General features: G+C 53.1%; 18 protein-coding genes and 1 non-coding gene across 31 annotated transcripts; 10 read left to right on the forward strand and 9 right to left on the reverse strand.

The window, feature by feature from the left end:
• The first annotated feature begins 661 nt into the window (after window positions 1-661).
• On the forward strand, window positions 662-24,888 carry TIMM44 (translocase of inner mitochondrial membrane 44). The gene is made up of 13 exons (XM_075444381.1): window positions 662-728; window positions 3,236-3,343; window positions 3,828-3,998; window positions 4,490-4,570; window positions 7,093-7,242; window positions 9,733-9,872; window positions 10,367-10,452; window positions 12,305-12,397; window positions 12,748-12,872; window positions 14,534-14,584; window positions 16,558-16,647; window positions 20,351-20,461; window positions 24,213-24,888. Exons 1-13 carry the CDS (start codon window positions 702-704, stop codon window positions 24,330-24,332), a joined length of 1,353 nt encoding a protein of 450 aa, XP_075300496.1. The 5' UTR covers window positions 662-701; the 3' UTR covers window positions 24,333-24,888.
• Window positions 24,889-65,868: 40,980 nt separating this feature from the next.
• CTXN1 (cortexin 1) lies at window positions 65,869-108,098 on the forward strand. 2 transcript variants are annotated; one of them, XM_075444089.1, is made up of 4 exons: window positions 65,869-66,041; window positions 99,890-100,007; window positions 105,866-105,979; window positions 106,497-108,098. In XM_075444089.1, the coding sequence occupies exon 4, from the start codon at window positions 106,630-106,632 to the stop codon at window positions 106,915-106,917; it is 288 nt and encodes a 95-aa protein (XP_075300204.1). In that variant the 5' UTR covers window positions 65,869-66,041; window positions 99,890-100,007; window positions 105,866-105,979; window positions 106,497-106,629; the 3' UTR covers window positions 106,918-108,098. The 2 variants fall into 2 exon arrangements, with proteins under 2 accessions (XP_075300204.1, XP_075300203.1); XM_075444088.1 differs by lacking the exon at window positions 99,890-100,007.
• Window positions 108,099-111,037: 2,939 nt separating this feature from the next.
• On the reverse strand, window positions 111,038-222,837 carry LOC104330848 (fibrillin-2). Its single transcript, XM_075444028.1, has 64 exons — window positions 222,668-222,837; window positions 205,960-206,042; window positions 203,647-203,745; window positions 198,896-198,991; window positions 195,936-196,031; window positions 176,326-176,523; window positions 174,795-174,920; window positions 163,363-163,488; window positions 155,842-155,994; window positions 154,992-155,189; window positions 154,156-154,299; window positions 151,471-151,590; window positions 149,604-149,729; window positions 148,994-149,116; window positions 148,005-148,280; window positions 147,570-147,623; window positions 145,078-145,203; window positions 144,582-144,707; window positions 143,629-143,748; window positions 142,176-142,313; window positions 142,045-142,095; window positions 140,216-140,341; window positions 139,420-139,647; window positions 139,147-139,272; window positions 138,650-138,778; window positions 133,957-134,082; window positions 133,509-133,634; window positions 133,016-133,138; window positions 132,598-132,723; window positions 132,346-132,471; window positions 131,770-131,892; window positions 130,905-131,027; window positions 130,420-130,545; window positions 129,860-129,982; window positions 129,323-129,445; window positions 128,545-128,706; window positions 127,925-127,993; window positions 127,496-127,621; window positions 127,058-127,183; window positions 126,426-126,575; window positions 126,040-126,111; window positions 124,831-124,956; window positions 124,228-124,353; window positions 123,583-123,708; window positions 123,229-123,345; window positions 122,866-122,994; window positions 122,102-122,221; window positions 121,606-121,731; window positions 121,367-121,519; window positions 120,882-120,947; window positions 120,462-120,587; window positions 120,099-120,218; window positions 119,527-119,649; window positions 119,113-119,244; window positions 118,375-118,500; window positions 117,935-118,141; window positions 117,512-117,637; window positions 116,260-116,382; window positions 115,021-115,137; window positions 114,630-114,758; window positions 113,818-113,937; window positions 113,105-113,336; window positions 112,410-112,578; window positions 111,038-111,616 (listed from the first exon to the last, which is right to left on the reverse strand). The coding sequence occupies exons 1-64, from the start codon at window positions 222,835-222,837 to the stop codon at window positions 111,242-111,244; spliced, it is 8,622 nt and encodes a 2,873-aa protein (XP_075300143.1). The 3' UTR covers window positions 111,038-111,241.
• Window positions 194,636-377,674, forward strand: DAPK3 (death associated protein kinase 3). 2 transcript variants are annotated; one of them, XM_075444030.1, is made up of 9 exons: window positions 194,636-194,645; window positions 372,595-372,722; window positions 374,330-374,690; window positions 374,899-375,028; window positions 375,198-375,246; window positions 375,382-375,408; window positions 375,506-375,658; window positions 376,242-376,287; window positions 376,493-377,674. In XM_075444030.1, exons 2-9 carry the CDS (start codon window positions 372,661-372,663, stop codon window positions 377,033-377,035), a joined length of 1,371 nt encoding a protein of 456 aa, XP_075300145.1. In that variant the 5' UTR covers window positions 194,636-194,645; window positions 372,595-372,660; the 3' UTR covers window positions 377,036-377,674. The 2 variants fall into 2 exon arrangements, with proteins under 2 accessions (XP_075300145.1, XP_075300144.1); XM_075444029.1 differs by lacking the exon at window positions 194,636-194,645 and adding an exon at window positions 372,235-372,334 and having other exon boundaries at window positions 372,597-372,722.
• EBI3 (Epstein-Barr virus induced 3) lies at window positions 264,406-268,241 on the reverse strand. Of its 2 annotated transcripts, none has more exons than XM_075444287.1 (7): window positions 268,089-268,241; window positions 267,301-267,426; window positions 266,500-266,661; window positions 266,291-266,408; window positions 266,010-266,182; window positions 264,829-264,992; window positions 264,406-264,718 (listed from the first exon to the last, which is right to left on the reverse strand). In XM_075444287.1, exons 2-7 carry the CDS (start codon window positions 267,386-267,388, stop codon window positions 264,566-264,568), a joined length of 858 nt encoding a protein of 285 aa, XP_075300402.1. In that variant the 5' UTR covers window positions 267,389-267,426; window positions 268,089-268,241; the 3' UTR covers window positions 264,406-264,565. The 2 variants fall into 2 exon arrangements, with proteins under 2 accessions (XP_075300402.1, XP_075300401.1); XM_075444286.1 differs by having other exon boundaries at window positions 266,500-266,724.
• On the reverse strand, window positions 268,466-277,705 carry ANKRD24 (ankyrin repeat domain 24). 2 transcript variants are annotated; one of them, XM_075444044.1, is made up of 19 exons: window positions 277,430-277,705; window positions 274,782-274,912; window positions 274,594-274,682; window positions 274,216-274,280; window positions 273,946-274,003; window positions 273,796-273,866; window positions 273,455-273,561; window positions 273,181-273,368; window positions 272,624-272,649; window positions 272,375-272,467; window positions 271,990-272,094; window positions 271,828-271,872; window positions 271,604-271,702; window positions 271,455-271,527; window positions 271,216-271,337; window positions 269,903-271,138; window positions 269,136-269,273; window positions 268,975-269,040; window positions 268,466-268,768 (listed from the first exon to the last, which is right to left on the reverse strand). In XM_075444044.1, the coding sequence occupies exons 1-19, from the start codon at window positions 277,463-277,465 to the stop codon at window positions 268,691-268,693; spliced, it is 2,826 nt and encodes a 941-aa protein (XP_075300159.1). In that variant the 5' UTR covers window positions 277,466-277,705; the 3' UTR covers window positions 268,466-268,690. The 2 variants fall into 2 exon arrangements, with proteins under 2 accessions (XP_075300159.1, XP_075300158.1); XM_075444043.1 differs by lacking the exon at window positions 277,430-277,705 and adding an exon at window positions 276,023-276,204.
• SIRT6 (sirtuin 6) lies at window positions 278,520-287,307 on the forward strand. The gene is made up of 8 exons (XM_075444065.1): window positions 278,520-278,660; window positions 280,106-280,233; window positions 280,600-280,782; window positions 283,941-284,000; window positions 284,578-284,673; window positions 285,485-285,565; window positions 285,943-286,066; window positions 286,820-287,307. The coding sequence occupies exons 1-8, from the start codon at window positions 278,595-278,597 to the stop codon at window positions 287,153-287,155; spliced, it is 1,074 nt and encodes a 357-aa protein (XP_075300180.1). The 5' UTR covers window positions 278,520-278,594; the 3' UTR covers window positions 287,156-287,307.
• Window positions 287,771-292,780, reverse strand: CREB3L3 (cAMP responsive element binding protein 3 like 3). Of its 3 annotated transcripts, none has more exons than XM_075444433.1 (10): window positions 292,649-292,780; window positions 291,243-291,367; window positions 290,849-291,104; window positions 290,267-290,382; window positions 289,730-289,822; window positions 289,542-289,648; window positions 289,327-289,395; window positions 289,108-289,192; window positions 288,551-288,647; window positions 287,771-288,478 (listed from the first exon to the last, which is right to left on the reverse strand). In XM_075444433.1, the coding sequence occupies exons 2-10, from the start codon at window positions 291,363-291,365 to the stop codon at window positions 288,129-288,131; spliced, it is 1,296 nt and encodes a 431-aa protein (XP_075300548.1). In that variant the 5' UTR covers window positions 291,366-291,367; window positions 292,649-292,780; the 3' UTR covers window positions 287,771-288,128. The 3 variants fall into 3 exon arrangements, with proteins under 3 accessions (XP_075300548.1, XP_075300547.1, XP_075300549.1); XM_075444432.1 differs by having other exon boundaries at window positions 289,730-289,861; XM_075444434.1 differs by lacking the exon at window positions 292,649-292,780 and having other exon boundaries at window positions 289,730-289,861; window positions 290,962-291,104; window positions 291,243-291,326.
• On the forward strand, window positions 293,654-306,164 carry MAP2K2 (mitogen-activated protein kinase kinase 2). Of its 2 annotated transcripts, XM_075444201.1 has the most exons (11): window positions 293,654-293,791; window positions 295,255-295,465; window positions 296,902-297,048; window positions 297,694-297,771; window positions 298,215-298,266; window positions 298,362-298,486; window positions 299,747-299,960; window positions 300,844-300,908; window positions 301,779-301,840; window positions 302,528-302,573; window positions 304,023-306,164. In XM_075444201.1, exons 1-11 carry the CDS (start codon window positions 293,706-293,708, stop codon window positions 304,131-304,133), a joined length of 1,197 nt encoding a protein of 398 aa, XP_075300316.1. In that variant the 5' UTR covers window positions 293,654-293,705; the 3' UTR covers window positions 304,134-306,164. The 2 variants fall into 2 exon arrangements, with proteins under 2 accessions (XP_075300316.1, XP_075300317.1); XM_075444202.1 differs by lacking the exons at window positions 300,844-300,908; window positions 301,779-301,840; window positions 302,528-302,573; window positions 304,023-306,164 and adding an exon at window positions 300,715-300,837.
• On the forward strand, window positions 308,235-330,248 carry ZBTB7A (zinc finger and BTB domain containing 7A). 3 transcript variants are annotated; one of them, XM_075444304.1, is made up of 3 exons: window positions 308,235-308,303; window positions 323,432-324,642; window positions 328,517-330,248. In XM_075444304.1, the coding sequence occupies exons 2-3, from the start codon at window positions 323,447-323,449 to the stop codon at window positions 328,968-328,970; spliced, it is 1,650 nt and encodes a 549-aa protein (XP_075300419.1). In that variant the 5' UTR covers window positions 308,235-308,303; window positions 323,432-323,446; the 3' UTR covers window positions 328,971-330,248. The 3 variants fall into 3 exon arrangements, with proteins under 3 accessions (XP_075300419.1, XP_075300418.1, XP_075300420.1); XM_075444303.1 differs by lacking the exon at window positions 308,235-308,303 and adding an exon at window positions 309,376-310,121; XM_075444305.1 differs by lacking the exon at window positions 308,235-308,303 and adding an exon at window positions 312,971-313,174.
• On the reverse strand, window positions 330,711-336,046 carry LOC142364504 (uncharacterized). The gene is made up of 5 exons (XM_075444105.1): window positions 335,780-336,046; window positions 335,282-335,454; window positions 334,868-335,157; window positions 331,130-331,279; window positions 330,711-330,730 (listed from the first exon to the last, which is right to left on the reverse strand). Exons 1-5 carry the CDS (start codon window positions 336,044-336,046, stop codon window positions 330,711-330,713), a joined length of 900 nt encoding a protein of 299 aa, XP_075300220.1.
• PIAS4 (protein inhibitor of activated STAT 4) lies at window positions 338,534-359,830 on the reverse strand. 2 transcript variants are annotated; one of them, XM_075444276.1, is made up of 11 exons: window positions 359,744-359,830; window positions 356,011-356,446; window positions 350,418-350,502; window positions 348,624-348,665; window positions 348,119-348,209; window positions 347,602-347,730; window positions 347,409-347,514; window positions 344,071-344,144; window positions 343,748-343,824; window positions 340,114-340,244; window positions 338,534-339,222 (listed from the first exon to the last, which is right to left on the reverse strand). In XM_075444276.1, exons 1-11 carry the CDS (start codon window positions 359,768-359,770, stop codon window positions 339,017-339,019), a joined length of 1,404 nt encoding a protein of 467 aa, XP_075300391.1. In that variant the 5' UTR covers window positions 359,771-359,830; the 3' UTR covers window positions 338,534-339,016. The 2 variants fall into 2 exon arrangements, with proteins under 2 accessions (XP_075300391.1, XP_075300390.1); XM_075444275.1 differs by having other exon boundaries at window positions 343,748-343,908.
• On the forward strand, window positions 362,366-372,095 carry EEF2 (eukaryotic translation elongation factor 2). The gene is made up of 15 exons (XM_075444038.1): window positions 362,366-362,475; window positions 363,210-363,424; window positions 364,117-364,298; window positions 364,385-364,596; window positions 365,423-365,601; window positions 365,987-366,092; window positions 366,410-366,523; window positions 366,719-366,857; window positions 367,263-367,458; window positions 368,050-368,308; window positions 368,633-368,740; window positions 368,844-369,197; window positions 370,140-370,322; window positions 370,402-370,534; window positions 371,465-372,095. The coding sequence occupies exons 1-15, from the start codon at window positions 362,473-362,475 to the stop codon at window positions 371,656-371,658; spliced, it is 2,577 nt and encodes an 858-aa protein (XP_075300153.1). The 5' UTR covers window positions 362,366-362,472; the 3' UTR covers window positions 371,659-372,095.
• LOC142364617 (small nucleolar RNA SNORD37) lies at window positions 366,149-366,218 on the forward strand. The gene has a single exon (XR_012766313.1). It is a non-coding gene; the product is annotated as a small nucleolar RNA SNORD37 (small nucleolar RNA).
• A 5,362-nt stretch (window positions 377,675-383,036) lies between the features above and the next one.
• On the reverse strand, window positions 383,037-390,055 carry NMRK2 (nicotinamide riboside kinase 2). Its single transcript, XM_075444380.1, has 9 exons — window positions 389,998-390,055; window positions 389,844-389,897; window positions 388,396-388,486; window positions 386,968-387,016; window positions 386,600-386,771; window positions 384,896-384,967; window positions 384,024-384,130; window positions 383,510-383,595; window positions 383,037-383,404 (listed from the first exon to the last, which is right to left on the reverse strand). The coding sequence occupies exons 2-8, from the start codon at window positions 389,867-389,869 to the stop codon at window positions 383,510-383,512; spliced, it is 603 nt and encodes a 200-aa protein (XP_075300495.1). The 5' UTR covers window positions 389,870-389,897; window positions 389,998-390,055; the 3' UTR covers window positions 383,037-383,404.
• Window positions 390,056-401,464: 11,409 nt separating this feature from the next.
• Window positions 401,465-419,841, reverse strand: ATCAY (ATCAY kinesin light chain interacting caytaxin). 2 transcript variants are annotated; one of them, XM_075444256.1, is made up of 13 exons: window positions 419,444-419,841; window positions 417,441-417,570; window positions 412,948-413,012; window positions 412,363-412,584; window positions 411,395-411,580; window positions 410,614-410,716; window positions 409,928-410,059; window positions 409,427-409,513; window positions 408,838-408,936; window positions 408,538-408,573; window positions 407,615-407,650; window positions 406,827-406,859; window positions 401,465-406,266 (listed from the first exon to the last, which is right to left on the reverse strand). In XM_075444256.1, the coding sequence occupies exons 2-13, from the start codon at window positions 417,515-417,517 to the stop codon at window positions 406,257-406,259; spliced, it is 1,086 nt and encodes a 361-aa protein (XP_075300371.1). In that variant the 5' UTR covers window positions 417,518-417,570; window positions 419,444-419,841; the 3' UTR covers window positions 401,465-406,256. The 2 variants fall into 2 exon arrangements, with proteins under 2 accessions (XP_075300371.1, XP_009934411.2); XM_009936109.2 differs by having other exon boundaries at window positions 406,827-406,862.
• Window positions 419,842-450,461: 30,620 nt separating this feature from the next.
• Window positions 450,462-462,385, forward strand: LOC104330851 (uncharacterized). The gene is made up of 9 exons (XM_009936099.2): window positions 450,462-450,471; window positions 450,581-450,726; window positions 450,840-451,023; window positions 453,031-454,087; window positions 455,391-455,575; window positions 459,415-459,516; window positions 459,608-459,786; window positions 460,914-461,020; window positions 461,847-462,385. Exons 1-9 carry the CDS (start codon window positions 450,462-450,464, stop codon window positions 462,040-462,042), a joined length of 2,166 nt encoding a protein of 721 aa, XP_009934401.2. The 3' UTR covers window positions 462,043-462,385.
• Window positions 462,386-466,256: 3,871 nt separating this feature from the next.
• NRTN (neurturin) lies at window positions 466,257-471,071 on the reverse strand. Of its 2 annotated transcripts, none has more exons than XM_075444205.1 (3): window positions 470,423-471,071; window positions 469,285-469,431; window positions 466,257-467,331 (listed from the first exon to the last, which is right to left on the reverse strand). In XM_075444205.1, the coding sequence occupies exons 1-3, from the start codon at window positions 470,430-470,432 to the stop codon at window positions 466,883-466,885; spliced, it is 606 nt and encodes a 201-aa protein (XP_075300320.1). In that variant the 5' UTR covers window positions 470,433-471,071; the 3' UTR covers window positions 466,257-466,882. The 2 variants fall into 2 exon arrangements, with proteins under 2 accessions (XP_075300320.1, XP_075300319.1); XM_075444204.1 differs by having other exon boundaries at window positions 469,285-469,522.
• Window positions 471,072-534,916: 63,845 nt separating this feature from the next.
• On the forward strand, window positions 534,917-543,399 carry DUS3L (dihydrouridine synthase 3 like). Its single transcript, XM_075444141.1, has 13 exons — window positions 534,917-534,982; window positions 535,792-536,122; window positions 536,827-537,411; window positions 538,073-538,114; window positions 538,213-538,365; window positions 538,459-538,575; window positions 538,953-539,018; window positions 539,106-539,216; window positions 539,960-540,056; window positions 540,618-540,693; window positions 540,992-541,180; window positions 541,269-541,397; window positions 542,743-543,399. Exons 1-13 carry the CDS (start codon window positions 534,939-534,941, stop codon window positions 542,813-542,815), a joined length of 2,013 nt encoding a protein of 670 aa, XP_075300256.1. The 5' UTR covers window positions 534,917-534,938; the 3' UTR covers window positions 542,816-543,399.
• The last annotated feature ends 13,425 nt before the right edge of the window (window positions 543,400-556,824 follow it).

Genomic DNA, 556,824 nt, shown 5'->3' on the forward strand with positions numbered 1-556,824 from the left:
CCAAAGCTGCTCTGGCGAGAGATCGCCTGATGGTGCCTGTACTCTGCTTCACGGAGAGAGCCAGAGTGGCGTCGGAAGTCCAAAATGTGGGAAAACAGCTTGAAAGCGCTCTCAGAATTGTCAGGATACTGCTATGCAGGGAAAACAAGTCACAGCTTGATCTGGGGTCTCTTAACCCCTTCTCCTCTTCAACCAAGCTCCGAGCTGCCCTGCCCTGAAGAACGCCTTCTCCATCCTTCGACCCACGGAGTTCTGCCTTCACCTCTGCCGTCCCCATGCAGAAAACCTCGCCTCGGCCGTTCGTGCCCGTTCTGCCATCAAACGGCCGCGCTGAACTCGGCCTGGGGTTCGCCCATTTTGTTTTTTTTTTCAATACTCCATCCTTTTAGCTTCCTTCTGACGGGCGGACCGGCGCGGGGGCCTGCGGCCGGCCCTGCTGCGGGCCCGGGAGAGGAGCGGGGGGGGCGGAGGAGCGGGCGCTGCGCCTGGCTCCGCGGTGAAGGCGGGAGCTGAGGCGCTGCTGGGGTTCCCTGGGGCGGGGTTGGACACCTCCCCCCCCCCCCCCCCCCCGGCTCCTCTCTCGCCCGCGCCGCGCCCGCCGCTCCCCGGGACGGGGCCGCCCCCGCCCCGGCCACGTCACCCCTCCCGGGAGTGACGTCATTTCGCGGCGCCGCGCGAAGGTCACACGCCGGGCTGGGAAGATGGCGGCCGGGGCTGGCGGCTGCCGGGTGAGCGCGGGGCGGGGGCCGGGGCTGCCGCTGCCTTGGCCGAGGGCCGGGCCGCGCCCTGGGGCTGCGGTGGGGCCGCGGCCGGGCCCGGAGCTGGGGGAGCCGTGAGGGGCAGCGCTGGGGCGGGGCCGGGCCGGGGAGCGCCCGCTGCGCTGCGGAGGGATGGCGGGAGCCGCCCGGGCCCGCTCCCTCCTCTCTTCTCCCTTCTCTGCCCGGGGACCGGAGCTGCCGAGGGACGGGTCCTGCCCGCCGCGGCCCGGCTCAGGCCCTGCCCTGGGAGCTCTCGGGGGACCCGTGAGGGCGCCTGGGGCGGGTGGAGGCTCCTCTCCCCGCCTCGGGGTCCCTCCTCGTGCCTCAGGGTCCCTGCTCCTCGTGCCTCAGGGTCCCTGCTCCTCGCCCCTCAGGGTCCCTCCTTGTGCCTCAGGGTCCGTCATTGCACCTCAGGGTCCCTCCTCATGCCTCGGGGTCCCTCTTTGCCCCTTGTGGTCCCTGACTGCACCTCAGGGTCCCTGACTGCACCTCGGGGTCCCTGCTCATGCCTCGGGGTCCTTCCTCGCGCCTCAGGGTCCCTCATTGCACCTCAGGGTCCCTGACTGCACCTTGGAGTCCCTGCTCCTTGTGCCTCGGGGTCCCTCCTCATGCCTCAGGGTCCCTCCTCGTGCCTTGGGGTCCTTCTTTGCACCTCAGGTCGCTCATTGCGCCTTGGGGTCCCTGCTTGTGCTGCCATCGAGCTCAGTGGGGGGCAGCCCAGGTCGGTCTCTGAGGTTCCAGAGAGCCTTTGCAGAGCGGCCTGGGATGCCGAGCGGCTCCACTGACGGCAAGATTTAAATTCAAACAGGAGTTTTTCCCCTGGGCTGAGCAGGTGAATGGATGTGTGAGCCGAATTGCAAGGGTTCCGGCTTTGAAAGCCGCTTTGTAGCATGACGTGGTGTGAAGGTGGCCGATCTTTTTGTGCCCAAAGCTAAGCATGGGGTTAAGCATTTCTGCTCAGCTGCGTGGGAGAAATGTGCCTTTCGGTCAAGAATTGCCATCGGTTAAATCCAGCAGTCAGTCTGCCCCAGGCTTTAATGCCCTTCTTACAATTAATACAGATTTTTAAGGTATGCATAGAATACCCAGCTTATTCTTGCTTGCTGCAAAGCCTGACCTCAGTGATGACTTGGGCGGCAAGGTTCACAGATCGGCTGTGGAGAGTGTTCCTTTCCTTGATTTAAACTCGACGCTTCAAAGTTCAGCAGTCCAACTTAGGTCTGATGACAGAGGCGAGAAAGAAGAGGGAGCTGAATTTAAAAGCTGTGACTTACCCGAAAGGTGGAAACCTGTGCGTTAGCGCGATGCACGTCTTTGGGCCGGCGGGAGAAGTGGGGCCGTTACGCCGTTACCTCTCCGGTGGGAAGTCTGGGTGTAGCTTGCGGTGTTTGGCAGCGTCGTCACTGAAGCCACAGGACCGGACAGGGCAGCTCTTTACAAAAAACCTCTGAAACATCCAGGAGCCTGAGAAAGAGGTGGAAGTGTTACTGTTAGCTTGGACGCAGGGCTAAATATTCTCAGCTTACAGATCGTATTCCAAAGTCTTCTGATGGAAGAGCGTGTTTGATTTGTCCGTGGTTTGTTTTGCAGGGTTTTTTATTTTTTAGGGTGAGCAGTTTGAGAGGTGGTGTTGCTGAGAAAGAGCTTGGCTTGCACGGTTTGGTAATGCGCGCCGAGCACAGCGGGGTGGCTGGAGGTAAAACGGGCGGCTTTTGCCTGACTGGAGACCAAGGACAGGCTGAACAGATTTTCCCAGAATGTGGGAAAGAGGAGCTAGGTCGGTGCTGAAGGACCATTTTAAGGGAGTAAAGACAAGAACCTGCGAGCTGTGCGTAGTCTGCTTTCAGTATAGGACGATGGACTGATGCATTAGTGATGTGATGCAAGGATTTGCGGCTTGTGATCTCGGCACAGCGCAGCAGAATTTCTCAGTGATCGTTCTGTGTGTGAACTTCCAGCGTAGCTTTCCTGTTCCGTGACTTGGGGTGAAAGGTGCTTGTCTGTGACTTTGGGCAGCACGAATATAGACAGAGAGCTCCTGGGTTTCCTCCGCAGCTGGGAGAAAGTTATGTTCGGAGCCAGTTTTCTGAGAAGAAACGATATGCTTCTCATCGCTAACAGGTGTTTAAACTCAAGGATGGATTTCCTCGTGCATCACAGTTTTCAAAAATCAGGGTGCTGTGAAGCACGTGTGTTTTCCCAAGTGACTGTGAAAAGCGAAGTGCTCTAGTTTGGATTGAAGTTTTGGTTTTTATCAAAATGGACTTGTAAGTGGACGTAGTGCCACACAAACACAGCCCGTTATGGATGGCTCGTAGCAAACCAGCCTCCAGTGCTTCTTGGCAGCACTTAGGATGCGTTCCCAGAAGAGCAGTGAATGTTGTGTGTTTGCAGTGTTCTTTCCTTTCTTCCTTGGCTCTTTAAGGCTGCTGTCATCTTGTGGTGTGTGCTAACCTGACCTCGTGTTTTTGTTGCAGAAATGCCTGATCAGTGGCGTATGGCTCATATCCAGAAGATGCCCAGTTCCTGCAGTTCACAGGGGTGCAGTGTATGGAATGAGCAGGCCCGTCGTAGAGATCCATCAGGTTGGTTAACGGCCGAGATTTTTTTAATTTCAGGCTGAAAGTGGTTTCCTGTTAGAGTACTGATCTACCAGATGTGGATATGTTTCTGAGAAGCACCAGCTGAAAGTTTCCACTCATTAAGATAAGTCTGATGAACTCAAGGAGTTTTGTAGTAGCTGTGTCCAGGTGACAGAGTTCAGGAGTGGTGCTCTGGTAACTTCATCTACCAAATTGTGTAAGCCTGAACTAACCTCTGAAGTTAAACCTCCTGTGGAGAAACATCTATTGTAATGGCTGTGTAGATGTACTTCACAGAAACATGCTGGACATCTGGCTGTTTTGAGGGTAAGCTGCTGCTTTTTCAAGGTAGCTGTGTGTTTCCCACAACATTTAGTAGCTTAGAAGTGACCCAGTGCTTGGCTGAACTAAATATACCTGCTGGCTTTGATGCGTATTCTAAATTAATATCTCTCTGGATTCTACAACATGTAATGATTTCCTTTAGTCTAGATGCTACTCTTCTGGAGGAAGAAAGGGTTTTATATCGGGTTTTGTGGAGAACATCAAACAGGAATTAGCAAAAAACAAGGAGATGAAGGAAAGTATTAAAAAATTCCGAGATGAAGCTAAAAAGCTAGAAGAATCTGATGCGCTTCGAGAAGCAAGGAGGAAATATGTGAGTCTTCATGAATTCCTTTGATGTTTTCATTGCCTAGCCGCTGAGCTCTTACTGTTCTGAATGTAAATTTGAATCTTTCTGCAAATGAACTGTTTAGTTCAGCGTGCCTGTTTTTATGAGAAGTTCTGCCTGGCTGGAAATACTGAGCGGTAAATGGATGCCGTAGAGTGTTGTGTTTGGATTTTTGTGGTGGAAAATCTTTCCAGCAGACCCTTCACTGGTTTTTCCAGGTAACAAGCGGATAAAATAATGAGACATTAAATTTAATGTTGGAAGTATTTAAATACTTCTTTTGCCTTCTTTGAAGGACTATAAACAGCATTGCTTGCAAAAACGAAGTGCTGATGCTGGTTACTTGAGTAGCGTGCTCCCTGAGATGCAACTCTTTTTGCCCTCAATTATGGCGTTAATGGGGTGTGCTCTGTGCTAAACTGTTTTTGAGTATTTGCTGTCCTCATAGTTACATGCAGCATGCTTTTTTTCCACAGAAAACCATTGAATCTGAAACAGTGAAGACCTCAGAAGTGATTAAAAAGAAACTTGAAGAAATAACTGGTACAGTTAAAGAGGTAAAACGCGGCTGTGGAAGAACCTTTCCCTAAGGCAGTTCTGCTCTAAGGTTACGAGTTTTGTGTGCATTTGAATTATCACCCTTTCTTTTTTCTTGGTGAAAGGCGGTTGCGATTTCAAAGGTGATCGCTATTCTGAATCTTTGAGTCCAGAGTCATTAATAAAATTGCAGCAATGGTCACACACCATTTGTGATGGATTTCTTATTCTGTACGGGCAGAGGACAGGCACTGTCCAGTGATGCATCTCGCATTCGGAGACTGGAGATGGTCCTTATGGTTCCACATTGTCCAGCCTTAAAAAAAGCCTGAAGGTGGTTGTCCCACTGTGGGGCAGTTAGAGCAATGCTGGAAGAGCACCCTGGGAAGTTGCTTAGGAAGTGCGATGCTCTTTGCACTGACGCTTTTTGCTACTAATGTGGTAGGGCTTCTGGCTTCTTACTGCGTGTTGAAGGAGACTTGCAACGTGAGAGGCTCCAGGTGTTGTCAGTCGAAGTGCTGGTGGTGTAGCCGCAGTGCTCTGCTCGAAGTTAGCAGGCTGTAAGTGATCCCGTGGCTCTGTGTGTCTTGGGAATAACAAAATGCCCGGAGGAGCAGGCACCATTCACACCTGACAGGTAGGAGCGTCTTCCATTTTAGGCCCAGACTGTGAAGCTCACTGTGTCTATGCAGATCTGCTTTTAAGCAGTTGAATTCTAGTTATTTTTCAGGGTGGGACCAAGCACTGCAGCTTGTGCTCATTTACTTCATTTCTTCTGTGAGTTCACCCAGGCAGCATATGTATTTGAGTGTTTCATATGCTTTGACTTTTGTCTCTGGAGTAAATTTCTGAGGGGTCTTCCTGGCAGTATTTTAAATACGGAATAAATCAGGTGCTTGTGGCACCTGTGGAAGCTGACCTGGAGTGTTAAGGTATCTGTGAATTCAGCTGGTACAAAACTGGGCTATTTGGGCAGTCCTCATTGCAGTGCAAGGCCTTTTCTTCCTTACTCCCTCTTTTCTGCACGCTTCTAGGCATGGGTGCTATGGTGAAGTCAGTGAGTCCGCATCCATTCTGTTTTTTTCAGAGGAGACAGGGAATGACTCGCAGGACAGGGCCTGCTGCTCTACTAACCCGTGATTCCTGCGTGCTCAGACTGTGCCCGCTGCTATGAGGAGGAAGAGGAGGAGAGAGCAGGTCTGGGAGAGGACTCTGTTGCTCCTACTCACTCCTTGGTGGCCAAAGCACCTGCTTTCAGCTGGCTCCAAGACCTGCTGCTGAGTTTTCGTTAGCCTTCCTTCTGCTGTAGACCTGTTGGTACCCAGGAGGTGGCACTGGGCTGGAAGAGCTGACACTTACTCCCAGGCACCCGAGTCTCGCTTTTCCCTCCTGCCGATTAGAGTAATTAAATCAGCAGTGACTGAAAACTTCTTGCCCTTTCTCTTAAAGGGAGTACAAGATTTTCTGCAGTAAGTTACTGCTGAGGGGTACTTCAGGAGGCTATTCCTTAGCTGTCAGTTCAAGTGCGTGGACTTCGTGCTCATAGCTAGGCTGCTTCAGGGCAGCGATAACTGAGCTGTTTACAGCAGTGCTTTGAGATCAAAGCCTGAGTGATTGTTCCCAACACTCGCAGTCAGGTGCAGGATCCGCGTTCAGAAACACCCAGCCAAACGTTGGACTTAAACTCTGCGCCATACGAAGTTTGTGTGGACGCGCTCCCCGCTCCCTGCTGTGCTCCTTCGCTCTCATTCTGTCCCAGTGTGCTTCGGCGTCGCTTAACTGTGTGTACAGTTACGAGCTGGACGTAATGCTCTTTGCTGAAGTGGACATAACTGTTATCTTTTCAGTACTGTTGAGGGTGTTGTAAGCATCTTTCTTAGCCAAATCTCATTGGAAAACAGGGAATCCATTTGGTACTGTTGTCCTGCCATTTCTCTTCCTCTGAGCTTGTGGCTTGTGACCTGTCCAGGATTGGTTGCCCACTGCCAGTGAGATTTCCGAGATCCTTGAGGATCTGGTGTGTGCCTGTGCAGAATGAAAGGGTGACCAGCTACTGGCAGAGTCCTTTTAACCCCAGGCATACGAGGTCCTGGCTCTGTAAACACAGCCAAAGTGACGTGTATGAAGATGCTGGATTGAGAAGGGCGTCTCCTGATTTTGCCATCTCAGCCACTTCTATACCTTCTCTTGAGAAGGAAGAAGTACCTGATTGTTTCAAAGGAAAAGCTGGGGTATTTTAACTCTGGCATCATTGGTCCTTCTCCTTGATGTCAAGAAAAAAAAAATATTCAGATATGTACGGTCCCCCTGAGTTGCCAAATTTGTTGTTCTGCACAGAGGTGTTGGCTAACGTTGCGGTACCAGGCCATGGTGTCCTGGTAAGTCTGCCCTGTGACTTGCAACTGTGTGTTCACCGTAGGTTTGGTTAGTCTTGTGTGTGTGTTAGGGGTTCTTTAGCATTCACAACGAGGAGTTAATCAAAAGATGTTTTCACCTGTTTCACCTGAACTGACCTTTTGTTTCCTGTTTTGTTTTCTTGCAGAGTTTGGATGAAGTAAGTAAGAGTGATATTGGCCGAAAGATAAAGGAAGGTGTGGAAGAAGCAGCAAAAACAGCAAAGCAGTCTGCGGAGTCAGTGACAAAAGGAGGGGAGAAATTAGGCAAGACAGCAGCCTTCAAAGCTATTTCTCAGGTCCGTAAGTCCTGTGCCTCTGTAGGATCCAGCGCTGCGGGCACAGCTCATTAACATGGAAGTTATGTGCGAGTTTGTGCTGAGTATCAAATTAAATGCAACACTCTTCTAGCAAGACCTTGTGAGCCATTGGAATAAGCTGATAAATTCAGGAGATGTATTTTGCAGGTCTAGTATTCACTCAGGCACCCTAGAAAAGTGTGAGTCTCGAGTAGCTGAGCGTCTGCCAAAATGTGTTACTGGAAAAATTGGTTGCTGTGCTTGTGAGCAGGGTAGTAAAGATGTTCCTCTTTGGTAGGCAGGTACTGGTGGTACTCTTGGGAACTACTGACTGAGAAACTGGCTTGCTAAAGCTCTCCTTTTCTAGAAAATGTAGAAGCCCTCTTAGGTTTTGATGTCACCCAGTCAACTGGCAATTAGGCTAAAGTGTTCCCCTCGACAGGTTTCTCCTGGCTCCTCCGAAGCTTTGGCTTTAGCCCTGGTGAGAGGAGGTACCAGGCCAGGCGGAGTGTCCATCGTGTCAGTCGTGTCGGTTCCCTCTTTCTGTGCTTCTAATTAGACATATTCTGCTAAAGGTCACTTCTAGCCGTAGCTGTACATCACATTATACACCATTTTTTTTCTTTTTCTGTGATGAAACTTGTTATCTTGCTTCAGCAGTCTCCTAATCTAAGAACGGTTTGTTTCTTCTACGAAGCAGGCAGCTAGGCCAGACCTTATAAAGAGGGAATGATTTTATGGAACCTTAAAGTAAATATTTTGAGGCTTAAAGATTTGTTTTCTCTGTAAACAGATAAACCTTTTGATTCATTGTCACATTTAACTGATTCACAGAACTTTTATAGGCTGTGAACAGTTCTTGTAGCTTTGCTATACTTTCTAGTGCGTGTGTAGAATTTAGAATATTCAGTCTACTGCTTCAGAAGACCAAATATGCTGTCTTAGAAACTGTAGTAGTCGTCTCATTTTGAGATCCCTGTTGCTTCAGTGTTTAGGAGATATTTTATTTGTATAAGCCAGAGCTAGATGGTATCCACAGGGGCTCGTGTCTTGTTCTCTTCGCTGCCAGGTCCCTCAGATGACTTTATAGTCAGTAGGAACACACTGAGCTTTGGAGGTGTTTTTTTTTGTTTATCCTTGATGCTTAGAGTCACTTAAACTCCGATTTCTGCTTCATGTCAGATCTCTGGCATCTGTTCCAGCTAGGTCTGAGCACGGTTGTAACTGCCTTGAGGAAGGAGTCGCACTGACGGTCAGTATGGGAGGATGTCTTATGCTGGCAGAGCTGCATCAGACACTTTGTGTGTTCTCCAGACAATTCCTACATGGAATAAAGTTGAAAAATAACACCCCCATAAAGCCACGTGCTGCTTTGGGCTACGTAACTTACATGTCCTCAGTAAAAATGCATTGGGAAAAAGCTGTATAAAGAGTGTATGTAAAATCCTTTTCTGCCTGCATGTGTCTAGTTGTAATAGGAAAGTGTACTTACTATGCAAAAGATCTTTTGTAGGTACAGTCATTAGAGAAAGTGCTGCTCAACAGTTCAGTAAAAGTAGAGCAGCCAAGACGAGGGAGAGAAAGTAAAAATGTGCTTTAGTCCCAATCCCTACTGAAGTGTGTGACAAAATTTCCCAGCAATGCTTGTGGTAGGAGGCAGCTTCCTCTTGGCAGAATCTGAACTAAGGCTGTAGCTGCTCGCTGATCAGGTGCGTACCGGCCTGGGTTTATCAAGTCCTTTTTCTTGATGTAGCCTCACCCAAGAGGGAGAATATCTCGTGTCTCTCCTCCATTATAAGCTGCACTACTGTGATTTTTTTTTTTTCTCACATCTCTTCTCTGGCAAAACCCAGTTTGCTTCAAAGCTATTTTCTCAGCTAGAAAGTGTGTGGAATTCTATAAAAATGGGGCTCCTTTTTGTTTAGGGGAAAGCAGTACTTCTGTGTGTTTAAGCTTGGGCCTAGAACCTGGATTTTATTGACATTTCGGGTGGCTTTGAAGTTAGTTGTTGGTGTCCGGAAGTCTTTCTTTTCCCCTACTTTTGGATACTAGGAATCATTCTTCCTTTAGCCTGGGGCTTGTCATTCCATCAGCAGCTGCTGGCTGCTGCTGGGGGCTGATATGCCTGCCTTCCTCTGACTTCATTTATTCCGATTTAAACTCTGTGGAGGTTACCCCTTATCAGCTGTAAGGTTTGACTGTGTCCATAGCTTCTACTATATTGGGTTTTTTTCTTCAGGTTGATTCAATACAGCCATCCATTTGCTGTCCTAGACTGGTAACTTGTTAAGCAGAAGGCCTTGGAACCGGTGTGTTTGTCAATAGACATCAGCAAAGAAGCATTTGCTGAGTAAGGGAGAAGAGAATAACCTGTGGTCTCTTATTGTCTTTTTTCTTTTCTTTTTTCTTCTTCAACGGAAGTGATCTTCAGTTTCTGGGAAAGAGGGGGGGGAAAGGTAAATCAATCTAATAGGGATATTTTCCTTTCAGGGAGTAGAAACCGTTAAGAAGGAAATAGATGAAAGTGTTTTAGGGAAGACTGGTCCTTACAAACGTCCGGAGCGACTGCGAAAAAGAACAGAGTTCTCAGGCGAGAGAATTAAGGAGGAACGAATATTTGAAGCTAATGAGTACGTATCGGATGTAATTTAGGGTGAATATTTCTGTGTATAATTTGATAAAAACTTCAAAATTGAGCTATGGGTCTGGGGTGGTTAAAATCCAAGTGCTGCAGTGAGGCTGTGGGGTGAGGCGTGACCTGGCAGAGCTCTGAGGGCAAATTTCCAGCAGGAGTTGATGATACCAAATCTTCCGATAGTGAAACTGGGCACTTAAAATTATAGAGTGGGTACATAATGTTCTGGCATGAAGTTTTGACTTGTGCATGTGTTGTGTTTTCTCAGTTCCAACATCTTGATGCTGAATTACATTTGGCAGGACTAGGTCTGAGCAACTTTGTTGTCTCTGCTGCCTTGCTCCGCTAAGTCGTGTATCGTTTGTGTGGTGTATCAGCCTCTGTGATGCTGCATGCTGCAGTGACGTTGGTCAGGATGTTTCTCCTGCTTGTTCTCACTCGGTTGTAAGTTCCTTATTCACAAGTACCTGTGTCTTCTGCGCTTTCTAGGGAGGCCATGGGTGTGGTGCTGCATAAAGACTCAAAATGGTATCAGCAGTGGAAAGATTTCAAGGACAACAATGTGGTCTTCAATAGTAAGTGTTCCAAAGACAAAGGAGTAGCACATTATTTTTCCCTGTTCTGATTCTTGCTGTGTTGGATCTAATGCCATCTGTGCAACTAGTCTCAACATAATGCAAATCATAGCCCTTTTTTTTGTTGTAGCTGTTGCGGTGAGGTGGTGTGAATGGGAGGTGGGCGTAGCTGACAACACCGCAGCTTTTCCAAGCTGCTCCATCTGTGTTCGGACCCTTCCCCCAGTCAGACATTATTTTTGATCAGTCCCTGCTCCCTGTAGGTACCAAAACCTGCTTTTGCCATTGCTTAAAGAGAACTGAACTCTCTTCTTTTTTGTAGATTTCTTTTTTCTAGTCAGATGCACTCTGGCACGGGGAAGAGGTGAGGGCATGCATGCATGTCGCCAGGGAGAGGGCAGGCAGAGAATTTCCTGACCTTGAGCTTATAATGAGGAAAAATCTTGTCTTCAGTGAGCTGGTTTCTGTTGTCATCAGCTTAGAACTCGGGAATGTGTGGGACTTTGCCTCCGTTCTGTTTTTATTGCAAAACCTAAAAATACTGAATATCTGTACCGCAGTGGGCAATAACTTTTGATAGTTATCTAGACGCTTGATGTTTCTGAAAGGCATAAAGGAGCCTGAGACCAGAATCCTTCAACAAATCAAAAGAATCGCTGCCAGTGTACTGCAGGGTAAATGACTTGTTAGGGAACAAAAAGATTGCATGAAAGTGCAACATACAATTAACTTTGGGTTGTGTTTCTTCCCAACTTCCTTTAAAGCAGAGCTCCTTGGGAGGTATCCAAGAGCGGGTTTTTACATCCCATTTGATTAGCCTTTCCAAGGAGAGATGCTCATCGCTCCTAAAGCTCCCCACATGTTGCATCCTCCAGTCCTGTGCCATCTGTTCGAGCTCTGCGCGCTCTGTAGATTTTACGCACCTTTCCCGGACTCTGGTTTTGCGATTCAGGCAGCGCTGCAGCTGCGGCCGCGCCAGGCCCCGCAGTGTGTGCTCTCCCTTCATGTACCACCTGTCCCAAGAACACCGTGTGTCGTTCGGAAGGAGCGTAAGCTTCAGGGCAGGATTCCAGTTGGTAATTGAGGTGGTGGGAAGAAGCTTCCCAGCAGGGCCCATTATCCTGCAACTACTTTCTGCAGTGCTGGTCCATCTGATGGTGTCCAGAGACAGATGATGGGTTGGCTGAGCCCTTAGTTCGTTGCAACAGTGCCTGCTTGCTTGAATCAAATTGCCTTTTTTTTTTTTTTCCTTTTTTTTTTGCTTCACCCCCTGCCCTTCTTTCTGCCTTTGAGATTTTGCTTTTACTGGAGGTCTCCTTCCCCATCAATGACTTCCGTAGTTTTGTGACATGCTTGGCTTCCTCTCTTATCAAGGTTGAGAAGTGCATAGAGCTGCTTAAATACCGCATCCTTACTGATGTGTTGCTGTTTTATTAAAAATTGGCAAGGTTTAACGTCTATTCTTGATTTCCTTTCCCACCCCCCGCCCAGTTAAACTTTCTGGTGTTGGTTTCCCATCCTGCTACTCCTTGTAGCAGACTGAATCAAGGAGTGCGAGGAGACTGTTACTACTGTAAGCAGGTTGTCTGTCTGAACATCTGCGTAGAAGGTCCAGAGTTTCTGGCAGCTTTTTATCGTCAGAGAAATGATCGTTCTCCTAGTGACAGTTACTGACAATTAAGAACATTGCAGGAAGATGAGGAGAAAATTAACTGTTGGATTTGAAACTTGTTAATCAACAAAGAGATTTAGAAAAGAACTAGCACATTTGATCTGCACCCCATTGCATGTTGTTTCCTAATTCAGGAATGCAGTGGAATGACACTGCTGCTCATGTCTCCTCTCCTTTCAGGGTTCTTTGAAATGAAAATGAAGTATGATGAAAGTGATAATGCATTCATCCGAGCTTCCAGAGCTGTCACAGACAAAGTCACTGACTTAATAGGTAACGTTTCATCACTGCTGTGAAAGTGCACCTCTAGCCTTTTAGCTCTGTTCCTGGGGACTGTTCGTGCTGTTGTTCTCCGTGTGTTACTAACCTTCGGGACAGATTCTGGAGCTTTATAATATTTTGCATGGATCATTATCCAGTATCATGCAGCGTAGCAGCCTGCTGCTGGATCAGAAGTGCGGTGTGATGGCAAGTGCCTGTATGGGATAAATCTCAAGCGTAACATAAACTCTGCAGTCACTCCCAGGTGACTGTTCCTTCTCGCTGGTATATAACCAAAGTTATTTCTCTTGTTTTCTGGCAACAGTTCTCGTGCTGCCATTCTCACTGAGTTGTTTTATTAGGTGGATTGTTCTCGAAGACGGAAATGTCTGAAGTTTTGACAGAGATACTCAAAGTGGATCCATCCTTTGACAAAGATCGTTTTTTAAAGCAGTGCGAGTATGATATAATCCCCAATGTCTTGGAGGTAAGGTGGGGGTAGACTATGATGCATTTGTTTTATTTTTTTTTTCTTTTACTATAACAGGGAAGATTTTTTTTTTTTCTTCAGTTTTCTGATGCTAAAATTAAAATCTGGGACAGTATTTGCTTCTCAAGCATCCAGCTTTGCACAGAACACAAGATAACCTTGGAAAAAGGAAGTTGGATCCCACATAACAATTTAGTTTAAAACCCATATTTTGTAATTTAGTAGACCGACAAATTCTTTTCTGGTCTCGAAAACAACTCACCAGCTTCTCCTGTGAGAAATGATACAGACATCAGAGGGATCAAACTGAAGCAGGTGGATGAACAGTACTGGGCAAATGGTGATATCAAATATTGATAAGAGAAAGAATTTGGTGTATTTGTAGTGCTGGGTTCTGAACGATCTGTGACTGCTTGGCAAGAAGACCAGGTCATGACAAATGGTTCAGTGAAAATACTTCTGGCGCTAGTCAAGGAAGTATGTGGAGCTTAATGTTTTTAACGACTAAAGTACAAAACCACTCGGAGGATAGCACTGATGAAGGATGTGACTTCAAGCATAAATGAATATAGTTCCCTTCACTGTCACTCTGTCTTTTCTGACATACTGTTAGAGTAGGGGATGTGAAGATGTACAGCAGAAATTGTTTGGAGAGATTTGTATGAGACTGGAAAAACTGAGGCTTGAAGAGGCAAACAGATGTTAAGAGAGAGCAAAGTGTTGTTTTCTCATCCTAAAACACAGTGCAGTGAATGATCCCATCTCAAGCTGATACATGCTAATACACATGTAGAAATATTTATGATACTCCTAGTCATGAGGTAACATTATAGGATGAATAAAAAATCGATGCTTACAGCTGCAAACACCCAAACGGATGCCTAGGTCGGTGCTGTCACTGTGACTGACGTGTGTATCGGATCTGTGACTGGAACTGTGATGCTGACAGTGAAAGAAGGCAGACAGTGAAAGAAGGCAGACCTGTCATAGTGAATCTGCTTTTCCTAACAGTGCTGTGTCACTAAAGCAAGCTGCAAAAAATGAGCTCTTGAGTCTCGGAGAATAAATTTTTCAAAGGAGAGGTTTTTCAGACTGCAGGCAGCCAGCTTACAGACGCCATCAAATATGAAGATTTATAGGCATTGTATTGAAAAACACATTGCTACCTATAACTAACTTTATTTTGAAATCCGCTAAATTCCCAACATCCATCTTGTTATGAATTCCAGGTGTTTATTACACAGTGCTTTAAGGATAAACCTGTTCATGAGTTGCAGCATTATTCTTCTGTTCGTTCTGTGCCCTGAATTTTTTGCAGTCTTGAGAACTGTAGTTCTGCTTCTGGTTTGTACTCCTGCTGCTGTTAGATCCTACCGCCCAGGATTTTGGGGGAGTGTGCATTCTGCTGCCTGCTTGGACAGGAAGGTTGAAGACAGCTTTTGTCTCAATTATCAAAAGGTTTACGTACGTCTGACTTAGTACATGTGTGCTTAGAGAAGTTCTTACTGCTGTTCCTCTTTGAAGCTTCTGTCCTTCTTCAGGGTTTGACAAGATGTAGGATTTAAAGTACTTTGCTGCTGAAAGTGCTGATAATTTCAACTCTCTGATATAGGAGGTGTTTTAAAATGTTCAGATTTTATTTGATTTTCCTCTCTTAGGCTATGATGTCTGGAGAGCTTGATATCCTCAAAGATTGGTGCTACGAAGCGGTAAGTAGAGCTGCTAAAAATGTCTGAAAAGGTTATGGTTCTCCCCTGTGTGTGTAGGTGTATTGTGCTTTCTTTGATGGCAAGCAGTCCAGCTGTTGTATCTATGATGTTGCTTACCTGCTTTCCCCAGCTGCTTCCCCATGTAACATGTTCATACTATAAAACACTGGTGCAGTGAAGTGTACGTGCTGGACTTCTGGAATAGTCTGGGCATGAGAGAAGAGCTGCTTTAGAGACAGAGAGAAAATCCAGTCCAGAGCGAAGCTCAAACTAGTCTAACTAGCTCCAGTTCTGCACTGCCCTGCTTGGTTTGATGGGCCTTAGTAGAGCCTGCATCCCAGATATGGTGTGAGAAGGTGCAGAGACATCTGAGCTGAGGCAGAAAGGTGATGCTTTGCTGCTTAAGAGAGTCCGGTTGTCCCTGGAGCTACTGCATAAACACAGCTCCACTGCAATATCCCAGCAGATAATCCTGGCAGGCTGAGGTCTGTCTGAAATAGCAGCACAGATGATCTGCAGCCTGGATAATCTCACTGCAGAAAACTGAATTTTGTTTTGTTGCACAAAAACCGTTTTGAGCTTTAGACAGATTTTTCATATTGAGTCCATTCTTGAAACAGTGACTGTGAATTGATTATGATGCAGTGGTTGTATTGTTGTCCACAACTTCATGAAAGCTGATCCTTTTGTGACAGCGTAGATGGACGTTTGTTCTGGTCTTCACTCTGCTCCAAAACAGTAGTGTTGTAGGCAACGCAGAGCCATAGTTCTGTTTGTAAAGAATTTAATTACTTAAAGCGAATGTTGTCCTTAGTGCTCACTGCCACCAGAGGGCTGGAAACGCACACACTGGAAGAGCCAATTTTGTGTTTAATTTTTGGTGATTAACATCGTAACGATATTGCAGTATGCAAGAGTGAGATTTAAAGCAGTCTGAAAATCAAGGAAGTTCTTGCTTGGTTCTAGCAGCCTTTGACATGACACTGTGGAATTCCTCACATCTCTAGAGGGAAATAACAGATTCACTGCAGTTTATGAAACAAAAAGCAAACCTTTCTAAGCTTGTTGTAGTTATTAATTAAGCTCATAAGCCAAGAATTCCCTGTAAAATAAGCCAGGGGAGGAAATGGGAGTCATATTAATGAGAATCCAGGAAACACAGGCTCTTTATCAGAATCATACCACAAGTGTTAAGTCTGTGATACTGGTCACTGAAGTGTTGGAATACAAACCAGTAAGGCAAAAACTTATTTGAGTGGCAGGTATACCAACTGAGCTGCAGGTGGTTGGCAGCCCACTGACTTCGGTGTCGTTTGTGGCTCGTAGAGCTCTCTCTGCCTGCTGTCCTCCCTGATCCCTGATCTGTAACTCCAACCTTCACTCTGGTGACTTTGCCAGTATACTTCTGCATTTAAATGCTTGCAGTAAAGGTTAGAAGATCCATGGTGGGGAGGTGGGTAGGGACTGCCTCCTGTTTGTTTGATACCTGCCAAGAATATGGTGATAATGCTGGAAGCAAGTAGAAATTCACTATCCCCATCAGCAGTTCTCAATGCATAAATAGTGAAGCATATGTGCATGTGCCTAAAAGGAGCCAGGAAATGCTGGTCTGCCTCCAGGGTCTGGCTGGGTATGAGGAAAATAGCTTGGTTCCCAGACTGATTCTTCTTGTCTGCTGTCAGATCAGAATTGCAAGTGCCTTGGCTATCAGCTGCACTCAGTGTACCTACTCTGCTGTGAATGATGGATCTTCTGTTCTGTCCAGGGGCAGTGGGATTTTTAGTGAGAGTGCAGTTGTGTGAAGCCTGGAGCATTTGATGTGGCTGTTTGATACCTGGCACGACATAAGTGTTCAACATATTTGCAAAAATCTGACTTTTATTCTTGTTTTTTTGATGGTTCTCTCTAAGCAGAAAATCCCTTTGTGACAGAACAAATTCAAACGTGTAACACAAGTTTGTTGCTTCATTTAGACTTACAGTCAGCTCGCTCATCCAATCCAGCAAGCCAAAGCCATGGGTCTCCAGTTCCACTCCAGGATTCTTGACATTGACAACATTGATGTGAGTGTCCTTTTCTAGATTTCACCTTGGGGGATTAATTAGAAACTCATGACCTGAGGGGTGGTTTGCTTCTTTGCTCTCACTGCTGGTTTTTTGCCTCATGCTACGCTGGTATTTGCCATTTCTGCTAACGGAGGAACAGACCACCGCTGCTGGAAGGGAGAGCTCGTGGGACAGATTCGCTGCTGTGCGATCATGCCTAAGTTACAGCGTTGGGGTTTGTCTCCTCTCTGTCAGGGCACCTTGATCTTAATCACCAGCATATAGATTGAGAAGGGCTGATAGTGAAGGCAGGTAGCACTGACCTAGCGCTTTCATGAAGGGCTGTGTTGTGCTCACGCTGGATGATACTGCGCAGTACTTCTGTGACTCAGAGTTGGTGCAGGAATGGCTGTTAGAGAGACTTAACTGCTGTTCTGGGTGGCTCTCGATGAGTGGGGAGGTAACGGCTGTGAGTGGAGCCGTTGCGTCCTTAGGAGCAGTGTTGGTAGTTGGGGACTCTGGCCAAATGTCTGCACAGTCGTAATGCTCCTGCGTTCCCCTTTACTGGGGAGCCAGAGGTGGTGGTGTTCTACTTAGCAGTAAGTCTACGGTAGTACTGTCATTTAATTAAGTCTTTAGTGTCATCCGTCACTGGCCCCCAAGTTTTCTGTCAGATTTTTCATTCCTCCAATGGCAAAGGTATCTCAAAGAAATGACCACCTTTCGTCAGACCTTCCGTGTCCCATAACCAGCTCTGCCGCGAAGGAGATGTGCAAGGGGAGGAGGGGAACAGGGCAGCTGTACACTAGCGCTTTAAAACACGTGTGGAAGTAGTCTGAGGTCAGATCAGTGTTTTGCCTTTGTCGTCAAAGGTGCTAACCCAAAGGCAGCAACATTCGCGGCATGTTTCTGTTGGAACCATGTATCCTTGTCCAATATACTGCAGCTGTGCAGTATTATTCTCAGTGAAATTATTGAGCTGGATCCATTCAGACAATTACCATAAAGGCAGCTGCTCCTGTAGGAGCAGAGAGCACAGAGCTACCTAATAGGGGTGTAAACCCAGTGGTGATCTGGTCCAAAGTAAGGAAATGGAAGATTAGAAGCCTTCAGGCAGAGATGGGAATGGAGCATGGCGATGATGTTCAGAAGCTGGGGTGTTTCAGATGTTGTTGGGTGTATTGGCTGGCCAGATGTTGCTTACTTGCAGTCACATCCCTGCAAGACAAGAAGTCAGGAACAATTCAGCAGCAATTATGGAAAAGAGAGAACAAAATCTGATGCTGTTGGTGGTTTGCTGGAGGGAGGACTGCTGATGGTGATTTTTCTCCATCTGCAGCTCTGTGCAGGAGTCTTACTTTTTGTTCTGCATCATTAAAAACCTGGAGTGGGTGCAGGAGAGCTCCAGAAACATGTGAGGAAATGCCCTGCAGCCAGAGACTTAGTTCGATCTGTGTAGCCCTCCAAAAGAACAGTGGGAACTGACTTTGTTAGTGACCATGTATCTTCCCAGGGAGCCAGAAGATCATCTACAGGGCATCTCCTAACACAAAAGGCTAATGTCTGGTCCTCTTGCTAGGAGCGTTTTGCCTTGGTGTCTGATAGCCTTCTCGTGTTCTCTCACCCATCTGGGTTCAGAGGAGGCCATTCCTACCTCTTTGGTAACTCTGGATGCTCACTGCAAGCATGTGCCAAATGAGCAGGAAAATTTCTGTGGCATCTGCAATTCTCTGGATTACCTTCAGCAATAAGTAATGTGTTATAACAAAATTAAAGCTATGGAAGTAATAAACATGATTGCTTTTTTCTAAGCGTCCTGTTTAAATCAAAGGTTTTTCTGTATTGTTAGTGGCTAGGAGTCTTGATTTCATTGTATTCTAAGTTACTTTTTTCCTCTGTAGGTGCTAATCAGTAAAGAGCTGTGCACAGACTCTGAGTCGTGGCTGGAAAGACATTTTGTTATTAACTTGGTTCAGATGCCTGTATTTTCACATGAAGTTTCTCAAGAAAATTACATCTTAGCTGAAAAATGGTTGATATGGAACATAAATGAGTGCAGTTCTTGTTATGCTGTCTGTACTGTGAGAAAGGGGGATAAAGGATGTTGTGTGTTTAAATTTTTAAATGCAGTTCCGTAGAAGAGATTTATGGGACTATGTTGAGTGATATCATCCAGAAAAACAGTTCAGTGAGTTTAGAAAAAAAAACATTTAGAAGATCTAAGGGAATTCACGTGCTGCAAAGATGGCAGCATTAAAATGAAAATGAAGTCTTTCAAACATAAGCATCTGAAGTCATGTTCCAGGTACTTTCTGGACCACTCTCCACTTCACTAGACAACTACTGCCTTTAAATTTAACGGAATTTTGAATCCTTGATATTTCTTAGGGCTATTTATTTGACTGCCTAAATGTAGTTTGAAGTATGTGACTTGTGAAATGGGGTTTCTGAACTTAGTGTGGGAGGAGTGATACAAATACTCTCTTGGTTATAGAGGTTTTTTGGGCTCATGGTACTAAAAAATAAAGCAATACCAGTATGGAAGTCTTGGTGCCTGTAAGAGATACAGCCCCTCCTCCTTCAAACCCACATGTAAATTTATGTTGTCAAATTATCAGTGCCAAGTGGTGTCATATAAAATGTCTGTGGTGGAAACTGGTCTGACAAGGAGCTGTGAGATCTGGTGGTGGATGCTTGGGTGGAAGGCATTGCGCGTTGCCGAACGAGTCCGGCCGGTCCCAGAAACGCAGTGTGGGCTGGGCTGGTGTGAGCTACGGCAGAGCTGGGCAGCCCATTCCTGCAGATGAAGCAAAGGAGCATTGCAGTAGTGCTGAGTCTTCCTCAGGGGAGAGTAAAAGGCACAAATATATATGCCTTTGTCAACTGCAGCACAGACTTGTAACTGTCCCTGGAGACATGTTCTTTATTATGTGATAAAATGCAATGTTTTTGAAACAGTAGCTCTCATGCACAGAAGAGTATCATCATGCTAGCTTCAGTCTGAGGGAGTGCCGTGACCGTTCTGGGTAACATAGCCAGTAACTCCCGAGTTCCCGAAGGGCGAGATGTTCTGTAGCGTACTGCATTCCCACAAGAGAGACAGACAGAGGGTGATGTTTTTTTAAGAGCACAGCTTTGGGAAGCAAAATTTAATTCTTCATTCCACTTTGCATTGCAGTTAATAAGGTCTTTAAATATTTAATGGAGTGACTTTAGAATAGAGAAAAAAAATCCTATCAAACAAAAGGTTCTCACCTTGGAGTCTTTCTGTTAGTTCTTTTTGTCTAGTTCAGTACAACTTCATGTTGAAGACTGACATTTAAAAGCAAGAGGAAAAAACTTCAGCTGATGTATTTTCTTCAGAAAATGTCATTTTTCTAAGAGCAATGTTTCTTTTATTTTTGGTTTCTGATTTGGAAATAATGGAACAGAGCTTGTTCATGTTTCCCAGATTTTTAGACTTAGTAAAACTATGAAAATTTTCAGAACAATTTTGGGAAAGCTTTTAAGTATGGGGAAAGCTTTTGGGAAAATGCTTTGCAACAAGGTCTACAGCATCTGTACTAAAAAGCAGGTAGAACTTGATTAAAACAACTAGGTTCAGCTCGGGGAGAAGATGGTATTGTTAGCCGTGTCAAGCCATGGCATTTGTGGTAAATACTTGATGCTTTTACATGATTCTGCAGAAATTGCTTTCTGATGAATTTTTCTTTCATTGCAGCTGGCTATGGGGAAGATGATGGAGCAAGGACCAGTGTTAATCATCACTTTCCAGGCTCAGGTCGTGATGGTAATTAAGAACCAGAAAGGGGAAGTGGTGGAAGGTGATCCGGTAAGCGATGCTGGTCGGCTGCGCGCGTTTTCCTTGGGTCCCCTGCTGGGCAGCTCAGCTGTCAGGGATTCATCTGGAGGTGCACCCCAGAGCACCCCAGAGCAGTGGGTGTCCGTGCATCCTGCAGTGACCAGTATGAATGATACTGCAGCTTGGGGGTAAGGTCTTTGGTTCAGCTTAGTGCGGGCTGTTTATTCCTGTCAGGCTCTTGAAGTGTTACAACCCATTAATAGAGAATTATCATATATGAGGAGAGTCTGTAGACATCCAGAAGGGGCAGAGGGGGATGTTTTAAATTCACAGTGAGGAGAGCAGCTGTGATGGCCAGCAGTGCTTTCCCTCCCAGCTACTGCTGTGCCTGGCCAGCACGCTCCCTGCCCGCGGTTATCGCCTCTGAGTTCTGCTCCTGTGGCACCCGCTGGGACAGAATTGAACTGTCCTGCAGTCGATTAAAGCTCCGTCGTGCAGCTTCTGCCTGATCCTGTTCTTTTTTCTCCTTTTTCCTTGCATAAAGGGCACTGTAAGAACAGAGCACAAAGGTGTTTGGTAAACAGGGTGGGAGCTGGAGTTACTGAAGTCATTTGCAGGAGACTGGGAAAAACACTGTAAACAACTGGTAGCAGAAGTTCATGGTTTTGGCTGCTGCCTCCCTACGCTGGTACAAAATACCTTACGGCGCCGCAAGCCGTTCCAGTTTCCAGATTCTCCTGTATCCAGTTGTGTGAAATCCTGCCCAGGGTGTAGGCTTCTAATGGGAACCTCTGGCACGGGGTGATTTGTGCGGCAAACCTCTGGCATCTCAGTAAATTGTACTTCGCTGTGGTTTAGCTTTTAACACCGTGAGTCCAGCCGGCACGTTCTGTGTGAGTGGTGCTAGACAGAGCCTGTCAGACCTAACCACTGAATGTGCTTGTTACCAGAGTTAATGACACGGCAGGCTCGAGGAGCCCGCGCGTTTTCTGGAACACTTTTGTTCTCCAGTGGCTCGCTATCCAGACAGCTCGGGCTTGAGTTGTGTCTGCGCAATGTTTAAGTAGCTTAATGATATATAATAGGAGACATTGTGAGATGCCTAGAGCTGGCAGCTTCCAGCAGACTTCCATTAAAATTAATACTTGCATTTAATAAATATCGGCTTTTTGCAACCGTTCTCTAGTCCAGGCTGCAAGTTTACAAAAAAAGGGACTAATTTTAATGATGGGGCCCATCTGGACTGATTTACAACCTGTCACATGGACTGCAGGGGAGGAACAGCTGATATAGTGATTTCTTGCATTAAATTACTGCATTCATAGAAGATAGATATTGATGTGATAATTATTGAACAGGATATCAAAGTCCGTTTGCTGTCTGATTTCTCTGGAGCAGCAATAAATCAAGGAGATGCATTAAAATTCTCCATTGGAAACAAAACTTCAGCTTTAATCAAATGTCAGATGCAGGCTGGCTGGTAACTATGATTTGGTGTTAAGTGCTGAGCTGCTCCTGCGGAGTATTGAACAAATGACGTTCGAGGGAAAAGGAGCCTCAAACTGTAAACTCTCTAAACAGAAATCAGACGCTTGTAATTGCTGCGGTGTTTTACCTGGGTGCAGTTGTTGGAGTTCCCACGGCTGTGCTGCGGGCTCACCCCCAGTGAGACGAGGGGAGACCCAGGGGCTGGGTCGGGGCTGGGACGGGTCTTGTGGTGGTTAACGCAGGACATCCCCATGGAGCACCACAAAATTGGACTGGGAAAATGAGGCCTCAGACAACCCATCGAGCCACACCGTGAAGTCAAGGGAATCTTTTTAAAATTGCGTCCTGCAGGGCTGTGAGGCAGGGTGCTGTTTGTCATAGCAGACTGCGATTAAAGGACAAATTTTTGCCTTGCATGCGTGGCCGTGAGCGAAATCTGCCTTTGGGAGTCCACGCGTCTGCTGTCCCACTTTCTGTGAATATATGCAGCAGCATGCACCGTACGTGGAGGATTAAGATGCACCCTATTAATAAAAGCACCAGATCAGAAACCCAGAAATCTCTCCACGTAGGAAGCACGTATTTTTTATGTTTCATCATGTCTCCTTTCCAGGAAGAAAGCTGTGCTGCTTGTTCAGTGCTGCATGCTGTGAGATCATCAGCAACTCTAAGCTTATCTGCTGTTCATCCCTTCAGAAACCCAGTGTTCAAGAACATAAACTTTTCCAGATGTAGCAGAGCTTGGATGCTGAAGTGTGTGATTAAGTTGCCTTTTGTACACAGTCTTGCGAAATGGGCTTTGAAAATCCCGAATCACAAAAATCGTACAAATTAAGGTTCCACTGGCAACGTTAAATGAGTTACGTTACCACCTCATCCTGAGCTCATACTTAGTGTTCGTACTCAGGAAAGATCTGTTAGCGTTGCTGTGGCCAGTGCAACAGTGTGCAGCCCGTCTCGAGCAGGCAGAGGTTGGGTTGTGTTTCTTCTCTTGTCCCCTCTGCTCTTCTGACATATCCCGCACATCTGCATGACTCCAGTTTGCAGTCGCTTTTAACGTTTCTGAGTAGAGCTGAAGCAAGTTAATCTTCTGGAACACTGAGTAAGAAAAAAAAAAAAGGCTTTATGACGTGATATTTCTAAAGCATGCGTTTTCTAATGACTGGTCTGGTACAGAAGGTCTCCCCCCTCACATCTGTGTACCTAAACGATAACCTATAAAGGTTCGCACATTTGATCAGAAAGGTAGGAGTGAAGTACACACCTGGGAGCTGAGCCAATGCGCAGTCTGATCCCTCAGTGATGCTTCCTTATCCGAGGGAAATACTCTCCATGGTTAATGGTTAAATGATAAAATCAAAATAACCTTTGATTTACAGAATGGGTCTGTGACACCGTGCCAGACTGGGGCTCCTGGCAGCCCAGTCTCCGACGGGCAGTGTCACCTCTCTCCTGGGAGAGGCAGAGACTCTGTCCCGGGTGGCTGCAGGGACTCTGCAGGGAGTGGCTTCCATAAGACCATGAGTGATGGCCTCAGGATGTGCTGACATACGGCTTTCATCCTTATTCACTTACTAGGAACAGAACTGCTGGTGTTCTCATTACGTGCATCGGGGATGGAAAAGCTGATTGTTTTTTTTTTCAATCTGTAACCCTGTACGGTGAAAGCACTGTTTGCACAGCAGAGATTTGGTTGCAGAATTAGCGTAGATCTGTGGCTGGCCTTTGTGTGATCCGATTAACATTGATGAATGTTGGGTTTTTTACTCTCTGTCTCTCCTCAGACCTGGTGATGATAATTTCTGGTTAATCTGAGCTGCTCAAGTGGAAGCGCGAGAGCCAGTGGTGTGGCTGTGGGGAGGGGGTGCAGCTCGCAGGCTGATGTGGGAGAGGCAGAGCTACAGCCGCAGGAAAGAGCCTGAAGTCGATTGCGGGTTACAGAGAGCAATGCAGTCTGACGGCTGAACCAACCTGAAGCCAGAAACTTGTATTTAAAAATAAGGTCAAATACTGTCTAACTTGGCAGTGGTGCCAGTTAATGTATGTCAGCCAGAGATATTTGGAAACCCTAATTCTGGTTTTGGAAATCCGAAGTTTATCTGTTCCTGACTGTGACAAGTTTCTAACCACAATCTAGTAGATGTTTCTGGAGCTATCCTTATTGGGGACCTTCGGGCTTAGAACCAGAGAGCAAAATCACGGAACTGTCTCTGGAGCAAGTGTGGAACATGTCCCCATCAGCCGAGCTAGGAGGCCCATGACGCACGCTCTAACGACGGGATTTTCCTTCCAGGACAAGGTTCTGCGGATGCTGTACGTGTGGGCGCTCTGCAGAGACCAGGATGAGCTCAACCCCTACGCTGCCTGGAGGTTGTTGGACATTTCCTCGTCGAGCACGGAGCAGGTGCTCTGAGAAGAATTGCATCCAAGGGCTTCCTGGACCTCTTGCGAAGCAACGCCATCTCTGAACTTGCACGGGTCTGCTGTGGGGTGGACTGTGGGGGAAAGAGGGTAGATTGGTTCCTTTTCAGCAGAACGGGCGATTCGTTGTGCCCTCGTTACACCAATCCCTGTAATGAACTGGACGAGTCTGACGTGTCTGCCTTACGCTTTGCTGTGTCGTACCGCACTGCAAGGATGTACGGTAGATGTCAACGCGAATGGTCTAAGACACTAGCAGCTGCTGTTGGCTCCTGTTTCAGTTGTGGCTGAAGGAGGCTGGTTTGGGTCCTGTGTGTTTCCCAGTGATGGACAGAGGTGGGTATGGGAGAGTGAGGTGTGGAGGTCTGCTTCCCATCTGCTGTCATCCTCTGGTGGCCTCACAGCATCCCTGAAAGGTCTTAGAGGTGCTTTTGAGGCACGTTGGTCTTGGCTAACATACATCTCCTGTACAAAGTTGCACCGATAAGCCTTCTGTTGCTGCAGTGTCTTGCACTTTACCAAACCAAATACAATCAGGTCTTTGCGTATGACTCTCTGTTGGTGTGGAGCGGAGTCGGGATGGAGGGGTTGGTGTCACCAGGCAGGTTCTCGAGGCCAGTTGCAGGGGGTGGAGTGTGCTACTGGTGATAATATTTCTATATCCACAGCTTTGCAAGGGGGGACATTACTGTTTCTGCTGTTCTGTTCGTTGTGTCGGCTGGTGCCACTAAAGAGCACACAACTGCATTTCTCCGTTGGGTTGGTCTGACGCCATGGAGGAGACAGGCTCGAACTGGGCACGAGGAAGCAGGCAGAGGCTGGAACAGTGGTCGCGAGGAGGGGTGGACGGACTGGCAACAAGTGAGTAAATAAAATGCGATAACAGGTAGAACATCACGTCTTGTAGCTCAGGTATTATGTGAGATGAGAAAAGAGGGTCCGGTTCACACACATACTGCGTAAAGAGCGTTACGAGCACAGCTTTCTTTGCCAGATGGACTCACGCTGCGGGGGGGTGGCATAGCTGGCCTGGGGGTCCCGGGTAGCAACTGGAAGATGTCAGAGGGTGAGCTGCTGGCATGCTTACGTGGACTCTTGGTTCTGGGCTTTTGCTGGAGGCTCAGTTTGGGAGCTGTCATGTGGGTCGATTCGTCAGCTGTCTGCTCTTAATGGAAAGTGAGGTTGGGGGGAAAAAAAATTGATCGTGGAGTAGGAAATCAAAGGACTGATCTGCTGCTGTGTTCTGCCTCTGCACAAAACAGGGAGATGCAGGACAGCAGTTCTTGACATTATGATTAAAGAGAATAAGTGCCAGTTCTTCCTGCTCTTCGGAGTGTCCAGATCAGTTCCTTTGAATGTAAATGGGATTATCTCACAGCCCTTGGGTGAGACATTTAACTCTCGCAGCTTGCTTAGAGTGAGAGGCGATGGGTGCGGCATATTCGCTAGCAGAGTCTGCCCGGCGCCCTCAGAGCTGCGCAGACCTGCTGCCTGCCTGCCGCGCGAGGTGTGTCTGCCGCTCTCAGGGCAGGCTGCGCGTGGGCCGCGCTCCCTGCTGCCTCCCTCCTCACACAGATTTCCCGCTGGCGCTTTTGCCAGCGAAAGAATTCCAGATTTTTGCTCGAATGTCTTAAGCAGTAGTACACAAACTAAAGATCGGAACAGAATAAATTCCACAGTGCAGAAAGTGACTATGAAATAGAGAATCCCTGCATCTGACTGCCTTCAGAAAGGGAGGTTGAAGGTTTGATGGCCTCGTTGAGTGAGGCTCTTTCTGGGCCAGCTCTCGTCTCTACGCGCAGGCTGTGCTGTGTGTGCAGAGACTTCTCCTTTATTTGAACATCTGGACCACTGAGTGCAAGTGCAGTGTTGGCACTGAATGTCTTTGAGATGCTTCTTGAACTTCAGCAGGGTTGGGAAAAGTCTCATCGCCGAGACTGTGCAGAAATTGAGTCGGTGCCCTCTGAAAATAAAGACCGGTCATCTCCTGCCCTGCGTCCGCAGCAGCTGGGTGCAGGCAGTTGCCGATCCGACGCAAGCCTACAACAGCCGGGGTGTGTATGGGCAACCTGTCGTCCCAGCCTGTCGGGATGCTGCTGTAGAGCACCTGTAAAACTGCTTTTACTCAGTGTGCTTTCACTTTTTTTTTAACTGGTGATGGGGAAAAAAAGATCTGAATTCAGAGTGTAAAAATAGTTGTTCTGCCCAGGAGAGCTGCAGTAGCCCAGCTGTGGTGGGGTGGCAGCGCCTTGTGTTGGGTGGCTTAACTTGTGAACGCTGAGTCACGGTCTGCGCCGGTGGCCAGTCCTGCCTGTCCCCGGCGAGCAGAGGGGGCAGAGCTGGTGGTGCCCCAGTGGTACTGCTGATAGAGAAAATATCATAGATATCACAGAATGTTGGGGATTGGCAGGGCCCTCTGTGGGTCACCCAGCCCAACCCCCTGCCCAAGCAGGGTCACCCAGAGCAGGCTGCACAGCACCGCATCCAGGCGGGTCTGGAATATCTCCAGAGAAGGAGACTCCACAACCTCCCTGGGCAGCCTGGGCCAGGGCTCTGTCACCCTCCGAGGGAAGAAGTTCTTCCTTGTGTTCAGCTGGAGCTTCCTCTGCTTCAGTTTGTGCCCATTGCCCCTTGTCCTGTTGCTGGGCACCACTGAACAGAGTCTGGCCCCGTCCTCCTGACCCCCACCCTGCAGATATTTAGAGGCATTTCTAAGGTCTCCTCTCAGCCTTCTCTTCTTCAGGCTGAACAAGCCCAGCTCCCTCAATATATAATGATATATAAATATATATATAATAGATATATAATTTTATATTTATATATAATTATATATGTAATATATGTAATGATATATAAATAGAAAATATAGAAAATAGAAAACCCTGCACAGCTGGCCGTGCTCTCTGCTCCCTGTGGAGCCTTCTGGCATGTACATGGGATGTTCCCTTCAGCTGCTGTCTTGCTTTTCTCCAGAGGTGCAGTGGCATGAAGGCAATTACTGAAACGAAATGAGATTTAAGCCGTCAGTTCTGTGCTGGTGACACCGCCGGTCTGCAGCATGGGTTTGTTGGTCACCTTGGGGTTCAAGGTGACTCTGCGCTAAATCCAGCTCTTGGTTTTCCAGCAAAACTGGTGGGTGATAGAGGGCCTGGGAAGCTGGGGCTTGCTCCCCCAAGCAAGCGGGTGAGCTGCTGTCCTGGCTGGGTCAGAGAGCCCCAGGGCCCAGGAGGGAGCTGCAAGAAGCAGCAGCAATCACAGCTGCTGAGATGAGCCTTCTCTGAGCTCTGCTCAGCCCCGAGGGATGCGTGGGGGCTGTGGGAGCGGTGGGGGCTGTTGCTGCCTGGCTCTTCCTCTCTCAGACCTTTGCCCGAGCTCAGGCTCGGACGGAGCCAGGGCCTCCACACTGCCATCCCTTGCGGATGCCATTAGGGCGTCGGGTGGACCTCTGGGCGTCTCGGATCTGCCGCCCTGCTTGGCAGAGCCTCACTGGGGTGGGATGGGAGTGGGATGGGTGCTGCTCAGCAGGCATTTGAAACCTCTTTTCCCACCTTCCCCTGGGTCACTGCGAGCATCCCCTGCAGCGTGGGGTAAGGGCTGTCTGGGCAGGATCCTGCCTGAGGAGGAACCCCTTTCCCCCTGCCCTGGGACATCCCTCGTCCCCAACCCCCACCTGCTCTGTGCTAAAGGGACAGTGGAGAGACTTTGCTTGCTGCGTCTCAGAGGGAAGTGCAGCTTAGTTATTTTTTTAGCTCTTGGAATAATTAATTATCTAGGTTTTTGAATTTTTTTTTTAGTAATTACAAGTAGCAATCTCCTGGGAGGTGCAGATAGTTTGACTAGAAAGGCAATGCTCAGCCTGCGTGTAGCAGGAGGAGGATTTTAAATTATTTTTAAATACTTCTCATGAGTGAGCAGATTTACAGTGGGCTGTAAATATTTTGCGGCACTGAGTTATAGTAGCAGCGCACGGTCTTGGGCTTGCTGGCAGCTGCCACAACGGCACTGCTGTAAAGGCACTGGTGTGTGGAGAGATCTTGGTGGTGCTTATAAATCTCTCTAAAAAAAGATAATGAGTCAAACTGGTACAGGAATTGCAGCTGGGATGGGGAGGTCTGCACCTATGGGCTGCATCTCGGGGCTCAGCCTCTCCAGCCTGTTCCGCTGGGGATTAATAATAATGATAATAATAATATAAACTGCTCTGGCCCCAGTGCAAAGGGCAGAGTTTCATGGGGAGGAAGGTCTTGCACGGGGCTCTCGGGTGGGCCTGGGGTTGAGATGGAGCCAAGGGTAGCAGTGGTGGGGCAGGGAAGCGCTGGGCCGACCTCCTGCTTGGAGCAGCCTGATGCAGTTCTGGAGATGCCAAAGGATGGATGTGGGCCCTGGAATCCCGTCCCACAGGATCGCCGTGGCCCGCTGCGTCTGCCCCATGCCTTGCAAGCCTCATCTGTTTCGTGAAGTTGCTGGCACTAGAGTAACCCTCCCCTTTCTGCTTTCTCCTGTGAGAACCAGTGCACAGCCAGAAATACGTACACGTGTCAGAAAACACGTACAAGCATCGCCGTCCAGCAGTCACGCGTGGGCTGCGCGTGGCGTCAGGGGTGCAGGGAGGGAACGCTCGCTGCGGAGATGTGACCGCTCAAAGAGTGGAAATCCCTGGAAAGCATCGCGTCTTCCTGCCGAAGGGCTGGGAACGGCCGGTGCCCGAGGCGGGGGGTGACTGGGGAGGAAGGCTGGTGCCCCGTGTTAGCACGGCGGTTGGAGCATCCCCGTCATTGCTTGGCAGCACCAAAGATCCCTCTGCCCGTTGAAGAGGAGCGCGAGGGTCGTGGTGACGCCCAGGCACGAGCTCCCGACCCCGCAGCGAGCTGTCCCTGCGCGTGGGAAGAAGCCTGCCTTAACCACAGGTTCCGTGTTTGGCTTCCAACATTTCCTTTGCTCTTCTGCACAGAGGTGTTTTGAAATCTTTTCTGCAGGAGGGTTGGACTAGATGACCCACAGAGGTCCCTTCCGACCCCGACCATTCTGTGATTCTGTGATAAAGAGATTTGGGATCCTTACGACACCACCGTGAATCTCTGAGTCAATACTGCGTTACCCACTTTAATAATTTTACTACAACATTGATTCTATGTATTGAAAAAAGAGATTTCTGCCTCTCCCTGGATTACCTGCTGCAGAGAAGCTGTCATTACTGCTGTTTCTCGTAAGACTCTTCCCCCAGCCCCGCATTTCCGTGTCCCTCCGCAGCGCTGGAGTCCCGCTTCACAGGTCTCGTTGCACCACAACTTGTGCTGGGGTTTAGAAAGTTGCTCTTTTTCTTGGCTGTGCTCCCCAAGCCTATTTAATCCCTTAAAGTAGTATCTTTCGCCAAGTACCGCATGTGTGTTTGTGAAGCCTGGTTTAATTCTGCTTTAAATATTAAATAGCATTTGCTGTGTAGCTGGTTACTTGCTGCACTCCGTCAATACGAAAATGCACCACTGGCTTGACAAGCACTTTTCGAGCCGGAGACGTGTCGGGAGCTGGCTGGAACCGCGCGTCCCCAGCTGCTGTTTGTGTCGGTGCGCTCAGCAGTCTGCGTCGGTGGGGAAGCGGCAGCGATGGAGTCCTGGGAGGGAGACTTAGTGGTGAACCCCTGGTGCCAGCACGGGAGACGGCCCTGGAGCTGGGTCTTGGTGGCATTGGATGCTCTTCAGCCCTGCTCTGTGGTTTCAAGGTGAGGTTTAGATTGGATATTAGGAAAAATTTCTTTACTGAAAGAGCTGTGAAACATTGGACCAGGCTGCCCAGGGCACTGGTGGAGTCCCCATCCCTGGTGGTGTTCAAAAAACGTGTAGACGTGGCACTTGAGGACATGGTTTAGTAGGCATGGTGGTGTTGGGTTGATGGTTGGACTTGATGATCTTGGAGGTCTTTTCCAACCTAAATGATTCTGTGAGAGCATCCTGAACCCAGCTCTTCCTGGCCATCATGCTGGGAAGGCTGGGGGAGCTGGTCCTTGCCACAAAGGGTGTCACAGGTCCGGGTGGCCACAGCCAGAGCCTCCCTGGGTCTCTGCAGGGCTTCGCTGGCATGGGACAGGGCTTGGAGGTGTCCTGGGCTCCCTGGAGCAGCTGCAGCTCACGGCGATGGGACGCTGGGTCCAGTTTTTGTGGTCATGGCTGGTCCGGGGCGATGTGGCTGTGGTCACAGGGAAGCGTTGGAGCGTGCTTTGATCCTGTGTCCTTCACCGAGGTTCTCAGTCCCAGGCTGCAGAGCCTGGCCGCTGGCTGGGCACCTTGCTGAGCAGCAGCGTGGGACTCGGCTGCGGGACCTGGGCCCAGCAGGGACAAGGCAGGTGCAGAAACAGTTTTGGCCACTGTTCCCCACTCCTCAAGCGGGGATGGGTTTGCAGCAGGGTCAGTGCTGACCCACTGGTGCCTGGCAGCACAGCAAGCTGAGCCCGTCGTTCGCTTCAAGGTGTTGGCTTTGCAAAGGGCAGCTTTTCCTCTTTTTCCTCGCCGAGGAGAAGCAGCTGGCAGGAGAAGATGCTCACCAGTGGGACAGAGCTGCTGGCAGCAGGGTCAGTGTGTCACCAGAAGCACGTGAGATCTGGCAGTGTCCAGCCCGCAGGGGTATTTGGGTGGATGAGGGTGAGTTAACCCAACTCTCTGGTGTTTGGAGACATCGCCGTCCGTGCCACGGGCCACGCAGGGGGTTGTTTAACGTGCGTCTCTCTATTAGCAGGGTGTCAGACCAGGGCAAGAGGAATTACAGCCTCGTGGGTGAAGCCTGCTGTATCTGGGGGCTCCATTCTGCTCCCTGAGCTTGGTCCCAATTACCTGGGCGTGATCTGCGCCGTAAGATGCTGGTGGACATGTTCTCACCCTGTTACCTGTGCTGCGGGGCCGGGGGAGAGGCGGCTGGAGGTGCTGAGGGGCTTTGAGCAGGCTGTGGGACAGGGGAGCGGGGTCTGCCCGAGCCGAGAGCTGCCGAGCTTGGACCAGGGACCTGTGGGAGGCCTGGGGGTATCCACTCTGTCCTTAATGGAGGGCTGGAGGGCCTGGGTTGCTGCTGGTGCTGAGGATGGTGGTGATGGGACCTGTTTAACCAGCGTCCAGCCCCTCACCATGGACACATCTGAGGGGCTGTGCATCCTCTTGGGCCCTGAGCAGCCTTCTCCGTCCTGGATGCCGGCTGACGATGCTCCACCAGCCCCTCTCGGTGAGGGAAGCCCTCTCTCGCCTGCTGAGCTCCTTGCTCACCTTCTCAGTGCGAGAGCTGGGTTGGGGTACTTCATGGAGCAGCTGCAACGTTGCTGGAGGCTCAGAGCTGGTGGAGCAGCTTGCTGTGACCCCAGGAAGGCTCTTGAGGGGCTGGCAGAGAGAACATTGCATTTTGGGGGCTGGTAATGCCCTTGGGGAGAGGGAAGCAGAGAGTTGTTGGAGGCGGTGGTGCCATCAGCTCCGAGGAGCACGGCTGAGCCCCGCTGCCAGCCTCGGCAGGGGCTGGGTGTACCCTCGGCGAGGGCGATGCCAACAGCACGGCACGAAGATAACAGAGTGGGGAGGGCTTTGAGGAGGCAAAGCCCAGACTGGGAAGCCGAAGAGGGACAGAAGGACCTGTGGGTGCCAGCTTGAGGGGACGGGGTGGACGGCTCTGGGCATGGAGCTGCCCAAGCCTGGCACAGCCCCATCCGGCTGCCACGATCTGCTGTGGGGAGAAGACCTCCCCTCCTTCCGTGGTGCATGGCCCCAAGGCAGCGCAGACCCACCAGCCTGGCGCCGGTGGCTTGGGGACACCAGCGCTCTGGGGACAAGAACCATCCTTCCCCCGAAGAGCTGGCGTTAGGAGACACCGCAGCCCTGCATCCCGAACCCCGGGGGAGTGTTTGCTCATGTGAATTTGCATTTCATTAATACTGAATAAAGGCTAATTTGCTGTAATTAGGGCCCGAACCCTGCCAAAGCAGAGGATTTTGGGGCTAAGCCAATTAACGGTGACGCGTTGCAGCATTTAACGAGCTTGGGGAGGCTGCTGCTGGGTAAGGACAGCAGTTACCCTGGGTGACGAAGCGCTGCCCGGTTACTCACCGGGTACAAACACCCTCTTGCATTTATCCCGAGTGATTCCACAGGGCCTGGGCAGGAGTTTGAGAGCCCGACAGGGCTGTGTTTGCACCCTGCGTGAGCTCCCCCCAGCAAAGAGCCCCATCCCCGGCTTGGGGAGACCTGGTCAACCCCCAGCAGGGCTCCAGCCCGGGGTTGGCGGGGAGGCTGCAGCTGACCCTGCTGAGGGGTGCTCGGGGGGGCTCCCACAAACTCCGGGTCCCTGTCCCTGAGCAGGGATGTGGGGTGACTCCGTGCTGGCCCACGGCTCCATCAGGATGGCAGCATCCCGCGTTGGGGGGCTGCAGGACTGCACCCACGGCCCCTGCACCAGGCACAGGCTTGGATTGATTTTTTCCTTCCCCCCAGGATTTGCCAACACTCTCAAACGTTGGCTCATTATTTTCAGGAAATTAAATAATTTTTATGGGCAGAGGCTGTATTTAGAACATAAAGAAACAAACAAATAAAAATGTGTCGCTACAGCTGTTTGGGATTAGCTTCTCGTATAAAACTTTGATGGAAGTGGCGACGTTTGTTACGGACATTTTCAGTGGAAAATTTCAATCTTCTGTGGAAAGAACCCCCGCTTCGCTGCGTGGATGTGTGTGACCTAGTAAGGGAAGCGTGTTGGTATTTTCTTGAGAAATGTTCTCATTTGGATATTCCAATGGAAACCGAATGATGTCAAGGGAAATAGGAATTTGAGGAGATGACATCAGTTTGGTTACACCCCAAGTCTGACCAAGGCTTCTGCCCTTCCCTGGAACATTCCCTCGGCGCAGTGAGTTTTCCGTTGCAGCGGCAATGGTGGATGCGGAGGCCAGGTCCTCGTGGCCAGGCTGGGATGTCCCCGCATCACCCACAGTTGCTCCGGGTGTGGGCTGCTCAGGCGATGGGTGCAGCTCGAGTTAGACCATGTCTGAAGCAAAGCCGGCTGCCTTCCCCTGACCCAGGCTGCGTGGGGACGGAGGGCAGGCCGGGGCTGGGGCGCGTCCCACACGATGCTGTGTCCTTGGGAAGGAGGTGACGGGGTGAGACCGCATCCCGCATTACCCCTGCTCAGGAGCACCGTCGGCCTCTGTGATGAGACCTTTTGCTCCCCGGTGTTGCGGTGGCCATCGATGTGTGGAAGGGGCCAGCCGCTAATTAGACGGCTTGGGCAGATTGATTTGAGGGACTGGTGGAAGCAATTGATTTGCTTGTTGGGAGACAGCTGGGATTTGAGCAAAATCATAGAATCACAGAATGGTTTGGGCTGGGAGGGACCTTTCCAGGCCATCCAGTCCAACCCCCTGCCATCAGCAGGGACATCTTCAGCTGGATTGAGCTGCTCAGAGCCCTGTCCAGCCTGGCCTTCAATGTCTCCAGGGATGGGGCATCTTCCACCTTTCCGGGCAGCCTGTGCCAGGATTTCACCACCCTCAGCATAAAAAATTTCTTCCTTATATCCAGTCTAAATCTACGCTCTTCAGTTTAAATCCATCACTCCTTGTCCTGTTGCTACAGTCCATGCTAAAATGTCTTCCCCATCTTTCTTAAAAACCCCCTTCAACTACTGAAAGGCCGCAATAAGGTCACCCCGCAGCCTTCTCCTCCCCAGGCTGAGCAGCCCCAGTTCTCCCAGCCTTTCCTCCCAGCAGAGGGGTTCCAGCCCTCGCATCATTGCTGGGGCCTCCTCCAGCCCCACTCCCACAGCTCCACCTCTGTCCTGTGCTGAAATGCTCCTTGCAGTAACTTCTCTGCTGCTTTTCTCCCAAAAGCTCACTCTCTGGGCAGCTCACCCTCCTGGCTGCGCCCGCGCCGAGGCGTGTGAGCACCCACCACCGCCAAAGCCCCGGGCTGGAGAGGAGACCAAGGCTGCAGGGTCTCACTGGGCACCCCAGCTGGCACCAAATCCACTGCTCCCTTGGCAGGGGGGCTGCCAGGCTGCAGCCCCTGCCCCAGCCCCGGTCTAGGGCATGCCGCCATAGGGAACGGCTGGGAAGGGGCTTCTCTTCCTCAAGGCTGTGTTGGAGAGCATCGGTGCTGTGGCTGGAGTCCCAGCTGGGGGATTTGACAGCCCCTCATTTCCCTCTTGGGCTTCTCCTGGCTTGTGGGCCCCGTAACCAGGTGTGGGTTGTGGTAGGCAGTAAGGGCACACAGGGTTTAGGTGGTGACGCTAAAGCTTGTGGTGCTTGTCCCCCAGACAGTGTCCTGGCTTCGCTCCCCGTGGAACCCTGGCCAGATCAACAGGCGAGGCTGGTTCTGAAGGACCAGGCTCGTGTCTTCCCCAGCTTGGCCAGAGCACAGAGCCCAGGCTGCTCTTCCATTCTCCTCCCTGGTATGGTCTACCCAGGGTGGTCTCTGAGCGAGGTGAGAGCTTCTCTGAAGTCTCGCCTCCAGACGGGGCCTTGTGCCCGTTCCCGGCGAGAGGGACAACGCACACGCAGGGAGTCCAGCCATAAGCTGGCCTTGGAAGGTTGAACTTGACTTATTCCTCTTTTTCTGATGACGGCAGGGTGATGGAGAGACCCTGCGGTAGCAGTGAGCTGGGGAGAAGGTGACAGCCATCCAAAGGACCTTGGCTCCTCGGTGGGCTCGTTCCTCCGTGCAGCTCTGCGTTGCCGCAGCGCGGCAGGCGGCTCCCTGCTCGGCGAACGCAGCGAGGACCGAGCCGGGAGCCGCGGCCGCCTCCTCTGCATCCCCTGCGCGGTCGGGCTGTCAGCATGCGACTCCTCCGAGATGAATGGGATCACTTTAGCTCATCTCGGCGGTGTCAGAGTGATAAACACATCCCTCGGTGGCCTCTGACAAGTCCGACCCCGCGAGGCGTGCCTGAGGAGCCGGCGGGAGGGAGAGGAGGGTGTTGGGTTCCTCAGGAAGCTGCCATCGTCTGGAGTAACTGGTGCTGGTGAAGCTGGGCTTTGTGAGGGCCGTGCTCAGAAATATGCCCGGCTCGAGAGGTGGGATCACCTGGGGATGTGATTCCCCACGGGCGCTCCGCGTGAGCGGGACACAGCGAAGCGTCGCGGTCGCTTTGGCCACGAGGATGCCGTTTCTCCCTGGCACCGGGCTGCCAGAAATCAGGCCAAGTTTCAGGAACCTGGGAGGTCTTTCCCCAAAATTCAGGTGTGAGGTTTGGTGAATATGATCGGACTTGCAGATGCTGTGTGCTTCCCTCTGCCTCCAGACGTCCTTGCTGCCAGGTAGCAACCTCAGTATGGCTACAGCCTTCCATTCTTGACGGCTTTCTCTTTGGAGAAGATAGGAGCTTCAGGATGAGAACTTCCTTAAGAAATGAGTTCAATATCTTTTTTTTTTTATGCATGGAAAAATCAAACCCAGACTGGGTACTCACAAGCCGTTCCCACAAGATTTTGCTCTTCGGCCCTGGGCTATAAGGTTCTGCTATGAATATTCATAGCTCATCCCATTCCTCCTGCTGTTGTAACTCTGTGATTACTGTTGTTCTAAAGAAATCTCTCCTTTGCTGAAAGCAGTGGCTTGTGCAGGATCCGGGACTGCCCCGGGCAGCTCTGGGCTTGCGCTGGCTGGGTGCTAGCTCACACCTCTGGACCAGGTCAGGGGTGCTCCTGCCCCACACGATGCATGTGAACACTTCGGCTCAGATCTTACGAGAAACTTCTAAATCCAAGGGAAAACGGAATGGCTGTTGCAGTGAGGTGGCTTATCTGGGTCCTTGCCCCCTCCCTCTGGCACTCAGATCTGCTGGTGCTGACTGGTTTCCAGTATCTAGCCTGATCTATCCTGGAGCTGGTTCACAGCCCTGCAGGGTTCTGCAGACTGCAGAGCTCTTGGCCACATGCTGCTTGGTGGGACAGTCAACCACGAGCTCCTCAGATAACTCCTCTGGCTTTCCTTCTGTGTCACCTGAAACTGAAAAATATTTTCCGTGGTTCTCTCCAGACTCTGATCTTTCTTCATTTATCTTTGCCAGCTAATTCCTAGCCTGCCTGCAACGGCTCCTGCGCTGTGTATCCAGATCAGACACAGTCATGATTCACTGTAATAGCTCCTAAATACTCATTTAAGCCGGTTAAGTGACCATGACTGTAATAAACAACCTCTCGTGCTGTTTCTGCTCTGGCTTCCTACAGATCCAGCCATGCCTTGGGCCTCGCAAGGTGCTGCCACCGCCGCGATGCGTGGGAGCGCTCGGTGGGCTGGCTGCCGTGGAAGGGGGGTTTTGCCCTGATGCTGCCCACCCTAAGCTCAGCCTGTTCCCCACGGGGCTCCTGGCTGTATGGGTGGGATAGAAAACCCTGCTGCCCTAGGACAGTGGGAGGGGCCCTTCCTCCTGTTCCTCAGCCTGGCCCGCACCAAAAGATGATGTTGCTGCGTTGCAAGCGGAGCAGGGGCAGGCAGCAGGCTCAAACCTTTCCTGTCTGGCTCCTGTTCTCCCTTCTTGGCAATGCCAGCCCTTCCAGGTCCTCCCTCTGTGGTCATGGTCAACCTTGTTCAACGTCTGCAGATCATAGAATCACAGAATGGTAGGGGTTGGCAGGGACCTCTGTGGGCCATCTAGTCCAACCCTCCTGCCGAAGCAGGGTCACCTACTGCAGATGGCAGGAGACACTTTTGCTCTCCCAGAGGAAGAGGCCAAGCAGTGGAGCTTCTCTGCAGCCAAATCAAACCCCAGCCCTTTGGGCCTGTCCTTTGCCTTTTCAGAGAGGAAGATGGAGGAAGAGGATCCACCGCTGCAGACAGTCAGTGAATGAGAGTCGTTTCTATGCTGCCAAGGCTCAGCTGAGGGCTGAGCAGGGCTCTGCTTTTTCTGTTTTCTCAAGCTGCTCTTCACACCTTACATCCCACAGGTTTCTCTCTCCAAGCAGTGTTTGATGGCAGGTAGCTCACGGGCATCTCTCCTCACACGCTGCTCAACAGCTCCTCTGCACAGGCTGCCATGGCAGCTCATCCAGCTTTACTCCATCCCCCAGAGATTTCTTTTTTCCTTCTGGACAGCTCTAGACATAATAAGTTCCTGGCCTTTGCAATGAATCTCGGTGCTCAGGACAGATTTATAATGTTTGACCTTTCATATTTCCTTCAGTTCTTTGTTTGCAGCAGCGCTCTGACGTCCATCTGCACCGTTGGTGGGTTTCCAGCCTTCACACCATATATTATGAAGGTAGAAATCACATTAGAGATGAACAGTCACAGTTTGCCCTGTAAATTACAGATTTTCCATGACCGAATCAATTGAAGATGGTGGCTGTGGCTGCCCTTTGCTGGAACATGGCTGGGTACCCTTCTAGACGTTTCCATTGACTGAGATGTTGTGCCAAGTTTCATGACTCATGAAGGTCAGTGCAGCTCCAATTGACTGAGAGCCGGCTCAGTGGTGTGATCTCTCCTGGTGAAGCCCAGCCTGCTCTTCCCTTTGATGTTTTACCTTTGTTTTCGTTCAAGGAATGTTCAGAGGAGACCATAAGTCCCTGACAAGCTCACTGGTGCCTGCTTTCACTGTTTCGTTTTGCTGTTTGACGTTGTGGTTCCTCTTGTTGTTGTCTGGATGTTTCGGGGGGCTGAGGAGCTCTTGCCATCGCTGGTCTCGTTTTTTCCAAAATGCTGACTTTGCCTTCCCGTGCGACTTCCCCCAAACCCATCATTTGTTGTTTGCCTTGAGGTCAGTGGGATATTCCAGCTCCTTCTGTCCTCTGCAGCCACAAACCCCTATCTGCAGGCTTGGGGTCTGTCACACTTACGGGTCCCTTCCAGCCTGAGATATTCTGTGATTCCGTGGCACTGTGGGGCTGCCATCCTGCAGCCAGGAGCAGCGTGGTGGGTCAGTGACTCTTGGGGCCATGGCCAAGCATGTTCTGGGGGATGTGCTTTTCACAGAAGGCTTCTCCAGGTACCAATGTCGTCCGTGAGCCCTGTGAAGACGAAGTGGCTTTGGGACATCTCATCTGTTAGAAGAGCCCTGAGGAAACAAGCTGTTCTCTGCCTGGGGAGGACAAGAGGTGCAGTTGGGTGACAGGGAGATGTTGGTGGCCAGATGCCAGCTACCACACCAAGGCCAGCTCCAGTCATAGTCTAGCAAGACTTGCTCTAGGTCTGTTTCTCCTCTTAGATTGCTTAGAAAGTTTAGTTTTGTTTTTTTTTTAAAAAAAGATGTGTCCAAAGCTGTTGACAGTGCAGCTGGGACAAACCACAACTCAGATAGCTACGCTGGGGACTCGAGCAGGTTATTTACATCCCAGTCAGCCACGTGGGTGTTGTTTAACATTCGTTTAGCATCTGAGAGCTGCTAGGGACTGGAGGCACGCACTAAAATTGGGTACTGGCTTGTCCCGGCTCACGCTGTGCCTGTCTTGGGCGTTGGGAGGTGGTGCCTCCCAGGGTCGCTGCGGGCTGAGCAGGGTGCTCCAGATCTGCGCTGGTAGCCCCCATGGGACTGTTATGGGTCAGGCCAAGTCTACCTGCAATGGTCCTTCTCCAGGCTGTGCCATGTGTCTCAGAGCTCTTTACCGGGACTCTGTTCAGCTCGACCACTCCTAGAACCATCATGGTCTAGCCAAGAAAGTGTTGAGGTGTTGGGTGTCCAGGAATGATACTATGGCTGCTTTAATGCCAAGGCATCATGGAGGGGAGCTGATGGAGTCAGGGAACAAAGGTGACTCTGGGAGGGTGAGTCCCCTTCCCAGAGTAGCCCCCCGCTGCCGCTTCCTCAGCCCCTGACCCTTGCATCCTTGGCTGAGTGTGGAGGAAATTCTGAGTTCAGCCTCTTTCACGCTCTAAATAGTATCCTAGACTAGAATTGTGTGACCCAAAGTGGAGGTCCCACATGATTTGAGAGGTCTCTGGGGCTAAATGATGATTGCATGTTGGTGGTCTGGGTTGTTCTCTGAGCCTCCAGGTTGTTCTCTGAGCCTGAGAGGCCATCATCTGCTTGGGCTGAAATCTAGGTGACGCGGTGTCTGTGGGATGTGGCTTGGAGGCTGTATCTGGGGCAATGGTGGGGGACTGTGTTTCAGTGCTGGGTCCCATGAGCACCTCAGAGCTTGCCCGGGATCCATGTGGACCTGTTCACACCTGGAGGGGGCAGGTCAAGCCATGAACAGCAGCACCAGCAGCAATTTGGCTTCTGCCAAGAGGGAAATTGCCTTGAGAGCCATGCTGGAGGCATGCTGGAATCTGCCGAGCGCTCGGGCAGGGCTGGCAGGGACTGGTGGAGTCTGGCAGGATTGGAGCCCTGGCAGGGACCTGCCAGCGGAGCCTGGGGAGAGCCAGGCTTGAGCTGCCTCGGGAAGAGCATCCAGACTCCTGGGGGGAAAGCAAGGCCCTTGTCAGCCAAGACAACTATTGAAGTACGTGGTTATGGTTAAACAGACCTGGAGCGGGGTGTTGCTCGGAGGAGAGTGGGCTGACTCAGTGGCTGCCGGCTCGGCTGGCGAGATGCCTGGGTCTCATCCCGGGTTTGTCTGTCTGCGAGCTGCAAAGCTTCCCCGGGGTTTTCTCTTCCTCTCTTTCTGCCTAGCAGACTACGAGGGCTCAGCCCAACTACCAAATGTTGGCCCGGGGTATCTGAGACACCCCTGTGAGGTGGTGGTTACGACCAGGGCCACCTGCAGATCCATGACTGCTTGGACGGGCACCTGGAGTCTTGGCTCAATGTCCTGGGGCGTGGAACAGTTGTGTTCAAGCTGCTGCACCAAACCTGAAGGCTTCTGTGAACAAATCTGAGCCAGGGTCTTCATCCCCTTCCCACGGGCTGCAAATGAAATGGAAGCTGGTGGGGGGGGCTGTTAAGGGTCTTGAAGAGCACAGCCCTGGGTGTGAGCTGGGGCTCTCGAGCACACGGGGACAGGAGCCTGAGCAGCCATATCAGTGGTCCCTGCTCAGAAATGGTCTTTGCTCCTGGAGGAGCTCATGGGATGACCCTCCCACCTGGGGTCAACCATCTCCTAATGGATACAGGTCCTGTGCCACGCAGTTCTTCCTCTGCCTGTGCAGCCCCATCACCATGGGCTCTGTTCCTGGTACCTTCCCTGATGCACATGAGACCAATACGTGCTGTGGTCAGGAAGGGGAGGCATGGACAGGGAGGAGCATGCTCAGGTCTGCAGCCCTTGCTGGCTGTGCAGAGTCGTAGAATCATAGAATCATAGAATGGTTTGGGTTGGAAGGGACCTTAAAGATCATCCAGTTCCAACCCCCCTGCCATGAGCAGGGACATCTTCCACCAGCCCAGGGTGCTCAGAGCTCCATCCAACCTGGCCTTGAGCACTGTCAGGGAGGGGGCAGCCACAGCTTCTCTGGGCAGCCTGGGCCAGGGCCTCACCACCCTCATGGGGAAGAATTTCTTCCTAATATCTAATCTCAATCTGCCCTCTTTTAGTTTAGAGCTGTTCCCCCTTGTCCTATCACTAGGAATGTGAAAAGCCCCTCTCCATCCTTCCTGTCGGCCCCTTCAGGCACTGGCAGCTGCTCGAAGGTCACCCTGGAGCCTTCTCTTCTCCAGGCTGAACAGCCCCAGCTCCCTCAGCCTGTCCTCATAGGAGAGGTGCTCCAGCCCTCGGATCATCTTTGTGGCCTCCTCTGGACCCGCTCCAACACATCCATGTCCTTCCTATGTTGGGGGCTCCAGAGCTGGACGCAGGACTCGAGGTGGGGTCTCATGAGAGCGGAGTAAATGGGCAGAATCCCCTCCCTCGACCTGCTGGCCACAACCATGCCTGCACCCCCTGAGGAGCCATCGCTGTGCAAGGTGCAGCAGGACCTGGAGAGCAAGGCTTCCCGGCGGCCGGCCGAGCAGAGTGCTCCTGCAGAGCACCGCTTTGGAACTGCCTGGGGAGACAGAAGGCGCCGAGGCCTCTCTCCAGTGGGAATTTATGAAACGGCTCCCGATTGTTTTAAGTCAAAAATAGTGCCTGGAACCCAGTTGGAAGTTTGCGAATTTGAGTGCAATCCAAATGGTTTTCCAGCCCAGAGTAACAGATTTATCAGATGACACCGCATTGCAGCTCGCGGCTGCTGCGCAGAATGTGTTGCAGAAGTGTCTGTGCCTCTCCCCAGTGATGTATGAATCAATTGACTGCACATCCGCGGCTCAAGAGCTTATTTTCTTTCATGGAGCAACAACAAACGAGGAGGTGTCTGGAGCGCTTGTGAGCCTCCATGAGCCAAGCAAAGTCCTTGGTGGCTCGGAGATGTGACCCCTTGTACTTAGGCTGACTAGACAGGGACTGAGCTAGCGTGCAGGTTTGTTATTGCTCACCGTGGTGGTTTATGTTGTCTCCTGTCCTGGTTGTAAGAGTGTGTTGCACACTTTGGGTGCTTTCTCTGGTTTGAAGGTGTGTAGACCATGCTGTAACGCAGTGGTGCAGTGATGTCTGGGAAGCTCCTCTCCTCTGGGGTAAGACTGTTGATGAAATGAGATCCGTTGTGCGCTGAGGGTCTCAAACACGATGCTGTAGAGCTCTCCTGGTCAAGCTGAGATATTTAAATCAGAATATTCAAAACTCAGCTGAGCAAAGCCCTAAGCAACTTAGTTTTAACTTCAAAACTGGTGTTGCTTTGGGTAGGGCAGTTGGACTGGACACTTCTAGAGGTTTCATTTGATCTACATGATGCTCTGAGTCCAACTCCAAGCTGGTGTGATGAAGTGCTCTGCTTTGAAATTAAACTGCCTGGTGGGCAGGGACCTCGCAGCATCGCACCGCTGCTGATGGCCCAGTTGGGCCAGGAGTTTGTCACTGCGCTGTAGCATCACAGCTCGGTCACGGCTGCGCTGCCCTGGCTGTCCTGTGAGGTGTCCTCTGCTCGCCGTGGTGGGAGCCCCAGCTCTGGGGCAGGTCTGGGAGAGCTATCATGAATGGAGAGAGAAAAAGTGGAGGAAAGTTTTCTACCTTTTCATTTCCACACTGAACTTCTAATGTCCTCATGAATTCCCATATGCAGTGTAAAAGAGATGAAATAATGCCAGGGCAAGTTCAAAGTGACATTGCAGGCAGGTCTAGGTGACATCTGGGGGGCTATTTCACAGGGAAAATGTTTTTATTTTTCCGAAGTGACCTCTACCCTTTGTAGCCCCAGCCTGGGACTGGACGGGGAGCCCTGGGTTGCTCAGGGCCACGTGCCTGCAGGGTGGCACTGTGTCCATAAGCGATGCGTGGCTCATCTCCTTAAAAGCATCTCACAGCCCTGGATACACATGTAGATGACATTTAGACATCTCACGTTTAGAGGCTGTCTGCCCTGGACTGTACACGCATCACTTCTGCAAAAGCTGCGTCCGTAATTATTCCATGCCTGGAGACCAGGAGATGCCCGAGCCTCACCACCCCGGTAAAACCATGGGTAATCTGAGCGGGGAAAGATTTGATGTGGCAGAATAGACCCATATCATGCGATGGACCCGCGTGGTGGGGCAGGATGCTGAAGGAATGTGACAGTCACTCTGCTGAGCAGCCTGTAAGATCCAGGGACACTGGGGGAAAAGCAAACGCAGCGTTTGCTTTCAAACGACAAAAGGAATGAAACCAGTCTCTCACGCTGCGGGTCCCTCAGCGTAGCTTCTGTTACTGGCAGAATAATGGCACGAATATTAAAATGCAACATTTCCACAAATAGCAAGAGCAACAGAAGCTGGAGCAACAGGCGGTTCAGGCCAGCTGGGATGCGTCTTGCCAGAGAGCCCAGATACTGCGGTGAGACAGCTCCGGGGAATCTGTGAGTGAGGAGAACGCAGCAGGCGCGGGAAATGTAGACCCGAGGAAAGCATTTGGTACGTCAGATATAGAACGCTTCGCTGAGAAGACATTTCAGGCAGGAGCCATTTGGAGTCTAAATTGGATGGAGGACGGCAAAAGGAAGGGGAAAGGTAGTGGCAGCTTTGCAGGTGCTTGCTGGTGGGGTTTGGTGGTACCTGGACATCGCCAGATCCATCATGAGAGGCTCCCCTGAGGGAGATGCTTTCTGTGGAGTCTCTGTCCGGTTGCTGGTGTTCATCGCTGTCTCTGGTGTTGTCCTTGAGCATCTCGGTGCACAGGTCAGGCGTGCGTTTGTCTTCCTGTGTCTCTACAGTGCCCAGACCTGTGTGCTTCTCATCCCTTTAGGAAGCATTTCTTTCCCGAGGGTGGTGGAACGCTGGAACGGGCGTCCTTGAGAGGTGGTTGGTGCCCCAAGCCTGTCGGTGTTTGAGAGGCGTTGGACCTTTGAGAACATGCTGGAACTTCTGACCTGAAGTGCTCGGGCAGCTGGACTAGATGGTTGTAGGTCCCTTCAGACTGAAGTATTCTATTCTATTCTATTCTATTCTATTCTATTCTATTCTATTCTATTCCATTCTATCCTATCCTATCCTATCCTATCCTATCCTATCCTATCCTATCCTATCCTAGTGTGCTCTCAGCCATGTGTGCTCCCATCCATGTCTTCTCCCAGCCATTCTCCCATCACCAAGATGATGCAAATAGATGTAGCAGTAAAAGACAAGTAACTTGGATGCAGCCAGGAGAAGCTGCAAACGTGGGAGCAAAGGGAGGACGCAAAGGCCCATGTGAGGCCAGGCGGAAAGGGGAGAAAGAGCAAACATGATGCAAGCTTGATGTGTGAAGCAGCTGCTAAAAGGCTGTGAAACTCTGAGTATTCTTTGGCTGTGTTACAGAGGAGCAGCACGTCTCGAGCTCTGCCCTGGCACCATCCTCAAGGTCCTTGCTGGGAACTGCTACTCATCCCACCTCCAGTGTCCCAGCCCATGAAAGCTGTGGGTGCATCTGTTGTAGAAACAGGGCGAGAGAGAGCAGCTGCCTTCCCGGCCACCTTACGTGCTCCGAGTGACAGGTCTGACCCACTCCGTACCTCTGACCACAAGGCCAGCTGACACAGCAGTTGGTGCTGTTGACATCCCTTGGGCTCTCTAGATTAAAGACTTTTCCTGGGTTTGGCCAGGCTCAGCAGCAACTTCATGGGTTGCTGCAGGAGTCTCTGAGTGTGGTTCTCCAGCCTGGCTCTGCAAGTGGAGAGCAGAGTTGGTGAGGGTCTGGTGGCACCAGTTGTCCGTGATGATGAAGTGCCAGCCCTGCCATCCCAGGAGGAGCATCCCCAGCCTGACCTCAGGTGTCTGGGGAGTGGGACATTACCCCTAGGACCAGGAGTGATGGCTTTAGACTGAAAGAGGGCAGATTTAGATTAGACATTAGGAAGAAATTCTTTCCTGTTAGGGTGGGGAGGCTCTGGCCCAGGTTGCCCAGAGAAGCTGTGGCTGCCCCCTCCCTGGCAGGGTTCAAGGCCAGGTTGGATGGGGCTTGGAGCATCCTGGTCTGGTGGAAGATGTCCCTGCTCATGGCAGGGGGGCTGCAACGAGATGATCTTTAAGGTCCTTTCCACCCCAAACCATTCTATGATTCTATGAGTGGGGGTTCATTGCTCGTCCGCTGGGTATCTACAGCTGAGCTCTGTGCCTGTGGCTCCTTCACCTTCAGTGGAGGCCTCACTGCTGGAGTCTAGCTGTCTAGCACGAGGTGAATCCCAGCCAAAGCTTACTGACCAAGTTGACTAAATCTCACTGGTAAAGTGCTTGCTCCCTACATCCCCTCACCACTAGATGAGGAAAGGTTAGGGAATCCAGCTCACATGCTTTGTAGACACCCTTGGGCATTGAGGTGGCTCCACTCTTGGTTCCCAGGTGTGGGCTTGTGAATCCTGTACTCCTCCAGCTCGTTTTCATTTGAAGTAGCCCATGGGCTACCTTCCTTCCCCTAGTTTCACGTGAAGCCTACAGCTTCATTGTTCATGGCAGTAAGATATGCCTTGGCTGCAGATAGTCAGGTGGGAAATGGGCAGTTTAGGAGTTGTCCCAAGGACTTAAACCCCAATTCTGTGTTCAACAGGAGATGCACGTGTGGCAGAGACTGTCCCAAGGAGCACAGGGGCCAGCTCCACAGAGTCAGGGGCTGTGATTAACCCTGGGCAGCTCAGAATTCAGCATCGTCACTGATACTTAGCTTATTGATTTTTTCTTAGGGGAAATCTAGTTATGTTTCATGAGATCAAGCAGGCACCAAGCCTGGAAGAGTGTAATTCGATCAAGCGGAGCTTTTCATGCCTGCTGTGCCTAAAGCTCTGTCTCTGGGAAGTGCAGCCACTGTTCTGCTTGGGAGGGAAGGAGAGGGCTGGAGGCTGGCAAACTCTTTTGGGAGGATGCTTGGGGCCATCAGGCTGCACCCAAAAGTGTTTTAAACCATTTAAGACCTACATCATTCAAACGGTGCAAGAGAAGTCCTTTCATTTGTCATTGAACGAGACTTCCCACACTAAGTGCTTGTCTGCCATGGGTGATTGGGAATGATATCATGGCCATGGGTAGCTTCCTCTGGAAGAGCATATCTACATTTGGCTGGTTGCTCTGGTCCAAAGGAGCTGCTGAGTTGTTGTGTTGAGTGCTGTATTGCCTCAAAAGGAAGCCCTTGGCTTTTGGATCCAACCCCTGAGTTGCTCGCCGGGGTGCAGCTGATATCTGGGAAGAGAGCAGTGGTGGAGTCACACCACCTCATGCTCAGCAGCTTTCCTTAGTGAACCAGTTCAGCAGGAGAAGGTCAACAGCTTTGCACAGATGAGTCTTGGTGTTTACTGGAGATGATCTCATGCCTCTGGGTGAACTGAGGGGTTAGCGAGAGATATTCTGGGTCACTCAGGTCTAATGAGCCCCCTCTCTCCCTACTCCGGCACCTCCATGGTGGTGTGTAGATGCTTCAGCTGTAAAAGGCCTTGAGGGAGCCTGGCATCTTAGGTGCCAACAGCTCAGGTGGGCAACCAGGATGTCCAGTCTTGCAGAACGGGATCCATCTTTTGGAAGACTTTAAAGCCAAATGCCAAGAGCCAGGAAAATGCCGAGCCGCGGGACACTGCCTGGGCTTGCTCTGAATCCCTCTTCAGCAGGTGCAATGGTCGCATTTCTGCCCCGTGCCGGACATTTTCTGCAGCAGAGCAGCCACTTCAAAGAGGTATTTTGGAGCCCGTGGTGGGAGCCCAGCTGCTCTCCATGCCCGCAGAGCTGCGCTGAGCTCTCCTGCACCCTGGATGGACATCCCCTCCGCACACTTCACACCAGCCATGGCCTTCAGGCAAGGTCAGGGAGCTCTGCCAGGAACGCCTTTGACGTTATCTGTGCTGACAGTTGCCCCTTGGCTGGGAGGGCACTCCTGGAGGGTAGAAGGGGACTTGTGACAGCAAGAAGTGGCTTTGATGCACGGAGAACTCCCAACCTCCCACAGGTTTGGTGCCTTCTCTGCTACAGAGGGCTCTGACAGCCCCATCTGCCTCACCCGCGGGAGGGGGGTGTGGGGTCGGATGCTTCCCCATCTGCAAGTGAAGGCAGGGCAGAGGTCCTAGGGAAGGGCGCAGGGGTCCCTTGGTCAGTGGGCTTCCCACATCATGGCTGTGTGTGAGCTGTGCTTGACCGCTCGAATGTCCCTTGGTAGCACAGCTGCCTCCTCCCACCCCTCAGCTTCTCCTGCCTGTCTTTCCAGGGCTCTTCCCAGCTGCTTGGGCACAAGGGTGGGTGAAGGATGTCCTCACAGCCCGCATCCATCAGGATATCCCCCAGCCTATATGCTCATGGCTTTAATACTCCCAGCTTGCTGTCCACAGGCCCCTGCTATGTCCACCCTCGCTGCCTGCTCTGGTGGTCATTTTGCCTTTTCGTGGAGGTAGCTGAAATCATGGACACCCTTTTTGTTAGGGGTCCTGAGCAGCTGTGCAAGTGCTTGAACATTCCCCACCTCCCTACACTGCAAAGGATGCAAGAGCCACCAGCCCAGACACCCTTGGCCAGAAGAACGGCCTTCGCTTTGCCAGGCTTGGTCTTTCACTCCATCTGCCTGGTAATTAAATAGCATGGACTTGCCACTGCGTCTTGTCTGACAGGGACACATGCGTGACAAGTATTTTGGCCTCTGGTCCATCAGAGACAGCTCCATGGCCAGGTTTACCCCAGAGAAGCCCCAGGCAGAGGTGGTCTTAGCAGGAGGGTCTTCAAGGGGATGAACAGAGCAGGGACAGAGGGATGTGCTGATCCTATAGACCAGCTCCTGGGCCTTGGAGTTGTCAGATGAGAAAAAGCAAGGGTCCGGCTGAGCAGGGGAGCCAAGGAGACCAGGGCTGTGAGACACACAGAGCGTTCAGTGCTCTTCACACAACCCCCCTCCATCTCCCACCCAGCTTCCCAGCATCTCTTCAGTGCCCCCGGTTCCTGTCCTGGTGTAAACGCTTTGCTACAGCTCCTCCCTCCATCCCACTGCCCCTTTCTCCCAAGGAAGTGTCTCCAAGTCCTGACTCAGCTTGGTAGAGGTCAGATAACCTCGCCAGGGTCCTGCTCTGTGCCTTCTGCTGGGTGGGACAAAGCATTTCGGGAAAAGGAGCAGTCTGTGTGTCGATCTCAAGGACACGTTGTTCCAGAAGTGGCAGATCCTGCCCGGTGGCTGAGCCCTAAGGCGTCCCTGGTGACTCCCTTGGACGGCTGCTCTGCTGGCAGTGCCTCTCTGTTGCTGTTAGCGTGGCGGGATGGGCATTGCTGGCTTGATGTACCGGTCGGTGGCTGTATCTGGGTGAAAAATGACCTGCTTGTGATTTGCCCTGCAGGGAGAAAAAGCACTGTCCAAATACCGTCTCGTGTTTGTAAAACTGCTGCCTGGGACACGGCCCGCTGTGGTGGTCCGAGCCCTCCGTCTTCCTGGCTGCTCTACTTCCCTGGTCGTCACCCTGCCCCGCTTGCTTCTCTCATCCCCAGGAAAACCACTGCAAGCCTGGAACCGCAGAAGCATCGGGTGCTGGTGACTCTGGTGACTCCATCCTGGGGCTGCTTCCTTCTTCTTCAGCCAACTCCCAGCAAAATCAAGAATGGTACAGGTGGGAAGGGACCCTGGGTCCCTGATCCACCCCCCAGCAGGCTGTTCCAGGCTCTGTCCAGTTGAACTTGAGTATCTCTGAGGATGAAGCCCCCTCCCACACCTCCCTGGTCTCCTGTCTCAGCATTTGGCCATTCTGACAGTGAAGAGCTTTTTTAAAATACAGCCAGAATTTCCCATGTTCCAGCTTGTGCCAGTTGATTCTTTTCTTTTCACCATGCACCTTCTCACCCTCCCATTAGGCAGCGAAGAAGGAATAATCTCTGCCCTTCACCTCATCCGCTGGACAAGCCCATTTCCCTCAGCCTCTCCTCATCCTTCCTCTGCTCCAGCCCTTGACCAGGTTGGTGGTCTCAGCCGCACTCACTCCAGTTTTTCACTGTCGGCCCTGTGCTGTCCTTATAGCTGCATCCTCCCAGCAAAAGCCCATGGCAAGACGGGGAAGAGCAGCTCTGTCAGGATTTTTCCTGCCTTGCTGCCCACGGGAGAGTGAACCTGGCAGCCCCTGCCCACTTCCATCTGTTGAACCCATGGGGGTCCTTGTGCTACAGGGCTGTGCAGGACCAGCCGGTGTGGCCTGTGTTTGCCCTCTGGTCCCAGTAGCACTGGGAGGAAGGGGTCCAGCTCCATCTTCCAGGGTGCTGGGCATTCACCGATCCATGATGGTGGCTCCCATCCTCACGATGTCTTTAAGGTAAGTGGAGTTGCCATGGGAATAGTGACTCACTGCTTTGTCAGCAGTCGGCTGCTAAAAGCCGCTCCGTGCGGGGCTCTGACATTCCCGTGGGCTGTCTCCTGGCGTGGGGGGGTGCCTTTGGTCCCACACCCGTCACCAGTGCTGTGGGATTTGCCTGGCTGCAGGGGCTTGCTTGCCCCAGACAGGGGGGAGCAGAGAGGCTTCCCGGCTTTGTCTCCACCTGGTTGCCCTGTGCTCTCTTCCCTTGGAGCTTTGGGGTTCCTCCAGCAGGACCCCAACTGTCCAGTCACCCGGCGGGGGTCTGCAGGCAGCTGAGAGAGGATGGAGGGACCAGCACAAAGTTAGGGACGGCCAGCAAAGTACATCTGTTTACTTTCCCTTAGCACAAGCTCAGTGTGGCTGTCACTCCTGCTCATGTGAGACGCCTGAGGCGGTGGTGGGATGTCAGTGTGGTGGGATGTCAGTGTGGTGGGATGTCAGTGGGAGACCAGAAGGCCAAATGAGAGACAGTGAGGAACGAAACACAGCCAGAGCAGTGTGGGAGGCAGAGGATGGCCAATGTGACACGCGTGTTCATTGCTGCGAGCAATTGCTACCACCTTGAATGAGTTGGGGAGCATCAACATGAGCGCCAGTTCATGCATTGTAGACGTTTGGTTGCTAGTTAAAAAGGAAGGAGAGACCTGCCACATCCCCTGGCAAAGAAGACAAAGCTATTGTGGAGGACATGGGCTTTGAACCTGCTGCATCCTGGGGACACGTGGGAGCTGTGAAGGATGGGTGGTCCTACTGCTGGCGATGGGCTCAGTGCTCAGTGCTCAGTGTCTTCCTGGAGGCTTTGCCCTCATCTGCCTGCTGTCTTCAGACCGATGTTTGAAGCTGGATCGGTGACCTCTGCCCTCTGAGTCCCAACAGCCTGCAGAGAGGAAAGCCCTGGGGTCTTCTGCATGCCTCTTGCAGGGCTTTGTGGTTACTCTGGCCATGCTGGCACATCATCCCAGCAAAACAAGACTTGGAAACCAAGTGTGAGAGAAGATGACAAATCTTCAAAGCAGCAGAGTGTTTCTCTAGCTCCCTGAGATACTGCTCAGCCACAGGAGCCGAAGGAATGACTCAGGAGCATTTTTTCCCCTCAGTGCTGCTCATCAGAGCCATGCTGGGCTTGGCTGGGTGGCTGGGGAATGTGTCCTTGCGTCCTGAGATCCGATCAGAGCACCGGTCCCTCCGCCTTGCCCTTTTCCCCAGCAGGTAGAGAGTCTCCCCACCAGCCACCTGTACCCTGATGTAGTCTGACAGCTTTGAAAAATCCTTCCTCCGTCTCAGCCCTTTGGAAGCGGGAACCTGTCCTTTTCTGCCGGCACGCTGAACAGTGCAAGACGTTTGATGACCTTGAGCTTGGCTTTCACCCCAGGCAGCAGCTGCTGCTGGGCGCCCACCACAATCAGACACCCAGTGCATGGAGCACGGCCAGGACGTGGAGCCTTGCGGCGGTGCGCTGATGTGGACAGTGCGTCCTCTCAAATCTGCAGCATCGTGGCGGTGGGAGGTAGATGGGGACCAGCCCAAAGCGGTGATGTTCGTTTGTTAATGAGCCGAGGGAGTCCGGCTTGTGCACCAGTAGGCGTGTGCGGCGTGGGAAACAAGTGCAACGCGCGCAGAGGGGTCTGAGGCAAAATCGTGTGGGGTTTGGGGCCGGAATGGGGCTGAGCAGTGAAAGATCAGGTCTCTTGTCACCAAAGGGGGAAGGATTTGCCTTGCGGGCAAATCTCCCCTGCAAGAAACTCCAGTGAAAGGAACTCCAATTAGCAGAGCCACTCATTATCCTGCCAGACTCCCAGTGCTGAAAGCAAGAATCATGCAGTCACCGTGATTACAGACACAGCCGATTGCCAGTCGTGAGCAGTTTGCAGCAGGGAGTTTGCCCGGCCCTGTAATGCGATGTGTATATTTACGGTGCCGTGTACAGCAACACAGTCATTACCTGTTATTAATAACATGGCCCGCTTTTAGAAATAAAAGTGAAGATCTCTCTCTGGGCTTGCTGTTTGACTCATGAAGCTCTTGTCCTGCTGACATCAGGAGTGGGGGGGCTTTCCCGGCCCCCCCCCGGCTCCCTCAGTGGGGTAGCCTCAGCTTTCTGGTAAATGGAGAGTCGTGCAGGTGGCTTCAGGCGCTGGTGTGCGATGGTCTGAGCTGGCTGTGGAGGTTTCCAACCTCCCAGCCCTTCTCCACCCAGCTCCTCGTCGGAATCCTGCCTTGGATTGCCTCCTCCTCACCTCCTCTGTCAGTGATGCTTCTCTCCAGCCTGGCTGATCCCTGGGAAGATCCATCCAAGGCAGGTCCTCCTGCTGCCAGGTCCTGTCAAGCCCCTCACCCGCCTCCTACCCCTCTCCAGATGGTGCCGGGACGTCTGAGACCTGGGGGAAGATGTTGCAAACCTCCAGGGACAGCCCTGTGTGCATCACCCCCTCCCCTGAACGGTCCAAGAAACCATCCCCAGCCATTTTACCACACTGGTATTTCCTTCCTTCTCTGTCCAGCAGCTGTTGGAGCCCTTTAACTTTGTTTGAAGAGGTAAACACTCACAGAAGATGGAAATCAGCTCAGTCACCTGTGCTCCTCTTTGCACAGCCAAGACTGATTTAGCTGTGCAAGGAGGAATAGCTCTGAGAGGACGACATAACTGGGGGCTGGTGTCTCAGGCGTGCCTGAAGACTGGGCGATGGGGACCGCCAGCTTGGCAAGAGCTCCGCAGCAGGTTCCACTCACACCCTAACGAAGCAGGTTAAAATCGGGGCAGCACGGCTGCCTGTGCAGCATTAAGCAAGAAGCCTGTGTTGTGGTAAGGTGGAGTTGGTGAATAGCTCTTCTTCTTTGGTTGTCAGGAGGTTGGGGTCAGACTCTTTCCAGTGGTGCCCAGCAACAGGACAAGGGGCAACAGGCACAAACTGAAGCAGAGGAAGCTCCAGCTGAACCTGAGGAAGAACTTCTTCCCTCTGAGGGTGACGGAGCCCTGGCCCAGGCTGCCCAGGGAGGCTGTGGAGTCTCCTTCTCTGGAGATATTCCAGACCCCCCTGGATGCAGTGCTGTGCAGCCTGGTCTGGGTGACCCTGCTTGGGCAGGGGGTTGGGCTGGGTGACCCCCAGAGGGCCCTGCCAACCCCTGCCATGCTGGGATTCTGTGATTTTCCTGAGGTCCCACTTGGGGGGGAAAATATTTAAGGGCTATTCCTTGAGTTTGGTGTGCAAATCTTAGGTGAGGTGTAGAGTAAGAAGTCTTAGCTCTGGAACTGCTACTCCACAGTCATGGCACGCTCATGCAAGCAAGCTGGTTTGACAGCTCCTCCACACTGATGGAGACTCTCCAACATGGAGCGGCTGCCCATGGGAAGATCATGGAGGTGAACTCTTCCTTGTCTGGGTCCTGCTGTGGGCTGCTCCGGCAGGCATCTGCTTGCCCAGTCAGAGCGGAGTCTGAGGAGCTGATGCTCCTTGGCAACCCCAAGCACCTGGGCCCTCAGACTCATGTCTGGGGGTTTGGGGGGAGCAGAGCATCTTGGCTTTCTGGGGTACTTCCAAGTAAATGAGTGGCTGTGACCTGCTGGAGAGGGAAGCCCCAGCTGTGCTGAGGAGCAGCTCGTTTAGGTGCTAATGAGGCCTTTCAGAGAGGGTGTTTCTCTGCTGCAGGAAGACCTGTCAGTGATGGATGATGCTGTGCTCCCCATCCTCCCCCCGCAGCTGCCCGCAGAGCAGCCTTGCCTCCGAGCCAGCGTGGGGTGGGCATCCCAGCTACTCTTGGTCACAGGGACCTGGGACCCTCAGGGGACAGAGCCCACGGGGGATCCTTTCCCCCCACCCATGGAGCCGCTTTCCTTGCACAAGAGGTGGGCGCAGCGGCCGCAGGCTCCCAGCAGTGCTGCTCACAGAGAGACTCTGCACCCTGATGCCATGAGGAGAGGGGGCTCCACCAGCTGCCCCCACCCTGGTCTGGTATCTCAGAACATCTCTGGCAAGGCTCATCACGGCTTGGGTGGGCTCCCTCTGGGTGCAGCAGAGACGTTGAGAGCCCCGTTGGGTTGTCACCCATCTCTGGTGGGTACCCCATGGCACGTACATCGCTCCACGTGCGGCTGGGTGCCCCCTCGTCACCCCCTGCCAAGGGAAGGGTAAATAATGATGGTTATTCAGTAAGCACGGAAACATTTCTCATCACATCAGAGCTGGTTCCATTGCCACGTAGACCTTTGGAGCAGGTTTTGATCCTGGATTTTTTCTGCGTTTCCCATTGCTACAGTTCAATCCAGGGACTTTTCTGCACCTACTTCAGACTCTTACAGTTTATTTCCCTTCCAGCCCGCTGCCCCTCTCCACTCAGCCCACTGCCTACGGCCAGGCTGTCTGATCTGAAGCTTCCATAAACACGTTTCAGCAGGCAGCAGCCCTGGTTTCTAAAGTGCTCGGGTCATGGCTTTGTGCAACCAGAAAGGGTTGTGAAATAGGCTCTTCCTTTTTTGTTTTTTTTTTAGGCTGTCTTTTTAAGGCTTTGACAACAATTTGTGCAGTCTGAACACAAATGACCATGTTTAGTGTTGTACTTTTTAGACAAATATTGACATTTTAACAATCAAAATGCCGTTTCTGCAGCTGACGCCCCAGCCAGCAGCTCCCAGCTGGAGCTCCCAGGTCACGCTCAGCCACTGCGCTTTCTGGAAAGACCAATTCTGGGCTGGGGTTACAGCAGCCCTGAAATGATATATAATTTATGTTTTTTTCATAAACAGCTCTCTGTCAGCCCTCCAGCAGGGATCAGGCAATATTGCTTTTGTACTTTGCCGTTATTTTCCTCTTTCTATATTGCCTCTTTTAAGTAGACTGAAGGTTTTTCAGCTTCAGAAGAGCTTTTTCCTCTCCTGAAACCAAAGCAGAGAACGGTTTTATTTTACCTTCCCGTCTAACTCACCTGTGCGTGGGATCCTAGGGTATTAGTTAAGGCATAGCTGGAAGATTTCCGTGCTGCTGTATTTTCTTTCTAGTCTTCATAGACTGACTTCAGACAGGCCGTTAACTTGAGTGCCAGATCTAACGAGAAGGATTGGTCTAATTTTGTAAGAATTATTCCATTTCTATTCAGTATAATTATCCCCGAACACAGACATCTCTCCACCGATTCCAGCTAATAAATCTCGTGAGGTCCTCCTGCTGCCACACCTCTCTGCGTATTTTACAGGTAGATTCCACCCTCCTCTGATTTATTTCTTCCTATATACCAGCTGTTCACGGTGTCAGCCGGGAGTCTATGATCTGTACGTGCTCGTACCATCCACCTGGGCTGGTATACAGAGAAGACACTGCGTCCATCCACGTTGCTTCCCCGCTTGACACACTCTTGAATTCCTGCAGTGTTATTTCATTTGCCTTTGTAGTCTTGCTTAGGTTTCTCCTGCGAGCCCTGCTTTTGTATTTTCTGATCAAGTACCTTATTGTGTCCCCCCAGATTTGTCTGGCTCAGCTTTACGTGCAGCGTGCCTCTTTCTCTGCTTAAATTGGTAATTTCTCTCCTTTCTTTTTTTCCCCCCAGTTTGGAGGTCTCTCGATCTGCGGCACAGTATTGCCTTGAGGGTGGGATTCTACAAGTCATCTGAAATCAAGTGTTTTGAAAATTAATACTGATACTGAAATCAAGTATTAGAGCTACGAGGATGAGGAGGTGCCTGGAGCATCTCTCCTATGAGGAGAGGCTGAGGGAGCTGGGCTTGTTCAGCCTGGAGAAGAGAAGGCTGAGAGGGGACCTTAGAAATGCCTCTAAATATCTGCAGGGTGGGGGTCAGGAGGACGGGGCCAGACTCTGCTCAGTGGTGCCCAGCGACAGGACAAGGGGCAATGGGCACAAACTGAAGCAGAGGAAGCTCCAGCTGAACATGAGGAAGAACTTCTTCCCTCTGAGGGTGACGGAGCCCTGGCCCAGGCTGCCCAGGGAGGCTGTGGAGTCTCCTTCTCTGGAGATATTCCAGCCCTGCCTGGACGCGGTGCTGTGCAGCCTGCTCTGGGTGACCCTGCTTGGGCAGGGGGGTTGGGCTGGGTGACCCACAGAGGGCCTTTCCAACCCCCAACATTCTATGATTCTGTGATTTTACTCAAAGCTCATGTCCATTATGAGCATTGTAAAATTTTTTCTTTTTTTTTTTTTTCTGGGAGCATGGTGTTCTCACTTTCTGTAGCAAATACTGGTAATAACCGGCCTGTTTTTCATCACCTCATCATCTACTAAGCATATTTCATGCCCCAAGTGAGGGATCTGATTAATTTTGGCATTAATTAATTAGCAGACCTTGATAGAAAATCTATCTTGTGACCCTCGGTGTTGCCCGTTTTGCTGCACTTGCTTTCACCCAGAGACAAAATTCTCATTTAAACCTTTTCTCCTTAGCAGCTGCGTTCTTGGAGACCTTGACTTGCAGCAGAGTTTCAGGTGGCATCTCCACCTACTTGTGCTGGTTCCAGATGCTGCCAGTTTCTGCTGGTGATCGATGGCCCCTTCTGAGCCTGTGGTTAATGTCAAGACTATGCTGCTGCTTAGGAGTGAGGTGAATGCAGTCCAGTCCTGGGAGAGGGGACAGACAGCCGGATCTCTCCGCCTGGTCTCTGAAAGACCAGCAAACCTCTGTCAACAGCCCAGCTTGTGGTTCTGGGATGGTACTGGGGAGGCATGTCCCAGCAGAGTCTACTGGGCCAGCAAGCTGCACGGACGTGCATGGGTCAGGCACAGCTTTGTCCTGCTCCGTTGCGCTGTCCTAACCACGTGCTGCCTTTTCAGCTTGTAAGTCAGCATCAGTCTTCAGACTCAGGTCCTGAAGGGTGGATGTCAGGAGAATGGGGCCAAGCTCTTTTCAGTAGTGCCCAGCGACAGGACAAGGGGCAATGGGCACAAAATGAAGCACAGGAAGTTCCATCTGAACATGAGGAAGAACTTCCCTCTGAGGGTGACGGAACCCTGGCCCAGGCTGCCCAGGGAGGTTGTGGAGTCTCCTTCTCTGGAGATATTCCAGCCCTGCCTGGACGCGGTGCTGTGCAGCCTGCTCTGGGTGACCCTGCTTTGGCAGGAGGGTTGGACTAGATGACCCACAGAGGTCCCTTCCAACCCCTACTATTCTGTGATTCTGTGATTCTGTCCCCCTTTGCCTAACTGGAAAGTTCTGCTGGCCTCGTTACTCTTGGTCCATGCTCATCCACTCTTTTGGTTCCCCTTTCCCTTCTTCCCTTTCCCTTCTTCCCTTTCCCTTCCCTTTTTGCCTCCCCCAGGCTTTCCTAAGAAGGGACTTTTGCTCAGGGTTGTACTCTACAGACAGGACAGGGTGGCCTCTGTCCCACCCATTGCACACCAGACACCTCTATGTCACTTCCCTAGACAGGGATATCTGTTCCCTGCACCGCAGGAAGCCTACGTAGGGTCAGATAATTGGCATTTTCCAGCAGGTCCTGAGCAGAAGTTAGACACTACACGGCTTCAGCCACATGGAACACCGTGGGTCTGATGGGGAATGCTGGAACTGGGGATGGAAGGGCTGCCGGGAGATGCTGGGGGCCCCATGGGGAAAGCAAGGGGCGAGGGGCTGGGCTGCTGTCCCGTGGGTACAGGCTGGGCGCAGTCGGCAGCGGGGGAGCGTGCTCCCGGGTACCCTGCATCCCCGTTCCGTCGTCATTGCATCACACACGACATCTGCTCACGGAAGTGGTGTCTGGCTTCCTACTCACAGCCTCCTGAAGGCAAACCAGGGACCTGTGGAGAGCGGAGAGGGTGATACTCCAGAAACACGGCAGAAAGCTGGGCAAAGAAATGGAGAAGGGAGCAGAAAGAGGGATGGGGGAACTTTCTGGAGCAAGGGCAGGCGAGCTGGGGAAGCTGCGTGGGAGCGGCAGGGGCCCAGGCCAACGCGGGGAGGCAGCAGGCTGGATGGGGAGATATTTTTGTCTATGTTCGATTTGCCTTTCAGAATATTATAAATTCAGGTCCTGCCTGGACCTGAAGACTGTCTGGAGGCCAGAGGCCACCGCAGCTGCCAACAGACGTGAGGGGAAGGAGGGCAAGATGGTGAGCCAGGCGCAGAAGAAGGCTCCGGCAGGGCACACGAGCCCCAGCCTGGTGCCCTGCTACGTGCTCACCCTTGGTGCAAGAAGGGACCGCCTTCGGAGGGCAAAATCCCCAGAGAAGGATGCTGGGAGCAAGGGATATGTGGGGCAACCAGAGGGCTCAAGGCTGCACAGAGGAGTGTTGGCCATGCCAGTCTTGGAGCCTCTGTCTACGCCGGGGGGAGCGGAGAAGCAGGAGGACCCCCGGTCTCCACAGACCACGTCTCTCCTGGGTCTGCTGCTGCCAGTCCCCAGCTGAAGTCTGCCCAGCTCAGGCCATCTTGGCAGGAACTGTCTGCCTCACTAATTTAATGAGCCCTTAGCTTAATGCATGGCAAATCCTGACATAAATAAAATAAAACATGTCAAAGTGGAACTTCTCTCCAATTACAATTCATTAGCGAGCTCTGAGCTGCGGGCCTGACCACAATCAATACTCTTGGTTGGGGAAAAAGCAATTTGTATCCCTCCCTGGGGACCTCAGGAGGAGACAGGTCCACCCCACAGTTGGAGGAGGACCTGCCTTCACAGCGGGGTCCCACGTGGGTCCTATCTGGCCTGGGACCCCTGTGCGTGGCACAGGGACACGGACATGGCCTTCCTTCCCTCCCCTTGCCCCTCCATGGTGCAGAACGCACACACTGTTGGGGTCTTGGTGTGACCTGAGATGGGTTGGCCATAGAGGAGATGAGCTCCTGATGGCTTCATGGGGACATGCCCAGGCTCCCCACGTACCCTCTTCTTGTAGGAGCTGTTACCTGACTGAGGGGCTGGTGTCAGCAATGCCCACCCAGATGTCTGTTATCGCCTGTCCACCTGTCCAGGTGTTTTTGGCCATTCTCCATCACCATGACCACTGGGTGAGGAGGTCCCAGTGGCCTGATCTTATATGAGTGGGGCCATTGTGTGCAGTAGCTGTGACATGGACCTCTCTGCTACCCGGGTTATTTGGAGGCTTTGGAGATCAGTGATGGGGCCAGAGGACGCAACACTGCTCTGGCCAGGAGCTACTTTTAGCCAACAAGTGGGGCATAGTCACCTTGTTGGAGAGCTATGGTCGCTCTGTGGAGCACAGCGTGCCAAGGTGAGCTTGCAGACGTGTAGTTGCTGCCTGTCCCTCAGCACCCACTGTCCCTGCAGACCCAGAGCAGTGCTGGATCCAGCCGAGGGCATTGGGCCAGCTGCCCTGGCTGTCTCCTGGGGTTCTCTGCCCGGGGAGCTGGGATATCCCTCTCCTGCTCCCACCTCTCCTGCCTACAGGCTTTACAAATTCTCCCATTAAATTCAGGGACAAAGTCCTTGGGAAATGGTGGTAGCTCCCACAAAAGAGGTCATCAGGTCTGGGTTAGATGGCTTTTGGCAACAGATGTCTTGGCCAGTCATGAGAGAAGTAGGAACCTGGCCTACATCATGTGGGAGGTCAGGCTCGATGATCTGCTTGTCCCTTCTGGCCTCAAAGCACCATGACACCATCAATGCATAGGGCTGGTCTTGAGAGCCTGAGGGGAAGCGGGACAGGTTGTCATCTCAGACTTTCCCATGCTGGTATCTCCAGGCGCTTTGGGCTTTGCCCCGCTGATCCTGCCCTGCTGGAGTTTAGACAGAGTATTTGCAGACCAAACACTTCTCTCTGAAGATTTTGTTCCGCCATTTCCAAGTTTTATGCTTGATTTTGATGAAATGTGACACTCAGGATAGTTCTTGAACATGTCCCCTGTGGCTCCCTCACTGCTCTTTGGTCCTCTGTTCCTCCACCAAATGGATATATTAGGGATGCAGCCCGTGCTGCCAGATGAAATTGTCCTCCCTGGGCTTCCTGGCACAGAATTGTTTCTTTCCAGACTTTAGCATACAAAATGTTCACTGCCAAATTACAGCGACAAGGAAAGTGCTGTGCCAAGACCAATGCATCAACCTCATTTAACAACAGTTCATTAGAGGTGGAAGTTTTCTTGAATGAGATGTATTTCATCTGGGGAGCGTACCTGCCTGGCCCAGGTACAGGTCCGTGGAACAGAAGCGTTGTGTGCTGTCTCTCAAGACGCTCGTCTCATCTGCCGAAGCCTCTGAGATGGGTTCATTTATGCGGTGAATGCCTCCAGAATGATTCTTCTCCTTTATTAGATCAGCCCAAAGTGCTGTGAGTTATCCCTGGGTGCTACTGAGGAGAACAGCAGCAGGTTCAGCCAAGCTCGTTGGAGGAATGAGTTACCGAGAAACGTGTGGATGCTTCCGACTGTGACTGTACCCCCACATTTAAAAAAAAAATAATTAAAAAATAGCTTCTTTAAGGCAAATGCTTTAAAAACACTTTCCCCCTGCCAGAAAGCATGGAGAGGAGACGCTGCTTTGAAAGGTTCTTTCTGAAACGCGGCATTAGCGTGGGGAACAACCTGAGGTGGGACGGTGTCTGCCGCACACGTGGCTGAGCTCCGTGAGCGCGGGGAGCCGGCTCCCAGGGCACGGGGGGGTGCGGAAGGCGCACGTGTCCGACGTGCAGGCTCTTCAGTTGCGGAGTCACCGCTGTGGCTCCGGCGTGGCGTCACCAGAGAGCCGGCAGCACAACCGAGACACGGAGCATCGTTAAAAAAATAGCCACACTCCAATTGTCGGCTCTGAATGATGATCTGGGCAGCGGCTGCAGATGCCATCAGCAATTTACCTTCCGGAGGGAAAGTGCTCAGCGTTTCCACACACCGCATCCACGTTAAAGCGTCTGGAGGCAGATGCCCGAAATCAGAAGCATCCTGACACGGCGTGCCTGATCGGCAGCAGGGCAGCGCGTGTGGCTGAGCACGCCGCAGCCGGTACCCGTCAGCAACGAGGCACAGAAAGCTCGCAGACACCTTTGGGAAAACTCGCAAGGATGTCCCCGGAGCAGAGAGGAGGGCTGGGAAAGCCTCGGAAATCCCCCGGAGAGGCAGGGTCCAGCACATCTGCTTTACCCCTTCAAAGCCATCAGACCTGCCCGTAGCTTTTGCACTGCTGGGTTTCAAAACAGCTCTTGATAGGGAAACGACTGCAGATCAACAGATGAATGCAGTTTTATTTTGTTCTTGATCTACATCTTGTATTTCCCTGGTACACGTTCAGCTGAGGTGTTTTTTAAAACGGCTTTCGATCATTTTCACTCTGCTGCTGCAATACTACTAATTGGTAACTGGAACTGTTTGATGGGATTTACGTATATTTTGAAAGAGAAAAAGAATAACATGCAACAACACCACAATTTTTAAAATGCAAATGCAGCAGGAACGTCATGAAACCATTTCTTTCAAATGCACCGAAAACATCCTGTGATTTTGAAAGAATCCTCTCTCCCAGGCATGTTTGCTGCTGGAAAGGCTGCGACGCTCGATGCCAGCGCCCTGACCAGCTCTCGCCGTGGCGAGGTCTGTAGCTACCCCATACCTGCCCGGGCAGGAGCAGCAACTCAGCACACGCTGAGATTTCCGCAGGAACATGTGCCAGGCGTTCGCAGCAGCGGGTGGCACTCGCGTTTCCCCGCCGGGCCCACCTCGCTCGCGGTGCGTGGGATGGCTGCTGCTCCAAACGGCTGGCGGGGATTTTTATCCCCCCCGGTTGCTGTGTGGGGCTGCGCCCGGCAGCCAAACTCTGCCCTGACGGAGGATGAGCTCCCAGAATCACAGAACCACAGAATGGTGGGGGTTGGCAGGGCCCTCTGTGGGTCCCCCAGCCCAACCCCCTGCCCAAGCAGGGTCACCCAGAGCAGGCTGCACAGCACCGCGTCCAGGCGGGTCTGGAATATCTCCAGAGAAGGAGACTCCACAGCCTCCCTGGGCAGCCTGGGTCAGGGCTCCGTCACCCTCACAGGGAAGAAGTTCTTCCTCGGGTTCAGCTGGAGCTTCCTCTGCTTCAGTTTGTGCCCGTTGCCCCTTGTCCTGTCGCTGGGCACCACTGAACAGAGTCTGGCCCCATCCTCCTGACCCCCACCCTGCAGATATTTATTGGCATTTCTAAGGTCCCCTCTCAGCCTTCCCTTCTCCAGGCTGAACAAGCCCAGCTCCCTCAGCCTCTCCTCATAGGAGAGATGCTCCAGTCCCCTCCTCATCCTCGCAGCCCTCCGCTGGACTCTTTCCAGTAGCTCCTCGTCTTTCTTGAACTGGGGAGCCCAGAACTGGACACAGCACTGCAGATGGGGCCTCCCCAGGGCAGTGTAGAGGGGGAGGAGAACCTCCCTGACCTGCTGGCCACACTCCTAATGCACCCCAGGATCCCACTGCCCTTCTTGGCAACCAGGGCACGCTGCCATCACGTCTGATTTCCCCGGTAACATCTTACAGCCTCCGACGCGATCTCCTGTAACCATAGAGACACAGAAGCAGTGCGCAGCAACACTTTTCCACGTTGGGGTTTTTTTTTCCTCCCTCTTTGATGCTGTCAGCCTCCACGGGTACGCGATGACTCGGGCTGTTCCCAGAGCAAAAGCTGAAAATATTAAGCGAATACAAAGGGTGAATTTTTCTATGTGGTGTGGGGGGGAGCACTCTGTCAAAGCTTATCTTTCCTCTGAGCACCGCGCTGCCTGTGAAGCAAAGGTCTCTGTCTCACCAGTGGGCACCTCTTCCCATTTAATGAGGAGTCTGTAATGAACTTCTGACCCAGGCTTTGCTTTGACACATGCAGCTCAGCATCTTCTCTCCTGGGAAGTTGGTCCTGACAGCCTTGGGACAGGAGGAAAGAGAAGATGGGGGAATACGCGTGGTGGGAGCTCTGCTCTGCTGCACAGGGGGGTTTGGGAGCTGCAGACAACCATCCGCTGTGATTTGAGGGGAAAACACCACCAAGAACCAGTGTCCAGTGTCCCAAGAACCGGCAAGAACCTCCCGTCAGCTCTGCACCTGGGCTGTCCCCTAAGAGCTTTGGAGCGTTTGCCAAAAGACGGGGCTCTTTGTGGTCCTTCCAGTGCTGGGGACAGAGGTTAAGGCTGCCCAGGTCCCAGCAGAAATGGTTTCTCTTGGATATATCGTGCACCAAAGCATGCTCACTGGGTAAGGACCAGCAGGGACCCACAGGAGGTGTGAATTTTGTAGCAGCTGTGACTCATCCTGGCCTTGGCAAGTGCGATGGGGATGGATCTCAAATGGCTCTGGAGCTTGCATGGAGCAGGTGCCTGCCCTCGAGGACAGCCGGGAGAGGAGCCGCCCGGGGCCTGCCTTTGCTGTTTGCCAGTTATCACAGAGTCACAGAATGGTGGGGGTTGGCAGGGCTCTCTGTGGGTCACCCAGCCCAACCCCCTGCCCAAGCAGGGTCACCCACAGCAGGCTGCACAGCACCGCGTCCAGGCGGGGCTGGAATATCTCCAGAGAAGGAGACTCCACAGCCTCCCTGGGCAGCCTGGGCCAGGGCTCCGTCACCCTCAGAGGGAAGAAGTTCTTCCTCGGGTTCAGACGGAGCTTCCTCTGCTCCAGTTTGTGCCCGTTGCCCCTTGTCCTGTCGCTGGGCACCACTGAACAGAGTCTGGCCCCGTCCTCCTGACCCCCACCCTGCAGATATTTAGAGGCATTTCTAAGGTCCCCTCTCAGCCTTCTCTTCTCCAGGCTGAACAAGCCCAGCTCCCTCAGCCTCTCCTCGTAGGAGAGATGCTCCAGTCCCCAATGTCTCATCCCGGTGCCTGCTCCTGAAGGTTGTGCAGCCCCTGCAATGCCTGGGAGACGCGAGAAGAACGGGTGGAGGGGAGCAGGGTATGGTTTGGTCTGAACATGACGGTCACTCCTGCCTGTGGTTCCAGTGCCAGCCCCAGCTTCCAGACCAGGCTGGGGTGGGGACTCCTTTGCAGCATGGCAGGATTCTCTTAACCTCCGTGGCACAGATGCAACCGAGATCACCTATTTCCAGCGCAGACCCTGGGGCTGCATCTACATCCTTGGTCCTGTGCAGGGGAGGGCAAGGAGCTGGTGCTTTGCTGACTCTCAGAGCAGCCGGAGTGCAAGGGAGGAAGAAACAGCCCATCTTTCCTCCCCAAACCAAGCATGCTCTCTCTGCTGGGTGCCCAGAGCATCCCTTGGGGAGCACCCAGGAGCCATCCTGGGGAAGGGACCGACTGCGGGGAGCTGTGGTGCATCCGATGGTGTGAGCCCACACGGCGCTGGGAGCCGCTGCTCTGCGGAGGGGGAGCAGAATGTGGCTCCCCTGTGACAATCCCCTGCCAGTGCAGGCGCTGGTCGGGGAGGGTTTCAAATCCCTCCCTGTCCCAATCCATCCGTGCGTATCCTGTGGTTCCTCGGAGCGTGGCTGGCCAGATGTGGGGTAACAGCCCACAGGTCCAGCACACAGCGAGTGCGTAATCTGCTCTGCGGGAGCAAAGAGCTGGGGGAAGAAGGACTTTGCAGGACGGTGTCCGCACTGACACCAGAAGCGTCGCAACGAGCACTGCCCAGGCTGGTGCAGTCACCTTCCCCGGGCACAGCTCAGGCTCGCAGCACCCAGTGCCACGGGGACAACCCCCTGTGGTCCCCAGAGCCGGCATCCCCCGGGAAAGGAGCCGGTGGGAGGGAGCATCGTCCACTGCTGTCAGTGGCGAGTCCAGCACCGCTGAGAGCCCTCAGCTGGGTGCTGCGGCTGGGGGGTCCCACTATGGGGAACATTAGGGGAAACTGGAGGGGGGGGGACACACAGGCCCACAAGCATGGACTGAGTGCCAGCAGACGCTGTGCTGACCCCGTCCTGCCCACCAGCAGTAGACACAGCTTTGAATGTCCCTCTTTTTTATATATACTTTTAATATATATATATTTAGAACATAATTATTGCTCTGTACATTTATTCTGCACCATTGCAGAGGACAAAAGGCCAAGCGATGCGTTCGAGGCTGAGAAGATGCCGGGACAGGAGAGAGGAGCACGCACAGGAGGCTCCGGAGCTCCAAGCTCCTGTCGGCCGAAGCCGAGGAACGGGGAGCACGGTCCCCCTCTCCGCGCTCTGCTCCGGAAGCCGGCGCTGGTGCATTGCCCAGGAGAGCGGGAGCGATGGAGCCAGCCAGGGGACGGCTGTGGTGCAGTCGCAGCGACGGTGCTTGGCTGCAGGGATGCTCTGAGGGCGTGCTGGTCGCCCTTAGCCGGAGAGGACCAGCAGCAAGGGACGCTGCTGTCCCTGCCGTCACCCCGTGCTGGCTCCACACGTCCCCTGGAGATGCCCCAGCAGGACAGGGGAGCTCTACTGAGCTTGGAGAGCAAAGCTGGCTCCCAGCTGCGAGCTGGCGCTGAGCACAAGCAGCAGCAATGCTGTAACTCCAGTGCTGGCATTCGACAGGGATCTTATCCTCTCTCTATATATATATGTATGTATATATATGTATGTATATATATACCCCAAAAAATCCTGGGGGGCCTTTGCCTTGATCCCTTCTGCCTGTCCTCACAATGGTCCCACCAATTATGGGTCCCCTTCCCCAGCATCCCCTTGGCTGTGCCCCCTCCCTCGCCCCTCTGCTGCCCACAGGTACCCCCCCTCCTGCTCTGACCTCCAGCATCACCCCCTTCACTCCCACGAAAGCTGTGGCACCCCCGGGACCCTCCGCTGTGGCTCCCACGCGCTGTCCCCCTTGCACTGGCACCCCTCCTCATGGCACCCTGTGCCCACCCTCGCCCCGGCACCACCCCTTGTGCCCCCCCCCCCATATTCCCCTGCATACTCAAAGCAGACTCCCCCCCCCAGCAGTGCTCCCTGCTCCCGAACCCCCACCCCTCCCGTGTCCCCCACAGCGATCCCCCAAGTCACCGCCCCCCCCGCAGCCCTGCACCCCCGTGGGTACCCCCGTGGGGGGGCTCTGCCACCCTCCTGGCCATCCCCCACCGAACCCCATGGCCCCGCAGCCACCTGCCCCCCCCGCATTTCCACAGCAGCCCACCGGCACTGCTCCTCCCTGCAGTGTCCCCCCCCTGCGTCCCCAGGGTCCTCCTGTGGTACCACACCCACTGCAGCCCCCTACCACCCTGCTCCCCCGGCCCCTGTAGCACCACGTTCCCCTGCATCACCCCCCCATCCTCCCCCCGCATGATGGTACCCCACCCCCCGCACCCCACAGCCCGCCGGGGTACACATCCCCCCGCACCCCCCCATCCCCAGGGTCCCACACCCCCCTGCAGCCCCCGTTGCACCTCACCCCCCTGCATCTCTACACCCCCTCGCACCCCCCGACACCCCCTGCATCCCCACGGTGCCCATCCCCCTGCACCCCCAACACCCCCTCACCCCTCCCTCAATGCCCAGGGTTCTACATCCCTCTGCACCCCCCCACTCCCCGCATCCCCAGGATCCCACATCCCCCTGCACCTCCCCGCATCTCCGGGGCCCCACATCCCCCTGCACCCCCCGGCATCCCCAGGGTCCCACATCCCCCTGCACCAGCCCCCTCCGCATCTCCGGGGTCCCACATCCCTCTGCACCCCCCCCTCCGCATCCCTGGGGTCCCACATCCCCCTGCACCCCCCCACTCCCCGCATCCCCGCGATCCCACATCTCCCTGCACCTCCCCGCATCCTCGGGGTCCCACATGCCCCCCACCCCCCGCATCCCCGGGGTCCCACATCCCCCGCACCCCCCCGGCACTATATCCTCCACACCCTCCCGCATCCCCACGCTACCCCCCCCCCCGCATCCCCACCCAGCCCCCTCCCCCCGCAACCCCCACACCCTCCTGCCTCCTCCACAGCCGCTGCATCCCCCCGCCACCACACCCCCCGCATCCCTCCACCCCCCGCACCCACACTCCGCCCCCCCCCCCCCCCCCCACCCCGGGCCCCACCCCGGCCCCCCCCCGCCTCCCGCAGCCCAATCAGGGCGGCCTGGGCGAATTCAAACCCCGGCCCCGCAACCACCGCCGGCTCCGCTGCGTTTCCCCGGGCCGGGAGCGGGGCCCGGCCCGATGGGCTCGGGGGGGGCCGCGACCCCCGTGTGCATCCCGGAGCGCAGGTGAGCCGGGGGGGGGGAACCGGGGTATGGAAACGGGAAAGTTGGGAGCTGCACCGGGCGCGGCACCGCAGGGCGGGGGGGGGCAGCGCTACCGGTACCGAGTGCTTCCCCCGCGCCCCGCACCGAGTGCTTCCCCCCGGGTCTGAGCCGCTGCCGGGTGGGGCTCCCTGCGGGGAAGGGGGGGCCCGGGAAGGTGGGGTGGCCCCGGGGTGGGGTGTGGGGGAATGTGGCCCCGGGGGTCTGTGACAGCCTTTTGGAGGGGGGGAAAGAAAGAAAGAAAGAAAGGAAAAAAAAAAAAGATATTTTGGAAGAAATATCGCTCCTAGGTGGGGAAATTGGGGTGGGGATTCTGGGGAAGAAGAAGTCGAAAACAGGGGAATTCTGCAGCTGCTGCGAAACGGCCGATTTCAGAGTTCTTCTAGCAGAAAATGACGGGGTGTCTGCGAAAGACCCCTTCTGCTGGGGGGGCCCTTGGAGGCTGCCCACCCCCTGGGTCCGGAGAGCCGGACCTGAGAAACTTCCGAATGAAACCCAGCTGGTTTCTCCCCCCCGGAGCCGTGGGTCGGTGCCGGAGCAGGGCAGAGCCGCCCGGAGCCGGGGGACCGAAGCCACCAGCCCAAGGCCCCAAGCACCCCGACGCGGGAGCCGGTGGCACCCCGACCACAGCCCCCGGGAAGGGTCGGAGCCGCGGGAGCTCCCCGCGCGATGCCGGGGCTGCCGGCGAGCCCAGCCCGTGGCAGAGGGAACCCAGCTCCCCGCGGCCCTGGGAAGGCTGAGCGAGCCGGGGACGGCTTTTGGTGCAGAGCCTCATGTCAAACGTGAGGATGAAAGCAGTTCGCGGGGGCCGGTGTGGGGTTTGGCACTGGGTGTGGGGTTTGGCACTGGGTGTGGGGTTTGGCACTGGGTGTGGGGTTTGGCACTGGGTTCCCCGGCACTCAACTCCCATCCTCACCTTCCTGCCGTTCCTGGAGGTGTTCTGCTTTCCCCCTGCTGTTATTATTTGCCGTAAAGCAGAGGAGGTAGAAATCCTTCGGCCAGCAGGGCGGACCTGTTTGCGGTGTGCGGGGAAGCCCGACTCCGGTTCTGTCGACCTGACGAGCCTCCCCCCGCACGCGCTGCGAGTGCCTCGTCACCCCGAGCTCGGGCTGCGATGCTGTGCCCGGGCTCTCGAGGCCCCCCGATCGCTCTGCCCGGCTCGGTACCCGTCCGCCCGGGGCACAGATCCTGAGCTGAGCAGAACCCCTGCACCCGGTGGGAACTTCACTGTCCCAGTAACGCTCAGGCGGGCAAGACCCTGCAAGATTGGGGGGGGGGGGGATCAATGTGGTGGTGTTTCTCGCTGTTAGTGGCATTGGGAGCGTGCCGGTCCTTGGGTTTGCAGTGGGGAGGTGGTGGAGTTGTGGATGTTCTCGGGTTTTGCTCAGGGGTGGTTCTGGCCGTGCCTCGGTGCATGGGACGGGAGGGGGGGACGCCTGTCCGGGTGGAAGCGGGCTGGGTCGTGTTGTGTCTCTGGTCTTGCCTTCAGCACACAGCCCCAACCGGCTCCTTGCAGGCAGAAAATGCGCAAATCCGATGAAAAATGCAGTTCTTTGGGTGAGGCTGTGCTCTCCCCCCAGCTCCGGGGCAGGGAGCCGTTGTGGGACGAGTGCTCGGGGGCTGCTCCCCCCGGCCCCTCTTCCAGGAGGGGAAGGGAGAGAGACCTGGCGTCGCCTCCGAGCACCTTGCGTGGGTGAAACGCCCAATGGCGGGTCCCTCGGGAAGGGGTCCGGCACCGCTGCGGGGACGCACAGCCTGCTGACCCGCTCCCCGGGCTGGCTGCTCTCCCCAACCTGTTGCCGGTGGCACCGGCCGGGCGATGTCGACAAGCCCCGCTGCCTTCCTCGCCGCGCTCCTGCCAGAGAAACCGGCTCTTTCTTTTTTTCCCTAGCACTTGGCCGGCTCCGCTGCGCTGTCTGCAGTGACGCCGGGGCAGCCTTCCCAGTCCTCGGTGGGGATGAAGGGGGCTGCACACCAGCGCCCAGCGCTTCCTCGGTGAGGTCAGGGCTGGAGCAACGTGGGCGGATGCCGGCAAGCCGGAGGGTTGTGGGAGCGGAGCTGCTTTATCGGCTCTGTGGTTTCTTCACGGGCGTGGGTGACGGAAGCGGGTGGCATCCTCTGGCTCGTGGCTCTGAACTATCTCGTGTTGCCAACTGTCCGTAAATCCTGAGCCGATGCGTTTTCTGAGCAGCTGCTCCTAGGAAGAAAACGCCGTTGGGCTGTCAGGCGCCTGGGAGCTGCTCGGATTTTACTGCAAATATCCTCCACAAAGTAAAATTGATGGATCTGAATCTAATATTCTGAAGGGGAACTTAATGGCCATTAGGCTGTTTCTTTCCAGCTTGGAGTGCAGAGCTGTGCCACTTAACTACAGGATTAAAGGCGTGAAGACAAATGAAGAGGGCTGCCAGATGGGTGGAGGGTGGCTGCCCCGGGGCACGCAGCCAGGACGTGGAGCACCAGGACCTAGAGCAGGGTCGAGGGAGGCTGCTGCGAGCTCCGTGGCAGGAGCACTTGTGTAAGGAGGAGCTGCTACCTGCCAGGGCAGAGCTGTGGTGGCCCCAAGAGTGACCTGTAACGTGGGTCTGAACTGGCCGAGCCTCCAGGGATCAGCATCCCTGCAGTCCCCGGCTCCGCTCTCAGCAGCGTTCTGCATGTGGCTTTCAAGCCTGTGGACCCTTCTGGGGACAGGAGTCAGTCCCAGACCTCCTGCCCAGCATTGTCCTCAGGTCCTTTTTGTTGCGCTGTTGAGACAAGCAGACCAGGTCCTTGGGCAGGACTCGGCATCTGGATGTGCCAGGGATGTCAGCACAAACCCTGTCCCACCCAGCCGGCTGGAGCCCGCTCCTGCCCATGCTGCAGCTCTGGAGCTGCTGTGTGATCCTCTTCCCTGTTTAGCTGGTGGCCATCTAACTGGCTTTGAAGCAGAGAAGCCTAGCCCAGCGTCAAGGGGTGTCTTTTGCCTGCTCCAGCGTGTCCCTGCTTGTTGATGTCAGCCTTGTTCTTATTCGTCCGTCCCCATCTAGACCTGAAATGTGCTCCTGCTCCATGAATTTGCTGTTGTCCCTGAGTGTAACCGGGCCTCTCTGCCTCCCCTTCCCTTGAGAGCGTCCCACTGTCAGGAGCAGGCTAGCAGCACCCCATGTTCCTCGCCTACCCCTGGGCCACCAGCAGCTCTTCCCTGCACACCTCCGTCCCGCTGGGCTGCAGCCAGAGTCCTGCAGCAATTTCCCTTCTGTTTAATCGGGAAGGGGCAGTGGCCGTCCCTGCTGCAGCCTTTGCTGCCCAACCCGGTGCTCGCAGTGTCCATATGGTTGAGAGGGCAATTGTCTGAAGCTGGTGGGCAACCTCTGAGATGTCCTCGGTGGCCAGCTGATGATGGCTATGGTCAGACAGGAGCAATCCCAACCCCAAATACCATTGTGGGCCAGGGCTGGCCTTGATGGAAGGGCTTTTTCCCCAGTGTTTCTGGTTGGGCAGTTCAGAGATTTGTGGTGGTTCACAGAAGTGCTAGAGGGTCTTGCTGGAGACCTGGACGTAGGGGACTCGCACGCTGTAGAGATGTCACGTTTGACCACTGTGATGGAACCTATCCAGCCATCTGTGATGCTGGCTCCCAAACAGTTACACCTGTGACGATGGAGTGTTGGATCTGCCTTCTCCAAGGTCTGTTTAGAAGACCACTGGTGCACCTTGGGCATCCTCAGCGGGGAACTCATCAGACCGTTCTGCACCTGCCCTCCAGCAGAGGCTGGAGGTTTCTGTTGTGTGGGGAGGCAGGATGCTGCTGTGGAGCTGGGACATAGCTGAGGTGTAGACCCGGAGCCTGGGAAGCTGCCAGGATCTGGCGATACAGATGTAGCCGTGGATATTAGTGGCCTCTCAAGCCATTATTTGCCTTTCTCTTCCTATTCTGGCAGGGCTTGGTTCCTACTGCGTCTCTGAGTCCCAGACACCAAGGCAGAACCTCCTTTGGGGAGGATTTTTGTACTCTAAACCGCTGTATTTGGAAGCACACCACTGCTGCTTGAATTACCCAGTTAATGTTAAGTGTTTAAGAGCAGAGATCATTGTGCCCACAAGACAGCGATCACTTGAGTCCATGGAAAGGAACAGACAACTCCTGGGAGCTCCAAAATAGGCAGGACATGATTTACTGAACTTCTCTTCCAGCCTTGTTTGGGCTCTGTAGTGCTAAATGCCTCTGAGCAGTGTTAGCAGGCTGCAGAGCAAAAGCAAGCTCCGTTCTCCTCCCACATTCCAGGGCTGTCACAGCTTGCGTGCGTGATCTCCAGGAGAAGGGAGATGCCTTGGGTGTGGGATGTCTGGCCGTGTCCTAGCACCATTGTTGATCTTCGTCCAGTCTTGCTTTCCAACAGAAGTTGCGATGCTGTGGGTGCAGTGAGTTTGCTGCAGCTTCACCTGCTTTTCTGCACCTCTGGGTGGGATCTGAGGGTAAACCGCGTCTGGTCTGGGTCCTCAGAGCTGGGGGTCTGAGAAGTCTCCTTCACCTTTGGGTGAAGCTCTCCTCCTCCATCTCCACCGGGTTGGCCAGAGCACTCTGCAAGCACAGCCTGTGCTTTGAGCGAGACGGGATCCTGTCTCCCCGTGGCCCCATGTCATCTCTCTCCAGCACCGATGGCTGAAGCTGGCAGCAGCTCTGAGCCGTGCCAGCAGCTCCTGCTGCCCGTGCCGAGTCTCTGCCTGCGAAGGGTGCTGTCAGGCCTGATCTTCAAAGCCAGCAAGCCCACAGAGCTCCACTAGCTTCTGGGGAGCTGGGTGGATCGATGGGGGAAAGATGCTCCTGACTGCTGGATCTGCTGGGATGGGCAGGGAGACCCCCCCATGAGATGACCGAGGGTGTGGGTGCTGAGAGGGATGGGGTTAAAATATGGCCGGTGCCAGGGATCAAACGTGATGAGTTCAGCTTCCACAATCCTGGAATGGGCTTAAAAAATCCTTTTGCCTGCAGAAGCGATCCAAGCAGGGTCTACTGCCTGAGGCTGCTGGGACCGTGTTTTTCTCGGCCAGCCATGAAACCCTCCCTTCCGTAGTGATAGCTGATGTTCTTGGTGCCAGCAGCCCCTGTGGAGACCAAAGCATCGGCTCTGCCGTCCCGGGAGCTGTTGGAAGCGGGAGGCTGACTGCTGCGTGTCCAGAGACGTGGGTAAGAGCCCTCTCCTGCTTCACAACCCTGCCATTGCCAGGCAGGGGCAAGTGGTGCCCCAGCCTGTCCGTGCAGTTGCTCTGGCTTCGTGTGGTGCTGGAGCTGAGGGGGATCCAAGTGACTTCGTGTACCTCTGAGAACGAAGGTTCTCCTACGTGCTGTGCAACATCTGGTGAAGGTTCGCCTACACCCTGGGTTTCATGCAGGATCTTCCCAGACTAGGCTGGGCTCCGCGGTGGGCTCGGGGCTCCCCGTGGGAGCTGCTCCACTGCACGGCATGCGGAGCCATCCCTTGGCATGATTTTGTGTGGTCAGGCTCTTCTCTGAGAAACTACTTTTTGCTGTGAGTGCCTTTTCATGTCCCATGAGAAACCATGATATTTCGTCTCCAGATGTGTCCTTTCCCTTCAGCAGATGTTGCTGCTTCCCTGGGAAGGCAGGAGGGGTGGGGTGGGGGTGAGGGAGTGAAGCCACAGGAGTGAGAACATCTCTCTGGGGATCCGTGGAGGCGCAGGGCTTAATGCTGGAACAGATCTTGCGCAGCCTTCTTTCCATCTTCTGTAGGTCCTGTGGGACCTGCTTGCTTGATTTTTATTTTTTTCCCCTCCCAAGATCTGCAGTGATAGCAGCTTTGGTTTGTTAACTCAGACAAACTCCCTCTGTTTCACCTCCAAGCTTCTGGGTGCCCTGCAAGCGGCAGTTACCTCGCAGGCTCCTTCTCCAAGGTAGGAGATGGGAGGTGTTTCTCCCCATAAGTTCTATTACTCGCAGCCCTCGTCTCCGTGCTGTCTGACTGCCTCCAAAGCAGACGTTCTCCCTTTTCACGTGTCACAGGGGGCTGTGCTTCTTGTGGCGATGCCCGTCCCCATCGCGCAGCTCCCACCCCAGCAGCAAACCAGCCCTGCCGCCGGAGCCCGTGCCATCGTCTGGCAAGGTGGCTCGGAAAGCGTCTCCAAGTGCCGATGCTCTGAGCATATCAATTCTTCAATGCATTAAATAAAGAAATAAATCCAAGGGAATAATAAACCAGAAAATGATAGGCCCGGAGCAGCAGCAATATAAATGGATAAACACTCAGCCTTTGGGGAGAGGCAGAGCTGTGCGTTGCTCTTCGGCGCGCAGCGGAGGCAGGCAGGGCACGCGGGCGGATATACGTACCCGTAAGGACATGTAGATGTGCTTGTGGCAGTGCAGACGTGCTCGTGGTCGCACGCGGCCTCTGCAGTGTGTGCGAGGTGGCTTTGCCATCCCTTCTCGCTGTCCAAATGATCACCGTGGTGTTGAGCTCCTGGGTGGCCCAGCTCGGGGAGGGGTGTGGGATGAAGGCTCTGCTTGCGGGGTGTGAGATCGTGGTGTGGTGCCAGCTCTGGCAACGCTCGGGGAGTGAAGGTGAAAAATCACTGTGAAGCCCCCAGTGCTCTGCCTTGGGGGAGAGATTCTCCCCGTCTCGCCGCATCTCGCCTTTTCTGGCAGCCTGCTTCGTACTTCGCAGCTCTGGTTCACGCTCCTGCCTGCGTGCGTGGTGAAGGATGTCCTTGCTGCTGCAAACCCCTGATCTCGGCACTGCCCGGGGCTGCCAGCGCCCAGCAGCACCCTGTTTCCACCCCCTGCCAGCAGAAATGGTCTGGGACAGCTCTGCCCGTTGAGCTGGTGGGCACCTGGGAGGGATGAGGACCTTGCATGGGTCAGCCAGGCCCAAAGGCTGCAGGTTTTTGGTGTTTTCTACAAAGTGTGGAGGTGACAGAGTTGTTGCTTAAGGTGCCGGGAGATGTGCTTGTTGAACGTGTGATGCTTGGGCCAGGGGTCCACAGACCCACCTCCCACCTCCTGGCAGGGACTGCAGGAAGATACTGAGGCAAGATGTGAGGGCAGTAGCTTCAGGCTGGGATAAACCCGCCAGTGAGTCGTTCTGGATCTCGTGGGGTTGCAGGTCCTTACGGCCAGATGGGACTGCCCCAAAGAGCTGTTGTCCTGCGCTGTGGTATGTTGCTTTTTGTTGTTGGTGTTGCTGTGGTGTTCAGAGACTGATCTGGGGTCCCACTGGGCAAGCGCAGGGTGCCGGCGCGGAGGAGGCAGTCCACCCTGGGGAGCTGGTGATCCCAAAGAACGGGAAGACCGACAGGCAGCCACGGCAGGAGCACAGGGACCAAGTGACAAGAAAACCATCGCCTGTGACCCCCAGCACGCAGCCTCCTGAGCCCTGTCCTTATCGCCTTGTTCCTTTGCCCTGGCCCGTTCCCACCACCACGCCATCTCTCCTGGCGTAGGTCGCGCCGTCTCTGTCCATCGCCCGTGCCTTTGCTCTGGCTGGTTGGGTGTAACCAGCTCCAGCTCTGCTTGCCCCAGAGACCCCCATCCCTCCTCAGTGCTTGGGGATCCTCCACAGAGCCCGGTCCCCGAGTGTGGGGGGCAGCTGGACCTGGGGACCAGCCCGACAGAGCTGCACCGCGTGGGAAATGCTCCTCAGCTTGGGAGATACCAGTTAATGCAGAGCTGAGTTCGTAGGACCCTTTGCTGGCGCAGACGGTCTGCATTGCAGGTTTGGGAGTTTGTCTTTAATTGTATCAGGCATGTGTGCTAACGAAGGGATTAAGGCCTGGAAGGGCGAGCAATGCAGGCCAACTTTTCCTTGCCTGTTTCAAGGTCTTGCGTTTCATAATGTTCTCCATCTCTCCTCTCCTTTCTGTGCCTCATCCCTGTCCTCTGCCTGGAGCAGCCTCCTGGTTTCCCCCCCACTGGCACTCAGTGATGCTGATCCACGTGCTGGATATGGACCACTTGCCCCAGACCTCCTTCCCCAGCAGCCAGCTGAGCCTTCCTCCCGTTGCCGTGGGGCCCCTCTGCTTGACTCTGGGCACTGGGTCACTGGGTGGAGGTACCTGTGATGGGGGAGGGCAGGGAACAGCCTTGCCATGGCTGCACAGTGGGTCAGAGCAAGGATGAGAGGAAGGATTTACCTGGCCCACCTACGGACAAAGATTAGTTAGAGGAATAATGTGACCAAAAGGGTAAAGCAGGGAGGATGGAGGCTGCTCGGGCGTTATCTCCTCTGCTTCTGGCCTGACCGTATCGAACACCATGCCCTGTTGGCTCCTGCTCCGCTCCTGCCGTTCGCTGTGTGAGCTGGACCTTGGACGTGGCAGGGGTAGGGGCTCTGCTGGAGCGCAGCCCTGGAGGGAGGGAGATGTCTGGACATGAGAAGGTTCACAGCCAAACGCAACGTAACGCTCGTCGATCCCCGCTGTAGAGCGCGAAGCGGGGGTCACCACATCACTGCCCACCTCTGGTTCTGCAACCAAGATTCACTTGGAGCAGTTACTGAGCACAGAGATGGTTTCATTGGGAGCGGCATTCCCATCTGTCCTGGGACTGCTCCGAAAGCACGTGGTGCGATGTTGAACGCCTGCTTGGGTGGACCCAAGTCCCTTTGTGTCCTAACTTTGGCCAGCAGTAAGCTAGATGTTCCCTTCTCCCTGGTTTTGTCATTGTGTGTTGTCAGCTTGGAGCACTTCTCCAGCAAAGATCAGGATGCCCTCCAGGGCTGGACGTGTTGATGGGAGGGGAAGAAGCGGTCAGTGATGCTCTTATCTCCTGTGAGGAGCAAGGGCTGCTGCACGAGAGGCTTGCTGACAGCCTGCTCTCTGCTGTGGAGAGCCACGGAGCAGGGAGCTGTTCTCATTGTCCAGCCACAAGATCCTGACCACTTCTGGGTCAAGAGTGCATGGGATGCAACCAAGGCTTGGAGGAACTGTCAGCTCCTCCAGCAAACCCAGTGGGGAGGTGGATGGTGACTGGGTACAGTTACACCAGCAGACCTTTTTGCTAGCACTCCCTGGAGAGCAGAGCTCAGCTGGTCGCAAGAGGGACAACCTTGTCCCCATCAGCCCAGGGAACTCTTGTCCTTCCCTGGAGGTGCCAAGGTTTGGGGTAGAGACCATCTGTCTCTGGGTTGTGACTCTTTTCCAGTAAGAGGACTCGGCTCAGCTGCCCTGCCCGGTGCATCGACACGCTTCCAGGAATGAGCGTGGGGACGCGTTGCTCAGCTGGTACACAGCGGGGACACAAATCAAGGAGCGATGACAAGCGCTTGGCATTGAGATGGCGCAAAGTGTCCTGGCACAGGGGACCTTGTGCAGTCAGCAAGGGGAGTACAGGCAGGACCAGCGCTGCCCTGTGAGCTTCGACACCTGGCGCTGTGCCGGAGCCTAGCTCAGCGCAGCCGTACTAGCTGCAGTAGGTGGATGGACACAGGTCTGTGCTGAGGATGACTCACGGAATGGTTTGGGTTGGAAGGGACCTTAAAGATCATCTAGTTCCAAAGCCCCTGCTGTGGGCAGGGACGCGTTCCGCTGGACCAGGCTGCTGGAAGCCCCACCCAACCTGGCCCCTCTTCAGCAGGGCTGGTGGATTGTGGTTGCAGACAGGCAGTCCCATCTCCTCTGTCTGCCCCTGCCTGTTGTTCCTCCTCTGCACGCACAGCAGAAGGCTGGCACGGTGGATGTGGGAAGGGAGACGCACTTCAGCAGTGGGCTGTAAGGATTTGGGGTCTCTTTGTTGCCTGAGGCTCTAGTTTTGGGGATGCTCCTTCCTTCCTAGGCTCAGAAATTACAGGTTTGACCCTTCAGGAATATGAGATAGGTCCTGAATTTCCCCTCCCCAGCTGGAAATGGTAGCAGTCGCGGGACTCGGGATAAAAAGCAGCATGACCTGCAGCAAAGCTCTCCGACAGCGAGTGTTGAACTTTGAGAAAGGGCTCCAGGTGGTGAACCTCACACACAAGGAAACATCCGATGGGAGCTCAGTGCTTTTGGCTGCTCTGCAACCCGTGCTGGCTCCAGGGCAGGGTGCCCGATGGGATTCTGGTGAGCCTTGGCTCCTGATGTGGACAGCCTGTATCTCCTGGGGGTCTGATAGGCACCCTGGCAAGGGGGGTCCTGTGACTTGTGACCCAGGGGAGAGAGGGCTGCAGCAATCCCTGGGCTGAGCTGCAGGGGTAATAGTGCTGCTCTGGTCCCCCAGGCCACTTGTCCCTACCCCTGAGAGGAGGGCGGTGCGGTCTTGTTTCCCTCTGGTTTTATATGCTGAAGTCCAGTGCTGCAGAGTCCAGCTGTGAGAGCAGCAGTGGGATGCAGCACTGTTGTCTGTGGAAGCTGGGTGAGATATTCCTGGTGCCAGTGCTTCTGGGTACCAACCTCGGGAAGGGCTGGCTCCGTCTGGAAACCCCGGTGAAGAGTCTGTGTGTCTGCTTGGCTTCCGCGTGAGCCCGCTCGGCTGAGCTCTCTCAGCAGAACTGACCTTGAGGGAGGCAGGAGGGCTCTGGTGGGGGCTCGTGCCAGTTCTGTGAGCAGTGGGCTCAGGAGCTATGCAGGACCTTGTGCGCCAACCAACAAGTACCTGCAGATGGAAGTGTCTTCACAGTGCTTCTAGCAGGTGTGAGGTGGTGGGAAGTGACTCAGTTGGAAGGCTGCCTTTGGCAACAGTGACAGGACAGCTGAATCTATAGGAGCTAGCAAACTCTTCCTGGTCTGAAGGTGATCTTCTGGTGCCACTGCAAGATCCCCAGGGTTCATTACCACCAAAATATCTGTCAACAGCAGATGGATATAGCAGGCAGCATAAAACATCAGGGCTATCTTTTGTACTGCTGAATTAAGCTCACAGTAGAGGTTGGAGAGCCTTGCCTGGTGCTGGGTGATGTCTGAGCTGGCTCTAGTCAGGTGTTTACAAAAACAAGGTCCTGAACCTCCGCGAGCACTAAAAAGCCATCAGGCCAGGCAGGGTTGTTTAGCCTGGCGGTCTTCTTTGTGTCACTCACCCCACCATTCCAGCACAAATGCATCCTTGGCCATGGTGTCATAAGCTGGAGGAGCCGTGGGCAGCTTCACCTACAGCCTGAGGCAGGGAGGTGATGGTGATGGGTCAGAAGGATCCATTCAAGCCCTTGCTGTCATCCAGGGCAGTGCTGTGTTTGTAGCGGGTTCATGGTTGCCCTAGTTCTGTACATCTTGCAGCTGGTTTCTCATGCTGTATGTCAGCTGTGTCCACTGCCCATCCCACCCCTGGAGCAAGGCTCTGGCTCTGGTTAGACCCAAGAGGCTGAAGAACCGCAGGGCAGCCACATTGATCCACGCAGCATCTCCCAGTTCCTTTGTCTGCATGGCTAGCGTGCTGCTTGTGGAAGGAGAGCCGGGGTTAGCGGAGTGCTTCACAGAATCACAGAATGATGGGGATTGGAAGGGACCTCTGGGGTCATCCAGCCCAACCCCCTGCCCAAGCAGGGTCACCCACAGCAGGCTGCACAGCACCGCGTCCAGGCGGGGCTGGAATATCTCCAGAGAAGGAGACTCCACAGCCTCCCTGGGCAGCCTGGGCCAGGGCTCCGTCACCCTCAGAGGGAAGAAGTTCTTCCTCGGGTTCAGCTGGAGCTTCCTCTGCTTCAGTTTGTGCCCATTGCCCCTTGTCCTGTCGCTGGGCACCACTGAACAGAGTCTGGCCCCATCCTCCTGACCCCCACGCTGCAGATATTTAGAGGCATTTCTAAGGTCCCCTCTCAGCCTTCTCTTCTCCAGGCTGAACAGGCCCAGCTCCCTCAGCCTTTCCTCATAGGAGAGATGCTTCAGTCCCCTCAGATGCCGGGAGCTGTGGCAGAAGGGAGATTTGATTAGCACATTCCCTAAGGGAAGCAGAAATGGGATACCCTGGCTCCCTGCAGCTTTGTGTCTCCTGCTGCTGATGGTAGATAACATTATTTTGAGTTAGTAGCAATCTGCTCCGGTCACGGGAACAGCATCGATTTACACGGGCTGGAGACCTGGCCCTGGAATCGATCTGCATTTTTATCAGCTCATCTCAGCTGACGGGAGATGCTTTGACACTGCTGCGGAGGAGCTCTGTTGTGGGATTGCTGCTGTTGGTTGCCTCAGCTCCTCAGGTCTCCTGCTTGGTCCTGCAACGTCATGCACCTGCCTGCAAAAATTTGGAAGGATGTTCACTGAGTTAAAACTCTGCCGGGGGACTGTGGTTTGGCTGGGCAGCCCTCACACCCAAACTTTGCAGGTCTGTTAACAGTTGTGGTGCTTTGTGGAAGCAGGAGACCAATTTCAGCAAGGCTTTCCCTTCGCTCTTCTCTTCTCCCTCTCCTGCTTCCGTTTGCCTCTGAACTCTGTGGATGCAGGGGATAAATTCTAGAGCATTCAGCTGCCAAAGGCAGGGTGTTTGCTCTTTTTCCTGTGAGGTTGCTTAATGAGAGCAATTAGCCCATGCTGGCCTTTGAAAACTTCATTCTCCCTTTGGATTTATTATTGTGTGGGGATGCTGGGTTGAAGGGCGCTCCTCAGCCCTATGGCAGAGGAAGCTCTTCATACGCTGTTTCATCGACTTATCTCTCTGTAGGGCCCTGGCTGTGCAGTTTGTCTGCTGTGCCCTCTCCAGACCTGCCCTCTCCTGGCTGCTGTTTTCTGCTCACTACCTTCCGAGTTTGGCAGGAGCCACTTGGAGCTGGGTTGGAGCCAGAGCTGTCCCGGTTGGAATAGATGGGATAATCCTCCCCAGCGGAGAAGCCTGAACAGGTCTGTGAGCCAGCAGCAGGGCTGGACTTCTCATCTGAAGAGCAGGAGCTTTGTGAATTTAATACCAGGAGTCCTGGGTTCAGCCAGGGGTTTGAGGGGACACAGTGCCCATATGTGGTTTCACGAGTGTCCCCCTCTCTTCCGCAGTTGCCTCCCTTTAATTCCTGCCTGTGCCCTTTCCAGGGCAGTCCAGGATCTGGATACAGGAGCTGAGTCACAGATGAATTCCCCAGCGCTGTGGCGAGCTCCCCAGGTTGGGTTTTGGCTTGGCTATCTGAAGATGTCAGCAGGATAGGGTGGGCTGCAGCCACGCATGTCCTGAGGTGGGGATGGTCATATCCCACCACAGCCAAGAGAAAGAGTGGGCTCACCTGAGCCCAGGGTGGGCAGGATGGGGAATGGTCTTGGGCGTCTGCTCTTCAGCTGTCAGGAGCCCCAGGTGATGTTTCAGATACCGTGTAGATGCCTGTAGTGGCCAGACCATGGCTTGGATGGATGACGTGGACTTCTCAGCTGTGATGTGGTAGAGCTGAGCCGCTGTGGCCCTTAGCCCAAGGGCAGATGTTGAACAGCCCTCACCAGGGCATGTTCCTTCCGCCTCCTGGTGCCTGCTCACAGCAAGCAGGCAGCAGCCCTGGGCTGGGATCTGGCCTGGCTTCTGGAGGCTTGGCTCTTGGACCCAGCACTGCCTCATGCAGGCTCTGTGGAGCTACGCGTGTTAGTAACAAAGAGCAGAGTAATGTGGGACAGCAGAGTTAGGAGACAGAGTGGGCTGGGAGAGTAGGACTGAGGAGAGCCAGTCCCAGGACAGAGGAGGTTTTGCTTAGTGATTTGAGGACAAAGAAAGGGTCTGACCACCATCTTCAATGGGCAGGGCTAGAACTAGCAAGGGCTGGTGCTGGTGGAAGAGCCAGTGTCACAACTGTGCTATGACCACCTTCTAGCTGGAAACCAGCCCATCTGAACAGCAGGGTTTGGAATGGCCTTGGTGAGCAGAGGCTGAGCTGGGTTTGACAAGGCAGGATCCATTTCTGGAAGGATTTGTACAACCTTTGATTGCAGCAGGCCAGGCTGGCTGGCTCGCTCCTGGGTCCCTTCCAGTCCCAGGTTCCTCGTTGCTGAGCAAAGGAATTACAAAATCTCCCCAGGAGCTTGCTCCGTCACAGCCCTTGTTTTGGCTGTCACCTCGGGCTGAGCCCAGGGGTGAGGAGGCACAGTCCTTGCTAGCAAAAGCATCCTGTGCTATTCCTCCTAGTTCCTTCCCCTGCGTGCTCTTGCCTGCCGGCAGAAGGGAAGCCCAGAGCAGCGAAAGGGGATGGTTTCACACGCTGCCATTGCTGGATCGGTTACACGGAGCAGATCTGGGCAGAGCTTGAGCTGTCTTGCCAAAATGGCTTGGATAATTCAAGTCCTCGAGGAGATGTTTGCTGATTTGGAAACATGCTGATGCACGGGGCTGAGGGGTACTACCTGATGGGGGCAATGCATGAATTTCAGGCTGCCTTTGTTAATGGTATCTATTTTCCTCTGAAACTGCAGCTCCAGTCGAACGTCCTGCTTGGCAAGCGTTGGGGTTGGGTGGTGATGCTGCTATCCGCGCAGGAGGCTTGTCAAGAAATGGACCCATTTCAGCCCCAGAGCAGCCACTGCCAGGCTCCAACTGTTCCCCTCTGTCTGACCTCAGAAGGAATTGTCTCTCCTGCACAGCACGGTGCAATCCAGCCCTGTCTGGCTGCATCCCAGGCAAAGAAAGCAGTCGGCTGTCCTGCCACCAAGCAGGCTTCGTGCAGATGCGATGGGGTGGGACGCGATGGGGTGGGATGAGACGGGGTGGGACGCGATGGGGTGGGATGCGATGCTCCTCTTGCGATTGTTTTCTTCTTCTTGGTTTGTCCCACATTCCACCAAACCTGAGAAGTATGCTCTGAAACTGGGAAGCGATGCAGAAGGGTGGGAGCAGGAAGCCTTGACAGAGTTGTTCCTAGGTGGTCTGGTTCCCTGCCTGAGGTGCGTCCCTCGGCCAGCTTTCTAGCAGAGCCCTGCGTGTTCCCAACATTGCTCCCACCCCGCCGGAGAAAGCGCCAGGACTTGAAAGAGTTAAGAAGGACCAGGAGGGCTGACAGAACAAGCTGAATTTGATTAGCAAAGAGAGGGAGCGAACTCTTCCCAACACATAAAGCTGTTATAAAGTGATCAATTGTTCTCGCGTCTGCTGGGACAGGATGAGAAGCGATCAGTTTAATTTGGAGCTAATGAGATTTAGGTTAGATATGAGTGAGATGCAGACTGGCGATGAGGGAGTTCTGGGAGAATCCCTTTCAGCTGCATTTTAACAAAGCAAGTGCCTGTTCTGAGCATCCTTGGACTGATTTCAGTGCTGGGGGCAGGTGGTTTTTGGAGATCCTCATGCTTTCACGAATCCGGGACGTTCCTTGTTTAAAACCTTCCTGAAGATAGCTCTAGGGTAGCTAGTTGTGATTCTGATGATGCCAGCTGCACATGTGGTACAGTGCAGGCCCATGGAGCTGCAGGGCAGGCTGGGGTGGGCAATGCAGCTCCTTCACCTTTGCTGCCAGCCGAGATTGTTCAGCTCTGTCACCCACAGAAACACCCAGGCATTGCTACGCATGCTGTTGCACGTGAACGGTGGCAGGCAGGACAGTAACCCAGACAAAGAAATAATTTCGAATCACTTAATTGCAGCAATGGATTTCTCTGGAGTAGCGTATTTGCCCATTTGGTAAATAATTCATAAAAAAGCCTGGTAATTAAACGCTAAAGACCTGATTTGCTTAGCATTGTTTGTACTTATATTACTATTTAAATGCAAGAAATTACCAAGTCATTTAATTGCTAATTAAAAATAATAATTACTTACCATCTTATAAGACGTAGTCAGCATTTCTGTGTATTGTTTGCACAGAGCATAAACACTCGTACTCTTTTTTTTAGGCAGTTATCTTGTAAACTTATCCCTGTATTTGTGCTGATGGAAGGCATGTACCCCATCTTCTTTTAATGAGGAAAAATGCAAATTAAAAAAAAATTAAGCAGCACAGGCTGCCTGTAGAGAATGCCTAGCATCGTTCCCCATCCTGCACTGGGGTGTATCAAGAGGAGTGTGGCCAGCAGGTCAGGGAGGTTCTCCTTCCCCTCTACTCTGCCCTGGTGAGGCCCCATCTGCAGCACTGCATCCAGTTCTGGGCTCCCCAGTTCAAGAAAGATGAGGAGCTACTGGAGAGAGCCCAGTGGAGGGCTACGAGGATGGTGAGGGGACTGGAGCATCTGTCCTGTGAGGTAAGGCTGAGGGAGCTGGGCTTGTTCAGCCTGGAGAAGAGAAGGCTGAGAGGGGACCTTAGAAATGCCTCTAAATATCTGCAGGGTGGGTGTCAGGAGGACGGGGCCAGACTGTCCAGTTGTGCCCAGCGACAGGACAAGGGGCAATGGGCACAAACTGAAGCAGAGGAAGCTCCAGCTGAACCCGAGGAAGAACTTCTTCCCTCTGAGGGTGACAGAGCCCTGGCCCAGGCTGCCCAGGGAGGCTGTGGAGTCTCCTTCTCTGGAGATATCCAAGCCCCGCCTGGCCGCGGTGCTGTGCATCCTGCTCTGGGTGACCCTGCTTGGGCAGGGGGTTGGGCTGGGTGACCCCCAGAGGTCCCTTCCAACCCTGAACATTCTGTGATTTCCATGCAGAAGGTCCCCTGGATGCCAGCCCCTGCTGCACTTAGGAGCTCTCTCACTGCATATGGCCTTGGATGGTGTGCAGCGCACAGCTCCAGGATGAGGGTCCTGCAGAGAGAGCAGTCTTCTGCTCAACCAAGAAGTTGTCTTCAGGTTGGGAGTGACAAATAGGCTAAAAAGCCATTTTCTAATCCCTGAGATCTCATCTGGTTGGAAAAGGCCCTGGAGGAGGCAATGAGGTGTGCTGGGGTGTTCTGTGTTGTGCAGAGGTGATGGGAAGGTGGATTAGATGTAAGACCCAGGGACTGGAGGGCCCAGTCTTATGGAATACTCTCTGAAAGAAAGAAAAAAAAGCAACCCAGGGCTGCTGGATCAGATGGGGCGTTTGGGTGCAGATCTGTGGGTCATTGGTCTGGGCTGGCCAAGGATCAGAAGTCCATGCAGGCATAGCAGAGTGCGCGTGTACTCATCGGGGTGTGCGGGAGGGAGAGGACGTGGGTATATGGAGGGTGGGGGTGTGTGTGTGTGTCAGGGGTGTTCGGAGCGTGCGGATGCTCTCGGGGGTGGATTTGGGTGTTTGGATAAGGGACTGTGTCTGTATTTGTATGTAATCCCCAAGAAATAATGACTGGTTCTCAGCTCTTTGGAAAGGAACTTGAGGGATGCGTGAAGGTCTCGCTCCAATGAACTCATCATTAAATATTTGTAATGAGTCACACGCTCCCAATCACGAATGCTTACTTTATGTCAGTTCGTTACCCAGCTTCCACAAATGATTCACATGTAGCTGGTGATGCTGGGAGGGGGATGCACGTGCACAAGGCCAGAGCAAGGCTGGGTCCCTGCAAGGCAAGGTCTCTGTGTCTCCATTTGGAGGTCCTTCATGCACATATGTGCCGGCACTGTTGGTATGGGTGGCCTCCGCTGCCTTTGAGAGAAAAGGGAAGGTTCATCCCCTCCTAACCTGGGGTGCTGTCTGGGTGACCCGCTCCAGGGTGCCTACCCACAGGGCATCTGCCCTACACATGGTGGACCCAGTCCTGACCGAGAGTGGCTTCTCCAGGACACGGTGAATTAGTGGTAGTGCTGGAAGAGAGCTTGAATTTCTTGAGACTCCGATGGGTGGATATTTCCTGGCAATATTTTCACCAGCATCCATCGATATTTTCCATGGGAAAATGTTAACTTTGAGGAAAAATTGCTGTTTTCTTTTCTAAATGAAAACATTCCATTTCAAATGTTAATTAAGATGACAAGGATCTGCTTTATACAACATTTTATTACAATGTTTAATGCTGAAGTGGGGGACCAGCTTTGTTCCTGCTAACAATGGGAATGTTTCACTCTGGGAATCTGCGTGTGGAAGTATTTAGCTCCCATCGGGCTGATTGCACTGGGGTTGCTGAGGTCATGAGCCCTGTCCCCAGATGTACTCTTGTCCTGTCCTCCTGCCTCCCCCTAGGTTCAGAGTCATCTAGAGTGGGAACTATGCTTGTCTGTAGCCCAAAGAGGGGCCTGGAAGGGGCTCTGAGCTGGCCAGGGCTCCAGTTTAGTGAAGGAATCAAATAATTGCCAATAATAGTCTGCCAGTTTCTGTTAGGCTGGGTCATTTCCTTCTATTAAGCAATAATCAGAAATCTGAGATGATGGTTGTCTTTTAACTGCTGTGTGCGAGCAACTTTTGCAAAAGACAGTTTGCTTTCTGCCCTCTTGGACTCTGCCCAGCAAAGAAGCGACTGGGACTTCTGGAAGGGGCAGGAGAACTGGTCCTGACCACAGCGAGCTGTGCCGCTCTGTGTTGTCCCAGGGCAGTGGCATTTCTGGAGGCTTTAACTGGTTGTCCGAGTTCTTGGAAACCAGTCCGTTGGCTCCGGCACTCACTGCCCTTTCTAAGGCTCCCTCATTTCACTCTCCAGTGGAGCTCTTCTCCTCACCCATGTTTTGGTTGATGGGTTCACCTGACACCTCCCCTACATCATACAGCAGTTGGCCTTCATCTCCTCAAGGGCATACAGCTGACTCCTGGCCAATGTGTCCACCAGGACCTCTGTGTCCTCTGCTGATCTGCTTTCCAGCCGCTCGGCCCTGGTGTATGGCGTTATCCTGGCTCAGTGGCAGGACTTTGTATCTGCTGAGGTTTCTGTTAGTTCTTTCCTCCAGGTTTCTGAGGTTTTGAGATTACATCTGCACCAGCACTGCCCTGTGAAAAGCATCACTTGTAATCAATGCTTGTTCCACGTAAACAATTGACCTTTTAATCTGACAGTTCATGTAATTTTTTACCCACCCCGCTGTCCACTATTCAGCCCACGTCTCCTTGGTTTGTTTTCCAGGACACAAAGGGAAACTGCCAAAGATGAACCCTTCCTGTCTGCATTTTAGCTAAACGTGAGACTTAGCCCAGTTGGTGATGGTATCGTACCACAGGTATCCCACGTGGTATTGCCGGGCTGCCGTAAGAACCTGTCAGATGCAGTGAGGTTCAGGCTCCTTCAGAGCTGGATCAGCTGAAGGACTGCAGAGGCACCCCTGGGCATGAGCTGAGTGAAAAGAGAACCAATGAACCTCAGGGGCCTAGGGTTGATGCTCTTCTGGAAGGACACCAAAAGCAGAGGATGGGTGGTTACTCCAGGCTGGACGCTTGTGCTGTGTATTGAAACAGGCTGAGAAACAGGTCTGAGAGGTAACGATCGTGGGTGGATCAGCACCAAAGACTCGGCTGGGTTCTGCAGGGCTGCTCCTCCTCGGTGATCAGTCACCAAAATGTGATCTCTGAAAGGTATCTGGTGGATGTAAAGACTGGGGGAGCTGTATGTATCACAGAATCACAGAATGGTGGGGGTTGGCAGGGCCCTCTGTGGGTCACCCAGCCCAACCCCCTGCCCAAGCAGGGTCACCCAGAGCAGGCTGCACAGCACCACGTCCAGGCGGGTCTGGAATATCTCCAGAGAAGGAGACTCCACAGCCTCCCTGGGCAGCCTGGGCCAGGGCTCCGTCACCCTCAGAGGGAAGAAGTTCTTCCTCGGGTTCAGCTGGAGCTTCCTCTGCTTCAGTTTGTGCCCGTTCTGTATGTATGTAATGGAGATGGCAGTTCAGTGATACAGAGAGTTGGATCACTCGTTCAGCAGGTGCGCCCAGCCAAGGGTGTGTGATTTGTTAAAAACATAAGAAGTTTGGGGAAGCAGGGCAGACATTGAAGGGGATCTGGGCTTCCAGTGTGTGGCTGTGACTAGAACTCAGATGAGATCCTTGGCTGGAGAACTGCAGTCTTGAGCGATAGCGGGGCTATGACTTTACTGCCATTAGTCTCCAGGGCTGATCAGCAGGGTGTTAATAAATTGGAGAAAAGTCAGTCAAGAAAGTGACTGATGAGTGAAGATGGGAAACAGAGGCTTTACCATGAAAGCCTGGGTTATCAGAGATGTCCTAGTCACAGGGTGCTAAAGCCTGGCTGGAGAACCACCTCAATCTACCCAGCAAAGTTATATCTAAGCCCAGGGGCTGCAGGATGAATCTAAATAAGCTCTGGCTAAGTACAGGTGCAGGTTTTAAAGATATTATTCCATTAGCAACAGAACAGGCAGTTTTCAAAGAATAGACATTTTTACATATCTGCTGTGAAGAGGACTTACCTCAGGGCAGGTTAAGGACTGCAGCTTCACGACGTTCACTTGGAAATAAGCATATGCAGAAAACAATCTATTGAGAGCTTATATATGGTCTATTTAAGCTTTGTTTCGTATTTATAGCTGAACTCTAACCACTGGTGCTGCTTTTCTGTTTTTGAAAAAGTACATCTTCCTGCGATGCCAGAGGCTTGGCATGAGACTTCTGGCGTCACAAGAGGTATGAGGAAATGGTGAGAACTGGCCCGAAGGACCTGAAAATTGGGAACCAGCACGGGTGTGATTCTGGGCTTTTGGAGAGCCCTGGATTTGCATTTGCTGCTTCTTTCAGTGGATTTCTTTTTCCCTTGCCAACCCCGACCACGGGCTGAACAGACTCTAGTTCTGCTGCTGCCCTTGGATCCACTCGTTCACTAAGCTCTCTGGATCTGGTTCCACCTCCTCCTTGCCCTCCCCTGCTCCGACGTGGGAAGATCTGTATTGGCATTGTGTGGGAGCTGATCTCATCATATTGCCTTGGACATGCATCCCTCCTGCTCTTATGCCCAAGGTGCTCCCTTGAGATGGAGCCATCTCTCCATCTCCTCCTAAAAGCTGCCACTGCTGTAGACTGCTTGGAGTTGGAGCCTGAAAGACTGTCTTCTCCACTGAAAATCTATGTTTCGGGGCTGGCAGGGAGGACCCGAGATGGGCATCCCACTAGAGAGCTCCTAGGAGGTCACAAATTAGATTTTGGCCCTTCTTATGCCAAGCCTGGGTCCCGAGGAGAGGACACTGCATCATTCCTCACCTGCAATGTAGTGGCAGAGACCTTCCCTGCCAGCACGCTCATTAGGGTGTTTTAATTATTGAGACACTCATTCTAATTGTGTCCCCTGGTTCCTGTTCTGCTGAGATTACATCTGCTTCTCATTTTCTGCACGCTGGCTCTTCTCCAAGGCACTCTGCTGTGCATATGGAGCGTGCACAGGGGAAGCTCACCCAAGAGACCAGGGAGTGGGATGCTTGTTGCTCCCCTCCGCCCGCCCCGACCACCTGGGATGAGAGCTGGAAACACCAGGGAGGGTCCCAGGGCTGGGCCATCCATTTGCTACCCCATTTACAACCCTGGTCACGTCTTGATGACAGTTGCTGCGTTCCCATGATGGCTGTGCTGACCCACCCTGTGCTTGTGCGTGCAGCTGTATGGTCCCGGTAGAGACACAGCCGTCCTTGAATGCGATGCTGCTGTGCTGCTGGCGGACCCTCAGGAGAGATGCAGCTTCTCCTGGACAAGGAGATTTTGCAGATGCTTTGTATATCCATCCCTAGAACAAAACCAGGGTTGTTCCTTTTCCTCTGTGACCATCTACGTTTTCAGATCTGCTGCTGCAGCGTTGTCAGCTGAGTTGTCAGCATCTGTTTTACGCTCTTGAGTGCCTTAGCTTTGCTGACAACGATTTGGAGTGCAGACTGCTCTCCAGTGTTGAAGGTGGATAATGGGGAGACAGCTCAGTGTAGGAACATCCAAACCTGCTGTCTGCTACCGGTGCTTTGGATGGGTCTGTTGGGTTGATTCAGGATCTCTGGGTAGCAGCCATCATCTGCATCTCTGAGGCCTTTGGAGGTACCTAGAGAGACCCAGCAGCCTCCAGACAAGCAGGCTTGAGCTACTCTTGGCCTTTGTATTTGACAGCACTTCACCCTCTCTGCTCCTTATTCTCTAGTGGGGTTTTTTAGACAGCAGTGATTACCTCTCTGCTGTTTTTTCACTAGGCTGAGCTCTTCTGGTCTGCTATCATAAAACTTCACATCCCATGGAGGACCTGCACAGCCTTTCCTGCATCCAGTGCTGTTTGAGACCATGTTTTGGACCTGCACATGCAGTTTTCCAGATGAGGGCTCTTAAGCCTTACCCTTATTGCTTCTCTTGTCTCATTATCCTGGTCCTTCAGACCCGCTCTTCTTTATGGCTTAGGCTCCTTGATGACCCTATGATCTTTCCAGTGATGTCCAAGTCTTCCACGACCTCAGTGATGCCTCTCAAACTGTCATCATCCATTTTTTTCCAGCACATTTCTTACTCGGTTGTGTCTGGCCAGTAGCAGAACCTAATGCAGTCAGCCTTCAGGAATGGGCTGTGAGGAACTCCAGTAGAAACATCTCTGCATGCTCCCTTTTCAGCAACCCCCCCACATCTTTCTCTCTGCTTTCTGGCTGACAGCTCATCCTCTTTCATTTGCCATCACCCCCAGCCTGACTACAGATTTCTCACCATACCAAGCACTTTGCTGAAATCCTGGTAGATGACATTAATTGGGATTTCTTTCTATAAACAGTGATCTTATTGAAAATAACAGTCAGCTTGCCTGGCATGGGCATACTCTGTTAGTGCTGCAGCATTTTATCTTATTTCATATATATCTCTTGGTTTGGTTCCCAGCTTACCTTAGAAACCTTGAGTGCTGTCGTAGCTGAACTGTACAGAGTCTGTAGTTGCTTCTGTATCTATTGTTCTTTCTTCAGTCCAGGAACTGTGCTTGCTGTTCTCCAGAAAGAGGAGGAGGGTAATCAATAGCCTGTAATCACATATCCTGGCTCAACACAGTCGTTAGCAATCCCAGCTAAAGATTCCTGACTTTAAGCACTGTTTTTCCGAGGGAGACACGGCACAGATTATCTAGTCCGGCCGATTAAAACGTGTTAGATCTCAGACCGATGCTCAGCTTAACCGAGCTGTTCCCGCTGGCTCGGTGCCTGTCTCTCTTTCCAAACTGGCATCCTTTTTCCGTCCCCTGGCCGCAGCTCACGTTCCCAGAGCCGTTAAGGTGAATGCACGAGCCCTTCGTTCCGACACCCAGCAAAGCCAGGACATCTGTGCCTGCCGTGACCCAGCTGGTCCACCTGCCAGTGAGGTTTGCCTCTCCAGTGATTTCTAGGTAATATCTGAAGCAAAATAAGGCTTTGTCAAACAGCTTTTCACTGAAGTCCAAACACTCTGACTCTTCTCCCATTGGTATTGCTGAGTTTCTGGGAAAAGGAACCGTAGCCCATAAAGCCATAGCTCTCAGGGGTTGGACTAGATGACCCACAGAGGTCCCTTCCAACCCCTAACATCCTGTGATTCTGGAGTCCACAGGACATCATAACCAGATGTTGGGTGGATGTGTTGGACCATGAGGTTTCCTGTGGATAATCCAGAGGAACCTCACAGCAGCAGGACCATCACTGTTGGGAGAATTGGGGAATACTGGAGTAGTTTCTTAGCTCCTCGAACACGTTGCTCTACAGAGCAAGGCCCTTTTGCACAATGATACTTGATAGACACATTCTGCTGGCACCAGCCCTCGCTGTAATGATGCCTGCACCTCCGGGAGATGCAGAAAGGTGCAGTCCCTTCAGTATCTTTGTATTAGGCACCCTCCTGCTCCTGGAATAGATTCCCAGACAAAACTGGGTTATGATGCAATTAAGACTGAGAACATGAATCAGTGATTCAAGGGGGGAGAGAGAAAAAAAAATCTAGTGAGGGAGGAGGCAGTGATCCCACGCCGAGCTCTGCTCACCGTTGAGGCAGAGTAAACTGTACAGAGACCGTGGTGAGAGCTGAGCACCTTAACCCTGCCCTGGAGCCGTGCCAGGCGAGGAAGACCACCGGGCTACAGCAGCGTGATTAGAAAAGCCGTGCGGTTAATGTCAATGCAGTTAAGGTACGTTGCGGGTACCATGGCAACCTGCACTGGCCACGGGCTTGCTCTTGAAGTCGGGATGCTGCGGGAGCTGGCAGGCTGAGAGGTAGATGAGCTGGGAGCGCAGTCGCACTGGTGAAGCGTCAGGAGGGTGCAACAGGCACCGTGCATGGGCTGGTCCCTGCTGGAGGCGGCTTTGTCTCCCCGCTGATGTGGCTGCACTTCTCATTCAGGCATGGCTGTTAAGTGTTTGAGGATAAATAATTCTGAGCGCTGGACTGGGTAAGCCCTGAGCTGGTAGACAAGATGATGAGAGAGATGAGGCAGCATGGGCAGGTCAGAGACCAAGGACGAGTGGCTTGTAGGGTGGAGAACGCCCACATGCTTCCCGCTGGCAATAGACCGGCATTTCCCCCGTGTCGTTAGGGGGGGTCATGAGGTCTTCACAGTGGTGGAAGTGTCTCTGCTGTGCCTGGAGCAAGATGCTGAGGTCTCTGGTTATACCAGCACACAGACAGCAGAAGGCAGAGGAGCACAACCACCAAAGCTGAGCAATTAGAGCTTGCAGTACTCACGCTCTTCCAGATTGCCAGCGCAGCCCCGAGGAGCCAGCTTGGCAGTCAGAGTCCTGATCTACAGAAGCAGTGAGTGTGCAGCTTGGTTTCACCACCGGATTTAATGAGGCTGAGCGCACCCATCCATGGCTGGAGCTCCTGTTGCCTGGGGCTGGGTGACCCCCTGCTCGCCGTTGGCCCAAGACTTCTCGTTCCCGGTCAGCACGCAGCAAACAAAAGCTGAGCATCTGCAAAGGTTGCTCCTTCTCCTGGGAACTTGCTAATGAGACAGTGAAGGGCTGTTGCTTCTCAGAGCAGATGTTCAGTGGGAGCTTTTTTCAGCCAAGGAATTGCTGAAGTTGTTTTACACAGCCCGGCTCGGGGACACGGAGATTAAAGACAGGAAGGTTCCTGTAGGCAATTTACCCACTGGTCTCAGCCAGCACAGGGTGGAAGTTTGCTGTTTTTGTACAAAAATGGTGGAAGACGTGTTCCTTGGCGCTTATGGGGTGTTTCCATGCTGATTTGTGGGTCCTTGCTGGAGATGACACCCTCTCCAGCCCTGGGCTGAACACTTCCCCGGGTTTTCATCCCTGCTGCTCTGGGTTAGTGTGGGTGGATGCTGGAGCTGGCAGTTTTGGTGAGATGTTGCCACAGTTTGTGCCACAAAGCTTAGTTAAAAGCATAAGCTTCCTCACCACAGGCCTCAGAGGCACTGCTGTGAAGGAAAGACTCTTTAAATTGTGCAGGGGCTGATCAGGTGTCTTGCAAAAGCTGGCAAACTATCCTGAAGGCTTGGAGATAGCTCTTGTCCAATACACCAGCGGTTAAGTTCAGTGAAGTCTTGGAGACTTGCTGTCCCAGCCTTGGAGCCCAGGTTGCAAGTCAAAGAGCTGAGGAGGGTGAAATACGTTTATGTAGTCTTGGATGAAAAACCCCTGGGGAGCTCTGGAGCTGGGTTGTCTTAATGTGGTCAAAGCTGTGGGCATGAAAAAGAACATAAGTGATGAGCAAACTGCGGATAACATTTGCTCATTCCCAGCTTGAAGTTATACTGAGCTGTTTTTTTGCTGCCTAAGCCCTTCCATCTGCCCTTTCCTTCTTTCATTCCCATATAACAGACTCTAGAGGCATCTCAGTTCCCTCATGTCAGAGCCAGAATCTGAATTAATAATGTGCTAAGAAAATAAAGATAGTTCAACAGACTTTAAATCAAGGAGAACAGCATGTTAAAGAGTTTGAACAAATCACATTACTTTGTGTGCAGTTTTAGGGCTGGCAGAAATAAATCTCCCAGCAATTTATTGATGGTGACAAATTCTTTCAGAAAAAGCCTGCTCAGGGAATGCTTCTCTTTATCGCTAGACTCTCTGCGTGAATTATCTAGGACCAGATTAATGTGTCCCAGCGAAGGTGTCAACCCAATTTGTGTCCTGGAGCCTCCATGTCACCTGGGCTGACACATCGCTTGAATATATCTGTTGAAAACCATCTTGCTTTTTGGATGCTTCTCCCTTTGCTGTTGTGTGGGTCTGGGTTTGACAGAACCATTTCCAGAGCTGGGTAGATGGGTCACCCCAAGTGGAGGAGGATGGGTCAAGGACACAGCCTGACTTAGCCCGGATGTGAAATCTGCTTGTGTAGACCCATGGCAAGAAAAGAGAAACCAGAAAGCTGCAGGGCTGACGACGGCTCAGTTGCTGCCAATGTGTGTCCAACAGAGCTAGTCACCAGGGCTGTCCTCATGTGGCTGGTGGGACCAAGAGCCTGGACCTTGGTTGATGTTGCTGTGCCCACATCCTCCAGCCAAGACTCAAGGAAGGCCTGAGGGGCAGGAGACACCCATATCATACTCTGGTGTGCCATCGGGCATGGGGCTGGCCGGGGAGCAGCCTCGCATGATCTTAGGGGTCTTTTCCAATGTAAATGATTCTATGATTCACTCTTTTGCATTTAGCAGCAGGTGGTAAATCTACCACCCTGACTCACCTAGAAAATGGCTGGTTTTGACTGAAAGCTGTAGGACTTTGTTTCAGAGGTTGGTTGTCTGCAGCTGTGGGTGCATTGCCTCTCTGTTGGTCTCGCTTCAGCTCCTGGTTCCCCCTGTTAGTGGCCTGTCTGAAGAGGCCGCAGGAGTCTTCTCCTTGGGACTCAGGGTCTGGATTTCTTCCTTATGTTTATCTGTGTTGCCTGGCCCCTGGAAACTATGGCTCCAAGACTTCTTTCGTCTTCTCAGCCTCCCGTGGACATCTTCCAGCTCTCAGCCTCCACCCAGTGTTCACATCCCAGCCCAAGACAGACTCCCCAGGCTGGGACTCTTGCCCATCACCTGAGGCCACCTCTGGGAGGAATGCAGGGAGATACTGGGGCAGTTTGGGGCAGCTCTCTGTGCTGCTCTAACTGGTGTTGAGCATCTGATCTGGTGTCTGAGTAGAAGTGGGGAGGTAAACCCCATCTGCATTAATGACTTGGGCTGCAAGGCATCAGCTCTTCTGCGGCTTGAAGATGCCTGTTCAGGGTGGTGGTGGAGAGCACGTGTGCATCCGTGGTTGTGACAACGAGGGACAGGGAGACCCTGGAGCTCTGTCAAGAGGTGCCCAGGTTCCTGCGTGTCTGGACTGCAGACCTGCAGCGTGGCTGGGCAGCGAGCTGAGGGAACCCAGCCTGTGTCTGCTGCAGAGCCTGGCCACGGGGGCCTCAGGCTGGGCACCGTGTGCCTGCCCAGATACCTCTGTTTACTCAGCAGCTACACTCCGGTCTAATGGGGAGGAAAGAAGAGAAGTTAATTTATTACTGCAAATGACTTTGAAGTAATTAATTGATCTTGTCAAAGGCAAGGGATAATTCCACGGCTGTATAATCCCAGCAGAAAGATACTTCTTGTCCCCTGACAAGGCAGCTTTGATAGAGCTATTTCACTAACACATGCTGAAGTCAGGAAGGGGACATTTTATTCAATGATTCACACTAATTACAGTGAAGCAGGCGCACTCCCTCTCTGCCCCACAGCACACCAGTAGCCGGGTGTTCCCTGTCAGCCCCGTGGTGCCAGCCCACAGGCAGGAAAGGTCCCTGCTGACCGAGAGGTCTGGGCATCCGTGTATGGACCTGGCTGGGACAAAACGGAGCTGGCAATGAGAAGATTCTTGACCATCCGATGAGGGGAAGGAGGATGAGAGCAACCTTCCATCTCAGGAGGAGCAGAGCTGCTATTTCAAGGACTTCAGCAATGTGGCCCATGCAGCAGGGCTTCTGCAGCTCTGTCCTCCTCAGCAGTCACGTGTGCTAGATTTGGGGTAAAAAGACCAGGTCTTCCCTCATTTTCCTGTCTCTTGTAGAGCCAGGGTTGCCTAGTGGCTTCTGTTGTAAAATCATATATTGATTGCTTGTCACTGTGCCCAGCTCTACCTGTTTACAAGACCTTGCTTTGGATCTACTGCAGGATACTTTTTTTTTTTTTTAAGGAAAATTTTGGCTTAAATGAGATTGGAGGAAACTTATGTTTCCTTCTTGTTGCAGAAAAAAGCTTTGTCCTTTAGAACAGAACCTGAAACAAAGCATAGTGATGGTTACCTCTTCGTTGGTTCACATTTGTCCATGGGAGGAAAATGTCATTGATACATCTGGCGAGATGAGACTGAAACCAGCAACAAAGTCCTCCAAAACCCCCCTGTCCGTCCTCACCCTCTGTCGCGGGGGGTGATTCTCTATCGCTCCTGGAGCTCGGGTCCACCATCGCAATCGCAGAGGGGTCTCACAGTCTTGTGGTCCAAACGAGGTTGGATGCAGCATGTGGAACAGCAAGGCCAAACGCTGAAAAAGGAGAATTAGCAGAGACGTTGAACAGCTGCCCAGGCATAGGAAGAAATAGCGAGTGATTTTGCCATTAATTGCTGTATCATAATGCTGTTGTTGCAGAAGGGGGCCTAATTAAAGTGGCTGAGACAACCTTCTGTCTGGCAAATCCCAGCTTTCAAGTGGCTTGACCTTGCAGTGTCAATAACGTTCCTTAGCTGTGGATTTGGGGACTTAATCCAGCAGCTGCCAATGACCCGGCCAACCCGTGGCATTGCTACTTGGTGACAGGAGCAGGGTCGCTTCTCTGGAAGCCTTCTGAGGGTGCGGGAAGAGCTTCTTCGGCTTTGGCTATGCTGAGCCCAAGGGATCACTTTCCCCAAGGAGGGTCTGCTTCAAAAGACAGCAAACATTTGCTTAAAGCCTGGTCTTTATCTGGTGTCAGCTCCAAATTTGCATCCCAGCCTTGGGTCGGGCACTTACACCGACCACGTGAAACCTTGTGCTCTTTTTCTCTGTTACTGCCAGTGGAACAGTTCATCTTCAAGAGAATTATGTGGATCAAGCTGGACAAACTTAGGTGATCAAGTAGGAGATCTTGATAGTCCATCATCAACAGTCTGCTGACCAATGCCAGCCGTCACAGCCACAGCAACTGGTGACACGTCCATCTCGGATTTTCTTAAGACTAACTATGTCTCCTAGGCAGAAGCTGGGACAGCAGGAGCCTCTGGGAGCAAAGAGGAATGATCTTCAGGATGCTTCTGTCTCACCTGGTGCTAACAGACAGGGAATGTGCAGGCTTGGGGACCAGGGCAACTGGTCTTACCACCTCTGCTTTGCACTGCACGTGCCTGTTCACCCTCCAAGACGTGGCCTAGAAACCGTACCCCCAGGCCCTCTCCCTGGCATCACTTGGTCCTCTCCAGGGCTCACTGTGGCCGTGGCAGTCCCTGGCTGCAGAGGACTCCAAGATGACACTGTCATGAACTCTACAGGTGCTGGAGTAGCAGAAGGACCACAGTTCCTCTGCTCCCCTCTCTGTAATGGTTACGGGAGCTCTTGGTAGTTGCTGGGGCTGGGAGGCTGCGCAGGGAGAGGTCACAACACTTGCAGATATCTAAGAACAGGTCAGCTGTAGAGCATCATTCATGTTCTCCGTAATAGCTTTGCAAAGCTGAACTTGGCTCGCGGGAAAGAGTAACGAGGTGCAATTCTCTGCTTGATCAGCTGCCATTACGGAGGAGTCAGCGGCTCCCGAGCGCTCTGGATAAGCCCGAGGAAGGACACTCTCTTCCCTCCTTGTCACCCAAGCACGCTGAGAAATGTGTCCTCAGCCCGCGGCAGGAAGGTTCGGCTCGGCACTCGGTACTTTCCAGGAAAGGGGATGGGAGCTGCCACCAGCCCTGCCGGTCTCGGGGGATTGGGAGAGGGGACTGGCGTGTGTGACCTGGCTGCGTCCCCACCGCCTCGCTCCACGGCAGCCTGCAGCAGCGCAGCTCGTTGCCTTCGGACCTGGGAGAGCCGAGAAGCTCTCCGGAGTCGTCCAGCCCTTGCTGCAGTCCCATCCCACAATAAGTCAGAAGTGAATTTTCGTTAATGGCCATTGGCAGCTAAATTAAAATCTTTAATTAGTGAAACCTGCATGAATAGAGAATGATTTTCACTGAGCCACGGGCAACTATTTTTGCCTGGAAACGAAGCAGCCATGTGTGCGTTTGCAGTCACCATCCTCAAAGACAAAAACAGTCATTCCGTGCCACAGGGTTTTACCCAGTGCAACCACTGCAGTATTTTACAATATCACTTTGTCAGCACTTAAAAAAAAGAGCTTAGGTCCCTTTCTGAGATTTATTGCGTTTCATAGGTGAATAGATTTTTGATTAGAGAAACACTCTGCCTTTTTCTTTCAGAAGTAGTGAGAGAATGCAAGGGCTGAACCTCCTTTAATTATCAAGTCCTTTAAGTCCAGGCAGAACAAACTCCCGGCGGTGCAATGAGCTCAGCACAGCCCGAAGCCTGGCCCACCCCTCCCGGTGCTTTGCTGGGGCGGTGGCTGCGCAGGCTGCGGCGCGGTGTGAGATCCGTGCTCCGAAGTGCAGTCGGGACCGAGATTTTCGAATGCCGGAGCCTTCCGTGTGCCTGCGGGAACTTGTGTCCCCAGTTTCCCCGAGGCTCATCCAGCTTTTTCTGTTGTAAGAGGCAAAATCTTCAGCAGAAGGATGTCCTCCAGCTCCGAAACCCTTCCAAGAAGAGAGGGCAGAGTGGGAAGCTCCCCGTGTAGTGATTCCCCCAGGCACGTACTTTTTCACAGAGGCTTAAGGAGGGAGGAATTTCAAGACAAAAGTATTAGAGCAGATGGAGTTCGGCTTCCAGCTCTTCTTTGTCTGCTCAGGGACAGAGGGAGAGGGTACAGCGCTGGAAAGGGCGATGATCAGCGCAGGATCCTGGTTAAGATGTTCCATTATTTTGTTTTGTTATTTTTTTTAATGATAATTTTTTAAATGTTTCCCACCTGTCTGGAGTGTAGGTGGCCAGCACAAGCAGTGCTACAGCTGAGATCTTTTCCCCATGCAATCAGCTTACACACACCCCCATCCAGCTGCCTGCAGCCGTCCTGGGAGACAGGAGGTGGGGATCCTACGCACGCTACAGGTCTTGCTCTCTGTCCTGTAGGGCTGGTGTCCCCTGGATACTGGACCTGGGATCCTCTGTACACTGTGGCTTGACCATAAAGGGTGGCTTGCCCAGACTTATCACTCTTGGGGAATCCACGCATGTGGTCACTAAAGCCATTTTGTGCTTACCCTGCTGCCAGTTCCTTGAAGGAGAGAGATCTGCTCTCCTCGCAGAGCCCAACAAGGTCCGTTGCTTTGGTCGAGAAGCCTTGTCCTGACGGGCTTTGCCTGCAGTGCTGGGAACTTCTGGGCCAGAGGAGACCTTCTTGGTCTCTACGAGGCGCTACCAGGCAGCACAGTAAGAGCTGCTGCCACTGTTGCGGCAAGGAGTGACCCGCTTGCCTGGTGGGGTTTTGTGCTCCTCTGGGAAGGCTCCAAAGCAAACCAGGTTGCAACAGCGAGGGTTGCAGGCTCCGCTGCTCCTCACAGGTACTCCAGTCCCCGTGCTTTTGGGAAGGTGTGGGCTGGGACTGCTGCACACCCGCGTGCTCAGCCCTCCTTGCTCCTCTTGGCTCCTGCTCAGGGCGAAGAGACCAGTCGGGGTCACAGATGCAGCCTGCTCTGCTGGAAACGATCCCAGCCGGGGAATTCCCGTCCGACCCGTAACATGGCTGGCTCATGGAGAGCCCTCAGCTGAAGTAATTGTGTTTGCACAAACAACCCTCATCAGTTTAAAGGAGATGAAATCAGCGGGAGCTCATTGAGATGCAGCCACAGTCTCCAGCACGGAGCAGAGCTGCTGTCACGGTCTGACACGGGAGCGGCAGGACCGAGGATGCCCCGCGGCGGGGGATGCTCCTCTCGGGGTTGGTGCAGGGTGCAGGGTGCTGGGTCTCCACAGCAGCTCTGTGCATTGCACCCAGCTGGCTTCTGAGAGAGGGGAAGGGCTGGGGGAGGCGTTGAGGACCCCTCTCCACAGATTGGGCTTAGAAATGGTAGCACAGGCTGGAGCAGGCTTCACGGAAAGCGTGCAAGCGGCCAGGGCAGCTGGAGGGAGGTTGGTTTGCGCTCCCTTGCCTTCACAGCCCAACAGCCTGGGGCAAAGGACGACTGGGAAAGACACAGTCGCTTGGAGAGGTAAATGAGCCACAGGGAAGCCCACAAGAAATCTGGGTCTCAAAACCAAGCAACAGCTGGAAATGGTGAAAACTCATGCTGTCGTCTCAGGGACCGGCTGCCGTCGTGAGTTTGGATGCTGTGCTGGTGGGAGCAGCTCAGAGGTCTCATCCTGGCCAGGAGCTGTGATGTTCAGGACGTGGCAAGGTTACTTGGCTAACTGTGGTGCAGGAGACACGTGAAAATCATGGCTGTGGGGCCAAAGGGAGGGTTAGACAGGGCTTGACTGGGCTGGACTGGACTGCATTGAGGTAAGATGGGCTGAAATGGGCTGGGCTATACTGGGCTGAGCTGGGTTGGGGTGGGGTGGACTGCATGGAGGATGCTCTGCCAGTGGGTGCCCGTCAGCAGGAGGGCTCTGAGCGTCCTTGACATGAGCAGGTCCTGCGCCTTGCAGGGGACCCGGCTCCGCAAACGGTGCAGCCGCAGAGCGCAAAAGGCTCCCGCGACTCTTCCGTGCATGGATGTGAAGAGGCCTTGAGGAACCGGTGTTCATTCACCCCCCTCCCCGAGTCCTGCCAGAGGACGGATGACTAGCAAAGCAACATTAATTTTGCAGAGAGGCCACTAATGTGTCCTGTCTCCCCTTTGCCCCAGGCAGCGAGCGTTCCCTGCACTGATTAAGTGTGAGAATGCTCTCAGTAGGCACCTTTCAGAAAAAAAACATTTCAATTAGCAGCTGAGATGGATCGAGCAGGAAATTGGGTGGTTATTTCCAGATATTTACAATGAATCACCTCGTCGTAGGGAGGGGGCATGCTGCACTGTGCTGAGGGGGATCACAGTTCTGCTCCTCTGGTACCGCTACACAGAGAGGAGTTCGCTTTGATGGTTTGGTGACTAATTTTTGGCCAGATGAATTTTTGCACTTGGGAAATCGCTGAGATTGCAGTCCCAGTTGGGGATTGCAAAGGGTCAAATCCTTCTTGCTGGAGCCCTGGGAGGAGCTGAGACGGCTGGGCGGTGCCAAATGCTCAGGGGGTTTGATGGTGTGACTGAGTATATTTATTTGCAGGTCACTTTTGATGTGCTGACCTCCTCCTGGCAGGGGCCTGGACCCTGTGATTGCTGCGCCTTTTAGCTTTGAGGATGTCCCTTGAAGCTGGGTGTGGATAACGACCCTATGGTCGTTCTGTCTTGGTTGTGGTGACCAACCACCTGGTGCTCGTTCTTCCTCCAAACTGCATCTCATCATCCCAGGCTCCAAGGCTCTGGTTGGCTTTCTCCAGAGCAGAAAAACTCATCCTTCGAGTTGGCTCGTGGCGATCCGGCTCACGGAGGTGGGGAGGGCATGCAGGTGGGAGGCAGCAGCAGGCAGAGCCGGTGCGGGACTGCCAGGCAGCCAGGCTGTGCTGGGCTCCTGGTTCAGGTCCAGGCATGTAGCTGGGTTCCTGGAGAGCCCCCAGAGCCCGGGCACGGTTCCCCGTGAGCTGGGTGTGACTCCCTGCAAGCCCGGCAGCTCTTTGCATCCCGGAAAGCTGGATGGCTGCTTGAGCCTGGGGTGGGAAGGTCCTCGCTGGGCTGCAGTGAGATTTTGCTGTCCCTTGAACATCTTCACGGCCAGCTGTGCCCCCAGCATCTCTCTGATGTGCAGTCCCTCATCCTGGGTGCACCAGGCGATGGCCTGTCTGGCTGGGGTGTGCCTGTCCCGCAGGGATGCTCTGCTCGCTCCGGAGCATCTCAGGCTGCCAGGAGTGGGGCCGTGGGGCTGGGACAGACGCTGCCTGTGGACAGACAGATGTCTGGGGTGTGTTGGAGGGGGAGAGTGGTGCAGACGCGTTGCCCTGGGGATTAGAGGGGCTGTTTGGGGCGGGGAACACAGGGATCCAGGAGCTGTAGCCCGGGGATGGGCAGGCTCTCCCATGGTCTGGCTTTCCCAGGCAGGGAGCTCACGAAACTTCTCTCAGCTCCAATTGCTGTGCTCCACCTTTTATTATAATTGATTCTGCATCGCCATAGGAACCCGCTCCAGCGTGAGTGAAGAGCAGCTGCCTTCCCTGTGCGCTCTCCAGGAGAGAGGCGGCTGCTCCTTCCCTCGAGATGGCAAGCGATGGAGCCGGGAGTCCATGCCAGCCAGGTACCGTCCGGGCCCCATCCCCTCTCGCGGGCTGACGCTGTGGGGAGCAGAGCCAGGGAGAGCAAGGGGGGGGGAATTCCCTCTGTGCTCAGCTGCCAGGGACCCCCCACCCCTCGCCGTGGTGGGCTCAGGAGATGGGGCTGGCTCTGTTTGCCTGGTGCTGGGGACCACTATGTCTTCTGATGATGGTTGTCAGGTCTGGATGGAGAGGGCAGGAGGCAGGGTGGGCTGGGTGGGAGCAACCTTTCCTTGGGGTTTATCTTCTTCCCGGGTGGCTCGGTTTGGCAGTGGTGGGATTTCCGTGTGTGCTGGGATGACGGCAGAGAGGGGGCACGTGAAGGGTGTGCTGCAGAGCCCCGCACTTGGCCCAGCTTCCCGTGCTCCTCAGGGGGACCAGGGGTCACAGAGCCTGGGATCTGGGGGCAATCACCTCTGCTTAGCTGGCGCTGGGTGGAAGCTCCTCCTTGGCTGAGGGGGTTGTCCCCTTCAGTTGCATCCAAGCAGATGGGACATCCCTCACATGCCACGTCCCATGCTCCTGCCCTGGCCTGATCTGCTCAGTTCTCCCTTCCATGTCCAGGGTCTGCTCTACCGCTGGGCTCAGCTGCAGTGGGTGGCTGCATGAGACCATAGAAGCAGTGGTGGAGAAGGTGGCCTTCCCGTTAGCCATGGGCTGCTTGAGCAGAAGACTGGCCAAGGTCTAACATCAGGGCTTGGGGTACAGACGTGCTGGGCTGGAGTCCCAGCCTGTCCTGCCATTCCTTGTGGTGGAAGGTGCTTGAAGAGAGGTGTTGTGAGCAGGCTTGAGAGCGTGAGGAGACCTCTGGATACAGCAGACCAACTGGGTGATCCTGCTGAGACCTGGGATCTTCCTTAGGCGTGGGTCCTGGCAGCTGGTCCAGACCCATGGCAGGATGTCTCCTGGGCCCCATATGTCCTTGCCCACCAATGCGCTGAGCCCTGACACAGCCAGGGGATGGCGAGGGGCTGAGAGGGTTCGTGAAGGACCCCCCAGGATCCTGCTGTAGGTAATGAGCATTCACAGACAGAAGCCCAGTGCTGGGCTGTAGGACCTGGGCAGAGCCTGGCGCTGCCTGTCCCTGGGCAGCTGCCTGGTGTTTGCCTGCGTGGCCGGGACGGATGCACCCCATGGGGGTGTGAAGGTGTGTGGGGGTCTTGGCATCCCTCCTGGGGCCCAGCATTGTCTGTACAGCGCATGTGCCCCCCTCGGCGGGGCCGGGAGGGTCTTTCCCTGCCCAGGGCGTTCAGTGGAGGGTGCTGGGGTTAAGGCTCGCTCCCCAGCGCAGTAAGAGGGAAGCTGGGAAGGGGAAGTTGCACACACGGCTCTCCCGGCAAACTGGGCCCCTGAAATGGGAAACAGCTTGGTTCCTGCTGGGCCCGGCTGTCTGCTCAACAAGGACAGAGGAGATGGCCCCCGTGTGAGCCCTGCACCAGCGTTTGGTGGCAAAGGCTGGAGCAGATCTGCAGGGACAACGCAGCGATTTGGCTTTGGGATGCGTAGGAAGGGAACACAGAAATACATCGGGATAGTCCCAGCCCTGCTTGCTCCCGGGTCCAGGGTGCATCCCGTAAAGCAGCTGGAGAACACAGCCCTGCGTTCTCAGCACGTGCCAGCCAGGAGGTCCACAACGTGCTTTTATATGGGGCAGAAAGACCTCTGAGAACCTGGTGCAGCTCTTTGCTCCAGGGCTCTGCGTCCCGTTGGAAGCCCGGCTTCCCCTGGCAGAGCCTCCGGTTGCGCCGACGCTGGCAGCCGTGCAGTGACCCAGTGGGATTCGTTCGTCTGACCCGGCAGCAACATTGACTGAAAAAGGCAATGTGAACCCTGCAAAGAATCCGGCTCCGTGTCACGGTGCCAGGCGCGAGGGTTCCTTCCCAGCAAGGGACGAGCGGACCCGCCTCAGACAGACGGACCCTTGGCTTTGGGAGCGCAGGAGTGCGACGACGGAGGGAGCGCCGAGGCCTCGCTGCACTTGCAAGTAAAGCCTTTTCCCATCTCCCAGGAGCTTAGGTCCTAGGAATCCTCCCGCTTAGGCAGGAACTTGTTTGCCTGCAACCCTCGCGAGGGCGTTTTGCTTTCGTATCTCCCCGGCGATCGCGTTTGCTGTCGGGTTGCAACAGGCGGTTGGGCACCATGTGCAGCGACGCGATGAATATGAACCAAGGGGAGCGCGCGGAGCTGCCTCCGGCGAGACCCCGGGCTCCCACGGAGCAGCAGATCTGCTCTCAGCCCTTTGCCCGAGCCCTGTGTTAGTCCTTACGCTACGCCGCTCCCCTGCCCTGCTCATTTTGACCACAGAACCATCTTGGTTGGGCATTTCCAGGACCCTGGAGGCATCTGTCTTCTGAGTTTTTCTCCTAGATGTCTCAAATCGATTTGTGTGGGGAGCAGCAGTAGGTTTGGGCTTTTCAAAGCGGGGTTATTAGCACTGTCCCAACGAATTTGCTCCAGTTCTTACTCTGTGTGCTGTCATTTTATTCTGGTCTCTACGAAAGCTTCATCTGAACGTGTTTTAGCCCCTCCTAGCTCTCGTCCATCAAAACCAGCTCCGCTTTCTCCTGTTAAGACATTAGTCTCATTCCTCATGGTTATATAATTGTAGAAGTCTATTTTTGGTTATGAAAGTACGAAGCTGGGTATATTTAAAAGTGTGCAAACAGAGTAATTCCCGAGTTGTGGGGCTGCATTCATGACACTGTGCAATTAAACCCCGCTCCGCTCTGGCTCATGTCCTGTCATCTTCCAGTTTCATTCTTTGAGCGGATCAGGCTTTTCTGGTGCAATTCTGCTTTACAGTGCAAATCATGTGGGTTTGTTTTGTTTTTTTTTTTTAATTCCTGCTGATAAAACGCACACCTTTCAGTGCCAGGTGTGGCAAAGCTGACAAACTCCCAGCCCCCCGCGACAAATTCACCCGTGACTTGGGGGGCTGCCTTATCGCCTGGGCCCTGGGTCCGGAGCTGGGCTCCCGCTCTCCGTCCCCCGCACGCCGGCTGCGCGGGCTGTGCACCAGCGCAGAGCAAAGCACGGCTGCGCTGAGGCTCCCGGCTTCATCTTTTATTTGCTGGTGGGAGTCAGCTGTTTGGAGGAGGAACAGGTTATTTTTGAGCAAGGTTACTTCACTGTAAATTGGAAGTAACACCCAAAATGTTCATATCCAGAAATCGCTTTCCGGCTGACACAGATGACTTTCTCCAGCTGCTTTCCCTAATTAGGCTCTGATTCTGCTTGGGACACTTCTTAGAATCAAAGGATGGTTTGAGTTGGGAGGGATTTGAGTTGGGAGGGACCTTTCCAGGCCACCCAGTCCAACCCCCTGCCATCAGCAGGGATATCTTCCACTGGATCGGGCTGCTCAGAGCCCCGTCCAGCCTGGCCTTGAATGTCTCCAGGGATGGGGCATCTCCCACCTCTCCGGGCAACCTGTGCCAGGGTTTCACCACCCTCAGAGTAAAAATTTTCATCCTTATATCTGAATTTACCCTCTTTTAGTTTAAAACCATCACGCCTGTTCCCACCTTTCTTACAAGCCCCCCTTAGGTATTGAAAGGCTGCAATAAGGTCTCCCCGGAGCCTTCTCTTCCCCAGCCTCCCGTGCTTTCCCACCCACTACCTAGCTCTAGGTCTCGACTCCCGGTCGAAAACCTGCAAGGACTGAAAGGGTGGAATGAGCTGGCGCTAGCAGAAGTGCCTGGGTGTAGTCCAGCGAGCAGGCTGAGTCACGCCAGCGCTGTGCAGCCCCATCCCTGCCGAGAGCCCATCACCTCCCTTCCCTGCCCACTCAGCTTCGCAGCCCGGAGGTGTCTGCCGTGGGAAGGGTGAGCCCTCCGTACCAGATGGCATCCTGCGTCGGTAAACACTGCGCCACACTGCTTTTTGAAATAAATCTCTCATTAGATACTTGCCATTCCCAAATTAACATTTAATTCGTGTTTCATACCCAGAAAAAAATCTCACCGCAGCGTTGCTAAACTGTTGACAGTGATGCTCTTCCTTTGTGAGTTCTGTTGCTATTAAGCAATTTCCTTGCTCACGTATTCTTTTTAGTTACTAAGGGAACATGAATCTTAATAAAACTCAATCAAATGTTCCTTAAATAACAGCTGCCTTCGTTTAACTGTCTTATCAGCCTTTTTTTTTTTGCTTGGCTCAAAATTCCCGGGAAATTAAGATCTGATTCTTCACAGAGTAATGAAAAAGCAACGCATCCCAAGTGCGAGGGAAATCCTTTCTCCTGAATACTATAGGATATAATGCTCGGGATACTGTTTAGCAGAATATCTTGTATTTTGTCCTGAATGTGCCTGTTCCTCCCGGCGCTTTTGATGTGAGTCAGTTGGCCACCTCCAGATACACGGTTTGTGCTTGGGTCACTCACATTGCAGCAGGGCCTTTCCTGAGCATCTCCGGCACCGAGAACCACGACGGGGGATTTTCTGAACCCGGATGTGTCCGTGGGAAGCGTGAGTCTCCCCTGAGCACAGCGGAGTGCAGCGGAGGGACCGTGGTGCCCCGACAATGCCATGCCTGCGAAGCCCAGGGGGGTCCCAGCGCACTGGGAGCTCTGCAAGGGGATGGGGGCTGCAGAGAGCTGCGCCTGTCCCCAGAGACCTCCGTGCAGAGGAGCGGGATGCTCTGTCCCATCAGTGCTCCTCCGTGGGTGGGCTTTGCCCCCTTAGATAGGGCCACGTGGAGCCATCACCTGCTGGCTGGGGACAGGAGACCCAAGTGCTCCCCGCCGAGGTAGAAGCTCCTCCAGCTCAGGTCCCCCATCCTCCTGCCCTCCCAGGATGGTACCCATGCCGTGGGAGCTTTATTTGACTTATCCCTGCACCCCATGCTCGGCTGGGGATATATGGGGGGGGAAGGGATAAACCCCACCATGATGGTAGCCTGACAGTCTGAGGGGCTTCTGGATGGGACCACACGAGGGGTGGTCAACTCAACGTGACGTGGGATGTCGGTGCAGTTTCCCTCTGGGGAACAGCACTGGGTGCTTCCCTGCAATAGGGTGACTGTAACAAACCAGGACAAAGCCCAAGGGACCCCTGGACCCTCAGCAGGTGACTGGGAAGCTGGTGTTAGTGGAAAGGCCACGGGTGGTCGGTGTTTGGGGGCTCAGCGATACCCTGGCCAAATATCAAAGCAGGGCTGCCAGCTCAGGGCTCGCCACCCCCGTGGGCAGGGGGGTTACGGTGGGGCTTTGTCCCGGGGGAGAGCGGGGCTGGATTGCTCGGTGCTATCGAGAGAACACCCCATGCCTGGGCTAGACATGAGAGATGTGTCTGGGAAGGAGCATCCCAAGTAACGGGGCTTAAAAGCTGGAGAGCTGCTGTGCTTGCCTTGTTGCTGCTACATGAAATTATTTTTAAAGCCTGCGAGCGCTGGTCCTCGTGATGTCCCAGGAGCTGCAGCTAAAGGAAAGCGAGCAGGTCCTCAGCGTGAGCCAGAGCCATGCTGAACCTGCTCTGGTCTGGATCTGGGTGCCTTGGCCTTGGAACAGGGCTCTGCCTGTTACTTTCCCGCTGATGTTGCTCCCAGAGTCGGTGTTGCTGCCTGGGAGCGCAGGGGGAGGCTTTGGCCGCTTCCTGATGTCTCCCAGTGGGGCTTGTGGGTTTTTTGGGGACTCTCCACAGCGCTGAGAGCACGCAGGCTGCAGGGTGCTGCAAGAGGAGGTTGGTGTGGATGTCCCCATAGGAGAACTCCATCCAGTGCTGGTCTGACAAGAGACACCCAGAACTTCAGAGGTGCCTTGCAGTGTTTTGCTATGACTCCAAGTGACTGTGGTCCTTTTAACCTCCTTTGCTATCTTTGTCCTTCTGCTTTGCATCCCTAGCCCAAGAAAGCTGGACCCTGGAGATCTTTCCTCAGTGACGTGGCTGTTTGGACACAGCCTTCTCCTCCTTCTGCTGCAATAGCAATGCCAGTGTCCCCACGCAGCTGCAGCGAGGTAGGTGCCCTCCTTCTCCATGGGGACTCAGCTCCTTCTAGACCCGGTGCGAACCCAAAGGCAGTCATCGTGCCAAGGGAAATGCAGCAGCTGGACACGTATCCCTCAGTAGGAGTGGGCAAACTCTGGGCTTGTGTCCATCTTGGGGAGAACTTTAAGACCAGACTAGTTAAAGCCCTGAGCAGCCCACTCTGACTCCACAGCTGAGGTCCTTTTCAGTGTGAATTTTCCTGTGATTCAGGGCACCTGGTCCGAAGGGTCCTGCAGCACTGGGCTTGGCTGGTGGGCACCCTCTCCAGAGGGTCACTGGGGATTTGTGACTGGAGAGGCAAGCTCTGCACTGGTGCCCTGGATTGCCCACCCGTCCCACGTCTTCGTGCCACTTGCAAGTGGCTTCTTGAGCTTGCTGAAAACCCAGGGATCCGCCTGTGAACTTCCCCGCCCCTGGTTATTGAGCAGAGCTGGTGTAGCCCGTGGACAGTTTCTCCTCCCTCACCATCTCTGCTTTCCCCTCCAGGAGCTCTTGGCCTGGGCAGGAGCGAGTCCCGAGCTCGGCGTAGCAGCGCCGGCGGCTATGGAGTAACCCGTGCTCTGGGTGCGTGGGCACAGCGGGAGGCTGAAGCTGGCTGCCCGGGCACCGGGGCGGCCGAATGCGCCCTGCCCACGCGCTCCTCGCCTCTGCCATGAATGATGCATCGACGATGGATTATGAACTGCTCTCCCCCTCCTTGGTTGAGCACCCAGCCGGCACCGCGGGTATGGATGCTGAGCAGAAAACCGTCTTTGCCTTTGTCATCTTCCTCCTGGTCTTCTTGGTGATGCTGATGGTGCGCTGCTTCCGCATCCTGCTGGACCCCTACAGCCGCATGCCCGCCTCCTCCTGGACTGACCACAAGGAGGGGTTGGAGAGGGGCCAGTTTGACTACGCCTTGGTGTAGAGGGCAGGGATGGGGCGAGCCTGGGTGCTCTCTGTGCCTCCCACCCCAGCTGGCCCCGGCCCCGGCCCCCCCTTCCTCTGTGGTGTTGCCCCGGGCCAACAGCGATGCTCTGGGCAGGGAGGTGAGGTCGGGCTCTTGGCCAGGGTGGGTTTTCTAGGGGTTTCTCTCTTTTCTAAGCACTTTTCGGTTCTCTTCGCGGTCTGTGGGACTCTTGGAGAGATGTGTCGGAGGGGTGAAGTGACTCCGCGTGGTCCCCGCTGCCCGCTGTGCCCCCCGGGCAGCGTCGCGTGCTGCGGTGAGGGGCAGGAGGCGATGGGGCAGGGCATGGCGGGACCTGCCCTCAGCCACGGCCCGCGGGGCTCCTGGTCTGGCTGGCTCTGCCTGGTGCCAGGCCAGAGCTTTGACCCCCCCACCTCCTCCTGCCCCCCACATCGCTCTCGTCTGTGTCCGCCGGGCAGTGCCGACCGTGGTCCAGTGCGTGTGTGTGCGTCCCTGTAGCTGAGCTGTGTCTGTCAGGGGGTTTATAGGCACCAGACCCAAGTGCTGGCTTTGTTCCTCTCTTTGTGGCAGCCCCAAGTGCCCCCTCCCCACAAAGGACGGGGAGATGGAGACCCCCCCTCCCCGCCATGCGCAGCCCCCTTTCGGCATCCAGCCCTGCAGCCTGCTCTCCGCTTTTACACCGTCGTGACCTGTCCCTGCTCAACTGGTGAAAATGGTCTGAGCAAGGCGCAGTCGTGCAGCCACCTCCAGACCTGCCTGGGTGGCCCCGCTGGGATCCCAGGAGGGAGCGAAGGTCCCACACGACACTTGGGAGATGCTCCTCAGCCAGCCCAATCCTGGCAGCCTCCCGCCGGCATCCCGCGCTGGCCAGTCCCTGCTCCAGCGGGACCTGGGTGGCCTCCCCACGTCCAGGGGTGCTGGGGGTGGGCAGCCCTTCCCTGGCCATCCCGCGGCTCCACGTCGGAAGGGCTCTTTAAATAGCCGAGGGGCAAACAAGGCTGTCCTCCTGCCCCTCTGTGGGAGCGTGCCTGTTGAGTAGGGGGTGCTGCAGCTAGCCACGGGGCTAGCAAAAGCCGTGGTGGGTTATGGCTGTGGGCCACTGAGAACGTTTGTACTAAGGGATTTGAGCCCATGGGGGAGAACCTCTTCCCCCACCATGGAAATAAAGCTGCACTGTGCTAACCCCACACAGCTCTTCCTCTGCTCTTTGATGCGTCCCTGCAGACACTCGGAGGAGCACTGGCAGTGGTGGGCTGCCCCATCTGGCAGTGTTCAAGGCCAGGTTGGCTGGAGCTCTGAGCAACCTGGTCTGGTAGAAGATGTCCCTGCTCATGGCAGGGGGGTTGGAACTAGATCATCTAAGGTCCTTCCCAACCCAAACCATTCTATGATCTCTCCCTGATTGAGCCAAGACCCCCCCCCATCTCTCAGCACACTCTGGAGCAGTTGCACAGACGATGGGTGCCTTGTGGGACAGGAGCATCACACCCAGGCCATGGTGCTGTGGACCTGGGTGCATGCTCCTTCAGGGATGCGCAGAGGATGCTCCATGGCCACGGCACGGCACCTGGGCCAGTGGTGCTTGGCAAGGACAGTCACAGCTTGGCCACGTCTGCTGCGGGACCCATGGGCTAAGTCGTCTCCAGCACCCTGGGTCTGTGCAGGCACAGCAGGCAGCAGCCCAGGAGGTTCTGCTGCATCCAGAGAGACCTCCTGGACGTGTGGGTGCAGGTCATCTCCGGGCAGTCCCCGAGGGCGCAGGAACACTGACATGGAGGAAGAGGGAAGGATTCACTGCCGGACAGGCAGGACGTGGGGTCCCAGCACACCCGGCTTCTGCAGCCTCTGCCACCACTGTCCAACACAAGTCTGACACCGTCACCTACTGCCAAGCCCAGGAAGCTGTTTGGGGGACAATTTTCAGTTGTCTGAGCTCACTGGGAGCATGATGTCCTTTGTCCCAGGTTCCATCCCATGACTGTGTCCCCCCCCTCCCCAAGCTGTGCCCCTGCCCTCCAGCACCCAGCAAGGCAGTGGGCTCCCGCCCGGCCAGGGATGCTGCGGCCCTGCCTGCCATCTTGTGGCACATGGCTATGCCCAGACGAGGAGGAAGACACAGAACCACTTAACCCAAAATAATTTTATTGTTGCTGTTGCTTCTGATACAAAAAGGGATTCCACAAAGAGCCACCTCTCTGTGCGGGACAAGGGGAGCACAGGTTTTGCGTTTCAACACTCCCCCCCAAAAAACAACCAGCAAGACATGTCAATATAAAAAACAAAAAAACACGGCACCAGAGAGGAATGAAGGAAACCTTGAGCTATTTCATTTGAGACTTTTGGCTCAACACACACACACAAACCCATCTCTGCTAATTTATTATTATTAATAATTTTTTTTTTTAAAAAAAGCACCTGTTGGAAAACAAAAACAAAAACAAAACAAAATAATAAAAAAACCCCCAAACATCAGGCCACCCATCCTGTCACAAGCTCTGGGACTCTTGCAAAATCCAGAGTCTGGAGCTGCGTTATGCGAAAGAGTTTTCAAGTTTGACGTTAGCCCAAATACAGTATACATACACTTCCCCCACCCCACGCGGCGGCAGCGTACCAGGAAAAAACCAACCCTCCCCAAGTACCAAAACAAACAAAAGCTACAGGAATATGCACTCCTCACAACAACGAGCAGTCGTAACTTTGGTGGTTATACATAAATATGAAGGGGTGGCTGGATACAGTGCACTAACGCTGACGATTCAGTGCCAGCACCAGCTTCGGAAAGCTGGAAGCACCTTCGGTTTGTTGCTAAGGTAGTCTTGTGTGTCACCAGAGTGAATTAGCACCTTTCCGCCCCGCGATGACGCTCAGGGCCGATGCAGAACTGAAGACAGATTCATGCGAAACTAGGGAATGGCGTTGCAGAGGCCAGCGGTGGGAGGAAGACCCTGGAGGGAGGAAGAAAAGCCCACCTGGACAGACCGGTCTGGACAGGCTACCTGAGGCAGCAGGGAGACCTCAATTCACTTAATTAATATTTTCCAGACTCTTTTTAGTGCATTTCTTTCGGCTGCATTAACCAGAGACTGACCCAGATGTGTGTGACAACCAGAGGGGAGCGGCCCGCAGCCCCCCCGTTGCAGAAGTGCTCCTGACCCGGGGGGGTCTGGCCGTCAGCACCGGCGTCACGCAGACGGGGTGGCTTGGAGTCTCAAGGACTGTTTGCAGAACGAAGCTCTGGCTGTGCCTGCCTCCTCCTCCCTGCCAGGCTGCAGAGATTTCCCCCCCCCATCCCCATCCCCATCTTGCTCCTGGTGGCGGGAAGCTTTTCACGGGATTTTCAAGCGCTCACGGGGGTGGTGGCCAGGAGCCCTGTCCCTGTGGCTTGCCACACGCGTCCTGCCAAGCCCTCCATCCCCTCTAGCACGGGGGAGTCTGGACCAGACTCCTGCCATTTTCCCTGGCAGTTGAGTTTGTCCAACCACGTTCACCAATGCAATTATTTGCCCTTCCCCAGAGCTCCTCCTCGTTTATCAAAGGACACCTTAACCCCTGGACTTGCTGGAGCTCTGGAAAAGCCCTTCCAGCTCCGGTCTTTGGAGGTGTGCGTGTGTTCAGCATACCACAGCGTGAAAACCCTGGCTTCCCTACAGGAGCCCGTGGTCCCGTGGCCCAGCTGCTTCGCGATGGGAGGTTAGCAACCTGAGCTGCCCCTTCACTCAGAGGTGACCTTCTCTGTTTGATGGAGGAGCCCAAAAGGACCAGAGGACATGGAGAGGACAGAGAGAGACAGAGCACAGCCAGCGTAGCTATGGGACGGTTTCTGCAGCACCATCATGACAATGCGGAAGCAAAGGAGGAAAGAAGAGCTGTTGGGAAATGCACTAAGAGCACACCGTGCCGTAGCTCCTTCCAAACCTGCCCCCAGGCCCCCCTCACATCTCCCGGGCCGTGGGGTGGCTTATGGCCCGTGACCACGAAGGACAGGCAGCGTCCCCATGGTACTGCCCTTAACAGTATCTTGGTTACAGGGGGCAGGCAGGAGAGCGGGGGAGTCCCTGCGAACACGGTTTGACCCTTTGGCAAAGCTTTCACGAGCTCTTTCGCGGGGTGGCTCGGTTTTGACTCAAGCACCCCGTGCAGCGGGGAACCCCTGCGTGGCCGAGGCGAGTGCTGAGCCCCGAGGGACATTTCCCATCAGCCGCCCAGCGCGGCGGGGGAGGCGGTGGCAGGGGGTGCGGTGAGAGAAGAGGCAGTTGTTTCCAGGCGTGGATGGCAAGGCTAAGGACTGTACTGTCGGTTGGGTGGGTGGATCTCATGGATGTTAGTAGAGCTGGAGCTGGAGCTTCATCCTCAGTGCTTGGCCCAGCTCCCCTGCTAAGTAGTTGAGGTGGTTCTTGGCCTCTAGTTTCTGCAGTTCCCTCTTGCGATACAGGGGCACGCTCACGATTTCCAGCAGGTAGGTGCCAGGCACTATTTTCTTGCGGCCGAGGTGCAGGTAGCTGAGCCCCTCTTTTTGGTGGATGCGGAAGTAGCCATCCTCGTTCCCGTGGGAGATTAGGTACCGCACACGGTTCTCCAGGGGCTCCACAGCTGGCAGGAGCTCCAGGATGTGCTCCTTGTGTGCCAGGTCGGAGAGGTTCAGCGTCATGGACAGAGGAGCATCCACATCCATGCTGGCCAAGTTCACAGTGTGATCCTTTGAAAGGAACCAGCATGTTACTTACAGATACCAAGAAAAGCTCTTGACCAGGTGAAGGAGGACTCGATTTAGAGGAGTTCTGCGCCATGGGCCACCCCAAAGCAGCTCTGAGATGTGGCTATGACTTCTATGGCCCTTGCTTTCCTTCAAGTGTTTCTTTGTACCTTGTTTGTGTCTTTGAGACTGAACCAGCCAGGACACAGCCCTCATCTCCAGGGGAAGAACTGACAAATTCAGAAACATTTTCTTCCCAAGGCTTGAAGGGCCCATAATGACCTCCCCATCCAGTCTGTCCTGCCCAGGTCTGCGAACTTCCTGGGGGAGCCTTAGACAGAGGCCAGAACTTCTCCCGGAGGAAGAACCTGTGTTTGTAGTGACAGGTCCAGTCTGGAGTCAGACAGTAAGTGCTGACAGTCCTCTACGGCCCTATGGGAACTGCTCCCCCCTCAGCTCCCCTCGCAAGGAAACATGTGCTTTATTTCTTGGTTGTATGTATCTCCAGACATTTCTGGCCAACCCACACAAGTGTGTGTCATGTAAGATTGTCCTGACTTACTCTAAGGTATTGTGGAAGACCTTCCATTTCTGCAGGACATCTGGACTCAGTGATGTCAACAAACACCAAGCACCCAGCACGGGCAGGTACACAGTGAGATACCATCCCTGCCTGGACTGAGGCAGCCCCACAGGAATGGGCACACTGCACCGGATTCACACCAGACAGCCATCCCCCAAGTGACCCAGCCCTTGCCTTGCTCCACCCCATCCAGGATGCCATGGGATTTCTTACCTGATGTTTCTCAGTGCCATTGACACTGCGTCGCTGCCGACCCCTCTTGGGGTAGCCATTTATCTTGCACTCATAGCAGGTTTCAGGGGACAGCAGGTTGTCTTCATCCTCTTCTTGTGGGGCAGGAAGGTAGGAACCTTTCCCAAAACCCAGGCCAGAAATACAGTGTCTGGTGGCAGAAGAGCAGAGAGACTCACCTCAGATTCATGCTTCAAGAAGGAAATCTTACCATTTCCCTCACTGGTTCTCCATGTGGCACCCAGAAACACATGGAGGATCACGCCTGGGTATAGGACATGGCTTGTACAGAATGGTTTGTACACAGGACATGCCTGAGAGAGACCAGGTCATGTCTCGTTTAGGTGTGGCCATTCTGTCTGCACCCTGGACTAGATGGACCTGGACTACAGTGGTAGCAGCTGCACTAACCCTTGGATCAGTGAAATGGAAGAGTAGATGCACACTAGCATGAGGATCCTGTGATGGGTGAGGAACAGTCTGGCACGAACAAGTTGAGGACTCGTGTGGGAATGGGAGCTTACAGGTTCTTGGGGCTCGTTCAAGTTGTATTGGTGGCAGAGAGCAGAAGCGTGGTGATGGAGCATGCCTGGGGACACCATGGACTTGGCAGCCTGCAACATCCCCCAGGAAGGTCCGAGGTGCCTGCAGGGACTACCTGCCGGCTGCTCTCTTACCCTTGTCCTGCTCGGAAGTAGCCTCCAGGACAGCCGCAGAGATAACCCCCGTCTGTGTTGGAGCAGCCGTAGCTGCAGGGGCTGCCGCCTGCCGAGCATTCATCCACATCCTGGCACCCCCCAAAGGCTTGGTCAAAATCGAAGCCAGACGGGCAGACGCACTTGAAACTTCCCAGAGTGTTGTAGCAGGAGGCAGAGCCGCAGGCGGTGGGGCTGGAGCACTCGTTTTCATCTGCACCCAAAGACAGCAGAACCAGTCAGAAACTTAGTGGAAGGGAGCTCCCGTGCTGCTGGTGCTCCTCACCCCGCGTGGCCAAGGACATCAGCCCACAGCCATCGCTGAGCTGGCAGCAGGCTCCCTTCTCCTGGATGCCCTGTGAGACCTCATCCCATGCAGGTCCCTGAAGGGCTGCCTCGACTTTTTTTTTACCCTCCTGCAATGCAGGGACCTGCGGGCACTGGGAGCTCAGCGCTCTGCAGAGCAGGTCCCTGATGGTCCCTGTTGCAGAGGGAACCTGGGGCAGTGCTGGGGCACTGCCTCTGGGCACAGGCACGGTCTGTCTCTGGTGCAGTGCATGAAGGTCAGCGTGGGTTCAGAGATGAACCCAGAATACCATGTCAGAGACAACCAGAGGTGGCTGGAGAGGGACTCAGGGCTTAGGTGTCCTCCATCCCACAACTACGGGATCCAGGAGCTCCCATCCCACACTCACCCACACACTGGTTCCACTGGTAGTGCTGCACGTAGCCCTGTGGGCAGCCACAGCGGTAGCCTCCGAGCACGTTCTGGCAGCCATGCTGGCATCGGTGGTTTCCATCACACTCATCCACGTCTGCAGAAAAGTAACACAGAAGGTGGTGAGACAACTTCTCCCTGTCCTGTGGGCAGCACTGGGTGTACAGTGGCCATGAGCGCATGGTACGTGCCTGGCAGCCAGCATGAGGGTGCCATGGAAGTGGGTGGTTCTTCAGCCTAGTATTTTTTCTGCAGCTTGGAATTGAGTAAACACCCTCAGCCCCAAGGCCCCCACACAACCTCTTACAGCCCCTGCTTGGATGTTTTTTGATTTAAGGTCTGGCCTGGACCATTACCAGGGCGGCTGGACTAGATGACCCACAGAGGTCCCTTCCAACCCCGAACATTCTGTGATTCTGTGATTACCCGATCTGCTGTACTTTGGACTGCCGGTGCTGAACATAGGCTTTTCTTTAGTGTAGCACATGGTGGGGATTTGCCAGTATGAGATCTTCCCTGGGGAGATACAGGACCATTCCTTTCCCACCTTTGGCTGCTTTGGTTGCAGCACCAAGACCTTCATCTACTTGTCCAAGCGCCGGTGTTTCTCTAGGCAGGTCAGGCACTGACCTCTCCTTTGCACCAGGGCTTCCCATGGGGTTTCTGGTGCCCCACGGTAAGGATTAGTCCCTTCTTGGCTGGACTGAGCTCCCTTAGAGACTGTGAGTGAACTAGAAACTCTTCTACATGGAACACGCTTCTGTCAAAGCCCCAGAGACACAGACCCACCTTCGCAGTTGACACCAGAGCTGTCCAGGGAGAATCCTTTCTGACACTCGCAGTTGTAGCTGCCCGGCGTGTTCAGACACTGTCCTTTGGCTCCGCACAGAGAGGGCTGAGCTGTGCACTCGTTATTGTCTGCAAAACACCAGCGGCTGCTTGTAAGTCCATCCCCAAGGAGGTGGCTGCGTGCGGCTTTGCAGCCAGCCACCTTGCGTCACGGAGCTCAGCCCAGTGCGAGCACAGACAGACGAGTCAGATGCACAACCCCAGGCCGACTGGAGAGGGGCACTGCTCTAGAGCCAAAGCTGGGGGGCTGGAGAGACTCTTCCATGCTTAAAGCTAACGCATGGGGACCTTTCTCACGCTGTGTAGCAGAGCAGCGAATGCCTCTACTCACCGATGCAGGATGAGTGGTGCTGAGTGAAGCCTGGCGGGCATTTGCAGTTGAACCCTCCGATAATGTTCACGCAGAGGAACTGGCAGTTGTGCTGCTTGGTGGAACATTCATCCAAGTCTAAAGCAACAAGCACAAGAACACGTGTCTCAATTTATCTTACCGAGAGGTCTTATCTTTGTGGTCTGAGTCTGTGACACCTGCACGTACGCGGTGATACACAGTGGTCCTGGGCAGACCAGGACCTGACATGGACCAGCCTCAGGAACAACAGACACAAAGTTCTTACAAGAGAATAACAAGTCAGAGGGCTGGAACCTCTTGGCTGGGAGAGCTGGGGCTGTTCAGCCTGGAGAAGAGAAGGCTCCGGGGAGACCTTGGAGCAGCCTGCCAATACCTGAAGGGACCTACAAGAAAGCTGGGGAGGGACTTTTTACAAGGGTTTGTAGTGATAGGGCAAGGGGTAATGGCTTAAAACTGAAAGAGAGGAGATTTAGATTAGATTGAGGAAATAAATTCTTCACTCTGAGGGTGGTGGGGCCCTGGCCCAGGTTGCCCAGAGAAGCTGTGGCTGTCCCCTCCCTGGCAGTGCTCAAGGTCAGGTTGGATGGAGCTCTGAGCAACCTGGTCTGGTGGAAGGGGTCCCTGCCCATGGCAGGGGTGTGGGAATGAGATGATCTATAAGGTCCCTTCCAACCCTTAACGATCTGTGATTCTATAAAGTCCGGGGAGCCCCTCCCCACCTCAGCTGCTGATCATATACAGACAGGTTTGGAAGATGCAGAGATTTGTCTCTGCCTCTCCTGTAACCCACAAATTCCAGACTCCCAGGCCACCCTCCTCACAGCCCGACACATCAGCACTGTGAGTGGTGGGCGAAGCCCCAGCCTGGCAGCTGCCGGCACCACGAGGAGCCCAGCAGTGCCAGTCCACTTGTAGGAGACATGCAGGCTCAAGGCCCCTGGAGTTCAGCACAGCTTGGGATATGCTGTGCAGTCTGTAGGAAAGGGCAAGGAGTAGTATTTTCTTCCTGATGAGACAGGTCTAGAGTGTCTGTGGAAGGATGAAACCCTGATGCAGCAGTCCACGAGGGTCCAGCATGGCACCTTTCCCCATGGCTAGCCTTGTCCTGTGGCTGAACAGAAGGACCTGGCTCTTCTGGCACATGTTAATCAGCTCTCGCCATCCCTGCTGCTGCCCGAGATGAGGCAGGGTCTCTGCTGTCTTCTCCTGGGTGAATACCTTTGCAGATCTTCCCATCTTCTTGCAGAATGTACCCTCGGGGGCAGGAGCACTGGTAGCTGCCTTCTGTGTTCTTGCAGATGAAGTTACATGGCTTAGGAGACTGGTTACACTCATCCAAATCTAGACGCGAGAGACAAGACACATAAACATTCACAGGCTGTGCTGCTGGACTGGGTCCCCACCACCCCTTGGACCATTCAGTCTACCAAGGGGCTCCTGAATAGACCCCAGGTTTCACGGCCCCACAGAACTAAGTGGTCAGATGGCCCTGTGGGTCCTGGCACTCCCTGCCCCAGATAAATGCATCTTTTCCACTCTCCAGGAAGCAGGTGAGAAGAGACAGAGGCTTTGAGGGAGCACCTCACTTGGGGCCAGCACAACAAATCTAGATCTCCTGTAGGAAGAGAGCTGAATCCTCTCCCTGCTCAGGTGTGGGATGCTGTGTGACCTGGTGGATCTGAGTGACATCTTTTCCAGCTCCTTCCTAGCTGAAGAGATGGGTAGATGCTCCTCCTGAGTACTGGGAACATCAGGGATGGGCCAGCCCTGTTCTTCTGGAGCTTCGTCACCTCTGCCCACCTCTGCAGCTCTGACAAACCACATAACTTTGAGCCAGGCTGGAGGGCACAAAGCTGGAGAAAGGGCAAGGATGTTTAGAGATGAATCCTGTCCTGGTGCTCAAGGTCATATCTGCTCTACTTCTGGGCAGAACTTGGTTTCTGGGAGCCATGGCCTCTTTTTCCACACCATGTCTAGGACACACAGCTGCTGGCATGGTCGTGAACACCATCTCAGTACTGGAAGTAGGGCACATCCTCAACTTCTTCAGCACTTCCCCAGGTGCCTGCAGCTGTGATTCCAGGGGTGCCTTTTATGTCAACCTCTGGACTCCCAACATGGCATTTAGGCTGGCTAGAACCAGCAGCCCTGCCACAAAAGGTTTGGCTGCCCATGGACTTTCAGCTCTGGATCACACTCCCTGCCTGTGACTGCTGGGGTCAGAGGGAGAAGACCAGAAGCCTGGGTTTTAAGGAGTGAAACAACATGGAGTGATGACTTTGATGCACAGAGGACCACGCAATAGGGCAAAGTGTCCAGAGCCCTGCTACGCGTGTGCAGGACAGTACGGACAGAGATGAGGGCAGGACCCAGGCAGGTGCTACAGGACCCTCTCTTTGCATGCTGGAAAGTAGGGGTGGGAGTCTGCCAAGGGCTGTCCAGGGACACGGGTTGCCTTCTCCTGACTCACCCACACAGGCTGTGCCTGTGATATCCGCCGTGTAGCCCAGCCTGCAGTGGCAGCGGAAGGAGCCGATGCTGTTGATGCACTGCCCGTTCTTGCAGAGGTTGGGTAGCACCTTGCACTCGTCGATGTCTGCAGGAGGGAGGGAAGGACCCGTTAGTGCCAATGCTGCTTCTGTCCCCATGCTCCTGTGCCAGGGCAGCTCAGATGCTCCCAGGGAGCCAGAGACTACATCAGTTGGACTTCATGATCTTAGAGGTCTTTTCCAACCTTAATGATTCTATGATTGTAAGATAATGTTGCAGAGGCTTCTTGTCTGTTCCAGGCACTGTGTAGGTCTGTCCCAGCCAGTTCCCAGGGGAATTCTGCCTGTACCCATGTCCCTGTTTTCTCCCCTCTGCACTGAAGGTGAATTGGGCCCCAGCTCACCTCTCCCATCCGTGGCGTACCCTGGCCCATGAGGACACATCTTCTTGTACTGGGCAGTTCCAGGAAGGGGGCAGAGCTCACACTGGGGGCCCCAGCTGCGCCCGCTGTTGCAGCAGCACTCGGATTTGGTGACCAGGTTGCGGTTGGTGGAGGACATCTGGCACATGGTTTGCAGTACTTCAGTGAAGCAGAATCCCTGGCGGGTGTCTGAACAGAGGGAAGGGGGATACAAGGTCAGGATCTGAGACTGTGTCAGCACCAGGGATAACTGAGCAGCCTGCCCAGCCTGTGCCAGTCCCAGCATGGAGGGCAGTGTGGCTTGGATAATGCTAAAGGTGATGTCCCAACCACTTTTCACCTCAGAAACCCTGAAACACCTGAAAAGCACCATCTGCTACCAAAGAGAGGCTGCTGAAGACCCACCAGGACTCGGTAATTACCAATACACTCTGTGCCAGAGGGACTGACTTCAAATCCTTCATTGCAGTCACAGCGGTAGCTTCCCACTGTGTTGATGCAGCGGCCGTTGGGGCAGATTCCAGGCTTGGTGCGACACTCGTTCTCATCTAGGAAGGAAGGAGCCACAAAGAGCTGCCGTGAGGCACAGAACAAATTTCAGCTTTCTATGAGTCCTCGTGCTACTACTCAGTTTGAAATGCCCTCATGTAGTCCTTGAGGACCACTTCCACATCCTTAGGCAGCCGAAAAACACATCCACGTGTCCTGGACCTCCCCAAAAGCCGGGTGGCTGAGTACCCGGCTTCCCTGGTTTGTGTGTTCTTCACCTGCAAATGGCCAAGCTGATGGGCCAAGAGCAGAGCGGGGCTCATTCGGTCTTCCTGCTGTGCCTAACTGTGCGTGAGGGTCTGGGCTGTCCAGTGCTGGCCCTTCCAAAAGCAGCTCAGCGCAAAGAAGCTTCCCACAGACACACAGAGACTCAACATGGCATAATGCTGTGTCATCTTGTGCTGGAACTGTGTAGACCCATGGGTCCAGAGATGAACAGAGGTTTTGTGTGTGTAGGCATCTAGTAGGACACACAAGAAATTCTGACACATGGGAAACCCTGGGGAGGAGCTGTTTGACAGAAGGACATAAAATAAAGCTGCGTGGACAATGCCTAGGAGAGGACGGTCTCCAGCCCCACTGGAAATCCCTCCCAGCCTGGTCCTCGGTACCTGTGCAGCCCTCGCCATCGGGCCTGCGCTGCATTCCTGGGGGGCAGATGCACATGAAGGTGCCGATGAGATTCTTGCACAGCATCCCTCGAGACTCGCAGTCGTGCAGTCCCTCTGCACACTCATCCAGATCTGCAACCGAGAACCCCGTGAGACCACGTTCAACCTGCCAGCTCTGCAGCTCTGTAGGGACAACTAGAAGCCGAGTGCTCACATCTGCACCGCTCCATCAATCCCTACTGCCCTGGTCCAGGCTGGCTGGCACACAGCACAGACACCAAGGCAGGTGAGAGCGGGCACAAGCCCACAGATGCCAGCTCAGAAGTCCTGCCTTCTCTGTACAGCACCCGAGACCAGTGCAGGGTCTGGGGACGGTGTGGGAGCTTCCCTGATGGCTGCAGAAGGGGATTTTACCTCTGCACATTCTTCTGTCTTCTCGGAGGGCGTATCCAGATGGGCAGGTGCACTCGTAGGAGCCAAAGGTGTTGATGCAGCGGAAGGCACAGAGCAGGGGATTCAGTGAGCATTCATTGATATCTGCAAGGCAGAAGGTTGGAGAGGGCTCAACTCCATGCTCTCAGCAGAGTCAGCTGGGCAGTAGCGGTGTGGACCTCCCCAGGACAGACTCCCTCCCTCCCCATGCATTCATCTCATGAGAACTTTGTTCCACCAAGGCATCCTGTCATGGTCTGCAGCTGCAGAGGGACAGCAGCTTTGATGGGGACAGGGTCCTGGCTCTTCGGTGAGGCAGCTCCTGCGTTTAGGCAGGTAAACCTCCAGGCCTCCTCCAGGGCTCCAGCCTCAGAGGAAGCTGAAGGGGACCAGTGCTGATGTACACGCTCACGTGGAGATGAACCCCACCCAGCTTATCTGTACTGTCCATTGGAGGCTGAGCAGACTGCTGCTCACCCAGGCAGTGACCCAGTGGGGTCACACACATGGCCCAGTATGCAACGGGTGAAGGGATTGCCCCACAGCAGCATTACCTTCACATGTCATCATGGGGCCTGGCTCAAAGCCCTCGTCACAGGCGCACTCGAAGCCTCCAACCACGTTGGTGCAGGTGCCGTTCCCGCAAGGGTTGCCAATGGAGCACTCATCGGTATCTGGAGGAAGCCGGGACCACGTTAGGTGGATGAGTTAGATAGGAGAGGTGCAGGCTGGTCTCTTCTTGCAGCCAGATCATTCAAACAAGCCCAGCAAAGCCAGAAGTCAGGGGTAAAAAGCAAAGGGGCAGGGGAGAAGCAAGTTCCTTCTCTCCACACACACATGCACGCACACGGTTATAGCCTCCAACATAAGGAGGACAAAAGCAAGAGGGAGCAGGTGCTCCCCGTGAAGACCCTTACCCACACAATTGACTCCCGTGTAGTCCAGGTTGTACCCGAAGGGGCACTCGCAGCGGAAGGACCCATCAGTATTAATGCAGGCCCCATTTATGCAGACACCCAGGTTCTCTGAGCATTCATTTACATCTGGAACGGAAACCAAGGCAATGAAACCTCATGTGAGCACGTAGCCAGAAACATATCCTTGTCCTCTGAGGACTGACCCTGCAATCCCAGATACTCCCGCTCCAGAGCTGGGGGCTGAACCTTTGGTGGGCGGTCAGAGACCGTGAGCGTGGGAGGGCAGCCAGTCCTATGTCCCTCCGCTCCTACCAGTGGGACTCAACCCTACGCTCCAGATAGTCTAAGTTTGATTGCTTCTAGGCAACATCCCCCCCTTCCCCCAAACAAATTTCTTCTCATCCCTAGATTAGACCTTACCTTCTCGGGTGTCACCTGGGCCTGGGATGGCTCCATGGCCATATGGACACAGCTCCTGGAAGGCAACTGGAAGAAAGCAGAAAAGTGAGATGTGCTTACAAGTTCTTCTACTCCCAGAAGCTGAAATGTGCTTTGAAGGCTTTTAGAGCATGACTGAGAGCTTGACAGCTCATTGCCCATGGGAGGCCACAAAACCCCGGCTGGTTGGCAAACACCTGTGCTTGCCTTAGATCTGGAAGCACTGAGATGCTTTTGCCTTATCTAAAGCCCCACAGAGAACTGAGAGCAGAACCGAAGCAGAAATAAATAATCCATCTCCCAAGACCCTGACAGGTTGCTGGAGACCCAACGAACACTGGAGCCCAGTAAGGGACAGCTTGCATTGCTGGTTGTCTTGCCTGACCTGCACACCTTCCCCACACTCTGCGCATGTTGGAGATACGTGCGGCCATCTCTCCTGTGCAGCTAGGTCCCAGCACACCTACCGTTTCCCTCCTGTGGGCACAGCTCGCAGGGGTCTCCCCAGCCCTCTCCTGGCATCTTGCTGCAGCAGCACCGAGCCTTGGTGGTGTTGAAGGCCTTGGGGACAGAGCACTTGCCGTTGTCAAAGCGAGTGAAGCAGAAGCTCTGGCGCGTATCTGTAGCAGGATGGGAAAATGCACAGGTCATTGCAGACATCCAGCATGGTCATGCTCCCCTCCTCACCATGATGAGCTGCACTCACCAAAGCACCGCCGGCCGTTGTCAGACAGCACGAAGCCTGGAGGACAGACACACTGGAAGCTGCCGGGGGTGTTGGTGCATGTCCCGAAGAGGCAGATGTTGGGCTCCTCTTCACACTCGTTGATATCTGGGAGCACCAGGGACATACTACTTACAGAGCAGCCAAAGGTCCCTGCTTTCCTCACTGCACTAACACCAGCTGAAGCTGTGATATCTGGGGAGCTCTGATGCCTGCAGGACATCACCCCAGCTTTAACCCTTAACCCACCCTCAGGGCAAACGGGACAAGGAAGAGGCCAGGGCACAGCAAAACCACCAAGCCTCCTCCACCGTGGGAGCAGGCCTTGCCTTGCTCTGTGTCCAATTGCTTTCAAAAAGACATTTGGAGGTGGTGATGCATGCCCCAGCCCACTCAGGAGGAGTATGGTTGTTCTGGGAACAGCCCAAGGTGACCGCGTGCTGTGCTGGAAATGGAGGAGGCGGAGAGCCAACATTACCGATGCAGTTGTCGTTCTGCACCTCGTACCCGGGGGGGCAGATGCAGCGGAAGGAGCCCTCCAGGTTCTGGCAGGTGCCCGGGGAGCAGGTCCCAGGCAGGCTCACGCACTCGTTGATGTCTGCAGAGGAGGGGAAACAACCAGCGATAGCGGCTGTGCTCAGCTTGGAGGACTTGGGTGCGGGGTACCTTACTGCACCCCGGCCCTACCTCCAGCTGCACCCTGCTTTGCCCAAAAGATGTAAAGGAAGCAGATAAGGCATTTTCCAGGCTGCTCTGCCTTGTGTACCCTGGGAAGGTGGACTCAGCCCTGCAGGACCTAGTGCTGCAGGAGGCAGGGTGGTGGACACAAGTACCCAGGGTACAACGTGCCTGTCTTCCCCCCACAGCCCCTGCCTGCAGGACAGTTCCCAAGGCATCCCTGGTACAACTCTGCATGCTTGAGGGGCATGGACAGGACAACGTTTCTCCTCCCTGCTTGCAGGTTTCAGCACATGGAAGGGGACTGGCTTGACTGTTCTCTGCATTGCTGGCAGGGAGATGCAGGCATGATGGGGCCCAGTCCAGCTCTCCACGGCAGTCAAATGACCAGGCTTTGGCTCCAGAGGACTTGGAGTCTTGTGAGCGATTCTGGAGAGTCTACTGCTCAGTTGCCTCTGGTGGGACCAGCTTGGGGACCACATCTCATAGCACTGCACAGTGCCAGCCGTGCCAACATACAGGTCAGCCTGCTGAGAAGGGCGAGCCTGCTGCCCGGACACTCACCTACGCAGTTCTTCCCATCAGGGGTCCGGTCATACCCCTCTTGGCACAGGCACTGGAAGGAGCCGATGCTGTTGATGCACTGGCCGTTCCGACACACCTGCCCCACCAGGGATGAACACTCATCAATGTCTGTGGGAGGGAAATGATCAGCACAGCGGGAAGAGATATGCACAGTATGAGTGTCAGCGTGCCACCGTAGCCAGCCCTACACCTCCGACACGTACAACCACCCCTACAGCCACTGCCAGGTGGCACCCAGAGCTGACCCCCCCGTATGCCACGGTGTGACACCCCGTGCCCCACAGCCGTTGCCACGTTGTCGCCATTCAGCAATCCGTGCGGCCAGGACTGCGTGCAACTCACCCATGCAGTCGTTATTGTGTGTCAGCTCAAAGCCAGGGAAGCAGAGGCAGTTGTAGGAGCCAACCGTGTTCTTGCAGGTCCCGTTTCCACACGGCTGTCGGTCACACTCATCGATATCTGCAAAGAGAAGGTCACAGCTGATTCAGGGGCTGAGTGAGCTGAAAGTCACCACCTTGGGTGTGCAGACAGGGTCCCGGCAGCTGCACGACACCCCCGGGCTTGCAGGGACAGCCTGGGATGGAGAGGACACGGTGGCCCTTGGCTGTCCTTGGCACTACCCAGCGGGTGCTGGAGAGAGCTCACGTCCATCCTGATTTCCGATTCACACGGCAGGGCTGTGGCAGCCACACTGACCCATGCACATGGTCTGCTCCCCCGTGGCCTTGAAGCCGTTGTGGCAGATGCAGACGTAGCTGCCCTCGGTGTCAACGCAGTCGCCGTGGCTGCAGACATTGGGGATCTCCTGGCATTCGTTGCGACCTAAAACAAAGCAAAGTGGGCACTGGTGAGCAGGAGGGATGGACCGAATGGGAAGAGCCGAGGCACTGGCCTTCTGCAGACCCCTGTGGGCTGGTGGGAGCTGCCTGTGAGCAGCAGCACAGCAGAATGGGGTCTTGGTTTTCTGAGAGGTGACCTCCCAGAGAACAAGATTTATGCACTGCCATCCCTAAAACAAATAAATTTAATTCGAGAACATGACCTGAGCTGCCAGACTAAAGCTGCACTTCACAGTGACCTTTTCTCATCCCTCAGGAGCCCACAATCCCTGGGAACTGTTCCAAAAGCACAAATATTCCATAATCACAGCACAGCCAGGTCACAGTCCCCAGGCTTCACAAAAGACCAGGAACCCATGCACGGAACTGGCGCGTCCTTCATCCTGCCCTTCCTCGGGTCCACACACGGTGGGTCTGCAAACCCATCTGCAGAGCCTAGGCAGGGGTGCCGGCGCCTCGCACGCGTGTCTCTGGAATAGGTAGCAAAGAGCTCCCATCTTACCCACGCAGGCTCCGCTAGGCGACAGCTTGTATCCGGTTGAGCATTCGCACCTGTAACTGCCGGGGATGTTGATGCAGTCGGCGTTGCGCTGGCAGAGGTTCTCCCCACTGCTGCACTCATCGATGTCTGTGGGAGGAGAGCAATGCAAACCTTGGCTGTGCAGAGCGCCAAGCGCTCGCCAGGCACCGTCCTCCTGGTGGGGCTGGGGTGGCTCAGTGGAGTCAACTGGATTTTAACCCTTGGTTTGCTCCAGTCAGGGTCAATTTTCAACCTTTTTCTATTGCTTTGCTATAAAATAATGGGAATTTTAGTTACAACTCAAAACGTCGAAACACTCACATTTGCAAATTTTTTCTGAAAAAAACCCAAAAAACAGAGGAAGGGAAAACTAGACAGGAGCATGAATAAAAATCAGCAACTTTTTGTCCAACCATTGATGTAGAAAATGAAGACTTCAGGAAGGCTGAGAACACGAGGACTCTGTCCATGTCTGCTGGCAGCCCTCACCCTGGTGCCCCATGAGGTGGGGAGATGCTGATGCCGCGCTGGGAGCCCCCACCCTCCTGGGCACCCCGGGCAGCGCGGCCCCGCCTGCCCCTTTACCTTCGCAGATGAGCAGGATGTTGTTGTAGCTGAATCCAATGGGACACTCGCACCTGAAGCTGCCAATTTGGTTGATGCAGACACCGTTCGTGCAGATAGCGGGGATCTCGCTGCACTCATCAATATCTGCACACAGACAACATCTCTCAGCAGCCCGGGAAGGCAGCGGGGAGGAAAGCATCTCCCATAGCTGGAGGAAAGCACCTCCCATAGCTGGGAGACTGCTGCCCTTGTTCATCCTGAAAAGAAAGCCAGCAGGAAAGGGCCAGCAGACAAGAGGTGGAGCAACTGTTGGAGGATTGATACTGGATTCTGCAGACCATGCCAGGCTAGGGCCACTCTGCAGAGGGTTGGGTCCCCAACAGAGCCACACAAGACTCCAGGTTGTAGCTGGCAGAGCCTGCACAGCACATGTGGGAGGGATCCTACCCAGCACATCCACCTTGTTTTGTCCGAGTGTGTCTCTGCAGTAACATGGACACTTGCTCCGGCTCTGGGCCCACGCTACAGATGGGAAGTCCAGGGGAACCCCGAAACACTGAGATGGCTCCAGGGTCCCCAGCTCTGTTGCTGTGCCCAGCACGATCCAGCACCAGCCCTGCACCTGTACCCTCTGTTGCACTTTGTTTCTGGGAGCAGATGATGAACTCATCTTCCTCCTCTTCAGTCCCCTGGCTGGCACTGCCAGCGCCAGGTGAAGCACTGAATAACTGATCTGTTTGTCTCACAAACTCCTAGTGAGTCCATCTTTCAAGACTGCGAAACATCTGCAGACAGCCCGAAAATCCCAGTACTTTCAACAGCACCTCTGGCTTTCCACCTACCAAAACACAGCCCTTGAAAACCCAGCTCTCAGCGGTGCCCTGCTGCTGTCAGGCCGGTGCTGCTGGCAGTGGGAGCACCAGGGCTACCACGGGTCTGGATCTACCTGGCCACCATCTGTGGTCACTGGCTACCTCTGTCTCCAGGTGGGACAGAAACCAAGGGATAACTGCAGACACGGGGAGGTCCAAGCAGCCCAGCCGCTCAGGACATCAGCTTGAAGGCTTGGCCAGCTGCTTGCAGCCATGTCTGCCACCCCTTTTCCTTGTCTCTCCTCTGCTCTGGGCTTAATTTGCTAAGGGAGGGGAAGGGAAGAAGCTCACAGGCACTGTGGGAAGCAGGCAGAGGGGCAGAGAGCAGACCTGGCTCCGCAGGGGCTCTACTCACCGATCGGCTTCCCTGTGTGGATGTCGATGATAAACCCGGGGGCCTGGTTCCCGCACAGGATCTGGTACTCGGCTGGAAGGGGAACACCGCGGTCACGGCCATGCCCAGGCTCTCCCCTCCATGCTGCACCCAGCCAGCACCCCCCACTGCGCCGCTGCCACCCGTGCCCAGCCTGTCCACGCAGCCCAGACCCACTGCTGCCCACACAGCCCGCACATCCTCTCCACAGACACTGTCCCAGCCCCCCGTGTCCTTCCAGCGCAATGCCAGACAGGATGCTCGCCCTTCTCCCCCTCTGTTTTGTTAGTGCCTGGGCCTCGAAGTGCATGGGATCGCTGCAAAAGCAAGTGGGCAGCCACAGTATCAAGATGGTTTTCCAGACTTACGGCTGGCTGGTGTGGGGCAGGGCTCACACGGCTTGTTCCAGGCCTTGCCAATGTTGTAGGAGCAGCAGCACATCTTCTTGGTCATGTTGAAGGAGAGCTCGTTCTCACACGTGTCATTGTAGTTGCGATAGCAGACGCTCTTCCTCATGTCTGCAAAGGCAGCCCAGACAGGGTCTCATGCCAGCCCCAGGAGTGGGTGCTGCCAGCCCCAGGGCCCTCATTGCTGGGGATATGACACCCGGTCCTGTCCTGGTGCTCAGGGACTGCAGGTGACACAGCGGAGCCCAACAAAGTGGCTGCAGTGTGAGGCTGAAGCCCTGCACCAGTGAGGGCGTTGGGTCGTGCCCCGTAGCAGGCAGCGGCAATGCTCTGCTGGGTCTCTCACCACCCCGTTCCAGCCCTAGAACTGCTGGCAGGGCGAGCGTCAGCCCCTCCGGCACAGGAAACGTGCGCGGCGTCGGGGCAGGGACGCGGTGAGGCACTGGTGAACCCGGGCATCCCGAGCTCCCAGCACTTCTGCTCCGTCCGCTCAGCCACGTTGCCCACGCCATGCCACCCACAGCACGACCCGGGGGTCACGCACAGGCAGGGCACGGCCAGAGCCCTTCCCGCCGATTCGGACCACGCCGTACCCATGCAGTTGTTTCCTCCGTTGACTTGCATGTACTCCGGGGGGCACACGCAGGTGTAGTTGCCGAGGGTGTTGTAGCAGGTCCCAGGGCCGCAGATCCCAATGTGAGCAGAGCACTCATCAATATCTGCCGAATAAAGGAGACTGGAGGTCAAAGCGCTGGGCACAGGCAGAGAAGGGTCTGACATGGTGTTGGGGGTAGACTTGGCACAAGGTATGGATGGGCCTGGCACGGGGACCAGGCTGGCCTGGCACTGGGAAAGGGGACAGGGTTTGTGATGAGGGTGGGAAGTCTGGAAGAGAAAGGGGAAGGGATTCTGCCAACCGCTCCCAGAGCGGCCCAGATGCACGCCCAACTCTCTTGCACACACATGCACACACACAGGTGTGCCATACACGCCAGGCACACAGACAAGCCCAGGCACCCCGGTGCAGCTACCTTCGCAGATGCGTGTGTCCTCATTGAGGTAGTAGCCAAGGGGGCACTCGCACTGGAAGCTCCCAAAAGTGTTGACGCAGTTGCCACCCTGGCAGAGGCCCGGCAGCTCCTGGCACTCATCGATATCTGAGGAGGGAGAGCAGCCGGGACGTGTTCACTGCCTGCCAGCCCAGCCCAGGCAGTGCCTTCACCCCCGGGTCCCCGGGGGGTTCATCCCACCACCTCCACCCTCGGTGGTGCCCAAGCGGCTTGGCCAGGCGGCCAGAGCACATCGGAGAAGAGCACACACTTGCTGTTTATCATTTGGTGGTCAAGGGCTCGGTGGGCACACGGCCAGCGCAGTGCCATGGCAGACAGTGCCCACACAGGGCTGGGCTCCCCTGGCACCCAAGCCACTGGTGAGGGGGCATGGGTGGCGAGTTGGCTTACCTTCCAGGATGACAGTAATGGGGTTGGGCCGAAAACCTTCTCCTCCAGGGCACAAGGTCTTGTACTCGGCTGTGGAAAAAGTCAGTCAGGGGGATCCCGAGCTGAGCAGGCTCTCATGAAACAGGAGGGTAGGAAGAATGGGGGTAGGGAGAACCAGCAGAAACCAGCAGAAACCCAGGAGAACCAGCCATGAGGATGGTGACAGTGGTCCAGGTGGAGCAGCCTGACTCTTGTCACACACCAAGGCAACTTAGGTGCCCTATCTTTGCCTGCCCACCCCTGAACAGGGTTATTCCACATCCACTGCCCTCCCCCAAGCCCACTGGACTCAGCATGAAGGATCCCGACCTGGACTTCCCAGGCACAATCAGCCTGGTCTCCCCCACCCCACTTCACCTCTCCCCTGCCCTGGTCACCCTGTCTAGCCCTGCACTGACACCACAGGGTTGCCGCCTTCTCCCTCAGCTTCCCTTGCTCCATCGCGATGACAGCACATCCCGGACCCAGGGCCCCCAGCCTGAGTTGAGATGCCACAAGGAAATGACCCTGTCTCTCCTATCTGCTCTACGCTGCCCATCCTGTCCATGCCCAAGTTTACCCCAGACATTTTCCCAACTCACTGGTGTTGGCCGGAGGACAAAGCTCACAGGGGTTGCCCCATGCACGACCCAGAGAGCAGCAGCATGATGCCCGGGTGACCCCAACTCCAATTTCTGCGCTGCAGGAGATCCCTCCATCTCCTCGATCCTGGGTGTCCAAGAAGCAATTCCCAACACGGGTATCTGCACAAAGACAGTGGTGGGTGAGCAAAGCCTCTCCAGTAAAGACTTGTGTGCACAGGAGGAATGAATGGCACTACAGCTTCAAGAAGCAGGGAGAGCGATAAGGCCCCAGTCCTGTCCCAGATGGCCACACTGTCAGCCATCTGTGTTGTAGCAAACCACATCCAGACTGTCCTTGAAGCTCATGGCTTTAGGAACCCTTCAAGAATAAAGTGTGCTCAGCTTGCCTGGTAAAGTCACACTGTATCATACAGAGATCATAGCACGGTGGCCTGTCTGCAGTATGGCTAGGGAGCACAACCCAAATAATGCCACCAGTAACCCAGGGCCTTTCAAGAAACAAACACTTAAGAATAGCTCCAGAGCTGCCCAGGACATTGCTTCAACCAGGAGAGCACCCACACCGGTGATGCGAGGTGGGCCAGGCTTAACAGGAGGTAGGTACTCTGCTGCTGCGGGGTTGAGCCCATCATGGACAGCCAGGCATTTGGCAGGGCAGATCGTTGTCGGCCACCCCAGTCTCTGGTAGCGGTTAGCTCCAGCTATGTGGGACCAACAAGCAGGACCACCAAGGTCTTGGATGGAAGGTTCGCTCTTCACACAGGTCCCCACTCACCCACACAGCCCACACCAGTAGGGTTCAGCTCGAAGTCCTGCGGACAGTTGCACAGGTAGCTGCCAGGGGTGTTGACACACAAGCCGTTGATACAGTTCACAGGGTCTGCACATTCATTGATGTCTGAAAAGATGGAAGGATGTAGACTGAAAAGAAAGATGATGACTGCCATAGGAACCACAGCCTCAGCCCTAAGCTCTCTACTGTGTGTTCAGGGTGTACCCCCATGACCGTGGTGCTTCTAAGGCTTTTCATACGATGGCAGGCAAAGCTCTTCTAGAAACAGACCTTGCCTTGTCCTGCCTCACACCACCTTGCCCAGAGTCAGAAGAAAGAAGCAGAGCCTTTCCTTCCTATCCACTGAAGGCCTGCCTTCCAGCAGCATCAAGGCCTTGCCAAGAGCAAATACACATTACCACGGGATGCTTAATTGGCTTTAGGGTGCTACTGCCGCTCCCCGTCATGGCTGGGGCAAGCTCACACCAGCAAGTCACAGAGCAGTGATCCTCCTCCAACAGCCCCGTGAAAGTCCTGTACCTGTACAGTTGCCTCCACTTCTGTCCAGTTCATAGCCATCATCACAGGCGCAGCGGAACATCCCGGGCAGGTTCTGGCAGGTCCCAAAGACACAGATATTCTGGAAGGTGCATTCGTCAATGTCTGCAAAACAGGGGAGAGATGGGTACTCAGGATCTGGCAGAGTGAGGGCCAGGACGGGCCTCTCCTGCTTCCACCTCAAAGCAGAGCCACAGCCCGGTTCTGGGCAATCCATCTCAGGATGGTTCTATTGCCATGGGATATCATCTCCTGGGTGACCACGACCAGGCATGGAGTGTGTATGCCCTCTCCCCTCACCCCTGTTTTGCTGACTGTGCACATCTTGCATGGATCCTTGGCTTAGCCCAGCCTCTCTGCAGGCTGGGGACCAACTCCTGTTCAGTGGAAGAGCTGGCACCTCAGGAGCCTTGCACCATCACATGATGGTGGGTCTTGCTCAGTAATGGATCAAGTGGTGACAGTGCAGTGGAGAGACCAAGGCCAGAAAGGAGGTGGACACTGGATCTCCTGGAGCAGCAGTCAAAACTCTGGGCACTTACCCTGGCAGGCCTTGCTGTCCTCGGTGGGATTGAAGCCCATCTCACACTCGCAGCGGTAGCCCCCAGGTGCATTGAGACACTGTCCATTCTCACACAGGTTCACATTGTCCGCACACTCGTCCACATCTAGGGAGAGTCAAGTGTGAGACTGGCATGGTGCCCACCCAAAGATGGAAGCTTTCCTCAGCTTGCCCAGGAAATTCCCACAAGCTTGTTCCCACCCCTCTGCTGGGAGCCTGCGAGGAGGAGGTTTCAACACTTCTCATTGCCTTGATCCTCCCCAAACACCGGCTGAGAAGAAGGTGGATCTCAGCTGAAGGTGTCTGAGCAGGCTGTGGTGGCTTTTGGGGGACATCTGGTCTGGGGAACTCCAGACACAGGCAGCCAGGTGCTGATCCAGGCTGGTGGTTAAACGGGGCTGACCCTGTCTCCCAGCAGGATGCCCACATCATGTTCCTGCTGCCAGTTGAGTCTACGGGCCTCACCTGAGCAGGAGAAGCCATCCCCGTTGAAGCCTTCTCGGCAGGCGCAGCGGTAGGAGCCTGGGGTGTTGACACAGTTGGCGTTCAGGTTGCACTTGTGCTCTTCGGTTGCACACTCGTCCAGGTCTGGGCAGGGAGAATGCCCTCATCAGTGTTTTGCCTCTGGCCTTTTCTCTAAGCCTGGGCAGCTAGAGTAGGGCCCAGGGGAGCACACAAACAGCCTGGGAGACCTCCAGGCAGTTGGAGCACTCATGAGGCTCCAACACATCTCTGTGAGCCTCCATGGCCATGGGACACACCCGTGGCAGAACTGACACAGACAATGTGGCAGTGAGACACGTTCACATACAACTACCCACCCTCCCAGTACCTCCCCAGTTCAGACACACGTATCCATACATGTACCCTTACATCCCTTCATACACACCAGTACATGCCAGTAAGTCCCTGCACTCCTGAACACCCCCCAACACATCCCTGCACACCTCCCACACCCACGTGAGCCTGCAGACGCACCACACCATGCCCCAACACGTCACCGCACAGCCACATCGCCAATCTGACAGCGACATCCAGCCACGTTCTTCTCAGTCCCATGCCCACACACTCCACGTCCCATGAACACATGCTCTCGCTCCCACGTTGATGGCTTCACAGACGTGGTTGAAGAGCCTGACAGTGCAACACCTGTACACCCACACCTACAGTCCCCCTCCGTCACACACCCACGTCGCTCCACACTTCCATAAATCCTCATTGAAGGGCTCCTGGGGCTCAAGAACATTTTAAGTGCAGGTGTCAGCTCAGCCCAGAGCACTTCACAGAGCACCTGGACACACGGAAGTCCTCTCCTGGGATGAGAACTCACCGTTGCACTTCAGCCCGTCTCCAAGCCAGCCTGTGCGACACTTGCATTTGAAGCTCCCGGGCACGTTGATGCAGGAGGCGTGCATGTCGCAGTTGTGAGCCCCGATCTCGCACTCATCAATGTCTGCAGGGAGGAAGGACATCAGAGCTGACACAGCTCAGCTCCCCCAGGAAAGGAGGGGGCAGCCGGCTACAATCCCGCTAACGGGTCTGGGGACCGATGGCTCCTGGGGGTCTGGACCCCAGGGGACTGGAACAAGGTGCTTTGGGGAACAGGCTGCCTGGAGTTGTACCCTTAAGCTGAAGGGCTGCTCTGTGCTCAACCCTGGAAGATGAAAACAGAAGGAAGGGCAGGCCCCCAGCTTGGCTATAAACTAGGAAAGCATCAATTCCTGCCTAAAGCCTGCCTTCTTGGCTATCTCTGCCTGCCCAGGAGGGGGTCCCAGCACACAACCACATCCCTACATGTCCACAGCACCCCCCAGTACAGGGAGGGTGTTCCCTCCGTGGCAGCTGCAGGAGGTGTTTGCGAGGGCTCCCACCAGCACCCCTAGCTCCAGGTCTGGCGAGTTCCCACCTGTGCAGCCGGTGGTTCCCTTCTTGACGAAGTAGCCCAGCTGGCAGTGGCAGATGAAGGAGCCCTTCGTGTTTTCACACTCGCCGTGCAGGCAGATGTTAGGGTTGAGATCACATTCATTCACATCTGCAGGAGAAAAAGGAGTTGCTTGGAACACCCCAAGCACCATGACATGACTCTGGGTCAACCCTCTGCACCCCCTTCCTCCCTCCAACAGCAGCCTTGTGAGGCAGGGCCCAGCCTTGTCCTCACCGATACAGGTCTTCATGTCCAGGGATGCCATGAAGCCATCAAAGCAAAGGCAGCGGTACTCCCCAGGGATGTTGGTGCACTGCCCACCGTCACAGATGTCTGGATTATCCTCACATTCATCAATATCTAGAAAGAGGAGACCATTGCCAGAGTAAAGACGTTGCAGCCAGTGAAAGGGTGTTGTGGGAGCAGGAGGCAGTCACTGGAGGGGCTTTGCTCCAGATCATGTCATTACAGGACTCTAGAGCCTGTAATGAGGGGCTGGACATGGCAGTGCAAAGCAAAAACATCTGTCCAGGGAAATCTTCTCTCTGGAGGCGACTTAAAAATGAGAATCCCTCACCCTGAAGCCAACGCTACGGCTGACTGGCAATGGACAGCGAGGTCCCCCCCTGCGAGAGCCGAGCTGACTGCTCACCTGCACACGATCTCTTGTCAGGCATCAACGCGTAGCCTTCGCTGCAGCTGCATTCGTAGCTGCCCTCCGAGTTGGAGCAGTGCGTGTCACAGCCGCCGTTGGTTATGGTGCACTCATCGATGTCTGCGGGAGAAGGGAGAGGTCAGCAGCTGGGTGGGCTGCAGGGTGGGATACGAGCCTTGCGGCAGAGCTGCTCAGACACAGTGCCAGTAACAGAGGTGAGGTAGAAGAGGTGCTGAAGAGGAAACAAAGCTCCGTAGCCAGAAACAAGCACCTCTTGCCTCCTCTGCCAACCACTTCCAGCTCACAGTGGTTTCACAGCTGACTCCAGCCCCTTACCAGTAGTGCCAACTGGCTGTAGCTCAACCAGGAGGTTCTCCCCTTGCCTTACCCTCAGACACCCCGCTGAGCACCGTAAGAGGGATGAGGCCAGGAGGGTCCTGGATGCATACCGGGGTCTTGGCCTGGCTATTTAGCAAAGGTGAGCACTCACCGACACAGCCCTGCCTGTCCAGCGTGGCCTGGAAGCCCGGATCACAGGCGCACTGGTAGGTACCAATGACGTTGACGCAGCGTCCGTTGCGACACAGGTTGTCACTAAGGGAGCATTCATTGATATCTGTGGTGGGAAGAACAGTTGGAGCAGCCAGCCATGCTGATGCCACACTGAGCATCATTCAGTGCCCATCCCTGCGTAGCCCCCATCTACTGCTGTCTCCAAACTGAATTTGTCATGGCCACATTGCTCAGGCTTCAGTGAACAGCAGGTAGAACAACAGACATCATAAATGCAATGAAACCCTGGGAGTGACCCCAGTCCCTCCTAGATGAGCGTGTTCTACCCACGTATAGGATTGGAAGGAGAGATTCATGTGCCCAGCACGAGATCCAAGTCCCCCTTGAACAGGCTCTGGTCATAACACAGCTTTCCATCATCTCACCTATGCAAGTGTTCCCTTCAGAAGTCAGCTCATGTCCTGGAGGGCAGATGCATTCAAAGCTGCCATCTGTGTTCATGCAGATCCCACCTCGGCACAGCAGTGGGTCCCGCTCACACTCATTGATATCTGCACAGAATGACATGAAATGTGGTGGATTGTCCCCTTCAGCTGGGTTTTCCAGATAATGGGGTGGTGCTGGTGCCATGCACCATGGTCCCATCACCACAGATATATCCCAAAACAGGGGGGCATCACAAAATTAACAGGGCAGCAAATCCACGGCTTGGGTGAGTCCAGTGGACTTCTGGTTGAAGTATGCATTTTGGGAAATCACAACTCTCGCTTAGATCTCAGTAGAATATAGAGTGTAACCTCAGAAGGAAAGAAGGGATTAGCTTTGTGCAGATTAGCCAGCAAGGAGTGATTAGCTTTGTGCAGATTAGCCAGCGAGGACTAGAAGGATAGTTCCAAGCTCGCATCCCACCTATCTTAGTACATTTTCACAAGTCCCATCAGCAGAGGGAGAGTTTCTCCAAAAATGTGTAGTTTGTTTGATGGAAGACTAGCAGACAGGCTTTCTTGGTAACAGCCTTCAGAGCAGTTCCAGTACCACACATAGGGCTAGGAAATAGTCTGTACATTTCTGAAAAAAGATCACATATGGACAAAGCGACTGAATTTACTAGGAACTGGAGAAATTCCTGAAATAGATTAAACTGCTGTGAGAGAGATGTGATCCAGTCAAAGATGGAACCAGGCTGCTGGCATTAAAAATGGGGAAAAAAAAAAAAAGGTGATAAAAAATTTTATAGATGCCAGACTAAAAAAAAACCCAAACAAGGGAAACTACTGGAATGGTGCACTGGTGATGGCTGGAAACAAAAGAGGAGAAGATAAAGCACTGCAAGTATCAAAACTGGGAAGCCTGGTTACCAATTCATAATCCATGGCCCCTGGAGAAAGCTCTTTGTGGTCTGCTATGACAGTGCACAGGTAACGGTCGTTGTGATACTTGTGGTGCTGCGCAGTGCAAGTTATGCTCTTTGGAAGGGCAAGCACTGGATGGATCTGATCCTCTAACTTTGGAAACAGGAATCTGAGAATGAGGTTCTCTGTTTTGGTCCCAGAATAGACTCTAAAGATTTTGCATTCTTGCATCCCCCTAGAATTGACTCAAGATGTTCTGCGCTGACAGCAAGAGTGCCAAAAAAGGGGAGCCTCCCTGGAACTGCTCAGGGGATCCATCTGCCCGCAGCTGTACTCTGAGAAAATGGGCATTCAGAATGCAAAGCCATTGGGTGTAACACAAACGAACTGAGGGAGCTAAAAAAATGCCCCCAAGAACCTCTTAGTGACAGGAGACAAAGGAAGTGATGTCAGATATATTTAAAGAATCCATTTTCTTCTCATACATTTATTTTTCCGATTCCAACCTTGTGACTAAGAGTGGAATCTTTCACCTTACTTGAATAAAACACTTTGTTGAGATCTTCCGCTTATCTGCAGCTGAAGTGGGCAGGAATACACCTGACAACAGGGGTGACAGACCCCTACCAAAGAGTCCCACAGGACCCACGCCTCCGGTTCTCCACAGTGGGAGACCGTTCCCAATGAACTGCGGGATGCAGGCTCAGTGCGGATGTTGTTTATGGCCAGAGGCTGGCAAGAATTCCCCCCTCATGAGGCTGAAGCCAAGTTCTTCTGCCAAACACAGGCGGGAAGAAGTTAATCTGTGACCACGGGAAATGCCATAGTGTCACAACACCCTTTGGGGTGAAACAACTCCATCCCCTGTCACCTAGAATACAGGATAAGGTGGAATTGTGCAGATAAGAGTAAGCATTAAAAGAACAATGAAATATAATATCCTTATATAAAGATAACGGAAATCTCATTACCAAAAGAGGTTAGCAGGCCATCAGTGGGGCCTGTGACATTCTCAGTATGTCAGAAGTGGAGGAGGAGAAGGAGGATGATCAGTGTGAGCTGTGGTAACCCACGCTACAAATTGTATGGAAAAGACAGAAAACCATGCTGGTGGCAGGGCAGTGATATATTTTAAAGAACCCAGAGAATCAAATATGAAAAATAAATAAATGGTATTGAATCATGCCACAGATTGATGTGGTTTGAAAATCCAAGCCAAAGCAGAAAGAGCAGAATATTAAGATTAGGTCAGTCAGACAAGTTAGTCTGGCTAGACAGGCGAGAAGAGGAACATGGTATGCCAGGAATTAAGAGGACAGCAACAGTCTGACTGACTTGTTGGAGATGAACTGAGGTGCTGAGGTCATTGATGGGATTTTTTTAAGCTACAAACAAGAATTATTAAATTGAAAACAGATGAGAATCTGACAGAATAAAAACAAGCATTGGCTAGATGGGAGGAGCTGCAAAGAATTATCTGAGGATAAAGGACGATTAAATGGGCAGGTGAAAGGGAGCCCTTACAATTACGACTGGAAATAGAGCAGGGCAGAAGAATGCAGGTGGTCTACCAGAACTTCTCATGAATGACTTGATCTGTGCAGATGTTTGGGGAACAGGACAGGGGCCTGATTAATGGTTAAGGCTGGTGTGAAATTGCTGCAGATCCCAAGGAAAGGTGCAGAAACAGCAACAGTTGACTAGATATCACATATAAGTGAGACCAGGTTGAGAGCCATTTTAGAAAAGATTCAGTGGAAAGCAGCCCAAGAAAAACTGGATGAATCAGCAAGATTCAGGGCTAGAAGAGACACAAGCTATCAAATGGTTGGCAAGGTATATCTCCATGTTCTCATGCCAGTGGAGCCATTTGATTCAATGGCACATGGCTGTAGGATGTGCAATGACAGCAGGAGGCCAAGCAGTGCTGTAAAGACCAAAGCTTAACACGTGTCCTAATATAGGAGTGGAAATAATAGGTCTACTAATCTCAGCAGTGATCTAATGATGATATAACTGGCATCTACTTGCAAGGAACATAAATTATCTAGAAAAGGGATCAAGCTACATGTAACTGGATTAAAATGACTGATGTGGTATGTGAGGCAGCATTTAGGACAGGTAGGTGGACCAAGTTCAGAAGATAACTGTGGTGGCATGGATAGGGTACCACATAGAAAGATCTACAAGTTAAGAAACTTTCTGCAATGGTGTTTGAAAACACGTGGTTTGATGTAAGGGTTGAACATACGATATTAATAATGTCTGGAGATGGGTGCATGCTGAGAATGTGTGTATGTAAATAATCAGTGGCAGAATAAATAATAGATGGGTAACACAAGGCTGAAAAGAAGTAGAAGGAGATGAGACGTCACACAAAGGAAACAGCCAAGTGTGTATGAGAACTGGAGCTCACAGCCATTGCGCTCAAGCTGCTGGCCTGGCAGAGCTCCACTGTGCACTAGCCAATCCCCAGTATAAAGGTTGCCGTCTCCTTGCATAGTGGGAATGAAAATACCAGGCCTGGACCCTGTCCCAGCTCGGTGGCAACACCGGGCTCAGGCTCCAGCTGCTGAGGGCTGAAACAAGAGGAAAGGTTAGTGGCCAAGGTTTGGTGCGAGAGAAGGTCCGAGGGAAGGAAGAGCACAAAATGAAGAAGGACGAACATAGTACAAGTACGTGAACAAGTACAAGATGAAAAAGGAAATACAAGGACTTAGTCTTATGCAAAAAAAGGAAGGCAATGTTGCACTGGCATTGCAGGGAAATGCCCTTTGGGTACAGCAAGCAGGAAAGGGATGGGAAAGACCTTGAGAAAAGCTGGTTGGTGGCCCCATGGGCTCCCAGCGTGGGCTCCTCTGTGGGCTCCCCCAGCTGAGGTAAGGGTGGCCAGGAGGTGGCAGGGCAGGACCAACGATGTCCCATGAGTGTCATGGCAGGAGGAACCCAGGATGCTCCCCTGGGCCTGGCTCTACACCCAGAGCCCCCCACCGTCCCGATACTGGCCTGGGTTGCCAGTCTCCTTCCCCAGCTCACAGGGCACCACCAGCCTGCTGCTGGGCACAGGCTTTGCCTCTGGTCCAGGAGGTCCTCATAAGCAGAGGTCTCTAAGGGAAGGCTCCCAGTTTTGGCCCCACGTCTGGCAGCCTTTTCACGGTCTGTCCTTGCCCTGCACTGCTGGCAGAAACAGCACGGGGCCCAGCACTGATGGGCTAACAGCATGCGTAAGGCACAGCATCCACGCAGGAGGCAGAGGCTATAGCTCTGCCTCTTCGCTCTCCTTCTCTGGAGGGGTCTGGAGCTCAAGCCAAGCCTTGCTGGGGACATGGCCTCTCTCTTTATGTCCTGCAGCTTAGAAAGCCTATGCTGTGTCTCATGAACCACTGACTTCACTTTGCGTATGCTTTGCTGTCCTCCCAGGGTTACATCTATGGTGCTCTCAGCTAGACACAGAGCATTCCTCTCCCTGCAAGGGCTGCCCTTCAGCCCAGCTCTGCCTTTGCAATCAAAGCCAGGCAGAAGACTCGCTACCCTGGAGAGAGCAGAGGCTGCCGGGGCTCTCTGCAGCGTAGGGACTCTCACAGCTCCCCAAGAGAACAATGAAGAGGTTTGGCTTGATACCAGGGAACAGAGAGCCAGGTAGCCAGAAGGCAGATGCCCAGAGCGCAGCTTGGCACGAAGCCCTTTGTCATATCCGGCACCAGCTACTTTCTTCCCTGTTGCAAAAGAGTAAAGCTGCTGCCCTGCCCTGGAGACGAGTCCTTACCCATGCAGTTCTTCATCATCATGAAGCCACTCTCGTAGCCTTCGAAGCACTCGCACTCGAAGCTGCCGGGCGTGTTGACACAGGTGCCGTGGCCACACAGGTCTGGTGAGATGCGGCACTCGTCAATATCTGGGGGGATGAAGACCAGTTAGTGGAGGCAGGACAGGCTACAAGCACCACTACAGCTGGCACTAGGCTGCCTGTACTGCACATCAAATCCAATGAGCAAGGACTGGCCAGTCTGACCCAGAAGACCAAGGAACTCCTCTTCATGAAGGGAGAGAGCAGTTAAGCTTTCTTGCTGGTGCAGGACTGATCCTTCATCCCATGAGCAGGAGGAGCTTTCTGCTCATGGACCTGCCCTTGGCTTCTCAGTATGTCCCTAAGATAACTGCCACAGCTCCTTTGGGTACCACCATCATGCTAAGCATCCCACAAGCCAGGCAAGGCAGCAAGATGGGCAAGAGTGGTCTGGCGGGGAGCTACCCTTCCCTTACCTGTGCAGTTCCTTTCCTCAGCATCCAAAGCAAAGCCATTGCCACAGAGACATCTGAAGCTGCCAATGGTGTTTCGACAGGTCCCATGAGTGCACAGGCCAGAGAAGACCTTACATTCATTCACATCTGTGGGTGAAGCCAGAACAGCAGTGTTTTAGGGAGGAGATGGCTGCAGTGAGCCTGGGGTCCCAGGGCAGGCAGCAGGTTCCTTGGGCTGTAGCCGAGATGGGCTGAGCACAGCCCATGACCAGCAGCTCCCCTCTTTTTGCTCACCTTTGTAGAAAGGCCTTCCTGAAAGCACGTCTCCTCGGTTGGCAAAGCCGGGTCCCCTCGGGCAGATGGCCTTGTACTCGCTGGAGCCGATCTTGGGACATTCCTCACAATCGCTGCCCCAGGCTGAGCCCACGGAACAGCAGCACATGTCGATCCGGTACTTGCCTGGCAGAGGCTCCGTGCACTCATCTTCATCCCACTTCATGTAGCACTGTTCCACGCGCACATCTGGGGAGAAAGCAGAGTTGAGCCCTTGCCTGCAGCACCTAACCTCTGGTAAAATCTTAGATATCATTTTCTGTGACACAGCGAGGTTCCTGGAATGGCTTTGGCTGGGAAATGCCCCAAACAATGCCCAGGTAAGGGCCATTTGAATGAGGCCACCTTGTTTGGGAAGCTATGAGAGATTCGATAGCATGGACATGGCCATCCTGTGATTGTTGGCACCAGAGCCAGAGGACAGACCCTCCATGATGTAGTCAGTAGTGCAGACGGCCCCTATGAAGGACAAAGGTTTGTCACGGCTGCTGGGCCATGTCATTAACCAGTTCAGTTATCTGTTTGGCTACCCCTGAAGTCCACCGAAGGAGAGCGATTGCATTACTGGCTGGACCTGGGAACATGAAGTTACGGCAGCCTTGTCTTGGTTAGGCTGCTGGGTTTGGCAGCCCCTGCCAGGTATGACACGCTGTCACTCAGTTCCCAAGACTGCTGCATGTGGTGGGTGGGAGGAGCTGGACCTCTGTAGAGAGGGCTGAACGGAGACCGGGGTCTGGGTGCAACGAGGTGTGCTTACCCACACACGTCCTAGCAGTGCCGTCAAGGGTCAGCCCTTCTGGACACTCGCACCGAAAGGAGCCAGCCGTGTTCACACAGCGTCCGTTAGGGCAGACGCCGGGGAAGACCTCGCACTCATTCACATCTGTTGGCACAAAAGCAAGAGACAGGCATGAGAGTGGCACGTGGCCAAGCCCAGCATGGCCTTGAGGGGGTCCTGGAGGAGGTGGAAAGAGCCTAGAGCTGCCCACCAGACCAAAACTGGCAACTTGTTGCAATGAAAAACACTTTTGCAAGGAGGCTGCATTACAAAGCCTTGCCAGAGACAGACAGACAGACAGGGTGGTCCTGTTGCACATGTCCGTAGTTGGCACAGCACTGGCGGAGCAGCACCAGGACTCACAAACATGAGTACTGCTGATGGAGCAGCTAAACCTGGAAACCCATTTCCAGGCACACGAATGACAAGAAAATCATCAGCAGTAGTCAGCGTGGATTGACCAAGCGGAAGTCATGCTTGCTAAGCGTGATAAAATTCTATGAAGCATTTCTACTGGCCTGGTAGACAAGGGCAGAGTGGCAGATATTGTCTACCCAGCCTTCAGTAAAGCCTTTGGCACTGTCTCCCATAAGATCCTTGCAGACAAGCTGTTGATGCATGGGCTGGGCAAGCAGGCAGTGAGAGAGACTGAAAACTGGCTGAATGGCCAAGCCTGGAGAGTGGTGTTCAGTGGCACAAAGTCTAGTTGGAGGCAAGCAACTAGCAGTGTACCCCAGGGGTCAATACTGGGTCTGTTCCTGTTTAACATCTTCATTAGCTACCTGGATGATGGGGTAAAGTGTGTCCTCGGCAAATTTGCTTATGATACAAAACTGGGAGGAGTGGCTGATACACTAGACCATGCTGCCATCCAGAGGGACCTTGGCAGGCTGGAGAAATGGGCTGCCAGGAACCTCATGCAGTTCCACAAGGAGAAGGGCAAAGTCTGGCACCTCGGGAGGATCAACCCCATGCACTGATATATGCTGGGGGTCACTCAGCTGGAAAGAAGCTTGGCGGAAAAGGACCTGGGGGTGGACACCAAGTTGAACAAGAGTCAGCAATGTGCCCTTGCTGCAAAGAAGTTAACGATATCCTGGGCTGCCTTAGGAGGGGTGTTGCCAGCAGGTCAAGGGAGGTGATCCTTCCCCTCTACTCAGCACTGGTGAGGCCACATGTGGAGCGCTGTGTCCAGTTCTGAGCTCCTCAGTATGAGAGAGAGATGGACATACCTTCTCTGGAGATATTCAAGACCCGTCTAGACGTGGTCCTGTGCAGCCTGCTGTCAGTGACCCTGCTTCGGCAGGGGGGTTGGATTAGATGACCCACAGAGGTCCCTTCCAACCCCTACTATTCTGTGATACAGACTCAAAGATGCAGGATAGCAACAAATAGACAATGACCAACAAAATTAAAATAAAAAAATTAAAAAAAAAAATTTAAAATAAAAGAAAAAATAAAAATAAAAAAATAAAATAAAATAAAAAATAAAATAAATAATAAAATAAAATAAAAAAATTAAAAAATAAAATAAAAATTAAAATAAAATTTAAAAAAATTAAAAAATATAAAATAAAATAGAAAATAGAAAATTAAAAAATAAAATAAAATATAAAATAAAATAAAAAATAAAAATTAAGAAAATAAAATAAAATAAAAAATAAAAAATAAAATATAAAATAAAAAATAAAATATAAAATAAAAAATAAAATATATAAAAAATAAAATAAAATAAAATATAAAATAAAAAATAAAATCAAATCAAATATAAAATAAAATAATGTCTTCTGCGTCCTGCCGCACTTTACCTTCACAGGTGACCCCCTTCATCCTAGCATATCCCCGGGGACAGGCAGTATCTGCAAGAAAACAGAGGAACGTCAGCAAAGAACCAGGCTGCCTCCTGCCTTGGGGCTCTCCGTGCCACGCAGAGCCTTACCGATCTCGCAGCGCTCGCAGGGGCTGCCCCACGCTGCCCCCAGCGTGGCACAGCACTCCGATTTCAGCGTGGCCCCGTTGATGTTCACCTCGCAACGCCCATCCTGGATGTTCAGCCAGCACGTCCCTTTCATGCTGTCTGCAGGGGCACAGACAAGGCGTGAGTGAGGAGCTGCTCCTTGGCGGAGGTCCCCAGCCCGGCGGCCACGAGAAGGAGCTAGGAGGACCTATCCCCCAGCTGCAGTGTGACTGTCGCTCTCTGGCGTCGCTTTATCTTTTAGGCTGTGGGGCCAAGCGCTTTGCAGCACGGACACAAACTATGCCGGTCCCCAGAGCCCTGCCCCACCGCTGTGCTGTGGAGCAGCATTTCTGTCCTCTGATACAACTGCTATTGCATCAGTTCTGTATTCTGCCCTTTTCCTAGGCCCAGCCTGCTCCTCTTCTGGGTGGAAATAGTCCTTTCTCTCCATCTCATCTCTTCTGTGATGCTTTGCAGGGCCCTGACCTCGTAGGAGTGCGAAGTGGGCACCTTCTCATCTTGATGAGCAGGGATCTACTTCACCTTGGTGTGCCCTGAGGTCAGCCCACTACAAAGCTATCTGATGAGTGAGAACCCACCATCCTGATGCCCTGAGGATCCCCTGGGACCCCATGCCTTGCTGCAGCACAGCTGGGGATTTCTGCGTCTGACACACAGAGCTCTGAGCACTGCCTGAGGCTGCAGCTTTTCAGGCTGGATGTGTAAGAGATGTTAATTGTTACCAAGAACCAAGGAAACACCAGGTGAGAGAGAGAGGCCTCAAAGGATCCCCATCCCTAAAGCAAGAGCATGGGACTTGCTTCAGTGATTTGCCCTGGTGAGGCCCCATCTGGAGTACTGTGTCCAGTGCCGGGCTCCCCAGTTCAAGAGAGATGAGGAGCTACTGGAGAGAGTCCAGCACAGGGCTACGAGGATGGTGAGGGGACTGGAGCATCTCTCCTACGAGGAGAGGCTGAGGGAGCTGGGCTTGTTCAGCCTGGAGAAGAGAAGGCTGAGAGGGGACCTTAGAAATGCCTCTAAATATCTGCAGGGTGGGTGTCAGGAGGATGGGGCCAGACCCTGTTCAGTGGTGCCCAGCGACAGGACAAGGGGCAACGGGCACAAACTGGAGCAGAGGAAGCTCCAGCTGAACACAAGGAAGAACTTCTTCCCTCTGAGGGTGACGGAGCCCTGGCCCAGGCTGCCCAGGGAGGCTGTGGAGTCTCCTTCTCTGGAGATATTCCAGCCCCGCCTGGCCGCGGTGCTGTGCAGCCTGCTCTGGGTGACCCTGCTTGGGCAGGGGCTTGGGCTGGGTGACCCACAGAGGGCCCTGCCAACCCCCAGCATTCTGGGATTCTGTGATTCAGATGAACAACAAGGTGTGTTGATGGGCACTGCTGATATCAGAGCTGCCTCTAGAAGGCCACATCCTTACCCACGCAGATGGTGCCACTGGGGTCCAGTTTGCTGCCTGGGGAGCACTCGCAAGCAAAGGAGCCAGCGTTGTTCCTGCAGACACCGTTCACACAGGGGTTAGAGGTGCACTCGTTGATATCTGTGGGAAGAAAGAGACTGTCACTGCCTTGAGTGCCACGAGACCCAATTTTCTGGTCCAGAGGCTGAGGGAGTTGAGAAGAAAAGAATGTGAAGAAAGGAGTTTTTCAGCTGTTCAGAGGATCACCAGTCCAGGCCACAGGAGTCCTGCATGTACAACTCCAGTACACACCACCTCAAGGGAATTAGTGAGCCTCTTCAGGACCAAGGGCATGGATGGATTGAGTGTAGTTGGTGCAGCTATGGGGGAGTGATGGACTCGCTCGCTCAGGGCTACTCCTGGCCAAGACGGGAGCAGCCACAGTGCTGAATACGGCCTCCATGTACCTGTTTGAACCAGATGTGAGGCTTCAGAGCTTTTCCCATTTGTCACCTTTACAGAAAATTGTTTGGTTGCTTTTTTTTTTTTTCTCTAAACAGACTTTTATGTGCAAAGTGTCAGTTCTCAAATGCTTGAGGACCTTGTGGTCAGGAAATAATTTCCCCCACTCCAAAGTGTAAGCTTTCAATCAAATGCCCCAAACTTGCAATTTTGGTCAGGTTTTAGCTAAAATTTTGGAGGCCTAGAGGAAATTCTTCTGGTTTTCAGTCACTGAAAAGCCCAGATGTTCTGGGTTTGGATGTCCACTATTTTGAATGAAGTGTGAAATTCCCCCCCAGGGAAAAAACCCAAAGCCACAAACCCCAAGCCTGGACCTGCTCCAGTTCAAACCACTGTGGTCAAAAGGGAACCAACGACACATTAGACCTTGAGCTCCCTTTCAGGCAGGACCTCAAGCCATAGCTGTTTACATCTTGTGAAGATGTTCTCCGTTGCCTTCAAAGTCACATTACCTTCACAGGTATCCGTCTCCGTCCTGAAGACGAAGCCCTTGGGGCAGGTGCAGGTGTAGCTGCCGGGTGTGTTGCGGCACAGTCCGTTGTCACACAGCAAACGATTGACAGCGCATTCGTCAACATCTGTGGGCAGAGAGATGGGGCTTCTGAGCCACGACACCAGCGCCTGCTCTTCTTTTCTGCCAGCCCTAGAGAGGTCTGACAGCCCAAGGCACAGAAACGCAGTGCCGTCCTCAAAGCAACACAACGTGGGAAGTATGGTAAATCATGTATATATAGTTTTTTACATAGCACCTTGTGCTTTTCCATGCGGATAAGACAGCCCTGAATGGGGACACTGTTGGAGGGCATCAGCTGCTGTATCACCTCAGGCTTGTGCAGCCGACACATCTGGCTCCCAGCCTCATATGCTGAGTGCATGCCACCCTCTCCTGACTGGCACCGAGCTCCTGGCTCCCTACGCCACGCTGAGCCTGGGCTGCCCTGAACTCACCCACGCAGTTCTTGCCCGTGGGATCTGACTCGTAGCCCAGGTTGCAGATACAGCGGTAGCTCCCACGCAGGTTCTCACACATGCCGTTGGGGCAGATGTCTGGGTTGAGGGCACATTCGTTGATGTCTGCACAGAGAAAGAAGTCAAATCAGATGGACCATAGCAAATGCAAATACAGAAAACTTCCACCCTGTAATTTTTCACTGTTCTTGGTGTCAGTAGCCAGCTGGGGCACCCATCTGTAGAAATCCCTCCTTTCTGTCCTACCTACCCTCCTGGTTTGACCCAGTAGGTTCTGGGGGGCCTTGTTCCTCTCCTTCTGGTGCTGTGGAGCTGGGCATCTTTGTCCTGGAGATACACATCTGAGCTAGCATAGGGTTCTGAGCTCAGGAGGAGAGAACTGGGTACAGGGTTGAGATAAGCCCAGACTCCGTTCCATATCAAGGGTTCGCAGGTCTTTCTATTACACTTCTGAATCTCCTTACAGCATCTTTATCCCAGGTACTCAGGTCAGACCATTTAATGATCTCTCCTACTGGAAGAGCTGGGAAGAATAAGCTGTTTGTAAGGTGCTGGGATCAGGATGCTGGGGCCAGCTAGGGTAAGGGCAGAGCATGATGGACAACCTGTGCATACACAGCCCTGCCACAGGAGACCATGGCTGTGGGCAGAACAGGGCAAGACATATTTGAGAGCAGGCTGTGGGCAGCTGAGCTGGCAGAGGGTCATGTCCATGACTAGATGGTCACAGCAAAGCCCTTTTGATGGCGAAATCCCTGTATCTCCTAGGCCAGCCATGGTCCCCAAGCTGAGAGCTTGCACAGGCTCCCTGACTACGCAGCTGCCAGGCTGGAAGAAGTCCTGATCAGGCCAAAGTAAATTTCCTTTCCCTACTGCTGACATGAAGAACCGACTGAAAGCAGCTTGGGCAGCCTGGAAAGAGAGAAGTGAGGACCTGTGGCCTCTGCCTGGTTCCTGGTCTTGGAGAACGTGTGGTGGGGCAGAGACCAAGGGGAAGGCTATGTTTGGGAAACGGCAGGGCCTGGGACAGGGGCCAAATCCTGCAGGATGTCAAAACCTCAGCTTCAAAGACTTGCAAAGCACCTTGGACAAATTTGCCTCAAACCGAGAGATTTTTGGATGGTTCTGCAGCCACGTGCAGGGGGTACCACAGCCCCCGCTGCCCATGAGCATGGTGGTTGGGCTTCTGGCAGGGAGAGGCGCAGGCACCTCTGCCGTCACCCACCTCCTGCCTGCCCCCCCATCAGCAGCACCAAGCGCCCAGTGTGTGCAGGCAGTAATCCAGAAGGGTGGCGGCCAGACGGGCAGTATCTCTTCTTCTGCATCAGCACCATCTCACTGCCTTCTTGGAGCAAACTTCTGGTGCCCAAAGAGATTTTGCCGCGGCAAGAACCAGTCTCCCCACAGGCCAGGGCAGGTTTGTGTTTGCACAGCAGTGTCCTCGCAGTGCCGCAGTGCCAGATGGCAAGCGGCCCAGGCCAGGGCTTCCCAGACACTGCTGGCCTTTGTCTCCACGCAGCTGGAGTTCAGTTACATCCCCAGGGAAATGCAAGCCTGGAGAGCGCTGAGCGCGCACAGTCCTGGCTGCGGGCAGCGCTGGGCTGACCAGAGCATGTCTGACGTTAGCTTCTTGCTAGAAAGCATCTTATCGTTAGCCTGAGACTGACTTCGGCCAAGACACGGTGCCCTGGAAGGAAGCCCAAGAAGCCACCAGGGTTTTGCCTCTGGCTCATTCCTGCCTGGAAAGGTTTGAAAGGCCGTAGCTATCTGGCTGCTTCGTGCTTTTCCTGCTGATCCAAGCGCTGCCCAGGGCTGGCAGCGCAGCCGCCTGCCTGACCTCTTGCAGAGCTGTCTAATTCAAAGCAGCCCCTTGGCGACACGTCCCAGCATGTGCCTATCACCTCCCGCTCCCTGGGAGACGCCGAGCCCTCTGCTCATACGGACCAAGGGAGCTGGAGGGCAGAGGAGGGGAACAAGCAAGAGGATGCAATCGGTCACGCTCTTCGTTCCCATCAAAGCAGGGAGTAAAGCCAAACTCTGCGTGCGCGTCCCCAGAAATGTACTTCCCACGGGGTGCCAGGAATCAACCCCTTGATTCAACACGCAGCCCTCAGGGATGCTTGCTCAACGTCCACTCGTGGTGCTTCAGGGAGGAGGAAAGACACACAGCACCCCTCTCCCCCCGCGCCCAAGCTCACGTCCCACCCACAGACACCCACTGACACAGAGCCGGATCCTTCCGTGCGCTCGCACCCACCTGGGCTGTGCAAGGTACCCTGCGCTCACCCACAAACGGCTCTCGCACACAGGCGGAAGGTGCCAACCCCCCAGCATGCCCTCCGCCCCGCCGACTCGCTCACGGCACGCGCTCCCACGGGCCCAAAGACGCACGCGCGCTCCGTTAAAAGCAGTTGAAGGAAAGAGCCGAGAGTGACGTTAGATCTAGAATCTGGTACGTGGGATGCACGTACCTCTGCCATCAGCTGTTATTCCAATGCCGCTGCTGCAGAGTGCCTGGAATTCAGCTGTGTAGAAAGAACAACAGAGCCGTTAGCTTTTCTAGACCGTTCACGCACAGCGACACTAACCCCGGGTAACGCTGGATTTATTGTTAGTTTGTTAGAATGTCAGCTGTGGGCTTCCAGGCAGCGTCTCTTTTTACTTCTGCAGTGTGTATTCTAGAGCTGGTACTTGCAGTTAGTAGTCCAACACTGTGAGAATCACTGCAATGAGATCAGCATCAGATTCGTGGATCCAACATAAATTTGTTGACTGCACGGTGTCCCTTTCCCCCTGCCTATGGCTTTCCCACGTCACTGCCAAGCTGCCCAGCCCGTTGCAGGGACCCAGAATGTCTCTGAGCACCTTGCTGGCTTTTTGAAAACTCAAGTGGAAGAGAAGCTCACCAGAGTTTTTGGCCGGACAGGGCTGGCAGGGCTCTCCGAAGCCATGGTCTGGGTTAGCACAGCAGCACTCAGACTTGGTGACTGCTCCTGGAAAGGGACGAGCGCACGTTCCCTTTTTAATGCCTCCGTAGCAGGTGCTGCGCATGTGGGTGTCCACACAGACTCGTCCGTCCACCCCGATCGCCAGGCCCCCGAGGCACTCGCAGCGGAAGGAGCCCTCCGTGTTAATGCACCAGCCATTCATACAGATTCCCGGCGTCTCGCACTCGTCGATGTCTGGAAGAGGAAGCACAAACTGGCTGTTACCTACCCACAGGCAGCAGGACACCGGGACAGCGGCTTTGGACTATTTTGTAGAGAGACTTGGAGACTAAGAGGGAGCCAGAGGTGCAGTTTAGAGCATCACACCCCCTGCACGCTCTGCTGGCTGTCCCTGATGGCTCAAGAGAAGGAACAGGGATCTGGGCTTCTTCCATCTCCTGAGACCCCTTCTCAGAGTAGCAGGGTCTGGTCTCTGCTCTGCTGACAGGGCAGTGACCCAGAGAATGCATCCCGCATCACAGCAGCATATCGAAGAAATGCTATATTCTCCTCTTGCCTCCTTTTTCCACTCTGCCTTCACATCCTCACCTTCCTGCCTTTGGAAGGCACACAAACCATAGTGGGACGTGCTGTAGATGCTGGGAAAGCTGTGGTGACGAGACAGCTGCCAGCTCACATTGGCCATACAGAGCTTCACAGGCTTGCTTAACCTCCTTCAGAAAGAGGATTTAAGCTCCAGGTTGTGCTGCAGTAGTGGAGGTGCAAGAACAGTTTCCCTTATACCCATTCTGCTGTGAGGGGGTAATTTCTGGTGGCAGAGCAGGAGATGCCTGGCCGCAGCCTTGGTTTTACTCAGCTCCCCTTGGCCTCAGACACATGACCAGTCCCCAGGAACATGGACAGCAGGCTGGGAAGCGGGCAGAGACCGAGCTTGGGGACCTACGCACCAACACAGTACCGCCCGTTGGGAGCCAGCACAAAACCCGGCTTGCAGATACATTTGAAGCTGCCGTCCTCATTGATGCACATCCCGTTGAGGCACATGTTGGTGGTGGCACATTCGTCATGATCTGGGGAGGACAAATGGAAAACATGAGCTGAGCTTGAGAGCTGCAGCAAGACTCTCCTGTGCTCAAAATCTCTCTGTCCCCCATCTCATGGACAAATTGCTTCTTATGGCAGCGGGTGCTAATCCTCAAGGCAGAGTCCCCACTGCTGCCCCTGGTGAGAGCTGTCCTGCTGCGTCCCTGCCGCTCTCAGTACCCTGCTCAGCTGGTGCAGCTCGCAGCAGGACTCCAGACACTGGTTGCTGGAGAATGTTCTGCTTCCAGACCCAGACCTGCTCATGCTCTGAGACCCCAAAACCTAAAGAAGGACTCCAGGAGCATTAGCACCTTTATAAAAACACCTTCCTATTTCAGTCCTCCCATTTTAAAATGCACTCTGTGCTAGAGACAAAGGGAGTACGGCACAGGTTAAAGTAACCACCAGTCCCTGGGGAAGACATAGCCTCAGCTCAGTCCCAGCCTCCCCAGGGCACGTCAGGAAAGAGCTTACCAACACAGTTCTTGCCATCAGGAGTGATTTCAAAGCCAGCGTTGCAGATGCACTGGAAGCTGCCGTCAGTGTTAACACAGCGGCCGTTCCTGCACATCACCCCGTTCATGATGCACTCGTCGATATCTGGCAGGGGAATAAACATAAGAAAGTAGCAGCAGGTGGAGTGAGAAGCAGTTCCGGCTTAATACGCTCCATGAGAAAGCCAGGCAAGTGCTCTCAGACACTCAGAGCATGCCCTGCTCCAGGATCACATTCTTCCCCTCTGTACAAACTGCAGGAGATGGAAAAGATGTGGAAAAAGCTTTCTGTATGCTCTGGAAGCAGCACAACATTTGCGAGGTTGGAGGTCTGAGATCTCAGACCCTCCATGAAGTCTTTGTCAACCTCCTTCCCTAGGGCCCCCTTTGCAACTCAAATTATCCTAGGGCTGTTCCAGTCCACAGTAGACACCAAAAGCCCTCAGACCACCAGCCATGGACTCCGGCCTGCCACAGAGATGTGGTCCCACTGCCTCAGCAAAATGAATCCCAGGACAGAAGCTGGGGTACAACAAGACTGAAGTACGGCAGCAGGGCAGGTGCCGTGCTGCACATCAGGAATGTGATATCTCCTTGCTTTGGGACACAGGCCACTGAATGCCTCCGGGTAAAGACGAGAGAAGAAAGGAAGAGCACTATCTCAACTAGGGGGTTGTTACTGACCCTTTGTCAAGAGCTGGGGAAGACAGGATGAGCTATTTTATGAGCAAAGTACAGAAAACCAATCGTCTGGCCCCAGCAGTGACGGATGATCCAGACAATTTGTAGACTTCTCCTAATATGGAGAAGTTAGCTTCAGAGCAGCCTAGCAGAAAATAAACTGAATTACAGATGAAAGGGGGTGGCCCTGCACAGAAGGAAACCTCCTTTTGGGCTCTATCAAGAGAAGAGCTGTGTGCCAGCCACATGGGACAATTTCTTGTCCTGACAGCTCGAGAGGTCACAGCTGAAGAATGACATCCAATTTTGGCACTGCACATTGGAAAAGATGAAGACAAAATGGAGGAAGTTGAGAAGATAAGAACAAGGACAATGAGAAGCTTAGAAACATTATCAATGGGAGGAGATTGAGAGACTTGCATTTGTTTAGTCTAGAAGGGAGATGACAGGGGGGTTACAAGCTGCAGTTTCCCAGCATGTAAAAAATGTTGTACAGGAGACAGCGATGAACCAATTTTCACAGCCAGAAAGAGAACCACAATAAGAATTCAGCTTAAAAGATTTAGTTTGGAAATTAGGAAAAGCCTTTCACACTGTCAGGCAACTAGGGGGTCCTTTGGAAACCCCTTCATCAGAAGCCACTCAACAGAAAAATAAAAAAAGTCAAAGGGTGGGCACTGACAGGGAAATCTGCCTTTGCTTCCTGTTCCATGAGACGTTACCTTCCCATCACTCTTTTTTAGCAGTCCCTCATCTAGAGCACCATCTTGCTGCAAGAGACTGACAGAACAACTTTGCTAGAAATCACAATCCCTACACTGATACAAAATCCTATCTTTTGTTAAAATAAAATACTGTCATCTTTAAATAGACTTCTGCTCTTGGAAAGGACTCCATAAGTTCTTTAATTGCCGCTAACCAATTTTAAGGTAGATAAAGGTAGAGAAAATTTCTCCTAGACAGATTTCAGGACACTGCTGGCAGCTCAGCCAAGTTGTTCCAAAATCCCATTGCCCACCTGGCTGGGAGGTTGTTTGGTGCTGGGGACTCCTCACCCTGTTTCCATTTTACAACCAATTTCTTTTGGTATCTAGGTCCCCGATAACCCTGCTGACACTCTTGCAGCACACTGCGTCCTCCCAGCAGGAGAGGCAGAAAGCACGTACCGATGCAAGCCTGCTTCGTGGGGGTGCTCTGGAAGCCTTCGTGGCACTTGCAGTGGTAGGAGCCGGGTGTGTTCACGCAGTCGCCGTGCACGCAGGGGCTGCTGGAGCACTCATCCACATCTGCAAGAAGAAAAGCCTAAAGCTGTGAGTCACCATGATACCCAGCAAGCTACCAGGGCAGGAACCAAGGGCTGCTGAGCCCATCCTGTCGACTCCAGGGCTCAGCATCCCGACAGCGCAGCCAGCAAGGTCCCTCTGGATGGCGTCTCTTCCCTCGAGTGAATCGACCGCACCCCTCAGCTTGGCGTCTGCAAACTAGCTGAGGGTTCACTCAATCCCACTATCTATGTCACTGATGAAGATATTAAATAGTACTGGTCCCAGTGTGGACCCTTGAGGGACACCATTCGTTACTGGTTTCCACTTGGACATTGAGCCATTGACTGTAACTCTTTGGACTCAGTCCTCCAGCCAATTCCTTATCCATCCAACAGTCCAGCCGCCAAGCCTGTATCACTCCAATTTAGAGGTAAGAATCTTGTGGGGAACTACATCAAAGGCTTTACAGAAGTCCCAGTAGATGACATCTATAGCTCTTCTCTGTTTCACTGATGCAGTCACTGTGTTGTCAAAGACCACTAGATTAGTCAGGCACAATTTGCCCTTGGTGAAGCCACGCCAGCTGTTTCTAATCACCTCCATCTTCCAGGAGTTTCAACATATCTTCCCTTCTGAACAGTTTACAGCCACCAATTGCAGTGCTCTGGTTCTGTGATTAGTCCCACCACATTTCAGTATAGGTTTCTAGCTGCACAGCAGCTTCCAGCTCCTCCTGTTTGTTACCCCTGCTGCGTGCATTGAAATGGAGGCACTCAGCTGGGCTAGCAAACCTCTCACCTTTTTAGAGGAACACACCCTAATTACTTTCAGCTATTTCACAGGTGTTTCCCTGTTGGTTCCTCATGCATCAGCAGCCCCTGGCTCTTCTCTGTTGCTCAAAACTCCATCCCCTTCTCCCACTAAATTTAGTTTAAAGCAGTCCTTATAACTCTGCCCAGTCTGTTGGTGAAGAGCTTCTTGTTCCACTTGATCAGGTGAATCCCATCAGCTCCCAACAGACCCAGCTTCTCAAAGGTACATCATAGAAGCCAAAACCTTGTGTATGGCACCAGGCGTGGAACCAGGCGTTCACCTGTTAAACTCCTCTCCTCCTTCCTGAACCCCTTCCTCTGACTGGGAGGACAGAGGAGAACACCTCCTGTGCTCCAGATTCTTTCAGCATTGCTCTGAGAGACATGTAGTCTCTTCTGGTAGTTCTAAGTTGCCCTGTCACAGTATCATGAGACCCTACATGGAATAGGGGGAGTGGATGATAATCTGGAGGCTTCACCAGTCTTGGCGGCCTCTCAGTGATGCTGCAAATGTGAGCTCCTGGTAGGCAGCAAACTTCGCTAGAGAAACTGGCTGATGTCAGTTGGGTGCTTTGGTACCTCTCACTAAGGAATCTCCAATTACTAATACTTTTTACGTTCTTTTCTAGTGCCACTGGTGCATTACATGCATTTTGGTGGATCAAGGTTGCAAGGCTGTCTTTTCCTGCATCTTGTCCCTTCCTCACTTCATTCTCCAAACCCAGAGCATTGTATCTTTTACACAAGGGCACTTCAGGCTCAGAGCACTCCTGCCCTGAGCAGAGACAAGGCTCCAGTCTCCTTCACCTTATGAATTACTTGTGTCAGTAAGCTCGAGGTTGAATTCAGGCTTACCTCCCCCTTGAGCAACCTTAAGGTGAGGCTGTCACGTAGCCTGGGACAGCACAATACCACGTACCAATCTCCCGCTTACATTCCCAGATACCGCACTGCCTGTTGAGCTCTCTCATAACATAGCTACTTGTTGGAAGAGTTCTTCTAGCTGGGCACACATCCAGCTGTGACACCCACCACTGCCTTCAGGTGCTAGGGGCACTTCCAGGTGCTGCATCTCCATACAACCTGAGGTCTGGACAGCTATTTCAGCCCTTGGGAGGTCTGCTTGGGTGGAGATGTCAGCATAGGAAGGCTGTTCCTTGCAGATGCAGCAGGTGGACACCCTTATATTTCAGTCCTTATAGTTCTCAGCAAAAATAGCCCACTTACTTACAAAATGGTAATTCTTTTGAAAGATGCCTTCTAATCCCTTGAAGATCTCAAGCTTCTGACTAGGCTTGCACAGCCACTGACTAGCTGGGGTGACCATCGGGGCTGCAGCCTAAGCCCGTGGGTAAGCAGAGCAGGCAGCAGCCCAACAACTGGCAGAACACGCTGCCCTTTCTGCTGCTCCCTGATCGCTGGTGCTCCCCGGGGGCTGGTTATATGGGGCTTCCCACGCTGTGAACGGGCCATGAGGACCACCGACACCATCCCGGCGCTGGGACTCTGTCCAAGCAGTGACAAGCAGCTCAGACAATGGCAATGTTGTGGCTACCAGAGGAGAGCTGTCACCCTGGGTGTTCCTTGCAGGGCAGACATATCCTTTCCATCATGCAGCTTTGTTACCTGACATGAGCCCTCTATCACCAGCCTCTTGTGGGGAGCTCTGACTGGGATGGGGGGCTGTTGGGGCAGCAGCTCGAGGGGCTGGTAGGAGCAGGCATGGGGCACGGCGGGAGCCGACCCGTGTGTGTGTCAAGCAAAGCCTACTCACCAATGCACTCTCCGCGCACGTCCTGCTTGTACCCCATGTTGCACTCGCAGCGGTAGCTGGACGGGGTGGGGATGCAGCGTCCGTTCAGGCAGAGGTTAGTGAAATGCTTGCAGATGTCGATGGTCTGATTCAAGGTGGCAGTTCCTGGAAAGCACAGAGACAGCATCGGGTAGAGGATTACAGCTCCCTTCCTTTGATGGTCCCCAGGAAGCAGGTCGGTAAGTCCAAGAGCTGATGGATCAGTGGTCCTCCTGAGCCCTGAACAAACATGGGGCTGCAGAGGCAAACTCAGCTGCCTCAGCAATCTCTGCAGGGTTCTGCAGTACCTGGCATGCTCCTACTCCATTGACATGCACAGGATGGCACAGCCTCTCAGAAGCAAAGTGGGAATCAATATTTATTGACATCCAGTGCATTTTCACAGGCTTCAGCCCTTAGCGAGGAGCTGTATGGGGATGCACCAGAGAGGGGTGTCCAAAGTGGTGGGAAAACCAGTTTTGTTTTGGGGAAGCAGAGAGCGAAGCAGTGACGTGAAAGCTTCATTGCTATTTGGTAATTCGAAAGATATTCTGCACTGGAGCCAGGCTCGGCTCCCTTGCTCCGCCAGCAGACACTGTTTGATCTGCTTCTGGGCTCAGCATCCTGCACAGCATTAGTGTCACATCCCATCACTCCCCCCGTGTCAAAATAAACCTTGTAGCTGGCTACGAGCACGGGCGCTTTGCTCGTGTGTGCGCGGCGCAGAGGAGCGGCCGGCACGCAGGCAGACACACCGCCTGTGTTCTGAGACAGGCAGCCAAACCGGGTCAGCACAGTAAAAAAGTCATTTTAATTACCAATGCTTGAACTTCCTGGGCCCATTCCAGGCAGACCTGGGATCCCGCCTTGTCCATTTGCCCCATTTGGTCCGATGCCTCCAGGCCCGTTGAGTCCCGGCCCAACACCATTGGGCCCGAATCCAGGAATTCCTGGAAAGCTCCCAGGGAACCCTGGCACGACTGGGAGTCCTTCGATGCAAAGCCTGCGGTACTCATCTGAAACAAAACAGCTGCCTTAGTGCTTTTCCAAGAGTGCCTGAATCCCCCTCCCGCCTCTGCCAGAGCGCGGGGAGCAGAGGGATGGAGACGGACTGGCAGGGAGCAGAGAGGGTGGGTGCTGATGGGAGCAAGGCAGATGGGTGAGGAGGGTTTTAACACCCTTCACTCCGGAGCAGACGATGAGACGATGAGTGTTCGGCGACGGCTTCTCGGGGTGCGTGGGACAGTTGGCACCATGGGCTCCCATCATGCAGGAAAGGACAGGACACAGGAGGGTGCCAGACACTGTCAAGCTCTGCCCTGCTCAGAGCTGGTGACGAAAGAAGAGAGGCAGAGAGATAGCTCTACAGTGCTGTGCCTCCTCAAGGCCTCCTGCTGCCTGGGCTCACACTCATTTGGCCCCAAATTTCAATTATGGTGGGAGCCAAAGATTGCTGAAGGGGTAGGAGGAAAGGGATAAATTCTTTCCTTGGCTGAACTCATCTGGCTCAGCTTCAGAAGAGACCCAGGCGGGAGAGCCAGCATCCCCATGTGACCTTTCTCTGCGTGTTATGTTGATGATTCTCCACGTCAAGCCTGGGGTACCACTAGGGCCACCAGAGCCACGAGTTGGCCAAGCAGAGGGTGATGTCCTTTGTGTTGCACTTACCAGACCCCCGGACAGGGCACATCTCTGGAGTCTGACCAATGGCCCAGCAACGCCCCGAGTCACAGCAGCACTGCATCTTGGTGTACTGGCCAGGAAGGTCCCCGGCACAGCGGCCCCCGATCAGAGCAGAGAAACACGTCCCAATCCGCTGGTCTGCAGAGAGGGAGAGGAGGAGACACATTCGCAACATGTCATCACCATACTCTTGGTCAGGTCCTGAGTGCCCATTCCCAATGGTGTCTCTTCTGGCCTTCCAATGTTCCAATCTGACCTCCTGTTCTGCCTTATCCTCCCAGATCATGAGGTTCTCCAGCACCTCCATCTGGAGCACATCAAGGCTGTAGGGCCAGGCCTCATTCCCCAGTATCAGATCTCACATTCCCATTTAGGCTCCTAAATACTATAAGCAGCCTGACCAAGAGCCAGAAACAGGCAGTAGGTGGGCAATCCCTCTCCATCGGATTCTCCGCTGGGAGCTGCCTTCCTTGCCCTGCAGGAAGGACAAGCTGACCCAGCAGATTCTGAGTTCAGAGCAGAAAACACATGAGCTACCCCACCTCATCCCATGCTTCCTCACCTTCCCAAAGAAATGGGATTATTTACAGTTGTCTCCCTCCTCTCACTAGAGTTTCTGCACTGATGAGAGATGTCAGGGACGGGTTCCCCCGCTGACCCAACACACCAGCTGAGAGAGAGAACAGGCTGAGGGGAGGTGGTCTGCAGGAGACCACTGCATACCTTGCCACTTCCACCACTGGACGGCCTGACACATCCCCTCAGTGGAGACAGATAAACTGTGACGGACTAAATATATTATTCAACAGAATTTTGCATGCTGGGGCTGAGATGTCCATTCTTCAGGTTCCTCCTCTGATGTTAGTGTCTGTCTTGCTTATTTATATTACCCTTGTGACCAAGGGTTGGCCATCAGTGCCAATATAACAGTGCAACAGGCCCCAAACTTGGCCACGTGGAGGGCAGTGCCTTCTCTCTTGGGCTGTTGGACCCAACATCATGTATTTTCCTCTAACTTCTGCCACAAAAAACATTTCCCTGTCATAAAAACAACCCAGCACTGCCTGCTACTATTTTGAGGGTTCCCAGACAGTGAGCGGGCATTCCCCAGCCGTCGCTGCTCTAGACTGAAGCCTCAGCTGCAAAAGTCCTTTCCCATGTTCTCACTTGTTGCAGGACAGAGCTGGCAGACCAAGGTGGTCAGCCGTTCCCTGCACCAGTTTGGTCAGGCTGTGGATCCAGGTACAACCCTTCCAGCATCAGTCAGCGACTCCCGATGCTGTGCTGAGCAAGGACCTTTCCACAGCCACCGCTGCCCAGTGTGGTCCCGCACGTCTCAGGCTTGGCAAGGATCTGCCTTTCCCTCCCAGAACTGATTTGATGGCAAAATGTCCCATGTCCCAGGCTTCCCATGAGGAAGCATTCCCTGCCAGGTCCCAGTGGTCCCAGCATCTCCCGCTAAACAAATGGAGCTGTTCCCAGCTCCGCATCCCTCCAGCCTGATTGCTCCCATTCCCACTGGATGCCTGTTTCAGGTCATGGGTTAGTTCCCACAGCCTGGACTGAGCTGGGAGGAGAACGAGCCCTGGATGGTGGTCAAAGTCCACAAGCCTGGCCAAAGCCACAGACACCAGGCCTGGCCGGTGTTTGGTGTGTGGCTTCTGGACAAGGCCCAGGAGACTGAGGGTCTTTCACACGTCTAGCAGGCTCCGTCTGGCAACAAGTCCTCTAGGAAAACCTGGAATCTTCCACTTCTTCATCTCCCGTCCTTGTTTCTCAAGCAAATTAATGAGGGGGAAAGTCTAGTCTGATTTGTCATCTCTGCCTCTAGACTGACACTGGCTGGCAGGCTGACACTTTCCTGAAATATAATTGAAATTAATTGCACGGAGCTGTTTGATCTGTGGGCTGTGGTTACATTTCTTCTCTAATCACAGCTCAGCGGCTTTCAGAGGACAGTGACCCCATTTAAAACCAGGGTGACTAAGCCAGCAGGTCTTTTCTCAGATACCTCCTTTCCGCCATTCTGCAGCACCGAGTTCAGCGTGAACTATTCCCTTTTAGGAAACTTTAAACACCAAAGAGACTTCCAGAAAGAAAGACAGACTAGGAGAAGGGAAACTTGAGTGAGGGGATTGAATACGACACTGGATTAGCTCCAAATCCTAACGAAGGGAAGTAACAAGCCACACGGGTATTGGGGATATCCCAAGCCCTTGATTTCTGGCAAGTGGCAAAAATGGAAGAGCGATGCCCACGTCTTTGCAGGTTTCAAGATGCTGGAGTGTAGACGAGAGCTGCATTTCCACGGCACGTTGACAGGTTGATGTTACTCAGCATCAGCACATAGCCCCCTCTTACTCCAGAAAGAAGCTGCTCTCTGAAGAAGCCAGGCCAGGACAGCGAGGCCATTTGGAAAAGCTGCACCTCAAACCCTTGATGGGATTTTAGCTAAGTGAGGGCTTAGGGCTGAGCTTAAATGAACGCCTAGACCTGAGGGTGGTAGTTTGGAATAAACCCTCTGGGCATGAGAGAGAACAGATCCCAGCTGGCTCCTGTTTTTCGGTGTGATGCTTGCCATCCCAAAAGCTGTGACACACGGTGACAGTTAATGGGCAAGGGGTGATTCGGAGAACGCAGCCTCCTTCCCCACAGACAGACATGCTGACAAGTTTGACAAGGCAGGGAGGTCACAGCAGTTTGTGTAACGGAGGGAACGGTCCAGCACTTATTTATCTGGACAAATGTTTATTAAATTCAGCTGTCTTTGCTGCAGTTCGCAATAATCTCTCTCAGAAATGAAGGTCAGAACTAATTGAAAACTCATCTGGAGCTGCCTTGGGCAGAGAGAGGGGTGGATGGAAAGAACAGTGGGTCCCTGCAGTCCCCCTGTGACCTCCTGCAGGACCACCCACACGCCGGAGGTAGGAGCACAAAGCCAGCCTGGTTTTGCTCTGCCTTCCTCTGCAGCTGTTAAGGGAACAGGTTTGCACAATAACCTCAGTAAATCAGATAACGCTGCAGGCGAGAAAGGAGGTGAAATTCCCCACGTGATTAGCAGCACACAGAGGTGGGGGATAGAGCCCCAGGTCCATCAGACGTCTCTGATTCAGAGAGGCTGTGGATGCTTTACAAGGTCCAGCCAGGAGCAGTGGAGCAGGAGATGGAGTTAGGTCTTCTATCATAATAGTACCAGAGTGACTCCATGCTCGACCTTGCTGCTGGGGTCTGGAAGAGTCTGCACCCCTCCGGCTGGGCCCTGATGCCCAGGAGGAACCCCACACCAGGAGCTGCACCCTCCGAGTGACTATCCAGCATGGCTAATCTCTAGCTTCCCTTTGATGTGGAGATCCTCTCTGTGGTCTGCACAAGGTGTCTAAGATCTGTTCTGCACCTGCAAAGGATTTTGCAGTTTTCACCCTGAAGAAAACTTGGTCTTTGGTGGTGGGGCAGGGGCAGGGAGAGACGGAGGAACAGGAACTACTGGTACTGCTTCCCAGGAGAGAACTTTAAAGGGTGTTTCTCACACTTTGTGTCTTGTCATGTACAGAAACTGAGAAGCTGAAGTGACCAAACACAAACAAACTACTGGTTGCAAAAGGCAGCTGGCTCTCACTACAAAGGACCTGAGGGCTATTAGCTCAGAAGAGAGCTGCAACACAGCAGCATGGAGCCAAAGGTCTCCCACCCAAGATGTCCTAGGGCGCTTGGTTTGCAAGGAAGAACGGTGCAGAAAGGAGCCTCATACCGTGGTGAGGACAGCCAGTCTGGACCGATTGATCCCATCGTATGTTCTCTGTTTCTGGAAAACTGACCAATTTCATGCTCGTCTGGGTAATAGTAAGCCAGATGGTGGAGGCGGTCTCATTGAAGAGTCACGCCAGAATGAAGGCACAAAGCAGCCCTCCGGGCAGAGCTCCCACCAAACTGCAATGTCCACGGCACACCTTGGCCCCCAATGCTTCTGCTGTCTCACCTCAGAAGGGCTGCAGTGCAAACAGGGAAGCTCTGGGTGTTCCTGCAGGACAGTTTCTTTGCTGGCAAGTGCTATAATAAATCCACTCCCCCCCCTTGACTGTTCACTCATCTCCAAATTCACCCCCCAGTTCAACGGTTACACGGTCGAGGCATAAACGCACCCCTGAAATGATCTGATAAAGAATGATTGTCTCTAGGGGGAAATGCTTTCCAAACCTGGACTGAATGACCCAGTTTGCAGTCCAGGTTCACACTACAGAGTGACTACGGAGCCTTTCTGCACGCTCTGGTCCCTGCAGACGTCCAGGCAGAGAGCTCTGCGTGGCAGCATCACCAGCTCCCTCGATGCCTTGGGAGCTGCTGGGGAGCTCTGCTCAAGGTCCCTCCCCAGCTGCTTGTCTACCTGTTTTGAGCCTGTAACCCTCACGCCACTTCCCTTTTGACATTTCTTGCCCTCATAAATATAATCTCCTCATATTTCCTTTTTCCTCTTGCTCTTTCCCTTCCTGGGTGATGACCAAAGCTGGCAAAAAGGGTTCTCTAGGCAGGTGAGGTCCTCAGTAACAGCCCCACAACCTTTTCTGAGCCCAGGACTTTGCAATGGTAAGCAAGATCCGGCCCTACCCAGAACTTCAGGCAGCAAATCTGCTGATTTTGCCTAAGGAGAGATAAGACTCAAATGTCTCAGAGCTTTGCTGCACTATCAGGGAAAAAGAGCAAAGAAAGCAATGTGCAGGAGTGCTGACTTGCAGTGAACAAGGGAACACCATGTGCACGTCTGGAAATGCATCTGAAAGGCCATTTTTCTCATTTGAAAATTATTCTTTTAGGCTGTTCTTGAAAAGCAACTCATTGTACTGAAAAGAAAAAAAAAGCCCAACTCGTAGTCTGCTGGAGCAGATCCTTCTGCTGCCTGCAAAGGACTGAGCCTGTCTTTTACAAGCAGAAATGAATGAAACTGTTATGAACATGTGTGGAACTGGATTCTGTGTGTCAGGCACAGGTGGTTGAATCATTCCATAAATGTTCACTCTGAACGATGACGGACTTTCTCCAGCTACGCTGCTGTTTGCATTTTACTGAGGAAGGCAGTGAAAGCAGCTAATGAGATTTGGGATCAACTCAAGCTCACTGTCTTGCTGTTTCAGCTGCAAAAACTACAGGAGATTATTCAAACGCAATAAAAAGGTGTTTACTTTAGTAAAAAGGGAGGGGAAGGGGATGGGAATTTATCAAGGCTGCCACCATAAATTCACCACATAGCCCATGCTGGTGCCCCATGATATATGAGACACTGCGGTCACTTCCAGTATAAACATCTGAGAGGTGGCCGTGTGACAAGCTCATCCGCTCTCTCCCGATGCTGTTCATGCTTTAAGGGTGGCCTTAAATGAATTTATTTATTAATTTTCAATTCTACAAACTATTTGTGTGACTGATTTCATAGGATGTAAATTGTGGGCTTAAACTGCCATAAACTCTCAAAACGAGCACTAAAACCCCCTCAAACGATAGAAGCAGGGGTTGCAAAATACGGATCCTGGGGCAACAACACCCCAATAGCAGCTGTGCACTTTGCCAGCAAAAATAGTGTCTGCCCAAAATGTGACAGCACCCTAGCAGCATGGATTAGCTCAGGGAAATGACTGGAGTGTGATGTATTGAGTTCAGATGCAGTCATAGTCCGCTGCAGCTAACTAAGCTTCGGACTATTTTTAAATTTAGGCTTTCTAATTTTATTTAGTTTTCACTTCTTGAAGGACTTGGTTTCAAGGAAAGTGAGGAAATGGCTATGACTCATCCGACAGCCGTCACACCCCTCCGGGCTTATGGCAGGCTCCAGGAAACAGGGAGGAAAAGAATTTTATTCTCATTAAAATCTATCAGATTCCCAAACAAGGTGACTCGTACGTTATACTTTACAACATTTCGCTTTCCGGAACTAGAACACAAGTAACTTTTACTCCAGGTTCTGTGGACATGAAAGAATTTGGAGATGACTGTTTTTCTGTAATAATTTCCAGGACTTTCAACAGAAAGCTGTACCTGACATTTTCCATTGCAATGATCTTTGCCATTTCTGTTACAGTTCCTCTTTACAAATCCTCGCATCCTCGCCTTGCTGAAGGCAGATGAACTTTCTGAACAGGGAAACAAACCCTGGGATTCATTTTGACTAAAGTAAGTGCCCCTGCTGAGAGCAAGTAAACAGAGAGCTGGTCTATTTATCATAGAAACTGTTGTCTGTTACAGCAAGAAATGGACCATCAAATATTTACAAGGCTTGGAAAGGAATTTTGATCTCCTAAACATGCAAGATTCACTCCAGGCTCTGTAGCTGGGAGGCAGGACAGCCCGTCAGTCTGGGGAAAGCTTGCCTGGACTCATGCCGGTTCTGGGAAGCTTGGAAAAGCAAACACCTCGAGCCAAACCCCGACGGGGTGCGCAGGTACGGTGGAGCCGGCGGTGCGGCACACACCAGCCCCACCAAGCCCTTGATGTGGTCTGCAGGATGGGGGCTGCATAAAGGGGACCTCCATTTGAGCCCGGGATTCATTTTGTTTCTAGAAATCACATACTGTGAGAGGCAGGCGGGCCACAAGGTGATGTGGGAGAGCTTACAGGAGAGCCTCGTAAACCTGCGGGTTCAGCGTGGCTGCAGGAACAGGCGTCTGCGGTGCCCTGCGCTGTGCCCGGGAAGCACCTTTGCCTCCACTGCCTACAGAGCGGATCCAGACCACAGGCTCGGTGCAAAGCAACTCACTCCCGAGGGGCTGAGTTCAGCGAGAGGAAGCCAATCGAGCCCACAGCCCTACTGATGATTAGCTCGGGGCAGTAGGGATTTATGAGCCATTACCTGTGGTTTAAGCAGGAAGGAGGAGGAGATGATGAAAGTCACGGTTTATTTGCATTGCTTATGCAAACACTTGGAGTAAACCTTTCCCCCCTTCACCTCTGCAAAACAAGTTAACGAATGCGCTGTTGTATTCACTGGGTCCCTCTTTGCTCCAGGACAGCTTGCAAGCCTTCCCTTGGCCTTACACACTCCACAACCTCTATTCAGCTGTAGGGGAGTACCGGTGTCTCTCTCCAGCTGACATCTAACGCAGGAGAAAAGGGGTGGCATCTGGGATTGTCCCACTAGCTGGTGCAGTTCAGTGAGTAGGAGCGCAAGGGTCCTTCCTCAAAACATCCCAGGCAGACACCTTCCACCCCAGGCCTCCTCTTAGTGTCCCCAGCAACGCCTTGTCAAACACTTCAAGAACTGAGGCACCTGCAGTCCAAATTATGGAGATGGAGAAAGCCCTGGTCCGCAACAGCGTCAAAACCTGTGCCCAGGACAGACCATGTCAGCCATGGCACATGCAAGGACAGCACGTGGAAAAGAGCATTTTCCATCTACTGCAGCAACCAAGTGCCCTTCGATTTGCAAATCTGGTGATCGCCAGATAGTAACTTGCAGATCACCAGGTCTGGGTTTCAGAGCGTGATCTCTTGCTGTATCTGCGGTCCTATTTAGCATCTTACCAATGCAGCGTGATCCATCAGGGCTGGTCATGAAACCGCGTGGACACGTGCACACGTAGCTGCCTGCCGTGTTGGTGCACTCGCCGCCGTCACACACGCCGGAGATTGCGCCACACTCGTCCACATCTAGAAGGGAACAAACCAACAGTGAGTCTGTTTCCCTGCAAGCCACCTCCTCTCCTACCTGCAGTGCGGATCCGGGAGCAGATCTGGGATCACAGACGACAGTAGCGGGTGTTACGTGTTGTCATGGGATGCTTGAGACCATAAGTGGTCTCCTAGCAGTGGATCGGTACAGAAAACAAGAATCCCCCCAAAAAAGTGATTCGGAGGGCTTCATGGAGTCCTCTGCTTATCTCTACCGACAGTGTAGGTCTTTGAGTAGGCTGATCTAAAATGCTGAGCTCCCTGGAGCACAAAGGAAGCTTCAGGACAGAAACACATCTGTGCAGGTGACAACTTTCTGTTTTTAAAAAGCATGGGCTCATGCATTATTCGCCCAATTTCTCCATGCAGGAGGGGTTTGGTTCAATTTTAAGTACATTCAGGCATCTAAATCCAGGTGAAAAGGCCTCCATACTATCAGTTAGGCAAGGGCGGTCTGGCCATATCACTCTAGGGGTTCAGCACCTCAATCAGCAGTCCTATTTTAGTGTGAACTGATTTGCATAACAATGCCACGAGGGAATATTAGTGAGATAGAGTTACACACTGAGTCCTTGGAAAGACCACACCTGACTGTCCATGGCAGTCAAAGAAACACCACCCACGTTAGCAAGCCCTGCCACACGCGGCTGCTGCAGCAGCCCGCTCCTCCAGCAGCCCGCCGCCACGTGTGCCACCACAAAACACCCCAGCGCGGTGCATCTCTCTGGGTTGAAGAGCATGGAAAATCAGGACGTTGCAACAAGATTTCATCAAGGCGCAAGAGCTGGACTCAGATCAGAGGGACCAGGCAGCCCCAGTGCCCAGGCATATGGTAATAATTGCAGAAAGGTTACAAAAGTACCCAAATTCAGAGCTGATCACCCCAGTTATGCAGCTTCTGCCATTTGAACTCACGATGTGCTCTACAAGCATCTGTCTAGCGTGAAGATATGGCAGACCTTCACCACGAGCTGACCATGGAGACCAGCCCATTGCCAAGGTCCTGGACGCCTGGATCTGGATCCTGAAGCGGAACTTCGATATTTGAAATCTTGCTCAGAGTTAGATTTGAATCCACACTGGAAGAACTGAGCTGGAAAGATGAGACGCTATAGGGTTTGCCTGAGAACTCCAGAGTTCTCCAAACTTTCCAGGCCATTTATATTACAACCTTGAGAAAATTCTTGAGTTAATTATTTCTTTGGCTCTTCTTATACTGAGTATTTAAAGAGCTTCATATCCTTGTGAAAGTTTTAGTTAACAACAGATGGGAAACCACACAGCAAGCCTGAAAGCTGAAGCTTAACTCAAGTCAAACTGCAATAGAAAAGGGTGAGGACAGAGCAGAAAATTCAGCAAGTACCTACACAGATGATACAGGGACACAGCCTGTAACTTCTGTGTGCAGCCATCACTTGGGACCTGAAACTTGGAAAATCAAAGGGAACAGAGTGGAAAATCAGCTATTTTGAATGGACAATCTCTTTTCAACAAATTTTGACCAAAATGTCAATATCATTAAATGTACAGGGCCCAGCCATGCTCATGGGGCACCTGACCCTGGGACTTGTCTGGGAGCAGCGTTGTAGATTTTGTTCTATTGCCAACTGAAATTTGTTTCAGAATCTAAGATGAAATTAGATCCAACCTCTAATTAATCCACCCCAAAAATTCGGTTGGTGGTCATGGTCCAGGTGGTGGTAAAAGACAGAAGGAATATTTGCCCAATAGTTTTTACAGTGGCAAAAAAAAAAAAAAAGCGTCTTGGCAATTGGCAAAATAAATTAGTCCTGCTAAGCAACTTTATTTATTGTACTTTAAATCTATGGTGCTGTTCTGAATGGATAAGGGGATTTTTATACGCAATTCAGATGCTGCCTGGGGCTGGCAGGAAAGTAATGAAAAGGAACTGGTCAAAGTCTGCTCCTTCGAGGGGATTTTTCTGCTGTGAACAGCCTAACAGCCTTGCACAGCCTGATGGCATTAGCATGGGGGGAGGTCAGAATCGCTGCAGGGCAACAGCTAACCTGCAAAAAAATAAAAGGCAGAACAAGAAAGGCCTCTCGTCTGGGAGTGGGGATGGAGGATGCCTTTGGAAGAGCTCCTCTAGCAGACTTCAGTGATGAAGGCAGCACACAGACATGGGAAAGGGCTACCTGAACCCACCCCATCAGAGCAAAGGAGGGACCAGAAGAAGTCTGTGCTGGGAGCCAGAAGACCTGGCTGTGACGATGGATACGAGCCACAGTGACAGATCTGAGGAAGGGGCAAGAAATTTCTGTAAGAAATGGGTGTGGGCTACCCAGAGGGGTGAGGAGCTGTGTCCTGTCCAGTGTGAAATGGAGAAAAATTTGAGGGTTAGGAAGTCTGACTGCAATCTCACAGTGCCATGCAGTGGCTAGCGATGCTAGTGCAGCCCTGAAGATGTGTGGGAGAAACACTGCGCAGGAGCAGGTAGGTGATGCTGCCTCTTCACCAGGGTCATCCCTGGATGCCACAGCTCTGCGTGGTGCCAAGTCTGAAGATGTGTGGGAGAAACACTGTGCAGAAGCAGGTAGGTGATGCTACCTCCTCACCAGTGTCATCCCTGGATGCCACAGCTCTGCATGGTGCCAGCTCTTACAAGAGGGTGTTAGCAAAATGGAGGGGTTCAGAGTCTAGGGGGACGACTCGAAGCCTGGAAAAATCCGCCTGACATTAAGAGATTAGCAGGACTTTATCCAAGATACTGTGAGGATATGATGGGATTTTAGGAAAAAAATACACACAAAGACGATGTTGAGAGGGCAGTGCTCTGCTGTCTCAAAACAGAAGATGAAGACTGAAGATGAGACATTATAAATTCAGGCTGGAATGAAGCAGACGCCCTTACACCACTGCTAAATAATCTTTGGCCTGTGCACCCAGGGATGGGGCTGGTTCTCCAAGTCTTGGGATGGATTCAACTCACCTAACAATGCCTGCAGAAGGATTCCTTAGCACAGGCACAAATCCAAGGGAGGGCAAAGGGGTGTGAAATCTGGCTGTGCTGAGGTGACTCGTAGGAGTAAGCGTTGTCCTTGCTCCTCCAGACATATCCTCATAAACTTCATCCTTCTCTCTAAAATTAGAGAGGCTGCCAGGAGCCTTCTGCCATTGCATCCCAGGCACTGGGACCCCACTACAACAGCCTTTGCGTGGTGGGACAGCCATAGACATCTGATGATGGCAGTTAATTCGCATCACCCCAAAGCCCCCACCTTGCTCTGAGGGAAAAGAGATATGAGAGGGTCTGCGCTGTTAGACCTCTAGAGGAAAAGACTGCAGAAATGATCTGGATGGCGGTGCGTGGTGAGTTGTGGTCAGATGTGTTGGCTGGTTACAGAGCAGGCATCTCCATCAGAGCTTTTTCTAGATGCCATTTACACTCGGCACACGATGATCTCAGCCAGGCAGTAATTCATCCCCTCTGAATGGAAATGTCTAAACAGAGCAGAAGAGTTGTGCCCTAACAGTGATGATTTTTCCCTGCAGAGTGAGACATAGTGAAATCCATCCCACTCCGCTCAGCAATAGACACTGATGATCTATGCTTTTCAGTAACGCAAGCCCAGCTGCCTTTCGAAGGGAGGCTTATGGTATGGACAGAGACCCTCCACCGGTGCTTCACGTGGTCAAAGAAATAATCTTCAATCTCTCCTCCTTGCTCAGGCAACCTGTTACAAACACAATTATCTCTCTTTTGCTATGGTTGCGGCTCTGAGTCCTGAGGAATGTTCCGTCTGAACCCGAGGAAGAACTTCTTCCCTCTGAGGGTGACGGAGCCCTGGCCCAGGCTGCCCAGGGAGGCTGTGGAGTCTCCTTCTCTGGAGATATTCCAGCCCTGCCTGGCCGCGGTGCTGTGCCCCCTGCTCTGGGTGACCCTGCTTGGGCAGGGGGTTGGGCTGGGTGACCCCCAGAGGGCCCTGCCAACCCCCAACATTCTGTGATTCTGTGAATCAAGTGAAACCGCGATTTCAACAGGCACAGAATTAAGCCCAAGTACGTCAGGCACGTTATACGCTCGTGCATCAAGAGGGGAAGACGCATTCCTGCTTGGCTTCTTAGGAACTCTAAAATTCGGCTTTCAGCAAGCGAAAGATTTCAGCTGCCTTTCGCAAGCAGCAGAGATACTGGCCCTGTCCTTGCAGTGCTCCCTTCGCTCTTTGATGCTCAGAGCCCCTCCGATGGACAGACATGACTGGAAACCTCGCAAGGCAGCAATGCAAATCCCCAGCAAACACTTCCCCCACCTGGGCCCCTGCAGCGAAAGAGATTTTATCACTGGAGCCTGCCCTGTCATTTAATTACAGGCCTGTGTTTGGTTACAATTTGCAGAACACTGGAAGGGAAAGAGCTTTATGAAGCAAAAGCTGGGTGTACGATTTGAAATAACAGCTTAAAACTTCTGCACAGCTCTCCTGAAGTTTGTTGTATCCGAGATCTGGAGGCCAGCTGACAGGCAGGCATCTTATTAGATCGATACCGATGACACAGCCTCAGTCATCCAAGAAAAAGTGTATGTGGTTGTGGGGGCAGCAACTGCATTCCATTCTGAAGGAAGAAAAGAGTTAATTCAAAAGGTTAAATCAAACTGCAATACTTTTTTTCCCCTCGAAAATCCTAGTTCAGACGAGAGCAGTGTTAGCAACCCAAGAAGCAGAAAAAAAGCCAGAGTTTCTCAAGCCTACTCGCACATCCTGTACTTTGAGAAACTGAGCTCTGGGCTGTGTTGTTGTTTCAGTTCTTCCCCACCGCATTTGCCTTCTTTATTTTCTCTTTGTAAAGTGTCTCCTAGTTTTGATTCCTTCTGAGCTGCAGTCCGCGGAGAGCCTGACACAGTGGGACGGATCTGTACGCCGCTCATTAACACCCAGCTGCCAGCTCTGGGCAGGGAATTCTTCCAACTCCAACCTGGCTACTTCACGACTTTTCCAACTCTCTGTTAAAAATTAAAGCAGTATTCTGTGCTCTCTGCTCTTCAGACAATGGCAGAATTCAATGCAAACGTTGATTTTGGATCTGGTCTCCACCTCGTTGGGTTGGAGTTGGCCTGATCATTAAGGCTGAAAATGCTGGAAGCCAAAGGCTACAGAGCTTCAGAAAGAGAGTTGCAACCTGCAAAGCCCATCCAACACGGGTGCCCACAGACATGTTGAAACCCCAACCTTTCCATCTGCTAAAGAAACAGGACTTGATGGAGAAAACATCTCTGTGTCACGTAGCAGAGGTCATGCCTCATCAGCCCTCTCCCGTGCAGCGCACGGGACTCGCAGACCTTCCCTTCCAGAAAGCACAAAGAAACCACAGAGGAGAGTAATGGAACCCTCCAAACCACACCAAATCCATGGAAATGATCTCTTAATGGAGCCAAACAATGAGCTCTTCTGTAGACATTTTGTAAGAAAATTGAAAACATGCTAATAAAATGGCTATCATGTTCCTTTCGTGAGGAAAGTGGGCCAGCCTACCCGCTCTGCTCATGGAAAACGCAGGAAAGCTCCCTCCAGTTCAGAAACATGAATGAGATTCAACAGAGGAAAACATAGAGCCTTGTCTTCATCAGGAAATTTGGAATTTTGTACGGTGGTGACAAAAGACAAGCCCATAGGGACATAAGTAGCATCTAACATGTCACCCTACAAATGCTAAATAGAAAGGGGCAAGTAAAAAGAGGTGAGATCTGTGATTAACGGATTTGTTCTCCCTTGGCAGAATCTGTCTCCTGGAGATGTCAAAGACCATCAAGAAGGATCTACCCTGGACGGATTTCAACAGAGGTTGATGCACAAAGCATTCAGCGCCTTTCACTCCCTTGCCTGGTGTTTCTCCATGTATTTTTTTGTGTCTGGTATGTTATCATCCTGGAACAATTTTGGATCTGAGACACTTATTCCTTTTGGGGCAAAGAAAGCATCCTGGGTGAGGTACTGGCATTACATACTTCACTGATAATGGAGCTGGCTTAGCATTTTGCTATGCAGCAGAGGAAGGGCTATTAAGAAAAGAAGTTAAATTATTGGCAGAGAACCACTAAAATCATGGAAGGAAAAGCTTTATTCAGTCAGCGATTCCACCCTTAAGAACATGCCGTGGAATTGTTCCCTTAAGTGTAATTTTTATGGTTGCTTCCAGGATAATTTAAAAATGTCACTCCGTGTAACAACCCCCAGCTTCCCGACGATTTATTGATCGAGGTCTTTGTGCAGGAAGATGTGTCTGATTTCAGCTTTGATGTTTCCTTTCTCCATTTCGCACCGTTATTGCCAGGAGTGCTTTCTTGTGTCGTCCTCAACATTTCTTTTCTTCCAGCAGTGTTAGGCAGTAAGCTGGATGTAAGTGTGCCCCTCTGTGCTCCCAAACTTCTCGTTCCCCTGCAGACCTCCACAGCTCCCACTCTTTTCCAGTTTCTCATAAGCCAAGCATTGTATCTGGCAATGTCGCTGTTAGCCGGCAACATCTGCCCTCCTTGCTTGGCTTTTCACTCAAACACAACATAAACGCGAGCCTTTGGCACTTGCGAAGCTCGCCTTGCCCCCAGCGCTGGTTGAGAGCAGCCTTCCCCTTCCCCACCCTCGGTCCACCCTCCCACCGCTGCTGCGTTTCACAGACTCCTTACATCTTTCAGAAAGTGAGCAGGCAGCTCCCTGTGCCAGAAATTTCTCATATGTTGCACAGCCCCAAGCTCAAGAACTCTTGATCCCTTGAGCTCCCTCAGAATACAATGAACAAAGGCGTAAAATAAGCCACTATTTGAAAGTGTCACATTCATTAGAGATGAGCTGCAGAAATAACTCTGGAACTGAGCAACCCTGAACTTGGAGGATATTTAGGTTCACATCCAAACTTGATGTCGTCTGCGTGGTTTCACATTTTGCAGATAGGAAAAGGACATCATTTTCCTTCTGGGGTTGACCAAAATTTATCCCCTGTATCCGGCTGCAGCCCCCCCACATGCCTGGAGATCAGGGCCCGAGCTGGCCCCTGTTATCAGCATAGAACATCTTGCATAAGAAAAGCATCTTTATTCTTCAGGCATCCGGGGCCTGAAAATGGAGCCTTGATTCCAGGTGCCATTTGTGTTAAGAGATAAGTATCACTATGGGAAACGAACAACTTTATCTCTGCCCCTGCCTATTCCCACCAATAAACAGCCCGAAGAAGATTAGTGTTACATGCTGCTGCGTTAATGAGGGAGACATCATTAATCAGCAGACACAGTGACACGAGCTCTGACCTTTGGCTCAAACGCAATCCCAGCTGCTGACTTCACTCCCCAGGAGGAATCTTCTAAGCAGAAAATACAAGCTCCTGGGAACCAGGGAAGAATTTAACATAGACATTTAATCTAGCTTTCGTATTTCCTGAATGCTAGGCTTGGATAAGGAATCTGAAAACCAGAGGAAACCATCTCCTCTTCCTAAAGCAAGATGGTCTCAGTGCAAGCTGAGAAATCACTCCTTTCACCAGCGATAAGTTAGCGCAGACTCAGCAAGGGAACCGCTGCAGCTTGGAGATTTTAGGCTTGGAGCACACCTGGCCAAAGAAAAGTTCCTCTTTGATTAAAACCCTTAGCTCAGTGAGGAGGTTACTTAGACTGATAAAGCTACCTCAGCAGCACAGACAGTTTCAGCTCATCAGGAATTCGGTGCTCTATCAGGGCTATCTTCCTAGGTTTATAAAGTGATAGCATCAGAGGAATCCCTTACAAGACGCTGGCTCTCTCTTCCCCTGTTCAGAGTTTTAGTGATGCCCGTGGGGTCCATGTCCTAGAGGGGAGCAGTGCTAACCCAGACAAGAGCACCCTCTTCACCTTCTGACTGCCCGGTGGGGGACATGCTGGTGATTCACGTCTGGGAAACGAGCCCTCGAAAACAATCTCAGCCCTGTCAGTTTAGAGCGTGTCCCTTGTTTACGTCATTCTCACAGAAGGACCCCTAGGTCAGTAAATCATACCAAAGGAAAGCATCCTCTTTTGGTGGTCTCCTTAGCAATTGAGGGAAGATAAGTGACAGAACAGACACCATAGATGCTGGAGATGTCTCTTTTTATGGCCGTCCAGGAAGGAGAGTGAAAGGAAGCTGTTTATGGCCACATCACGCTGCTTTTGCAGGCGTTCTGGGAAGTAGGGACCCACGCAGAGGCCCCTCGCATCTGGATGACAGATTCAGACAATGGATTGTTTTTAATCTTGGTATATAGGAGATTCCAGCTAAACTGATTTCATATGTGCTTTGCCTGGTCCCCAGCCAGCATGGGTGAGGCAGACCAAGGCAAGAACCATTTTTTGTGTCCTGAGGTTGGGCCCGTGGTTCTGGTGCCGTCCAGCCTTTGCTCATTTGCCAACCAAACTGCACGGGACATCACTGGATTTGGGGAACTGGTTCTTCATCTGACATGCACGTAAAAAGGCTGGTTTGGATTCTACTGGTTCCAAGTCCTTGGATGCCGGAGCAGTGCAAGAAACCTTTCCGTTAAAATTTTAGAAAGTGTCCTGGCGTGCTGCCAGGGAGGATCCACGGACACAGATGTCTTCTCAACATAAAAGAACGTCCATCCCCCACCAAAGGATTAACCTCTGTAGCTGGTGTCTCACTTTGGAAAAATTTTTCTGAAGGGCTGAACCCAGGTCACGCGGCACGCACTGACACAGAGACCACTTGGATTATATTAGCAAGGAAAATGTCTGGACTGCAGGAGGGTGGGGGTATGGGAACAGTCACCTGGAAGCAGTGATGCTGCTTTCCCTGAGAACCATTTGAAGAAACCCCAGGGGACAACGCATGCTGTCAAACCCACAGTGCCACGGGGGTGGGTTGCTGTGATGCTGACTGCTTTAAGTGCTCTCTCTGTGTAACTTTGCCACCTGGAAACTAATTCCAGGTTAAACATCTGGATTCTAGTGCATCCATCATCCCTTGCCTGGATTACAACAGAGCCTTGGAGAGGAATGAAAGGGAAGCGCAGCTCCTGAAGCCCAGCTAGGTGGGACACGCTCACACCAGCACAACAAACACGTTTTATCCCTACAACGGCAAACACGGGCCAGCAGGGTTTCATTAGGGTATGTGGGAGAGAGCTTTAACAATCATGGCAGGAAAAGTTTAATGCCGTTTTCCTTTTCATTTGCCAGATGTTTGGAAAATACAACAAATGTTTATTCTCCTGCTTTGGAGAGGTGCAGCCTGCCTGGCAAGGTATGCATCTGGCCCACGAGAACTGCTGCAAAATGCTTGGGGCAAGCGGGTCCTTCCTAGAGAGGCGTGCACGCCTCTCAGACAGGCTGAGCAGCCCTAAAGGAGATGCTGAGACTGGACCTTAAGGAACTAGAGCCAGACTCTCCAAATAGCATGAAAAGAGCTCAAATTGGTGGCACTGTGAATGTTTAACACATTGACTGCACCTAATCCTTGCCTGTGCTCCACACTTACAGCATGGACCAAGACATTGCCTCTCACTATCCAGACAAGTCCTGAATTTAACTGAGAAATATAGTGGACCAACTTGTCCTGAGTCCAAGAGCAAAGAGCAGTTCGAGGGGCTTCCAGAACCAGGCAGATTTCTGCCTTAACGACAACAACTGGTCTTAACATCGTTAAATTTTCACACCCCAAATGAAACTAGTCCTCTGGTCTGAGGATCAGGCATTTGGCCATTTCTAAGCAACTCCGCTAACCACCTGGAAAGTATTTCCCTTGAAAATGGCAGAGGTCTCTGCACCGTGTTACCAGACCCTGCCGAGCTGTTGAGACGGGTCCTTTCTGCCTCCTGCAGCCCTGCCTCCAGACATGGCGATCTCACTGCCGACACTGCAGGTCAGCTTGCCCACGTGCTCAGAGCAGAGTTGCACCTGCACGTCTGGGGCAAGAATCTGGGTCCTCCACTGAAGTGTTTTTAGCAGGTAATTAACGTTTAAAATCCTCCAACTTCTGTGCTGAAATAGAGGCAAAGAGGAGTTTCTGCAAAGTTCCCTTCCATCAGGTTGGGAGCTTCTCCAGGGGGTTTGAACATTGATTGCACTCCCCAGGCTGCCCACAGGCCAGGCTAAGGTTGATGCTAGGAAGAGACAGACTGCACTCCTCACTGCTTGGCTTCAAGCTTACAGCAGCTCTGTAGCTACTGCTAATGCTTTGGAGCATCCCTACCTGTAAGCACAAACCATGCCTCCGAAGCACTGTATCATCTCCAAGAAAGATGCTGAGGCTGAAAAGGTCACTCCCATTTACAGCTCAGTTGAAGATGAGCGAGGTGCACCTTACAACGTAACCAGAAAGACAGGAAAACCAGGCAGAGCAGGCAGGCTGCCTGCAGACAGCCCTGGGGTGACAGGGAGGCAGATTCCCCTGTGGGGCTGGGACAGAATCAGGCCACTGCCTCAAAGCAAGAACACTAACAGGCACGCTGCTGACCGGCATTTCATGTCTCCAAGGCCAAATTTTCCTTTGTGCCTACTTTGTACTCAAAGTTCAGGTCCTGGCCACTGCATCAGTTTGGACTAACATCACCGAGTCAGTGAAGCAGCACTGCATTTATTTGCTCCACACCCTCATCTCATGGAACGAGATCTTCTGCAGTGCACTGAAAGCCATGACGCTATTTCTGGTTGTCTTATTCTGTCACCATCCCAGCTAGTCACACTCCACCCTCTTTGCCTTCCTTCCAGTTACTCTATTGAACTAGAAGCAACAAGTTGCAAGCTGCAAAAAGATAAATATCAAGTGGATATAAGGAAAATATTCCTTACCATGACAGCGGTGCAACCCTGGGACAAGAGCCCCTAAAGGAAAAGCTTTTGAGTTTTCAAAACTTGATTGGATTGAGCAACTGATACAGCTTTGAAACCAGTTCTGATCTAAGCAGAGAACTAAAGCCTTCCAGAAGTACCTTCTGTTAAATAAGTCCATGTTGCCATTAAAATACCCTTCAGAAAACACCTGAATGAAAAAAAAACCCCTCTTTCTAGTTTAAGAGAAGATCAGGCAAGCTCTGTTCCTCATTTCCTTGCCTTGGACTCCAGGAAGCAGATAAACAGATCAGAAATCCATTTTGCAGTACATTTTCTAACGTGCCTTGATGCTTGCAGTACTCGCTCCTATTTGGGATCAAGGCTGGCACGGGAGCTCTTTCACATCTCTACTCTGCCAGCCTTGGAGATGCCCTGTGAGCAGAGAGGTTCTCCAGTATTTAACTGCCCTTGTGCTCTCAAGGTGTGTCTGGGAACCCAGCGCTGAGCACTGGTGAAGCCGCGCAGAAGTCTGCAAGCTTACCTTCACATCTGTGGCTGGTCTCGCTCTGCTTGTGTCCCGCGGGGCATTTGCACTCGTAAGAACCCACCGTGTTGATGCAGTTACCACCTTGGCAGAGGCCAGGAATGGCTTGGCATTCATCCACATCTACGGGAAGAAGAGCAAATATGACATCCGACAGTGCAGCCATTGCAACAGATGAATATTCAATCCCAGCATGGTGGGAGCGTTATGAGGAAGAAGCAGCTTTGGTCCAAGTAGGTGGATTTACATTTTGTAATGCGATTACCCAGCAGATTATGTTAGAGATAAGGTAAAGGACAGAAAACGGGCATAAAGAGGTTGCTGACTTCTCTACACAAGCAAGACGAAGACGAAAGTATAGTAACGTTTTCCAAAGCAAACATGAATGTGTATCTACCCGCTCGTGGTTCGTTCCAGGCTAGTAGCTGAGCTGGGAAGGAGAACTGGTTTGGTGGGATGTCCTCCTGCAGCCTTCAGAGAGCAACATCTGCTGCAGGGCAGAGTGCAACCTACGGACTGTAAGGTTTTGCTCTTCAGCCCCATCCCAGGAAGGCTCATCCTGCAGCCATGGTCTCCTCATCAGCGAGGGGACACAGTGCTTTCCAAATCACTTCAGCTGGTCCTGCTAGAACCAGAATGCTCATGTGCTGCAGATATTATTTATACTCTAGTTCTGCTTGCAGTGAGTGACAAATCTATCAAATAGTCCAAGCTCTCCTAAAGAGAGTGAGGCATAAAATGCAGATTACAATAGACAGCAAGAGAGTTCTCCTCTTCAGCCTTCCCAATTTTATCCTACAGGCACTGGCCAGTGTGGGATTTGGACTGTAATTTTGGCTCTTTATCGTGGCAGGTAAAGGCTGAAATTAGTTGCAGATGCAGAAAGGAATTCATGCAACTCTACATGGAGAGCTCTGCAACCCATCAGTGGGCAGAAGCAACTAGAGCTCCAGAAGGGCTGCCAAGGGGATCTGCTGATGGGAGCGCAGTGGACCATTCTGCTGTTTCTGCCTGGGTATCCTAGACATCGAATGCAACCTCTAAGCATGTGGTTTATGTACATTTTAATTGCTTGTGTGATCGCAAAGCAGTTACGGCTTCTGTTTTGAACCAATAATACAATTTACAGAGCACTAATCACCTGATGCAAGTCCTGATTACGTTCCAGTGCTGGGACAGAAGCTCCAACAACAATAGCAGCACCACAGAACGAGGGTGTATGGAAGGCTGTAACTTCATTTTAAACTTGGAGAAACACTAGCCTGATTCACTGCCTCTTGTGGGATGGAGGATGTCACCTGAGAACCACAGCATGGCCAGAATCTTTAATTGAGCAAAGATGGTCTTAGGTGATCCCATGAGACACCCAAGGTCCATGGTGATGCTCTGGGACATACAACAGATTTCACAAAGTTTAGAGAGAGAACTGCTCTCTGTACTGGGGCTCCTGGCAGGCATTCACCACTCGCCCTTTCAGCGTGCATCAGGATGGATAAGGGAATATCCTTTGGATGTTCATGGCATTTACCTTGGCAGGCTCCAGTACGAATGTTGGGAATGAAACCTCGTCGGCAGGGGTGAGGTTGAGCAGGACACATCTCACATGGGTGACCCCAGGCCCGTCCAATGGTGGCACAACACATGGTCTTGGTGCAGACGATCCCACTGAGTTGGCCCTGGCACATCTGGTTATTCACTTGGCTAAAGCAGGGACCAGTACGATAGTCTGAGGGAGAACAATAACATCCATGGGTTAGATCAAGACACAAAGACAAGGTTTTCTGTCTAACACACAAAGCGATGATTCCTCCTCCTACCAGCACAGCCATTCAGGTGCAAAGTCAACAAGTTCCGGAAAAAATAAAAAAAAACCTGAAATCATGAAAAGAACAAAAATTTAAGGCCAAGCTGGAGACCAGTACTGGAGGTGGTGACCTTCTTTCTGCTGCGTGTTCCATGTGATCATCCAGAGGTTGTCCAAGCCAGCTCTTCCTGGTCTCCCTCAGGCTCATCCCATGAACTATACTTATTCTATGTCTTGAGTCACTGCCTTTAAGTACTGGCCCTAGAATGAACTCAAAATATGAAGTCAGGCAAAGTGACAATGTCAGAGCTGCAAGTTCAGCTGTACTGCGGAACTGCTGGGGTCAGCAAAGCAATCAAACTTCAATTTAGTTAGGGGCAAAGGTGCACATGGAGATGACGTGGTACAAGCATCTCATAGACAGCCTTAGGGCCTGACAGTCCATAGAACATAAACATAGAGGATGATGGAGATGTCTTGGTTTCAGATCACTTCTACTTGGCTTGCAGAGCGAGTGTCCTAGATCTCACCCACAAAACATTCTGGAAGAGAATTTCCAAACCTTTCCCCGTGATGTCTACTGTAAATCCCGCAAAGGGATTTCTACGCTCCCTGACAGTTCCTGTGAAGGCAACCTCCTGCAGTAATACACATCATTGTGATTAATTTCTTTGGCTTAACTCTTACAGGTCCCCTAGCAATTTTAACTAAACCTTGAAAACCCAGATGCTGCAGAAACACCCAGCCTGTTTCACATTGCCAACAAGGATCCTCCTATCCCTTAAAACCAAAAAGATTTTGAAGGGCTTGTTTGCACTGAGGAATGTGGGTTTGCCACTGTCGGGGCTCATGACCCTTGATTAGGGATATTAGCACAGCAGGCATTCATCAGGAAACAAAATTCTTAAACAAGAGGGTTTTTTTCCTGCTACTGGGAAGAGATGATTGCATGCAAGTGTTTGATCTGTGGCTGGAAAAAGGACCCTTAACCATGTTATTCTCAGACCAGAAAATTCCACATTAACTGTCTAAGGAAGTTAGGTGTTGGTCAAGCAGAGGTTATTTCAGATAGTCTGGCTGAGATTTGCAAAGTTGCTTATGGAATTTTGATGTTGGAGTGGCCAGTAATCAGTGGCTGACTGAACCCAGACCCCTGCACCAGCACCCAGATTAGCCCAGAGCTGTCTGTGCGGTGAAACGTTCGGGTTTGACACGTGAAGCAACAGGACACTGGTGTGCAAAGCGGTTATACCTACACCATGAGACACAGGCAGCACTGGCACCCTAGTGGGCACATTAGTCTAAAGACTAATAGCTCTGTTTCCAGAATTGTCTTAGGATAATGCAGACACTCAACGAAGCAAAACTCATTGTCCCTACTCCACTTCTTGGCTTGCGAGTTCTCAGATAGAAGTCCTTCCACACATGATCTTTGCAATCACCTCCCTCCTTTGTAAATCCTGACACAAACATGCAAAGAATAAAAACCAAGGGAAAGCATTAAATTGCCAGTTGGAGACAGAAAGCTTTCTCCCATGGGGTTGGTTTGCACGACAGCCACATTGGCAGAACCTATATTTGCATGAAACCACAACAGAGTGCCTTCATCCTGGGCTGCAGGAGAGCATCTGGAAACGCTGGCAATAAGCGCAGGCTTTAGACCGACAGTGCCTGTGCTGATGTGCCTTCCCCACTCCTCTGGCTTGTGCTGAGTGAAAACTGTGTGAGGCTCATCTGCGATCCACCAGCTGTCCCACCCGGCATCAGGGCAAGTATAAGCTACATGGAAACCACACAAGAAACCCTCTTCTGTCTCTGGGAAAGAATCAATTAGCACAATAATTGCTTATTTCCAGCTTAATGCTCCCTCCAGTTTGTATTTCTTGAACAGCTGGGAAGCACAGTCATACTTGAAAACTACTGCTGATAAAAGTGTCAAAAGAAGTTTAGTCTGTGGGTGTCACGGAGAGGTGAAGAGCAAGAAGGATTTAAGAAAAAAAAAGGGTAATGATTTTGAAGTTACATTGGTACTAAGATGACATGATCTCCCAAAAATGCCTTTGTTTGGAAATCAGAACAGAAATATGTACTAGAATGGCAATGGTGAGTTACCAAACAATTATCTTTTTTTTTTGACCCAAATTTTAAAAAGATACCAAAGCACATGGTCCTCATTAACGTTTCCTGCCATGCCAAGATTAATGCTTTAGTTTGTTCTAGTATATTCCTAGAAAAGAAATAAAAACAATTTGAGTTGTTTTCTTGCCCATTGTATTTTTTTTCTTTATAAAACTGAGAGGCTCTTACTCAAATTTTCAACCTTGAGGAAAAGGCCAAGGAGAGCTCTTTCTAACAACACCAGGGAACAATTTAAATCTTCTGAACAATCGCACCCAAAGAACTATGAAAGAAAGTGCTTTGTGATCCAATTCCAATGGATCAATCATCTCAGTAACAGACAAACAGGCTGTACTAAAGTATTAGGAGAGAAATAAAGAACCAAAGAGACAGCATTATCCCTCAACTCACAGTTTGCTTCCATCCTGAGGGCTGCGTGTGGTCCCAGCCCCCAGCTCAGAGAGCAGCCAGCAGAGCTGGGAAAGGATCAGAAAAGGGCACTGAGGATGACTAAACGTGTGTCAGGGCTTATGTATGAGGAAGAGCCACACTGGTTAGCAGTCCTCAGCCTGAAAAAGAATCACCTGGAGGAAGAGCTGATAGCAAGGTGCGAAACAATGGGTGGCCTGAGGAGGAACAGACTTGCAGAGCCGGAACCAGGAGGCATCACAGAAGGATAAGAAGCAATGCTAACTCAAAATAAGTCAAGAGAAGTGGTTCCTCAAGCAACACATAAGTTAGGGGGAATTCTTCTCAGAGGGGATGTTGTGAATTGTTAAAGACTGTGAGATGAGCTACAGGTGCCTGGTGCCCAGAAGTGTCTTACAGAGGAGGATCATACAGGATTGCCCTGTTCCTACGCTGTTCCCCAGACATTTGCTTACAGACACTGCCAGAGCTTTGAGGCACAAACTCATCTCAGCTGAGGGCCCTCAATCCACCCTCTTACCACTCAGTAAGACACCCGGGCAGCTAAATTTTAGTGTTGGTTTTGGTTCAGCATTGTGCTGCAGCATTGTTGCAGCTGGGGCCTCTGTGTTAGATAACTGTGGCTAGGTGGGCTGCAGCTCTGAACGTGGCGGTGCCTAGGTGCTCACAGTGCAATATCAGACATTTTATGAGCTATTCTGAAGCCTTTTTAACCCTAGGACAATGCAGAAACACCTAATAAAGAGGGCTTGCTTTCCCCCTTTCCTAGTCAAAAGGAGCACGGAGAAGAACATGTGGCTGATGTCGTTGTGGTTGCACCTACAAAGGGCTCTGCTTGCCTTGGGAGGTCAGCTCACGTGAACGTGTAACCTGAAAACTGAGACATGGCAGGGCTGTACGGAGAGCAAAGGGGTAAACTTGCACCTCCCACGTTATCCTGCAGAGGCATGGCTGGGTGCAATGCAGCAAGAATTCCTTGAGGTTGATAATGAAAGCGCAATTGTAAGGAGAACACCCCCTTCTAAACAAATAATTGACAAAAATAGATTTTCATATGTAGATTACTTCTTTGGAGGGAGTGAAGCCAAGGAAATTGCAGTCTGGAGTCCAGAAAGCCTGGCTGCATTCCAGCTCCCATCTGTTGCTAATTTTAATGGTCAAATTATTAAATTTTTAATGAGGCACCAATCAAATTTTATTAAGGAAATCTGCGCACTTAGGAGATGTCTAAAGCCCTTTTATAGTCTACGTATGGGATCCTATCTTCCAGGAACCCTGTCACAGGTAGTTGTCCTTCAGAATTTCGGTCTTTGCTGGTACGGTTTTAGAAAACCAAAGACGGGGTGGCCTCCTCGCTGAGAGCCAGAGACTTCTTCCTCTTCCCTCTTTCAAGCTTACTCACCCTTGCAATAACAGTGTCCAGCAGTAGGGTATGGATGGGTTCCACCTTTCCATCTGCAGGTAAAGCTCTCATTAAAGAGGCTGCAAGCAATGCTAGAACAGGCTTTATTTTGGGAATCAGCCAGAATCTTTTGCCCTGTACAGAAGAGATTCTCAACACAGCACAACCATGTATATCTGGGCCTTTAATTGTTGCTGCAAAAAACACGTCAGCTCACTGCCTGACTTAGCCTCTCCAAGCACAGCTTTGCAAGCAGTAAACACACGGCATAGGACAGACATCAGCTTCTCTCCCATTATCTATCATCAGCCTCATCCATGCACTGATCTCATTTGTCCTTCTTGCCCTATTAATTTCCAAGTAGACCATGCTCAGCGCGTTCAGTCTGTAGATTTCTTATCGCCGCAGAGTTAGATTAGGTTACTATTTGTGCCTGCTCGCCTTGAGCAGCCAGCGAAGAGTGAGAGTGCTCAAATTGCAAAAGGCACCGAGGAATCGGAGTGGAAGCGTCAACGTGTCCGCGTTAACCACAAGAAATTTGACTCCTTGCTATGCTCTTTGCTTTCCAGCCCTCGCCTCCCCCTGCCTATGGCTTTGAAGCACCACCTAGCCCGAGCTAGGGACCTTTGCAGATGCTGCAGTCAGGTTGAGGCTACAGCAGGTCTTATCTGCTGAGTCCTGCAGCCAACACAGGCCCCAGATGTGCTCAAAAGAGGAAGCGTAACAGGAATAGACCTCATTCCCAGTTTCCATGTTTGGCTGGTTGTCATGGCAATCGTTAGGAACCCCTATAGCTAATGAATGGTCATCCCTGACAATTCCAAGCCGCAAGGCCTTGGGGAGTTTATGGGTGGGATCCATGCCATTACACATGCTCTTACACTGAGCCACGCCATTCCACTTGCAAACAGCTTCCTGAAAACACCCCTGGAGACATTTTTAACTTTCCTCATTAGTGTGTCTAGGATGCAAGTGGAGGAACGCTTCACGGTGGCTGTGGACATCTGCCTTCACCCACGTGCTGCATGGAGTCCTGCTGGAAGGGGTGGGATACTGAGGAGCAGTAAGCAGGTTCAAGTACTTCTGGTTCAGCTGAGCCAGCACATGAAAACTTGTAGTTCCCTCATTTCCAGCACCTGGGGTGCTGTGCTGACCACAGATGCTGCCCTGGCTTTGCCCACCCTACTTAACCCAAGTTCACCTTGCCAGAACCTGTCTCACCTCCTACAAGCAGTAATAAAGAACAACACAATACTCTTTGCCAACCATGGCTATAATGTAGGCCAGAAATGCAGCTTGGACTCATTAAAAAAGAATAATCAGTTTCAGACTATTTAAAATTACCACTCTGAGGCTATCAAAAATTTATGCTCAGCAGTTGGAAGGCACCTTCTCTATTGCTCAGCTTCCCCGACGCTAAATGAAGACAATGGAAATCTTTGCAGGGAACGTCTCCCTGGGACATAGAGCATAACGCCATGCCGTTATTTTGCAGGGAAAATGTTAATTTCAGCAACTCCGACTCATTTCTTTGAAGGAGATCTCAAACCGAACACTTCCATCAACAAGGGCATTTTTCAAATGCTTTGTAACACCTGAACTGAAACCGGATCTGAACCTGAAATATTTACAACTTCACTTCATATCCAATTTAAAGTACTGCTTTGTTGTGGGGAGAAAAAAGCAGGCATTTAAAATTACCATTTCACTCCCTTTTAACTGGTTCTTACTATCCCTTTGGGAAAATTGGTAGTTTCTGTCAAAACCCTTCTGAAGAGAAGCATTTTGTTTGAAAATTTTCACAAGAAAAAGGATAGCTTCCCCCACTCCTCCAGCATCCGCCCCCCCGGCGGGGCGTCACCGGTAAATTAATGCTTGCAATGGGAATTCAGGTCCCTGGGTAAAGAGGCAAAAGCCGGCACAACTGCACTCCTTTCACTGCTGTTTAAAACAGTCCCAGCAACACGAACACGCCTGATCCCGGCTGCGTAAGCAGACTTGCGGAGCCCAGGCTAAGAGGAAGGCGAAGGGACTGGAGAGCCCTCCTCTGCACTCCCACCCCGCCTTTCAGCCCGTCCTTCCTCTGGCACCGCTCGGCTGGAATCCCCTCCTGAGACAGGCCACGGGCTGGGCGAATTCCTTCTTCGCAAAATAAATAAACAGAGCAGCAAGGAAGCAGAGATTTTTCTTTGCTAAAAATCAAATTCCTTCTCATAATAAACAATGCTTTCACTGAAGGTTTTTTCTTCAAACAGTAAGGACAAACGTTGCTTGTAAGTCATTCCCGGGGAGCTACAGACCTCGCTGGGATGAGGTCACCGCAACACATGCCCCAGGCTCTGGCAGGCTTCCACGGCACCTTCGAAAAGCTCCTGCGACCGAGGACAGGAGAGCAAGGAGAGTGGCTATCAAGCCTGATATCTTTATTTCTAGTTTCAATGAACGATCACCATCAGCGGGAGGCTTGATCCCCCGGGCCACGGGAGCACAGCATTGCAATTCTTGCTGTCTGTAGCCTTCTGGGCTTTGGGAGCAAGACAAACGGCCAGCTCCGGGAGCGAGCGAGAGCCGACGCAACCAAGGCAAGGCACTCCTCTGGCAGATCCCTTTGCAAACTCCTACCAAAAAAAAGATTCCCACGCAACTCCGGCTGCCTGTGATGGGGGTGTTCCCTAGAGAGCCCACGGAGAAGACTGGCCATGCCCTCTGGGACCTGCCGGGAGAGCCAGCTACTTCTGGATGAAACGCTGAACGGAGCGATTGATGCCCTGCTCACAGAGAGACCACGGACATATGGGAAAGTGCACAGTGGGACAGCGTCCAAAAGCCACCCGCCAAACAGCGAACCTGAAAGGAGCCAACCACAAACTCCGGGGATTGTTCCCGTTGCGCTAAATGCGAACGCAGAGATTGTACAGCCCTGATCGTCGGCCCCGGCACACAGCGCAGCTCTCAATATCTGCTGAGCCTCTCGGGCTGCGTCGGTACGTGACAGCTTCGGGGGATGGCGGATGCGGGGAGAACAGCGTGAGGGTCTCCGTAAAGGGCTCCTTTCTCATGGAATACTTTCTCCACCTAGTCATTTCCTTACCTCATACAAACACAGCCGCATTCCTGATGTTTAACTGTTTGGACTTTTGCAGAGAAGAAAAAGCTGGCTGGGGCAGTTTATAAGGCCAGACATTCCAAGTGCTGAAAAAACATATTCAAAGGAAATAGTAAAGGGAGAACTTTTTTAAGTTTTCCTGTCCTATTTTTACAGTTTCCTGTCGAAGTCTTAGCCTGATGAAACCTGAGCTAGAGCTCCACGCACAACCCTCCTCCAAGGGCTCTCCACGCCAGCAGCATCTGAGGCACAAAGCACACACATGGCAACATGGGGCCAGTAGTTCCAGCAGCTGTAGAAATTTCCAGGAGGGTTGGAGCAGGGGGCTGGCACTGCCACACTGTGTCCCCCGTCCTGGAAGAGACCATGGGGTCAGAACGCTGTGGGCTGTGGAATCGCTGCCTGGTCAGTTGGTGCAGAGACAGAGGTGCAGGAATGGAGGTGCTGGGGGTGACATAGGGGTCTGAGAGCTTCAGACTCTTCCCCATGCACATGCTTGCCCCAGGTGTAACCCTTGCACCTCTCAGACTCCTTTGGCAGAGATCACGGCTGTGGGCCTGCTCCTGGATATCAGGGGAAGGAGTATCTGGAGATGGTGGCTGGGCTGGGCTGAGGGTGAATTTGGGGGGATTCCTCCTGGACTGTGTGTTCCTGATAGGACCGTGTGTTCCTGACAGGACTGAGTAAGGGAAGGAGAAAGTTGCATCTGCCAGGTGGGAAGCATTTTTGGGCAGAAGGTTTGTAGACTTTGCCTACCTTCCTTCTGGGACAATGAGCTGGGAGGAAGTGACGGCAAGGACACTACTGAGCAAGGACTTTCAAACAATGTGGTTGGTTTTACAGGTCTTGCCAGATTGCGTTCATGCTACGGTGCATGAGCTGCAGTCATCTTCATCTGTCCATTGTTGCAATCAGCAAAGGTTTTGTATTTCAAAAGTGGCAATGCAACACTTGTACTAGGGAGGCCCTTGAGTAGATGTGGGCCAAGCAATGCTTCTCCTGTCAGTCTGCATTCCTCCTCACCCATCTTCATGGGCTTGCAGAGAACAGCCTTGGGTTGATATCAGTGCACCAGAACTGCAGATGTTTACGCGTTGATCTCCAAACGTGCTGCACTGAGCCTGTGACTGCGATGTGACGTGTCCCATTGCACTCCTCATGGTCAGCTGGCAGAGGGCAGCTTACGGCCCTCGCAGAGAGAGTCTCCAGATTTAAATGAAAAGTGAAACCAGGTATTTATCTTCATGCCACTTTTCTCCTACAAGGCTCAGCAGGTTCAACATCCAGATGGTCTTCCTCATGGACACCCCTCTCCAGAGTAAGAATGACAGAGAGAAAGCTACATGTCACTGCATCCAAGAGTGATGAAGGGTCAGAAGATACGACAGCCACCTTCCTGTCCAACCCAGAGCAGGCAACAAGGTGCAGCTGCAGAGACAAGAAGGTCCCAACTCTTGATGGTCCAGCCTCCTCGGCTCACTCAGCTACAGCTGACTCTGATGCTCCCACGTTTCTTAGAGGCAATGCAAATGGCTTGCCTTTGCACAAGGTCAACTTGTGCATCTCTCTGCAAGGACCCTCTTTGCTGTCACTTGCACCTTTGCCAAATTCTACCTATTCGGGCTGAAACAGGCTTGTACCCAGGGTAAGCAGTTTTGGAAAATTCCAGTCAAAACACTCCTGTCAGATTTAAAGGCAAATATTGGGAATGCTGTCTCTGTGAAGGTCTCTGGAGGAAATTAATTCTAATTTCAGAGGCTGGTTCCCATTGTGCACAGTGAACTGGCCTCTGAGCCACATGCTGAACACCAAGCAGAAAACAAAGGTATTAAGCAGACATGCTTTGGGAGCGCTGCCCACACTCTGGCAGGGGGAAAAGTAGTGTGTGATTGTCTCATTAACGATCCTACCATAAAGTCCATGGGCATGCAGGAAAATTATATGTGCAGGATGCGTCTACATCCCACCAGTACTCCCAGCAGACTATGACTGGCTTTCTGCAGAGATCAGAGGGAAATGTGGTTTCACAGAACTATAATTATTTCATCAAGTAAACCTGTCTGCAGGAGGAAAATGGCAACCTACCATTGAGTACAGAGATGAACTCCACTCATGGCGAAGTTTCTGCCAGACCTTTCTGCATAAATACAGGCACGTTATAGCAGTGGATGTCGGAGCTCTTCAGACTACAGTTGATTATCAAAATGCTTTTTCTACCACAGTGTAGAGAAATGGGAGCTTATGCCTCACCTTTGGAGGCAGACTGAGGAGAAGGAACTCCACCACATCTCTCAGCTATGAGTTCTGCTTTATGTCTTAACATCTGGATTAGCAGAGCACTAGGAAAAATCAGCTGAACGCCTGGTTTCTAACGAGCATGAGAAATCTCTTTGTAAACACAGTCTTTTGTTAAAAAGCTCATCTGGGGGGGGGAATCTTAACCACGGCCAACAGCATTCCTCTATAAGACTTTTGGTTGAAGTAATGTCAAGATTAATTTGTCATTGATAGGAAGAAGGGTTTGCCGAGTGCCCAGCAAACTTATGCCTCAGCTGCAGACCACGCTCACACCACCCAGACAGCTTTGAGTAGGCATGGCAGAAAGGAGCCACCGTAACCAGGGCCTCCCCTTGTCCTTTTCCTACCCCAGAGAACCGAAAGCCAAGAAATGTGTAAGAGCTCATGACACCCTGGAACTGCCTTGCAGCTCAGGGGATACATGTGGAGGCCCCGGCAAAGCGAATTGCAGTTTGGTCTCAGGAGCCACGTGCCGGTCCCTGTTTCTGGGATCTCTCCATTTCTCTGGGATTGTTGCTGTGTGTCACACTTCGGTCAGAAGAGCAGCTGGACTGGGGCTCAGTTTCACAACATACATGGACCTCAGGCACAACCAGACATTGTACAGTGGAGATGTTTTTGCCAACCCGACGTTTATTCCCAGAACAAAAAATTCTACTGGGCAGCTCAAATTATTGAATTCGATGGATCCTCCTCTGAAACGCAGAAGATAAGGTCAAAGACTTTTCAAAGTTATCTCAGATATCATTGAATTTCCAAGAACTATTTGTGGTCCCTTTCTTTTTAGCATGCTGTATGTTCTTGCACGTCTGGGCTCCGGGGGAGTTTCCAGCTAAAGCTGTGAAATACGTACACCCCAGCTGATTACTTCGCTAGGAGCAGCATTTTGGAAGGTCAGGACAGAGACCCGAGTTAGACAGGAGCGAGCAAAGGGACCACGTTTACTGTGGCTGCTTCCTGATATGGCTTTCGTGTGCACGCATGGGGATCAGACACGTCTTGTGTGGCTGCTTTGTTTGCTCCTACGCCTCCAAATTAGACTGAAAATTTAGAAATAAAAATCATTATGAAGAGGAAACAGAAAAGCTGAGACAAAGCCACTCTTAATAACTCTTCTCCGGACAGGGGCTTGGAGAGGCCTTGCAAGAAAGAATAATGGGGTATTCTGCAATATTCCCACCATCTGGAAATCGGAGCGGATTAAAGTGCAGTTTATGCGGAGACACTCGCTATCATCCAGCTGTATGTTACAAGGCAGTATTTTGGATCATGTATTCTGTTTATATATGGCCTGGGGTGTCTGTCACTAGAAAAGTTACGGCTGGAGGGAACGCTAGAAATCATTCAGGGTTTCTCTTTCCCTTAGACAAGACCGACTACCAGAATTAGACCTAACCCATATGTGTATAACCTTCTCTTAAACACCTACAGATACGAAAAGCCACAGCCTCCTTCCTCAATTCTTCTAGTGCTTGAATGTTTCAGGGCAGTGGATGAGCTGCAGTTAGACTGATAGAAATCAAATTAAATGATGAGGATGAGAGGAACTGCTGTCCAATGCAGTAAGGATCTTTGGGAAGTTGATATAACATGTAAAAATATGTTAATCTGAGGACTTGCATTAGCCTGACTCATTGTTAATGGAGATTTCATCCAGGACTGGAACTGCATCAGTTATAAGGAACCCTGGGTTCAGCAGCACCTCCCTCCCAAAAGACATCAAAATCCTTTTGAAACTTTGGAGAATTTACAGACACAGACACATTATGGAAACTCAGAAATCCTCCCTAAGTGCACATCAAAGGAGATTTTCGTGTTACATACATGCTAAACCAGAAGAAGTTGTATCTTGATATAAGAAGAATAATGGAGATCCAGGAAGAAAACAGGATCTGATTAGCAACAGCTTTAAAGTAAAAGGTATCGAGTAGTGATTTCGACGCTACAGAGGAGAATTTTGCTTCTGAAGCTGCCTGGGACCTGCTTTTACCTACTCTGGTTATATCCCAAGGTCCTGATATTTCACAGGGCTTTTGGAGAAGCACTGGACATGCAGCACATGATGTGCTCTTCACTGAGTGCTCTGTGGCTTCATCTGGAGATCTGCCACAGAGAGACCAGTCAAGGCTCTGCCACGGGATGGGATCAAGCCCCAGACGCAGACTCTCAGACTTCCTCTTCGTCATGTGTTTAACCCTCTAAGCACGGCAATTATTGAAAGCCCATGTCCTCCTCACTCCGTGGTTAACAGTCCTTCTTGCGGTATTTGGAAAGAAACAGGAGAAATAAGAATCTCTTCAAAATAGCAATGAAATGTTGAAAGACATGGATCCTGTTAGTGAGAAACTGCTGTTTGGGAGCATTTTCACTTCAGTCCAACCTGGTCCTGGTTATGGTTTTGGAAAGAGACCATGCCTGCAGTGAGGACTATGGAAGGACAGGAGATGCCCACTGCCTTTTCCACAGATGTTGCACATCTAGGATCTGCTCTAGCTCTAATCCTTGCTTTTTTTCACATGTTTGAAACACTGTGTGCAGCAATAGCGCTTTGTTTTCTTGTGCTGGCTAATGCAGAGCCAGAACTCAGACACTGGATGCCAGTTTTAAGTTTGCCATTATCTTTGCATGGATACAATCCCTTCCAAGGCTCTTCATGGGATACAGGACTCGGGAACAACCATGCAAGGCTTCGAGAGCACAGCCAGCTTTCAGCTCAGCCCAGAAGCATTTGCCCTGAAGAACACCATCCCACAAGTTTGTTTGTTGGTTTAACTTGTGGAAAACTTGCACCATTAAGAGGAGAGGACATGCAGACCTAGCAGACTTAGCAAGGGCCTTCTGAACTGGACAGATGGTAGGAACCACAGCCTCCACAAAGATCAAGAATGTTACTCTTGCAATCTTTTTTTCCAAAGTAAAAGAAGTTCTTTCACGAGAGGTAGCAACTGGCATCCACAGTGAAGACACCAGCATTCAGATGGAAAATAAAACCAAATTAAACCTCATCTTTGGAACACAGGATCCACACCTTCACCTGAATCAAATGCTGTCACTTTTTACAACAAGATTTTTCCTGCTTGAAGGAGAGTGAAATCAGAGACATGACATCAAAATGTTTCATTTCTCTGTAAAACTATTAAAAAAAATTGGCTTCTTTCCCCACAGATTCATTTTTTCTGTACTGCAGCTTTTCCTCTGACACTGATGTAATGTGAGTTCATGTTACTAGAGGCTGCTGGGGTTATACAATACATTCACTAGTTCTTCATCCCTGAAGATGTCAGGCAGAGGGAGGAAATGATGCTAAGATTCTCGGAGTACCTAGCTATTAAGGTATTTACCTCTGAAGTGGAGTATTTCCTGAATGAAGTGTGAAGGTAGTCAGATTGCTTCCATTACAAAGCAGCCTCTTACCAGAGACCTAAACTGTTGAACATGCAGCTTGTTGAGTGTACGGCAGCAGCAGGAACTCAGTTTTTTACAATTTAAATATAAAATTATCTCTTTTTATGATTATAGCAAAATAAATTCAAAATAAAGTAAATTTAAAAACTTTAACAAATCTGTAATCTGCGAGATCTGTGGGGTTTGAATGCCCTTTTTTCACAAGCATAGATGGGCACAATTTTCAGTGCTGGCCAGTCTAAACTGATACCCCAAACCCAGTGGGAAAGCACATCTCCAGAGAGCAAAGGAACGGCTACCGGCCACACCAGAAACAACAGCAATCGTACAAAGCTAACAAGCCATTCTGAGAACCCAAACTCCTTCAGCACAGACATTAGCTGGACTAATGCAGCTCTGTGTTCTTTGAAACAAGCTGGTGTCTTTGTGTGGTATTACCTTCTATACCTACAATAACATGAGATCGTGGCACCACAGAACCATAGAATGGTTTGGGGTGGGAGAGACGTTTCCAGACCATCCAGTCCAGCCCCCTGCCATCAGCAGGGACATCTTCACCTGGATCGGGTTGCTTGGAGCCCTGTCCAACCTGGGCTTGAATGTCTCCAGGGATGGGGCATCTCCCACCTCTCTGGGCAACCTGTACCAGGGTTTCACCACCCTCATAGTAAAAATTTTCATCCTTATGTCCAGTCTAAATCCACCCTTTTTAGTTTAAAACCATTACCCTTTGTCCTATTGCAACAGGCCCTGCTAGAAAGCTTGTCCCCATCTTTCTTGTAAGGCCCCTTTAAGTACAGAAAGGCTGTGCCTTGCAGCAGAGAGAAGCCTACAGACAACTATCTTTACACTCTTCAGATATTTACAGATTATAAATCTGTAAGGATGAATTGGTCTGAAGTCCAACATCAAACAAGCCAGTGTGTGACAACCTGAGTCTCCTGCCTAAACCCTACTACATATGGATTAGCCACAACACATCCTGAGAAACCCCTTCCCTCTTGATCTGAAGAATCCAGAGATGGTGTTCACTCATTAAATGTAGAGAAGTCCACAGTCCATACGTCTGTGGCAGAACTGATCACCCCTCTGTATACACTCAGCCTAAAGGCAACGGCTGCATCTCGTCAGTGGATCCTGCCCCTCCCTGCTGCTATCACTCCATCATCTGTAAGGTTTCATGGCATGCTGTGCTCAGCTGGACCCATCTACCCCACAGAGGGCTAACGTGAGGCTATGTCGTGCAGGGGGGTCCAGCACATTCCTGTGGAAGACAGCCAGTTGAAACCCACCTCCTTGTTGAAAAACACAATCTGCTTTATCCAGTTTGAATGTGTTTTCCTCCAGCTTTCAGTGCCTTTGCCTTGCTTCAGCAGAAGGACCTGGGTCAGCCCCTGCTTCCACAGGTTGTCACATTCTATAGGAAAGACTTCTCTGCTAAGGGACATCCCACCAGCCTGTGACACTGTCACCTAGCCACTTCTGCCAGTGCGTGGACTGTGGAGGAAGGTACAGCCCTCAGGATACAAACTGTGTTTGACCAAAGACTCTTCCTGAAGTAATGGCACCATTTTACCCAGGTGTCCTTGGGAAGAAACTTCCCTGAGGAAGACTAGCACTTCAGCTGGAGCAAACCACCAAGAGATTTCTCCTGGGGAAAGAAAATCCCTTGGGATTCTTGGTTATGCCTGTGCTGAGCTCAAGGAGTTTCTCATACAGAGATCTTTGACAGGGGAGCAGATGCATGGCAGAGGAGCAGACAGGTGAGGTCCCCAAATATAACAGCAAGTTGCAAGGCCAAAGAGTCAGCAGTTCAGGGTCATCTGTGTGCTAGATATCATCTGGCCTGCTTCTGCTACACTTGAAACACAGATACTGGTGAATTTTGATAAAGTGGGGCTCTTTAAAAACCACATTTCCTGGCACTTATTTCAGGCTGAAAATAGTCAGTGTCTTTTCTTAGGCTGAGGTAACATCTCCACCTGTAAAAGCACATCATCAAACATCCAGTGTGTCCATGCTGGCTGGAAGCCACCCAGCTCTTAGTCCAGAACCAGCCAGCCACAGCAGGATGAGCTGGAGCGATTCCATCCTTCCTAACAGACGGGTCTCTTAACACATCTTTTCAGTCTGAGGCATCTTCTGGTTTATTTAACACTGTGGCTCCAGCCTGGAGGTGGCTTATTGGGAACATCATCAGGACCAGATGCAGAGTTGATTATTTCAACACACACACCTGCCTCGATTGTGCTCTTATCATTGTTAGCAGCTGATTTACCAGCTCCTGCAATCCTTTGGTGACTCCTCACAGTCCTCGTGCTGCATCAAAACTTCTATTATTTTACAAAGAAATTTCACAGGGTGATGTAAAGAGCTGCCCAAACAAGTACAAGCAGCGGGCCAGGCTCAGGATGGAGCAGAAGAGTTCATACTCCTTTGTCCTACACCCAGAACATAAAATCTTCATGTTACCCAGCTATGATACACACAAACTGTCCCATTTCAGTGGGGCTGGGAGAGATGGAGAGACGTATCCTACAACACTTCCTCTCTTCTGCAGGCTGAGTGGCCTGATCTGCCAACCCAGATGGTTCCTATCAGCAGACATCTCACACCACAGTACGGAGGGAAATGAGTGTACGGATCACATTATCTCTGCTTGCTTTCCTGAAAGGCAGTGAAAGCCAGCTTAAACTACCTTTCCTTTTCTTTGTACTCTGTAGCCAGGACAGTCTCTCATTTTGTGCTCTGGAAGCAGAAGACACAAGGATGCTAGAGTGCAAGAGAGCATTCTTATCACCTAATGTCAGCGTGCTGCATCTAGTAGTGAGCAATGGTTCCCCCATGAGAAACACCACACTGGCTACTCCATGTAGGAAGGAGGAAGGTGAATGATGGCTCACTAGACAGTAACCGGCATTAGTGGAAGCCCTCTGCCCGAAGAGATGCAGGCAGGAATCCAAGGAATTTCCAGAGCACTCAACCACATACCCAGCAGTGCTATGAGCGCATCACCACGGAACCCCGGGCTGAAACCTGTGCTTCCTCCGTATGAAGACAGAGGGTTTCAGGCTCTGCTTTGAGTTAATCTTTCTGCAGAAAAATCTTTAGGAACTAGACTTAGAGCTAAACCCAGAGCTATAGATGATCCGTGTTGCTTTCAAGCCTGCTACTTGAGTCTCCTGTTGCTGGAGACTCCCAGGGATGTTTGTAGACATGTCCAATACCCTGGCTGCTTTCAATGGAGAAACAGAACAGAAATCCAACAGTGGTCATGTCTCCAGTAAGTCTGGGGCTTAGGGGCTTCATCTTCACAGGCCTAGGGATGGAGTTGGAATTCATTTTCTCCTTGGAAGGGTTAAGTTCTTCGCTGTCACGCTAATTATTCTCAGTAGGTCAGTCACAACCACCTCACCTGGCTGCAAGCTCGCAGACTGCCCGGCCAGGAGCCTCTTTGAAAAGTGTAACTTTTAACATCTCTCAGCAAAGCGAGCGCTCTGTTTGTCTTGGCAGGGAAGACCTGTGTATACACAGCTGGAGAGCTTGTTTTGTCTCTTAGTACAAGTCTGGACTAAACCAAATCTCTAAAGGCTTTGTAAAAATGCTCTCTTTATTTAAAGAATTTTATGCATTACAAGATGTCTCCAAAGTCTGCCCTGGCTCAGACCCCTTCTTTCCCTGCCTCTTCCACTCTCTCCTACCCTCTCCACTGCCGCGCACACAGAGCCAGGACAGTTGGATTTTTCAGTCCCTCCTGGCATTGCTGCATCCAGAAGTTTCTTTAAGAAATTTCCAGCTTTCTTTTCAAACACAGCCAATGTCCATATCATTTGATGAGCCTCAATACTTCAGATCCCCGTGAGCTAGAAAAGAAGAAAGCTCTACAGACACAGTTCTGGAGCTCAGGTTTCGGGTTTTAGGGGAACGAATCTTGCAAGGTAGAGCTTTCAGGAGAGAAAGGCTGTTATCATAATAACTTTCCATAGCTAAAGCAATGCATATCTGCATCTGCATGTGTGCGTGTGTAGAAAAAGGCAGGGACAGTGCTTAAAGAATATACGGCCGCAGCTCTTGACCGGTATCTGTGCGTGCAGGAGAGTACAAAGGAGGAGACTGGAACAATGAAAGGTTACTTCAGTAAATGTGTGCCGAGGCTTTCGAAGAGCTTTCCCTTCTCTGCATCCAATAAGTGTGAGGCTCAAACCACAGCAGAGGCCTTTTATGGGGCACCTGCACCATGAGGTTCAGTAGACGCTCTTGCAGCCCAGGGAACATTGCACAACTGTGTTGAGTTCTGCGTGTTTCTGCTGGCCGCTGTTCAAGCGGGCCTGACTGATGCCTGGGCTACCGGAAACCAACTGTTATTCCTATCTCACCCTCTAAATCACATTGCCAAGAATCCCCAACTTGGAAAAAAAAAACATTAAGGGCAAGAACAGTCCAATCCTTGGACACTGAGTTAAACAGAATTAGCCCAATCTCGGGAAAGAGAGGCTAGAAAAGCAGAATATTTCCAGGGTGCTTTGATCTTAATCCTGGGAGTTTGCACATTGGCTTCACGTTTCAGTTTCATTTCTGCTCCGTGCCACTCTCACTCTTGCCAAAAATCATATCAGAGCAGTGTCGTGAGATGTCCATCTAAGCCAACAGGAAAGGGAGAAATTCTGTGTCTCGGCCAAAACCTCAGTCTTACCCACACTGCCCAAATGTAAATCTGATCCAGCCACTCCGCACACGCTGCCTGGATGAAATACAGCAAAGCCACAGGTCACCAAGAGCCATATTCTTAGCTGGTGAAAACTGAGGTTCTTAGTGGAGCTGTTTCAATTCACACTGGATGAGCAACTGGCATCGAACTGCATGAGGTTTCCGATAAACCAGAGCTGGCTTATATTTCCCTTCAAAACATTTTTACTAAAATAAGGTTCTTTCATGGAAAACCTTAAGTTCTGGTCATAATTTTCAAGGTTTTTCAAGTAAATATAGCACTAAACCATAAAAATAATTCTGCAAAGGTTAGAATATTGACATTTGGGGTTTCAGATCCACGTTCATTTGAAAATTATTGGCTGTTGGCATTAGTGACATGATTAGTTTTAATTTTTGATGGTACATGGTATGACTTCCTTCACCCAAAAAACAACTGTCTCCTGAAGCACGCAGCACAGGTCAAATTCAGGCAATAAATAGAGCTGCTGCAGGAATTTGATTCTATATAGTGAGAGAGGCAGGAGGCTGCAGAAATGGTCTTGCTGATAGAGAAGCTGAGTGCTCGCTCGGCGAACAGCCATCTGCCCATGTCTGACGGAGTTCCTGTGCGAGCTGGCCAAGTCCTTCAACCAGCATTTTGCACGTGGTCCCTAACTGCGTGTGGTCCCTAACTCCTTGGACACCGCTCCTCTGCAAGAGCTGCCGGGAGTTGTACTTGCGGTGCTGACCAGGACCGGTGAACACTGAGAGTCCGGCAAGCCCAGCTCAGGGTAACTCAAGGTGGGCACCAAAATTAGCTGGCAGTATTGGGTCTGACTGGGATGGAGTTAACTATCCTCATCAGGGTGCTGTGTTTTGCTCTTGTAGCTAAAATAGTGTGGATAACACCCCAGTGTTTCGGCTGTTGCTGAACAGTGCTTGCACAGCATCAAAACTTGCTCTCCAGCCCCAGTCCTGTATTCTGGGGCTGGGCAAGTGGCTGGGAGGGGACACAGCTGGGACAGGTGACCCAAACTGACCAAAGGGATATTCCACACCATATGATGTCATGCTCAGCAAGAAAACCTCAGGTAAAGAAGGAAGAAGGAGGGATATAAGATGGTTATGGTGCTTGTCTTCCCAAGCCACCGTTACAGGTGCTGAGGCCCTGTTTCCCAGGAATTGGCTGGACAACTGCCTGCTGATGGGCAGTAGTGAACCAATTCCTTATTTTGCTTTGCTACCACACACAACTTCTGCTTTCCTTATTAAATTGATATTATCTCCATCCATGAGGTTTTTTGTCTTCCCTCTGTCTTATACCCATCTCAAAGAAGAGGGGAGTGAGCGAGACGTAGGATGGGTATTTGGCTGCTGGCTGGGGTCACCCACCACACTGGCATGTTTGAAAATTTTGGCTTACGTTTCTTTTCCCTTCTCTCTCAGTGTTTAGGAAGGGACTGATGGTGTCACCTTCCCCTCATGAGGATGCTGTGGTAAGGGTCTTCCTGGCATTTCTAAGCTACTCCCAGTTTACCAAGACAAGAAACAGGGAAATGCCCAAGAGAAAAATACCCTTTTTGTACTCAGCACAGGGGTTTACTGACATTTAACAAACAGCTACAAGGGGCCACACATAGAGTGAGAAGGTTCCAGAGACAGGGAACAGCCATGCAGTCAGCAGGCATTTCACAACCTGCACAGGCAATAACCAGGCAAGTCAGAGGGAGCTTTGGGCATGAGGTTGTCATTACAGGCTGTATCATCAGGCAGAGGAATCAAGCAGAAATTCACATAAAATTTAGTATCTTTAATACACAAGCTTAAATATAAAACTCCTGATCCTATGTTTTGTCAGCGATAACATCACGAAAAAGCATTCCTTACCTCTCTCACACTGGGGACCGGTGAATCCATAGACACAAGCACAGCGGTTTGGTCCAATGCATCGACCTCCATTCTGACAGCCGTTTTCACAGACAGCTGTTTTGAAATAGAAAGAGAAATCAGTGATTTCTGCTCTTTGTGAAACCACGGTGTGAGATGTGTGGTGCTGGCAAGACTTGGAGCATCACCTACTTCGTGTTGTTCACCCATCAGGAGTCTCCTCCACGCAGTGAACATACAGAGAAAGCTTGGATATTGGATATTTTTTTCCTGGAAAATTACTTCCTGTTTATGAACAAAGCCATTTATAAAAGGCCATAAACTCGTATTTCACTTGAGAGGATTTCCTGCGCTCTGGAATCTCAGTGCACTCAAGTCAGCACTGGGATTTAAATGGCAAGGTCAAGATGAACCGATACAAATGAGAAACTGCATAAAGGCAAATGTTTAGCGTATGACAACAGCGAAATGTGAGGAGAGGAGACTTGTTTGCCATTTAATCCCATGTACCCCAAGCAAAGAAGAACCAGTCTGATCAGCACACAAGTATTCAGCAACTTAAAATTAGATGGAGCCCTGGCCCAGGCTGCTCAGGGAGGTTGTGGAGTCTCCTTCTCTGGAGATATTCAGGACCTGCCTGGACATGGTGCTGTGCAGCCTGCTCTGGTGACCCTGCTTGGGCACGGGGTTGGGCTGGGTGACCCCAGAGGGCCCTGCCAACCCCGAACATTCTGTGATTCTGTGAGACCCGCTACCCTTAGCTGAAAACCTGCAGCCCAGGACTGAAGTCACAGGAGTAGGTTGCTGATTAGGTCCTGGGCTGAGGCTAAGCTAATGGAAGGGGATGTGGGAACACTTTTGCACATGACATGAGCAATTGCTGGTTGAGACAGATGCCACCGATCTATTAAAATCTTAGCAGCTGTAATGACTAATGAAAGGAGTACTGAAGGAAGGGGTTAAAAGGGATTTTAATAGCAGTGGCATTACCTGATAGTTGCTGTGCATCTAAAAAACTGATAGTGCCTATCTATTGTCTAAATCAACTGAAGCAGAGAGTCTTGCATCTCCATACAAAGGGGTCAGTTCCTGATAGGGGCTGGGAGTGGCCTAGAACCGGTCAAGACTGACCCTGCTGTATGGATGGGAGCCAGGAGAGAACTGAGTTTGCGTAGAAACAAAGGTCAATCAGCAGACACCGTGATGAAGAGGATGGACCTTCATCTTGGGACTCCGGACGACCACCACTAGGAGGCACTGCGGAAGTGCAACTGGGAGGAGTCTATGGAAATTACTTCTTGGAACTAATTATAATATGGAAATTATTTCTCAGAACTGATTTTGATATGCAGTGAGGATAGATGCATATGTATAGGTGTATTGGGAAATCTAATGTATACGTAATATTTGATTGTATAAACTGAAGAGACACGTTGCTGTTCGGTGCGCATGACTTTGGTGGGACTACCACCCGTGCCGCCCGGCACCGAATAAGCATCCCTACTTTACAATCTGACAGATTGTGGAGTCTGCTTTCCGCACGTCAGTACTGTTATGATCTTTCCTAAAGTTCCTACACAGAGCTTCACTCTGAGCTACTCAGTTGCCCAACAACACTGGTGCACTGAAGATGAGAACATAATCTCATGAAAAGTGAGGTCCACAGCAACCTTGTGTGATACCTCAGCGTGGCCCTCACTGGTCTAGCGCCAGTCTCCGAGCTGCAGAGAGGCCAGGTACTGCTGCATTTTACAGCCTTCAAAGGCTACACCCATCCTAGAGCCGAGGAAGCCGAGATTTGCTCTGCTGGGACGCTGCCAGTGGGACTCTCCATTGTTCCCCACCCTGTCAGTGATGTCTTGCCAATATCTGAACCATTATGAAAACTCTACTGAGGATATTATAGGTGGAGCTGGTAGCAGCACGTAATTAAGGTTGCCTAGCACGTTCCATTATAAGCCCCGGTTTGCTGTTACTTATATTTTTCTCAAGCTTTAGCTGTTCAGAATGAAATTTTCCATACGGTGTGCCTGCCTTTAGTTGAACTTTTTGGAAAGTTGCAGCAAAAATCAATCAGTCATAGCTGAGGATAATCTTAGGGGAAATACGGTGCTTTGCCCATCTATAAAAAAGTTTCTCATAGACTTTACTGAGAACTTGAGTGATTCTCCTATTGATACAGGGATTTGAAATTTGCCTGGGAAGTTCCATTGATGAGAGATTCTTTCAAAACTATTGTGCACACTTGCTTACCAGACACTTCTTAGAGATGGCACTGAAGCTCTTTAATTATTAATTCTACAATGTGCACGAGCAACGATTTCAAATTGCCAAATATCTTTCATGGGAAACCAAAGGGGGGGGGGGGGGGGGGGAATTAAATCTCTCCCTATGAAAGGTACCAGTGCTTTGACAAAACAGAAAGCCAAGTCATAAAGCATTGTAAAATTTCTTTCGATTACTCTATTGAGGTTTCCCTATAGAAAGTCTGTGTTGTCAAATAAACAGAACTAAAAATAGAACCTCCCAAATGTAACCGGGGTAATTTATAATCAAAATGTTGGTTTGCTTGTGGTTTTTTGTTTTTCTTCTCCTAATTGAAAGATTTCATATGAGCTAAAATGAAGGTTTCCCACAAAAAATCCACTCCCATAGAATACGCTGCTTATCAAGAACTATTTACAGAGAAATATCTAATATACATATATATTTGTATATATATTTATATATACATTTACAGTGAAATTATATCTAATATATCTGTATCTATCGATATAGATCTATATATAGATATATCCCCTAAGGAGAGCGGGCTGAGATTCCACTGGACAGGTGAATATAGTGATGACTTCAAAGAGCACATCAGTGTGTGCAAGGTGACCTCTCCGGTCTCGAGGCTGCAGGAACCCAGCCTTGGCCCTCAGCTCACCGTGTGTTCAGCAGGTGTTGCGGGTACTTACGCTGCCCACAGTATGTTCCAGTATAGCCCTTCTGGCAGAGGCAGGACTCCTCGTTGCAGCTCCCACCGTTCATGCATCTCACATTGCAGGTCTGGACTGTAGAGAAGAGCGGGGAAATATTACACGACAACGCAACAAATTGCCTGCAACAAGTGAACGCCTCGCACGTAACGGATGTTCACAATCTCAGCTGATGTTCTGAATCTCTTCTTGTCCCCGTGCAGAGTCTAAGGGTGATGTTCAGTGTCCAGTTCCTCCACATTAAAGAGAGAGACTGCTGACTTCCCACGGTAGGATATGAGCCCATAGTGTGGTTAAAGGCTTGCGCTTTTACTGAGGTATAACTACCTCAGAGCTGCTTACAAAAGTAAATACCATAGTCTGTTCTTTATTCCCTAAACATAAGACATATTTATTGTTCCTGTACCTGGTAGTGTTGAACTGTTCAGAGAGGGGAAAGCCGTGAACACGATGGGCAGTGGGAAACTAGGAGCGATTTAGGGGACACCATCCTTCGAGTCCATCTCACACAGGGCAAGGCATCGTTGATCTCTTACGGCAAAGTTTTTAGAGTAATATCGATAGACCTCATTCCACAGAAGCCAAAGCCACTCATCATTTCACTGCATTGAGGGATCTACCCCAATTAAAAACCTGAAGCTTTATCCTTGCTACAGGATGTCCTGTCATAGCTCACATGACTGAGGGTAAGGGCATATGTCCTGGTATCTCCCTTTCTTTGCCAAATCTGTCATTTAAACTCCTCTTTCGTTTAGGATACTACACTTTTCAACTATTTTCATACCCTTTTTATTATTCTTTTAGATTATCGCTCCGTTGTCAAAACCTGTTTTTCACATTCTGGGATGTGGAATCTCTAAAACACCTTTGTATTAAAAGACCTATGAGATGTTGGAGGGGATGGAATTTCTTTGGTGAAGGAAAATCATGAACTTTTAAGATATTTCTCTTCCTTTTACAATTACTGTGTGGCCTTCTTGGTAAGAATCATTTAATACAAGAGGGCTTTATAAGAAATCTGAAGAGAAAAGCACGTTTCATCTATTCTTCTGTCTACGATAGAGTTCAGCTTTCACACTAGATTATAACACACTGAATATGACTAATGCACTATACGAAAAGAATAGCAATAAACAAGAGTCGGGAAGTTTTATACTGATGCAGACACAAAGCCAGTCTTGCCTTTAACTGTTTCACCACTATTCAAAGTTTAAGGAATGTGGCATTAAAGTAGATGAGCACAAAAGGGGGAGGTTTACTGCTAAACATGGAGTTACAAATACAGGTCAAACAGCTTTCATTCTTTACTGAAACACCTGGAACAAAGCATTCCTCCTTTGTATGATGTGACAACTCAAATTGCAAGTGCCTGAGGTTATAACAAGTTGTGCAAAAACTGTTTTTCGGCATGTACACCACAGCTCGTGGCTGCCAGGGATAGGAAGGACCATGACTTGGCAGCGTGACGAAGGTGGGGCTGGGGAGTGCAGATGGGAGTGGATGCTCAGCTGTGGCTCGTGTCTTCTCTGCGCAGGCAACACCAGTTCCAAGCAGGGAAGAGCTGGGGCCAGTGAAAGTGAAATGTCTGTCCAAAAGGTAGTAGGACTCAAAAGAGTCCAATAGGGATAATTATATGGTTGACGCCTCGTTCATCAGAAGCCTGAAAGGAAGGAGGAGTGGAATGGAAGTCTCCGAGCTTTGCATTCAAAATGCTCGGCACATGTGCTGTACATTTAATCCACGCATCGCTAGTGTGGTTTGAATTAGTCATGATGTCTACTATTCTTCCTATTCCTCTATGGCCAGAGATCACGCCAAATTTAGATGAAAGCTTAATCGTTAAGGAAACTAAGCTTGAGGCTTCAAAGCATTGCCCAGATTGTCAGACATGAGACCAATCTCTCTGGGAAAAGGCCCTGTTTCCAGCACATGCTCACCCTACACCCCTCACCACAATTAATCAGCCCTGGGAAAGCAATTCCACACAGCAAATCTGGGAGGGCTGCCCAGAGACAGAGGTAGCTAGGAAGTGTTCGTCTGCCGGAGCTCTTCCTTACACGGTATCCTGAGCCTGGAATTCAACGTGTTCAGTCAGGGATAAGGTTTTGTGAAGCTGAGAAATTTGGGGAGCTCGAGGTCTGGACATAGGAAGAACGCTGGTGCTCATCCAGAAACTTTCCAACTAACCGGCAAAGACTGTTGCTGGACCTGCACAGAGTAAGTCCCATTTCTTACTTCTGCCACGATCCCAAAGATCCTATCACTATCTGACTTCTCTCCAAGTCTGGTACTGTTAGAAGCCCCTGCAGATCTGGAGTGCAGAACAACATCTTTCAACCAAGAATTTAAAGGCCTGTTGTGCTTTGTCAGGATTTTTCCAGGTAGCAGAGACCAAAGTTCTAGGAAAAAGAGAATGACGGCTCGTCCTGGTTAACTTTTTCCCATGATTGGATTGGATTAGCTCTACCATTTATTTCAAAGGATCAGCGGCTGCAGCTGTTCTGCCAGGCATCAGCAGTGGAGTTTGCAGGCAGGTTTTCTGCCTCCTTACTGACTACTACTATCTAAACAGTCACTTGCAAATTACTCCTAAAATATCTTTACTCCCCGAAGTAGGAAACCAAGCTTTTTGTTATGACAGGGAGAGGCAGAGTGGCTTTTATTGCCTCTGGAATGCACAATTTGTCTGCTTTACCTCCCTGAAGCATTCATGATAAATGCAGATCCAAACATCCCCACAATGAATGCCAGATTTGATGAAGCCCCTGCAGAGAGACCTACCCCCCCCACCCCCGCCGAGCACACGCTGAAATCCACCCCAGGCTCAGGGGAATGCCAGGTCTGTACCCAAATGTATATAGTGCTCACAGCATTCCTTGCATTCCTCCCTGATTGCTAACATATGGACCCTCACTCCAGAAACTCTTGCATCTCCAGCACCTTCCCCTCGGCAAAGCCCGGGGAAGGTCTGCGGAGCAGCGCACGCATTGGCTCTGGTGCTGAGCACTTGCTGGGGACATCAGCAGGGTTGTAGCACAACGTGGCACTTTGGAATCAGATTCGGGGAATTTCCTTCTTCAAGTCACACACCCTGAATGTGGTTGCGAGGTTGGAGGGGGCTAGTTCTCTGGCCTCCAGTCAGATGCCTGCAAGTCACTTTATTAACAATAGCTTGCCTACCGATGGGCAATAATGAAAAATAATTTCTGGGTTGTCTCTATCAATGGCCATCTGAGACCTTAAAAGACTCCATAAAATCTCATTAATTTCTGCATTTTACCCAGGGCACTAGCAAAACCAGCCTTCTTAAAACAACACTGTGCCACCGCTCTGTTCCTTTGCTTGCAGGTTCTTTTTTTGGCTGGTGTGTTTGAGTAGTGTCGTCATGTATGGGTGGACTGCTTATAGAGCCAGGTGCAAATGGCCACCCAGTATCACATCTGGAGATCCAGAGTGCACGCCAGCCCCCACTGACACCCTGCTACTCACTTTAGAAACAACTGAAGCCCTTTTGGGCAGAGCTGTTGGCTCATGTGTAGCCTGCGTAGATGCAGGTGGGTCTCTCTGCTGGCTTACAGAAGTATGGGTGGAAGGACTTGCTGGCCATCTCCATCCAGCCTCCCACAGATCACGCTGGCTACAACTTTGGCTAGCTAAGCCTTCAAACCTCACAAGGAGGGCGATCCCCCCAGCTCTGGTTACCTGTCCCAGCACTGCAGCACCCTCCAGTGTAAAAAAATTGTCTTCATGCCTGAAGATCCCAAGCAGCAACTCATGGCCATTTACCTCTGTTACACGACTATTGACTCTTTTCCAGCCTGGTGTCTACCACAACTCTCAAGTCCTTTCCAGCAGTACATTGAAAAAAAGGGCACAAAGGAGCAATAATTCCCTTCCAGAAAGTATACAAGAGCCATTAGCTCTCAGGATTTAGACTCAAGCACGAGGAGTGTTTTCTGTGCAGAGCCATGTGCTGCAGGGTAACAGAGTGGCTGCAAGCAGGACCTGGTCTTGAATATGTCCTGCAGGGATTACCAGAGGAATATGGGAATTGCTTTCTGGATATGTGACTGTCACGCTGCTGAGTCCTCAATAATTTTTCAGAAACCTCAGCCACCCAGTCATCCTCCCAGAGCTTTTCAGTTTTTCATCCTGATGGTCTGAGATGGGAGAACAAAGCAGAAAGAGTGGCAACGCAGTTTCTGCATTCCCAGCTCCACCAGTGCGCAACTTCATCGTGTCACTGCGGTTTGCTAAAAATGCTGGGCAACTCTCCCTGGCATCCAAATCACAGCCTAGGAAAAACTTCATCATTTTTTCCAATGGAAAAAATATTTATTTGGTTAACAAAAGCAGTGACAGATTTAATTCTACTTCAAAGAACAGCCAGGAGTTGATGGACTCTTTGGCAGCAGTGCTGCTATTTGCTGCTGTGAGATGTGGGTTTTGAGCTGCATCCTGTAGGATTTCCCACACCAAAGTAGCAGAAATTGCAAACAGGTTGCCAGTTTTCTCCAGGTACTGGGAGCAGTGAAGACCCTTAGTGAAAATGCCCCAAAAAACAAAACATTTTGTGACTACTGCCCAATTCAGACTAGAGCCTGGCTGCCAAAACACAAAATATTTCAGAGAGGCAAAGCGAGACATTTCCTTTCATGGTGACTGGGAAATTTTCAAGAGAGCCCATAACTACTCCGGAGGGAGGAGAATCACCAGCAATGTTCTCTTACCTCCAACTGAGCCACAGTTGGGAGAAAGTTGTCCATTGGAGCACGTACACATGTTTGGCCGTGAACAAAATCCATCACCACAAGAATTCCTGCAAATTGCTGGAGGAAGAGAAAGACACAGCGATCAGCACAGCGTGCTAGTCAGTGAACTTGCTCGCAGATGCGCTTCTGGCTGCTGAAAGGGTTTGAAATCATCTCTTAAGAATAATAACCCGGGGAGGAACCTGGGGCACATCTTGAGGACCCGGCATGGGCAGAGCAACAGTGGGAAGGACCCACTTGTTTATAAGGAGTTCCTGGAGACATCTTCCTTTCATCACAGACTGTGGCTGGTCCTGCTACCACATTGCTTTTTCAACAGCAGATTATGGGGAAGACGTGGCACATTTTGCTACTTCTGCCCGCTAAAAGTGTTTCTCAGCAGAGACAAGGAACAGTCACACTGAGCCAGGTTCTTTTTTCCTGTAACATTTCCGTGTTTCCATGAAACATGTTGCAGTCCATGGTCTGGCACTGAGGAAACTGGCTGCTACTGAGCTACATCTCCTGTTAAATGAGGGGTTGAGCCTGAGTCAGCCAGAGATGCAGCAGCAGGATGCCTTCGTATCAATCCCCATCCTTTCTTGCCCAGGACCCCTGCTAATCTCTTCCCCTTCCTGTGCCATGGGAGCCAAGAGCATAGCTGGCAGTATTGCTCCACCTGTGTAAGCACAGATTTTATTAGAGCCCCATGAAAGTATCCCATCTCTGTGTGTTTTATAAATACAATTACAACACACAGTCCCCTGAGGACCTCCAGCCCAGATGGCATGTTTTGCAGTTATGAGAAAAGTCAGCAGACAGCCCTGAATGTCGCTAACCCCGCATGCCACGGAGCAGCCATTTGGCTGCGAGCTCCTTAACCCTTTGCTGCAGCCAGGATTAAACTCAAGCCTTGTAGCCTTGGCGGGGCATCTCCTGTCCACGGGATGGTGAGGAGGATTTTGAGAGTTTGTCTGTCTCTTCTCATGGGGAAAGGTGAGGGTGCAAAACTACCATCATGCAGGGTGAAGGCAGATGCGTTTAACTCTTGAGACATCAGGCCTCTTTATTGCCCTTCTTTTTTTAGCGAGTAAAATGCCGTAGTTTGGCACTAGTCACTCATTGTGTGCAAGGACACATCAACTGGCCCCATCACTCCTAACACAACTGACACCATTTCCTCTGAGAGGAGAAGATTTGCAGCTCTGGGCTCAGTTTCGCACATCTGAGGTCCCAGACAGCTCTACATTAGGAAACACAAGGCATTTCTCTCTAAGATTGCCGAGTTTGACTCTGAAGGTGAAATTACTTCTGAAATGTGACCTGTATTATGTGGGAGATCCCACTAGAGGAGCCTATTGTTTTCCTCAACTTGAAACCTCCCTCTGTCAATTATGTTTAGGAAGTTTTGGAAAAGGGCATTCACATACAATTCCAAGCATGCTCTAATGCAGCAGATCTATTCAGAAATCCAAAATCTGGGAGATGCAAACATCCCATAGTGCTGTCAGCTATTTTGTATGTCCAGGTTGTGGTTAATATCCCCAGGACACCAGGTATTTACTGTGTTTCAGTACGAAGCATGACCAAATGCAGATACAATTACCCCTATTGTGAGAATCTCAATTATTTACTCCTGAGTTGATTTTCACTTGCAACAGGAGCATCCTGCACAGGGCAGGCTCCTTCACCTCCCTGTAGCTCATGCCTTTAACCCACATGAAATGCAAACATCAGCTCCTTAATGGATTGTATAGGTGTATATCAGCACTTGAGAGTCCAATATTGCTCTGCTCCAAACAGAAAAGCTACCTGCCAAAACAGAGATGAGATTTATTTAGAACAGCATCCTGCTTTGGATGGCCACTCAAAGAAAGGTGCAAGTTCCTGCTTGTGGACGCTGTTGCATGACATCGTGTTTGCAATGTCAGCATCTAGCTGTTGTTCTAGCAACTAAATCATTTCATGTAAACAAGCAGCTCTAAAACAACTTTCACAGAGTCACCAACAGCTTTCCTTTGTGGCTGATCTTCTAAAGCAGGCAACAAACTGTCAAGCAACAAGGAGCACAGGGGCAATTTGGCAGAAGATAAAAGACCATGTGCTAAATGGGACCAATAGCAACCACCCTGCTTTAATCAAGTCTAGCAGCGATGAGGACTCCCAGCAATAGCTCCTCCTGCCCCAGTGGATTATGAAATGCTCTGTCGTCCACTCAAGAGTGAGATATGGATTCCTTCCCACACGGCAGTCAGTTCCCTTGGTGCCCTTAACAGGAAAACAGATACTCACGGACAATGCACTGGTTCCCTCCGGGCAGCGTTTTCCAGCCGGGGCAGCAGTAGGAATGGAACCTCGAGCCACAGACATTGGGTCTGAAAATGAAAAACAGTTTTTTTCCTCTGTTTCTGTGCAATGCAATTGGATAAATTCAGCACGAATCATCACTGTAGGAGAGCAGTTAAATAGTTTCTTGTGTGACACTTCTCTACCAAACTCCAGTCCCCCACTGTGAGCTTGAACAAGCCATGTTTAATTCCCACCAAAAGGAGCCACCATACATCATCTAAATAATTGACTTCTGACCTCCCTGTGCAGAATGCTCTGATCTTACAGTGAGCCTGTTAGGACCAGATGGAGGAGCAGGGAACCAAGGCACAGCCAGGTCTACCCTGACACAAAGTCAGGGCATGGAACCATATTCACAAGGTTAGACCCAGCCAGCTGGAAACCTGCTTTTCCATGTGAGATGAGAAACCTAGATACCAGACAACCCTAGAGACCACAGGCAAGCAAATCTCATGATAACCTGAACTGGAGGAGGACATCTGTCCCTTGTGAGCATAGCTTAGCAGTGCTGTTTATGCATAAAGGCGGACAAAGTCCTGCTCTTCCTTTCTGACTCTACAATTCAACTCCTGCACACTCCAACTTGTCCATCAGACAGGCTGCCCATGGTTTTCTTTGTCTTCATTTGTTTGTGGGATCATTTAATCAACATCACATAGCAATGATGGCAGGAAACCCAGCCCAAGCACATACTTCAGCACGGCATTTACACCACATTGTGCCATGGTCCCCATCCATACATAAACTAACAGACTTCCCAAGAAAAACTCCCCAAAGAACACATGAAAACCACAAACATATGTAATGATCATATCCCAGTGATGTTGTCAAGCATGGAATTGTGAGAACACAGCCCCTTGCAGAGATGCTAGGGCTCTAACACAGGATCAGACAGAGGAAGGCAAGAGGTAAGCGTAGACAGAGTTTACAACTTGCCTTGACCCTGGCCAGCAACCCTCCAGCTTTTCCTTGGAGGTTTGCTGAGGGATCACAGCTTTTAGAAAAGCATGAGAATTTGAACTGAAATCACCAGTGAACCAGCACACACTTTGGAGGTTTTCTACTGAGTAAGAATCCTCACTGTTAAGACTCCATGCTTTAGTTTGCACCCTGAGTCTATCTAGCTTCTACTTTCAGTCATCAGATCTTGTTCTATCTTTGCTTGCTAGATTGAAGAACCATTTGTTAACAAAGGCTCTTCTCCCAGTAGACCTATGTAGGTTGTTACATCACCCTGTAATTTTGTCTTTGATAACAGAGGGAAAATATCAGATTAGTTTGTCAGGGTCTATTGTCCAAAATTTCTGTATCCTCATTCTAATTTTAATTAATTAAGTTTTACATCAACCACTTCAGCAGATTGCCAGGGGCTGGTGATAGTAACTGTCATCATCTTTGCACAGACAGGATGGGATTATGTGAATGAATCACATTTGGCATTTTCTGCTACGCAGTTTGGGATGTTTCTGAAACCACAGGAGCTTCCATGTGAACATCAGGAAGCACCACCTCACCAAGACTGAGCACTGGAACGGGTTGCCCGGAGAGCCTGTGCAGCCTCCATCCTTGAAGATATTCAAAAGCTGTGTGAACATGGTCCTGGGCAACCAGCTCAAGGTGGCCCTGCTTGAGCAAGGTAGTTAGACCAGATGGCCTCCAGAGGCCCCTTCCAACCTCGACCATCCTGTGTTCACTGTAACTCATTTCACTGTGAAACTCACCCCCAAAGCTATCAGCATATCACTGCCAGCTGTAGAAATAGCTCTAGCTCTATGATGCAGGGGAGCAAATTTCTGGATTTGGCAGACTGGAGCAACAACAACATCTGATTTTTAAAACTCCAAAACCATGTGTTGACTTGTTTGGGTTTTTTTTTCGTTCTGAAAATGTGTTCATTCATCCTTGATCTTCAGCTAAATCAGCAAATTAATTTCGTTTTCCAGGGAACAGTCTCTTTGTATTTCCCTGTTATCCTGCCACCAGCACAGCACACACATAAGGCAGGTACTGTCTCCACTTCCCTTCATTCCTTTAAAACAGCATCCCAACAGCTCGCTGCGGGACTTGTCCTGCTTGTCCTTCCTCGTGTCCCGAGGTCTGTTACAGTAGGTGCGCCATTAGTCTGCTTCCCTGAACTTTTTTTTTCTGCCTGGAAGTTTTGCCTGAGCAGTGGGGATTTTTTGAAGATTTTCTCCTCTGGTTGCCATTCTCAAGTTCCTGCAGCAAGCCAGGAGTGGGAAGGCAGAGGGTGCTGGCATGGCCGTGCACCCTGGGTACAACCACCAGTCTCAGCAGCACTCTAAGGCACATCTACCAGATTCCTCTCTGGATTCTGAGAAGAGCTTGTAGTGCTTTAGGGCAGCAGATTCCTTTTCTGACTAGGAGAGGTTAGCAGATCCCAGAACACCCCGAATCAATCACCCAGGCATACGTGAGTCTTCCACCCTCAGCGTGATGGCAGTAGATGCAGAGGAGACACACAGCAGACATAGAGCAAAGACGACACACATGCACAACACCTGCAAAAAACAGCACACGAAGCAGATATGCAGCAGATACAGGGAGGATGCACAGCAGATGCAGCAGAAACAGCATCTGCACAGCTGTCATGCTGCAGGCGTGCCGAGCACACCCAGCACACGCAAGCAGGGATGCAGCAGAAGTGCAGCACGTGGGCAGACACACAGCACATGCGCAGCAGACACGCTGCAGGCGTACCTTTCAAAAGTTGAAGAAGTAGAACACTTTCCCATGGAAAAAGGAACTGGGTAGAGTTTGCATTAATGACAAAAACACTTAGCTGGACTGAGAGCAAACTCTGAGGAACCCTCGACCGAACAACGATGTTCCCATGTAAAAGAATCTTAGCTTCCACTCTTTATGGTGACTAGAAGATCCTTGGGCAGCACGGACCATGTCAGATGACTTTGTGCCACGAAGGGTGCTGCTCTGTGCTTCCCAGTCCTAATTTTCCCAGAGCACACAATGATCTGTGTAGGAACCACAGAAATCAGTTTTCCATATGATCTGCTTTTGCCCAGCGCTATGTGGAGCCTCCTTCACCAGCCCCGCAAACACAGAATCAAGGGCTCTGTTAAAATAATTTGGTTCTACGGCTGGAGGAGGAGAGTAAATCTGTATTTTGATTTCAAAAGAGCCTACATATTCCAAAAGGCTGGGCATCTGCTGCTTCTCCTGTGCTTAGAAGTTAAAAGGAGATCTCAAATGCAGAGCTATTTCTGCTGGTATGGATTAAGGTTCGCTGCAGATGGGGGAATGCCTTGGATTGCAGTTCCTGGTCACATTATGTTGGATAAAACACAACGCTGGCTAGTACTGCCACTGATATTCAAGTGCAGATCTCCAGTTAGAAGTAGACATATGTCTGTGGTTGGCATTAACTGGGAAGAGAAGTTCACTCTGAGCAGATGGAGACTCCGCAAAGTCTAAGTTTCAGCACCATGCAGAATGGATGGATGATCTTTTTTTGATACAGGACTCTCCAAGCAATGTGCAGGCAGCCCAGACAGCTCATAGCCAGGCACCAAATATTGCAGGTTGACTTCCACCTGAAACTGTCTGCTGGTCCCTGCTTTTCAAGACATGGACGTGAACAGCTATGCAGGGAAGGGAGCCCTTGACCTTAGCACATTAGTGATCTTCACGCCATGGCCTCAGGCTACTTCAAGCCTTGTTGAAGATTAAAGAATGTGGTATAGCCTTTTCATCAGGCAAAAGACTAAGAGGGGGGTTTTTTGTCAAAACTAGTGAAGGAAGAGGTATCTGGCATCAATCCTATGGACTAAGACAGAAGAAAGTAGAATTTGAATGATAAAAAAGTGGGTATTTTTAATCATGGTGGCAACTACCACCTCCTTATAAAAGACAGTCAGCCAAGGATTTCATCAAGCTCTGCGCAGGGATCCTGGGAGAGGCCCTGGGTACTGTTACACAGTAGGCTAAACAACAAGATCACAATTGTTCCTCCAAAACTGACCCTTTATAAGCATATGCTAAAAATTAGCAGAGTTTCGAAACAAAACATGGGGAGAATCCCTTTTGAATAGGTTGAAATTAATGGTGTCACAGAAATGACCTAGAGGGGAGAATGAAATTAGATTCCAAAGCAAGAACTCAATAAGAAGAATGCTGTTTTGTAAGAAAAAAATAACATCCTCAGCAAAGTTGTGACAAAATTGCTTTTTTAAATTAATAGCAGATATCTTGATCCTGGGAAACACAAGCTGGAAGCCCACATCCTCATCAGCAAGAAGGTGTGGATAAAAGGCATATGATTTAGCTGTTAAACAGAAAACTGCAACCAGAGTTTGTGATGAAGAGCTCCTAGGAATGGGAAGGTCAAGGTTACAGAAAAAATCATTTATATTCAACAAGCTTGCCCGCAACATTCTGATTATTACCAATAATCAAAACCCACAGACATGTCAGAACTATCAAGAAACTTTGTAAAAACCTGTCCTAAATTAAAAATCAGGAGGGTTTTTTCTTTAGCTCTACTCACTGTCAGCCTTGCCTCCTTGCTAGCCAGCAGCAGCAAGGAGGTCTTATCCAGACATGACGCAGTCCTGGAGAGACACATCTATACCGCTGAGATGGTGCTAATGCCCACATGACTTTTCCTTTGGGTGTTAGAACCACGGAGATAAGAGCTGACATGTTTGTGCCAGAGCTTTCTAGCAAGGCTTTCTGGCAAAGAACTTCATGGCTGGTCCACCCCCATGGTTCAGCTGATGCAAAAGAGACCTGCCAAGGCAGATCTTCCCTTATCACCTTCTGCACAGCCTAGGAAAAGGCTGAAAGAGCTCAGCCACTAGAGAGAATTATTTCAATGGAAGTCAATACGGCCAAAAGCATGATGCTAAGCAAGGACAGAGGGAAAAGCAACGGCAGCCATAGCATCCTCTTTGTCCACGTTAAACAAACAATAGGATTATGGAGATAAACAGCAACAAAGCAAGCCTGAATTTCAATTGATGGCACCAAATGCTGCCTGCTGGCAATGGCTCCTTCTGAGAACTGGGAGATGCCAAGAAAAAAGCCACTGGAGCAGAGTAGAGCTATGGCCATGTGATGTGAAAATTCATGGCTGTCAGCAAGAGTAGCCTTTTTCCCAAATCCGCAATGGAGTCAGAGGCATGAGCAAGGACTGGGATACAGTCCATACCACAAGACTGCTCGCAGGCCCGGGGTGCCAGCCCGCCTGTGGGCACAGAACACAAGCAGCATCTGACTGTTGCTACAGCAGTCTGTTCCTGCTAACAGCCTGGGACAGAGTCTAGAGCACTGAATTGTTGCCTGCTAGCTGAGCAAGCAGCTGAAAAGGACTCAGTCCTGCCAATTATTGTCAGATGCCTAGTGTGACCCCAGCAGAATTGTACTAATTGTTAAAGGTAGGAGAGCGCAGACAGAACAGCGCGTGAAGCCCAGGCTGAGAACGCTTTGCAGACTCAGATGATAGCCAAAAACTAAGTCAAATCACCCTGAGCTCTTCCCACTTACCCACAGCTCAATACACACGCTTGCACGCAGGTCTTTGTCCACTCCTCCAGCCACAGGAGAAAAAAATACCCAGCTAGAATGAACTCTCCAAACCTTCTTCAGAAAGCTCTGCACAGCCACTAAAAGGCTAATTCGTGGAATAACGCAAGGAGCACTTCTCCCACCATCCAGCGAGACCCACAGCTAATGAGCCCTTGGCGACATGTAGTATGCGCTTTCCAGACAGCAGGAACAGCAGCCCAGGATTTGTCTCCCCTGTCATGAGTAATCAGCACACTTCGGTTGTCACTGGCCTTCAGAAGTGGTATTTCCATTCCTTAAATTAGAGGAAGGCAGAAGTGAATGAAAATTGGTGGATTGCCAGGGCTGGGGTAATTCTCAGAGCTGCCCTGGTCTGCACAGGGACGGCTCCCCTGGCTGCTCACGTGCTCTTCTTCTTGCCAGCCTCATCCAGGGGGATACAACATATTAACTCAGGAAGAATTCACTGCACTTCATTACTTGGGGCCAATTTCCTGCTCTCCTCACCAAGTGGAGACCCTTGTCCAGTGACTGAGATTCCCTGAGCTGTGAACCTGGAACTAGTTTGGGTGCACACTCCAGGGCTCAACAAACACTTCTCCCAGCTCATTGCTTTCTTTGCATCTGCCTGGAAAAGTTTGGGCTGTGATCTGCTGAGCATGGGGACCCTCTTCCTTATTTATCACAGTTATTCTTTTCTCCCCTCTTTGATACAACTCTAAAGCTTCTTCCCGCTGGGTGAAAACAGGTCCTCAGTGCTGTGACTGTCTCCTGAGCACTACTTTCCAAGATATTCCCTGTTGAATGGGAACAGGAGTCTGAGCTAAAAGGGTCCAGTCAGGATCTGCTGCAGCTACCAAGGATTCTCTGGACCAGTTTGAGCCTCTTGGTAAGCGCAGAGACGCTAACACCCTACATCTCTTGTAGGGCTTCTCTGCTCTCTTGATGAGAGCAAGTCAAGGTTACAGAGTAGGTGCTCTCAGAAATTCAGTCTGCTTCATTTTCGTAAACTAAGACTTTGTTAATAAAAGTATGGCTTACACTTTTACCAGGCCCCAGATGCAAGTCAGGCAAAAGACCAAGCACAAATTCCTTTTTCTCCAAGTGTTTCAAACAAAACACTCCGTAAAAACCGCCCTCCTGCCCTGCCAAAACACAACTGTGCAGGCTAGTAGTAGTGCTGGAGCCCAGTGTTTTATGAAAGGGTGAGCAGCGACTTTCCCACCAGCGCATGGGATCAACACCCAGTGACTTCAGGATGAGAAGCGCTACAGCTTAACTGTTCAGCAACAAACCCCCAGGGGTCAAGAGGCAAGAGACTTCATCCGTGACAGTGGTCCTCAAAACGGGTGGGACAGATTCACCACCGGAGCAAGCCACAACAGAAGCAGACCACATCCCGGGTAGATGAGGGGACACACGGCCAGCAGGTCCAGGGGAGCTGCTTCCCACTTCTGCTTGAGCAGTCTCCTAATTTTAGGATTCTGTTAAGCTTGCCCAATCTCATTTTTTCTTCTGCTCTTCTCTTTGTATTCTCTAAATCTCTCGAGACATGAAAATCTCTTTTGTTCTGCACACACATCCAGTTTGGGGTGTAGCAATTCAGACAGCTTACATGGGCTGAACAGGAGCCCTTTGTCATGCTTAGCCACTACCTTCCCTGTCCCTTATTCTCAGTTTTTTTCTGTCTTCAGGTTTCAGCTTAGAAATATTCATGGGGAAATCAAGTCATCCAGCAACAGATTTCGCCAGTTCTCAATGCATTTCTGCTTGTTCAGCCATCAGCCCAAATACTGCTCTAGATTCCCCCAGACCACTCTGAGTTACCCTTTGCTGTAGATTCACCAACTCCGTGACAATCTAGTTAATTCCAGGCTAGCGAGGATTTCTGATTTGATACTGCAAAAAGGAGGGCTGTCTGCTATCCACAGAAGAGCTATTTTAGGGATGAGACATGGAAATTTCTTTAAATTGTTTGCCCCCTTGAAGCCTATTCTTTTATAATGAAATTCATAGAATCATAGAAAGTTTTGGGTCAGAAGGGACCCCTAGAGGTCATCTAGTCTGAGTGTCAAATAAGATGAATGTGTATCAATATCACCACTACATTCTCTAGTCTTATACAACTTAACCATGGGGCTTTTCCAGGGACAATGATCCTACTTCTCCATCAGAACTGGAAATTTTTCCTATAATTCAAGATTCCTCTTGCTTTTGATCTTAGCCTGATTTTCTTGCTGGGCCCCAGGGATCATCCCTCACAATAACCGGGGAAAACCACTGCAGGCATCCATCACCCTCGGCCTCAGCAGAGAACACCAGAGGGGACAACAATCACTGCCAAATGTGATAGTGGGATTTGGTCTTGTGTTTCCCCACCCAGAGGGATTTGGGGTTGTGTCATGGCACGAGAACAGATTTGAAACAATGCTGACTTTTGGATCTTTGGAATAAAGGGGAGCACATTTATGTCCTCTTAGTTCTTGACTTACCAGATGCCTCAAATGTACTGCAAGTATTTCAGTGATTGATCAGTTTTAGGAGTCTAGGACTATGCTATCTGTAGGTTCCCTGCTCACTTCCCTAGGCCTATATGTGCTCATGCAACAGATGCAGTTTGATAAGTAATTTGCAAATGAGAAAGCAAAGAAGCCAGCTGTTCCTAGCCAGGCAACCCCCTGTTTAATGTAAAGATATTGACCCAGTCCTGCAAAGGAGGTGCTTAATCTCTCCCACCTGAAACCTCGTCCTCTTCCTCTGCAAAGCATCCCAGCATTTGTTTAGCTTTTAGGAAGGAGTTCAAGTCCCAGTAATTTTAATTCTCTTTGGTTCTAAGCATTTGGTTTTAAAGGGACAGAGATGCTAACTTTCTGTCACCACCAGTAGAAGTCACACACCTTAAAACTGCTAACAGCTATTTTGCTGGCTAATATCGCAAGCACCAAAGTATTCAGAATTCAGCACATCCTGAAGTTGTTTGCTGAGCTATGGATCGCTCTCCTAAGACTCTCAGCCATACCTGTAATACTCGACTCAGTAACACATCTGTGGCTACAGGAACTTTCTTCTCTGATCCCATCAAAACCCCAGACTTACCATGTCTCCCACGTTCCTGGTGGAGACCTTTTACTTTCCCCAGCCCCTGGAGCAGCCCAGCCTCCATCCCCAGGGATAAAGGTGGTGTGAACTGGTGCATAGCTCCCTCCCGAGCAAATCCTGGCGGCATCACTGCGCACCCCTCATCTCTGCTGCCCAGCGATGCTGACCTGGTCTCTGCTCGAGCCCAGACCAAGCAGCTGTGACTGAGAAGACCTTGACAGAAGATGCTCAAAGAAAGTTGAGCCTTCAAACATGTGATCCCCCAGTGTGGCTCTCAAGGAAACGGGGAGGTCTAGGAAGAGGTGGAAGAGTGCATCTCTGACTGCTTCACCTCCGAAAACCTAGGAGGGGCTCTAGACAAGAAAGATCGATTTAAGCGAACAGAGATTGTTTCTTCTCAGTTATCTTGTTAACAGTAAAGAAACCTTAATTTAAGCAGTTATTTTAATCTGGTTTTATGTTTTAGTTATTTTTTCCTAGAGAAAGGATGATCTGAAACTAAAGCTAGCCTTAACACCTAATTTAGCATTTTCTTTAATTAACCCAGAAAATGCATGATACCAAAACCATATACCTTTTAACTGAGCAATTATGTAGCTTCAAACAAAGTTACTCTGGTGTCTACTGTTTTCATTCTTGTATTATTAGAAAAAGGGGAGAAATCAGCTTTTTTCTAGATGGTTATTACATTTCTATTTCTAATACATATTAAATTGTCTTTGGATCGAAATCGAAACAGCATTAAATAGGCCTTTTTAATGTTTGGTGGTGCTTCTCCTGTCTCTGCCCAGGGCTGAACTCCCTACCACAATTCCAAGCAGAAGGTAGCTTCGGATGCCTTGGGGACAGCCCATCTCAAATACAGAGATGCAGTCTTGCAAGGTTACAGATCTCTGTGTCACCCTCCTTTCCTCTTCCTGCTGAGATGCAGCTCTTAGGTCATCACTAAGGTGACAGAGCAAGAGGCTACAGTGAAGGGAAGTCCCAGAGAGCTCTGGATTCCCCAATACAAAACTGCAGCCCCCACTCAGAAATCCTCCCTGCACTCAAGCAGAGGTCTTCTAGGACCCCTGGCACACGTGGACTCCAGACACACACACACACAGAGAAAGCCAAGCCAAGAAGGTTTCCTGGCTGCCAGGAAGGTGACAACCTCACACCAAAATAAATCTGTGCTGACAACAAAGTACTGCCCAAGTTCAGGTGACATGAGCCATGCAAAGCCAACTGCAGGGTAGATACCTGAATTTAACAAATAAAAAAGATGAAAATAATTTTTAAAAGACGCTTGATTATTATTCAGTTTCATAAAAGGAATGAAGCAAAATGCAAGGAAAATCTTACAAAGACTGTATAGGTTTTGGATTCCATCTACTTAGATTAATGCCAAGTTCAAGCCCAATAACCTTTACTTTTTTTTTTAGCAGAAGGGGGTCTATAAAATCTTGTTATACACCTTTTCTTTGTTAATACTATTTTTTTTTCCCCCATTTATTCAGATCTTCACACATTTTGTATGAGTGATAGTAGGGGAAAATCCTCCCTTATTTGTGCACATTTAAGTCTAAATCCCATACAGCAGCAAGGAACCAGAGAAGACTTTCCTTTGAAAAAGACTGAAAACGCAGCTGATTTCCAGGAACCGCTTAACACTTTCATTTGGAAAGCAGCACTACTGACTCTTCCATCTTTTTTCCCCCTTAAATTCTGAAATAAATCAAAACTCCAAATCCAGTTCTTAAAACTTCCAAACAAAACCCATATAGCCTATTAACTTCTATGCCAGATAATCTTTTGCCATGCCAATACTCGCCTTCATGTTTTCTGCCAATAACAAGAGAAACCAGCCTAGGCCAGAAGTCCAAGATCAACCATTTCACAATATAAATCAAGACAAGGAAAATTTAGGAACAAGACTCTCAAGTCAGAAGTTTCCAGCTGCTGCCTTAACTCTGTTCCTTCTGTTGTTTGTAGTACTTCACCTCTGGCTCTGTGAATAAATATCAAGGATTACATGCGTGGAGTACGTGGACCTGGAAGCAGCCGAGATGTGCTCAAGAGGTGATTGGATCACAGTGACGGAAGCTCCAGTTGCACCTTTGCTGAAATGATGTACGCTGACTTTAAACTCAGCTTTCACAAGCCTTGGAGTACGGAGACCCACGACCTGCCCAGAGCAGGAATGTGGTGGGGGAAGGCAAGAAAGCTTTGCTAGACTTTGACCATGCTCTTCCCTGCCATGCTCTTCCTCATCATTTCTAAGCAGAGGTGCCCCAAAGCTTCCTCCTTGAAGACGGAGAGACCTCTATGGACCCATGAACATGCATTTCCCTGTTTTGTAAGGAAATCAGAATTTAGAATAGAATATTTCAGTTGGAAGGGACCTACAACGATCATCTAGTCCAACTGCAATCACAAGCAGCACAGTCCATTTCAGACAGCAATTTTTAATCAGTTCTGGAGTCCTGTTGTTACTCTTTGGCTACAAGTGTGTGTAGTTTCAGTTGGTGTAGTTAAAAAAGGAAATTTGTGGGCCTGTCACTAAGTATTTAAATCACCATAGTTACAGTTTTTTTCATAAACCCACACAATGAGTAGGGCAGAGTCTGATTGCTGACACTCCAGGATTAACTTCAGAAATGGCACATTATAGCATCCACTGCCTCCTAGTAGCACCTTGGTTCCTACTCCAAACAGGATTTAATTTTTAAGGGAGTTTTCTACAACTTCAAGGTCAAGAAATCCATTTTTTTATAAGGAATGAAAGCTGAGCTTCTGCATTTAAAGAGCTCCACTCTGGAACTTTGAGGAAACCAATACCTCTCACTAGATTTACAGTAGCAGCAGAGATGGTAACACTGCAGAAAAGATTTGCCAACTCCCACTCAGGGCTTACTTCTTTCAACAAAGTTAACTAAAACTTTATGCTTGAACTTGGCAGAGGCAAAATCAGGGCCTGAACCATGAAACATCTGACAGTGCTGGCTGGTTGGGCATCAGCTCTTTTTAAAGGCACATGTTTCCGATAAACCTAAAGTGAGAGTGAAGAAAATTACAATCACTGCTGGTCCAAAACAACCTTTTGTAATTCCTGTACCAAGATGTTTGAGGAATGCAATGTCAGGGATGGAGTCGGGTTAAAACATTAATGGAAATCATCTGCTCCCTGTGTACATTTCAGAGTGAACTGTGAAAGTGGTGAAGCTCATCTCTGCTACATCCAGTCCCCCCTTGACATTCAACATCATCCCAAGGTCAGCTCCAGTTTAACTTGGTGCCACGTGGCCCAGAATCACAGCCCAGGGCTTTCCCTCTCCCCTGGATCCCAGCTGCCAAGCTTAGTGTGGTGGATGCAGAGTCTATCTACATCCCAGCAACCCCTCCTGTGCCCAGCTTTTGCAGTCACAAGGTGCTTTTCTTCTCCCTTCCCCAGTGTTAAGTTGGAATCTAAAGAAGGTGTGAAAAACCTACAGGAGAGCAGCTTAGAAACTCCTCATATTCCCCATTCCCCACATTGAATTTAGACACCCCTGTCTTTTTGTATAACTCAGAGCAATGGAAGAGGTATGACAAATGCCTCCCCAAACATCCTCTCTTCATCTTCTCAATTGCAGTGGCCATTTCATAATTAATGGGCTTGACATAATTAGTTGTGTTTAAGTCAGGCTATAGCTGAGCCTTTATTCTGACTTGAAAAAACAGGCAGCCATGAACTTACAGGAAATCACGCTGCCAGCAAACAGCTCAGCTGGCTGCAGACTAATCATCTTTTCTTTCCCCTTTGTTAAACACATTCTTGCTCTTGGAAACTGTTCAACAGTTCATTAAACTAATAATCCCATTCAAATCCTGCCTCAAATGGATTTGTCAGTGCTATTCCTTTCATTTAGGTCATTTTAAATTGTCTCTACTTTAATGAGTTTAAGGACAGATTAAATCACGGCTTTGGCTGTGATTTATTGCTTCACATTACTTTATTAATTGTTATTTGTAAGGCATTGGTGAATAACAGGCTTGTTTATTTTGCATTTATTTCATGCTTCGTATTTATTTCATACTTTCCCCCTTATTAAAGGAGCCTGGGATGGGAACAGAGCTCCAAATAAATATGTTCCCAGCAGAATGATATACAATCTTTCCTCCTGCATTGCTGAAGCCTCTTCTACCAAGAAGACATCTACAACTGTCCTCATGCAGAGCCAGCTCACTCCAGACATCAGCAAGGAGAGCTTGTGTTGCTGCGCTGGATTTAATAGAGACCAGTTTCTCCCTACAAGCTCTAAGATATTAAATGATCCTATGTATCTCTATCAGTACTAATTGACTAAGACTTCACACCAAGCAACTTGCCACCAAAAGGGAGCAGACGTTCTCTGCTGTTTGGGCTTACTCAAGACTTTCCTGGGAAACCCACAGGAAGTCCTTAGTGCTACATGCACTTAAGAGAAAATGAAGGAAGGAGCAATGAATACATCTGGGTATTTGATTCTTCCAGAGTTGGCAAAAATTTCCCTGTAAGACATTCGGGTCACACTTCTCTACACAGTTCCATTGTGATTCTATTTTCTTGTCCAAATTGTGATATAACACCATTTAGAGATGGAGGGAATCCATGGTTCCATCCACCCAAGAGAAATGCAGACACACACAAGAATGAATGTTAGAGCAAACGCCAGATCTATCTTGTCAAGATAGGTGGCTGTCCTTTGAGTCCTCTAATCTGTCACATTCCACTTTGGGAGCAAAGGTATTTCTGCCATGGAAAAGGCGATCTGTGAATGGCATGATAACGTTGTAAAAGTCTGAGATCAGTCAGGATAGGTCTCAAGCATAGCGTATGAAAGGAAAACACTTTTTAACTTGTGTTGGGAAAACAAATGATTTCAAGGAACAAATAAGACAGGGCTACAGACAGTCCAGAAGCCCAGAGCAGCAGGTTTCCACAAAGAAGTGGAAGCTGAAGTTATGATGATGCACTGCATCATCATTAGCTCTAACCAGTGAATCCTCAAAGTCTGCTTGACCGTTTCCTTCCATTCAGAACAATATGGAAACTTCTGAACACTCTCATAGAAACCAGAGTGTTCAGGATGGTGGCTGGGGGTGGTGGCCCAGGGCTCACCAGCAAAGCTGCCAGTTCCGGCCCATGTGATGCAGCTAAGCTTTGCTGTATTTTAATTCCAGTTCTATCCAAGTTCCTTTCATGCAAGCCTCAGAACCAAAGATATTTCAGGTGAAAGTTGCATTGAAGTTAGTCTATCTCTCTGAAAAACAAAGTTGTGGGTCTTTGGATACAAATGCCAAAGCAAATACTTGAAATGGTGTCATAAACTATTAAAACAGACACCACAGACAGTGTTTCAAGGTTCCGATGTGTGTTTAGAGGCGTGGCATCATAGAATAGATGCTTCCATGACTCACAATAGTCAAGAAACTACCTTCATGCCTACATTGTAAATACTAAATTTGAAAAACAACTCTGCCTTCCTTTGCATTTCAAGTTGCACCAAGAAAACTCACTACTCATTAATTTCTTTTGCAACTGCAGTACTAGTCTCCAAGTAAACCAAACCTTAAATTATGACTTTGCTAATTTTCCCAAAGCAGTGTATCAAACTCCATTTTTTACAGCAGCAAAGAGTCCGGACACATTAAGGCAGCAAAACCAGGTCAGGGAAAATGTTGATCTGCAACTGCAGCTGTCCAGAACTGCCCAGTTGTAGACTGGCAAATCTACAACAAAAACGATCTGGTCTGTGGCTCTGCAGGAGATGGCCTTCACTGGCTGCCAGACCTATCAGCTGGGACAGCTGGAGCTGCCATGTAAGCGCAGCAGAACATCACTTAAAACATCACTCTTCAATAGATTGCTCATCTCAAATGGTTTTTATCTGCTTGTGAAATAGGGATTTTAAAGGGAGATTGCTGAAGGGCTGGAAATCCTCAAAGAGATTTGGACACACAGCGTAGGAGATTGTCAGGGTCGCTTGACACGGAGCATGGGAAGCGCCTGGGGCAGAAGCTCCAGCCACTCTGAGTTTTGCCAGCTTCCCCTGTGCTGCCCACCATAATTCCCTCCCTTGAAACAAGACTGCTCTCCCAAGGGACACAAAACAATGATTCTTCAGTTGTCTTAAATTATAGCTGCACAGACTTCCTTCAACAGACCTCGCATTTATCCCAGTGGGGTTTTTGCTGTTCCTACAGCAATTGCTTGGGAGGGTATGAGGAAAGCAAAGAAAAAATGCAGGAGGTAGCAGTGGGGTCCTCAGCTCTCTGCAGGGGACTGGGAGCCAGACACTTCATGCCTGATTCTGATCCTGCCTCAGACTTACTGTGTGGTCACTAAGAACTTACACAACCAACAACTTGGTATTACTTTACCTAAATGTCGGTCCATGTCTGAGGCTTTAAAGTAGAGGACTGTTTTCAGAAGTAATTCCTATCTTGGGAACCTGCACTTCATTTTTAAAATGCACTTGGGATTTGGAACCTTCAGACTCACCAAAAGTCAAAAGGATTTAAGCTGTAAAGCATTTTTGAAAACAGGATCTGGTCACCTAAGTCACTGAGTGCCATAAGATCACTGGACACCAGTGACCTTCTCTCAGGTCCCAAGGGGAATGAAAATACTTGTTGTTTCCTTGCTCTGCCCTTCCTTTCTCTTCACAGGGCTGCATGAGGCAGGATTATCCATGCGCACGTCAAGCCCTCGCAATCCTTTCTATCCCCATTATGAGCACAGTAATCAATCACATATAGCCCTGGGCAGCCAAACCGAACAAGAGTCTCTGGATCTGGTAGATCGTCATCCCATCTTTCTCAAGAAACTGCCTTCATCCCCATTAGCCATAAAGCTTCGGGATGTTTTATCTGTGGGACGATGGACTCAAGGCAAGGAGCATGGGAAGAGTACTTATGGGTCATACTGGGGGAGACAGGGGGTGTCCCTACCTGTGAGTGAGCTAATGACTGCTTTCAGTAGCTAGTTTCAAGACGACCAAACCACCAGGACACTTGCTGTCCACCTTTTCTGAATCTCCCATAGCAGGAGGGAGTGGCCACACACATTTGAATTCCAAGCACAGATGCGGCCAGCCCCACGGCCCTGCCCCTGGCAGCTCGGCGGCCAGAATCTGTGTTCCAGCTCCAGCCCAAACACAGCACATTTGACTGTCTGGGCTGAAAGCACTCCATCCCATTCAAGAAGCATTCCCCAGCAAGTGCCGGAGGACTCTGGCACAGCCCAGGCTTCGCGCGTGTATCACGTTCTGCTCTGATTCTGCCCACTGACACAGGAACACTTTCCAAGAACTACAGCCAGGCAGACTTAAAATAACCCAGAATCAATGCCGGGGCCAGGAACCATCTTGAGAGCATGCAAACACAGCAGAGCTCCAGCACAAGCATCAGGATTTTCTAGCTGAGCCCTGTCTCCCTCCTCAGGTGGAAAATGTTCACAGGTCCAGCTCTCACACTGATTTATCTCCAGATGAGACCACAAGCCCCAACTATGTTGCACAAGGGACTTAGTGTGACACCTTCCCATTACCAACAATCATCATGCGAAAGCAGCCATCAGAGGCAATAACCTCTGAACACAGCCCAGAGCATTGGCAGGTAGCAGAGAGCCAAAGGCAGCTCCAGGGTCAAACCCTGAGTTGACAGCATCCCCGCTAGCAAGGGTGGAAAGCCCAGCCACAGCCATAACCCCACGTCAATGCCCACCATCCCTCCCACAAACAGGGTGGGGATGGCTCTTCATGGTCATTGCAGGTGAGCCCTAAGGCGCTGCGATCCACCGAGCAAAGAGGCAGAGCTCAGTGCACAGGAGGCTGCTTGGTTGTTGTCCCCCGTGGCATCAGCATTTTTCCTACCATCAGTCTGCAGAGCAGACGCCTTCCTGAGCTCAAGGAAAGGACAGAAAAGGCAGTTGTGTAAGCATGCCTCTATGTGCTATGGTAATAAACCAAGTTCTGCTCTGTAAAATAGAAAGGAACATTAAACATACCCTCGTAAAGTGTCTTGGCCTCTTCTTCTCACTCTGTTCGCTGGCTGTCTTTCCTCGTAGCCTGCAAATCTGTCAGACTGCAAGTCCCCTTCATATTGACCCTTGGCTTGTTCCACGTACATAACTGCTGTACATCCCAGCATGAACCTGGCCAGCCATAATACCCCCATGACGGCACGGATTCCTCAGTTCCCCTGGCTGCCACGAAAGCTTCTTCCAGCTGGAGGGTCCCTGCTGCCTTGGTGGAGGATGGGTTTTGGCAGCAGCCCGTAAGTGCCAAAGTGCCGTCCTGCCGTTCCCTTTCTAGAAGCAAAGGCAGAGGAAAGAGAAAGAGACACACAAGAGTTCTTAAGGGCTTTCACATTTCTAAAATGATTGCTCATCCCAGACAGCCTCTCCCTGGAGTTAATACAGTGGGGTCATACAGTCACACCAAGTTTGGCTCCTTGTACATGCTCATACTCCCACAGCACTGCCAAACCTTTCTTTCCCAAACGCTGGAAACCAAGAGGAGATCTCCAAGAGTCATGGTTCTGCCCTTACATCTATTTTCCTGTCCTTCTGTCGGAGGAACGAAGAGTGACAAAAGCATGTCTGTCCTGGGCCTGTCCATGGCAATGGGTTACAATCCTGACCTTGGCATGGTGCCTTGCTTCAGAGAAGCAACAGGGGACACATGGTTATGAAGTAAGGGGAGACCAGGACTTCAAGAAAGACCGAATCCTATTTATGGACCATCTTCCCACATCCCACAGCTCTGTTTTACTGCACCGTACTCCAAACATGCCAGGGACATCAGTTGCTGGAAGACAACCTCCCAGATAGCTGGCGATTCTAGCTGACTGAGGGAAGCAGTCTGCTGGGCAACCCATCAGACATGAATGCCAGGGCTGAGGTAGACAAAAGAGTCATCATGGGTTGAAGTGAGATAGAAGACTGAGCTGGGGCTAGAGCATGAAGACATAGTGCATTAAGCAAAGCCTGGTTTCAATGGAGGTTGAAAAGAGAGAAGGTAGAGGGCTGGGCATGCTGGAGGGAAGCAGAAGGAGAACCCCTGAGCTGGGACAGGCAGCTGAGCATGAGAGGCCATGGGAAGGGAGATGATATGGGGCACAAAGCCTCCATAGCCACGGGCTAATGGAGGCAGCACCTCTGGTTGTGGACGCACCTTGGGGCAAGCACAGCATGGCTGGGGCCAGCAACTGAGCCTGTGAGATGGTCATAACTGGGCAGCGGCCAGATCCAGGGTTTGGCCCCGAATCACACCAGAGAGGTCCTCAGCCCCCAGAGACTTTCTGCCCTGAGCAAGCCCGTCCTGATGAACACAGCCCCTCCTGGCATCCTGCTTCCCCTGGGGGTGGTGACATGGCGGAGGGGTCCCATGGGCCCTGCCTGGCCAGCCCGTGCCACGGGGCGCTGAGGAGAGAAGGAGCCCACAGCCATCTCTGGAGCAGCTTTATTTCAGTCCTTATAGCCGTCCTGGGTCCGAGAGGCAGCAGGGGGGCAAAGGAAAATGGCCCTGGGCAAGGGGTGCGGACCCTGGCACGGTGCAGAGCCCAGGGCGAGCCCCTGCGATGGCCGCCTGCAACCCGGCCTGAGGGTGCTGATGTGGGGTGCTGGGAGCAGGCAGGGCTGTGAGGAGCAAGCCCAAGGAGAAGGCTCTGTGAAGCTGACAGCAGAGGAACACTCTCCACAGACCGTACCCCCTGCTCGCTCTTCTTCCTCCCTCCCAGCCCCATTGCTCCGCCATTCCCCAAACCCCCCAGCCCTGCCCAGGGAAGCACGGCTGGGGAACCCTTCCTTCCTCCCGGCCGGTGGAAGGTCAGAAAGCATCTCTCACCTCGACACCCCAAAAAGTTTGTTCCTTCAGGAAGGAATCCTCACAGGTCTCCCCTCTCCACCCCAGAGCGGGAATAATCTGCCGCTTCTGCGAGCGGCTCGGGCTGGAGCCGGCTGTGGGGAGGGAGAGGGCCCCCGAGCCTCCCCTGACTGTCCCCCCTGCTCTCCCACAGCAGCACTTCCTCGTCCCAGCCCAGCCCCAAAGCAGGCAAAAGAAAAAAATCAGCCCAGAAAATGTGTCTGAACCAGGAAAAAAAAAAAAGAAAAAACCAATAAAACCCCACCACCACCCACTGCTCCCAGTGTTCCGGCTGGGAATCTCTCAGCTCTTGAGGGCATGCATTTTTCAGGCTCTAATATTTCAACTGCAGTGAATGAGAAAGACAGAGTGGCAAGGAAAAAAAAAAGCAGGGCTGGGAGCAGAGGCAGAGACAAAGAAACTGCCCTTCCTGCAGCCCAAGAGCTCTGCGCCTTCGCCCCACGCCTGCCCGCCCAAGCCTGGGGTACGGTCACCTCCAGCAAGACAAAAGGGAGAGCCTTTCCCCGGCTCCCAGAGCTCCCGAGGTAGAGCGCGGAGGGAAAAAGAAGTCATAAAAAGCATAAAGTTTTGCACTTCGAGAGATTTCCAGCCTTCGTGCAGAAATTTGAATGGAAGAAAGTCCAGATGCACCCATTTCCTCACGGAGAAATTAGAAGCACGACAAATGATCGATACACAGGCACGTACTCTGAGAGCGTTCACACAAGGCTTACTACGAGAGTATGGAAAAGTCATTTACACCATCAAAAGAGAGTCAAAAAATGCTAAAAATTATTTTCAGCTCCGAGAAGTTCCATCAAACACCACTTCTAAGAAACACACTGAGAAAGCAAAGAGAGAATCAGTCACTAAATCAGATTTTAAACTTTGATTTGCAAGTTTGGAGGGAATCAGGAGAGACATTTCAAAACCATGCCTTTGAGTGTGCAAATTAAATCCAAAAAATGTGCAAAACACAATCAAATACAATTAGGCAGACAAACAATTAGGCAGAGAAAGAGAAAGAAATCAGCTCTTAGCTATGCAGCTCTGGATTTAGTCTGAAACTGTTTAAATACCTTTACGTCCTGGAACTGGTGATGTGCCCAGAGCTCCTTTGTTTAGTGGAGATCTGGGCAGAAAAGAAGGGAATAAAACCCTCACTCTTGAAGGAGAGAAGAAAAGGTACAGCCTCATCCAAATTGGCCAGGGGGAGGGCCTTGCGGCGGGGAAAGGGGTGCAGGAGGAGTGGGAGTAGCGAGAGGACAACCCTACCGCATTCTTCAGCCAAAAGTCCTTCACTTCGAGGAGGGGCTGGGGGAGAGGTTGGGTTTAGCGAGAGCTGTCTGAATGCAGGCATGATGATCACCTAGCCATTCCTTCCGAGCCCAGGGCTCGTTTGGGCCGGTTAATTAGGGAGCGCTTTCGGTTCAGCTGGATGCAGGGAGCGCCTGTCCCAAATTCAGGCTGGAGCTGCAGGAGGGCATTAGTGACAGGGACTTCACATCAAAAGAGGTGGTAAAAAATAATGTGCTTTCAATTTGGGACATATTGATTTCTTTTTTTGTGAAAAATGGTGTGTTAACAATAGCAAAAAAAATTATTTTTGAGTAAAAGGCACTTTTTTGCTGATCATTTTCCTGCACTTAGTTCAACTAGTGTGAAACAATTAAGGAGAGACAGATGGCTTGAAGGATAGGCGACCCAGCCCAGGACCTTCACACTTAAAAGTTACCTCAGCTCCAGAGGAGAAAATCTTTGAAGTTAAAAGCATTTTCTCAAAATAAATATATTTTTTAAAGAAAGGAAAAAGAAGTTAAAAAGTAAATATTAAGTCTTTCTTCAAGGGAAGACCTTTGTCCAAATGTTAGCTCCGAGTCCAATTCCACTCTTATGCTCTGTGCAAAAAAAAAAATTCTTTCCCTCTTGTTTTAGAAATCATTACTGGTGGCTTTTCTTTAATTAATATATAATAAGCTGCACATGGCCCTCCTCCTCTGAGCTGCCGCTGCTCTGTGCCACTGCACACCCAAGACTTCTCCAGTTGGTGGAAGCCCCCCAGCCCAGACAGACGCCATGCCAGAGCTCTCCCCGCAGAGCCAAAACCAAGCTGCTGCTCAGGTCAAAGTTTCAGAGAAGTTTCTGCACCAAACGGAACCCAAACGGCTGCGCACAAGGCACCCGCCGAGGCGAACGCCTCCTCATTATCCCACCATCTGGCCTGGAGCTCCGTTACCTCTTTACACCCAGCGGACGAGGGTTCAAACGCAGCTATCGGATCAGTTCAGAGGCGCAGAAATTCCAGGGCCGGCCCCGAGCTGGCAGGCAGACTGTCATCTCTTCTCCTCCTGCCTCTTTGAAATGGCCTCACTGCCTGCTTTGTTCTTTTCGGCCTTCCTAATCAACCCCCTACCAGCTTTAGAGAAGTCAGAATGATGCTCAGCCTAATTAACAGCAAACTTGTGGAGGCGAACAGGGAAAAGGCAGAGCTCGTCTTCGCAGGCAGCCAATAATGGAGCATCACAAGGAATGCGGCTCTGTCAACACGTCCGCAGTGCTCTGCGGAGCTCAACGAGATACAAAAAACTATTTCCTGGGCCTGATCCTGCAACACCTATTCCACTTCCAATAAATGTGGACTTTACCTGGTTGAGAATGGCCAGATGAGGACACCATACAGAGCAGAACAGCAATGAAAGCACAAAAAAATGCATTTTTCTCCCTGTCAAGGGCACAGCAGTCTGGTGCCAACTGCTGAGGAAAACGATCCCCCTCTTCAGTCTAGTCCAGTTTAATCCTCGCTGGCTCCTACACTGTGATGACCCCGTTGTTTATGTGAGCACTGAACAGTTAAAGGTGTTCTGGCACCTAAAAAACACACCCAGGGTCTTTGTTCTATTTGCAGCCGCTTCCAGAACTCTATCTCTGCAACTTTCGACCACCAAATATTTTAAAAAACAGACTTCCAAGTGTCCAAAGAAGGTGAAATTAGATAAGCAGAGAAGTTTTCTTGTTTCTTTTCTAGGCACTAAATCAACCACAGATCTTTACTTTCGGAAAGCATTTGTCTGCAGTCCGGGGTAACTGCGCGAGCAAAGACTGTTCTTTGTGCTCACAACAGACGCTATCCCATGTCTCACCTCTGGCACGATCCTGCTCAATCCACTTCCCCTGGTAATTCACGTGTAACCCATCTCAGAGAACACATTTCATTAACACTGCCTGGGTACATTTGCTCTCCTCTCTCTGCAGCCCCTCCATGAGGGACACAGCCCTGCAGACCACTGCCACACCAGGGAAATACATGGGGGGGGTGGGGGGTGTTTCTGCATTACCCTCTGGAGGCTTAAGAACCATTTTAATCCCTCCAACACAGGCAAACCCCTGTGAGCACCATGTTTTTGGCTCCCTCCCTGATTTTCTAGAGCAGGGCTTTTCAGACAGCTGCATGCTATTAGGGCACAGCAAGCCCCAGGACTCGGGCAGCCCAGCCCCAGCAAGATGTCCTTCAAAGTCTCCCTCAAGCCTCCAACCAGTCCTTTACTTCCCTGCCATCAAATGCTTGTTGCTGGTCACAGAATGATGGGGATTGGCAGGGGCCTCTGTGGGTCACCCAGCCCAACCCCCTGCCCAAGCAGGGTCACCCAGAGCAGGCTGCACAGCACCGCGTCCAGGCGGGGCTGGAATATCTCCAGAGAAGGAGACTCCACAGCCCCTCTGGGCAGCCTGGGCCAGGGCTCCGTCACCCTCAGAGGGAAGAAATTCTTCCTCGGGTTCAGCTGGAGCTTCCTCTGCTTCAGTTTGTGCCTGTTGCCCCTTGTCCTGTCGCTGGGCACCACTGAGCAGAGTCTGGCCCCGTCCTCCTGACCCCCACCCTGCAGATATTTAGAGGCATTTCTAAGGTCCCCTCTCAGCCTCCTCTTCTCCAGGCTGAACAAGCCCAGCTCCCTCAGCCTCTCCTTGTAGGAGAGATGCTCCAGTCCCCTCACCATCCTCGTAGCCCTCCACTGGACTCCCTCCAGTAGCTCCTCATCTTTCTTGAACTGGGGAGCCCAGAACTGGACACAGCACTGCAGATGGGGCCTCACCAGGGCAGAGTACCAGGGAGTTACCAACACTTGCCTAGCTCCACATCTGGTTTCCCCCACAGTGGCTGGGCATTTTGGCATTGCTTTTGTGCACAACAACGCATTCACCCCAATCCTCCCTGTGTCTACCTTGTCCCAGGCAGCATGGAGAAGGCAACTAAAGCAAATGACCTACCTCTGCTGTCTGCATCCAGTAGAACTTCATAGCAGGCATCAAGTTGGGGATGGGAGAGGGAGCTGGAGGAAATTCTTCTTTCTCTCAGGCAGCACGGGGGTGCACATCAGCCCCCTGGGAAAGGAGATGCGGTGAAACAGTTGATGTTCCTCTGCTAGCTTCTTTCACAACCCAGAAAGCTCTGTAAGGGAACAACCCTGAAGTGTGAGGAGCAGTAGGATGGCTAAATACACCCCCAACCAGCCCACGTATAATTACCCTAAATAAAAAGCAGCTGCCCTTCTGCAGTTTTTAAGAGTCAAGTGGGGAATCCCTGTTTGTAGGAATAAAGGCAGACAAGCATCAATCACAGAGCAAGCCCAGCTGGAGCCGGTTGCTGTAGGACAGGAACAGCAACCACTGTTTTAACTAACACCCCCTTACTGACAAACACAATTAAGTTAGGGAAATTTTCTTAGCTTGGCCTTTGTAGCTTCCAAATCGTACCCAAAGAAAAATCTGAGGGCCCAAACTTTTTCGAAAGCCCATGAACTGCTGTAAAATTAACATCATAGAAAAAAAAATCAGTTGCTGGCCTCTCAAAACTAGCAAATATTCTTTCATGCCAACTGCGCTGTGTTTGAGATCCCTGCCTGTAAAGCAGCAGAACGCCTCGCCTTAGCTCACAGGGTTGTCAGGAAGATCAACTACTTGCAAAGTGTTTCAGTTTTAATATGTGAAGCACAGTGGAAAAAATGCTTGTAATTAATTATTATTATTAATTACGTGCTTAAAATGGAGCTGTACAAGTAATTGATTATTTTGCTGTACTGGAAAAAATGAAAAATGAAGGAAGAGAAAGGAAGTGTCGCTTAGGGGTGATCTGATGAACATTTTAGCTTGGAGTGAACATATAATTTGATTTTAAACAATGCACTTACTTTTGGTTTTGGAGGGATTTTTAATTAATTTTAAATTCTATTTATTCAAGCTCCTAAAATGCTGTTTTGAAGGGAAAAAGCACAGCATATAAATTTACAATTAGTGAAATGGAAGATTTACAAATGATTATCTGTCAAAACTATTTGACAAAGTCAGTAGAGATTGACAAGTTTTTCCTAGTATTGGTCCACCAATTTTTGCCATCTCTCTCATGCGCCTGGACGGAGCTGTGGGCAATAAACAACGCGGATGAGCAGCTGGCAGGGTGGAGAATCCCACGTCTTCGCTTTGGTGAGCTCCAGGTGTCGCACGCCCTGCACGTGGCATTCCCATAGGAAAACAGCGTGAGATCCTCACTAATCAATGTCATTATAATGATGAAAATGCACAGAGGAGGATGTTTAAAGTTACCTAGACAGTTGTTAACGTCAACATTTTCTTTCTAATGCTGGAGTTGGCTGTCTCATGGCCCTTTCTCCAGGCAATACCTGATATCAGGATCCTATCAGTTGAAGTGCCATGAGAGATGGGAATGTGGCTTTTTCCGTCTCTCTCACCAGTGGCAGCTCTGTCACACCTCTTTCCTAGATTTCTGCACAAAAGTGTAGATGATGTCTACAGTCATTGCACTGACTGTCAAAAACACGTAATGAAGCCAAGTGAAGGTAGCTTGAACTTTTCCATTTCTGACTTCATTGAGTGTAATCTCAAAAATGCATTTGCTGGAATTGGTACGCGTTGCGTCTTGCAAGATGACACAGTTGCTGTCAGGAGAGCAACAGTTCTCAATCGTGATGTCATTTAAAAAAAAATCACGCTCAGGGTCTTGTGTTCAGATTCTTGCTGAGAACTGAGGTCAGTGATCTACGCTGCTGCTCCAAGCTGTGTCCTGGCAAGCCCCCAGCTGCTCGCTCTAGCTTTGAAACTAAGAAATTAAGAGATTTTATTGAAAGGGAATGGTGCAAAGTGGTTTGAGAAGGATGCGGTGAAGTGGATGTGGCTGATAAACCTCCACTACTGGAGAGCTTTGCAGTGCTGGGTGCTGCCAGTGGGCAGAGCTGTGATCACCAAGACAGCTGCTCAGATGACGGGTATGGAGGAGGCCAGGAGGACCCTAAGAAGCCAGATAGAACTGTGGAAGCCTGCGCAAAGGTGACAGTGGGCTCCACTCCTCCTTGATAGGGAGCCAAAGATGCTCTGGCCTGGGTGGAGCTGTGACCCCTGGACTCCTCCTGAAAGACAGGAGGATGTCCCTTGGGCCCAGAACAACCTGCAGAGCTTCCCTTCCTCCTGCAGCCGCTCCAGAGGGCCAGAGCGTGGCCAGAGTCTGGCCCCTACTGCCGAGCCAACGCGATTTTGACGCTGTTCCTGGGTGCTCTACAATAGAAGTGATCTTCGTGAGATCAAGACAGAGCTCAAAAGACAAGTTCCATCTTTCCTCAGGTCTGCTGAGGGACAATCACCGCATCTCCCTGTGATTCAGCTTCTCGTCCCGAGATGGGGGCACGATGCCACCTTCCTTTCAAACGTGCTTCTGCAGTGAATAGCAGTCAAAAACCAATGCTGGGAATTTCTAGAAACTTCTCATAAAATTTCATAACTTAAGATTAAAAGGGGAAGCTCTCAGCACCACATGAAGCATTTAAAGACAGTCAGGAATAAATTCAGAGAAAGGTTTCCTCGGGGAAACTGTTGTACAATGTTAACTGTTTCCCTTGCTTTCCAGTTTCGCATGTAGTCTAGCATGATCAGCAGGCTTTTAACATCAAACCAGACTGGTTTATCATCTTATCTGACACTCAATAATGCAGCGCAGATCCTTTTGCTGCCTCACCTTTTGCTGAGTCCGGTAACTTTTGTTTGCCTAAAACCCACACTAAGAAAGGTCCTGTGTGGACCCCAAGGCACTAGGATTCATGACATGAACTCTCTACTCACGCAGCCTGAATGAGCCCAGGGAACAGGAGATTTCTGCCTAAGGTTTGAAGCAGCCGGACAAGCTGTGCTGCGCGCTGGTGCCCACAGCCCATGCCCGAGCAGCGTAGCCTGCGAGGGGAAGGGTGAAGTGATGTTCAGTACGTCGCCTTTGTCATGAAAAATGTGACTCTCCCTGATCGCCCCAGCAATGAATCTACTGCCAACCCCAGAAATGTTCTCCCTCATCTCTCACCCTCTGATCTGGTGGACAGTTAAGAGGAGGCAGCCATCTGCCCAGAGCAATGACCGCTGATGCCCCAAAGAGGATGCAGGTTAGCCCATCTGCTGACAGCGGGAAAGAGCAGGGGCTTTCACCTTCTGGAATACTGCCTATCCATCTCCCCTCCTGTGCCTTGTCTAGACACCCTTTAAAATTCACGAAAAAAACCCCAAACCCTAAAACATCCCAAGGCATTACCCAATGGCTGATACCTAAAATAACCCAGGTGCGTTGCACCCTGGTGTGAAACAGCACTGTAAAGTCTCCAGCTCCAACCATCTCTGCCCAGGGTGAGCCCTGGAGGAACTGCCCTCACAAAAGCAAGCTAGGGATTTTTTTTTTTTTTTTTCTGAAAAATGCTCTTCAATAAGATCTTCTCCAAGTAAGGTAGGAGGGTCTACAGCAGGATTCATGGGAGGAGAGGAATCTGTTCTTGCAAATGTCCCCACTGGGCACACGTTACCGTTAATCACTGTGATTCCAGCAAGGCAAAGCTCGCTGGGTGCGTTGCAAGGGCAGCCCCAGGCAGGAGGACAGGCATCGGACCGCAGGACAGCAAGTGACAGGCAGCAGAGGGACAGGGCAGGGACTGGCAGCCACCGCACTGAGCACCCTGACACCTGGGGCATTGGTGGGGGCTGTTACTGCAGGGGCTGAAAGCTGTGGGAGACGGGGAGGAGAGGAGTCACAGAATCACAGAATGGTAGGGGTTGGAAGGGACCTCTGTGAGTCAAACCTGAGGAGAAAGGTGAGGGCACCAGTGGGAGAGACGGGGGACAGGAACGTGTTAAGGGCAGCTCACAGCCATCAGCCTTGCTGCTGCTGACAGTTCCCACAGTGGGATGTGAAGGGTCCTGCTGCTGCTCCCACAGGAAACACGAGCATTTTAATAGTTAAAGTGGTCTTTTGTTTCATAGATTTCCAAAAGCAGAAAGGCCTAATAACACCAGAGTTGCTGAAGTGCCAAACACAGAGCAGGGGATGGCACTTCTTTTCTCTGCCCTTTGGATCACATTGTCCAGATTTTATGCTCATTCATGATGGACAGAAACAATTGAGGCTGGGCAGAAAAGACCAAGGTCGGGCAGAAGAGGGTGGCTGCCTTCTAGACATCCAGCGCAGGAGCAATCCCTCGGTCTCTGCTCACGCTGCCAGCGCTCAGTGCCAAGCTGGCAGAGGAACCACCACTATTCCAGACACCCCACAGACACCGACGGAGCCTGGAGTGGCTTTGTCCTTCCATTCGGGCTGAGCTCACTCGGGTCCTGCTGGACTCATCCCAGAGCGACAAGAAAAGCCCAAGCTTCCCTCTGGAAGAGGACAGGATCCCACCAGGGCATCGTGTGCTGCCTGGCAGGAGACAGCCCTGCGCTCCGGATGCCGGGGCAGATGGCGCTTGCCAACCGCTTCCTTCCCGGGGTTTTCCTGGTTTGCTGCAGCAGAAGCCTGTGACACCTGGAGGAACAGAGGGCAGCGGACGTGCTGACACTGCTGTCACACCGCCTTGCACCAGCCCAACGAGCAGCGTTACCTCTTCAGTGGTGGAAGGATGAGGCTCTCGTCAGCAGCCCACCGCTCCACCAGCACCCCCGTATCAGCCTTCTGGGGCAGACAGAGGAAAGCTGGGTCCAGCTGGGCTGGGAGCCACTGCCCGAGCACCAGCAAGATGTATTCTTGGTTCTATCAGCTTTGTCCCAGTTGAGTGTGGATTAACTTGGATGAGAGTCCGTACGCCATCCTGAGACTTCGGGTTTCAGCCAGGGGCATTTAAACAGCACCAGGTCGGATCCAGATCCTTACCGGTTTGGCACTGGAAGTCACGGGAAGCTCTGAACTGACCCCAGCGATGGGGGCTGGGGGCCAACAGAGGCGATCAGATCCTCACTGCTTTCTGCCTTTCCCAGGGCTGTAGAAATATTCCCTAATTTCGCACCCCTGTGTGAGGCATTATGTTCCCGTGGGAATGGGGAGGTGTGCTGAACCGGACAGACCCGTCTGCTTCGCTGGAGCCAACAGCGAGGATCAAACCCAAGGTACCCACTCACGACAAACTGCTACCAGTGTCCGGCTCAAGCCAAGGCTCCCGTCCGTGTGTGAGATTTGCAGTCTTAGAGCTTGTGGCCACAGTTGCAACATTCCTTTTGTTTTCTAGGAATTCGACTCCACCAAGGAGGGAAACCACAGGGAAATTGTTTCAGTGTGCGCTCTGGACTGGGAGAGCAGGGATGGGGCCGAGGCATGATGTATAACACACAACTCCACAGCCAAGATGTTTAAAAAAACACACTTTTATTTAAACCTAAGGAAAGTAACTTTTTTTCTCTTTAGCTTGGCAGGCAGCAGCAGCCGTGCTGAGCCCAGGCAAGTGTAGATCAAAGCCAGGCAAGTCTGCTGCGAAAAATCAAGCCCTGGACATTTATTAAGATTTTATTCATAAAAAGCCATGCAGTGAGTGCAGTGGGATTTCACTGTGGAACTTTTGACATGGGAGCTGCCTTATTTAGAATGAAAATTGCCTCCTTCTCCTGCCAGGAGTAAGGTGATCCCTCCATTTCCTGTGAAATTCAAATCAGGGAGACAAACACCTTTCTTGTTGCCCTCAGGTGGGCTGGAGTCTGCATCCAGCCCTTGCTCATGGGGCTGGGGAGTCTCGCAGCCATGGAGTGGTCATCTCCAGGCAGATGTGAAGTCTCCCCACCACCGCTGTCTGCTCTAGCCCCAAAGAGGCCCACGTTTTTCTCTTTTCCCTTGGTTAAATTCAAAATCCCCTGTTTTCAAACCTTTTTTTCATTTGTAGCTCTTTTCTCCCCTTTGTGCAATCTGTAGCACAGAAGTTTAACTTGGCAACCGTGCTGGAACAGATGGAGAACACTGGACCAACTCCCCAGATCCCAGGAACTCCTGCTCAACGCCGTACGCAGGATTTCCAGCCACTTACTGCTTGGATCTGCCAAAGCAAAGCCTAAAAACAATTTTCAGATAGAGAAGCTGGAATTTTCTTTAGGACATCAGCAATCCACAAGTCACCACGTGAGCGTACTTCCCCTGTGGAAGGTCCAAAGTCTGCAAATTCCACATGAACCGATTTCAAGTGAAAACAAGCGGATGATTTTAGGGAAAGCTGTAATATCCCTTCCTACGACTGACTTCGTAGAAATACCGGTCTGGTGAAATCCACAATCAGCTTCTCTTGAAGATGACGATGGGGCAGAGCTCTGCGCCTGACTTTCAAGCACATCCACACACTCCTGAGCCTCGCTGTGAGCAAGGGACAGGTTGTAGTCATTCCTCAGGGGAGAGAACGTTCTTCTTTTCTCTTTCAGTGCAAACAAATGAGTAAAAAACACGTTCGTGCTCATGCACAGTCCAAGCCCAGAGCAGTTAGTTGGCGCAAGGAGACAGAGCAAAGGAATGAACCCACAGGGACTAGAGAGGTTCAGGAGGGGAGGAGAGGGCAAGAGCTCCCTCTTTTCAGTTGTAAGATCGTGACTTGTTTTTTCACAACATGCAGCAAAGGACAGGTTAGTTAAAATTACAATAAGCACAACTTCATAAAGTTCACAAACAGATCTGAAGTAGTGATGGGTATAAATTTCCTGTGGAACGCAAATTTTCTGAAAAAAACCCACACTGTTTGAAGTCCTGGAACCATCTGCAAATTCTTTCAGTCAAAACAAAGGATATACATTTTTTGGAAAGTGAGAACTTCAAGTTTTGATATTTATTAGACTTTTTTTTTTTTTTCCTAAAACAAAAATACACTGGGGACCATATGGGATGCATCTGAAGGTGCTGATTTTGCTGGCCGAAGTCATTGTAAGGCTGCACTCCATCATTTTTGAAAGACCAACCACATCCTGGGCTGTATCAGCAGGAGCGCAGCCGGCAGGTCATGGGCAGTGATTATTCCCCCTCTGTTCGTCACTTGTGAGGCCACATCTGGACACTGTCTCCAGTTGCTGGCTCCATAGTACAAGGAAGACACTGACGTACTGGAGCATGTCCAGCAGAAGCCACCGAGATGGTCAGGGGTTGGAGTACATGATGTATGAGGAGAGGCTGTGGAAAATGAGTTTCTTCAGTGAGAAGAGAAGGCAAAGGGCGGAGGATCTTGTTAGCATCTACAGAGAATATAGAGACAGGTTTTCTCAGAGGCACACAATGAAACGCCAAGATGAAATGGACACAAGTTGGAACAATGGAAGTTCTGCTTAGGTATGAAATCTTTTTTGCACAAAGACTGGTCAAACTCTGTGCTCTTCACAGAGGAACGGTGGAATCTCCATTCTTGGAGGTAACTCCCACTCAACACGGACAGACAAGGTGCTCAAACTGGACTTGCTTTGGGCAGGTGGTTGACTAGACACCTCTGCAGGTTCCTTCCAACCTACACGAGCCTACGGTTTTAAGACTAAAATGACAACTCTATCTCAAATCTTGCCTGTCTTGTTTAGGGTTCATCAAATATAGTGTGAAAACAAAGGCATTATTTCCTTTTAGGTCAAAGAGCAAATTTCAGATTGACCTAAGGTAAAACTGAGGGTCAACAAAAAAGCAATCAAAAATGTATGTGCAGTGAATCAAAATGAATGCATTTGTTCTGTTTTGCAGAACAGCTCCTTGGTGTGGGTGGACTCTGAAGTACTGCAGGGTCTGAAGATCACCCAGCAAAACCTGGGTAAGAGTGTGTGATGAAGAACTAGATAATGGCCAAGAATGATATTCTAGTACTACTCATGAGGACACGAGAGAGGATACCTGGCATCTACCCATAGCCCTCAATTGAGAAGGGATCAGTGATGAAGTAAAAATGGGAACAGTAAGGAAAAATGTTGGAGAAAACCTTGTTTCTTGCATGCAAGAGTCCTTGCTTTCAAAAGCAGATGAGCTGGGTTTATATTTCATGAATTCAAGCGTGAAGGTGAATATGGAAACATTATGGAAAGACAAGACATACTGGACCCTCCACGTGAAGAAGCTGCTGGGTTTTTAAGCAAGAGCGGTGGCCTGGGAGATCAGCTGGTGACCAAAGGCTGAAGAGCCACTGGCAGTTTTGGAGGAGGGATTAAATGAAAAGTTGTAACCATACTATGTGCTCTGTCAGGGTTCTCGGCATCTGGACAAAACTGCTCTGTGAGCTGGGCCTGGGTCCAGTCCACCACTGCATGATGGTGACCTGTGCTATAGACAGGAGCCTGTTCCGACATCCCTGTCATGAACATCACTCATGTGCCTGCCTTGAAGGCACCTGCTGGAGGGTTCTCACAGACATCTTAGTATTGAGCAAGCGTGGAGCAGAGAGAATCACAGGTTCAGAAAGTCTCCAGTGCCTGCCCCGAGCCAGGTGCTCCTCTCCCCACTGGCTTTCAAGGCACCATCGGTTTCCCAAATGAGGTCCCTCCTCACATATTGTCCAGTCCCACTTTGAGACCGAACTTACCTCCTCATGGGTTGCAGAGAGGCAAGCACCCCATTACGTAAAGGTGAAAGCATCTGGGTTAATTAGCTTTTAATTTGGAGAATAAAAGCTGTCCTGTGTATGATTTTTTATTTCATATGGAAAAGACCTGTGAGGTCATCTGTTGTGTTCTCTGCCAATTCATGACGTTATATTATATTTTGTTTTCCTTTCACAGTAGACAAAACAATTCAGGTTGGTTGAGACCATTGAGCTCTGAAGTTTTGTTCTTCAAAACCTGGCTATGTTTGGTACTGCACAGTTGAAACAAGTGATTCCTCAGGACTCCCAAAAGCAGGAGCAAAACAGGACTATGAACCATGCAACAATGCGCCATGAGGGATGCTCCCACTATCCTTCTGTGGACTGGCAATGGCTGCTTCACACACAGACATTTTCAACCCATCTCAACCCAGCAAATTCTGGAAAGGTCACTGAAAAGAAGGGGTCCTAACACTGACCAAGCACTAGAGCTTTCAGCTGAGTAGCAAGCCAAGGTCTGTAAAAGCCTTTGAAAGCAGATATGAAGCACAGCACATTTATGTTTATTCATTTTTGTAGTTAAGCAGAACACTGTGTTAAAGCAGTACTGTTCTCCCTTGAATAGATCCCATCCTGTAACATCGACTCTTTCTTGGGACCTCTACTCACTCTCAAGCAAAGGCAGGATGCCTTTTAACAATTGTGTTTCACCTGATACCTTCTCGAAATCTGTACAAGCTCTACTCAAAGCAGCAAGTTTTAAAGAAAGTGGTTTTGGAGCTCTGTGTCTGCACAGGGGTGGACACTAGCTGAATCCCTGGGCAGAGGTGTGGATGTCCTGCGAAGGTTTCACACACTGCTTCCTACGTCTTCACACGTGGAGGAGTCCCCCCATGTGCCTATGTTCTGCCTTGGCTTATCGTCCGTCCTGCCCAGTCCTAACAGAGAAGATGGGAAATCCTGTCTGTTTTCATTCAAGTCTTCCCATGTCTCAGCAAATTATTTATAACAGAGTTTTCAGCGCCCTGACCGTGGCAAGCTAAATAAAATCACACTTGTAAACTTCCATTGCACATATGGTCACCAGGCTCCCACGTGCCACCAAGGCGGCCAAAACACGGTAAGAGCCATTCTCCTGTACCCAGCAAGCCGCCAGTTTTCAGCAGCATAAGTAACGTTGACCAAGCGTACTAAGAGTGGCCTAACCACAGTCCAACTTCGCCATGAGCACCTGCTTTTTTCCCAAGCGCTTATTTCTGCATCTGCTTCTAAAACTGAAGGCAATGATCAATGCTGTCAAGTAACTGCAGTCTTCTGCTTCAGAGCTGGCTGTATTCTAAGGTCAGATTAAAGTATTTTTGCTTACTGCATGGGACAGTAAAAAGCACTAAATGTGTGAGCACAAGGAAAGACTCATCCTGAACTATCAAATATGTAGTCCAAAAACTTCACCTAACAACGTACGGATGGAGTGGGATCATCTCTGGTTTTGCTAGGTGACTTCTTTTCACCAGCTGAACTAGAACATGCAAGAAGAGAGTTTAAGGATCTGGATGTGATCCACGATGTGACGGTTGTGTACAAGAGACAGGTCCTTCCACAACCTTCCAGAATAATTAGAAAATCAAGAGACACATAAAAATGGACTTACGGCTGGGTTACCCTCCACAGGTCTGACGGGAGCAGGTTTAAACATCTAGTGAGGAAATGCAGGAGAGCAGGAGGGCAGTGGCAGAGCTTTGCACGGCATTTCAGCAATCGAATTCAACTGCAGTGCATTCTGCTTTATTGCACAAGGACTAGTCCAGAAGTTTCCAGGTGAAATTTATGTCAGTTATTTCTTGCACCTGGAAACTGTAAGTTCTCAGAGAGTATCTCCGTATTCACTACTAAATAGACTAGGCACTATTCTTTGGACCCAAGGCTAAGCGGTGTGGCATGGCTTGTGTCAAGTACTCTACTTCCAAAAATTGTGTGGCTGCATCCAAAGGGCCTGTCGGAAAGGCTGTGGGACAAGTCAGCCCTGCTGAGCAGTACGGTATGTTCATTCAGGTGAGGCCCTGCAGTGAGGTGCCCACTGGGATTCTGGTATCTAGTAGGGCCAATAGCGATAGGACAAGGGGTGATGGTTTTAAACTAAAAGAGGGTAGATTTAGACTGGATATAATAAAGAAATTTTTTATGCTAAGGGTGATGAAACCCTGGCATAGGTTTCCCAGAGAGGTGATGGATGCCCCATCCCTGGAAATGTTCAAGGTCAGGTCGGACAGGGCTCTGAGCAGCCTGATCCAGCTGAAGATGTCCCTGCTGATGGCAGGTGGGTGGGGCTGGATGGCCTTGGAAGGTCCCTCCCAACCCAAACCATTCTATGATTCTGTGATATAGCAGCCAGCTCATTCATCGCCGACTGAGGCAGCACGTGTTGCTTCATGCTGCTGCACTGCCCTGGATGGATCTTCTTTAATTCTTCTCCAGTGCCATGTCAACTGTGATACAGCGGTTTGTTTGTTCTGTCTGAAGGAGGTCCACAGATTTTGATTTGTTTGCCTGCGCAGAATCAGTTGGCAAATGCAAACTCATCTCAGGTTTCGTATTGCCCAGGCACTCTTTTCTTCACTTCTTGTCCCAAGATTTGCCTCCACGGAAGGTGCTGCACAAAACTGCATCTGTGTTGCGAACATTGCCAGACCACACAGGCAACGCTGGAGCTGGAACAGTACAGCGTGTGCTGGAACAGCCTCACCATCGCGTAACTGCAGTCCAGTGCCACAGACAACAAACCAGCCCAAGCAGCAAATTCGGCCATGAATTCTCCCTGTAGTAAACTACAATACTTCAAATGCTTGAGCAAAGCCTGACTCTGCCACCCACAAGCCATGTTATACCAAAAAAAGGGGGAAGCAACTCCATTCAAATTAGTGTAACAGGACTGTTCTCCTGCCTCGAAAACACCTATCACATCATGGATCATGTCCAGAACCTTAAACCCTCTTCCTGCCCCAGAGCAGTGACATCTAAACTGGACCATGACCTCACCCATGGGCTGGAAGAGTGTTCTCTGGCTTGCTCCAAGCCTCAGTACTAGCGGTTTATCAGCTTGGACTACCACAGACCAATGGCCAGCCCCACGCAAGGGTCTGTTGCGTTACTGGTCTAACCCTGTTGTCTAGGAAGAATCCAAAATCTTCAGGATACATTTTAAAGGAATTACTGAAAAACACAGAGAGACTAAAAGTGATGAGAATAAATCTGTGTCCACTGATCACTCCATTGCAATGGCCATCTATGAGCAGCTGGCAGCCTAAAAGGATGCAGGATTCCTGCCTTACATCATGAGATCAGTGCAGCCTTTAGCATCCTCGTAAGCAAAACACACAGCAGACGTCTCTGTGTCTTGGGCTGTCTGGCAGAAGATCATTCAGCGTCTCTTGGGAGTTGCATCATTATTTTGTCCTCTTGCAAATATTATTAATATTTCAGGGTCTGGGGGAATAGATTTTTCCTTTTTATTCTTTTGGCTCATTAACAGACCCTGCTTGTCAGGGTCGTGTGCGAGTCACCGTTGCCCTCTGTTATGAGTTAGCCTGTCAGCTGATGTCATTGTTTGGCCATAGTAACCTGCATGTCTTTAGCCTGTCGCCTGCAGGGTCTCTTTTCCAGTTCAGTGTAATGAGAGAATAAACCAAGAGCCAGCAACAAATCTGTTTCCTTTTAACATATATAGATTCGAGCTAATAGTTTAGCTCTTACTTTTTTGCCTTCCCTGGGAGGTGCAAAACACCCTCGTTCTTCTCAGCCCTCTCTGCCTGGTGCCAGCTGTGAACTAACAGTAGAAGCAAATTTTCCTCCGTGCCAACACCTACATGACTTACTCACTCACAAAAGGCAGTTCGTGGCTGACGTCTGACACGGGGCAGGCGGTGGACGTCGGCCTCGGAGGGCTGGTGCTGGTGGAGGGGCCAGGAACTCCGCCAGGAAAGGTGCTGGTGTGCGCTGACACCACTCCCATCAGTCTTTATTTTTGGTCCATGTTCAAGACTTACACTGAGATGGGGAATTAAAAGCCTGAAGGAACAGAATGACAATCAAATTTGCCTTCCTGACTAATGCAGGCTTAACTGCACGGCCTGTGTTCCTCCCTATACTGTCTATAATAAAGATCGGTGGGAGTAATTTAAGGACAAGTTAAAGGGTAGTGGTTCAGCCATCAGTCAATATGGTTGAAGCTTGCTGGACTAGTAAGGTTTCACAAACCAGTTTGGTTAAAGGACAGTGTGGCTGTGACAGGGAAGAAAGACGCTGGCAGAGCAGCTACTGCACGAATGGCATCAGTAGGGTCTGTACTCAGCGGGTTAGGAGGTGTTTCAGACAGTTATCGATATGGACCATGAGCATGCAATAATATTTCTGGCTCTGTGACCTTCCATGCTTTCACCAGAGGCACAGAAAAAATGTAAAAATACTGCCAGGAACATTTGCAGACCCCAAATGGACAAATTTTCAACAAGGATAAGGACAGGGCCATCAAAGAGAGTGAGCTGAGGCACAGCAGCTGTAAAACAGAGCTACACAACTGATCCAAGGCCTGAAGAAAGTCCCTGGCCACACAGCTGGGCAGGCTGAGCTACTCGGCTTATCAAAACAAAAGGAAGTCTGAGGGGTAAACTGGTTGCCATGCATGAATATCACAGAGGGAAGGGGGGAATGCTACTTAGAAAAGAGCTCATTGGGGAAAAAACATAATCAGCTGGATGCCAAAGGCAGATAGTTACAAATTAGAAATAAGGAAAGCATTTTTAGTAGTAACGGTGAGTTGCCGTTGCAACAAGCTGCCAAGGAAGTCGTGGGATCCCCAGTCCTTGATGCCTCTGCAGCAAGTCTGGACGTCTCACAGGAGGAACTACACCAGTCAAATTGAGTGACTGGGCTCTGCACCAGGACAAACGGGTAAAATTCAGTAATCTCTGATATGTATGAGGTCACTCTAGATGATGGAATGTCCCTTCTGGCCTCTGGCGCTCTGAAGTTGTAGCACCATGCATATGTCATCACACCTGCTCACTGTACGTGTGACAGCTTCCTAGTCCTTCCCATGCTGTTCTTCCACATAAAAATGACAACTATAGCATTGACAATTTCAACTAAAAATATCTGAACACCCATTTCCCCTGGGAACCTCCTCTGAACCTATTTCCCTGGGCATTCCTATCCAGATCTATACTCAGGACTTTCTCAGCATGTCTATATTTTTAATAAAAGACTAAGACCAGACTCACCAAAGCTGCAGTTGTATCTACGACAGCACAGCTTGCTCAATAAGTGTTCCACAGCATGCAGTGGAGTCTGTCAGTGCTCTTGAGCATCCCTCTACAGTCCCACGGAGCAGGGAGCTCAACAGGCAGATTATCAGCAAGTTACCCACAAACGCTGCTGGCCACATCTTGTGCTAATGCCCAAATAGCTTCAGACAGATTGAAGGCCTCTATCAAAGACCAGAACTGGCTATTCCTCTTTGCTTGTGCTACTGAAGAGTCTACAGTGAGCTCCACTGTCTTTTCAAGGGTCAGCCTCCTCATTTAAGAAACAATATTCCATGCACATGCGTTTCAAGCACAGAGGTCTGACATACTTCCAAAGTTGCCACCTACTTGGTCCCTCACACCTGGCCTCAACAAAATGCCAAAGTCTGAACCTCCCTGATGCAGCTTTGAGCCATTGCCACATGTCCTGTTCCTGGGTCCTAGGGAGAAGAGCTCAGCACCTCCGTCTCCACGTGCCCTTCTCCGGAGGCTGCAGAGAGCAACGAGGTCACCCCTCAGCCTCCTCTTCTGCAACGAGATAAACCCAGAGCGCTCAGCCGCTCCTGAGAGGACAGGCCTTCCAGCCCCGTCACCAGCTTGTTGCCCTGCTCTGGACAGCTAATGGGTGGTGGAGACCCCAGAGACCTGCCGACCCTCTTGTGAGTCTCAGCAGAAGGCAAGGGTGATGTGATTAAATACACGCAGCCAGTGGCCCAAGCTATCTCTATGCCTCCCTGGATAAGACCATACTGGACAGGATTGCTCGATTCACATGAGCCTTAGGGGACATCTCCAGGAAAGATTCTCAACCCAGAGCTTAACTTCAAACTTTCTGCAGTGAGCCAGAGGACAATTTTCTCCTCTTTTTTTCACCATGGAATCTTCTCTTTCTCCATTTCCTTTCAGTCCAGTCTCCCGTGTTTCCTTGGCTGTTTCTGCAGGGACACAAGCAAGGCCATTCTGCAGGAAGTCTGTGTCTCTCCTGCAGCTGCCTATCACCCAGCGAGTGCAGGGCTTCCTGGTCCTGCTCACTGGAGACATGAGTTCATCCAGGCTCCCCCCGGTTAATCACTAACAGGCATGGAAAAAAACCCCTCACACACCAGAGGAGAACATAAACATCAATGTGATGTGCACAAGCTTATGAAGACAGGACTCTGAAACACATGGTTCCATTTTAATAAATACTCTTACATTTCCAGTGATTATTTTTTTCTTTACGGCTGATTACTGAGCTGTGAATAGCAGTGCTTGTTTTGTTGTTTTTATTTTGTTTTATGAGGACAATACCATGTCCATAGCCGCAGACATCAGATATTTTGGTGGGGAAGATAAGCTTCCGGCAAGAGCTCTTGGCTCCTGCCCAGGCCTCTATTAACTCCTTCTGGGATTGCTCAGGGTCTGACAGGCGGGGATGGGCAACAACGGAGCGGTCAAGAAGCCCCATATGCTCTGAAATATTTTATCTAATCTTCCCTCTTAAACAATTTCAGCCCCTCCAGTTGGATTCTTCAGAGTCCTTCATGCTTGCTTTGTGCTCACAAGCAATTTCCTGACAGCCTCTGGTGTGCAGGGAAGGTGCCTGTCTGCCCGGCTGGGACAAAAGCAGCCGGACGTGTGTAGCATGAAGGCCCACGTAGCTCCTCAGTCTCTGCGAGCACCTGCCTCACCAAACTAGCACTTGATCAAACGTGAGGGTGGATGGGGGAAAGCAACGGGGAACAGATAAACTTTCCTCCTTATACAAACACATGTAAGTTCATTCACAGCCTCTGTAGCTACAGGGATGATGTTTGGAAGGGCAAACCGACACAGGGCAGGACCAGATGTGTGGGCTCAACTCAACCTGCCTGAGCTTCAGCACGGGGAACTTGGTGTCTCCAGGCGTGAGAGCGGTTCTGCTCTCTGCTTAACACACCTCTCCAGCACAGCACCCGACACCTTCCTCCTCTACGGGTGTCCCAGAGCTCACTGCAGGCACGGGCTAGGACCAGGTTCCTCTGAGCTGACTCCTGGATACCTGGAAACAGTGCTGGGAAAGGGGAGATGGCAGCATCATGGGCAGAGGCTGGTGAGCTGGGCGAGCAGTGTGCCAGACCCCCAGCCAGGCAGCTAGACACAGCCCTGCTTGGCTTCTCCCAGTGAATGTCGGTCACAAGGCTCAGGATGATCAAGCCTCTTCTTCTCTAAAGAAGAGGAGAGACATCTTGTAGCTGCCTCTGTCAGGGAGCCCAGGTACTCTATTTTCAGGTCATTTGCTTTATCAGGATGTGAACTCTGGATGACAGAAATGTACGGGCTGTCTTTTGGGAGGAAGGGAACTCAGCACGCTGAAGTTCAGGATGGCCGTTTGGGTACGAAGTCATGGGACTGGCTTCCTCCTCCTCCTCCTCCCACGCATCTGGCCGTTCTGTGTTTGCCAACCTCCTCCATCGCAGCAGCATTGTTTCCACTTCAAAAGCCCCACCAAATACAATCCAGGCTGCACGGGCTCTGGTCTACAGCAGAGCGTAAACAGGCAGACCTCCTTCCAGGCAGGGCCAGGAGGCCAGTTTGCGCAGACATCCCAGGGATAAGGAATTCATGGCTGGAGGGGTGGAACCCCAGAGAAGTCACGTTCTCTGAAATGCTATATTAATTGTTGTTGCTTTTAACGCTGGGACATGAATTATTGTCTTTATGCGTTGTGATTAGACAAGAGTTTGCAGATAAAGACCAAAAGGAGGAAGAAGTTATACTCCGTGGAGTAGGAGTGAGGGACAGGGGACAGAGGGCCAGTAGCTTTACAAAGGTAAAAAGGCCACCAGCTGTGTCACCAGCACAGCAGAAGAGAGCATATGCAGGGTGCAGAGAGCCTCGTGTGTGCCTGATTACAGATCCCTGAATATCCCTCCTTGCCACTTCTTCAGCAGCCAGCCTCCCGCCGTGTGCCGGGGATTCCAGCTGCTTGGTGAAGTGAATGAGCACGGGCACTCAACGGAAAGAGGGAAGTAAAATTCAAACTGGATCTAATCCCACTGCTTCAGGGCTGTCTGAATCAGCTCGGCCAGGGTTTGGTAGAGATTCATGGGTTACTCCTTCATAGTAAAGGCTGAATCTACTTTTCAAACTGTTTATTTATGTATATATATTGCTTGAGGAAAGGAATCAAATTAGGCAAAAAGTAAATACAACAGCAGGATTTTAATCTTTCCCAGCGGATGCATAAAACCTGGACTAACACAGAGAGAATGTTCAGATGCCCAGAATATTCCTGGAGGTTCCTGCATGCTGCCATTCCACTGCATGCATCTTCTGCAAGACCCTTCACCCTCACCAGTCTCTTTTTCTGCTTCCTGTTTTATTCCTGTTAGATTTTCTTGTTCATAAGTAGGGAAATTAATCTGCTCTAATTGCTGATGTTTTCTCCATCACTAAAAAGACGTGCCGTGGAACAAACCCCAGATGCTCAGCACTGATCATACAGTGTGTCTGCCCAAGCAAAAAGTGAGAGAAATCCCTCGATAAACACTCCTAAGGCTGTAGGAGCTAGAGAAGGACCTGGGTCTCACCCCAGCTCTGCTGACCCCTTTGGCATTTTCCTGTGCTGCATCACCTCCAGCATTGCAACGCTGGGACACGCAGCCCTCTCCTACCGTGCTCCTTTTACCACTGAGCCCCACTCTTTCCCCCTTCTCTCTTCCCTCCCATCTTGGACAGTGCTATGTTTATTTTGGTATTAACTAAAAAAGCCTGTTTTCTGCCAGCTGCAGGGAAAGAGGCTTGATTGAAAGAGAGGGAAAGGGATAAAGCGAGGAAAGCACACGGGTTAAATGGGGTGCAGGGGGTCTCCTAGCCCCAACCACTGTTGTGGGCTGCTGTGCCACACGGGCATTCTGAGAGACCACAAGCAATTTCAAGTGGAAATCAGGCTTTTCCAGCTTAAACCAAAATCACTAGGATTCTGCCCACTTCCTAGAACATTCCTGGAACTGAGGATTGCAGAGGTGCCGTTCTCCAAAGCCGTCACGTTCCACGTGGACAGCTGCCACGGCGCTGAGCTCAGGGCCACGCTCCGCTCGGAGCCCAGGACTGCTTCCAAGCTCTTGGCCACTTCCCCACTCGGCTCGTTTGGATCTGCTGGGGTTGGTCTAAGCACTTCTCCCTCAGTGCTAGGGAGAAAACACAGGAATCCTGCTTTTTTTCCAACGGGCCACTGCAACATGGCAAACCAGCTCACAAGCGATGCACAACAAGTCCCTTCACAGCTCGGCTAAGGACCAGCCTGTCGCGGCTCGAGGAGCAGCAGCCGCAGGTATCGCCGCCTCACAATTACGCTACACAAACTCTGATTGTAATTTCACTTTAAAATGACGCTGTCTTTAATAGTTCACACCAGGAGAACACATTCTATTGGGTATATCGGGAAATTGAGCAAGATGACAAATATAAATTACAGCCTGACACATCAAGGTGTGTTCTGCATTTTGGTTGCTCTGTCGACATACTTGCAGATGCTGCTCCAGTGGTAGAAAATGGGCAGATAGGAAATTCATTCTGTGCCAGCCTGGGGTGCAGAAGGACTTGTTGCGTCTATCCAAAGTGCTACAAGCTGGGGAAAAAATATTATAGGGTCAATCTCTCCCTTCCTTTGCCCCTTCCATATATCTTGTATTCCTGCCTCAGGTGTCAAATGCTGTTTGAGCAGCCTCTGGCAGGCAGTTTACACTCAACCACTGCACTGTCTCCTTTTTTTGCCTTAAGTCAGCTGATGGGAAATTTCCAGCATTAGCTCTAGACACCTCTACCTATAAGGCAACAAAAACATTTACCAGCCAGCGATAAGCACAGCCCTGAGCAGGAGCAGAGCATACGAGAAAATCTGACAACTGTGGCTACCCTCAACAAAGCAAAGCAGGCTTTGGAAGAACGTGAGGGATTAGGCGCCCACGAAAACCACCCTGACAAAGCCATTTAATTGCCTTCATTCACAGAGTAAAAGCTCAGAAGAGACAAAGTGCACTGGGAGTCATATCTCTCCACTTTATTAGAGCATTTGATACGGTTCATAGCCTCAGAAACCAGAGAAATACCTAGCAACCATAAGACGGCTACGAAAGAAATTAAAAGAGTGAGCACAGAGCAACTGTGAACGGGTCAGTGTGATGCCAGGAGAGGGAGTCAGGACAGTCACACTGCTGGACGGATCAGAGGATCTCAAGAGTTTCAGGTTCACAGGCCATAGAGCAACCAAAATCCAGTTGGTTTTAGCAACTGGCTTGGACACCTCCCAGGAATCTCTGGTTTCTGGCAAGTTGGAAATAAAACAAACCATTCTCGTGGTATTTAGCGTCTGCATTCAGAAAAAAACTAAGCAGAAATGGAGCCTGAATTTGCTATTTGCATAGCGAGTGAGCAGAAGTTTTTCACAGCCCAAGAATGCTGCATTTCTGGTCAAAGCTTATGCCAGCTTTTGGACTATTTCTTCTGATGCAAATTATCTATCCCAGCTACTGTGCTGACAGACTCAGTTATTCCCTAGAAGGAAGGGCTGGAATCAAACTCAGGCTGACCCACGGAGGCGGTACTAAGAACACAAGGAAACACAAAACCCCAGTGCATTCAGTACAGCTGAGGGATGCCAGAGAAATGGGAGTCCAGGCAAACTGGGCAGGTCCTGCCCACTGACCAGGAATATCCCTATGAAAATAAACCTGGAAGTTGCTACTAGCCATGTGGCCAGGACTGCCAGGAACCTCCCGCTGGCCACTACTGACAAAGTAGCTGTCAGATCTGGAAGAAGCGATAGCATGAGCAACACATCTCTTCTGCCTGAAGTGTTGCCTTGCTTCCTCCTCGGTTCGAGGTCATCTTTTGACTGACTGCTTATACAGGTTTTGGCTGGGATAAAGCTAATTTTCTTATAGTAGACCATACAGTGTTGTTGTGGATTTGGGACTAAAACAGTGTTGATAACACACCAGTGGTTTGGTTATTGCTGAACACTGCTTGCCCAGCATCAAGGATGGATTTTTTTGTATGTGATAACCAGCCATGAGCACTGTTTGGTTCTTCACTTACCCTGGAATTTCTAAAACACTAAGTCTGTCCAGCTGCACTTCTAATCTCTTAACAGAACAAAATTTTCAAGTGGCGTGCTCTGGGGAATGGGGATAAGCTCATCTCTGTAAGGCTGGATTTCACTTGGCTAATTTACGACTGTAGGCTTTCTTTTACTCCTAATATCCCTGGTTCTGGTATCACTCGGCTCACAATGTAAAGTTAACAAGTGTTGGATTTGCTCCCAAGCTGATGGTCCATGCACTTTCTGACATCACATTTTTCTTATGAAAAGTTAACTCTTCCAAACTTCTCCTGCCTGTGATCCGTGCTGTGCACACCTGCGTACCCCAGAGTTATACCAGCCACAGGAGTTCCTGCAGATTTGCAAACGTGCTTTGTCTGGCGCTGTCGGCCACAGCATGACCCATCTGCTACTGACTTTGTGTCACTAATCGTTTTGGTGTCATACCCATCATGTAAACCAGATCAGAGTGCTGCCCGCTCATCTGAACCTTTAATGTCCATTAGAGAGCTTCCTTTGCATCAATTCTGACGACCTTATTAAATGTCCTCGAGCAGTCACCGTGCCCCAGGTTCAAGTCATTGCTTCCTCCCACCAGCCCAGATCGCAGTTCTGGTGATGCTTCTATCCATTGCCTTTCTTGACCTAGAGAACTGCTCTAGGTTGCTTATAATTAAACAGACTTGTGTTTACCTCAGCAACTGCTCAGCACCTGGCAGGGCTGCTCCCTTCCGTATCTAGGCTCCAGCTCATCTTCATCACGTTACATGGGTCACTTCACCCGCTAGCGACGTGGTTCCAGCCTGAGAGCACCCGCCCTGCTCCAAGGCCAGCTGCAGGGTGGGGGGCTGCAGGGGAACAGGTCCAGGCAGTCCCACAAGATGAGGAAACGGTGCTCCCAAGAGCTTGGGTGAGACACACCTTCGGAAATATGTGTGAGCAAGACTAAGGTCAGGCTATATCATACACCTTAGCTGATGAAGGAAATTCTTGGCTCATGCTTAAGGCGCTTTTTCCAAAGCATTTGTCACGGGCACTCCCATCAACACATACTCAGGGTGGAAAATCTGTCCAACATATAAAGCAACACTGCATCCCCTCTCTGTGTTTGTTGTTACGTTGTTCTGCTTTGCCCTAGACCTTCAGTCATCTCCTCCAGTGAGAGAAGTTTTTATTCAGCTTCTCATACATGGAGACCTCTATTCCCGATATTTCAGGAAGGAGAACTCACATTTGACTAACTTGTTTGGAAAAAAAGTAAAAGCTATAACAGCCTTGGAAATTCTGAAATGCAATCGCCACCCACACATATACACAGACGAACACATGCTCTGAGCCTCCAATCTGCAGGAAAACAAAGACATTTTGGAAGCAGCACTGACACTTCCCTTGGTGTCTTTAGTGAAAGCACAATTTTGTTTGAACCTGGTAAAAAGAAGAAAAAAAAGACTGAAAAACCAAGAGTTACAGGTACACAAAAACAACCACACTGAAATCCTCCGACCGACGGCGAACAGATGCCACAGAAAAAGTGCAATCAGGGGGGTGGAATATGATGTCTCCTCAGTGCCTGACCCACTATAGCTCTAGAGTGAGTTAAACTCATTCATGGACTCTCCAGATCTGCAGGTCACACTGTTTCCTTATTAAAATGAGAAACAGCCTCATCCCATGCGCCAGTCATGTTTTCAGAACAGTCACCTCTAAATTGACTAACAGATGCAATCAAAAACTGCTCAGAAGTTATTTTCCAAAGTCTCAGCTATGGGGTGGTTACTAACGGTGAAAAGAAACTCAAAAGAAATTCATTACTAGCACCACTCTAAACTCAACCAGATCCCAGCTCACATACAGAAGTTGCAGCCACTTGTGACCACAAAGAACAATCACATCTCCAAGACACTCAAAACCAAACAAATTTAATGCTGCCTCCTGCATGTCCCCACTGCAAGAAGAACATCTGTTTCCTATGCAGCGGGGAGATATCCTACGATCTAATAGATTTTGGAATATTAGAAAGATAACGGAAGACATTTGGAATTTCCCAGTTTCCTAAAACTTTATATTTTAGCTTCAAGAAGCCTGAAAGGAAGGGGCTGAATTGAAGTATGAATGTGTGCTGCATGCAATAAAATTGGGCTGAATAAGGATCACCAGGAATCACAGAAAAGCAGGAATAATTTACAGTTCCCTATCAGCTGGGAAATACCGCATCATCTGGACCTCTCTGACACGCTCATTAGCTTTGATCCAAAGTTTCTACACAAGGAGAGGTAAGTTCAAATGTCACTCCATGTCTTGGAAATTGTAACAGATCATGAAACATGAAGTGAGGCACCAAAGACTGGGAGCCTTGCCACCAATTTGTGTGAGTTTGATCTGGGTATCAGTCCCTAACCACAGTCTCCAGCAGGAAACATTCAGCCTGAATTTGGAGATGTTCTGGCAACCTCCACTCCCCTCTCTCCCTAGCTGACTCTTGAGCATCCACATCCCATACCTTCTGTCTTCCCAGATCTGGTCACAGAAATCAAATCTAAGAAAATATGGCCCCTTGAGAGCTCCAGACGGGGCCGTGTGAGGAACGGATGTCTCACTGACTACAAGGCAGGGTCTCCCCATACCCCAGCCCAAACCACAAGCTGGAGCGGGACACAGCTCACTGGATCACTGGAAGCCAGAAACTCACACAGACCTGCAGTGCTTGAGGACAGCCAAAGCTTGGCTGTAAGGGCAATCATCCCTGTTGCTTCTGACGTGCTGAAGGATGAGAGCTCCTGTGTGTGGGGACAGTCCTACTGTGTGGTCTTACTGGGCTTCCAGCTCTCTTTGGAAGATGGGTGATGGTATGCAGACAGAAGACCCCTACCTTCCTTAGGTCTCCTTGGACTCTGTGTGTTTTATGGTGATCTTAAGTGCTTTTATGGTGATCTTAAGTGCCTTTTCAAACCTAAATGACTTGAAGATTCTCCTCATGTTAGAAGAGGACAAAGAAGCTGGGAATGGAGGAGAGATCAATGAAGTGGTAGGTGATGAGGAGAGAGTGGACCACAAATAGGAACATTAGAGCAGACAAAGCCCAGGTCCGAGGCCAAGCCACCCGTATTTGGACCTGGCCAGACTGAGCTGACATCTGTAGCCACATTAGAGGAGCAGAGCCAGTCCTGCAGCTGGGCCCCCACAAAGCAAAGAAAGTCTGTCAGTGTGCTGGGCTCCCTTCTTCTGCTGGCGGCCATGTGCAGCACGCCCTGGGTCCAACGGCACGTGCGAGCTGACTGGGGTCCTTGGCCCTTTCCACTGCTTCTCAAGGATCTCTTTGGCCTCTAAGCAACTGAGGCTTCCACTACAGAAGGGAAAGTTCAGCTTGAAGAATGTCAGACTGAAGCTGGGTGTTGTCAACTGTTTCTCTGCTGAACCCCTTTCCAGAGACAGTGTGAAGTGGGTTCTAAAGAGCTGTGAGCTCTGTTTATTCTCTGGTTCTTCCCATCCATCTTCCCTATCTGTCTGCCTTTTAGTAAGTAGATGAGCTAATTTCTGCACTAGAAGGAAAAGCCTGGGTGGAAACCTTGCGTCAGAGAGCACTGAACCGAGCAAAGGATGTGGTGTCATTCTTACTGGTGCTGGAGATCAGTCTGACTTCATGGAGCTGTCCATGTGTTAGAGAAGACGCTGGCTGTGCACTCTAATTCCTCTCTAAATATCAAAACCAGATTAACCAAGCTAAATCTCATGGCATCCATAAACCTAATCCTGCGAGGGCTGCAGAGCTCTGCCGGTGCCCCAGGCAAGGGGCTCCAGGTCTGGTGAGCCCAGTCTACAACCCAAAATGCACACCAGAAAGAAAACATTCGTCCCCCATTGAGTCTGGGGCAATGTCACCTTATGTTTCGACATGCTGGGTTCAATTCTGAAATGCGAGTATGCTGCTAAAGCCCCACAGCCCTTCTGCTCCTTTTGGGACTGTACCAAAAATGCACCTCCCCTCCCCCTGCATTTCCCTCCGACACACCTTTCCTTCCACTGGAACATAACCCCAAATAAGATGTTGGCCTGACATTAAAGCAAAATGTATAAATATTTTTAAAAAGAGAAGAATTCCTGCCTCTCTAACAGTTTGCTCCAACTAATAGGTTTCAGATGTCTCGCATACTTCATTCATTCAGCCCCATTCAGTCTCCTAGGAGCCCCTGCTGTATTTATTAAACACAGCAATTGTGGAATGTTCAGCACTTACAGAATAAAACACACCAATTTTTTTTTTTTCCCAAAAAAGTGTAATTAGAAAGCTTTGTGAGTGACCTAAAACTGTCATTCTGGTTTCAATCCCAGTGCCCACTCCAGCATTCTGCAGCTGTCCCAAGCGCTGTGCCACAGCTTAACCCTTTCGGGATTGTGCAAGCTCCCAAGAACACTTTCTATTTTTCTTTCCATCCTTAGCAGGATCGTTTCGCCGCCTTCCCGGAGCACCTCCTTTTCACTGTGTTATTGTTAAACGTGTACTTTCGGACACTTGGCTCTCAAACGCATCTTGTCTCTGCAGTCTCAGTAACTCTTCCCACTGCTAGACAGGAGAGTCAAGCCCTGAAATCCTGCAGGATGCCAGTGCTAATTTCAGCAGCAAAGAGCTGGAGAACATGAGATCTTTCCTAGAGGGATTCAAATGGAAGCAGACATAATAGAAGAGCCATTTTTCATTACAATGCTGGCAGTAAGAGCAGAGGAGGATGTCTGGACTAGAAGCACTGTAAAGAGGCAAGAGATGGAGTCTGTTCCAGCAGAAGTAACCTGCCAGCACTGAGTGACTGGTCAGAACGGTTGCTGGAGTCTGGCGCTGTCCCAGCCCTTCTTTGGGGAGAGACACATGAAAAGCAGATCTTAAAGGGTATATGAGGCCCTGAGTCTGGGCTGGGAAGATCTGGCAGGGGCCATCGGTGGAGAAATGGTCTTCGCTGAAGGCCACATTCAGTTTGCGTGACCGATGCACTTCTGTCAGCATCTTGAGAGCACTAATAGGACTTAATGGCCCCCAACCAGCCTCACCCAGGACCTCACTCACACTCTGTCTCTGGGCCAGGAGCTCCATTTCAGCTCAGTCCTGCCCGAGTTACATCCCAGGGGAGCCTGTCTCCAGCTCTGTCACTGGTGGTCTGGATGCTGGCGACCATCTCCAGATGGGCTCTGCCTGGACAGCTGTGTTGTCCTTCCCACCTACCAGCTCTCTGTACCTTAAGGAGCAGCCAGCCCTCTCCCAAGCAATTTGGAGGTGCAGAGCAGACAGCCTGAACGGGCAGTGCAAGAACCAGGACATGGGAAAGTTGGCATCTAGGAGCAAGCGTGGCTGGGATGGAGCAAAGCACTCAGCTGAGACTCACTAAGCCTGGGAAGGCATCGGCAGTGACAAGGGGCTGTAGGCACTGCCCCGGGAAAGACTCACGGCTCTACGGCTTCTGGGTCTTGCTGTCGTCTCCAGACCCTGTGGGACAGAGCGGGCTTTTGCCACACCATCAGCAAGACCTGGGGAAGGCAATATGTGCAAAAGGGTTTAGGAGAGCTGCCATCTCCCCAGTCTGCAAGTTGCTGCCTATGAATGTCCTTGCAGAACTGCTGAAAGTGCCTCTCTGCTGTCCTTCTTTGTGTGCCTGGAGGAAACATCTTCATCCCCCCCACCTCCCCTTTTACAAGCTCTGATCACCACATGCTCTGGGCTTTTTCCTCCTGCAGTGGCAGCAGCATGGCAGTAACAGCCGAGCCCTAAACAAACACCTCATGGGAAGACTGACCTCTCCCCAAAGGTGTTATGATTCATGTTTCACCCTTTTTTTGGCTGAAGAGCTCCACACCCATGCCCACATGTGAGACCCCCTAGTTCACGGGAACTGCACTGGTGTCACTGTTTCCACATCACCGCCTGCCTCAAAGACCCCAGGAGAAGTCTTGTCCCAGACACGTTCCCAAGGGAGCCGTCGGTTGAGTCAGGATCCTTGATTATTAGTCCCACTGCAGGAGGTTGTACAGGAATAGATGAATACGAGTGTGCTATAAAATGCACCAAATGTGCCGAGAGGCACTTCAGAGCAATCTTCATGCTTCGTTACAGCACCCTCTATGGAAAGTACATCTGTCACAGCTCTCTACTTGAGTAGAAGGACAACTCCTTGCTCTGACCACTGCCAGGGGTTTCCCACCTTTGCTATGCTTTTCACCATCTGATTGTACAGCAGGCAAAGCACCCCGGGAGCCCTGTCTCCTGGAGCACTGCAAATGCTCTGGCTTGCTCCCTGTGCCTCTATTCTGTTTTAGCACTGCCTGGTAGCATCATACCAGCAAACCCTTCATTTCCGCTCAGCCAGTCCCCTTCACATCATCTTGGAGCACTCCTTTTCCTGAATTGCACAGAACTGTGAGTCAGACCTCACCTAGCCACCACCTGCAGTCAACATAATGGAATTAGCAATCCAGATTAATTCTCTGGAGGCTTCGGACCCTTCCAGAGGCACCCACTTCTACTTACACAGTGTCTACACACACCATGGCGCCTAGCTAAGACTGGGATGTCTCATGTAGCGCCATGTATCCTGCTCTTCCCATCAGTATTGTTACCCCCATCAGATACCGTCTCCTTTCTTCAGGGCTTTACCTATTTGTAAATAACTCCCACTCCAGTGGGAGTTACGGTGTAAGCTGTGGCAATTCGGCGTAGCTTTATGTGAGTGTAGCCAATCTCACGTGCTCACATTAAACTCCATTAGCTCATGGTCCGAAAGATGGAAGTAGTGCCACCACTATAAGTGCCACAGAAACTAAGCCCTGGAAGAACAAGCTAGGGCTTAAAGGGGTTAAGAAAGCCACAGAGTGCCACATAGCTCTGAGACCCCTGAGTGAGGAGGATGGAAACACACAGCTTGTGACCTGCTGCATGTTGCAAGGAAGAAGCAGCAGGAGTCAGGGAGACATTCCTGGGGGAGAGAGATGGCCTGGGGATACACCAAGGCAGGATCATGGGGCTCAGAAGTATTTTCCTCTGGAGAGAGGCTGAGGCAGGAGAGTGGAGGGTTGGCTCTTTGCAGCTCAAGCCAGATCAGGGAAGATGTTGCAGGCAGGATCATTTCTTAAAGTCAGCTCTCCAAGGACCCTCTTATTTCAGCAGTCCCTCTTCCCCTGCCAAGATAACAGCTGTGTGTCGGGAAGAGGGTGGCATGGCTCATGAGGCAGTTGGTTCACAGGCAGGTGAGGTGCACGGACAGGACTGGGAGCAGCTCCCAGCTTCCTGCAGTCTTGTGTTCTGCCTTCCGGGCTGCCCCTCAGCTCTGCCTCACTGCCACCAGCACTTGGGAGTTCAGCCCCTTCCAGCAAAATGGACTGGAAAATACCAGTCTTCTAAGTTCAAGTTCCCACATTCAGCTTGCAGCACACAGTTCTCCAGAGATCTTCTGGGGTTTCCACTGAAATCTGAGGGGCCTTCTTAGCTTCCCAGAAGTGCACTTGGCAGACAGCTGCAAGGATCCGTTGCTACAGAGCACAGAGGCATCTGTCAGAGCCTCCAAGTCTGGGGCTCCAAAAGCTTTAGGGAACCCCAGACTAGCTTAGGGATCTGAGAGTCCAAATTCAGGGATCTGGAACAGGAACCCATGGAGCAACCCAAACTTTCAGCTCCCCATTTCAAAGTTGCTCCATCTTGAATTGTTCCCTGATGCCTCAGTGCCAGTCATCTCTGTGCTCATGGCACATTTGCACATTTTCTGGGAAGATGCCCAGTCCATGAGCTTGAACCAGTGCCCCAGTCCAAGCATCTGACCATGTATTGGAAAAACCCCTAAGGAAGATTCCTGCCCATTCCTGAAACTTGGTGCCTCTGGGACAACACTCCCCACCCCATTACGGGATTCCAGCCTGTTCTGTGAGGCTGGCTAAGCATCTGCTGGTGATTAAGGGTTTTGTCATTTGGAAAGAGCTGACAATTACCTCTAATTATTCAAACTAGGCCAGGTTCTTCAGCGCAAGTTTATGTGATGACTGTTGGCTGGAAATTAGGTTTTCAAACCCCTGTGGTCACTGGTGAGCAGAATCCACCTCTTCTCTCTCACATTCAGGAAAAAATTTCCTCCCATAAATAGCAGGCCCTGGTCTCACAGGACTTGACCTGTGCGTGTCCCTGACCTCCTGAATTACCAACCATGCTTTTGCACAAACCTCTCTCAGATGTTTTGGAGTTTGCCTGTAGAATTACCAGTAAGAACAAACCACAGGCAGCAGGGCTCAACAGATAAATGAAGATCACGCCCTTCCATGACAGCTAAATACATGGAGAGGTTATACATATACATAGGGAGTCCTGAACCCCAGCTTTTTAGACATTTGTATGTCTGAGATGACCACAAAACCCTTTGGGGACGAGAGTGTGTGCCATGCAGATGAGACTCCGAAGGCTCTGCACTGCAACACAGGACATGGACACTCCATTGTAAAGGTAAATCAACTGATGGCACAAAAGAATGTTGTCTGCAAAGTGCTCTGTGCATCTTCCCATCTTCCCATGAAATTCAGTACCCAGAGCCACAGGAGAATCATAGAACCACTTAGGTTGGAAAAAACCTTTAAGATCATTGAGTCCAACCATTCTTCCATGAAAGAATCCATGAAGAATCATCCATGAAGAACCCACCCATGAAGAATCATCCATTAAATCATCACTGTCTCCATGCACAGACTGGGAAACCTCACGGTTGGGTATCACTTCTGTTTACCTGTGTGATTGGGTCACCTTGGCCTGGAAACCCCAGTGCTTTAAAAGACGTCCTTGACTCTCCATGTAGATCCCGCAAAGGACTCAGCACCACACCCTAAAGGATGCTGGCACCCAAGAGAACTCCCTCTTGCAGGCCTGCGCTCCTGACAGGTGTGTGCTGGTATCAAGTGTTTCTGCTCTGCTTGTTGAGTTACAAGAGAGGTGGTGTCCAAGGCGTTGTCTTTGGAAGCTCTGTACACTGCCCTGGGAACCACAGAGCAGGTCTAGTTCTCCAGAACAAGACAAGGGAGTGAGGGGAATTTCCAGGACACTGGAGAAATTTCCAGGACAGTTTTCTCATCAACTTTTCCATGTCAAAATTCCCAGCTTGCTTGGAAATGTCCGGTGGGGCCTCCAGTGCAAGGTGAGAGCATGAAAACTGCATTTTTAACCTCATGTGGGCAAAGGATGCCTCATTCCTTTTTCTCAGGGGCTCCTGGTATCTATCATCCTGGACGGGCTCTAATTTCCCCCTGAGCTGGGAACTTCTCTTTATGTGAGCAGCGACCATTTAACAGCAGTTTGACTATACGACCTCTGAAGGTCCATTCCAACCCAAAGTATTCTATGAAGAATTCTGTTTGCCAGTCCTGCAGGGGCCTTCCCAAGCTGTGTGGCCAGCTCCTTTCTCCTGGGAAAAGAACTTTGGCACAGTCAGATGAGGGAATGGATGCTAGGGACAGCACAACAACGTCACAGGGGAAGGGTGTTCTTGGGTGTTTCCTCAAAAAGCTATGAGCTTTTAGATGCTCCCGATGCTCGTTCAGGACTCAACACACCTGAAAAGCCTCCTCAGGAAGCTTTTGGAGAGCAGGAAACACTGGAAGGTGGAGAGAGTTGAGAACCCGAAAGACCATTTGGGGCACTGCCTGTGCCAGGCTCTCTGTCTTCATCCTGTCATTGACCAAGGAAAAGGACTGGTAACCAGGTGCCAGTGCTGAACGCAAGGGAAACTAGTTGAGCCGTTCACTAGTGGTCGTATGGGTGTGTGATGCTGATTATCCTGCTTGACTGAAAAGCTTTTATTCCATCTTGCTTTCAGACATCAACAAAGTTCTTCCCAGAAAGGGTATGGCCATTAATTGGTCACAGTGTAGGCTCCGACTGTTCCCTCCGAGCATGGTGGCAGCCCCAGGGATGTATATAAGAAGTTCCTTATATACTTATTTCCCCCAAAAGTCAAGCCAGTGATGCCGCTGGGCACCACTGCAGGAACAGTCCAGCACAGGTATCTCATAGCCACATCCCAGGCAGTTTTTAGGCAGGTTTTTGGCAGTGCTGTCTACAGCTGAGATTCCTTTGAAGACAGGAGCAACTCACACATACCCCAACACAGAGCACAACCCGAGTTAATGAGACAGTTAAAATGGTACAAACACAACTGGAAAATATGCTGCACTGAAAGGCCAGTATATTCAAATTCCTTCTCCCTAATTACATGTGATTGCTTTTTGGCAAGCGCTCAACCTGCCAGAGCAGTGAGGTTTTACAAACATTCACATAGGCATTAGATCATTGTTTGAATGAGTTATTGGCAGCCCAAATCTGAAGTAAAAACATAGTTTAAAGAAGACCATATTGAACAGGGTGAAGCTGTCTGCTTTCATGTCTCCCGATTATCTGTGGACATCCAAGATCCCTTCTAGATTCATGTCACTCACACCGCAACAGCATTCATGGGGATGCATGTCATGCTTTTGGGGTGTCCTGACACAGACTCGTCACTCGCGCAAACAACAGGCCACAGATGGATGGACTCCTTGGCCTTGCTGTAGAGTGGAAATGGCAGGCTTGGAATTTATGGGGTGTTCAGGGAGGACACTGTGCGCACCCAGTACTTGAGATGGCTCAGAGCACAAGGGGCTATGGACAGCAACCATAAGCGCACACCGATGTACATTGGTGATCTTCGCTGATCTGCCCACACACACTTGCATTATACCACCGGTATGACCACATTAACACTTAAGTCTTCTCCATATTACTGAATATAACAAGGCACGTGTCCTCCAACATCACTCACCACTTTGAGAAGAACAGTGGTGACTTGTGGGAAACACCACTGAAAGCAGATGTCGTTGTCGGGAAAACAGATTTCTCAGTATCAAATCTTTCCACACCCAAACGTTGCCACACATTCTGAAAGAGGTCTTTCTCCTCTGTGTTTTAATAGAGTCTTTTTGCTTTGCTCGAGTGAAATGCATCCTTGCCTCTGCTGGAGCACCATGTCATTCTCTAGCAAAACCTTTGAGAAAAAGCAAGTGGTAACTCAGTCCCATGGCTAAGGACAAATGGGAACCAACACAGAATCCACTGGTCCCTTGGGCCAGTCCCAATGCCTTGAGAAAGCCACCTGAGGCAAGAGGACCCACAGAGGAAGGAGACTGCAGATCCAGTGAACCAGACTGAGCAGGATAAGCTGACGTGGTACCAGAGCTGGCACCAGAAGAGCTTTGCAGCACGAGGCTTGGGCTGGAGCCTTTCTGTGTGCGACATCTAGTCTGTTCCACCACCAGTGCCTGCTGCTGGCTGCTGCCATCAGGGAGGCCCTGCACCACTCGGGGAGAATGAATGCCTGTTGTAGAGGCGACTCTGTCCTCCACAGCACCCAGGTGGTGCAGAGCTTGAGGAGAGCCTCTGGCATCTCGGCTGGTGGACAGAAATACTCTGAGCTCTGGCAGCCGACCAGCCTGGAGTACTGCACGCTGTGGCTTCCACCCCAGAGGCCTTGCAGGACACCCTTGCCTTACATGTGCTTCCTAAATTAGATCTCCTGAGACTGACATTGGTTTTTTAAGAGGGAGGTGAGCTTGTTAGTAACCAATGTTATCCATTAAACAGGAATCAGCAGCTTTTATTAGACTTCGAAGCACTGTAAAAGGAAAAGAGGGAGGGTACAACATCATGAACCCACTCACCTCCCCGGTGGAGCCCCTTTGCCTGGCACAGAGGGGTTTTCAGTCAGGCATTCTTGCAGGTTACTGTAATTGTTAAGTTACCTAATGCTGCTAAGTTACAGCAAGCCCCAGACTAAACACAGAAGCCTTGTGAAGGTGCAAGAAGATAGAGACAAGGTTTGTAAAGGGCAGCTCCTCCATGGGCCCCTTCTCCTGAGGCCAAAGAGAAAGAAAAACCCAAGCTGGAAAGGAATTATCTGAGAACCGCCAAGCTCTCCACCCAGGAAAGGCACGGCATGCAGGCTCCTTTCTTACCAGATCATAGTTTTAGTTACACACTCCCTGTCTGCCACCAGCTGGGTCGCTGGCTTACAAAAACCCAGCTAAATCACGTTATGACACAGCAGCAGAAAAGCACATGCACTGTCAGAGTGACCCCAGTCATTCCCTTCATGCGGGTCCCTTTCAGAACATGCACAGCGATAATCTCTACCTGTTGGAAGCGGGTCTCAGGAAACTTTGGTCCATGGTTTCATCGACTAAGAGGGCTGGTCTCATAGCTGCCTATTTTCTCATGTTCCCAGAGAGCGACTGTTCCAGCCATGGAGATGCAATAACCAAGCACACACCAACTGCCTCAGGTCGCTGCCTCGTAGTCCAAAAACTCAGCTTCTATAAAGAAATTAATCAAGTGGTGTATTTGGTTACAGAGCAAACTGCAGAAATAAAATCTGAATGTAAATGATGGAGAAACATCTGTGGAAGTTTTGAGAGCTGCCAGGCGACAATAAAAAACTGCCCTGCCAAGGACATTTTTTAATCAGAATCCAAATTCAAAGATTTCTTATTAAGAAGGTATGAAGAGAAAACAAACAAAAACTACACGTGATGTTCAGATGACAGGAACCATCCTGTAAAAACTCTCATGAACTTGCCATCACATTCTAGAAAGAATATGGAGTTTACGCCATTTTAAACTGATTTTAGAAAGCAAACCCTGTGTTGCAATCAATGGCTGTATTATCATCTGAATCAACAAAAAGCTTCAAAATTTTTTTGAATATTAACTAGTTCCACTCCAGCATTCTGTGAGGTCTCAGTTATTATCTTCACCCTGAAGATACAAAAATTTCACAGCAAAGCTGATGTCCTCCCTAAGGTCATACGCTGATGCAAGTGACAAAGCCAGGAAGGAAAATAACGGGTCCTGGCTTTGAAGTATTAAGCAACTCTGCCTCCCTGAAATAAGTCATAATTTTTTTCTTGCTCAAACAGCAGAATCCACAAAATGCAAAGAAAATCAGGAGACGGACTTTTGTCCCCATATGTATAACGAATTTTTGCCATTGCAAGACTGTGTAAATGTGCATTCCTAACCCACATGCTTTACTGAGCCATTGGTTGCTCTAAACTGCACAGACTTCCCATCCCAGAGACCTGATTTCACTCCGTACACCGCAGCATGAACTCAAAGGCTGTTTGGCTTCTATGACCGCACCAGGAAAGCCCAGGTGTTCAGCCCAGCCAGTCTGGAGTCTCTTTTCGTGCGCTTTGGATCACCGATGGACACACAATGGCTGATTGTCAGCATGAGGCCAAAGGGAGCTGACACTTTCCCAGAGAAAAATGCCTTTGCTGTGTGTTTGGAAGGTTACGCAGCTGTAAGTCAGACACAGAAGGAGCTGAAACCCTGGCAGGATTATTGCCTCAAACACACATGTGCTATGGAAGGAAGCTCTCCTGTGGACTGACATACCATTAACTCCTGCTGCTGGGAGCCCATTCCTACGGCTGGAAGTCCTTTACAGCCTCAGACCACTGGTTGCTTGTCCTGCAGATAACTCTTGTCTCATCTCTGACCTAGTGACTTAGCCTGGCTTGTATTTATTTTCTCATTTTATAAGAAACAGGCTCTTCTCTGAACTCATTATTGGTGGGAATACCGGCGTGGTGCGAGGCCGAGACCCACGCTGTACAATATCAAATACTCGAGCGGGAGAACTGGGACTTTGTCCAACACACCGTCTGTCTTCCTGGGAAAAACCTCCGCTCTACACGCTTCCAATCGTGCCATCAGCTGGAGCAAGGTGGAACTTCACCGCAACGAGATGGACGAGCCCTTTTCCAAAATGCCCTCGAAGGACAGCAAGCACTGCCCGGGCCCAGGCAAAGTCTGCTCTGAAGGGCAGAAGGACGCTGCCCGGGTCCCTCCAAAGGCTGGCCAAGGTGCCAAGGAACTCTGGAGGGCAGCAGGGCCCTGGCAAAGCCCGGCAAAGCCCCCGGTGCTCTCTGGAGAGCGGCAGGGCTCTGCCCTGGCCTCGGCAAAGCCCAGCAACGGTTCCCGGTCACCCTGGAGAGCATCAGGGCCCCTCGCGGGTCCCAGAAAAGTCCAGTGAAGGCCCCAGGACACACTGGAGGACAGCAGGGCTCCTTGAGAAGCCTGGCAAAGCCCGGTGAATGCCCCAAGGAACTCTGGACGACAGCAGGGCCCAACCCGGCCCCTTGCAGAGGCTGGCTTGGTCCTTGGTGCTCTCTGGAGGGTGGCAGGTCTCTGCCCGGGAGTCAGCAAAGCCCAGCAAAACCCCCTGGGGCTCTCTGGATGGAAGCAGGGCCGTGCCCAGGCCCGAGCAAAGCCCGGTAGAAGCCCCGGGGAACACTGGACGTCAGCGGGGCCTCATGAGCACCCTGGAAAAGGGCTGTGCTGAGGTGAGGGTGTCGTGGGGCTCTGCGCTTGCTCTGGCACCCACCCCTCACCCTCGCCAGAGCGCAGGTCCACAGGGGAGACCCCACCACCGCGGGCCTCCCGGGCAGAGGAGGCCGGGACTGGAAGCTGCTAGAGGCCCCCACCTTCCCTCACCGGGGAAAGGAGGAGGAACTCAGGGTGGGATCAGAGGTGTCATGGCAGGGCAAGGGGTTGTGCAGAGCCATCCTGGGCAGCGCAGGGGCCAAAAACTGCTCCGGGGCACTAAAAAGACCTCAGGACGGCTCTGAGGGAAGGAGAGGGATCCCAGGGGAGCTACAGAGAGAAAAGACGGCTGCAAGGCACAAGGAAGAACCCAGCAGGCTGTGACGGAAGTAGGGTGGTCCTGGAGGGGCCAGAGGGACGGGAGAAGGCTCAGAAAGAAAACTGGGGTCTCGTGGGGCGATGCGAGAGAACCAGAGGGGTTCGCAGAGGCCTACGCCACAGACCGCAGCTCCCGAGCCCCCGAGGGCCGCTGCCTCCATGGCCGCCACACTGCGCATGCGCGGCCTGAGCGCCGCAGTCCTGCCCGCCGCAGTGCGCATGCGCCGGGCGGGCTCTCCCGTCAGCAAGGCAGCGCGGCAGAGCTTCGGCAGCCCTGGTGCGCATGCGCACACGGCCCGGCGGCGCTACCGGCGCGGCAGCCACCGGCTCCGCCGCTCGCGTTGCGCATGTGCGAACAGCGCCGCCTGCCGGTGCCACTGCGTGACACCTTCCGCATACAGCACCGGGCGCTGCAGAGAGCCCCGGGGGCTGGGGCTGGGGTCCGCAGGCTGCCCCGCTGCCCCCCAGAAGTAGCGGGCCCGGCCGGTTCTCGCCTGCTACTGGCTGTTCCTGCCGTCCGTCAGCGAGCTGTGCCGCTGCCGAGAGCCCACCGGCCTGGTTCTGGGGGCGAGGGTCAGGTCCCGGGAGGTCGCCAGGGCCTGTGGGCTGCTTTGGGGTCGGTGTGGGCCCTGGAGACCACCCCGGGCCATGGAGAGGGGCCACGGGACCACACAGCCCTTGGGGGGGTCCAGCCTGGGGGTCACAGGGACCAGCCGAGGCCACACAGACCAGTCAAGGCCTCGGGGGGACAAAATGGCCGGTCTGGAGCCTCCGTAGGGAGCAGTCAGGGCCGCAGGGACCGGCTGAGGTGACTGGGGCCGATTGGAGCCCCTGCCCTCCCCTCTGCCCATGGCCAGGGCCCCGTGCGGCCTCACGGGCAGCAAAGGGCCCGTCCCCGGGGGCAGCTCGGTGGCTTCGTGGAGACCATGACGAAAGCGGGACGGGGAGCAGAGCTGGTTTATTGGTGCTTTCCAGCGGGTCCCTCCGTGCTGGTGGCTGCCATGCTGCTGGGGGGACGGGGCAGTGAGCGGTTGGGGCGCCCGAGGTCCCTCGGTGGGACGAGGGCCACGAGCAGGGTGGGGCGGGGGACTCTGGCCCTGCTCTGCCCGTCACGGCTCCGTCCAGGGTGTCCCCGAGGCCGGCAGGCTCCAGGCGCTGAACTCCCCGGCGTCTGCAAAGGCCTTGGCAGCCACCTGGACGCGGTGGAGGGCCCCGGGTCGCGCTCCCGTCAGGGTGTAAGATGTCTGCTCGTACGGCCCGATCTGGGGGAAGAGTGGGGTTAGGGACTCCAGGAGGCCGGGATACGGCCTCGCTCGGGGCTGCGTCCGTCAGCCGTGCCTCAGTTTACCCCGCACGGGAGGGTGGGCGGTACCGTTTCGGTGACGGAGTCCCCCTCTCGGGCATAGCGGATGTGATACTTCAGCGGGAAGTACTCCGGGAAGGGCCAGGACGCTGGCGGGCTCCACTCCAGCAGCAGCTTGGTGGTCTCCCCGGGTATGGCGGAGACCCGCAGGTCCTCAGGGGGGTCCGGCTTTACTAATGAAGCAGTGAGACAGCGAAGGTGTGAGGTGCTGGTGGGGGGATCTGGCACAGGGCTGCTGCGGACAGCGGTGTTGTGTCCACCAGCCCCGTTCACCGAGCTGCGCAGCGCGGGCTGCAGAGGTGGGCTGAGACCCAGCAAAGCATTGCGCTGATGTTTCCTCATCCCAAGCAGGGGACCAAACCGGAGAGGAATGGCCCAAAAGAAGCCCAAGGGCTGGATTAGAATCATAGAATAGAATCAGAGAATCATGAAGGTTGGAAGAGACCTCTTAAGATCATCAAGTCCAACCATCTACCCAGCCTCACCATGCCTGCTAAACCATGTCCTGAAATGCCACGTCTACACGTTTTTTGAACCCCTCCAGGGATGGGGACTCCACCACTGCCCTGGGCAGCCTGTGCCAATGCCTGAGCACTCTTTCAGGAAAGAAATTTTTCCTAATATCCAACTGGAGAGAGTCCAGCGGAGGGCTATGAGGATGATGAGGGGACTGGAGCATCTCTCCTACGAGGAGAGGCTGAGGGAGCTGGGCTTGTTCAGCCTGGAGAAGAGAAGGCTGCGAGGGGACCTTAGAAATGCCTCTGAATATCTGCAGGGTGGGGGTCAGGAGGATGGGGCCAGACTCTGTTCAGTGGTGCCCAGCGACAGGACAAGGGGCAACGGGCACAAACTGAAGCAGAGGAAGCTCCAGCTGAACCTGAGGAAGAACTTCTTCCCTCTGAGGGTGACGGAGCCCTGGCCCAGGCTGCCCAGGGAGGCTGTGGAGTCTCCTTCTCTGGAGATATTCCAGCCCCGCCTGGCCGCGGTGCTGTGCAGCCTGCTCTGGGTGACCCTGCTTGGGCAGGGGGTTGGGCTGGGTGACCCACAGAGGGCCCTGCCAACCCCGAACATTCTGTGATTCTGTGTGATTCTGTGAAACCTCCCCTGATGCAACTCGAGGCCATTTGAGCCAGGCAGGCTGCTTGGGAGGTGGGGGGTTCAGCGCGGGGGGTCTGCCCCGCAGGACTCACTGACGTTCTCCAGGAGGAAGGGCAGGAGTCGGGAGGCAGCGCCCAGGGGGTTCATGGCCGTCACGTTCACCACGTAGGGGGTGAGGGAGAACATCTGCACGTCCCCGAAGGAGCAGCTCCGCGGCCCCATGCGGACACACTCGCCCGTCTCTGTGGCCCCCCCCACGCCGTGCCTGGGGGGCGGAGGGGGCAGCTGGGCAAGGGGCAGCCCTGTCTGCAGCCCCACGTGCGGCGCAGGCATGGAGTGGGGCTCGGCCAGGACTTGGGGGTCCCCCACTGACCTGTACGTGGCCACGAAATCAGTCTCCAGCAGCGGCTCGGGGGTGAGGACCCAGGAGCAGTTCACTGCCTGCGGGTAGCTGATGGCCCAGCACTCGATGGCCGGCGGCGTGGGGGGATCTGGGGCAGGGGACGGTTGTCACCCCGCTGCCGGCCTCCCCGGGGGACCCCCGGCAGCAGCGGGGGCCGTGGGGGGGTCGGGGTCACTCACAGCCCAGCCGCAGGCAGATGGTGGCCCAGGTCTCGCCAGTGCCGGGGTGGTGGCAGCTGTAGTGGCCCTCGTGGGCCAGGCTGGCATTGGGGAGGGCCAGCCCCGGCGCAGGGAACGTTCCCAGGACGGTGTCCCCCCGACGCCACTCAGCTGGCCCTGCCGCTGCGGCCGGGCATGGCAGCAACACCTCGGTGCCCAGGGTGCCGTGCTGCAGGGCGCAGCGGCCTGGGGGACAGGGCTGCGGGCAGGGGCTGCACCCCCTGGCACAACCCCCCCACCGCCCCATTGCTGTGCCCGGTGGGGGGGTCAAGGGGACAAGCCACAGCGGGGACGGGGTGTGGTAGGGGGTGACAATGGCTCTGGAAGGGGCTGAGCATCCCTGGACCCCCGATCTCCTTTCCCAGCACCCCGGTGCCCCTCCCTCCCCAACGCCCCCAGTCCCCCCATGCCGCTGTCCTCAGTCCCCCCATGTCCCCAGTCCCACCAGTGTCCCTGTACTTCTATCCTTAGATGCCCTGTAATTCTGTCCTTGGTCCCCTCAGTGCCCCTATACCTCTGTCCCTCCTCCCTCCATCCCCAGTGGTCCCAGTCTGCCCAGTCCTGCTGTCTCCAGTCCCCCCAGATTCCCCCATACCCCCATTCCAGACTCCTAGTCCCTCTATCACCGGTCCCCCATGTCCCCATACCTCTGTCCCCAGCTCTCTTGTCCCCCCATACCTCCATCCCAGCTGCCCCAGTCCCTCCACCCCTGGTCCTGCATGCCCCCGTACTTCTGTCCCCGTTGTCCCCGTCCCCTCATACCTCCGTCCCCGGTGCCACCTGCCGTGCTGTTGTTATAGGGAACGGTGCAGGCAGGTACCACAAAAGCCACCACCCAAAGCCACTTCATGTCAGGGAGATGTGGCGGAGCTGCCCGGTTCCGAGGACCTGTGGGGACAGGCAGGATGGTCAAACACCGGGGAGGGGACAGCAGGGACACCATGGCCACAGGTCCCCAGGTGGTCCAAGGACATCGCCCTAAAGCCAAGGGTTCAAACCCATCTCTGGGCCGCCCCACAGTGCCCTGCCTCAGTTTCCCCTCCAGCCTTGCTGCACGCCCTGGGGAAGGGATGGTTTCTCGCTGCAGCGGCCAGGTCCTGCTGCCAGGAAGGACGAGGAGGTGGGGGCAGGAGCGAAAGCACCCTGTGGGGACCAGGGATTCCCACGGGGACCTGCAGCTGCCCCTGCAGTCCCGCGCCTGGAATCGGGGTTTTCAGGTCACTCTGGGCCTCGAGCAGGGAAAGGCCCAGCGCACTCAGATGGCCCCCACCTCCCGGGGCACAGAGAGCCCCCAGAAACCCAGCCTGGGGACTGAGTGTTCCCTGCTGTGACCAAGCCCAGCACCGCAGGGACAGATCCTGCCCTTGTCATCTCCCACCCTGGCTGCGGGCTGGCTCAGCCCCGGGGGGGCCATGCCTGGCTTTCCCCATATCCTGGACAAGGGGCTCCCCGCGGTGCCCCCCAGCCAGGCACTGCAGGGCCACCCCAAGCCCCCCACACCCCGCTATGCCCCCAGCCCCTTGGGGAGCCCTGTCCCCCATCACGCTCACCGCAGCAGGGCCAGGCATCTGGGACCAGAGGCTCCGTCACAGCCGACGTGGGAAGCCGCAGCCCCGGCCGGCCTCAGCCCATTTCCTCGCACAGGAAACGCCGTCCCCCGTGGGGACCCGCCGCCCAGCGTGGCTCCACAGGGATCCACGGGGCCTCGGCCTGCCCCGGACCCGCACAAAAGCGGTTTCAGCTCTGGCCAACCCTTCCCACGCCACCACCACCCTTCCTTCACGGTCACCCGCTCCCATCTGGGGACACTGGGGCTGGAGAAGATGATGGCACCGATCCCCTACCAGCCCCAGCTCTACCGACCTCCCCCAGAGCCCCCACCACCCTGTGCCCACCCTCGTCCCCCCCCAGAGATGAGTGGTGCCGCTGGCAGGAGTATAAATATTTTATTGCTGCTGTGCTGGGGTGTGTGGGGCGCAGGGGGGCTGGCACAGGCCCCCAGGGCCGGGTGGGTCTGTGGGTGCGTGTGTCAGTGACAGGGCGCTGCCCGGAGAAGCAAAGGGGCACAGAGGGTGCTGGCAGGGGCCTGGCCCCCCCGCCGTGCCACTGGCTGTGCCACCGAGCCCTGCGGCACTGCCGCGCTGGCAGGGGCTCATCGGCCCTGCTCCTGCAGCCGCTGCATCCGCAGGATCTGGCACAGGAGCCTCTGCACGTCCTCGTCCATGTGGCCCTGGGGTGGAGGGGACATTGGTGAGGACGTCAGAGGGGACATCAGGGAGTCTCTGCGCGTGGCCCAAGCACCCCGGGGTTGGCAGTCCCCGGATCCAGCCCCTTGCTGCCTCCCACGTGCACGCGGGCACAGGTGTGTGGCTGGCTGGTGCCCCAGTCCTCCATACCAGTCTCCCCAGTTCCCCCACAGCCACATCCCCACCTCACCTGCACTGCATAGAGCAAGTGGCTGCGGTAGAGCGTCACCACCTTGCTGTGCCGCATTTCTGTCTCCTGCAAGAGAGCGAGCGGGTTTGAGCAGGGAGCCAGGGGCTTCTGGAAAGCCGGAACCCCCCAGGCAATGGCCACAAAGCCCCCCCGGTACCCACCGCCAGCTTCTGCTCCAGCGCCTGGATCCTGGCCTGGAGGGCGGCAGCGTCGGGGGGTGACTGCAGCGGTCCCCGGGCCTCGGGGAGAGCGTTCAGGGCTTCCTTCAGCCTGAAGACCTCCTTGGAGAGCTCGGTGATCTGCACAGCGCAGAGAGGTTACAGGGACCCAGGGACCCCTCACCCCAACTCCCCCGGGGTCCGCCCACGGCCGTGCCCACGGAGAGCCAAAGGGGAAGAGCCAGGAGAGTGGCAAGTCCGCACGCAGGGGATGCACGCGTCCGTGTTGGCACTTACGTGTGCAAGCGTGCATGGATGTGCAGGTGCATGCAGGGATGTGCACTTGTGTGTGCATGTGTGTGTACACATATAGGCATGTGTGCATGTACATGTGTGCACACACGTGTGTGCATGTGTCTCCCCTGCGACCCGGCCAGCTGGGCTCACCCGAGCAGCGCCCGGGGCCACCATTTTGTAGAATCACAGGATGGTTTGGGCTGGGAGGGACCTCTCCAGGCCACCCAGTCCAACCCCCTGCCATCAGCAGGGACATCTTCCACTGGATCGGGCTGCTCAGAGCCCCGTCCAGCCTGGCCTTGGATGTTCCCAGGGATGGGGCATCTCCCGCCTCTCTGGGCAACCTGTGCCAGGGTTTCACCACCCTCATTGTAAAAAATTTCTTCCTTATATCTAGTTTAACTTAACCTCCCTTAGTTTTCCCCACCCAGGAGCCCCTCGCCAACCCCCGACACCTCCTCCCCATCCCCTACCTTCCTGTCCCTGTCCCTGACCAGCCGGGCCGACTCCTCGGCGTGGCCGTGGAGCTCCCGCAGCCTCCGCGCCTCCTCCTGCGCCTCCGCCAGCTGCTTCTGCGCGGCGGCCAGCCGCTCCTCCGCCGCCTGCCGCTCGCTCTTCATGAAGAGCGCCTGCCGCTGCACCCGGAACACCTCCTCGCACGTCTTCTCGTGCCGCCGCGACAGCTCGCCCAGCCGCTGGGCCAGCGCCGCCGCCTCGGCCCGCAGCCCCTCCTGCGCCGCCTCGTGCTCCGCGCGCGGCACCGCCGCCGCCAGCGCGGCCTCCAGCCCGGCGGCCTCGCGCCCCTTGGCCTCCGCCGCCGCCTCCAGCTGCGCCGCCCGCTCCCGCAGCGCCCGCGCCTGCTCCTCCAGCGCCGACGTGGCTCGGGCGTGCTCCTCCCGCCGCTCCCGGCCCTCAGCCTCCGCCCGCCGCAGCCGCGCCAGGGCCTCCTCGTGCTCCCGCCGCCCCACCGGCCGGCCGGCCAGCTGCTCCCGCAGGGTGCCCAGCTCGGCCTCCCTGCGACCCAGCGTCTCCCGCAGCTGCCCCAGCTGCGCCGTCACCTCCTCGTGCTGCCGCACCAGCTCCGCCACCCGTCGCTCCAGCACCCCCGGCTCCGGCTCGCCCGCCGCCCGCCAGTCCCGCGCCTTGGCCTCCAGCTCCCGCCGCAGCGCCTGCGCCTCCGCCTCCGCCCGCCCGCAGCGCTCCAGCAAGGCCTCCTTCTCCCTCGACGCCTCCTCCAGCGAAGCCCCCAGGGAGGCCGTCGCCTCCACGGCCTCCAGACGGGCCTGCAGCTCCTTCACCCGCCGCTCCCGCTCCTCCAGCGCCGCCTGCGCCTGCCGCAGGGCTGCCCGGGCCTCTGCCAGCTCGGTGCCGGCCTCCCGCTCTGCCACCACGGAGGAGGAGGAGGAGGAGGAGGTCTGCGTGCATGGCACCCGCAGCTCGCCCAGCGCCGCCTTGCACTCGCCCCACGTCCAGGCCGGCTCCTCGGCGAGCCGCTGCGCCGCGCTCCCCTCCGGGATTTGCTCTGAGGCAGCCGTCTGTCCCTCCGGCTGCTCACCGGCCTCGTCCCTCGCACCCGTGCCCCGCGGCCGCTCCGAGCCCTGCGCCCGCAGCCGCTCCAGCTCGCGCTGGAGAGCGTTGTAGAGGCTGGCGGGCACAAACTCCCCCGGGGTGGACGGGTTGCTCTCATCCCGCTCGTAGTTCTCCAGCACCTGCCGAGGAGATGGTGAGGCCACCAAGGGCCAGGGGACGGAGGCAGGGAGGGACAGACGGACAGACGGGGACCTGCCTGTATTTTCTCCCTCAGCTCCTGGTTCTGCACAGTGAGGGACTGCACCTGCCCTTGCAGCGTGGCCAGCAGCTCCTCGGCCGAGGGGCTCAGCGTCTTCTTGGAGAGCAGCAGCTCTGCCCCTGCGGGGTGCGGGGACTCTGGTGCATGCCTGCCCATGCCCCCGCTCCCTGCCGTGGGGTGCCACCTCCCCGAGGGCTGCCCAGGGAAGTCAAGCCCTCCCCGAGGGCTTCCCCTACCTGGGAAGTCAAGCGGGTCTCCCTCCTCGTCCTGCAGCGTCTCGATGTCGTAGCTGGTGTTCTCCTTCTCGTTCTGGGGGTACAGAGTGGCAGGCGTCAGCCCCTGCGCACCCCCGCCCCTGGCACTGCCAGCTACTGCCCGCACCTACCTCCAGCGAGGACAAGCGGCTCTGCAGAGCCTCCACCTCCTTGCCCAGCCGCTCCTTCTCACCATCCCGCACCGCCAGCCGCTCCTCCAGCTCCTGGATCTGTGGGGCAGGACATGGACATGAGCATGGGGTCCCTTTCGCTCGCACCAGAGCCCCGATGGCATCCCCAGCACCAGGACCCCTCAGAGAGCCGAGGCCACCCATGACCTCCTCGCCAGCCTCACCTGCTTCTCCATGGAGCGCAGGGAGCCCTCGTCCAGCTCTGCCCGCTAGCAGGACACAGAGAGAACACAGGGAGGGATAAACGCTGTCCCCATCCCTCCCATCCCCTCCGCTCCCGAGGGACGTGGTGGCATCTCCCCCACCACTCTGTGCCTCGCTGGTACCTCCCGTCTCTGCTTCTCCTGCTGCTCCAAGCCCCGGATCTTCTGCAGGAACTGGGCCCGCTCCTGCCGCAGCCGTACGATCTCCTCGTAGGCGTCCCGGTCCTCCTGCAGATGAGCGGCCAAGCCTCAGTGCCGGGCACTGCCAGCCCCCTCCCTGCTGCCGGCCCCGTCCCTGGCAGAGGGGCTGTGGCAGGCGGAGCGCAGCCAGGCTCAGCGGCGGCTCTCTGGGCACCACGTGCCCCCATGGGTGAGCCACGCTCCGGGCTTTTTGATACCAGAGAGAGAATTAAAGGCTCTGGCAGGGCACAGACCCCCCTCTCAGTGCCAGCACAGCCCCCTGGGCAAGGGGTGTCAGGTGTGGAACTCAGGGGCACCCCTCTCTCACCTGGCTGGGGGTCCCCAGGGGAGGCAGGGGGGCTTTCCTCTTCCTTGGGGTGCTGTTCTTCTCCCTGACGGACGACTGGCTGGGTGAAGACGTCTGCAGAGACACCAGGGCAGAGGGGACATCACATCTAAAGTGGCCTCCCTCCTTCCTGACCCATTGCCAACCTGGAGAGCCCCAGGTCTCCTGGGGACTCCCCCCCAGGGGCTGGGCCAGCCCTGGTGAGAGGTGGGCAGCCAGGCAGCCCCTTACCTGGGACGTCTGCTCAGTTTCCTCTTCTGTGGGCCAGAGGAGGAGGAAAGAGAAATTGGGGAGGTTTAGGGGATCGTAGGGGTGGGCACAGCAGGCAGAGCCCACGTGGGTGCAGGGGCACCTCTGAATGTGCTCGTACAGGGGTGGGCACTCGGGGGTACACGCACACACGCGGGCACAGAGCGGCACGTGTGCGTACAAGGGGCACACGCAGGCAGGCAAACATGGGGACACACGTGGTTGTGTGACTGCGGGGATGCACATATGTGCGCGGACACGGGGAGACATGCACACGCAGCCACACGTACAAACACACCGGCTGATACACACGTGTGAACATGCGTGTGCAAGCATGTGCAGACACTGAGACAGGCAAGCGAGGCTCAGCACCACCTCCCAGCCCTCAGCTGGTGGGGAGGGCCTCAGCATGGGCGAAGGGTGGGAAAAGGGGGCAGGTGCCCCCCAGCCTTGCTCAGCCTCCCCCAGCCATGGGGTGGACACCCCGGTGGGTGGGTTCCCCGCGGACAAGGAGCACCAGCGTGGCAGGGCTGCCTCACCGCTGGCCCAGGACCGGCGCTGCGCAGCCTCTTGCAGGAAGTGCTGGATGAGCGCGTTGCCCGTGGCCAGGCTGTAGTGCGCGGCGTCGTGACCCGTGGAGTCCACCATGGCCACCCGGGCACCGGCGTTGACGAGCACCTCCACCGTCTCCACGCTGCCGTTCTCGCAGGCCAGCATCAAGGCGGTCCTGGGCAGAGTGGGGAGAGGAGAGGTGAAGGGGGCCATCCCCTCCGTCTCCCCGTCCACCCCCAGTCCCCACCAGTGCAGGCTCACCTCCCCTGCAGGTCCCGGCAGTTGACAGCCGCGCCGCGGTGCAGCAGGTACCGGCACAGCTCCGAGTGGCTCATCTTGGCGGCAACGATCAGCGGCGTGGAGCCGTCCTGGGCAAGGTCAGGCTGGGTGAGGCTGCGCAGACGAAGCTCAGATCCCCCCGTGGGCCACCCCGCTCCGGTTATCTCCCGGATTTCCACATCCCAGTTCACGGTGTGTTTTCATCCCAGCTACTGCCAGCGGCTGCCTTCCACCCCAGACGCTGCTGCATTTCCCAGGCAGCCCCAGCCTGGCCCCTTGCTGCTCCGCACAGCATTGCAGGGCGAGGAGCAGAGGGATCTCACCTTGTCCTTGACGTTCAAGGAAGCCTTGAAATCACAGAGGATCTCCGAGCACGAGATGCAGCCGCTGACAGCTGGGGAGAAGGACAGAGGCTGAGGACCTGCGTCCCGCTGGGACATGAGCGGGACGGGGCTGGCACCGTCCCCACTCACCTGCGTGGTGCAGCGCTGTTCGGCCGCTGCCATCGGCCACATCCACGGGGCAGGAGGCCTGAGGGAGAGAGCCTGGGTTACAGGAGGACAGGGGACAGACAGACTGCTCGAGTGGACGTGGCTCTGGGGCATGGCAGAGGGCCCAGCAGGTGCCAGGAACCACCATGTCAACCAGCACCACTGGCGAGGGAAGGGAGTTCAAGGACAGAGGACCCCTCGCTGGCACAGCACCCATCCTCCCTCGCAGCACCGTGTTCCCGGCCCCGGTACCTGCAACAGCTTGCTGACGCACTGTGGGTGGCCATGCTTGGATGCCAGGTGCAGGGCAGTGTAACCTGGGGAGAGGGACAGATGGACAGGTCAGAGGTCAGGCAGTGGGTCTGTGGCAGAGGGGACCAGTTAGGGGACAGACATACAGGAGGATCTGCTGGACTGGGATTGAGGGGGAATGGGACACCCCAGGAGCACCATCACTCAGTGCTTGAGTTCCCGTAGGAAGTGGGACAATTTACAGCCCCTGCAGCTGTGGCCGTCACCTCTGGCCCCTCAGCCTCAACACCCACCGGCGGGTGGGAACAACCAGGGTGTGCTGGTGGCCCTGGGTGGTCCACAGCATCAGCCGGGGGTACGTGGTAGCCATGCCCTCACCTGAGCTGTCCTTGGTCATGGCATCCACGCCGTGGGCCAGCATGGCTTCCAGGCAGTCCACGTTCCCTCGCATGGCGGCCAGGTGGAACCTGCAGCAAGACCAGGGGCTGTCGGACTCACGTCCCCGGCCCCCAGCCTTGTCCCCAGCCCTGCGTCCCCGGTGTCCCGGGCCGTGGGTCAGCACTTACGCGGATTTGCCCTCCGAGTCCAGCTTGGTGGGGACCAGGCTCTTGCGCACGAGGAGTGATGTCACCCTCCCGGCATCGTTGTAGTCCACAGCTTGCAGGAGCTTCTCATCATTCTTTGTCCAGTCCTGGCTCTACAATGAAGCCAAGAGGAGGCTGTGATGGCTGCGCCGTCCCCGGGGACAGGCAGGGTGCTGGGCTGGGCTCGGGTGCCTGTCCTCACCCCCATCCCTGCTGTCTTCCACTGTCCCTGTCCCCTGGGGTGGCCATCTTTGGGCCACCCCCTTTCCCAGTGCTGTGGCATCTGCCCCAGGTATGGAGGGTTTAGCTGGGACAGCTGACTGGGGGGGGGGATCCCCTTCAGCCCCCCCCCATCTCCAGTTTGCAGCTCACAGACCGGGAGATTTACAGAGCTGCCCCAGTTCAGCTGTGCATGGGACAGGATGTGACCAGCTAGGATTTGGGAGCGAGCCGACACTGCCTGCTTGTCCCTGCCCCAGGGTTTGTCCCCGCCATCCCAGTGATCCCCCTGCTAAACACGGCCAGCACCCAGGAGGTGCCCGAGCCCCATCCCTGCCCAGGTCTCTCCACCGAGCCCCTTCCCAGCCCTGCGCTGCTCCCCACCGAGGACGGGACCAAGGCAGGGCGAGCACAGCTCACAGCGAGACCAGTTCCCCCGAGATGGCCCCAGCCTCCCTGGGATTTACAGGGCACAATCCTGCGCAGGATCGGGGCTGGATGGGGGGGGCTTGCTGGCCCAGTGGTCCTGCATGTCCCCCTCCCGAGGGAGCGACCCGCAGCGGGACAGGACCAGCACGGGAAGCCCTGGGTTCACCCCGCAGCCTGTGACGACAAACCGGAGCTCGCTGCGGCCGCGGTGGCAGGAAATGGATGTCACCTTTCGGGAGCCGCTTGCGTCCTGTCCCTCGCCAGCCTGGTGCCCAGTGCCGGGCACCGGACCAGTGCCACCACGCCTGCCCGGTGCCCCTGCAAGCCCCTCCAGCCCTCCGGGGCCAGGGGACCCCGTCCAAGGGTGGGGAATAAACCAGTCTCCCAGGGTTACTGGGCAAACTGGGAGGGTGGTGCCCGCTCCCCCCCCGTACCCTTGTCATGCAAGGACAAAGCAGGTTGGAGAGGACGAAGCCGGGGATGGGGATGGAGGGGGTCCAGGTGGGGTGGGGGTGACACAGCTTACCCCGGAGGACGGGACCAAGGGGGAGCAGCGATGGAGGACAGGGACGTACCGCGAAGGAGGCAGCGGCACAGAGGCAGATCTGCTTCATGGTGCTGAGGAGGAGGCGGCGGGCAGCCATGCATCCCTCGCCCCCCGCCCGGGCAAGGGCAGGCTGGGGCTCCAGGCCGCGGACCCCAGACCCCGGCTCGGTCCAGCATCGCCGCCCGGGCGGGAGCTGGGTCCTGCCGCAGTGGGAGCCAGGATCCGCCTCCCTCCATCCCTCCGTCCCTCCTTCTTTCCCTCCCTCCCTCCCTCCCTCCTCAGCATCCAGAGCTCCAGGCATCCCCGCATCCCTGCCGCTACCGAGCAGGTACCAAGGTCCCAGTCAGGGACCAGCACCCAGGCTGGTCCCAGTTAAAGCGGGAAGCGTTGGGGGTGGGGGGAGCAGCTTTCTCACCCCATGCTCAAGCTGAGGCAGCAATGCACCCCCAAACCAAGGGGATAAGCATCCTCCTGCTACCCAGATCCTGCTCCCCGAGGAAGGGATGTGGGTCCCCCAGCCCTGGGGTGCACAGGCTTCCCTCCCGCCACAGCCCTGGGGCCAAGGGAGGGGCAGGACCCCCTGCCTGCATCTCCGGGGTGCGGCAAACTCTCCTCAAGGAGGGAACCCCAAAATTCAAAGGGTCCCTGGAAGAGCCCCAGAGGCAGTAGGGCAGCAGGAGCCTCTCACTCCTCCCCACTCACAAAAGTGTCCAGGGCAGTGTGGGGAAACTGAGGCACGGAGCACCCCAAGCAGGGCAGGCCTGCAGACTCCACGTGGGGGGCTTCAGCCCGTGTCCATGTGTCCCCAACCATGTGTCCCCAGTGCACAGGTCTGCCCAGTGCTGCCATGGGCACCGGGGACAGCACTGGCACCCTCTGCCCGATGCGATGCGGAGGATGCGGCACCCTGCCAGGCTGGTGCTGAATAATTGAGGAGCATCGACATGCCGGCTCTGCTGGCTGTGGCAGCTGGAAAGCTGGCAGCCGTCCCCAGGGAGGGGACAGGGAGGGGACCTGCGACCTGTTTCCCTCTCCCTGGCGCTGCCTTTTTTTCCTTTGTTCTGCCCCGCTCCCAGCAATGGCCCTGGGAGCACCCTTGGGTGCTCTGGGAGCTCGATACCACCAGCCAGGGTGGCAGTGCCAACCTCCACGGGGCTGCCATCCCCATGGTGAGCAGCCACCCCACATCCCAGGGCACGTCCCCATGTCCCTGTGACACTGGGGACATCCTGGGGAAGATCCCCATGTCCTCACATCCCTGTGAAACTCGGGACATCCCGGAACAGGACCCCATGGACATCCTAGGGCAGGTCCCCATGTCCCCATAGACATCCCGGGGCAGGTCCCTGTGTCCCTGTGAAACCTGGGTCATCTGAGGACATGTCCCCATGGACATCCCAGAGCAAGTCCCCATGTCCCTGGGAATGGCACTCACGTCCACCTTCTTGAACTTGGCCTTCAGGCTCTTCATGGCGGCTCCAGCCTCAGCCCCGTGACACCTGGACGGGGGACGGCCGTGCTCGAGGGTCTCTCCCCCACCGATTCCGGCTCAGCCGCCTCCAGACCCACTGCTCCCGGAGCCCCGTCCTCGCCTGCCGTGTCCCCACCGGCCGCAGTGCCCGGAGAGGGGCCACCGGGCGCGGGGGAATTGGGTTACAGCCCGGCTGCGGTTACAGCTCCAGCGCTGGGCAGCCGGGGGGGCTCCGGGGGCCCAGCCCCGCTCGGGGGGAGGGGGTCTGCTTGCACCCCTGATGTGCCCTGGGAGACGGAGGTGAGGGGCCAGGCCCGGAGGGGAGCTGGGGGGTCTGGGGGCAGCAGACCCTGGCCCCCTCGGGAGTCTGGGGCTGCAGGCGGTGTGGGGCACGGTGGGCCCTGACCTGCTGGCACCCCCTGCCCATCCCCAGCACCCCTTGACCTTCCCCAGCACCCCTTGACCTTCCCAGTACCCCCCGCCCATTCCTGGCACCCCCCTGCCCTTCCCAGCATCCCTGCCCTTCCCAGTACTCCCTGCCCATCCCCTGCACCCCCTACCCATCCCCAGCACCCCTTGACCTTCCCTGGCACCCCTTGACCTTCCTGGTACCCTTTGCCCTTGCCAGCACCCCCTGCCCATCCCCTGCACCCCCTACCCATCCCCAGCACCCCTTGACCTTCCCTGGCACCCTCTCTCCTTCCCAGAACCCGCTGCCCTTGCTGGCACCCATTGCCCATCCCTGGCACCCCTTGCCCATCCCCAGCACCCCCTTCCCATCCCCGGCACCCCCTGCCCTTCCTGGCACCCTTTGCCCATCCCTGGCACCCTCTCTCCTTCCCAGCACCCTCTTCCCATCCCTGGCACCCCCTGCCCTCTCGCCCCCCGCCCCTTATCACAGCCCAGGGGACGGGGACAGGGGTGGGAGCCGAGGCCCGGCAGGATGAGGGCAGCCGCCCCCCCCAGCTCCCTCTCGCCCGACACAAAGATGGCGGCGCCGCCCTCCCCCAGGCCCCGCCCTCTCCCGGGCCCCGCCCGCCCTCGCGCCCCGCCCGCCGCCGCCTCGCCGCGCGCTTCCGCCCGCCCGCGGGGCCGGTAACAATGCGCGCTCCGGCGGCCGGGGCGGGCCATGGCGGTGAATTACGCGGCCGGGCTCTCGCCCTACTCGGACAAGGGCAAGTGCGGCCTCCCCGAGGTGAGCGCGGCGCGGCGGGGGCCGGCCCCGCCCGGGGCCTGCTCCGGCCGGGCGGGTTTCCGTGGCAACCGGGCCCTCGGCCCCCACGGGGGTCTCCGGCGGGGAGCCCAGCGCCAGGGACCCTTTGTGTGTCCCCAGGCCCACCCCGTGGTTCCCTCCGTGTCCCCTCCCAGCCCCATGGCTCCCTCCTTGTCCCCCACCGCACGGCCTCCTCTGTGTCCCCTCCCAGCCCCACGGCTCCCTCCGTGTGTCCCTCAGCATCAGGGACCCCTTTGTGTGTGTCCCCCAGCCCCATGGCTGCCTCCTTGTCGTCCCCCCCAGCTCCATGGCTCCTTCCGTGTCTCCCCCAGGGCCAGGGACCCCTTTGTGTGTCCCCAGGCCCACCTCATGGCTCCCTCCTTGTCCCCCACGCTGCTCCATGGCTCCCTCCTTGTCCCCCCCCCCCCAACCCCATAGCTCCCTCCTTGTCCCCCCCCGCCAGCCCCATGCCTCCCTCCTTGTCCCCCCCTAAGCCCATGCCTCCCTCCTTGTCCCCCCACCAGCCCTATGGCTCCCTCCTTGTCCCCCCCTAACCCCATGGCTCCCTCCTTGTCCCCCCTAACCCCATGCCTCCCTTCTTGTCCCCCCCGCCAGCCTCATGGCTCCCTCCTTGTCCCCTACCCCACGGCTCCCTCTTTGTCCCCGTCCCCCCCCAGCCCCATGGCTCCCTCCTTGTCGTTGTCCTCCAGGCCCGGCGCCATCCCCCTGTTTTGTGCCCCCCCGTAACAGGGCCTCCAGCCGCGTGGGACCCCCGTGCACTCCCAGCGGGGCTCCCCGGGGGTGGGCGCGAGGGGTCCATCCCCGGCACCGCGGGGGTGATCCCAGCCCCGTGCCCCCAGCAGCTTAAAGCAGGTTTTGGGGTGGGGGGACAGGGACGTGCAGGGCCTCGCTCCCTGTCCCCAGGACACCGGGCTGGAGCAGCCTCTCGCAGGAGCGAAATCCAGTGCCAGAAAGCTGAGTGGGCACAGGGTCCCGTCCACCCACAGCGTCCCCACGTCCCCCACCTCTGTGGCTCGCTGTCCCGCGGCCCTGTCCTGCCCGTGGAGCCGTGGCTGCGCCGGTGACAGCTGGAGCTGAGCACACGTGGGGTGGCACCGGCTTCAGCCCTGTCCTCCCACTGCCCGGCAGTGCCCTGGAGCCCAGCCACTTCTCGGGGTGTCAGCTGCCTGTCAGCAAGAAATACCCTCCTCTGCGTTGGGTGTTTGAAGCCCTTACCCTGCCTGGAGACGGTTTATACAACGCTGTTGCTCTCTGATTAAATGCTTTTATCGTTAACAAATGCGAAATCTTCTTCCCTTTCATGGATGGGAAAGAATTGGGGTTTTACTGGGCCTTTGTGCCGGGAGGTGTGTGGGATCTGTCCCTGCAGCTCTCCATGCCTGTGGCGCTTTGTCTCTGCTGCTCAGATCTTTGACCCGCCGGAGGATGTGGAGAGGAAGGTGCGGGAGCTGGCGGACATGATCAGGAGTTCCTCCAACGTGGTGTTTCACACGGGGGCTGGAATCAGCACCGCCTCGGGGATTCCCGACTTCAGGTAAGGGCGGTGGGCAGCGGGCGAGGGGTTGGGAGGGTGGCACCTCCTCCGAGTCCGTCCCGCACCTTGTAAAGCTCTGCGCTGCGCTTCCCGCTGCCCCCGCCAGCCCTACTCCATGCCCTGTCTGGCCCGGGGTCCAGCTGGACATACCCCTTCCCTACTGCGCCCGTGTTTGACGTGGAGCCGTGCCCACAGAAGCCCTGCGTGCACTCTGCTTGCATCAACGAGAAAAGCCGCTGGTGATCCACGATATTCGTTTGGCCGTGCCGTGCTCATCCTCCATGGATGGGGCTTGTGGTGCCTTTACAACTGGTTTCTTAGAGCCTGAGCTCTCAGTTCTCGCTCTTTCTGTCCCCGTTGCTGCAGGGGGCCCAATGGCGTCTGGACTATGGAAGAGAAGGGGCTCTCCCCAAAATTTGACACCACGTTTGAGAACGCCAGGCCCTCCAAGACTCACATGGCGCTGCTGGGGCTGCAGAGAGTCGGCATCCTGAAATTCCTGGTCAGCCAGAACGTGGACGGTCTTCACGTGCGGTCAGGATTCCCACGGTACTGCCTCTCCCGCCCCGTCTCCGGGCCCCTCGGGCCGTTCCCGGCCGCCGGCGCGTGGCTGCTCTTGCTGCCCGATTCGCGTGGCCTCGCGTGCAAGCGTTTGATGCCGGGGCTTGATTTCCGAGGCTGGCTTGGAAGCTGTCTGCCATGTCTAATACAGGGAGTGGAAACTGGAAGGGGTACATAAATCAGCTTGAATTTAGAGCAGAGAGGTTATGGTAAGAATTCAGAGGGTGATGAAATGGAGCCAGCCTGAGTCGATGCTCTTTAGAAGTGCACCCAGAAGCCATTTGTTCACAAGAAAAACGAACGGGTCGCGGTGTCGGGCTGTCGCGTGCTGCCACCCATCAGCTGAGCGGCTGTAGCTGTCGGTGTCACCGTGAGCAGCCCGGCTGCGTGGGTGCCTGGGGGCTTGTGGCCCCGGGGAGTTGAGATGTTGGCTTCAGGTCGGGTCCGTGCTCCTGGGAGCTGGGCTCAGAGCTGCGCTCAGGTCCTTTCCACTGGCTCTGTACCCATCAGAGGGGCGAAGGGGCAGGAGGGAGGACAAGAGCAGCTGAAACTGCTCCTGCTGCTCGCAGAGATGCGTGTCGCCCTGTTTTACCAGCGCTGCTAGAGACGTCTCCCAGCACTGGATCTTGTGCTATTTTACAATTTGCTTAAACTGAATTTCTTGAGAGAGAATAAAGGCGGTGCTGCCCCAGTGATGAAACCACGCAGGGGCCCAAATGGCCTTAAAGAGTATTTTGCCTTTCAATAAATTTGCAAGACTGCAAGGGCAGCAAGACGGAGAGAGGGAGCCCCACGGTCGGAACTGGTCGGACTTACCGGCTGCGGTCTCTGATTTCCTCGCCTGCTGCGATGAGATCAGGGATCCCGCGTCACCGTGTTCCCTCCACGGGGAGCTGCGACGTGTGGGAGGAGAGGGTACCAGATCTCCGCTCTCTGCGTGGGTGGGGACTGAAGTGCGTTTAGCAGCGCGGTGGCTGTTTCAGAGATGTCCTCAGAAAACCTGCCTTTCCATTAGCACTTAGGGCAACAGGCCCTTTTCCCTTCAGGAAACTTCGGCCTCTCATAATACCCATTTCCAGCACTTAAGACCAGCGAGCGATTGTCTCGTGAGCCAAACTGCTTGGAGCTGCCTGGAAAGGAAAAGGGAGAGCAGCTGAATTCAAGTAAGAAAATAAAATGGAGTTGGGATGAGAACAAGGAGCGTGAGTGGGACCTCGGAGAAGACGCAACTCACAAATGTCTCCAGCCATCACGGGCTGAGCAGAGAGCTGCCTCGAGGGGGTATTTCCTATTATTAAAAGACCCGAGTCCCAGTTCCTGCTCCTAGCACCCCATGTGCCTTTTTAAACTAAACAACCATGGGAAAAAAAAATAGGAAATATAATGAGCAGAACTCAGCTGTGCTCCCTGCAGCCGAGTGCCTCTGGCTCCTGCTCTGGTTTAGCACAGCTCTTCCGCCCAAGCGAAGCATGTGCTTAAGTAAGCGCTGCTGAACTGGGGCCAAAATGGGGGAAATCAAGTCAGTCCTGTCTCCATCCACACTGGAGGAGGTTCCCATCACCGTGAGGCTCGCGGGGACGCAGGGAGACCGTGGCTTGGCTTTTCTTTAGCTTCTGCGCTTTGAGGTTGGTGCTGAGCTCGAGGGGGTTTTAGTCAAAACGAGTGGCGAAGGGCTGGAACCGTGCAAGGACGGAGCGAACTGCCGAGTGCTGAGAAAAGCCAAGATCCTGGTGACTACCGGGTGCAGAGATTTGAGGCTGGGTTAGAACTGGTGCTGTGGATGGAAGGATTTAAAATTAAAAAGCCAGGACATGCTGTCCCTCCCCGTAGGCCCGATTGTGGTGGCCGTAGTGTAGTGCTTTCATGATGGAAACGAACCCGTGGCGCAGACGGCCTCTCGCCAGGATCTGAACGCGTCCTCGGCGTCTCCGCTGCCCCGCGAGCAGGACAGCTCTGCCCAAACTCCCTTGGAACGGTATTTCTTGTGTTAAGTGCACGAAGCGGTGCTCAGTGTGCCGTGGTTTTGCCAGCGCCTGCTTGCCATGTGTGTGACAGCCACACTCGGCACAGGGAAGCCCCCGCGCTCGGTGGCCAGGCCAGCGGTCTCTGCCAGACCAGCTGCCTCCCTGCAGCAAGGCCACGTTGTTTTGGAGCACTCAGTGTCCCCAGAGCCTGCCCGGCCCTGGCCCCTTGCTCTGAGGCAGCCATGGAGGAACAATCCCAGGAACCAGTACGGGCTGGGGCGGCCCTGCTGGAGAGCGGCTCTGCAGAGAGGTACTGGGAGTGCTGGGGGATGACAGGTTAACCACGAGCCAGCAGCGTGCCCTGGGTGCCAAGAAGGCCAATGGCATCCTGGGGTGCATTCAGAGGAGCGTGGCCAGCAGGTCAGGGAGGTTCTCCTTCCCCTCTGCTCTGCCCTGGTGAGGCCCCATCTGCAGTTCTGCGTCCAGTTCTGGGCTCCCCAGTTCAAGAAAGATGAGGAGCTACTGGAGAGAGTCCAGCGGAGGGCTACGAGGATGATGAGGGGACTGGAGCATCTCTCCTATGAGGAGAGGCTGAGGGAGCTGGGCTTGTTCAGCCTGGAGAAGAGAAGGCTGAGAGGGGACCTTATAAATATCTGCAGGGCGGGTGTCAGGAGGACAGGGCCAGACTCTGTTCAGTGGTGCCCAGCGACAGGACAAGGGGCTATGGGCACAAACTGAAGCAGAGGAAGCTCCAGCTGAACCCGAGGAAGAACTTCTTCCCTCTGAGGGTGACGGAGCCCTGGCCCAGGCTGCCCAGGGAGGCTGTGGAGTCTCCTTCTCTGGAGATATTCCAGACCCGCCTGGCCGCGGTGCTGTGCAGCCTGCTCTGGGTGACCCTGCTTGGGCAGGGGGTTGGGCTGGGTGACCCACAGAGGGCCCTGCCAACCCTGAACATTCTGTGATTCCTCCCGGTGCTGCCCTTGTGCTGGGGCACTGTCCCCAGGCCATGGCGGAACGTCCCTGCCACCCCACGTCACCTGGCAGGTCTGATCCGGTGGAGCTGGAAAGTGGGGAGTCCCTTGAGGTGCAGATCCCCAGCGAGGAGCGGGGTTTGGGCACCTTCCTGCGGTGCCCCAGGGCTTTCCACCCTTCCTCAGCTCACCTCTGCCATTTCTCCCGCAGGGACAAGTTGGCTGAGCTCCACGGGAACATGTTTGTGGAAGAGTGCGTGAAATGCGGCAAGTACGTGAGCCCCGAGCGCGGGGACGGCATCGGCGGGGCGGGGGCTTTGTTGCCGTCCCCAGGGAACGCCGGAGGCCCGGCACACGCCATGCGCAGTCTGCCTGGCAGATTTCTAGCGCAGTGTGCGTGGGGTCGTGGACAGATCTGTCCATCCAAATCCCAAACCCTGTCAGGTGGTGGGAAATGAACATTTTGGGATTTCTCCGTTGCCTGGGAGGCCCTCGGCAAATCCTGCTCGTCGTGGCGAGGCGGATGTGGCAGCAGGGCTGCCTGCGGCAGGGTCTGTGCCTGCCAGCTGGAGAGGGGAGAGGAGGTTGCTACGAGCTGGGTTTTCCATCCCGGTTTGTGGCAGACCCCTGGGGCTGCTGGTCGGAGCTGCTGGCACCAGCGCCCGCTTAGAGGCACGGGCAGAGATGGGTGGTGGGCTGCCATTCTCCGCTCACTGCCCGTGGCTCTGAGCCATCGCCTGCTTCCTCGGGGTCTGTGGTGTGAGGTGTGCTGATCGCAGGGGGGACATCTCACCCCGGGTGCCACCTCCCTGCGTGTCTGGCCCTGAACGTCACCGTCTCTCTTGCAGGCAGTACGTGCGGGACACGGTGGTGGGCAGCATGGGGCTGAAGCCGACGGGCAGGCTGTGCAGCGTCTCCAAAGCCCGGGGGCTGCGGGCCTGCAGGTACCTCTGCCGGGGCACGGGGCGGGGGCTCCCGAGGGGCCGTGGGGTGGCAGGGACCCCCTTTGCCCGAGCGAGTGGCTCTGGTGTCTGCAGGGCTGGGCCGACAGTCCGTCCCGCTCGGGCGAAGCAGCAGCTGGTGCAGGGGAGATGGGAAACCAGCACCCACATCCCAAGGAGTCCCAGCCTCCTCGGGAGGGTTTCCCCACACTGATAACCTGAGCGTGTCCTGGCGCAGGAGGATGCCCCGCTGTGGGGTGGCAGCTCCAGAGAGCCCCTTCCCCTCCAGCAGGATACGGCCGCTGCCCTGGTGCTGCTTGCCGCCAGTAGGGAAGCGTAGATCAGAGTTTCCAGCTCTGCAGCTGGAGGTACCCCGAGGTGATCTGGCATCCAGGCGTGTTCCACGTGCCCCTCGTGCTTCCTCACCCAGGCTCACCGGGCCCAGCCCGGCTGCTTTTCTCATCCAGGCCGGTGGCAGAGCTGGGGGCTCCAAGCCGCGGGACGGAGCTCTGCTGGCTCAGCTCTGATGCTGGGAAGTGAAAGGCGCATCCCAGCTCTGAACTGGGACAGCAGAACAGCTGGGCTTTGGTGGCGTTGCAGCACCAGCCACGAAATCCCTCACGCAGGTGAATTTCTGTGCCTTCCCTTGCCGGCCGGTGGGCTCCCTCGGCTTGTCTGGGCTCCGTCTGTCCCTTCGCAGTGCTCAGCCTGGGAGGGTGGGACAGGAGCTGAGTCACTGTCACCTCTCCCAGGGCAGCTGTGCTGCCTGGTCCTGCCTGGCATGGGGAAACACTGGTCTCTGTGTGTTTTCCAGAGGGAAGTTAAGAGACACTATTCTGGACTGGGAAGATTCCCTGCCCGACCGTGACCTCACGCTGGCGGACGAAGCCTGCAGGTACTGGGCTTGGGCTCCTCACGCCGTGGCGGCTGCTGGCTCCTGCGGCTCGTGGTGCCCCGGGAGGCTGCGCGGGCTCGCTGTGCTCTGCCCGGGGTCCCTGTCCTCTGCCCACACCACAGTGGCCCTTGGGCCAGCCCTGCCTGGCTTTGTTTGTCATGTTTTGTGCCTCGCAGCCCTGAGGCTGCACCCACAGCACGGCAACACCCAGCCCTCTCCCCAGAAAGTGGCTGAGAGAAACCGCTGCAAATTCTGGCCACGGCTTTGCTTCCTAGCTGGGAAGCTTGGAGACTCCACACTGGAGCAGGGTAGGAGAAGCAGCCGGCAAACAGCCACAGCTTTTTCTCTATGCTGGATGTTTTGTCTCCTCCCCGCAGGAAAGCCGATCTCTCCGTCACTCTGGGGACCTCCCTGCAGATCAAACCCAGCGGCAACCTCCCGCTGATCACGAAGAAGAGAGGAGGGAAGCTGGTCATAGTCAACCTACAAGCAACCAAACACGTGAGTGAGAGCGTCCTCGCTGCTCTGCGCTCGGAGCAGGTTGCTCTGCGCTGCTCCTTTCCCCTCGCGTCACTGTGTCGGCCCCATCGCAGTTTAGTCCCTGCGCGTTGTCCCCTCCCAGGCGGCCAGACGGAAGAGTGGCCTCGCTTAGCAAGCAGACAGGCTGGGCTTCCCTCGTTGGAGGGATTAAACCTGCAACTCCTGATAAACACCTAGAAATGGAAGGTAAATCTTAGGAGCGCAATAAAAACTCAGCCCAAAGCCTGGTGTATCCTCCGGTGAATCACGGTCCGATGAAATAACTGCAGACACATAACCCACGTCACGGGGCGGAGGAGTCTGGTTCATGTTCAGCAGTGGTTTTGGTGCCCTAATTGTCCAAAGTCTTTTGAATAACCAGAGCTGGGGGGTTTCTGGGATGTCGTTAGAGCTCCCTTGTCCCTGTCCCACTCTGTCCTGGGCTCGCTAGCCCAGCTCTGCATCTGTGTCCCCGCCTCTGGGCTGTGTTCCAAGCTGGGGACAGCCTGCCCACACCCTGTCAGCCCGCGGCGTAGCCGGGGAGCGGTGCCAGACGGGGTCAGGGGCTCAGTTCGTGTTCCACCAGGGCTGATGTCTCGGGGACGGGAGCTCTGGAGCCTGCGTGCAGCTGAGCCATCACCCAGGCCCTGTCCTCACGCGCTCCCTGGGAGGGGACGTTTGTCCCCAGGCGCTGTGTTTGTCCCCTAACGCCGTGCTTGCCCTTGCTCGCCCCAGGACAGACAGGCCGACCTGCGCATCCACGCCTACGTCGATGATGTCATGACAAAGCTGATGAAGCACTTGGGGCTGGAGGTCCCGGAGTGGACAGGGCCGGTGGTGGTGGAAAGCGCTGAGCTCACCGAGCCCGAAGAGCTCTTCACATTCGACCCCGGGGCTCACGCGCTGCGGAAGGAGGAGCCCCTCTCCCAGCACAACGGCACGGGTGGGCTGCGCCCTGACCTTGGGACCACGCTGGTGGAGCGCCGTGACAGTCTGAAGCAGGAGAGTCCCAGCCCGGACACGGGGCCAACGACAGTGAAGAAGATGAAGGTGGAGCCTCTCCTCACCTGACCCAGACTGTTCCCTGTCTGTCCAGACACTCGTCTGTGCCGCTTTTCCTACCGACTTTTTTTTATACCCTCAAACATTGTCTCCTTTTTTATGTAAGTATTAAATACACTCGAGTCGTGTGTGTGGGGCAGCTGCACCCACCGGCCCCGGAAGGGTGTTGCCTGCTTGAAATGTCCCGAGCATCGCATTCCTTCTCTGCGAGGAGATGGCTGTGGGGTCCAGCAGACCTTGGGGGGCAGAGGGAGGAGGGTGCTGGGCGCTGGGCTGGGGACCCACGGGGGGGTCACTGGGGCAGCTGGCGCCGTCTCGGATGAAGCTGGGGCTGGGCAGCGGTGGGGTGAGCTGTGGAGCCGGTCCCGTGCGCGCCGGTGGTCTGGGGGATGTCGCTGGGTGGTGGAAGGGGACTGGTGCAGGGCTGGGAGCTGTGGGACGGTGCCCCAGGCCTGCTGCTCCCGGCCGCCCCGGGCTGGGCCTGGCCACACGTCCCAGCTCGGCTGGACACTGGTGCCTCCTGGCAGCTGGGCTCTGGGCGTTGCTGGCCCAAGGGTCCTTGGAACCCTGTAGATTGCCCTGTGGTAAACTAAAGCAGGTAGATTTTCTCCAAAATACCTTTTATTTAGAGATGAAAATGAAGCTTAAAAAAAAAACTCCCAACAACAAAACCGACCAGTTGCAACACCAGTAGCCGACCAGCCCAGGGCCCTTCCGGTCCCCTCATCCCCCTCCTGAGCGACCCAGCGCCCCTTCTGCAACTCCCGCTGCACCCGCGGGGCAGGAGCAGCCCCCTCCCTCCCAGTAAGGCCAATGGGAACCGGTCTCATCTTCCCAGTTCACAGATACAAGCAAAGCCAAGCGGGTCCAGCACCTGCCCGTGCCTGGAGGCAGATCCTAGAGGGGCCATGCCGAGGGCCAGTCCCACAGGGGCTGAGGTGCTGAGCCACCCCTTGCACCCCCCGTGCTCCCTGGGTGCTCCTTAAAGCTCCGCGGCCGGCTCCAGCACCGTGGGCCGCCTGTGGCCAGCCTTGGTCCAAGCCAGCGACGCCAGGCCGTGGTGTGGCGCGGTGCCGTCCGCAGACGCGGCGTCGGCTCGATCCCCGTCCCCAGGGCTCAGCCCCTCCGAGGCAAGCGGCTGCGTGCTGTTACGGGGGGAGGCTTTGTCCGGGCGTGGGGTGAACGCGCGGCTGCCGAAGGCTTCGTGCAGGGTCTCGGGGGCTTCGTCCAGGTGCTCCGGCCACAGCGGCTCCGGGGGCTTCTCGTCGCCGGCCTGGGGCTGTGTGTAAGCCACGCGGGAGGCGGCCGCGTTGTGCAGGGACCTGGAGAAAACTGAGTGCGAAGCAGGGTCAGGGTCCACTCCCGTGCCCCGCGGTCCCGGCACAGCCCTGGCCCAGCCCTCACCTCGCACGGGTCCAAAGTCACCGTCTGCCTCGGCCTTGCTGCGGGCAAAGGGGCTGATGGAGGGGAAGATGATGAGGGCGAAAGAGAGCAGCAGGACCTGCGGGCAGAGGAGGGACCAGGTTCTGGGACTTGGCTCTCAGAGAGGGGGCTGGGGGCAGAACAAGAATGGCGTCCCTCCATCCCTCCGGGTGCACGGGCCCCTGCCAGCACACCTCCCTCCCTCCCTCCCTTCCTCCATCCATCCATCCTCGCATGCCTCCATCCCTTCCTCCATCCATCCTTGCATGCCTCCATCCCTTCCTCCATCCATCCTTTCCTCCATCCATCCATCCCTTCCTTCCTCCATCCATCCCTTCCTTCCTCCCTCCATCCATCCATCCTTGCATGCCTCCATCCCTTCTTCCATCCATCCATCCATCCAACCCCGGAGTGTCTATCCCTCTGCCTTAGCACACGTCCATCCCTCCGTCCGTCCCCGTGAGCACATCTCCGTGGCTCTGAGCGTCCCCCCCTCCCTCGAAGGAGGCCGGAGGGGGGGGTCTGGGGGCTCCACACACCGTGATGCAGGTTCCCGTCTGCGCTGCCTTGTTGCTTGACTGTACCACGAGGGCCTGGAGCTTCTTCAGCTGCTCCAGGAGGGACCTGGGGACCAGGAGAGCCCGTCAGCACCTCCGAGCCCCTCCTGCCCCCCACAGGTTTGGCCTGGGGCGGGGGGGGGGGAGTCCCAGCCCCATCCTACCCCCCCGTTGTCCCCATCCTGCCCCGGGAACACCTACGAGTTCTGCTTCTCCAGGTGCAGGACCTTCCTCTGCAGCTCCTGGTTCTGGGCCGTGCAGGCCGACATCCTGGGGGACAGGGAGAGGGGGAGCAGGTCGGGGGGGGCAGCTGGGGGGGCTGGCGAGGAGCACCGTGCCCACCGCCTGTTAGCTGGGTGCCCCCAGGGTGCCCGGGCAGGGGGTTCGGCCCCGGGGCTGGGGTCTGGGGGCCGTACCGGCTCTCCAGCCCATCGATGTACTCCTTCTTCTTCTTGCGGCTCTCCTGAGCCGACTGCTTGTTCCTGATCTTCCGCCGGATCTTCTTCAGCACCCGCTCCTCGTACTGGGGAAACTGGGGGGGTCAGGGCCGCCGGGGCTGGGACCCCCCCAAGTCTGCGCCCTTCCTGGGCACAGTGGGACCCACCTTGGTGAGGGGCAGCTGCGTGGGCAGGGACACCCCCTCCTTCGCCAGCAGCTTCTTCTCGTCCTCGGTCAGCACCAGCTCCTGGAAGTGGCCCTGGCTCTGCCTCAGCAGGGAGCTGGGCACCTGCGGCTGCTGCGGGGCCGCGGGTGGGGGACAGCGGTGGGGTCACCCCAGGCACCACAGCGGGGACCACGGGGTGGGGATGAGGATGGGATCGTGGTCCAGGATGGGACCGTGGCGCGGGAAATGTGGGGATGGGGAGGGGTGGGGAGTGGATCCTGGTCTGGGACGGGGAGGGAAAGGGAAGGGACCGTGGTCCAGGGAAGGGGACGGGGAGGTACGGGCAAAGGGACAAGGATGGGACTGTGCTTCAGGGTGAGGATGGGATCGTGGTCCAGAAGGGATGAGGATGAGGATGGGGATGAGGATGCAATCATGGTCCGGAAAGGACAGGGGTGAGGATGGGGACGGGGTCATGGTCCAGGAGGGGACAAGGCTGGGGCTACAGAGCGATGGGGACACAGGGGTGGGACTCACGGCATCAGAGCTGCCCGAGAGCAGCAGGTCCTTGACGGTGAGGGTGCAGGACGCGGGCGGGGGGACCACAGGCAGGTCCTGGCTCTCCTCCAGGAAGAAGCCGGGGTGCCACATGTCTGAGTGAGGGGAGAGCGGGGTCTGTCAGCAGTCTGCGTCCCCTTCAATCCCCAGTGTCCCCAGGGCAGGACCCTCACCCCTGCCACGGCCCCAGCGCTGCGGTGACTTGGTGCCACCTACCAGGCCAGTGGCTCCGGACTCTGTCCCCCCAGACTGTCCCTCTGATCCTGCTCCAGCCCCCCTGAACACCCTGCACTGCTCAGCTCAGCACCCCCAGCCCCCCCAAACCTCCCTTTTCTTCCAGTCTCCCCCACCAATGCCAGTCTGCCCAGTTCACTCCAGTTCCCAAGCTCTCCCCACTCCCCCCCCCCAGTCCTCCAGACCTCCCAGTTCTCCCCAGTCTGCCCAGTTTCCTCACTATCCCCGAGACACCCCAGCTCTCCATCCCCCTCGCCTCCCCAGCATCCCCAACCCCTCCAGTGCTCACAGCCTGGTCCTTTGCCCGGTCTCTCCCCCGTGGCTCACCCAGGTCGATGGAGACCTCGGGGTGCGGGACCCCAGCCCCCCCCAGGAGGGGCAGAGCCCGGCAGGGGTTGGCGTAGGGGTACAGGACCTCGCCGGGACCCCCGTCACAGCACCTGGGGGGGCTGTCGAGCTGGTCGGAGGGGGGGTCCTCAGAGACCCCGCTGTCGCTGGTGGCCGGGGACCAGCTAGGGGAGTCTGATGCCGAGTCCCCAGAGCCCAGGATGGAGCTGAGGAAGTCCTCGCTGTCGTGGGCACGCTGCGGGGACACAGGTGCCCGTCACCGTGGGGTGCCCGTCACCCCGGGGTGCCCAGAGGAGCTGCCCGCGCCGCAGGGTGGTCCCAGCTCTTGGGCAAGGCATGGGAATGGGGGTCTCCTCCAGAGCCAGAGACTCACCCCGTCCTCATGCCAGGCGCCCGGCGGCGGCCCCAGCTCCACGCCGTGGAGGATCCCGTCCTGGCGGTCAAAGAGGAGGTCCAGCAGGTCCAGGCTGTCGAGGCTGCCCACGCCAGAGGCCATGGCTGCGAGGTGGCAGAGGGTCAGGTCCCCAGTCTGGTCCCTGTGATTGCCCCCCCCTCCCTCCCCCATCCTCCAAGCTGCACGGCCCCAGGGACACCCTGAATCGTGGGAGCATGTTTGGGCAGGGGGATACGTGTGCAGAATCACAGGGAGCTGTATCTACACCCGTGTGCATGCGTGTGACTGCATGTGTGACCAGGTGGATGTCTGTATCTACACGCGTGTGCAGAGCTGGGTGTCTATGGAACCACACGACCACGCAATGTGCACGTGTGTGCCCACGCAGACACGGGTGTGTGAACACGCACACACACATGTGCCGGCACCGGTATGTGAGCACACATGGGCACATCTGGCAAAGCCCCACGTGCACACGTGCGGGAGGGAGAGCACGGGCATGAAGGGTCCCCCCAGCCTCCTTCCAGCAGCTGAAACTCCCAAATCCTCTCTTTTTTCCCCCAAGAGACTGGCACAGGCAGGGGCTCCCGGACAGCCCCCAGCTGCCCCAGCCCCACTGTGCCCCCGAGTGCAGGAGCAGGATGAGTGCCCAGACCCGAGGGCTGGGTCAGGTCCCCCTTCCAGCCCTGTCCCAAAGAAGATCCAGAAGATCAGGTTAATCATTTTGGATGGCAAGCGGAGGGGAGGAGACTGCTGCCACCAGCCGGCCCCGAGGAGGGGACTCAGCCCCCTCTGCCACCACCACCCCAAACACTACTTGAGACCCCAGACTCACAGAAAACCAACGGACCAACAGACCAGTTGCCCAACCGGACAATCAGTTGACTGACAACCCAACTAACCGACCGCCTGACCAACCAGTTGATCAACTGACCAACTGGTTGACCGGCCAAATCAATGAACCAACCAAGAAACAGACTGACTGGTCAACCTATCGGCCAACTGACCAACTGATTGACTGACCAAATAACCAACCCACTAACCAACTGACTGACCAGTCAACTGTCTGCTTGACTGATCAACCAACCCACCACCCAACTACCCAACCCACCACCCAACTACGCAACCCACCACTCAACTACCCAACCCACTCCACCCAACCCATCACCCAAAGGCCTTTCCCAACCTATTAAGCACGGACTCTGGTGTCCTTCAAGCCCGGTTTGGGGACGATTGTTGTTACCATGATGTTTTTGGATGGCCAGCCCAGGCAAGGGGCTTTACTGCACCCGGTCCTTCATCCTCAGTCCTTCCAGTGAGCCCTTATGGCCCCTTGGGACCATCAGGTAGAGGGACCCTGTTGAGCGCTGGTGGCCAGGACATACCTGTGTGAGATCCCACTCTCACAGATCCGTCCCGTCTTCTCAACCCCCTCAGTGCGCAGGGGAGCGGGGCGGACACCGAGCCCGGTCACCTCCTCCTCCGTGGTGCCCTGACCCGAGTGGCAAAGTTTAAACTCCAACTGCACAGAAATAACATCCCAGATTGCAAAACCTCTGGTCCCTGATTGGGGACGGCGGTGAGCAATGGCAGGGCCGGACCCGCTGCGCCCCGTAACTCATTAGCCAAATGTTTTTGTCCTCCTCCGCCGAGCGGGGCGGGAGGGACGCGGGGCTGGCGAGCGAAGTCCGAGCGCTGTGATTGCCCGTGAACTTTCACCCACTTTTGGGGGCAATTTCCCTTTTTTCAGACAAGCGTATCGGCATTAATCACATTTCACGGGCGTCGAGAACATCCGGGGAAGACACTGACTTGGACTTTACCACCCGCGGTTTCCTCCACAGCCACCCTGTGCCCCGCACGCTGTCCCCCACGGGCCCAACGCGCTGCCGTTCGATGGCCGCCGCCTCCGTCCCCCGCCATCGCCCCGCAGCGAGGCTCAGCCCAACGCGTGACACCAATGTCGCCCGTGTCGCCCATGTCTGTCATCCCCCGGCTCCCTGCCCGCAGGGAGGGGACGGGTGACCCAGGCGTGGCGCGGCGACAGGGCCTCGTCCCGCTATCGCCCGCTCGACGCCCTCTGCCCCGGGCGGCCCCGCTTTATGGCGGAGCCGGGAACCCCTGGAACCGAGCAAAGGGCGCCTGGGCAGGGGCTGGGGAGCTCCTGCTAATTACTGGGGCGCTAATTACCGACAGGGCAATCAGCGCCCGCTCCCCCCACCCCCTCCTCAAGCCTCGCCCCTCGGCCATGGCCGCCTCCCGCCCGCTCTCTCTCCCCCTCAGCGAACCCTCGCGAGACTCCGCAGCCCTTAAGCCCCGCCCCTTCTGCCTCCCCGCCCCTTCTGGCCCCGCCCCTAGCCCCCGCTAGGCCCCGCCCCCGCGCGCCCCCGCGCCGCGCGGCCGCGCCCCCACTAGGCCCCGCAGGCGCGGCCCGGCCCGGCCATGCCGGCCAAGAGGAAGCCGGTGCTGCCGGCCCTCAACATCGCCCCCAGCGCCGCCGAGGGGCCCAGCCCCGACGGCTCCGCGGAGTGAGTGAGCCAGCGAGCTGGCGGCCGCGCCCGCCCGGCCTGCGCCGGGCCCGGGGGGGACACCGGGCCGGGGGGGCCCGGGACCGGGCGAGCTTGGGGTCTGGGGAGCCTGAGGGGCATAGGGGGGACCGGGCCTGAGGGGAACCGGGCGTGGGGCCTGGGGAGGCTGAGGGGACCGGGCCTAGGGGGAACAGGGACCGGGTGAGTTTGGGGTCTGGGCAGGCTGGAGGGCACCGGGCCTGGGGGGGACCGGCGCAGGATGGGCTTGGGCCTGAGGGGCCTAGGGGGACCGGGCCTGGGGGTGCCGGGACAAGGTGGGCTTCGGCCTTGGAGCTTGGGGCCTGGGGAAGCCGCGGGGCAACAGGCCTGAGGAGACGAGGCCTGGGGGGGACCGGGGCAGGGTGGGCGCTGGGCCTGAGGGGAACCGGGCTGGGACAGGGAGGGCTTGGGGCCTGGGGAGGCCGGGACAGGCTGGGGCTGGGGGGGCTGGACGGGCCCAGCCTGTGGGTGTCTGGGGTGGGTAAGGGGTCTGGGAGCCAGAGATGGGGGGGGGGAATTGTGGGGCTGGGCAGGGGCTGGGGGCAGGCATGGAGGCTGGGCTGGTCCCCAGGTTTGCTGGGGGGGAGGCAGAGCAGGCTGGAGGAGGGTCTGGGTGCAGCTCAGGCCTGGGGCGTGTGGGGACCTAGGCTTGGGGGGAGGGTTTGGGTGGGTGGGCAGGACGCGTGGGGCGAAGGTTGGTGGAGAGGGGGGCATGGGCAGCGTGAGGGGGCCACAGAGCATCGGCTGGGGGTGCTGGGTGGAAAGGGTAGGGTGAGACCCTCCCAAACCATTGCCCTATGTATGGGGGGGGGGGGATGTGAAGGGGTGGGCAGCAAATGGGAGAGAGCAGCTGGGGCCTGCGCGGGGGATGGGGGCTTGGCAGCAGGTGCTGGGGGAGCACAGACACCCCTTTGTGCTCGGGAGCGGGGGGGTTTGGGGGGGCGGCGGGGGGGGTGTGACGGAGCAGGGGGCTGCTGGACACCCTGGAAAGCCCTGCTCGAGCGAAACCCAAGCTTGGCCTCCCGTGTCAGGGGAGAGGCTGCTGGTGCTGCCGGTCTCTGTGGGCTGAACTGTGCAGCCTCTTTAAGGGCTGAAGGGTTTTCCCTGCTCCTTGGCTTTCCCAAAACAGCTGGCTGCACTGAAAGCAGTCACTGCACGAAAGCTCCTCTCCAGAGGAGATGTGTGTGTTGGGCAGATGTTGCACCCCAGGTCTCGCTGTCCGTGGGACCCTGTCGACGCTGGAGCTGAGCCCTGCCTCTCCAGAGCTTTGCTTTCGTCTCGCTGCTATATCAGGGGCTGAGGATGTGTCAGACAAGAGTTTGCAGTTATTTACCTGTGCTTCCCTAAAAAAAAGAAAAGAAACTCTTTCTCTGGTGCTGCCTTCACAGTCTCCTGACCATCCCTTGTGTCTCCTCCCCTCCCAGGGCAAACCTGGTGGACCTTCAAAAAAAGCTCGAGGAATTGGAGCTGGACGAGCAGCAGAAGAAGCGTCTGGAAGCTTTCCTCACGCAGAAGGCCAAAGTGGGCGAGCTGAAGGACGATGACTTTGAGAGGATCTCTGAACTGGGGGCTGGCAATGGTGGTGTGGTCACCAAAGTGCGGCACAAACCCTCAGGGCTCGTTATGGCACGGAAGGTAACGAGGAGAGTGGGAAGAGTGAGCTGTGGTGCTGTGCCGGAGAGTCCAGCACTTGCTCCGGCTGTGGGAGAGCCGGCTTCGGTTGGGATCTTGCTGCACTGCCCCATCTGCACCCTGCGCGCCTCGCCGGGGTCGGGACCGAGGTCCTGGCTGCTCTCAGCTAGGATTTACGTGGAGCCTCTCGTGCTTCATCTCTGGGCTGCCCAGCCTGTCTCCGGGTCCTCCCCCGGGAGAGGCCGTGCTCTCTGCGGCGGGTCCCTTGTGTGGATACATCAGTTTATTCTTTCTTCCACTGAAGCTGGTTTTAGTGAGCTCAGCTAAACTGGACAGAGGCAGTAGGAAGCGGATCGGTGAGGATGCTGGGTCGTGGCTAGCGAGGAGTGGCAATGGCAAGGGAGGGGTGGGTTTGGCCCACGCACATTCCTCACCCCTCGCCACCCACTTAACAGACCCCCAAGGTGGTTCCAAGCAGCCGTGACAGTGGTTCCTCTCAGGTGCGGGTTTGTGGGCAATGTCTTCTGCTGTGGTGCCCTGTGGTAGAAAACTGGGAGATGCTTCGTCTGCCTATTAGAAAAGGCAGTACTTAGTGAGAACAGTGCCACCACTCCTCTGTAGGACAGCTTCCTTGAAAGTCTCTGGTCCCACCTGCTGTTGGGATGGTTTACTGGGTCTGACGAGCAAATCAGGTGGCTTCACTCAGAGCTGAGCCCTCAGAGTCGTCCAGGGTGTTCAGTCTGGGAGCCTTGGGTGTCACAGGGTGGTTCTGAGATTCTTGGGAGCTCTGTGTTTAGAAACTGAAGCGAAAGGATGCTGCGGTGTTGGGCAGCGTGGCTGTCCTTCCTGCAGAGACTGGCCTTTGTAGGTCTGCAGGAAGGACAGATGTCCCCAGGGTTGGGTGTCCTAGAGCTTACAGTAACGGTGGCTCTTTTTTTTTTTTTTTTTTCTGACCTGCTGTTGTATTTCCAAGCCTCTGGCTTCCCTGCCCACAGCTGTGTTAACTGACTCTATGTGGAGCCCGAGGAATAAAGCAACTGCTCTTTCACCTGTAGAATCTTCATGGTTTTTTCACCTTCTGTGGTTTCCTTGATATCAGAGCACCTCTTCTTACAACATCTACAGAGCTTGTGAAAATGTTCCCGTCTGCTGAGTCAGATCTGCATCAAGCTTCTGACTCGTCTTTCCGCTCTGTATCCTGTGCGATCTCCGCGTGGTGCATGGCCGGCAGTTGCTTCAGTCGCTAGCAGGCTGCGAAGGGCTCTGCCGCTCGCTTTATCCTGAGTCTTAGTCTGCAAATGGTAAAAAGTCGATGCCAAAGCAGAGCTTCCCTTGAAGGTGTTTTTTTATTCTTTCCAACACTCAGGACTTGCTTTTGTGGTTCCTCTTAAGTTTTTCCAGGTGTTACACCTTGACTACTTTTTTTTCTCTCTTGGCAGCTGATTCATTTAGAAATCAAACCGGCCATCAGGAATCAGATTATCCGAGAGCTGCAGGTGCTGCATGAATGTAATTCCCCATATATTGTGGGTTTCTATGGAGCCTTCTACAGCGACGGGGAGATCTCCATCTGCATGGAGCACATGGTGAGTCCCCGTTCCTCCTCTGCAACTGCTGCTCCCTGGACTGCTCCTCCTGGAGACTTGAAATCGCAGCTGAAATGGGTTGGGGTGCTGGCAGCCGCGATGGCTCCTTGCTCTGGCTGCAGCGAGGCCGCTGTGCTCCCGGTGGGATCTGCACGCTCCTGCTTAGGGGTCGAAATGACAGAGATCAACTTTTTGGAACAGCGGAAGCAGAGGTTTGGGGGTTGGCCAAACGGAAATGTTGTAAACCTGCCGCTCTACAGAGCTTGCCGTGAGGCCCAGTGTGCGTTTGCCGCTGTCTCTGGCGGAGAATAGTGTTGTCGCTCCTCCTGATCAGCGCTGACAGCATCCTCTGTGCATCTACCACTGGGGGAAAGGAAGCTGAGAACTAATAGCCAGAAGTAGATTTGATAGAAGATAGCATTAAAAGTTTTCAGCGAAAAGTTTGAGCTCTGATCACCAGATATCTTTTTTTCTGCTGTAAAAGGAGTGTGCTTGATGCTGAGTTGTTGCAGACAGCTGAGCTGAGATGCGATGTGCTGCTTGTATACTGCTTGCCCTCCCTGGGCACGCTTGCCGGTACATCCAGCTGCTCTGCTTTCCTGCCGAGGACTGGCCTGTTGGTCATTTCCATCTTCTTTATTTTAGGATGGCGGCTCTCTGGATCAAGTGTTGAAAGAAGCCAAAAGAATTCCCGAGGAGATCTTGGGGAAAGTCAGTATAGCGGTGAGTTACGGTGGCTCTTCAGGCTTCCAGAAAGGATTTGCTGGGCACGGTTTGGGGATAATGCTTGTGTTGCCTGAGGAAGCTTTCTTCGTTTCCCTGTATGTGCTGTCCTGACCTAGGGTAAGAGGCAGTGGTATGTGTGAGAGGGGAGGGGGAAAGCCTATTCCCAACCGCTCTCCGTAGCTCCGACCCCTTGCATTGCACCAGCTGGTGTTGGCTTCTCCTGAAGAAGGTTTGAGAGAAGCTGTCTCGGGTGGTAAACCCAAGATCTGTGATTGACTTGGTGATAAATTGCAAACCCTGAAAGACGTGGACACTACGGGACGGTTTTCCTTGCCGGGCTGCAGTGTGGCAGCACCCGGAGTTTATGCAACGTGTCCTGCTAAAGGGAAAGCGCTTCCCTTCGCAGCTCTGATCTCATCCTGTCTTTGGTTTCCTTTTAGGTTCTGAGAGGCTTGGCGTATCTGAGAGAGAAGCACCAAATCATGCACAGAGGTGAGAGGAGGAAGCTAAAAATAACTGCCTGCGGTACAAGAGCCCTGTCTTTTACCTAGAGTCGTATTTACGCTCTTCTCTCTTGCTGTTGTCAGATGTGAAGCCTTCTAACATCCTGGTTAATTCTCGAGGAGAGATTAAGCTGTGTGATTTCGGCGTCAGCGGTCAACTCATTGACTCCATGGCAAACTCTTTTGTGGGAACTCGGTCCTACATGTCTGTGAGTTCCTTTCAATTTTTGACTGGGATTTTTTTTACAATCTGGGTTCAACTCGGCGCTTACAGAATCAGCATGTGGTGTCCGATTCGCTCACGGTTTTGCTCTGTGTTTTCCATTCTCCACATCCCCTCGCAGTCGGTATCCTGTCGGCTCCAACCTGCGCCCGGCTAGAAGTGGTGCGTGTGGAAGCGCAGAGACTTGCAGGGAAAGATGTTTCGGATTCTACAAATACTTCCATATTTTATGTTGTTTAGTGTAGTTTCAAAAACATCTTCTTTTTCTGTATGCGAAGCTCTGTCCAAGAAACTGAGTGCGGAAGGGATACGGATGCTGATATGGGCACCTCCTCTGCTGCTTTGACTGCGTGCACTGGCTGGGGTAAAACCAGTTTAGTGCAGCTGGGTTTTGGTACAGGCTAATGGGAAATTAAAGCCAAACTGAGAGTGAACTGAAGGATTAGCTGGTTGTGCCTCTCCACTAAATGAGAATCATCACCAGTGTTAGCTCAGCTGCAGATGGTATGATGTCCCTGACAGTAAAGTTACCTCCTGGCTGGCTCTGAGGCCCCAGGTCCTGCTGGCTGAAAGCCAGAGGGTGGGTGAGGGTCTTCTCGCACCGTGTGTGGTCGTGGCTGGGAATGAGCGTTGGGTTATTAGGGAAGCTGTCAGACTGCACTTCTGAGCTTAGGTCTGAGCTGCTCTCGTATTTTGGGAACGGTTATTCAAGTACGGTTATAGTTAGACAGCAGCTATTTAAAAGTACTCTCTCCTTTGCACCCAGCTGGCTCAAAGCTGCCAGTATGGATGACTTGCATTGATTTATTTATTTTTAATTTTTATTTTTATTTTGATAAGAGCCTAGAGTGGATTTTCTATTCTTCAAATTCCTTTGGGTATTAAGAGGAATGAGCAGGGGGGAAAAAATTTTGTTAAGAAATTGAGTATGTTAGATCTCAGCACACAGACAAATAGATTCCTGCTCTGTACTCTGGACTCGTAAGTACAAGCAGCTGTAAATGCTGCTCAACTGTAGCTGTTGCTTAGATGCATACAAGTACTTTATGTTTGCACCTGATCTGTCTTTTGCATCCCCTTGCTCATGACCCGTTTGGGACAGTCCTTTCCCTGGAGGGGTGGAGAGCCGAGCTGGAGAGGCCATCGGTCTTATCAAGTCTCATCCTTTGAATTTCAGTGCCTGGTATTTAGGACTCTGCGTATTGATATTCTGTGTCAGCACGTGTTTCTGTGGTTTTCCTTCCAGCCCGAGCGGTTGCAGGGTACCCACTACTCGGTCCAGTCCGACATCTGGAGCATGGGTCTGTCGTTAGTGGAGCTGTCTATCGGAAGGTACCCAATCCCCCCGCCAGACTCCAAGGAACTGGAAGCAATATTTGGCCGTCCTGTGGTGGACGGGGCAGAGGGAGAGTCTCACAGCATCTCGCCGCGGGCCAGGCCCCCAGGACGCCCCATCAGTGGTAGGGGCTGTCGTATGCATTGGAAACAACACGCAGACATGGGGGAGAAGGGCTCGGGTTTTGTTCGGTGTGGCTGGGTTAGCCGAAGGCCGTTTCGGATGAGGTTGTGGCGGGGAGGTGAGTGGTTTTAGGGAGGCCCCTCTCTGCAGACAGAGCCGCATCGATACTCTGGCAGAATCCACCCTACTGCAGAGGTTTGTAATTCCTGAGCACAGGTGGGAGTCTGGTCTTGCACGGGGAGGTGAGGAGATTGCTGTCAGGATGCCAACCAGGGTCTATTAAGATTTCGAAGAGCTCAGTTTATCTGCCTTTAGGCCCTGCTGTGTCCCACAAGAAGGCTCAAGCCATGCAGCAAAGCACCCCGTGCTGGGGACGGTGCAGGCTGCTGGGATGCGAACCCCTTGGAGGAGATGCTCTGAGGGACACTGTCACGGCCCATGTTGCTCCTCGGGCTCTGCCCGTGCTGCCAACAGGTTCATTTCAGGCTGGGGGCAGCTTTTTGGGAGCAGCTTTGCTGGGAGCTCTTGTGGAAGTACCAAACCAGCACGGGGGTTTGAAGGAGGCTCCGCTTGAGCCCTTCGCTTGGAAGCAGAAGGCTCTAGAAGCGCTGCCAGCCTGCCACAACAGATGGTCTGGTACTCTCCTAATGCTCCAAGCTAGGAAATAAATCTGGACTACAGGCACGGTGAAAGAAATCCAAAATTTCAGAATGCGTTTTGGTTTTCTCTTCGTTATTTTTTTCACTGTGAGTCAGGTCCCAGGTGGGTTGCCTCTGCCTCTCCCCGCAAAAGTCCCACAGCACACGTGCTTTTCACACGAAATGAGGCCCCTCGCTGTCCCTGAACAGCCTCTCACCACTGTTTTTGTCATCTTAACCACGCAGGCCATGGGATGGACAGCCGGCCTGCGATGGCCATCTTTGAGCTGCTGGATTATATAGTTAATGAGGTGGGTATTTCTTGAGCATCGGCCCTGCTGGGGCTTCTCTGAGGTTCCACAGTGTTGTGTCCACTCTGCTGAGTCAGGGTGGGCTCCGAAGGCTTTGCTTGAAGAGGGGATTTTTGATAAGAGACCCTCTCTGAGCTGCACTGATGTCGCTTCCTTCTCCCCTGTTCCCCGCTTCCCTTTTCCATCTCTTAGTATCACAAAAAGCATCTCTGGTTTTGGAATAAGGCTTTGCAGTAATACCCTTGAAAGAGGAGAGCAGTGAGGGGAGCTCTTGGCTGTAGTGACCCGTTCCTTCGGTAGCCGACCGTTTCAAGCGTGCCCCTCTTTAGATTGGGAAAGGCTGAACTCTCCCTCTGCACGGATGCTGACGTCGTGCACATTTTCTCAGATGAAGCCCTTTGAATGAGGGTGACCAGTGCTAAAATCCCAGGCTGAAATGTCCTACCAGACTTTCAGGGTAGGGTCCATCCCACCAGCAAGTGGAAAGAGCAGCTTGGCCTTTCAGGTTGATAGGAGTTAACCCCCAATTTTTTTCCTGGTTTGGCTTCGTCCACCATAGGCGTTGCCAGAGCTGGGATTTGCGAGGTCGGATCCAGAACTGTGGTGCTGCAATTCTGGTCTCCCCAGCTTTGGCAGTGATTCAGCATGGGGTCCCCCCAGCTGCGCGTGCTGCTGGGGCAGCAGTTTGCTGCCAGGGTGAGAAATGGCAGGGAGTGGTTCTCTGGTTGTAGAGGGCAGCTTGGAGGAGGAGGAGGAGGACAGCTGTAGAGCACAGCTTTCCTGCAGCTCGCTAAAGACCATAGGTGACACACTGTTTTTTGACCCATTAACACACAGTAATGCAGAAAACCCTTCTCATTTTCCCTGCAGCCACCTCCCAAGCTGCCAAATGGAGTTTTCACGCAAGATTTCCAGGAGTTTGTAAATAAATGGTAAGGATTTCATTTTATGGCTGAAGGTGGGGGCCTGCATGTACTCCCTGACAGCTCTGCAGGCTGCTGCTCCACCCAAAATGTGCAGCGTAACGCAATGTTCTCTGCGCTCCGTAGGTGATCTCTCCCTGGCTGCAGTGTGATCCCGCGTTGTGCTGGGAACTCCTGCCTTGGGAAGGGTTGGAATAAAAGCAGTTTATTTGTGGTGATGCTGAGCGGCGTCCCAGCACCCTCTAAATAGGAGCCTGGCAGGGGGATGGTGGAGCAGATTGCTGGGGCTGTGAGTCACCCCACAGCCTTGCAAGCACCAGGCGCACACCATCGACTCCCAGACCTTCTGATGCGGTGGGGGGGCTCCTGAAGATGCTGCCACAGCTCCTGTTAAATCACAGAGACTGGATGTTACAAAAATCACTAATCCCCACCAAGTGTTAGGTCCTTTTCTCCATTTGCAGGGTGCAGTTCATCCACATGCTCTAGAAGAGATGGATCCTGCAGCTCTCCCTAGGAGCTGGGCTGCTGGAGATGATGCTTGCTAAGCCGTTTCCATGCTGCTAAGCTACTGGGGAAAGCAGCCAGGAGGCCAAGCGGCTCTCGGTGAAGCTGGAGACCTCTGCAGCCAGCTAACTGGTTTCCCAGAAGAAATATGTCAGCGTTGGTTTTGCTCTTTTGTTCTTCTCGTTTCAGCTTAATTAAAAATCCAGCAGAACGAGCAGATCTGAAGATGCTGATGGTAAGTGGGGAAAGCAGTTTTCTTTCTGCAGTGGGGTGGCAGCAGATCTGCAGACTGCTGCCCCGTCCCTCTGTGCCTCTCTTGCTCAGAAGGCTGGAAACTCCCAGGCTGAGCTTAGGACGAGCCAAACGGAGCCCGGGAGAGGGAGTGACTCACTCACCTTTGATTCAAAGGCGCTGATGGTATCTAGCTCATGCGAGCCAGGGATGGGAACCTCCCAGCTGTCCCGTGTCTGCGGAGGTGCCTGGGACAAACCTTTGCCTCCTGAGCTGGGCGGATGAAGATGTGGGCTGAATATGAGTCGGCAATGCACGCTCATAGCCCAGAAAGCCGAGCGTGCCCTGGGCCGCGTCGAAAGCAGCGTGGGCAGTGGGTGGAGGGAGGGGATTCTGCCCCTCTGCTCTGGGGAGAGCCCACCCACAGTCCTGTGTCCAGCTCCGAGGTCCCCAGTGTAAGAAAGACATGGACCTGCTCAAGCCTCCAAGATGGTCGGGGGCTGGAGCACCTCCCCGATGAGAGCAGGGTGAGAGTTGGGGCTCTTCAGCCTGGAGAAGAGATGGCTGTGGGGAAACCTTATTGCTGCCCTGCAGTTCTTCAGGGGGGCCTACAGGAAAGCCGAGGAGGGACTCTTTATCAGGGAGTGTAGCGATAGGACAAGGGGTAACGGTTTTAAACTGAAAGAGGGGAGATTTAGATTAGATATTAGGAAGAAATTCTTTACTCCGGGGGTGGTGAGGCCCTGGCCCAGGCTGCCCAGAGGAGCTGTGGCTGCCCCCTCCCTGGCAGTGCTCAAGGCCAGGTTGGACGGGGCTGGGAGCACCCTGGGCTGGTGGAAGGGGTCCCTGCCCATGGCGGGGATGTTGGAACGAGATGATCTACAAGGTGCTTTCCAACCCAAACCATTCTGTGAGCCCAGTTTAACCATGTTGACCTTGGTTTTACTCCTCACTGTCGTGCTGAGTCCCTGAGCTACATCTGGATGCTCCTATGTAGCCCTTGCGTGGGAGGTGGCCTGTGTCCTCATGGCCCCGTGCCCTTGTGTAAAGGTTGTCCTGTCCTGCCTGTGCTTCTCCATTCCCTCCGGCCCCCCGGAGAGCAGAGTTTGCTGTCCAGGGGCGAGCAAGGACGGTGGGGAGTGCAGGAGCTGCAGCCCCTTGCTCTGCCTGCCCAGAGCAGCACACCGGTCTGCTCGCAGGCGGGGGGCCGTGCAGGCTCTGCTCTCCTTTAGATCTTCCTTGTTCCCGTGCCTGTGTGTCGACTACGTGGCCAGCACGGATGAAAATCCCAGCCACAGGGTTGCAAGGAACAAATATTTTCTCAAAATCTGCATTCACTGCCCGAGGATCTTCTCGCCTCTCCGGGGTCTAGCCCACGGAGCTGGGGCTGGGTTTGGGAGCCAGGCGGCAGCCGGCGGTGCGCGTTCCTAACCCCCTTCCCTTTCCCTTTCAGAATCACACCTTCATCAAACGCTCCGAAGTGGAGGAGGTGGATTTCGCCGGCTGGCTGTGCAAAACGCTGCGGTTGAACCAGCCCAGCACGCCCACCCGCGCTGCCATGTGAGGGCCGAGCCACCGCCTGGTGTCAGTACATCTGCCTCTGTCACCATTTCCTCTCCGTCAGTAAATGACAGAACTGCCCTCCTTCCTCCTCCCCGGCCCCCGCTCGCCTCGCGTCCCAGCGGCAAAGCACCGTCCCCTCGGAAGCGTCTTTATCGGCTGCCCCCCAGCCAGAGTGGGGTTGGTGGGTTTTTTTTTTTGGTGTGGGGGTGTTCCAGGCCTCTGCTCCAGCTCTGGAGCTCCTGACACTTGGGAAATGTGGTGCTGCTTATGTTGATTTTTCTCTCTCTCTCTTTTTTTTTTTTTTTTTTTTGAACATGTTCACTTGGGTTAAAAAAAACCAAACAGACGAATCGAATCGTGTGTGTGCACGCTTGCGTGTGGGTGTGAGGTGGTGGCAGGGGACGGGGACGAGGGGCTGCACGGCAGACGCTTCGCCTCCTCCCTGGTTTTCACCTGAGCTCCGGGGCGGAGAAATCGGTGGGGCCAGGAATGGAGAAACCCTGTCTAGGGTGGCCCAAAACAGTGTCCCTGTCCTGCCCGGGGGGCTGGGGACGAGGTGGGCGCCCTGCCGCTGCGGGCAGGAGGTCTGCGGGATGATTTATGGCTGAGCTGGAGAAGAGCGTAGAGGTGAGCTCCCTCCTGGCCCGTCTGCGGGTGGAGGAGAGATTTGTGTTTTCTTTGCTTTCTTCTGAAATGGTTGGTTTGAAGCCTGTTCTTGTTCACGCACTGGATTTTTAGTGAAGGGCCTTGATCCGTTGAGCGCAGGCCGAGCTCTCGGCTTGCACCGGGGGGAATCGGGTGGGAGCCGTGGGGTGGGTGCGTGAGTGGCTCTGGTGGGACCGCGGCTCCCCGGCAAGCCGTGGCTCCTACCTTGAGGTGCCAAGGTGAGGGGAGAGCTCGTCCCTGACTTCCCTGGCTCCTTCCCGCGCAGAGAGGTGGGAGGCAGAGCCCGGTGGTCCCCCATGGCCAGGGCAGAGCTGGGCTCGCCTGGGAGGGGGTCCCTCTCCTGATCCCGCCATCTCCCAGGGTTGGGGAAGGGTGAAGCCCCTCCAGGCTGTGGGTTTTCCCCCTCCAGCCACCTCTCGCCCATCCCACGAGTGGCCTCGGCTGTTGGGGCTGCAGCAGAGCCCCAGGGCTCCCAGCCAGAGCCCCCCACTCCCCTCGGCGGGGAGTTGTGGGGTGCCTGGGCTGGGGGTTGCAGTGAGGGGACGAACCCACCCAGCGAGACCCTGAGGCCGCTCGGTTTTCTGAGGGCCACCGTGGCTGGCGGTCGCTCCCTGTCACCTTGAAAACCCCTGGAGCTGCACAGGCTGAGCCCCGGCGCAGGATCCAGCCCCGCCAGCGCTGGCTGGGCTGTGGGAACGGCAGCTCCCTGCTGCCTCCTCATTTCCCACCGCATATGTATTTTGGGGTGACTCGCTCCCCTGCTCCCCCCCTGTGGGGCTCTGCAATTCCCAAGCCCCCCTGAAATGAATTTTGGAATCTTAATAGGATTTTTGGGGGGTGTTTTCCTTCTTTTTGGGCTGTTTTTTTGCCCCCTTGGGCTGGCAGCTGACATCCCCTCTGCCTGTGCTTGGGTCACCGTGACAGTCCCCCAAAAGCAAGTGCCGTGACTTGGTAACCCCAAACCTCCTGTACCTTTTTTTTCCCCTTCCCCAGCACAGGCTGAAGGCACTGCCCAGGCAAGCGCTGGGGGCAGCTGCGTCCCCCCACCCAAGGCAAATTTGAGGGGAGACCCCAAATGTGGAGGGGTTCTGTGCTGGCTGGCTCAGCTCGTGCCTGGGCAAGGCACCCCAGAGCTGTGGGGACGCTCGTCGTTATGTTTTTTGCCTCTTAAATGAAGTGGGAGATGGGGAACGGGGACAGCTCGTAAAGCTTTAGGGTATTTTCGGTTGGTTTTGGTGCTGGGGTTTGGAGGAGAAAGCGTTATCGAGTGTTTTGTTGGTGCAATTATTTTTTTTTTTTTTCTAAACTCGATATTTTCATCATTGGGGGGGAAAAAAGAAAATAAATAAACAGCACTTTTCATTTACAGGACTTTTCTTGGTTGTGCCCTAAAGGGGTTTAACCCCCGCAGAGCCAGGACATCAGGGCGATGGACATCAGGGTGATGTCCCTGACCGGGCTTGGGGACATGGCCGGCATGGACACGCCGGTGGCTCTGGCCACGCTGCACTGGTGGCTCTGGCCACGCTGCCCACCAGCTGCCTCCAGCGGAAGCGGCCGATTACGGAATGATCTCGGCACGAGGCAGCCCCGGCTGGAGCGCGTGTGGGGTCTCGGGGCGGTGGGATGCCCCAAATCCTGCCCCTGGGAGCCGGCATCCCCTCGGAAATATTTGAGGGGAAATATTTATGGCTCCTAAGTATGTGGGGTGAAATATTTGCTGTTGGTAAATATTTGGGGTGAAAAGAAGCCGGGAGAGGTGAAGCTGGGAGAGGTGAAGCTGGGCTCTGCCAGCCCAGGGCAGCCTCCACCAAATCTAAATCAGCCCCAGAATTGAAAAATCACCTGATTTTGCAGAATTCTTGTCAGTCAGTGATGCCGGGGCTCTGGGGAGGGGAGGCCGGGCACCCGCCTTGGTGCGATCCCTGCTGCAACGCTCCTGCAGGGACACTTTTGGGGGGTCCTGGGTTTGCTTCTGGTGCTGGGGGGGTCCCTGGATTGGGGGGGGGGGGGGATTGTCCTGCAGAGACTGGATAAACTCGGTCCACCCGTGGGTTTCAGTGATGTTGGTGGGGACCGCGGTGTCCCCGGGCTGGGCGTGAGCAGAGCCCCTGTGCCGTGGAGGGGTTTGGGGGTGCAGGCAGGAAGGGGGGGGGGTGTCTGGCCAGGGCTGGAGGAAGGGGTGCCCCCAACCCTGCTGCTGTTGTGGGGCAGGATAGGGGGGTTGGGGTCCTGAACACACACACCCCCCCCAGCCCATATCTGTGTTGCAGGAGGTTTTGGGGTGACCCCAGTGTGTGTGGGGGCTTTAGGGGGGCCCACGCTGGGGCTTCATCTCTGGGCGGGGGGGTCTGGGCGTGCCCCCGGCCGCAGCGGGGGAAAGCGAAAGCAGCCGGGGAGCGTGCGGCTGCCAACGCGTGGCAGGACCCGGCCCTGGGGTGCAGCCTGGGGGGCCCCCACCCCCCAGCACCCCACCCTGCCCCCACGCGTGGAGCTGGGGCCCGGGGACCCCCCCGATCCCCGCTTACAGCCGGGTTTCCCCACCCTGCCTCAGTTTCCCCACCTGCAGAACGGGGTTAACAAGACCAAACCCTCCCTAAAACCCTTCCGGGGGCCCCCCCGGGCTCGGGGGGGGGGTGGGGGCTGCTGCGGGGCCAATGCTGCGGGCAGAGCCCCTGCGAGCAGCCGAGCCGGGTTATTTACGGGGAAAAAAAGGGAGAAATGGGAAAATCCCAGGGGTGCCCGCCCACGGGGGCGGCACGGAGGCCCCGGGGGTCTGCTGATCCGGGCCTTCCTTTTTCTTTCTTTCTCTTCCTTTAACTAATTTTTTTCAAAATAATTATTAATTCAAAACCTTCCCTAAAAATCCGGCCGGGGCCGGGTGCTCCACGCAGCCGTTGTTCCGCGTGGGTGAATCCGGCAACCTGCAGGCAACGGCCTGCGGGAGCCGTTCACTCTGGAGCGGAATGGTGGCGGCTGTGGTCATGGGGGGGTGGGAGGGTCGATGTTGGGGGGGGGGGGGGGGGTGTGCTCCCCCCCCCGAGGGGGCAGGCCCGGATGAGTGGGGGGTGACACGGGTGGGGTGGGGATGGCGGGGAGGTGCCCCGTGGGGTGACACGCAGGGGGGGTGGAAGGGGAGCGACCCACACGGGGGCTTCTTAAAGGGACCCCGCGCCCCCCCCACCCGCCCTGCCGGCGCGCGGAGCCGCGCGCGGCGGCGTGCGCCCCCCCCGGCCGGGAGGCTGCGCCCCGAGGCGGCGGGCGCGGAGGGGCGGCGGGCGGGCGCGGGCGGGCGCGGGGGGGTGGGGGGGGGGGCGGCGCGCGGCCCCTTTAAGAGCGGGGCGGCCCCGGCCGGAGCAGGAAGGAGCCGCATACGGGCCTCGGCGAGCAGCTCCCGCGGGGCGGCCAGAGCCTGCTCCGCCCGCCCGCACGCCTCGGCCCGGCCCGGCCCGGCTCGGCACGGCGCGGCCCGCTCCGCTCGCTCGGCCCGCTCGGCCCCCGCCCGGTACGGCGAGGGGGGGAGGGGGGGCGCGGGGGGGGGGGGGCGGCGGGTCGGAGCCGGGGGTGGGGGGGGGAGGGGAGAGGGGGAAGGGGTGAGGCCGGACCCTCCCCCCCCCCCGGGAGGGAGCGTTGGGGCTGGGGGGGGCGCGAGGGGGGGGCGGAGGGGCCGGGCCGGGGCAGCTGCCCCCCCCCTCACCCCCCCCCGCCTGCATACGTTGTACTTGGCCTGGCCGTGCTGGGGGGGTCGCGGAGGGGGGGGGGGAAGGGCCCGGGGGGGGGTGGGGGGCGCGGCGCGGGGGCTCCTGGGAGTTGTAGTCCGGCGTCCTCGCCCGCCCGCAGGTGCTGAGGGGCGTTCGGACTACGTTTCCCGCCGCGCTCCGCGCGCGCGGCGAGTGGGAGGCGTGTTGATGGGCAGCGGGCGGGGCCAATCGGGGCGCGCCCTCCGCCCCGCCGCGCCCGCCCGTCGCCTCCCGGCCCAATGGCGGGCGGGGTACGGGGTGGCCGAGGACAAGCGCGGCGGGGCCTGCGCTGCCTCCCCGGGCGGGCCCGCGCCCCCCGCCCCGGCCAAGGCCCAGGCCCAGGCCCTGGCCCAAACCGCGGCCTGCCCTGCCCGAAGAAGCCCGGGCGGTGGCCGCGGGTCCGGGACCTCGCCTCGTCGCCCCCCGCCCCCGCCCGGCCTCTATTGGCGGCGGCCCGCCCGGGGGAAGGGGTGGGGTCGTGGCGCCCGGCCAAGGCTCCCTGTGGGCCCTGCCGCCAGCGGCCCTCGGCCCGGCCCGACCCGGCGCGGGGGGGGGTCCCCCGGCTGCTGGGTGGGGTCCCCCGGGGCCTGCGTCCTGCCAGCCCCGCCGCGGCGAGGCCGCTCCCTCCCTCCCCCGCCGGGGCCCCCTCTCCTGTCCCCGAGCACCCCAAGGTCGTCGCCGCGGGGACCCGGCCTGCGCTGTCCCTGGCTTCCTTCGGGGGGGGGGGGGGGGGGGGGGAGCGTGGGTTGTTTTTTTGGGGGGTTGTTTGTGGTGGGTTTTTTTTTTTCCTTTCCCCCCACCCCTTCCTTATCTCCCCCCGGCCGGCTCCGCACCCACCCCCGTGGGCTGAGGGAGGTCGGGCGGCCGGCGGCTCGCAGTGATAATCCCCCCCCCCCCGCCTTGGTGGTTGGGGCCCTGAAAGCCGCCGGCTGGGCCCTGCGCAGAGGGCTGCCCTGGAAGAGCCGCGGAGGATAAGCTGCTCTCCCCGCCACGGGACCTGCGCAGCCGTGGAGGCCGGCGAGCGGCTGGGGAGGTGGGCGAGAGGGGCAGCGTCCCTCCCACGCACCCAACGCTGCCTTGGCTGCGCCGTCCCCCGTCGCAAGGCTCTCGAGTTTCGAGGCGGTGGGTTGGGAATCAAGCTCGCCGGTACCCGAAGCTCCCCGAGATAGAGCTGAAGGTTCTCGCCGGCTTTCCCCCGGGAGCGCTGCGTTTGGGAGGCCGATGGCAGGAGACAAAGTCCCGGGCGGATCGCTGCGGTGACCGTGGTCTGGAAGCGGAGGCGAGCTGGTTGCTGCCCGGGGAAAGGCCTTCGCTGCTTGCGTTGTTCCAGTAGCGCGGGAAGAGCCCTCGGACCCGCGTGTGGAGCGGGACTCCCAGCACCTGGGCCTTCCTTGTAGCAGAGCTGCCAAATCCTGGCGCCCCTGTGTTGAAAGCAACAGCTCGTGTCGTGCGCTGGGAGCCGACGTGACTGCTCGTACCCGGTCGGGCTCTCCCTGCTCGCAGCCAGCCTTCTGGAGACCCTCTTGCTGGCGGGGCGGCAGGAGGCTGCGCAGCCCATGTTTCCCTCGACTCTGGGACTCTTGGTAAGAGTTTGCTGCTGGTGCAAGTTCAAGATCAGCTGTGTTCCCCGTGCTGTTAATTGTCTTGGTGATTGAAACCATAACTTATATAATAAGGACTTTATAGACATGGTTAGAGAAGGTCTCTGCCTGGAAGAATTTACAACCTAATGAGGGTTGGAGTTGCGTGTGGTGCAGCAGCGGGAGCTAAAAGGTCATCCCGTCCTTTAAAGAAGTGTTGGGCTTTTGGTGTTGTGTTTTTTTTTAAGGGTATGTTTTATTTCTGAATGTTTCTGCTGGTCCTGGTTGGAAACTGCAGTATGTGGGCACTTCTGGAGGCTGATCACGAAGAGATGGGCTGGCTGAATTCTGATGGTTTGCTGGAGATGTTGTATTTAAACAACTTTTTTTTTAAAAAAAAAGAGAGAGAGACGGAGAGAAACTGAGCAGTTTATAGAGAGGAGCCATTCTTGTTTCATATTCATTCTGGCCCCTGTTTAGGCTTGTTCTGGTGAAAGAGGGAGTGAAGAGGCACAACCCAAACATGGGTGAGATGGTGGGATTTTTCCACCAAGCCTTAATTGCGTTCGTAACTCAGGGCAGGGTTTTGCAAGGCATGAGCTCTTCATAAATTTGGTGGTGAACGAAAGTAGCTCTCCAGTTCCTGCTGACCTGCAACTCTTCTTAGGTCTTCCACCCCCCCATTTCTTTTTTGCTCGTCCACGCGTCTCGTCGCCTTGTGGTAGCAGGTCCAGTGATGATCTTTAGCTGTGTCGTGGGCTTAATAAGGAGCTCTGCTTTGTCGAGGTGCTGGGCCAGCCGTGGCTGGGCGGAATGAATTTGGCACGGTGAATGCGGTGGGCTCGCTTTGTCCTTTGTGACTTTTAAAGCAGAATTGAAAATTACAGTTGTTTTGCTGGCGTGAGAATCTGGATGTCGGCATGGGACGCGAAGCAGGGAAGAAATTTATGCCGGTGTCGAGGCGCTGTGATGGTTTGGCTGCGCTGCCTGTCTTGCCCGAGACCTCGTTTGGTGGGTAACGTGCTGCCCGAGCGCTGGGTTGTAACTGGGCAGGATCGAGTCCCTCGCAGGTGTCCAGCCTGAAGAATGGGGAGGGCCCCGTGAGATTCCTGGTCTGCGTTTGAGACAGAGCCTAAATGCTTGAGAACGGTGGTTTAATCTTGATGAAAACTGACACTTGAGGGTTTTTTCCCAGTCTCAGGATGCTGCGTTTATTGAAAGGGAAGACTGCTGTGGCAAGCAATTAGAATCCTACTTGTTATCTCACATAGTCAAAGCAATAAACAGTTGCTGTTAACTATGCTCTCAACCAGCCTTAACCTCAAATTTGAAGGGTCTGGTTTCAATCTGTAATTAAAAGCCTTTGCGCTAGCAAAACTCGGGGAAAGGCAGAAAGGCAGTCAGTCTCTGGGATGAAGAGAAGCGTTTCTACCCAGTCCCATGACCCTTTGATCCCAACCTGGCGCACGTTTGTGTTCGGTGCTGCCTCCCGGTTGGTGGGAGCCGGTTATCCATGTGTCCGTCCCGATACCTGTGCCTGGAGCATCCCGCTGATCCCGGAGGAGCTCCGGTAGGATGTCAGAGCAGGAGTAAACGAGGTCAGAGAAGCGTTGGGATCCTCTGCGAGTATCCAGGGACAATAGTTTCTCGCCCAGCTCCCTGGCCGTATCGTCTTCCCTCTGCGCAGTTTCAGTTTCTGTGCCGCCCCGGTGTCATTGCTGGCTCCGGTAGCAGAATCCGGACGCGACTTCCACGGTGCAAACGGAGCAAAAGTCGTTCTGTGCCTCGGGTGGTGGTGGGGCTCTTTCCCCTCCGGAGACCCAGCCGTCTGAGGGACGTGTAAATCGTCCTGCGAGATCTCGGGCGGCAGCGCCGGGCTGCAGGTGGGAGGAAACTGGAGGGATCGGCGTCCTCTCGTGATGTGACAAGGTGCAAGAAACTGGAAACTGGTGCGAGCTGCCCCGTGGCTGCAGGTGGGAGCCAAGGCCACGTCGGTGAGAGGAGCTGCAGATCCCCTGGCAATCAGCAGCTTTCCGACGCCGTTGCTTTGCCGACACCTTAAAAAATGCGTACGGCCGTACCGTTGGGAGCGTGATCTCCCTGATGACAGCTCTGCTGTCTCGAAGACTGTTTGATGATCTCTTCAAAGCTGGGCACAGATCCGTGCACCCTCCTGGGTTGCGGGGGCCCGGGCAGAGGCAGAATCACAGAATGGTGGGGGTTGGCAGGGCCCTCTGTGGGTCACCCAGCCCAACCCCCTGCCCAAGCAGGGTCACCCACAGCAGGCTGCACAGCACCGCGTCCAGGCAGGGCTGGAATATCTCCAGAGAAGGAGACTCCACAGCCTCCCTGGGCAGCCTGGGCCACGGCTCCGTCACCCTCAGAGTGAAGACGCGCAGTGGTTTCTTTGCCTGTGAAGGGTCAGCACCTGCGGGACCGTTCTCCTCCTGCTTTCCACCCCTGCAGTTCTGTAGTGCCCGTCTGACACTGCCTGGATCCTCTCTGGCCGCGGGAAGGGCTGCTGCCCTGCTTTCTGTCACAACAGAGGATGCTCCCAAGCGTCCCAGCACTGCTTTTTACCTCCCTCTTGCCTGCTGCTAAACTGCAGTTCTGTGCCCTGTTTCCTTCCTGGTTCGTGCACCTACTTATTTCCCACCGGCAAACTGGAAACCAGTAAGTAGATTTCTTTTTTTTTTTTTTTTTTTCCCCCCCGTTTGTTTGCTTGAGTGCCTGCCCAACGCAGAGCTGGGCAAGCATCGGAGCTAGGCTTGTAGCTACAGGTCGCTGCTCTCCAGTCACTGGGAGCCTCTTGCCCCAACAGGCAGAGCACACACGGTACCGGTTCAGCGTTCCCTCCCCTCATCCCCGCGCTGCTCGGTCGTGCGCCGAGGAGGGAAGGAAAAGAGCTTCACGGCAGGACAGCGTTGCCGGGGATGAAGCGTGTGGCATGCTTGCTCTCGGGATTCGCTTTCGCACGTCGCGTGGAGTCGAGAACGGCGAGACGAGCTCTCTGTTTACCCACAAACTAGGAATTACATAAGGGACTGCCCTGCCCGGTATGCTCTGCTTTGTCACTAAACTCCAAGCTTATTCTGTATCCCCCCCCCACCCCCTTTTTTTTTTTATTCCCCTTCCTGGTGTGGAAAAGGCAACCGGCCTTCGAGGTGCCACTGGAGGCAATTAGATGAACGCTAAACCTTCGACATGGAGCGCCGAGGGCAGGGGGAGCGGGGCAGGGAGCGTCGGGCTTGTCGGAGGGGGAGGACGCGGACCCTTGGGAAGGGGAACCGGGGTCATGGCTGCGGGGTGGGAGAGGGGCGGGCTGGGGCCGGGGCTTGGGGGGAGCTGGGCTGGAGAGCCGGGCGGGCGGGGGGCAGGTCAGCAAGCAGACGGGCGCTGGGGGAATGGCGGATTTGGGATTTGAGCAGTTCTTGGTTCTCTCGGTTGAGGAGATGGGGAGAAGCTGTGAGACGGGAGGGGGAAGGTGGTGCGAAGGGGGCAGATGCGGTCGCCCTTTCTCGGGGAAAACACCAGTGGTGACTTGGGGGGATTTTGGCCGGAGCAGGGAGCGCAGGATTCGGCCGCTTGCAGGTCTGTGGTCATGCCTGCTCTCGGAAGGGGAGGAGGGTGCAGAAACACGACCCGCAGAAGCTCTCGTTTTCATCCAGCCTTCAGCGGCTGGGACGGGCCGGTGGCCCGGCAGCCCCCGCGCAGCCCTCGTGCTTTGCCGAGCGGGGGGTTAACGCTGGCGGCAGCGGCTGCGTTTCTTTGTGACGAGTCTTCAGTCGCTCCCTTTGGTGAAGGGGCCGAGTGTTGCCTGTCTGAAATACTGGCAGCTTCTTTCTGCGTGGATCTCGGTGCCCGCAGGCTGGCGGGGCTTTCGAGTTGAAAGCAGAAGCCTTCCCCTTCCGTACACGCTGCGCTTCCAGGCCAGGGCTGGTCCTTTAGCCGGGATTGGAACACACAGTTTCATGTTTTGTGCTGGGTTTTTTAACTTCTTAGGCTTTCTAAAGTATTTGGGAGAACTAGGGGCTGAACAGCGAGGGCTCGGTGTTCTGCTGGAGCTCCCGAAAACCCCGCTGTGGTTTTGCTGTACGGCACCCGCGGAGCTATGTGGGAGAGAAGCCGTCGGAGGGCTGCGGCAGCAGGCGTGTGGGCACACTTGGGCTTGGCTTTGGAAGGGTTTGTTTCAGCAGCAAAGCAAGCAGCTTCCATTAGCGCAAGGGTAGCCGACCTTCCTGGCCCCGTAAATCGTGCTCGGACATTTTCAGCAGGCCGAGGGCTGCGTGCGTAGGCTGCAGCGGCTCCGCTGCGGAGAGGAGGGAGCGAGGCCTGGGAGCAGCTCGCACGCAGCCTTGCTGGAGCGAAGGTGGGTTTGCAGCAGGGTCCGAGGGTCGCTGGGCAGCTCGCGGCTTCCTCGGCAGCTGGTGGCTCATTTCTTCTTGCTGCGGAGAAATTCCCGTTACCCAGCAGCTGTCGGTGCCGCTTGGTGACAGTCCCAGTATGCAGACCTCGTTGATGGACCCAGGACCATCATGTTGAGAAACCCCAAGGCAGAGCAATGGTGCTGGTGGCGGGGGGCTTCCAGCACAAGAGCAAACCCCTGAATGCCCTGAAGTTTGTGGGGCACGCGCTGGCCTCGGGTCTGTGACTACACGGGCTCGAACCAAGGCGCGTTCCTGCTGGATTAAACGTGGACTCTGATGACAAAGGAGAAAATTGGCAAGGAGGTCTGGGTGGGGTAACCAGTTCAGGCTAACCTTGCAACACGAGAGAAGTTTTAGTATGTCCTGGGTGTTGCTGTCAGCGGTGAAAAGGGCCACGGGACGGTTTTTGGAGGGGTGGCAGGTCGGGGAGGCTCTGCGCCGTGCCATGGCCGTCGCTTTCGGATGCGCCGTAGCGGGTCTGGCGGAGGCCGGGCCGCGGTGCTTCGCCACGTGATGCGGCAGGCGGGAGCGGACCGCTGCCGTCTGCCGGGGTCTGAGGCGACTTCTGGTTTTTGCCAGTAGTTGATGCTGCAGCGGAAACTGAAGTTCCCCACACGCCGTGCGAGGCTGTGCTGTGCCCTGGAAGGAAATCCCTTCCCAGTCCGGACATCGGTAGGGATCCGCACGCAGAGCGTGATGTCTGCTCATCCCTCGTCTGTTTTCTTAATTGTGGGAGTTATCTTCCAGCATCGTTAGAGACAGAGCCGCGCTGCGTCTCTTCTCTGGGCAGTGGATGCAATCAGGTGGATGCCATAGACCTCGTCCTGGGAGATGCAGAGCGCTTCCCTCCCTCCCCAGGCGCTCGGGACACGTCGAAGTGAGCCCTGCGCGCTGCTGCCGGTGACTTTCCCTTTGCTGGTTTTGGTTTGGTTCTCCTGGTCAGCAACAGCAACGCTCTCCATGCTGTGGTTGTGCTTAGAGGTCAGAGTTTGGATTGAAATACGGAGCCGGAGCGGGGGAGTCAAGGAGGGAGATGGGGGTGGGATTGCTGGAGGGTCCGTCGGTTGGCCAGACCCGAGATTTGGTGGTAGCGCTGGGAGCTGCGAGCCCTTTCCTCAGCGGCACTTCTCCCTTCGCTGTCCAAGTAACTAGAAAAACGCCACATCTGACATGTTCTTTCTCTTCTGGACCAACCCATGAAACGCACTTGGAATTTAAGCCGTTTTGGATAATGAAGAGCAAAGAGCCCTCCTCTTCCCTTCAGAGTCCCTGCTGATTTCCTCTGGCGTGATGAGGAGTCCCAGACCTCTAGCATCTCATTAACAGCGCCTCGGAGACCGGCTCCACCTGGGTGGTCATTATCTCCCTGCTCCGTGGTCGCATCGTCGCTGCTGCTGCTTGCTTTGCAACCCGGGGCTGCCAGAGCAGTTCAGGAGCCTGGTTCCAGTTGCTCTTGCTCTGGTTCTGTCTTGGCACGAGCGGTCACTGTTACACAGGTGTCTTGGTCAAGTTCTCCTCTGCTTCTTCCCACTGCTGACACAGTGGTAAGGGCTGGGAGGAGGGCAGTTTTGAATATTGAAAAGATTATAAATGGGTTGAGGTGTAAAATTTAAATTGGTCTCTTGGGGATACCTTCAATCAGCTGCCACGGTTTGCCCGAGGTAGCAGGGTGATTGCTGAATTACACCCGAAACCTGTCTGTCCGGGAGCTGCTAGGCGACGTGTCACCTTGAACCAAGGCTTGGTGGTCGTCCCCAGGCAATGTGTCACCTTGAGCCAAGGCTTGGTGGTCTTCCCTTCCTAGCCCGGTTCGATATCCGAGCTGAAACGCTGGTGTAACCTGGGCTCAGGACTTCTTCATCCGAATCCTTCAGTGCAGCTCTTCCAGCCTGATTTAGATGCTCTGCCAAATATATCAGACCTACGCAGGCTCCTCTGAATGAGCACAGGATGCAGCCATTCCCGAGCGAGGAAATGGCTGGCTGGCGTCTGGGGGAGGCTCGTCCTCGCTCGCCGGCTCTGCGATCTGCCCTGCTCCGCCAGCCCGAGGAGAGGAGAGGAGAGCACCGCGGCAAAGCCAGCCCTTGGCACGGCTCCTGCCCTCCGAGGTGCTCTGCTGCGGGAGGGGATCGGTAGTCATTTTTTTTAATACGAAGGAAAATCAAGGTTCTCCATTACTTGTGGTTATTGAAGTTCCCCTGGTGCTCGTTGAGGGTCCGAGGGGCTTTCGGTTCCAGCGCTCCGACCAAGCTGCAGTGGGAGCAGTTACCAGGTGTTCTTCCTCCCCGAGTTCCCTTGGCCGCGGCCGCAGGATGTGGGATTCTCCTTTCCTGTCTGAACTTCTCTGCGGCCAAATCATCGTGCGTCCTGCCCCAGCGATTGTTGTTTCTGTGGCGTGTTAGGTGTCCCTTCCCTGTCGACAGACGGCTCGGAAAGCGCTTTGGCTCTCCAAGATGAGGGATGTGATGTAGATCCGTGCCGAAGGATCGGCGGTTGATGTATCTGCAGGTTTTTGGGTGGATTTCCTTTTACCTTGGGCAGCTGCTTGGTATCAAACAGCCCTAGAACAAGGGTTGACTCTGCGCTGGAGCTTCCTACCCTGCCCAGGTTTATATTTCTAGACAGTAGGGAGAGGCAAACCTCCCTGGCAGGTCAGACCTGGCAGCGGCGAGGAAAGCCCCAGCTGTTTTGCGTAGCTGATAGTGGTGCGAGTTCATCGAGTTGGACTGAAACGAAGGGCGGTTGCTGCAAGTGAGGAGCTCGGGCTCCCTGGTCAGATATTGTCGCAGCGTCTCCGTTGGTTTTCCACTTCACGTTAAATTTGAGACGTTGACGCAGGTTGCTCGGAAAGCTCTGAGCTTTGGAAGCGTCGGAACAAAGCAACCACCCGGCTCTGAGGAACCAGTGGAGCGGTAGTTTGGACTGGTTGTGTGATCAGGAGCCCGGTGCCTGTTTGGGAGCCAACTGAATCCTCGTGATGTGGTCGGTCTCGTTCCTTAAATGAATCCGGCGATTAGATCTGCGGTGAGAGACCCTGCATCGAGAGCTGTGGCAGAGGCGTTGGGGGAGAAGACGCTTCCCAGCGCGGTGCCTTCAGACGGGGCTGTGCAGGGGGCTGGAGGGGATGCCCCCTTGCCGAAAACAGAGCCGCATTGTCTGCAGAGAGGCCACAGCTCTTTGCAGGATGCTTGTTCTGCTCTGATGTCTTCACTTCAATAGCTGCGTGATCTCGATCATGCCGTGTGTGTCCTCTGGTGTTTTACCCCAGAAGCGATGTCCAGGCAAGATAGAAGAAAGCTTGACTTCATGCTTTTTTGCTGTTGATGGCTCAGTTACCTGCTAAACACAGAAGATTTCTTCCCATTGCGTTATCAGAAACTTAGATTTATTTAAAAAAAAAAAAAAGTCGCCGTGCGTTTATTTTCTCTGAACTTTTTCAAACCATGTGCAGTTTGCTTCTGTTGATGTACAGGGTCTCAAGAACATGCGTCTGCTTTGCAGGTCCACATAATTCAGATAGTTTGGCACTAAACTGCCGACAGCGCATTCCTGTTGGAGAGCAGTTGAATTTTAATAGCACCATGGAGCGGTTGAAATCGTGACTTCTCCCAAGCAGGCAAAACACCCTCCTTCATTTCCTCCTGCCTCCCATCTTCCCACCTTTTTGGCTCTGTGCTGCTGCGTGCTAGGTGTGTTTCCCAAGGCCTCTGCATAGTTTAGGGTGGGTCCTGGGCAGAGGGAGACCTGCTCAGGCTTGTCCTTGGGATGTTGCAGAGCTTGGTGTCAGCAGAGACGATGGCTCATGCTCCAAATGGCCGGAGAGCTGCGTTTTGTCTCAAGGGACCCACGCTTGCGGATGTGTCCGTGCAGCTGGAAGAAGGAAGGGGGGAACTGGGATGATCGCTCCCAAAATACAAAGTGAAGAGATGAGGACTTGCAGTGTGTGACCTATAATTGGGGTGAGCTATTCATAGGGAAAAAATGCCCATTTCTCCAGTCGGTGGTGAGTGAGGCCTAGGATAACGTTTGGGTCTTGGACAGCAAACCACTGAGTCTTTTTTTTTATATATAGCAACATTATTTTAATAGTTCTTTTCCAGCATGTAGCCGTGCCGCTGCAGAGTCTGCCCCGACGCTGTCGTCTGTGCGTTTCCTCTAAGAAATCGGGCGTAGCGACTTGTGGTCCCCGTTCCTTGGGTACCTTGAGCTGCAAGAGGCCAAATAACCACGTGCCGTAGCGCAAAACACAGTTATTCCCAGGAAACCTCGCAGTGCGGGTTGTAGCGGTGCCCTAAAGCCATTTCGCCTGGTGCTGGGTGGAAAAGGCGAGGAGAGTTTTCCCTTTCTGCCCCAAGCGGGTGCCTGGCGTTGCTGGCGCTGCTCGTCTGCGCTGCTGGAGCGGGTGGCACCGCGGCGGAGGGGAGAGCCCGACCTCCATGAAGCAATTTGGGATCTTTTCCGGATGAAGAACACGTTGAAAACATCGGCTGCTACCGGCTAACCAGTTGTGACTTAGCTCTTCCACCCGATACTGGCGTATTTCGGAGCCCTCGTAAGCTGCTCAGGTGCCTACGTTTGCCCAGCGAAATTCTAAAGTAATGCAAAGAAGAGAAAGAAAAAAAAAAAACCAAACCCACTGAGGTTACGTGGAAAACTAGTAATTAAGCAGTGTTTTGTCAGCACTTTTGGTTGTGATCCCATCTTAATGTGGTCGTCTCATTTGAATGTAAATGTCAAATTCCAGAAGGCCGGTAGGAAAGCGATTGGGTGACATCCCGCTGGACGCCAGGCGAGTGAAGTGCAGGCGCAGGGGTTTCGGTTAACGCTCCGCTCTGCTCTTTTGCAGTTCGTCTGGTAGGTCCGAAAGGAGCGAGCTGATAACTTGAGCTTAAGAAAATATAACCGGTTAGTGGCGAGGAGCGGCGTCGAACAGCAGTCGGCCTCGGCGTGAAACCAGCTGGGTGTGGAACAGCCGGGATTGCCGTGAGCAGCGTCTCGGGGAAGCAGAGGGCTTCCCTCGCTCACACCCGTGCTCAGCAGTGCGTCTTACGGGGAGGGGAAAAAAAAAAAAAAAGGCATTTTTTTCCTGCGTGGAATCGGGCTGCGTTTGTGTGGAGCTGACCTGGGGAGCTGGGGATAGCCCGAGCTCGGTTGCGTTGGTATTTTGGAAACGCAGAGGTAGCCGAGTAGTTAGGGATGTGTGTCGCGTTACTCCAGGTTTGTAAAGAAGGTTTGTAAATAAATTCGAGAGCTCTGGTATTGTTGTAAACTCTCTCTTTCAAGTGGGCAGTATTTTAGGTTGACGGTTGCCCCCTGAGCTGCTCCAAGTTACACGCGAGGGCGATCTCCCGACTCCTCAAACGCAGCCACTTTGGGGTGAAATGTGGCATCTTTGCAACCCTGCCGAGACGCGCAGTCTGGGACAAGAGGTTTATAATGGCTTTTTGGCGGCCGGGGGGCGCGGAGAGAGAAAAGAGCTGCCTGGGAAATTTAGGTCAGTAGTTGAAGCTCCCCCTTGGTGGCCCGTGCAGACCTGGCCCTTGCCAAGGAGGGGACTGGCTGGCGGTGGTGCCAGTGGCTTTTGTCACTTGTCACCTGGCCCTCGGGACCTTCCCAAGCGGATTCCACCCGACACGGTGTTACATCCTGTGCCTGCTCCTGATGGGATTATTTTTTTTTTTTTGAACAGGTAAAGGTGGAAGGCTCTGTCTCCTGTTACTAATCCCCCGAGCCACGCAGCTCTGTGCGGGCTTTAACACTCTGGCTCTTCAGCCCCCTGAAAAGGGAGCAGGCTGTGATTTATTTTCTTTTCAGGGCTGGGTGGCAGCGCTCGGGGAAGGAGCCCAGTGGTCTCTGGCCGTGGCCATTTTTGGGGGGCTCGGGGCAGCCCGTTTGCCCCTCGACATTCTCGGCCGCTGCAGATGAGGGACACAAAGGCCGTGTTGTGCGAGGAGAATGAGTTGCAAAGTTGTACAACTTTCCCAGCCAGCCCTCGGCAGTCTCATGACCCTGCAGCCGTTCCCACACTGTCCGGCCGATTGTCCCAGTCCCCTGGCCGGGGGGGGGTGACCATGCCTGCACGGCCTAACTCGCTCCCCCAAGCCCCCTCGGTCCCCGGGGCCGGGCACCGCAGCCGACAAAGCCCGGTTGTGTGGGTGATGAAGCCTGGCTGCCCGGGAGACTGTTGCCTGAAGCTTCAAAATGCTTCACGCAGCTCGAATTCTCTTCAGAGGAGGGGGAGAAAAGCTTTGTGAAGTGTCTGATCTAGAGGGGAAAGGGGAGGCAGAAGGCTCTGGTGTCGCTTGCAGGGCCGGGAGGTGGTGAGGGGTGGGCAGGGGTGTCCGAGGCGCTGTTCTGGGGAGCGGAGTGCCATGGTGGTGGCTCGAATTGGGGTGTTGGGGAGCTCTGGGGCTGCCCTGGTGGGAACGGGGCAAGCGATGCTGAGGCAGCGGAGGTCTCCCCAGCTGTAGCCCAGCCGCTTGGGAGGCTGGGGCTGTTCCTCGGACCCCCGGCGGATGCAGAGGTGCGATGACCTTGCCCAAGGTCACACCTGGAGCCGGTGCCTGACTTTGGAGCAGTGCTGGCTTTCCTGGCCCCCAGCCTGCACTCGGCCATCAAACAGCCTTTTCCTCCTAGCGAGGACCTCGTATTTTTTAAAAAAACCTGTGAAACAGGGCTTCAAGTTCCAATCCTGCCGCTGCGGGAGCCCAGGAGGCAGCTCTGGAGCTGGTGCCCTTGCTCCGGGCATCTCGGGAAAGCCGACTTGCTTCAGTGCTTGGTCTTCGTGGCAGGACTTGCACCGGCTGCCCTGCACATCCAGCCCGGCTCTCCTGGTGCTGCCCTCCCACCCTGTCCCCGCTGTCACATTTGCGTGACCAGCTTAAGGCCGGTTTATGTGTTATTGTTTAGTATCGAGGGGTCTGCTTCAGATTGGTGTTTCGTGAACACAGAACTGCCTTATTCTGTGTTTTCTTTGTAAAAAAGGTGCAGAAGTTCCTTTTTTTCCCCTTGGATTAATGAAGTTTTTTAAAAATCAGGAAATGTGAAGAACTAACGGAGAGATCTGCTCGCAGGCTTGGAATGGGGGTGGGCGCGTGTGTCGGGAAGCGAGTGTTGTTTTGCAGCCTGGTTGCTAGCTGCCCGTGCTCCAGCGCGGTGCTGGGAGTTCCTGCGCGATTCCTTCTGTTCTGGACGTGCTCCTGACTCATCCATCCCCCCTGCTGCGTGGGGCAGGGCGCTTCCGCCGTGCCTCAGTTTCCCCATCTGTGAACTGGGGACTTCAGTACTTACAGAATCCCAGAATGTTGGGGGTTGGAAGGTTCCTCTGTGAGTCACCCAGCCCAACCCCCTGCCCAAGCAGGGTCACCACAGCAGGCTGCACAGCACCGCGTCCAGGCAGGGCTTGAATATCTCCAGAGAAGGAGACTCCACAACCTCCCTGGGCAGCCTGGGCCAGGGCTCCGTCACCCTCAGAGGGAAGAAGTTCTTCCTCGGGTTCAGTCGGAACTTACGCTTGCACCAAGGTGTTTTACGAACCTAGATTATTTGTGTGTGGATGTACTGCACGTTGTGTTGGTCCCTAATGATGCCAGTGCTTCGGGCCGGGGGGGGGAGGCAAATATGTTGGTTTATAGGGAGACAGCATCTCTTCTGCAAGGAGTACCTGGGTTTAGGGCTTGAGACAGAGAGGAGAGGAATGGTATTCCTACTTTTGGGGATCAGAAGACTGGGCCTGGGAGAATTAAGGCGCTTGTTCGGAGCAGACGGCGCGGTGAAGCTGGGCAGGTTTGGTCCTGGTGCCCCTCTCCTGGCGAAGGGCCATCCCTTCCGAACGGAGCTGCTTGGTTCACTCTGGCTTTTTCCACTTTTGAAGAGAGGGATGTATTTCAAGTCAGGTGGATCTGTTTCTGCCGTGCTAGCGTGTCAGGTGTGGCTTATTTACCTTTTCCCAAGCAAGCCCTCGGCACTGGAAGGAACCTGCTTCTGCCAAAGCCTTGCTGAGAGGTGGGGGCTGATGCCAGGGCTGCTGCCTGCCGCTCCTCCTGAGAGCAGTCTCCTCTCCTCTCCTCTCCTGCCACCGCAGAGGCTCCTGTTCCCGCGGAAGGTGCCGCGGATGCCTTGGGTCTCAGTGGGCTTCAGCTTGGCTCATTGTAAATCCCCCTCAGCAGCAGGCTGGGGTGGTTGGGGCTCCCCTGTTCCCGCGCACCGGTGCCCTCGAGCGCTGAGCCTGCTGCTGCGCCCGTTCCGTAGGGTGCTCGCTGCCAGCACCCTGCCAGCATCCCTCTGGGACTGTCTGCAGACCCTGGGACCCCAGGGGCGAGCGGTGGAGATGGTTTTCGCAGCAACTACGTGATTGTATCAGGAGTTTGGCTGGGCAGACGAAGGCTGAATGAGCAGGGGACCTTTCCAGTAGAAGTGGTGGGATTGGGAGATAGTCCCAGAGGTGGACTGGAGTCCACTGGTGAGGCTCAAGCCACTGTAGCCTGACGCTGGGCATGCCTAGCAGCTCGGTCCAGATGCAGTCTGGCTGTATTAACCCTGGTCCTTGCCAAGGCTTGCTAGCCCTGGCCCAGATCCGTGCCAATTCAGCTGCTCTTCTAGCTTGAGAGCACCTGGGCTGTGTTTCTCCATCTCCTTCCCGGGGTGAAGGTAAGCACGGGTCCGTCCCGGCCTGCTGATGGAGGCATGTCCTCGATGCTGGGCAGCACGGCGGGCTCGGCGGTGGAGAGGTGCGGAGGGCACGCAAGCCGATAGCTGGTGCTTGCTGCAGAGCACGCTGCTGTCGGCAGACAGGTACCTGCTCCGCGTTGGGAGTTTGCCCGTGCGATGCGATGCCTCCAAGCAGCCGAGGCCTCTGTGACTCACTGTGTTTTCCTTCTTTCGTAGCCTTTTGCATCGAAGATGGCGGGTGGCGTGGACGGCCCCATAGGGATCCCGTTCCCCGATCACAGCAGCGACATCCTCAGCAGCCTGAATGAGCAGAGAAACAATGGGCTGCTGTGCGACGTGGTCATCTTGGTGGAAGGCCAGGAGTTCCCCACCCACCGCTCCGTCCTGGCGGCGTGCAGCCAGTACTTCAAGAAGCTCTTCACCTCAGGGTTAGTGGTGGACCAGCAAAACGTGTATGAGATAGACTTTGTGAGTGCGGACGCCTTGTCGGCTCTGCTGGAGTTCGCGTACACCGCGACCCTTACTGTCAGCACTTCAAACGTCAATGACATCCTCAATGCCGCCACACTGCTGGAGATCCCGGCGGTAAGGGATGTTTGCACGGATCTCCTGGACAGGAAGATTCTGGCCAAAAATGACCAGATGGATACAGTAGATCAAATTGATCAAAGGAACCATCTCAGAGCAAAAGAGTACCTGGAGTTCTTCCAGAGCAACCCCGTCAATGGCCACCAAGGCAGCTTTCCGTGGACCAACCCAGAGTTGAGAGACCTTCAGAGACTGAACTTCCGAATCAAGGAGGAGGAGGAGGAGCCAGACTGCAATGGCTTAGACTTCTACTCGCAAGCCCCCCCAAACGAAAGACCAAAGGTGAATGACTGTGACGCTGACATCAAGCCACCCATGTGGCTGGACAGAGAGGAGGAGGAGGTGGCGGCGGCTCATGGCTCCTTGTTTTCGCCTTCTCAGAACGGACATTACAGCAGCCGTGGGCTGCCCACACCGGGAGAAGAGGAGGGGACCCCGGGGGGGCCCCTGGACCAGCAGGAAGCCGGTGACTCCCCCAGCTTCATTCCTGCTGGAGCGGAGACGGAGGATGATGCGAGGGAGGTGGATGACTTGGCTGCTAGTGCCCTGCTACAGCAAATGATGAATTCCGTGGGGAGACAGCAGCTTGGGGAGGAAGACCGAAAAGATGACGATGGGGTCATGGATTATTACTTGAAATATTTCGGCAGTTCGAGCGAGGGCGACGTCTATCCGTCCTGGTCCCAGAAGGTGGAGAAGAAGATCAGGGCGAAAGCATTCCAAAAGTGCCCCATCTGCGAGAAGGTGATCCAGGGGGCTGGCAAGCTGCCGCGCCACATCCGCACCCACACCGGGGAGAAGCCCTACGAGTGCAACATCTGCAAAGTCCGATTCACCAGGTAAGGAGCGGGCGGACGCTGGGGGAGAGGCAACTGCCACACAAAACCGGCTCCTGGCTTTCCTCGGGGGCCGTTGCCGGGCTGGTCTTGTGCAATTTTATCTTGCCTGCTCGACTGATTTCCATCTGAACAGGCGAGTTGGATATGAGGGCCAGAGTTTTCCAGAGAGAAGAGCAATTTGGGTGTCTTGAGATGTATCTCAAGGGGCCGGTCTTTGATATCCAGTGCCACACCATCCCAGTGTCCTGAATTGCTGAGCTCTGCTGGAGACCTGGCCAGACCCGGGCTGCTGCAGAGGCCAAGCAGCATGATGGAGCTGCAGCCTTTGCTATTTCCATCGTGGCCGAAGAGCCTGGGGTTGAGGCGAGAGCCACGTAGAAATGGCTCCGTGGGGTGACTGAGTTGGGTTGGGAAGAGGCTGGACGCCGCACTGCTCATGTCCTCTCTCGGCAAACCGTGACGGGCTGAGCGATGGCCGCCCCGAACAACGCACAAACCCCGGTGCCACGGTTCAGCTCCCCGGGGGCGTTCGCCTCAGCGCTGTTTCTAATCAGGGTTCCTCCGCCGCGGGAACGCTGAAGAAAGGGGATATTGTTTGCATCCCTCCGGTTCACTCGAGTCCACGCGTCGCAGCGCCGCCTCCTCTCTCTGCTCTCTGCGGCTGCGATGGCCGAGCCGGGGCGGGGGTCCCACCCGGGTCCCCCCTGGCCCTGCCGAGGGGCTGCGTGGGCTGCCTGGCAGAGGGGCTGAAATATTCCCAGCTTCCCGAGTGCCGACTCCTTCGCTTCCCGAGAGCCGATTCCTTGGGGTGGGGGGGTTCCATGGGGCTGCTCCCCGCCGTGGGCAGCCCCGGGACGTGGGCAGGAGGCCGTGTCCCGTCCCGCGGTGCTGGTGGCCCCCTCCCCGTGGCCCGGGCCGCACCCAGCCCCACGTTGGCTAGCTGAGGAATGCAGATAATGGCGGGGGCAGGATGCCAGCCCGGCACCCAGCCCTGCGACGCGGCACCTCCCTGCCCCGGGCTGCATCTGCCCCGCGTGTGCTGCGGCCCTGGGTGCTGCGCGCGCACCCTGCGCCCAACCCGGCCGCCATGCGTGAGCGGTCCGAGGTCCTCGCCTGGCCAGGAGCCGGAGCATGTGGAAACGCCGTGGGATCCCCGGCAGCCGTTGGCACGGAGGGTGGTGAGGGGGACGGAAGATGGGGCTTTTGGGGGGAGGAGGAGGTCGGTGGGGCAGTGCCCCCCCATCCCTTTTCCTCCTCTGTGGGTTTCGGATGGGGACCTGCTCCCTACCAGGGCCAGAGAAGAGGGGTGGATGCTCTATCTCCCAGCCCCCATAAACAAGGCCCTTTCATAATACACCAGGGTTTTGCTATTTTCCAGCCAAAATCCATCCCACTGCTTCTTCCTGAAGCTGGGATGGGGACAAGGACACTCGGCCTCGCTGTGCCCCGTGGCCTGTCTCGCCCCACAGCCACTGCCCAGCTCGACTCGGGCGTTCGCACCAGTTGCGGAAAATCTTCCTCGAGGTGCTGCCCAGAATCCCAGCCGCTTTCCAGCTCCCTCTGCCCGTGCCTGGCTCCGCGGGGCTGCGCCAGCCTTGTCCGCCCGCACCCCTTGCTGGGGGCTACGGCAGCCCATAATAAAAACCAAGCTGCTGGCCCAGGTCTGGTCTGCTCTGGGTTGGTTTCGGCGCCTGTGTCCGTGGGGTTGCTGCTTCTCCCCCAGCACCTGGGCTGTGCTTGAAGCCTTGTATGGGCGGCTCCCGCTGTAAAAATGGGTGCAAACCTGACCAAGCACTCCACTATCCTGATATTCCCCTGGATTTTATTATTCTTTTGCATTCCTTTGGTTATACTTTGCTTCCCCATCCTCATCCCATCGAGTGACAGCGCGTTTCTTGACAACAAACCTCCCCATATCATTAAAAACGCCCCAGGAGGCTGGGGAAGCCTGGGCACAGGGAGCCTGCTCTGGGAAGCAGCCCCTGCTCTTGGAGGAAGGACCGAGGATGAGCTGGGACTGCTTGGCCCGGGGTGTTTCCCTGCCACCCCCCTTCCCGGGCAGGGACCGGAGCCCGTCGCTTCACACCGATTTTTGCTCGCTTGTGCTTCCTGGTTCCTCTCTATTCGCAGGGGGAGGAGCGGTGGCGGTGCTCTGATAATCTTCCAAAAGAAAAGCAGAGTGGTTTTGTAAAAATTATAAAAATTTATAAAATTTTGTAAGTTGTAAAAATCAATTTTCAAAAAGCTGTTTTAGTGTGCTGCTGCGTGCCGTGTGGTTTTCAGCAAAGCCCCCCCTTTCCCAGCCCCTTTGGGAGCCGCCTGAAAACCAGGCGTGGACACGTCCTTGGTGTTTTGATCCTTCCCCGTAGGGTTTAGGGCTTCTCGGGGCCTCCTGCTGCCAGAATTTCCCCCCGTGGGTGGAGGCAGCGGTGGCTGCGCTGCGACGGGGCTGGGGGCTGCCTTTGCCACGCAGGAGAGCAGAGAGGGACGGGGCCGGGTCCGTGGGGCGAGAGGCGAGGGGGTCCCTTGCCCTCCGCCCGGGCAGGGATCGTGCTCCGTGCTGCCCGGCCACGCGCTTCGTGCCTGGTTTTTTCCTTCCTCCAGGAAGAAGCGAGACGCTGCGGCTCACGTGGCCGCGTTGGCCCCCGGCCCGGCTGCTGCAACCCCCCTCCCTGGCTGCGGCTGCGCGGGCCCTGCCGGGAGCCAGCCGGCCCCGTACCGGGCGATGCTGGGCCCCGTACTGGTGCTGGACCCTATACTGGGTGATGCTCAGCCCCGTACCAGTGTTTGACCCCGTACTGGGTGATGCTCAGCCCTGTACCAGGCGATGCTCGACCCCGTACCGATGCTTGACCCCGTACCAGGTGATGCTCGGCCCTGTACTGATCCTCAGCCCCGTACCAGTGTTTGACCCCATACTGGGTGATGCTCAGCCCCATACTGGTGCTTGACCCCGTACCAATGCTTGACCCTGTACCAAGTGATGCTCAGCCCCATACCAGGCACTGCTTGACCCCAGATGCTCAGCCCCATACTGGTGCTTGACCCCATACTGGGTGATGCTTGACCCCATACTGGGTGATGCTCGGCCCCAGACTGGTGCTGGACCCCGTACCAGGTGATGCTCAGCCCCAAACCAGGCACTGCTTGACCCCGTACTGGGTGATGCTTGGCCCCGTACTGGTGCTCCACTCTGTACTGGGCAATGCTCAGCCCTGTACCAGGCAGTTCTCGGCCCCATACTGGTGCTTGACCCCGTACTGGGTAATGCTTGACCCTGTATTGGGTGATGCTCAACCCCATACTGATGCCTGACCCTGTACCAAGCGATGCTTGACCCCGTACTGGGTGATGCTCAGCCCCATACTGGTGCTTGACCCCATAGTGGGTGGTGCTTGGCCCCATACTGGTGCTCGACCATGTACTGGGCAATGTTCAGCCCTGTACTGGTGCTCAACCCCACACCAGGCCATGCTCAGCCCCATAGTGATGCTCAACCCCATACTGGGCGATGCTCGGCCCCGTAGCGATGCTTGACCCCATAGTGGGTGATGTTCAGCCCCGTACTGGTGCTCAACCCCATACTGGGTGATGTTCAGCCCCGTAGTGAATCTTGACCCCATACTGGGCGATGTTCATCCCCGTACTGGTGCTCGACCCCATACTGGGTGATGCTCAGCCCCGTAGCGATGTTCAGCCCCATACTGGGCGATGCTCGGCCCCGTAGCGATGCTCACCCGCGTGCCGATGCCGATCCCCACCCCGGGTGCTGCTCAACCCGTACCGGGCGCTGCCCAGCCCTGTACTGGGAGCGCGGGACGAAGGCAGACCCCCGGCTGACGTGCCCCCTCCCGGTCCTCTCTCTCCCCCGCAGGCAGGACAAGCTGAAGGTCCACATGAGGAAACACACGGGCGAGAAGCCCTACTTGTGCCAGCAATGCGGCGCCGCTTTCGCTCACAACTACGACTTGAAGAACCACATGCGCGTCCACACCGGCCTGCGGCCCTACCAGTGCGACATCTGCTGCAAGACTTTCGTCCGCTCCGACCACTTGCACAGGCACCTTAAAAAAGATGGATGCAACAATCTGCCGTCCCGGAGGGGTCGGAAACCCCGGGTGAGAGATGCCGGGGCTTTGCCCGCCACCCCTCCGGGGAACCCCGAAGAGGGAAGTTTTCAAGCCGGCGGGGAGAGTCAGGAATCGGAGGACACCCTGCAGAGGAACGGCGAGGAGGAGCAGCACTTTGAGGAGAATTCGAATAACGAAGCGTCAGGATTGAATGTAGCAGGAGGGTCGTCTGAGGGTAACACGCAAGGACTCTCCTAAACCAAAAAAAAAACAAACAACCCAACAAAAAAACCAAGTGTCACAAAATCTAGTTAGTACTTTTCCTCCGATTTTTCTCTTTAAAGATGTTTCTCTCCCTTTTTTTTAAGAAAAAAAACAGAAAAAAATATATATATATATAATGTTTCCAATCTTCCCATCGTAAGCAGGGCTCCCCCGAGGATCCCTCAGCAGCCAAGGACCTTTTCCGGGAAAGGCAGACGCTAGGAAGCACGGCGCGGGGATGGAAAGTGGCTCTGTCGCATGGAAAAGCGCTTCCATGTAAATCCAAAGCTTTATTTTGTGTCCAAACACACGTTAAAAAAACAAAAAAACAAAAAAACAAAAAGCAACCTATTTCAGAGAGAGATCTATTTAAGGAAAAAAAGAAAAAAGCAAAAATAGAAAAAAAAAAAGAAGTGGCCGGAGTTGAAGGGCTCTTTCGGGGCGGGTGGGCCGGGGGGCCGGGAGCCCCAGCCTTCCGCCCGCCGCTGGCCGGGGAGCTGCGGCGCGCGGGGCTCGCTCGTGGCTCCGTCCGGGGAGCGCGGCGTCGGGTTTTTGGGGCGCGGGGTCCGCGTCCTCCCCCCCAGCGCCGCCGCGAAGCGGGTTTGCCAGCGAGGGGAACCGAGGGCAGCGGCTCGGTGCAGAAAATTGCCGATAAATTGCCGAAAATTGCCGATAAATTGCCTGATGATGTGAGTGGGTGAGCAGGATTTTGCGGGGTGGCTGTCGGCAGCGGGTGTTGGGCGCCCGGGGCTGGGGTCACCCCTGGGTGGGGACACCCAAGGCTGGGGTCACCCCTGGCTGGGGACACCGGGGCTGGGGACGCCGGAGCCGTGCCGGTGGGATCCACCAGTGGCCAACGCTCCCATCCCAGTGTCCCAGCCCGGCGTCCATCCCTGTCCCGGGGTGATCCCGGCGACGACTCCGGCACCGCACGGATCCCACCGGCCCCTTCCCCGCGCCTGCTGCCCCGGCATAATTTGGGGCTTGGGGGGGGGCAGAGCTTCCCCCCCACCCCGTGTATTTTATATTTTAGGCCCTGGGTCGGCGCAGCAGCGTTTCCGCACACCCCGAAAGCGCCTAAAAATGGCAAATTCCTTTTAAAAAAGGTTATTTGAGGTCTCCCTTAAAGGGGCAGGAGGCCTTTGGGCAGGGGGAAGGCGAGCTGCGGCCGCCCCCCCCCCACCCCCATTCCCCAAATATATATATATATATATATATAGAGATGCTATATGGCTCAGAGGCGGGTATATAACCCTCGGGGTTAGCAGAGGACGATAAAGGACGATAAGAAAAGGCACCTTTCAGCTGGTCACCTGTTTTGTAAATGCACATTTTTGAATGAAAAGAGATTTTTAAGCCCTTTTATTTTGAAAGCACTTTTTAGATTCTCTATCTTTATTTTTTTTCTTTTTTTTTTTCTTTTTTTTTTTTTTTCCTTTTTGGTGTTTCGTTTTTACTTTCAAAGCAAGAGCAGGTTTGGCCGAATGTATTTTGGAGAGGGAGTGAGAGGGGAGTGTGTGCTGGGGGGGAGGGCTGAGTGGCGGGGCTGTGGGGAGGCGGATGTTTATTTAATGCAGAAAAAGCAATAAAAAATTCAAAAAAAAAACAAAAACAAAAAACCACCACATGAGAAAAATAAAACAAACAAACAAACAAAGAAGTCTTAGCACTTTGCGATGGAACGGGTACTTTGAGATCACTTTATCTTAATTTAAAAGCAAAAGCGAAACATGTTTACAAGTCGAAACCAACTTCTACGGGAAAAAAAAAATATTATTAAAAAAAAAAGCCTAAATTTATTTTTGTAAGAAAAATGTGTATATATATATATATTTAAAAAAAAAAAAAGAAAAAAGAAAAAAAAAAGCAGTGCATAGGCAGAATCCCGGCTTGTGTTTGGTGGGGGCTGGGAGCGGGGGGGGGAAGGATGCTGGCGAGGGTGCTGAGACGGGCCCTGCCCGGGGGGGGGGGGGGGGGGAATGGAAAATTGACCCCCAAAAAAACCCCCACGGAAGCTTTGAATTTTCGGCAAGGGTGAGGGGGGGTCTGCTCTGGGTCCGTGTGGTGGTCGCTGCGCCCCGCTCCCCTCATTAGCTTGTTAATTATGATTATTAATTTGGGTGGTTTGGGGGGGTTTCCTGGTGGTTTCCAACCGCGGGCGGCTGGGGGGGGGCCGCGGCTCCGCACCCTCTGCGACCCCCCGGGAAGGGGCCGGAGGGGCCTGAATCGGGGCTCGGGGGGGGGGGGGCAGGGGGGGAGCTGCAGCAGCAAACCCCCCCGGCCGGGCCTAACCCTGGCATAGGCTAAAAAAAAATTACAACAAAAACGCTAAAAAATAGCAAAATTTGGGGGGGGGGGGGCACTCGCTGCGGCAGAGCTGGGGGGGCTCTGGGCCAGCCCTGGGGGGAGAGGGGCAGTGGAGGAAAGGAGGGGAAAAGAGAAAAAGGGGGGGGGGAAGAAGGGGGGAGGAAAAAGGAGGGGGAATAAAGGAAAGGGGGGGGAGAAAAAGGGGAATAAAGGAAAGGGGGGGAGAAAAAAGGGGAATAAAGGAAAGAGGGAATAAAGGAAAGGGGGAGAAAAAAGGGGAAATAAAGGAAAGAGGGAAAAAGAGGGAATAAAGGAAGGGGGGGTGAGAAAAAGGAATAAAGGAAAGGGGGGGAAGGAATAAAGGAAAGGGGGTGAAAAAGGGGGAATAAAGGAAAGAGGGGGGCAGAAAAAAGAGGGGGGGAAAAGGAATAAGGGAGGGGAAGGGGGAAAAAAGGAATAAGGGGGGGGGGGAGAAGAAAGATGGGAGTAAAGGGGGGGGAAGAAAAAAAGGAAAAAAAAAGAAAACGGCACAAAAACTGGGAGCGAGAATCAGTCTCAGGATTCCCCGCGGCGAGAGCGGCCCCCCCCGCGCCCCCCCCCCCCCCCCCCCCACCCCCGGCAACACTTTAGCACAAAGTGAAGTTTGCACTAAAAAAATAATAATAAAAAAAAAAAGGTAAAAAAAAGAAAAAAAAAACCCCAGGAAGACCCCCCCCCCCGGTTCGGCCCGTCCCGCAGCCGCCGCCTGCCTTAGCCCCCCCCCGCCTGCCTTAGCCCCCCCCCCGCCCCCCCCAGCGTCGAGCCCCCCCGCCCCCCCCAGTAGCACCGAGGGCTTCGCTGGGTTGCGTTATTGTCATCACTTGTATTTTTATTATTATTTTGATTTTGATTTTAAGTTCAGGTTGTGATAAAGTGTTGCCAAAGATCCTGCTGAGCTACGCCGGGGAGGGGGGGGGCGGGGGCGGGTTAAATAATAACGGGATAAAACCCCCGGGGGGGGGGGGGGGGAGGGGGGGGGGGGACTGAAAAAGGAAAAATGAAGCTTTTTTTGGTACAAAACAGGAAAAAACCAACCGCCCCCCCCCCCCAGTGTAAGGGCAGTGGGGGGGGGCTCAGGCAGGGTTGGGGTGTGTGTTCCCCCCCCAGAAGCGAGGGGGGGGGCAGGTGGGGTCATCCCCTGCTGGTTTGGGGTCTGGGGGGGGTGGTGGTGGGGGCAATCTCCCTCCTTCCCCCCGCGCTGCCCGTAGAGAGGCTGCCCCGCCACCCCCTAGCAATGGGGGGGGGGGGGGGAGGGGGTCTCCCGGCCCCCCCAGCCGGGGGGGGCGGTTCGTTCCTCCGCAGAAGGGCTCAAACCCACCCCCCCCCCCCCCCCCCCCCCCCCCCAATTCTCCTCCAGCACCCACCAGTGGGTGCCCCCCCCCCAGAGTCCCGGCAGCCGCCCCCCCCCTCCCCCCCGAGGCCCGATTCGACTATTTAAAGACAAAATAAGAAATTAAATAAAAATCACCTCTCCATCGCGCGCTATAGATCGCATCTGTTTATATTTTCGATTTCTGCTGAAAAAAAAGTGTTATTTACCGAAAGGTTTTGTACAGAGAGCAAATCCCCGGGGGGGGGGGGCGGGGGGTGGCCGGGCCGAGGCGCCAAATGCTGCGTATAAGGTTGTGTTTTTCTATAAATTCTATATTATATATATATATATATATACACACACCCCCCCGCGAGCTCAGCCGCTGCTGGGGTGGGGGGGCCCCGCGCGAGCCCCGCTCGGATGCTCCCCACGGGGCCACTTTTTGCTTCTTTTTGGGGTTTATTTTCTCGGGTTTTGGGGTTTGTGGTTTTTTTTAAATTTTTTAATTTTTTCTCCTTTTTTTTTTTCCCCTCTTTTTTCGGCGTCTTTCTCTCGAAAGCGATTCCCTGTCGAGAGCACTCGCAAGGCTGCGGCGGTTTTTGTGCGTCGAGCGACTTTTGGGGTCTGGCCGGGTGAGGGAGCGAGGGGAAAAAAGAAAATTTAAAAAAAAAAAACAACAAAAAAATATATAAAAGCACAGAAGAGACATTCCATAGATTGTAACTTTGATAGCTCTTTATAAAGCGGGGGAGGCGAGGAAAACAGGCAACAAAAAATTAAAATCAAATAATAAAAATTGCACTTTGGGGAGGGGGGGGCTTTAAAAACAAAACAAAAAAATAAAAAAGAAAATAAACTATATATTAAAAAAGCGGACGCGGCCGTTTTGGTTTTCTTGGGAGGTGGAGGAGCCCTGCGGGGGGGCGGGGGGGGGTCCCCCCCCATTTTGGGGCTGGGTTGCCATGGGGTTTTTTTTCTTGGGTTTGGGGGGTTTTGGTTTTCCTTTTTACGGTGGGAGCTCCTGGGGGGGGGTGGGGGCGTCCTCAGCCCTGGTTTGGGGGTACGCAGGGCTGTGGGGGGGAGGTGGGGGGGGGTCAGCGCTGGTTTGGGGGTGCCCAGGGCTCTGTGGGGGGGGTGGGGGGCAGTCTCAGCCCTGGTTTGGGGGTGCCCAGGTCTGCGGCGGGGGTGGAGGGGGGGGGGTCAGTCCCCGCTGTCGCCGTGCCTCAGTTTCCCCAAATGGAGCAAACAACCCCTTGCGGAATAACGGCAAAGGGGGGGTCCCACCAGCGCAAAGCCGGGTGCCCCCTCCCAGTCTGCCCAGTCTGCCCAGTCCCCCCAGGGCCGCCCCGGCCCCGTGAAGCCTCCTGGGGGGGCGCGGGGCCCTAATCCCATTTGGGCACAGATGAGGCCTGGGGTGAGCGCTGGTACCCAGGTCCCAGATGGCCGCGGCTGAAGGACCCTCCGGGATGGGATTTGGGGGGGGGTTGTGTCCCCCCGACCCCCCCCCCCCCGGGGCCGGGATGGGACCAGCGACAAACGAGGAAACTGAGGCAGGCGGGGGGTGGACACACATAGAGGTGTCAGCGAGGGGACCCCACGCTCCAGAGCCCCCAAACCCTGCACCCCCCCCACCCCCCCATCACTGCCACCCCGGGGAGCCCCCCCCCCCCCCCCCAGATCCCCCCCCCGGGCACGGCGGATTAATCTGTGTGATAAGCTGCCCCGGTCTCGGGCGCGCGCGGGGCTTTGGGGTTTTATCCCCCCGGATTTGGCGGCCGAGCCGTCGTGCGCCGTGAGCCGCCCTAATGCCACTTAACACCTGGGAGCCGCCAGTCTCATTAGGGGCGTCAGGGACAATTAGTGAGAAAATAATTAGGGCAAGGGGCCTGCCCGCTGGAGGGTTTAAGGCCCATATGTGCCTAGGTCGGGGCGGGGGGGGGGATTGGAGACCCCCGACCCCCTGCGTGGGTGACACTGCGGGGATGGGGCCACCCTGATGGGGGGCTGTGGGGGAGGAGGGTCCCCTCATGGGGCACCCTGCAGCGGGTGGAGCCCAGGGGGATGGGGGGGGAGTTGGGGGGGGGTCCCCACCGGGTCAGGGGGTGTTGGGGGGGTCTCTCAGGGGGACGCGTGCCCCAGGTTCTGGCCCATCCCGGCGGGATTCAGTGTTGATGGGGGGGGGGGGATACACACCCGTAGTCCCCCCCTTGCTCAGGTCCTGTCCGGATCTCACCCCACGTTTTGGGGGGGCCCACCTGGGCACCCCCTGTGTCCCCTGAGCTGGGGGGGGGGGCTACAGGAATGGGCGCCGGGGGAGGAGGGGGCCGAGGCCCCGGGGAGCGGGGATGCATCCCCAGCCCCAGCGAGCCCCCTCGGGCGGGCAGCGGGGGGGGGGCTGCGGGCAGGGTGAGGGGGGGCAGCGGGGGCAGGGCGAGGAGGGGGCGGGGGGGCGCGGGGGGGCAGCAGGGGCAGCAGCAACCGAGGCCGTACAGGGCGTAGGGGGGGTAGTAGGCGACGTTCACCCTGCGAGAGGAAACAGAGAACCTGGCGTCAGCCCTGAGCCCCAAAACCCCCCACCCCTGGACACCCCCCCCCATGGGACGTCCCCCCCCATAGGACCCCCCCCCCCATGGGACCCCCCGCTCACCTGCGGACGCGCCGCCGGGCCCGCCGGCGATGGTAGTCGCCTTTGGCAAAGTCCTCCATGTTGGCGGGGTGGATGGCCCAGAAGTGGCCTTTGCCGTTGTCGCTGCGGCCGGCTTTGACGAAGCACTCGTTAAGCGAGAGGTTGTGGCGGACGCTGTTGCGCCAGCTCTTCTCCTGGGCCGAGAGGCACCGTCAGCCAGCCCGCGCCCGCCACGGCCCCGCTGCACCCACCCCATGCACCGCCGGGACATCAGTAGGCACCAGAGTGAACGGCACCCAACCCACCCGGAGAAACGAGCCCCCCAACATCACTCGAAACCATCCTGAGATCCGGACGCCGGCACACGTGTTGTCCCGGTGGATTGGGGTCGGCAGAGATGTGGTGAGTCGAGGCCAGCCCCATCCCCCACCCAGCACCAGCACCCCGAGCTCAGCTCCCAGTTTTCCCACCCCAAACCATCCCAGGAGAGGGGTCTGCTGGGGCACCGCGGCCCCTCACCTTGTTCTTGAAGTAGGGGTAGTTGTCCATGATCCACTGGTAGATGTCAGAGAGCAGCAGCTTCTTCTCCGGGGAGGAGAGGATGGCGGTGGAGATGAGGGCGATGTAGGACTGCGAGGGTTTGTCCCCGGGCTCCGGCAGGGGCCGGGGGGCTGCTGGGGGGCTGCGGGGTGCCCCGTCGCCCCGCTCCGACAGCAGCGAGGCGATGGTGAAGGAGGCCCCGGGTGGGCGCTGGCCCCCGGGCCCCGTGTCCCCCACGTCCCCCATGTCCCCGTGCCGGCAGCCGGAGGGGAGACCTCCCGGCCCGGTAATTAGCGCAGATTACGGGGTTTGCTAATTGTGTTTTCACAAACGGGCTGCCTTCGCAAAGCGGGCTGTTTATCCGGCAAAGCCCCGGGTTTAGCGGGATTTGGGCCTTTAAGCCTCATAAATAAAATGATTAATCCGCTGGAGGTGGAGGAATTCGAAGCGGCACCGAGGTGCCCGCAGGGAGGGAGCCCTTGCGCCCACCGCACCCCCGGGAGCCCTCCGGGAACCCCCCCGGGCCGAGGGGAGCCCATGGGGGAGGTGGGGGCCGCCCCTGGACCCTCCTGCCCCACGCGCAGCCCCCCCCGGGGCTCCTTTTGGGGACCCCAGGGAGAAACCCCGACAAGGCGACACGGAATTTAAATGTAAATCTTTCTTTTTATTTAACAAACACTATAATTTGAACTTTGAAGAATGTGTACTGAGGGAAAGAAAAATAATTTTCTTTTTGTTTTTTCTCTTCTCTTTACAAAAAAAGAAAAAAACAGGATATAAGAAAAAACATATGTACAGGAAGAGCTGGCCAACGCGAACAGAGAGCAGTAACAGAAGCATGGGGTTTCCAAACAGTGGCTTGGCCTGGAAAAATTTAAAAGCAATTAAATTAGAATACAAATATTAGAAAAAAAAAAAACACCAACCTGGACTCTAAAGCTACTGTGCAGCCAGGGATGCGAGCCACAGAACTTTATACAGTAAAACTTAATTTTTGAGCTCTACCCAGGTATTTTTTTGTTTTAATCCCCCTTCCCACCCCCGCCCCCATTTAGACCTGAAAACATATTGCTTGCGCGCAAACAGGGAACAAAAAGGAAAGGAGGGAGGAAGAAGCAAAGCCTACGTCGCACACAGAAGAGTTTCTCCGCGGGAGCAAGGCTGGGAACGGCGGCAGAGCGAGCGCGACGCGGCTGCGCCCCTGCCCGCGCCCCTGCCCACGGCTGCCGGCCCGCGCCCCCTCGCAAGATGCCTGGGGAGGAAGCGTGGGGGGGTTTTAATCCCATCCCCCCCATTCTGCCTTCAAGCTGAGCAAAGCTGGGGTGGGCAGGAGGGGCTGGGAGCCCGACGCGGAGCCCGGTGCCCTCCGGCGCTGGGCAGGGGGCTGGGGGTCCAGCACCGCGCGCGGGAGAGACGGGAGAAACGGGAGAGGAAACCTCCCTGCGCGCCGGGCCGAAGCCTCCTGCTCGACAGCTTCGCCGTCGGGCAAGTCACTGCCAAGGACTGAAACAGGTTCTGGGTGGACCTGGGTGGCTTTTCTGTCGACGGGAGATCGGCCGTGCTTTGCTTTTTCCCCCCAAACGAGGGACAAGTGCTCGGGAAAGCGCCGCCGCTTCGGTTCCATTTCCCCCTCCGACGGCGCGAGGAGGCGAGGGACGGAGGGAGGCTTCGGGGTGCGGGGACACCCCCGCGCCGGGCTCCAGCAGCGCCAAGCAGCCCTCGCCCAGAGCTCGGGGTCTCGGCGCAGCCGGGCGCTGCTCGCCCAGCCCCAGCAACGCCCCGGCGTCGGGCACGGCGAGCGGCAGAGGCACAGGCCGGCTTCCCTCCAACGTTTATTCCCATCTACAGATAACGAAAAGTCAGCGAGGTCCAAAGCAAAACAAAGTTGAGAGGCGTCAGCAGGAACAGCAGAGCTGCTTACGCAAAAGGTAATTAAAAAAAAAACCACTCTCTAAGACAGCATCAGAAAGGTTACCACTTGGAAACTCAACAGCAACAACGTTTTGCCACCAAGAGCATAGCAGTAGCTTTGGGTCTGGGACCGAAGTCTTGAACAGAGAAGCGGAAAGTCCAGAGGCTGTTAACGCGTGGTCGCAGGGCTCCACGCATCGTCCCTCGGCTCTGTCCTCGACACCCTGCCAACGGTGCCGCCGCCGGGCCGCACGCTGGTTCGTGACTGAAAGAAACCTGAATTGGAGTTTACCGAGGTAGTTGGCTAGAAACTGAGATTCCCCCACCTGGCATTTTCTCGAAGGCCCAAGCATCCCTCGCCCCCACCCCGCTCCTCCTCCTCCTCCTCCCGTGCCAGGTGCCCGGCTGTCCTGCAGGTACTGCCACCGCCTCCAGAACACAAAGCCTTCTCAAAGAAAAGGGAATGCGCAGCCCTTTTAAGTCTTCAAAAACACCAAGTTATTGCACTTCAAAAATACAACAGATTTGTGGTTCGAGCCCTCCCCACCCTCCCCATGGCTTCTGCTCAACTAAAACGATTCACTACGCACAATTTCTACGTTACCTTCGGGTTAGGTTAAAAGGTTCAAGCCGTGTCTCTTTACATGAGGTGCAGAGCTGCTGGAGCTCCTAGCTAGAACAGTGCGATTCCAATCATACGTCTCTTCCCTCTCACCCCGTGCCCCCCAGCCCCAGCCCTAAAAATCCCCTCTATGCTTGCTGGGTTTATACAAACCTCCCTCACCCCCCGCCCCTTGCCCCGCTCCCCCCGCCCTCCCCGCCCCGGACTCACACGTCCAGCAAAAAAACTGTAGATTAATTAAGGAATGGTTATTTAACAAGACAATAAAAATGCACACAGCTTTGGAGATGCACGGGAGCCGGATGCCCGGCAGATCTGCAGGGGAACTCCACCCATCCCCCCGTCCTGGTGCAGGGCAGCAGAGCCCAGCGCTGCCGATTCTGCCCGCCTGGCTTAAGACACTTTCCTTACTTCAGACTCCAGTTCAGGGTCAGGCTTAGAGTGGGGTAGTTTCCCAACCAAGAAGCAGCTCAATGGTTTGTATTTTGTTTGTGGTTTGCTTGTTTTGTTTGTTTGTTTTCTCTTTTTCTCTCGTTTTAATGATTAATTTGGAATAGGAAAGTCAAAGGAGATCAGGGAGGGAGGGAGATGAGGTGGGAGAGGACTTTCTCCCCCTCCTCCAGTTTAATAAGCACCAGAGTATTCAAGTCTGTCCGTTCTGAGATTCAGAGCTGCTTCCGCAGTCAGCAGGCAGAAACTAAACCTTTCTCATAAGAGCAGCGTCGTTTTGGTTGGGGTCCCTCATCATCGTCATCTTCTTCCTCATCTTCCTCCTCCTCTTCCTCCGATGATGAGCTGTCCAGTGTTAAATCCACAACGTCAGCAGTGGCCTTGCCGTTCTCACCGTTACCGTTCGGAGTGGGCAACAGCCCGTTCACATCTGAAGAACCTGAAAGAGGTGGGGGAAGAGAGAGGATTCATTAAGACACTTCAACGCCCAGCGCAGGGGATGCTCCGACACTCTTGATCTCTCACGGCTGTGTGAAACAGGATATTTCAGCTGGAGGGGACCTGGCCAGAAGGTCCAGCAGGTTCTCAAGGGCATTGTCCAACGCCTCTCAAACACTGACAGACTTGGGGCATCGACTGCCTCTTGAGGACGCCTGTTCCAGTGTTCGACCACCCGTGGGAAAGACACGGTGCCGAAGGTCCAGTGTAAAAGGCAAACGGGTGCATGAAAAATTCCATTCCAGCAGCTGCCTAAAAACAGAGCCGATGCCACAAACCTGACGTGCTCTCCAGGGTCAGGAGTTGCCACAGGGCCCAACGGCCTCTGCCCGAGAACCAGGAACTGGCTCGGCCAAAGCAAGAAGCTACAGAGCTGCACCACCAACCCCATCAGCGGACACCACCGCTGCCAGAGAGACCTGGTCTCGTGCGGGCTGCCCAGACAGCCCTTCTAGTCAAAAATCCTCTTTTCCCCACAAAAAAAAATGTACAGTGCTGTTCTGGGCTGGTCTTGCTGATGACATTTCAGGGGTCGCTGCACAGATGCATCCACCGACGAACTTGTTCGACGCCATTCCGGCAACAACGCAGCCTTGCTGAATAACCCTGTCTGGGCCGGGCCCTCCTCCGCAGGGGTGCGACGCGCCCTGGCAGTGCTGGCTGCTTCTGGAGAGGCTGAAAACGAAGGGGCCATCCACAGGGAGCTCTCCAAGAGCCAAACTCGCGCTGGGGTATCACACAGCTCTTCCCAAGGCAGCTGGGGAACTCTGGTTTTGCAATTTGTGCACATTTCCTACAGTAATTTGAAGTCTTTAGCCCCAGAGATACTCACCTAGAACTAATATTGGACACTGAGGGCTGCAGCTCCGCTCCTTCTCAGCTCGGATGGGACACCAGGAGCCATCCACCAGGTACTCTATTTCATCCGCATCTTCACATTCCGTCAGGATCTTTGACAGCAGCCTGGAGAAGAGAAAAAGATGCCATCTATTAAGCTCGAGGCAATCAGCAGGATGCATTTAGTGACGGGCCATCAACCTGGATCTTCACCTTACACAGCCCTAAATTTAACAGAAGTTTGGTGTTAGCAGAAGACTGCCAAACAGAGAGCCCTTGCAGTCAAGGCCTTGTTTTAGTTCCCGTAAAAGAAGTACAGGTTCTGACAGTGCAGACCATCCCAGTCCATTCTGACAACGTACCTAAACCATGAACTAACGTTCTAATTATGCGCAATTAGAAGACAGTCTTGCCTCTTCACCCAGTTTCCCAAGTCTGTGGTACCGCTTCCAGACAGACGTCTGATGCCCCATCTAGAGCTGCGTCAGGGCTGGTGCAGGTACATTCACACCACGGCATTAGTGAAGGACAAAACAGCCTATTACATTATGAAATAAGAAATCCAAAAAGCAGCACTGCACTTCCTTCCTATTTTTGTGTCCCCAAAGCCTCCACAGTAGTCGCCCAAACAATATATGCAGCCTCCTTCAACAGAAAGAAAAACCCCACCATGCTCACCAGTGAAAACGGACCCAGTGTAGATACCTCTACCCCAGCCGACTCTCATTGCAGAGACACTAACCAGAACAAGGCCCTGACTCTGGCTCATCGTGCCTCAGGGACTGGCTCCTTGCTTTGTTCTGATACATCCCACCATTTGCCCGGGATGTTTATTTGGACACAGTGTTGGAACCACTGTTCTGCGAGGCCCTACTCACTTCTGGATTTGAACGTTTGCCTTCAGTACAAAGGAGAACCCACAGCAAAAATCTTACAAGCTCAAGAAAACTATTTGTGGCACACTGGTGGGAGAAAGCTTCTGCTTTCTCCCAGCTCAAGTAGGAAACGTGTTTCCACAGACGGTCCTGTCATCCAGCAGAGCAACCACCGAGGCTGCAATCCCAAAAAAGCTGACAAGGCCCAGAAGATCTTGGACTCGACCAACCAACAGCCTCCTCAGGAGCCTACGCCCCTTCCTCCACTCACAACTTCCAGCTGTGACTGCCAGGCTCCCTCCAGCTTACTTTCAGGGAGGTCTGTGGACTACCTTCATCCAACAGAACCAGCACCGAAACCCAGGCTTGAGCACTGCAGAGCAGGGACAAAGAAATCTGCTGAGCCTTCACCGGTGACGACCTCCTCCGCCTTGTCCAGGAGGGACATGTGGCATTGCTGACCTGTGGAGGTTCCACAATCCAACCCCTCGTACCTTCCCCTTCAGCCTCAGCAGCCTTGTTAGAGATCTCAAAGGAACTGGATTTTCCTGTCGGTGTTGGCCAGAGGACAAAGCAAACAGGTTATCTATGCCTAGGCTGCTTCAGACTGTCTAAAAAGCCACAGCTCCTGGATCAAATCAGCACCTACAAACACAGCAGTGCTCAGAACATTATCAGCCCAGCCCTGGGAATCTACCACCCAGGCAGAGACTCGTCTGCTCACTTCACTGCCTCTGTGCCAAGGGAGCTGGATGCACCTGAACTATTTCCCTCTAAGCTCTCCCTACTTTTGAGGGAATCTGCGTTAGAGGCCAATTATACAAGCCATGAGGGTGGAGATCATTTTCCAGAAGCCAAGAACCATGCATCTTGCTCCACCAGTCCTCAGGGTTGCTCTCGGCTTGGCTAGCACCTCTACGGAGTCAGTGGTCCCAGCCCACAGAACAGGCTCCCTGCATTTTGAGGCAACAAAGCTTCATCTGGAGGGTGGGTGGAGACCACTGTTGGCATTAAATCACTCCTTGTTGCTTCCTTTACTCTTGGACAAAAGCCAGGCAATCTATTGTGCTCTTCTCTAGAGACAGCCTCTGGAATTCATATTTCTGGAGCTGACAAGCATCGCTGCCAGCTTTCCGGCTCGCCTGAGGTGGCCCCCGCTGTCAGCCTAGCTCAGTCTGCAGTCTGCACATAGGTCTGTCTGCCAGGTCTGCGACAAGGAGAGGGAGATATCCTGTTTTTTAGAGTAGTCCTCTCCACACACAACCGCATTTTTACGCTTTCCAGTATCAAACCTCACTCAGCTATATGAGCATCACCTCCAAAGTGTTCGCACACTGCTGAATGGCAGCACCCCAGCTCTCCCAGCTTATGGTGAGGCCTCTGCTCTTCTCTTTGGTAGAAAGACAGAGCAAACTAACTCTAGTCCAGAGGGGAAACACCATTCCCATACAGACTGAAGACCAGGCAACAAGTTGAATGCCATGTCTAAAGCAACCTTTCCTCAGTTCACATCCGGAGAAGTCTTGGCAGGGCTCGGGGCATGCATTTCTTGCCTCATCCTTCTCCACAGGCTGTTTGGAATTGACTTTGCTTTAATTCTCTCGTGTGCTTTTACAGCACTACTTCAACTATGCCACATTGAAAATGGGACAGCAGAAAGACAACATCCCTTGTGCAGAGGAGACAGGGGCTGCCTCGCTGGGAACACCGAGAATGGGGATGCCGGTGTGGCTCTGTCCTTCCGGCCACCACGGGGAAGGCAGCAGCCCCAGGAGGGCAGCCAGACCCAAACACATGGCTGGGACAAAACTTTGCAAGTCTGCCCTTCACAAACCCGCTCTAGAAGCGCTGTAGCAAAAGCCAGTTCCCTCCCAGCATACCCCATTGCCTGACAAGTGCCCTGCTGCCCCCTCCCTCACCAAGAACACTGGTGACCCCCAGCCGGGAGCCCCCGGGGGCAACTGAGCACCCCGAGGTCTTGCTTCCAGGGTTCAACCACCACTGGGTGTCCACAGAGGAACCAAGGCGGGAGGCCCTGGGAGCACGGGTAGAGCCACAAAGCCTCCAGCCTGGACAAGGTATCCAACGCACTTTAATTCTGTCCCTCCAGTGCAGCTGAATCTCCTGCTTTTTTTCCCCCCTACAGGCATGCAAAACACAGAAACAGTTCCTACCAAGGCATCCTTCCCATCCCCGACACCAAGATATTCACAATGGCCACAGAAATTGTACTGTAACGGTCACACAAACCGTACAAAAGTCTTTCCCAATACTGCATTTGTACCTCTCTTGAGGACAGGACGTTCTGTTTAATAGCTGGCAGAGAAGATCCCCCAATCAAATTTACAGCATGCCAAGAATTGCTTGTGAGCTGATGAGCACCTCACACTGACAAGACAACAGGAAGATATTTCCTGTCAAAAATCATCTTATCAGGTGGTTTATTGCATGCAGCATGACAGCCGTCAACCAAGGCGGCTAGTTGTGTGGGTTCATCAGCCTGATGAAAAGAGTGAGGCAGCAAACGCTTGATTCTCAAAACGCTTCCGTGTAATGCACAAATTCAGAACAGCAGACAGTCCAGCCTTGCTCTAACACACCAAGACAATTAAGTCAGAATATTACGCACCCGCAGAATAAGCTTCCAACTTTGTTTCGAGGTGAACTTCAATCAGATGCACAGAGCAAAAGCCAAGATGCCACACCCAGCGAAGAAAAGAAAGGGGATGAGGACAGAGCAGTGTACGTACTCACCCATCGATTATTAGCTGGTCATAGGGTGCTGGTTTGTCACACACAGGGCACATCCATGTGGGCTTTTTCTCATTCATCTGTAGGTAGAAGACTGCATCAAAGCATTGCAGATGTGCACAGGTCTCCGCCCGGCACGGGACAGACAGCCGCATCTTCACTAGCTGTTGAACCAGAGAGCAGAAGATCAGCGATGAAACCCACCCAAGCTATCATCAGGCAGTTCTCCTCCTACGCAAAAAGGCTCAGTAGCCTGCAAAGCTGGGCTGGCAGTAGAACAGGATTTCTTGACAGAAAAAGGACTAAAATAAATAGCAAAGACTTACCGGACAGATAAGAGAGACACGAACACCTGTAGTAGCAATTTCACTGTCTGGATCCAAGCGCAGCTTCTCTTTTACTGCAATAAGAGTAGAGAGCACAAAGTTTAACAGATGCAAACTTCAACATCGGAAACAACATGCAGCACAGGTCAAGCAGCTCACTGGCTGCGTACGAGCCATTTCCCCCACAGATGACAACCTCTGCCAGTCAGGGACAGAGGACGCAGGAGCAGAAAGCTGTTGGATTGGACCTGGCTTGCGCAACCTGCAGAGCTCAGTAGAGAGGCTGCTTGGCTCGCCAAAAGCCTTGTGCATGATGAGGCAGTTCATGGTCTGCAGGTCAGCTGCAGTATTTACTGGCTGAGGAAGCTCACGTTTTCTTACAGATTCCCCTTTCCAACAACCCAGGTCTCCCAGCCAAACAGCAACTGCTGCCTCGCATCCAGGCAGAGCAAATGAAGGAGACCAAGTGGACTTAGGTGTTGGAATGAGGGCAACTGTCTGCACGCTATCTGCTAGCTACACTGTTAATGCTCTCTCAGCAACCCTTCCGCTTCTTATTTACAAACTACAGGCTGGGCCAGCTTTTTTATGTTAATATTATTCCAAGGCAGTCAACTGGGAGTTAACTTTGTCCCCCCTCGGACAGGACTGAGGTCCACATACCTGGACTTCCCGCAGGGAGGGAAAGAGAGGATGGACAGAGCTCTAGCACATGGTAAGACTTCTGGAATGAAGTCGGTTTAGGCTTATCTGGTCATTAGCACAAGCACTATGGATTTTATTCCCTTCCGAGATCAGTGGCAATAGGGCAGGGTTAACTGCCTCCCCCTGCTCCTTGAAATTCAGAGAAAGTCCCCCCCAGAAGTGAGCAAACATGGGATAGGGTCAAATTCACAAGTAACCCCGCTCCCAGCATTTCCCCATCAAATAAACAAGCCTCCTCTTAGTGCTACTGGGCTGTAACTCTTCCGCTTATACGCTGGCCAGCTCATTTATTCCAGCAGACTGTTTCACAGGAACCACAAACAGACCCAGAGGTACCAGGGCAGACAGCTCAAAGAGCAAGGCAGCCATGCAAAACAGTCACAAGCAGCCATCCAGCGTATACTTGGAAAGAAGCAGATGTTAGGAAAGGAGGTAGAGAATCCTGCCCCTGCTGCTGCATCCTGAAAGGAAAACCCAGAGGAGCAGCAGGCAAATAAAACAGAGCGGCAGACGTGTAGGTCCCACATGTGCAGGTCCGGCATCAAGGTGCAGAATCAACATAGAAAATTAGCTTTAAACCACTACACAACTCCTAAAGTGTAGCTGCTGCTAACACTGCTGTCTGAAAAGGCCTTTGACACTTCCAGCACCATTTTTCTTTGGAGCAAGTCAACCATTTATTTTGACCTTTTCAGATCATAACAAGATGTCTCCAGACAATGAGGCTACACGCCGTTTTGCAACACACAGTTCTAATTAGAGAATGACTTCTCAGATGTGAAATTCCCACAAGATTACAAGATTTGGTGTTGTTTTCTTCACGTTAGGAGACTTCTCATCCAAGCTTAATTTTTTGTGAAGTTCTTTGTAAGAGCTTTCTCTGTGCATCAATTACTATGATTCATGGGAAGTAGAAATGGGCATTTTCTAGGACCTCCTGATTAGAATCAAGCTGTTTCAAGACTGCTTTTGGATCCACAGCCTTGTATGCAAGCATCTCTGTTTTCAGACAATGTTCCTATACTAAAGTCAACAGAAGCATAGGCAAAGGAAGATGAGTCAGCCCCGAGATGCAACCGAAGTCAAAGGGTAGCTTCAGTGAGTACTGAGGGATATTGCAACGAACACGAAATGGAATCATTTGCAGCACAGACCAGAGCTATTAAAGCAAAGTTTACAAGCTACTTCGGGAACTGGCAAGCACAAGTCCAAACAACTTCCAAGCAGTAACAGGCCAAAGTGAAACAAGACAACATTCCTATTTGGTTAAATTTAAGGTCACCAAACACAACTCATCTCTGCCCCAAAGTCCAGCCAAAGCTGTTAGTTATCTAACTCAGTAGAACTGGAGGCACACACTTGCTACCGAGCAGAAAACACAAAAAGCAAGCTGCTTCCAGAACCTCTGCCTGCCACTCTTGGATTGAGAGGCCATCCTGCCAGTGCTGGCTTTGAAGGGAACAGCACATACTGCTGAGTCTGGCTTCAGCAAGTGTCAGAGAAGAATGACAGGATCCACTGCAGCTCAGGGCAACTCAAAAGTCAGCCTCAAGCTCAATTTTCATTTCTTCTGTCAATAGATGAGTACTGGTTGTCAAGAGTGGTCTAATACAATCAAGACTGTCATGGACACTGCTTGATGTGGCACACAGATACAGCAGCGTTCAGCATCTGCTGCAGAAACGCTGCACTTAACGTGAAGATGAAAAGTTTGGCTGAAGCAGCAGTGCTCCCCACAATGTGCATTAGGCATCTGAAGACTGGACATGCCTGAAAGCAGCACCTCCCCTATGAACCGCAACCTATCCTCAAGATTGTTTCTTATACTCCATGACCTGAATAGTACGTTTCAAAGACCATCACCATCCATGGTGTTAGTTCTCCCATGCAGAACTAAAGAGTCAGAATGCTCTCTCCAGTACCATTAAATAGCTGGAAATCCTCCAGACTCTCATGAGCTGCAAGTCAGACTCTGCCTTGAAAAGGTAATTTCCCCTCATTTTCAATAACGTTTTGCATTTGCCTCATACCATGATGATTTACCTGAGTGGTCTAGGATAAGCATCTCTCGGGATCATCTCTTCTCTGAAGCTCTCAACGCATATGAAAGTGCTGGTGGTGAAATCCCACTGCCAGCCCCTAGGATTCACAGGGGTTGGGGCAGCAGGACATTTTCACCAGGATCCCTTGCTCCAGAAATCTCCTTTGGAAATAGTGCGGGTCAAGGCCGAGGTGCTGTGGTAATGTTCATCAGCTCATAATTACTCAGGTGAAGGCATGAAGCCATTCGCGTCAGAACGACACTGGCCCTCAGCGGCACTCACCACGATACGACCTGGGGACAAATTCTAAATCCAACTGAAGTGATTCCGAGCTTCTGCAGAGCCACGACAAACACGCGCTGCAGAAGTGCTGCACTTGCACACAGATTTGGGGCAATTTCACACGACTGACATACAGCTTAGCAAGTCTGTTCAAACAAAAAGTGTTTTTATATAACCGGAGGAAAGAAATGGTAAAAACTTGGCAGCTGTTCACAAGCATATTTCTAGCAGCCTGGCTATTAGGAATGCTGCAGTCTCACAGGCATACAGAGGACCTCCCCGAGCCACCTCATAAGCAGACATACTCACCAAGCGCTTTGCAGAGCTCTGGATGTTTGATCCCAATGGTTTTCAACCTCTGCAGCAGCTCTGCTGAGGTCATCTGCCGCACTAAGTACAGCCCCACGGAATAGCTCTAATGAGAGAAGGAAGGGAAAGAATGAGCAAGGCTGCTCTTTTGCACCCGTTTGCGCAGCCCTGCGTGATTTCCTCTGGCCCGTACCTTCCCGTAATTCCCCCAGGTAACGGTGATGCGATTGGTCGCTGCAGACAAGTACATGAGATGGGTGAGGTTGATGGGACGACACGGCCTTTTAGGTTCCACTCCAGGTTTATTTGATGGATAGTAACCCTATGGCAGAAAGATTAATATGGGTTTTTTGTTGTTTTTTTTTTTTTTTTTGTTTGGTTGTTTTTTTGTTTTTTTTGTTTTGTTTTGTTTTTTTACTCAAGATGCTTCTATGTGGGTACATCTATTCATCAGCTTCACTAAATTCTACTCACCCACAGTTTTCAAGGAGCGGGTTAGAAGGGAGCTGGGCAGTCAGATCAAGCGAATCTTTTTGCAAGAACAGTTTATTAAAAACATAGCTAGTCCATTAAAAAATTAGCTTTAAACTAAGCAGTGCACTTTTATACTCAGGCTTCTTCTTTGCATTCATCAGGAAAACAATTTCCTTCTAATTTGCACAAGTCTTTCCAAAGCTGCAATGTCACACCTCCTGGCTGAGCTGACTTACCGGCACTGAGCAGTAACTATGGTTCACTTTCACGGCAATGTTCGGAGGGTACTGATCCTCCTGAGGAGAACTAGTGTCTGTGTAACAGATTCTGTAAAGAAAGGACAGGTCTCAATATCCCCATGCTGTTTGCGCATTGAAAGCTCTCTGCACATCAGCAGCTACCAGCGGCCAACCACCACCACGCCAACCCAAGCTCCCTCATCTGGCCAAAGCAAAGCCAATTCCGCTCGTCCCTCCCAGATCAGACGCAGGTTCGATACCTGGGCAGCAAAATCTGACACACTGCTGTTTTCTACTGCAGCGCTAACTCAAGCAGTACATGTGGGAAGAGGTTAGAAAGTAGAGTTTAAGATGCTTGCGTTAGGCACGTGAACAGAAAAACTTGCCGTAAGTTATCTTTGTAGCTATGAAAATCACACTGAAAGTCAGTATTTTTTGGTAGTGCATTCCCTCCTCCCCTGTTCCGCACCTGATGTTAAATCAACTCCATGCTCAGACATACCTTAGCACAACCTGAACCGATCTCACACCAGGTTGCAACTCCCTAGTAAATTAAAGAAGAAATAGGAACTTTAGATTAATTAGGTAAAAGAAACCCAAAGCCACACACAAAAAAACCCAAAACAACCAAAATCAGCTGTCACTTTTGCCAGATTTGAGTTTTAGGTCTTTTTTTTTTTTTTAAATAAACCTTCAAAGAATTACTATACAGAATTTTATTTAAATTGTACAATTCCCTCTGCAAATATCTGTGGTCCTGTAATTTTCTTCCCCCTAATGCACCATCCTACAGCCTTTCTGTGTGTTTGCAAAACTGTAAAAGTGTTGGGTGAAAGATATCCATTTCCTTGGCATCCTTTTGCTGATTTGTAGGCATTTACAAAGACTAGGGTTTTAAGGTCAGGTTTACCTGACAGTCGTCTTTGAAGACTCTCTTTGCTCAATTAATCAGCTAAAGCTGTTCATGCAAGCCAAGGAACCAAGTACTACGGCACCAGCAGAACAACTGTTAGTGTTGCTAACTTTAGGGGGGCTGTTCGTAACAGGATTTCAGCTGGTATCAGGAAAGCAACATATCACACAACAAGGATATTTTATTAGGAGTCTTTATGGCCAGGTGTCAAACATACTCTAATTTCTGCACAGGACACAAGGCATTAGACAAGATCCCTAAATTTGTCTTGATCTGCCTCTCAAAGTGTTTCACACTCCAATTCAGAGTTCTAGTAGAAATGTTGTGATTTTGAGGGCGGAAGGGATGGAGCCTCAGTTCAGCTGACAGACAGGAGCTGATGGGGCAGTTTTCGATTTCGGGGAACACATCCGGGTACTACTCACAAGCAGTGGAAAAAGATGGACCTGAGCTGTGTGATCATTCTAGGCTCTCACCGAAAGCCCTGCTAGGAAATATCAGCTGTATTACTGAGAGTGTAAGTTTTCTCACAAATCTGAATATCAGGAGAAAAGAGTGTCAAGAATGAGCTACAACACGTGTAGTCTTTCGTCGCCCTTAAAGACTTCTGTGGCATATCATTTCCTTTCTGTTAAGTCTTCAAACATCTTCCCCTGCACTGCTTCTGTTGACCTACTGGGATCACAACAGTAATCAAGCACTGAATATTCAATAAACATCAGATTTCTCTGACTCTATGATAACAGTACGATTTTACTGTGAAGAGAAATATTTAAAGGTTTTACGCTTAGTTTTGGAGGACCTCTTCTACGTCATTGTCCTTCCACGGCAGCAAGGACCAAGGGAGCAGGTCAGCAAAAGAGGAAGCCTTACTGCCTGCGCTGACACCTCTTAGGCGCTTCATTGTTTGAATCAAAAGTTGCATCATGACAGAGGTCAGGGTAAATCCTAATCAGTGCAAGATGATTCCTTATGCGGTTACTATAGCATCCTTTACAACAAGGAAGCTTTCTTTCAGATGCAAACAGCGTTACATGTATAGCTTTTGAACTTCTGATGCAAAGAAAAACCTGCAAATACTCACAACACTAGCTCAACAGAGAATTTAGGTCATCAACAATTTCATACTGGTTTTCCTGCCCACATGGACTATTCAAAAGCAAGATTAGAGGAGCAGAAGTAAAACTTAGAGACTTGGATGGGTAAAATTGTACCTCCCACCTCCCCCAAAGCTATTTGCTTTCCATGAGAAGCAGCCTGTCTGCTAAAGTCCTCAAACAAACTGTGTTTTCCTTGCAGAGAACAGAAGCTTCCACAGGGAGAGAACACAGAGGAATTATACAGCTACGTTTTCCTGAACTGTTAATACACAATGAGAGGTACCTGGAATTTCTGATCAACTCCACTTGTCTTGCTGTTAATGCAAAAATGCACGGACTTTCCTGAAGCTTCTCATTATTCTGTGGAACTGAAAAGGAAAAAAGATGACTGTACATCAAACTGATAATATCTAGATCTTCTTACACTGCTAAGCACAAGGTGATTTTTTAATATTCTGAGCTATGTTTACTTCTAAGTTTTGTTTTCTCCCTTACAGCTGCACAAGAACTCCAATTGTCATGCATTTTGGTAAATCTGCGGTTGACTACAACAGCTTTGCTCATTTCTTGCTTGCCTGTTTTGCTAGCTAGCACACTCACAGCACACAGTGGATTTGGACTTGCTTTTTTTTTTTTTTTCTTTTTCCATATATTTCCTCCCCTCACATAATCAATTAGCCAACAATCACCTGTTCATATAAGAACAAACCATAAGTGGTGTCACAGTGTGGAGACTAGAACTCCAAGAAGCATGAGAAGAGATCTATGCATGACATGAAAGCGTGAAGCCACCAGACTGATTCTGGAAAAGAAAGGAAACAACCACCAAGATAACTTAGATAACAAGAAAGCATCACAAAAAAACAGCTGTAAAAGAGAAAACATGACTTACAAACACATGACCTTGAGGGTGCATTTACAGGTAAGGTGTTACAGCACTCCACTTCCAGAAACACTTAAATGAGAACCCAGCATTAATTGGCCTTTTATCCATTCATAATTTCAAGATCAAATGCGTTTAACATGGTTAAAATCAAGCTTGAGATGGGGAAAACTTACGTCATAACTTCTGCTAGTACCTTTTATTACGTTCAAACACGCTAAGTTTTGTTGTCCGTACACGTTTCCAACTGAAGTCAAGGCCCTGAGCTGGTGAAAGTCACAGGATAAACACAACTGGAAATGATGCAACAGCTCTTTTTTTTTTTTTCTTTTTAGCAAGAATTTGGTGTTTTTCTTTGCATCACTTCAACTGATAGTTTATTCAAAGCCAATATACCAGAATTTGAGAAGTAGGAAAGTGCGCTTTACTGTCTATGAATAATATGGAAGAAGGATATGAATATCCTATGAAGAAGAGTGAAGGATAAAACCTCAGCAGCTCTAAGATCATAGAAGACATGGTGACAATCCAATGCACTGACTATGGATACGTCCCCTTGGTAATTCAGCTTTAAAAATGCAAAAATGGCTTTCAGAAATAATAATTAAAAAAAAATAAGATCTCTTTATGGACTTTTAAATTAATTCAAGTTTCCATCCAAATGTCTCTTGACCATAACAACCCGCAAGAAGTAAAGCATTTCACAAGGACTGTTACCATTCACCACTTCCTGAAAGTAAGAACAACAAAAAATACCATTTTAATATTGTTGCTTAAATAACTGTCTGTAGACACACTGCCCTCCTGATTGTTGAGCTACACAAAGACAAAGCAAACACAATTAGGAAAACAGAGTCATTCTTCATGTTTTGTTTTGCATTTATATCAGCTCACCCTTCCTTTACAAAGAAAAAAAAACGCGTGGGATCCTTCTCAACTGCGCTCATGGAAACCTGCTAGAGTGTCACGCAAAGCACTCCAGTGTTACCTGGACAAAAAAGAGCTGAATTGAAAGCAGAGATCAAGATGACAGCAGGCTGCTAAACAGACTCAGGATGTGTCCTTGCGTACCTTGTTGCCAACAGCAATCAAAACTGGATGCCTCAGAGTAAAGTGCAAGAGAACTTTCCCCAAAAGACTGGAAGAAAAAACGCCCCGAGAGAGACCTGCATCCAGACCCAATTCTCCTTCAAAATCTTAACACTGGAAAACCAGCCCAAACTCCAGGAGGTACACTTCCAGAGTATCTCATCAGCTATTCATTTCTTTGCTGAGCAGCCAGAAAAAAAATTAGTTTTCTAAAGCTAAATACTTTAACTGAGTTTCATTCTTTCTCTAGGATAGATGCCTCTGCACTGAACTCAGTTCCTTGTCTTGTAAAGCAGCTGCTGGGATCCATTTATTTTAACAGTTGACAATAGCAGCAAATGAATTTTTAAGACTGAGCTCGATCAGCAATCCTCAGAATGAGTCAAGACATAACTTCCAAAACCCAAAAGGACTTGGCAAACCATATTCAAGACTCTAGCCCAACGTAATTGCAATGGATTCCCCATTTGGAGAAGCCCTGCAGTTCTTGATCTGGCAGGCTAGACCGTGCCATGCAAAATAAGGACGACATTAATTTCAGGGTTTCCCTGCACCAAGAGGATTTTTGTTTGCCTTTTTTTTTTTTTTTTTTAAAGGCAACATTCCTCACTATTATACTTCTTGGTCAAATTCGCTAAAGGAATTCTATCCCCCCAGCAAACTGAAATCATGTTGTCATCACCGTGGCTGGAGATCCCAAAGCCAGATCAGCCAGAGCCGAGCTGCTGGCAGGAGGCTTCCGAAGGGCTGAGGAGCTGGTTGCAAGTTCGCATCCACATCCCTGCGCCTCCACAACAGCCCACTGCAGGGCACAATACAATACACAGGGGTGGTTTTTTTCCTCCTTGGCTTTTGGAACTACTCCGACTAGACTGAAGAGCATTTGTGTTCATGCAGGGGCCTGGGGAGATGCGGCAATTTGACTGAATGGCATCTTTTTTTATTTTTGTAAGTGGCAGAAGCACTCATCTTAACTCACACTGCAGTTTGTTTAGGTGGATACATCAACAGTGCGAGCGTGTGCTTTTCTGGGATTCCTCGGAGAATGCCCAACGCAGCGGTGTTTGCTCTGCAGTCAGGGGAAGGCAGTTGCCTTTGCCACAAAATCGGTGGCCCCATTTACAGCGACCGAAGTCTGGCTGCAGAGGAGGGGGCTGGAGCAGCAGCTTTACTACTTCCACATGACAGAAGAGCAACACCACCGCTGCAAGGCAGGTGGTATCAAAAGGACAAAACCAAACAAATCCTGTTTACATTGACAGTGGCAGGAGCTCCCAGCCTACACGGCCTTCTGCTCCCACAGCTGCATCGCAAGATCTCCTTTGGCATGTCTCCAGGAGAAGACCAGAAGCCTCAGTATCTGCAGTGAGTACAGGCTGTCACAGCTCACATTCGGAACAAAACATCATTCAGAATTCTTTACAGTATACTATTACCGTCAAAAACTATATTCACACTGCTTTTACCCCAAAAGGTGCCACAGGATAAGTACATTTATCAACAAGGTGCTCAGATACCACCGAGCTCACATAGCTACCCTGCTTGTTAGCTACTTAAAATACAATGCAGGAAAGATATTAGTATTCATTCCCTCTAAAAAAGTATCTGGATCAATCTTAATTTTAAGCCTTATCTACCCAAGAGAACTGCAGCGATTTCAGAAGAATTCTTTCATGTTGACATCCTTAGACCGAATCAGATAGCTGCAGCAGAAGCTGTTTTCATGCATGTAACTCAGATGCTAAACTTAGTAAATTGACTAAAATTGTGCGTGTGCAGTTACCAAATATGAGATATTAGCTGGTTAGCACTGGACCTAATCTATTTGCTTTTAGCTGAAGCCACCTTTGTCTACAAGTCTAACAGTAATTTGACAGTCCTTCAGGGAATCTGCTTGGCTACAGACCAAACCAGGCATCGCCCACCTCACCTTTGATCTCCAGGCAATCACCTCAAAGAGGCAAGAGAGCCTTGTCATTAAGAAAGATGCTTCCAACTGAAGTCCAGAACATATAAATTAAGCTTCCCCTACTCCCACCATGGCATATGCTTAAAATACCTCTTTTGTAGCCTCAAGAAATGGGGAACTATAACAGCAGCTACATGTTTTTAAATGGATCCGAGATCTTAAATCTCATTCATGTACTTCCATGTTACGAGTTTTTACAGTTGACAAGGAGCTTATGCTGGGTCCAAACACAGAATGTGAAATCTGGGCAACAAAGCATGAACTGGTGCAGCTTCCACACAGAAAACACTCTTCCTCAGAGTGCTTTGTTTAATCATCCTTCCACACTAAGCAGAGCCCTACACAAGCATAACTTTTAATGTCAAAGCTCTTTCAGCACCCAACTGCTCCAGGTATAACTCCAGGTTCACAGAAACAAATGTTTCTCTTTTCACATCGGTGCAGGCAGAAGGAATTACAGTTGCAGGTCGCCAGGTTGGGAAAATTAAACAAGTGTCTAGAAGATGTCTTTAGGTTCTGAACAGCTGACTGGGACAATGAAGAGCGAACATCTGTTCATACCCAGCTACTCGCCACCAATCCCCCACCATTACGCAGAAAACACTCCTCAAAACGGAAAATGAGTCAAATCTGCTTTAGGGAACAAGGTGACCCGAGGGAGGTGTCAGCTAACAGAGGTGAGGTACTGAATTTAATGAGACCTCGGTTCTGATCTGATGTAGAAAATTTAATATCAACTTTTAACAACATATGTTAATCAAAGCATATCCAGGCTTTTCTCTCTCCGGATGTTTCCACTTTTGGAAAATTTGTTTTCCTTCAAAAGACTACATTTGCGTTCCTGACTAACAAATGCCACTCCACATTTGTGACTGAACTAACCCATTCCCCAAACAGCATTTAAAATGTTTTAGCTTTACATTGGCAGTCACCCCTCACCTGTTTTAATGGTCACATCAAGTATTAACATATCTAATGCCTCCAAATGAAGAGGAAAATTACATAGAGTCTGATGATTTAGTCCTTTTTTCTTTTGTGCCTGCACAATCATGTCCTCCTGTATCTTTTTTTCCTCCAATCCACATGCACATCAAACATTTTTTCAGCAAAGACAGACCAACTTTCCAAGTTCTAGGTTTACTTACTAGTGAAGCCTGTTATCACCTCATTGAGGCACTAGGCTCAGCAGACTAGAATGATACTTCTCTGTACACACTGTCTTCGCTATGAGAACATTATATTTAAGATCCGTGACAATACTCTTTGTTTCTAAGAATTAAAATAAGGAAAAAATCAGACTGCTAGCCCCGGGGTGGGAAAAAGCACTTCCTCCAGTTTTCCTAGCTGCCCCTTAAAATACACGGCATCAAGCACAAATAACTGTGACAACCACAAAAAAAAAAGCCAGAAACACTGTTTGATGTGTGTACCACCCTCTTTCATCCACAGGAGGCTTTAGGTCAGGTATTTTAAGCACTGAAATATAACGTTAGTGTAGAGTATGCCAGTATACTTGCTTAGCACAGGTGCGACACCAACACAGCACAATTTTTGTCAATATACTGCTAAATTATGAAGATAGAAGACAGATTGTGATTCACAGCAAAAAAGGACTGCAATGTGCAACACAGCAGCATTTCCAACGAAGGATATGAAAGCTACAGCCATACAAGACAAGCTTTCAAATTACATCTCAAAGTGACCACATTACTGTTCTATAGCAAGTTAAAAAAAAAGATATAAATATTCTTCTCTAAACTCTACGTACGAGGGGAAAGAGGGGGGAGAGGAAGTCATCCACCACCATATTAATCAGTTTCTCCGTCACACGACCTTACAGATCCTTGAAAACCCTGTCACCTTTTTGATGAACTTGTTCACTTCTCCTTCCCAGACCGAGCCCATCCTAGATGCACCAGCATACTGAAAACTCACCTAATTCTGTCGGCTTCAACAGTTCGTCCAGGGTTGTGTAGAAGGGAAGTTTCACCAGCCGAACTTCTGGCTTCGCAACTTTGGGCGGCAACCTTCCCAGTCCGTTAAGATATTTCCCATAGAGCGCAGGATAGTCAATATTAGTAGTGGAGATAGAAGTCCGAGCAACGGTGCTCCCACGGTCGTACGATGAATGTATGGAGAGTGCCTCGGGAGACCGGTGCTGCTGCGGCTGAGGCTGCGCGACTTCAGAGCTCTTTTTGGCATAGCGAGTCTCATAGAGCTCCTTAATTTTCTTGAAAACTTCGGGGCTGCAGTCAAATTGGACCAATTGCAATGCTCTGGTGACTAGTTCATGTTTAAGTCCGCTTTTACTCCTGCCAACAAAACCCAGCAACATCTGAAGATCTGAGACTCGGAAACTCATCACCATGTTCTAGGGGATAAAAAATTAAAAACATTCTTACAGTTATAAAAAGGCAAAGCGTCAGCTCTCACTATACTCTATAATTGGAATCCAAAATAATAAAAAAAAATCCTTCATAACAAAGCTGTTATTCTCCTGATTAGCATCCCATTTCTTAGGTACTTGTTTCAGCAAAGACAGAGGAGACCATCAATTCCAGTATCACCAAAATCAGAGAAACACACGGTAAATCGTCAAATCACTCAAAATCAGTTGTGATAAATGCTAAGCAGCATCCTCAAGACAGTTTGACTGGAAGCAAGAGTGACCCCAAAGGAAAATCTCCCAAACAGCAGGCCCCACACATCAACTCTTTTAGCACAGAGGCTCCAAGCACCCAAACTTCCCAGGCACCTTTGGTTGAGAGATCTACAATAAAACTCCATCTAAAATGCTATTAGTGTAAGGCAAAGGAAGAAAACAAATGTGAACTGGAAGGCAGGCAACATTTAAGCAAACTGGGGACGCCAATCCTTTTGTACTGTATTTCAGTGCACCTGTATATTACCTGTACGTGATGAAAACCCTCCACAATCTTTCCTACATACACAGGATCTTTAAAACATATAATGCGTTTTAGACCACGGAAAGATATTAAAAGACTATTAAAGAGAGCAGTCTGTTCCTATGAGAACAATGCCTCCAAACTGTTTGGGTGCTTTGCCAAGCACTCCCCCATGATCACAGCCAGTAGCCGCCTTTGCTGCTGCTGCACTGGTATTATCAATTTCAGTGTTTTGATAAGCAGTAAAAATCTACCTCTGTCTTCAAAAATTTACTCTCTTGCTGCTGTGGAAACTCAGAAGGCCTGCAACTGTCAGCAGATTCAAAGACCATACTATGCTATATCCAACTTTCGATTAGTCTAAAAGCTAGAAAATATTTGTTAAAACTACTGCTAGAGCCTGGCACGATTGACGTTTCAGCTCTCTCTCTCATGACAAAGCAGCATTACGAACATGCAAAACAAGCTTATCAAGTACATGTTTTTGAAAAGTCAGGCAGCCCTGAAAATATATTTGACAGGTACCCAAATGTATTCGCTCAATATCCTTCCTGGTTTGTGGAAAACACAGGAATTCAAGAAGCAGCCCCAGCTGTCCCACAACTAAAAAAACAGAAACAGAGACCCAGCAAGTCTCTTTTCCCTAACCTATACTCCACTCTTGCTTCTGGATTAAATAATTAAATAAAAAAAAAAAGGTGGCGTAACAGTCAGATTTCTATGGAAGTTAACAGTAGCGTTGTAATCTCCTGGAATAAAACAGCTATGGATTTATTTCTTTATTTCGAATTGAGAAAGCTACTACTGACTCCACAAACATTTAACAGATGCTTTTGCATGTGTGGGAATTAGACGATAGAGAAAATGCTGTTTTATTTTCTTAGTTTTCATGAAATCTGTCATTTAATCTAGTAGCCCAAAAGATGCTACAGAAATGTTATTGGTGGCAGTTAAAAGTTTTGGCAGTCATGACGCGTCCCAAAATACCTTTGATGAGAGGAAAGAAAGGCAGATAACTTTAAAGATGAGAGAAAGGATGTTTAATTGCCAGAAAGTCAGGATTCAAAAGATCTGGATTCATGTCACTGCTTCACTAGATACCTCCTGTGCAATCTTGCACAAATCTAGTTTGTGTGTGCCTCAGTTCTCTCCATAATGGAGAGCGCATTGTCCTCTCTGAAGCACTTTGAGAATAAACAGCATATTTATAAAGATAAGTATGTCAAGGCAATATAAATACTTCAACAGTGTGGTACCAGGGAAGTCACAGGAGCACAGCAGATAGGTATTCCCACACCCACTGCTCCTACACCACCAGTCACTTGGGACTTTCGGTGCGTAAAGCAGAGTTTGAATTCATATTCTTCTGCAGTTTATATACAGTAGAATTTAAGATCCAGAAGGATGACCAGATTTAAGCAATAACAGAAGAACAAGCTTCAGACAAAGAAAACCTGCCACTGAAGCTTGGACCTGCATGATAATGTGAGCGGTAGAGAGATCACATTAACTACTAAGATCGTTAACCCTGAAGTCTATTCCTACCCCGAGGAAGCCTTGCACACGAGCAGCAAGGAGCCCATCAAACACCTGCTATGGGGGCAGCCAAGATGCCTTGGAAGCACTTCTCCTCTGGAGTCCTGGGCTCAGCTCACAACACTGAGAGGGGCCCAAGAGCAGGGAGAGGGCAATGCCTCCTAAAACAAGCCTCTTCAGATCTTATTTTTGCAGCCACCTAAGCCACATCCTCACTGATAAACTGATCCCACAGGTGCTCAACACTTTCCATCCGCCGGTGTTGCTCTGTAAGCACTCTCAGCGCCGGCTTGCCCACGACGTTATGGGGTGAAGCCCCCTCAAGTGCTGCCGGCCGGTCCTCTGCGCTGCCACACACCGACAGCGTGACATGGAGAACTCCCAGCTGCCAGAGAGGTGCCAGCAAACAGGGACCCAGAGGGAAAAGAAGAAACCCACAGCAGAGCAGGGGCCTTTTCCCCCAGCAGGCCCGACGGGGTGCACAAGACACCTCAGAAACACAACACAACTTCAGGCACGCTTGTTGGGAAGACATTTCACCTCACCCCACTGTGGAGGAGCCTCGGGGGCTGCCCCAGACCCCCCCACCATGGAGAACCGGGTGCTTTGCCCCAGCGCCGGGCAGTGCTCACCCCCCCTCCAGTCACGGCCAAACGGGCAAAGCCGGGCCGGGGCCTCCCGCGGGGCCTCCGGAGCCCCCCGGCCGCCGGGCCTGGCTGGACAGCTCCGCTCCGCGCCCCGCCCGCCGCGCCCCCAAACCGGCCAGGGACCCCGGGCCAGGCTGCGGAGGGGCAGCCAGGCACGACCGGCCCGGGGCTCCGCGGAAAGGTGGCGAGGGGCCCGGGGAGCAAGGGAAGGAGCTCGCCCGGGCGGCGGGGGAAAGCCACCTGTGCTAATTAATCACTGGGAATTAACTGCGGGGGTGGCCGGGGCCCGGCCCGGGGGTGGGCGGCTCCCGGGGGCTGCGACTGGGCCGCACCAGGCCCGGGGTCCGGCAGGGGGCTGCGACCGGGCCCGGAGGCCGGGGCGGGGCAGTCCCTGAGGTAAAAAGGGGGGGGGGGGGGGGCGGTCCCGGGGCGCCGCCCCCCCGGCTCTCGGGGCCGGGGCCAGGGCCGAGCCCGTGCCGACCGCTCGCGGTCCCCCCGCCGGGAGCCGCCCGGCCCTGCCCAACCCAACCCGGCCCAGGCCCCGGGCCCGCCGGCGGGGCGGGGGCACAGCTCACTCACTTTCGCCTCCACCAGCTCCGCCGCCATCTTGGCCTCCAGCGTCCACCGCGCCGGGAGCCGCCGCCGAGTCACGTGACGCCCGCGGGCGGAGGAGGGGCCGCGAGAAGGGGGCGTGCGCCGCCCAATCCGCGCGCGCGCTCTTCTCCTCGCGGGCCGCGGCCGCGCCGCGCAGGCGCAGTGGCCCCGCCCCACCCGGCCCCGCCTTCCCGAGTGGCTTAAAGGGACAGCGCCCTGCGAACCGGGGAGGGGTCGTCGGCGGGGAGCGGCAGCCGTGGTGCTCTACCCTGCAGGACCGGGGCTGGAGACCCCCCCCCCTCCCGGAGCCAGCAGACAGGTTCCCCCCCGGGAGCAACGTGTGGTGCCCCCAAAATGGCGGCAGGTGGATGCCCCAGGCCAGGCCGCACCGGGCCCGGTGTCGGCTTGGCTCAGCCCCGGGGCCCGGTGGGCTTGTCCTGAGGCTCTGCTTCCTTGTGCTGGCTGCTCCGCCGGCCTGGAGCGCGGCCGGGCCCTGCTCGGCCTCCCCGCTGAGGAGGGCAGCGCTGGGGCCGTCGCCGAGGAGGCTGGGCAGGCTGCAGACCCCAGGAGGGCAGGGCCGGGGAACGGGCTCCCCCTGCTCCCCGGCTCCTGGCCGAGCGCCGGCCACTTCGGTTCGGCCTGGGCTGTCTTTGGTGCTGACACCTGGGGGCAGTTTTGTCCTGAAACTGGGGAGCACTGGATCCGATCGCTTGTGGTTTCACTGGAAACGCTTTTGAAGAGCAGGTGGCTGACGTAGGCTGTTCTGAAGAGAAAACGCTGTGGAGAGAACCCCCCAAAAACAGAGCTTTTAGATCTGCGTTGCCATCGGAGACACCCAAAGGACACCGGCCTAACCATCCTCCTCCTCACCCCACGGCAGCCTGCGCTTGAACTCAGGCTTGCAAATCTCAGATTTTCCTGCTGGATCTCAGACCTCGGAGCTGCCAGACCCTCCGACATCCTCCGCTAGTGAGGGATGCAGCTCCCCCCTGCGCATCTGCTTCAGGGGCCTCGAGAGCCTCGCGCCATGCCTTCCCCTCGGCCCGGCTCCTGCTCCGGGCATGGCCTGGCCCAGCCCAACCTGCTCTGTGAGGATGGCGACCCGGAGATGCCCTGGCCCTCCCGCACAGCTCAGCACTTGTGCCCCCCGTGGGCGCTTCGGGAGGAGACATTCTCTCCAATAACCCGTCACTTACTAAAAATACCTTCTTTGTAGGTGAAAATTATTTCCCCCAAGCCCGATACCATCCCCCTGGGGTCTGGTTGCTCCATTTCTAAGAAGTGAGCGCATGGCTGTGTCCTCTCCAGCTCCAGGCTGAGTTACCAGGAGGTAACCCTAGTCGTCGGGGTGAAATGCTGCACTGGGAGAGGTTTTCCAGCACTTTCCCCACCTTGTCATCAAGCCCACAAGCTAATTAAACAGAAAGGCAATTAGCTATTTTTCTAGGCAGGCCAGTATGTTAATCAGGCTCCCCAGTGCTCCCTTCCAGTCTGGCAAAAGCCAGCATTGGTGCTAAAAATTCAAATGATTGCTATGGAAACCCCAACAGCTGATAACTCATCCTGTCACATGGGGAACGCGGGGGGCCAAATCCACCCCGGGTGTAGCTCCACCACCGTCCCTGCCTGTGACCGATGGTGGGGACCGACGGGCTGGGGGTGTGCCGGGAATTTGGGAGCAACCACAGCTGCCGGGCGAGGACAGAGCGGCATGGGTTTGCATGATGCTGCAGCTGAGGGAGGTGGAGCGACGGCCTGCGGTGATGATGAAGAGAAGGAAAAAAGCAGCACAATATTTGTGCTGTGGGGATGGAAAGCGACGTTCCCTCTGTGGTCCGGAGTCCCTCTTTCCTCGCCCGCGCGTAACCTCCCTTCGATGTGTTCCTAGCTCGGGTGCTGCTCGTCACTGTGTGGAGCTCCAGCTTCCCAACTCGCTGGGACAAACTGGGGGGAGTTTGGCCAGTTTTCCTCCTGTGCTGGGGTGAGGGAATCCTGGCTGCCCTGGCACGGTGCCGCCATTCCGCATCCCTCAGCCGGATCACCCCAGCGCCTGTTCCCCCCGCCCCGGCCCCGCCGCGCTCCTCCCCGCCCGCAGGGGGCGCTGCAGCGCCCGCTCTGCCGGCCGGGCCAGCCGGCGCATGCGCAGCGCGGGGAGGCTGCGGGGCCGGGGCAGGCGGGGGGAGCCGGGTCACGGAGGGGCCCGACGGGCGTTGGCGGGCCGGAGGGCGGCGAGGCGGGCAAGGCCCAACGGTGGCCGGTGCTGGTGCCCGAGTGGGGGATGACCACCGCGCTCTGCCCTACCGCCTCTTCCTAGGAGCCGAGACCCCGGGTTACCGGCGGCGGGTGGGGAGGACTTTCACCCCACTGCGGTCCGAGCAGAACCGCGGCAAGGTGGGGCGGGAGCTGCCGGTCCCAGCTCCCCCGCAGGCCCCGGTGCAGCCCCGGCGAACGGGCACATGGTCCCGCCCCGGCGGAACGGCCCTCCCAACCATAGAGCCTGCCGGCCGCTGCGGGCCAGAGCGGCGCGGCTGCTCATGCGCCTTGGGTGCCGGGTGCGCAGGTCCCGCCCCCCGGCCGGCGCCGTTGTATAAGAAGGGGGCGGTTGACGTCACCGTTCTCTTCCGCCCGCTCTGCGCTCGCCAGCGGGACAGGGCTGCCGCTGCCGCCATTACTGTAACCCCCCCGCCCCGGAGAATCCACCGCCATCCGCCACCATGGTGAGACCCAGCGTCTTGTCGCCGCCCTGGGGGGCCGACTGGCCATCGCGCTCTCCGCGTCGATGGGGATGGCCGCTTCGGGAGGACCCGGGGGACTGCGGCGGTGGTCGGGGCCTGTCGGGCCGGGCTGGGCCGCCGTTGAGGGGAGAGGGGTGGGGTTGGAAAGCGTGCCGGGAGGGAGGGGACTGTCCCTGGGGAGACTCGGGGCCCTGGCCCGGCGGTGGGGCCCGGGGGGGGCTGCCGTGCCGGCGGGGCCCGGAGGCGCTGCGCCTGCCTGGCGGGGAGGGGCAGCGGCGGCGGTGATGTGGCACCGGGACGGTGTGAAACGCCGGGGACGGGCCAACGGTTGCCTGACGTAAGGCTGCGGCCCGGGCGGGGGAAATCCCACCGGCACACCGGGCTGTCGCCGCCGGCCGCGGAGCAGCCACCGAGCGAGCGGTCGGTTTGAGCGAGGGTTTTGCTTCGAAGAGACGTTGCCGCAGTTTGCAGGGCACCGAGCTGGAGAGGGAGAGCGCTGGGTGTTTGTGCTGCGGGCCCAGGCCCCGCTGCTTGTAAGGCCGGTGTCTGCGGTGCCCTTGCTGCGGGTGGTTTTGTAACACAGGCTGTGCAAGCAGAGTGGGTGTCGGTGTGACCATGGCAGGTATTTGTGGTGTGGCTTGGGCTTCCTCGAGTTGCTGAAGCCGTTTCTACACACCCTGCGTTTTTCTCTCCCTCCACTTCTCTCATTCTTCAAGGTGAACTTCACAGTAGATCAGATACGGGCCATCATGGACAAAAAGGCCAACATCAGAAACATGTCTGTGATTGCCCACGTTGATCACGGCAAATCAACCTTGACTGATTCTCTGGTATGCAAAGCTGGTATCATTGCCTCTGCCCGCGCGGGGGAGACCCGTTTCACCGACACAAGGAAGGATGAGCAGGAGCGGTGCATCACCATCAAATCAACGTGAGTTCCCTCCCTTCAGGCACCTCAGTGCTGTCTGTATGGTCTGAGCTTGGAAGGGCTTCCAGTCCTCCACTGGTTTGATTGGGAGACGAAGGAAGACTGCATCAGGCTTTCTCTAGTCTAGTTCAGAAGCTCATCTCTTGCTCGTGAGGATTGCTTAAATGAAAGAGCAAGTGTTGATCGCTTCTGGTGAATCATAGAGCACTACTTCGGTGGCTGCTGGGAAATAGATGTGCAGTGGGAGCTTCAGCCTCCTGTTTTAGCACTGGGACTGTTGGATGTGGCTGGAGTCATGTGGCTGTGGTGCGGGGACTGTCTTGGGAGCATCGTTGGCGACGTACCTGGCAGCTGTGTCGCTGTGGGCAGTTCGAGGACCTCAGGGGGCATGAAAAGGGATCAAAAAGGAGGTTGGGCCTAGTAGGAAAAGCATAAATCCTTGACTGAAAGAAATTAAACCCTCTTTGGGTACTTTAAATGGTATGGAATCAGAAGAGGTTATAATTTCAGAAGAGTGTAGGAAGGGCAGATTTTAGCCCGCGCTCCTGTCATCTCCCACACTGGCCTCCCAGGAATACACTTCAGGAAATCCTCGAGCCTAGGCACAGCTGTCTGTGTGGGATGAAAAGCTGTTTCAAAGCATTGGGGAGGGGTAGCATGTAGATAATAATTTTAATAGTTTTTCTTTTTTTCAGAGCTATTTCCCTATTTTATGAGCTTTCTGAAAATGATTTGGCCTTCATCAAGCAGAGCAAGGACGGGTCTGGTTTCCTGATCAACCTGATTGACTCTCCTGGGCATGTGGACTTCTCTTCAGAGGTCACTGCTGCTCTGCGTGTCACTGATGGTGCCCTGGTTGTCGTAGACTGCGTCTCTGGTAAGGTTTGCTGCAGCCATGTGCAACTGGAGTGTATGTTGGGCCAGTTTGAAGACGAGGATAGTGAATTCCCCTGTGTTTGGCAGGCGTGTGCGTGCAGACAGAGACTGTGTTGCGTCAGGCCATTGCCGAGAGGATCAAGCCTGTTCTGATGATGAACAAGATGGACCGAGCGCTGCTGGAGCTGCAGCTGGAGCCAGAAGAGCTGTACCAGACCTTCCAGCGCATCGTGGAAAACGTGAACGTCATTATCTCCACGTATGGAGAAGGAGAAAGTGGCCCCATGGGAAACATCATGGTAAGTGGAAGGCTGCGAGTGCTGTGTTTGAAATAATCCCCTTTGCTGAGAGGGAGTGGTTGTGGCTCTTTCCTGTCTGAAGTGGAGAAGTGAGAGTAGAACAACGAAGACACCCGTACTACCCGGGCTTGCACGGGTTCGCAGCTCTCACTAGCTTGCCTCTGATGTCTTCTGTTAGCTCAAGCCTTGAGCAAATAAAGGCTATAAATACAAGAAAGTACTCTCTGCCTCCACCAAGGGTGCCCTTGTTTTGTAGAGTGCCTTCTTGCCCACATCACGTCTGTGTTGTTGGGTGATGGGAGATCCTCGGCTCCTACGCAGCATCCCTTCCCCAGCCGTCTTCTGAAACGGAAGGCCAGGAGGTGTTCGCCAGTCCCTGCGCTCTGAGCACTGCTCCTCGCTGGATTCCTGGGTAGCGCCAGGGCTGTTGGTTCTGAGAAGAAGCTTGTGCTCTGTTCCTGTTGAGCACTCTCCTGCATGGTGCGGGTTTTCCTGTGTTGCTGATACTCCGAGTGAAGGACAGGAACCTTACCTGTGCGCAAATCTAAGCAGCTGCTGAGCTGTCTGAGTGCGTAGCTGGTCAAAATGATGAAAAAGCAATCTAGTTCTGCGATACAAAGCAAAGGAGGCCAGGCTGTCTGTGGACCTTGGAGATGGCTGCTGTCGCAGAGCTGCTTGAGGATCTGAAGCTCCATCTTCAAACTCGTTTCTTTGTGGAGCCGTACAGAGTTGTGTTTGGGTGTGAATAGGCTGAGTGCTGTGACGCTCCGTGGCTGTAAGAGCTGTGGCTGTTCCTCTCTAACCCAGCTCTCCTGTCCCCTTTCAGATTGACCCAGTGCTTGGCACCGTCGGCTTTGGTTCTGGGCTGCATGGCTGGGCTTTCACTCTGAAACAGTTTGCCGAAATGTACGTTGCAAAGTTCGCTGCCAAGGGTGATGCCCAGTTGAATCCATCGGAGCGTGCCAAGAAAGTAGAAGACATGATGAAGAAACTGTGGGGAGACAGGTGAGGAATCGCAGCTGTTGATTTCAGTTCCAGATCAGCTCTGTGTGGCTGCGACCTGAGGCTGTAGAAGATGGGTGAGGAGGGAGGATGTGGTCGTGCCTGCTTAACGGCCCTGTCTCGGTGGCTTGGTCCATGTGCTGGTGAAAGAATTGTTTTACATGAACTCTTTGCAGAATAGGAAAAACACAGATAAATGGGGAGGTGATGGTGAGTTGGCAACATGAGTTAAGTGTATTTTGGTGGGCTCTGAAAGCCAGAGAGTGATGGGGGAGAGTATGAAGATGGTTCTTTGCAGCTCTTTCCTCTGGCCTGAGCAAGCAGAACAAACCACGGTTCTGTGGCTGAACTGAGCATTGATACTTGTCTGACTTGATTCTTCCTCCAGATATTTTGATCCTGCTACTGGCAAGTTCAGCAAATCTGCTACCAGCCCTGATGGAAAGAAACTGCCCAGGACCTTCTGCCAGCTCATCCTTGACCCCATCTTCAAGGTGAGTTCGCAGTGTTCAGCCCTTGCTGGTGCCTTGCGCTCTCTGGTTTGGTTACAGTGCATGATGATGGAAAATTTCTTCACTTTGACCTGACTTTTCTGGTTGAAGAAATTAAAACATCTGATACAAGTCTAAGTTGTTAACTCTGCAGGCAGGGAAGCTGGTAGTAGATATTGTGCAGGCGAGTATGTGTCTGAGCCTGCAAATGGATTCGACTGAGTGATGAGCAAGAACAGAGAGATTCTCTTTAGAAATGTTTTTGCTGCTGCTTCAGACTGGGTCGCTGGCAGCATTCGTGATTGCTGCTGTTATTGCAGGTTTTCGATGCAATCATGAACTTCAAGAAGGAGGAGGCGGCTAAACTGATTGAGAAACTGGACATCAAGCTTGACACTGAAGATAAGGACAAGGAGGGCAAACCCTTGCTGAAGGTGAGATTGGTCTGAAGTGTCTGTGGGGAGGAGATGAGTAGTTTTGCTGCTCCAACTGTGTCAACTTACTAAGCAGCTCCAAACCCTGCTTGGGTGGGAAGGTGCTGTTGGCAGCTGGGGGCTTGGGGAAGAAAGGGAATAACTGCCAGGTTATGAACCATCTGCCCAGGTCTCACTCCTCTGATCTCTGCTCAGGCCGTGATGAGGCGGTGGCTGCCTGCCGGAGATGCCCTGCTGCAGATGATCACCATTCACCTGCCTTCTCCCGTCACAGCCCAGAAGTACCGCTGTGAGCTGCTCTACGAGGGACCCCCTGATGATGAGGCTGCCATAGGTATGATGAGCCGCTGCTTTGGCATCTCTTCACATAAATTCTCAAAAATACCTGTAACAGTCTTGTTCTCTAGTACACAGCTCGGCAGCCACTGTCATTCTTGAGTCTGTAGCTTTTCTAGTATGGATGAAACAAGCCTTTGAGCTCGCAGCTTTACTCTGGAGGGCTGAGCTAGCGAAGTAACTGGAGAGTAGCCAGGGCATATGCTGAAGGCTGAGGCTCAGCCTGTGTTCATTTAAAAGGTCTCTTGGCGATGTGATCTTGGGCTGGCCAGCTGTCCGGATAGAAGTCAACAGGCTGGGACAATGGTGGGTGCAGGGCTCATGCTGGGATTTAGGGGTCGGTGGGGGGACAGGGCACATAATAAATGTAGGAAATTGTGCTGATTGCTCTCCCTCCTCCCAGGTATTAAGAACTGTGACCCCAAAGGCCCCCTGATGATGTACATCTCTAAAATGGTGCCAACCTCTGACAAGGGACGTTTCTACGCTTTTGGACGCGTCTTCTCTGGTCTCGTCTCAACTGGCTTGAAAGTCAGAATCATGGGACCAAACTACACGCCTGGCAAGAAGGAGGATCTGTACCTGAAGCCAATTCAAAGGTCAGTCCTGGCTGGGTGGAGTGTGCTTGGAGTCATGGTTCAGGTTTGCAATTCTAGTGCTGTCTCGGGTCTCTGCTTATCTCTGAGGCCAGGCCTGGTGCTTGGCGGTTGATTTCAAGTCTGTTGCTGCCAGGATACAGCCTGGTAGGACCTGCTCTTTTAACCTTGAATCACAGAATGTTAGGGGTGGAAGGGACCTCTGTGGGTCACCCAGCCCAACCCCCTGCCCAAGCAGGGTCACCCAGAGCAGGCTGCACAGGACCGCGTCCAGGCGGGGCTGGAATATCTCCAGAGAAGGAGACTCCACAGCCTCCCTGGGCAGCCTGGGCAAGGGCTCCGTCACCCTCAGAGGGAAGAAGTTCTTCCTCATGTTCAGCTGGAGCTTCCTCTGCTTCAGTGTTTGCCCATTGCCCCTTGTCCTGTCGCTGGGCACCACTGAACAGAGTCTGGACGCGTTCTCCTGACACCCACCCTGCAGATATTTTTATAAATTTCTAAGGTCCCCTCTCAGCCTTCTCTTCAGGCTGAACAAACCCAGCTCCCTCAGCCTTTCCTCATAAACTGGAATAAAACAACTTTCTCTTTCATCAGGACCATTCTCATGATGGGCCGCTATGTTGAACCCATCGAGGACGTGCCTTGTGGAAACATTGTTGGTCTGGTTGGTGTCGACCAGTTCCTTGTGAAGACTGGAACCATCACCACCTTTGAGCACGCTCACAACATGAGAGTCATGAAGTTCAGCGTCAGCCCTGTCGTGCGTGTGGCTGTGGAAGCCAAGAACCCAGCTGACCTGCCCAAGCTGGTGGAGGGACTGAAGCGTCTTGCCAAGTCAGACCCTATGGTGCAGGTGAATGTCTGAAATGCTTTTGAGGCCAGGAGAAGTCCTGGTCCTGCTGGCACAGGAAGCTTCTGCCTTTAATCATGATTGCACTGGGGGGTGCTGGCAGAAAAGTCTCGAGTTGTGTATTAGTCCCAGCCCTATCAGAGTGGGAAGGAATACTGTGTTTCCCCTTGGGGTTGGTGCCGAGTCCTCCCCAGATCAGTGGAAAGAGCATCTGAAACCAACTCTGAGTCAGACAGAAATTGGGACAGTCACTGGTATTTCTATGTGTGAGAGCTTTCGTTGCATTGCAGTCAAAAGCCTGACCTGCTGTATAAATGGTCTTTCCAGTGCATCATTGAGGAGTCTGGAGAGCACATCATCGCTGGTGCAGGGGAGCTGCACTTGGAGATCTGCCTGAAGGATCTGGAAGAGGACCACGCGTGCATTCCTATTAAGGTAGAGGGGCTGCAGCAACAGAGCTGCTGGTGGCTCTGAGCGGGCATCTGGTGAGCTGCCGTTTGGTTGGGGGCTCAGTGCTCTTCTCTGCTCTTCGCCACAGAAATCGGATCCTGTTGTGTCCTACCGTGAGACGGTCAGCGAGGAATCCAACGTGATGTGCCTTTCCAAGTCCCCCAACAAACACAACAGGCTGTACATGAAGGCCCGGCCCTTCCCAGATGGCTTGGCTGAAGACATTGACAAGGGTGAGGTCTCTGCCCGTCAGGAGCTGAAGCAGCGAGCTCGTTACCTGGCTGAGAAGTACGAGTGGGATGTCACCGAAGCCAGGAAAATCTGGTGCTTTGGTCCCGACGGCACCGGCCCCAACATCCTGACCGACATCACCAAGGGAGTGCAGTACCTGAACGAGATCAAGGACAGCGTGGTGGCCGGCTTCCAGTGGGCGACAAAGGAGGTAGGGGCAGCGCCTGGCTCCGGTCGCGGCAGAGCTGGGATCGCTCCGGGGCAGGTGGTGTCTGGTGTCAGAAGTGGCTCCTGCATATCTTCTGTCTTCCCAAAGAAATTACGGAAAAGCAGTCAGCGTGACCTGCTTACCATTCAGAAGTAACTTGTAGGATAAATGAACCTTGATTGCAGCTGGAGTGAGGATGTCATACTGGTTTAGATGCACAGAACACACAACGTCGAGACAAAAAGCTTTCTCCCAGCACTGCGGAGAAATTCATCATGGTCGCACGTACTTCAAATTTTAAAAAGCTTTCCAGAGAGCAAAATGCAGCCACAGGGACAGAAGCGATCAGATGAATAACAGCTGGCATCAGAAGAAAATGAAAGGTGCTCTGAGAGCCTCAGCAAAGATCTGGCCTTGTTTACCAGTTGTTTTTTTCAGGACTAGACAGGAGATGACTCCAAACTAACAAGTTGACAGGTAGACTGGGAACAGCAAGAGGAGAGATTTCTTCTGTATACCTTTAGTGTAGTTGGAAGAAGAAGAAGATACCAGACCAACAGCTCTTTTTTTTGTCCCAGTAATGTGAAAAACTGCTTTTGCTGGCCCAATACATGGGTTGCAGTGTTGTGAATGTCTGTCAGCACGTCTGCTGCTGCTGTGAACGCTGCTGAGCCCTCGGATGAAGAGACTGGTAAATGGTTTCAGTGCCTGAAACCTTCTCTGAGGAGCTGCAGTGGTGGCTTGGAGGCAGGAGTAGCTAGTTCTTAGGTCCCAGATGAGGAAGATGACTTGCCGAATGGCTCCTTGGGTTGCCAGGTGGGATCTTCCTGCTCTAGGATCCGCTTCCAAGGAATGCCCGTGAGCCGAGGGACTGGAGCCTGCTGGTAGGGAATGCTGGCTGTCCCCTGACACGGTGTTGGCTGACCCCCTGCTCTGCTTTTCCAGGGCGTCCTGTGCGAGGAGAACATGCGCGGTGTGCGTTTTGATGTGCACGATGTCACCCTGCACGCCGATGCCATCCACCGCGGGGGCGGGCAGATCATTCCCACTGCCAGGAGATGCCTGTATGCCTGCGTGCTCACTGCTCAGCCCAGGCTGATGGAGCCCATCTACCTTGTGGAAATCCAGGTGAGGAACCAGGCTCAGGCCCGAAGATCCTGCGTGAGGAAAATGTGAGGTTTGCGGTGCTGACAGCTCTCTCTTGCAGTGCCCGGAGCAGGTGGTTGGTGGCATCTACGGTGTGCTGAACAGGAAGCGTGGCCACGTGTTTGAGGAGACCCAGGTGGCTGGCACCCCCATGTTCGTGGTCAAGGCCTACCTGCCTGTCAACGAGTCCTTTGGTGAGTCTGCTGGGCCTCGTGCTCCTCCTGGGAGCTCCAAGCTGACCCTGGGATGGAAGCAAGGAGACCTTTGTGTCCAGCTGTCTGACGGCAGTGGTTGTGGAGTCATAGAATCATTTAACTTGGAAAAAACCTGTGAGATCATCAAGTCCAACTGTCACCTGGCAGTGCCAAGTCCAACTGTCACCTGGCAGTGCCAAGTCCACCACTGAACCACGTTCCTAAGTGCCACACCTCGTTTAAATACCTCCAGGGAGGGTGACTCAGCAGTGTCCCTGGGCAGCCTGTTCCAAAGCTTGATAACCCTTGCAGTGAAGAAATTCTTCCCAGTGTCCCATCTAAACCTGCCCTGGTGCCACTTCGGGCCACCTCCTCTTGTCCCATCACTTGTTACATGGGAAAAGTAACCACCATCAGAGGGTGGTTTGGGTTGGGAGGGACCTTCCAAGGCCACCCAGTCCAACCCGCTGCCATCAGCAGGGACATCTTCCGCTGGATCGGGCTGCTCAGAGCCCCGTCCAACCTGGCCTTGAATGTCTCCAGGGATGGGGCATCTCCCACCTCTCTGGGCAACCTGTGCCAGGGTTTCACCACCCTCAGCATAAAAATGTCTTCTTGTATCCAGCTGGAATTTACCCTGTTAGTTCAAAGCCCTCACCCCTTGTCCCGTGGCTGCAGCCATGCTAAGGAGTCTGTTGCCATCTTAGCAGCCCCCCCGCAGCAGCGAGAGGCCGGGGTGAGGGCTGCTGGTGCCTGCTCCACCCCAGCTCTCCTGGCCATTGATGGCAGAGGTGCCCTGCGCTCGGCATCGCTGCGGGCTCCTGGGCACTGCTTGGGGTTCCTTTATCGATGTGATGACCCGGGAGCGCGGGTTCTGCTGGAACTGCCCCTCTTCCTTCTTCCTCCTCACCTATGTCTTCTTCCTCGCAGGTTTCACGGCAGATCTGAGGTCCAACACGGGGGGCCAGGCTTTCCCCCAGTGCGTCTTCGACCACTGGCAGATCCTGCCCGGGGACCCCTTCGACAGTGCCAGCCGGCCTTGCCAGGTGGTGGCCGAGACCCGCAAACGCAAGGGGCTGAAGGAAGGCATCCCCGCGCTCGACAACTTCCTCGACAAACTCTAATTAAACTCCTTGGACTCTAGGGAAAAGGGGGTGGGGGGGAAATTAATTAATTAGTGTTAATGCCCGTGCGAAGGGGTAGATGCCCGTGACCGCCATCTCTTTGCATAATTAATCGGTTTCATAGCGATCTGAGACTTTAAATGAAGGGAGAGGATGAAAAAAAAAAAAAAGCCTTATAGGTTTGTGTTGCACATGACTCATCTTTGCCATTGTAACTAAACCATTTCCACTAGATTTGCCCGATTCTGTATTTATTTGACTCAAATTGTGTGGTGGGGGAGGAAATGCGCTCCTTCATTTCTCCCTAAAGGGGGTTAAATCAATCGTGAAATAGGGAAGGGGGAGGGCCGCTGCCCGCCCGCAGTCTGCCTGTCCGTCGTGCCCATCCGCCGCCTGTGTTAGTGCCACTGGAATTAATAAAAAGAAAAAAAATCGGATTATGGATTATGGTGAGCTGTCTGCTTTCCCCGTGGCGCGCCCCCTTGCGGGCGGGAGGACCGGGTGGGGGGGGTAGCAGCAGCGCGCACTCCTTTAACTCCGCCAGGCCACGCCCTCTCTGGCGTCACGCCCCGCCCAGGGCCTGCCCCAGGGCGGGGCGGGGCGCCGAGGGAGGGCGTGGCCTGGCGGTGGGCGGAGCCCGCAGCAGTGCTGGAATGCGGCGGTGGCGGCGAACAAGGTGGGGCCGGAGATGGGGGAGGGGGGGCTTGGGGGCACAGCCTGAGTTTGGGGGGGTGGAGGGGTAGAGGGGGGGGATGTGGGGGTTCCCCGCAGCCGGGGGGCGTGGGGGCTCCCTGCTCTCTGTCCCCATGGGGGACTGGGGGGGGGTCCGCGCTGGGTGCTGGCCCTGAGTTGCTGCAGCGAGTCCATGCGAGCGGCTCCTGGGGCTTAACCTCCCGCCTCCCCTCCCCCCCCCCCCCCCCCATTTTCTGCTGCTGCAGGTGCTGATCCTCGACCTCCTCCTCCTCCTCCTGCGCTCGCAGGGTCCCCCAGGGCCCCGCAGCCATGTCCACCTTCCGGCAGGAGAGCGTGGAGGATTTCTACGAGATGGGCGAAGAGCTGGGCAGGTGAGCGACGTCCCACCGTGATTTTGGGGGGGGAGGGGATATCGGGGCTGCACCCCCTGCCCCAGCACCGGGCCGGGACCTTCACCCAGCTACCGCAGCCCTTGCGACGTCCCCGGGGCCGGTGGCATCCCCTGTGTCCCCTCTGTGCTACCTGCAGGGCTGGGGCTGTGCCGAGAGCCACCCGCCTCTAACAGCTATATATTAAAAAAAAAAAAAGGCCTTAATGAGCGTTAAACTCATTCCGATGTCTAGGCAAGGCCTAGCAGCTCCCTGCAGAGCTCCCGTCTCGTCCGGGTTTGGCTGCCGGGACGGTGGTGGCGGTTTCCGGCCCTTCTCCATCGCTGCCGCCCGGCTCTGCGCCTGCGGGACGGGATCTGGGGGTGAATCACCGCGTGCAGATGGGGTTTAATCATCCGGGACGCGAAGGCGGCGGAGGGAGCGGGGGCTGGGATCGGATCCTCCAGCGCTGCCTCGGCTGTGCCAGCCCCGTGCCGGCATCACCGGGACCTGGGGGGCTGCCGCGACCGTGGCCGCTTGGGCGCGGGGCTTCCCGGCCTCTGCGAGATAATTCTGCAGTGGAAACATTTTGGGTGGTTTTAACGTTTTTATTTTAAAAGTGGGGGACGTTCCGGGGGCTTGATGTGGGTCACTTCGGGGCTGCGGTCTGGGGTGAGCCGTGGGGACGGATGCGGTGCCTGGGGGCTGGGTCCCACCCAGGCAAGGCTGGTCCCTGGCCCGGGGGGTGGGGGGCTGTGGGTGGCCCCGGCCGCGATCCGGGGACGCAGAAAGGAGCGTTGGATCCGGGCGCGTGCGGAGGCCAGTGACGGAGGCCGGTGACGGGGACTGCGCGTCACCGCGGGCTGGTGGCGATGGCCAATGGCCGGGGCAGCGCAGCGGGGAGGGAGCAGCCTGGGGACGTGGGACGGACCGGATCCTGCCCTCCGGGGAAGGTGTTGAGGGGCCCTTGTGCCTCCCAGCGGAGGGGCCCTGGGGGGCTCGGCCAGGAGGGGGAGGGGCCGGGGTCGGGGTCCTGCCGTAGCAGCGATGCCGGTGTCGGCGGGACCCAGCTCCTTGAAGCGCCTGTTGATGCCCAGAGCCCGGCCTCCCCTCAGCCCCTGACCCCAGCGTGCTTTGAACTTATTTCAGGTGTTTGCCCCGCTCCCCCCCCACCTTCCCCATCGGAACTTTCTGGTCCCCCAGGACCGCTGGGCTCCGGGGTTTGCTCCTGGGAGCAGCCCAGGGGCTCCTGGCTGGTAACGGGGCCTGGTGGGCATCTCCCACTCCGGGCGGTCGCAGCAGCACCCGAACAGCCCCGGGAGGGTCGGCCGCTGCCGTGTCCCTGGGAGGAATTCCCTCCTCCATCCCGGGCAGCGCTGGGGTTTCCACCCCTGCTCCAGCATCGCCGGGGTGCGTAAACCCCGGGAGCGGGTGGGTGTCATCGGCTGCGTGCCGGGAGCACCCCGATTCCCGGCAGATCCCGGGGAAGCCGTGCGTCCTCCTGCGCAGCCCCATCCTCGTGCTGGTGCTGACCCCGCTGCCGGGCAGATGCCGGCACACGCGATGCAGGAGACCCCCGCCTCACCTCACCTCCTCCCCGCATCCCGCAGCGGCCAGTTTGCCATTGTACGAAAATGCCGGGAGAGGAAAACGGGTCTGGAATACGCGGCCAAATTCATCAAGAAGCGTCGGCTGTCGTCCAGCCGCCGGGGCGTGAGCCGGGAGGAGATCGAGAGGGAGGTGGACATCCTGCGGGAGATCCAGCACCCCAACATCATCACGCTGCACGACATCTTCGAGAACAAGACGGACGTGGTGCTGATCCTGGAGCTGGTCTCGGGCGGTGAGCTCTTTGATTTCCTGGCGGAGAAGGAGTCCCTGACGGAGGAGGAGGCCACCCAGTTCCTCAAGCAGATTCTGGACGGGGTGCACTACCTGCACTCCAAGCGCATCGCCCACTTCGACTTGAAGGTGAGGTCGGGGAGGTGCAAATGCCCCATGCTCGGCGGCTGGGGAGCGGGGACGAGCATCCAGGCTCCTGTGGAGCGGTGGGGCTGGCTCTGGGATCTCCCCCTGCTCGAGGCACATGTCCTCTCCTCTGGGGAGAGGAGCCTGGAGCAGCAGAAGGCTCCCACGGGCGAGCGTGTGGGGGTGAACGCCGGCTCCTCTCCCCCCGCAGCCGGAGAACATCATGCTGCTGGACAAGAATGTGCCAAACCCTCGCATCAAACTCATCGACTTTGGGATCGCCCACAAGATCGAAGCTGGGAATGAATTCAAGAATATATTTGGGACCCCGGAGTTTGTAGGTGAGACCCGGCTGGCGGCGTTCCCGCGGGGCTCCGCTGGGCTCCGCAAGCTTTGGCTGAATCCCGGCGAGATGCCCGGAGCCCTGGTGCGTCAGGCTTGGCAGTGTCCGTGGGGACAGGCTCCTTTCCCACAAAACAAGCCTCTTTTCTCCCCTTTTTCCTTCTGAAGCCCCGGAAATCGTGAACTACGAACCCCTGGGGCTGGAGGCCGACATGTGGTGAGTGAGCCCCCTCCCAAGCTCCTTGCGGTGGCACCCGGGGCCGGGCGTTGTCTCCCCTCTTGCTGAGAGCGCGGAGAGGGGGGACTGCTGGTGCTCTGCGGGGCTTCAGCCTCCTCTTCCTCTCTCTTCCAGGAGCATCGGGGTCATCACGTACATCCTGTGAGTAGAGGGGTGTCTGGGGGGGATGGGTGCTGCGGGGCGAGTCCCCCGCCCCGGGCTGCCGCCTCTGGGGGGTCACAGCCCGCTCTCGCCGCAGGCTGAGCGGAGCCTCCCCGTTCCTGGGGGAGACGAAGCAGGAGACCCTGACCAACATATCCGCCGTCAACTACGACTTCGACGAGGAGTATTTCAGCAACACCAGCGAGCTGGCCAAGGACTTCATCCGCCGCCTGCTCGTCAAGGACCCCAAGTGAGAGACGGGGAGCAGAGCTGGGGGTCGCCCCGGGAGAGGGGAGGTCCTCCTGCCCCGACCCCCACACGCAGGCGGCTCCCGCGTCTCCTGCCCGCGCCAGGGTTTAGCTCATCCCTTTGCCCATCCCAGCGGTGCTGGTTGTTCATAAATCCCATTTATCCCCCCGTTTCCCTCCTGCTCCTCATAGGATTTGGTGTTGCGCAGCAGCTTGAACCCAAAGTCTCCCACCCGCATTAGGCGCGGGGTGAATTCTGGGATCACCCTGAGGGTGCAGCAGCTCGGCTGAGCAGGAGGGGACGGGGTCTGGAGGGGACCAAGGGCTGGGGTGGGGAGCAGTGGTGCTGTGCCTCGCTTGGGAGGTTGCTGCAGGCCCGGCTGCGGGTGTTCGCTGCCGGGAGCTGTCTGAGGGCACGGGAGCTGGACACGGCCCCTGTCTGGGGTGGCCCCTGAGCACAGCGAGTTTCTCGGGGCTCAGCCGCGCCCCAGAGCTGACACGACCTGAGCTGCTCTCCCAGGAGCTGAACGGGGACAGAGGCAGCAAAGCCTCTGCCCCTCGGTCGCAGCCTTGCTGTCGTTGCAGGAAGCGGATGACCATCGCTCAGAGCCTGGAACACCCTTGGATTAAGGTGAGAAGTTAAAGAATTGGCACCTCTTGGGTGTCAAAGATTCTTTCATTCATTGGGTGCTGTGCACCAGCAGTTCTCCACTGCTCTTCCAGGCCCCGGTTTGGGCTGGTTGGGTGCCACGGGTGGGACCACGGGTGGGTGCCGACGCCGGCCGGCTCCCGCTGTCCCAGCTGTGCCCCACACCTGTGGTTGTCCCTCTCCGCAGGTGATCAAGAGGAGGAACGTCCGCAATGAAGACAACTGCAAGAAGCCCGAGCGCCGCCGGCTGAAGACCACGCGCCTGAAGGAGTACACCATCAAGTCCCACTCCAGCATGCCGCCAAACAACACGTACATCAACTTTGAGCGCTTCTCCAAGGTCATGGAGGAGGTGGCTGCAGCCGAGGAGAGCCTCCGAGAGCTGGAGAGGAACAAGAAGTCCTTCCAGGAGGACATTGAGGCCCTGCTGTCCATCTATGAGGAGAAGGAGTCGTGGTACAAGGAGGAGAACGAGAGCATCAGCCAGGACCTCCGTCAGATCCGGCAGGAGCTGCAGAAGACGGAGGCCCTGAAGAAGCAGGCGCAGGAGGAGACCAAGACCGTGGTGCAGGTGGCCAACGGCCTCAAGCGGCGTTACCGAAAGCTGGAGAACCACTACGAGGCGTTGGCCAAGCAGGTGGCCTCGGAGATGAAGTTTGTCCAGGAGCTGGTGTGGTCCATCGAGCGGGAGAAGCTGCAGAGCGGCGAGGGAGATGGCAGCATCCGCTAGCTCGGCCGGCGCCGGGCTCGGCTGCCCTCGGGCTGAGGTTGGGTCGTCCTTCCCGGATCCCCCGCGCTGACCCACAGCGGCGGCCAGCGCCGAAGGGACCTCGGTGGCTCTGCCCCTTGCTCGCCTGAGGAGCCCGTCCACCGACAGCCTTCGGTAAACGTCCCCGGGCTGGGCTGGGCTCGCGGTGGCGTGCTGGGGGCTTGGGCCTCTCTGGAGACCCCCGCCTTGGGGGACTTCAGTTGTGCTCACCTGGGTGGATCTGATTTTTTTTTCTTTTTATTCCTGCGCGCGGCTCTGGCGTGGCTTGCTGTCCGCGTGCTCTCCCCCTCGCTGCCGCAGGGCTCGGGGACCTGTTGTCCCCTCCCCGTCCCACTCGGGGCCTGGAGCTGCCGCAGTGCCCTGCTTTGGGGGGGGGGTCTTGGTGGGGAGAGCCCTCCTCCAAACCCTGGCAGCAGCTCAGCATCTCCCGCGTGCAAGCCGCGACTGAGGACTGATGCCTGGCCCTGGGCACCACAGCCCACGGGCAACCCTGGCCGTCCCCTGCTCCCCGCGGGGCACTGCACCCCCCTGCACCCCCCCAGCCCTCAGTCCCACCGGACGCTCCCCCCTTTTAACAAAATAAAGGTTTCCGTGCACCGGGGCGGCTGCGTTGGCTCCTGCCGTGGGAGGACGGGTGGTGGGAAGGGGGCGAAGATACGTCGGGGGGTGACAACCGAAATGGGGTTTGAGCTCCCGTCCCAGGGGGTTTTCTGTAATTTGGGGGGGGAAAGGATTTTTTTTTTTTCCCCCCTTATCAGCCCCAACGCTGGTGGGAGAGCTCCCTGCGGGCTTGGAGGGGGCTCTGGGGATGGGGCTGGGTTGCTGGATGCTCCCGGGCTGGGAGACCTCCCAGCCCCTCTTGCCTCAGGTCCCTGGGGGCTCAGGGAAGGTTGGGGCCCGGTCATGGGGATTGGAGAAGGTCTGAGGGGGTTTCAGGAGGTCCCTGGGGCTCAGGGAAGCCCCTTGGGTGCAGGGAGGGTCCCAGGGTTTCTGTGGGCTCCCTACCCTTTGCGCCAGGGATCCCCCTTTTGCAGGGGACCAGCCAGATCCCGTTTTGCACGGGAACAGGGTGGATAAGGAATTACCCCCAACGTTATCGGGGCCAGGGAGGGCTGCTGGGCTCCGGCATCACCGGGAGATGTGCCGGCGGGCGCGGGAGAGCAGCGGATAGCTGGGACCGGGGGGCCAGCATGGGCTGGACCCTGTCCCCTTGCCCCCGGCCTCCTGGGGATGGGGAGGACGAGGTCCTGACTCCTCGCTTTCCGCAGAGCACGTGCGAGAGCCCAGGGCTGGGTTTCTGCTGGGAGCACTGAGGGGTTTCCGGCTGCCCATGGCCCCGTGGCGATGGAGCCAAGATCCAGCTGAATTTGAGCCGGGGGAATCACCGGCCGAATCCCGACGGATGGCAGGCGTCCCTGTGGCTCGCCAGCACCCACGGCGGGGCGGGCAGCGGTGGGCTTTCCTCTGGCCGAGCTCCGGGCTGAGCAGATTTGCTCAATTTAGGGTTCATTTATCACTCCACTGCTTCCCCCGCCAGCTCCCCGGGGCTCTGGGGTTGCGGCGAGACGGGCACAGCCCGGGCAGAGGGGACGTGCCCCGTGCCCCGTCCGCGCCAGCCGTCGGGCAGCCCTGCGTGCCCAGCGTGCTCGCTGACGTCCCGCGGGGTGTAGGTTTCCCTCCCAACCCGCTGGGCACGCCAGCCTGGGGATAATTTTAGTCTGCCCCGTTTTCCCAGGCCGAGGCGGTCGGCATCCAGGGGTGACGGCGTGACGTCCCGGCTGGCGGCAGCGTCCCAGGGCAGAGCAGAGCCCATGCCGCGGCCCCAGGGTGCTGGAGGGGGGCTCTGGCGATGGTGGGGGCCACCGGAGCCTGGCTGGGGGGCTTGGGGCCGCCATCCCAGGGCTGGGGTTCGGGAGCAGGCTTTGGGGTACGGATTCAGCTGGAGTCCCAGGCATCTGATCCGCTCTCGCAGAGCAGATTCGTCACCGGAGCCGGCGTGTGGAAGGAGGTGTGGAAATCCTAGAGCAGCAGCTGTTGCCGAGCTGTGCAAAGTTCACATAGCGCGAAGGCTTCCCAGGCGCTCGTTGTGCCGCGGGTTTCGGTTTCAAGGCTCTTGGAAGTCGCTGCCATTCACCCCGGCCGACGTCTCCTCCCAGCAGGTACGATGCTCCGGAGGTGCGAGGGGTAGCAGGAGCTCTCATCCTGACAGATGCACAAGAGAACACCAAACCGTTTTTAAAAAAGCAGAATTCGGGGTGGTTTTTGTTGCCGCTGCGCTCGGGATGAGCTGCTTGAGAGGGTTTTCGATTGCAGCGTCCTGGCAGGAGTTCAGCAGGCCGCACGGTGAGCCACGTACAGCCGCAAAGGCAGGCGAAAACACCAACCCCTCGCCGCGGAGGAGGATTTACGGGGGAGAAAGCGTCCCGGAGGTGAAGGCTACAGGGACTCCGCTGACGCCGAACACCACGGGGACGAGGGTTGTGCTCAGACACGGGGGGCTGTGCTGGTCCCCGGTGTTCGGCGAGGTGACGTGCTGGGACGTTCTGCCTCGGTTCCCCTCCTTGCAGCCAGATCTAACGCTGCCCTGGGGCGTTTTCTGTTCTCTGGGGAAGAGACTATCGAAGTGCCTTTTTTCCACCTTCCATCTCTGCTTCCTAGAGGCCGGCTTGAAGCGAGCGCAGTGTCTTTTCCCTTCTATGTCTCCAGAAAAGCAAAATGCTTTTGTAGGGCTTATCAGGTGAGAGTTAAACCTGTCTGTGACCACGGGGGAAACCCTGATGGAAATCAAACGCCAGATCCCGCTGGGGAGCTGAGGCTGCTTTGATTTTTTCCCCTGCCCGCGAGCAGAGCTGCAGCTAATCTGCGGGAAAGGCTCCATGTGACGATGCCAAATGGACTTACAAGGTATCGGTGACAAGTCGCAGCACCATCCCCGGCCCAGGCGTTCCTCGGCTTTGCCGTTGACGAGCGGCCGGCTGTGTAACGGTGTAATTATAGCTTTGTGGGTCTCTCCAGGCACGCAGGGGGTTGCACGCAAGGAAATATGCCTTTTTATAGCTTGTGGAAGTGTGGGTGATGCCATCAGTATTCGCATCTCGTTTCTGGCTGCGGCAGCCCCGTGCTGGCCAGACAAATGGAAAATGTTGGTGTAACATGAGGATGAGGTGGTGGCTCTGACTCGCTGCTGGTCTCGCTCCTGGCTGCTTTAAAACACCCCTTGAAATAGGCTTGGTGGGTTTTCTGGGGGTGACTTCTTGCTAATCTGTGGCAGCTTCTTTTCTGGAGCGACGTTTCTAACGAAGGCGCGCCCAGAAATCTTCTGCAGCAGCTGTGCTGACACCACGGCCGAGTTATTTTAGCGCCCAAAAGCTCACCACGCTTGTCCCACGTGAGAGGCTTTGTACTTGAACGTGGTGAAGCTTCTCTGTGTGGTGTGCGGCACGTGCTTCAGCCCCTCAGTCCAATGGCACTTCCTATCTTTAGCCGGTGTATTTCGATAGCGGGCTGACAGATCCCGACACGCTCGCCCGTCTCACCACAGGATTTAAGCTCAATTCGTTACCAGGCACAGAGCGGCGTGGTTGTAATTGGCTTGGAGCTGGCCACTAGCCAAGGACAGCGCTGCAACCGGGCCTTCGCTCGGGGTTTGTCTCGTCTGGGGGAGGCTGAGGGGCAACCTCGTCGCTCTCTGCAGCTTCCTGAGGAGGGGACGAGGGGAGGGAGGTGCTGAGCTCCTCTCCCTGGGATGCCGTGATAGGATTCCTGGGAATGGTCCAAACTTGCGCCAGGGGAGGTTCAGACTGGACCTTCGGCACCGTGTCTTTCCCAAGGGTGGTCAAACGCTGGAACAGGCGTCCTTGAGAGGCGGTCGATGCCCCAAGCCTGTCGGTGCTTGAGAGGCATTGGACAATGCCCTTTAGAACCTGCTGGACCTTCTTGGTGGACAACAAGCTGACCATGAGCCAGCAGCGTGCCCTGGTTGCCAAGAAGGCCGATGGGATCCTGGGGTGCATTCAGAGGAGTGTGGGCAGCAGGTCGAGGGAGGTTCTCCTCCCCCTCTACTCTGCCCTGGGGAGGCCCCATCTGCAGTGCTGTGTCCAGTTCTGGGCTCCCCAGTTCAAGAAAGATGAGGAGCTACTGGAGAGAGTCCAGTGGAGGGCTACGAGGATGATGAGGGGACTGGAGCATCTCTCCTATGAGGAGAGGCTGAGGGATCTGGGCTTGTTCAGCCTGGAGAAGAGAAGGCTGAGAGGGGACCTTAGAAATTTATAAAAATATCTGCAGGGTGGGTGTCAGGAGGACGGGGCCAGACTTTGTCCAGTGGTGCCCAGCGACAGGACGAGGGGCAACGGGCACAAACTGGAGCAGAGGAAGCTCCAGCTGAACCCAAGGAAGAACTTCTTCCCTGTGAGGGTGACGGAGCCCTGACCCAGGCTGCCCAGGGAGGCTGTGGAGTCTCCTTCTCTGGAGATATTCAAGCCCCGCCTGGACGCGGTGCTGTGCAGCCTGCTCTGGGTGACCCTGCTTGGGCAGGGGGTTGGGCTGGGTGACCCACAGAGGGCCCTTCCAACCCCCACCATTCTGTGATTCTGGCCAGCCCTGAAGTGCTTGGGCAGCTGGACTAGATGGTTGTTGCAGATCCCCTCCAACTGAAACGGCGTGGTCTAGCCTAGCCTGGAGCCCTGGTGAGCTGCTCCTGTCCCCAGGTGGGGCTGGTGGCAGCCCTGACCCATCCGAGCGGATGGGGTGAAGAGGAGATGACTTTTTCCACGGCACTCACCCTGGTGCTTCCCACAGGGTGACGGGCAGCGCTTTGCTCACAGGCAGAGGTTCCCCCTAAAAGCCTGGTGAAGAATAGAGGTTGCACTATTCAGAAAGGAGGAAACCCAGGCAGAATGCTGTTCTCAAAGTTCACGATAAGCAGGAAAATAAATATCTACCGCTCAGTTTTGTTTCAGGAACAATATCCCCATTCCCTTCTCAAGCATCCTGGGCTCCATGCTATGATTTATTTCAATATTCCAACTGTTTGGTGCATTACTTTTGTGCTGTATCTTGCTTGGCATGGGAGGCTTTTTTGATCTCACTGGAGGACTGAGAAAAAGCCCATCGACAGAGAAATCGGTTAAACTATTGCCACTGATATTTTACTTCTAGTTTTGCTAGAAGGGGAGGACATAGAGGAGTAATAAATTTGTGACTTTCTACACACTTAGCAGCAGCATTTGAAAAAGCAGAACCTCCTCTACCTCCATTTTACAGAGCTGTAACGTGCTATCTGGCACCTTAATGGAGGATTTTGCCAAAATACACAACCTGCTCAGGTGCGAGTTCCTCTGCAGGACCTATTTGGGAGACAGATGATGCAGGGGTGCGCAGGACTGCTCTCTACAGCATGGAGTCCTCCTGTCACAGGGAGTTAATGAAAGATCTATTGGTAAATAGTTTGTACAGGTACTTTAAGGCTGTGCTTAAATGCTGTTTTGCTTCAAACTGAAATTGGGATGGCTTTTTCAGTGCTAATTCCTGAGGCAGCACAACTTTAATATGAGGCTGCTACTCGCTCCCTGAGAATTCCCACCAGTTTGCCTTCTGGATTTTGCATTTGGGAATATCGCCACTGAACCTCAAGGGGTGGCAGTGAGAAAGGCTGCGAAGCCAAGGCTGACATAGAAGGGGTTTCATACCAGCACTTAAAAAAAATACCTGAATGTCACCTCAGAGAGTCTCGCTCTTGTTGGGAGGTCTGAACCAGGCTTCGGGGCCAGCATTCTCACTGAACCCAGCAGCGACACATGAGAGGAGGTTTGAGGCTGCGCAGGTACGTTTAAGAAAGCAGGATGAAATTTCAAATGTCATTGAGAAAGCAAAGGCTGCTGCTGTCTTTTGGGGGAGTTTTGCACCTATTTCTAATGCAGTAAAGGTGACTGACAGATTAAGACATGACCTCAAAAAAAGCGATTTTAAATTGATTTTTACTGAGTTTAAGAGATGACATTACAAACAAGCCATTACATAAAGACTTAGTATCTGCAGAAGCACATAAGCAGAAGAGTCAGTTGTTTTCCCAACGCAGCTCCACTTGTTCCATTATAAAAATGCATTTTCAACATATGTTTAAGCCAGTGGAATATAAAATAAGAAAATAAAAAAACCCAAACAATCCTGTCCATCAGAGTTGTGAATAAGTTATCTTCATTTTTCAATTATATACAAAAGACACTTTCCAAAGGACAGCATAAGAAGAGTTTACACAAATAAACCCTCACTCCAATTTCTGAGTACTATTTACATCGTTCTGTACACGGGTCTTTTAGGTCTTCCGAGACCCTGCAAAGCAAGAAGGGAAAGCGTGACTATCCAAGCGCAAGAGCGGGTTATTTCCGGCAGTCAGTCCCTCGCGTTTCACCCCCTCAGACGCAGGGACGTATTTACCTATAAGCAATTTAAAAGCTTGTTGTGAACATCTTCAAAGACTTGATTGTAAAGTTCATCTCTAGACTTCAGTCCATCTAAATAAACTGAAAGAAAAAGACAGAGTCAGTCTGTAGGTTTCTGATCAGAACAAAATTTATGTAGATCTCTTTTAAAAGATTTCATACTCTACTGACCAAAATGACAACTTGTTTTCCAGCTGGAAAAACAGAACCATCCTCAAAAAAACCCCCCATGGCCTGCAAAAATCTCCTGCCCTATTATAAAGAATGTGGTTTTTATCCCCTTCCCTCCCCCTTTCCCCCTGTAAGTGCTTATAATATGAAACAACGGGAAGAAGGTCTTGGCTATAAAACTGTATATATTTATCTGGACAGAAAGTAGGCCAGGATTACAACTTAATAGTAAAAATAGTGACTTGCGTCATTACAGTTAAAGTTTCCTTGAATTAAATCACCGACTTCCTTAAAATCCAAAGTACAATGCCAAAGGATTTGTATTCAGGGAGGCTTACCAACATCCACACTGCCATCCTCCATTTCTTTCCGGTGTTTTAAGTACATGGGCCAGACGTGGCCGTCAAAGAGACCCGGTGGGTCAGGAACCGTGTAGTTACGCGTACTGCAAATACCAAAATGGAAAAGAACATCAGGACTGCCGGGATCGCGCTGCCTCTTGCACACTGCTGAAGCCTGAAGCTCATCTGACAGCTGCTCAGTTGGATTTATGTAAAAACTGTCATAGTCCCATTTCTCATTGATATCAGTCTGTGTTTTGCACAGGTTCATTTAAGCACCCGAAGTCAATACAGACGCTACAGGTAGCCGCTGAAGGCAAAGCAAGCATTCTCTGAGGGTTTAACTCCTGCTCACGGGGGAAGCATGCAACGACTCTGTCCCTTTTGCACCAGGGAATGGCTCAAAACTAGAAGAGGGCAGATTGAGATTAGATATTAGGAAGAAATTCTTCCCCATGAGGGTGGTGAGGCTCTGGCCCAGGTTGCCCAGAGGAGCTGTGGCTGCCCCCTCCCTGGCAGTGCTCAAGGCCAGGTTGGATGGAGCTCTGAGCACCCTGGGCTGGTGGAAGATGTCCCTGCCCATGGCAGGGGGGTTGGAACCAGATGAGCTTTAAGGTCCCTTCCCACCCAAACCATTCTATGATTCTATGTGCTGATCTCCCTAAACCTTCCCCAAAGAGGACAGCTAGAGCTAAAGTTCAGAAAACGCCACATGAAAGTCTCTTCCTCCAATTAAAGTTTTAAACTGCAATTCCAATTTGTGACACCAGTGCATCCCACTAATAGCAACATAAAGGCAACCTGAAGGCTTGCCTCTAGCAGAGTCGTTACTGGAAGGAAGGATTAGACTTACATCTGAATCTTCTTACCTTCTCCTCCTTTTGCATTCATCGTATGGAACTGCCAAGTAGTAGCGGATGTCAAACAGGTCTATCAGTGGTCTAGGGTAGGGTAGAAAGAAAGAACTCAGCTATTTTTTCCTGACAGAAAAGCGTTAAATCATCCCCAAGAGCCATAAAAATATTTCTGCCTCTCTTGTATTTGTGTCTATTGTAGACACCAGAAGTCTGTTTTCATTAAGACACGACTAATGTATGGTAGGTTTATTACTAGCTATAAAACATGGAAAATGCTGTTTTCTGAAGGTCAGAATGGCATGCCAAGTGCTTTTCCCACCCAGATACCTGCTACTAGTTACTGTGGAGGATCAGACACTGGGCTGGGAACACCTAGGGTGTGAACTGTGACTCTTTCTAGATCATTTCAAATTCTGCTTGCAGCAGACTGAAGCTGCAATTCCTCAGTCTGATAGGAACTGACTTATCCAACCGCCTGGCCTGCTGTGCTGAAGCAAGCTGTCAAAGTGTGCATGGGCACACAGAGTTGGTACAAAGCAACTCATCAGCTCATGTTCTTTTGCAGAATTGCAGGGAGTTAGCTCTACCACGGCTTACTGCGTTGCGCTCCAATTAGGCTGGAGAAAATAAACCCAGAAAAATGCTTAAAGCAAATTTAGTTTGAAGCGGTGGGACATGAAGCCTAGTGAGGGTTGCATAAAATGCTTAATATAGTCTGAACTGAGCAAGCTCTGTGGATGAAATACTCCCTCTGGACTAAGGAAAGGCTCCCATTAGCAAGACTGAGTGCTTCAGAGGTATTTGTAACCTTCAGGAGAGATCTCAAGAGTTACCTCCCTGGGGACAGGCCAAGAACACCGGCACTCTGCCAGCACAGTCTCCAGTTGGCCACTCTCAGTATGGCTAGCCCAGGACTGCCAGTTTACATTTTCCATTCAGTTTGGAAAGCTGGAATGGTGCTGCTTCTCTTATGGTAGAGCTTATAAACAACTCATTTTTTTTTCTCTAAGTGTCATGCACAGCTTGTTCTCTTGAAAGAGTTTTGTACACAAAACTACAGTTTGGAGCCAAGAATATTCTGGTCATCATGTTTCTAGCATGCGATTTTCTGAAGTTTACATATTATAGCTATTGGAAGTTTTCTCTGCCTTCACTGCTAGTCTAGTCTCCCCATCTTCCTGCCAAGCATTTTTTTTTTCCCCATATTAAAAAAAAAAGCAAGAAGAGGTTGATCTTTGCTCCAATGTAGAATTAATTACAAAGATCAATTCAGTCAGTGTTAAGCATGTGTATCACATGAGAACTACTCCTAAATTCCAGGAGACATTCCAAGCAGTGAATGCAGAATGGATTATCTCCTTGTTCTCATCAACGACCTTTTCAGGTCACGGTTTAGGCACCCTGGTGGGAGCCCAGGAGGGAAGCCTGCACCTGCACTGCTGGCTCAGCATTTACAAGTTCTGGTCTAAAGCTCCCTGTGCCCTACAGTTCAAGGCTGTGCCCTAAATGAGAACTTCCTACGTTACCTTGAGAAAGTCACCTTGTGCACCTCAATTCACTAGCATTTACTGGTAAATTTTACGTGAGAAAAATCCTTACGCGTGATACCTCAGAACAAGGCAGGGAGGGTATATTAGTAAAAAGGAGGTTTTAGCCCTGGCACTAGTGGTCTAGTGTTCTTCCCTGGCAAACCGTTAATAGTTCCCCAAACCTTACTTGTAATTATAAAGCAGGAAGCCTTCAATGACCAATATATGGATATCTTTGGAGGCTGGCTCTTTAGAGCCAGGCGTAACATTCACCCCGTGGGAACGGGCAAACTTCACTGGGTTCTCAATCCATGCACGCACAGTGCTCACCATTGCCTCCATATCCAAGGAGTCCAACACTAGTTAGAAGAAAGGGGGTGGGTGGGAAAAAGGTATACAATCAAATACCATGAATCACATGGGTCTGAAAGTATAATATAGAATGAACTTATAAAATTGAAATTAGGTAAATTTACTATTAAGTCTTTAAAAATTAAAAAGAAATACTTAGGAAAAATATACATTACTGCATCCTATAGCGAGCACTGCTCTTACCATCCCATTGTTTAAAGCCGTCTTCCCCGACTTCTATTTGATCTTGTGGCTGAAATATAGTGAGCAATAAAACATTGCTGCAAACTCAGCGTGATCAGTTACCTAAGATCCGATCACAACCTGGACACTACTGCAATACACAACAAAGCAAGTGTTCACTTAACAAAACAATTACAGACCCTAAAATTTGAGTTCCCATCTTTCACCAACCCCAAGAACTTTGAAGTTTCCTTGGCTCAGTCAAGCCACTTTGTCCAAAGAGTTCTAGGTTAATAATTTGATACTGTGTTATTAGCCAAAATACTACAAGCCTCTGTTTATAAGTCAACATATAAGAACTTAAAATGCAAATGCAGCGCTAAGTAACTGCTAGAATTTACATATTGAAGAACAGCTATTTTAACTCCTAACAGCTCTAATGAAAACGCAGGTCAGCATAGCCTGACTCTTGGTCACTTAGTTATAGCTTTACTGGTGCTAGCATTTGCCAGCTAAACACACTAGTGAGAAGTTATATATCTTTATGGAAAGTCAAACATAATTCCTCCCTTAAGGGCTCATATCTGACCAAATTTGTGCATGAGGCTTCGGGCAAAGAAGCCCTTCCAACCGAGTGGCTCATTCTGTTTCGTAGGGCACGTGCTCCTGCGAAGGCAGGACAATCCGACCACGTGGCTGCCGATGCCAGAGCATCTCGTATGTCGGGGGACAACATGCAACTGCTTCAAGCATGTTGTCACATCTCTTGGACTTCCACGTATGGTGGGGTCCAGCTGTATCAATTCCTGTGAAATGGCTGCAGGGTTTGGGAACGGGTTCCGATGCGACCGCTTCCCCTGCTGCTCGGTGCAGAAGGCACCCAAGTCAGCACAGCGCTTCTGCATTCGTCTTCAGCAATCTTTTAATCGCGTTTCTGCGATGGAGCTGTCAAAGCTCCCCAGTACAACTGCCTTTCTGTATTTAAAGCAGCGTAAGGGAGCTTATATCCTGAAGTATTATTTAGAAGCAACATTCTTGTTTAATTAAAATAAGGAGGAAAGCCCAGCATGGAGAAAATGAGCTATGCAGAGCACAGTAAATAACCACCAACTTAGATCAGTTCGAGCTAAAGTTAGACCTATTGTTAAAGCTACAGGAAGCTTTTGCTGCAACCGTTCCGTGCTCGGCTGCGCCAAGCCCCACTGCTGTGGGAGCTGGCGGGCACCGGCACTTGTGCAGCTTAGCATCGCCTCACCCATCCAAAGTCATTAAAAGAACTAATGTATATATAAAAAAAAAATAAATGGGTAAGTATGTTGCTCTTAAGCTGTCAGAACTTACTTGGAAAACCTGCATAAGTATATAAAGCTTACAGGGGGACCTGCCACAACTGTCACTACACACAGCAGCAGCCGTCAAGACCTAAAGCAAGGGCGGAGCGGGGCTTACCTTGAAGAAGTCATCCTGATGGACCACGCAGCAGTTGGGGAGCGCCTTGATGATCCTGTTGGTCAAGGTGGTTTTGCCCCCGTTGGTGACCCTGCGCGGAGAGGGGAGGCCGGGCCGCGTCAGAGCCGCCGGCCCTCAGCGGGACGCCCCGAGGGGAGCCGGGCCCCGGCGGCGCCCCCCGCGCCCGGGACGTTTGAATTTCCCGCCTCGCCGGCGCCGCGGCGCGCGCTGGCCGGCGATTGGCTGTGACCGCTCCCCGCCCCGCCCCTTCCCCGCCGGGAACTGGCTGCGCGTGGCGCGCGCGCGCGGGCCTGGCGGCGGCTGGCGCCGCTCCTAACGGTCGCGGTGAGGGAGCTGCGGGGCTGCGCCGCCATTTCCGCTCCCCTCAGAGCGGCTTCCCGGGCGGGCGGGAGCGCTGGCCGAGCCGCGGGAGCCTGGCGGGCGCCTCCACAAGATGGAGGAGGCTGCGCGGCTCCGGCCGCTGAGCTGCCCCCCCCCCCCCGGGCGCCCGGTCAGCCCCCGCGGGGGCTTCGGTGCCCGCTGGCTCCTCGCCTCGGCCCGCGGGGGCCCGGCAGGGAGCTGGCAGCTTCTGAGGTAAATTTAAAACGCGCCCTTGCCGGCATTCATTGCCCTAAAGCACCCCTGGCTCTTTAGGAGGCCTGCACTCGTCAGCTTCAAGAAGCCAGCCTGTGAAAGTCTGGCTTGCGAAAAGTGCTTTTAAAAAAACGCCTTAAATGACTTCCGAGTGAGGGAAGCTCGCTCTTTCCTCAGAGAATGATTCAGGCTTCCTTGTACCTACAAAGCCTGTGCTATAACATAAAAGCCCTGAATAATCTTTCTCTCCAAAAGAGAGAGCTGTCACATCTGAACGTGCTTATTTCTAATTCTGTATTGAAAGGCTATAGAAATCCTGTACTGGCTCCAACCCCCGTTATAAACCCAGCTCTTGCCCAGTGTCAGTTCTGCAAACCCTTCGGCAGCCGGTGGGGATGCGCCGAGCCTCTGTCGCCCCGTCCTGAGCACACCCCGGCTTGCTTCACTGGAGAAAAAGCTTTTTGTACCCTCCCCATCTTACCTGAAGCAGGATTTTTTCCTCTTTGTCTTTCAGAGAAGCTTTTAAGAGCCTAACTTCATGTTGAAAACACCTTTTCTTTGTAGTTGAGGCACACAACCCCCTTCATCTGACATATCAAACGACCTGAAATATTTTTTTTCTCTTGCAGCACACCTCCCTTTAACACTATAGAAGCTTGGTATTTGCCACCCTGCAGAGCTCTCTGCATTAAGTAACACAGCACAGACGAAGAGCCAGCAAGTTGCATCTTTTCTAGAATCCTGTAATACTATTTCATGGTCAGATATACAATCTCCAAATCTTTAATCATCTTACAACAATGAAATGGGAAGAAGCAGCAGTATATATGCATGCAATATTAACAGGCACTTACCCTCCGATGCCTATGATGTATTTCATCTTTGTGGAGTTGCCTTGTCAACAGGAACTTGGTGAAAAAAAAACAAATTTAGAGATGCTGAAATTACTTTCGGCAGAACACAACTACACCTGAGCCTTTTCCCCCACCCAGCTCTGCCTCGCCTTACTATTTCATTGAAGGAAAAGGCGGGTTTGTCTCTAATTTATAGAGCCCGGCTGCAGTGCCCTCCCCTCCCTCCCGGCCGTCTCCCCGCCCCGCCTGCTGATGGAGAAGCCCTGTGACTATCATGAGCCCGACATGTCATATTTTTGAGCCGGGATTAGCCAATCCTTCCCTCGGTGGATGGGGTCATGCGCGCTGCCGCTGCACCTGTTTCTGCACCCCTCGCCGGACCCCCACTCTGCTGGCTTTGCTATAAATAGCTTTTTGGCAAGCTCTTCCTTTGCCTAACTTAGTAATGGGGTAGGTGGAAATGTCACCCCTTTTCACATTTCCTTTGGGAGTTCTGGGGAAGGCACAGAGATGTGCGAGGATATAATTAAGTGTCCTTTTTTTATTTTTCCTTGAAGTCAGACAAGCTATCTCATTCCTTTCCTCTGCATTGCTTCATTTTCCCAATTCCTATGTGATTATTTGAAATGCATCCAGGAATGTCATGAGAGGAATTTTTTTGTTTCTCTAAGCTACTGATAGGGAAGGCAAAGGAACTTTTTTTTTTTTTTACTTGTTTAGTAAAGCTGTTCAGAGAAAGGAATATGCAGAGGCTGACGAGTGAATCCATTGGACCATTATCTTTTGAACTTTTAGGAGGAACTTTTTGAACTTTGGGCTTATTCCTCAAACTTAGACACAAAGTCATACAATGATATTAGCTTTCCAGCTTCAGTTTACTCATGTAAAGCAGTGCTTTTTAAGGTAAGTTGACTCCAGATAGACTGCTTCCTCGAGTAAATACCTCTCACCATGAGTACACATTGTGGAACCTGTGCTTTAATTTTAATTGTTTTGGATGCTCCTAAAATCAAGGCTGTCTTGAGAGATGGTGGGTGAAGGCAGAGTAGAGTTAGCAACAGCTCTGAATGTTTTTTCAGATGAACCCCATTATGTGAAGTATATAGTATGCACTTTAAAATAATATCTTGTCTAACAGAGCTTAAATAACCCAAACCATTGTGTTCCTTTGTTTTTCCTTTTTATAAAATCAGTCTATGGAAGTACTAAAAGGCAGACTTCAAGATTCCTTGTCCTACAGTGGTTTGTAAAGCAATTGTGAAAAACTTTGTAACACAGATGTCTAGGTGTGTGGTGTCTTGTTCATTTTCTTTACAGTTTTGGAGTCTGCAGAGCTGATTCTTGCGTTGTGATCTTGTGCTGATAGATGTATGCGCAGCACACAGCGAGTGCTGGTGCAGGGCTTGCCCTCTGGCTGAAGGTGAATACAGAAACTGCTGTTACAGTGGGGTGATTTTCACTGTGCTCAGGGGAGCAGACAGATGCTGTTTCTATTCTATTTTTTTTTTGGTAGCGCCTGCATCATTTGCTCACTGTCTGTACAGCATTGTCCCTTGTGCTTTTCAGGTGCTACAGTGTAAAACCCACATACCCAGAATTCAACCATCAAGAATCTGAGGAAAGTGTTTTGAAGGAGTATTCCTCAAAATCATTCTCAAGGGAAGGATGGGGTGCAGCTCCAGCATCACAGGCTGTCGCTAACCCAGGCCACCGAGACACAGTTTGGGGCTCACAGCCTGTGTGTGCAGGATTACGTTTTGTGGAGTTTTCCCATGTACAGTGCTTTTGGAGCTATATAGGCAGGATGTTCTGTTAAGTAATACAATTTCTACAGGAGCCTACAGAACATTTTAGTTCTGGCAGTTAATGGCCTCTCTTTTGGCCCACGTGGTATACCTTATTAATATCCCCAGTATTTTGTGGATACCTTTTCCTCAAGTTGGGTAATTGTTTGACATCATTAAGTTTTACTCAGAACAACTACTCCCAAGCTGGATTTAACTTGAATTTTTCTGCTTCTGTTTCAGGCCTGAAGAAGGGTTTTATGGTTTAAAATCTTCTTTATCTCCCCCCAGCTATGTCTGCTGATCTAATAAAAGATGTTACTTTTCCCTTCAAAGCTATTTTATGCTCAACAGCCATAAAGTCAAGGCCCAGTGCTTTGACAAAGTGAGCTGATCATGAATAAACATAGACTTCAAATTAGAAGATTATTAACTGTCAGAGGTGTAAGATTCTGGAAGTCTTGCAGTAAAGATATTTAAGGCAAGAAAAGAAATTGGTTTTGAGATAGAGCCTGATAAGTTTGTGAACAGGATTATAGCGAGTGATCTTTTCCACTCTATTATGCTGTCTTAATTCTGTGTCTTTAATGGATAGATCTCAGCCACTATACTCAGTTTCCACTATAATTATTATTTATGGTCAACGTTAGTACACTACTTGATTGTTCCTGGAGCCGTCACTTGCAAATTATACTTTCACCATCATTTCCAAGGTAGCTATGTAAAATGATTGCTCCAGAGAAATGTGGAGCTCAAATTCTTGAATATGAATGAGATGTGACTCTCACAGAAGTCACACCTCCAGCAGCTGCCCATCACTTTAAGCACAGCATTTGCAGTGGAGAGTCACCAAGTCAGCCTCTCAGCTGGTGTAAATTGTCGGTGTGCACTGAAGTGGAGCAGTGCTAATTTACACCAACTGAAAATTTGAACTAAGACAGCTCTCTGCTCAATTTTTTTATGCCCTTCATTGTGTTTCTCTTCTCTTCATGAGCTAGGAAGGTGTCTTAAGAAAGCAAACAGTGTGTTACTTCAGTGTTTATTTTACCACATATGACCTTATGTGCTAGGCAAAACTTGAGAGGCTCGGAAGTTGTGTAAAAGTTAGGAGGGGCCACTGGTGCCAGCTACCTCTGATCCAGTCCTCTTTACATTGGAGTCATGCTAATCCAAATATTTTTGGAACGTGCCATCCTCAAAGTGAGTGAAAATTGTGTTCTGCCCTGTTGGACTTAGGAATGTGCTTCAGAAGTACCAGCTGGGGTTTTGAGTGGGGAAAAAAAGAGTGTTTGGCCTAAGACATGTCAATACATTTTGAGTATGGATAGCAAACAAAAAATAATTGTGGCAGTAGCAGGAGCTGTTTCAAATGCTAAACTATTTGGCTGAGTTGTTTGGAATCAGTGAATTCCAGAACAGTGAAGTCCCACTGTCTCTATAAACAATGTTGAAACTCTGTTTCTTCTGAAAACTGGAGGAATGAAGGACAGAAGGCACATGATTTTTGTTGTTGTTTTTTGTGTGTTAAACTCACATTTGCAAATCTCATTCACGTAGCCCTCAGTGTAAAAACTCATTTTTTAAACCATTTCTTTGTGGTCGCTCAGTTCTCTCGTGAATGTGTCTGGCTTTTCCCAAGTTTGTTTTTAAGCTACTTAACGTGGTTTTTCTATCACCCATATTCATACTCATGCACCAACTATCCAGTGAAATCATATTCACCCACATAGCTCAAATTCTCAGATTCCTGAGTGGCCTCGGACTTGCTGTTCCTTTAGGTGGTGACATGTGCCTGCCTGTATTTGGAGATCTCAGGCATTTCAGCTGTCTGCTTCCTGAAGAACAAAAAAGACCTTGTACAAAAAACTGTCTGAAATGCATGGTGACAGTTACACTTACCAGCTAACAACAGACTTTAGCCAACCCATAAAAATATGTCTATGCAAATGCCAAGTGTTCGTAAATACTTTTTTTAGCAAGTTATGTTAGCCACATTTCTCAGTGAGTTATGTGTTGGTCATCTGAAACTTCCTTTTTTTTGTGCTTGTTTATCCTGCAGATACGTTATCTGCTTGACACTTTACTAATACAAATACCGTTCAACAGTGTGCTTCAATCAAAGACAGCAAATGCTCCCTCTCTTTACATTATTTTTAGAATACTAGAGTTTACTAAAAGTCTAATATTAATCTTCTTTGTTAAAACTAAGATAAATTTGGCAGAAGCCAGTTTAATATTTGTGGAGCCGTCATAATATCATTTCCCTGGGATAGTTTAGTTTCTGTGTCCACTGACCTTTCTGTTGCAGAATATGACTCATTTGTTCTAAAGCTTTAATTCAGAATTTAAGTCCTGCACTAATCATAAGACATTGTTTATGGTATGAGCAAGGTTATGCCAAGGTTCCTTCTGCTAGAGACCTGGAGGAGGGGGCTGGATGAGACGGTATACCAGCTAGTGAAAGAACAGGCAAAGGAACGAGAGTAATTTTCACTTGTGAATTTTTAAAACGTGGGTTTATTTGTTCTTTCCAGAATGCTGCGTTAGTTGGGTTGCTAAGAGAGTCCTACTCCAAGGCTTTGGAGGCTGCTCATGTCTTGACAATGCAAAAACTGTCGTGCCCCTCTGCAGGAAGGTAGGCTTTTATTTTAAACAAAAATGAGGGAGGGAGCATCAATGGAACAGTACTTCACTGTTACTTACTAGTAACTAGGACAGCTAATAGTAAGAAAAATTATGCTAGCAGAATAGCAAGCTTAAATAGTATAATGCTTAACTAGCTGGCACCTTGTCACAGTGGTATGCAGAGTGGCTTGCAGCCAGGAGCTGCCACCGTCAGTGGTGATATTTTCTGCCACTGCTGCAGCTGATCCCACGGCTGCTGTTGGTGGCAGGAGTCTGAGGTCCCGTGGAGGAGGCAGGGACGGAGTGGTTGACAGGTCATGCACTGAGAACTTAGACAAGATGGGATCGGGGAGAAGCAGCTGTGCACGCAAGAAAAATACCGAGGAAAACGTTTGAGTCTATCATTACTTTGGGGATATGGGATTAACCCAGAAAAAATATTCTAGAGGGAAGGAAAAGCGATGGGGCCTGAATGACAGGACAAGAGGGTAAGTGTAAAAGGAATGGATTAAGAGGAAATCTGAAGTGAAGACTCAGTGAGGGAAGGCAAAACTGAAGCCCAAAGGCAGCCAGCTCGTTACTGAAGAAGTCCCATCAGAGATGGAGAAATTATTCTAAATTCTCACTTCTCAAAGTATCAGGTTCTGCAGTTGCTTCACTCCCCATGCTGCACGTCTCAAACTTTTCCTGGTTGGAGCCCTTTGGAGCTGTTAACCACGATGCTGCAAGAAACGATCCTTTTTGGAGTTCAGTGGTCTGCGCGAGGAATTTGTTCCATGGGGTTAGTGGATACAGAAGCAAAAAAGAGTAAGATATGCAAGAAATGCTTCTATTTTGTATCGGTGTGGTGCCAGGTAACAATAGCAGTAATTCCAGGAATAAATTTTTAAACAGATGCCAGACATTTCTAATGTCATTTGACAGCTGGCATACGTTTGTAGATGTGTGACATTGTTAAATGAGTTAGTCCTGGTATGTGTATTACTATAAGTTGTACAGTCAGTAGTAACGAATTAGAAGCATTTTTAAAAAAATAATAGAATCCCAGTTTTTACTCTTTGGTTTATATTCTAGGAGAAATAACATCTCATCTTGCTCCCCACTCAGTTGAATTGTTTGGCCAATGTAGATTGTACTGCTGATGAAGAATAAAAAGAAGAAGAGAGGAAGTAAGCAAATCTTGAAGGTAGTTTGGAAAATGAAGAATGAAGGAGAATAAATAAGGCATGAAATAAGTGTTCAAGATTTTCACGGCAAACACGCAATGAAGAAGCTGAGCTGTAAGGCATGCTGGTAATGTGTGATGATTCATCCAGTGCTGCAAAATGTTCTGACAGTTTTTCAGGCATGTTTGACAGCCTCTTCAAAATCAGTCTGAATAGGTAATATACGGACAATAAAGGGAAGTTTTCCTTTTCTTGCTGTTAAAAGCTCATCCTTGCCCTTGCTGCTTCATTCTGAGGTCGGTAGGCTAAGGCAGCTCTCAGCAGGTGGGTTTTGAGGCTTCCCTGTGCTCTGTCCCTTGCTACCCTGACGTTTATGAAATTCCCAGGCTTCAGTCCTCTCACTCCACCACGCTCCACCCGCCTGTTGAAGAAACTCTCTGTCCCAACAGGGTTTCACAAGGGGTAAAAGAGAAGTTCTTTGCGTTGGTATACCTGATAAAAAGGTGCCTGAAGAGCAAAGAATTTGGCTGGTGTTGGGGAGAGGAGAAAGGCAGGCAACCACAGGGTTCCCATTTTTCTCTTCAGCATCTGTGTATTGTTCCTACCATGCCACCTATGTGGGGTGCATTTCTGGGTAAACTCTCTCTTGTAAACGTTTCCACCAATTCTAAATGTTACCAAAGATTTTTTTTTCTGCTCTCTTCTGCATTCTTAGCATTCTTCACAGATTCTTTCTGTCCCTTCCTCTGCACCATCCTGCATGGTGCCTGACTGGTTCCTGTGAGAAGCCTCAGTGCAGTCCCTGTCAGAACATCTTGGTGCGCTTTAATCCCCTGTGTCACTCTGACATACGGGACTAAGCGTATTCTGGACTGCAGCCTTTCAGCCTCAGCCTCGAAAGCCACTTGCCATAGAGTTTACAATGGGTAACTTTTCCTCTGAGGTATTTTGGCTTCAATTTGGGTTGGTTTGAGTTCCGTTTTAAAGAAGCAGAGAATACCAGTTCTGATCCTCATATAGGAGATACATATAAATATACACATGTAGTGTATACTCTAGTATACACTCTTTCTTCTGACAACACTTATGAAAAATCAGGGTGTTTTAGTGTGTTGTGGTTGCTTATGCAGATATAATCCTGGGGTAAAAGACAAGTGAGTACGCTCAGTAGGGTGTGCAGGGCTAACACTTTGAATGTATTTTAGAAAGGAAATTATATAAACAGAAAAGTTAATGAATGTATGTTTCTCTTCTTCCATTCTTTGTGGTTCTCTCCTGTTTGATGCTGTTAGTACCTGTGTTGCTACTCTTCAGTTACAGCCATGCTAAATATGTTCAGTGCTGTGCTAAGAACAGAGCCCATGCTGCATTTTGTGCTCCCCTTATCTGCCTTGGCTAGAGGTAGCTTAAAAAAAGAACAAAATGCTGCCTTCACTAGGAGTGAACGGCCTGCCTTCATGGTTGTGTGGGTATGGGATCCAAATCAGATGGCAGAACCTCCTCTTTTCGGGGATCAGTGTACTCTCAGCATTAGTCCTTGTATATTTGATCTCATTTCAGGTGCGTGGAGGTGCCTGGGGCTGGGCTGCATCTGCCACAGCTGCAGGATGCCCGGAGGAGCTTACAGACCATTCTGCCCCCAAAGGGAGGGTAGTTCCAGTGACAGGAATATCATTTCTTACCTCCACCCGAGTCAGCCAGAGGATGGGGTTCATTCTGCTCAGCCATTTCAAGGTTCAGGGACTGATGCTGGTGGTGGGATGGATGGGCTGAGCTGCCCTCCCTCCACAGGTGCCTTTTCTACCTGTCAACTGTGGGCTGCTACAGTGACCGCACAAACTTCGACTGTATGTGTAGCTCGAAGACTTAAGGAGAGAGATCCTGCGCAGGGGGATGATCTTCGCTGAATAAATTAGGTTGCTGTGGAGGCATTTTATATAAAAATGTGTTCTTTTGGTAGATTTACTGATGTGACTAGCATTTTGTAAGACTATTTTTATTGTTAGAGACAACCAGACAGAAAATGGATACTGATCTTCAATTTTAGACAAAACTTGTGACAGCAACACCATACACAGACCAGTTATTTTCATTACCAGTTTTGTTGGGGGTCTGTTTGTTTGTTTTTTGTAATAGGTTAAAACTTAGTCACACTGTGTTCATATTGGAATTTCCCATGTTGAGTGGCTGCCTCAAACTAATGCTTTTTGATAAGTTTTTGCTAAAATAAGTTGGGTGCTTGATATTATGAGTTTAGCAAAAATTCTCTGTTTTTATTATAGATCTATACAATTCATTTATTTTTAGTTTTCTTTGGATAAAACGTTGCACAAAACTAGACATATAGAACAAGCAATATTAAAAGAATGTGAGCACTGTGAAATTAGCATACCTAGGGGCCAGGTGCCCTGCGTAAAAGAGTATTTTCCATTTATCAAGTAGTTAACAACTGTGTTGTAACACATGGACAAAAAGGGTTGATAGCCTTCGAATTCTTCAAATGGATTTTAAGAAATGTTCCTTCAAATGGGTTTTTGTGGATGTAATCCTTTCAGAGAGGCTATATTTGGAATTTAGAACATAGTTCACAGTGGTAGAATTATTAATCATTAACCTTGATTTATTTGACTGCAGTGTGACATACTAAGAACAATGAGAACACAAGACATAAGGGGATAGAAATTTTTGGCATTTAAATAATGAAAAAAATGTTAAAATTGAGTAATATGATGTGAGAATACTCCCTGTCCTCTGTCTGAGGTGAGGAGTTACCTGGATTTGGTAGAGTGTGGGTGCTTTGGGGCAGGATGGGGGACACTGAGAGCAGAATCCAGTTTGTTCTGATGCAGTGCTGCTTGCTTACAATAGCAGGAAGAGCCCATGTCTTGACAATGTTCAAGCCCAGTCAGTCTTTAGCTCATGTGCTCTCACAATTAGCTTTTCTCAAAAGCTATGTTCTGAGCATGTATTAGAAATATTGTCCAATCCTTACCTGTAATGTCTCTTTTATTTCCGTTCCAGGTACAAAATCTTATTCCTACAGCTCATGGTTGGGTATTACTAACTTGTATCTAGAGACTGACTTTTCTATTGTGTCTGTTCTCTGCTGGACTAAAAAAAATACAACCAATCTGAAATGAATTTTAACTGGAATGTATTGGCTTTCTCTCCTGCTTCAAATCTCTTCTCAAAACTCAGCTCTTCAGCTAGCAATCCCTTGTTAATCTCTAGTCTTGTGTTACTCAGGGAAAGTGACTGCTTTTGATCATATTAGATTGTTAAACAAAAGGCCAAGTACACAAAAAGTCCCAAACATCCTGAGAAGTTAACCCAAGGCGACAAGTTGAATGATCAAAGTACTAACCTCCCTTGTGCTAAAAAAGGGAGGAATGTTCTATTGCTTTCTCTTTTGCCTTGTTTTCCTCCCCTAGGCTGTGATTCATTTAACTGGCAGTCTAAAAGCTAGGTGCCTAGTGTGAAGCTAGATGTTTAGCTACATCTCTTATCAGTGGAGAGAGAGGCCTCGCCACAGAGTGATTCATCCCGTCATAAGACAGGTGAAATCATGTCTTTTCATTGACTGTAGAGGGAACCTAAAACTAATTTAGACTCCGTATCTCATTTTTAGATTGATAAAATTAGGTGAGATGAATCTCATCCCTAGTGTTGAGGTTAATTGTTTGGAGAACGTTCTAATTTTTTTAAGCTGGGAATCTTGGTTTCTGTCTGTGCTGCATCATGATTAGCAGTGATGGCAAATGCTTCAGAATAGTCTATGCCGTAATCAGAATGTACTTGAATATTGCTTCATTCAGGAACCTCAGTCATTTTAAAGTGAAGAACAGTCGCATAATGCACGTGGGAGAAAAGATTTCCACTTGGGTGACAGTGTAGTTCACAACTCTTGTGACAGCAGAGGCTTCAGTACTGAGCAGGAGTGGGAAAGCGCTGACTTTTCATTCAAACTGTAAAAGTGGGGTCTAGGTGGAAAGTGATTTTGTGTTTTGGAGGAAAAACAAGCTTTTTAAAATATTTTAAAATCATTCAATATGGTGATGTTATAATGTTTTTTCCTGTCTTAAAATTAGACCTGGTTGTGGAATAGAAGTGAGAGGCAGCATGCAATTTAGGTGTGTTTTAAGCACCTAATAAAAAGAAAATGGGCCATGAAAACTAACTGTGCAGCTGATGGAAAGTTTATAATGTCTAAACTTTCATTAGAAAAATTTCCAGAAAATTTACCTGACATTCTGCTATTGATCTTAATCACAGTTGCCACCATCTTGGTTAAAACAGGTGTAAATGTACCTGGATGGCAGGTCCAATCAAGAAAAGTGAAGTAAGTGTCCCAACTCTTAGATCCAGTGAAAGGCCTTACCTGGTATCTTCAGAGCAGACCTGATTCACAGGACTAGCCATGAAGCCAACACAGTTAGCAGCTGCACACTTAAGAAAAATGTAGCACAGGTAAATTAAGTGGTGAGAAGTAAACAGTTAATTTTTTACTTTTCTCTCCCATTCTGCCAAAATCCCTTAAATCAATAATGTAATCTTAACATACTTACTAGATTCTGATTTTTTTTTTGAGTGCCTCTCTTCTCTGTCATTTAAACTGCAGCCAGTTTGCTGCAGAGGCATTTTAAAATTTCTGTTCTAGGGAATATTCTTAGCTTTTAAAGACAGCTAAATGAAAATGATAATATAAAATTGCTGTCAGTCAAATAGAGGAATATAATGTGGCTAATGGAAAACTACAGTGAAGGGTGATTAAAAGGTATGTTTTCTTTTGAGGAAGGACATCTTGTCTTCTGCTTGGGAAACTTTGTTGCTTTGGTAGGGTCGCAGCTAATCCTATTTCTTGTGGCATGGTCTAGTCAGAACATAATGAGCTTTTGAACTGCGTCTGCTCTGTTGGTTGCATTCTTTGTGCTTAAAGCTGGGTTTTGGCATACCTCGACCAAGACTCCCTGTCCCCTCTTTTGTCAGCACCAGCTAGATTCCTTCATGACACACCACCAGTGCTAGTGGCCTTTTGGTACCAGGCCGCTGGAAATATTTTAGAAGTGTTTCATAACCTAAAAACATGTGCCTACATCAGAGGCGCTGCAAAAGCAAGGATCCTACAGGGTTTTATAGCATGCTGCCTGGGGTTAGCGGCGTACTGCTGTTACACCTCTGGCACAACAGGTTCCTGTATTGTTATCGTCCACACAGATTTAATCCAAGGTCAAAACATCGTATTTGAGACAGAGTATTGCAATTCCTTCTACAACCTTTCGCATACAAAAATTTAACAAACAATGAGAGAGGATGGGCAGAAAAATTGTTGTCGATACTAATGTGATGGGGGTAGAAGGTTTTTGCTGGAAGTAAAATTGTAGCAAAAAATCTGCTTTCATACACATATACAGCAAAGGTGTAGCCCTGTGAATATCTACTCATTTAAGTTAATATGCATTTCCTGAATGAATTATTTCACAGCATGAATATAGTAATGCTTATTACAGGATTAGACTTGTGTGTGTTCATACTTCCCATTCATTAACTGAAATATGTTAGTAACCTATCTAAAACCCACTCAAATTAGACATCCAAGGCATTTTCCTGGAAATACTTGTTTCGTTTAAGAAGCTTTGGGTTTGTTTTTTGTATGTGTGTGTTGGTTTTTACAATTTAATTCCCAGTCATTTTATCAATTCAAGTAAAGAAGGATACATAAAAATAATGTGAGATTAAAAACCCTGAGACAAGTATGGTTCTGTGCAGGTCGATAGAAACCCAAGGGAAGCAACTTTTCCGTGACTCTTTTCTAAAGCCTAATACTGAGGGAAACTTGGAAATATCATACGCCATATTGGTAGAATAGAAGTTATTTTGGTAAAAACAATTGGAGAGGTTCATTTTGCGGTATCATAGTTGCCAGGGAGGACTTTGACTTGCTTTACTCAAGGGAGTAGCATCCAAACAAAAATTTTCATGTGTTTTCCATATGGAGCCAGTCTAAATAAAAGATACTGACAAAAAGAGGGGTATGCATTTATGCTTAAGGATTAGTCTCATTTTAATTGAATATCCACAGATTTGTATGGAATAATACAAAGCGAAAAATAATAATACATACTTAACAGCAATCTATGTCTTCTAGCATAAACCACCTAATTACAAACACTTTAGAAAAATGACAGTTCACACATTTTTACATGTAGGTTTGTGTTAAAAGGGCCCACTACAAAGGAAAAAAAAACTGAGATAGTTTATGTTATATTGTCATGGTGACTTTTTAAAATTCACTTTACCAGTAGCATGCTGTATTTTTGACTGCCTGTAAATATGGAAATACAAAAGAGAAAACATGTGCTTTTGTATTTATAGCAATTTTGCCTGTACATTTCACCTGCTGTCAGGCCAATCTGAGCTTATTGCCACCAGCATTTCATTAACTCTTTTGTTTTTTTCATCCCTAGATATGTAAAATAGAAGATGTGTTGCTTTTAAAACCTTTACCGCTTAGGTTTTCTCATACATGCGTATGCCCATCTGTAAGCAAATAATCTTTGGAAAAAATAGATGGAAAAATTGCAATGAGGTATGCTCTAAATATCCACTCACATTTACACAGTACTGTACAGAAGAAATTGTATGAATTATCCAACTTGAATATACAGCAGCATCTCAGTTTTATTTCCTGTGTCTTCCTGGTGAATCAAAACGAAAATTACTGGACATTCCCAAACCTGGATGGTTCCTATATGTGCCAAAACAAAGTAGTTTTAACTGTATAAATCTGATGGTTGCTGTGACAAATGCCTGCGTTTTCTGAAGGTGAGGTCAAGTCCTGTGACTGCCTTAAAGCGGTGGGAAGGTATTTCCTAGACTGTCATCAGCTGTACAGGAAGGGATCTCATTTTTCAGTTTGTAGGTTGATGCTGGGTGAATGTTGAAATTCAGCCATTAATTAGACTGTGAGGAAGTATACCATGTTTTTTGTGAATACACTATCATGGGTGTAAAATAATTTTTTCTGCAGCTAAAATATGGCTATCCATGGATTCACCATTAGAAAATCTCAGAAAAGGTAGAATCCAAGATCAGAAAAATGTTGTTGATAATACCTGCTGCTAGATATAATACAGTGCATTCATAAGTCAAAATATTTATCCTTCAGAGATGTTTTTATGAGGCAGAAACAAGGCCTGGTGTACATTTGGAACATTGACCAGTATAGCAGTATTGCTAAAAGGATGTAGTTTATTTCATTTTATTTTTTAAACGCATGTGTATATATACTGGCAAAAGTCCTAATGTAAATGCACTTTTACTAGCAACGTGTTTTGTTTTTTTTTTTTTGCTGGTATAGCATTTTTCTCTTATAAACTGCATCTCCAGTGGAAATGTAGAGCTCAGCTGGTGAACCCTTTCACAAACAGGCTTTGAGAGCAGCTCTCTTTAAGGAACGGGCAAAGAAATTTGTCAAATGGCTCCAGTCACCTCAGATTTCTGTTGGGTCTATTGTCACTGCTCGACACCTGTGTAAGGTAAGTCCTGTCCTTGGGTTTAAGCCACCGGTTGACAGCTCCCCTCCAATGCAATAGTATCATATGTCTGCAGTCTCCAAAACTTTCATCAGCTGTCCTTGAGAGTCCCTGTCAATCTCTCACCTCCACTGCAAGGTGGAACCAAATTTGTAATGATCTTCTAAAGACGAGTGCAACACATTTGGTGTGTGTTTATTACAGCACCTAGATCTGATTTTGTCTGAAGCCTGTACAGGTCTATCAACATCAAACTTTGATATGTTGCTCCGTGTTTGGTGAAGGGACACTGCCAACTTGACTGGTTCTGTGTTTCTGTCAAAGAATTTCTAGCTGCTTTGATTTGAAGCAGCATCTAAAATCACTGCCTGAAAGAAGTTAATGATACACTTTTTTTTTGTTGCTATAAAAATGCACTTTTTACATTTAGCTATAGTTCATCCATTATGGGTTGCAGGTTCTTTTCTATGTTGAAAAGTCATATAGACATCCATCCACCCATCCATCCATCCAGGAACATAGAATTTATAGACTCATAAAATTTTGTTAAAAATTAAAATATAGTGCATACTACTTAGACGGCTTATCAGAAAGTGCACTTTTTGAAAAACTGTTTCAAAGAAGTTACAAACTGACTTTTGTGTTCAAACAAACAACTTCCTTCGTACCTTGAAATGAAACTGGTATTCTGTCCTTTTCACAGCTGAGCTCTTAACCTTGCCCTGAAGGAATTACTTGAAAAAATACGAAGTTTCATCTTCAGGTCTGCTCATTCGGTAATTTTTTGGAAAATGTAGACAGTTTCTTTTCTTTGGAAGAAACCCAAAACAACAAAACAACCAAACCCCACGTTCTTCTGGTATGGTTGCTGCTGAAGATCGAGCAGCAGTCTATTTCTTCAGGCCCCAAGCCTAAACGTAATTGAGGTTCCTTCTCTTCCATGTCCGTGTGTCCCATAACATCAGTACTTTCCATGGTGTTGTGAACATTTTTCACTGAAGTGTTTAGTAACTACAGATGCATAAAAGGTTTCTACAGTTGTACTTTTAAAACATTATTAACCGTTGTATCAATTTTCTTCATTATATAATTGTAAACTTCCCTTTCAGTGTCCAACTGCATCACATTCTTCTGTGGAAAGCATAGCAGATGATTTCTTAATCCAAATGGATAAAAATGCATCAAATAAAAAGGAAAATCTAGACTGAAGTGTTACCAGTGGGAGATGGTGAATTTACATATTCTTGAACTACAAGGAGATTTGTGATTGTTTGTAGTCTGAGCTAAAATTAATTTGATCAGAAGAGTCCTTTCTTAATTTCACTGGGTCCGTTTAGTCCATCTGACAGACCGTGTGTGAAAGAGGATAGCCAGCTTTGCAGATCGGGTTAACACATTAATGTTTGAAAATTTCTGACTGCTGCTTCTGTCTTGAAACAGATGTCTGCTGACTGTTTGGACAGAATGCCTTTTGTGGGGAGGTGTTATTGGCAGAAAACCTAAACTCCAAAAGAGCTGAAGTGCTGTTTTTTTCCTTGTAGCATAGAATTCACTTTGTCAATAACTGGCTCATAATGAAATTTCTAGAAAGCTGTGGAGGTCGATGCTTGCTTGGTGCTTATTATTAACATGCTGGTGAGACAGGATATGGAGCTTTTACTGTCTTCAGCTTCTAGGGTTAATGCTGTGGATATAGTGCTCTGTTCTTCCTGCAAAGGTCTGTTTGGTAAATACATCCGTGACTGAAGTGCAGAAGAAAAACATATATCAAATGAGAAGTAAAGTTAGAAAGCATAATTGGTGCTCCTTTGTAGCATTCAGGAAACTAAAGATCTCATCTATAGCAGTTTTGTTTACTGAAAGGAAAACAGGGAAGCTTTGTGTATACACAGGAGACATCTCTATCTTGAGGAAGATCTTGCTTTGCCAGAGTTGTCCTCCAGGGGATTTCAAAGCCAAGTGAAGTGCTGATAATTTCAAATAGCCATGGGCTGAGGTTGCCAGGCTTGAAATATTCCTTATGTAGTGAAAGATGCGGGTAATTCTTCATCTGCAGTTGTCTGCAAGGGGTCCTACCTGTTGCATTTGAGACAGTTTATGTAAGCTGGTTCTGGTGAAATCAGAAGTTTCCAAATGATTTTGGCCAGATAGTTGTTTCTTAAATTTTCTTCCCTCCGTTTCTCACAGAATCCTCATGAGTCCAAAATACACATTTCAGAGTCTCAATATCACGTCTGCAACTCTTGGCTGAGACGCTGAACCCAGACGCAGTGTCCTGCCTCCGCATCTGCAGCATCCTCCAGCTGGGTTTTTCCCAGGCAGGTATGTTTGTAGATGAGACCCTCGTTACTCAGGGTTGGCAAGTAGGAAATTCCAAACATTTAGCAGCTTGTCTCCACAATAGGAGGTATTAATAGTAAATGATTGTCCAGTGTCATGAAATCAATACAAAGACAAGGCGTGAAAAACTTTCCTGTCTGTAAGGCTCCTTCTTAAACCCAGACCTTTTTGGTGTGTGTGCGTTGATATGAAAAGATACTCATAAGAAGGTTCTGTGGAGGCTGCCATGCCGTATGGGACCCTCTTTCAAAGTTATCGGAGTGCCTTACAAACTGAGACAGAACAAATCAGGAAAAAACATGGCATATACTCATAGGAATGGTTCGGTGTGAGTTAATAAGAGGAACTGGCCATGAATTGACTGAGGTGGTCAAGGCTGGAAGACAAGCCTAGACGGGTGGGCACTTGTTATTTTCAGGAAGAAACATACACTGGCTATAGAAAGACGAAAATGCATTCTTTTCATTGCCTGTAAGAGTTATTCCCTGGGGCAATGGCTGTTGTAATGTCTGTATGGAGGAATCAGGGGTGTGCAGTTTAAAGCAAAATGGCTCAGTGCTGGCCAGCAGCAAGTTAGGGGAAGGGATTATAATTTAAACAAAAAATATATCTCTTTCTGGGCTGGTGACTAATGGACTACAGGATGCTCTTAATTTACTAAGAGGAAACATGGTGTCTATTTGCACTACTTAATAGCTCTCCACAGACCATTACTGAAACATACCGGAACCTTTCCTGAAAAGTGCTATTCTTGGCTTGTTTTGTTTTGTGGGTGTTTTTTTTTAGAGTAAAATATTTCATAAAAGTTTAAGGGACTTTGCATCTTGGAGACAGGGGAGGCAGGCTCCGTGATCTTACAGAACTCGGAATAAGATGGCGGCAAGGTCTTATACCAAAAGGTCATTTACGTGGGTGGCTGCCAGGCTGCGTCGTTCTTCTGCTTCATTCATTCCACTCTACTTTGATTCATGACATACTGCGAAGGAACAGAAAGCCGGAGTTATTTTTAGAAAGCAAACTGTAGTAAAAATTTTGTTCCCACTATGTCAAAAAATATGTTTGGGTGCAATCCTCTACAAAAGTATATCAGGGCCGAAGATGATGTCATTCATAGCTTTAATGGGCTTCTTCTCTAAGGGCTTTTCCTGAGCGTGTAGGACCATGTTGGTATAGCGTAAAGGAAGGCAGCTCCACAGTAACTTCCCATGTGCACACCTTTATCACGTGGCAAATGCCAGATAATTTACTGAGTGGTTGCTTTTCTCAAATGCCCCCACAGCAGCTGCAGTTGTGACCAGTCTGTGCTTTGGAACAAGCTGCAGTGGTTGCGACTGCAGCCACACCGTGGCGGGGTGAAGGTGTCCCGGTTTTGTAGCCCCCTCCTGCAAAGTGGCTGATGCCTCTTCTGTGCTAGGTGAGTGGCATCGGGCTAAAGAGGACCTGGGTCTAACCCAGTCTTGCCTTTCCTGTTAGTGGATTACAAATGCAACGAAATCTGTCACATAGAGACAAACAAGAGTGAGGTACAAATCAAACCTGGTTTCTTGATCCTCTGCTGGGGGCACAGGCCTGCTTGGAAGAGAACCAGCAAAACAATAAGTGAGTCTCCACCACAAACTAATCATCCTCTCTTTTGGCCCTGAGGTTCCATTTGTTTCTTGGAACAATGCAGACTTGTACAATGGACCTTGGGAATTTTGATCAAAGCTCCTTTTTCTCTGGGAAGAGAATAGCAGAAATATGCACTGTTTCCCCTCAGGAGCTAGTTAGATAGAATAAAAAAAAGAGAGGCTGTATCACTCTGAAGCAGAGCCAAAACCAGGCCAAATTATCCTGCCACAGGATTTGGACACTGTCTTCCAAACCTCCCTAGAATTTTCCTTCCCATCTAATGTTACAGCCTGATCTCTTGCCTTTACACACATCCAGGATGTGCCTGACGGCAGTATTTGACCCTCAGCATTGCACCAGCATGCAAACGCTCCAGCTGAATGTCAGGAGAATGTTCCCTGGTGCCTCTGGCTCTGGTCTGTAACCAAATGGGTTCACTGGCTTTACAGAGGTAAAAAGCAGTGTCAGGAATCCATTTGCATAGGTGAAGGTCAATAACATCACAACAGTGATGGCACAGGGAGCTGTTAGGGAGAGGAGAGGCTTTATCAGTTCCCAGACACTTGAGAAATGTCCTGTTGGGTCCAAACATCTCCCGAGAGTGCAGAGCCAGGCTTCCCAGGGAATGCTACCAAGCAGTGGGGCCGTTTTCCTCACCAAAAGTCATTTAAGCTATTTTGTAAGTGAAGGATAAATAAAAAAAGAGTAGTTACCTTTCCTTCTCAGCCATGTCTTGTTTCTCTTCTGCCCTGTAAACACAAATTGCATTTGAAATCTATCATCTAGGGGCCAGCAATGTGAAAGAGTAGAGTATCTCAGGCTTTTCTAGAGAGCTAGCTGGAGGTCAGACAGGGGTTACAGGTCTGATCAGAAATGACTATTAGTCCCTGTGATTTGCAGCCTTGATAACCCCAGCGTTCTCAGGATGCCTCTGCTGGCCCTAGAGGGACGTCACTGACCAGTCTGGGCTGGCCGACTTGCTTTTCAGCAGCTAACACTGAACTGAATCTTCCCAAACTGGCATCTCCCATTCAGTTCATCAGCAGAAGGAGGTGTTATTATAGCACATAGCTCTTGTGCTGACCCAGCTGGTCTTTCCTCTGTCCAAGATTGCCTTTTGCTTTTAGCAGAGTTGAGTTATCACTGTTAATGGCCAGCACTTCTAGCCTAACTCACTGGTGATGAAATGGCTCTAGAAAATGAAACAAAACAAACTGTAAACTAATGGCCCTCTTTATGCCACTCTAGCAGAATGAAGTGGCTTTTAAAAAAAGCACTAGCTCTCACTTTAAGGTCAGTTTGCATGGTCATATGGGGAATATGTGACATTTTTATACATACAGTGATTTCTGATGATCTTTCCTAGCACATACAATGCGTGTTCACGATGTGTGCGCTTGTGGGATTAAGAACAGTTCTATGGATAAATAACCTTTTAACCAAGCTTCTCCTCCCTCCTGCAGCTTTTGCCTATTTTGAGAAAATCAGTAGAAAATAAATGTAGGCTGTGTGGGATATCAGGGTAGGAGGAACACAGAATTGACTGGTTATAGCACAGATAACGATGAGAATAAGCAAAAGGGCACCATCCCGAATAAATAAACCCACCTTCCTTCACCCCAGAAGTTAATTTTACCTTTCTTTTCTGGCCTTGATCCTCTCTTCTTCATATCTGCAACAAACAGGAGACATTCTTTAAACGTTCCCCACTCTGGACTGGTAACTTAGTAAAACGCAGTGTTTGCTCTGAAGGTGACAGAAACTGCAAACGAGCGCAGTGTGCAGGCTCTTGCTTGGCATCAGTGTATGAGTAAGATAAGGTTTTCCCCAGGCTCTGTGTTTCCAGTACATGGGTTTTGACTCATCCTGCTACACAGCAGATTTGTCCTGTGCCTCCTCAGAGCTACCTGTGCCCCAGGGTCCCGCTGATACTCACTGTAAGACGCAGTCTGGAATCTGCACGTGCTCCATTGGGATAAGTTGCTCCAGTTCCTCCAAGCTGTGAACATACTGGATCTTATTGATAAACTTCACACTGGTAGAGAGAGAAAGAGTGTGTGCTTGAGGTCATGTTTTGATGTCCTCTTCATAGGAAGTCAGAATTTTCCTGATGGAAACGGGGAGTTCTGCATCTCTATATCCTCTGTAGTCTGAGTGTACCCATCTCCTCCCAGTGCTAATATGCTGATGGTTAAAAATTGTGGTGAGATGCCACATTACTGTGCCTCACTTTGCTTTGACCTCCGCCTCTCAATATCTGTAGGAGGGAAAAAGGACCACCATTCCTGCACTTCCCAGTAGATCTTTATGCACTGCTGACTGGGACAAACTTTGATCCGGATCCAGACCACTACAGTGTCCACTAGAACCGCCTCTAGAGTGGTCCTTGGAAGCATCAGAGAGATGTTGGAACAAATGACAAACCATCTCAGCTTGGTCGCTACTAAAGGTGGGCTTAAGATCTGATTCCTGAGATTAAACTTCCACTCCAAAACCAGCCAAGTTTGGGAACAGGTTGCATTTACCTGATGAAGGGTCTGGATATAGCCAGCACTGTCCGAATGAACCATGAAGGATGCACGATTATCAGTGCTTTGAGGTTTTTACGCAGCCTGTGGAAAAGCCATGGGACACAATGTCAGATTCAAAGTACCTTTTCTTACAGTCAGCTGTAACGTGTCAGGGCACTAATAAGCATTACTGGCCTCACGTGGGTGCCTCCAGGAAGAAGCCCTGCCCACAGCCTTAGGAACCCTATTTAAGCTCAGACCCAGCAGGCTGCAGGAGTACTGCTTTGCTTGGGTGCTGTGTTAGCCTGATCTCTGTGAAGGTGCTTGTGAGGGAAGGGAGGAGAAGAGGCAATGAAGGTGACCTGGAGTAAGTCAGAAAGCTGTGACAGAGGAAGAAATCACAGAATCTGAGGAGTGAGGAAGGAGGGTTGGCTGGGAAGGCTGTGAGGAAGGAGTGGAAGAGATGTGGGAAGAGGACTGGGAAGAATAAAGAAGTAACACCAACAGGATTCTCACCTTCTGTCTATCATCTGATAGCATTTCTTCAGCCAACCAAGGCCTGGCATCCTCCTCCGGGGTGTTGCTCCGTTTAGGTACACAATCATATAGTCCTCAGCCACCAGCAGCTCCAGACTACTGATCACGTATCTGTTAGGTGATGATCAAAAGCAACGGGGACATGAGACTCAAGAAAGGTCCCTTGGGGTTTCTTCAGGTGCCTGTGTATCATCCCAAAAGGCCTCTAGACCCCTTCTTTGTAATCTTGGAATAGGTTTTGGATTCTCTTCACACCTCTGTAGAATGCCTAAGGGTATTTCTCAGGGATTTCTGGTGCTTGTTAGCATAGTGCATGCACTGATGGACATCCCTGCGCCATTCTTCTGCCTAGCAGTAGCATCTACTAGCTGTTAAGCATTGTATACATGTGTTGTAGCCTGGTTGTGAGTCCATCACTGGCATAATTGTCACTGAATGTTTGAATGCTTTGATGTACTGGACTTGGATGCAAATGCTGTGGACAGTGTCTCACCCAGTGATGCTCACTCCAGTCTGCAGCTGCACACTGGGTACATTTGGCCTCGATTCAAACTTTTTTTCCGGCTGAGTTTCCTGATGCAAAGTGTGCATGGAAGCTGTTTCCACAGAGCCCGAGCTACCATCCTGGCCCTCCTCTCCCTCCTAGACCTTGACCAGCCACTTACAGGAAGAGATTCTCCATGATGTAGTGGTAATCGGCCAGGTTACTGTCTGGAAGATAGCAGGCAGCAAAGACAATGATGGCATTGAGACCTTCTCCATAGTATCCTGGGAAAGAAAGACACAGGCAGCATCAGTGACTCTTTCCAGGGGGAGGCACAAGAGTTGAAGAAAAAAATAGCAGCGAAGATGCATTGCCGAATTTGGGCCTGGGCTGGTTTTTGTGCCTCTGTTCAGCTCTAGGTAAGTGTTTGTCTCTCTTACGGACCTCTTTCACAATCAGATTTGCCTCTGATCCTGGTTTTGGCTATAACATGCATGTGGGGTTCAGGGAAGGAATTTGTTTGTGTCAAAGCATGGAGCTGAGAGCTTTGCCCTCTGTGTCATTGTTTGGCTTTGCTCAGATTTCAGAAATGGTCACTAACTGGGGACGTACTGGCCTTTAGCTGTGCCTCCAGAGACAGCTCAGGCAGGGATTAAGAACCTGCAGTTCCTTCATCACTGGCCACGCTGCCCACACCCAGGGCTGAGGGTTGGGGTATATTCAGCCTTGCTCAGAGCCAGTGTTATCCCTACTTTTGTTTATTAAAACATTGTTACAGTGGCTATGTGTTTTCTAGCATGAGCTGGGTGCTTTTGTGCTTATCTGCCACGTAACGGTACAAAGCAGATAGCAATTTTTCCCTAAAGACAGTCAAAACAATCTGTAATGACATCCCCTCCAGCTTGACAAGGATGGACTGAAAGAAATCCACTAGGCCAGGATCAGGCCTCCCTCTCCCTCACCTCCATGTGTCACCACTCTCATGTAGGGTTTGATCATCTGGAGGTCGATGCGGTGCTCCTGCTCTCCAATGATGACAGTCCTCCAGAGCCGTCCATTAGTAGCACTCCCGTCTTCTGTCCCACCATCCCCAAAGAGGTCTGCACTGTCCCCGGGCATGTTCTTGGCTGTGGCTACAGGGGTGTCATCTGGAAGAGGAACAAATATTTCTGCCTTTAATATAACGAACGAAATGGTTCTGCAAGAGCTTTGATGTGCAATGAGAGACAGTAACAACCACAGGATGACCTGTTTCATCTGTGACTTTGATCTGTGCAAGTTTATGGTTCTTAATAATCTTGCTCCATTGCCAAATTATAATAGAAATAAGCTTAACATCTCATGCTGCTTATGGTATCTGCAGTCACAGGTCAGGCACTGGACTTTTTGCTGGATCTTCCTTCCGATCCATCTCTGCTAGCTGGTGGAGGGTACCACCTGTGCTGGTTGTCTTCTAGCAGAGCTGCTTGTATGAGTCCTTCTTAGCCCAATTCAGTCAAAATCAGCCAGGTTAGCAAAGACTGTGTTGTTCAAGATTTTGGAACATTCACGTGACAGCTCTACTGGCAGCGCTGAGCAGGCAGCACCTTCCAGCCTGGGGTGGTGGCCCAGCTGCAGCTGGAAGGGCATGTGTGTCCAAAGCCATATGCCTTATCCTGAATTATGTCTTGACTGGTGTTTGCAAGTCCCTGAACTACTTCTGCCTGCACTAGCCCCAGAAGGAAGTGCTGAGATAGCAACACTGAGACTCCTGGGCTATAGCTGGGGTCCTGGTGGGGCAGATGTTGTGTGGAAGATGGGCTTTGGTTGTGTGTGCTGTGCTTCACTGCTGGGGAAGTTGGTTGTCAGCCGCTGATGGTGAGTGGTGTCGAAAGTGGTTAAAATGAGGTGACCCGCCCCTGCAGATATTCACCCCGAATGAGCCTTTTACCTTCCCATTCCAGTTCGTTCCCGTTCCCCAGGAACTCGAGGGAATCTGTCTCATCAGGAGTTTCAATATCATCCACATTAATGTCCAGGTCATCTGGTGTGTCCAGGAAGTCATCGGAGAGAATGGAGCCTTCACTCTGGTCCAGGGAAATGTTGATTTCAGGTGCAACAAGTGTCTTCCGTTTACGATGCGCCCCGTTAAAGTTTAAAGTATTTGGGGGAGCTGGAGTTAAAAGGAAAATAACTGACAGGTTGTCCTCGTCCTGTATCCTTAGTACAAGACATGGTGCTTGCTTTATGCATATATCAGGCTACAATCTTGGAAGCTAAGGGTGATGAATCATAGCTGGGAGGTACTGGACACCAGCAGGTATGGCTGGATAAAAGTGCCCACACTTCTGAGATACCTATATCCTCCCCCAGCTTCTTATGAAAGATTAGCAAATTCAAATCTCTGCTGGTTTCCTCTCTCACATGGGAATTTGTGTGGGTACTCCAAGGGAACTGGCTTCCGTCCTAACTGGAAGCTGCTGTTCCCATAAGCTTGTTTTCCTTTGAACTCCTGATAAGGCAGGCTGGTACTTACAGGACGTATTCTCATCTTCTGTAGGGCTGCCCAGCGACTCCATCCCCGTCTCTTCTGGGAGAGGTCTTCAGGCAAGCCAAGATGCAGAGGTAAAAAGACAGCAGATAATAGGTGATGTTTAGGAGAAAGTCACTCCATGGCAGACAGGGGACACAACTGGGGACATCAGGGAAAAACATACAGCCCCACATGTGCTCTGCCCTTTCTCTTTTGCCTGTGAGCTCAGCCTAAGGTGATTTGCACAAGAGCAACTCAGCAGTTGTGCTTTCTTACTGGAGCACTGTGCAATCCCTAGTAACCTCCAAACTCTCTCCTCTCTCTGCGTATACCACACCCCCTCCACCCCAATACACCTCTCATGCTGCCATTCAGCCAAGAGGCTGGAAAATTCAGCCAGGGACATGGGAACAAATCCTGTCCTCAGAAGAGCCTGGCAACGTCCTCACTCTCTTCATATTTTCCCCATTTTTATCTCCGTCAGAAGCTGGAGAGGCAGTGCCAAGCTCTAGGGCTCCTCATCAAGGGTTCCAGGGAACATCATCTGCAGTTGGTACTCTGTTGTCTGTATTCCTGTTCCCTGCACAGTGTAGGCAGTGCTGTGGGCCATCCAGACAGTCTGAATTTGGCTGTGCCTAAGGCCAGTGGGGGATGCTTTCATCCCAGCAGCAGCTGTGCTAGCAGTGGATGCTTATCACAAGAGTACTTTGCACTCTCTGCCAATGGTTTTGTAAAGCACATCCTGCTTTCTGCCACAGGCCCTGGCTGCAGTAGAGCAGAACTTCATCCAAAACGCCTGCCACAACCACCTCTGCCGGGAGGCTGCTGCCTCCTTGGTCTATAGAGACTTTGCTCTAAGGCAGTCAGAGTTCAAGGCAAGGATCAAACCTTAGGCACGATCCTAGAATTGTTACCCTGTCCTCACCTCAGCCCCTATTTGACAAAAGCTGACAGTGATAGCCAAAGCCTGCTGAGGTTTGGCAGCAGGTTCGTTGTGAGCTAAGATCTAGGCACCAGCACTCAAACCCGTATTTCGGAGCCAAAGGCTGACCCACCGCTCCCCTCCTGGGGGTCCATGGCAGAGGTCAGGATTTGCAGCTTCTCATGCTTGGCTTCTGCACTGTCTTGGTATAAATCACCATGCCTCTAGTTGGAGATTGATTTAAAAGTTGGCTTTCCTACTAATGCCAAACCTCATTACGTGGCTGTCGCCTTTTGGAAGTTGCTGGAATTGCTCCTGACCCATACTGGGGTAAGTGAAGTCAGAATCTGGCCCCCAGTACTGCAGGGAGGAGCCCTAGCTGGTGGCTGAGCCGTACACTGCCCACCCTGAGCTGGACACTTTTCCCCTTAATTTGAGCTGGGACTTATGCCTGTCCTCTGGCATTAGCTGGGTTTGAAGCTTCTTGCACAGCATAACCAAACCCCACCAACCCCATGATAAGGTCGTGATGCTGAAGGTCACTTTAAAAGGGACCTTCTGAGCCATCCTCGTTTCACCTGCCCAGTGCTGGAGGCTCCTCCTTAACACGGGAAGAGCTCATGCCTCCAGGTGTAAAATCCTGGCTGCTGGGACAGCCCTGGAGTGAAATGTGGGGAAAAACCCCAAAGTTTTAAGGCAGTGCTGTAAGAATGTGGATGGGACTGTGCATGGGGCTAATGTCCAGCAGCTGCTGGCCTTATGGTCCAGCGATAGCAAGGAGAGAGATGATGAGAACCGATACCTCCAAGTCCACAGGAATATATAGCCTAGCTCTGCCCTACAAAGGCTCCTCTTCATGCTGTCATGACACCAGAGCCACCAGCCAAATTAAACCCTTTAAATATTTAGATTAAGGGATAATCCTCTCCTAGCTGGTTGTTGTATATTTATGAGAGTTGGAGACCTGATCAAAGGCGCTTGCTCCTAGCTTGCTTGTGCAGCACCTGGACCCTGTGGGCTGCCACAATATTCCTGAGCAGTCAGAAAGATCCCTCTGCCCCCCTCCAGCTTCTCCTTCTCCCTTTTGCTTTTGTCTTGAACGGGGCCTGGCTGGTTGTTTATCTGACTGTGAGCTGGCGCCTGGCACAACTTTGTGATACAGCATCAAAAGGAGGGGGGGATAAAGGCCCAGCTGTACCCGAGTATGTGCTGCAGTCAGGCACTCCGCTCTCTGATGCTAGGATTCATTTAAGAAATGCAATTAAAAAATAAGAGGTGAAGAAAAGGGCTTTCTTACCTTCCCAAAGGATCCTCAAATCACTACCTCCCAGTCTCCCGTGTAAATCTGCCTTCCCAAAGGCAGCTAGCCCCAGATGCCAAATTTTCTGAATGAAGCAGGTTTTCTAAGGGTCGGGTGCCACCATTTTGCTTTCTGCTGATAGCGTGCTGCCCAGTTTCCCTCTGTAAACAACTTCTCTCGGGCCCCAACCAGCCTGAGCCTTCACCGACCGTGATCCGATGGATGCGCGATGGAGTGAGCATGCTGCTGCATCCGCCCCGCGGCACCGCTACAGCATCATTGCAGGACGGCACTTGCACAAACAGCTGAGACAGGCTCGGCAGGAGGCTAAACCTTCAGGGAGCAGCAGGAAGGGGGACCCTTTCCTCTCCGCTTGCTCAGTGCCTTGGCATTGCACCTTTGGGACCTGCAAGGCAGGAGCTTGCAGATCAGCTTCTCGGGGAGGGATGGGAATGTCGCCTTGCGTCCTAAATGAGCAGCTGAATTCAGTTTCCCCAGCCCAGATCTTTGTCTAGGATATGGGGGTTTTTTTTCTGTGGCAAGACTGGTTAATCACAGCTAAGCAAAAATAGCTATGCAGCAAATCATCTGCTAGAGAGCTACTGTCCCACATGCAGCAGCTTCTGCCCTATTATTTTAAAGCTTCTAAGGGGAAGTGTCTTGAAAATTATTAATTTATTTTTAATGCCATTTAAACACAGCTAGCGTTCATTCATTTGCCTAGTGACTGTTTGGACTCTATTTCACTTGCATCATTCCTGATTTAATCCCTCTGCAGCAGTCTATCAGCAGTCTGGGGAGCTTGCTTATAGGGCTAGGGCCTCATCCCTGCCACTGGTGTGCCACCCAGCCATGGTCACATCCCTTTGCCTCTCCCTGTGCTTCATTTGCTAAGCAGGAGCGATGATGCCTGTGTTGGGTGGTGCTGAGGGCTCTGCAGAAGAAATGCCCCTTGAAGGCTTGGCTGTGGCTGGGGTAACTTTGCTTGGCAAGTAAGTTGGTAAGCTTGCATGGCAACATGATGGGGTGTGTTAATGCATAGGTATCAGGTGCTAGACCAGCTCTGTCCCCAGATTTTCTAGGGAGCCTTGGGTCAATGGCTTTCCTATAGAAATAGGTACCTCATTTTCCTTTCTACTCAATTAAAAGCTTGTCAGCACAGCTCTGGGGGAGCCTTAGGTTGGCAGAGGTCCATCAGCCCAAATCTCTGCCCAGCTCTGCTCTCAGAGGAAAGAAAAATCCCTCCTAGAAACCCAAGGGCTTGGCTGAGCCCACCTCTGGTGCCAGCGGAAGGACAAGCCACGTCCTGTGAGCCGGGTGCTGGGCTGGCAGACAGAGGTGCTTAGATTAGCGATGCAGCTGGGCCCGGGGTAAACAGAGCTAAACTCATCTGCCGATGCCAAGGGAAACAGGAGACCCTTTCTAGCACGGCAGGGGCTGTGCATGCCCACCCGCACAGCACACTGCGCCACTGTCTGCCAATACAGGGGCTCTGTGGGCTGCCCGGGGGAATTCAGCTGCAGCTGGGACAGGGTGAGACAGCCCTGAAAAACCCCTCAGCAGCTCAGACCCCAGCTGCCACAAGGCTTGGTGTGGCCATGCTGCGTGTGCCCCAGCGAGCTGCTGCTGGGCCGTGGGCTTTAGTGTGGGACAACGCTGGGATGGAGATGTGGGTGGGTGCACCCCTTGGGTGGCTGCAGGGCGTTCAGCGCACACTGAGCTTACGGGGAATTTTTGGCAATCTGTGCAGCTAATAAAGTGTCTGTGAAGGTGAAAGGTGCCACTTCAGCACCTTCTGTCACCCACACATCATTTCTTACAAGGTTTGCAACCGTTCAGATTCTGCATGTCAGTGCCAGCGGTCATTGCATCCCAATCCACTCTACTTCCCATGGCAAATATCTGGCAAAGCAGCGTTGCTCTGTTTGGGGAGACACTGCTTGATTCAGAGACTGGGAAGCAGTCCATCCATCCATCCATCGCTATATGCATCCGTCCATCCATTCATCCAGGCTAATCTCCCTGTCCTCTGCACCTAGTGCCTTACCCTCTGCTTGGCATGGTCACAGAGGGTTGCCAGAATCCTCCCCCAAATTTTGAAGCATTCAAAGCAGCCTTGCTACAAAAGCTCTGTTCTCTGGCCAGAATTGCCCTGCTGGAGTTAAGACTTCTGCTGCCTCTGGGGCTGATGGGAGGGACCTGCATGCTCCATGCCCTGCTAGTTTCTTACAGGAAGAAATAAAATTTTCCCTGGCTTTTTTCCATGGAACAAACCTGGGGAAGTCCTCGTCTTGCCACTCCTCCTTCACGTCCACGTTCTCCATCCGCAAAGTGGCTTCTGTGGTTCCCATCGTGCTCAGAGAGGGTCTGGCTGCACAGTGGTTCCCTTGAGGAAGGACGCAGGCTGGAAGGTGGAAGGCAGAGAGGTTGGCATTGAGCATCACTACTGGGGAGCATTTAATGTGAAACATTCAGAGCAGGTATGCTGATACCATGCTCCACAGAGAAGCAGCATGAAAGCTGCTTGTCTTGCAAAAGGAGCGAGGCAAGGACATGGGGTTTTGTGGCTGCTTGACATGCTTTGGGCAAGAAAGAGGAGGTGAGGTTGGCCCTGGATGAAAGCAACAGGTATGTATCTGGTCTGGTGTGACCTTAGTTCTTTTCCTTGAGGATCAACACTGTCCGGGCTGATGGCCACCCATTTTCCCTTGCTACTTCTCTGCTGATACGAATCTCCACATAAACAAGCACCTCTGCTGAGGGAAATGAAAAGTGGCTGAAAGGGAAGATGAGAAAAAGCTCCTCCCAGGCTGGTTTCAGGTTGGTTTGGCAGTAGCACCAGTTTCCATTTTGCTGGCCTGGGCAGAAGTTAATGGCTTTGCTTTTGCAGAGAAATTCCTGACCGCTGCTGCCTGGTCTGTGCTCCATTGCCACGCTTGTCCCTGCACCCAGAGAGAAATGGAGGAGGATGAGGAGGCCTTCACAGGGATGTTGAATGTCTTTCCACACCCCTGAAGAATTCACATCTCTGCCTTGCTCCCAGGTAAACCAAAGCAGATGCTAAAAAACTGGAGCACCTCAAATGGAGGCAATGTGGGTGTGCTGTTCCCAGTCTGGGCTTTCTCCTGCACTGGTATGAGCAGGAGAATTTCAAATCCAGCGAGCCTTGTTCTCACCCATACTAACACCCCAGCAGCGCGAGGGACCCTTAGGACCATATATATTGTTTGCCTTCACTAGAAGGTTCCTAAGCTGCCAGTCAGCAAAAATCAGACCTTTGTACCTATTTCCCAGGGACTGCACCTGCAAGTCCTAACAAAGTCTGTCTGAGGGCTCAGGACCACTCCTTGCAGGACCAGCTCTGGTCAGAGAGAGCAGACACACTGCTCTCAGCTGGATGCTGCTGCAGCTGAGCTTAGCAGCACCTGAGCCCGAAGGGGACAAGGTCAGGCTTCGTCTTGTATGGAACATATTCAAGTGAAATCATCCTGTATGTTGGGTGCATGCATTAACTCTTCCACTGCAGAACAGTTTTGAATGTTCTTCCTGAGCTCAACCTTTATACTGTAAATGAACCCAGGCACTAGCTGGACAGCAACGTAATTTTTTTTTTAAGATGAGGAATGCAGGATCATTTCCCAAGTGGATGGGGCTACTCTGTCCGTCCCCTGGTGTCAGGGAAATCAGCATCTAGCAGCGTTTGACCCAGTGCTGTAAGTCTTAGAGAGCCAGGGCTTTCTTCTGCTTCCTTTGGGGGCTTGTATTTACAGAGGGTGTCACTGGTGATGAGCTGGGGAGAGATAAATCTGTGCGTATCTGCTTTAAAGGAATGAATCTATGTAGAGGCCTGAGTAAATCCGGCATCTGTCTTTATTACGGGAGCTGGCAGGGATGGGAATCAGAGCAAAGAGCTGGCTGTGAGCGTTCCAGGGCTCCCTCCCTGCCCGATGCCTCTCAGCCTTTCCTCCCAGCACACGCATTATGTATTCTGTCCTCATCCCCACACCTGGCTGCATGCGATGTCCATGACATGGTCACACATGTCTCCATTTTTTATTTCTTTACCTGCAGGCAAAGGAGATACCTTGGGGCTCAGAGAGACCCCACCTTCCCTCCCTCCTCCCACTGCTGTCATCTGCTTTCTGCTAACCCTCAAGGCATCATGGAGGGAGGAGGAGAAAGGAAAGAGACTGAAGCAAATCCCAGGCTGCTGCCTGATGTTTCTTAACATCAAACATTTCCCAGCAGTATGGAAGCCCAGATGATGCTGTACTCACCAATGCTTGGGGCTAATGAGGAACAAAGAAGATCCTGCCTGTATCCCAACTAGGCATTCCTCCCGACAGAGGTGGGCTGCTCAGGAGGTCCAGTGCCTGGATCCGGATGCAGACGTGTGTGGCTTTCTCAGCGGAGGAGTGGGGGGACGCATCTAGCTCGGCGTTTCTCACAGCAGTCGTTGCTTTGTGATTTGGATTTTGTTGGGAGGGGTGGAATTGAGGGCAGTCATCTGTATTCTTCCATGGCTGCTGCTTCCTCTGCTGCCTCCCTCCCCTGCAAGGTATTTTATTATTATTTTTTGCTTGCAGCTGGCTAAGCCTTGGCTCTCTTAAGTCAGCTAATTGCACTGCTTTTGTGCGTGAGGAGGATGGCGGTGGTGGTGGTGACAGGGAGGGGGATGTTATGGAGGATGGGTGGAGAGAGGAGCTGGAAGCACCCTCCTTTCAGTGTCACCTCTCCTCCAATTGGCTGCGAGGTACCAAATATCTCCCTGCACTCTTCCTCCGGATGAATGATGCTGCCAGCGGCTGAGCGCACCGGCTCCTTACTGCTTTCAGTGGCAGCGAGGGATGCTCATCATCCAGCAGGATCTGGTCCTAGAGGAGGCGTGGCAGCTGGGGTGGGTGGGGAGGGCTCTAATACAGTGCATCATTCACTGATAAAGTAAAAGCTGGCCTCAGCATGTGGTAGGATGCAAGACTTCATGGTCTGTCTTGCCTTGCACATGCAAAGCTGATTTGGACCTCAACCTCCGGCACTGGTCTTGCTTCTGGTGCCAGGGGCTGTACAGAGAGACTCGACAGACGATCCTCCTTGCACTGGGTGATCAGCTCCTGTGCCTTGCTTCCAGGATGTCTGTAACTGTGTTGGAGCCTGAGACCTTTGCTGGTTCCCTTGCAAATCTAACAGTGAATGAAGAAGCACTGATTTTTCACCTTCTCCAGACTTGGGCTCACATCTCTGCCTTCCGGTTCCTGGGCTTCAGCAAACACCTTCCCTCCAGCTGTGGAAAGAGGCAGGGTTAGTTTGATGATGTCTGCTGTCAACCCCCCCCCCCCCACGTTTGCATCATGCAGCCAGCATGTGGGTGCTACACAAAGATAAAGGTAGCTCCCTCAGTGAAGGAGCCGTAAAGGTTTATATTCCGAGTCTTAGCAGAAATGGTCTGAGAGCACATTTGTTTTATTATATCAACTGGTAGAGTGGGACCGTGAAGTCTGCCTGTGCCTGCTGACCTGGGATTCTCCTGTTACCATCTGCTAATGATGCATTTGATTTTTTTTCAAGGGCCGTTCAGTGGGCAGAGGGGCTGCAGTGATGTGGAGATCAGTGCATGGTGGGGAGATGGAGGAGTGCTGCGTGATGGAAACAGGAGTCTACCTATTGCACCTCTTTTTCTGTTACGGTAAGAAGAGACTCCTGTCTTGGTCCTGGCTCTCATGCAGCCCTCCTATGCCATCTCAGCTGGAGCTCTCCAGCGGCACCAGCCAAGGTATGCAGGCTCAGGAGAAGGGCTGCTGTGCTGCAGACACAGTCACAGTCTCCCAAGGCTCTGCTCTGGCACACTCCCTGCCTGACCACCGAGGACACACCACACCCCTCCCATCACTTCACCCATTCCATCCTTCTCCTCTAACTGCGTGTCCCTGCTGGGTCCTCACTGGTCCCACGTGTTGGGAACAGGGACCTTTGGTACCTCAGCAGGGAGCTGGCTGGTTTCCAGCCCTCACAAACATGAGTGGTGTAGCTCCACGCAGGCAGTGTTGTTCTCTCAGGATGAGTGGTTCCTGCGGGATGAGGTGCTGAGGACAGTATTTCCTCAGCCCAGTGGATGTCACTGTGAAGAAAGCGGCACACAACAGTGCTAGCCAAACTCTGGCGGCTCCTAGCCACGTGCATGGTCAGCCTTGTAGATCCTGGGTCAGACCTCAGAGGGATGGTGGGGCATCCCTCGCTCACATCTCACAGTTTGGGCATCCCTGTGGTCCAGGATACTCCAGATACTTATAAATGCTTTAGAGGTGCTTTATATATTTCTTTATATATGTATTATATATTTCTATATTAGAAGTGGACAGAAACAGACGCCAGGAAGTCTGTAACATTTCATGGCTCCAAAATTAATTGCCAAAGTCTGCAGGATCATCTCCGGCTAAGGTGAATATTTGCCTTTTACGTTCATATTTATATGAAAAATGTTCTTCTTGTATTTTCCAAGGCAGTTTAAGCCTAATAGCACATGATAGCATATGTAGGCATGTGACAGCATATGCATGCCACCTCCTGGCTGCAGTCCCGGGACTCGGAGCAAGTGTACTTTTTCCAAACTCCATCCGTCTGGGCGCCGAGGTATTTCATTGAGCACATACTGATGGGCTGAGTTAGCCCGTCTCTGCTTGCCAGGCCAAATGGTTTTGTTGGGAATCTGTTTTCTTCAGGTACGCTGGGATGTATAAAGTGGACACTGCACCAAGCTGATTTTCCAGCACTGCAATTCCTCCGGGGATTCTCCCGTGCTGAGTCCAGCTCCTGCAGAGTTCTGCCGATTTGGAGGAGGTAATAGCGAGGCAAGGGAGTGGGCTGTGCAGGATCAGGTCCTTCCTGCTGCTGGGTGTTTTCGCAAGCAGCTTTTTTTACCCGCTTCCAGTCTCATATCTCCACATACTCCTCTCACCTGGAATAGCGTGTGTTTATGTAACTTGATAGCGTGTTTTTTTAATCTGTGAGCCAAATGCTCACATGACAGGGAGAAAAGGACAGTATGTCCCTTTTGGAAAGACACGGACTGTCATGTGAGCATCTTCCTTTTATTTCCCTGAATGTGATACTCGTTTTTAGGCAGTGAGAGCTTGTGCTGATGGGGACTTTCTGCAATCCTGCAGGTCACCAGGAACCCCGAGGCTCTTTCCTACCTGTATGAACTCATAATAGAAATTATTGGCTTGTTCAAAAATGCCAATATTATTATTATTACTCCGGCAAATCCAGCTGTTTCTTGTACACGAATAGAAGACAGAAACCTGTTTCGGAGCCTGCCACGGGAGGGCGGTGGATCCCCCCAGCCTGCGGCGAATCTCGCTTCTGGCTGCGGTGGAGATGCGGGAAGCGGGCTGTAGAGGTCGCTTTGCACCAGGAGATGGCTGAGCGGTGAAAGGGACCCGGTGGCTTTCTCCAAGGGGAAAGCAGCAATGGTAAGTTTGGCTCCAGCCTAAGTCTGATGGCTCTTTAAAGACGAGCTGAGATGCTTTTTCCAAAAGCCAGTATTGAAAAGGTCCTGCCACCGGCCCGAGGACCTTCACAAAGGAAAGGGATGAGAGACGCCCACTGGGCAGACTGGGGATGTGGGACTTTACTGGCAGCTAAACTCAAACCTTCCCCAAACACGGCATGGGACAGGCTGCTGCAGCTGAGAGCTCACGGCGGTGTGCGCGCCGCAGAGCTGCAGCTTGTTCATGTGCGTGCACATTTGCAACATTTGCATGCATGTATGTGTTGTTTCTAGGAGTCTTGTTGAAATTTAGGGCATTTAAAATGTCTTTCTTAATGGCCAGGATGTTAAAATGTTTGCATCTGGCAGATCATCCTAGAGAGGGAGGTCCGGGGAATGAATGAGGTCTGAGATTTCCACATTCTCCTCTTTCTCCAGTCACGCTTCTCTTTCCTGACCCCATCAGTGGTCTTTACGTGGAGATGACAACAGACCCTGACACTCTGCAAAAGCCCAAATAAGAAATATCCACAGACTGTTTACTCTTCTTTCCACCCTTTTTGACAAGCTTGGACATTTCCCAAATTTTCCCGAAGTCACTGGCATTTTTTTAAGCCTATTGCATGGTGGTGACGCAGCTGATGGTGCCCAGCAAATGCTGGGTGCTGATGGTGGCCAGTTTCAGTGCAAGCTGACAATGGGCTCAAGCTTGTGGGGGCTATTGAGGTCTTATGAGGTGACCAGGAAAGGAGTGGGTGCCCTAATGAGTGCAAGGCTTCAGGACAAGCTAAGCCTGTGACTAAACTCCAGAGAATCTGCATAGGCACAGTTCATTTTGTATACCCAGCTCTGGGAGCAGCTTTTCAGAGTTTGCACTTCAGTGGAATCAGAGGATCCAAGCAGGAGGTGTAAAGTCTGCAGAAATCCGGCTTGTTCAGACTGGCTGCTCACAGGACGGCTCCTTTTCAATGCCTGCGGGTTTCTTTTTTACAAATCTGCCTTCTATTTCCCCCCTTACAGGTCAGGCAGAGGTTACAGGTTTTCTCTTCACTTATGAGGGTAAGAAATGTGCATTTTATTTTAAATACTCAATTGCAAAATCCCAGGAACTGGAGCTTGAAAATACAACAAAGCTTTACACGAATCAGCAAGGCTGGAGATGCTGCAGCTTGCAGTGGTTTAACAGGGCTGGTGTGCCCCTGTGCATCCCCAGGGAGCAGGGAGACCACAGGGCTTGAGTGCTTCCTTTTCGGATTCATGATACAACCACACATAATAAGGATGGTTGAGGCTCGAAGGCACCTCTGGAGATCATCTAATCCAACCCCTTGCTCAAAGCAGGAGCAGCCAGAGGGAGTTGCTAAAGGCTGTGGCCAGTTGTGTTTTGATTATCTCAAGGATGGAGGCTACCTAACTGTTCTGCACAACCTGCTCCAGCATTTGACCATGCTTACAGTTAAAAAAAAATTTCTTCTGTTTAAAGGGAATTTGCCGTATTTCAGCTTGTGGTCCTTGCCTCTTGTCCATTTACTGGGCACCACTGAGAGGAGTCTGGCTCCAATCACTTTCAGCTAGCCTGGGTGAAATGAAGATGAAACATTTGTTTGTAGGGAAAATAAAAGTTATTTTCGTTCCTTTGAAATTATTTACAACTTGAATCAAAGTTTGAAGTAAAAAAAAAATAGAGTATTTTGAGGATGAAAAACTGCAGGCTTTGTTTAAGATATGCTTGAAATTAAACGCTTTAACTTTTTATTGCACTGTGACATTCTCCATTTGAAATTTGCCTGCCTTTAATTAAAAATGTGGGGGACTGAAAGTGCCTTCAAACATGCATCTGAAAACAGAAAGATGGTTTATTTTGGGGAGAACAAGATGTTTTCATTGTCTCCACTTAAAGAATAAAAAATGTTTTGCTGTAACAAATAGGAAGGTTTCGTTCTGGGTTGACCTGGAGAGAAAAAAATTTCCTCTTCCTCATTTTTCAATATGATCTTTAAAGGATAGACCAGCTATTTGCACAGGTCCAGGCTTCACCCCTAGGAATCCGAGAAGACGAGCTGGGGAAGGAGAGATGACGTTGCGATCTGGCAGGTCTTTGTAATGTGGGATTGGATTGGACTCATTCCTGTTGAACAACAGTAGTTGTTGTAGATCTAAATTCTCCTTTGCTGGGCCATTGGAGGGGTAGGGAGGCTTGAACATGTATAGGGCAGCTTAATCTCGACATGGGCATGGCCGTACTCTGTGCTTGACGTTATGGAGCTCAGCTTGGACTTGGCAGAGCTGGAGACTGCTGAATAAACACGTGGAAAGCCCTACACCCTCTCCTTGCAATGTCTTCTAGTTCTTCTTGGGAGGTTTATCTTCTCCAGTTGAGGTTTTTATAGGACAACTGCTGGAGTTCCTGGTGCGAGGATGGCAACGCTGAAAGTCGTTACCAGCAAAAGCCTGTTTGGGCACTGGTGTGAAGTAAGTCAGTGTGCTGTGGTGCACCTCCTGCTGTCCTGAGGATCTCTGCCCATCCCTGTAGCATCAGGCCCTTTGCCTCAGGGCTTTGCAGGTGTGAGGGGACCATGTACTGCTGAGGATTTGGTTCAAAGGGATGGGACCTGTGGTGGACCAGAGTGTGTTGGGTGCAGGCTCCATTGCAGTGCGAGCCTCTGCCTCTGCTCTTAGCTGCTGCCTTCTGTGCTCTGTTTTTTGCAGGACACTGGTGCTGCTACGTGTTCTTGCAAAGCCCAGATATGTGTGAAATCCAGAGGCATGAGTGAGTGTGAATCCCAGGAGCTGCTGAGAGCAGTGTGGAGAAGGAAGAATCCACGTAGGTGGGCACCAACTACAATGATAAAGTCATGCATCTGCCAATGGATAAAGGAGGTGAGCACCCAAATGTTTCTGGAAACTAAAGGCATTATGATTTCCAGCTAAGAACACGTGGCAGCACTTTTCCTTCTCTCCTATGAAGCTGACATCTTGACCAACATTGCTGGGGATGTGGGGGAACTTGACGCCCCTGGGTCCCACCAGCTTCTGACCAAGGCAGAGATGACATGCAAAGGGAGAGTGGGGAGGCCGCTTCCTCCCTGGCTACAAGTTCCCCATCTGAAGGCAATGGTCGGTGGTGGAGCACAGCCCGGGCTGCGTGGGATGTGGGTAACACACGTCTGCTCCAAGGAGGCTGCCAGATTATGGGGCCCTGAGGACTCGTCTGGAAGGAGCCCCTGCATGTTAGGAATGCATGGCCCAAACCCAGCATCGCAGCTATTTGCTGATGGGCCCCGTCACTTCGTGTGGCTATCAAACCTCTCCAGAGAGGCTCAGGGAGGCAAATCCAGCAGAGCCAGGGCTCCTCGGAGAGGTGGAGAGCGTCGCACCGGGTATTTGTGGTGCAGCATTCTCCGGAGGGAGAGGCTGGTGTTTTCCTACTCAAATCCTGATGGTATGTTTAAGGCACTTAAATGAGAAAATGATGCTTTTCTCTCACTGGAGATGGTTTGAAATGGCTAAACCATGAAGGCAAGCATCCTGTGCTTGCTCGCTGGTCTGCTGGGCAGTCCTGCAGAGAGCCAGGCTGGGAGGATGATGCGTGGTCCATGCTCTGTGCAGAAGCCGAGAGCCTTGCTGGTGGACCAGCCATCCCCTCTGGAGAGGCACCTGTGGTTCCTGACACGTGCAGGGTCCCTGTGTGAAGAAACATAGCCCAAAGCATGCAGGGCTGCTCCCTGCAGCGGGGAAGACTTAGGGCTCTGCATGTGACATGGGAAATGGCATGTGTGCCTGGACCTCGGTGCCCGAGTGATTCAAAGTGTCCTTGGGGATGGAGACGCTCATTAGTCCTGTATAAACACTTGTCACGTTAGAGTGGGCTTTGTGAGACCTGTTCGTCTGTGATGGCGATGGAGCCTGGAAAAGGAGACCTTGATTGACAGGTCAAGATAAACTCCCTGACAGGCTGAGGGCTTGCGGCTACCTCCCAAAAAGCTCTACAGGGCAGCAGCCCCTTGGCTCAGCCGTCACTTCCCAGGCTCTGAATCACAGTAAAGCCTCATTGCCTGCAGTGCCGTACAGCAGCTCTGCACTTGCTGCGATGGCCCTGATGGTGGGTGGAGGAGAGCCATGGCCACCTCCTGTAGGAACCATTCTCCAACCTCCTGGACCAGGGAGATATGTTTTGGGGTAGAAAAGAGATGCTAGAGAAAGAAGGCAGTGGGTGGGGATTATTTAATCCCCCAGTTTAGGTCTGAAGCCTGAGATCAGGCCTGTGGACAAAAGCATCTGGGAAAGGTTATGGTCCTGACCTGGGGGTTGGTGTTTATGCCAAACGAAATAGCTCGTGATAAGAGGGCATCGCATGGCCTGACCTGCTTTGCAGGGCTTGTTTTTGTTTCATAAACAAGAAAATTTCACCCACACCCTCCTCCCTCATGATTAGCAGCAAATCCTCCATCCCCTGACTGTCTGTTTGACTTCCCTGGGTACAAAAACATGCAAAAAGGCATAAACAGTGCTGTCCAGCGACCTCCTTTTTTTTTTCCTTCCCAAACAGGGGCTGGCCCTGGCTTGGGGAGTGGATTGTTTAGTGTCGAGGTGGCCATGGTGAAAAGCATCCTGGTCCTTGGCTGCGTTCACACCTGCTTGGCTGGGTGGGACTTTCTTTGTTCAAGTGCAGCAGGATGAAGATTTTGGAAGTTCCTTGTTGTTTTTTTAATTTCTCTAGGATGAGTCCGGCTCTTGTGGTCAACTTGTGCTCATTTCCCAGCGCCTGGCTGGAGAGGGAGGCAGCATCTGGTGGCCTGGGCAGCTGCTCAAAGGTTGTGTGGTCTGAAGAAGAGAGGTTGCGATGCTGTCTGACCTCACCGACAGGCAGGAGAGTCCTCCAGAACTGGAGGGAGCAATGTCAACAGACAGCGCTGGATCTTGCCTCGTGACTTTGTTGTCAAAAGAGCCTGTGGATGCTAAAAGTTTATATGGGTTTAAGAAGAGACTGGGCAATTGCATGTAGGAGAAATTGCTGAGGGGTTACTAAGTACATCTGGCTCAAGAGTTCCTCTGAGCTGGAAACAGCTGGAGACTGTGAGAAGACTTTGAGTAATATCATATACATTTGTCTTGTTCTTACATTTCTCTGGATATCCTCTCACGGTCACTGTTAAAGAGAAGCTATGAGGGAAACTGAGCCCTTGGCCTGACCTGGTGTGGTAGTCTGTTTGAGGACCTTATCCCTTGCCGCTTGTTTACAGGATTATTTTCTGGTGTTTTGGCATCAGCTGCTTCTCCAGGGAGCCGATGTTGGACACTGCTGCTGGCTGAGCTGTGAAATAGTGAGGCTGTTTCTTAAACCTGCTCTACAGATGAATGGAAAAGCCCAAGATGTTTCCGCCTCAGTACTGAATGAGAAGAAAGGCCTGATCCTGGTCAGGTGCAAGAGGAAAAAAGAGAGAGGGATGGCTGAGACCGACCCTTCCTCCATCCCACCCACTTCCTCTTCTCAACTCAGCCCCTTGTTCTTATTAATTTCTCTCCAAATGGGAGAGAAATTATTATTATTAATTTCTCTCCTTGGACTCATTCAAGCTCTGACCTTCCCTCTCCCTACAGCGCCCTTGCTCTTCTGCTTCTCCCCTTCATTTGGACCCTTGCATCCTCCTCCCATCCTCATTCTGTCCCATTCTCATCCTCTGTATGGAACAGCTCCCAGCCTGCCAGCAAGCCTACAGAAAACCTTCCCAAAAGTTTGCCAGTTCCTGGAGTTGTTGAGGAGGGGAAATTGAAGCAAACAAGCAAATGGGCCATGAAAGCCAACATCAGTCAGGAATGCAGCTTTCTGTAGCTGGCAATGGGCTAATATCCACAGTGACAGATCCGGGAAGTTTTTTCTCCTCTGCTTTAAAATAGAAGTTTTTTGGTTTTGTTTTTGTTCTACAGTAAGTCCCGCAATCAGAATTGCTTAGTGGCAGAGGGATGTCATGGGTCAGTGGCAGAGAAAACAGATCTTCTCTCTCTTGCCTTTTAGGGAGGATGGATGATTCAAATGGATTGACTGGTGGGATTCATGCAGAATTTCTAAGAAGATTATAAACCTCTGCATGAGGTTTATAATCTGCTTAGAAATATCCTTCACCCCAAAGAAGGTGCAAATGATGGATTTGCAGGGTGAGCTCTGTGGCACGTTGCCTGTCGAGGAAGGCTTTGCACCTGCCCAGCTCTTGGATCCATCTCCACTTCAAAGCAGGTGAGCTCTCCGTCACCAGATGTCTAACAATGAAAAGGGCTGGCAGAATGGGGCAGAGGTGGTCCTTCATTTCACCTTGATGCAGTTCATCAATGTCAACCGTATCCCCACCTGGGGTTTGTATGGGCTAGCATTAAGATAAACTCTGCATTGCCTTGTCTTGGGTGTCTCTGTGGGAGGTTTAGCTGGACATAAAAGCACAGCCTGCTCCACTGAGAAGGAGGTGTCTTTGATTGTGGTTTGTGGGTCCTTCCTTGGGACCATGATCTGCTCTAGTTCTCTATTAAGCCAGATTAAGATGGGCTTGTTCTGGTACCCAGTGCCACAGCCATTGAGGAGATGCCTTCTGATTTCAGGTTGCACTTCACTGTGGGCCAATTCCTTCCCCTGTGTAGGGGAGAAGGGACACTGCCAATGTTTGTTCTTAGCTTTGTTGACATTTGTCCGTTCCTGGAAAGGAACTGATGAGAGTGAAGACATTTGGATAGGGCGTCCTGGGGAATTCACCCTTGCTGGAGTCGTGGGGCCATGGCCTTGTCCTGACACTCCTGGGACAGTGGCTTTGGAGAAGTCATTGATGCAGTATGTTTTTTGGAGGCTTGAGCTTTGGACAATGTGGCTTGATCGCCTACCATGGGAGAGGGATCAGCCAGTGCATTGGAGAGGAGCTGGAATGGGAGAGGCTGCGGGTCTTTCCCAGGTCTGTATTTGATCAGTTTGGAAGGGCTTGGATTTTTGATCTTGATGGGGAGCTGTTGATGATGTGAGCTGCTTGAAACCACCTGGTGCAAAGTGAATGCTTTCTCTTAAAGAGATGCTTAAACTCTTGTTGATTTTAGACAGAGCCCATACAGAAGGTGCTTTGCTCTTGTGTTTTATTATCTAGTAATAAACATTTATTATTTCTGCTATTCACAAGTAAGCACCTCAGCACAGCAAGTCTTCAAGTGGTGGCAGGAGCATGATAAATCTTGCTACTCGTTCATGCCCTGATCAGTGGAAGACATTTCTTGCTTTGGGATTCCCAGGCTGTTGACAGCTGACATCTAGGTACAGACTGCCCCAGTGAAACACCCCATGACCTTGACATTGATGTGTGAAGGGTTAATAAGGGCTTTGCTCTGCCTCCGTGTTCACATCTGCTGATTAATTCCAGCCAGGTGTCTATGGTTCAGGTCTTAAAACAACAATTGCTGAAGTGTCTGGGAACACTTAGGCTTCACTCTGCAATTCCAAGTATGGATAAATATTTGCACCTCTGTGGCTGTAAGACACCTTTGAGATATGAAGGCAATTACTGTAGGAGTTCTTTACAAGACAAAAAGACTGATTTCCTGGGGAGCAGTGGTGGTACAGAGGCAAGCAGGACTCACGGGCTCTTTTTGCAGCTCTTTCTGGGTGGTCTTAGGGAAGGTCATGGGGCAGCTGGTTTTGGGTGCTGGAGGGGGTGTCGTCCCACAGCACCTCTCAGGGAATTCAAACATGCTTCCACTGATTTTTTGACTTTACAGTTTCTGGGCCATGGTTGCCCCCAGTGATCCATTTTACATGGGAGAATGAGGAGGAGAAATGCAGAATACAGAAGCATGTGCAAAGCTGCTTCCTTGAGATACCCTGAGGAAAGGGCCTGTATGGCTCAGCGATCCTGGAGAAATACATTTAATTTTGGTGAGTTCCGACTTCCATGCAGGTGTAGTCTAATAGCTGTAGCGTTCTGACTCTTTCCGTTAAAGAAACCAATGGCTTTCAGCCATATCTCTGGGGGGATGCAGCCCTGAGACTTTTAATTTCTGGCTTTCAACAGTGCACCGTCCTGTGATGTGTGCAAGGATAACAGAAAAAAAAGTGGCTGCTCTCTGACAAGGGCAATTCAGCTTATCTGTGCCTCCCTGCATGCCTGGGGAGTCCCAAGTAAGTGAGCTCCCTGCTCTTCTAAATATGTTTATGATGGTCCTGCTGATGTAACTCTGACCATTTTTTATTTTTTTGGAGTTTTTTCTGTATTTGGTCTGAAAATTGATGGAGACTTGTGGACCTATGCCACACCTCACTCTGGCAAGCAATGCACATAACCCTGCTGAGCTGGAGTGTGGCAATTTGAAACTCACCCCAGACGTTGTCATTGACTCCATTCAGAGACATATATGGGCTACAGGATCTTTATTATTTGGCCAAATAAACGGCCTCTCAAGAGAGCTCTTCCCTCCGATGTGTGATGAAGTTGCTTTATACCTTGCTATCCATACCACTGGGGAGTCTGTGGTGTATTAAAACTATTGTAATAACTTCACAGGCATTTCCACATTCAAGTGATCATAATTATGCTCATAAAGTACACTGCAGCGTGAAGTATTTATGAATTATTTGACTTAAGGTGGAAAAAAAGAAAAAGAAAAAAAGAAGAAAAGACCTGGGCTGAATTAATAGCCCTGGAAGAACCATAAATTTAGAGGAATCATATTGCAGAGGGTTATTTTGTGTGTGCAGTAAAAGGAACATTTGTGGCTTTGGTGCTTAAATTTGGTTTTAATGTTTTTGAAGCAAAGACCTTTGAAATAACTTAGAACTTTTCTCCTTTCATTTTAATATTGCCTTAAAGAGAAACACCAGACCCGTTGGTGCTATGCATGAGGGCAAGCGAGGAAGAAGGTGGGAGCACAGCTAACTTCGCATCTTGTCCTTGACCGTGGCCTGAAGCAGGTGAGGAAGGTGAGCAGGAGGATGCTCCTGCAGCCCTAAGGGAGATGCTCAGCCCCAGGATGTCATCTTCTGAGCCCGCGCTGGGGTTTGGTGGCCACATGTCTCCCATTCGCTGCTGTGGCAATAAATGTACGTGATCCCAAATCCCTTGTTAGTAATCATCTTGTCTGGAGGCGTTTTTGGATGCTGTTCACACACTGCAGTAAGACAGACAGCTGTGAGATTTGTCTTCCCTCATTTCCTAACCTGAGGGTGATGCTTTTAGAGGGAGATGCAGAGGAGGGAGTCAGGGGGTCCCCAGGGAGCAGGCGTCCCAGCCGCGCTGCAGGGTTAAAGCCAGGCCTGTGTTTACGCGGGACTGGAAAGGTGGCAGATTCTGCCCTTGAGCAAACTGCGGAGAAAGCATTCACCGAGTCCCTAGGAGGTGTTTGCAAGTGATGAGGAAGCATTTACACCTCTGATCACCTCCTCCCTGAGGAAGAGGAGTGGGAGAGTGGAGCTGGTTTAGGATGTGGCTCTCCGGGATGCCACGGGCAGTGCTTGGCGCAGGATGGCAGAGACAACCTGCTCCAGTGCATCCTGCCCACTGCTGCACCTTCCCTGAGTCTCTGGAGCCGGGGGGACTGGAGCTGCCAGGAAAGACGTCTGATTCAAGCAGCAGGAATGCAGACACCATCGCTCCCTAGTTTTTGGGGGTTTTTTGCTCTTTTGCTGCATATCGTGATCAGGCGGAGCGACCTGAAACAAAGCTCCAGCTCATAAATCTTCACTGCTGCCAGGACCCTGGAGGGATTTCTTCCCTCTGTCAAACGGAGTAATCAAATCCCATCAAACACGTTTTTAATTGGGTAACTGAAGGCTGTAATGTTCCCTCTGGGACATCTGTGGTGTGCTTGCAGAGGCAGCAGGGAGACATTGCTCCCATTCCCCGGTGTGAGTGACGCCAAGCAGCAACCGGGGCTTCTCCAGCCTGGAAGCACTTAGGGCTCTGGGTGGCTGCTGGAGCCATGGCACCCACATGGGAGCAATTCGGGGAGATGCCTGCGAAGCACTGTGGTTCTGGCTGTGCTCCCTCAGGGCCGGAGCCGGCGAGGTTGATGACTGCTTGGCAGCTGTGGGGTGGTGGGGATGCTGCCCCCCTTTCCCTGCTAAAGCATCACCAGTGGGAAGTGAGTAACGACTGAATAGTTGTGAGATTGTGCCAGAAATCATGGGATTTCCAATGAGACTGCTAGAATAAATGATCTGGGTGTGGAGACACATTTGTCTCTCTGCTTTGAACTTTTGAGTTGCCCAGACTACCAATTCAAAGGGAAAGGCACAAAATGTGAATATTCCCTTGTTCCCTCCCAGCTCCCCCTGTCCAGCTAGCCTCTTCCACTCTCTGCTCCCCACAGCAGCTTCTTGGCCGGGGTAGAGCCAGCATCCCATGAGGACCTTCCCTCCGGGGATGGTGGAAGAGACACGTCATGTGCAGAGATGGGGGGAAGATGCTCTTATCTTGGTCTCCAGCAGATGGATATTGCTGGGAGTCCTGCAGCACTTGGTTTCCATCTTGGCCAAGGTATTATTAGTTGTACTAACTCTAGCTGTTCCTGACTTCCACAGAAATATCTAATCCTGTTTTGGAGCTACCTACATTCTTGGCCTGTCTACATCCTCCTTTCCCTGGGAATTTTCCCTGTCAGACAATTGGTCTGTGCTAGAAATGCATTTTACCGTCAAAGACCTACAGAGAGGTGGTTCTGGGTAGAAGAGGTTGCAATGGGAGCCCGTGGTGGTGGTTCATGTGCTGGGTGGATGCTGGGGCTTTTTGGGTCTCAGTGTTGGATACAAATCTGCCTTCCCAGTGGTGCTGCCCCTGTGCCTTGGCCACTGGCTGAGCCCAGCGATAGTGTGTGCCCGCCTTTCTGTAGATATTGGCCCTGCAGCTAGGGGTAAAATGATGCTGGATTTGCAGGTAGAGGTTACATCTGTGACTTAGGTCATTGGGGAAATCAAGGCAAATGGAGAAACGGGTTAGGATGCGGTTTGGGTGGAAAGGCTGTTCCCCCTTCATGGGTTGGTTTGCTCTGATGTTGGAAAAATGGCATCAAGACCTGAGGACGTCGCTGTCCCTGGGTCTCCCTGGCTCTCTGCTGAGAGCCAGAGGGTGCTGTAAAGAGGTGCCAACAGCAGCTCTACTCTGCAAGCCTGACATCTCCAGCAGTCAGTGTCTGTAAGGGAAAAGAACTCTAACCTTAAAAAAAAATAATAGACAAGGAGAAAAGATCCTTGTTCATTCCCATTTCACTAATGGAAAATATTTATGTGCTGAAAATCCCCCACGCTGTGGCTGTTTTGTGAGAAGGACCTGCAGGTTCCTGTGCAAGCCCGGGAGGTTTTCTTGCTGTAACACTGACTCCTGATGCATTTCCCTGCTGGGAGGCAGAAAAATCTTACATGAAACCCTGGCAGAGCTAAGTGCAATGGGTGCCGCACCTCGGTTCCCGCGAGGCTGACGCGTGGATGTTGGTTTGGGATTGTTTACCACAGCAAGGCATTTTTCCGTGGGCATTGTGCATTTCCAAAGTGTTTCTGTGCATCAAGGATGCAAAGGAGAGTAAACCGACGGGCAGTTGATGATTAGAGGGTCATTTTCTGATTGATGCTGGCTGGAATCTGATCTGCAATGGGCCCTAGACTGTTTTTGGAGAGGCGTGGAACCCAGTGCTCTCTGCTCAGTCCCTCGTCTATGCAAGCTGCTGCCTGGGTGGAAAGTTCACTTCTCAGACCTGTAAATTTAAACAGCTCAGGAGGCAGCTGGGTTCTAATCCAAAACAGTAGGACGGTGTGAAATATCCTCCCGGAGGGCTTTCCTGCTGTGCTGGATGCAGATCTGAGGCATTTTGCGCAGGGCAGGCTGCCGGCAGTGGACAGGGCGCCAGGATCCCACATCTCGGAGGGTCGGGGGGTGGATGTAGGGCCCTGCTTCAATGGTGAGTGATTCCATTCTGCCACTGCTATGCAGGACACCGGGCACCGGAGGGGCTTATGGTTCCCCACATCACTGGGAGCTTGGGGAAGCATCTGCTGCCTGGATGAGATTTTGGGAGGGAATGTTACAAGATGGTTGGGAAAATGTCGTTTGCTCCCCATGGCTGTCATTGTGTCCCTTTGGTACACTTGTCTCTGGGTCTCTGAGCAAGCGAGGCGCCAGGGTCAGCACTGATGCCACACTGCTGGGGCCAGCCTGAGAAAGGGGGGACGTCAATGCAAAACCCATCAGCTGCACCGACAGCACAGGAATACCTGTCTCTGTCCCCGGCAGGCTGGAGTAACGGGTCTTTCCTTTTTATCCCTGTAGGAAAGAGTTATTCCCCTTGCATTTATTTCAGAGCAGCATCCCTGCAACAGCCCTGCATGGGAGCATTGGAGTTCCCTGGAATTACCGTGATGGGAAGGAGCCATGAAACGGCAGAGGTCACCATTTATCAATGGCACACAAGGACCTGGGGGCTGCCAAGAGCCACCTGAGCAGAGAAGTGCAGGTTAAACAAGCCAAAAGCCTACATCAGCCCCCACAGTACTTGGTGTGCCCCACCACGTGGGGTTGGTTCCTGCTGCCGTTCAAACTCATTGCTGCTAGGGTGACTCGAGGGGCTCCCTGTGAGAGTCCCAGCCAAGATTTCCAGCTGTGACTGTAGATTTTGAATGCTTTGAGGGGTGAAACAGGGTTTGCATTTCAGGGGAGCAGGACCTGCGTGGGGATGGGGCTCCTGGGCACATCTCTGGGGTAGGTGGGTATTGGCAGAAGCTGTCTCTCAGTAGCATAGCTATGCATTCTCTTAAGTATTGTGTTTATCCATTGCTCTGGCCTCCCAGAGACCTTTTCACTTAAGTTTTTAAATGTTTTTGTGGTGATGCTTGGCCAATGGTAGAGATGGATGGGTTTTGGTGGAATTAACCTGTTGTCCAAGCCCTTGGCTGAACCGTGACCTCGAGAACAGCCTATGAGGGCTTCCTGGCATGCAAGACTTGGGCTGAAGGGTCCCCACGAGGGCTGGAGGAGGTGACGGCAATGGGAATGAAGTTAATTTTACAAACAGATTATTTTAAATCCTTGTTGGGATCTGGTGCCATCAAACAGATTAAACCTGGCACTGAATATGGGAAGTTGGGATAAAGCAAAGCTGGGCTTGTCCGGCTGTGGTCCTGCATGGCTTCATTAACGAGAGGAACCAAAATTAACACCGGTCAAGTTGATTTTTCATTGCTGCTGTTGGATAAAGTTTAGCTCGGAGGACTTTTTAACCTTAAAACAGACGTCTCCTGGTCTGGGCTAAATTATGCCTCCACGGGCTGTCATTATGTCATAAAAGGAGCAGGTAATTTTAACATTTTTGAACAATTGCCCAGATTAAGTTTGCTAAAGAAGAAACCTCTGTGAGTGTTCATGGACGCATAGAGGAAACCAGGACTGGAATGCTTTGATTTATGAATGGGGCTGGGAATGCCCAGGAATGAGTGGGTCCTTGGACAGCCTACACATGAGAGCAGGAGGCTTAAAAGACCTGCTGAAATGCTTTGTGGTCTGAGGGTTTTGCTGCTGTACCGATTCATCTCCGATTATCAAACAGAGCACAAATTCCTTCCTGATGACATGCGAGTGAATGTGTTACCGGAGAAGCCAGCTGATGAATTCAGGGCGAGAGGAATATGGCAGAGGGTGCTTCGATTTTTTTTTTTTTTTTTTTGGAGGGGGGTGGACTTGAGTGCCTTTGGTTGCTGATGTGACTCATGGAAGTTTCTGCAGCCTGGAGAGCTCATGATGCTGTTTTATGCTCGCTGGAGACGTGGCCATGGAACCAGCAGGCATTTTTAAGAAGTAAAACAGCATCCTTGTCCATGGGCTGGTGACGCATTTTGCAAAATAGCCATATCCCCCAAACTGGAAGAGAAAAACCCCAAATGACAGCCCTGTGAGCAGCAAGTTTTGAAGACAGGGCTGTTTGTAACTATGCACTCTTTGACATTTTCAAGGAGGGGAAAAAAGTGGAAAGGGAGAGACATTGTTTGCTGTCTTCTGCTACAAGTTACCCAGATTTTTATACCCCAGTAAAACTTGGCTCCTTGAGGGCCTGAGTCTGCCTAGCCCATACTCAGCGGTGGTGGATGCCAGCAGAAGCAGCAACTTGGCCGCATTTTGGAAGTGCAAACAGCAGTGCGGGCTGTGCAGAATCAGTCCTGGGATGGTGCTGGGACCTCACTCTGCTGCCGCTGACGTCAGGCGGGAGCGCCCGGGGAGCTGGCTGGAGCAGAGTTAGAAACACCCTTTGCTGGTGTGAATTAGGTTAGAGCGTGGTCCCGGGAGGAAGGGGGAATTCATTAAAATGCCACCACATGTGGAGTGAGGTTATGACTGATTTTGAGCGAGTGCAGCTGACAATCTGAAAATATATTTTCCCCTCCAAAGGATTTTTATTCTTTCAGCTCTGCCTTGCTGCAGCTTTCAAATACCACAGATGTACGTACAGGCGATGGTCTGGCATTGGCATGAGCTCTTCCCAGTAGCGATACAGAGCAGACCGAGGCACTATCAATTATAGTAAGCTATTTAAAGAAAGATGCTGCTTTTCCATTGCTCAGATCTTTGCACCCATTCACGCTGTGGGAAGTTAAGTGGTATTTTCCAGCTTTTGCAGCAACAGTTTCTTTTCTTTGTAGTTTTATGCTGCTCTGCTGTTGGTTTCTTCAGGAATAAAGCACCCCAGCTCTCAGCAGGCAACATAAATTCAGTTCCTGCAGGATCCCTCTTTGGAGATGCTCCTCAGATGCAGATGCACAGGCAAGCCCTCATGGTTTAACACCATGTTGCTGAATTTAACCCTGAGCACATCCTTGGCCCATTTGGGTGATGGGGTTTACTGTAAGCCCACTCTGAGCTCAGGAGAGCTGCAGCTGTTACCCTTGCTGAGCTGACACGAAGGAGCTCATCTTGCCCTGGTGATGTTTGTGGGTCTGAGCACCCACCTCACATCGAGTTGCTCTTTGTTTGCTTTAATCCTTGCAAAGCCAGGTGCCACAACTGCATGGAAACTGCTTCAAATCTGGTGACAATATCACCTGGCTCCTCAGCCAGGGATTTCTTTGAGTTCATGTACCACTACACAGCCCTTTCTGAAGAGAAAACCCAGCTCAGAGCAGGAGATCCGTCCTGTAGCATCCCTGAACTGGCTCCACTCTCGCACCCCTTCTGCCCTCCCCTCCAGGGAGAGGGGATCTGCCTCCCCAGGACAAAAACCAGGCTTTAGTGGTGGCTGTTTGGTTTCATTATTTCAAAGGGTTGTAAAATACTTCCACTAAAATCTACTTGGGGTTGGGGAACGAAAATAACCCAAACAAACCCTTTGCAATGCCCCCCTCCCACAACTGCCTCATTGTCCCCGATGCTGGGGAAGGGCTTCCTGGTGGGATGGGCTCCCCTCGCTGTGATTTAGGACCCATCTTCTCAGGAAACTCTTGCTGAGCCAAGCAAGAGCGCAGATCCTGCACTCTCACTGTGATTCTGCAAAACAGCTGCTTACTTCTGCTTAATTCCTTTCCAAACAGATAGGCTTAAATCAAGAAAGTCTGGTTTTATGCCAGCCTGTGCAAGAAGCTGTCCTGAATCATATCTCCAGGCAGACGGACTCGTGGGACTTGTAAAATACTGAGCACCTTCTTGGCAGAGTCACAGTGAATGAGAGTGAGTAAAAAAATTGGCCCAGCCTCCTGGGGAAGGGGGGAGCTCCTGGCCCAGCTCATTCCCAGCAGTGCTGTGGCAGCCTCATGGAAAAGGGCTTGCAGCTGAATTGCGGGGGGGAAAAAGAATCCTCAATATTTAGATTGATGAAGTAAGGGAAAAATGCCTCTGTGAAGAGGATGGCCCCAAAGGGTGTTTCTGTGCACTGGGAAATTACACACATGTGTTCCCACTGCTGGTCGCGTTGTCCAGTGCCTGGATCCAGCCTTGGCTCTTCTCTTGCAGGGCCAGTGTCCCCCAGCTGCCAGGACAGCTCATTTCTCCAGAAATCGCAGGGAAGCCAGGAAAGACAAATATCTGTGTGGCCAATGCTGCCTGCGTAAGTGGAGACCTGTTGTGCTGGGACTGCCAGAGGCTGACCTGGGGTGAGTCCTCTACTGCAGGGACCATAGCAGAGCATCGTGGAGGACCTCAGGGACATTGCTGGCTTGGCCATGTGAACGCATGGGGCAAATCTGGCCTGACCCATCTTGTGGAGGGGTGATGGTTTGAAACAACCACCTGCATAGACCTTCATCCCTGCAGAGACCACCAATTTGTGGCAATTCGGCCCCATGTGTGCAGGTACAGTTGAAGCTCTAAGGAGCCTGGCAGTAAGGTGATACTTTAATTAAATCTCTCTTTTTTTTTTTTTTTAAGAGGTCAAGAACCTTGTGGATTTCCCCCTCGAAAACAAATGGACAGCAAAATCAAAGCTATGGGTCACCTCACTGAAGCCGGGTCATCAGAAGCTGAGTGCAAGCTGTGGGACAGCAGCTCAGATGAGATGAGATGAGGAATCTTTGCCGCAGAGATGGACTGCCGCAGAGCAGCATGGCCTGTTGGAGCTAATGGAGGAGAATAACATCCTAACCATGTCAGTGCTGGTTTGGATGGCTGCCAGAGCAGGGCTGGGAGAAGGAGGGCTGGTGAGCCGCAGTTATCACAGGTAGGATTTCAGATGTTGGGTCTGGGGAAGCGCATACGTACACGTGCAACCAGCACATGCATGCACACCAGCGCGGGCAGCCTTTGTCCAGCCATGTACGCTGTTTGTGTGCTTCAAACACAGCTGCCAATGCACACCCGCCTGCACACCCACAAAGCAGCCCTGCTCATCCCTGTCTGGTCCCAGTTGTGTTTTCTTCCCCTTCCTTTTGCATGGCTGCACCTCACGGATGTGTTTTTTGACTGGACTGGGAGCAGCCCTGGTCCAGCCCCAGTCCTGCCAAGCCCCTGCCTCTTGTTCAGCCTTTGCCACTGGAGGGTCCTGGAGGGGAAAATTTGAGGAAACGGGACTGGAAGACCTTCCTGGTGGGGCGAGCTGAGTGCTGGCTGGGCAATGGGTAGGTCTTTTCTTACTCCAGCAGCATCTGGGCATCACTGGTGCTCTGCTGCCATGGGAGGACAGAGGGCTGGGATTTGCCCACCGAGGCTCTGGCATGAGAATCATCCAGCCCAGGTACTGGCATTGCCCCTCACCAACCCCTCTCCTAAATCACAGTCCTGACCACCGCCCTCTAGCCCCCTGGCATGGTCCCCTGGGCATGTGGGAAGCGTTGGGGCATCTGCTGGAATCCTCACAGCCTTCCTTCAGCCAGTGCTGGGCTCTCCAAGCTAGTGTGGAAAGGAAATGACAGCAGGAGCTGGAGGCAAATGCTGTGGTGTGCACAGCCCTCTGTCCTGGCTGACAGCTCCTGCCATTTACCCTTAATCCAGCCATGATTTTTTTTTTTTTTTATTCTGTACAAAACCAGCTTCCAAATGAGCCCATAAAGAAGAGGCAGCAACTTTGGAGAACACCAAAAGCATCCGAAATGCCATTAGGATGGGTGTGTGTTGAGCAAGAGGAGTTCCTTCTGCAAAACCCTTGGTGGCACAGGAAGGGAGGTGCGGCGGGTGGCTAGCAGGGCTGCAGAGCATCCGCATGTGGGCCGCCTCATCCCATGCCACCTACCCTGGGGACAGCGATAAACTGTGATGCTGGCAAACAGCTCGGGAAGCGCGGGAGGATGCTCATGTCAGCTGTAGAGCAGGGAGGCTCCTGCCAAAGCCTCCCCAGGGCTAACATGGGGCTGCCTTTGCCTGGCAAACGTTTGACACCACGCAGAGAGGATGCTGGTGCATCCAGGATGTTTCCATAACTGACACCCAACACAGGCACCAAAAATAAGATAAGACAAAAATAATTCCAAATAAAGCTCGCCTCTTAAAAGCAATAAATAACCTTGAGCGGATGCTGGCTCGCTCTTAATCCAATTATCTATCAGCAGGCCTACACAGTGCTGGGAGGAAAACCACGCCGACCGCATCTTGCTGGGAAACGGGGCTTCAGCTTCTTCCAGTCTTTGGACTCGTACCCTGCCCTAAATCCAGCAGAGCTCTCTAGAAGCCATCCATGCGCGGCACAGCAACGCAGGTGAGCTCCCTGTCCAAGGGCATGCTCTGCAGCCTGATGGCACGGCTTGTTGCCTGCCTGCTGTATCGTTCAAAGCACTTGAAGGGTGAAGTTTTGCTCTAAAATACTAGATCTTGAATCCCTCTTACCCAGGGCTGCCACAGTGGTGCCTTCTTGAGTTCTGCGATGTGGGTTCTTGGGGAAAAGCCTCCTGTAGCATGCTCATTTTGCAGCCACCTTCCCCACCCAGAGGACTGCAGGGCTTTGCATCCCAGTCAGTATGTGACTCATGGGATGCTACAGCCTTTGGGGTACCCCAAAGGCAAAGCTAGCTGGATTCTCTATGCCCGAGGAGAAGAAGCCTTGGGAAGATGGTTGAGCAGAGTGGGCCTTGCTCTCCTTGCAGCTACTCCTGGCTGCTTGGCCACCCAGCCATGCAGACCCACTGTGAGAGGCTGGGAGGGGGTCAAGCAGCAGCTTCCCCAGCAATTAGCGGCCACTCTTGGGTCTCGGGTCTCAGCAGCCCTAGCTGGTGTCGAGAAAGCTGATGCAAGGTGAGCCATGTCCAAGCCATGTCCACTCGCAGTAAAAGTATTTCTGGAGGAGTGCCCTTGCCAGAGTAAATTGTTGGCAACCACGCGCTAATTCTCTTCTCATAAACAAAGTGAAGGAGATAAAAGCAACAGCCTCCGCTGCCTCTGCCTTCTCTCTCTAGCGCAGTGCCTCACGCCCCTGCACACCCAGTCCCGCATCTGGAGCTCATTGGGGGCAGCTGCTGGGAGGATGCGGATGGGAACCAGCTGAGCCTTCTTCCACACTGCCGCCAGGTCTGAGCATGGTCCTTGGGAGGGAGCGTGCAAACGGGGCCCCGCTTGAGCTGGGAAGGCTGGTTCAGATTGATGGTGGCAGTCAAAGCGTCATAAAACAGAGTGGTTTGGTTAACCTGCAAGCAGAAAAGTGAGGTGGCTGCTGTGTATTTTTAATGGTCAAAATAGCTTCAGATTTCCTTTTGGCCATTCATCCCTCTTTACCAACAGTGGCCCAACGCTGGAAAAATTTGCTGTTTGTTAGATTTTGTGTATGCCCTGAATTTTGTCCTGTCCCTGGCACAAACCTGAGATAGGCACCATGAGCAGAATGCTTCCTTCAGGCTCTGCAAAGATGTGGTCATCTTGGGAGCAGGCACCTGGTGCTTCAGCTTTGGGAAGTTATTATTAGAAAGGCTGGTTTGAACTGTTTTTTGGAGATGGATTTCTCAATACAGAAAGATTTTAGTGGGGCTGGGAGAAAAAAAAAACCTGTGTGGTCACAATAGAAATGTTTGCATTTTCCATTTTCAAGAGGAACATTTTCCATTTTGGGATTGGAAGTGACTTCTGTTTAGAAACTTGAGGACAGTGTAGCACAATGCAAAAATAAACAGCAAAACAGCCCAATTTGCTGCAGCCCAAAATGAAGCATTTTAAATGAATGAAACAGAGCCCCCTGGTTGGCCTCAAATGAGATCTGAGGAAGTGGGACGGACACCTTGGCTGATCCTTGGCTCTACCAAAGCCTTCTCAGTGCATTTTCTGTCAGATCCTGCTGCCGGTTTTGGGCAGAATTTTGGAGGCTGAGCCCATGGTGCTCACCTGGACTTACTCTGGACTTATCAACCCTGTAGAGAAATGGTGTTTTAATCGGGGCTGCATACAGCAGATGGCATCTGGGAGCTGTCCCAGTGTGGGACTGTGCCTGCCCAGTCCCAGCTCCCCAAATCGCTCTCGTTCCATTGGGGTTTGCTTTGTGCTTTCCTGAAAAACCCTTGCCAGGGTGCTGCTTTTCATTAGCTGGGGGTGGGCGGTTCACTGCCTTGTTGGCTCTTCCACGTCTGCCCCAGAAGGGAAGGCTCGAGGAAATAACTGGAATCAAGTATACTCGGGGAACTCCAAAATGGTCCCCTCTGTTAGGAGTCAAATTATAGACCTGTATGTCCTGTGTTACTCTTTGCAATCTGAGACCTGTGGTCCTTCAACCGCACCTTTATTTGTTTATCTAGATTTCCTCTGAAACCAGAGATGTGTTGCCAGCATGGTCTTCATTATAATTTTATTAGTTACATTTCCAGCTACTTGTCTATTACATTTTACCCTACTAGACCGTCCCTTTGCCTTTCTTGGAAAAAATAGGTGCTGTGCATACAGAGGGTCACTGCCCAAATCTGCTTTCTTCCAGCAACCAAAGCATGCAGCTAGAGACCTAGAATCAGCTGCAAGCAGGCTGTCTCTGGGGTGCAGCTCAGCCTTACCAAAGGATGCTTTAAGAGGGTGTGGCCAGCATCTGGTAAGACCCAATCTTCCTCTTCTCTGTTTTGGGTTGTTATCTCACGCGTGGGGAGCTCTGACTTGTCTTTGCAGCCCTGAGACACCAGGGTCCTGCCCACACAGTGGCTATAGCTGAGCTGCTGTGTGTGAAGGGGCTCAGGGAGCCGCACGTGGTGCAGTGGAAGAGGTGGCAGGTTGCTGCTGAAGGTAACCTTGGCCTCATCCACTTCTCAGACCAGTGGTGCATCCACCCATCAGCCCGTATTAGGTACCTGGATCAACATTTGAACCTCAACTTCATCAAACCCAAAGGGAATGACCACGTTTTTTTCTCCCGCTCTCATATGAAATGATTTTTAGCCTGTGGCCATTTAAATTTTTTTTTCTTTTTTTTTTTTTTTCCTGAAGATCCACGGCAGACAATTGACAAATCACCCTTAATCCACCTGAACTGCTAAATCTCTTGGTAATCCCTCCCCAGCACCATTCAGACACTGCTCCCCTACAACAGACCTTCTTGGTACCATTAATCAGTGTCTTTGGCTCCTGGGTGCCTCATGGTACGTGTCTGTGCAGGGAAACCCTCTCATTTATAAAACTTGGGGACCTCCCACAGTTTCCCATTCCCTGTGACCCCAGAGAAGGGGTCGGTGCACAGAGTAAACTGGTTGAGAGGGAAGGTCCTAATATTTATATGGAAAGCCATTAGCAGGCAATATCTTATCTACCTTCTGTTTTGAAGTGGAGACTCGGGGTGATGGCAGGGCTATGGGTAGCGTTGGAGCTGCCTCTGAAATGTCCCAATATGCTCTGTTTTGCCATCTGCTCTCGTGGCTGGATTATAGCATGTTCTTAATGTTGTGAGACGAGAGCAGTGGGTGTAGAAGGATTTCAGACAGGAAAAAAAGAGCTTAGATCCTCACCTGCTGAATTTTAAAGCCAGACAAAAGCTCCCAAATCTACCTTGATACCTCCTTGGGGTGGTGTGTTTTAGCCAGCTGGTCCCTGTGTGGAAGATGTCCTTCCAGGCCTGATTTGTCTTAAGAAGTATAAACCTATAATATAGTCATTGTCTTGTGAACTCCCCTGAGCCTTCCACAGATGTTGAGCATTGCTTTGAACACAGAGATGGTCAAATCTTGTTTTTTGCCAGTGGGAATGTTCTTGGAAAGCCTCTGTTTTGGATGTAGAAAAAGGCAGGGAAGAAGTGAAGATGTAGCAGTGGTGAGATTCCTGCAGGACTTTTCACATGAGACGAGAGGTGGTGACTCCCTGGGAAGGCAGGCACATAGGACACAGGGGGCCAGCAGGTATGTGGATGCTGGGTAGGCAAACTGTCGAACTGCAGCACTGTCACAGGCTGCATTTCTTCAGGAAACGTGGCAAAAAGCAAACCAGAACCAAACTAAACAATGAGGCAGTGGGATTCCAAATTTGCTGATGTTGTATTCACAACATCTTCAGCAAAAAGAGCCCTCTGCTCCTGGGCTGCTGTGCAGCTGTGGATATAACTTTGTAGTACCCTTTTTTTCAAGTCCATATCCTCATAGCATGCTGGGAGTCCAGGTTGGGCTGGGAATGTGAACGGAAGCATAGACACAATGAAACTCATTGGAAGCAGTGAAGCCGTTGGCAGTGGGCAGTTGGCTGATCTCCAGTCAGCAGATTCGTGGTAGCATTCAGCATATGGATTCTGGGCACTGCGTAGATGCTGGGCATAGACTGGGGAGAAGAGCGAGACTGAAGCAACTGTTGGGATTCCACGAGCCCTAACAAATCTCACAACGATTATCCCTTAGTTCAAAAGCCATCAGGGATATCCAGGCACAGGCTGGAAAAGTATTCAAGGGCGGGTCAAAATTGACCTCACCACCTAGCTCTACAGAGCCGAGAAAAGCAAATTCCCAGAGCCAGGACTATGGTTGCTCCCTCTTTCCTCTCCTCTCTCCAAGCCTGGCATGGGATGGGTTCGTAAGAGATGAAAGAAATGTTTCCAAACCAGAAAGCTGCCTGCTGGCAGCATTCAGATTGCATGTGCGCTAGGAATGATGACTTTCGAAAATCCGGCCCGCCCTCACCCACCAGGGATGTTTCTATGCTCCCATCTAGCTTTTGTTCTACGTAAGTATCTGGGTCTGTCTGTTTGGATTGTCTGTACCAAGCTGGATTTCAGAGGTGTTACTATTTGCAGTTGCTGAAATCCTACCCTGACGCCATCACATGCTGATTACTAAATGCTGAGAAATGTAAGATCTTGGCTCTCGACCTGGGAAAGACGCTTGATGATTTCAAGGAACGGGCAGAATGGGGACAGCCTGGGGGGAGAGTGGCACACCGTGTGTTGGGCTGCCACTGAGACAGGGAAGGGAGCATAAATTGTCATAGGGAACAGAAGTTTGTTTCTGAATTTACAGATGCACTTGGGGGTACTGGTGGCTGAGAAGCTCAACATGAGCCGGCAATGTGCGCTTGCAGCCCAGAAGGCCAACCGTATCCTGGGCTGCATCAAGAGAAGCGTGGACAGCAGGGCGAGGGAGGGGATTCTGCCCCTTTACTCCGCTCTTGTCAGACCCCACCTGGAGTCCTGCGTCCAGCTCTGGAGCCCCCAACGTAAGAAGGACATGGATGTGTTGGAGTGGGGCCAGAGGAGGGACACAGAGATGATCTGAGGGCTGGAGCACCTCTCCTATGAGGACAGGTTGAGGGAGCTGGGGCTGTTCAGCCTGGAGAAGAGAAGGCTCTGGGGTGACCTTAGAGCAGCTGCCAGTGCCTGGAGGGGCCGACAGGAAAGATGGAGAGGGGCTTTTCACAAGGGTGTGTAGTGATAGGACAAGGGGGAATGGCTGTAAACTAAAAGAGCGCAGACTGAGATGAGATATTAGGAAGAAATTCTTCCCCATGAGGGTGGTGAAACACTGGCCCAGGCTGCCCAGAGGAGCTGTGGCTGCCCCCTCCCTGGCAGTGCTCAAGGCCAGGCTGGATGGGGCTGGGAGCACCCTGGGCTGGTGGAAGATGTCCCTGCTCATGGCAGGGGGGTTGGAACCAGATGATCTTTAAGGTCCCTTCCAACCCAAACCATTCTATGATTCTATACTGGAGACTCATAGCATCTCTGACTCCCAAAGCTGATGGAGGACGAAAAATCACTTGTTTTCTCCCCAGGAGAACAGTGGAGCCTTTCAGTGCTGTGCGAGAACGTGACCTGGGCAAGCGGGGCCATTGGCGCTGGCATCTGTCTGGTGTGGTTCAGCGCTGGGTGCAGCACAAGTAATTGCTGGGGTTTTTTCTCTAGAAGGAAATAGCATGCTCTTGGGAACACAAACATTTCACAATCTTCCTGCACCACTCCCTGCCACTATCCTGGAGGCTGGACCCTGTGGGCAGCAGCAGTGGGGCTGCCTGGCCTGGGTTCCCCTAAGGAGCTGGACCCATGACCCATACCAACGGATGGTGTTGCCCTCCGGGAGGAGCTGGGGTCCCAGCGAATGCACAGAAATGCTGATATAATACAGATAAAGCAAAACCATGGGGCGGTGTGGGGAGAGACAGTGGTAATGAGATTTGCACCACCCAGGGAGGCAGACCGCTAAGGGGATACAGCATTTGGGGGACTGCTGGTGTTCAGGGCTGGCTGCCAAGCCCACGCTCACCTCCCAGTCTCCCTGCTGACATTAAAGGGCTCTGGATCAGGCATTGCTAAATTTATTCTTGGTGGCTGCATCTTTCTGCTCTGCTGTTACTGGGCTGTGTCATGAGGTGGGTCTAGCCTAGAAGATCAGTAACCCATTGCTGGATGCCAGCCAGGGCATGCGGTTATATGGTGAGGCATACATGCTCAGCATCTTAGGACCTGTTGTACATGTGGGGGTTGGGCCCCTCCCATCTCCCTGATCCTCCTCTCTTATGCTGGAAACCCACACAAGAAATTCGCAGGGTGAGAGTGCCTATTAATGCTTCTTTTATGTCTGTGGAGGCAAAAAGGCTGAGGGTGATGGAGAGGAGCATCAATAGTCATCATGTTTGGACAAGACCTATCCATCTTACCCGCTGAAGCCTAGCTGCATATTTAGGATTACCTCTGCATCCATGCTGGTATTTGCCTATTGATCACCTCCCAAAACATCTTTGTTCCTGGAAACCTGGAGATGAACAGGGAGCAGATGGAGACTGCAGCTGTGAGCGCCCTGGGCAGAGCTCCCTGGTGAGTTTGCAAAAGGATTCTGCGTTCCTCCCACTGCTTTGCCCTGCTCTTACTCTTTGCATTCTGCCCAAAGTGACTGGAGCAGGGAAATGTGGTATTGTTCCTTTGTAGGCTCTGCAGAAGCTTTTCAAAGGAACTGGATGTACATAGAGACCTTTTTCCAGTTAATTTTAACGCAAGTGTTAAATGTCTTGTACTAGCAGGGATAGATTGCTGATGGGGCTGAGACATGTACCTTGGACACGTACCTTTTCTTGGTACAAGGTGTCTGATTAGAGAAACGCTTCCAAGAACTCACCTGTGAGCTGTAGCCCTGGGCTATGATTTTTCCTCACATGCTACATCTGCAATGGGAAACTAAATGGAGCCAGGGCACAGGTCTAAACACTGTCCCATTATCATCTGTACTGCACACACCTTGGCACAATTTCAGCCCACGCCAAACAACACTCTTCAAACAGCATCTAGACATGGTCCAAGGATAGCTCAGGGCAGGGACTATTCCCAGCAAAAAGCCTGGATGCAGCTGCAGTTGACTGAGAAGCAGTGGGGATGGGAGTCAAGCTGGGTCACGTTGCCTCAGCGACAGAAACTACTCTCTGGCCCGTTTGTTTAGTGATGTAGATGAATTCAGTGTGTTTGCAAATCCATCACTGTGGATTATCTGTTGTGGACTAACTGTGCTTGGTGACCCTTTGAAGGCAAACGGTCTCAGCTGTTCACCTCCTAGCAACGCTGGGTGAGTGACATTTGGCCTCGTTGGCACAGGGAGTTCAGGCCTTATATTTTTCCTGTGCTCACCTGGGGGAGAGCTCAGCATCCGAAGCTCCGCCATCTCTTCCTTGGTCAGCAAGCGCAGTAACCAGGAATGTTCTCCAAAACACAGCATTATTTATTTTCAGATGTAGGGATTACTGAGACTATTCATCATTTAACAATAAGTTCATGTCAACTGTGTTCGGTCCTGCCAAGTCCATTACCCAAATGGCCGTTTTGTTCTGTCCATGCTACAATCTCACATCATCTTCTGGACTAAGTGATCTGTCACCTCACATCATGTGGGCCACTTGGAACCATTCTCAATTCACATATTTTTGAATGTTTTCCATGTCTTCGCTACACTTGCTTATTTGTTTAATTTACATTAATTACTCCTGCTGAGCTTAAGTTCCTTATGGTCCTGGCTTTCAGGAGTATAAAAGTCTTGAATTTTCCACTTGCCTGAAGCCTCTTCTCTGGTGTTAGAGGATCCTTCAACTCAGGGCTTTCCATGGTGCTGGGAAACTCAAATCTTCTTTCTCCTCCACAGCCTTGAGTAAAATTGCATCTGGGGACATCTGGGTATGCAGGGTCTTTGTTTGTGCTGCTGGCTGCAGAGCTCATGGACTCTCAGCCAGAAAGCTGGCTAGTGTCTGAACTTCACGACTGCATCTACGCTTGTAGGACAAATCTGCTCTCCTGAGGCTAACCAGTGTGGCTGGGCCGTGTTCATGTTATCGAAATCCTTTTGCTACCAAGGAGTGGCCACATGCAGACCGCCTGTAGGGAACGGTTGCTTGCTCTGTGTTGTGAATAGGATTTTGTTACACAGCTCTTGTTTAGCAGCAACTTAGGTTTTATTAATATTTTAGAGACAGATCACAAGATTACACTGTATAATTATCAACAGCACTTCATCATCAGCCAATTTAACAAAGTGACTCAATGGAATTTGTTACAATCAGATAGTGACTTAGTTAAAGATTTGAAAATGGCAAGGGTCACCTGAAATTTACAGCAGGGTTGCACACACAGATGAAGGTTAAATCATATCACACGTACGGGCACACAAATAATTCTGAATGAAATTGCACGCAGACAGGCAAATAGTTCTGAATCAAACTGTACACACCCACCACCCATACAGAGGTTAAGCTGTGATAAAAATTTACCTTTTCAGGAGTTTCATGGATTACTCACTTTTATATGCCAGCATTCATAAACGGACAGGCAGTGAACCTTGCAAATTCAGACCTTTGAATCCTTGCAAATCGTCGATGGACAGTCTTTCAATTCTTGAGAAATCTACCCTGAGAGGCGTCCCAGCTCAGGGGGAGATCCTGGGTCACACAGCCCGCTGCGGTCCTGGAGAGCTCAACGGGTCTCACCTTTGGATCGCTATTTACAGCAACTTGAGATGATTGACTGGCCAATATTTTCATTTCTGGCCACAACTCGTGCTGAATGATTCTGGTAGATGATTTGGGCAGCAGATGGCTTAGGTTTGGCCAGGGGGTGTCTGATGCACAAATCACTGCATTTGTAACCAAGAGAACAGCACAACAGAGCTTATCCTGGTGTCTTGTAGTGGCCCCGGGCGGCTGCACCACCACGCCCTGGTAACTCCCAAATTGCACCTGGATTACATTTGGCATAGCTCTAGCTGGATCATGCCAAAGCTGGGCTGTGGGCCATTCCAAATTTCAGCCTCTAGGTGAATTAAATCCAGAACCTGTGCCCTCCTATTGTGTAAGTTACTAGTACAGGTGAAGGCTGTGCCGTGGAGAGAGGGTAAGAAGTCACTGTTTCCCAAGGGTGGAATTTCTAGGCAGAGCAGCTGAATGGCTGGTACCTTCTCAGGCCCAGGTGAGGAGATGTGAGACTTCAGGCTGCCTGGGTCACCCTAGGGTGAGAAAACCATGAGTTATGGCCCCCATCCCTAAAGCCATGGTATATTTTTTTCACTCTCACCTGTGCTGGAGTGCTCCCAAGTCTGCAGGAGGTAAATGGATACACTCCAGGTGACCTCCAGCTCTGTCCCAGGAAACACACACCTGCTGGTAAAAGGCCTGGAAATGCAAAATCTTCCACCCCATATTGTCCATTTACAATCTCCTTGCCCACCCAAAACACCCCAAACCTGCATTAAAACTCCTTCTGTGAATTTAATTCCAGACTAACAATTCATGTTTACAGCTGAATATATTTAAGCCTGATAATAACATATAATGGCTCTTTTATATCCTAGCCAAGTGCAGCCAAGCTCAATGCAAGATCAATTCACTCTGGCTGCAGCAAACAAACCACCTTTTCACGTCCACAGACCGTGATGTACAACGCCTGTTCACCTGGGCTGGAGACGCTCCAAAACATGGTCGGCGGTGCTGGACGCGGGAGGCATCTCCCAGACAGTCTTGCTCAAGCACTCGTCTACTCTGAATCTCATGGTGATGGCTGAAGGTACCAGTCACAGGATGTGCTTTACCTTGAGATCCTGGAAAGGTGACTGGGAGGTGTGGCCTGGCGTGGGCATGGAGGCAGGTGTGCCATGAAGTCTGTTTGCTGGCAGAGGGACTTGCAAATCCCACGCCTGCACCTCCACTCCATGCCAGCTTCCCAAACACGACTGTCCTCCTGCGATGCAAGGCAGAGAAGAAAGCATGTCACAAGCAAATCCTGTGCGTTGAGACTGGCAAAGGAAGCAAGATAGTGCATGTGCAGAAGTGCTTTCGATGGTAAGGTATGCTTTAACCACAAGAAGTATCTGGGTTGCTTTGTCTGACTGTTCCGTAATCTGTGAAATAGCACTCTGTCCTGGTTTGTTACAGCTTTTATTATTGCATGACATGTTTCAGGTGGTGGTGACTGGCACACACAGCTCAAGGTACACCTGGAATACGTCACCGATCCCTCCCTGTGTCTGTGCTTGCCTTTCTCCTCTTTTCCTGGTTGTGTCATCTGCTTCAGAGCTTATCTTCACAAAGCACTTCTGCATTAGGACCAAGACTGGAGGTGAGTTGCAACCGTCTTTTCTTTTTTCGGTAGTTAAAGAAGGAACCTGACTCGGGCTGGGAGAGACAGGCACCAGGTACAGGAGGGAGGGGGTCTGCAGTCATCTGTTTTCACCTCTCATCGCAGGGAGGCATTGCTTCCCTCTATATTTTCATAACGTGCCTTTCATAGGTACGGCTGGTATAGAAGATCAGAGGTGACAGGTGTCGGTCCCACCAGCTTCTGCTGGAAATCCTGTTGTTGTGGGGGGCTTACGGCTACCTGTAAGGCCACAGCAGAAGGCAGGCTGGTGCTGTACGGGTTTCCTTGTCCTTTGGTCAATGTTGCAAATAAGATGCAGAGACCAAGCATGCATCAAGACTGTCCTCTTAGGCAGTCCTCACTACTGCAAGAGCAGCTTTGGGACACAGACAGCCGCCCCGTGCTCTTAGAGGCCCCAACAAGCAGATCAGTAAAAGCAACGGGGTGTTGCAGACCTGAAAGACCATGACTGTTACCTGATACAGAGGAGCAGCAAGAAGCACGCTGGTGATAAAAGCGCTGTGGTGCTGGTGCTGTGATGGGGATTGTCCGAAGCTGGGGTCGGGGAGGTGGTGTCCATGCAGGTGCTAGGTGTGCTGAGAAGGCTGTGGCTACTGTTCAAGAATGCTGAAGCAAAACACACAGACAACGCCGTTAATTAGTACAGATGAGCTGTTTTGAAACATTCAATCATCAGCCGAAAGACAAGGAAGCACACATAGCACCAGCCTGCACACCAGAACAGGTTACGGGTAGATCAGATGCCCCACAACCACAGGGAAAGGGAGCTTTCCCCCTGCCCCACCTCTGCATGACGCTCACCTCAAACCCCAGTCTGTGGTTCAGGGGCCCACTGGCCCGTTCTGGTCCATGTCATCTTTTGGGTGACCCCATTCGGGTCTGTTCCTTATTGTGCCCACACACATTCCTCTGAAGTCGGCATTTTGCTTTGGTTTCCCATGTTTTCCGGCAGCGTTGCCCGTGTCTTGCAGCCCCGTGCACAGCCCAAAGTCTGCCCCAGTGCTGGGCCGGGCTCGGGCGCGGGGGCTCGCCTTTGAGGTGACGGGATCTCTGCCGGGGGCCCCTTGGTGGCTTCCTTGGAGGGTCTGTAGCAGCTCTCGGGCACATCCCAACTTCTCCGTGCCCCCCACCCCTTTGGTACTCCTCTGCCCGCGTGAAGCTGCTGCCCACCCCAGACATGGCAAAGTGGGTGATCCCAGCCTGGCCATTTTATATCTCTGTTTTTATAGCTATATGTTTTTAATCTCTATAACTTTATAAATGTGTGTATATATATATAAACATAGACACAACTATCCATATATATAAAACTGTCCATCTGTAGCTAAATAAGTAAATGCATTTGTACATATTTGTACACTCCTTTATATCTACTTCTATATATTGTCTATAAATCTATAGGGTTTTATGTATGAACATTTCCTGGTCCAAAGGAGAAAGGCAGCCAATCACAGCGCTGCTTCCTGGTCCAAAGGAAGCCTCCAGCCAATCACGGGGCGTCCTGAGAACCTGTCGGGACATGACAGCGTGGGGCGTGACGGTCTCCCATGGGGAGGACATGGCGGTCCTGTTCCGATGTGCAGCAGGCCCCAAGGTCACCGGCCTGCCGTGATGGAGCAGGCCACCACATGTCCCGAGGCACCCGCGACGGGCAGCTCGCGGCTCTGCTGGGAAATGAGGCGGGGGAAAAAGGGGCTGACGAGGAGAGGCAGCGGGCGGTGAGGGAGGGAAGCCTGGGCTCTGTGGTGGGCGGCTGCACCCTGTGGGCGAGCGTGTGTGGAAGGGCCTTGGGCATGGTGCTCTGTAGGCGACCCTTCTTCCCGCAAAGAGGCAGACGGAGCTGAATGTCCTTCAGGTCTCCACGCTGTCCCCTGAGCCCCTGTGCCAGGCTGCATACCCAGAGCCACCTCCCCGCTGGGCTCCGTGTGTACCCATCACTCATTGTCCTGTCTGTGGTGTTTGCAGATCCATTCATGGAGCTCGCGGAAGGGAAGAAGATCTCCTGCAAGAAAGTCCTCCTCTTCTTCCTCTTCAGCCTCATCTTCAGCACCTGTTTCTTTGTTTCTTTTCATCAGTTCAGGACTTCTGAGCCAGACTATTACAGTTACGATCTCTCTGTGGAAACAGCCAGTGCTGGAAATACCAGCACCCCACTGCAGGGTGAACGCAGGCTGACCGTCCTGCTGTGGAAGTGGCCCTTTGGGCAGCGCTTTAACTTCGTAAACTGCTCGGAGCGCTATGGCACCTCGGACTGCCACTTCACTGTAAACCGTAGATGGTCCCAAAAGGCTGATGCTGTGATTATGCATCACAGGGATGTGTACAGAGAGACTCAGTGGCTGGCCCAGCTCCCCAGACTCCCATCCCAGCGCTGGATCTGGTTCAATCTGGAGTCCCCAAGTCACTCTCCAAACTTAGGCGCCATGGACAACCTCTTCAACCTGACCATGTCTTATCGGAGGGACTCGGACATCTTCACCCCTTATGGGGAGCTGCGGCTCCTCAGCCAGCCCCAGCCCCTCAGCATCCCACCCAAGACCAAGCTGGTGGCCTGGATAGTCAGCAACTGGAAAGCAGACTCCCACCGGGTGAAGTACTACGAGGAGCTGAAGAAACACATCACTGTGGATGTCTATGGGCAGTATCACTGGCCCCTGCCCCGGGACAAGCTCCTCCCCACTGTGTCCCAGTACAACTTCTACCTAGCTTTTGAGAACTCGCAGCATGAAGACTACATCACTGAGAAGCTCTGGAGGAATGCCTTGTCCTGTGGCACCGTCCCTGTTGTGCTGGGACCTCCTCGAGAAAACTACGAGCGCTTCTTGCCCCCTGACTCCTTCATCCACGTCGATGACTTCGCCAGCGCTGGGGACCTGGCGCATTACCTGCAGGAGCTGAGCAGGGACACCGAGAGATACCAGCGCTACTTCCAGTGGCGCAAGTGGCTGAAACCTGTGGTGGGGGACGGCTGGGCCCTGCGTGTCTGCAAAGCTTGTCACTTCTTGCAGACGACAGAGGCCAGGTATCAGGTTGTGCCCAGTCTGTCTAAGTGGTTTGTGTAACTGTTGTTTGCTCAGCTCTCTGCTGCGCTGCAATCTTTTTGTCGTTGCTGGCAGGTTGCAATTTCACGGGATGATTGAATTTGGCAGAAATGGAGGGACAAGAGGAGCTGTGAAGTGAACAAAGACAAGGAAGCAATTAGGTGGTTTTATGTCTTTGTCTTACTTGAGAATAGACCATCAGATATAGTATTACTTTGTTTTTTTAGTTATCTGAACAACTTCTTACACTGGCTGCAGCTTGGTCTTTGGAGAAGTTCACCTTTGGTCTCTGCAAACAGTCCTGGATCAGCACCACAGAGAGCCAAAGCAAGTGGCCAACAGGGGCAAGTGAAACAAATATCCATACCTGTCACAAACCTGTTTCAAGGACTTTGTACTATGCAAAGCTGTGGCGCGAAGGAGCGGCCACACCAGCTGCCTGCAGCTGCAGGAGAAACTGGCACACTCCTCCCTCTCAGCCCCGCAGCCCCAGTCCTGCCATTGCTCTGCCCGGGGCGCTCACTGACTGCCTTTGGGGTGCTGCGTCGGGATGCTAAATGGGCAGAAAACTGCTCATTTTATTTTACAAGGCTGTTCTTTGGACAGGTGAGCGAGACAATGTGTGTTTGAGGAAAGGTCTAACAGCAGCAGATTGGTGCAGGTAGGGTGTGGGGTGCCAAGGGTGCCCCTGAAGGAACTGTAAGTTCTAGTGCCTGCAGCACCTTGTGGCAAGCAGATGCTCAGAACCAGCACGTGATGAGCTACCTCCTCTTCTGTGCCTTGAACATCACAACTTCTGGCATTGGCTGATGCCTCTAGGCCCATGTTTAAAAAATGGTGAATTTATTAAGGCCTTTATTGAGCTTCCTGCTGCTGTTCAGGTTGCATCGCTGGAAATTGTTTCATTTTCAGGTAGGGGAGCCCCATTGCATGGAGTCGGCGGACAGAGCTGTGCCCTCCCAGGCTCCCTGCCGATACCTCAGGACATTCAGTTTGTTTTCCCGACTGCTACTGATCCCCGAGCCGAGCTTTTTAAAGGTCTGTCCTGACCGCAGGATGTTTCCATGAGGAAAATCAACTCAGAGTCCAGCAGTGCATACAGAGATGCAATTGTTTTCTCCATCAGCAGCATTTAGCAAACATTTCCATAGAATTCCCTCTGCATTTCCTCCTGCAATCATTCTGTAGCAGAAGGACCATCAGGAAGACCTTGCTTTTTAGCACTGAGAGTCCCTTATTTTCATTGGCAACCTTTGCCACCTTTGTTTTTTCTCTGCTTTGCAGATTGGTTGAATACATTGATCAGCACAGGCCTAAGAGGAAATCCTTCACTCTGAAATCTGAACCTTTATCCCTTCCATCTTTTTGCCGTCCTCCTCATGGTACTTGTCTAGATGGGACCTTCCTGCGGCTGCTTAGTTTCTTGAAGAGCCCTTGCTGGACCTTAGCGAATCCCTTTGGAAATTCAGGTAGAAAAATGCACCGCATCTTTCTTAGCCATGTGCTTGCTGGCTGCTTCAAAGAGGAGCAATGCATGAGGTATCAATTTTTATTGCCAAATAATTGTCCGTGCTTCTGCCTCTGCCTTGTCTGCCTACAGACACACACATCTCTCCTCCTTTGGCGTGAGGCTCCTGGGATCTCATGAACTGACCCTGGGGCTTTTCCCATCTTTAGAGCCAGTTCAATTCAGAGCAGCTAGAGAAATTTAATTTAAGATTACTGATTGAGCTGATATGGGTGTGGATTAGGGATAAATAACAGTCTGCAGGTGAGCTCTAGGAACAGTCTTTTCCCGTCAATGGGCAGCACTGGGGAGTTGGGATGGACGGTCGCCCGTTTCACTGCTCCTGCTAGATTTGGAAGATGATGCCTGTCCCTGGGCTAAATCCTTCCATCTCGAGACTTCCGCTGGGAACACTTCAGCTTTGAGCAGTGGCCTCCGGAGCTGCCTTTTGCTGGCATTGCCAGCAAAGCCGGTTACAGAACAGAGTGTTTGATTAAACTGAGCAATGACAGATAACCGCATGTAGGGGCACAAAGTCCAGCTGCTTGCAAAGTGTGGTGTTCCATTTGAAAAAGCAAATGCAAATTTCCCGTACCTGCTAGAGCCAACCCATGCTGCACGCAGGAACGCAGTCAAGAGGAGCTTGACTATGGCGAATGTCATTAAAAGCCTTCCCAGGAAGAAACGACAGTGTAAAGCCCAATGAACAACACATTCAGTTCACCTGAAATATTTTTCTCCAGCCTGTTTTGAAGGGATGTAATGCAGGGAAGGGATGTTCCTGGGGTGTTTTGGGGCAGGGCTGCTGTCTGCAGGGGGTTTAGATGCCCCTTGCAGCAGTGGGCGACGGTAGATAGGCAGTTCCCTTGGCCAACAGCATTTCCAATTATACAAGGTGGCATTTGCTGGGTGCAGAACAAGTGGCTGCGCATGGGCAGGAGCCCAGTTTTGGTCCCACTGGAGGCTTGGTGATGATATTTATTGAGAACACCCTGTGCATTAAATAGACATCTTAATAAACAGGCAATTCAGTTCCAGCTGGCATCTCATTCCTCTGAGCGACCTGTAGGTTCACTCCAGGGAAGCAAATGCTCGTGAACAGGAGCTTCAGTCCATCCCCCTCGTCCTGTCCTTGTGCGGGCCCTGACCTGGCATGGGGGGAGGGTGTTTGTTGTCCCTGAAGTTGGGCTCAGGACTGGCCCTGGTCCTGTGGAAGGAAACGCACCCTGGGCGCTCTGAAATTCTCCTTAATAAATGCACCAGCCACAAGCAACGATTATCAACAGCAGGTTATCAAAGCAGACTGATTGGCAAATCAGCAATGTCATTAAAAAGGTTTAATTAGTTTGGCTGTTTTGCATGCCTTTTTGAGTACTAGACCATTATAATGTATATACATGTACAGTGCAATTCATGTACCTCATGCTCTTAACTCCAACATTATTTCGTCTTCAAAGGTAAGAAAGAAACCCTCTTGTTTCTGAGGAAGGCACTGGACCTTTTCTCACCCAGGAGCAACCCTGCTGCCACAGCCAAGCGAGGAAGGCGTTGTGGCCGGGCACAGCCAGAGCCCTTGCTGCTTTACATCCCTTGCTTCCGCACAGACTGTGAACAGCTGCGGGTTAAGCTTCCTTCCAGCGGCCTCAGTCTGTCAAGCGACCCAGCAATGTTTCTGTCCTGCAGGAAACGTTAGGGAGAAGCAGAGGTTTGAGGAGCCCACCCAGACCAGCAGCATGAAGCAGGTTGCTTTAGGCCCTCGCTCAGGTTGGTTTGCAGAGGAGCTTGGGGCGCAGAGAGAATGCTGCACTGTGAGCAGCTGAAATTACAGGTTTGCACCAGTTTGAAGAGCGACAAGACAAATTCCCAGAAGAAAACTTCACTAAGAACCTTTCAGCGGAAAAACGTTCCCCCACCCATTGGTCTAGGACATCCCCAAGTTGCAAAAAATCTGGGGAAGAAGCAGCCTCTCCAGAGCCTTACAGAGGGAAAGCACAAAGCATGGTCGAAGCCTGCCCGACCAGCCGAGGCTGAGAAGCCTGGCTGAGCAGCTGAACCCCCGTCAGATCTGGCACTGGTGGTGTTTGCTGGGTGACTTTGATGATGACACGCTCTGGGAACAAGGAAATGCCAATGTGTTCGCACCTTTGCGCTCGGCAGAGGCTGGGTGGGGAAAGCCCCCCTGGTGTAAGGTTGGGGTAGGAGCTGGCTGCAGGGAAGAGGGGAAGGGGAGAAAGCAAATGCCAGAGGTTTGTCAGGGGAGCACAAAAAGAAAAAAATTAAAATTGGAAGTTTTCAGTTGAGTTCAACCTCAAACATGTAAATCACTTGCTGAGGGGCGGGGAAGAGCCAGATTGAAACTCAGGGTAGTTTTTAAGTAGAAGGGAATGCCTTTTGAAACTTGAAAAACCTCCCTGACTGAAACGAGGAAGCGAAGCCCCAGGCTAGGGAGGGCTTTTATCTGAAGCAGAAGGAGGAGTATTTCTGCAAAGCAGAACAATTTCCATGGCCGAGGGCAGGCGATGTGCACCTTGGAGCAGTGGCCAGGGTGAAGGTGGCTGTGCGCGGTGACGCAGGGGGCTGGGATATCGATGGAGGGGGATGCTGAATGGCAGGAGAGCACCGGGAAGAGCCATGGGCTCCTTGACACAGGGAACCACGAGGACAGGGCTTGACACAGCCATTTTGTAGACATCTTGCATGCAGAGAGGGCCAATTCTCCCAAATTTAGGCTATTTACCCTTGTGGGAAACCCTTTTTCAACTATGGGGAAAGTCAAACATAATTTATCCATCCCTGTTAATGCCTCCCGCTGCTGCAGCCTCTCCAGCCGTGGCCAGGGAGCATTTTGGGAGCACCCACACGGCAAAACAGCTGCAAGAAATTCCCAGTTTTCTCCTGCCAACCTCCCAAGCGCGATTCCCTTTGCTTCTAAGACCCGGAGTCATTTAACACCTATTAAAAAGAGATGAGTCCCGTAGGTTTTTGGACTTTTAACTGGGGAATGGCAGCACCAGGGTTATTGGCTCTCTCCTTTGCACTTGAGCTGGGATTATTCTGGCAGGTCAAGGCCAGCCAGGCTAGTCGGCCTCATCCCTCCCCTGGGTCCGAGGTCTCTTTGGGGACCCAGTGAGCCTCGGGGAGAGCAGCAGGGGTTCTGCAGACCCCGAGGCCGGCCAGCCTTCAAGGCTGCAGGAGCAAAGGCAGCATAAATATGGAGGGGACAGACTTATGAATGTTGACCTCACCCTCATCCCCCAAATTGCTCTGCAGCCTTCAAGAGAGTGACCAAAATACGAATTTTAGTTCCATTGAAGCATTCATGGGCAGACCATGGGGTGTTGGGAGCTTGCACCCAGCCAGGCGTAAGCCATGGTCCTTGGGGAGGGGACGTAGGGTGGCCGGACAAAATATCGCATTAAACCTTCCCCTCCTCTGAGCGGTGGCTCGGTGCTGTCGTGGCCTGGGGAGGGGATGCCTGTGGGCGACATGCAGCCACGTGTGCTGATTTGGTTAGGGGATGGGAAAGCTGACACCGCACTGGGGAAACTCTGGAAGGGGGGACTTCATCGAGGGAGACATCTGGATGGCTGTGCTGTGGGGGCCTGGGACACTGTGCTGAAACATCACAGTCCGGCTTTTCCCGAAACACCGGTTCTGGGCTTTGCAGCCTCCTTGCCGAAGTGGGTTTCCCTCTCCACACCCAGCTGGGAGGTCCCAGCATGAGGGGCGGCTTCAGTCCCTCTCAGAGAAGATGTGAAAACACCCTGTTTACTCCCAAATCTCCCTTCTTTTTACCCAAAGGTGGCTGGAGGCAGGCTGACGTGTTCCCAGCTGATGCTTTTGGGCAGAGACGGTCCAAAAAGCAGAGCAGGGGAGAGCTTTACAGGGGGATTTCCCCAAGAGGTGAGAAAGCGGCTGCTCCTCGTGGGAAACCAGGGAGATAATGACATTGAAAATGGGGTTTTTAGAGCAGTGTCTGTCTTCTGCTTTGCAGACACCAGGGCTGGAGGGGACCCAAGAGGAGAGGCAGAGCTGGGGAGAAACACAAAGCCTCACCAAGCCCAGCTCAGCAGGGCTTTGCATTTGGGGAAGGGAAGGGAAAAGGCTCAGGTACACCAAAATCCTGAAAACACAGCAGCTGGAGCTTCCTCGTCGCTGGATCTGTCCTTCTGGGTGCGTGAAGGTGCCTGAACTAACCCTGTAAATTCAATTATTTCCAGCTTTCCGGAGCCTACGGGCAGATATCCCCCTGTGCTTCCCAAACCTGCTCCTGGGTTTGTCCAGTGATGCTGGAGGGGGAACATGAAACTAAGACAGGGTTTTCTCCACGGCTGTCCAGCACCGTCGAGCTCCCTCCTTCCCTTGCAGCAAATCCCCAGCAGCAGCTGAAGCAACAAATATCGTTGTTCCCAGGCTTCGCGTTCTTGGTAGTACTACTGGAGATACTGGGAGAGAAGTCACCACATACATGGGTTTGGGTGATTTTTTGTTTTTTTTGTAAGACTTGCAAACTCCACACTCTTGTCTTTACTTTTATTTTGTGTTTCCCAGTTTGGTGGGGCTGGGTTTATGTTCCCACGGTTTTTTCTTGCTAGGAGGTAATTCTGAGCAGCTCAAACTGAGCAGTGGGGTTGAACGCTCTCAGTATCCTGTTTCCCGCCTGTTACTTTTCCCATTTGAAAATGAACAAACAAATATAGAACATCATTTGAGAGCTTGGATTTTTAAGCTGGGGCTTTAAAGCAAGCACCAGCCAGTGAAAATCTCCCACTCACACTATGAAAGTTGGCAACACGCACCTCATCTCCAAGAAACTGCACCCAAAAATCACCCCAGCCCGGCAGCATGTCCTAGTTCACGCTGTTGCCTGCAACTTTTGTTTTCTTTCTATTTTTTTTTTGTGCCTTTGGAGGAGTCAGATTTTCCAAGCAGCCCACTCCAATTTGGTCATTAAAACTTCAGTTGGCCCTTCCCCCCCGCCCCCCCTTTTTATTTGGACAGGCTGGCAGCAGGACTGCAGCTTTTCTTCGTTTCTGGAGCACACACACGTACACACGTGCACGCATGCGTGTGCACACGCGGAGATTTATGAGTCTCAAAAGATGCTTCATAAAATATTTACAAAGTGCAGCTTCGAGCGTGAATGTTTGACTCGGCCACGAGCCGTCCACGGCTGTCAGGCCTCTGGGTGGCATGAGGGGGGAATATAAACAGACCTTTTTTTCCATTCCCAAAAAAACACTATAAACCTTTGTGGTTCAAAAGCATCTTGGCTTTTCTTTTTTTTTTTTTTTCCCCAGTTATTCCCTGCTGCCCGGTGCCAAGGCCGGCAGAGCAGCGGGGCGGCTCGCTGGCTTCGCTCGAGATGGGATGTTTTGCTTGTACCCAGTCTCACCATGGGCACTAGGTACTTTCAGCCTATTTTCCAGTGGGGAGGGAAAATAAAGTATTTTTCTGGAAAGACTGGGGTAGGGGGCCATGCTTTTAAAGGATGTGGATGCAGGGGTTTGCCCGCATCAGGGCCACTGATGCTCCACAGGACAGAACATCTATTAAATGGGGGAAATGCACGTTAAATGCCAGAACATCTGTTAAATGGGGGAAATCCCTCTTAACATGGGGTAAAATGTGTTAATTGGGCGTAATGTGCATTCAGTGCAGTCAATGTGTGTTAAATGGGAGGGGTAATGTGTGTAACCGGAGATAAGGTGAATTAACTGGGGGGACACCCATGTTAAATGGAGGCAATGCGCATTTAAAAGGGTCAGTGTCTGTTAAATGGGGTTAATGTGTGCTAAAACCGGGCTTAAACAGCTCAGTCCCCGCTGCCAGGAGCCCTCCTCTGGCTTTTGTCCCCTGAGGAGCTACTGGAAACCAGTAGCAGGGAGAAGGAGCTGGGGCGGGACTGGCGTGAGTGGGGCGGCAGCCTTGGTACCAATGCTTCCATTTCACACAGCTTTGAAACGTGTTTGCTTCCTGAACTTGGCCGGGCTTTCAAATTGCAACATTTCACCCAAACCAAATTATCAATCACCATAATCCTCCTAATAAGAGCAACAAAACCCCGCCGATGCCTGCTGCTGACTTCGCGGTGTCTTCCCTATAAAATAAAACACGTTTCTAACTTCAGCACTGCTTCCAGATGAGCAACTGAAACTTTTTTCCGGCTGACCTTATCAAAACCTTGTGTGTTCTTCTTATTTTATTTTTTTTTTCAAATTTGATTTCACCAGAACTGGCACGTCTTTGAGCCAACCCAACTGGAAGCGCCTTTACAACTGGGGGGCAAAGATGATTATTTCTGTGGCTACCCCAGCCCTGACGCACGCAGGCAGCGACCCCGCCTTGGGAACACCACGAATCGCTGGTTTGCATCACCGCAGCGTTGCAGCAGATGAAAATGAAGGAACCGGGGCTGTCTGCAGGTGAGCACGGAGTCTCCGCAAGAAACCAGAAGATAAAGTCAAGCTCCTGCCATCCTTCGGCCCGCTCTGCGCTCCCAGAAGCAAAGCCAGCTTTCCCATTTCCCCGGCATCCCCGTGCCGGGGACAGGACATCACTCTACCATCACTCAGCCATAGGCAGCAGCGAAAGAAAATAACCCGCGAGAAATCAATATAATCCTCCTTTTATTTTCACTTCGTCGTGAGTATGTAACAGCATCACACCCGAGTTTAAGTTCGTTTAAAAAAAATATCATACTGCATTTTTTTCCCCAATGTTCAGAATAAATGGTAAAAATGTAATAAATGTAAACTGCACTTGGCACCACTTGCATCAATAAATAATATTTAAAAAAAGAGAGAGAGAAAGAATGCATTACGTAGATGGCACACTATGGTATCTAAATAAATAACATAAGTTACTTCGAATAAATAGAGAGTATCTAAAATATAGATGCATTGCATCAACATCTGCAGATGGTCGGTCAGTCCCGACAATACCGGAATGGGTTCATCCGGACGGTGCCGAGCGGAGCCGCGGGCTGGACCGAGCGCTCCCGCCCTGCTCCCGCTGACGGCGGGGAAACAAGTCTCCTTTTTTCCTTTTTATTTCCTTTTTTTTTTTCCCTCCTCCCCTGCTCTTGGGCCTCAAGTTTGAGGCTACGCCTTGTTTAAGCGAGAACGAGAACATGTGGTAGCCCTACTTATGAAGGGAAGGAGGTGGAGGTTTTGAATACCGCCGAAAAATGATTTGTCTTGATACATCGGGAAAGTGATTTCTTCCCAGCAAGTTTCTGGACCTGTTTAAATAAGGAACGCTCCCTTTGCCAGTGCCTCCGTCGAGTGGAAACAATGATGTGAGACCCACTTCCCCCTCACAGATACCAAATCAGGAGCGAGACCGTGTCGGCAGATGGGATCCCAACCGATGCGAGGGACGGGTGGAGCCGCGCCAGAGCTGGAGCCGCGGTGCTTCGGCTGCATTACACAAACACAGGCGCGGACGTATAGAGATGTGTACAGCACAGCGCCACGAAACGCCCCGTAACCCACTGCTGGCGAGCCGGGATAACGTAACACTCGTATTTTGCGCTGTCACAACCACGAGAACAGTTTTAAACATCTCCTCGTGTTTCCAAACCTCCTGATTTTTCGAGCGCTGTGAAACACCCTCATCTCCCGGGGAGCGATGCCGCTGCAAACAGCAAAGCTGCGGCAACAGATAAGCAAGCTGCAAAAAACCCCAAGCTCAAAACACCTCCCGGACAGACGCTGCGCGCTATTTATTATTAATAACAGTAAATAACACCGGGGGTGATGAGGAAGGAGCCAGATGAGATTTCGCTGTAGCTTTGAGCAGGGAATTTTCCATCCTTTTTTTTGCCCTTTCTGCATTGTAGACATTCTTCCGGACAGCTCCAGCTCCTATTACAGCAGAGAGGGCTGCAGAAATGGAAAGCATTAGGGAAATCTCAGCCTTTGTATTGGAACCACATTTCCATGCCCAGGAGGCAGCGAAGCGGCGCAGGACGGCCCGGCTCAAGCCACGCTCCCGCGGCGGAGCCGGAGGGGCTTCACGCAGAAGGCGACCCCGAGTGAGACGCCCGAAAGAAGACATGCAAGCGAAAAGCCATCCTTCGGCCACAGCCGCGACGCCCCAGCAAACCCCGAGACCTGGTCGGGGAGTTTTTGGAGGTTGCAAATCCCAGCTGCAACCCAGCTGCACGCTAAGAAATGAAGCAGGCGCCGTGTGCTCGGCCGCCTCGCCGGCAGCGGCAGAGGTCAGGCGCATCCCTACACCTCCGCACAGGCCGGTGCTCGGCTGCCGCCAGGGTGGAAGGAATAAAAAAAAAAAGAGAAAAAAAAGGATTAATTGGAGCTACTCAAGTTGGTTTGTAACACACAGATTGCACTGGGGGGTTTTTCCCCCCTGGTGTGCCTGGTTTTGGGGGCTGCAAGCCGGATCTGCGCTGGGCGCGGGCGCGCCGGGAGGTGTTTTGCAGCTGGAGGCTTGGCGAGCGGGTCTGGGGTGCCCAGCACCCTCCGCCTGCTCCCGAGCCGCCCCGCCGCTCCCAGCAAGACCCTGGCGAGAGGAGGGTCCCGAGGGGCGGGAGAGCCGTCAGCCCGCTCACGCGCTCCGCTGGGCGTCTGCACGTCACCGCACCCCAAACCCCTCGATATTGCAAAAACACAAATTTCCCGAACCGGGGCGCAAAGAGCCCCTCGGAGAAACGCAGCAGCTCCGCCGCCTCCCAGCCCCTCTGCGGGCTCGGGGCGACGTGAGCGGAGGCAGCGCCAGCAAACCCCGCTGCAAATCCTCCTCCCGTGGCGCCTGGTCCTGCACTGCTTCTGCGACACCTCACCTTGCTTTATTGCTCTGGTTCCCTTTCTATTTTTTTTTTTTAACTGGAGGCTTCTGCAACAAAACTAATTTTAGTTTTATAGTAGTGAGAACTGGAAAGCACCCAAGCCCTTGAGAGTGCAGTTATTATTATTAGATTTGGGTGAGTTTGGGGTTTTGTTTTGTTTTTTTTTTTTTTTAAAGTCAAGAGTGAGCCGCTTGTTGCCGTGAGCACGGCGCGGATCACGCCGCCGGCTGCCCATCTGCCGTCCCCATCCTGCTCCCACTGCACAGCCCCAGCTCCTAATTTTGGGCATTTTTGGTTTGTTTTTTTTACCTTCCATCCAAACCCAACGGTGCGAACCCTCCCGGGAGCTCCGCGCGCCTGCAACGTGCCTCGAGTTTGTCCGGTCTCAGCGGCATTCGCACCCCCGGGGTGCGGGTTCGCCAGCCCTCGCCGGTTCGTCAGCGCAGGCAGTGCCCCGCGGGTGGGCTTCGCACCCCGTGCCCACGGCTGCCTCCTCCCTTTCCCGACAGCGAGGGGAAAAACTCTGCGTTACAGAGTGCAGGCTGCTCTCCGGGGAGCCCTGCTGAAGGACGGTGTTTATGTTGCCGCGCTACATCCCGGCTCCGCTCAGCCAAGAGCCCCGTTTGGACAAAAAGCGAAAAAACCCCAGCGCAGCCTGGCCCTGCGCAGAGGTCGGGAGTGCTGCTGCTCTCCCGCGGGAGATCCCATCCCACGGCGAGCTCTCCTGCCCCAGGGGATGCTGACCCGCTCCCCCGAATCCCGCAGCTGCATCCCGCGGCTGCGGTGGTCGCCTGCACGAGCACCCTCAGTGCTGCCGCGCTGCGAGGGAGCTGCACGGGACCCTTTCCCCCCCCCACCCCCGTTTCAGCTGGACCGAGGAGCTGGGATGCGATCGGGGGGCAGCGAGCGGAGCGTTTTCCCTCCTGTTGGTTAATGCCCAGGACATGACACCAATATTCTCCTTCTGTTTATGATTTGCTTTTTCTGGGAAGAGGGCCAAGGGGAGAAAACCCATCAATCCCAGGCAACAAATATAGCCTGCCCAGAGAATGCAAAAGTCTGCGGTCTCATTTATTTCTCCGCAGAGTAAACAAGAGTGACACTGCTGTAAATGCAAACCGGAGCCAAACCCCAGGCCTGAGTCCCCTCTCCCGCAGGATTCCAGCCCCGCCGCGGCAATGGGCAGCCTCGGCTTTGGGGGATCCCGAAGCGCAGCCGCTCCTGCCCGCGCTGCAAACCCGGCGGAGGGTGGCGAGTGCCAGGGCTTCGCTGGTGGCCTCGTGGGGCTCCGTCCCCTCCCTGGCAGTGGCAGGTCTCCAGCCCAGCGGCGGCTGGCGGGAGGTTAATCCAGTTACTTCAGATTATCACGAGTTTTAAGAAGAAAAGCCCAGGGCTGCAGGGAGCGAGGCGATGGCAAAGGGGGCACGAGCGGGCGCGGGGAGCCGAGCCTGAGCCTTTCCCCCAAGCGCAAACCACGGTCAGTGCACCTCTGCTCCCAAACACAGGGATCTGGGGTGCCGAATTGGCAGCGCAGGGACCCCGGCACGGCCGTCACGAAACCCTGGGAGACCCCCACACAGGGCAGCGACAGATGGCAGGGCTCAGCCCCCCTGTCCTGGGGCAGCACGGGGCACCCGCAGCCGTCTGATGCGCCCCGCGGCTGTAATGCAGCCCGTAACACGCACCGCGCGTGCAGCACACCCCAGAACACACACTGTGCATGCAGCACACTCTGCCCAGCGCCACACGCCCCGCCGGCACCACGCCATACGCTGCAACACCCGCACAACACCCCCCCCCCCCCCCCCCGCACAAGCCCACCGCGCCCGACACGTAACGCCCAGTCAGCACCGATGCGTGTGGCACACACACAGAATCCCAGCATCCCAGCATGGCAGGGGTCAGAAGGGACCTCTGGGGATCCCCCAACCAACCCCCTGCCGGAGCAGGGTCACCCAGAGCAGGCTGCACCGCGTCCAGGCGAGGCTTGAATGTCTCCAGAGAAGGAGACTCCACACCCTGTGCAGGTGACACCCGCTTTGCAACCCCCCCTCTGCCGGTACCACAACCTGTACCTGTGCACCCAACCCACCCCGGGCACGCCGAGAGCAGAATGCGCCCTGTGCACGTCGCACACCCACTGTCACCCTCCGGGGTGGCTGACGGGGACCCCCGGGCCACCTCTGGGGGGGACAACAGCCGCAAGCAGTCATCACCACTCCAGCGGCCGCAGCCTCCGCCGGCACCGACAGCCACGTCTCTAGTCCTGCGCAGCAAGCGGGACGGTAACGCCGCGGGACGCAGCGGCAGCTCAGTCTCTCCTCCTCCAGCCAGAGGTCTGGGGCTCGTCCCTCTCCCGCCGCTGCAGCCCCCGGTCCCTCTGCATGGTGGCCAGCGGGGTCTCGGGGCTGGGGCATCGCCTCTCCCGCCCGCTCCTCCCGGCGGGGGCCCGGCCCTTCACACGCAGCCGCACTCCTTGGCCGAGAGCTCGTTGACGGTGTAGTAGCGGTTGTAAGCATCCAAGAAGGAGACGTCGTCGTCGTAGGCCAGCGGCCGGCAGCAGGGTCGAGCCCGGACCTTCTCCTTCTTGATCTTCCTCCTGCTCCTCATGCTCTTCAGCGAGAGGTCGTAGCTCCGGATGGCCGACTCGCAGGTGCCGCTGCAGTAGCGGAAAAGCACGGTCTCATCCGACTCGTAGCCCAGCCCCAGCTCGCTGACGCTCACCTCCAGCTCCTTCAGGGCGCAGGGTTTGTGGCGAGCGCGGGCGCGCTTCCTGCGGCTGCCGGCCCGGGGGAACAGCGGCAGCTCGTGTCCACCCGAGTTCATGGCCTGGCTGTAGCGCTCCACCAGCGCCGAGACCAGCTGCCGGATCTCCCCCTCCGTGTAGCTCTCCAGCAAGCGGCTGTCTGCAACAGAAGGGGCGGACATCAGCGGGCGTCCCCTGGGGTGGTGAGCGTTCCCCGGAGCGGGTGGCTGTCCCCCAGGATGGAGGTCCCCTGGGGCAGGTGGATGTACCCCTGGACAGGTGGATGTCCCCCGGAATGGAGGTCCCTTGGGGTGGGTGGATGTTCCCCCAGCTTGGAGGTCCCCCATGCCAGGTGGATGTACCTCAGGATGGAGATCCCCTGGGACAAGTGAATGTCCACCAGGATGGAGGCCCCCATAGGGTGGGTGAATGTCCACCAGGATGGAGATCCCCTGGGGCAAATGAATGCTCCCCAGGATGGAGGTCCCTTGGGGTGGGTGGATGTCCCCCAGGTTGGAAGTCCTCCATGCCAGGTGGATGTACCTCAGGATGGAGATCCCCTGGGGCAACTGAATGCCCCCCCAGCATGGATGTCCCTTAGGGCGGGTGAATTTCCCCCAGGATGGTGGCCATCCCCATGTGCTCATTCCCAGCTCACTCCATGCCCGGTAGCGATTGCAAAAATTGCAAAATTCAGCCCCGCAGCCCGACAACGCGCAGCCGAACCCAGCGTCTCCCAGAAGCCGTCTTTGAGATGTGCACGAGATGCCCGAAGGCTTTGGAACCCAAACCGCAAGGCCAGAGATCCCCCGTGGCCTTGGGAGCCCCAGGGTGGACACGGGGGTGGCCGTGGCCAAGCAACCCCCAGCCCGTGAGGGCAGGAAGGCAGCAGGGCGAAAAAACCCTGAGCCCCTCCCTCCCCTTTCCCTCTCCTGCCCTGTTTTCTTCTATTTTCTTTTTTCCTCCCTACCAGCTCTCCCCTGCCTGGAGCTGTCCCAAGCAACCCCTTCCACTGCAGAACATCAAGTTCACGCTTAAAAGTCAACTATTTAGGGGGGGAAGAAAACAACCCCCAGTTAAATCCTGCCATGCCCATGGTTTTCTGATGGCTGTGGTCGGGCATGGCCAGGCGCTGGCCCCATGGCTGGGACGTCGCAAGGGCGAAGTGCCCGCAAAGAGCGTCCCGGCAGCAACTCGAGACACTGGCACGGCTCCTTGGTGGCACCACCCCGATGCGCCAAAAAATAAGGGGAAAAGGTGGGAAAAGCACCTGATCCCGACTGACGGAAGATCCTGCAGAAAAGCCACGGTGGGATTGGGGAGAAACACCAATAAATTTAATATTTGCACTGCTTCTCTATGGCCTGGGTGGAAGGGCTGCCCCCCCCAAGACCCCTAGGGCAGCTGCCAACAGGCAAAACGTCCCCAACCGCCACTGGCAATGTCCAAGTCCCTTCGTCCTGACCCCAAAGCCGGGGCTGGGCCAGCTCAGCGCTGGGGGAGGCGCAGGAAAGACGGAGGAAAGCGTAATTTGACAGCTTGTCATCGATTGCCAAATTTCAACCCAAAAAAGACGTTCTTCTGGTTTGGAATCCAAACAAGCACGCTGGAGATCTCCCACACGCTGCCAGCGCACCGGGGCGAGCGGTGCCGCGGGCGAAGCCACCGCCTCCCCGCAGAGCGCAGCCGTTCCCCCTCGCTCTCAGCTCCTGTTTGACATCTTGCATTTGTAAAAATAATGCCGAAATTAAAAAAAAAAAAAAATTAAGAAAAAGCACGTTTGGAGCTAAAAACGCAGCTTCTTCGCGTGAAGATGAGCTGTTTGCATTCGGTTTCCCAACGTGGAGAGCTGACGCGCTCGCAGCGGGGTTTGGTGCCCAGCGGCTGCGTTTCTGCGGGACCCCTCGCTTGCCACCCCCAGCCCCCCCCGCCGCCCCCCGAGCTCCTCTCTCAACACTCCTAAAGGGGAGGAGAGGGCGGCGGGGAAAGCAAAGGGGGAATAAACGCGCCGGGCTGCGTCCTGCGAGCCGCAAGCGCCCGCCGTAGGGGTCCTGGGGCCGGGTCCCGCGGGCGCGGGAGGGAGGTGGCCCGGGGCAGGGGCGCAGCGGCTTACACTGGGAGAGCAGCGAGCTGTGGCGTTGCAGGGCTCGTGGGGATCTCCGCGGAGCCGCCGGCAGCGAGGAGGAGGATGCCCGTGAGGAAGACGGCGAGGAAGGCGAGGGGCTGTATTTCCGGCTTCCGTTGAACATGTCTCTACAAACTAAAATGGATAACATGGAACTGAGGAGCATCGATGCAATGGCTGCAAACTTCCATACCTTCATCTTAGAGCAAGTCAGAACATTGAAACTCTGCAAAACAGGCAAAACAAATATCCTTATTACGCGGCCTTCGCCCATGGCCCCCTCTTCCCTCCCCCCGTCCCATGGCTCGGGCTGGCTGACCGGCTCCCACGGGAACACCAGCGTCCCCTTGGCTCCAGCTCGTCCCCTCCCAAGACCAGTCTGGTGTTCCAATAGGGAAACTGAGGCACGGAGATGAGGTGCAGCCCAGGGCTGGGCTGCAAAGGGGAAACTGGCCACGGCGGGGCTGGTGGCGGCAATGGGGACACGGCACTGTCTTGATCTGATCTGTTCCTGACAGCATGCAGCTTGGCCAGGCAGGTGGACATCCACCTCCCCTCGCTCCAGCCAGGTTTCCTCACACCGGGGCCCGATATCGCAGAGGGCGGCTGTGAGTAAAGCACAGACGAACTCATGCCACGCCGGCTTGTGACACCTCTCCACCCGGCGCACTCCATCCTTGGGATGGGATGAGCAGCGGAGGCAGCCCCTGGCTCCATCATCTTCCCCGGCTCCATCGTCCTCCCCGGCTCCATCGTCCTCCCCACTCCCTCGCAGAGCCCCGGAGCGGTTTGATGTCCCCTCCACCAGCGAGGAGCTCCACGAGTCCACTCCTGCCAGCTGCCCGCCCAGACCCCGTCCGTAGACACGGCCACGCTGCTCGACCAGAGCCCGAATCCCTCTCTGCCAGCGTGCTGATGGGGCAGCTCCATCGAAACCAGCCAAAATAATGAAAAGCTCAGGAAAAAACTGAATGGGGCGGCGGGAGCGTCCCGGCGCGGCTGCAAGGCTTGTGGTGGCAGCGGGCACCTCGGCCGTGCCCATCACCCGGGGCTGCAGCCCAGCAGCTCCTCAAAGCACAAACCCAACCCCACTGGCGTTTCCCTCGCAGGTGAGCTGGGCCCTTACCTTGCGCCATTCAGTTTTCGCCATCCAAAGCGGATTGGATCTGGTGGGGTTTTATAGCGGAGCCCGCGGCCGGGCTGGGCGCGGGGCATCGGGTCCGCGCGCTCCTCAACGGGCTGTCGGCCATGAGATCCCCATCAAAGACAGGCGCTGGGAAGCAGCACGGACTGGCAGCCGCCTCCTGGCCCCTTTTTTTTATTTCAGCTCCTTGCGAACTCCAAACATTTCTCCTTTTTAAATAAATCTTCCACGTGGGGGGGGAAAAAAGGAGGGAAGACAAAAGAAAAAAACAAAACCCAACACCAGTTTAGCAATATTTGCCAAATAGAATCCATCGGGGTGGGGGGAAAAGCGTTGATTTTAAAATGGAATTTGACAGGTTTGCTTTTACTGTTCTTGTAGAAAACAACAAGAAGGGCTGCAGAGGCTGCCTCATCACCAGCAACCCTCTGTTTTAAAGGATGTAGGTAATTGCTCGTTAACTAACACTAATTACATGCCCCGTAGGTTACAAGATAATTGTAGAGCCCAGCCAGAGCCTAAATATTTTCAACTGGGCTATAAACAATGCCAAGCTGGAAAAAGAATAGTTTCACCATATAAGGAGGTGAGATCATGAAATCCCGCCGGGGTACCGAGCGGCGGAGCTGGCCGAGACGCCGCGCCGATAAGCACCGGCAGCGAACGCGCGTCGGGCCGCGGGTGGCTGCTGGGGAGAGCACGGGAGGGGGACGGTGCCATCCCCGTCCGCGTCTCCTCCGGCAGAGCCGAGCTCGAGTGGGTCCTGCGGGCGCGGGGAGGGTGACGGAGGCCACCGGGTGTCCTTGCATGGTCAGCATTAGGTGCCTCAAGTCAGACTTCTCCTCTGAGATGAGAGCGGGGAACAAGCGCCAAAACCACTCACCAGCATCGAACGGCTCCCGGCAAGGCAGCGGGGACGGGTGCTAAATGACCAAGAAATTTGCAGTTTGTTCTTGGAGAGCTTGCGAAATCTGGAGACTGAAGGGCTCGTGAAGAAGCAGCAGGCTCGGGCGACGCAGGCGGCGGGGGTGTGGGGTGGGGGAGAGACCCCGCTTGCGGTGCCGTGTTGGGCGGCAGCGGTCGGCTCTCCGGGGGGACAAGCTGCGTCCGGCAGCCGCTGTTTCGGGAGGTGAATACGGCAGTGGGCAACCAGCAATGGGTCACACACACCCTAGAGCTCAGCGTCACCTCCCGAGCTGCTCCTGGGGGGCTTGGCCCCCTTCACCCCGCGCCCGGCAGGAAGGGGCTGCGATGGAGCAGGGCTGCGACACGCGATCCGTCCACCTGAGAGAGGGCCTCTGGCTTATTGTGAGCCTATAAAATTTTAGGAGGGCGGTTTCAGCCTTGCTGCGTGTCCCATAAAACAGCCTCCTACTTCAGCATCCAGCAATTTTGGCCCCCACCCGCTCACCAGTGACCTTTCAAAAGACCAAAACCCCAGCTCTGATGTACAAAACAAGCCAAAAAAAACCCAAAAAAATATTCCAGGCTTTGCCTTTGGTTTCTCTTGCTCTAAAAAGCCACAGACCACATGTGTCAACCTGCAGGGAAAGCCTGAAGGTCGGTGTCGGGGGGAAGGAAAAACACGCACAGGCAGAAAGGAATCCCGGCCGTGACTCACCGGGACGGTGTCGGAGCTGCGCCCTCCCATCGTCCTGCTTTCCACATATGATAAACCCATTCCCAGCAATGATTAATCATCATGAGGGGCTTGCCACGTGCTCCCCGGACCTGTGGCTGCGGGCACGGCTCCGGGCTCTCCCACCGCTCTGTTGGACGTGGCGGGTACAGACGCGCCGGCTCAGCCCCATCCCGCACCCCCAAAACCCCCCACACCTCGAGTGCCTGTGGTGATGCCAGGCTGCTGTGAGCCAGCTGCCCGCGGCTATTGCTCAGCATCTGGTGGGGCAAGCGTCCATGGACTCATAGAACGGGTTGGGAGGGACCTTCCAAGGCCATCCAGTCCAACCCCCTGCCACGAGCAGCGACAGCTTCAGCTGGATCGGGCTGCTCAGAGCCTCATCCAACCTGGCCTTGAATGTCTCCAGGGATGGGGCATCTCCCACCTCTCTGGGCAGCCCGTGCCAGGGTTTCACCACCCTCAGCGTAAAGATGTCTTCCTGCTATCCAGTCTGAGTGTTGATGTGTCCCGGTGTTGCTGGCACAGGGAGCCTCCAGCAAGGGAACACCAGGGTGCTCCCAGCCCAGACGACGCAGTGCTGGGCATGGCTGCTGCTCTCTGCTCCGGTCTCATCGCAGCTGCTCCATGATGCAAAGGTCTCCCTGCGTCGGCAGCTCCGGGCTTGGCATGGCAGGATGGACATCCCATGGGGCCGGGAGGCAGCCCTGCCCCTCAGGGTACCCCAGCTGGCACCCAGCTCTGGGAAATCACCCACTAAATCCACACCGGTGGCTCGTCCCCCTTGCTCAAAGCAGTCTGGGGAAAAGGAAAGTGCACTGCACGGGAGGAGACCGGGTGCTGGGGAGGGGGTTCGGCTGCAAGGCAGAGGCGGGTGGCCAACACTGGGCTTGGGGAAGAAGGCTGCTCCAGCTTTTCCCCCTCTTTCTGGAGGGGATGGAGGAACCCAGCAAAGCCCGGGCTTTGGGGTGCTACAGGAGCTGTCGGTGCCAAAATGTGGGTGCGAGGGTGTGCCAAGGGACTGATGGGGAGCGTAGCGGGCAGGAGGGCTTGCACAGAAGTGCAGCCTCACCCAAGGACACCCTATCCTCGCACAGCCTCCTATCCAGCACAAAAAAAGTCCCTCTTTTCCCAGGGCAAACGGAGAAGTACAGCTGTGCTGGGCACCCTGCTCGTCTCTTACCACGTGTCTCCGGGAGCCAAAACCCGTGGAGCCACTACAGCTGGACGCGTCGCCCTCGGCCCCGGGCTGCGCCCACGCTCTTGCTCCGGCCCCAAAATAGACCGACGGAAGCCACACCACCATCCTCCATGGGTCTGTGCCCTGGATTTGCTGCAAGGGCGCTTCTGGGCTGAGTCCTGGCGGGGTTTGGGTGCTCACAGCCACATTACATCCCAGGAGGGACCCAGGAACGCTCCTGGGCTTGATGAAAGGCAAAGTTTGCACTCAGCTTTTCTGTGGAGAACAGCCGGAAAGCTCCCTGTTTTCCTGAGTTCTGATAATCCATTAACGCGATCACAACCGTCCAGCCATGCTGTGTCCTTCTGCAAAGTGGGAAACACAGTCCTGCAGAAGAAGACCTTTGCCCACCAGAAAACCCCCCAAACCAGCCCCATTTTGCACTAAAACCGCTCCGGCACGAAGCCTTTGCTCCAGCAGCCTCCTCTGCCAGTCACAGAATCACAGAATGTTGGGGGTTGGCAGGGCCCTCTGTGGGTCACCCAGCCCAACCCCCTGCCCAAGCAGGGTCACCCAGAGCAGGCTGCACAGCACCGCGGCCAGGCAGGGCTGGAATATCTCCAGAGAAGGAGACTCCACAGCCTCCCTGGGCAGCCTGGGCCAGGGCTTCATCACCCTCAGAGGGAAGAAGTTCTTCCTCGGGTTCAGCTGGAGCTTCCTCTGCTTCAGTTTGTGCCCGTTGCCCCTTGTCCTGTCGCTGGGCACCACTGAACAGAGTCTGGCCCCGTCCTCCTGACCCCCACCCTGCAGATATTTAGAGGCATTTCTAAGGTCCCCTCTCAGCCTTCTCTTCTCCAGGCTGAACAAGCCCAGCTCCCTCAGCCTCTCCTCGTAGGAGAGATGCTCCAGTCCCCTCCTCATCCTCGCAGCCCTGCGCTGGACTCCCTCCAGTAGCTCCTCATCTTTCTTGAACTGGGGAGCCTAGAACTGGACACAGTGCTGCAGATGGGGCCTCACCAGGGCAGAGCAGAGGGGGAGGAGAACCTCCCTCGACCTGCTGCCCACACTCCTCCTAATGCACCCCAGGATGCCATTGACCTTCTTGGCAGCCAGGGCATGCTGCTGGCTCATGGTCATCCTGTTGTCCACCAGGACACCCAGGTCCCTCTCCGCAGAGCTGCTCTCCAGCAGGGCCACCCCAGCCTGTACTGGTGCAGGACCCTGCAGTTGCCCCTGTTGAACCTCATCAGGTTCCTCTCTGCCCAACTCTCCAGCCTGTCCAGGTCTTGCTGAATGGCAGCACAGCCTGCTGGTGTATCCACCACTCCTCCCAGTTCTGTATCATCAGCAAACTTGCTGAGGGTGCACTCTAACTCTTCATCCAGGTCATTGATGAAGAAGTTAAAATCACCTGCCCCGCTCTCATCCCCACCACAGCCTGCTCCCGCTGGGGCTTGCTGCTTTCCAGGCAGAGGAAAAACCGCTCCGTGTCCTGAAGAATTGGAAATCTTAAGGAAAAACAACGAAAAGCAGCGCAGCCAACTCCCAACGCTTCGTCTGGAGGGAGCGAGTTGATGATCTTGGCTCCCCCCGCCGCCGCAGATCCTCCCAAAAACCCTCTGCGAGCATCTCGTGCCTCTCGCCTTCCTTTTGAAGGGGAGCCAACAAATCCACCCCACGGCCCTAAGTAAACTTTTCCAAGGCTTGATTACCCTCACAGTTCAGCAAAAGAAGAAAAAAAGAAGGTCAAATCAATAGAGTCTCATTTCTAGTTGGAGTTTTCTTCGCTTCAGCTCCCAAGTGTCGGCGTTTCCGCTGCCTTTTACTGCTAAATCAAAAAGCAGCGATCCCTTCCCGCAGATGCTGCACCTTCGCTCACAAAAATGAAGCGTTTTGGGCTTCTCGGACTTCCCTCACTTTTCACGCTCTCGGTTTTTCGCATAGCTGTTTTTTTTTTTTTCTAACCCATTTCCAATTTTTCAATTTTTCAAGCAGACTTTTAGGATTTGTTTCCAGTGTCCGCTGACTCCTTACAGCCTTAGCTCCTGGAGTCATGGGATGGCAGGGGAAAGCAGAGTTTTATTTTTTTTACCATAAATCCTCCTTGCCGAGGGGGAAGGAGGAGAAGCAAAAACTTTCTGTCCTGACGCTTCAAAGCCCAGAAAGCAGAGAACCCAAAAGACATTATATTAGAAGTGTGTCATAAATTTTCAGTCGATTCATGCTTCCGGGCATTGATTCATTATTTTCAAGCGCTCGGCCTCAGCCACGCCGCGAGAATGGATGAGGCCACAGAGTGGCCGAGGTTTTTTTGGCAACACGAAACACTTGGAAAGACGAAAGCCTTGACGGGACATCAGAGAGAGCTTCCACCTGCCACACGCTGTTTATTTTAGTGCCTTACATGGGAGCCAAGCTGCTTTGAAACCCCGGCTCCCCATGACTCACCCTGCAGGAATTAAACAATTTCCATCCAGGCTCACGGGGAAGCAGCTCCAGGGGCTGCTGAAAAGCGGCTCCTCCAGCAGCAGCCTCCGGCTCAACGCCTGGTCCCGGTCGGAGGACGCTCGGCCGGTCCCGGAGGGGACGGGAGGGGTGCAAAGACCACGTGGACAGACTTCTCCCAAAACTTCTCGCAAGCTCCCGATGTGGTTTGTTGGGAATTGAACCCCCACGAAGAGCATCGGCGTGTCCGACACCCCCGACCAGGGCGGATGCTGCACTGAGGGTACCGGAGCCGGAGCCTGTGGTGGGATGGCCAACGCCCCAGGGTCAAACCAGCCCCCAAAAGGCAAAACCAGCCCCAAAATGGGGAGCATTGAAAGGAAAAAAGTCCCAAACCCTGCTCCGAGTTGAACTGTTGGCTTTTCCTGCTCTTTGGACACTAAACAGATGCACAAAGAAAATGTCCCTACCTCCAGCTCTGCTCCAGGGTCATGGAGTGCCACCATCTCGGTGCAGATATCCCTTTGGCTGGGGACACTGGGCAGTGGCACCTGCGTCCTCGCCGGCAGCTCTCCCACCCCGGCACAGCCCCGCGCTTTGAATGCCAAAAGCGGTGGCAGCCATGGTGCATCCCATGGCCCCGCAGCGCTGCCTCGTCCCAGCGCTGCCTTCTTCCCCTCCCCAGCTCTCCCCGCTCCCCCGTAAGCAAAACCAGAGCTGAGTGTGGGACACATGGTTCTGCTTTGCCTAAGTGAAAACCAGCCCAACACAAGAAACTCCAAAGCTCTTCCTGCAGCCTCAGCTTCCCCCGGTCCCCCCCAAATGGGCCGACCACAAACGAGCCAGAACCTCATCCCTGGGCTCCCTGCCGCAGCCCGGCTCCTCGGGGAAAGCCTTTCGCAGTGACAGCCAAATCCCGTCCAGGCTGCAGCCGCTCGGCACGGCCCGGTGAGGAACCGGCAGCAGCGGAGCCGGTCCTGGACCAGCAGGATGGCAGAGGGGGAGAAGAGGCCGTGGCTGGGCGGGGGGAGCGTCGGCGTTCCGGCAGCGCGGGGAGCCCCTCGGCTGAACACGCCAACCATCGGCGAGCCGCGCCGTTCCCACGCTGACATGACATTTACATTCGGGCTGAATTACGGCGGGTTTGGTTTACATCTCTCCAAACAGCTGGGTAAACCACACCCCCCCCCCCCCCCCCCATCATCACGATAAGAAGAAAAAGAAGTCCTCACTGAGCCCGTGCGACACAGCTAGGTTTTGCTAGGGGCTGCGCCGGGGTCTGTCCTGCCGCAGGTGATGCCACGCCGTGCTCCGAAGGAGCGAAGGAAGATTTCATCGCTTTGCCGCAGCCGGGACGCTGATTCTCGCCGCGAGAAGCAAGGTTGGGACGCAGCTTTCCCACCCTGCTGAGCTGAACCCGGGTAGCTGCCATCAGACAGAGCAGCCCCGCTCTTGGCCCCATCCATATTCCCACCATCATTTTGGACTTTGAGGAGCCAAACCAGCTCAACGGCAGCTGGGCTGAGCAGTGGAGATGGCACCAGGAGGTGCCAGGAAGCTCGGAGCTGGGTATATTAACTCATCTGCGCTGCGCACGCATCCTGTGTCTCTAGGCACCTCTGACAACGTGCCCCACCAAAGGGCGTCTTCTTCTCCCCATGGGATGTAGAGCTGGGAACGACCAAGCACAGGACCCCCCCCGCAGCCCACGGCACGGCCAGAGCCCGGCGCCCAGGAGGGGATGCCCTGTCCCGCGTCCCTTTGCGAGGGGGTTTGGGAGCTCTGCCAGGAGGGGATGGAGCACAGGGGAGGAAAATCCCAATTTGTGCCACGGCCAAGAGGCACCTCGACGAGCCGTCCCTGCGTGCCGCGGCACAGCACCCCACCACCCCAAGCCGCACTGGCTTGCACGGGTGGGAGAAGCCAAAATCACCGGGATGGAAAACCCAGCGCCGCTGCCCTGTGCAGCGCCTGGCACCGCTCCAGTGCCCCCAGCCCAGAAACCTCAGGGCCACGACCCCGTTCGCCTCCCCCAGCCCCTCCGGAGCAGAACCAGCCCCACTCAGACCCCTCTTGGGGCTGGACTCCTCCAAGGAGTCCTCGCCAGCTGGATGCCGGGATGGTACTGGCCGATCTCACCGTCTCCCGTCCCTCCCGTGGGATTTCTGCTCTCGCCGTCCGGCGTGCTCCCCGGCACGACACGGGGCTGCGGGGAGGCAGGCAGCCCCACGGCACGCATCCGCACCCTGGGAGGCAGCGCCGGTGCCTTTGATTCCTTCCCCGGAGGTCCCGCGCCGGTTTTCATGTCATTAATTAATGGGGGATACGGGGCAGGGAGGAATCTCGCCGCAGCCGCGGACCCAAGCGCGGCGGCGCGGTGGTTTCTGCCACGGTGTCCTGCCAGCTCTCGCTGCTGGGGCTGGCTCAGCCCCGGCTGGGCTTGGCCGATCCCCGCGAGGGCAAATAAAGATGCTGCTTTCCCTCCCCTTGGCTCCCCTCGCCTCCCACCCTGCCGCTCTCCGTTGCTCACTGGGGCACGATGGAGGCAGATACGCGGCTGCAATATCAATCAGCATTCCAAAAAAAAAAAAAAAGGTGGTTTAAATGCAGCACGATTCACTGCGGCGTTCGCCCTGCCCGGCCAGCTCAGGGACACGGGGCTGGTGCCTGCAGCAAGGTCCGGGGGCACCCGGCCAAGCCCTCAACCCCCCCTCAGTTCTGAAAAAAAATCATTGAAACCATCATATTTTAGGGACTTCTATTCCTCTTCCTAGCTAAAAATCAGCCAACACGTTTGAAAATCCTAGCTGGCTGGCCACAGGTGGTGTGGTCCCCAGCTGATGGCTGCCAGCACGTGCCGGTCCCCAGCCCCGCAGCAAGGTGCGACCGCTTCGCCAAGGTCAGCAAGGCTGCGGCAACCCAAACACCTCTGTGAGCCGATCCAGGCAGTCCTAAGCAGCAGCAAGAGCGGCTCTTTCTGAGAAGAGATGAGTAATTAGAGATAAAACGATGACAAAACGCTTCAGGAGCGTATCGCGCCGTGCATCAGCTGGAGCAGAGTGCGGCTCGTGGCACGACATGAAATAACGCCTTAACGGGGAGCAAGGTGGGAATAAAAACTGCAAAGAAAAAAATCCACTGATGCAGCCAGATCCCATTTGCTGATGGACAGAGAAAATAAAAGACATCACGGGAAACCCCACCAAACCCAGGACGCTTTCTGTAATCTTGCAGGAAAGCAGGGATAACTCCAGCCACAAAAAAAAGGACAAGCAAGACCCCCCCAGCGCGAGGCACCCATGGGTGCTGGTGTGCCGGCAGGCAGCAGCCTCGTCCACCACCCACCACCATTTCTCCAGCCCAAGTTTCCCACTGACGCCAGAACCTGAGGTCTGAACGTTAATTTTTCCACCGTGACAAACTGCGTTCCCCCCGTCACCCCCCCCCCAAATAACCGCGCGATGCCAAAAAGGGGCGGTTTGTTGGAGGAACCGAATTACTGTGGCTTGTTTGAACAGTCCCGGTGCCTCGGGACACGGGGTTAAAAGCTTCAATTTTGGCAGCAAGACGGAGCCCAGGCCCCAGATGTGCTTTCCTCTGGGCCGGTTTCGACGCTGCTGGTATCTGTAAACCACCACGGGCGCGCTGGGTGCAAAATGTCCTTTTTTCCTAAGAAAGGAGAAGTCCTCGGTGGGATCTGGGAGGGACAACCACGACAGAAGCAGGAGGGCCAGAGGGCTGCCAGAAAAGCATCACCTCCTCCCACGCAGTGGCTCTGACCTCTTTCTCCCTCCCCATTTCGTAGGGTTTGCCTTCTTTGCGGATTTGGCCGGCGTTGCGGCACCCTCCGACCCCCCAGAACCCGGGGGTTGGGGGGGTGTCAATGTGCCACAGCATGCCTCAGTTTCCCCTTTGCAAAAATGCCCTGAGAGCATGATGGCCCCTGAAGAAGTCCACGTGTTCATTCCCCATTTTTCCAGGGCACGTGCATTTTTCCAGGGAGCAGAGCGGCCACCTCTGGCTTCTCCATGTGTCTCTGGTGGGCTGGTGTGGTCCCTTCAGCTCCCACCTTAAGAGCTCTGGTTCTCACCCGAGAAATGTGGGTCAGATCCTGCCCTAACCCAGCATCCCTGCAAGCATGTTGAGCCAGAAACGAGCCATGGCAGGGACGGGATGGGGGAGTTACAGCCCCCAGGTGCCCTGCGAGGCACCTGCGAGCACCCAACAGCATCCCGCAACAGCACACATCCACATCTCTCATCCACCTCCCTCGACGGTGTCCCTCATCCACATCCCTCAACAGCACACATCCACATCCCTCATCCATGTCCAGTTCTGGGCTCCACAGTTCAAGAAAGATGAGGAGTTACTGGAGAGAGTCCAGCGGAGGGCTACGAGGATGGTGAGGGGACTGGAACATCTCTCCTACGAGGAGAGGCTGAGGGAGCTGGGCTTGGTCAGCCTGGAGAAGAGAAGGCTGAGAGGGGACCTTAGAAATGCCTCTAAATATCTGCAGGGTGGGTGTCAGGAGGACGGGGCCAGACTCTGTTCAGTGGTGCCCAGCAACAGGACAAGGGGCAACGGGCACAAACTGAAGCAGAGGAAGCTCCAGCTGAACCCGAGGAAGAACTTCTTCCCTCTGAGGGTGATGGAGCCCTGGCCCAGGCTGCCCAGGGAGCCTGTGGAGTCTCCTTCTCTGGAGATATTCCAGCCCCGCCTGGACGCGGTGCTGTGCAGCCTGCTCTGGGTGACCCTGCTTGGGCAGGGGGGTTGGACTGGGTGACCCACAGAGGGCCCTGCCAACCTCTACCATTCTGTGATTCTGTGATTCTGTCCCTTGACAGCATCCCTCATCTCCATCCCTCAACAGCACACATCCATGCCCTTCAACAGCATCCCTCAACAACAGCATCATCCACATCCCTCATCCACGCCCCTCAACAGCAGCCAGACCAAGCAGCGCAGGTGACGCCGATGCCACCTCCAGCTCAGCAACGGGAAATCCCCCCTTATCTTCACTCCCCTTTTCCCTGCATTTCATTCCTTTTGGCGCAGAAGGAGCTGGCTTGTCAAGGCGCCCGCCGGGGATTACAGTGCTTTGTTAAGGGCAGAGAGACCTGAGAGAGGTTTGCAAATCCAATTTGCACTAAACCCTTCCAGTGGGTTTTGGACGCTGCACAGACTAATATCCCATTAGCATTTACTGTCCGACTCCAGCAGCGACTGCCGACATATTGAACCACTTAGCACTGCTCCAGAGCGAGCAAATGAGAAATTCCTCCCGCGACAGCAACAGCAGTTGACTGGGAACAGAGATTTTGGGTGGAGGAAGTTCAGAACTGGGACATGTTTGGGATAAAGAGGGCTGAGGATGACAGCAATAGCTGGAGGGTCTCCAAGAGGCAGCGGGTCACGGTCTTCTGGACCTCTGCACGCAGGGATGCCGATACGGTGGCAGAGCATCCCGCTGACACAGACGGTCAGGTCCCCCAAGCTCTCCCATCAATGTGGGGAAAACCTGCTGAAGATGCCTCCAGGGACCAGAGGCTTTGGGCGTGGAAGAGCCACGCAGCTTCCAAAAAAAGAGCAAAATGTTGCCTTCTGAGCCCTCTGCTCACAGCCAGGATGTCGGTGTGTGGAAGAGCTGCGGCAGCACTGCCATTCCCCACCCGGCTGCCATCTCCCGCGACTCCAGTTCGGATCCAGTCGAGCTCGTGGATAAGAGATCGGAACATTTTCCGTGCCCCAGCTGACGGCATGGTGCGGTCTGCACTGCTGTATTATTATATTATTGTATTATTATCTGCAACCCAAGCGCGGCTGCCCAAATCCTGCCCGTGCTCCCGCGGAGGAGCCGACACCGGCAGCGAGGGGAGGGCAGGACCGCAGGGTGACGCGGGTAGGGACCGTCTGCCCCTTTTCTGCCAGTTTTCCACCTTTCCCAGCCCAGAGGTTGCCGCGGGACCCGCCGCCGCTGCTCGCAGCAACAGGAAATTAAAGAAAGCGCAGCTGGAAGACAACGGCGTGGCTGGAGGAAGAGCTCCAGCGAGAAGACGGATTGCTGCGCATCTCCTCTCGCTGCCTGCGGGAGCGGAGCCAGCAGCCACAGCCAAGCCCTGCGTCCTGCTGTCACCCGTCCCAGTGGACAGCCCCGGGCTGGTGTGCCGATGCCACCTCTCCCCATCGCCCATGGCTGGTGTAGCCCGTCCCACCGCAGCTCCCGTGCCAGCATTTGGGGACGGAAAAGATCAGTTGTCCTCAGACCTGCTCTTGGAGACAGACCCGGGGGCCAGAGCCCCTCTCCTCCCCGTCGGTCCTCTGCCGGGGAGATCCTACTGCAAGCGATGCTTTGCCAGGGCACAGCCAGACATCACCGTTGTCACTTCACGCCCACGTGTCCTCCCTCTGCCCGTGGCTCAGAGGGCTTGTGCCACCCAAATCCTCGCTGGGTCCTTTCCCCCCTCCCCAAATTTGGGGCCCTAAACAGGCGCATCCCTCCCGCCCGGGGTTCAGGGCATAGGACGGTGTCACCGGCACCCAGCCCGGCTCGGCATCGCTGCCAGCAGCCGCCTCCCGCGTCCTCCTGCCACGTGTGGTGGCTCTGCTGCTGGCACTGTCCCTCCCAGATGGCTCCGCGGAGCTGCTAAACCTCAAAAATGTGCTCTTAATAAGCCAGCACCACTTAACGAAGACAGCAGCTGCCCTATTAAATCAGAGGCGAGCCTTTCCTCGGGGACACCCTGGCAGGACGGGACTGGTGTCCCCGGGTGGGAAGCGGCACCTGCTCGACGGGGTGAAGATGTTTTGGTTTGTACCCAAGGTTTTGGCCAGCTTTGGTCCCCTGTGTTGCACAAGGGCACAGCATTCCTGCCTGTCACGGGGAAGGCAGCAGAGAGGGAAAACTCCACGGAAAAGCCAAAAGGCCGCTCCAGCACCTTGCTGGGACCATCCCCTGCCCACCCCTCCCAGCACGGCTCTGCTGGCTGCAGCCCAGAGCTGCTCAGGGACCATGACAGTGGGATGGACCCCAGGGGATTCGGGATTTGGGCTTGCAGCCCTGTGGTCAGTGGCACAGGGACAAGCTGACCCTGCTCTGCTCCGGGAGTGCAGCACGAGGCTGCCCGGGGCAGCGGGACCGGGGGCTCTGCCCTGTTTTATGGTGCCAGGAGGTCCTCGGCCACCAACCACCCTCACCAAGCCCAGCAGCCCCGGTGTTTTACAGGGGAGGGTGAGGGAGCAACAACAGCCGGCAATAAACACACCCCGTGCTCCCAGCCAAAACCGACACCGTTAAAGACAAAAAAGCCCTCGCAAGCCGCACGGAAGCCCGCGGCCTGGTCAGCGATGTGAGCGCTCAGTGCTTTTGCAAACAGCTCTGCCATCACAAGCGAGACCCAAAGACGGCAGAGACGGAGAAAAGGCAGTTCCCACCCCTGGGCCTTGATAAAAACGCATTTGTTGCTGCCTGGCTTTCTCTTGAGCCTGGCGACAAGAAGGGTGGTGGGCATCGCCCAGGAGAGCTCAGGGATGGGATTTATCGCCCTGCCCCAAGCGCCATGCAGCCAGGTCCCTACACCGCAAAAAAACCTGCTGAAACAGAGAAAAATGCAACTCCTGCCTTGGATTAGTGCAGCCTGGGAGTGATGCTAAAGGAGGAACTTCCCCTCCCGGGACAACTCCCGCTGTGCCGGGGCTGCGTGGGGACGCCGGCCCCTCGAAGCGCTGCCTTCCCCCAGCGAGGGCTGGGCAGGGCTGCCCTGCCTCCCCCCGGCAGCCACCAGCCATCCCCTTCTGCACTCCCTTTGGACAAAGTTCAAAGGAAACCTTTTCCGCTGGGGGGGGGGGGGGGGGGGAAGAAATATGGTTCCATCAAAATCAAAACTCTTCCCAAAAACCAGTGCTGATGCGACTGACATTTCTTATTAGGGGACTGACACGCTGGCGACACGGCCTTTGAACAGCTGCGGAAGGAAATGCTTTTTTGTCGTCGTTCGAGAACAACGCGGTGGCAAATAGATTGTTTCAATTTAGCTCTTTGGATGTTGAGTTACAAAGTGAGCCCGTTTCGGGTTTCGTGATGAAGAAGCAATGGGAACAAAACGGCTTGCGGCATTTCCCTTCCCAGGGTGACCGCAGAGGGGGTTGCTTCAGTCCTGGGCTCTCGGGATGCTCCTTCACATGAGAGCATCTCTGCACCACACCCGGTACAACCAGGAGGGAGCAAGCTTGGGTTTCTCTTCCTCTCCTCCAAGTTTAATGAGGAAAGACCACTCCAAACTGGTCAAATCATAGAAAAACCTACGTTGGGTGGGATTTCTCCAGTCCAACCAGCTAATCGTGGAGCTGGAGCTGATGGCTCACCCTGACGGAGGGACTGGTCTGCCCCACAGATGCATCGCTGAGGGACACCAAGTGATCCGTGGCACGGCGGGAGTGGACGGGCCGGCTGGTACCTGGGTCCTCAGCCCCTCCCCACGCACACCGAGCCCTGGGAGACGCTGGAGCGGGACCACGTGCTGCTGCCCCGGTCGGGCTCAGCGAGGGTCCTGGAAGCAGGATTGTGCACATGTGCTTTAGCTTAGACCAGCAATGAAATTGCCTGTGGCACCAGGGGGGAAAAAAAATATACCCACACCAGTAAAACACACACCAGTTTGGAGCTGCGTGGGGCCCCTGGAGCCCCCCTCCCCGCAGCATCTCCCTCTGGGCCAAGGCGCAGCCCCGCTGGGTGCCACGAGATGCTCCACAGGAAGGGGCTCACATCCGAAGGCAGCTGTCGGCTCTTTGCGACCCCCCCCAAGCCCATCCCTGCGTGGGCACGGTGGCTCAGCACGTCACAGGATGAGGCCCTCCGCCATGGGAAGCTGCCTGCCCGGCGTGCGGGATGCCACCGCACCAGGCACCCGCGTGGCACGTGGCGCTGGGGACAGCCAGGGCGACGCCTGCTCTGGCCACGCGACCGGCTGGGCTGCGTTCAGGGCCACCAGAGGCACCTTGACCTCAAAAAGTGGACATTGCAGATCTTAGATCCTCCCTTGCAGTCCCCGAAGGTGGAAATCAACCTTAAAAGCACACCCTGGAGCCCCCAGGTCTGGCACGGCCGTCGGAGAGCGGCCCAACGGCAGCCCCTGGCAGGGTGTTTCAGCGGGAGAGCGGGGAGACGGCCGAGACGAGAGCTGCGATTCAGTCCTGCACCGTGGGAGGGCACCCAGTGAGCCACAGCCAGGCCGGCTCCAGCACCCAGCAGCACCCATGGGTGCCCACCTCCCAGGGAGAAGGGACACCGGAGCAGTGCCAGGAGCTGCACATCCCTCCCCGGCTGTCACAGCAGACTGGACAAGCTCCTCTTACAGCCCAGGGGCTGGATGACACCAGGCCTGGAAGGTGCTGGGCTCTCCCCTTGCCATCTCAAACCCCACGGCCGTGCAGCCTGGGAGGAGCCTGGCCCCGGTGCCGCATCCTGCTCCGGAGCAGCTGCAACGGCGCACAACAGGACTGCATCCCCGGGGTGCCCGCGGCCGGCATCGGGATGCGCTGCACCTCCTTGCTGCAGGCGAGGCACGAGCTGGACCAGCACTGCGCAAACACTTGGAGATGCAGCACTATTTAAAAACCCGAGATGCAGAAACGCAGGAAAGTCTCGTTTCCCCCCTCCCCGGCCACCCAGCCCAGGTCTGGAGCTGCTGGGGACGGAGGCGCGGGATGAGCCCACAGCCTGTGCTGGGCAGGCGCGGTGGCACCGAGGATGCTGGGACCAGGGCACTGCCGCAGCCCAGCGCAAACCTCGGGTGCAGCTTCGCTAGCTCTGCTCCGCAGCCCGGAGTCAGCGCCGCAGCAGGCAGGTTTGGGTCCGAACCAGAGGCCCGGTTAAACCCAGCAGCTAAAAACCCAACACCAAGTGCTCAAGCCTCCTAAAATCTTGCAGAGAGCCCCCCTTTCCCTCCTTGACTCCCCTGCCCGGTGCCATGCAGCAACCCAAGCACTTCTGCCATTAAATCTGGCAGTGCCCACGAACCCGGGAGCCTGAATTTGGGATCCAGAGATGACCCCGGCTTCAGACCTGGGACCTCAGCACACATCCGCGACCCACGCGCTGCTTCCGACAGCCATCGGTCCCTTCTCACATGCCCCCAGCCCAGCACCGAATTGTGGATTGGCTCCCGAAGCGACGATAGGATTTAAATCAGTGCTGGCTACAAGCTACCATATATGTGCAATAAAGACATCCCGAGGTCTGGGCTGTGTTTTTTTTTAAAGCCTTCGTAGAGACCGCAGCAAGAGTGGGAAATTCCCTTCCCTCGACGCCGCGGCGAAATTCGCCTCGCAGCCCTGCGCAGCCCTGGACACGGTTACCACAGCTCGGCGGCGGCCGAAAGCTGGCGGCTGGAGCCGGGAGAAGGTGACGGGGTTGCAGATGCCGACAGAGCCCGGCCGTAGATCCTTCCGTTTCTTAAACTAATATTTAGACAGGACGCATTTCCACCCCCCCAGCCCCCCCGGTGAACAAAACTGCACCCTGAGCCGTCCCTCGCCGTGTTTGTGTTTCTGCGTGGCGGGACGCTCTCCAACTATGAAGCAAACTCCTCCGGCAGCCGCAACGGCCGCCCCGACCCCGAGCGGGAGGTGGGTGGCCGGGGGCCCGATCCCGGCTCCTGCCCCGCTCCTCGCATCCCCCCAGGGAGCCGGTTCTGCCCCGAGTGACAGCACCCGAGCCCCCCCACCACCTCGAGCCCCCCGACGGGACGCACAGCCCGGGCCGGGGGGGATAAAGAGCCGCGAAGGCCGGGGCCGGGACCCCCCCCGGGGAAGGGGGCCCCACCGAGCCCCCCCCCCCCTCCGCCAGGCGGGGGCAGGGTCCGTCCCGGGGGCGGGCAGGTGCCGGGGGTCGGGGCTTACCTGGAGGCCGGGCCGGTGCGCGGAGCTCAGCGGCGGCTCCGTGCAGGGGCCGGGACAGGCGTGGGGCCGGGGGCCGCCATGGGCTCGGCTCGGCTCGGCTCGGCTCGGCGCGGCTGGAGCGCGGCGCGGCGCGGCGCGGCGGGGGGGGGGGGGGGGCTCGGCCCCCGCCTCCTCCCCGCGGCGGGGGGCGGGTTTGGAGCCGGCCGGTCCCCGGTTCCCCCGCCTCCGCCCGGTCCCGAGCCGGGCTGCGCTCCGGGGCTGCCGCCGGGGCCGGTCCAGACCCTACCGGGGCCGGGGCCGCTGCCGCCCCGCAGCCAGGCGCTCCCGCCGCTCCCCCGGAGCAGGCAGCGGGCGGCTCCCGCAGCCCAGCCCGTGGGGCTGCCCGGCCCCGCCCCGCCCCGCCCCGCCGCAGCCGGACCCCCGGGGCTGCCCCGCATCCCGGTCCTGCATCCCCGGTCCTGCCCCCCCAGTCTCCTGCCCCGGAATCCCGCGGTCCTGCCCCCCATCCCGGTCCTGCCCCCCCAGGCCCCTGCCCAGGATCCCCGGTCCTGCACCCAGCATCGCCCAGCTCCCCCAGCCCCCTGTCCCCGAGACCCCCAGTGCTGCCCTGGATCCTGGGTCCTGCACACCCCATCGCCCAGCTCCCCCAGTCCCCTGCCCCCAGACCGCCCGGTCCTGCCCTACATCCCCGGTGCTGCCCCCTGCATCACCCCGCTTCCCCAGTCCCCTGTCCCCAGATCCTCCAGTCCTGCTCCGCATCCCCGGTCTTGTGCCCCCAGCCCCCTGCCCCCGAGCCCCCCAGTGCTGCCCCAGACCCTTGGTCCTGCCCCCAGCATTGCCCCGCTCCCCCAGTCCCCTGCCCCTCAGCCCCCGAGCCCCCCAGTGCTGCCCTGGATCCAGGGTCCTGACCCCAGCATCGCCCCGCTCCCCCAGTCCCCTGTCCCAGATCCCTGGTCCTGCCCCCCACATCGCTCCCCTGCCCCAGCTCCCTGACCCCGGCCCCCCTGGTGCTGCCCCTGGCCCCAGTTTCCAAGCCCCATCCCGGGGGGGCTGTGCCAGCCAGGGACCCTGACCCGCTGGGGGGGCACCGACCACGCAGGGCCCACCGCGGGCAGCCACCAGCCCCGTCCCGGTGCCCAAATCTCCCCTCTCTGCGGTGTCCCGTGTCCCCGGCCGCAGGATGTGTCCCTGCCGTGTTAATTGAAGGCATCGTTTAATTTACCTCTCCAGCTGGTCTCGGCAGGGGCACGCTGGGCCTGCGGCCAGCTTTGCGGCACGGTAATCTCTTGTTTTTCAGGGGGGCTGTTCCCATACGGGGTTTGCAGACCGAGGACACGATGAGAGCACGGCAGGATCACCGCTCAGGCATGGGACAGGCTGGATGGAGATCGATTTGTGAAGCGGTTGAGCCACCATCCCTGGAGGTGCTCAAAAAACGTGTAGATATCGCACTTCGGGTCATGGTTTAGCAGGCATGGTGGTGTTGGGGTGACGGTTGGACTCGATCATCTTAGAGGTCTTTCCCAACCTTAAGGATTCTCTGATTACAGAATCACAGAATGTTTGGGGTTGGCAGGGACCTCTGGGGTCACCCAGCCCAACTCCCTGCCCAAGCAGGGTCACCCAGAGCAGGCTGCACAGCACCGCGTCCAGGCGGGGCTTGAATATCTCCAGAGAAGGAGACTCCACAGCCTCCCTGGGCAGCCTGGGCCAGGGCTCCGTCACCCTCAAAGACAGAAAGGATTCTACGATGCCAGCCGGGACGGGAGATGTGGGGTTGATGAGCACATGGAATGAGCTGTCCGGAGGCGAGAGGTGCTTCTGGACTTTCTGTGTGTGAATCAAACCGTCACACTGGATTCGCCCACAATGCACACGCGGTCCCCTTGCCCTGTGACAGCCCCTGGTGACAGCCCGGCTCAGGCAGGGCACAGGAACGAGCCCGGCTGCACAGCTCCACAGCTCCCAGCCTCCGGGGACGAGTGCCCTGGGGATGCCTGAGATCCTGCTCAAAAAAAGGGTGCATTCAGGTAAACTGAAACTTTGTGGTTTACGTTGCGCAAAGCTGAAAATCCCAGGAGTGCTTCACATACCCCAGAAGATTCTTCTTAAATTACACTTTAGCAGTTAAAAACTACTGCTCTTCATGTGCAAATTCTTTTATTTTTCAGCTGCATCGCTTCATCTCATCCCAAAGGTTTCTTCTCTCTGGCAACGTCTTGGTTTGCAGAAGAGAAAGAAACAGTATGGAGCAGCCCGGAGATGACGGTCCTTCCCAGCCTGGGCACACAGACATATAATGCACCCCTACAATTTGTCCTGGCCACGCAGGGCTTGGACAGGGTTGGGGACAGTGAGGGACTGAGGTGACAAACACCCCAGGTCCAAGCTCCTGTCCCCGGCCCCAGCTGCAGTGATGCTCTAACATGGCAAACTTGGGAGAAGTTATTTCTAATAATAAATAAATCCAGGTCAGCTCTACAGAGAGCCATGTCAAGGAATTTAAATGCCCCAAGAAACAACTTTTAATTTAAGGCAAATGTGGGACTCTGCACGCTTGCAGTGCTGCTGTCCCCCAGCCTAGCCACGACCAGAGGGGTTGTTCTCGCTGCCCCGCGGTGGCCCTGTCTGGGGGGGACCGAACCCCGCGGTGGCCCTGTCTGGGGGGGACCGAACCCCGCGGTGGGAAGGGCCGTGGCAGCACCCACAGCCGGTGCTTGTGCACCTCAGGGCCCCCCGCTTCATCTCTTCCACTCATCAGCTGTCTCCTGACGGGACAAACACTTCCCAGCCTCATTCATCCCTGTTTCCTCACTCCGGGGCCAGTGGGACTGACTTAGGTATCCCCATCGCTCCCCTGGCTCCTTGCAGGCGGGTGACAGCAGTCGCCTCGGGGATGACCACAGAAAGGCGCTTGAGTTTACAAAATGAAATGGAAAGTATCATCCCTCCTTCTTGTGGGCTTGGTTAGAAACAAGACAATTCCTGCTGCTCTTTGCCCTGACATCATTAGTCTTCAGAGTTAACAGCCACCTCATGGGTACAGACAGCCCCTACCCCTCCGTGCTCTTGTTGCAGCCTCTCTGCAAACACCGGCGGATGCTGTAGCACCGGGCTGCGAGCGGAGCGAAGCTTTCTGCTGTGGGGAACTGGCAATAGGCGCAGGCAGACATCGCCGCAAAGCTCGGCGTAACGATTTCTTTCCATCGTACAGAAATGTTTCGCTTAACCCCTCCCTTTCTCCAGCTCCCCAGAAGTGCCGCTGGGTTCGTGACAGGCTTAGGAAGAAACGCGATCCGTGTTTTCCGTTTGCTGTTGTGTAATTGGGAGGGGTTCAGGTCGGGGCAGGCGGCGGGTGCCGGCCGGGGTGCCGGGGTTGAGGCAGGCACTCGCGTCCCAGCTGGGACACCCCAGGCACCGCGCTGCGGCCTGGAGGGGTTTCAGCTTTCCTGGAAACCATTGCAAATGTCACAGAACCAACAAACAAAGATCCCCAAAACAGAATCATTCCAATTGGAAAACTGCAAATGAGAAATCCTGATTATATAGATATTTGTGGAAAATCACCAGGAAGAAAACAAAGTAAAGCTCATTGACTGGCAGGAGGGGAGGCAGCCTGGACGGGGAGACTTGCTCAGGTTTGGGAGGGGATTAAAGCCTCCGTCTGCTGGGGACGGTGGGTCCCGCGCTGGGCGTGACAGATCTGACCTAGACCGGAGCGGAGCAGGAGGAACATCCACCCCCATCCCTCCGGACAGTTTTGGGGCTGGACCTGGCCCGTGTTGGGCTCTGCCCGCTGCTCGAGGAGACCGGCGTGTTGGGCAGTTGCGGCGCTCTGGGCAACGAGCAGCAAGGGAGGGCTGCGAGCACAGTAGCCATGTTTGGATTTAATCAACCAAAAGGAAAAAAACTATAATCTCAAAATGGGTGAAACGGCACCACAGAAGTCCCCTGGCCACCCTTGACATCTGGGGCTGCAGGGGTGGCTCTGTATATACGGGGGAGAAGAGACCCCATCTCTGCCTCCAGAAGTCCTCCAGCCGCGGCAGGGGGGATGGAGCAGCCCAGAGCAGGGAGAAAGGAGCCCAGCCCCAGCATCGGGGCTCGAGACAAGCGGGGAATACACCCAGACGCGTCTGCTTTCATCCAGCTGCGCGTCTCCAGGACCCCTCTTGCAGGACTGGGGGCTCGAAGGCATTTTCAGGCCTCCCCCCCACACCTCCAGCGCAGAGCCGCAGGGACACTGCTGCACAACGGCCTCCGTCTCCCCAGCTCAGGACGCTGCCGATGGCACCGGCCCCAGGAGTGTCTGAGCAGGACACGGGGCAGGCGCACGTCAGCGCGGTGGCTCGTCCCCGACGCAGCCGGGTGAGCAGAAGGCTGCTCGTGTGCCACCGGCCGCTGAGAACGCTCACAACTCGCTGCACACTGCACCTCCTCCTCGGCAGCAAAGCCGGAACGGGGGCACCCATGGACACCCCAGGGTGGCAGGCAGGGTGGCCGTGGGTCCCCTCCGGCTCCAGCCGTGCCACCCACCTCGGGGCAGCTTTGGGGCCACTCTGCTGCCGAAGCATCTCCCATGCGGGCTCCCTCGCCTGCTCTAGTCCCAGGGAGATGGGTGAGCTCTGAAACGTACCCAGACACCACTAAATACCCTTGAAACACCCTTCAACATGCAGATGCAAACTGGGATGCAGGTAGCCTCCCAGTGCTCCCCATCTGATCCGCACCTCGAGCCCTGGCAGCGCTGGGGCTGGCGGCTTGTGCTCAGGATATGCTCAGCATCGGCTTCCAGCCGGCAGGTTCTTGCATGGAGGGGCTGAAGCCCCCGGCTCCTGCATGCTTGGACCTCAGGGAGCAGGTCCTTCATCCCCAGCAGCGGGCAGAGCTGCGGGCAGGCACCCTCAGACCTGGGTCCCCTCCATCCCCAGGGGTCTCTGAGGGACCAGGCTGCCGCCGGAGCCAGGGCTAACTCGCCCTTACTCAGCCTCTCCTCTATCAGCCCTTCCCGGCTGGTTCCCGGAGGGGCTGGGCAATCCTGGAGATGATCAAAACTCCTCAGGGTAATGCCCTGAGCAACCTAAGCAAGGCTCTGCCCTGCACAGGGGTTTGGATCTGTCACGTCCCCATGTCCCTTCTGACCTTCACCAGCCCACCGTTCCCGGAATACTCACTTCAGCAGGAAACTCTGGTGAAATGTTACCTTAGGATGAAGCATGGGCTATGGTGCATGGCTTTTTGCGCTGCTCACCAGCTGCTTTCTCTGCCGTGGGGTGTTGGGATTTCCTTCATTCCCTCCCCAGCCACCGCTGCTGCTGTCGGTCTGGACCTGCCACGCCAGTCCCACGGCGAATTGCACACCCAGGGACACCCTCAGACGTGTCTCTCCATGGGACCCGGTACCACGAATGCTCCATGGGCTGAATACACCTCATTTGTGTTGCCTTCTCTTCCTAAGCTTGGTTTCTCCTGCTCCTCCTCGGGTGCTGGCCTCTCCTAAAATTAAAAAAAAAATCAGAAAATTAAGAAGTGCTGAGATGGAGGGGCAAGAACCCTTGCAAGGGCCCAGGAGGCACGCTGAGCTGCTGGTCCTGCAGCATCTCCCGTGGCTGTGCCGCAGCTCCCTTGGTCATGGCTCCTCTCCGTGCGCTCCCACCCACGCAGAGCTTCGCCCCGTTGGAAATCAGGATGCTGCCTTGCAATGTGAGCGCTGGAGATGCTGAAGAGACCACAAAAAAGAGGCAAAGCTGGCTTTGGGAGGGGTGCAGGGGCCCCTTCAAAAGCAAGCCATGCTGGGACAGACCTGCCAGGGCACATCTGCAGAGGCTGCTCTTGGCATGGGGCGTTCAGGGAGGCAACGGCCATAGGAGATGGAGGGATTGGAGGTCTAGAGAGGAGAGGCTTAGCGCTCCCTTAATGGCTGGCTCATTCCTTCTCCTGTCTTCCTAGTGTTTGTTTTTGCAAGTATTAATATGCTGAGACTGTTTTCTTTAGTGCACGTCGGGGTCTGGAGGGTTTTGCTGGGGGTCTGAGATCTGGGTGACCTTGCCCCATCGGGAGACCTTCCCAGGAGTGGTCTGCCCATGGGTCCCTGCAGCCCTGGCAGAGCCGCAGAGGTGCCCCTGCCACAAAGACTGCCCAGCCTGAGCCCACAGGGTGCTGCGAGATGGTGGGACTGGTGGGGTGGGCAGCAGCGATGGGTGCTGCTGCTCTTCCCTCCAAAATGAGGAGGGTTCACCTTGACGCGCCTGGCGGCTCTGCAAAGCAGCATTGCATGACACCCTCCTGCTCTGCAGCCCACAGAAGGCAACAGCTGTCCTGCCAAAAGCCCGGTAGCTGCTGAACAAACAATTTAATGCAAAACAGCCCCGATGGAGCAGGAGCAAACGTGCCCAAGAAAGCGTCGAAGCCATTACAGAGCCGCAGTAAAGTACACGATGTTGCAAAGGCTTTGCAGAACGCCCAGGAAGCAGAGCCTGGTACAGTTTGCATCTTTTCTTTTAACTAACGTTTTCCTAATGACACGTGTAATATTGTTGGTGATATGTAGCTTCCATCCATCCCGCAGTGTTTGCTAAGAGCCCAAACGTCAGTCTGTCTGGTTGTCCCTGCAGCCAGCACCTGCCTGTCCCCACACCTCACCCTGCTGCATCGAGCAGGGTTGGCACCAGCATCTTCTGCCTAAAACCACGAGGGAGTGAAATCCCGAGTGCAGCGGGGAGCCTCTGGCTCGTGGAGGAGGTTTGGGAGTTGCTCGTATTTGGCTTGGCTGCCTCCTCTTGACCAGTCAAGCCACCCTTGATCCACGAGGGTTTAAACCAGCCCCAAGCTGAGCTCGCATGCTGACGGCTCCCTGTGAGCAGAGCCCGGAGATTCCCGTTTGCTTTTCCAGTGTTTCCCGGTTGCAGCTGCAAAAGGAGCCGGAGCAGGATATGTGTCTGGGTACCTGAAAAAGATGCACAGGCGGGCATCTCACAGGGATGCTCCAGGACTAGGAGGGATGCTGATCAAACTGTTGCCTGCAGCAGCACGGACTTGAAAGCTTCCAGTGCTGCCTTCGAGCTGGGAGAGCAGGGGGCAGATGATGGGCGCAGGGAAATGGCTGTGCAACCACCCAGCTCTGGCCTCGCCGCAGCTGAGCTCTGCCTTGTCTCCACGGGGAGATGAAGCCAGACTTCATGTCCAACGTGCACTCCACCTCCTGCCCTGCTGTGTGTCCTCTAGAAGGTGAAACAGGATCACCTGTGACCTCCAGCCTCTCCTGATCAAAGTCAGCCCCGGCGTGGTGGCCCTATGGGGGTGAAGCTCTGCTGTGGTGAAGCAACCTGCCTACAGTGACCCAGGCAAGCCAGGGACAACTCCGTGTCCTGAAGGGCAATGCCTGCCCCTGCATCTTCCCAGTGCAGATCTGGGATGCCCCGAGCAGGGTTACTCAGAGCTGTCCTTCATGCAGGAGGTGGAGAGGCACAGACAGGAGCAGTACCCAGCTGGCCTACCTGCTGCAAAGGGTGGAGACTGGTGAACGAGGCAGCCATCCCCAAAAATGAGAGATTTCGCAGAGCAGAGGTGCTGAGCGAGCCTGCTCCCAGGCTTGGGGCCAAAACCAACTGCCACCAGATACCATGGGCACCTCGCCCTGATCCTGTGTGGCATCTACAGCCCGGCTGGGGAACGGGTACAGGACACTGTGCAATGACATCTCAGATATTTTCCTTATGCATAAATCTTAAAAGAGCCATCAGAGGCCCTGGATACCCACGTCATTCGACACAGGCAGGGATGCACTCCAGGTTGATGTTACTCTAGGCTTCATCTCGCAGCTTTGCTCACTCCAGTGACCTGTTGGGACATAACAGAGTCCAGGGACACGATCTATAGTGAGAGGAGATGTTGTGAACCACTGGGATGGAATGAAAAATTGGAACCAGCCGGAAAATACACGGTACATAATGTCACGCTCAAAATCTACTATGAACAAGTGTCCATAAACACTGAAGGGGAAAATCTAAGCAATTAAGTCATTTTAAATGTCAAATAGCCCATGGACCCCACATTTGGACATGACGGATGAACAAAAATATAGACATTAAAAATTCCTTGAAAACTAACAAAGGAACAATGATTAATTTCTCTCTGTTCCAGGGCAATCGCATTATATACACACAAAGGAGTCATAAAAATTCCAGGATGATGGAACAAAATCCTTACAGATCTCCACAGATAAAACACAACCATATTGGAAGGAGCTGGAATGGTCCAGGGAAGGAGCATGCCCTGGGCTGGCTCCTATATTTGATGCTGGGTGAAACACCTTTCCCGGAGGATGCCACTGAAGATTACACCTGGTGACAGTGCTGGTGAACACGAATGCCCTGTCCCAGCTTAAGGTGGGACAAATCCTTCTTGCTGACAGCAGCGGTTCCCCCGTGCTCGCTGCAAACAGTGGCACACAAGACGAGCCAGGCATTGCCCCCTTGTAAAACCTGAGCACCACGTGGCAAAGGAACTGGGCTTGTGGATGCATCAGTGGTGGCACAAACAAGGACGGTGCAGAAGACGACAGGAGGGAAATAGGCAAAGAGGTCAGCATCCCAGCCCCACTACGGCCAATTTAAATCTCTTACTGAGCCCTAGGTGCCGGAGCTGAGCATTAAGGATGCAAGAAAATAAAAGGGATAAAGTCAAATCATTTCAGGCCAAGAGCGGGCTTCTTTCTTCATTTAAGAGGAAGATATTCCAAACCAAAACCACAAAGAAAATATCATTAAGAGGCCGCAGTGTTGCTCGGTGACTGCTCATTGGCTTTTTGTGGGATGTTTTTCATCAAAACCGGCTGTGTAGTCTGCAAAATTAATTAAGCAGGGTGCTGAGCGGTGCCAGGGGCAAAGGGAAGTTTAGGGGCCGCCCTCGGGGGCTACAGATCCCATACGAGGAGAACAGTCCCTCTGCAGCAAACACCCACCTCGGCTCTGCAGCGATGGTCCCCCGGGACAGGCAGCCACAGAGATCGGGGTCCCAGCATCTCCGGGAGAGCCGCATCCCCTGCGCTTCCTCGCCGGCTGCATCCCGAGTAATCCTGTCCTCGCTGGAGGCTGCAGCCCGGCCCCGAACCTGCTCGTAATTCACTCTCCCCTGCTCGGCAGCCCGGAGCGGTGAACCCGGCCGATGGGGATGTCATTCCCTTATCTTAATGGGCCGTGAAACTTCAGCACGCTCAGGATACCCAGAGTCCTGTCTGGGAAAAGATACAGAAAAAATGTGGGGCTCATGGCGTAATGGTGAGAAACAGCTGGGGAAATGGCAAACTGGTGAGAAACAGCTGGGGAAATGGCAAAACGCATCCCAGCAAGAGAGAGGCGAAACAGGACTGCAGAGGCACCGGTCTCGCCCGGGGTGTGAGGGACGGGCCCCGGCTGCGGGGATGCCTGCACCCCGGTAGGTGCCTGGGTGCAGCCGTGTCCCCGCCTGGCCCTGGCAGGCGATGGCAGCAGCCTTCCCCGTCCCAGCCCCTCGTCTTCCCAGCCAGGAGAGGTGTGCCGGGCGAGAGCCATGGCAACTCTTACACAGAGCATCAACAAAAATCAGCAAAATAATGACTTTCTCATTGAAATCTCCGGGGAGGGAAAAAGGCTGTAGGCCAGATCTGCCTGCCATAAAACAGGCTTTAAAATTTTTCAGCTAAGGCAAGAGCCTGCTCCAGTGCAGCTACATCCCAGCCTGCCAGGAGTAAGAGCTGGGGGAGCCACGGGCACGGGCTGTCCAGGCCTCCCACCGTGCCAGGAGAGATGGCATGGGTGCAGTGGTTGTGCCAGTCACTGCGCTCAAGCAGTCTCTGCCCGGCTACACCAGCGTAACGATGGCTGGATCTTGGATACCGGCCTTGGAGAAGTGGGAGAGGGACACCTTGGATTAATCCTATTTTTTTGTTTGGCATATATCATGAAAAACTATTTTCTTTTAAACCCAAATCCAGCGGTTTCCAAAAAGACTTCTCTGCTTTTTTTAAATGGAAAAATTCAGCTAGAAAGCAGTTTTCTACGCGGAGTGTGAAACGCTCCTCCTTCACAGGCTGCCAGGGACAGTCCTCCACCTTCCCTGCGAGCAAAGGCAATCCTCCCGCCTTCCAGCTCAGCAGGGACTCAATCGCACATATGAAGCTGACCCGGCCAAAACGCAGCCCAGAAGAGTTTGACACAAAGTTGGGAACCTGCCAAGAAATTCCTAATTGAAAGTGGTTACTGAAATGTCTATCAGTGGGGTCTCCGCCTGGTGAACCCTCCTCTGTCACCGTGAATTATGAGCATGCTCTGGTTTGAAATGAGGCAGAGTAAATCTAATCATATTTTTATGAGCCCCTTTTCCTCTTGCACGGGCTCAGCTTTGGGCACATGCTGTGCAGCAGAAGAGCGGTGGCTTTGCCTTTTTCCATATCCATCTCCTTTCTTTGAGTAATAGATTATTAACAGATTAAAAGTTCAAGCTGGAATCAACCGAGTCCCCAAAAGTGAGTTGCAGCCACGGGCTGGGCAGCGACGGGCAGGCAGAGGAACAGAAGTGATTTCCAGCAGCATGGACTCTGCGATGTGTCCCTCACCTTCTCCCTGTAACGTGGTTCGAATGGGATACTTGGAAGGGACCAGGATACGGAGCTGCTGGGGGACTCCAGCCATGCGGGTCGCTCCTCGGGGGCTGGGAAGGACTGTTGAGGAGTGAAGCAAGAAGAGAAGTGCCCTAACATCGCTGCTGCTCCCATGGGGTCCGTCTCAGCACCTGGCAGCAGGGCTGTCCCAGACGCCTGCATTTCTCCCACCTCCACCTGAACTGGGACTGCCTTGACCGCCACCGAGCCGCAGTGGGCAGTGCCCAGCAATCCCCAAAGGTCCCCGGGACCTCGCCCAGGGCTCCGCTCTGGAGCAATAACGAGCCACTGTAAAGCATCCCGCCTGCTGCGGAGCCATCTCCAAAGGGTTGTTTCACACCTCCTCGGCCGTGAAGGTCACAGACCAGATGTTCCCCATCAGCAGTCAGATCCTAGTACATTTTACACCGGATTTAAGCCCTGCAGTTAAATTGCCTTCATTTTCTCAGAGGCAAGTGATACTTGCTCTTGGAGCAGTATTTGGCTGGGAAGGGAAGGGGATGAGCGCTGATGCACAAGGAGCGTGATCCTTGGGATAGAGAGCAAAGCTTGCCTTCCCAATGTCTCTTCCAAAATAACTGCTGGCAGCCAGAGATGCCTGGCTCTGGAAGAGCGCGCTGTCATCGGGGATGCTGAGCTGACCGGCCGGCACGCCTCAGGGTACCGGGTACTGCAAGCAAACTCCTTCCATTGCCCATCCTGGCAGAGCAGGGGTGCTCAGAGGTTCAGCAGCCGACGTGCTGATGGGGAGCTGAGCTGTTACGATGCACAAGAAATGGCCCAGCTGCACGTGGGCTCCTTGCTGGAGGTCTCCCACCAGGAACGGTCCTTGTTCTGCCACTGGCCAGCCACAGCCACCCTAAGGGTCTGGTCTTCCAGCTTCAGCCCTGGTGCTGGAGAACCACAGCAAACTGGAGGGAGAGAGGATGGGTCTGTGACCCACAGGCATGTCCAGGGGAGATGAACAGCTTTGGATAATATCCCTTCAGACACCAGAAGCCTCTGCTCCCAGCAGGACATCCCTCTGGGGACTTTGAGCAGCAGACCTCAGCCTTGTAGACCTATTTGCAGTCATGGACTTGGTGGCTGGAAGTCAACCACCATGAACCAGAATTCGGTCTGCAACAGGATCAGCGCCGGCAGCACAGGGAGCAGCGTAAGGACATTGTCCTGGCACTGCCCAGGGAAAGCAGAGGAGCAGCTGCTCTCGCAGGAGGATTTAGCTAATGCCCTCAACACTGTCGAACACAATAGCCTAATCTCCACGACATGTGCCTTCCAAGGAGAACTGCATTAGTATCGCTCTCACCAGTCTACGGGGAAACACCTCAAAGAGCTGTCCCAAGCCTGAGCCTCCCTCAAGACAGCCGAACCAGCCCAGGAGGTGGTTTGGGCCCTGCTTCCTCCAGTCTGCATAGAAATAACCCAAGTCCTGATCAGACAGCCCGGCCACTGGCTAAGAGACAAATGCTAGAGAGGAGGGATCTGTTACAGAAACTGCGAGGAGCTGCTCCAGGTTTGTTATCTCCTTACAAAGAAATCTCATACCAAAGCTGTTGCTTTGTGCTTGCTTTTGCTGAACGCCAACGCAGGGAGCTGCTGCCAGCTCTGGACTGACCATTTAGACAGACATAGAAAGACACGACTGCGTTCCTTTGGGGAAAGTCACATTTTTTTGAGAATCGAAGACTGGGGAGAGATCCCACTCGCTGGAAACAGCGACCAGGAGCCACAGTGCTGTCATGTGGCTGGTGGCAGAAGGGAGAGAGCTCGGTCTGGAGCAGGTGTCATGCAGGGCCACCTCACGCAGGTCAGGAAGGCCAGAGCATCACCCCACATTCAGGACCTGCCGTGGTGCAGACCAAAGACTTGCCTCCCTCCACCCAACGCATCAGCTGCAGAATTGCTTTCGCCAAGTACCTGGGCAACATCCCTTGTGCAGGCAGTCACCTCCGTACTGCCCTCAGCCCGGCTAGGGCTTAGAGCAAAGTGATACGGTGAGTTTGGGGAGCTCAGATCAGGAGCTGCAGGTCCAGAGAGAGTCACCATCCAGAGAGGGTCACCATCCATCCGTGTCCTTACTGCAGATCCTCGTGGAGATCCTCATGGCTCAGCCTTGGCAGCTTGTCAGGCCACATCCACGCTCCAGCCACGTTCTCTGCTGCAGCACTAAGAGAGGATGCTGCGGAATTGGTTTAATTCCTCCTGGCAAAGCAGCATGTGAAGGACTCGCCTGCCCTGGGATGCTGGTGGCCGTGCCTGGGAGGGCTCAGCGCAGGAGCACTGCTCAGTCCTCCCTCCCCTTCACATTCCAGCTGGGTATAATCCTTTAAAAGGTGCGTAGCTGCTCTCAGTGTGCGGCCATCCTGCATTACGGACCCGCTGTGCGACTCCAGCTCCGGCTGAGGGTTTGCAGCTGGAGCTGCCTGCACAGTCAGGCTTCCGACTCTGCTGCCAGTGCTGGGAGAGCTGTTGGGGCAGAACAGGTTCACTTCAAAGCTGTTCTGCCTCTTATAAAACCCCTGGCACAGAAATGGGGATGCCTGGAATTTGCAGATGCCTGGCAGGTCTGCAAATAAAGCATTCACATCCATTGGCTGGCTTGGGGGGGCAGTTTAAGTATTGATATCATGGCGACACATGGAAGCATCAGCTTAGAGCAGAGCCTTGCACTGTGTGGACAGAGGCAGGTTTTGCCCCAGAGAGATGCCAAGCAGAGCGAAGGAGCTTGTGCATCGGGATGGAGGAATACCCCAGCCTTTGAGCTGAACTGAGCCACGTCCCGGCTGCGACACTCAGACTAGCGGTGGGGGTCAGCCCTGAAACAAGGGCTGGACCGGAGACACAGGCAGGGACTTGAGGCAGGTCTCTAGCAACCGAGTTGCAGACATTTAAAAAAACCCTCAAGCACAAATGCAATGCTGGGAGATCCTGCCCGCCCTTAGGCAGGACACAGGAGGAGGCTGCATGGGTGCTCCTAGTCAACAGCAGTGCAAAACACAACGGTTTTGCTTCAATCCCCCTCACAGATCACAGCCAAAGCAACCTGCCCCCAGGACAACTGCAGCAGGAGCCTCTTATCTGCCTTCCTCAATGCGCCTCTGTTCCCAGCAGAGTCTTTCCCCAGGACCCACGAACCCCAGCGTGTGGCCAGCCCTCTGCTTCCCACTCCTGGCACACGGGCAAGTCCGCCCTGCTCCTGCTCCTCGGCTTTTAGCCACGGCTGGTCATGCCGGGAGGTGGTCAGCAGGCCTGGGGACTGCTGGTGCTGCAGCAGGGACAGACCCCCCAAGGGTCACCTTCAGAGGGAAAGTCGCTGTTGACTGTAGGAAGGTCTCTGGACATGATGAATTTTAAAATACATATCTCTGATAAAAATGATGCACCCAGAAAGGCAACTGAACCGGTGGGGAAAGCAATTTGCTCCATATTTTTACTCCAAAAAAGGGATTTCAGACCCAGCCTTTCGTAGCCCTCTGGGCTGAGGTCTACCTCCCTCCCTGCAGAACACGCTGCTGCTGCCAGACAAGCCCTGCACACCAGCTACACAGCCAATAAATCCTTTTCTACATGAAACATTATGGATCTCAATTAATTAAATGAGCACAACAACCACAGTCCCTTCAGCAATTAGAGAAGTGGCTGAGTAATTAGATGGAATGTTAATTTAATTTCTAGGAGGAGGAAAGAAAAAGAAAGAAAGGAAAAAAAGAAGGAGCAAATGGGATTACATTTGACAAGAGGGAAATTAAAAGTCACTTAATCATAGAGCAATTAAAGTTCCCCAAACTATGTAGCTGGAAAAAAAAAACACCCTAGAAGGACAGGACCACCAGCACGTATTGTGAACGATGCTCACCCAGGTAAAACACCAGCTGAAGGCCCATGTGTGCATGGGTTTGTGTAACACCCACCCCAGCTTAGCCTTGCCTTTCCCCTTCCTTAGGGAATCGGGAGAAGGCTGTTGCCTTGCAAACAACTGCTCCGTCCTGGCCATGCCTCCAGATAATGCTCTTATCAGCCCTCCTCAGCTAAGTAAGATCAGTCGTCCTCTGCCAGGAGAAACAGGAGCGCAAGGCGAGCAACTCCCCGCAGCCCAGAGGCTGTGTCGCAGGCAAACCGGGGCTGGTGGTCTGGGGCACGGCCAGGCAGGGTCACCCCCAGCGCGGGCAGCTCCAGGGCTGGGGGTCACCCCCCACCAGTGCCAGGCTCCTAGCAGCTGCACCCCGCATAGCATGTGCCCTCCCAGCGGGTTGTCTCCTCTCTACATTTTTTTTTTACATCTGGTTCTGATTTAACTACTGGTTTCCAGCTGCCTGGAGCATCAACAGGTAGCAGGTTTCAGCCAGGCCCCTTCTGACAGACCATGAGTGGTCCCGCGACAAGCGATGCCCGGAGCCCACCCGACGGTCTGCAGAAAGACTGGAGGCTGAAGCGAAACATCCTCCCTTGGGCATAGGACATGGGCAAGACATTCAGCACCAAATTTCCCAGAGGTCCCACAGCCCCCATGGGGTCTGGTGTCATTGAAGGGGCTGGAGCACCCCAGGCCACACCTTTCCCTCTCCTGATCTGCCTTTCAGGCATCCTGGGAACACGTTCCCCATGCTCAGGGGGAAGCAGGAGTGGGTGCCAGGCTCTTGGGCGTGATGAAGCTGCCTGAGTTCAGCTCCCTGTGGCCTCCTGCCTCATGCCAGCCTGCGGCGAGGTTTGGAAATAAAGGCAGGTTTTGTTCAGTTTAATTAGAGCTGGCGTGGCAGAGCTGCTTGCTGCCAAGGGCTGACAGGCAGTTTAATTAATCCGCTCACCGTTGTCACTTGGAGATGGCTCCTCAGCAGCAAAGCCGGGAGAACCCTGGAGAGGAGCAGAGAGCCTCACAGCGCAGAAAAGCTGGTGGGGAGAGGGGATGGAGGGAGATGTTTTCTCCCTGCTGATGCTTTTCCCCTGTTCCCCTCCCAGGGCTCAAACGTCCTCCTGCCCAAGCATCTCCCTGGGGCTCTGGAGACCCGCTAAACTCCTAGGAGAGCCAGAACTTCTTTAGCTACAGAGCTGAAGGACTCGAACCCTCCACCACAAAACCATCCGGGACAATGGCAGGGGTTTTGCAGCAGGTAAACCGGGGAGTTAACGCCCCTGCAGACCTTTGGGAAGGAGCAGATGGTTTGCTAGCACTAGAAGCCTGATTTTATTACTGAAAGCCGTGTGAAACAAAGCAGAGCAGAAGCCTTGTGCGAACGCCGTGCCTGCAGCCAGCGAGCAGCCCGCCAGGCTGCAAACACCCATGCTAATTCCAGTACCCACAACTCACTGGCTTTTAATTACGATGGGGCGCATCCACAGCAATCCAGGAGGAAAAAAAACCTATTTCCCACCAAACAGCTGCATCTGAAATATTATCTGAAGGCTGGAAGCAATCACAGCAGCAGTGAATGGAGGTGTAACAGCAGCTCAGAGCGCTGGACTGTCACTCAGGGCCAAGTTAGAAGTTCCCAGCTCCGCTGACATGTCACGGGCAGGGTTCAGCGCTCATGCCCTGCTCCTGCACAGGGCTGGCTGAACATCTCCAGCCGCCGGCCCCGTGTGCTGCCGCCGGCCGATGTGCAGGCAGGCAGACAGGGAGGATTGCAGGCTACGGCAGGTACAGACTTGCTCAAGAGATAACAGCAGTAGGAGAGCTGGGACTGAGTCCTTGGGAAGGCTCAGGGGAAACAGTTGTGGTCACTCCCGCTCAAGAAAAATAAAGGGAAACAGGGATGGATGAAGAGGAACTGGAAATCAAAAGAAACAGAGAGTCCAGCTTGCAAGCAAGGACTACGGGACCTGGCCTTTTTAGCCTGGGAAACCAAGGAGAGAGGAGGTAGGATGGAGCGCTGCAAGCACCCATGCAGGCAGGGGAGCCCGCAGAGATAGAGAGGACCAATTTAGGCTACAGATGAACATCTGCTTTGATGTAAACAGGCACTAGTGTATAAACCTGGAGGATGGCTCCCAGTCATTAGGGAGACAGAAACAGCTTTGCTAGGCAAAACCTAGCTGCTTTAGGGTAAGGCCATGCCATGTATGAACTGCATACGAGGGCCTTTTCCCCTCCACAGGTTCCTCTGCGCATCCCCCCATAGCCTGGTCCCAACGTGCTCCCCACAGCAGTACCTGCGCCCAAGCTGTCCCACCGCAGCCAGCATGTGCCAGCTCTGCTCCAGCCTTTCTCCTGGACCCCGGCGCCGCGTTGTTCAAATTTGGCTGGAAAAAAAACCATGTTTAGGAAGACAGAAGGGTGACATCTCCAGCAAGCTCTGCTACATCCCCCTCCTTGGGGTTACATCCCTCTCCGGTGGCTCAGGGGGCTCCCTGCCCCCCCCAGCTCAGCCCCAAACCCCCTCCCTGTCCCCGAAGCAGCTCACGGGGGTTGGCTTTGGAGGAAGGAATTGTTTCATGCGCACTGCAGTCACTCCTGAAATGTGGCTTTGCTGGGCGCCGCTCACATTTCAAGCACACAAACAAAATCAGGGATGAAGTACCAGCCAAGATGGTGCCAGGCGCGAGACAGCCAGTCCTGGCTCTATGGAGAGTGAACGAGTGCGTAAGCCCTGTCTCTCTCTGAGGTATGAAGGTCTGGCCTTCGTCGGCGAGGGCATGCCGCCCGAGGGGACGCTTGGGTGGGCGCCAGGCTGGGCTGCTCCGGCACCAGGCTGCTCCACCTCGTTACGTGCGAGAGGCCAGGTCCTGTCCCCGCATCCCTCGGCGATGTCCTGCCTTCGGAGAGCAGCGCTGCCAGCCAGCCCCGGGAGCCTCGCAGGGGAAGGGCAGCAGCGGCTCGCCGGCTTGGCTGGTTTCGTGGGATAAGAAATTCGCTGCCTGCTCCACCAGCAGGCTCGGAGATCGCCCGGCAGATCCGCTTGGATCCAAATAGCCCAGAAAAGGGAGCAAAGAGGACTGTTGCCTAGTGGAAAGGTGTCCTCGCTGTGCAAAATACACACCGAGATGCTTCGCGTTCCCAGTTCCTCATCTCCTCGGGCTGCTCCCGTGTCACCCCAGCTCACCCGGAGCAGGACGCCGTGAAATTAAGCATTTGCTCCACGTCTGTCCCCTCCTCTGCGAGTCCCGGAGGGAACATACACGATCCGTTCCCGGGGTTTTGCAGAGGTTGCCTAAGCCCTGCATGCCTCTGAGATGCTGCTGCCCTTTATTGTTTATTTGCTTAGCAGTAATTATTGCAGCGTAATTATAATCAGCACTCGTTTACATAAAGAATCACTTTGCTTGGCTTCTGGGCCCCCCTGCTCCCTGAGGCACGTGCCAAGACAAACCTAGGGAGCACAAAAATTAACGTGACACTGGGTCCGGGGAAATGGAAAATAGGAGAGAAGGAGGGCAAGGGCCCCCCCAGCCAACTTGGCCCACGTTCTGCTCTGGCTGAGACACTGGATGGGAGAGCTGGGAGCGCTGCGGTGTTTACACGCGCTGTCAAGGGGAACAGTACAGCTATGCTGCACCTTTCCGCTGTGAATTAACGGCCAGCCAGCACCATCCCAGCAATCAATGGGTTTGTACAGACCGGTGGGGGCATTGCTCGTGCTTGCTCCTTGCTACCTACAAAAACGAAACATGTTTATGTGGGATCAAGCATTCGGACAGGGTCAAAACTCACCTTTTCAAGTGCCTGCAGCATTTGGAGGCATCAGCTAAGGACAGGTTAAAAAAAAAAATCCAGAGACACAAGCTCATCCTGGGTTTTCTCCCTTCCCTGCAGCAAGCTGACTTGGCTTTACTCCTGAGAAATCAAAGAAAAGTCTGTAAGTATTACGCTGATTTTCAAAACAGTTCCCGTCTAAGCTTTTTAAATTAGACCCAGGTTTTCGAGTAAGCTCAGTACAGGGCTGCCGAAGACAGCAGCAAGGGAAAAAAGACTTTTCATCCACAAAAACTGTTGATGAACATATTTGTATTTTCTTCCTCTGTGCTTTCAAGGCTTGGTTGAAAAAAGAGAAGACTTTTCATTTGGGAAAGCAGCTCCTTTGAATCCTTAGGGGGGAAAAAACCCCCAAAGTTGATTGATCTCTTCCAAAACTCAATAGGTGAGAATTAAGCCAGTAACTAAAAAAAAAATTTTAAAATCAGATGCTTTGATAATCATTTGGGGAGCTCCTGTTGAAATGCAGCTCTATTTGGAGGTTTTTTACTGCTTCTATGCCCACCCTCATCCTAGGCAATTCTTGCCCTCGCCTTTTCAGATAAAAACTAATCATGTTTTCAGCAGATCTATGAAAGTTAGAAGCATGTGGATGCCAGGGGTGGATGCTGTGGCATCAACACATCCGCACGCCGTCACGTGCTAGGAAAGGAGCATCAGTCTCTTGGCTGTTGTTCTGGACAAGTCTGCATGAGCCCAGATGTTGCATGTGCTGAGGTTACATCGGTCAAAATCAAAAAGGATTTATTCCCTTTGCCAGGCTGCAAGTGTAGTCCGAGCCTGCCTGTCCTGGAAAGCCTGCTGCCCTGTTCTGCCTGGACATGGACTATCCCCAGCATTTGTGTCTGGGATAATAATTATTACTACTGGGGAGGGCAAAGCCCACCTCGTCAGTCCTCTCTCTTCTTCCCCCTCCTCCGGATTCCCAGATATTTTTGAAGTGTTTCCCCACTGCTAATGGCAAATTACTTGTGCCACTTAGAGGACCTGCACCCCGTCCAGCATCACCCCCTCATCCCGCAGCCCTGCTCAGGCACAGAGTAGGTGGGAGGCTGAAAAAGGCCACCGGCAGCAGCTCTGCTCTCCAGCCCGTCCTGCAGAACTCTCCGCGCTTGCCTTTGCCATTTCAGAGGGAAGCTTGCCCACCACCCCTCTTCAGCGCACAGAGCCGAAACGCTGAGATGGGTCCCTGCTGCCTTCACGCCCTTCCCCTGGATCCCAGGAGCTCTTCGCCTTTCCTACTTCAGCAGCTGGTGACTGGTGGTATTATTTTTCCCAGGGTGTTTTGGGGGATTTAAACAGGATCAGCAAGGCAGGAAGAGCCGGTCACAAGGGAGCGGCTGTCTGTGAGCGCCTGTCTCAGGAGAGCACTTGTCTGGACTTCCCGGCTGCTCAGCCCGCGGTCTCTGGGATCTGTTCTCTGTCCGGAGCGGTGAGGACAGGCTTTGCCTCGCTCCTGGCAGCCACCTCGGTAAGGGGTATTCGCCCCGAGGCTGGTTATGGGAGACAAGGATGGTTTGCCTAGAAGTCGCATCATTTGTGTTTTAGGGGAAGACATTCCCAAATCCCACTTCTCCTTCCTCTCCAGCAACATCTTCTTTGCTCTGGGAGATGCCCTTCCTGGCCAATAGCCCGTGCATTGCTGATCTGCTCAGCACACACCTCTAAAGACGGACCAGCACCCAGTCAGATAAGGCTTCGAGTCCGACAGGAGTTACTGAATAGCTGGCAGAGATCAGTCATGGAATAATACTTTTTTTTAATGAGCTGTTCGCATTGCAGAGAAATTATAAATCACCCAGAGGCAGCCAGTGCGCGAGTGAGGCAGGCTCAGAGGGTGGATGAGGTGCCTACAGATGAGATGCAGAAAGCAACCATGAATGATGAGCCACTCCAAGGTTTTGGTTCCATCGATTACGTGTCAGTCTCAAGGAAACAATGCTTGGGAAATAAACCAGCAGACCTCATCACTCCTGCAATTCCCAGCTACCAAAACCAGTCAAGGGCACCAGCAATTGCAATAGAGCTGGTTTGTAAAAGGGTTCACAGAATGTTTGGGGTTGGAAGGGACCTCTGTGGGTCACCCAGCCCAACCCCCTGCCGAAGCAGGGTCACCCACAGCAGGCTGCACAGCACCGTGTCCAGGCGGGTCTTCAATATCTCCAGAGAAGGAGACTCCACAGCCTCCCTGGGCAACCTGTTCCAGTGCTCTGTCACCCTCAGAGGGAAGAAGTTCTTCCTCATGTTCTGATGGAACTTCCCAGGCTTCAGTTTGTGTCCATTGCCCCTTGTCCTGTTGCTGGGCACCACTGAAAAGAGTCTGGCCCTGTCCTCCTGACACCCACACTTCAGATATTTATAAGCATTTCTAAGGTGCCAAGCATTTATAACGTTCGAGTAAGGCAAGGCTAGAAAGCAAGGATTCCTGCCACAAAAGCCCTGGACTGCCCAGACTCTTTGGGGATTTTGGTCTCCCAAGTGCCACCATCAGCTGTAAATCCACAGCTAGTTGTTTCTCTTCTGTGAATTTTTTTCCCCTCCCGCAGCACTTACCGGCTCCCTGGGGCTATAAGCCAAAAATACGCAAGATTAATGAGTTAAATTATTTCCTCTCGCCTCACAGGCAGCAGCCTCATCCCGAGGCACCTTCAGAGCCAAGGTCTCTCAGTGTCCATCCGGTCCGGGGTCCCAAGCAGGAGGACGCAGCGAGGATGCTTGGGCAGGACAGCCTGCTCCCCCCCCCCACCGCCATCCCTTCCTCGCTCTCTCGCTTTCATTAGCACTGACCGTTCCTTTGGGCTTGGAGCCAGAGTGGAATCTCATCTCCGGAGGATACATTTTTAGACAGTTTACAGAATCTGGCTTCCTGCTTTGAAATATCTTGGGTTCTTTCATTTCCCATCACCTGGAAAGTAGGTGTGAGAAAAGTCAGTGTCCCCAAATGACTCTGCCGGTCATCTTCCCATGAAGGGGCAACCTCTGTGCCTTTGGAAGGAGTCAGGAGCAAAATACCCTGAAGGCATCTAAGCATGCTGACCAAACCTGCAACCATCCCAAGCACTGCTACCACCTCCTGCCTGCCTGCTTCTGCGATGGGGTAGGACCTTCTACACCGCAGGCTGCATGGACGGGACAGGAGAGGACCACTGTCGGAGTGGAGGTACTGAGACAAAAAGCTGGGACAAAAATGAAAAAATGAAAGGACCCACCAGTGTCAGTCCTGAGATTCCATCACAGCTCCTGATCAAATCCCAGGATGGACCGCAGGGCCAGCTCCACCGTCGAGGTGGGGTGTCAGACCCCAGCATATTTCTGCTGTGTTTCTTCTCGCAGGCAAGCCCAGGCCAGGCATGACACAAAGCGTGCTCTGTCTCGCACATCCCCTTGGTGCTGGGCGCGCGCTGGCACAGCCGCCCACCACAGGAAGCTGCTGGCAGGGGAGACTCGGCTACCTCGAGGCAGGAATCAAAGGGGTTTTGCCAGGTCTAGACTTCTCCTAATTGCTGCTGGCTTAGAGAAGCTTGTGAGATGACACCGTCCCTGGACCATACTGTTCATGCCTTTCTTCAGAACTGAAGGAAGTGGTTTTCCCACCGGCAATTTTACATCAAATGATGTTTGCTGGAGCAGAAAAAACTCACATTTTCTTACACAGAAATCCTGTCAAACGCCCTCAAAAGGTGTGTTTAATCTCTTTTTTAGTGGCAGATGACTGTCAGCAGCTTGGCACTTGTCTGATCTCCAACCCTGAGCTCTGCAACCCAGTCCAGGCCGGTGAAAAGTCCCTGTGGCCAGGGGCAGCTCTCCGGGTGAGCGCAGCCCAGCCAGGGATACTAAACCCTGGCTCTGCCCCAGCCCCGTGGACAGGGAGGATGCCCCTCTCTCTGCAGCAGGGTCATGGGGTGAGCTGAGATTCCTAGGAGCTGCTTGAATAAGAGAAGCGAAGCGGGAAGGCACCAGACGCTGTGCTAGCTCAGCGACCAGGGGAAACACTGCTTTGTTCGTAAGACATCTCTCTTCAATCACAAGCTCTGCAGCAGCTCATACACCACAAAGGATTAAGCAAGGAGTAAACGCAAGGGCAGCACTCTCAAGGTTTTGGCTCTGCTCCCAAGGACTTCAGGTGGAGGTGCCTGAGCATCTCTGCTTGCAGGATGCCCTCAGGTCACCAGCACAGAGCACGAGGAGGTGGATCCCCTTGCCAGGAACATAGCACAAGCCACACGAGGGCCCAGAGCCGCCCTTTGCCCTGGGCCATAGAGGCTGCATCCTGGCCTTTTGTTCTCGAAAGAGAGCGTGCAAGCAACTGAGTGCCAGCCACGAGAGCTTGCGCTGGTGCCTGCTTCCTCCCTTGGCACGCAGCGGTGCTGGGCGCCTCTGGCCAATTCTTACTTGCGTAAACAGCCCAAGTAACGAAGATAAACAAGGCTGAGTGGCAGGGGAGGGCAGCACGTCGGTTGCCAGCCAGCCCTTCCCTGTGAATCAGGGCACGCTGCAGGGCTCTGGGCCCACACTTTTGCTTAGGGACTACAGCATTCCACGAGGTCCTTTATGAGATGCCTTAGACTGGCTCCCCCAAATCGCCAACCACTTGCTTTAAGAGCATAAGCAGGGGGATTAGGGTGGTTTTTCAGACTGACAAAAAAATTCACTCACGGAAAAACACATCTCCACATAAAATACTCCAGCTCAGCGAAAAAAAAATGTTCCCGAGTTGCAACCATTCCTTAGGCATTTCACAGACCCAACCTCAGGCACGCGTGCTCATAACAAAGGCAAGATTTCCCGTGGCTCTGACAGGAGGGGGTTCGAAGCCTGCTTTCACCAGGCAGAAGGTTCCTCCTACTCACCGGGTCTCACAGAGTGCTCCCGGCACGGGGCTCAGCCCACGGGTGAGCACTGCCATTACCTCCATGTTGCTCATCCAAGGAGGATGACGTCTCGGTCTGTGATGGCAGTCAGAGCCCTGCCGTGATGCCGATGCTTCCCACCGATGCACAGCCTTGACTTGCTGCCGCAGGCCCAGGGTCTGTGTCTGAGCTGCATCTTCTATGGGATACAAGAGGTTAATTTAAAAAAAAACCAACTCTGTCTTGAGCCATGCTAATGCCACAGCACCCCTGCCAAGAAGCTTATCTGAGGCTCTTTGTGAACAAAGTGAACCCTGGAAGGTGGCAAGGCTCAGTGACAGGGAGCAGGGATGCAAGCCAAGATCCCTGCCTCTGGCCAGAGAAGAAATTTCCATCTTAGAGAGGAGCCACCCTGTTCCGATAACCCCGCTGTTCCTGCTGAGGTGAGGGGCCTCGGGGGGGCCAAGGACCCTGCTCCCTGCGAGCTGCTGGCGTGGCCCAGCTCTGTTGCGGTAGCATCTCGTGGCTCTGACTGCACAGACGGACATCTCGGCTAAAAAGCACCCGTAAGGGATGCAGCGCAGGGCAGGCACCCCTCCGCTGAGCACCATGGCAGCTCTGCCTTTCTGCTGGCTCCTGCACCTTCTAAAGCGGGACAGAAGAGAGTCTCCTCACCCGGCCATTAACCACCACGGTGACATGCTGCTTAGTGCCTGTCTGCTGTGCACGCTGCAGGTACAAGCTCCCGCAGAAACCGGGTATCACACCAGATAGATACAATGAGCCTTTCAGCCCTTAAAACCTCTGGAAATAAACTTGAATGAGCTGTATGTCTCATGAATGTGTGGGAAAACTCAGAGCAGCCAGAATTGCACAGAGGCCCCGACTCGAACTTTCTGCTTTCCAAATCCTCCCGAGGCAGCATGGATTGGGAATGGAAAGAGAGTGACTCCAGCCGAGTGCTCTTTCCATCCCAACGCCCAGCCGGGGTCGATAAAAATCAACTGTGACTGAGCACAGCCCGTCTATAACTCCGTGTTTATTTTTAATCGGTGATTGGTGGCTCAAAACTGAGTCGGGCCCCACCAGTTCCTGGAAATTTAATCCCCAGATCACTTCTCTGGAGCTACCGTGCAGCAGCTAAGTGACCCCGGACTTAGAGCCCTCGCCGTGCAGCTGGGAAGCAGCCCCATTTGGCCCATGATTTACCGTGCTTTGCAGCTGGAAAACCTGCTGCAGCCCCAGGCAAGCTCAGTGGGCAAAATACAAGGGAAACCCCCTGCCCTTGCAGTTAGGGAAAGGCAGAGAAAACCATGCAAGGTAGAAACACAGGGGAGGGAACACTGGGCTGGACTAGAGGTGTGAGGGTGGCTGCATCCTGCTGCTTCGGGCGCAGACAGCCAAGTCGAGCAGTGCAACAGCCCTTCTGTGAGCCCCAGGTGGGCACTGAGCTGCTCCCAACGTCTCCTCCTCTCCGCTGTCCCAGGTTTGCTTTACCCTCGAAAATCAGCGTAGGAGATTTGTGAAGAGTTTCTTGCTCCCTGGGGCACCAGAGGAAGAAGTCTGTCTGCTCCGGAGAGATGCCAACAGATAGGAGCTGGTGTGGAAAGATCCCGATTAGACTTGGCAGGCTGCACGAGCAAAACTTCCTCTTATCCTCGTGCGCCCTGCTGTCGGCAGAGCTCTCCGGCTGATCCTCTGGAGTGGCAGCACGGTTTAATCTCCATGGAGATGGGTCTAATACAAGTCCGTGATCCGCCGCAGGTGGTGGCTTGGCTGCTTACAGTTCGTGATGAGCCAGACTACCTTTTTACTGGTGTTCTCCATCCCTCTCGGCAGCCACCCTGGAGCGTGTCAGTCTGGACGCCAGGACAGGGCTCGGGGACTGCAAGTGCCCTCAGAGCCTCCAGCCTGCGCAGACGAGAAGGGCAGAAGCAAAGCTCTGGGTGCAGCTGGGGGAAGCCCGCAGTGTGGGCAGGACCTGGCTGCTCACATGTCTGCAGCGGTCAGTATTTGGCCAGCTCGGAGACACCGTGTGCGGGCAAGATGCAGTAACACTGGAGCTGAGGGTGCTCCTGAGCCTGCAGCTGGGAGACACTCCCTGACGCCAACTGCAGCTCCTGAGCGGTGTTTGGCTTTCTCGAAGGATTCACCATTAATGATACATTTATCTTGGGTTTTATTTTCCTTCCTTTGCAAAAACCCAGTTTGGACAATGCACGGCAACATCCTTGCTTAGTACAGACGGGGACTGAAGTAAGCAGATGCTCGTTTGCTGACACTAGCCGAGGAACTGGACCTAAAACATTTAACAGAGTGAGTTTGTCTTTTCCCAGCTGGAGACTTCCCTCTGTGTGTTTTGAAGCTGGACTCTGTGCTCTCTGTAGCCCAGCAAGCCTCCAGCATGCACAGCCGAGCTCCCCAACGTGTGGTCCTTTGGGCACTGGCAGCCTGCAAGGCTGCGAGAACGCACCTGCACGTTGGACCTTCCACAAAGAGACCCGATGAGCTGTAGCTGGCACATCGCTCTACAAGCAAAAGGCATCCTTTGGCATGTGATAAACCTTACATGAGGTAGCAGTGCAGCATGCAGATTTTGGAGCTGATGATGGACAGAGAGAGGACAGCATGTCGAGGGCCAGGAGGTTCAGAGCTGAACCGTTCGGGTGCCTGCAGGGAGAGCTGCTCTTCCCATTAGCTGAAGCGGTTTCACTGCTGAAGGTGGCTGGATTTATGGAATCACAATCAAAGGGGCTAGTCTTGGCATCCTCAAAATCACTTGCCACTGCAGAAGACTCCCAAGAACCCAATCTTACCACGCAGGCTGCTGGCTGGCACCCACCTGCTCTTGCTTCCTGAAGCCAGTAAAGCGAGGGAAGTCTGCCTGCGAGGTTTCCCACCCTCTCCTCCTGTAGTATCAACAGGACAGACCAAGATGGCTGAAGACATTTGCTAAAAGGAGAAAAGGCATAAACAAGAGGTGCTGTAATGGATGGACTCTAATTTAGATTCTCGGAGGGGCCTGTTGTTTCTGGGATTACTCCCTCTCCTCTGCCAAAAGAAGACAATCAACGGAGCCGAACGCTTCAGCACTGCTTCTCAAGGTGACGGCAGATTATCCGGCTTTCTTGCTCATCACCAGCTCCCATTCCAATGACTGACAGAGCTGTAGCTCTCTCAGACTCACACTAAAAGACCCAGCCTTACAGAATGCCTGGGCACAAGGACACAGAAACCAGCCTCTTTCCTGGTACCTCCAAGGAAGGACTTATGTGCAGAGCAGAGCACAACGCCAGACCTCCAGAGCTGCCCCAGGTCTTGTTTGGCCAAAGGCTAGGAACACTCTTAGCTGTAGACTCTGCTCACACCCACTCTGGTGTCTGCATATGTAGCCAGGGCAGTTTAAATACACCTTGGCACACCTTGGCATGAAGCAGGAGGGAGGAATATTAATGCCACAATGAGAAAAACACCACCCATCACCAAGCAGAACCCCGCAGAGGGTTTGGACATCAGCTGGAGGCTGCAGGAGGTCTGGGCTCACCGCCCCCCCATCCCATCTCGCAGATACCAGTTCACCGAATGAGCCCGACCCAGACCCCTCGCAGCCAAAGACGAATCACTGCAGGTGAAGGGGACCCAGCTGCAGCCCTGCGTGGGACAGACCTCTCCCATCCCGCTCACTGGTTTTTCCAGCAGCCAGGGCTGCTCTGCTGCACGGGCGAGTGGGAAGCTGGGAAGAGGGACAGGCACAGCCTCTGCCCTCCACGATACGACAGGCCACTGCGAATCCCCCGTGCCCACAGGAGCAAAGACAAGGCAGGGATTTTGCACTGCCAGCCCCACCACGGCTGGCTCCAGGACAGAGCACAGGGACGCGTGGCCGTCCCAGTGCCAGGCCAGCCCTTCCACCGCAGCTTCACAGAGCCGCGCTGGTAGTGCCTAACCCGCTGTGGTCAAGCTTTCTCTGGCTGAGCCTCCCTCGCAGGAAGCACTGATGGGCTAATGGTTGTGTCTGAACGTATTAACCAAATTACTCGCTGCGCTCTCTGTTTTCCTAGAGCCTCGGCCAGACCCCAAGACTATTTATCTTGGCTTTGAACCCTCCGCCCCTCACTGCACAGCATGAGCACATAACTGCAGAGATTTGTTAACAGAAACCAAAGCAGAAACCACCACCGAGGCTTGCAGGCAAGGGGCCTGTCCTATTGCGACAGCACAGAGCCTTGCTAATCGTTGTCACGAATGGCATCTGCCGGGGTTTCCAGACCTTCTGTTGCCTGGGGTTGCTCCTCAGAGGGATCAGGCAGGGGTGGCAGGGTCTCAGCATTCTGTCACCTCCAGCCCAAAGGCTGCTTCCCCATCTCTGCCTTGCAGTCCTGCAGCAATGAGATTGCAGCCAGCCTGGCACACAGAGACCTCCTCACTTGTTCCCAGTGCTGCCCAGGGACCCTGCCATACTCTGCTTTCATTTCACAGCCTGATGGTCCCAACTGAGCTCACAGCCACAGCATGAGAACACCTCCCCACCCAGGTGAAAGATGGGTCCACCTTCTCCTCTTGTCAGACGGCACAGAGCTACTGGTGTGTTTGTTAAAGTCAGGAGCAAACATCAGTTCTCCTGGACCTTATATTGGAGTGACAGCAGAGCAGCTGGGGGAAGGCCTCTCCCCATCGCTGTCAAAGAGCAAACCCCAAGGCCACAGCAGCAGGGTTTCACTCCATGAGTTCCCCAAAAGTTAGTCCAGTCTGGCTTTAAGCAACTCAAACACTGAGGGTCCCTTATTCCCTTTAGGAGACTCTAAGACCACGTCTACATGATGGATTTTATACTGCTTTTCCTCATCCACTTGGACTTCAACCCAGCTGAGACCATCTGGTGTCAATGGCTGTGCAGAGGTTCCCGTTTCAGTTGAAACAAGATTTGAGGTTTGCTCAGCCTCTACCATACATCCAGGACACAGCAGTTTAAACAATAAACCAAGGTCAGGATGAGATTACACCGTGGGCCCTGAATCCAAGCATTTATCCATGAGAGCTTCACATTGGTCATGCAGACCCTGGGGACAGGGAGCAGACTTTGTGGTTGTTCCCTCTGTTGAGGCACGGACCTTCAAAATCAGAGGACCCTGCCAAAATCAGAGGCTACTTGCACAAGCGACAAACCCCTCCTTAGATCTGCATTGCCTCATCAGTCTTCTGTCCTTCTCCCATATCCAGAAGCTACTATGAATGCAACTTGTCAACATCTCAGCAGGTTTCTGGAGCACGCAGCTGCCCAGCCAAGGGGCAAAGCTGTTATCTGAGCAGTGCAAGAGCAGCCAGGTGACCTGGGGCCAAGGCCTCGGTGCAGATCTCTTCACCCAGCGCTTATTTCCTAGCAGGGAAGCAAGGATCTAGCATTCATTCCTCACGAGTGAATGAAATCTGCCTTGAATTTAAATGCAATAATCTCAGCCCAGCCCTACAAACCACAACTGAAACTTTGCAGTGAAAGCCAGTGGGTTTTGAATAACGCATCGCTAAAGGTTTCCCAGTTCATAACTCCCAAGCCAGTGCAAAATGCACAGAGATCTGTGAGAGAGAAACGCTGGGTAGGTGGAAGAGCTGCTGGGACTGTTTCTTATTTACAGCCAGGCTGCAATCACTGCAAAGCAGGGCTGGAAGGGTCTGCACCATTTTTATAATCTCCCAGGACAACAGTGGAGATCCTCAGCAGGTGTAAATTGCCAGAGCTTGGTTCCAGGGGAGATTCTCTGATTTATCCCACACTGAGGACCCAGTTTCATTGATAGGACAGAATCATCTGCCTTGGAGCTACCTGTCCAGCTACAACTGCCCATCCTTAACAGCAAGCACAGTGCAGTGATGACCTGGGTGTTACTGAAGGACGAACATTATCTCAAGGTCCTTCTTGGCTCCAGCTATTCCTACCTGTTCCCAGACAAGGGTCATGGGGCCTTCACCTGAGGTCAATGTTTTTCCCATTTACGCACAGCACAAGAGATGGTCTTCAGCAGCACGTCACAGTGAAGTACCTCTCAGCCAGGCTTTGACAGCAGTGGGGAAATCTGGGACTGGAAAACTTTCTCCCACTTCCAATCAGCAGGGATAAATCTTTCCTCCAATCTTCTTGCATCCTGAAACCTTCTGCCTGGACAGAAACAAATGAAGCGTGTTACGTTTTAGGCAATGGGCAATGAGAATGCACAAAGGGAAGCAGACAGATCTGCAAACAGGCAGAGGGTTGGCAAGCACCACACAGCTCACCGGACTCTGCAATGGCTGGGCAAATGCCTCTGAGCTGCCTGAAAACACAACCACTCTCTTCCTCTATTGGCTTCATTAGGGTTTGGATTACATTAGCCATGGAAAAGGTCCTACTGCTGCGCTGGGGCTGTGTACGAGATGTTTTCCTCCCATAAACTGAATTACCAGACCAAGGTCAAAGTCTCTCAGCACACCGGAGGTGTCTGCAAAGCCTTGTGCTGGTCGGTACCTGGTGCAGGTCCTTCTGATCCCTGCTGAAAAGTGGCATCCAGGAGCTTTGGAGCTATCTCTTCTTGGTTAAACCGGCCAAACCTCGTGCTCCATCAGGAATGCTGCCTGCTTCCACATATTCCTCACTGCCCAACAGGGGTGGAAGCTGGTTTCCTTCACCCTGCAACTCTCACAAGTGAGGTCATTTTATTTCCTGAGCAAGATAGTGGCCAAAGCCCCCCAGCAGCTCACAAACACCAATTTAATGAAAATTTTTGTTCAAAATATGTCACAGCTAATATCTGGCATGAAGTATTCAAAAGAGAATGTGCAGATCCCAGCCCCAAGCAACAGAATAGGAGCTGATTTCCTTTTAGTCTATACACGCACATGCGCACATATATATAAAATATAAATACATATATATATGTATATACATATATCCCTATACACAGAGAGCAAGAGAGCTTTTACAAACCTGCTCAGACTCCCTAGATGTACAGAAGTCACAAACCATCAGGCGCTCACTGTAAAATTTCACTTCAGTAATTTTCAGAATCATGAAGTGCTTCAAGAGGAAAAGAAAGGGAAGACCCTGGCGTTTGCTGGCACTGCCAGAGAGGACTTGCAGGGACATCAATCTTCACTCTCATTAGCGCTGGAAAGAATGTCTAACTGCATTTACGATGGAGAGCAGCATCTCACAAGTTACGGGTTGTTTCCTTGATAATAAATCTAACATCACGATCTAACACATCTTGGACGCTTTGCTTTGCTGAGCCGTGCTTAACAGGTATTTTCATGAGGCCAGACTTGGTTAATCCAAACAGAGGTGCCTCCGTTGATTTTCACTTGCTGCAGACAGGGCTGAAAGCAGATTTCAACATCTTAAACTGCTGTAAGAAAGGAGTAAATCAATAAAGGGTGGCAAACAGGGTATAAAGGAGAGGAGGATTAGCTCTGTAAACAGGGAAGCACATGTACAGAGCAAGAGCAAGCAGTCACTAACAGGGTGCTGAGCCTCCTCTTCTGCAGTGAAATGACTTCTCACGGGCAACAGAGCGAGGGATGCCGGAGCCAGGTCCGGGTAAGAGCTCGCGGGGGCATGTCAGCGCCCGTGCCACAGCGCGCTCCCGGGTCCTCGCTCCACAGATCCTCTCCACGCCAGAACGGGGCTGTTTCACACGTTGCAGTGAGCTGCGCTGGGGCAGCTTTGCTTCCAGCCCTAGGGATAGCTGCTAGCGCACTATGCCCCTCAGCTCATTAAACATATGAAATTTCTGGCTGAAAAAAAATTAATAAAAATAGTCAGGCCTGTTTCTAACCTTGGGTGGCTTTGCTTTCTGCTTTTGCCATTCTCCTCTTAATGACTCCCAGAGCTGAGATGCCAAGAGAAGGATTGATATTCGGACTCGCTCATTCGGGGATATTGGGCTGATTTTTTTATTGGAGTCAGGAGTAAAGATTTCTATTTATCCACGACCAGGGAAAGCATGTTCAGGCTGATAAATACCTGTCAGCAAAAACCATTAGCTGATTAACTACAAGGGGAAAATAAAAGACAAAAAAGCCCTGTCATTCCCAGTGGAACAGCTCAATGGCCTTTTCCTCCACGCAGGATTTCTAATAGATTTATTCGAGTGTTTTCTGCAGGTCTGCACACGTGCTGGTCTATTAAAGGGATGGATCATCAGAACTTACCTCATTCTCAGAAATCACAATTAAGTAGCTGCCCAGCACCAGCTTCTCCTTTCGGTTCTGCCTAGCACCAAGTGTGGGCTCACCTTCGCTGAAAATCCTGCATCAGGAGCCGTCAGCACCCTCTCCAGCATAGGTATGGTTAGGATAGGGAGACCTTATGGGCCAAACATCACATTAAGCCCCAGAAATCCTTGCTTCTAGCAGTAAGGAACATCACTCTTCCGTGCCTTAGTTTCCCCCTCTGTAAGATAAAAATTATGGCAACTCTGTCCACAGTAATCATTCAAGCCCCACGATGGAGGGTCCCCTTCAGCTGGTACCTGCTGGTGATGGAAGCCCTTACAACTGTGCTGTAGGTCTCACGAGTTTTAGTGCCAATCTCAAAGCCTCAGTTCCTAGAGTGATCATGCACCTCTAGGTAAATTTATACTCTTGGGGTCATAGAGAAAAACCTCAGAAACATCACCCCAAAAGGACTAGAACTAAAAAGCAATGAAAAAGGGATGCTCATTATTTCCTCTTTAACCTGCCTGATTTTCAGTACAACGCAGTGGTTTATGATAGATCAGGGACGGATGGAGGTTTATCACTTCGAAATAATTGGGGTCAGCAATACCACCGCGGGATACAACAGTTTCCTCTGTCTCTCCTCTCTACATAGTTGGCAGCAGTAAGAAACAGGATTTACTGCAGCAGCAAAGGTTTATATCTAATCCTTTCTGTAATCTCTTACTCTAGGAAACTTCAGGATACTGCGGGTGGGAAGCAGGCTCAACCTTAATCTCAGGACTTGCACAAGAGCAACGGGTCACAGCAGGACTGATCCTCCATCGCTGTGCACCAGAGCTTGTGCGGGATGACGCCTGGACCTGGACTCTGTACAGGCACACAAGGCACAGAGCAGCAACGAGCACCAGGAAGGAGAGGGATCAATGCAGAGCTTGACTCAGCACCTCCTGCCTTCCCTCCCCTCTTCCCAGATGTGGCTGGAGAACCAGCATAGCCCCACCATGCCACGTTCAATGAAAAAAGCCAGGCGTGTCATAAAACAGAAAACTAATTGCCCCCAGATGTCTCGTTAAGGCCACAAGAAAATCCTTACAGGGTCAGGAAAGCACTTGTGGAAAGCACCAGGTCAGACTACAAAACCTTCCCTCAGGCTACAGACAAGCCTACGGCTTGGTGACACCTGAGCACAGAACCACAAACTCATGGTTCACGCAGGAGCAGCCTGCCAAGCTGGGCCAACCTCCCACCCAGCAAAGAAGCAGCTCCGCCTGCTTCCTAGCAGGAACATGCTTATTTTTACAGAGAAGGAGGATCACAGAATGTTCGGGGTTGGAAGGGACCTCTGTGGGTCATCTAGTCCAACCCCCTGCCGAAGCAGGGTCACCCAGAGCAGGCTGCACAGCACCGCGTCCAGGCAGGGCTTGAATATCTCCAGAGAAGGAGACTCCACAGCCTCCCTGGGTAGCCTGTGCCAGTGCACAGACCTCAGGGTGTCTTGGGCTGCCCCTGCTGCTGTTGGCATTGCGAAAGCAGGGCAGATACTACAGCAGGAGAGGTACCAGACCACCCTCTGACTGCTGGCGTCTTGCTAACAGTTAACCAAGCCTGTACGCCCAATCTCTGCTAAAGCTGCTGTCACCAAAGCCAGGCTTCTTGATTTCCCCTGTCCCCATGATACCAAGCAGGTTTCACTTTCACCCAATTAGTCCTGCTAAACGAGAGGCCACTGCGCACCCTGCAGCGGTCATTATCCCATGGGACAACCGCCTCATGTCCTGCCCGGGCGGCAGGAAGCCTTGGGGTGACCGAGGTAACATTACTTACGGAGGCTGCTCCATCTGCAACTCGTCCTGCGCCAGAACAGCAGCGGGGAGATAAGGAGTCTCAAAAGTCTCATGGAAAACTCTGACAAGCAGTCTATTTTGAGCTGGCCTCGCTCACTTTTCCTGCCGGCCGCTGTCCATGCTCCTTGTGCACAGGCACGGGACGAGCCAGACCTCGCGTCTCTGGAGGACAGGACAGGGAAGCGAGCTGTCTCCTTCGACGGGAGGTGAGCGAAGGCAGCAGCAGTGGGCTCTGACGAGCGTGAGAACATTTCCACCAAGGAAAAGCATCCAGAGCTGGTGAGCGGCCGTGTGCCGCCGGCTTTGCAGCCTTCACCCACACCGCAGGCTGCTTGGAGTCCCAGGTTCCCACCGGACTGCCCTGACCCAACGGGCAGGACTTCGAGTGACACCGTGTCCTGGTCTCCATCCGTAGAATTACTTCAGTTCAGATGCTGTTGCCTGGGGAAGTGGAGGGGGACCCAAGTCCCAGCCAGGAAAACTGTAGCATTTGAGAAATCTGAACTCTGGCCGTACCCCTCCTGGAGAGGAGAAAATGGGCCTGAGCTCGCTCTGCCCATGCTCCACCTTCGTGGCAGAGATGCTCTCTCCTCCAGAGCCCACCTAGAGCAAGAGCAGAGCGGTTCTCTCACTGCTCAGGTCCCACCGCAGTGCCCTGACCAAAGAGGGCTCCACTGGAGCGAGCCACCCCCTCGGCTTCCCCCCCGGCCCCCGCTTCGCCGTTTGCACGCTCGGTGCTCCCTGCCCTTCGGCTGGCCTTGCTTCTGCTCCGCCACGTTGGCTTGGCACATGCTGCAGCCCTGCTCCGGTACGGCTCCGAGAGGTAACCATACAGCTCTCCTACCTCTCCACTCCCCGACTTGAGGATATGGACCTGTCTCCCTGACATCAGGCTCCGCGATTCGCTCTGACTCAGTCTCAGATCAAAGCACCCCAAATCCTTGCCCCACTTATCTTCTGCTCACTGTACACTCGCTCTCCAATTGCTTCAGTCGCCACTGGCACACAAACACTGGCTTCACTTTGCTTGTTCGGACACAAAATGTGGCTTGAAGATTCAGTTCACTAAAAAAAAAGAAAAAAAACCCAATCCAGAAGCTTTTAGAGGGGAACAGAGCCGGGACGCAGCCAACGCTCATTCCTCACCACACCCTTGCAAAGATGGGAACCGGGGCATTTGTCCTTTAGAGCAGACCGGCCTGTTTTGGGAAGGGACCAAGGGAAACCATGACAAAAGCTGATATGGAAAAGTGGACACGAAGCAAGTTGATGACATTTACTTGGTGCCACGGAGATAAGCCCAGTTACCAGCAAGTGCCAGCCAGCACCGACTCAGCACTTCTGAAGCAGGTGGGGATGTTCTGAGCACCGGCTGAGCAGGGGGATGCCCGCACCGTCCACCCAGCCCACACCAGGTACGTCCTGGGAGTAGTGCAGATGAGAGAGATCTTCAAGGCTGCTCCTAGCTTGGGAGGCTCATGAGAGAGGCAAAGACGTCTGCTGGTGACTCTAGAGCAAGCAATTTTTAAGGGATGAGAAAGAGGAGGACTTTGTGACTGGGCTGCTGCAGCGTCTGGGAACCGGGTTCCTGGGATATGGGAACTATGCAGCAGAGAGCTGGGAACAAGGACTGTGATTCATCCTGGATACTTTGGAAGCAGAAAAAGGGCACAGGGAGCCAAGGCGGTTAAGTAGGGATGTGAGAAGGAGAATAAGCAATGGGCCCAAGGCTTTACGAACTATAAACACTGTGATGGGGGAGCTCTGTATTCAAAATAAGCAAAGGCAAATTAAAGAAGGGAATCAGGGGAAGGGAAAGAGCAGGGAGGAGAAAGAGACTGAGGAGAGATCTGTGACCAATGCCAGGTGAAGAGAAAGTTCTTCCCAGGTTCTTGCTGGAGATGCACAGGAAGCAGAAGCCTGAGAACGGTATGTGAAGAAATGAGTGAGGAACTGCAGAGCTGGTGTCAAAAAGAGAGGTCCCCAGGAGAGTCCTGGGATGTTTTGCAGAGTTTCCAAGCAGAAGTGAAAGAACTGGTTTCAAGGAAGACAGGGACAAGGGCTATGCCCCAGGAGCCAATTTGAGAAGCTGGGTCTTGACTCTTGGCTGGGCTTGCATCAAAGCTCAGCTGAAACGTGGCATTGTCACATGAAATTACTCAGCGTCCACATCCACTACAAAGCCCTCACCATGCTGATCCCAGCAGGCATGGAGGAAGGACAGAAATCCTTTTCCCACCTTCCTGCCGACAAGGAGCCTCATGAACCCAGGCAAAGCCAGAGAGCAGTCCTGCAGGGAAAGACCCTACAGTCCTCTCCTGCTTGTACAGGACAAGCCAGTTTCTGTGTCAGTGGCTGTGCTAGAACCAGGGTCCTGAAGCAAAATTCCAAAAACCATAGCATGTGCTGATGGGTGGCTCTGTGCTTAGCAGGCAGATTTGCTCCTTGCCTCCATTTGAACAGGAGGACAATAAGGCTGCCCACAAACCCCACCATAAGAACATACTCCCCTTCAGCCTAGGAGATAAGAAGAAATAAGGATGCATCAGGAGGCACCAGCCCGCCCAGCATTCAGGACGAAGGTCACTCCCATGGTATTACTCCAGGTGCACAGAAACCCGCTACCACTAGACCTGTTTTCCACTCCTTTGGCAACCTCAGGTGTGTTAGATGGCTTGGAGAAGTTTCCAAACTCTGCATCCTTATCCCCATACCAAACAGCAGTAGGCCATTTGCCTCTCTTTCCTCCAGGTCCCAGCTCCATCCAGATCCCTCTACAGACAGTGACTAATGTCCCACATACCACAGTTCACCTCTGGGGGAAGAAGAGCACAAATAAAATAAGTGGCTTCTTTAGATGCGGGAGGCACCAGCAATGCTTCCCAGTGCTGTGAAGCCTGGGAAAGTTCCATCCAGCCAAGATACTAATCAGCACTACAGCAAACCGCTGAGTCAGGAAAACAGAAGCACAGGATTGATTCGCAGGAAGCAAAGTGCTGGATGCCTTCACATGTGCTCCACTTTCACCCAGCCCAACAGGTTTCGTGACTGCTGTGGTGCATTCCTCTGGGGTCCCCGAGCCCCGGCACTGTCCCATGGCAGCCTGGTTCCCCAGGCCTCGGGTCCATTCAATTAGCCAGCCCTGCCAGCTCTCCACAAGTCTTCATGATGGACCTGTATTGATTTGCCCCAGCTCTTTGGTTTCTATCTCCATTTATCAGGCCTTCACATTCTTTTAATCCCATCTCAGCCCTCCCCAAAGTAATGAGATAAGAGGCAGGCTGGAAAGGCTGATAAAAGGGAACTGAACAAATCCATTAATGCGGTTTCTGTGCCAGGAATTACAAACCCCAGCCCTTGCTAATTATGCTTGCCAGCCAGAGTTCCAAGACAGCAAAGCCAAAGAAGAAAGTCAGGCTCACTAATAACTTCTCCTGAGAAAAAAGCAACACCTGGAGGACCAGGACTCTTTGGTTCTTATGCCACATGTGGCATTGACTTCTTGTTTGGGCACAGAGGTAGGGCAAAGCAGGGTGCTCAAACCTGAGCAGCTACAACATCGATTCCACAGCAGCCTAAACTGGTGCAACTGCTGACTGCCCCAGCCCTGCCCTCTCGGCTGGTCCTCCACCCTGGCCCACACACTCATCACAACCTGTGCCAAACCATTTCAGGAAGCCAAACCTGCAAAACACAATTCACTTTGGCTTCCGTGCAGTTCAGCAAAAACTTTATTCAGAAAGGGTGTACTTGGCAGAGCCTGTGTGGACCTGCTTGGTGATAACACGGTTTGTGCGTTAGGGTACAAGCCTCGGCCAGGAGGCAATGATGATGAACAAGAGCCGAAAGACACAGGATCCGAAGCACACGTGGAAAACGTGCAGACAGACAAATAGTACCAGGCTACTGCACACCCAGGCATGAGGGGACAACTGTCACCCTGAAAGCTGTTTCAGTCTCTAATGTAGAAAACCAAACCCCAAATCACAGGACAAGTCAAATTCAGGACATTTTATCAAGGTACTAAATCAGAGAGCGGAGGACAACTTACCAGGTCAACTGGAACGTGTTTTAATTGCAACCTTTGGAAAAAAAAAAATTCCTTTTATGCAAGGAGATTAACGAACATTTTGAAAGAAACAGTTGCTTTAGTCTAACCCCTCCCCTCCACATTTTCCTTGTTATGTGGCCTAATGGATGCATCAACAATGTAAAAACCAACAAAAACTAATAAAATCAAGACACTCCTCCAACCAACACCGTCTCTGGAACAGCTTCAGATTTTATTTTAAATTATATCTTCTAAAAGCCAAATCCTTTCTCAGAAAAAATAAACCACAGCCACTTCAGGGAAAAACACTAAGATTTGCCCAGGATCCCCCAGTTTATGGGAGGCAGGAATTCAGGTCACTGGTCAGATACCACGGAGCACACTGGCGCAGAAGAGCACAAAGCATCAGTGAGTACCTGATTTCGTCCTGGCCCCTAAGGTTTTCATCACTTGGGGCTTTTCTCCTTTATGAAGAGATATTTGGGCTCCTGATGTTTGCTGGTCCAGCAACTGGGATTCTGCAACCCACCCTGGAGCCAGCCCCAGCACCACAGAAGAGGCTGTTGGTTCTTCTCTTTCCTGGAAGCGATGCCTGTTGACAAGGCGCTCCATCTTCCCCACAGGTCCCACTCCAGCAGTCCAAGCGCTCGTTAGGAAATAGACCTAATTATGTTTGATGGATGGCTGCTGGGGACTATTACTCACGTCTGTGCAGCAGACAGCCTGTAACGCATACTTCACAGAAGAATGCAACTGCAAATGCTGCAACTGCACAGCATGTACCCGGCCTGACTCCACAGATCCAGAACCTCTGCTGTTCCCAAGGCTTCAAATCCTGAGCAAAAGGCCACGGAGTGGAGAAGGCAAATGGCAAATTGGTGTCCTGACACCCCAAATGGAGACCAGAGCCTTGCTGCGGCAGGAACTGCAGGGCCACTAAGACATTGGTGGAGGCCACCTAGGCTCTGGAGCACAAGCGAATTAGATAAACACAGGAGCCAAAAGAACATAGAAGGCTGCAGCACAGAGGAAGGGAAAGCAGGTCTTTGAATAAAACCCAGGACACCTAATTGCTGTTCCACTCCAAATACTTAAAAAGCCTCTGTGGGTCCTTCCCACCTGATGGAGAACCTCACGCCTGTGCTCCCCCCTTGGTGTAACTGCCTGCGACGCTGCCAGGTGACCAAGGCTGGGCACTGTCAGGGCTAACAATCCTTGTCTGGCAGAAGATTTCATTTTCTTCCAAACCTGTCCAGTTCACCAGGTAGCCTCCAAACGCTTAATATTGTCTTGGGGACATCGGCAGTGGCCTCGGGGCAAAAATAGGAGGTTTAAATGGGAGCTGTTGCAGAATGTGATATTCGTGGGCTCGGCTGGTTTTTGATCCCATTGATAGTCCTCTCTGGACTAGCCCTTGCTTTAAGGTGATTTGTTGGCTGAAAAATCTTTGGGCTCACAAAGGCATACATGACAGGAAATCGCAAAACTGAGCCCAAAATTTTAAGTCCACTGAACATTAACTATTCCCCCTCTCAAAGAAAGAAGAGGGTCTCCCAATTAGTGTCTTTTTCTACAATCTCCATCCTACCTTCTCTGATGCTGGGAGAGAATATCCCATGCAGGAAGATATTCAGACATCCAAGCTCCTGCTCAGGCAATGTAGTCGGCAATGTAGTCTTTGCACATGGGCACAAAGGCTGCAAAATAGTGGAAGAAAGCAATAGAGAAAACACAGAAAACAGGATAAAACCCTAGGCCTCTCAATTCCTATTCAGTATTCAAGCTGAAACCAAACAATTCTCTAAGCTGTTTGTACATGTATCCACCTCAATGATTTGGAGATCACCTAGCAGGAGAAATTAGGGCTTTTTATATTACAGCAGAGAAAGGTACAGGAAAACACACGAGGATAATTTAGTTTCAGTTCTGCTGGCTGCAGGCAGATTAGCTCAGACCCCAGAAAACAACATGCTCAAGCAACACCTGCGAAGGAACTATTCCTGTCCTGGGAAAGGGGGGGGAATAAATCGGACCAGCCAGATCAGTTCCTCAAACTGGTTTTCTGCAACGACACAAATGATTGCAACAGTGCAAAGGAGAGAACAGTACGGGGCAGTGGAGGCAGCTCACGGGAATGTATGTTCAGGGAAAGTAATGCTTTTAACCATACTAGAGAGGAGGGAGGGTGTGCGAAGCATTCCTGACCCAGATTGCAGTCAGAAAGCTCACCTTCTGCTGTAGCTCTCCACAGCAGGTCACCTGGGAGCCAGACCCTGCAGGCAAACCAGGAGGACCCAGCTCCTCCCTGCCAGAAGCGCTTCTCTCTCACCCTTTGCCTTGCAGCAGGTGCCACGACTCCTGCTGAACACCGTCCGACTTAACCACCCATCAGCACGTATCGGGCCTTACCGCATCTTAATCCTGTCATCCCACCCTTCACAGGGGAAATGGGATGAAGCTGCAGCAAAGCCTGCGGAGTGAGATAAAGGCGCCTTCTGCAACCCATCCCCACGGCAAGGCTGCACGCCGGTGTGGCCCCAGCAGGCCGAAGCACACAAAGCTGCTCGGTGCAGCCGGAGGGTGATGCCCACTCCAGCCGGGACCTGTCAGGGCACCCTGCCCTGGGCCATAGCACCCTCAGCACCCACTGTTCGTGGGCTCTCGCAGGCTCATAACCCCCTCTCGTGGTAAACACGCAGCCCGCTGCTCCCTGACCCCACACAGCAAAGTTTTGCAGCCCTGGATCCCGCTCCGGATTTCCAGAACCCTTTAGAGGCTCTGCCGATGAAGCACATGAATATTGATGATTTGCAGAGATGCAGCAGAAAAGCAGCTGCAGGGAGACAGCCTCTCTGGAGCCAAGTTCAGCAAACGCTGCCTGGTGCGGCACACCTCCTGGGGCTGGAGAAAGGAGGGGGAAACACGGAGCAGCTGTGGGGAGAAACGGATCGAGCTTTTCAATAGTGCTTAGCGGACGATGATCCTACCTTTAAGCAGGAAAGGGCACCCCACTCCTTAAAGCTTTGAAAAAAGCTTCACCTGTTCTTAAAACTGCATGACTCGACAGAACAGCAGGTTTGCAGCTGGACAGACTTGCACTGCTTGAGTGCCTGCGTTAGCAATCCTGCCTTGTAGGTCAAAACCAGCAGGAACAGGCTCTGGCTACCTATCCCCGACTCACTTCAGGTTGACTTTCCGGGATTTATTTAAAGCAAGGTTATATTCTTAGTGTTTCCATACAGCCGTTTCCACTTTTTAACTTTGAACCTGTCCTCTGCTTTGCTGAGCAGGGGCTGTCCTGGGAGTTGAAGCAGCCCTTATGGACTGATGTCCTCCTCACACAACAACCACAGCTCCTTCCTGTACCCCTTATAGCCCTGGTGCTGCAGTAATGCCAGATCCCACACATGCACACACCCTTCCAACACACCCACTCCCCCCAGGCATCCCCTGCTCTTCCCCGCAGTGCCCCCCATCACCCTACACCTGCACGGTAAGGTGGGGAGCAGGAACTGGAGTAGGCTGCAGCTGGCTTTGGAGCTGTACGTGCCCACTGGCCACGGAGCTCCCACTCCGTCAGCTGGCCAACCACCCGAGCCCACCCTTAGAGAGGGCACAAATTTGGGTACTCAACCATGCCACCCACCTCTAGGAAACTTGCAGCAATTCAGTGCTTTTGAGACATCTCCCCTCTGCCAAACACTGCTGAAATTAGCCAAGGGATTCAACTGTCATTAGCAGGGGAAAGGAGCACACATACTAATATACACAGATGCAATCTTGTGTCAGTAGCCTAGAAAGCAAGTGGGTCAGTGCCTGCTGAGAAGGGACACGGGGGCAGAGGGGGAGAAGCGAACAGGCAGGAAGTTTTCCAGTTCAGGAAGGGGAGTGTCAGTGCTCATTGCAAACATTGCAATCTCCTCACTTCCCTACCAGTACAGTGAGTTCTGGTAGTGCAGCTCACGTTCAGGCTCCAAGATCCCAGCCAAAGCCCATTTGCTTTCTTCTGGGCTTTTCACATGTCAGGGATTGCCAAGGTCTACTCGGAAGAAGCTAATGGCTGCTCTCAGCACTGCTGTTCCTTCACCCTCCAACAGCACGAGCAGAGCTGCCAGCAGCTGTTCGAGTGCAGCAAAAAGCCAGAAGGGATGGTTTGTCCTGTATAAACACCCTAAAGCTCACATATGATACTTATTAAGATTGCTAAACCAAAGCTGGTTCACTCTCCCTTGTGCTGTGGGAAGAAAGAGTGAAGTGACATCTTTCCATCTCCAAAGCAATAACATTTTCTGGGGACATTACTGCCTGTTTCTTTGCCTCTTTTCCCGCTCATTTGCATGGGACTATGTCCACAGTATAGGGGTGGCTGCCTCTTTCACGAAAGGGCTGAACTAGCCTTGAAGTTACAGTGACACTGGCCAAGTACGTGCTCTGCAGTTGAGCTGAACGCAAGCAACCAGTGCAGGAATGCTGCAGTCACCGTGCCAGCATGATCCCCCCAAGGCACCTCTGAGCAGCCTGGAGTGGCACCGCTACACAGAGGACAGAAATGAAACCATCTGGCTACAAATCCCTTATGACAAAGTGGACACCCCCCTCAGCTGGGCAAGGTCCTTGACACACACAGGAGTATCTCTCACTCAAGGCAGGCAAGGGCAACTGCCTCCAATACTCTTTTTTTTTTTTTTTTTCTAAGGCATACGGTCAGTCTTCCAGAACAAACACATGAAGAAAAACTGACACACCATCATACCAAGAGACAGGGCAAAACTGGGGATGGTTCTAATTTCACAAAACCTCATCAGCTGCTGCAGCATAGGCTGCTCCAAGTTTAGATGACATTGCATCAGTCCTCTCTACCTTCTAGTCAGGAGAAGGAAGAAAAAAATACATCTACGCTAGTCTGCAAAAAAGCAGACACTAGGAAGGACTTTGGAGAAAACTAGCACTGAGATTTTATTTTTCCAAAACTAAATGCAATTGCCGGTTTTTTTCTTGTAAATCCATATTGCCAGCAGGATGCTGAAGAGGACTGAGTGAGTGAAGAAAATGGCATGAGTGACCCACCCTGCTTATCTTTGGCAGTATCTGCTTGTCCCCAAGCTACAGGCTCAACAGCCAACTCACAAGTTGAAGGGATCAGGAGAGAGGCAATTCAAAGCAGCCCCTTCACTCAGGTGCCTCAGGAAAACCAGTGAACAAAAGGATTCTAAGAAACAACTGGCTCCAAAACTCAACACAAGGGAGCTCTGAAAAGCACTGTGCTTTTAGACCATGCTGAAGAGCTCTGCTCCTGAGGCTGAGCAGTGCATAAGCACCAGGAGCGGAACAGGGCTCTACCACCTCTCCACTAGCCCTGGAGCAACATCCATCCTTGAGCAGGACAGTTCCCTGGGTCATTGCATGGAGTGAACCATCATGGACACAAGGTAAAGTCCAAAACTAACAGAAGAATGTCCTTCAGCCTTCTAAGCCTAGTACCCATGGCTGAAAGCAGCCATGTGTCAGTCACAGGCCACGCTATCACGACTAACAAGCTAAACAAAGCCATCTGTAACCCTAAAAATCAACAGATGTTGTTCCTCTGACTCATCCAGGCAAAGCAGGCACGAGGACAAACACAGGGAAGAGCAAAGATCCCAGCTTGTTCGCCATTCCTCAGTTTGCAAGCTCCCCAGCTCATTTCCAGGACTGCTGCTGAGCTGCAGAGGCTATGTGCTCATAGCAGCCAGGTTTTGGGGGGAAAAACATTGCTCACCTGGAATCCAAACACGTCATGCCAGCAACTGGGAGGGACTTGGCATGGAGGATCAGCCTAGGTATGTCATGGGGTATATGCTAGGATAGCATGGGATCAGCCTTCGGAAAGAGATCCATGTGGCACTGAGACTCCATCCACATGTAAGAGAGAGACAAACACATGAGCAAGAGTCACCCAACATCCACACACGCACATTGCAACACTCCTCCAGTGTGGGAAAGGGCAGAGTCAGCCCTGGTCTGCCCGGGGGAAGGCAGGCGGCTCAGAAGTCATGGTGCTGGGGTGCCAAAGCAGGTTCCAGCAGCAAAGCAGAAGGCAAAGCGCCTAGGGGTGAATGGGAACACACACTGCGCTGGCGAGCAGGGCAGAGATCAAACTATTATTCATCAATGACGGGAAAAATCACCAAAATAGAAATTTTGAAAGGTTCCAAAACTATTTGGGAAGTGGGGCCAAATTTGACTAATAGCTTCAGCCAAAATGGAGGAAATAATTAGAAAAACATTTAAACTTGTCATTTTTATTTGTTCTTATTTTCTTACTTTTTTTAACTGAAACATTTCACTTCGGAAATGATGAAACATTTTAGTCGCAGCAGGATCTTGGAGCCTTTATCCCAGTGAAACAGGAATGTTTATTCGGTTTGTCACTTACTGACTGAGTTAAATGTCAGGAGGAAATCTCAGTGTTGCTTTTTAATATAAAAATAAAAAGCATACAAGAGATTTTATCCGGTGGTACAGGGCACTAAAAGAGGAGAGCTAAACGGCTGAAGGCAAGCACCTTTCCTGTCCAGATCCTCAACTCCCCTGAAGTCCCAACAGAGGACCGAGCCGTGAAGGATTAGCCAACCTGCATGGAGAAGTGACAGGGTGACCTCAGGTGACGGGGAGGTCAGAAGAGAAGGGTCACTCTCAGGAGCCTCTCCCCTACCAACCCAAGGAGCTGCCCCAAAACGGCCCCAGGAACAGCAGGGTCAAGGGCAATGAAGGCTGGGAGGGACACCAAAGGCTGGTGTGAAAAGCTCCCCCAAATTCCCAGAATGGGAGAACTGGGGCCTTCCCTTGCTCCCGTGCCCAGGGGCACTGGGGAAAGCCACATCCTGCCTCTTCGGTCACATAGAGCAGCCTCTGCCAAGAAATCAGCCTCTCCCATGACCGGTGCCTTGGCTTTTTCTTATTTTAGGGTCTGATGAAAAGACTTGGGGTGTTCTCCAAGCTTTAACGAAGGGCTGAGTGCCACAGCCAAGAGACTCGGGATCCCACACTGCTCCCTCGCTCCCATGTGAGCCCAGATGTCCCACATGTTTCCTTCCCTCGCTCCCTCCCTCCATTTGAAATCCCTGCCCACACACCACCTAGATTTTGCAGATTCAAGGGCTCACCATCATAGTTTATTATTGCAGTTTCAGGAACAATAGCTCCTGCCATAGGTGGTACAATATCCACAACAGACCCTGAACTCCAGTCCACCTCCAGCTTGCCCCAAAACCACACAGGCCTTGCCCAGATAAAGACCTTTAACTACTCCATCCATGGGCCAAACACCAAGTCAGTGCTTTGAGCAGCCCTTAAACTAGCCAAGAGGGAACGACATCAAGTGATATTGTTTCTAAATGCCTGACCAAAGCCTGGCTCAGCCATTTACAAGCATTTGAGGAGCACACTCCATCTCCAAAGTCTCCCACCACAGGTCTTCTCAGGGCAGACATGGCTTTTGGGGTCTTGGTGTGGGGTATGGAGACCCCAGCATGTGTCCACATGAATGGCCAGCTGCTGGGAGGAGACAGACATGGTGATTACGGCAGGAAGGGAATTGGGAGCTGGGGCATGAAACCAGAGAGGGGAAACGTTTAAGCTTTAATCTTGAAACAGCTTCCTGATAGTAGATTTATGAGCAATGGGAATAGTCTCCTTTGCAGCAGGCTGGAAGCACTGTTGCACAGAGCTTTAAAAACAAGACCGGATAAAAGAACAGACTATAGACTTGAGGAATGGATTTTGCTTTGACCAGAAGATGGATAGGACCCAATGGTTCACTTCCACCTCTAGATACCCTGCCCATACATCAGCAGCAAATCTGACATCGGCCTGCTCTGGCATTTGCCCATTCACACAACCAACCAGCAGAGGTTGTCAGAACATGACTGCACTGCTCCGAAAGGCATCCAAACAAACATGACCAGCCTCAATTTCTATCCCCGCCCTCACCCCGCTGCAGCTGTGGAGGTGACCTCCTGGGGCTGCTACAGAACCTCATTTTTCAGCTAACGCTTGGGTGTAGTAGCCAGAACCAGGGGCTTGACACATCCGACTTTTGTGCGGGAGCCCACAGAAGGGGTATTTTCATTAATAGATGTGCATTGTTTAACTTGGACATTGAAGTAGCTGAACTTTTTCTGACTTGGTTCTCCCTGTATATATATCAAACTTTCCTGTAATCAACCTTTCCTTTTTTCCTGACTTGGCCTTTCCCAGTGAGTTCTTGGGTATTGATTTTCTTCAAAGTTGCTTTAGTGCTGCCGGAGGATGTTGAAGTGACAGCTCTGGCAATCCAAGCACTACGCTCACCCACGAAAGCCGTCCAGCTCAGGCAGCCGCAATGCAGGCTTCACAGCTACTTGCTCCCCCAGTCCCGCTTCCAACCTCAGGATGACCTGATTGCAGCAAGGGGTGCAAAAGCTAAGGCAGCCGACCAGAGCAGCACCTCTCTGTACCTAGCAGAGATTCCCCTCATTTCCTTCATGAGCATCCTCTAGCAACCACAGGTGAACATCAGGCTGCGTGCAACAAAAACCCCATCACATCAGGCAGGAGCAGCTGTGGGGATGCTCGACATGCTGAATGCACCTGGCTCCAATTCCATGCCCAGGAGGCTGCGGCAGAGCTTGCAACCCCAGGGGGTTTGTGCTCCACTCTCAGACCCTTCACCAGGGTCTGTTGGGAAGCTTGCCCGAGGCTCAGCTTCATAAAACTGTCAAGCCAGTGCCCTGAGAAGGGATTAGATGTGAAAGTCCGACCTCAGCTGAGTACAGCAAGTCAAAAGCACTCTGACTTCAGGCTTATTGCCCCACAAAAACATCAGTGAAATCATTTCATTAATCCCCAGGGCCTCCTTTCCTTCCTTCAGCCAAGCTGAAGCTTAAAATAGTATTTTGCATTCCTTGTATTTCATTCAAAAACTAATTAATACCCAATCAGCCAAATGCTCTTCTCACAGCAGCCTGACTCGATCATGCAACCTGCCCGCCCTTGGTTACAGCCAAAACACCATACAGGGCTCCCAGCTCCTCCCAAAAGACATTTCTGACAGAGCATCTGGCAAGAACTGCACTAAGGCAACAGAAAACAGCGAAATTAAAGCCCCACGTGCAATCTTACTTCTGTCCCACGTGCACACACATCGCTTACGTGCTCATAAACAAACTCAAGCTGTGGTAATTCCCAGACGCTGCAAGCATGGCTGCTCTTCACCAGCTTCTAGCAGCCCCTAAAGGCAAAACACACAAGTTACCTTCTGCCTCCTCTTGTTGGTACCTGCACTACAATGCAGGGCTGAAACCACACTCCAGCCTGCTTCTCTGGGCTCACAGAAACAGAGAGGCAATTTTCTATTTGGATAAAAGGGCCAGGCAAAGCCCTCAGATTCAGTGCAGGGAAGGGGACAGGAAAAAGGTGGAGCATGGGTCTTTCTTCATTTGGACTTCACAGCTATTTCTCACCCTCTTGGTAGCCCAGGTCAAACAACCAGGCTGCGCAGATGACAGAGCGTAACTGCAAAGGAAGGGATGCGAGCCTAAGCTGGGAAGGAAACCTCACCCTAGAGAGGTCCAAACACATCACTCCATGAGACATCCAGCCCCCTCGCTACAAGATCTCCCTTGCCTGAGGCCCATGCACTCCAGGCACAGAGGATCACAGACGAAGCGCTGGCTGTTTGTGTGCAGGGACTATGGAGCAGGAGAGGCTGTAACGAGTGGCCCAGACACACAGGGAAGACATGGCAGCTACAGAGGACAGAGCAGAGGTCGGCACATGCTGTCTCACACTGAACACCACACGTTTGAGATATCAGTTTGTTTTTCAGCCTGAACTTCCACCCACAGACAGGCTTTACGCTCCAGCCAGTCTCACAAGCAGCAGGCCTCACTCACTGCATTAGCAGGACAGATTCATTAATGCAACCAACAAGAACGTGTGGCAGCACCTCAGACCTGGAGTCGGCTTTGTGTTGGCTACAGCCCATGGCAGAGGACAAACCCAGTCCCCCGAGACTGGTGTCCCCGTCTCACGGCTCCTCCATCCATTCTGCAGTCTGTCCACGGCTGGAGGAAGCTGCCACCCACTGCAAAGGGCACAGACCAGTTCTTCCCATGGGCTATCAGTGGTAGAAAGACAAAGCCCTCCTGTGCCTCAGCTAGGCTGAGCCTGAAAATGTTTCCAAGTGATGATATGGAAAATCTTGTTGCCGGAGCAGCCACAATGAAATTCTGCCCATGGGACAACTCCAAGGCAAATTTACAGCTCTGTGCAACAGGAGCTGGCCCATCCCTTCAGCTTAGGCTGAGCACCTAGCAACCAGGCCTTGCATTTACCGCTTAAAAAAACCCCCAAACATACAAAAAACCCACAACAAGTGCACCGGATCCCTGCAAAGGGCTCTATCTTCTCCAGCAGACAGCCATGAAGAGGCAGAAGCACCAAACCCTCTCCCCCCAAACCAGGAACCCCTCAGAAGTCACGAGATGAAGGTCCATAGGTGTTGTTTTCCTGTCCCTCAAGCCATGACAAACCCTGCTCCCGCTCCAGAGCGTGGCCTGGGACAGCAGCGGGTGCCAGGCCCTGCTGAGCCTGCATCCCTCACAGGAGGCCACCCAGGAGCTGCCCCAAAACGGAGAGAAGCCCTGCAGAGCCACAGCGAGGGGTGCCACCTCTCGCCAGCGCAAGGACCGTGCACCGGCCTCCCCTCCCCAGCGCCGGGGCAGCAGCACCGTCCGCCGCCACGGCCAGGCCGCTCCTGAGGGCCTCCCCCATCAGACAGGCCCCGGCACCCCCAGCAAGGGCTCGGGGCCTCCCGCAGCCGGACAGACGCGGCCCTCAGCGGCCCCTCGCAGAGCCCGGCCGGGCGCCCGGCTCCGGTCCCAGGGAGCGGGCTGCGGCCCTGACAGCGATAATCACCTCCTACCCCTGCCCGCTCCGCCCGCCGCTGTGAGGCGCTCACGCCTCAGCGGGCCTTTTATACCCGCCCCGGCCAGCCTAGCGCCTCGTCACGTGGTCCCGCCCTGCCCCTGACGTCATCAGCGTGTGCGGCAGCATGGCGGCGCCCGTGGCGGCGGGGGTGGCGCCGGTCCGTGCCCGGTGAGTGCGGGCCTAGGGCTGCCCCGTCCCGCCCCTGCCCCGCCGTAACCCCCGCGGTACGCGCCTGGCCCCTCCATAGCCCCCCCCGGTCCCGTTCCCAGCCCCTCCATAGCCCCCCAGTCCCCTGCTCGGCCCCTCCATAGCCCCCGGGTACGTGCCCGGTCCCTCCGTAGCCCCCCCAGTCCCGTTCCCAGCCCCTCCATAGTGCGCCCGGTACATTCCCGGCCCCTCCATGCTCCCCCCCCCAGTACGTGCCCAGCCCCTCCATGGCCCCCCCAGTCCCGTTCCCGGCCCCTCCGTAGCCCCCCCGGTACATTCCCGGCCCCTCCGTGGCCCCCCAGTCCCATGCTCGGCCCCTCCATAGCCCCCGGCTGCCTGCCCGGCCCCGCCACAGCCCCCTGGTCCCGTTCCCAGCCCCTCCATAGTGCCCCCTGTACGTGCCTGCCTCCTCCATACCCCACCCGGTACATGCCCGGCCCCACCATAGCCCCCCAGTCCCGTTCCCGGCCCTGCCATAGCCCCCCGGTATGTGCCCAGCCCGTCCCTAGCCCCCCTGGTCCCTTTCCCAGCCCCAGCAGCCCCCCTGGTACGTGCCTGGCTCCTCCATAGCTGCCCCGGTACATGCCTGGCTCCTCCATATCCCCCCAGTCCCATTCCTGGCCCCTCTACAGCCCCCCCGCTACGTACCCAGCCCTTCCATAGCCCCCTCGGTCCCGTTCCCGGCTGTGGCAGCCCCCCACCCCGCAGGCAGTCCGCTCTCCCCGTCTCCCCACCGTCGCTGGGCTCACAGGGGTGCTGGGTCTCCGCAGGTTCCTTGCCTCCAAGGAGCAGTTCCATGCCTACCTGCGGGCCGGGGGCCAGCCTTGTGGCCAGGCGGGTGGCGAGGGGGAGGACGAGGTCGAGAAGAAGGAGGATGAGGTCGAGAAGAAGGAGGACGAGGTCGGCAGCTGCCTGAGCGAGCCCCCCGCCAAACGGCTGAGGTCAGAGGACCTCAGTCAGGACGGGGAGAGGCGAGAGGATGCTGGAGCAGCGGAGAAGGAGCCCGCGGAGCGGAAGCGGGCCCGGGGGCAGAACAAGAGCAGGCCGTGTATGAAACCCAACCACTACGAGCAGAGCAGGCTGTGCCCGTCGGTAACGCAGGTAGGACGTGGGGACCCTGCTCCGCGCTGCTCTGGGCTGGGGGATCTGGGACCCTGCTGCACCCTTCCTGCTCAAGGGCTGAGTTTATTTTTAATCCTAGGAAAGCGCATTGAAGATCGAGCTGCACTGGGGCAAACTCCCAGCAGGGAGAGCGTAGTGGGGGGCTGTGCTGGCAAAACTGCCTCCGTGGACTGGGTGGGAGAGGGTGAAATGAGATGAGCTGAGCGGGGTGAGTAAAGTGTGAAATTGTTCCTCATGAGGGTGGTGAAACACTGGCCCAGGTTGCCCAGAGGAGCTGTGGCTGCCCCCTCCCTGGCAGTGCTCAAGGCCAGGTTGGATGGAGCTCTGAGCACCCTGGGCTGGTGGAAGGGGTCCCTGCCCATGGCGGGGGGTTGGAACCAGATGATCTTTAAGGTCCCTTCCAACCCAAACCATTCTATGATTCCCTGAAGCGGTAGCGCTAAAATGTCCCCTCAGGTGGGTACGTCACTGCCCTGCCGCGGCACGTTCCAGCAGTCAGCTTCCTGGGAGCGTTTCATGGGGTGCCGGATGTCAGCTGGGGAGCGATGGGTGCTCAGGGCAGTTGTGGCCCCTCTCTGAGCCGGGGCAGACCCAGGCTCACCTCGCTTGTGCTGGAAGGTACGGGCATGCTGGGGCAGGCAGGCAGAGGGCAGAGTTTTTAACGTCCTCTTTATTGTTCTAAGGGGTGTGCAGAGAAGTGCTACTTTGGCCCGCGGTGCCGCTTCCTTCACGACGTTGGCGAGTACATGGCCGCGAAGCCGGCCGACCTGGGGCGCAGCTGCGTGCTCTTCGAAACCTTCGGCAAGTGCATTTACGGCGTCACCTGCCGCTTTGCCCAGGCCCACCTCGGGGACGGCTACCAGAACGTCGTCAACACCGACCTGGCCAAGCAGTGGGAAGGGAAGTCGCTGGTGAGGAACAACCTCTCCAAGGACCTCCAGCACCAGCTGCGCAAGAGGAAGTTTAGCTTCAGGAAGGCTGACGAGTATCTCCGTGGTCTGGCCAAGCCCCACGGCAGCGGTGGGAAGGGAGACAAAGCCACAGGGTGCTCTACAGAGGAGCAAGAAGTGTCCAACTGCACAGCACCCCACGAGGGCCTGGGAGACAGCCCCCAATGTTCTGTGCTGCCAGAGCCGGGAGAAGATCCCAAACCAGACGCCCTGCAGAGTCCCGGCCCCACAGGCAGCGAGGAGGCTTCTGCCATCAAAACAGCAGGCTCGGTGACAGATGAAGATACTATAAAGCTGCGGGCACGTGAGAAGAAGAAGGTGAGAGTTCGGTCAAGGGCTGCCATCTCTTGTGTACCTGTCAAGTGGTTGCGATTGTGCTTGGGAAGACAGAAGAGACCTCTTAGCTGGGTGAGAGGCAGGCAGAGGACGGAGCTGCCTGGGGACCGCGTTACTGTCGTGAGGGGAAGGATGCAGGAAGGTGAGCTCTTGGGGCCGTGGTTTTGTCCTTGGAGGGGTGAGAAACAAGAGAAGCTGCAGCCCCTTGCCCGTGAAGAAGGGTAGGGGCTGAGCTGTTGGTGAGGGTGGAAATGATCTGCAAGGAGAGCTGAGGCAGGGGCTGGTTGGTTTGTGCCGCACGGTGCTCTCCTGGGGTGAGAGCATTGCCTCCTTCCTCTCCACCTTGTCCCCTCCATCCTTGCATCCATCAGCTGGTCTTGCATCCCTCTGTATCCGTAACTGCTTTGAGTTTTCTTCAAGCTGAACAGTGAAAACAAATTGAGCTGTTCAAATTTCTAGTTCTTTTATCCAAACGATACGTTCTCGGGGAATAGTTCAAGTTCCTGAAGAAAACCAGTGATTTCCTGGGTTTCTCACTCAGTTTTACCCAAGGCAAGTGATAAAATTGCTAACTGGAATATCTTCCTGTTTAACCATTGCTGCTTCAGCTCTGCTGACATGCTCCTCCATCCTTGTTTTCCAGCTGGAAATCCAAGGCAAGCTCTACTTGGCTCCACTGACCACGGTAGGTAGCTAATTCTCTCTTTTTGTCAAAATTTGCCATTGCCACGTTTGGAACAGGGCAAATCTCCTGACAAACCATCTCTCTGCTGTCCCTTTCAGTGTGGTAACCTCCCTTTCCGAAGGATATGCAAGCGCTTCGGGGCAGACGTCACCTGTGGAGAGATGGCTGTGTGCACAAACCTGCTTCAGGGCCAGTCCTCCGAGTGGGCTCTCCTCAAAAGGCATCACACCGAAGATGTTTTTGGGGTGCAGGTGAGTGTTGTCATCTTGATAACCAAAGAAATGACAACTTGCTTTTGAGGAGAAAAGCTGCTGGACTCATGAGACCTGTCCCCTCTTCGGTAGCTGGAGGGAGCATTTCCAGACACGATGACCAAATGTGCAGAGCTCCTGAACCAGACAATTGAAGTGGACTTTGTAGACATCAATGTTGGATGTCCCATTGACCTGGTCTACAAGAAGGTAGGAAGATGTTCTGTGTTTTGCTGCCTGCAGTAGATGCTCATCTTTTGCCTCATGCCCTGGTACCTGATCTGCTCCTGCCAGTCTGATCCAGAGCTCCCAGTTCATTTATGGAAGTCACTAGACTTCAGCGAGAAGGCAGTAAGCTGTTGAGAGAGCAGGGAGTGCTGAGCTGTCTCCCTGGCAGCAGGCAGAAGTTGGGAGGGAAAAGAGCTGTGGGGATTTTTTGTTGGAGAGTCCCCTTGCTCCATGTCTTGAGATGCTTTAAGTCTTGCCTGCGTCCCCTAAGCAGAGAGCTGCTGTTGGGCAGCTCAGAGGAGGCTCTTCACTACACAAGGAGGCCGAAGGTCTTGACTGTGCTGCTTTTTGTCCCCCAGGGAGGAGGCTGTGCTCTAATGACTCGGTCCAACAAGTTTGAACAGATTGTCCGAGGAATGAACTCGGTGAGTTGGAGCGCCTGCAGGCAGCGGGAGATGAGCCGATGGAGCCGACTCCTGCCTCAGCCTGGCCTCTCTCTCCCATTTTTTCAGGTGCTGGATGTCCCGCTGACTGTGAAGATACGGACGGGGGTGCAAGAAAAGATTAATGTGGCTCATAAAATAATCCCCAAGATCCGGGAGTGGGGAGCATCCATGGTCACGGTACAGGGCTACTTGCTGTGGCGTGGGATTTTTGGCTGGTGTCTGGGGAACTCTGCTTGTATGTCAGCCTAGAGCACGACATTGGGGTGGCCTTACCCCTCCCCACAGCTGAGCACCTCTTTCAAACACCTTTCATCAGCTTTTAGTGTTTTGTGCTAATAACAGAATAAAATTCAGATGCTTTCGTATTTAGGGCGTTTTCCTAAGTGCTCCTGAGTCTCGTATCCGTTTCAAAGCGAGATGGTTCCTGCAGTGCTCTGGAACAGCGGTGTCAGCCGAAGAAGTCTTGTTATAGCTGGGCTGGGGAAGTGATGGGACCATCTCATTTGCATGGGGATGAATAGTTCCTGCCCACAGTGAATGTTCCCTTGCATTGTGAACAGTCACTTCTTGCTCTGGCTCGCAGATAGCCGAAACATTACTTGGAAAGCCTCCAGCCCTCTCAGCTCCGCTGACCACTTCCCCTGTCAGCAGCTGGCTGGGCTGTACATCCAGAGGGATCACAGAATCACAGAATCAGTCCAACCCTCCTGCCGAAGCAGGGTCACCTACAGCAGGCTGCACAGGACCTTGTCCAGGCGGGTCTTGAATATCTCCAGAGAAGGAGACTCCACAACCTCCCTGGATCCTTTACTCCAGCCTAGTGTCACGGTCCTTGCTGAAGCACGTTCTTCCACCATTCCCCTTCTGCCCTGCCTCCTCCAGGGCATTCGGTGAGGTCTCACTGTGAGTTTCTTCCCCAGCTTCATGGCCGGTCAAGGGAACAGCGGTACACGAGGAGCGCTGACTGGGACTACATAGCAGAATGTGCTAAAATAGCGAGCCCCATGCCTCTTTTTGGTAGGTGTTGCTGTTGTTTTGACACGTGGACTGAACGTGCCATGTGTTTGAATTGAAATATCTTTAAAAAAGAAAAAAACAGGCTCCCAAGGACGTTTAGCCTTGGGGGTAAGGTTGGCGTATCCCTGCTGCTGCTACTGACATGATGGAGTGAGTTACCAGTAACACCTGTGCAGCCCAGGTCTGCCTGTGTGTTTGGGGCCAGGCGTGACCAGCACTGAGCGGAGCAGGAGGGGAAGGGACAGGCAGGACACAAACCACTTCGTTTTCAGCAGGTGCTCTCTCCCTTGGGCACCGTGGCACCGACAGTGCCAGCTGAACCTGCAGGGCAGGAGTTGGCAGTGGAGAAGAAGAGAGAAAGCTCTGCTTTTCCTTGCAAGGGGAACATTAATCAGAAACGTCCCTGGGAGTCTCTAAACGTGAGCCCCAGAGTCTTCTCTGGACAATCTGTCTCTTCGACCCTGTGTCCATTTTGAATTTTATCCCATGCCTGGATTAACTCATTTTGACTTGCCCTCATGTATCACTTTGACCTTTGGCTTATCCCTTCCTTCTGGCCAGGAAACGGTGATATTTTGTCCTACGAAGATGCTAACCGAGCCATGCAGATGGGTGTTTCGGGAGTCATGATTGCAAGGCAAGTGCCTGTGTTTCCCCTTTGCTTCTGAGCCCTGTTGCTGTAAGAGTAAAAAAACAAATTAAAAAAATACGTAAACAAATCCAAAACACGAGAAGTTTCCTCTTGGTGAAACTACTCTTTGAAAGTTGCTAAAATCGGTTTGCATCTGTGGGAACTTACAGCAGCTTCCTGTTGAAGAAAGAAAAATTTAAAGCAGCGTTGGCTGGCAAAGAAGTGCTGAAAAGTCTCTGAAGTGGTTGGCGTCTTCAGAAGCATCAGTCACGGGAATAACAATGCGCCTTTTTTTTCGCTGCAGAGGGGCACTCATCAAACCGTGGCTTTTCACTGAAATTAAGGAACAGAGACACTGGGATATCTCCTCCAGCGAGAGATTTGAAATCCTCAAAGACTTCACCAGCTATGGCCTTGAGCACTGGGGGTCGGATACTCAGGGAGTGGAGAAGACCAGGAAGTTCCTGCTGGAGTGGCTCTCGTTCCTGTGCAGGTACTTCTCCCTGGCCGAGAGGCTCTTCAGCGCAGCAGGCCTCTACCATTTGCACGACAGCACACGCTGCCTTTACATTTCATTGCAGGTATATTCCGGTGGGCTTATTAGAACACCTACCTCAGAAAATTAACGAGCGGCCGCCTTACTACATGGGGAGAGACTATCTGGAGACGCTGATGGCAAGCCAAAACGTGGACGATTGGATTAAAATAAGGTAATAAAGCACTGAGTTTCATTTAAATTGCTGAAAAGGGATGTTGCAGAGCCCCAGAAAGTCATGGTGCCTGCATGCATCCTCCACAGAGGGGGTGATGACTCTTTCCCAGCAGTTTAAGAGATTGTAAGAAAGCAGCAAGGATTAACCCCTGTGGCCAGCAGAGCGAGGGAGGTGATTCTGCCCCTTTACTCCGCTCTCGTGAGACCCCCACCTGGAGTCCTGCGTCCAGCTCTGGAGCCCCCAACATAAGAAGGACATGGATGTGTTGGAGCGGGGCCAGAGGAGGCCACAAAGATGATCTGAGGACTGGAGCACCTCTCCTGCGAGGACAGGCTGAGGGAGCTGGGGCTGTTCAGCCTGGAGAAGAGAAGGCTCTGGGGTGACCTCAGAGCAGCTGCCAGTGCCTGGAGGGGCCGACAGGAAGGATGGAGAGGGGCTTTTCACAAGGGGGTGTAGTGATAGTGATGCTGTTTTTCAAGTGGAACCTTCCCACGTTAGGCTGCACAAAGCTTTGTAGCCTGTGGTCTTTGCAGTGCCATGTAATAGACATTTATCGCCTTAAGAACTCAAAATTTTAAAGTAGTTTAGCTTTATTCATTAAAGCTCATTTTAAGGAGACGCTAACCAGGAGCAGGGTTCTCTGAGCACACTCCATTTCTGTGTTTGTGCTGTAGATTCGGGCTCTTGCTATGCAATTCTGTGCCCTGCTGGATGCTCCTCCTCTCTAACGTCTCTCATGGAAGCTTTTAGTGATGCTATATTGAACTGGCATCCAGGAAATCAGTTAAGCCGCCTTGACTCGAAAGAACATTACTCTGCACTGAAAATACAGTGCATGTTCCAAAGTGTGAAATAGTTCAGGTCTTAAGCTAGGATAAATCTGATCGCAATAGTACTGGCTTACATCATTTTAAGATCTGACCTTAATATTTTTTGGCACTAATAGGGTTTTGGCTCTGCACAAGCACAGCGAGAGGTGGGGAGGAGCTTTGTGAAGGCTGGTGTTGATTTTAGGCATGTCACTGCCAGCGGTGAGGCTGGTATTCAGGTCACCAAACTTCAGAACCCATTTTGCCATCGGTGACTCCCCAGCAAGAGGGGCATTGCCCTTGTCAGGAGGCTGCGTCCCTCCAGCACCACGGTTCAGGGTTCAAGCTCAGCACCAGAGATGGTTTTCTTTAAGGCTTGGTTTAATGCATCCGACTGCAGTCACCATCCGTGTAGAGGATGCCAGGGCCATCCATGGGGCCATGCCATAGCTGGGTACCGGTGGCTCTGTCCTGCTGAACACAAACCTCTCCTTATTTGTTTTGGTTGTGATTTTGTTCTTCCTTTCTTCCAGTGAGCTCCTTCTGGGACCTGTACCTACCAGCTTCACCTTCTTGCCTAAACACAAGGCAAATTCCTACAGATAGGGCTGGTGAGGCCCCTTCCTACGGCATCGAGTCAAGACGAGGCAGTAGGACGGTGTGTGTTGAGCGGGGTTGCTCAGCTGCGCTCTGAAAGGAGATAAAGTTTTATGTTTTTAGAAGTGTGGTTGTCTTCACGCCCCCAGCATCGGTCCCGGCCACAAGTTACGCAGCAGATGGCCTTGCGCAGTCTTGCAGCCAGAGGTGCCTCGCTAGCAGAGAGCAATCTGTTTAATTAACAGGATACAAGCCAGTGTGGAGTCCTGGCTGGACGAGAGGGGACATAGTTTGGTGCGTTGAGCAACCCAGGTTCTGATCCGGGAGTGAGCCTTGGGAGCGGCTGACACGGAACCCTGCTGGGAAGGCAGAGCGACGAGCTCGGGACACTGGAGCAGGGGGAACATCACCGTTTCCTGCCACACTGTCACTTCCTTCCTGCCACGTTGTTGTTTCCTGCCACAGTACTGTTTTCACTTCGAGATGCAGCTCTGCACCAATCACAACGAGTTGCAGTAGTTTTGCCTATATGGGGTTTTAACCATTCAGATGCTGTAATAGTTTTGCTATATAAACCTTGTTTTGCTGACTAATAAAGGTGTACGATCATACTCATATTGGGGTCACATCGTTACAACGGGTCCGTAACCCACGCCTACATTTGGTAGCAGAGGATGGACGGTTTCCCTGCAGGAGGCCCTCGGTCTGCGGTGAGCAGCTAGAGAGGAGGCGTGGGAGTAACGGCTGGGAGGGTCCTGCCTGGGTGCGAACGCGCAGGGCAGGTACGGACGGCCGACTCCCAGGGATTTTCGAGCCATACTGGGGCTGCCTGGCGCAGCTAAATTTTACCGTGGAGGCCGGGGTTGCAGGCATGGAGGTGGATGCTGCGGCAACGTTGCTCGTCGGTATTCTCTCTAAGAGAGGAATAGACACAACGGCAAAGCAACTCATGAAGTTGATTAAACTGGGGCAACGATGGGGTCACTTTGTGGACACCCCGCTACTGTTTTCTGTTTCGGAATGGCAAGACTTAGGAGAGACTATGTGGGAAAGGACAATAACCGTGGAGTACAAAGAGGAAAAGGAGATAAAAGCCGTCCGCGAGCTCTGGCGAACAGTATTACAGACCTTAAAAGCCATGAAAGCTGAACGAGAGGTGGCGTGTGCTGCAGCTCGGATGCTAGCTCCGGAGCCCGGGAAAGATCACGCGCCTAAGCCTGGGACATTATCACGGGTTTTCGGGCTACCTGCCATTAGAGGGATGACTGGGATCACTTGTAACACCATTGCCGAGATTCAAGCGAGTGCAGAGTGCGGTTCCGGTCTCGGCGCAGACGGGGATGGCCCACCGGAAGTTGCTGCCAGAGACATCAACTCGAAATGCGAGCCGGACGCGGTAGTACGACCGCCCCCGGGGAACGGGGAGGAGTCGGGCGCGGAAGTGCGACTGTCTTCCGGAAGAGGGGAGGAGCGGCTCGTACCACCCCCAGAGGGGGAGGGAGAAGGGGCGCGGCTCACAACATCGGCCCCTCCTGGGGCACGGCCTGCAACATGGGCCCCTCCTCTCTATCCACCCCTGCCACATTCCAGCGAGGCGTCTCCACTCCCGACGCCCTCTGATGGCGGCCAGAATGAATTGCAAGGAAAAAAAGCGTGCAATCTTTTGCAGGCAGTTTTGCAGAGTCTTCGAGATATGAGCTTGCAGTTCCAGCATATGTCAATCGTTACCAGCCCCCCACACCGGGAAAATGAGGCTTCCTCTCCGAGATGTTTAGCTGGGCCTCCAGCACCGGTCACACCTACCCGCTGGAGCAGTGTTATAAGAGATGCCATCCTACAGGGACAGTGGGATGTTGCCACATCTATGGGAGGTACACAGACCTTAGCCTGTCCTGTGGTACAGGTTAATGGACAAAGTAAATGGGAACCACATGACTGGAAAATTTTGCAACAGGCCCGTAGCACCATAACACAATATGGGGTGAAGTCTGAGGCCACTCGACAAATTGTTACCTGGATTTACTCCGCTGACCTGATGTGTCCATATGACTGTCGAAGTTTAATGCAATTGTTACTCCCCCCTACTCAGTTCTTGTTGTGGGGAGCAGCGTGGACACAACAGGCTATAGATGAGTCAATGTGACATCAGGACCAGCAAGATCCTTATCATGGAGTAACAGTGGACATACTTACCGGACAAGGAGTTTATGCTACCATGGAACGGCAATTGGCCTTCCCCGCCCATGTACTTCAGTTGTCAGCACGTCTTGCCCTGGAAGCTTTCTTGGCACTGCCTGGTTCATCCGTTCCATCTTTCGGAACTGTAGTGCAAGGAGCCACTGAAACTTACAGCAACTTCATCGACCGGCTGTACAGTGCGTTAATGAATCATCCAGATTTAAATGACGAAAGCAAGCAGCAAATGTTTCATGTGCTAGCCTTTGACAATGCCAATAAGGCTACCAAACAGCTTCTGGCAGGTCTGCTGAGAGAGGCAGGAGTTGAAGACATGCTGTCCAGGGTCCAGAGGGCTGGAGAACACAAGCAACAGGCAACGATCGCTGTTGCTGTGCAAGGCATGGTCAGAGAAGTTGTCCAACCACTTGCAGCTGCAGTGCAACAAAACAGTCCTCTGCAGGCGCAATTTTCAGTCCGCCGTATTTGCTATCGGTGTGGGGAAAAGGGGCACGTCAGACGTTGCTGCCGTAGCGCCGTCTGGTGTGACAAATGTCAAAAGGATACCCATGCCACAAAAGTATGTCCGGGAAATGAGAGGAGGAGTGCGGACAGAGGCCGCGTGAGGAAACAAATCAATCCTCCGAGCGAAGCAAGAGTTTTTTACAACAGCCTCAAGCCGCAACCAGAGGTAGCTTGGGAATCGACTTGGCAACCACAATAGACGTTGTCCTTAACGACACGACCGTACATGAGATCCCTAGCAATGCGGTCGGGCCAAGGATTAATTCCAACGGCAGAATGAAAGGACTTTTAGTGGGACGTTCTTCTGCTGGCGTTAAGGGACTGCTAATTGTTCCTAAGGTTATTGATGCAAACTATGCAGACCAGATTCATATTATGGTCCATACTCTTTGTCCTCCTTTGTTTGTTCCAAAAGGCAGTAACATAGTGCAGGTTTTAGTGACAGGCAGCTCAATCGACCATTCTTTAGCAAAGACTTCTCGTGAAAACCAAAGTCTTGATTCCACAGACCCTGCAGTTTGTTTCACTACAAAGATGGACCATCGCCCTAATATGCGCGTTGTGTTGAGTCAGAAAAATGCATCAGTACAAACCTATGCCATGCTAGACACCGGAGCAGACATCACGATCGTAAGTACGGGTGTTTGGCCGGAGGAGTGGCCACTGAGTGTTCCCACAACGGCTATCGCAGGTGTGGGGGGACACTCCATTCCCATGATGAGCCAATACCCTGTACAAATAGCTTTTCCTGAAGGACAGAAGGTCAGTCTAAAGGTCTATGTCATGCAGCTGCCCGAAACTCTTTCAGCCCTAATTGGCCGCGACGTTTTGAGTCAAATTGGAGTTGTACTAACTACTACCCCTTTTTAGTTATGGGCACTGGCGAGCAGTCGCCCAACCCACAGCTAACCTGGCTTTCCAACGAACCCGTGTGGGTTGCCCAGTGGCCCATGACAGAAGAGCGACTGCAAATAACAAGGCAATTGGTAGCAGAACAACTTGCTGCAGGCCACATCAAGCCTTCAGTCAGCCCATGGAATACCCTCATTTTTGTCATTCCGAAAAAGAGCGGCAAATGGCGCCTCTTGCACGACCTACGTAAGATTAATGAGCAGATGCAACCCATGGGAGCTGTACAACCTGGAATGCCATCACCTGCTATGCTTCCGTCGGGTTGGCACGTGATCATTGTTGACCTAAAAGACTGTTTTTTCACTATACCTTTACATCCGCGAGACACTCAACGGTTTGCCTTTTCGATACCGGTAACCAACAAAGCAGCACCTTCAGAGCGATATGAGTGGGTTGTCTTGCCGCAAGGCATGAGAAACTCACCCACGCTGTGTCAACTTTATGTGGCTTGGGCCTTAGCTCCACTCAGGGAGCAATGGCCGAATACCATCATTTATCATTATATGGATGACATCCTCTGCTGTCAACAGGAAGCGTTCAATGACGATTCCTTGATGCAGCTGAGTACTGTTTTAGCCAGCAAGGGCCTTGTTATTGCCCCAGAAAAGGTACAGCGATCTACACCATGGAAGTATTTGGGGTGGCGCATCTCTGACGCTAAGATCCGACCACAAAAGGTGGAGTTAGCGGCAAATTTGCGCACATTGACTGATGTACAGACTTTACTTGGAGATATCCAGTGGGTGCACAATTGTGCTGGTATTTCCAATGCTGACATTGCACCATTGACATTATTACTACGTGGCTCACATCCCAGCACAGCAGTCACCCTATCACAGACGCAGCAAGCAGCTTTGCAGCACATCGTACAGAAGCTTCAAACAGCCTGGACTGCTAGGCGATTGCTAACCCTACCTGTTTCCTTGCTTATTTGTAACCCTGTAGAGTCACCGTATGCCCTTGTTTGTCAGTGGCAAAACAAGAAGGGGGAGACTCATTCCTGTACAGCATCGTTGAATAGTCCTGACTTTGCCACTGACAAACCTATTAGGGGCGATGATCTATTTTACATACTAGAATGGGTGTTTTTAAGTGTGCAGCCGAAGACTAGTACACAGACACGATCAGAAGCTGTGGGAGAGCTAATCAGAAAGGGTAGGACGAGGATAGTGGAAATATCAGGGGAAGAGCCGCAGGACATCAGTATACCGGTCAAAGCAGCAGATTTGGAATGGTGGTTGAGGCATGCTCTACCCATACAGGAAGCCCTGTTAGGCTATGATGGGAGGATACATTCCTGACAGCCGAAAGGGAGATTGTGGCAGTTCTTGAAGCGTAATCTATGGCTTGAGAAGTCCAGAGTTCAGGAGAAGCCGCTGGCCGAAGGAATCACAGTGTATACAGATGCAGGCAGGAGGCTGCGTAAGGCAGTTTGCGTTTGGCAAGAAGGGGGCCAGTGGTGTCATCATATGATACAAGGACAGGATGGAGATTCGCTACAAGTGTTAGAGCTGACTGCCGTAGTCTGGGCTTTAACTAATTGGTTAAATGAGCCTTTAAATGTTGTAACTGACTCCCTTTATGTAGCCGGGATAGTGCCTCGAATACCGGATGCCTTGCTTAGGGAGGCAGTCAATCCTAGATTAGGCAAGCTGTTTATCCAGTTGCGGACCGTACTGTCTCAACGGCCCGTACCTTGTTGTGTCATTCATGTGCGTAGCCACCAATGGGATCTGGGACTAGGGCACGGCAATCAGATTGCTGACAACTTAGTCAGTCCCATGTGCCCTATGCCTCCAGTAGACAAGTTTCAGCAGGCCAGACAGAGTCATGAGAATTTTCACCAAAATGCAAGAGGTCTGTGAAGGCAATTTGGACTGACAGAGAATGAGGCTCGTTATATTGTTCGGGCCTGTCCTAAGTGCGGAAACCAAGGACCAGGTATACGCCAAGGGGTCAATCCAAAAGGGCTACAGGCACTTGCGCTGTGGCAGATGGACGTCACGCACTTCTCTGAATTTGGGCGGCTGAAGTACATGCATGTCACAATAGACACCTTTTCAAAAATGATATGGGCCACTGCTTTACCTGGGGAGAAAGCGCAACATGTTTGTAAACATCTGCTTTTGTGTTTTGCAGTACTGGGGGTCCCTGAAGAAATTAAGACCAATAATGGACCTGCCTATGTCAGTCAGAAGCTGAGATCATTCTTGCTGACGTGGGGAATTAAGCACACCACGGGAACTGCGCATTCTCCGACAGGGCAAAGCCTCATAGAGCGCACTCATCGTGTGCTGAAAGACTACCTAGATAAACAGCGAGGAGTTGAAACAGAAGCGCAATCAAGGTTGCATCGAGTTCTTTTTACTTTAAACTATTTGTGCCTTATGGGTGATCAGGAGGCACCGCCTGTTGTGGTGCATCACCAGAATTTAAAATTCAATAGTGCAATGACTTTACCACGGTTTAAAGTGATTTATAGAGACCTGACTACTGGAGAATGGGCTGGACCTGTACCAGTGATATTTAACGGTCGAGGTTATATGTGTGTTTCCACAGATCGCGGTCCAGTCTGGGTGCCTAGCCGAGCCATGAAGCCTGCTTTGAGTCAGCAAGACCAGTTAGCCGAGGAGCAACAAGCAGACTCTCACGAGCAGAGCAATCAAGTAGAAGTAACCTGAGTAGAGGGAAGAGTATAGGAGTGGTTACCAGGAGGTACTTGTCACCGATACCACCTGTGATGTTTTGTAAGATCTGTAAGCCTCGGGTTTTATGTAATTGTTACACTTGCTAACCATAGCGGCAGCGTCGAATATCGTTTGTGAAGCGTCGGTGTGATCAGTGCCCTTAATAGGGCGCAGCGTAGCTCGCGCTTTAATTGTTACAAAGCTCAAGATAAAAGGAAGCGACGCTTATTTCTGTAGCCGTTTGAAGTGGGTAAGGTTAGCAAACCAGAGAGTTAAAACCGTAAGGGTAAGTAATTCTTTTAATATAGCCAAAGTAAATTAGTGCCTGCTGTTTGGACCATCCCCAAAACGGAGGGGGAAAGACGAGAGTGCAGTGCTTACATCAGTTTTGAAGGGAATGGCCGGAAAGCAAGTGATTACCCTGTTAGCTGTACTCTTTACGTGTTGTCAGATTATAGTAGGCGAAGAAACCCTTTACCGCATTGAGCCCCGACAAAATCTATGGGTTACCTGGGCGAACAAAATGGGCCAATCAGCATTTTGTTTGTCTCTTGCTTCCGCAACAGAACCTTTTCGCACCTGTCTAATAGGGGTACCTAGCTATAATGTTACTCATTTTGCTAATTATAGTGCAGGCAGATGTACAAAGGAGATTCAAGTGAGCAGTTGCAGTGCCAAGCTCATACAAGGTCTGAATCGCACATTGCCCTGGGATCCTCAAGAGCTGAACTTGTTAGGATCGATGAGGATTGGTAACACGACCAAAAATTGGACTCAGACTTGTTTTGTATTTGCAGGGCCTGCTATTTTTAGGCCTAACCATCGCCATTTCTTCAACCAGTCAGGGTGGGCCAATGTCACTCCAATTGCTTCTTGTTATGACTATCAGGGCCACTCTAGAGCAGTCACCTTCTGTGGCACCAATGATACGAACAAAAGAAGCCTCCAAAGTCTGGGCGCCTACGGGGTGGAAGGTGGTTCTCCCTTGTGGAATAATGCTACGCCTAAAGCCTTGCCTCCTGACGTGTTCTTAATCTGTGGCGACAGGGCATGGCAAGGAATTCCTCGTAACATCTATGGCGGCCCGTGTTACTTAGGTCAGCTGACATTACTAGCTCCAGATCGACAGTGGTGGAAGAAGGTGACAACTCGTCCCAAGCGAGGTGTTACGGGTCTTCCTCCTAGCTGCGATGATCGAATCACTCTCCCAAGTACCACCGAGCGAGTATTTCTGGCGTTATTAGTGCCCGGTGCCGCCGCCGGCGCAGCGTTAAACCAGTTAGGGAAATTGACGTGCTGGGCAGAGAAGCAAGCCAGTGTTACCACAAAAGTCTTGCAATCCCTGCTAGAAGATCAAAGTAGTCTACGACATGCAGTATTGCAAAATAGAGCCGCAATTGATTTTTTACTGCTGGCCCAGGGACATGGCTGTGAAGATTTTGAAGGCATGTGCTGTATGAACTTGTCCGATCATAGTAAGTCCATCCACAAGCAATTACAATGGCTGGAACAGCACGCCAATCAAATACAACAAAACCAGGGATTTTTTGATGGATTTCTCACCTCGCTCTTTGGTAATCTGCCCGCTTGGCTTAATAGTTTAATTGTAGAAATTCTGCGCATATGTATCGTGTTACTTGCTGTTGGAATTATAATATGTATTTGCTTTAGCTCTCTTAAAAGGGCTCTCTGCAAGATGACGAAGCAAACCTGGCTTGCTCAAAAACAAGAAGGGGGAATTGTGGAGTCCTGGCTGGACGAGAGGGGACATAGTTTGGTGCGTTGAGCAACCCAGGTTCTGATCCGGGAGTGAGCCTTGGGAGCGGCTGACACGGAACCCTGCTGGGAAGGCAGAGCGACGAGCTCGGGACACTGGAGCAGGGGGAACATCACCGTTTCCTGCCACACTGTCACTTCCTTCCTGCCACGTTGTTGTTTCCTGCCACAGTACTGTTTTCACTTCGAGATGCAGCTCTGCACCAATCACAACGAGTTGCAGTAGTTTTGCCTATATGGGGTTTTAACCATTCAGATGCTGTAATAGTTTTGCTATATAAACCTTGTTTTGCTGACTAATAAAGGTGTACGATCATACTCATATTGGGGTCACATCGTTACAACGGGTCTGTAACCCACGCCTACAGGCCAGGAGAGATCTTTGGCCTCCGGTTCATGGCGGGAGATGTCCCGACTCCCCCAGGCCACACGCTGTTCACACAGCGGGAGCGAGGCGCCTGTGTTCCTACCAGGGTGTCCTTGGTAGTGCCAAATCCTGCAAGTAGGAGGATGGGATGTACTAACCCGATCCCTGGGGTCCTGTAGAGCACAAACAGCCTCGGCATCTCTGCAGCGGATGTTGAGCAGAATCCAACCCTTTTCTGGGCGCAGGCAGCGGTGCATCTGTCCGCTCCCAGGTGTCACACACAGAGGGAAAGCATGGACCCCTCCACGGGGGATCCTAAGCTGTTTCCCCAGCAGGAGACTAAAAGACGTGGCAGGAGTACTGAGGGGAGGGTTGGGGGGAAGCACGCTACCCAACGACACTGGAGGCCCTTCCGTTGCGCCCTCGAGGGCCTTGTTCCCGTCTCTGCGTTGCTCCAGTCAGCGCAGCACACAGCAGCGCAGGCAATAGTCACGAATGCCTTTGCCGTGTGGCACAGGGAGGCTGTGGGTGCAGCTTGGTGCCCACAAAGCTCTGCTGAGTCAACTTGTTCTTTTACCCCCTGAAACATGTTAATTCCAGCAAATAGCACTTGCACCCACAGCCCCTGAGAGCTGCGTGGACGGGCCGGGGGCCCCCAGCCTCCCTTAACCCTTTCCCTCCCCACCAGCAGCTGCAGAGCCTCTTGGGGCGGGGCGGAACACGGGCAGCCCCCACATTCCTTCCTGGAGACACCAAAGAGTCCTTAGCACCCAAGAACCCCAACACACGATGGCGCAGCCACCACTGTGGCTCCCACCGCGCGGCCCTCGGGCCCCCCCGCCACCCCAACTCCTGCCCACCTCGCTGCTCCCCGCAACCTCCTACGCCCCAGCTCCAGGTAGGGACCGACCCCGAGCCCTGCAGCCCGGGGACGCTCTCGCGGCCAAGAGCGGAGGGGACCGCCGGCCATCGCTCCTGTCTCTCTCGCAGGCTCAGCCAACCTACGCCCACTGCCCGCACCGGAGCAGCCCTTCCCCGCAGCCTGGGCACCCGCCGCAGGGGGGGCACCCGCGGCCCCCCAGCCACCACCGCCAGGTACGGCACCCGTCTCTGGTCCCATTGCCCAAAGCCTTGGGGCCAGCTCTCCCGCTTCCCCTCCCAGAAGCCGCTCTCCTCCCCGATCTGCAGCCCCGTCCCGCCGGCACAGCAGCTCAGCCCGCGGGGACGCCGCGGCCACCAGCTCCCCACGCGCCTGGCGCAGAGCCGGGGGCCGGCGGCGATGGGGGCCGGCTGGGCGGGTGCCCCTCCAGGCTCCCCCCGGCCCAGCGCGACTCCCTCTCGCCCACACAGGGCTGCTGAGGGCTCCCTGCGGCTGCTGCTTCGACCCCTGGTTCTTCACCTTCCAGTGGACCACCAGCCAGCTGCCTCCACCGGCCACCGCCACGCTGCAACCCACCAGCATCGCTCCTCTGCCGGCTGCTGCCCTGCAGGGCCCCGGGGGCTGCGGGGCCCCCCCGGCCTCGCCAGCCCCTCGGACCCCTCAGGGCCGCCCACACCACCGCGCACCTGGCAGAGATCCCAGGGCAGCACTGGCCCCAGACCCCCTGCTCTGGCTGCTGCCCGGCCCCACCGACCAGCTCACGGTGGGGCACAACACCATCACGGGCACGGCCACCACCGCGGGGACACAGCCAGGCAGTGACATCGCCCCCAGCCCCTCTGCTGACGCCCACCCCTGCCAAGACCATGCGGAGATGGAAGATGATGTGGAGGTGTCTGAGGAGGAGCTGATTCGGGAGGCCCTAAGGCTCTTTGGGTACTCCTCGGACACCCTGGGGGGCAGCCATGAGGGGCCTGGCAGTGTCCCCATGCCTGCGGACAAATGTGGAGAGGGGGGAGCGGTGGCCCCAGCACCACTGGAACTGCCGGTGTCCACCACCGACCATCCGGACGTCGAGGGGCAGCCGGCAGACGTCACCATGGCCGGCACGGCCACCCCCGCGGGGGCATCCCTGGGCAGCGACGTCCCCCCCAGCCCCTCTCCTGCGCCCCCAAACCAACACCTCGGGGACCTGGCTGACGACCTGCAGGTGTCTGAGGAGGAGCTCCTTAGAGAGGCCCTCAGGCTCTTGGGAGACTCCTCGGACACCGCGGGGCTCAGCCAGGACGGTGCCAGCAGCGTCCCCGTGCCTGGGGACCCTGCTGGCACCGGCGCAGCCATCCCCCCCTGCGCCTGGCCCTCGCTCTCGCTGCCCGAGGAGCTGCTGAGCCCCGACTCCAGCGCCCTGGAGGTGGCCAACGCCACGCGGGCCCTCGAGGAGTGGCTGGAGACGGGGCTGGAGCCCCAGGAGCCGTCGGGGGACGCGGGGGTGGACCTGCCAGCGGCCCAGGCTGCCGGGGCAGAGCAGCCAGGGAAGAAGGGCGGGAGCAGCCCCTTGCCAGAGCCCCCCAGCAAGCGCCGGGCTCCGACAGGCAGCCCGGGGGTGTCAGGGGGGCATTAGCTCCAGGGCAGGGGGGAGGGAAGCAGTGGGGTAGTTGGGGGGTGTATTTTGTGGGTGGGAGGAATGTTAAAGTAGCTATGCAGTGGGGAGTATTTGGGGGGGGAGGGGGGTTAGAGTAGCTTTATGGGGCCTTTCCTCTTGTTTCTTTGTTTTCAATAAAAGCTGTTTCTGAAATACAGCTGCGAGACTCTGTGGGAGCGGGCGGGAGCACTGGAGGCCCCGGGAAACGGCACCCAAGAGGTGCAAAAGCCCCGCTCAGCCCCAAACGGGAGCTGGCCAGCCCCGAAGGGCAGCCAGCCGCCCCCAGGCCCAGGCAGCGCCAGCGGGGCCGGCAATGGCAGGGGGGGACTCCCCCGTCCCCTTCCCCAGGGCAAGCAGCCCTGTGCCGGGGGAGCCAGGACAGACGGCTCCCGGCAGCCCGCACGGACACGGCCCCACGCAGAAAGCAGCACAAAGACAGAGCTTGGGGGGCCGGCGCGGGGATGCGCACACGCGACAACAAGGGCTGCAACGCCTTCGTCTGGAGCACAAGCAGCGTCCCCTCCAGCGGGGACCGGGCTCGCTGCAGAGCCCTGCAAAGCCTCAGGACAAGCACGCCCTTCCTCGCCTCCCACCGCACTCAGCTTTTGTGGGCTTCTGCCTCACTGCTGCGGCAAAATCAGAGAACGAGAGAATCATGGAATCAGTAGTGCTGGAAAAGACCTCCAAGATCATCAAGTCCAACCGTCAACCCATCACCACCATGCCTACTAAACCATGTCCTCAAGGGCATGTCTACATGTTTTTGAAGCCCTGTGCAGGGATGGTGACTCTACCACTGCTCTGGGCAGCCTGGGCCAATGCCTGACCACTCTTTCAGGAAAGAAATGTTCCCTAATACCCAATCTGAACGTCCCCTGATGCAACTCGAGCCTCTTCCTCTCTTCCTCCTGCTGGTTACTTGGGAGAAGAGACCAACCCCCTCTCACTCCCCCCTCCTGGCAGGGAGCTGTACAGAGCGAGAAGGTCTCCCCTCAGCCTCCTCTTCTCCAGACTGAACAGCCCCAGCTCCCTCAGCCGCTCCTCACCAGACTTGTTCTCCAGACCGCTCCCCAGCCTCCCTGCCTTCTCTGGACACGCTCCAGCCTCTCCATGTCCTCCTGCTTGTGGTGAGGGGCCCAAAACTGAACACAGCACTCGAGGTGCGGCCTCACCGGTGCCCAGTACAGCGGCACGATCGCTGCCCTGGTCCTGCTGGCCACACCATTCCTGATCCAAGCCAGGATGCCGCTGGCCTTCTTGGCCACCTGGGCACACTGCTGGCTCATGGCAGCCGGCTCTCGACCAGCACTCCCAGGGCCTTTTCCGCCGGGCAGCTCTCCGGCCTCTCTTCCCCAAGCCTCTCCACGCAGCAAAGCACCTCAGCTCACACAGCCTTGGGGAGGAATTGAAGCTGGCAAGGGATGTCAAAAACAACAAGAAGGGCTTCTTCAACTACATCAGCAGCAAAAGGAAGGCTAGAGACAATGTGGGGCCGCTGCTGAATGAGGCGGGTGTCCTGGTGACGGAGGATGCGGAGAAGGCAGAGCTTACTGAATGCCTTCTTTGCTTCAGTCTTCAGTGCTAAGACTGGCCCTCAGGAATCCCAAGCCCCGGAGGTAAAAGAAGAAGCCTACAAAGAGGACGACTTTCCCTTGGTTGAGGAGGACTGTGTGAGGGATCGCTTAAGCAATCTGGATGTCCACAAATCCATGGGCCCCGATGGAATGCACCCACGAGTGCTGAGGGAGCTGGCGGATGTCATTGCTGAGCCACTCTCCATCATCTTTGAGAGGTCCTGGAGGACAGGAGAGGTGCCCGAGGACTGGAGAAAGGCCAATGTCACTCCAATCTTCAAAAAGGGCAAGAAGGAGGACCCAGGGAACTACAGGCCGGTCAGCCTCACCTCCATCCCGGGAAAGGTGATGGAGCAGCTTATCCTGGAGGCCATCATGAAGCAAGTGGAAGAAAAGAAGGTTATCAGGAGTAGTCAGCATGGATTCACCAAAGGGAAATCATGCCTGACCAATCTGATAGCTTTCTACGATGACATGACTGGCTGGGTAGACGAAGGGAGAGCCGTGGATGTTGTCTACCTTGACTTCAGCAAGGCTTTCGACACAGTCTCCCATGATATCCTCCTAGGGAAGCTGAGGAAGTGTGGGCTGGATGAGTGGTCGGTGAAGTGGATAGAGAACTGGCTGAATGGCAGAACTCAGAGGGTTGTCATCAGCGGCGCTGAGTCTAGTTGGAGGCTGGTGACAAGTGGTGTCCCCCAGGGGTCAGTACTGGGCCCAGTCTTGTTGAACTTCTTCATCAACGACCTGGATGAAGAGTTAGAATGTACCCTCAGCAAGTTTGCTGACGACACCAAACTGGGAGGTGTGGTAGATACACCAGAAGGCTGTGCTGCCATTCAGCGTGACCTGGATAGGCTGGAAAGCTGGGCAGAGAGGAACCTGATGAGGTTCAACAAGGGCAAGTGCAGGGTCCTGCACCTGGGGAGGAACAACCTCATGCACCAGTACAGGCTTGGGGTGGACCTGCTGGAGAGCAGCTCTGCGGAGAGGGACCTGGGTGTCCTGGTGGACGACAGGTTAACCATGAGCCAGCAGTGTGCCCTGGCTGCCAAGAAAGCCAATGGGATCCTGGGGTGCATCAAGAAGAGTGTGGCTAGCAGGAGGAGGGAGGTTCTCCTTCCCCTCTACACTGCCCTGGTGAGGCCTCATCTGGAGTACTGTGTCCAGTTCTGGGCTCCCCAGTTCAAGAAAGATGAAGAGCTACTGGAGAGAGGCCAGCGGAGGGCTACGATGATGGTGAGGGGACTGGAGCATCTCCCCTACGAGGAGAGGTTGAGGGAACTGGGCTTGTTCAGCCTGAAGAAGAGAAGGCTGCGAGGGGACCTTAGAAATGCCTACAAATATCTGAAGGGTGGGTGTCAGGAGGATGGGGACAAGCTCTTTTCAGTGGTGCCCAGTGACAGGACAAGGGGCAATGGGCACAAACTGAGGCACAGGAAGTTCCGTCTGAACATGAGGAGGAACTTCTTCCCTCTGA

Source organism: Opisthocomus hoazin, chromosome 27 (genome assembly GCF_030867145.1).
Source record: "Opisthocomus hoazin isolate bOpiHoa1 chromosome 27, bOpiHoa1.hap1, whole genome shotgun sequence".
Taxonomy (NCBI): domain Eukaryota; kingdom Metazoa; phylum Chordata; class Aves; order Opisthocomiformes; family Opisthocomidae; genus Opisthocomus; species Opisthocomus hoazin.

Coding starts and splice junctions, on each gene's coding strand:
- NRTN (XM_075444204.1), bottom strand. CDS start 470,446: ATGGCGAAAACTGAATGGCGCAAG. Junction 469,523..470,422: donor CGAAAACTGAATGGCGCAAG/GTAAGGGCCCAG, acceptor CCTGTTTTGCAG/AGTTTCAATGTTCTGACTTG. Junction 467,332..469,284: donor CAGCTCGCTGCTCTCCCAGT/GTAAGCCGCTGC, acceptor CTTCTGTTGCAG/ACAGCCGCTTGCTGGAGAGC.
- LOC142364504 (XM_075444105.1), bottom strand. CDS start 336,046: ATGGGGGACGTGGGGGACACGGGGCCCGGGGGCCAGCGCCCACCCGGG. Junction 335,455..335,779: donor ACCCCTACTTCAAGAACAAG/GTGAGGGGCCGC, acceptor CTCTCGGCCCAG/GAGAAGAGCTGGCGCAACAG. Junction 331,280..334,867: donor GGGCCCCCCCAAAACGTGGG/GTGAGATCCGGA, acceptor ATTTTTTTTTAG/CCTATGCCAGGGTTAGGCCC.
- LOC104330848 (XM_075444028.1), bottom strand. CDS start 222,837: ATGGGGGTATTATGGCTGGCCAGGTTCATGCTGGGATGTACAGCAGTT. Junction 131,893..132,345: donor GGGAACCACCGGCTGCACAG/GTGGGAACTCGC, acceptor TCCTCCCTGCAG/ACATTGATGAGTGCGAGATC. Junction 130,546..130,904: donor GGATGGCTTCTCCTGCTCAG/GTGAGGCCCGTA, acceptor GACTCTCCCTAG/ATGTGGACGAGTGTGCGGAC.
- NMRK2 (XM_075444380.1), bottom strand. CDS start 389,869: ATGAAATACATCATAGGCATCGGAGG. Junction 388,487..389,843: donor TACATCATAGGCATCGGAGG/GTAAGTGCCTGT, acceptor CTCTCCGCGCAG/GGTCACCAACGGGGGCAAAA. Junction 387,017..388,395: donor ATCAGGATGACTTCTTCAAG/GTAAGCCCCGCT, acceptor ACTATATTTCAG/CCACAAGATCAAATAGAAGT.
- TIMM44 (XM_075444381.1), top strand. CDS start 702: ATGGCGGCCGGGGCTGGCGGCTGCCGG. Junction 729..3,235: donor CCGGGGCTGGCGGCTGCCGG/GTGAGCGCGGGG, acceptor TTTTTGTTGCAG/AAATGCCTGATCAGTGGCGT. Junction 14,585..16,557: donor AAGATTGGTGCTACGAAGCG/GTAAGTAGAGCT, acceptor TGCTTCATTTAG/ACTTACAGTCAGCTCGCTCA.
- EEF2 (XM_075444038.1), top strand. Junction 364,299..364,384: donor TGTCGTAGACTGCGTCTCTG/GTAAGGTTTGCT, acceptor TGTGTTTGGCAG/GCGTGTGCGTGCAGACAGAG. Junction 370,535..371,464: donor GCCTGTCAACGAGTCCTTTG/GTGAGTCTGCTG, acceptor TCTTCCTCGCAG/GTTTCACGGCAGATCTGAGG.
- DUS3L (XM_075444141.1), top strand. CDS start 534,939: ATGGCGGCGCCCGTGGCGGCGGGGGTGGCGCCGGTCCGTGCCCG. Junction 538,115..538,212: donor ACTTGGCTCCACTGACCACG/GTAGGTAGCTAA, acceptor TGTCCCTTTCAG/TGTGGTAACCTCCCTTTCCG. Junction 538,366..538,458: donor AAGATGTTTTTGGGGTGCAG/GTGAGTGTTGTC, acceptor CCTCTTCGGTAG/CTGGAGGGAGCATTTCCAGA.
- EBI3 (XM_075444286.1), bottom strand. CDS start 267,388: ATGAAGTGGCTTTGGGTGGTGGCTTTTGTGGTACCTGCCTGCACCGTT. Junction 266,183..266,290: donor GATTTCGTGGCCACGTACAG/GTCAGTGGGGGA, acceptor TCCGCCCCCCAG/GCACGGCGTGGGGGGGGCCA. Junction 264,993..266,009: donor CTTCCTCCTGGAGAACGTCA/GTGAGTCCTGCG, acceptor CTGCTTCATTAG/TAAAGCCGGACCCCCCTGAG.
- PIAS4 (XM_075444275.1), bottom strand. CDS start 359,770: ATGGCGGCGGAGCTGGTGGAGGCGAAA. Junction 348,210..348,623: donor TCGGTTCAGGTTGTGCTAAG/GTATGTCTGAGC, acceptor CTTTCTTTACAG/AATCTGTTACACAGACACTA. Junction 347,731..348,118: donor ATAGTTACTGCTCAGTGCCG/GTAAGTCAGCTC, acceptor TTTCTGCCATAG/GGTTACTATCCATCAAATAA.
- ATCAY (XM_009936109.2), bottom strand. CDS start 417,517: ATGGGAACCACAGAAGCCACTTTGCGGATGGAGAACGTGGACGTGAAG. Junction 407,651..408,537: donor ATCAAGGCCAGAAAAGAAAG/GTAAAATTAACT, acceptor TTGTGTTTACAG/GGCAGAAGAGAAACAAGACA. Junction 406,863..407,614: donor GACATGGCTGAGAAGGAAAG/GTAACTACTCTT, acceptor TTCTCTTCCAAG/CAGGCCTGTGCCCCCAGCAG.
- ZBTB7A (XM_075444303.1), top strand. CDS start 310,095: ATGTTTCCCTCGACTCTGGGACTCTTG. Junction 310,122..323,431: donor CCTCGACTCTGGGACTCTTG/GTAAGAGTTTGC, acceptor CTTCTTTCGTAG/CCTTTTGCATCGAAGATGGC. Junction 324,643..328,516: donor TGCAAAGTCCGATTCACCAG/GTAAGGAGCGGG, acceptor TCTCCCCCGCAG/GCAGGACAAGCTGAAGGTCC.
- LOC104330851 (XM_009936099.2), top strand. Junction 454,088..455,390: donor TTGCAGACGACAGAGGCCAG/GTATCAGGTTGT, acceptor TCTGCTTTGCAG/ATTGGTTGAATACATTGATC. Junction 459,517..459,607: donor CAGGGGGATTTCCCCAAGAG/GTGAGAAAGCGG, acceptor TCTGCTTTGCAG/ACACCAGGGCTGGAGGGGAC.
- MAP2K2 (XM_075444201.1), top strand. CDS start 293,706: ATGCCGGCCAAGAGGAAGCCGGTGCTGCCGGCCCTCAACATCGCCCCC. Junction 297,772..298,214: donor TGGGGAAAGTCAGTATAGCG/GTGAGTTACGGT, acceptor GTTTCCTTTTAG/GTTCTGAGAGGCTTGGCGTA. Junction 300,909..301,778: donor TGGATTATATAGTTAATGAG/GTGGGTATTTCT, acceptor TTTTCCCTGCAG/CCACCTCCCAAGCTGCCAAA.
- SIRT6 (XM_075444065.1), top strand. CDS start 278,595: ATGGCGGTGAATTACGCGGCCGGGCTCTCGCCCTACTCGGACAAGGGC. Junction 278,661..280,105: donor GCAAGTGCGGCCTCCCCGAG/GTGAGCGCGGCG, acceptor TCTGCTGCTCAG/ATCTTTGACCCGCCGGAGGA. Junction 286,067..286,819: donor ACCTACAAGCAACCAAACAC/GTGAGTGAGAGC, acceptor TGCTCGCCCCAG/GACAGACAGGCCGACCTGCG.
- CTXN1 (XM_075444089.1), top strand. CDS start 106,630: ATGCGCCCTGCCCACGCGCTCCTCGCCTCTGCCATGAATGATGCATCG.
- CREB3L3 (XM_075444432.1), bottom strand. CDS start 291,365: ATGGCCTCTGGCGTGGGCAGCCTCGACAGCCTGGACCTGCTGGACCTC. Junction 290,383..290,848: donor CGAGGTCTCCATCGACCTGG/GTGAGCCACGGG, acceptor CCCCTCACTCAG/ACATGTGGCACCCCGGCTTC. Junction 288,479..288,550: donor TGACTTTGGACCCGTGCGAG/GTGAGGGCTGGG, acceptor CTTCGCACTCAG/TTTTCTCCAGGTCCCTGCAC.
- DAPK3 (XM_075444030.1), top strand. CDS start 372,661: ATGTCCACCTTCCGGCAGGAGAGCGTGGAGGATTTCTACGAGATGGGC. Junction 375,247..375,381: donor GGGCTGGAGGCCGACATGTG/GTGAGTGAGCCC, acceptor TCTCTCTTCCAG/GAGCATCGGGGTCATCACGT. Junction 376,288..376,492: donor TGGAACACCCTTGGATTAAG/GTGAGAAGTTAA, acceptor CCCTCTCCGCAG/GTGATCAAGAGGAGGAACGT.
- ANKRD24 (XM_075444043.1), bottom strand. CDS start 276,091: ATGGCTGCCCGCCGCCTCCTCCTCAGCACCATGAAGCAGATCTGCCTC. Junction 274,004..274,215: donor GCGTCAGCAAGCTGTTGCAG/GTACCGGGGCCG, acceptor TCTCTCCCTCAG/GCCTCCTGCCCCGTGGATGT. Junction 271,703..271,827: donor TGCGCTCCATGGAGAAGCAG/GTGAGGCTGGCG, acceptor CCTGCCCCACAG/ATCCAGGAGCTGGAGGAGCG.